Source organism: Lingula anatina, chromosome 1 (genome assembly GCF_051362555.1).
Source record: "Lingula anatina isolate TDL-2025a chromosome 1, LinAna3.0, whole genome shotgun sequence".
NCBI classification, from domain to species: domain Eukaryota; kingdom Metazoa; phylum Brachiopoda; class Lingulata; order Lingulida; family Lingulidae; genus Lingula; species Lingula anatina.
The window spans coordinates 28404391-28974267 of record NC_141767.1 but is presented as its reverse complement, the minus strand read 5'-3'; the positions used below and the strand labels follow the sequence as shown (position 1 = coordinate 28974267).

At 35.5% G+C, this 569877-nt stretch overlaps 57 protein-coding genes and 5 long non-coding RNA genes across 107 annotated transcripts in view; 35 read left to right on the top strand and 27 right to left on the bottom strand.

The window, feature by feature from the left end:
- LOC106151591 (PHD finger protein 12) overlaps positions 1–1987 on the top strand; it is a 14986-nt gene extending 12999 nt beyond the window's left edge. For 2 of the 3 annotated variants that reach the window (XM_013524930.2, XM_013524929.2), the window contains exons 12-15: positions 4–99; positions 314–396; positions 686–928; positions 1094–1987. In XM_013524930.2, the coding sequence (XP_013380384.2) occupies positions 4–99; positions 314–396; positions 686–928; positions 1094–1297 (626 nt within the window). In that variant the 3' untranslated portion in view covers positions 1298–1987. Of the gene's footprint in view, positions 1–3; positions 100–313; positions 397–685; positions 929–1093 lie in introns of those variants that run through there. The other variant, XM_086999933.1, reaches the window with a different exon arrangement.
- Positions 1988–2459: 472 nt separating this feature from the next.
- Positions 2460–4009, top strand: LOC106151580 (uncharacterized). Its single transcript, XM_013524917.2, has 3 exons — positions 2460–2745; positions 3293–3633; positions 3676–4009. Exons 1-3 carry the CDS (start codon positions 2663–2665, stop codon positions 3684–3686), a joined length of 435 nt encoding a protein of 144 aa, XP_013380371.2. The 5' UTR covers positions 2460–2662; the 3' UTR covers positions 3687–4009.
- A 4730-nt stretch (positions 4010–8739) lies between these two features.
- LOC106175903 (T-box transcription factor TBX20-like) lies at positions 8740–27978 on the top strand. 2 transcript variants are annotated; one of them, XM_087000804.1, is made up of 7 exons: positions 8740–10236; positions 17687–18005; positions 23519–23792; positions 24440–24592; positions 25611–25678; positions 25890–26026; positions 26482–27978. In XM_087000804.1, exons 1-7 carry the CDS (start codon positions 10035–10037, stop codon positions 26820–26822), a joined length of 1494 nt encoding a protein of 497 aa, XP_086856930.1. In that variant the 5' UTR covers positions 8740–10034; the 3' UTR covers positions 26823–27978. The 2 variants fall into 2 exon arrangements, with proteins under 2 accessions (XP_086856930.1, XP_013413512.2); XM_013558058.2 differs by having other exon boundaries at positions 8750–10236; positions 26479–27978.
- A 6644-nt stretch (positions 27979–34622) lies between these two features.
- LOC106175894 (uncharacterized) lies at positions 34623–39815 on the bottom strand. Of its 2 annotated transcripts, XM_013558050.2 has the most exons (5): positions 39666–39815; positions 38852–39095; positions 37196–37336; positions 36003–36884; positions 34623–35465 (listed from the first exon to the last, which is right to left on the bottom strand). In XM_013558050.2, exons 2-5 carry the CDS (start codon positions 39036–39038, stop codon positions 35167–35169), a joined length of 1509 nt encoding a protein of 502 aa, XP_013413504.2. In that variant the 5' UTR covers positions 39039–39095; positions 39666–39815; the 3' UTR covers positions 34623–35166. The 2 variants fall into 2 exon arrangements, with proteins under 2 accessions (XP_013413504.2, XP_086857543.1); XM_087001417.1 differs by lacking the exon at positions 39666–39815 and having other exon boundaries at positions 38852–39165.
- Positions 39816–40836: 1021 nt separating this feature from the next.
- Positions 40837–48304, top strand: LOC106175895 (AFG1-like ATPase). Its single transcript, XM_013558051.2, has 13 exons — positions 40837–40992; positions 41320–41549; positions 41863–41923; positions 42444–42545; positions 43744–43868; positions 44159–44258; positions 44516–44574; positions 44831–44913; positions 45472–45542; positions 46053–46153; positions 46481–46621; positions 47425–47544; positions 47779–48304. The coding sequence occupies exons 1-13, from the start codon at positions 40896–40898 to the stop codon at positions 47932–47934; spliced, it is 1446 nt and encodes a 481-aa protein (XP_013413505.2). The 5' UTR covers positions 40837–40895; the 3' UTR covers positions 47935–48304.
- A 1356-nt stretch (positions 48305–49660) lies between these two features.
- On the top strand, positions 49661–51789 carry LOC106175924 (uncharacterized). Its single transcript, XM_013558094.2, has one exon. It carries the CDS (start codon positions 50117–50119, stop codon positions 50654–50656), a length of 540 nt encoding a protein of 179 aa, XP_013413548.2. The 5' UTR covers positions 49661–50116; the 3' UTR covers positions 50657–51789.
- A 153-nt stretch (positions 51790–51942) lies between these two features.
- LOC106175922 (uncharacterized) lies at positions 51943–61571 on the bottom strand. The gene is made up of 10 exons (XM_013558092.2): positions 61188–61571; positions 60718–60847; positions 59506–59606; positions 58932–58984; positions 58333–58459; positions 56916–57091; positions 55958–56171; positions 55542–55634; positions 54948–55016; positions 51943–54527 (listed from the first exon to the last, which is right to left on the bottom strand). The coding sequence occupies exons 1-10, from the start codon at positions 61336–61338 to the stop codon at positions 52480–52482; spliced, it is 3162 nt and encodes a 1053-aa protein (XP_013413546.2). The 5' UTR covers positions 61339–61571; the 3' UTR covers positions 51943–52479.
- Positions 61572–61730: 159 nt separating this feature from the next.
- On the top strand, positions 61731–85690 carry LOC106175923 (chondroitin sulfate synthase 1). Its single transcript, XM_013558093.2, has 2 exons — positions 61731–62877; positions 84149–85690. Exons 1-2 carry the CDS (start codon positions 62101–62103, stop codon positions 85688–85690), a joined length of 2319 nt encoding a protein of 772 aa, XP_013413547.2. The 5' UTR covers positions 61731–62100.
- A 5486-nt stretch (positions 85691–91176) lies between these two features.
- LOC106175931 (uncharacterized) lies at positions 91177–95553 on the top strand. Of its 3 annotated transcripts, none has more exons than XM_013558105.2 (4): positions 91177–91346; positions 91870–93341; positions 93648–93767; positions 94125–95553. In XM_013558105.2, the coding sequence occupies exons 2-4, from the start codon at positions 91872–91874 to the stop codon at positions 94548–94550; spliced, it is 2016 nt and encodes a 671-aa protein (XP_013413559.2). In that variant the 5' UTR covers positions 91177–91346; positions 91870–91871; the 3' UTR covers positions 94551–95553. The 3 variants fall into 3 exon arrangements, with proteins under 3 accessions (XP_013413559.2, XP_086859066.1, XP_086859067.1); XM_087002940.1 differs by having other exon boundaries at positions 91201–91407; XM_087002941.1 differs by lacking the exon at positions 91177–91346 and adding an exon at positions 91443–91595.
- LOC106175930 (elongation factor-like GTPase 1) lies at positions 95074–107155 on the bottom strand. Of its 2 annotated transcripts, none has more exons than XM_087002938.1 (22): positions 107005–107155; positions 106481–106575; positions 106198–106265; positions 103252–103336; positions 102855–102988; positions 102340–102477; positions 102094–102150; positions 101879–101926; positions 101603–101712; positions 101287–101410; positions 100997–101076; positions 100677–100813; positions 100304–100426; positions 99981–100080; positions 99704–99813; positions 99135–99325; positions 98743–98893; positions 98390–98521; positions 97851–97998; positions 96643–97613; positions 96185–96369; positions 95074–95865 (listed from the first exon to the last, which is right to left on the bottom strand). In XM_087002938.1, exons 2-22 carry the CDS (start codon positions 106569–106571, stop codon positions 95677–95679), a joined length of 3372 nt encoding a protein of 1123 aa, XP_086859064.1. In that variant the 5' UTR covers positions 106572–106575; positions 107005–107155; the 3' UTR covers positions 95074–95676. The 2 variants fall into 2 exon arrangements, with proteins under 2 accessions (XP_086859064.1, XP_086859065.1); XM_087002939.1 differs by having other exon boundaries at positions 106996–107147.
- A 391-nt stretch (positions 107156–107546) lies between these two features.
- LOC106175935 (stabilizer of axonemal microtubules 1) lies at positions 107547–115336 on the top strand. Its single transcript, XM_013558126.2, has 5 exons — positions 107547–107737; positions 110845–111021; positions 111511–111623; positions 112365–112451; positions 112934–115336. Exons 1-5 carry the CDS (start codon positions 107700–107702, stop codon positions 113929–113931), a joined length of 1413 nt encoding a protein of 470 aa, XP_013413580.2. The 5' UTR covers positions 107547–107699; the 3' UTR covers positions 113932–115336.
- LOC106175934 (protein madd-4) lies at positions 115181–141917 on the bottom strand. 9 transcript variants are annotated; one of them, XM_013558108.2, is made up of 19 exons: positions 141900–141917; positions 133311–133398; positions 131107–131211; positions 127327–127476; positions 126880–127113; positions 126222–126378; positions 125709–125841; positions 125243–125444; positions 121821–121959; positions 121500–121526; positions 120210–120399; positions 119862–119992; positions 119335–119475; positions 118798–118927; positions 118183–118393; positions 117091–117906; positions 116541–116723; positions 116109–116277; positions 115181–115860 (listed from the first exon to the last, which is right to left on the bottom strand). In XM_013558108.2, the coding sequence occupies exons 3-19, from the start codon at positions 131176–131178 to the stop codon at positions 115763–115765; spliced, it is 3183 nt and encodes a 1060-aa protein (XP_013413562.2). In that variant the 5' UTR covers positions 131179–131211; positions 133311–133398; positions 141900–141917; the 3' UTR covers positions 115181–115762. The 9 variants fall into 9 exon arrangements, with proteins under 9 accessions (XP_013413562.2, XP_013413565.2, XP_013413563.2 ...); XM_013558111.2 differs by lacking the exon at positions 141900–141917 and adding an exon at positions 141775–141793; XM_013558109.3 differs by lacking the exon at positions 141900–141917 and adding an exon at positions 136100–136522.
- Positions 141918–144437: 2520 nt separating this feature from the next.
- Positions 144438–149388, bottom strand: LOC106181433 (uncharacterized). Of its 3 annotated transcripts, none has more exons than XM_086994228.1 (4): positions 149326–149388; positions 146333–146419; positions 145872–146114; positions 144438–145302 (listed from the first exon to the last, which is right to left on the bottom strand). In XM_086994228.1, exons 2-4 carry the CDS (start codon positions 146409–146411, stop codon positions 144749–144751), a joined length of 876 nt encoding a protein of 291 aa, XP_086850354.1. In that variant the 5' UTR covers positions 146412–146419; positions 149326–149388; the 3' UTR covers positions 144438–144748. The 3 variants fall into 3 exon arrangements, with proteins under 3 accessions (XP_086850354.1, XP_013421260.2, XP_013421259.2); XM_013565806.2 differs by lacking the exon at positions 149326–149388 and adding an exon at positions 147268–147416; XM_013565805.2 differs by lacking the exon at positions 149326–149388 and adding an exon at positions 147087–147413.
- On the top strand, positions 149276–152776 carry LOC106175892 (uncharacterized). The gene is made up of 3 exons (XM_013558049.2): positions 149276–149541; positions 150500–150760; positions 152122–152776. The coding sequence occupies exons 1-3, from the start codon at positions 149439–149441 to the stop codon at positions 152664–152666; spliced, it is 909 nt and encodes a 302-aa protein (XP_013413503.2). The 5' UTR covers positions 149276–149438; the 3' UTR covers positions 152667–152776.
- A 332-nt stretch (positions 152777–153108) lies between these two features.
- Positions 153109–157252, bottom strand: LOC106181438 (uncharacterized). 2 transcript variants are annotated; one of them, XM_013565812.2, is made up of 5 exons: positions 157130–157252; positions 156088–156662; positions 154754–155821; positions 154096–154495; positions 153109–153900 (listed from the first exon to the last, which is right to left on the bottom strand). In XM_013565812.2, the coding sequence occupies exons 2-4, from the start codon at positions 156653–156655 to the stop codon at positions 154110–154112; spliced, it is 2022 nt and encodes a 673-aa protein (XP_013421266.2). In that variant the 5' UTR covers positions 156656–156662; positions 157130–157252; the 3' UTR covers positions 153109–153900; positions 154096–154109. The 2 variants fall into 2 exon arrangements, with proteins under 2 accessions (XP_013421266.2, XP_086850327.1); XM_086994201.1 differs by lacking the exon at positions 157130–157252 and adding an exon at positions 156888–157006.
- Positions 157191–166463, top strand: LOC106175936 (nuclear cap-binding protein subunit 1). Its single transcript, XM_013558127.2, has 23 exons — positions 157191–157329; positions 157818–157903; positions 158096–158196; positions 158400–158484; positions 159052–159123; positions 159374–159481; positions 159954–160075; positions 160241–160310; positions 160514–160729; positions 161060–161157; positions 161268–161331; positions 161628–161738; positions 161891–161955; positions 162268–162405; positions 162598–162701; positions 163211–163330; positions 163465–163564; positions 163758–163851; positions 164076–164179; positions 164495–164609; positions 164908–165036; positions 165215–165328; positions 165578–166463. The coding sequence occupies exons 1-23, from the start codon at positions 157284–157286 to the stop codon at positions 165689–165691; spliced, it is 2376 nt and encodes a 791-aa protein (XP_013413581.2). The 5' UTR covers positions 157191–157283; the 3' UTR covers positions 165692–166463.
- LOC106181439 (succinate dehydrogenase assembly factor 4, mitochondrial-like) lies at positions 166445–167703 on the bottom strand. The gene is made up of 2 exons (XM_013565813.2): positions 167543–167703; positions 166445–167115 (listed from the first exon to the last, which is right to left on the bottom strand). Exons 1-2 carry the CDS (start codon positions 167601–167603, stop codon positions 166799–166801), a joined length of 378 nt encoding a protein of 125 aa, XP_013421267.1. The 5' UTR covers positions 167604–167703; the 3' UTR covers positions 166445–166798.
- Positions 167704–167750: 47 nt separating this feature from the next.
- Positions 167751–180153, top strand: LOC106181424 (uncharacterized). Its single transcript, XM_086994180.1, has 23 exons — positions 167751–167888; positions 169580–169758; positions 169963–170058; positions 170389–170470; positions 170950–171079; positions 171634–171805; positions 172093–172191; positions 172306–172387; positions 172566–172739; positions 172927–172973; positions 173238–173293; positions 173488–173578; positions 173755–173869; positions 174019–174130; positions 174269–174407; positions 174739–174857; positions 175284–175453; positions 175645–175743; positions 176119–176239; positions 176598–176765; positions 176978–178498; positions 178778–178837; positions 179325–180153. Exons 2-23 carry the CDS (start codon positions 169610–169612, stop codon positions 179411–179413), a joined length of 3891 nt encoding a protein of 1296 aa, XP_086850306.1. The 5' UTR covers positions 167751–167888; positions 169580–169609; the 3' UTR covers positions 179414–180153.
- A 1497-nt stretch (positions 180154–181650) lies between these two features.
- On the top strand, positions 181651–184164 carry LOC106181435 (uncharacterized). 3 transcript variants are annotated; one of them, XM_087001947.1, is made up of 6 exons: positions 181651–181913; positions 182581–182647; positions 182777–182926; positions 183130–183279; positions 183533–183589; positions 183775–184164. In XM_087001947.1, exons 1-6 carry the CDS (start codon positions 181905–181907, stop codon positions 183864–183866), a joined length of 525 nt encoding a protein of 174 aa, XP_086858073.1. In that variant the 5' UTR covers positions 181651–181904; the 3' UTR covers positions 183867–184164. The 3 variants fall into 3 exon arrangements, with proteins under 3 accessions (XP_086858073.1, XP_086858072.1, XP_086858071.1); XM_087001946.1 differs by having other exon boundaries at positions 181651–182647; positions 183133–183279; XM_087001945.1 differs by having other exon boundaries at positions 181651–182647.
- Positions 184165–198780: 14616 nt separating this feature from the next.
- Positions 198781–200204, top strand: LOC147764201 (uncharacterized). 2 transcript variants are annotated; one of them, XM_086999318.1, is made up of 4 exons: positions 198781–198971; positions 199157–199306; positions 199663–199719; positions 199907–200204. In XM_086999318.1, exons 1-4 carry the CDS (start codon positions 198782–198784, stop codon positions 199993–199995), a joined length of 486 nt encoding a protein of 161 aa, XP_086855444.1. In that variant the 5' UTR covers position 198781; the 3' UTR covers positions 199996–200204. The 2 variants fall into 2 exon arrangements, with proteins under 2 accessions (XP_086855444.1, XP_086855443.1); XM_086999317.1 differs by lacking the exon at positions 199907–200204 and having other exon boundaries at positions 199663–199854.
- A 136-nt stretch (positions 200205–200340) lies between these two features.
- Positions 200341–211066, bottom strand: LOC106175899 (tetratricopeptide repeat protein 1-like). Of its 4 annotated transcripts, none has more exons than XM_086999320.1 (5): positions 210925–211066; positions 202458–202546; positions 201689–201874; positions 201338–201392; positions 200341–201143 (listed from the first exon to the last, which is right to left on the bottom strand). In XM_086999320.1, the coding sequence occupies exons 3-5, from the start codon at positions 201785–201787 to the stop codon at positions 201019–201021; spliced, it is 279 nt and encodes a 92-aa protein (XP_086855446.1). In that variant the 5' UTR covers positions 201788–201874; positions 202458–202546; positions 210925–211066; the 3' UTR covers positions 200341–201018. The 4 variants fall into 4 exon arrangements, with proteins under 4 accessions (XP_086855446.1, XP_086855447.1, XP_086855445.1 ...); XM_086999321.1 differs by lacking the exon at positions 210925–211066 and adding an exon at positions 206920–207011; XM_086999319.1 differs by lacking the exon at positions 210925–211066 and adding an exon at positions 206688–206776.
- On the top strand, positions 206949–209339 carry LOC106175964 (uncharacterized). Its single transcript, XR_015331743.1, has 2 exons — positions 206949–207089; positions 208436–209339. It is a non-coding gene; the product is annotated as an uncharacterized LOC106175964 (long non-coding RNA).
- A 747-nt stretch (positions 211067–211813) lies between the features above and the next one.
- LOC147764200 (uncharacterized) lies at positions 211814–213705 on the top strand. Its single transcript, XM_087002329.1, has 5 exons — positions 211814–211841; positions 211978–212127; positions 212309–212458; positions 213008–213064; positions 213249–213705. Exons 1-5 carry the CDS (start codon positions 211814–211816, stop codon positions 213338–213340), a joined length of 477 nt encoding a protein of 158 aa, XP_086858455.1. The 3' UTR covers positions 213341–213705.
- A 10-nt stretch (positions 213706–213715) lies between these two features.
- Positions 213716–220726, bottom strand: LOC147764199 (tetratricopeptide repeat protein 1-like). Of its 3 annotated transcripts, XM_087002312.1 has the most exons (6): positions 220589–220726; positions 219231–219319; positions 215450–215556; positions 215035–215214; positions 214690–214744; positions 213716–214495 (listed from the first exon to the last, which is right to left on the bottom strand). In XM_087002312.1, the coding sequence occupies exons 4-6, from the start codon at positions 215131–215133 to the stop codon at positions 214371–214373; spliced, it is 279 nt and encodes a 92-aa protein (XP_086858438.1). In that variant the 5' UTR covers positions 215134–215214; positions 215450–215556; positions 219231–219319; positions 220589–220726; the 3' UTR covers positions 213716–214370. The 3 variants fall into 3 exon arrangements, with proteins under 3 accessions (XP_086858438.1, XP_086858439.1, XP_086858440.1); XM_087002313.1 differs by lacking the exon at positions 219231–219319; XM_087002314.1 differs by lacking the exons at positions 213716–214495; positions 214690–214744; positions 220589–220726 and adding an exon at positions 219922–220574 and having other exon boundaries at positions 215082–215214.
- A 9433-nt stretch (positions 220727–230159) lies between these two features.
- On the top strand, positions 230160–231032 carry LOC147764198 (uncharacterized). The gene is made up of 3 exons (XR_015331908.1): positions 230160–230315; positions 230467–230616; positions 230872–231032. It is a non-coding gene; the product is annotated as an uncharacterized LOC147764198 (long non-coding RNA).
- Positions 231033–231670: 638 nt separating this feature from the next.
- LOC147764197 (tetratricopeptide repeat protein 1-like) lies at positions 231671–242374 on the bottom strand. Its single transcript, XM_087002307.1, has 6 exons — positions 242352–242374; positions 241634–241722; positions 232758–232783; positions 232262–232447; positions 231912–231966; positions 231671–231717 (listed from the first exon to the last, which is right to left on the bottom strand). Exons 1-6 carry the CDS (start codon positions 242372–242374, stop codon positions 231671–231673), a joined length of 426 nt encoding a protein of 141 aa, XP_086858433.1.
- A 1667-nt stretch (positions 242375–244041) lies between these two features.
- On the top strand, positions 244042–245805 carry LOC147764196 (uncharacterized). Its single transcript, XM_087002306.1, has 4 exons — positions 244042–244231; positions 244383–244532; positions 244788–244844; positions 245729–245805. The coding sequence occupies exons 1-4, from the start codon at positions 244042–244044 to the stop codon at positions 245803–245805; spliced, it is 474 nt and encodes a 157-aa protein (XP_086858432.1).
- LOC147764195 (tetratricopeptide repeat protein 1-like) lies at positions 245477–253509 on the bottom strand. 2 transcript variants are annotated; one of them, XM_087000828.1, is made up of 5 exons: positions 253475–253509; positions 247126–247232; positions 246720–246905; positions 246372–246426; positions 245477–246177 (listed from the first exon to the last, which is right to left on the bottom strand). In XM_087000828.1, exons 3-5 carry the CDS (start codon positions 246816–246818, stop codon positions 246050–246052), a joined length of 282 nt encoding a protein of 93 aa, XP_086856954.1. In that variant the 5' UTR covers positions 246819–246905; positions 247126–247232; positions 253475–253509; the 3' UTR covers positions 245477–246049. The 2 variants fall into 2 exon arrangements, with proteins under 2 accessions (XP_086856954.1, XP_086856955.1); XM_087000829.1 differs by lacking the exon at positions 253475–253509 and adding an exon at positions 252071–252157.
- A 1760-nt stretch (positions 253510–255269) lies between these two features.
- On the top strand, positions 255270–257026 carry LOC106175890 (uncharacterized). The gene is made up of 4 exons (XM_087002006.1): positions 255270–255459; positions 255611–255760; positions 256016–256072; positions 256257–257026. The coding sequence occupies exons 1-4, from the start codon at positions 255270–255272 to the stop codon at positions 256346–256348; spliced, it is 489 nt and encodes a 162-aa protein (XP_086858132.1). The 3' UTR covers positions 256349–257026.
- Positions 256704–263395, bottom strand: LOC147764194 (tetratricopeptide repeat protein 1-like). The gene is made up of 5 exons (XM_087002007.1): positions 263296–263395; positions 258352–258458; positions 257946–258131; positions 257599–257653; positions 256704–257404 (listed from the first exon to the last, which is right to left on the bottom strand). The coding sequence occupies exons 3-5, from the start codon at positions 258042–258044 to the stop codon at positions 257277–257279; spliced, it is 282 nt and encodes a 93-aa protein (XP_086858133.1). The 5' UTR covers positions 258045–258131; positions 258352–258458; positions 263296–263395; the 3' UTR covers positions 256704–257276.
- Positions 263396–265703: 2308 nt separating this feature from the next.
- Positions 265704–267461, top strand: LOC147764193 (uncharacterized). The gene is made up of 4 exons (XM_087002081.1): positions 265704–265893; positions 266045–266194; positions 266451–266507; positions 266692–267461. The coding sequence occupies exons 1-4, from the start codon at positions 265704–265706 to the stop codon at positions 266781–266783; spliced, it is 489 nt and encodes a 162-aa protein (XP_086858207.1). The 3' UTR covers positions 266784–267461.
- On the bottom strand, positions 267139–275268 carry LOC147764192 (tetratricopeptide repeat protein 1-like). 2 transcript variants are annotated; one of them, XM_087002083.1, is made up of 6 exons: positions 275132–275268; positions 273727–273815; positions 268782–268888; positions 268380–268565; positions 268033–268087; positions 267139–267838 (listed from the first exon to the last, which is right to left on the bottom strand). In XM_087002083.1, exons 4-6 carry the CDS (start codon positions 268476–268478, stop codon positions 267711–267713), a joined length of 282 nt encoding a protein of 93 aa, XP_086858209.1. In that variant the 5' UTR covers positions 268479–268565; positions 268782–268888; positions 273727–273815; positions 275132–275268; the 3' UTR covers positions 267139–267710. The 2 variants fall into 2 exon arrangements, with proteins under 2 accessions (XP_086858209.1, XP_086858208.1); XM_087002082.1 differs by lacking the exon at positions 273727–273815 and having other exon boundaries at positions 275132–275218.
- An 867-nt stretch (positions 275269–276135) lies between these two features.
- Positions 276136–277892, top strand: LOC147764191 (uncharacterized). Its single transcript, XM_087000757.1, has 4 exons — positions 276136–276325; positions 276477–276626; positions 276882–276938; positions 277123–277892. Exons 1-4 carry the CDS (start codon positions 276136–276138, stop codon positions 277212–277214), a joined length of 489 nt encoding a protein of 162 aa, XP_086856883.1. The 3' UTR covers positions 277215–277892.
- Positions 277570–288936, bottom strand: LOC147764190 (tetratricopeptide repeat protein 1-like). Of its 2 annotated transcripts, XM_087000759.1 has the most exons (6): positions 288800–288936; positions 287394–287482; positions 279217–279323; positions 278811–278996; positions 278464–278518; positions 277570–278269 (listed from the first exon to the last, which is right to left on the bottom strand). In XM_087000759.1, exons 4-6 carry the CDS (start codon positions 278907–278909, stop codon positions 278142–278144), a joined length of 282 nt encoding a protein of 93 aa, XP_086856885.1. In that variant the 5' UTR covers positions 278910–278996; positions 279217–279323; positions 287394–287482; positions 288800–288936; the 3' UTR covers positions 277570–278141. The 2 variants fall into 2 exon arrangements, with proteins under 2 accessions (XP_086856885.1, XP_086856884.1); XM_087000758.1 differs by lacking the exon at positions 287394–287482 and having other exon boundaries at positions 288800–288886.
- An 868-nt stretch (positions 288937–289804) lies between these two features.
- On the top strand, positions 289805–290711 carry LOC147764189 (uncharacterized). Its single transcript, XM_087001748.1, has 3 exons — positions 289805–289994; positions 290146–290295; positions 290551–290711. Exons 1-3 carry the CDS (start codon positions 289805–289807, stop codon positions 290700–290702), a joined length of 492 nt encoding a protein of 163 aa, XP_086857874.1. The 3' UTR covers positions 290703–290711.
- A 527-nt stretch (positions 290712–291238) lies between these two features.
- Positions 291239–299297, bottom strand: LOC106181423 (tetratricopeptide repeat protein 1-like). 4 transcript variants are annotated; one of them, XR_015332060.1, is made up of 6 exons: positions 298466–298755; positions 297753–297841; positions 292886–292992; positions 292480–292665; positions 292133–292187; positions 291239–291938 (listed from the first exon to the last, which is right to left on the bottom strand). XR_015332060.1 is itself a non-coding variant. In XM_087001750.1 (6 exons), exons 4-6 carry the CDS (start codon positions 292576–292578, stop codon positions 291811–291813), a joined length of 282 nt encoding a protein of 93 aa, XP_086857876.1. In that variant the 5' UTR covers positions 292579–292665; positions 292886–292992; positions 297753–297841; positions 299132–299280; the 3' UTR covers positions 291239–291810. The 4 variants fall into 4 exon arrangements, 3 of the variants coding, with proteins under 3 accessions (XP_086857876.1, XP_086857875.1, XP_086857877.1); XM_087001750.1 differs by lacking the exon at positions 298466–298755 and adding an exon at positions 299132–299280; XM_087001749.1 differs by lacking the exons at positions 297753–297841; positions 298466–298755 and adding an exon at positions 299132–299297.
- A 2326-nt stretch (positions 299298–301623) lies between these two features.
- On the bottom strand, positions 301624–305731 carry LOC106174123 (tetratricopeptide repeat protein 1-like). Its single transcript, XM_087000470.1, has 6 exons — positions 305619–305731; positions 304794–305144; positions 303703–303876; positions 302955–303140; positions 302603–302657; positions 301624–302409 (listed from the first exon to the last, which is right to left on the bottom strand). Exons 2-6 carry the CDS (start codon positions 305121–305123, stop codon positions 302285–302287), a joined length of 870 nt encoding a protein of 289 aa, XP_086856596.1. The 5' UTR covers positions 305124–305144; positions 305619–305731; the 3' UTR covers positions 301624–302284.
- Positions 305732–305764: 33 nt separating this feature from the next.
- Positions 305765–310162, top strand: LOC106175914 (O-phosphoseryl-tRNA(Sec) selenium transferase). Its single transcript, XM_013558083.3, has 10 exons — positions 305765–306027; positions 306250–306404; positions 307095–307213; positions 307542–307700; positions 307926–308079; positions 308317–308419; positions 308734–308863; positions 309103–309288; positions 309501–309582; positions 309798–310162. Exons 1-10 carry the CDS (start codon positions 305914–305916, stop codon positions 310018–310020), a joined length of 1425 nt encoding a protein of 474 aa, XP_013413537.2. The 5' UTR covers positions 305765–305913; the 3' UTR covers positions 310021–310162.
- A 1143-nt stretch (positions 310163–311305) lies between these two features.
- LOC106175913 (protein phosphatase PTC7 homolog) lies at positions 311306–323051 on the top strand. 2 transcript variants are annotated; one of them, XM_013558081.2, is made up of 6 exons: positions 311307–311684; positions 314929–315108; positions 315481–315679; positions 318310–318433; positions 319079–319208; positions 320685–323051. In XM_013558081.2, the coding sequence occupies exons 1-6, from the start codon at positions 311441–311443 to the stop codon at positions 320747–320749; spliced, it is 942 nt and encodes a 313-aa protein (XP_013413535.1). In that variant the 5' UTR covers positions 311307–311440; the 3' UTR covers positions 320750–323051. The 2 variants fall into 2 exon arrangements, with proteins under 2 accessions (XP_086867699.1, XP_013413535.1); XM_087011573.1 differs by lacking the exon at positions 314929–315108 and having other exon boundaries at positions 311306–311684.
- An 87-nt stretch (positions 323052–323138) lies between these two features.
- LOC106175912 (cell cycle checkpoint control protein RAD9A) lies at positions 323139–329134 on the bottom strand. The gene is made up of 13 exons (XM_013558080.2): positions 328939–329134; positions 328288–328358; positions 327794–327943; positions 327173–327287; positions 326779–326878; positions 326112–326218; positions 325860–325966; positions 325496–325560; positions 325075–325248; positions 324752–324847; positions 324239–324440; positions 323948–324052; positions 323139–323688 (listed from the first exon to the last, which is right to left on the bottom strand). Exons 1-13 carry the CDS (start codon positions 328970–328972, stop codon positions 323587–323589), a joined length of 1428 nt encoding a protein of 475 aa, XP_013413534.2. The 5' UTR covers positions 328973–329134; the 3' UTR covers positions 323139–323586.
- Positions 329135–329197: 63 nt separating this feature from the next.
- LOC106175946 (vacuolar protein sorting-associated protein 29) lies at positions 329198–332723 on the top strand. Its single transcript, XM_013558146.3, has 4 exons — positions 329198–329284; positions 329821–330012; positions 330474–330709; positions 331541–332723. The coding sequence occupies exons 1-4, from the start codon at positions 329282–329284 to the stop codon at positions 331656–331658; spliced, it is 549 nt and encodes a 182-aa protein (XP_013413600.1). The 5' UTR covers positions 329198–329281; the 3' UTR covers positions 331659–332723.
- A 1-nt stretch (position 332724) lies between these two features.
- On the bottom strand, positions 332725–336866 carry LOC106175945 (cytochrome P450 26A1). The gene is made up of 5 exons (XM_013558145.3): positions 336437–336866; positions 335225–335517; positions 334521–334728; positions 333452–333943; positions 332725–333243 (listed from the first exon to the last, which is right to left on the bottom strand). The coding sequence occupies exons 1-5, from the start codon at positions 336608–336610 to the stop codon at positions 332884–332886; spliced, it is 1527 nt and encodes a 508-aa protein (XP_013413599.2). The 5' UTR covers positions 336611–336866; the 3' UTR covers positions 332725–332883.
- An 878-nt stretch (positions 336867–337744) lies between these two features.
- On the bottom strand, positions 337745–347560 carry LOC106175941 (uncharacterized). Of its 5 annotated transcripts, none has more exons than XM_087011542.1 (10): positions 347253–347560; positions 346293–346421; positions 343385–343617; positions 342960–343091; positions 342250–342516; positions 341657–341674; positions 340059–340422; positions 339599–339669; positions 339180–339275; positions 337745–338963 (listed from the first exon to the last, which is right to left on the bottom strand). In XM_087011542.1, the coding sequence occupies exons 2-10, from the start codon at positions 346400–346402 to the stop codon at positions 338695–338697; spliced, it is 1560 nt and encodes a 519-aa protein (XP_086867668.1). In that variant the 5' UTR covers positions 346403–346421; positions 347253–347560; the 3' UTR covers positions 337745–338694. The 5 variants fall into 5 exon arrangements, with proteins under 5 accessions (XP_086867668.1, XP_086867657.1, XP_086867674.1 ...); XM_087011531.1 differs by having other exon boundaries at positions 347257–347560; XM_087011548.1 differs by having other exon boundaries at positions 346293–346409; positions 347257–347560.
- A 1744-nt stretch (positions 347561–349304) lies between these two features.
- LOC106175889 (F-box only protein 39-like) lies at positions 349305–351122 on the top strand. The gene is made up of 2 exons (XM_087002281.1): positions 349305–350361; positions 350971–351122. Exons 1-2 carry the CDS (start codon positions 349305–349307, stop codon positions 351120–351122), a joined length of 1209 nt encoding a protein of 402 aa, XP_086858407.1.
- Positions 351123–351246: 124 nt separating this feature from the next.
- On the bottom strand, positions 351247–354895 carry LOC106175942 (translation initiation factor eIF2B subunit alpha). The gene is made up of 9 exons (XM_013558137.3): positions 354776–354895; positions 353907–354008; positions 353555–353694; positions 353131–353247; positions 352804–352916; positions 352512–352580; positions 352229–352304; positions 351915–352040; positions 351247–351659 (listed from the first exon to the last, which is right to left on the bottom strand). Exons 1-9 carry the CDS (start codon positions 354786–354788, stop codon positions 351504–351506), a joined length of 912 nt encoding a protein of 303 aa, XP_013413591.2. The 5' UTR covers positions 354789–354895; the 3' UTR covers positions 351247–351503.
- Positions 354881–362939, top strand: LOC106175870 (general transcription factor IIH subunit 3). Its single transcript, XM_013558026.2, has 12 exons — positions 354881–355028; positions 355124–355212; positions 355596–355702; positions 356059–356183; positions 356420–356479; positions 356606–356664; positions 356816–356890; positions 357239–357292; positions 357538–357606; positions 357990–358125; positions 362171–362207; positions 362580–362939. Exons 1-12 carry the CDS (start codon positions 355019–355021, stop codon positions 362650–362652), a joined length of 894 nt encoding a protein of 297 aa, XP_013413480.1. The 5' UTR covers positions 354881–355018; the 3' UTR covers positions 362653–362939.
- On the bottom strand, positions 359526–361667 carry LOC106175871 (uncharacterized). Its single transcript, XR_001239718.2, has 3 exons — positions 360733–361667; positions 360136–360219; positions 359526–359700 (listed from the first exon to the last, which is right to left on the bottom strand). It is a non-coding gene; the product is annotated as an uncharacterized LOC106175871 (long non-coding RNA).
- Positions 362940–369351: 6412 nt separating the features above from the next.
- On the top strand, positions 369352–374583 carry LOC147764188 (uncharacterized). Its single transcript, XR_015332249.1, has 2 exons — positions 369352–369402; positions 370059–374583. It is a non-coding gene; the product is annotated as an uncharacterized LOC147764188 (long non-coding RNA).
- Positions 374584–380090: 5507 nt separating this feature from the next.
- LOC106175888 (uncharacterized) lies at positions 380091–394687 on the top strand. The gene is made up of 12 exons (XM_013558045.2): positions 380091–381968; positions 387777–387969; positions 388123–388258; positions 388445–388672; positions 388885–389120; positions 389392–389560; positions 390124–390299; positions 390559–390672; positions 391001–391178; positions 391407–391592; positions 391795–391950; positions 392358–394687. The coding sequence occupies exons 1-12, from the start codon at positions 381277–381279 to the stop codon at positions 392813–392815; spliced, it is 2922 nt and encodes a 973-aa protein (XP_013413499.2). The 5' UTR covers positions 380091–381276; the 3' UTR covers positions 392816–394687.
- Positions 394688–397276: 2589 nt separating this feature from the next.
- On the top strand, positions 397277–411845 carry LOC106175943 (zinc-regulated GTPase metalloprotein activator 1). Of its 4 annotated transcripts, none has more exons than XM_013558140.2 (16): positions 397277–397437; positions 398060–398156; positions 398447–398605; positions 399021–399107; positions 399387–399483; positions 399957–400048; positions 400174–400233; positions 400412–400449; positions 400603–400649; positions 400905–400991; positions 401639–401683; positions 401944–402000; positions 402394–402460; positions 403747–403878; positions 410729–410855; positions 411211–411845. In XM_013558140.2, exons 3-16 carry the CDS (start codon positions 398515–398517, stop codon positions 411291–411293), a joined length of 1110 nt encoding a protein of 369 aa, XP_013413594.2. In that variant the 5' UTR covers positions 397277–397437; positions 398060–398156; positions 398447–398514; the 3' UTR covers positions 411294–411845. The 4 variants fall into 4 exon arrangements, with proteins under 4 accessions (XP_013413594.2, XP_013413592.2, XP_013413596.2 ...); XM_013558138.2 differs by having other exon boundaries at positions 398060–398186; XM_013558142.2 differs by having other exon boundaries at positions 398060–398200.
- Positions 411846–428375: 16530 nt separating this feature from the next.
- On the top strand, positions 428376–431151 carry LOC106175872 (uncharacterized). The gene has a single exon (XM_013558027.2). It carries the CDS (start codon positions 428466–428468, stop codon positions 429819–429821), a length of 1356 nt encoding a protein of 451 aa, XP_013413481.2. The 5' UTR covers positions 428376–428465; the 3' UTR covers positions 429822–431151.
- A 10644-nt stretch (positions 431152–441795) lies between these two features.
- On the top strand, positions 441796–444237 carry LOC106175896 (uncharacterized). Its single transcript, XM_013558052.2, has one exon. The coding sequence runs from the start codon at positions 442455–442457 to the stop codon at positions 443775–443777; it is 1323 nt and encodes a 440-aa protein (XP_013413506.2). The 5' UTR covers positions 441796–442454; the 3' UTR covers positions 443778–444237.
- A 12117-nt stretch (positions 444238–456354) lies between these two features.
- On the top strand, positions 456355–458342 carry LOC147764187 (uncharacterized). Its single transcript, XR_015331921.1, has 2 exons — positions 456355–456753; positions 457037–458342. It is a non-coding gene; the product is annotated as an uncharacterized LOC147764187 (long non-coding RNA).
- A 15553-nt stretch (positions 458343–473895) lies between these two features.
- On the top strand, positions 473896–478902 carry LOC106175904 (uncharacterized). Its single transcript, XM_013558059.2, has 4 exons — positions 473896–474681; positions 475291–475503; positions 477212–477408; positions 477871–478902. Exons 1-4 carry the CDS (start codon positions 474111–474113, stop codon positions 478255–478257), a joined length of 1368 nt encoding a protein of 455 aa, XP_013413513.1. The 5' UTR covers positions 473896–474110; the 3' UTR covers positions 478258–478902.
- Positions 478903–485191: 6289 nt separating this feature from the next.
- On the top strand, positions 485192–489515 carry LOC106175874 (dorsal root ganglia homeobox protein). Its single transcript, XM_013558029.2, has 4 exons — positions 485192–485565; positions 487682–487866; positions 488085–488225; positions 488492–489515. The coding sequence occupies exons 1-4, from the start codon at positions 485289–485291 to the stop codon at positions 488837–488839; spliced, it is 951 nt and encodes a 316-aa protein (XP_013413483.2). The 5' UTR covers positions 485192–485288; the 3' UTR covers positions 488840–489515.
- Positions 489516–489785: 270 nt separating this feature from the next.
- On the bottom strand, positions 489786–497052 carry LOC106175873 (uncharacterized). Its single transcript, XM_013558028.2, has 12 exons — positions 496287–497052; positions 493977–494149; positions 493534–493641; positions 493226–493319; positions 492955–493004; positions 492699–492780; positions 492216–492301; positions 491830–492024; positions 491537–491632; positions 490759–491016; positions 490454–490539; positions 489786–490249 (listed from the first exon to the last, which is right to left on the bottom strand). Exons 1-12 carry the CDS (start codon positions 496933–496935, stop codon positions 489982–489984), a joined length of 2145 nt encoding a protein of 714 aa, XP_013413482.2. The 5' UTR covers positions 496936–497052; the 3' UTR covers positions 489786–489981.
- Positions 497053–499897: 2845 nt separating this feature from the next.
- On the bottom strand, positions 499898–506903 carry LOC106175944 (uncharacterized). Its single transcript, XM_013558143.2, has 13 exons — positions 506744–506903; positions 506092–506268; positions 505128–505648; positions 504948–505022; positions 504636–504777; positions 504144–504292; positions 503669–503878; positions 502986–503113; positions 502714–502808; positions 502402–502456; positions 501988–502176; positions 501736–501814; positions 499898–501508 (listed from the first exon to the last, which is right to left on the bottom strand). Exons 2-13 carry the CDS (start codon positions 506260–506262, stop codon positions 500512–500514), a joined length of 2811 nt encoding a protein of 936 aa, XP_013413597.2. The 5' UTR covers positions 506263–506268; positions 506744–506903; the 3' UTR covers positions 499898–500511.
- A 137-nt stretch (positions 506904–507040) lies between these two features.
- Positions 507041–512069, top strand: LOC106175927 (farnesyl pyrophosphate synthase). The gene is made up of 9 exons (XM_013558098.2): positions 507041–507201; positions 508070–508260; positions 508492–508632; positions 508863–508943; positions 509324–509446; positions 509858–510016; positions 510444–510521; positions 510932–511066; positions 511637–512069. Exons 2-9 carry the CDS (start codon positions 508081–508083, stop codon positions 511835–511837), a joined length of 1098 nt encoding a protein of 365 aa, XP_013413552.2. The 5' UTR covers positions 507041–507201; positions 508070–508080; the 3' UTR covers positions 511838–512069.
- Positions 512070–512272: 203 nt separating this feature from the next.
- LOC106175925 (uncharacterized) lies at positions 512273–527500 on the bottom strand. 5 transcript variants are annotated; one of them, XM_013558096.3, is made up of 5 exons: positions 527325–527500; positions 526654–526719; positions 516038–519268; positions 513977–514041; positions 512273–513693 (listed from the first exon to the last, which is right to left on the bottom strand). In XM_013558096.3, exons 3-4 carry the CDS (start codon positions 519247–519249, stop codon positions 514011–514013), a joined length of 3243 nt encoding a protein of 1080 aa, XP_013413550.2. In that variant the 5' UTR covers positions 519250–519268; positions 526654–526719; positions 527325–527500; the 3' UTR covers positions 512273–513693; positions 513977–514010. The 5 variants fall into 5 exon arrangements, with proteins under 5 accessions (XP_013413550.2, XP_086871250.1, XP_013413549.2 ...); XM_087015124.1 differs by having other exon boundaries at positions 516038–519280; positions 527276–527466; XM_013558095.2 differs by having other exon boundaries at positions 527276–527466.
- A 1779-nt stretch (positions 527501–529279) lies between these two features.
- Positions 529280–531786, bottom strand: LOC106175901 (chymotrypsinogen A). The gene is made up of 7 exons (XM_013558056.2): positions 531690–531786; positions 531397–531540; positions 531058–531223; positions 530617–530713; positions 530240–530411; positions 529969–530105; positions 529280–529584 (listed from the first exon to the last, which is right to left on the bottom strand). The coding sequence occupies exons 1-7, from the start codon at positions 531736–531738 to the stop codon at positions 529420–529422; spliced, it is 930 nt and encodes a 309-aa protein (XP_013413510.2). The 5' UTR covers positions 531739–531786; the 3' UTR covers positions 529280–529419.
- Positions 531787–533699: 1913 nt separating this feature from the next.
- On the bottom strand, positions 533700–539045 carry LOC106175887 (beta-1,3-glucan-binding protein-like). The gene is made up of 11 exons (XM_087002259.1): positions 538900–539045; positions 538405–538506; positions 537755–537883; positions 537368–537532; positions 536887–536990; positions 536375–536510; positions 535811–535993; positions 535170–535365; positions 534861–534932; positions 534432–534579; positions 533700–534148 (listed from the first exon to the last, which is right to left on the bottom strand). The coding sequence occupies exons 1-11, from the start codon at positions 539030–539032 to the stop codon at positions 533915–533917; spliced, it is 1602 nt and encodes a 533-aa protein (XP_086858385.1). The 5' UTR covers positions 539033–539045; the 3' UTR covers positions 533700–533914.
- Positions 539046–541336: 2291 nt separating this feature from the next.
- Positions 541337–569353, bottom strand: LOC106175939 (uncharacterized). 2 transcript variants are annotated; one of them, XM_013558131.2, is made up of 3 exons: positions 568978–569353; positions 567268–568567; positions 541337–545920 (listed from the first exon to the last, which is right to left on the bottom strand). In XM_013558131.2, the coding sequence occupies exons 2-3, from the start codon at positions 568100–568102 to the stop codon at positions 543720–543722; spliced, it is 3036 nt and encodes a 1011-aa protein (XP_013413585.2). In that variant the 5' UTR covers positions 568103–568567; positions 568978–569353; the 3' UTR covers positions 541337–543719. The 2 variants fall into 2 exon arrangements, with proteins under 2 accessions (XP_013413585.2, XP_086857042.1); XM_087000916.1 differs by having other exon boundaries at positions 567268–569353.
- Between the last annotated feature and the right edge of the window lie 524 nt (positions 569354–569877).

Below are 569877 nucleotides of genomic sequence, written 5' to 3'. Positions count from 1 at the left end.
CAGGTTCCACAGATGTCCAGGCCAGGGCCTTGCTGTGTCCACTGACAGGGAAGGGACAGCCAGCACCCATGCCATACAGGACACTCACAGTAGGAACAGGTGGGTATTTAAGGGGGGGAGGGGGTTGCAGGGTGTATGTCATCATGTATGCTAGTTTGTAAGTGGACTGAAACTTTTGTTGCTACAGATTTGAGTAGTAATGTTGCATTATTGATAGAATGTATCTTTTTGGTGCAAATTTTGTTACATAGACAAAGAAATAGATGAAACTGTGACATTGTGTTTCAAACAATATTTGCTTTCATGTTTGTAGGAGCAGATATGGATGTAGGTCTCAGCCAATATGGCCACTGTAATTTTATTTCACCCCGACATGCCAGTATTTTCTATGATGAGGTAAGACTTCAGAAACATTCCTATTAATAGGGTCGGTGTTCAACCTGCAGTAACTATAGATGAGCATGGACCTTCATTTTTTTATATGTCATTACACTTGGATAATCAATTTACGGCAAAAAATTTAATGCAATGTATGATTCAGTTTGTCTTAAGAGTCAAATTTAGGGATGTTGTTTTAAAGGTAGAGGCGATTTTTACGTGGGTTTTTAAAAGCAAGTTTATCATGAATACTAACTTGATTTAGTCAGTAAATCCATGTTGATTAAAAAAAATTTTCATTTCCCAGACAACACGGCACTTTGAGCTGTTGAACTACAGTGAGCATGGCACCACAGTAGACAATGTCCTGTACTCCTGTGACTTCTCTGAGAAACCTTCCAGTACACCTCAGCCTACCAAAGTGGTGAAAGAAGTCAGAGAAGTGATAAGCAAGTCAAAGAAAAAGAAGGAAAAAGAGGTCCCTCTCCCACCTCCTCCACCCCCCAAGACAGAAGGAGAGAAGGTCACCATGAGTGCTCATGCTGGGCAGGTTAGCTAATTTATAGTTAATTCATAAATGCATGCACAGTTATGTACACTTTGCACTGCAAGGAGGATAAACATTTTGATATCATTTCAGTAACTACTTGCATTTGGGAGTTAAAAGAAATTCATTTTTTATTTTTGTAAAAAAATCTCCTGTTCAACATTTCAGAGCCATAAAATTTGTAGTTGCAAGACAAGCAGTTCAAGTTTAATCGGTGGAAGTGGTGCAGGCTGGGAAGGCACAGCACTGTTGCATCATGGGAGCTACATAAAATTTGGCTGCATACCCTTTGTGTTCAGTATAGTGGAGCAAGCGCTGCATGAAACAACCATTAAAAAACAGGAAGCGACATCATTACTAAAAAACAACTAATTTCTTAGTCTCAGGAAGATTTTGATAAGCAGCATTCATTTACATAGTGGTTTGACATTAAAAGGTTACAATTTTTAATATTAAGTACAGGTGTTGTACTGCTAATGTGATAGATATTTTGATGGAGAAAACCCAAGTGTATGTCTGTTTTTATTAAAGAAATAATCCGATGGCCTTTGTGTCCATAAAACACTTCTCAGAGTTCTATATTTGTCTTGCTCCCGTCAGTCTGAAGGTGATTGCCTTTTTGAACTATCTACAATTGTTAATTATTCAGCAGTAGCTGTCTCCAGATGTTTATCAGAGATGAAGAGAAGGTGCCAGTCACACTGATTACAATGTTCAAACTGTACTTAAAATGTTTGTTACTGTTATGACAGTATGATTGTTCTTATCTGGCCATTGTCATGTCATTTCTAATGAAATTTATTAATGAATGCGATTAGCTGTAAAAAATACAGTAGAAAATACGCTAGAAAATCTCAACATTTGTGTAGATAATGTCACAATTATTCAATCTTTACCTGTGGACTGCCAGTTGATAATATGCGAGTCCTTGTATTTTATCATATTTTCTGATGTATTGTCATTGTAAATTTTGTACAAAACACTGGTAGTAAATACAGATCTGCAGATTATTGTAGCGTCAGTCTATTATTTGATAATAATAATTACCTGATGGAAAAGTTATGTAAGAGTGTTCATCATTTACCACACAAAAAGATTCGGTACACTTTCTGAAAATCTGTTTAATATTAGAATTTTGAACATTACGGCTGGAGAAACTCTATATATATCGCTTACAAGTCACTAAGTAATATTAAAAGAATTATATTGAAAGAATTGTGGTTGTAACGAATCACAAAAGGACCAGTCGATAAAATATCCAGCAAATCGATAAGTCATCTAAACACGTTCTTCTGAAATGTGGTTACTCGGTGTTTTTTCATCCTTATATTTCATACAAACGGTTTTTCCAAAAGTATCTCCCTACTCTGTAGGCAGTTTAATACGCGTGAGTTTCGTATATGTTTGTTTTGTGAGTGACCATCACTGAATAAAAGAGTAAAAAAAATCCCCTATACAAAGAAGTACATTGTGGGATTTCCCTGTGCGACAACGAGGTCACCTCACTCAGGAAAAAAAACCCCGAGTCATTCTTTGATAAATCTAAATAGTCCAGTATAGTCACATAGTGTAGGCGGTGTGGGAGAGTTTAAATCGTACCTTTTGATATCCGACATGCAGATTTATTGATTTCATTTAGGAAAACAAAGGAACCGCAATTAGAGAAATCGCACGCAGTCGGGGTACTCGCCCTGTGCGTCAGGTGACAGAGATAATTGTACCCGGAAGACGTCAACCATGATTAAATGCAGCATTTGCCTGGACACCATTCCCCAGGGTGCTCTGGCAACCATTCCATGTGGACATGTGTTTCATGCAGAGTAAGTAAGAGCAGAGGTTTGAAATGTTCGTGGTTAGTGTCTGTGTGTGTGTGAGAGAGAAAAACAATTCCTTGCTTTGTGTCACTCTGATTGTCAAACAGTTAACGAGCAGCGACTCAAATAAGCAACGCAGTAGCCATGTAGCAGTTGGGTAATGATAGTAATTTTGGTCAAAACTGTGACGGAATGTTATAAGAAGTTTGTAGAAGACGTTTTGGTGTGCTTTTGCAACAAATATGACACTCTCACTTCCGCATCGGCGAATGGGTAAAGTCCAACTGTGTGGGGAAACCCCCTTCAGGCTGAAATATGAAAACAAAAACAAACGAGATCGTCTACGCGATATATATTTCTCCAGTGGGACCTGAGTAATAAAATATGAATATAATTGTACATAATTATTTTCTTTCTATTTCGAATAAGAAATTATAATGTCTATTATGTTGGACGTAACTTCTGACAGAAATCAGCTTTGACAATATGCATGTTTTAACATGAAATTAAAATTGACACCCTATTTACCAAATGTTTTTCTCATATTTTACAGGTGCCTTAGTGAAGGTTTAGAAAAGAACCAAAAATGTCCCATCTGCCGTAGGACTACCACACCCAGTGAAATAATCAAACTGTATCTCAGTGGTGGTGAAGAAAATGAGGCCGATGACTCCCAACAGCCGGACCCGGACAATGGGGAACTAAAGGTTGAAAAAAGCACTGCCCCGGATGTCACTCCGTGCACCCAGCGGGTCTCTTTGAATCAAGCAATATGGCTAGGCGGTACAGCGGTCGACCCTCAGCAGCAGTTCCCGGTAACATTGGGTCAGGCCCTATGGTTGTATTCCACCTCACACCCCCAGAACACGGTCGTGCTGGATGTATCCACACCAGGTTCAACTTAGAATACGGTCGTGCTGGATGTATCCACACCAGGTTCAACTTAGACCTGCTACGTGTTAACACATTAACTATAAAGGCAAATTCGCTATTACCGGTGGTAAAAAAACTGAAGCCCGAGAATCTAGTTGGACTAAAACGTAGAGCGCTTCAACAGCATTTCAAATACTCATCTCTTTTTCTTCTTTATAGAGATTAGCCTAAGACCTTAACTTTTTAAAAACATTTTATCATAATGATTGTGATAAAAAACCTTTGTGATAAAAGTCGATATTTTACCACAACTGCTGCTCAAGTAGAGTATCCTAGTTTAGGAACAAAATAAAAATGGGTTTCACTTAAAATTCTGAAATTAAGAATTGAAATACTATGCCTAGGCATTTACTTTTTTACGTATTTTTTTGATGACATCAAAAAATATTCATCTCAGCAAATGCAGTTAACATGATCACAAATATTATTTCGTTTTATTCAGCTTCAGTGCGTGTAGTTTTAACCCCGGGATGCTTTCAAAATACATCATTCTGTTATCGAATTTAGCATTTTTTTCGCTTGTCAAGCTTTATTCAAATATTTGCTGGACCGCAGTCAATGTGCTAAGTTGACACTACAACTGTACTTACACAGCCTATGTTACTAAGGGAGATGGACAACTAACAAGATGTTCAATTTTACTCGTTTCCCCAAGTGCACATATTTACCCGATGTACGGTTTGAAACTCTGAAGTCAAAAGTAAAGATAGTATTTTCCTATTGATATATAGCGATAAGGTTGAAAAAAAAATGAGAAAAATTATTAACTCTATTTAATTATTTAGGATGGAAATCGTGGTTGAGGGTTGGAATAATGTTTTAGAACGTCGAATCGTTGAATGTCGCACCAAACACAATCGTTGGTTGTTAACATACTTCGAACTGTTGAACATTTTGTCAGGAAAACTCGGGCATAAGCCATGTATATATGGTAGACCAATTCCTTCTATTGTTTGATGTTATGTTAGACCACTATTTTCATCGTTCGGTTTTAATCATGAAGGGACGTGAAAAACAAATCCTTCTGAATAGAATCTTTTTTTACTGTTATATAACTTGATAATGAACGACGTCGATGTTGTAAATTGAGACTTGGCTGTAAGCGTCAAGAGCTTCGTTCACACTGGACCACCGTAGACTCCAAATCAGCCCGCCGTGGGTCATCAGAGGAGCTGCCTATAAGCATACAGTCGATTTCCAGTCTAAGATTGTGCTGTGTGAACGTAGCTTAGACTGAACATGTATTAATGCTAGTTGCATGGCAACTATGTGATATATAGACTATCGTTTTATCGATAATTGGATTAAATCTCCTTTTTTATTAATGAGAAACACTCAGTAAAATTATGTCCACAATTTGCAATAGTCGAGAACCGAATCACATATTATCTGGTTGAAGATTATTTATTACAAACGCCTTGGATTGATTGAAGACTCCTTTTGCAACAGTAAGATTGCAGTAAAGTTATTTTTATTTATCTATTTTTATTATCAAAAAATAACTACATGTAGGTAGAACAATGATAAGGTGGGAATGAAATGCTTTGAAATTTCGTTGTAGTGATGCAAATTATTTGAATACTGTAGTTAAAGTAAAGTGAGACCTAGTGCTTTGAATTCAAAATTCACATTGCTCGTTCATTTATTTTTGTGCTTCAAACTTTTCAGCAAACTCAATTTTACGATTTTCCCTTTTATTTGCATTCTCAGTACAATCGATATATTTGAAAAATGTGCACTGTAAAAGCGTATTTTGCGACTGTTAAGTAACTGTTATTTAGTCTCTTCCAGTGTACGCATATTTGTTGGCATTTTATGTCTGTTTGTATTGTTTCTGCACAGAGGTCTTTTGTGCGACCGAAAAGAGGCTCATATCTTTTCTTTCAGAAAAGAGGCTATTGTCTCAAACATTTTATCAGACCCCGAACATTTGCAAAAACTAGCTCAACAACATTTTGCACATTTCACAATTAAGGATTGCACGCCCAATTTTTTTAGTTTTATTGTGGACTTTTTCAAAGGGATACAAGATAAAAAAGACTATAAGTTTGTCAACATCCTCTGAAAGTCGCCCACCAAAAATAAAGTTTTTTAAATACGCATTATTTTCTTTTTGAACTTTCCAAAGCGGAGCGGTCAAAGAAGGTTGGGCAGCATAGTTTTTATGTTATAGTTTGTTGAATCACCGGGAGCCACACCAAGATTGCACCCGTCGCCTCATGTCTTACGGAGTTTGTTAGATATTTTGATAAATACACTCCGTAATATGCACTCAAACTTCACAAGACGACCCAAACAAAAAGATTGTCTAAAGCGTGTAAAAAAGGCGGGTCTGGTCAGCGTCAACTATGGGTGGCCAAAATGATACACGCGGATGATATTAGAAAGAACGCCAGAGCAAGAGGTAGCTGGGTGAAGTTTTCTGTTATCATATCATTTGATATTTATTGGTTAATTTAGGCTAGGTAACCGTAGACACGCATTAGTGAGATAATTGGCGGCTGATAGCAAACACAGCTGTTCCTGCCAGCTTTCCTGGGCGAAAGGCTCGAATGACTTTATAAGAAAACTTGGCCTGGCGATTAATCATAATTAGCCAGTCATTGAGCTGTAAAAATTTAAACTATGTGACAGCCTGCAGCCCGCGATAGCGTTTTTGAACTTTTTTGAAGGGCCGATTGGGGATGGTTTTCTCATTGCTATTTTATCTGCCGCATATGCTCGCTCGACCCTGGCCACCCTTCGCGTCAGAGGAGCTTTTTTCAGACTTTGTTTCAATTCTGGACAAGTAATGCACACCTTGTCGGGGCCATCACGATTCCTTTTCATCCTGGCAGTTTCTCTGATTTAAAACATGACTTTAACACAGCTCGCTCCCCCCAAGGAATTCACCGTACTGTATGGGTCTACCACACACCCGGCAGAAACAGGATAATTGCCGGCGCACGCCGTCCGTTAGCACTCGAGGACGCTTCACTGCACCTCAGGGTCGTTTATGAAAAATAATTGGTCAATATGGTAACCAAAATATCAATTTGTGATAGCCTTGTTAAACTAACCCCGTGTAGATGACAGAGCAAGGAAATGGTGAACTGCATCATTTTTCATTCAAGAAAGTTGTTTGTGACGCTGGTGTATTTGAAATCTTCCGTTACAGCAAAGGACCCCAGAACAACGGCAACATGAGCTGAAAGCACTAGACGTCTTCCGTTCGTAGAGGTTCACCTTGTCTTAAAAGTTTTGAAAGCTTGCCCATTAGATCTTAGCGCATCGCTGCCTTTGGTGGAACCTAGGAGAAAACCAGCCGCATCCATTAAACTTTCTCACGTCGTTGCCATCGCACCAATACAATAATTGTCACATTTTATAAACAAAAAATATGATCCGCGACCTGCACGTGCAGAAGTGATTTAAAGGCTGCAATTCCTCAAATAGCTTTGCGACTGCCGAAATTGCCTCTATCTTGAATGCGAAAATATAGTTAAGGTTAACGGGGCTAAGCTGTTGTCTAAATTGCTAGAATTTTAATGACTATAACTAAGGCAAAAACTGCTTATTGGTTTTGTGTCCTATAATAAGAAATATTTTTGTGAAATATTAAACAAATCTCCCATGTCTTCTCTATATAAAGATATAACGGAGAAAGTATGACAGGCACATAGAGATTGTGTCTTATAGTCTTTAAACTACAGCAGTGTTTTAAGACATTAAAAAAATATATTTTAGCTGAATTTGAGTACTATATTACCTCTTTTAATTTAAAAGATTAAATTTAATGGGTTCTTAAAGAAATTCGGATAGAATTATAAGATTAATAGGGAGCGATTGCGTGCGAAAATGTTTTAAAGATTGATGGTCTAAACAATGCCAAATAGTTAAGTACACACGAAGATGGCTTGTTTTGTCACGGTATAAGTGTCCAATATGATAAAATTCTTTGTATCAAAACATGTTTATTTATAAAGCAAACTGCCTAGAGTACAAAAGTATGGTGTATCAAAACAAGCAATATATCTTCTTTCTCCCTCGTCTGACACTTTGTTGTAAAATTGCTACTTATGCACTACTAAACCTCTTTGCGTCAAATGAACTCATTTAGCCTTAAAACAGAACCAAGCTGCAACATTTGACAACAAATCTTTCGGATTCATTTCCGAATGAGATAAGATATTATATTTTCAAAGGGAACCCCGTGGAAGTTTCATATTACGGCATGGGACTACCAAGCAATCACAGAAGGTCAGACCCAAAATCCTCAGAAACGCGGGTGAACTTTCAAGCCCGATAGTCGATTAATATACCTACCAATCCATTCTTCTCAGTGGCTGGGGGAAATAGATTGAACTATAGAGATAAAATTCGGGGTGGCGGAAATTCCAGAAATGTAAAATGATTTTCACTTTCCCCCTCGTTACCTTTCTCCTGACAGTTACACGAGTTGAAAATGCTGCTGGCGGAGCACCAGGCTTGGTTTTCTCCTACCGAAGACGTCGGCTCTTTTCGTCCTCTCTCACCTGCGCCTGTCTCTCTCTCTCTGATCACCTCAGAAGACCACACCGTGGCTATGGCTGCTACAGTTATATTTACCTGTTTTTATTTTCTTACCGGGTTAATTAAGAGATTAAGGAATGCCGCGTGCCAGGATTGCGTGTTCAGCGTTGTGAGCGTTACGTGCGTTTTATTCTGAGATCTCAGCTGATCTGTCAGCTTTCTGGGTATCATAGGAAACTATATAACCGACATCTGTATTAACTTTAGGAGAGGTCTCTGATAATAGGACCACACATTAATACCTGAAAACATTGGTGTGCAAACGTTTTGCCATCATCACGGAACATCGCACAAGCTGGGCCAGAAAACATCCTAAGTTTTCAAATATTAAATCTAATTAAGTTCTACATGATATGTCTTTTTCACAACTAAATTTATTTTATAAAAAGAAAAGAAAAATTTAGATAGCACTTTAATCTCGTGCTTTTATAAAGTTGCACGAACCGTCAGTGTCCTAAATACCCACAAATGATGAAAAGTTTTGAAAGTGCCCAGCCAGATCTTATTTTCAAAATTTGTATCCCTTTTGTTTATTATTCCAACATCTCGAGAGGAAGTGTGTGTTTTGAGTATGAAATTCCTTTCGGTTTGGACGGGTGGGCGAATGACCAGAAACCCCTCCGAGCACCTGCGGACCGTGGCAGGCCACACACTTCTAAAGACCAAACACACAGGTAGTTATCACACGTTGGACAAGACCAATGCAACCATCTGTTTTCCATCATACATTCGTGTTGCTACAAGACTGACCACTGCCCAGTTTATTGAGATTGTCCAGCTGGCCGAGTTGGGCGATGACCGTTTACTTGTTGGCAAGTGATGATACTCTGATGGTATGACTGAGAGCAAATTGAGACACCTTTCACCTAAACTAGGTGCCAGTTTGTTAATTTGCTGATTGAAGCGATATCCGGGACCGGCATATTTCTCTCCTTCCATGCTACAGATAAAGACAATGTTCCTGTTACATATCCCCCAAACTGTCTTCCACCTCTAACCAAAGTTTAATGACACTGTATGCCCCCCCCCCCTTTCCTGTGTCTCCTGACAAAACGGTATCAAATGTTTTGTTAACGCAGCGATACGAAAATACCGTGCGTGTGTTTTCTTAAACTTTCTAATTAAATTTACTTCGGCGCTTAAACCACGCTCGGTTTTCACTTTGACTGCGCTGAGACCCTCCGCGCGGGGGGGCATCGTTGTGGAGAAGGAGATGTTTCTTTTGGAGAAATAAACAGCAGTTTGGGCAAAGTGAACGATACGGAACTTTATTCTGTAATCCGAGGCTGATCCTCGGTGAGTTCGATTCCCCAGGCACATGGTACCAATAACCTGTCATCCCGCGACACTTTGTGGATGATTAATGGAACGGAGCCTTGCTATGATTGGCAGGGAGAAGCCAAGGAGGCTGGAAGAGAAGGTTGGCTCTCCTCTCTTCATTGACGCATCACCTACCATCAGAGTGATGATCTCATTTGATGATCTTCCAAGGTTAGCATAAGCCGTGCCGTGCTGCACAAGGGAAGGAGAGGAGAAACGCCGCTATTTACAACATGATACGGATCCCTCTGTCCATGCCTGCTTGCCTATTATAACGCAACAGCGGGGAACTTTTAAAACGCAAATTATAAATGCAAGCACTGAGGAATTGGAACCGCTTGTATCTGACGTCACTTGGAACGAAAGGAGGAAAAACGGTTCATTTATTCTGATTTACAACCTGTTTGTTTTGGCTTTTCGTATTTTTTTATTTTTGATTGCAGCTATTTTTGTGTTAAGAGCGTGGAGCCATCATTTTTAAAAAATTAAATATGGATGTGGGCAGTTACAATAACTACCCGCTGTCTCCTCGTGCCAACAGTTTCACCATAGCCTCCATTATGTCAGGGTCGATCATGGGGGACGGAACGTATGGGGGGTATCCCCCGGGACAGAGGGGATCTGAATGGTACTATGACTGGGGCCAGGCCCCTCAACCCTTAGTGCAGTCTAATACGTTTAAAAGCATGGAAGGTAAGTGGCATATGTATAGTAAATTTTTGATGTTTTTTTTCGTTTGGTTTACCTAATAGCATTTTTGTTAATAGTTTCTTGTGCTATTTGCCACAGATTTTATTTCAGCTTGGGCTGTTGTCTGTAAGTTAAAGAGTAATTTACGTCTGAGTAAATTTTTATTTTAGATTTTGATATTGATTTTGCAGCAGACTCCCAAATGCCTGCAATATATCAAACTGCATGAGTAAACTGATGAAATTTTCAATTTTAAACAAAAAGTTACAATTTGATTTCTTCTGTTATTTGCAAGGAAACACATAAATAATGCATTTCAATATCATAATGGTTTTAAGCATGAGTTAGTGACATATTGTAGGTGGCCTAGCTTGTATTTCAACAAGAAATCTCACATTAACATCTCCTGTTGCCTATCTCAAAATCTAATAGTAATTGGCGTGCGCGGCATCAAGACCACCCCTCACATGCACACTCTTGGCTTCCAATCACTTATAAATAGCTTAATTACCTAGTTTATGATCGACCTGGAAAAGTCATCGCCATACCAGCACATATTACTACTTCAACCAACTACGTTAATTAACACCAACTACAGTCGGGAAATCCAAACCCTGGTGTTGAGCCCTGTCACGGTTCAGTCGGTTAGAGATAAATCTTGCAAAGATCCGCACTTTGGACAATTGAAATTTAATTGAAATTGATTCAAGGTATCTCTTGAGTTATTTGCAATCTCTGTTAGTGCTCGTCTGGTATATCTTGTCCGGAATTTGCACTTTAAAGTTCAAAATGAATCCGTATTAAAGGTTAAAACATATATTTATTGTTATAACAGAAGCGTGTTCACGGTTAGCTGTCATCCTTGGCAGTAAAAAAATATTGACAGTGTCAATTTTTAGGTTAAGAGATTGATTAAAACTAAATTCTGAATCACTTTAGGAAGATGTATTTCATGGGGGGCTGGGCATTTCTAGTCCGATTTTATGTTACACGTGGTGGTGCCTCTCTTGGAAACACTGATTGAACTCCTCAGTCTGCAAGAAATTATTTAATTAAAAATAATATTTATAACTTAATGAGAAGCGAGAAATAAATGAGACGCCAAGAAAATGAGCGAGTTCCCCCTGGCACCGAACTTTATTTAAACTGTATCAGTTCTAACACTGACACTTCCGAAATTAAAGAATTTTAAACCAGGAGAGAAATAGAAGGGCCGACACCATATGCAATTTCGTTTGTATTGTATAAAAACTCTGATATTTGCAACGTGTGTAAATAGAACTGGGCTGATGCCTACCAAATGCCTTTAGTGAGGGTCCCAGCAGACTTTAAAGTTAAAATTTAAAGTTAGTATTCCATTACTCTGTGAAAGTAGGATACGGTTCAGGTCAACGATTCAGCCTCATCTGTGGACACTCCTGCATGTGAAAATCCATTATTACTAAAAGGTAAATAAACCCAAGCTGTAATAGTACATTGTAGGGGGAAACTTCTAAACAGTATGAGTCCAGTGACTGTTTACCGAATAGGTAAGCATAGAGTAGTTAGCATCTTGACCTCTTTTTAAATAAGATATGGTTGCCATCTTAGGGATCTTAGTATTCATTATTAGGATGGCAAACTTTAAGTGTCTTAAAAGCAAATATTACCAACGCATATTGCCCGAGTACATAGGGGCCTAATCATGTAACGTAGTACACTAATGGGGGATAAGAAAATCATTCAAATCAAACACAACTTGATGAAGTGGATGAAGGTTCCTTCTCTTAAGGGGTAAATTAATTAGATATAAATGGACCTCGAAATTTTCAGCCATTGTCCGCAGCCTGAGACGTACGGTAGTGAACGGGCTGGCGAGAAAACCAATTGTGCGATAAATAGAATCTATCAGACGGGTTGGCCGCCATCTTGATTATTTTGGTCTCAAAATTCACGATGGCATCACTGTGATTCTTGTGTTGAAAATAATATTTCTTAACAGTTAAATGGAGATCGTTATTAAAATTGCGATGTTTCTGTCAGGAGAAACGGTCAATCATGACATTCATAGCGAAAAAAATTAACATTTTAAAAGAGATATCCTAGTATTCGAATTTCCAAAACAGTTGAAATTTCATGTTCTTTGCGTAACCTAACTCCTCGTAAAATGTGAAAGTTAGAAAAATATTGGTCTTTTTTCAAAGGATTCAATTTGGCGTCATAGGTAATCCTGTACAAGTCCATGTTTTGTCTGCGGTACCTCAGATGCACATGACCCAAAAAATTCATCACATTGAATGGTGTTTTCTTTAGTCCGAATCTCTGGAAGTTTTGATATAAAACATCACATAGAAATGTATTATTTTTATTCTATATGAACATGCAGAAAAAATTGGATCAATTTAAAATTTGCTAATTAAAAATATATTATATAATGTTAACAAACTTTTTGATATTGCCGGGGGTGCATTTTTATAATCCTGTGTAGGTTGAATTCCCCCAAAACTACTTTTAACATGGTTTATTCAAAGAAAAAGGAGGCAAATCGCTTGAACTTAATATGCTATCCTAAATGAATCCAAGAAAAATACAATATTTACGAAATATTAATATATACAATAGCAAAAGAAGAAAAAAGATAAGTTGTTTTTGAGAAAACAGAAACTGACAATTCGTAATCACACATCTGAAATTAAATTTGAATTGTGATTCATTTGGTATGTCATACATTACCATCATCCTTTATCATTTTTAAAATCTGATTATCCTAGGTTTTTTTTTTTTTTTTGAGGTAACCATTAACATATTTCTAGAATTTTATCTGGTGAGTCATCAAAGGAAAGAAGCGTAAAGAGCTTTCAACGGGATTTGAAAATGTGGTATGACCTGACACAGACGTTAAAAGATAAGATATGCAATTTTAACACATCTTTGCGCCTAAATATGTGGTGTTATTTCATGTTCATTTCATTTCAATTAATGGTGCATTAGTGTCAATAATCCTGAATTGATAATTTTTTGCTATCAAAACCAATCGCCATTGCAAGTCATGCGATATTATTAAATCGAGTTCTCAACATGGCACCTGGTATTTGAAAAAAGAAATAGGCTACGAAATCAGCAGTAAGTGACATATATTACACTTAAAATCTGAGATAACCCTTTTGATCTTAGGAAAGTACAAAGAGCACACCACTTTCTGCCTAGTTTGTGTGAGTGCCATTTAAATTCAGTCTTTTACGAAACATAAACGATACTGCATTGTGATAATTTTGTCTACGTTAAAAAAACAAATGTTCACCAAAGAATGACATTTGTTTGTTTTCGTTACTTTGTATTTCAAGTCCCACTCGATTAAACCCCCTTAATCCTGTATGTGAATGAAAAAAATGAGTCCAGTGAGATATTGAAAAATAATTATACTGAAATGGCGATGACAATGCTGAACTTGTTTAGACGTGCAATGAAAACGTACTTTAATGTGCAATTAAAAATAGTATTTTGATTGGTGAGAATGCGAAAAAGATGACACTAAGCTGATGAGTGAACAATATGGCATTGTATGATAGCTTTTTTACTGTTGCTGCATTTGCTGTATCCCGGTGTTGGCAAATCTTTCCTTTTCAAATTAAGTTGAATAAATAGATATCGAACGTCTTCTTCACTACGAACTCACAGATTCAAAGAAGACAAGGCACATGATTTTCGTCATGCAAAAATAAATTAAGCATTCATATATATTCATTCATGTTCTTATTTTGTATTACTAACAGTGATGAGATGTTTGTTACACTTGTATAATAATTTTGTTTTGTCATACTACATGTGTTGCTACATGTGGTTATCTTAATATAAATTGTAAAATGTAATATGGGCGGGTGGCCTAAAATTCCTGGAATTAATTATTATTATATATTGTACATTTGCATTAATGTGACAAAAATGTCATGCAAGCTCAACCTGTGCATGTCGAAAAAATGACTGTCATCATATTCGCATCATTATTCTTAAATAGGTACAATTTTGGGCGTATAATGTCAGGAGATATGACTGTGATATTTCGTTCACATGCCCAATGTCAGCTTTACATTTAAAAAAAAATCTTGATTCGAAAGTTGGTCTCCACTTCATGGCCAAAATGTTTCATCTACTTCAATTCATGTCTTTGATACAAATGTAATTCAGTAGGATTTACCAAATAGTTAGCATAAATCATTCTTACTGGAAAAAACCCAATATCTTCATTAAAATATTGAAGTGGACAACCACTTGGGTCAAAGTAGAAAAAAATTGGTCTTACGTTCTTCCGTAAAATAAGCATTTGACCCAAATATTCACAACTCGACTTCTTGATACAGTAATGTTAAGTGCTGGAATTGTTACTCAGAGTGCCATTATGACAACAGACGCATGTAAGTTAAGTCATGTAAATCATCTTCGTCTACAGCTTAAAATATTTCGAAATTAATTTACAGTATATAATCTTTCATTTCTTTATGCGAACTCTGTTGGCGCATTTATTGATGTTTTTGAAATGAATGCTGCGTTTGATTTGATTTGATAAGCATGAGTTCTACAAATCGTGATAAGTAATTGAAAGCATCACCTGTAGGTGTAAGAACACTTGCTTGATCATTTTATTTCTGTCTGGGGAAAGGGGCAAACGGCACGGGCCGAGCACTCCCAAAATGCCGCGGCCGGTGGGCCGTTTGATACTCACTCAAGTCTGCAATTGTTAATTCGTTATCAAGTCCGTCGATTAGGTATTAAGCTGTCTGGTTGAGTTAATTAAGACGTCTGATCAGCTGGTAAAAGCGGGAACCATATAGTTCTCGGCGCCCAACATATGCTTGTGTAGATCAAAATTCTTTTGATAGACGGACACAGTATATGATCCGAGAGACTGAAAACCAGGTTGTATTTTTTGTTATTGTAATATTACTTCACTGCCAAAGAGAGATTTTACTGAGATCAGAGTTATCGGTTTCTTGATATTTTCATTTTCTCCAATTTTATCAATGCTGATTGGTATATATTTGGAGTTTAGCTTACTAAGCGCATTGTGCTACATTTGATTGCCGAATATTTTATCTTGTGCTGGAACATGCAAGAGGTTATCCAAGACCCTTAAACAGACACGCAACTTTTCAAATGGACGTGTGTTAATTGTTTTATCTAATGTAAAAAATATGTTGATAAAAAGTTAAAGATCTAAGGAAGGAATCATCAGAGGCGCATGTTTTCATTACGTCTTGTGTGGGTACTGGAAACAAAGTACCTTGGGCTTGTTTTGGAGTGAGCTCATAATGTCGAAGAAAGATCGCATGTCTGGAACTTGTGGAGTTAAGTAAAAATACAGCAGTATTCGCAAATGTTGGGTCACATCAGAAGCTTTCATAGCGCACTCTTGGCCTCCTAAATACAGCCTCAACAGGCGGGAACGCTTCATTTTAATTTTTTAAGCAGAAGGAAAAACAAGCAGATTAACAAAAGGGTGGGAGGTACATGCCGCTACTGTCAATATCTTTAAAGTTTTTTTCTAAAAAAGTTTTTGGGGGCCTTTGAAAACGATACGGTTTTCTCTCGAACGTGATTAGGTCTTTTTAAGCCCCCCCCACCCCCCCAAAAAAAATTGATGCTGAAAAAATAATAAATCCGTTTCATTTTAAGGAGATTGAAGAGCGAATAAAGAGATACTAAACATCACGTATTTTAAAAAGAAGATAAAAATGGTTTTAATATTGAAATGGTTCTGGTTGTTCTGTCTACGAGAAAAGTCTGCTTTGTGGACATTTCGGTATCTAATATAACCATTTCACTATTTTAAAAAAAATTTACGTGAACATGACTCTCTCTTGGTGCTACACTATATCAGATGACGATATTCACCGATTCATTAACGTTATTATGATAGAGGAGTAGTTGATAAAACTTTTTATGTTTTCAGCAATTATTCATAAAACGTCAATTTTCTGAAGCAATTGTGGAAAAATATAATTATTATCCCCTATTTGCTCTGTCTATAAATCAAAGATTTATTTTCTGTAATATAGAGTAAGTACTAACTACGGTGCGTTCAGTGTAGATCCAATATAGGCTTTCTAATATTAGGTCAGTTACAAAATGTGTTATGATCTGAGCTGACCCAAGTAGGTAATGTCATTATGTGATGTCAAATTTTTTATACAGATTATTGTTTATGGCTAATGTAACGGACCTATGTTAATCTTTTGGTGTCACATAAAATCCCCAGACAGCGTAAAACTGAACATTTACTATTAAAGATGGAAGTCAATGATGGCAGTGTATAAGAATTGATATTTCACATAATATACGACATTTGGGAAGTTAAATAACAGCTCCATATGATTTACCCGCCAGAGTGGATTTTCCCGGGGAAATAAGCAATTTTCTCGTACTCACTAATCATTTATCTGTTCCTCTCTGCACTTGCATTTGATCTTAATTTAAATTTATAAAGGTTGATTTAGTTTTAAATGACTGGCCAGTCATTATAACCAGCTATCATCTCCTTGAGGTAGTAATATCAAAATCAGATACACTAAAGCAAAAAAATATTTAAGAGTTTAAATCGTTTTTAAGGTTTTATGCAAGTTTTTTTAAAGCTGTGAGCGCCAAAAAAAAAAAAAAAAAAAAAAAAAAAAAAGCATTTGGGGGATTTTCAAACCCATGTTGTGTACTTTAAAATTATAAATTATTTGATGAGTCATATTATGTAACGTGTAGAAACCAACCAACTCCAATTACTTATGTTTTTAAGCTTTTTCTAAGCTTATAGTCCATAGATACTGTACAGAAATGGCATTGACTTTCTCAGGCCTGTGAGATAGGGGAATAATTCTTTAAAGTCTTTTGTTGTTTTTGTTTCTCATTTTGATATGGTTTCATCAAACCGGCAGTTAATACGTACAACTATAGGCCAAAGCTCTGTCACGTCTGTTAGGGATATTTCTATACCTTATACATGTAGCTCTCGAGGGAGCAGGGGAAAAAAAGCAAATGATAGCGGCCTGTGGAAATGCAGTGGGCGAGTAAAGGTTCAGCTATACAAATCCCAGGCCAGGCAGTTAATATAAAGTTTGCCTTGTATGTGTGTACGTGTTGATAGTGTTTTAATGTTTTTATTAAGATTAATGTGCTAAAAAGTTCTGCTGTCGGGTTCCTTTCTTCTGGAAAATATATTAAGAAAATTTTGACTCTTTTGACTTATTGCCATTAAAAAGTCGTCTAGTATGAAACATCTATATGTTGAAATACATATGTTATGATTTGTTATAAATATATGCAAACAAAAAAGGATTTAATTAGCAATGAAATACTACTTCAAACTACTTTTGAATTTTTCCAATTACTAAATAGCTGATAACTTGAAACCTCATAGCTTTTTAATAACTCTGATCGGATTGTCAACTGTCATATTATATTCATTTCTTTGTTTTTATTTTTCTCATAGCTTGTCTTATGAACGCCGGCACGGGACGCCCGCTATATAACGATATGAGTCTTTCTTCTCAAATGAACCGAGAAAACAGCGACTCCGATCTCTCGATGACAAGCACGTCCACGACCACAGAAGAAAACGGCAAGCACGCCGATGCCCTGTCGCCGCTAAAACAGGAAACGGGGGTCGATCCGGTAGTGGTACGCTTGGAGAATAATCATAAACCCCTCCACCCGAAGCTGATTCACGTCACCTCGGATCTGGAGATGCGACAGCTGTGGCGAGAGTTTGACGAATTGGGCACGGAAATGATCGTCACCAAGGCGGGCAGGTGAGCTTTGACAGCGTAGAGTTAGGGAAATGTCAGGCGCCTTCTGTGTATAGCTTAACATGTGTTTAGCGGGACATTTTTTCTGTTGTAGAGAAGTGTTAGCCAAAATTTTAAATCTATTTCAAAACTTTTTTATGTGACATTGTTCAGTTATTCTAAAATGCTTATACAGTCGGAAATAATCACTAATTCACCGTCAGGTCGCTTGATCCGACTAAATGTTTTTTCTTTCGTTTCTATGATGGATCATTGAGAAATAAAACAAGTTTAGTGAAAAAAATTATCATAATCGGTTAAAAATGTATATGTATATTAGAAATAAGAATTAGAAAAGAAAGGTACAAAGTCTCGCTGATTTTGCCGTAGTTACATGCTTTCTTCTAGAATAAAAAAGACAGCTGTTTTTGTAAGTAGGCCATAGCACGGTGACTGTTAACATCAAGTATTTTATGCAATATCTATTTTTTGTTTTCTATTCATTTCATAGCTTAATTTGTAAACATAGCCAAATTGTGTCAATTTAGAAAGCAGTTTTTAAGTCTTATGATAACTTTTTATCGCTTTTATGCGTAAGTACGAAAGACTAATATTGCCTGCCTGATTTATCTTTTTTTCGGCATCTTGTCTTTAGTGAACTTAAAAAAATCAGCCCCAATCTCGCATCATATCTCGTTTCATCCGCAGTTTAAAAGTCCAGAAATCATTTTTAGCAGAGCACCCTTCACACGAGTCTGCCAACTTGCCAAGTCATGAAAATGACATATGACACATTCCAAGGTTTAAACTTCGTAGAAATAAAATAAAAACACGACATATAATATCTTGAATAATACGACTGTGCCACCCACCGATTCGTAAATAAATTGGTTCTAATGGCTTTTGCAACAAAGCCCCTCTCCGCCGAGTTCCAGACCGCAGAAATATATATATGCATATCAGTTGTACAAAGAAACCGATCGGGTTGCGCACGCGGTAACGTTTGGGCCGTCCTGGTATTGTATGAATTTTGCTATATGCAGGTGTATCTCTCTGGGGATTTTAGAAATATAAACAAATGAGGCATACTACACGAACCGCGCTTGGCCCCAGATTGTAGCACGGCAAAATGTGAACAGATGTTACTGTCTATCTGTCCCAAGTAGGCCGTCTAGGGGATTGTGTTTTTTAAAGATCTTAGTAAACTTTTTTTTTTTGTATGAATAAAAAGCACTTTATCTGCTAAGGTTCGATGGAAAGTACGCTATCCCCAGGCACATAGTATATAGTCATTTCTTAAGTTGATAGATTCGCATGGAGTAGTGTTCATTAACAGCGTTATCTACTCCTGTTTTTACACTCTTATAAAGAAATCAGAACCATCATCAGCTGTGATACCAATCTTTTATACTGAAGGTTTTAAAAAAATTTCAACTCTCTGTATGTTTTGATGATTGCAAACACATAAGATATAGTTAGAAAAAAGCTGCGCTGTACCCCGATTCTCCCCTTGATCGAGATTTGGTCAAAGCTAATTGTATACACAAAAATATGACTATGCATTATTCATAAGACGATTTTTGAGCGAAGTGATAATGACAATAAGGACAAAAATGAATAAAATGAAGCTAAAATATCTGATGAAATGAATATATTTGATAAGAACGAAAATAAAAAGCATGAGACAAAAAAAGCTATTAAAAATCAGATCAACTTTCTTTTCGTTCTTCGTAAAACGAGGCGTGAAGCGGACTCAAAATAGATACATTGGAAATCCAAACATAACCAAGCAATATTTTCGTAACGTAAACATTCGATAAAAAACCCAAGCAAAATATTTATCTTTATTGTCAAGGTGTGTATGAGCGCTCCCATCTATCTTGCCCTCCAGTTTGCATCTTTGGCCGTTTGCTTCCCTTGTTGTGATGCTTGAGTTGACTTTAACAGGTTGCCGTGTGATATATGGGCCCATAATAATTGAAACAAATGAGTTGCCGAATGGGCTGGAAGAGGGCTTCTCAACCTTGGTGGTATTTTCGGTACATAGACTTTCTAAAATACGATGCGCTTGATGTTTCAGATGTAGAGTTCGTTTATTTTTGATAGCACCTGCTTCGTCAGTTTGATAAGGTTGGTTTTTTTTTTTCGCGGGAGAGAAGTAAGGGCCAAACGTCAAAAGGATCGTTTTGAGAACTTTGAGAAGGAAGCAAAAGAAGAAAAATGTCAAAAGGAAGAAAAAAAAAAGAGAAAAAAAGCAAACTAAAATTCTTACATCAAATTCAATAATAGCAAGTGAAGAATGGTTTTTAAAGTTCTTGGGTATAAATCTATGTTTGCTTTGTTACTGTTGTGAGCAACGGATAGCACCCAGGGATGGGCAGTATATAAACTCTGCGGGGCAAATGATCTGTTTTGCCTGCTGGTGTGTTTATAAACCTTGCAGAATGAGAAATCAAATTACATCTCCAATACTCCCCAACCAAGGAAATTTTGTTTGAAACTGATGACTTCTTGTGACTATTTATTTCAGTACACAGTCAATGTTGTATTGTGCCTCAAGTAACAGAGAGCTTTTTTGCGCTCTCGATTTTCAAGATATCAGAAGAAAAAGTTGCACTTCACCCTTAAATGTGCATTGTATCAGCGTCCCTGCTTGATGCATCTGTAATATCTGTAGTACTTGACATAAATCGCCCTTTCAAGGTTTTTTTTTCAAAGTAAGTCGTTACATCTAAGCTGGGAGAACGATTTATTAATACGACTGACCTAACGAAAAATTATAAATAACGTCATACCCAAAATAATCCAATCGTAGCCGCTGCAACTTGAATGTCTCGGGTTGGGTTATTCTCTTGACTTTTTTACAGCCAGAAAAAGGGGGTCTAAAGTCAGTGTAAAGCTATACTTTGACAAATTTCAATGACTAACTGACCTTTTCAATTAATGACTGTGAAAAACAGGGTGATAAGACCGCACGTGGGATAAAAACATTGGGAAATATATGCCCATTAAGTTTGACTAACCTCCCCTTTGAAGTCGAAAATATTTTAAAACTGACGGTCTATTAGCACTTGTTTTCTATTTCACTAAATGATGACCAATTATCGAAATATCCGTTCGAAAGAATGGGGCTTGCGTGTTATGAAATGTGATGTTAAACCAGCAGATATTTATTGTGTTTTGTCATCAGGAATAAAAACTACATGCAAGACAACAGATTTAGCTGTTTGTGATTGTCATTCGTTTATGATACAGATTTTAAAACCTGCTTGCCAGGAAATTCATGAAAACTTCTTGGAGAGTGCAAATATAGCGAAAATGTCCACTTAACAGAAAAATCAATGTTGTATGTGCATGCTGACATTATTTTAGGTTGTAAGTAAATGTACAAGATGCCTACATGGGAATTAAAGAAAAACTGAAAGTAGAACTGAACTTGTATGAAAAAGTTATGTTACAATATGCAGCTTAAGTTTTTTTCGTTTTTAAGTAATGAAGTACAATTTAGACAACAATTAAAATTAATAGTCCCACAATTGCAGGTCTTTGGTCTAATTGGTGTAATTTGGTCTAATTGCAACCCTAACTTACTAAGTGACTTCTGGACACTAAATTGCCGGATTCTTAAGTATGATGCAAACAGTTGGCTCATCAATCCTTTAATATATATTATATTTGTCAAAATATTTACCTTGTTAATTTTATTGACAGATATATATTTTTTAGTACCATCTGGTATGTCAATAGTTTAAAGTCGACAGCTTTCCTTCGGAGGATGCTTGGATATAGAATACTGATTTTTACAAGTTAGGTCTTATAATGATTGAGGATTTCAAAAAAAATAAAAAAAACTTTTTATTATAGCATATAATTGGGCTTGAATTGAATTGAAGTCTCCTCAGTACATGAAGTAAGGGTCCAAAGAACTTTAGGCCTTAAATTGGTCTTAATTTCATAATTTTAAGACGTAAAATTTTAGTGTAGTTTGATCCAAGAGAAATCCACAGTCGTCGATAAAAGTAAATTCTCTATTGATCATTTATTTCTCTTTATAAATCAGGTGCACTATTTCACTGAAGTGGACAACTACAAATCTGAATTGAGTAAAAGTAAGCCAAAAAATTAGCCTAAAAGTTTTGACTAAAAATTCTTTTAAGAAGCCGTCTATTAAATGACACGCCTGGAGAAAGCTTAAGGTACACTTTTGCTGAGAATTTAGTGTCTAGGCTAAATTTCACAGTATAACTGAAGTAGGTTTGTCTTAAATTTGAAGACGGAATTTTGGTCTATTTTTATATAAAATATGTGTGTTTTAGTCTATTATTTTTAAATAATTAACGTAAGCCATGTCGTACTTTTTGTAAAAAAAAAGACATATTACCACTGATAAAACTTTTAAGTCTTAAATGTCTTCAATGCTGAAATAAAGACCACCGTTCGACTTAATTTTTTAGCACAACTGGCCCAGATGATTAAGTTTAAGATGAAAAAGTAATTTGCCAAAGAACCGGAAAAGTCCGAAAAGCATATATTAGTAATCATATCAAATAAAGCCACTTAACCCTCTTAACGAGGTGTATTTGTCACCAATCGCAGCTGACATCAGCATCTGCATTTTTACGTTAAAAAATCGTCATAATCAAACCTATGATACAACGTTTCAGTCGGAATAATGATATAGATCTAAAGTTTATCATGTGATAATTATGAAGGAAGTGGAACGTTGATTAACATTTGGTCAGAATACACTTTTTAACTTAGGTTTGTAACATTATTAATATAATTATTAAATCAAGTAGACTTAGGTACAGCCCGAAATACAGCGACATTCATTGTGTTAACATTCCACGCCGATGTCCAGTCTTTGCTTTTAACTTCGAGTCACAGTTAGATTATGAGTAACGGTTGAGATATTTCTCTTCGTATAAATTATAGCGGTGGGTGAAGAAATTTTGAACATTAGAAAGAACACAATTGCATATTTGGGTGGTTTCAAAGCAAATATTACGAAAGAAGATTTTAGAGGATAGTTATTTCAGACAGATAAAAAGCAAAGCAAACCAAATTTATTTTGAAGATGATCCCCAGTTTATTCTATTTTATCAACATTTTGCTAGATCACTCGCAAAGACGATTAAACTGTGGTTGTCAGGCACCTTCTGTTTTCAAGAACTTGCCAGGTTACAATTTTATCAGTATATGGTTTAGTAATTGTAAATGTAACATAACCTCAGGTATTTTACCAAAGGTCATTTTTCCATTTAATCCATGCGCTAGGCATTCTTTTAATTTAAGAATAGTACATATCTAAGAGAGCCATGTTAAATTCCATTTTTGGATTTTTTTTTTGTCAGCTATTACATTAGATTAAGGTTCTTTACATTTGATGAAAGATCTTTAGCACTTGAACTATTGACCGTTCTTAACATACTCTATTTTCAAAACATTCTCTAAGTGTTAAAAACAAAATTAGCCCAAAATTAGCTCAATTTTTAATTAATTCACAGTGATAATCTAAAGAAAAATATCATCCACAGGCGCATGTTCCCCACGTTTCAAGTACGTCTTTTCGGGCTGGACCCTATGTCGGACTATATGTTAGTGATGGACTTTATCCCGTGCGATGACAAGCGCTACCGCTACTCCTTCCATACGTCCAGCTGGGTGGTGGCCAGTAAGGCTGACCCCCACATGCCCGGCCGCATACACGTCCACCCGGACTCTCCGGCCAAGGGGGCACAGTGGATGAAACAAGTGGTGTCCTTCGACAAGTTGAAGCTGACCAATAATCTAATGGACGAGAACGGACACGTAAGTTTTTGTAAAATGCGGGAGATGATTTGAAAATGCAGTTTTTGCTTGTTAGAAAAAGAGAGATCTGAATGACATAGATTTAAAAATAAACATAAGTATATAATGTTTATCCTTGAGTTGTAAGGAATGCTGAATTAATCAAGAAAATCATATGGAATAATTTTAAGGAATGCGTTTCGCTCGCAATCTATGCGGAAAAAGACAGAAGAGAAAACATCGGAGCTGTTCCAATGATCTTGTTAATGTTTACAAGTGTGTATAAGAATAGTGCATTACACATGTATTTAGATACATATTCATATAGAATAAAAGTCATGTACATTTCCAGGGTAGTGTGATCCTCTTCTTAGATTTATAAATTCATTTTTTGAAAAACTCAAGTTTAATATTTTAAAGTAATGATGTATAGTGGTTTATAATCATTTAAACCGCGAATTAATTCAAGTTATAAGTTACATCTGTTAGGTGGGGAAATGGCTGAAGCCATGCTAGACACTTGGATGTAATGGTTGCTTTTTTCGATGAAAATGGCAAAGATTCTCATAATCTTCTAATCTTTACCATTGACATTTGGTATTTAAAATACCCTTGCCAATTTTTTTTATCTATGTACATGTGATACTGTTTTGTTTTTCTCCGTCTAGATAATCCTGAATTCAATGCACAAATTCCAACCTCGTTTTCACGTGATCTACGTGAACCCCAAAGCGGAGGACGTATCACAATGTCAGACCTACAAAACGTTTGTTTTCATAGAAACAAAATTCACAGCAGTAACAGCATATCAAAATCACAGGGTAAGAATTTGAATGTTTTTTCTTCATAGTTAATTGTTATTTTTACGATAGTGTCGAGTGATGTTATTCTTGTAAATTGTTCGTGCACTATGAAATTTAAAGATGCGTAAAAGCACAGAAAAATAGCAAAGGTGTACACAAAACAAAAATCAGTATGCGTTTTTGTTTTTCAGAAAAACGGATTTATTTACTGATTTACATTTATCTAGAAAATGAAATATATTTACTAGTTTAATGAAATGCCTTCAGTAAGCATGGAAATGCCTATTCTTCTATTATGAATAGCTATATCAAATCACTGCCAAAACATAAGGCAGTAGAACAGTGGTGACCGAGAAAAAGTGGTAAAAGTAAAATTTGGGAAAGAACGCGAAACAGCCGTTCTATTGATATCAACATTACAGGAGTTACTACTGCATTAGATTTCTGATGTAATTCATTTAATCTAAAATAATCCATAACTACGGTTTCTTTTCATTGAACGAAGATTAGGCACCGGTTCTCTAAACCTGACCACTAGTCTATGACTGATTTGTCCACTAACCCTTTCTTCACAATTTACACTAATCCAGTGCTGAACAGACTCTGGCTAGGAGTTTTTTTTATTTATGCGGGGTTCTGTAAACTATCGGGGTGAATTGAGACAAAGGTGATCGTTAGTTCCCCTATCAAAGTTAATTAAGACTAAGATTTCCCGGGCTGGTAAGAACCTTTGGTAATTAGAGAGTGAGTGACAGAGATTAAATAATGAACGGATTCAGCTGTAACTTGACATTTAAGAAGCCTGGTAGTTGATGCATGGAGATATACGAAACTGAAAAAGGTGAAAAGGCACCACGAGTCGCTCCCTATTAACGCAGAGTTGTATAAACTGGAAAGTCGGATTACATTAACAATGTTTTTTCTGGCCACCGTCGGAGCTGCAAAATAACGGATGAAATTACACCAGAATTATTAAAACGCGATGGTGTTCTGGAAATGCAGCTCGTTAATTTTTGTCTGAAAATTATATTTCCAGATTACCCAATTAAAAATAGCCAGCAACCCCTTCGCAAAAGGTTTTCGAGACGCAGAAGCAGACGACTGGTAAGTTTTTCCCCCACTTGTAACGGTACACATACTGTCATTGCGAACTTTAAACTAGAACTTAACCATGTATTTCAGATGCAACCTTGCTTGGTATCTAAGAAACGCTTCGAGCGTTTGTGATTCTTCTGTTGTGACTTTTAACCCCCTAATGTTCTAACGCGCACATCAAAGATCTGAAAGTGAGAATAGTCAATTTGTTCCGTTTCAGTGTCATCGAGTCCATCACAAACGTGAACCACCCTGCCATCTGCAGCAGGCAGAGAAACCACACGCGGCCTAGCTCCATGCAATTAGTCAGAATACCGGGGAGGCGGAAAAACTCACTGAAACTACAAGAACATAAAGGTTAACTTATTTATTTCTCCCTCTCTCTTTCTCTCTCTCTCTTAATCGAATGAATTTGAAAAATAAAATCTCGTGGTGATAAAAAACCAAAGGCTGAAAATTAAGAAGTCAATGTATTTCATTAATGCTGGAGAGATGTTTGAGAGAGTATGTGAAACATACTGGTGCTACATACCGGATGCCATTGTTTCCCGCTTTAGTGATTTTTTCCTGCATGAACGGAAATGGTAAAATACGTAGACAAAGTCTTTCAGCTAAGGAAATATAAAGTAAATTGAATCTAGCAATAAATGATTAAAAAAAAATTATTTTACAAAATATTTCAATGTTGCTTTATCTAACAATTTACTGGAGCATAATTTACCCAATTGCCCGCATTACAAATAACGCATAGCTAGACATGTATCAAACGTTTTGTAGGCTTTAATCAGCTGATCCACCTTTAATTACAGAAGACGAAGAAAACGAAAACAACGCACAAAACGGGTTAAATGTAGAATCGGACTCTTTAAAATCAACGGACATGTTGAACGGTAGCCCCCTCCAGTCAGCGCACGGGGTAATGCTTCCGGTCAGTTTTCCCGAACAGTGTTCCGTGGCTGCTCCCCAGCTGTCGACAGGGTCTTCTTTCTCTGATGGCGGTTACTCCTACCACTCATACGGGAGCCCGGACTATATGAGCATGGCAAAAGCCAGGCATTCTAGGAATCTAAATTACCCGAGTTATCCGTCGGGAATGAACGGATTTTACCGGGGACCTACTCACTATTACGCCTGTGCATACGAAGGACGATGAAAATAGGAAGTGGTGAAAGATAAACGTGCACTTGAGGACTGAGTTGTTGACAGAATAGTCTGCTTGTCTAGTATATTTTGGGGGCGTTCAAGGATCTACAGCATATTCAATATTTACAACCAAAGTTAAGCAGTTTTATTTATTACGTTCACAAAATTTATTCTTTAGTGATTTTTGTCGTTCTTAACTAATTACGATATCGAATTTGCTGAATATGGTCCGATTATTTTGGATTATCGTTTTTTAGCTTCAGCATTTGATTGCATTCTCCATCCTAAACTACCACAAACATTCACATCATCATCTACACGAAGAAAGCCAGCAAACAGAATATTGTTCGAAAATTGTTCGAAATTTGCTAAATCAAGGCCGCTTATTTATCTATTTTATTTTATTTTATTTTAAGGATTGAAATTGATATTACATATTCAATAAGAAATTATCCGAAATATTATGCTGTAATCGGTCAACACATATTATTACGATTCACAAACAATCCTGCGCCTATTTCATTGGTTGGCTTGCAAACTTTCCTTTCTTGGTATTTCTTGGTATTTAGCAATCTATATTGGTGCTACCATTTTTCACATCCTGAGAATTACGACAGCATTAGCACATTTTGTTTCATGATTCACCGTACTTTTATTAATTTTCTGACAACGTTGACCCATAGCATTTAGGTTAGATGTAGCAGTTTAAGTGATATACAAGAAAGTCGGTGTCTTATGGGGTGATTTTTAGAACAAAGTTCCATTCTCATTTAATCTATATTAGGGGCTAAATTATATTTTCCAGAGTACTCGAGTTTCCATTGAGCAATCTGTCAATTTCATTCAACAGAAAGCAGATCATTATCACAGAGAAAAACTAACTCGAACAATGAATTCGAACAAAACCATGCATTCTAGGAAAATCATATGTAGAAAATGTTCCGATCAAAATATGGTTAATATTGGCTACTTTAGTATCTGGCATGCGCTCATTGTTTCACATGTGGTCATGAATTTTCAATTTTAGACAAAGCACCTATACTGGAATCTGACGGTTCACTGTAAATAATATTTTGCGTTTTTAAAAGTGAGCAATGAATTTTGCAGAGAACTTCATATGCTGTATATTATGGTTCTGTAAATAAAGTATATTCCAAGAAAGTGGACGGGCCTTTACAAAATGTGTCATAGCTGCTTTGTTTACCATTCTGCTTCGCTTATCAACATTTTTTGACTTATCAAATCTAACTGCAAAAAAGACTTATCGTCTATATAATGATTACTTATCTAAGAAGTATTAAATTTATAGTACATAAACTGTAAAAAAAGTTGGGTATATCATGCATTTCTAACCAAGGAAATGTTTGAAATGTTTGAAATTTTTCGCTTATAGGCAGGTTTCTTGCTGAGCGCACTAAGTATATATATATATATATATATATATATATATATATATATATATATATACAACTTATGTTGGAATATATGAATCATGAATTAATGTGAAAGCGTTTAGCTTTAGGATAAATGGAAGGAATAAAGCGGTGGTATGTAAAACCCGTAACCGTAACCGATATAGAGAAAAATTGTGGTATAAATAAAATTGAAACAGTCCACAGATAAGAAAGAAATGAGCAAATTAAATTAATATTTTTACTACACTACTGCTTAATACTGTACAAAAACTTTCTTCTCTTGATATGGCAGTCAGTGGTTATTCTCCTCCATTTCATATTGAACAAAGCTACGGACAACTTAAAAAGTATACAAGTAATAGGACAAAAATGTGAAATAATATTAGAGAAAAAAATCACAAAGATCCTTGACACAGTAGACTTTGGCTTTAACAGTATTATAGAAAAAAAAGGACAGCTCTCCGTGCGCGAACCGGTAGACCTACTGGAACATACTATTCTAATCATGAAGAGCTCAATTTTAGAGACACAGAAACATAGTTGTTTAATGTTCATTTATAAATTAACTCATTTGCCAATTTAGAAGATTTGTTAGTAATTTATTCATCCATCGATTTCTTTTTCGCATAGGGGTACCGACATATTTAACGCACCTTCATTACCACGTTGCACTGAAATAGAGAGAGAAATCCTTCAAATCAAGACGATCAGTGCTGTCCGGATCTACTTCAACAGTTCCAAAATATGAACAACTTCATGACCGAATGATTGACTAGTGTTTTGTTGTGATGCTCGTTTTATCTTTTAAACACAAGCACCCATGAAACAACGACATCGATAAAATAAAAAAAGAAAAAAGAAAACGGAATTTGCATAATGTGTTGATTTTGATTCAAAGTTGGACTGAACAACAGTTTTTGAGTGACTTTGGGGGAATTAAGTCAGGGACGGAAAGGAAAGGAGACCTTTGAAAATGCGAGGTTATTAATCAACTACATGGTAACCATTAAAAAGCACTTTAAAAACATTAAAATTGACAGAAAGAGGTACTAGATATTGCTGCACGACGACGTGCTCACTTGACCCCGTCTTCCGGTCTTTCAAATGCTTCACTTCCATCATTGCCCACACTAGATTTTGAATATAATACACACAAACTAAACTTAAGTTGGTGTTAATTTGATGAAAATTTCAGTTTAATTACGAATTGCGTAAAATATCGCAACCTGAACAATTCCAGACGTTTGATACGCTGAGTATGCGTCAACTTCAGATCGCCTGTTATTTAAACGAGATAGAAATATTGCCATACCTCATCACACAACATATAGATGCCTTTATCAAGTTTTCGGTACCATTGGATTAATCATTTTGTTCTGGATAGAGGTCAATCGAGATAACCTATAGTCTCGCAACTAAATGTAAATCAAACGAGATTTTTTCTTTTTTTCTTCCTTCTTTTCTTTTTTTATATTATTATTATTATTATTATTATTATTATTATTATTATTATTATTAATAATTCATTTTTTGAAGGATTTAGATAGGAGTGGGGTCAGAAATAATGGCAGACTAAAGTGAGTGCTTTGAAGCAATGGATATAACCATGTTTCTGAGTTTCATTTTTATGGCGACACCCCAGGCGCACAGAGTATCACCCTAAACGCCAATAAGTTAACCCAGCCTCACACCGCTTCTCGCACGTTTTCTAGTCTCGTATGACGTCACGCAGTACCAAATGATCCCATTAACTCAAACTGAAGAATTTTCATAATTTTGTGTTTAAGTTTCGTGGCAAAAATGCATATCATTATATACCGATGTTGTAATGGCCTATTATCGCCCTTCGTCTCCTAGGTGACGTATTTGGTTACTTATAGTAAAGACAGTAGGCATGCTTGGTAAAAACATGCATAAATACCCTTTCATCAACGTTTTGACCTTGAAGCTTCAAATTCTGGCACAATCTTGACAACCGGTTAGGAATTAGCCTGTCTTAACTTCTGACCTTCATCGCTCTTTTATTCATGACTACCAAATTATAGTATCTGGATTCAAATTTATATTCAGGAACCCCTAAAATTGCGCGAGCCGTACTGTAGTTAGCAGGGTAATTGCATTTACAAAATTCTGTACCTCAATCTCGATGAATCGTTCGTAAAAATGACTCATTTATTCGAACAGGATTTGTTTTCATTTTGATTGTTTTAACAATCTTAACACACTTAAAAATTCTATTTCATCAAATCCCTGGATGAATCTGTAACTTTCAAGAAATGTGAAGCAGACTTATGATTGGGCATTATTTGCAAATGTCTTAATTTCCTATTATTCCTGCATATCCTGCTAAACAACTCATCTTGTCCAATTCAGACCGTAACAATACTAAAACCCCTTTAAATTTAAGTGCACAGACGCACCGAGCAATAACTCTTAAGTGGGAAAATATTTGTTTCTATGAGTAATATTTAATTTGGAGGAGAAAGCAGCTGATGGGATATCTTTAATAAGGAAGACACCTTGAGAAAAAATATAAAAATAAAGCATACAACCACTGATGTTGACAACTTCAAAACTTTACACACACACGCACAGTTAATCGAATATAACCAAAGGTAGTCATCGTACGTTGTCTTTTATTCATCATATTGCAAAAAACCGCGGCAAAAGTTGATTTTGTCTTTTAGAAATAGACATGATATACGATATGCGGATACCTTTCGGGAACAGCATTCATACAAGCGAGCAAGAGTCCAAATCAATTTTTTAGATTAACAATATGGCGGCACAGAGTCAGTCTTTTAAGAGTTCGATACCGCCATATAAAAGCTCGGGGTTACATTTTGAAAAGTATTCACGAAATAAACAAAAGTAATTCAAGATTATAAACGTAGCAAATTGAAATGCCTAGTTATAGGTGACGCAGCTTTCCTTTCACTAACTGTGACATTCAACCTGTTAAACTCTACCATACATGCATCTAGTGTCATTACTTTTTGGGACAATACAGCCCTTATCCTGTGATTTATTACACGGCACATTGAGACGACGCCTCCGGTATACATTATCCATTGCGCTAAGGCAGCTCATCTAACGCAATCACATCTTCACTCCAGATCGTGTCTCCTTTTGAGATAGCTCATCTTTAAGAAAAACTGTAACGTAGTCTTCATTGTCCATTTCATTTTTATATTTTCATGGACGTCAGCTTCTACGAACAACTTTACTTTTAAGTAGACAGGTGACCATTGTACTTCATCGTCATTTCACTCAAGCCTTAATAAACGCGCGATAATGTGATAATCCCACATGTAAACAGGTGAAAGCCATTTTTCCATCACAAAAAAGCTCAAATTTAAAATCAGTCTCCTAGGATAAATATCTTTAGTGGAAAATAATAAACGGAATATTTAGGACGCTAGCAGACTGACTGTGTGGTAAGTTATGAGGCTATGCAAAAAAAAAAAAAGCATTTATGTTATCTGCAATTGCAAATAAATTCCTATCAATCCTAACAACTCCTCCGTGTAAAGTAGATATAGATAGCAGTATATGAATTAAACGAAGCCAATATTGTGATCAATATGGCAACGTGCTCGCGCAGTGCCCATCACATTCATTCTATGAAATTAAGACGAGATCGATTCAAACAAGACATAAGATTTCTGTTCTAATCCCGAGGCTTGTGAGGGTCCAGTTACGTCACCTTTAGGATCTTCCACAATGTTAACAGCGCTCCTTAATGAAAAAAATCAATTTTTCGTTGGCTTGTCTGTTTTTACAAGTTTGTGTAATCTGGCAAATATTTGCATGCTCTTTTTCAATGGTTTGGTAGGCAGCGTACGATAAGCAGTGTATTCTTCCCTTCTTCTGTTCAAATCAAGCTTTGCGACAGCACTATTTTTGCCGATATGATTAACATTTTCAGTATGCTTTACAGTATTTCTCAGGTATAAAATGCACAAGAGGTCCCTTGAATAAAATAATCCATGCTGTTGCGACTTGTAGCCGTTTAAAACCAAGTTGGGTGTTAATGGTCCCTTAGGTTTATAATTTCCGAAGTTTTCTATCCTGTAATACATGGGTCTTTTGTTAGATCTGGTGCTCTCGCCAGCCTCTCCGGCCACAACAGATCTGCAGTTCAGTGGCCCGTAAACCGACGTGTACTGGATGACGTTGTGAACGGAGCTGCTCAGGAACAGCTGGACAATCATACCTCCCAAAAAAGCCATAATCAGAACAAGCACAACCAGGATATATCCTATGATTCGTTTCTCTCTCCTCTCCTTCTTGGCTTGTTGAAACATCCTTGTTGGTCCTCTCTATTTTTTTCTCGTTTGCAAAATGCCAGAACAGATAAAGCGTGGATCGATCTGCCTCTCGTTCGATCCTGGGCATCTACCAGTGCAGTATCTTTCCTATAAGTTTTTAAATGTAGGAGCAGAGATGCACAATATTGCTCTGCGTCCATATGATCAGCTTACTTAAGGAGCCCCTGTATGATGATTCTAATTCACCCATTTCTAGGTCCAGTGATATTTTTCTGGTGTAGTTTACAGACATTTGGCATTATTTCGGCTGGATAACAAGTGAGGTATATGTATGCAAAATAGATTGCGTCATAGGGCCAATCACACGACGTCTTTTATTCACCATCACACTGCTATAACAAGTAAAGGGGCCTGGTTTAGGGTAATTATGGCAACGGCTGATCGTTAGGAAACCAAGGAAGTAAACGACACTGTGGTAGCATTAATGACTTCATCTTTCTTCTTAATTAAGTTTGTTACGATTGTTCAAACTGAGTACTCATAAAGCCCACATCATTTCTGGTTTAAACCTGCATGAAGACCAACTGTATCATACAATCTGGGCTAGGTCAGCCAGTACTTGTAACTGAAACAGAAATAGGGCAAATCATCTGCTTGTATTAAGTGAAACCCTAGGGCATAATTCCCGATAATCTAAGTTACGAGTTCCACCACCAGAGAACCGTGTTCGCGGTCTTTGTGACTCTAGTCACGCGTGTTCTGAGGGCGACTCCCATCATACAATCGGTTTGATACCAAAATTGGTTCTTGCACCTGAAGGACACCTCTATCGAGCGGTGGGAAGTCAACATCATTATTTACATCATCTTATCTTCTTTTCTCGTGCTTGCAAGCCCTTATTAGCTGACCTTTGGGATTTTCGTGAAGTCGCGCGGGGCGCGTTAATACCGCACTAGGGTTTGTGTAAATCTTCACACGTAATTCCTTCTCGCTGTTAATCCACGAGAGACACCAGCAGACAGTTTTACGAAGGCCTAAATAAAACTAAACGTGGGCCTCAAGTTCTGATAGTTTTACTTCTATTTCCAAGGTTAGGTTTTTCAACCTCCGAAACAAAGTCACCTTATACTAGTACCGTAAATGGTTTTTATTACTATTCCGTACCATATCTTTCTCTGTGAATAATGTAGAATGGTTATTAGCGTTTCCTTTAATTGAACAACATGTAAAAATTTAATGAATATTTAAAGATGATTTTTGATATTGGCCAATTTCAAGAAAAATTTCCCACATCCAATTATAAACAATTGTCCCATTTAACATGAATGTACGTTTGTTTCTTTATTCCTTGCCAATTTATGGACTCCCTCAGTTGATGGACACGCGCTGTTTTTACCATTGTGAGCAATCTAGAGAGTAATCGCGGAGGTCAGCCGTCTTATTTGCATTTGTTTACCATTGTGAGCAATCTAGAGAGTAATCGCGGAGGTCAGCCGTCTTATTTGCATTCACATGGCGGTGACATCATCTTTAATGACGCACCAAGGAGCATCGTCTGCTCACATTTAGAAGTCTGTTCGTCCTTTAAAATCCTGCAGATTGGCGGAGAAATATAATTTTGAAATCGTTCTGCATCCCTCTCTATTCTTTAAGACCTTATCACCCCCCTTCCCTCTGGACCTGGACCTCAGAAAACGAATTTGTGGAAAACCTGTGAAGAGGAGTAAAGTCCCCTTGGCGCAGAGCCTCACAAACATACCGCTACAGCTGTGCAGATTTTTTTTACTTTTGTGTATACTGTATCGAAATATTACATAGGCTATGCATTTCTCTGTGCAATTCTTTCATAATTTTTTTTTATTTTCCCCCTTAATTCTTCAATTAAGTTCGATAGTTCTAGACTAAATACTAAGCCCAATAATCTACAGCTAATAGCTGACAAGTCTTAAGTGATTTACACTTTTATTTATAATTTAGATGCACCTGTCACCAGCTTACTGTATCTATGTGCGCGTTAGCTTGTACAAATAGACGTTGACGTCATACAAGCAATTTCGCCTCGTGGCCAAAGATGAAGAAAAGTAAATAAAATAAATGAATAAATATGTAGAAAGAAAGATAAACTACATGGAAAGACAAATTTTATCCTCCATCACATTTAATACATGCATATAGCCACCGACTAATATATTTTTATTATTAATTTAATGCATGATATAAATATGACATAAATATGATATGCGTTGTATGTAGTCGTCGTTATATTAACCATATCTACAAAAGGAAGACCCGGTGTTTAATTTCACTTCAGGAATTGTCTAGGTTCGTGAAATTAACGTTACCTCTCATTTAAATGCAACATAACATTTTTTACCCAGAGAAGCTACCTTTACGGAACGTTAACGTAGATTGACATGTCTATTGATAAGCACAGTTATGCCACAGAAACTAACACACAAAGCACTGAAAGAAGCTGTATCACAGATCATAAACAGTTTATATACAACTTTGCTGCGAAACACGTGGTCTCAGCTACCTTTTTAGTCACAGTACCATCTATATTCGTGTACACGTATTAACTGCCGCGCAATAAATGTTTAGAATAAGTCAGTTTCTAATGAAGAAGTTCATCATATTCATCATATTCGCTCCCCTTGCTGCCATATAGTCATGGGGTCCCGTCGTACATATCGTCCATCATATCGTCAACTCGTCTATAATTCCTTTTCCTATAGCTGTCGCGGACTTTCTTGACGATGATTCCAATTACCACTACCACAAATAATATTCCAAAAATAGTTGCGATGACCAGGGCACCCGTCATGGCACTTGTGTCGTGCCCGTCGTCGATATACCCTACGTTGCTCTCTTCCGATCCCTCATTTGCAACAGAATTACCAGTTGTACTCGGTGGCGGTGCTGGTGTTGGCGTGTTTGTGTTGACAAACCCCCAGCTCATAGTTGTGGCTGTATAAAAATGTAGAGTACAAATGAAAACGATAATTTCAAACGTGAAATTTTGTGATTGATTGAGTTAAAGGAAAGTTACTGTACATATTTCATAGTAACATTCAATTATGGTTGACAAGAAAGAACCGGGTCAATTCGTATAAATGGTGAAGCGAATAAGAAACAAATTAACAGCACATCCATACCAAAAATGAATATATACCCTGGCCCATAAAAACAAACTATCTTGATGTATTTGTGACTTACACATTTAGCCTATGAATCATAACCCCATTCCAATAACGAATTAGATTTTTTAACATCAAAACTGACATAAGTTGCAAAAATATATGTAAATAACTTATGCCATTAAATAAAATTAAGAAGCAGCAACATAAATAATAAAAACAATTATTAGCCACTCCCAATAGCAATTAATAACAACAATTAATAAAATCGTTTCAAGTCTTTTGATGCCACGTTTTGAACCCGAGACAATTTTAATTCAAAGTCCACACGAGGGTGACTAAAACCACGAAAGCAAAGGACATTTACCTGTCGTTCCATCAGTAACAGCACCCCAAATATCCCAAGGCAGTGTGCTCCAAGTAGTGCCCGTCCCCCCAGTGGTAGAAGGCCACCACCATGTAGTTCTTCTTTCTGTTGTGCCAGCAGTTTGAGTTGTTGACACTCCTGTCGGATTGCTGGTTGGACCAGTTTGGGCTGTTGGCGCTCCTGTGGCGCTGTTTGTTGTGCCAGCCTGGGCTGTTGGCGCGCCTGTTGGGCCGTTTGTTGTGCCAGCCTGGGCTGTTGGCGCGCCTGTTGGACCGTTTGTTGTGCCAGCCTGGGATGTTGGCGCGCCTGTTGGGCTGTTTGTTATGCCAGTCTGGACTGTTGGACTATTAGCAGTGTCATTTTGGGCTGTTGGCGAGGCTGCTGGGTTCACCGTCATTGCAGTGGTAGTAGTAGTCGCCTGAGCTGTTTGAACAACTGCCGTGGTGCCATTTGTTGCCGTCTGGACTGGTGGTGCGGTTGATGGACCGTTTCCTTGGTCGCTGGCAATGGAGGTTTGGGTTGCTGTTGGGCTTCCTACTGGAGGAGTCACACCTGTTGAGGAAGTGTTTGTTGTTCCCGCTATTGCAGGCTGTCCCCCAGTCATAGGTGTCAAGGTTTGTGTCTGCTGCGGTGAGGTTCTATTGTTTATGACTGTTGGAGGACTGGGTGTTATTTGATTCGTGGAAGAGGGAACTCCTTGGACACTGACAGAGGATGGAGCAGCTGTATTGGACGGTGTAGGATTTGGTTCAGGAACAGGAGGTGAAACTGTGGGTGTTGGAACTGAATTGGACTCATTTGTGGCCACTGGAAGTGGTGGTATCGGGTAAGGTGTTGTAGGTTCTTGCTGTGCAGGAGAGGAAGATGTTGTAGTGGTGCTCGCTATGAAAATTAAACATGGGAAGTTTATTTTGGTCATGCACAATTGAAAATCAGAAATTGGATATACACCTGTATATGGCATGTTTATTCCTTGGTTCAAAATTACACTGATCAATAAGTTGTTACATGAAGCGCGCTTCTTTGTCACTGAAATTTAAGAAACCTCTTTTCTGCTTTCCTTCAAAACTCCTTTTTCCCCCTTCACCACAAAGTAAGAACTTCATGCACCCGTAATCTTTAGATATTGAAAATTGTGCTTGACATGGCAAAACACGTATTCATTAATTAAAAGTGCTGATTTCGTAAGTTACCTTGTTGTCTAAGTATTGTGATGACGTCACTAGTTTCCGCCTCGTTGATGGCACCTTGACACCCATTCGTGGGGCACTGATACAGAATGCACTGGTTTTCTGACATCTCGGAAGTGGGATTGTAAACGGCGGCAGAACAGTCTTTAAAAGAAATAAGATATCCGTGAAATTTGAATTTAGAATTAAGATTTACGCATAAAAATTACGAAAAAACACAACAGGTCATACGTAAATCAAGTGATCTTGTTAAATTGTTACTCGTCAAAATTTTCATTTTTGGTCAGTGACAATCAAATTCAGAATTAAATTTACGCATAAAATAGATACAAAAGGTCATGCCCTAAATGACTGAACTTGTTAAATTGCAAATTGATTTTGCATTTAACCTATTTTGTGTTTTTCATTTGACTAAAAATAAACAAACGCTTACTTACATATTGCAGGTCCGTAGCCAGGGGGGGTTCGGGGGGTTCGAAAGATTCCCCCTTTTTGCTGGAAAAAGGTCCACTCTGTGTAAAATTTGACCTAGGTACATGGGGATTAGATGGTAAAAGGTCCACTTTTTCAGAAAAAGAACCCCCCCTTTGAAATTGCTGGCTACGGGCCTGTATTGTTAGACATATTCTTAAGATTATGTCATAACTGAAGCATACTTTTTATTTCTAGTATCGTTCTTGTAAACGTACATGATAAAATGTGGAACGTTTGCTTGCTGATCATGAATGTTCAGGTAAATAATTAAAACAGATCAAATGCTGGTAGGTATTTGCTACTGCATGCAGATTCCACGTCTACTACTGCGCATTTGGTAAATCATCTGAGTCATCCGTGGACATTCCATCATCCAATATATGAAGTTGAACTTTGAAAACCAAAGGAACGGGGGCGTATTTTCACATTAATACAAAGCAAGTGTTATTATTTATAGACAAAAAATGACTTTTATAATTAATGGAACCTTTTTCAATGTAATTTTTGCTTTGTTTTATGATTACATTTATGTTTTGGGGGTATTAAGGAGTAACTTCCAAGCATAGAGCTATTTGAAATAATGAGTGAAAAATCAAAATATGTCGCCTGACAGTTATATGACCATAAGAAGGGGGGGGGGGGTCTAGGGAGCGGTGTGGAACGCATAGAAATGCCATTAAAATATCTATACTTCACCGGGTGTAAACAAAATTTAGAATTTCGAAACTTCGTACGTATGCTCTTTGTGAAGAGATATGTTAAAAAATCTCGATCGAAACATTTAAAAAAAAACTCGTCTGGTGCCTAATTTTGACTGGGTAAATAAGGTGTTAAATCTGTCATTAGGCACCAAGGGAAAACATACATTTCATTAGTATTTTGTGCCAGTAATTCTTCCCTTGAGTACTCTAAACACTGGACTTAGCACAATGTTGTGACTGAACACAATGTTGTTTTTTCATGCATTATCCAGCTTACTGGCTTTTATACACGTACTGAGGTGTTACCATTATCCAGAAAATAACGTAACGTGTATTTTTTACAATTCTGCTAAATACTTTCGCTTGATTATCAAATGATTATCAAATTGTAGAAATTGTGTAGTTTAAATTTATAACTTGCCCAGCCCCTAACGGTCGACGCAATATGTTGTCCAGAGTACGAATTAAGAATATGTATACCCACCTTGCCTACCACAGCAAGCTCCCTTACAGCTGGCAAGGTCTTGAGCAGCCGTGTTTTCCAGAGGTATGACGCCATTTACAACCAAGATCCTTTTGCCTGTTTGAAAATCGGTGACGCATGCATCTTGTGAATACACTGGAGCCAAAAAGGTAATAAGAAGGACCAGGAAAATATACGCTACGGACATCGTTAGCCCTGAACGACAAATGCTTTATGAACTCCTCTCTTTCTTCTGACTTTCAAACTGAAATTGAACAAAATGTGTACCTACAAGTGTGATCTGCAACGACAAAATCAACAGGAGGTGTATATAAAATGGAAATATATTGTAAATAATAGACGAGGGTGTACCACTATACAGCATAATTCTCATGATTTGCATAGAAACTCATGTATATTTTAACATTGCCATTTGCGCAGTCTTTTATAGACTTGAGGTTATACTGTTTACAGTGATTCATATAAGCGTGACATTTGGATCATATCTGATCATGCAAAAACATGCCGCAGCATTGCACTTCTTCTTGATATAATTCTAGGGAGGTGGATCTTAAATCAGAAAAGGACCACGGTTCTCTTTTAACGGCAAGAGTCTTTGTACCGTTCTCAGTCAAGGTACTGCTAGACGCACGTTCAACTAGTATGGGTCTACATATTTGACTGACAGCATTTGTCCCCAAAACCGGACAGCGGACTATAACTTAATGAGACTTCTTAAACAGGCCTATCTTAAATGTATTAATCAAGACAAACGCAGATTTTGCCTGGTGAACGATGTATGCAGTCAAAATGATAAGATAAAAAATATACTCACATAGGCGCAACACTACCAAAAAAGTCACCAGTTTCACGCCATCCTGCCTACGTGTAACACCCGTTTTAAGTTTTTCAATTGACCCTAATAGTTACATTGATTGAAATCTGTCAACAGACTCACTACCTCAAAGGATTAGTCTGTTTGACTCGGGGGGAATGTTGATAAATTGTAGTGTACTAAATTCCTTATCTCACCACGTTTTGATAGCAGGCTGAAATCTAGGTGTACCTACTTTTCGCTTTTCACCTTGAAGCTGTCAACTTATACTGTTGAAACATATCATTTGAATAACGTACTAAAAAGAAAGTATAGCTTAATGTAAGAACTATAACCATACCCAATCTGTAAATGGAACTCATTTACAATTCCCTTACTTTGCTTTCCTCTTACTGTTTTTTTTTTTTTTTATTTTTTCTATTGTTTCATTTATTTTTATTTAATTTTTGGGTTTTTTTTTGTTTGCTGATAATGGTTAAGCTTAGTCGCTGAGGCATTAAGTATGCAAAAGAAAATGAGTTTTTTTTCTTTTATGTTATAATAATTATTTTGAATAAATGCTTGATATGCTGCAGGCCTACTGGTAAGTAGGGCCTATATGATAAGAAAAAATCAAAATGTGTCAACTTTTCCTTGAAGGAATTTTATTTTACACATTTAAGATTAAATTAAGTATATTTCTTTCATATTGTTAATTATTTTACTGAAATTCCTGTAAAATAGGTCAGAGGCAAATATTTCTTTCTAATAAATACCCAGTTATCAACACAAAATCCTTTACTTTTATATAATTCTTTTTTAATTTGAATATTATCTTTGATCATCCCAATTTTTCCTGTCGATTTCCTGCAATTGCGGGCGAAAAATGAAATATTAAGAATGCAGGTAATGTTTCTCTTATCAAGTTGAGTAACGAAAAAAAGGTCTCTTTATGCGGCTTGGAAGTGTAGGACTACCAGTTTCTGATAGAGTTAGAAAACTAATGAGGACCTCAGAATATTTTTTTCAATACATTTTTGTGTATTTACACATTGGAATAATTTTTAAAATCGATCCAATCACCAAATAAAAAATCAAACAAAATATATTGTAATCCCAGCTTTACCATGGCTAAATCTCATGATTTCACTTTGCGTATTTGGGCAGTATGAACGAGAAAGAGGCTTATGCGTGGAGTTTTCCAAAGTGCACAAGAAACGATGACGTACACAACACAAAGAGGATGGAATTATGGCCAACGTATTGGTTCACTGTAGACTTTGTCGAAAGTTACGACTAAATGCAAGAAGCAAAACCATTCTTCCTATTTCATTCTTCTCTAAACAAGGTAAGTTATTTATAGATGCCATTATATACGACGTTTGTCATTGATGTAATTTTTTTTCAAGTTTCATAACAGAACCAAACGTGGCGTCTGCTTGTTTCAACAATTAATATTACATAAGATAAACGGTGCTCTTTTACATATTATATACCCAATACCCTTCACACTCAATCTTCATATAATGTCTTATGAAATTGGTAATGTCACCATTCTCACGTTTTCGGTGTTTTCAGTCTACCAGGCATTATGATGCTATGCAGTAAAGCAGTTTTGAAACAAATCCAATTTCTGTCATTTCTAAGGATAATGATGTGCATATTTGTTTTACAGGTAAAACTTATGTTACACAGTCTACACTTGGTCAGTCAGTAATAGATGGACACTCACAGGGCCCAGGCATCGACCACAGTGCCCAGGGACCTCTCTTGGCTTACGACCACAGGGTTCAACAAGGCAAACTTAATGAAGACAGTTATCAGAGGAAGATTGTGAAGGAATTACAGTCTTTATATACAAGATTACAAGGGTATCAACCAGTCGAACCAGGGTTTTTCAGTAAAGTGAGTTTTGCCTGACTGCTCAAAGATTATTTTTCATTTGAATGGTAGTGTTTTGCTGGTTGTAAACAGGTTTTGTTTTTGTGTGTGTGCATGTGTGTTTGTGTTTCATATGTTGGTGTAACAGTATAGCATGTGGTGTGCTCTCAATTTGTGAAATATATCATGATAAATCAAAGTACTAGTACTCTTTATAGTTATGAAAATTGTAATATTTTAGTCTCTCCTTGATAAACATAAATCCAGTTGGACAGGAAATTATTTATTTGATTAAGCTCATGTAGCATAATATATTTTTATTTCCCACTTTTTCCAGTTATTCGGAAAAGAACACAAAGTAGATGCTCCAAAAGGATTATATCTACATGGCAGTGTTGGTAAGTTAACATAGAAATATTCTGATTGGGGTCATCTCTTACAATTTGTATTTTAGCCAAATGGCCAAATTTTCACCTTATTAAAAAGGCTTAATTTTTGTTATGCTGATCTTTTTCTGAACTTGAAGTGAAATAAAAAGATTTTTTGATCTATGGAAAAAGCTGTACATATCCTATAGTTACAGTAATCCTTGAACTAAAATGAATAGAAATATTCTACAGATTTTGATAATTAATTTGATCTAATATTTAAAGGACAGTATAGACAACTTTTTTTCTGTTCACTGGACTGAAGTGGGATGGCCCGGATGAACATTAAATGTTGTATTATAAATAGATGTATGTTGAAGGTAATGAAAATGTTTTATGTTATATGCTCTCCCCTTAAACAGAAATTGGTCTTATGTTCATAAAAATTATTTTTCATAAAATTTGAAGTGTACCAGGTTTTTGTATATGATAAGATGTCATCATTTCTTAACCATTTTTTTTCTTCATGTCAGTAATGTTATTTATTTAGGCTGTGGTAAAACAATGTTGATGGACCTGTTTCACGCAGAGTGTGAATTAGAAAAGAAGAAAAGAGTACACTTTCATTCTTTCATGTTAGATGTCCACAAACGTAAGTTATTCTGGTTTTAAGTAACTGAATTAAATGGTAAAAAAGCTTAACGTAATGCCCCTATGATGTTTCTGTCCGAAAGATTTTTCTTAAGTTTTTTACTTGCAAAGGTGACACTTTTGTTTCCATATTAAGGTTAAAAAATTGATAGGTATCCTTGTAAGTTTTGTTGTTATGGTGATTTGAACTTTGGATTCATTTACCATACAACCCTATGGGAAATTTAATTGTTTTTGCATATATTTTCAATGTTCTTCACAGATGAAGTAAGTTCAAAGTTCATATCTGTTACACTTTGTCTTCAATACATGTAGCAGACATATTAGAAAAAACTGATAGATAACCTTGCAAGTTTTGTTGCTATGGCAACTTTATTTAAATTAAACCCGATTTATATTGCTATCTCGCTAGCACTAGATGCATGACACAATGTGCTGCAAAAAGACGTTAATGCGCAATGTTGTTCTGCAGTGTAGCATAAGGACACTGCCTTAATGGTACTTTGAAATGATGTGGAAGGTAATAATAATAATAATAATAATAATAATAAAACACTTCTTTAAAACCGCGCTACACATGTGTCTCAGCGCTGTTTACATAAAAAATAAAAACTCCACAGATAAATAAAAGCCAGTATAGACTAAAAACAGAATACTTAAAATTTTAAAAACTAAAAAGATGCTATAAATTAAAGTATTCTTTAAATAAAAAAGTTTTTAAATTCTTCTTAAAACAGTAACATGAGTCATCCAGAGACACATTAGATCTTGTGATAAAATTAGACCATAAAATCGGTGCACAAATCTCAAAACTTCTGTATACATATAAATGGTCATGTTGATAAATTATTAGTTCTAAATATTATTGCATCTTATGTCAGATAAGTAAAAAGAAATATTGATCCCACATATTCTGTAGAAATATTCTTACTGCAAAGAGTTACAAAATATATAAATTCAGGTTCTTTATTTCAGTATTTTTAGGCCAGCAGGCCAAGAGCACAATTATATTTCTATTTTGTCACATTGTGCATTTTGCTAAAACAATTATAATATGCATAAACAGATTCGTATGTTTATAGAAATGATATAAATGTCTTATCAGTCTGTTGAGTAGAAAGAAATGTTATGTTGAATTTCATTCACAAAGCAAAATTTTTTTCCTCTTCATTTAATAAAATTTATTTTCCCACTTGCAGGTATTCATGCATTTAAGTCTTCCATGCCAAAAGATCGCAACCACAAAGAACTCTATGACCCCATCCTTCCAGTTGCCAAGGAAATTTCAAGTGAAGCCTGGTTACTCTGTTTTGATGAATTTCAGGTTTATTTCTTATTGTCTGTTAGAACTAAATCAGAAAAGAAGGGTTTTTATAGTTGACACCATATGTCTTTTACTTGGATAAGATTATATTCCTGGCATATTGTAATAAGGTAAAAATGGATATAATTTTCAGTACTTTTAACACAAAGTGATTTTCGCTATGAAATGTATTTGAACCTCATACTGCCAGACAAAATTAAAATAAATAAATAAATAAAAATAATAATAAAAAAATAGATGCAGGTTTAGTTAATATAAAGTATGTCAGTGTGGAACTGCAACTTCTTCAGGTCACAGACATAGCAGATGCCATGATACTTAGAAGATTGTTCACAGTGATGTTTGAAAGTGGAGTAGTTGTGGTAGCCACCTCAAACAGACACCCAGATGGTAGGTGGGAATGGTTTAGAGTTATATCGATAAGTGACAGGTTTAATAGTATTCAGTAATGTAGATTCATTTGTGTAATTTTATTTACTAAGAAAAGAATACAGTAAGTATTTGCTTACTTGTGTGCATGTTGAAAAGTGTGCAAATATCTTAATTTAGTGTTAAGAAGTGGTATGACTTTTATATAACATCATGGGTTGTTTTTTCAATAAATATCTTATAGCCAAAGAACAAGACATGAATGTTTGCAATTTCAGATTTATACAAAAATGGCCTTCAGAGGGGAAATTTTGTTCCTTTTATTGGTGAACTTAAGGTATGTTTAACAAGTAGTAAGAGTATATGATGAAGCTTGCAGGTTATTATATGCGACACAAGACAGGCTTTTCCTTATCATAAAAATGGTATACAGTTAAAGTTTAGTCTTTCTAAGTAAATCTCTTTACAGTTTTAGCACTATGTAAAAAATTTATATATTTTTTTTACTAGGTGTATGCTTTAGATGATAGAGTATGTTGATACATATAATAACATGACCTTCTTTTTTTACACTTCATGTTGGTCTGTTTCAGAAACACTGTTCTGTGCTCTGCCTGGACTCTGGCTTAGATTACAGACAGCAAGCCATGCCTGCAGAGGGCAAGGTATATTTTCTGTAAGTAACCACAATTCTGGTTTATGACTGGGTTCCCATATCTAGATCGATCTAACAGGATTGATTCATCTCTGAGGGGTTTCTCGCTAAATTGCTTTCAGCTTAAGTGGCTTAGATGTTTAGCACGCCTACTGAAGCTGCTAAACGATAATTAATTACCACCAAGCAGCTTCAGTAGGCGTAACAGACATCTAAGCCACTTAATTTGATTGCAAATTAGCGAGAATCCCCTCAGAGATAGATTGATTCACAGTTAGTATGATAGGGCCTGGGAATGGTCCCTAAGATTAACAGTTGTAAGTGGATAACAAAAATTCCAGTTTTCTTTCTCTCTTTCTTTCCATGTTAGGGGTGGGGAGGGGAGTAGTCGGTGTACGTAGTAGGATAATTTATTTACTATTTCCTGAACTTTCTTAACCATGTGTTTGTGACATCAAATTACTACAGCACAAGATTGTTGTTTTTTCAGTTGAATTAATAGACTTTTGATCCATAAGATATTTTATCTGGATCAAGTGAAGATCATTGCAATTAATTTGCCCCATATACACTTTTCAGTACATCTGACAAAGATACAGAAGAGCAACTTGATAACATCTTTCAAACCTTGATTGGAGAGGAAGATGATGGTAAGTGTCTATGGTAAAGATCATATGTCGGCCAAACAGTGAAGTGTATAATTCCAGATTAGCCTTCCACTTGTCCAACATGACCAATATTCTCTGAAATGTAGAAAAGAAATTCAGATATGTGAGTGTTGTACAGTTTATTTGTGGCTTTTTCAACTCTGTGCAATTCCTCAGTTGTTGTTAAGAGTTTTGTCATTATAACCCATTTGTATAGATTTTTCCATTTTAAATTCTATTACTCAAAGAGAAAAAAAATACCATTTCCACTTTGGCTCGTTGCCTAATGCAACTACTTAAACTTGTGGAATGGTTTATATCAGATTTTGAAGAAAACTTACTGATAAATCTAGTGCAAATAGAGATGTGAGTTATTTTAGGTACACACATTCAAAAAGATTAAGTCTCTTTTTTGAGAGGTTAACCAAAAACATACCAACATTATTATTTTTTCAGTGTAACATTTTTTGGGGAATTTAATTTATGCGTGCTCAATATTTATTTTTCCTTCAGTTCTGCGTCCAAGGTCTCTTTTGGTGTTTGGAAGACAGTTGGTATTACCTAGAGCTTGTGGAGCTGTTGTAGACTGTACTTTTGAAGAACTATGTGAAAGGGTAATGTGTAGAGACTCCTATAAGGCTATAACTGTTTCAATAATACAGTGAAGAGGCAGTGCCATTTAATTTTGTTGTTATGCCACTATTCAAAGGTTTTGCTATATGTGCATTTGTATTACTGGTTGCCTGATTACTGAAAACATTTATAACTAATTTTAGATGCTCTATAAAAGTTTTGTTGCTGTTGTTGTTTTTATAGGTTTTAAAGACTTGATAGATACGTTTTTTCCTCACCTTATTTGAGACACAACATATTTATAGATGTCCTGCAATAATTACAGTTATTCAAATAAAAAAACTTATGTATTTTGTTGTGCATTTCAGCCTCTTGGTGCTGTGGACTATCTAGAGATGAGTAAAGAATTTGACACTGTGTTTGTTAAAAACATCCCTATACTATCACTGAGTAACAAGACTGCTGCCAGAAGGTTTATTACAATGATTGATACATTCTATGACAATAAGGTTTGTATATATATATATGTATTTAGTATGGATGTGAAAAGTAACTCTGTATACAAGATCTGTATTTATATAGTTTGTTTGGTATTTCACATTGAAGCTTTGGTACTGATTGATGTGTGGTCCATAAGGATTTTTTAAAATATAAATGAGGCTAAATGAAAATTGACAGTGATATTTGAATAGAAGGTATAATAAACGTGCAATTGAGATATATTATTTAAGGTAATAGAAATTCTTACTTTGCAGGCTACCAGTCATAAACATTTTATCCCTTCATATATTGTTTTACCCCTGCATTGTCTGTTTAACCTGCACACCTGTAGACTTTTGCATACTAAACTACTACACTGCACACACCTGGAGCATTAACAATTTCAAATTTGGCTTTGATTCCACTAGAACACTTTTCAAAAATTGTCAGCAACCTGTTAACTTGCTCCCATCTCAGAAATTGCCTGCTTGGTTTAGTATCATCTCCTTCAGCTGTATGAGCTCATTCCCATTGAAACTATCGGTCTATATAGATCGATCCAACTCTTTGGGGACTCTCGCTAAGTGCAATCAGTTAAACAAATTAACATGCATCCTCTTGTTTTCAGCTTACATGTATAATCACCAGCTTTTCTGCATTCTACTCAAAGCCTGTTAAACTGATTCCTCACGCAGTTGGATTGATCTGTGTAGAATAGAATTAACAGAGAGAGAAAGCAATTGTTAACAGACCCCCTCTCCCCGTTTATAAAGGTAGTAATGGGACTGATCTGTTTTACCTGAGACTATAAAGTAGTGATGTTGTGTTCTAGGTAAGACTAGTGTGCTCAGCTGAGGCTCCTCCTAAAGAACTGTTTGCTGCAGAGAAACTCAGCACCCAGGACATCATTGAACAGAACAGAGCTCTGATGGATGATCTGGGCATCAATGCAGTAAGGATAATATATTGTAATAAACCACTTCTTTTGTAGCAGTTGGTTGATCTTGAGTAGAATATGCACAGGGATGGCGTTAGTTTTGAACGAGATTTAAATCCATGCATGTTCCTTCACTTAATTAAAAGTTCTATACAGACGTTTGTTGGAATGAGTGATTACATAATGTGTTTAGTAATGATTTTTAGATAGTCGCTGTGAAAAGTTGACATCGTTTTCTGTTTTTATCAGAATTCAGGTGAGGAGACCAAAGCCAGCATATTTACAGGAGAAGAAGAGTTGTTTGCGTTTGAGAGGACCATATCCAGGCTAACAGAAATGCAGACAGAAGACTACTGGTTAATAAGAGACAAGACTGTGGACGAGAGCAAAAAACGTCCGTTATGATAGTAAATAGTATATGCAATTTTAGCCTTATGAATTATTATTTATATTATATAAGTGACGGGTATTGCTGTGTCGCACATATTCATGTGGTTTATTCTATGCAACATTTTAAACTGTGAAAATCTGGTCAGGTACATAGAAATACATCAATATTTTTCCTGACAATATATTATAAAAAGGTTTTAGACTGCATGTTATGGTTGTTATATTTAAATAGGGTGATCCTAATTTTTACTTCAATTTGATTTCGAATTTTTGCACAATATTATAGCATCTATCCATCTTTACCAGGATATTTTCAGAAAAGCATTATTAATTTAAATCATTTATTTTAATAAATGAATATATTGATATATACTGACAAATTGGATCTGCAATAGTTGGGGTTTCTTCTCATGCAAAAAGCCTGGGGGTGTATTTTGATTCTACTTTAAACATGGACAAGCAGATAGCCAATGTGAAAAAATCTTGTTTGTATCACATAAGAAATATCAGTTCCCTACGAAATAATTTAACAGATTCTGCCACTGCCACGGTCATTCATGCCCTAGTAACATCAAGGCTTGATTACTGTAACTCCTTTCTCTATGGGTGCTGCATAGAAAGAACAAAGAAAGTCCAACCCATTCAAAATATATTAGCACGTCTTCTTACCCGAACTTCTTTGGAGAATCACATGACACCGATATTAAAACAACTTCACTGGCTACCTGTAAACGCCCGATCTTATTCAAACTTTTAACTCATGCTCATGCGGCTTTTTATGGACTTGCACCAGATTTTATTTGTGAACTTGTATCTCATTACACACCAAATAAGATGTGATGACGCGCGTCAAATAACTGATAAAACGTTCCAAGACGTTCATCTATACTTGAGAAATCCTCGGTCTGACGAATGTGTCTGTGTTAGGGGAGTGGTTTTGTTGACTAGCGCGTTTACATATTGCTTAAAGAAAAAACGCAGTACCTGATAAATCACACCGATTACCATTGAGCTCATACAACGATCGCCAATACCGCACTAATAAATCTGCAACTAAGTAAACACTGTTGCTAGTGCCGATAATCAATGAAAAGTAAACAAGATTTTTTTAATGTTAAAAACAAGAAAGAGAAAAACTCAATGTCGAAAGGAATAAAATTTTGTTGGGCTATTCAACTGTTACCATTATTACCCTTTCCTTCATTGTTTGATTAGCAAAAAGACATCCAGGGGAGATGAAAATGAAAGATCACTGTCGATGATCCTTGATAAACACCATTTATATGATTACGTTGACAGATTTTAAATCAGTCCTTTCCAACCAAAATTACGATTTGTCTTCAAGAGGACAGCGGGGTTGGGGAGGTCTGTATACAAACATCAGTATTGTATTCTTTGGGGTATTCGAATTTACGTTTATTTTATGCATAAAGCTTTGGTTATCCCTTAACAGTGCATAAAATGTGCTTGAATTTCAAGATCAGTCAGGTTATCAAAAAGGTAATTTCTACAGAAGAAAATTAAAAGTTTTGACCACACTTGTTTTTAATAACCTTGCGTCTGATTACATACCCTGCGACTTCTTTACCTCGCATTTAGGTGCAAACCGATCAACAACAGTTCGAACATAGTTCGAAGTAAACAGAAGGCATTATGCACCTGCCTTTCAGCCATTGAGATATTGTACGAGTGTTTACGATGTTTTGTACGAACACTTGTATTTACATTTCAATTTCCCTCTGGCTTTTGTCGGTGCTCCCTGAATCGGTTAATTGATCGTCTTTTCACGCTTTTGACCTTTGATTCAGGCGGGTCAAAAAGAGAATGTCTTACCTCGCGGTCGCTAGCGACCACATCGATCCAGGGGTGTTTTAGTTGCCTGACAGATTTAAGATATTACCTATATATACGTCCGGTGTTTATTTAGAATACAACTACGAGAGAGAACACACGGTGACAGCAGTAACCAGAATATGAATGGAATGGATGCCTCGCGTCCAGTGTCATAGGGCATCTCAAATATACTTTTAGAGAGTAAAAAATTCGACAAATATATAACACAACTAATACGGATTTGTGATTTATCAAGAAGCGAAGATATTTGTGGAAAAGGGGTGGAACAAACGTCTCGCTGTAAGCCATAATATATACGTGTCGAGAAAGAGAAACTGTGGCAAGAGACTAGCACTCTACAAAAATGTCTTTCAGTACTACGTACAACAAGGCGCTCAAATGGGACATAAAATACACCCACTTCGGTAGTCCAGTGATCATGCAGTGGAGAAACTCCGGGGACTACCCAAATTTTGATATGCTGAGAATAGACAAGGAAAATAAACTTCTTCGACGGAATATCTTACTGGCATCTAGAGAAATATATTCTCCAAAGGCGATGCCTCCAGCCCCGGCGTTCAGAATCGTCTCCAGGGAGGACGCTGACGCCATCACACGGCGTCTTCAAAGACGTGGAAGTTACCGGGATTCAAGCAGGTCGCGGAGTTCTACAGCCTCCAGTGTAAATTCTGACTACAGCCAAAATCAAAGAGAAAAACTTTACGGGTACAAGCAGTTGACACCCGAACAGCACGGAGAGCTTATGAAGCGACTGTCCGGGAAAACGCACGCGACATCGCTGAGGGAGACACAGACCAGCGTCTACAAACATCCACATCTCATGAGGTCCACTCCGATTCTGGGAAGACGCGCAATGAAACAGAGGGTAGAAGTCTCTGCGTGAGGACGCCCAATCAAGGTGAAGACATTTATATGTCATAAACTTGGTTCTTTTATGTTGGACATTTCGACTGTGATATCATTGGCTATTGGGTATGTAAGCTTCAAAGTTGATGGAAGTACACCGCTGACGTTATTAACGTTCACCAAGCCGAGTTTCTGCGTGTATATTTGGCAAGATTTTCTGGGTGTTCTATTAAGTTGTATACAGATAATTCGGACAATATATACAACCTTCAGTCGTACAAAAGAGAGAACATTACCAAAAACATACCAACTACCCGGTGAGACTAAAACCGCATAACTTTAACTACGACTGCCACACGAAAATCTTTCAGTATACACTGCGCATTTTCAAAAGGGAAATTTGACCAAGTTCTTTTCGTGTTAGAAAACATATTCGTACATAAAACACAGTGGTGACGATGATATGAAGCCCTTTCATTTGTCTTGGTATATTTTTGACAGACTTATGTTAGACACGATTTCATGTAATATAAGAAAATCGAACACATGATTGCGTCTCGAAGCTAGCAACAAGACTATTTTTTTGCTATTTTCATTAACGCTGTTCAGGGAACAGCAGAATTACTAAGAGCTACTGAAACCATGACGTACAAACACGGGTAATATTCATTTGTACATTGATAAATTCATAGGATGTCTAAAGGTAACATTTGAGTGATATGTGAAAAAATTATTTCGTCTTATATATGTACTATGAAATCACCGGCAGGACTCTCGGTCGCTCGTTTCCACAATTGAAACACGCTGTGTTATTTAGTTTAAGGAGTCGTGTAATTTTAAATCAAAATTAGATTAGTAAAAATTATTGAAAAAAGCATATGTGAAAAAATGGCCATCTTTTAGTGGCGTTTAAGTTTCTAAAAGTATATTTTCGCAAACACATTAAGGCAATATATTATTTCTAATCAAACATTATAATTAAGCGACGCTATGGATGTAGGTATATCGCTATAGAATTCTCACGACCCACTTGACAGCAGAGCGTCAGATAAAGTAGCCTTTCTAGTCACTAGGTTACTTTAGTTAAACATTGTATTGAACAAAATGTATAAATTTCTTGCAGATAAACAGCAGTTTCAATACGAGGATTAGGACAACATTATGCTTAAACTGCACAAGCACCTTATGGGTTAATAGGTGATTGTTAAAATATTTATTTTGGAACATGGCATATTTGTATACAATTCGCCCTCCAGTTATCAACCTTGGGAAAATACAAAACCGACAAAGGGCAATGGCAAAGTCAAATAAAACGAGTGAAAATCCTTTGAATTTGTATTTTATTCTAATTTACAGTATAATTACAGAAGCCATGCTGCATGTGGCCTCCTAGACCCAAGTTCTAATTTAAACATTTATCTTACAAACAGGTCACAATCATTGAATGCGTTTTAATAGTTCAGAACATACAAGAGCAACGTTTGTCCACTTACGACGATTTGAAATCGAAAAATCCCCAAAATAGTTTGAAGATAACCTCCCGTCCACCAACACTTGCACGTTTGTTGTCAATCACATTATACGTGTCATGAATAAACATCCAATTCGTATAGCGAGTTATCTTTTTAAAATAATGGGTAGTGTCACAATAACCGTTTTAACTGATCACATTCCATGCGAATCACTTGAAATTCATTTTTCAATTAACATTAACAATTCGCCTTGCACGTCTTTAGCAAGATTTGATAAATGTAAAATAATCATCATAACCATAAAAAAATTACATCATTTTATACCTCATTAAAAAAAGAACCCGCGTGAAGCAACCCTTTCAGGGGTTGCACTTAATGAAGAAGTCATCTAATGTCTGGGAGGATAATAAGCCCTCCTGTCCCTGTAGGGGTCTCTCATCGCAGGCGGCGGATAGAAATGTCGCATGCGTTCATAATACAGTTCTCTGTAGTATGGGTCCGGGGGAGGCGGTAGACGGCGATCGTAGTAAGGGTCCCGTCTGTCGTGATAAGGATCCCTCGGCGGAAGTCTCCGATCCCGTTCCCTATCCCGGTCTTTGTCGTGATCTGTCGTCCGCCTCACCGTCGACTCTATTCTTCTTGGAGGCGAGTCTCTATCTCTGTTAGAGTCGGACGAATCTACTCTTTTCACCACCGACTGTGGTCCTTTGCTTAGTGTTTGAATCGGTTCTCCTTTGGGAGATTTTGATCGAGATCGCGATTTGTGCTCGTTTTCCGTGCTGCTCTTCCGCCGCTTCGAGGAGCGGTCTTTGTCATTTTCGTCACTACCTTTAGAACTGTGATCAGAGTCAACACTGTTTCTCTTTTTAACGTCCTTTGACGAATCTGTATTATTGTGTTCAGATTTTTCAGACGGCGTCTTCAATAACGCTTTTATTGCCTTAGCAAGTGGATTCTCAGCTGCACCTGTCAGAAGAGTTGGCGTCGTTTTCCTTTTCAGCTTTTCAATAAATTCATTTTGCTCTTCGGAGATGGGATCCCTTTTAGGGGGCATTGTCGGGGGATGGTTGGCGGGCTGGGGTGGGGGTACACCTAGCGGAGGGGGTACGTTTTGGGGTGGAGCCGAAGAGGAAGTCAGCCAGGAGGGTGAAGTAGAATTGACAGGAGTAGATTCTGGCCCTGTCCATGAGAAATCCCGTGACGGCGACATGAGGACATTCGAAGACACAGGGGCAGACTCGGTAGGTGATATAACAACCAGACTGGAGCTCCGGGTAATATTGCCACCTGGGGGCTGGGGAGGGGGTGCCTGAGGCTGCTGCAAGGAGGGCACTGGGGGACCAGCAGGGGGTGGACCTCCGAACATCTGCTGTTGTTGTTGCTGCTGCTGTTGTTGCTGCTGCTGAGGAGGAGGGGGGAAACGGGAAGGCCCAGATACCTGAGGTGATGTGGGCTGAAAAGGTGGTGGCGGTTGGGTGAAATCGAAACCTGGGATTACAGGAGATGTAGACTGCTGATTTTGGAACATGGGCAAGGGTCCAGAGGGTGGCATGGAGAGGGGGCGTAAGGGGGGCTGCTGCAGCGGTGGGGGCTGCTGCTGCTGTTGCCGTTGAGGAGGGGGTTGCTGAGGCTGAAAGCGGGGAGCCCCTTGAAACCCCCCTTGAGGAGGAGGAGGTTGACGTGGTGGCTGTTGGAAATTAGGCGGTGTGCTAAAAGCTGGCTGTCCACGAGGCTGAATAGGAGCAGAATTTGGGGGCATGTGGGAAGGAAAACTTGTAGGTGGTGGATTATTATGACCAACAGAAGGGATAGGGCCTCCCATAGGCATAGGAGGGGGTTGACTGATACCTTGGGGTCCAGGTCCTGGAAAAGGTCGAGCTGTTGAAGTTATCTGAGCTCCAGGGGGTGTCACAGCTGTATTCTGCAGTAGAACATTCCCAGGTGCAGACACTGAGAGCCCTGGTACAGACGCAGGGGGTGGCACTTGCTGCTTAGCCTCCCAGGGCCATGAACTGGGCCCAGAAAAGTCCTCGGTACTAGAATTACTCTCTTCTCCTTTGGGCTGCCCACCAGCAGTTGGCTCCACTTTGGCTTGTATGTTCTGAGTAAGCAGAGACAGGTTCTGCATAAAACTTGCTGCATTTGTCTTCCCGGACTTCTGTGACTGATTGATTAGCTTTGTGAGAAATTCTATAGGATTAGTGAGTCCTTTGGCAGATTTACTATCAGCATCTTCATCTTGTACAGGAGTTGAACTCCCTTCATCCTTCAATGGAGTGCCACCTCCATCCTCTCCTTTGCTGTTGGTGGTGGTGTTGTTGTTGATTGGCCTCTGGGAGCCATTAAGAGTCACTGCTGGTACTGACTGAGCCACAGACAGTGCGGGCATAAAATTATCTCCTCCAATGCCAGCAATTCTATTGTCTAATGCTCCACCTAGAATTCAAAACAAAAGGCATTAGTTTCTCATGTTGAACCAAACTGAAATGTTTGTCTGATAAAGATCTTCATTTATTTTTCATTTATGACAAAAGTCATGAATTGTGAAATTTTTTAAGTGGCATTTTTAAACACAAATCATTCAGCTCTCACAAACACATTATACAAACGTTGGATGTGTCACTATGTCCAAGACATTTGACACAAATAAAAACATTACATACATAAATATACGATACTTTCAATTATAAATAACAATTAAGCACCATTTAATTGTATGTTAGGGCTTGTTTCAACCTCCTCTGATTGTTTTTTTTTTTTTAATAGAAGTGCAAATGTCATATTTAAATTTGATGCCTTAAATACAATTCACACAATCTCTAATTAATTCAGTTTTGTATGCTGCTCACTACTCACTAGATTTAGCTGCTGTGGGTTGCTGAATCGGTGCTGTACTGGCTGTCTCTGATTTCAGTCTCTGCTCTTCTAAAAATTGTAGAACAAGAATACAGAAAATAGAAAAGAGAAATAAAATAGAAAAATAACATTAAGTTTGAAGGCAGCATATAAATGAAAGTGTAATCAGACAAAGTAAAATTTCACAAGAATTGCAGTATGATAATGCCTCCAGTGATTTATCCAGAAGTTATCTACAAGTATTCATAGCATAGCAAGATGGACCCATAGCTATTCTATGTCCAAAACTGTTTCTGATATTTTATTGCTGGTAAATTAATTGTGTAATCTGGAAACACACGAGACCAAAGTCATCAGTCTGTGCCAGAAAGCTTACATAACCAGCCTGCAAACAATTTATTATTAATCATGGGACTAGACATCATTTCAATCAAATTTCTATTACAGCAATACCATCAATGTGGAAAACAAACTCTGTAAAAGAAACTGAAAATGGCCTACTGGGATATTAACAAATAATTTCATCATCAACTTCACAGAAATCTCAATAATTTTTTTTACAAATGCACAACACTGAAAAAGCAGATTACTAACTTTGTCTTTGCACCTTCTTCCTTAGTTCTAAGAAATTGGGTATTGGCACTGGCAAAGGTTTGCTGGAAGTGCTCACTTTCAGAGGTTCTGCAGCTGTAACATTAAACCAATTGCAATAAATTTAAAAGAGTTCTTAATTGTGAAGAAGTTTTGTTAATCATCCTTTCTTAAAAGAAAAAGATTGTCATTGCTCAACACAGTTTACTACTTACACTGCTAAATAATTCTTACCAAATAATTTTTTTTTTCGAAAAATCAGTGTCAAATTTAGAAAGTGAAGGGAACATTTTTTTTCATTTTCCACAACCATGCAAAATATGTCAAACAATTGTAATTAATTTTCCTATTCTACAGTGAGCCCGAACACAGTGCAGTTTACATAGTGGCATCCAATTCCAATCAAACACTGCACTTGCCTACAATCTTCCCAGCATCCAGTTCCTCATCAGACAGCTCCATGTCCACCTCCTCCGTGTTGTCTTTGGAAGGATCAGGTGGGGGAGTGTTCCCTGGGGAGGGGGCGTCCATGCTGGGAGATGGGACCGGGCTCATGGAGCCTGGAAGCAGGAGCTTCTTGTCTGCCAATTTTTTCTTTACATTGTTAACTCTGGTGGAAAAGTTCTTGTAGGCCTGTCAGAAAAAGAGAGATTACATTACCAGAACATACTGAGAGAATGTAATATACCAGAACACTGATACTTACTTTTTGAGGTCAAGTACTCTTTGAATTTGACAATGAGGACAGTTACCAATATAAATAAATCAAACCAGAATAAGGAGGTTGAACTCCGAAGATGGAAGTATGTCGAGTTCACTGATACCCTGACAATTTGTTTTTTCTTACAGTACCCTCAAATTAATATTTTGAACCCCATAATGACATTTCCTGGCTTTCTTAGTCCCATATGTGCTCATGTTACCTACCCCAATTCTGCCGATTTGAGTGAGCATTTCAAGACTCACCAAATTGGTACATAAGTAAGGACAACAACCGTGTTATATTTCAGGGCACATTAGGGACAAAGAAAGCCAAGATATGTAGTTACTTGGTTCACATATTATTTTAAGTGTACTGTGTGTAAAAGAAAAAATACCAGAATTATCAATGAAGTCAACATACTTCCTTCTTGGGAGTTCAGCCCCCTTGCAGAGGCAAAAATAATATTTTTTTCTTTCTTACTTTATTTCTATTATTATAATAATACATATCTGATGTTATTTATTTATTAACTTATTTGTATGTCTTTGCAATTATGTTGTCTGTTTATATATTTTTTTCACTAATTCACATTAACAGTTAAGTCACAGTACCCTTTCAAAAAGGTATACCACATTTCTAAGCAGAAAACTTTCTATTAAACAAGTGATACTCACGTTGGCCACTATTTTCACCTCCCCATACTGTGCATCATAAAATATCTCACTCTTCTCCAAACACTCTATCAGTGCCGTCCTGTCTTTAATTTCCTTCTCTAGACACGTCACATACTCCTCATATTTAACACAGCTATCTTCAAACTGCTGAGAAAACTCTTTCCCATGTGCACGGTCTGAAAAAGGCAAAAAATTCAACATGAAGTTATCTCTACCCAGTGTAAATGCAACAGTGAAGACTTCACTCTTTTGGTTTGCAGCCATAGCTTACAGTGATGTTGAGATGCCTGACCACTATAGGCACTGTTACATGCAAGTTCCCTGTTACACATCTAGAAGAACTAGTTCCTCTTCCCATGGTGTATATATGCTCATGTAGGGTAGAAGCTGTAGGAGAATATAATCAGTAGAGATGAGATGCTTCCAAAGACTATTAGACATCTCCTACAAAGACCATGTCACAAATGAGGAATTGAGGAGCAGGATTACGTTACTTTATCTCTTATTAACTTTTTGCTGTTGTTTTTCTTAATAAATTAGTAATTATTTGTGTATACACTCATGCTCATACATAAATAACAACTTCAAAAAAATTAGTGTTATATTTTGAAATACTCAAAAATAAAATGATACAGACAACTTGTGCAGAACAATAACATCCATGGACATCAACCAAAACCTATAAACATTTAACATTAACAACAATTCAAAAAGTTCACCTTTAGTAGCTTAACAAATAAATCTGATTTTTCACTTCATATATTTTAAGAATTCCATTATCTTAATAATGTAAACAATTCCAGACTGTCCATTTCCATCTTTTCCCAAACTCGAGCTGAAGTGGTACAAGCACATCACAAGACCAACAGGACTTGCACAACGATTTTGCAAGGGGCAATACAAGGAGAGAGAAGACGAGGACAGAAAAACAAGATGTAAGAACATCACAGAACAGACCAGGCTGAAGATGAGCAGCATCTTCTGGAAAGCAGAAGACAGATGGGAGTGGAGAGAGCTGGTCACTAAATCCTCAAGTGGGGCTCTGCGGTCAACCATGCCACGGGATAGGATAGGATGCTAGAAGGGGAGCTGTCTGTTATTTTTAACATTCAACTGGACCCCTGAGTTAATGTACAAAATAGTCACTGTGCCCAATGGACTGGATAAACAGTGCCATAACATTGTCCAGGTCCTGTTTTCACCCCAATACCTTTACATTAATTGTCAACTCCAAATGATCTAGTCATCAGAAGAAAAACCTATACAAACATACCCAATTAGTGCATGGAATACATGTCTGTTAAAAAAAATCAATACACTTCTTACAAAAAATTTCTCTGAAGCTTCAACACACTCCTTAAACAAATTTCTCTGAGTGTTGTAAAACTCAATCTCTACTTATTATCAAACTCCTCACCTTTGAGTTGTTGTATGGCTTCCGCACTTGCTGCATCCAAACGTAGATTGGTTAACTGTTTCCGTTTTAAAAGGATCTCATCTTCATACCTCCTAAAACTGCTGATGGCACTGATGAGAGACTTGGGCTGTGAAAGGAACAATTCCAGATTTTATTATACAGACTATGGATGCGGTATATAATATACAACACTACATAACAAACCTAGCTTCTTATCAATAAGCATTTTAAATCATCAAAGAAAATGTTGCATATTATTTCAATTACCAATGGCAACAACTCAATTTAACTATGGATGACTGCATCCACATTTGTGCATCCCCTCATCTAAGCAGGCAAGAGGAGCATATTGACCCAGATGTTCCACTGCTGAGATTTGCAGTCAAACTGCCCACTTACACGTATAAGTCAACAACCATTTTTCTTTTAGTAACAAACAATCCTGTACATAACAAACACAGGATTTGAATAATTTTTAATGTATCACATTTTAAAAACTTACATTAGACAACAAAGAGGTCGATTTTGGGCATTTTTTTCCCCAGTTTACTATCATTAATGATTTTGTTGAGGTACAAACTTGATGAAATACAACATACCTTAAATTCTGCTAATAGTTTTGAATTCATGGAGGCCCTCACCTTGGAATTGACTACAAAGAGAAAATACATTTTGCCTTTTAAATTCAAGTTATTAAAGAAAAATAAAGTATTATGTTAGTTTATCTCTTATTTCATTTTTGCTGTTGTTTTTCTTAACAAATTAGTGCTTATTTGTGTACAGCACTCATGCTCATACATAAATAACAACTTCAAAAAATTTAGTGTTATATTTTGAAATACTCAAAAATGAAATGATATGGACAATTTAAGCAGAACAATAACATCCACGGACATCAACCAAAACCTACAAACATTTAACATTAACAACAATTCAAAAAGTTCACCTTTAGTAGCTTAACAAATAAATCTGATTTTTCACTTCATATATTTTAAGAATTCCACTATCTTAATAATGTAAACAATTCCAGACTGTCCATTTCCATCTTTTCCCAACTATAAGTCACATTCTGACCATCTCTGACCATAATGTCATACAACTGGAACATATAGTATGAATTATGGCATTCAATAAGAGTTATTTCAAGAAGAGTTAAAGAACCTAGCAGTTTACCTAGCAGTTCTTGCAGTTCAGCCAGGAACTCTGCATCATACACATTCCTGTCCTCCCAAATAGTTATCAGACGTTCAACCTGTGCTTTGATAGAATGCTCCCTGCAGGTAAAATGGTAAACATTTTAACTTTAAGAATTTCACATTTGTTTGAGCAAAAATGTTCATTAGCTTGGTAGTTGGGTCATAAATGAAAATAAACACAAGCCAAAAAACTTTCATACATTAGCTTACAGCCAACCTGGACGTAGGCCTTCATCAAACTGAGGTGAGCAGATGGTGTCGTGACACTCACTGAAGGCTAGGTGGTATAGCGGCCAGGACCCTCTTATAAATGTCAGGCAGATCAACCCCCCCCCCCCCCCCCCCCCTTCGGATTCAAGGATCTTGGTTGAATTCCAGTCAATACTGTGGCTGGTGTTATTACATATTCAGAAATGGCAGAGCTCGTATCCCCAACAGTCACTGACTTTCAGTGTTCACCAACCCTGGTCTTCAACTGTCTACCTGTCTCACCAATGTAAAAGGTCATAACAGTTACTCCTATACATATTCCCACAACACTGTTCTTGAGGGATCTAGTTCTTTGGTGCCACTAGGGATTGTTTTAGTGTGCACTAGAGTCTAAAAGCAGTGTTGACACTGCTTTTTTTTCGATCCTTCACATGTTCTCTGAAATTCCTTGACAATAAGGGAGAATCACTAGCTGTTTTTTTCTGACTCTATCTGTTGGCTGTCACCAGCCACCCATGAATAGGGATGTTTATAAGAGGGCCCTGGCCACTTTACCACCTAGCAGTCAATGGTTGTCATAATCTGGTCACATTAGTCTGATGAAGGCCTATGTCCAGGTTGGCCATAAGCTAACGGTATGAAAGTATTTTAGCTTGTGTTTCATAATTTTCATTCATGATACACATTATTTTAACATTTTCATATTCTAGCATTTAAAAGCAAATCTTTTTCAGCATTCAACTCATCTTTAATGAATTAATTTACGGACAAACTAAGTCAAAAACAAAACATTTGGTTATTCACATATTTGTAACCATCCCTTTCGGGTACCTATGCAATCTCAGACAGTAAACTATCTGTTGATTTTCAATATGGACACAGCTTTAATCTATTTTTTTGTCCATTAAAGCAGATATATTACTCTGACAAATGCCCTGTGTTCCCTTTAATCCCCATCAAACAATTTATTATACATTACCTGACCAACAATACTGCATCTTTGAGTATGTTTTTAAATGCATCTTGATAGACCAAAGCACCTTTCCTCTTGCAATTTTGAACAACATCATTGCACAAATAGAACAGGGTTAAACGATGAGAAGTTTTGGCTGAAAAGGACACAAGATTAAAACATAACATAAAAGTGTTAGATGCATTTTAATTTTACATCTCGGCTTATTTTGTCAGGCTGTATTATAATGAAGAAGCATAAGTCATTTGCAATTTAAAATCTATACATGATTTACATAGCACTATCATACCAGACTACCTTTTAAATTGCAAAGATTTCTTAATTACATATCAAGATAGTTTAAAAGAACTTTTTTAGATCTGAAAAAGTGTATCAAACCTAGACCTCAAATCCTGAATGAAATAACACTTCACTGTCACAGATCTCCTTGAGGTTGAATTTGGAAAGACAAGTTAAATGGTTCCAATTTTCCCTACCTTTCTTGAGCACTTTGTACCACGTGTCCACGATTTTCTTATAATGATTCTTATGGTGTATTATCCACAGAGACATAGACTGGATACTATCCTGCCGGTTTGTGACATTTTGAAATTTCTTTTCCACGCTTTCGTTTGATGACGCCGCCATATTGGATTTTCTCGCCGACAGGAGCAGGGAAATAAAGAGCTTATCTTTCTCTACAGTTTTGCAATCAGGTGGTTAAAAGCACCAATTCAGTCCGTAATGCGTCATAGCACGACAGACCGTGGGTCAAGGACAAAATATTCTCAGACACTATAGTACGAGGGCCAAACATATCCAACACTGCCCTGCAACAAAATGATGGTCGCCATGTTTGCTTCGCTGTTTACACCTTCGCTATTTTTCAGTTTTTAGATAAAACCATAACTAAAACACAATGCCCATCACTTTTCTGACAAAATTGTATTTGATGTGTACATTTTGAATGATTTTAGTAGATTTTCTTTCAGCCTTAAACCACGTGATTTTACAAAACGTCCTTCACCTTTCAGCCCACATGTAGGTCAGTTCATTGATAATAAACTCGGGCTAGCGTAAAGTCAACATGCAGTTGAGATTATGAGTACACGCACTGATAGCAACAGGTGAAACAGTTCTCAGATCAACGTAGCGTTTGCTAAATATGCTCACCGGAAGAAGGGATTTAAAGCTCATATTAGTCGGATAAAGCGAGAAAGAGGGGACTGGAGTGAAATTAACGAATTTCTAACTTTTTTTTTAGTTGACAAAAGAGAAAGCGCCGGCGAAATGTGGGTGAAGTGAACTATGGTATAACCGAGATGCTGAGGCGAGAGGTTCGCTTCATCGGACTGGTGGTATGATTATATGGGTGCGATAGAAAGAAGCTTGGGCAGATGATCTGACACGATGGTCCGCCCCAAACGGCACGGCGGCAGTATTCGCCAGGCCGCTATAGGCCTTCTCGTTGGCCTGCTAGTCGGCTTTGCCTTCTTGGCATCGCTGCGGCACCAGGCGGCGTCCTGCTTACGCGGATGCTGTACGGACGGGCCTGGTAAGCAAAACGATAAACTGCCTATCAGATACATAGTTAAAACCGAAAAGCCTCTACAAAATTATAAAAAATCCATTTTTGTCGGGGTGATGACGGCGAAAAAATATTTGGATTCGCGGGCAGTCGCAGCACACAGAACTTGGGCCAAGACCATTCCGGGAGAAGTGGCGTTTTTCTCGAGCGCAGGATCACATAGTCATTACGATATCCCCATTGTGAGCTTAACCGGCGTAGATGACAGCTATCCTCCTGTGAAAAAATCTTTCATGATGATCAAATATATGCACGACCATTACTTAGACAAGTATGACTGGTTCGTTCGAGCCGACGACGACGTATACATTAAAGGAGATAGTCTCTCTAAATTCCTACATTCCATCAATAACTCCAAGCCCCAATTTATTGGCCAGGCAGGATTGGGAACTAAAGAAGAATTTGGAAAACTCAGTTTGGATGGCAGTCAGAATTTCTGCATGGGTGGACCTGGGGTTGTGTTTAGTAAAGAAACACTGCGAAAACTCATCCCACACATCAGCTACTGTTTAAAGAACCTGTATTCGACACATGAGGATGTGGAAGTCGGGAGATGTGTCCAGAGATTTGTCAATATACCGTGCACATGGGCATTTGAGGTGAGGGGCCAGACAGTTGTGGGGTCAGCCCACGAAAAAGTCTCTGTGACGCACACATAATTTTGACTTACCCCCATTATTTTAATTGTTTTATAATATAGTACCCTTCAATATGGATAGAAATCAACAGTAATTTAAAAATGATAGGACACAGTTAAGCAAACATTACACAAAATGTGTTCATTAACAACCTGTCTCAAATGTTAAATTTCTTTGGTGGAATGACCCTTATTTTGTGTTACTATAGTCCCTAGTGGATCAAGGATTTTGATTAGGAAGGGGCCATGGTTAAAAGTCTTGCCTTGCTTCGTTAGGTAAATATAAAATGTAAACAATTTTACTGTAGTATGTGGGCACAGGGATTGAAAAATGGCCAGGTCCTTTTTTTTCTGGGAGAAGGGGGATGACAGGAGAGCCTTAGATGTTAAAGGTCATGTACCTGCTGAACATGTAACTGACATATTATTGATGTCTTATCCAATATGTAGCATTTGATTATCCCTGGAATTTTATAGTTTGGGACAGGTATGAAATAAAATTGAAAGTGTTTCTGAAAAGTTGAAAAATGATTTAGTATGTAGCTGTATGTTGTTTATTTTAAATGAGTATCACTGGTGAACATGGTTATCAAATTTTACGTTTTAGATGTGCAATGATTTTTTATCACATCCATTTAGCAAAGTTGTATGGCATAAATCAACTGCTATTACCCTTTTAAGCCAGGGGCACTCTGTTGAACTTCCTAATATTAAGCGTAATGTCTGTGTATCAGGTAACACCAGCCAACATGGTCCTTAAAGTCAACATATGGTGTTTCTTAAGTTATTAAAGAATTGTAAAGAAATTGAAATCATTAGTTATGTTGCTGCAGGTTGTACACATGCATGTGCTGCTGAACAGAGGTTACTTAAAACATGTGGCCATTTGTATCATATTTTGTGAATTTATATTATTCAGTTTGCAGAAAGGTTAGCACTAACTCCCAAGCATTAATACAATTAACCCAGTAAAATTGATCAAGGTTTTAATTTTGACTGATTTTCAGTCAGGTCTTCATTTATCAATTTAGTATGTCCTGTAGTACTATCATGGCTTAGTACTTGTATGTGATAATGATTTCTTAGATAGGAAGCCAATCTTACATTACAAAAGGAAGCACTGTGCCTCAAATATTATAATGGCAGGGCAGGACAGCAGCTCTAGGAATTAGAATGGCTTTCGGTGGTTAGAGATCATATTCAGATAACCTTTCAAATATGTGATTGTTACATTTCCAATCCCATGGTCTCCTAAGATCTATGTTCTAAGTAAAGGAATGGGAAATTAATTGTTGTTGCATTTTATTATGCAAGTCGTCAACCTATAGTGGTAAAAATGTAGTTGATCATGTCTTGAGCCTTCTTGTGCAATAGCTAGAGAAGAATTTGAAGGGTGTTTATCTTATATGGATATGAAGAGCTGCATGCAGCCAAGCATAATTTCATTTGTTGCTATTTCCTTGTCTGATTTCCTAGTGCATATGGCCTTTATTTGTTGTTAGCTTCTTGAGGTTTGGGCACTTGTTAATCATAATCTCCTGAGCTAACTGAAAGTTCTTCCTCAATGAGCTTCTTACTGTTTGGTTTCTTATTAAGTATCTGCCAATATTATGTTGTCATCAGCAGGGTTTTGCATGTGAATTGGCTTACCTAAGGAGGCAAAGAAGATTTGTCATTACAAACTTCAACCTTCATGCCCTCTGTCTAACCACTATAAAAAGTCTCCCCATGATTTGTTGGAGTGGACTGGATTAACAATTGTATATTATGCCTGCCTGGTTTATTTATTCCCAGAGGCAATTGAAAAAGATGAATTGTACCCAGGCCATCTGTGTTTTTGGTTAACATTGGCACTGGGTTTGAAGTATCATATTGGATGTTTGCAGATTGCTGGAAGTTGATAATTGCAATTCAATTGTTGGGTTAACACGTAAAGGTAGGGGGAAATAAAAAAGAGACATCCAAAAATTTCTCTATCTAGGGATGGTTGGTATAACAAAACTGGTCATAGTGGAGGGAAATGTGCCATATTAAAATAATGAATTAAAATTAACTTTCCTATAACTCTGAATATTCCCCTCAGTTTTAAATAGAAATTGATGCAACCACTTCCCCATGATTGACTCCCATATTTCCACACTATTCATAATTATCAAAAAAGTGTAAATAATTTCTTTCTGTAATTATGCCCAAGTATAGTAAGCTGTAATATTACTGGTCAGGCAGCATGCATTTGTTTGCTTGTAGCCAAAGAGTTTCATAAACTGATCGGCCTGCTGAATCAATACAGACGAATGTGAACAACCCATGCATGGTGTTTCCAGACTATTATTCAAAGTGCCAACGCAATGCTATTTCGAAAACATCCAAACCATTTCACAAAAATGAGTGTACAGTAGTTTTCCATACTTTTGTTAGCCTTCGCTTGCTAGCTGGCTGTTGTATTGAAGACAGTTTGATAACTTATAAGATTTATAGTAAACCACTGAGAATTTTATAAATCAATTGATATATAGATCTGCGAATTAGTGGTTTAATATTTATTTAGCTTTAATTTCCATTTCACTCTGAGTGTCAAGTCCAAGGGAATCCTTTAGTGGGCCATTTTTCATTATACAGTATTAGCAATGATACTCACACCCCTTAACTATTGAGTGTTAAATGACCCATTGTCCCTGTGACAATTTTCACCCTATAGATAAGCAGGCTTCGCTGAACTGAATAGCAAATAAGCAGAGCGATAAAGGGCAAAAACTTGATAGCTCTCTTTTGAAATCTCAGTGTATCCTAAATCTACCCTCTACCAGGACGACTGATAGATTTTTTACAGATATTCACAGATATGTCTCTAGATAGATAGATGGTCATTTGGTTCTAAGTCCCTGGTAGAGGGAATCCTAAATCTTTGTATTTACTTCTTCAGTGGGTATCTTATGTTGACTAATTTTGAAACTTACAATATCCTTCTATCAGTCATAAGACATGTAACAATATCATATTTATATTTTTTATATACAAAATTGAGAATCTGCATAGTTTCATGTTTTAAGAAAAAGTGTGTGGAAATTTTGGGGATTTAAATAGTTGCAAACAGAGATTGAAACCATTAATTGGATGTTAATACTTTTTATTTTCAGTCATTTCCTGAAAATGCCTCCTCTAAGATTGGCTTCATTTGCTTTTAATTTTGTGCTTAAAGGCTTCACCGTAAATGTACAATGATGTTTAAACAAAAAAATTATACTACTAACACAGCATTAAATCAGGAGCGGATCCAGAGATATTTTCTGACAGTATTCCAAATTATCTTTGTTGATCCATCCTCCATTTTTGATGGTCTTCCAACAGAAAAAAAAAATGATACCCTTCAATGTAAACTTTAAAATATGATCGTCTTCCAGAAGACGGTCTCAATCCGCCTCTGATTAAATGTTAAAAACACAAGTTTTTTTGGTTTACACCTCATGAAGCCAGTAAAAAAGATCACTTCTCTCTCCTAGAGCATATACTAGGCATATTCAGAACAAGATGATGTGCCAACCAACAGATCCGCTGATCAGATAGGGACAAACCACTTGAAAGCTTGTCGCATAGTCCCCTGATAGACACTGAACAGATCCCCCGCAGGGATTCATGGCAAACTTTTAAGTGGGTCGGACATATTTTATCCACGGGTCTGTGAGTCCACGGATCAACTTTTGTTGTGAATGGGGCAATAGATGTGTATATGAGACTAACATTTCCTCTCGGGAATTTCTTTTTTTTTTAAGAGTGTGGCAATATCCTCCTGTGGATTACCTGCTGTGGCAACTAATACAGTGTCTAGTGGATGAAGATTTAGTGACCATCTTTTAAACTATACAGCCCACTAAATCTTGTCCAGATCTGTCATGTATGAACTAAAGATATGAGCCAGCAGATTAAAACGAAGGTTCTTCATTGCCCTTTGTTTTTGGATCAGTGTTGAGTAAGCTTAAATGGGGCTGCTGTGAGCTTCTGTTTTAACTAAATAATGCCTTTTCCATTGAGTTATTTGTTTTGGTATCTCATAATGATATTACGGCCTTGAGCAAGTTACAGATAAATTGTTTGACTGCCTTAGAATTTTTGGTTTTTTCATATATTCTGAAGGTCTTTGACATTTTTTTTTCTTTGAAAAGACTTTTAGCTATAATTTGTTAACTGAAAAGCTTTTTAAAAATGTTTTGACACCGCTTTTATAAATGAAGATTTTTTTTTTCATTTGGAAAAGATTATAATGTACTGCATGTAGTGTGGCTTAGAAATTTGAGGAATTGCCTGTAGAGAAGATTTGTAACTTTTTTATCCTCTTTGTAAAATGAGATTTATCATTTAATGGGCATACAAGTGCACAGCACTTTGTCATTTGGCAAGGTATTATCAAATTCATTTCAATGCAAATAGGATCCAGTTACTCCTGCTTCTTAAATTGGTGGTGAACCAGAAATAATGGAGTGCAAGCTAAACAGTGGGTTGGTGTCAGCTGTCATGCAGGTTAAAAGAAACATCTCTTATATGAGCTCGGAGGTTTTTCCTGGCTAAGTTCAGTTTTTTCCAAGCTGACTTCCTGTTGTTGTACATAAGAAAATAACTATTCCAAAAATCATTTTTGTTAAAATATCCAACAAAGGTCCTGACCTGCATAGGACAACTTAGTCATATTGGTGAATTAGGCCCCATTCAGATCGAGAGGAGCCAAGTGCTAGCTAGGCTGCGACCTAAGTATGACGGACCTACATGACGGACCTAATCCTGTAATGGTCTCTTGGCCTTTCACATGACTCTCCATGTGATGTCCCTTGACCAGTTGAATTGACCTGAGATATAATTATATTACCGTGCCCCTGCAGGGACGATGCGTGGGGAGGCATGTGAGAGGCGGAGAGACCATTACAGGATTAAGCGGTCTTCCTTTCATGTAGGTCCGCCATATTTAGGTAGTGGCCTAGCTAGCACTCGGCTCTTTTCTCGATCTGAATGAGGACTTAGTGCTAGTAGGATCCATGAAACAACTGCTTTTCTGTGTGATGGTGTGGCAACTGTCTTAGATGAACTTTTAATGAAATAGACTGAGTTCCCATGGGTTTTCATGAAATAGACTGGGTTCTGATACCTAGAGCAATCTAACAGGATCGATCCATCTCCAAGGGGTTTCTTGCTTAACTGTTTTCAGCTTAAGGGGCTTATTTGTCTGGCACGCCTACTGAAGCTGCTAAACAATAATTAATTACCCCCTAGCAGCTTCAGTAGGCATGACAGACATCTAAGCCACTTAAGTTGATTGCAATTTAGCAAGAATCCCCTTGGAGATAGATCAATCCACAGTTAGTACTATAAAAAGAGTGACTATTTATTAAACAATTTTCAAACAACTTTTAGGTCAATGCAGTAAGTAGATGACCTTCATTAAGCTACCATATTCAAAATCATTTGCACGTGTAATTTTATGCCTAACATTGAGCGAATAATTTGGTATTTGCCCACATCCATCTTATAAATACAGAAAGCTATTAAAGAAAAAAGAGATTTATCATTTGATACTGATATTTCTGTGTACTTTGCAGTTAAGTGCTAAAGTGTCTGGATATAAAAATTGATTTTGTGTCTGGAAGCTGCAGCAGTTGGGGCACTAATAAGTCTGAAAGTAATTCAGATTTAGTGCTTGTTTAACTGAAGTGACTCAAGCGTATTTCTTGTTTTAGCAAAATGACTTAATTTTAATGAAATTAATATTAAATTGTCAAAAAATAATCAGACCTTTTTCCTTAAGCCAAAGTTGATTATCATCAACATTTTTTGTGCTAGCTTTAGCCTAGCACTTTACATGTAATTATTATACAAGCGGCATATTGATTGCTTTTCAAGTTAACTGAAAGCAATTGAAAGTAGTTAAGTGCAGTAAGGTGTAATTTGAAATGAGCCTCTAGTCTTGCTCAAGTAGACCTGTTTGCAGATCATTGAGTCCCAGATAATACATATGTATATGTTTATCATACCTGTTTTTGTACCAAATAAGTCTAGACACACTTTGTTAGGAGGCATTGGCAAACAGACAAACAAAAAATGTTGTGAGACCTATTAGAAAAGCCATTTCATTCAATTTCTATTTTTGCATGTCTTTCCAGTTGATAAATTTTCAATTTTATCATGGCAAAGCTGCTTTAATATTTTCCTTGCTGTCTAGACCAATGGTGTTTTATCAAAAGTTAACATCCAAAATAAAATTTCATTTGTAAATTCTTGTATGTAGAATAATCTTTTGCAATTCATCCCAAAAACACAGGTATTTGCATAAAAACAGAAAAAATTCAGGTATACATTGGGTGTATCAGTGAGGAGATATACCTCCTTGGCATAAGTTATGGCATAGTGGTGCTGCCTGCTCCCAACACTCTATGTATACTTGGTCATTGTGTGTGTGTGTGAAAGTGTGCCTGCTCTTATGAATGGGGGTGTGCGTGCATGAGAGAGAGAATTTTGAACTGTTCATACCTGTTATCAAGCAAATAACCCAAGTGAAGTCCACATTGATGTGCATGATTGATTCCATTATTCCCTTCTATATGTGTACTATTCTGATGTAATACTCAATGCCCACTTGATGTCCCAGGCATTAACAAAGTGCATAGGATTAATCACATTCTACTTAAAGGGTTAATTTGTTAAGTTAAGAAGATAACTGATTCATGATGTAACAAACCTATAGTTAAACTAATTGTTGATGCACAGTGTAATCGATTAGGTGAATATTGACCAATTGAATATTTTATGACCAGAACAATCTGAAGTGTTATTAAGAAGCATAAGAGTTTGTTGGGACCTGTATTTGAAAAGTGCATTAATTTTCACAACCTTTATGTATTGTAGTCTTGGTCTTTTATTTTTGAAATCAAATACTTTCTTTTGATTCTTTTCTGCCAATTTATGATCACCAGTGGTTCTACAAATCTTAAGAATTTTGATGGTAATTTATTTTGGCTGATGCAGTTTATATAAACAGGGTGGAGATAAAAAGGAGGGAAAACAAACGACTAGTTATAAGTTCCAAAAAGGCATAGATTAGTTGGCTGGGTAGGAGAGTTGTCAAGGAATTCAAGATGCTTTGGTTACTTTACTATAAACGACTGTGACATGCACTACTAACACTTATCAGTAGCTTGGTTATAAATATCTTTGACAAATGGCCCAACAAGAGTTCAGATAAGTAGCAATCAAAGAGCAGCATTAAATATAGAGTTGTTGTTATTAAATGAAGTGCCTGGTACTTAATCTTATAAAATATTGCCCTTTATTGACCACAATTAAAAATGACTAAGGAAGTTGTCAGCTTTTGTAAATTAATTTGCAGCCATCTATAATGTCACCTGAACCTGCTGTGTTTAAAGAGAAATAGTGCACTATGGGTATAAAGGGTCTGATTATTCTGAACAGAGAATTCCCTGTCCTACTAGGTCCAACCAATACCATCAGTACCGCTGATCTCATAAAACTTGATTGAAAATCTGAATCCATTTCTTTAGCCCCCCTGCTCCGTCGTTCTGTCTACGAGTTAATTCCCAGGTGTGGTTCTAATGTCTGTGATTTTCTTTAATGTGAGGGTTACATGTTTAGCCTGTTGGTCATAGTTTTCACTCTATAACCTGTGGATCTGATCTATGTTTCTCTTATTCTTCATGTAAGGCGTGTTTTTCTTCATGTCGGGCTTGTCTTATCAATGATTCATCAAATATTGATTTGTATCATGAAATGATTTGTAGCATGCAGACGTTGCTATGCTTTCACATTATTGTACACATACGTGTGTGTGTGTGTGTGTGTGTGTGTGTGTGTGTGTGTGTGTGTGAGAGAGAGAGAGAGAGAGAGAGAGAGAGAGAGAGAGAGAGAGTTCACAATGTCATAGTAACATGGAATCCAGTAACATATATGAGTAAAAAAACTTTATTTTTGTAAAGAATCTACACATTGATTCTGTTCAATAGTGCAAGGATTGGCAATTTTGCTGTATACATGATGGTTTTCATGACAAATTTATTTGATGTTGTGATTGATAAGTTTAGTGTGTATGTTGGGGGCAAGAGAAATGTGTCGTTTTGTGAAGGATAGTTTTGATAATATCAAAACAACAGCATTATTGTTTGTACACTCATTATCTGTTTTGCAATGAAGAAAGGTTGTAATTTGAATGATAAAGATAAATGGATAACCTTAATTTTGGGTGTCAAGCAAGGGTTTTTCCAGTGAACCATGCAGCTGTCATTTATATTTTATAGACGGCTTATGGATCTTTTGGACATATGATGGCTTTAGGCATACTTGGACTCCCTGAAATTTTGTAGGAAATTACAGGTTATAATTTTGTTCAACCTGTACCCCCTGTTAAGTGTAGTTAACCATAGGATTTAGTAGGTTTAAATAGCTGAGTGGATCACAGAGGTGGATCTCATCAAGGCATAAAGGTTTCCTTATCTTGGAAACAAAACCACTAAATCTAGGACAAATTTCCCAGCAGACATTTATAAAGGTTTTAGTTGTGGTTTATACCATCTGATAGTGCTGTGAGGATTGAGCAATGGAATTTCCTATCAATATTAAGTATTATTTGAACTTAATATTAATTGAAGATCTGTCCAGACATTGTCTTAATCTATATACTGTCTACTATTTTTACATGAATCAAAACTGTAGGTTTTTTATTTAAGATGAAGATATCCCCTCGCACAATCTAATTTGATGTCCATCTTCAGACTGTCATATGTCATTTCAAAGGACTTTTAAAATGGATTTATTTAAGTTAAAAAGCAGAACTGAATTTTAAGACACCCTTTTCTCTTGTGTGGTGGTATTTGTATTTTTTATACTTGAATCATTTGACTTTGGATTGTGACACTTCAAATACCACAGAAACATGACACAAAGCACGAATGGAAAAAAGTCACAACTTGATCAAATGTCAGTTTTGTTGAAAAGTTGATTTTATCTAAAGACTCATTTTGACGAAAAGGGATCATGTATAGAAATGAATTGCAGTAAACCAGTATCTTCCATTTCCTGAGCATGACTCAGGTTTGTAGTTATGACTGGAGGAAATGTTTTATATTGATACAAACTGTTCATCCAGAAACGTCCAAGGAGGGTTGAAATTGTACACTGTTTGGGTCTGTGAAGTTAGGAAACTGGAAGATTTTTTTCCTCTAAGAGAGGGAGGCAGCCCTTTCATAATAATGAACAAGCCAGACAGAATTTATAACTTTTCTGTGAAGTAAAGGTCCGTTATTCTTTTTCTCCTCTTGATTTCCTCTGAGAATTCATATCAGGCTAACAGCATTAGTCTTTTGAATAGAGCACTTAACTTAATCATGGGGTCTGTCAAGTTATGTGGAACAGTTTCCCTTCAAAAAATAAGGTTTTAATTTTTTGGCAATATTTTTTCACAGCTGACATTTTTATTTTGGTCTGTATGAGCCGTTTTAAGAAGTGATTTATAAACTTGATGCTTCAAATGAAAAAAAAGAGACTAATTTATTTTAATAGAATACTTAAGCTATAATATCCTTCCTTTTGTCATTGCCATTATTCAGTAATATATAATCCAGTTCAATTTCATTTCGATTTGTGCAAAGTGTAATGAAGAAGGTTGGACCATACATTACAAAAACTGCAGAGCATAGCAATTTCTCAGCACTAAATTAGCAATCCTTGCAAAATGTAAATGAGATTTTTCAATGGAAAAGGTGTCAGACTTTATTACCAAATTTCAGTTCATCCTCAACCCTGGGTCTATAGTAATGATAGTGAACTCTGTAACCCTGCACAAGTTGTCGGAAAGCCAAACTCCCTTCAGGTGCAGTGGTTACACTGCTCCTTGCTTTTATTAGAGGAGAAACCCCTCACATATGAATTTCTTGTTTGTGTGCTTGACTTGTGTCAATAAACTTTTGATTCACAGCAATTGTGTGGTATATGTATCATGTTTACCATAATGTCCATCAGGTGGGTGTTTGTTTTGATTTCCACAATAGCAGGACAGAGGTCAGCCTGTTGAATTGTGTCAGTGATATAATTCAGATCACACATGAAAAGCCAGCACTCTTGTGTATTGAATGATAGTTACATAATGAAAATGTTAAGGTTGAATATATTTAGTTTGATATGTATTGTATTGGAAGAAGCCGGAGGGAGGGGGGGGGGGTCACAATAGAATGCCTGTTTAAAGGTTGTGGTAACTTTTAGATTAAAAGTCTAAGTAGAAGTTCACTAAAATGAAAATGTTGCACTTGTTACAAAAAGTAATAAAACCTTATTGATTTAGACCAATACATATTTGATATCCCATTTTTATGGGCTACCAAAGCTTTACCATGAATTGGAATAGACCAGAAAATTATGTGCAGTTTCACCCACCCCCCTCCCAACACCAACACATTCCACTCAGCTATACACCTTTATGATGAACAAAGATCTATACAAAAAACACATTATGACTTTATTTAAAACATTGTCTAGATTCAATATTTTATTTAAACATAGCAGCAAAAACACAAATTGGGCAATATAACAACAGTGCAATATGGAACCTCTTGAGTTGCAAATAAGTATCTTTCTGTATGTGCTAAGAAGCAGACACTGATTTACAGTAAACGTGAGAGCATTTGAAAAACTTCAACTTTTGTAATGATAAACTGTTAGGCTGCGTTCAGAATAGAAGTTCTTGTACCTGCAGGTCTATCTCACTATGGCCCAGTCAATGTTATTATCAGCTTAATTGTCTGGCACACCCCCTCATAACTTATATTACTTGGGTGAAGCCGAGGAGGGGGGGGGGGGCTTTGTAGTCCATGATGTTGTTCATGTTGTTTTGTGAGAGGGCATGCCAGACAAGCTGATTACATTAATTGCGCTTTAGCAAGAATCCCTGCTGAGTAAGATCAATCCTGCAAGTATGATTACTTCTATTCTGAACACACCCTTAAACTACGTACTAAAGCACACAGGGCATCTGAGGGTGGTCTGTATTAAATGGTAATTCAATTATAGTTTCCTGTAGAGTGTGTATGATAAAGATATAGGAGTTCAAAAGACTTCTGTAACAATCTCATAATATACTAGTGCCCTCCCCTCTTACAGAAAACTATTAATGAAAATTATTTGGTGATAAATTAGACCCAAGAGAAACTGGTTCACTCATAAACATACCCGAGAAAAATGCTGCAGTAAATTTAAAATGAGTCAATTATTAATAATTTTACAGGGTCTTATCCACCTACAGCATGAACATTCTGGCTAGAAAACACCTTGATCTCCTCTTTACGACTTGGTTACTTGCATCCTGGCATTTGTATAAAAATACCTCCATTAATTCTCTACCTTGATCAATTAATCAACCGTAGATATTTTCCAGTAGTTGGATGATACATGTTACCATAGCAACATAGCTTAACCTATCATCGCATTAAGGTGCAAAAGTTTACTTTTACAGAGGAAGTAGATTCATCTTAGTCAGAGGCTATTTATTTTTGATTATATTTTCTCCAGGTACAAACCATGGCCATTTTGAATGTTGTCAGCAAAATGTTATGGTCTTCATTTTCTTTAATGCCTGTCTAAGATGGCTTCCAACTTTCATCTGATTTTATGTTACAAGATGTGGTATATGCTGTAAGTCTTGGTATAATGCACATGCTTTTGGTGCTTTGGCCAGCTAGTGATTGTAAATAAGCCTGTGTTGACTTAGTGGGAAGGACTTGGTGAAAAGGTGTCTGTTTAGTCCTATGGGTGGTTTGGCAGCTACCGGTACACCCTAAGGCCTCATCTTGCACTTTTTTTAAAAAGAAAATCAAGTTTTGACTTAAAGCAGGATGTAAAATGTTCATTAATTACCATTGACTGTTGTTACCCATCACATTTACTCATTTAATGTTTAAATTTGATTTTCACAAACAATTAGGTACAAACAAACCATCTTCATTGGGGTTTAGTCTTAAAACTGCTTTTGTCAAAAGGTCAAAGGTTCTGTCTGTGGTGGAAAACAATATTTGTGTAAACTCACATTGCAGTCCAGCTCCTCTCACTTGAACTTCCTATCATAACCACTACCAAGGAGGACCTCATTTGCCCCTTGCACTCATTCAGGACACTCTGAAAACAGAGCAAATCCCATTGGGAGTTGGATGGAACTTTTTTCATAAATCTAGTTAATGAAAACAATAAATTTTTCCTCACATTTCAATTTATTTATTTGGACATTTTAAAATCCTGTGCAGAACACAGGAAAAATACTTTTTAAGTGGTTTTAACTGCTGCTTCCTGCTTTGTTTGTACATGCGAAGTGTGCACACTGCTCTGATCCTGCTGGTGCCATTTCCATAGTATCCCTGAGGCATCCTACCCTGCATGACACACACACACACACACAGACTCACTGATGTATGTGTTGAATGATTCCTATGTATCTTTTTAAAGCATGGCTAGGTCTCTGCTTAGCATTCTTGTGACATGTCATAGCAAGTCTTCTGCCCTGACAAGGGTACTCTACAGTGATACTAACATGTGATGACTGCTGCTTCTGTCACTTCCTTATCAAAGTCCCATCTGTTGACAGGGGTTACATGGCCCTTGTGCCAGAGTCAATAGCTCCTACTTAATGTGCTTCCCAAAAAGCAGACCACCAAACACGAGTAACTATAAAGATATTTTCTTTTACTCATGTGTTTATAGTTTTTGATAACTATAATCAATTATTTGGCTATATTTACATTTTTTCACTTACAAAATAAAGAATATTTGGTTACAATTTTCTATATATAAATTTTTCCTTTAAGCTGAAGAAGTATGGTCAGCCTAGTGTTTTGATACAACTCTATTTTCCCCTTTCTGTCATGAGAAATGAAGCCATTGTAGCGTTTGTGAATTGTCTGACATTGAGAAATGTTAAACAGCTATTTTGCCTTTGCCCAGTTTGATTAGTTTTATCTCATTTGCAGTTGGTGTTGCTATTTTAAGTCGATGATTTTTTTATAATACTCTATTCCTTACATTTTCCTATGGTTCTGTTTGAATATCCAGCATGCTGGTATATATCTTAATGAATTTGTTATCAACTTAGTCCTGGCAAATTGGTTCTGAAATGTGCTGAAGAGTATATATAGATTTGTTGAACCTCTAAGTTTATAACATTATTCCAGATGGGAAAAGTGTGCTGCTTGTGGTGAATAGCTTTCACAGACACAGTGCTTCCTTTTTTCTAGCAAAAAATGCCTCAGAAATGTATCAAAACTGCAGTTAGCCTATTTGTTTTGCTCTTACTGTCAAGTACAGTTACCCTGTATTTGAAAGCCATAGCATTGACATTTCTGCATGTCATATTTATTGGAACTTTAAGATGTATGATGCTTATATAAAGAAAAGAATTTTCAATTAACTCTGAAAGTTTGGGTGAGTCCAAGACTTATAGAGTTGCCTGGATAAGGTGAAAAAAGATTGGTTGAACAGTCTATAGTATGAATTTATAGTACATGCATTAGAAGGACCGTATTGTTGTTAATGTCTCTTAATTTCACATTTATGCCCTTTGAGGTATGTAGTAATTGCACGTTATGAATGAATTACCAGTTAGAGGCTAGTAGGCCTTCTGCACTGTTATTCTGGATCAATTTTACGGTCTGCTGCAACTGTCCCAAAGTGACTGACTGGCTGATAGACAATAAGATGGAATAGGAGCAATTTAGACTTCTTAGTACTGTAATGGTTAAAATGTCATCATGGAAGGTTGTATGAAAAGTGTAGAAAAGGCACAACACAGTAGTCTGAAACTCAGGGTGGAGAGAAATGACCTCTGTGTAACTATTAACCCAGCTATAACAGCACCCACCCCCTTCTCATTTCCCCTCATTTGTGGTCCCCCCCCCTCCCCCCCCCCGAATAGGTTTACCAGCAGTGTTAGGTGAAAGACAAAATATACTAAATAAATGAGCTGCTAATTGTTATTATTTATTCCATTTTAGTAATAATAAAAAGAAAAAAATGAATGAAAAATGGCTTTTCCTGTTTCTAATTATGATTGACATTTTCAAATTCATTTTCTTCCTAAAAATGAATGGCCTCCCAACTCTTAAGTTCTAGAGGAACAATACATCCCTGTGATGAGTACCAGCTGCAGCCTTTGAGGCAGTGAATTCCCATCTGATGTTAGATATCTAGGAGTTGTAGAGATAATATTTACAAAGTATGGCCTTAGGCAATAGTTATGCATTTGTTTTTGTTGGGAGCTCATCCAGTGTTTCCCAGCACCATTGCATCAACATTTTGATTTTGATTATGTGTAATGCCCTGAAAAGGTTGTGTTATTTAAGGTCTTTCTCAGGTGTACGCCTGCACGATCGCTTTTCAAACAATTTTTCACAAGGTTATATATATATTAGACATAATATATTGATGAAATGGGGTTTTAATAGTCTTTTAAATTATGTAATGATGGGAAAATGGATCATTTCTTAAGGGACTTAACAGAAACATGTTCTTTAATAATGAGTCTGTCATATTTTTTAGGCCCTTTGAAGAAGGTCGAAATGACTTGCCTTATACATAGCAGTAAAAGTATTTGTAAAAACAATTAACGTTTTGTCCTGATTTTTGTTGTATTACAGGTTTTTTATCAATGGAGTATATGCATTCACGGTTTAAAATTCTTTACATTTACATAATATATGAATACATATTAGCATGTATTTTTTTGCCAAGGTCAAGATGACAAATTGTGCGGGAAGCTTAAACAAATGTTCCTGTTATAAATGTTAATTTTTTCTTACTCACTTAACCTGTCAATATTCCTGCCCATTCAACTGACTTACATTTTTTTTTTTTACATAAGCATAAGCTGAATTCTTCAAAATGTTTTCTCATCTTTGCCACCCCTCTCTGAGTGGACCCTGTAGAAATTTCTGAGACAGATTTCTAAAGTGATGACTGTGGAGTCAGTCTTGCACCCCATTTCCATAGATTAGATCGACCTACTTTAGATCGACCTAACTCCCTGGGGGTTCACGCTAAATAGCTGTCAGCTGGGCGGACACAAAAGTTAATTACCCCCTTAAAGCTTGTAGTAGGCGGGACGGACATTTAAGTCGGATTATCTGAAATTAATCTAGTGAGACTCCCCGCGGGGATAGATCGATCTAAAATCTATGGGAATAGAGCCTTGGGTCCCCTCAGAAAACAGTGATGGGTAAACAATAAAGAATGTCCTAGTTTACAGCTGTTTTCATAGCTGCTCTTCTTGTTGCCAAATTCATGCGTCAGTATAGTGTATTATCCATAAGAACACACTGTCCTTAGCTATGCTGGAGCCAAGAATGATAACACAACTACCGGTACCTAGATGTGAGAATTAGCTGCAAATGCCGAGAATTTCTAAAAATGAATTCCCTAATAAAAAAGAAAAAGATGAATGGTACAGGATGAATTATGATTTTTTTTTGCATAAATGAATTGAGGTATTGCCAAACTCTGTGTCACAGCTGCTGTAAAAACTTGTATTTAAATACAAGGGCTTTTACCTGGAGGTTGACTATGTTAGGATGGAACCTGTTTGGTAAGAAGCTATATTTTCTTTTTTTTATAAGTTTTTGAAAGGAAATAACCATTTTAGGTACCACATAATAATGATAATAATGGTAATAATATTAACATAGGATGAACTTTTCCCCCCAAATACTTCTCAATGGAAATCAAACAAAAATAAGGCTGTTGGCATGACATAATACAAGGTTAGAAAATGTGTGAGAATCTGCATGAGGTGGGGTTAACTTTTCAGCGGTAAGGGCACCCAATGCTCTTAGAATGTCCTCTTAGAAAGCAATACAGAAGTGACACACAAAACATGGTGAATTCACACTGCTGTGCAATAAACTGAAATTCTAAAGAACCAGAGAAACAACTAAAAAAATAATCCATGGAAAGATTCTGTCAGCCCTTATTCAGTGTTGCAGTACTGCACTCTTGCTAGTTTGTCATTTTTTCTGACCCCAGTTTTCTCCAAATCCTACAAAACATACTTTGATTTTATTTTTCTTGACTTTGGTCTGTCTTGAAGGATTCCGAAGAAAATTGTAGCGTATAAGTCTCTGCATAAGCGAATAAAATGAATCCTGCAACTCATCCTCTGTTCTGGCTGTTTCATTCGATAGTGTTGAAATTAATGAACTGAAGTGTATACTCATAATTCATAAACTTGTTTCTATTAGTGTGGATGTGTCACATGAAACTTGGATTGAATTACAAAGAAAGAGAGCTAAGCAAATGTTGGATCCAGGTAAGGAAGGTAAAATTATGTGACTACAAATAGAGTCTTCCATTTTTTATCTGTTTTGTCATTACAGCTTATCTTTTAAATTAATGACAAATAGAACAATAGAAAAATGGTCTAAATTTATGCATAAGCATCGGACATTAATAACTCTTGCTTATGGATGCATTATCTATTTTGTTGAGTAGCAACTTCCACACACCATGAAAATGATTTATGGACAGAATATGGATATGGACAAAGTATGAAAATAAGATTGTTTCAGGTCAGCTTTGGATGTAGACCCAGATAATGACTTAAGTGAAAGGCATACTGAGGCTTCATTTAACAATGGAACTTGTGTCTACTTTGATATTAGATTCATTTTTAGACTCAGTTCACTAAAATAAACCAGTTGTAGATCTAAAACATTAGCCACAGGCTCGAAATTTTTTATGCAGATAGATTTCTACAGATTTATCATAGGTCAAAATAAATCTAATAATATTTTTCTTAAAACATTAACTTGGTTTCAAAGTTAAGATCAAATTCCAGCATAAGTAATTTTGATAACAGGTCCCAGAGTGCTGTGACATCTAGACAGTACCCCCTTGTTTGATTTGAGGAGACTGCATCAGGTGTCTTAGAACCCATTTCCATACACCCCATTTCCATAGATTAGATCGACCTACTTTAGATCGACCTAACTCCCTGGGGGTTCACGCTAAATAGCTGTCAGCCGGGCGGACACGAAAGTTAATTACCACTTGCAGCTTGTAGTAGGCGGGGACGGACACTTAAGGGGGATTATCTGACAGTAATCTGGTGAGACTCCCCGCGGTGATAGATCGATCTAAAGTTGTGGGAATAGACCCATAGACACCATTGGTCTGCATGGATCGATCCAACTCTGCGGAGACTCTTGTTTAGTGCAATCAACTTAATTGAATGACATTCCTCTTCTTGTTTCTTATGTACTGGTTAAAGGCTAGTAGTAAACTAGGCTTAAAATCATGTTTTTAAGTTTTTTGTGTTTATATTAATATTAATATTTCATATGTTTATATTAATCAAAAAATTATCTAATGTTGAATGTAATAATTTTTTTGGAATTTGCACCGCAAAATGTGTCTTTTGATGAGTTTTTCAACCGGCATGCGCCCCAGTCAGACTGACAACTAAGCCACACCTCTGTTGGTAAGGGCAGTTGCCATTACAGGGCAGAGCAAAGGTAATGAATTATAAGCCGATTACGTGTACAATCAACACATACGTGGTTTCAAAACTAAACCACACTCTGTCATTTAATTCAAAAGCCTTCTCTCAGCCACTTTTACCGCTGATTCTTGTGCAGCTGAGCGTCTCCCCTTTATCTTAGCTGACATTTCGAGAAATACCGCAGAGAAGGAAGCTCCCAGGTAAAATTGCTCGATTGCAGAGGAAGACCCATTGAAACTTCCCACCTCTTAATTGTGGTTACACGTAATCGTCTTTGTTAGTGCTTCCTTCTACATATCCTTGACACCCTACTTGACATCACTAGGCTAGGGCCCTCTGCACTTACAAATATAACACGTGATTGGAAAATGTTACAAAAGCACGATTTTCTGACATTTCAAAGCACCCAAACAAAATATTTTTAGATGATAATGAGCAATGGTTCCATCTGATCATATAACTAATAACAGGTACAATTTTCAGCTAAGCATTTGACTAATAAGCTCTGTTAACCAGCCTGTGAATGTTTTTGGCTGTTTTAACAGCTTTCCAGATTGAAGAGATAAGTGAATCAGTTTCAGGTATATCTCCCTATCTTAGCAACCAATCGTTACGAAAATTGCACTAATTGTTGGTGAAAACGTGGACTATAAGCACATATCAGGGATGTTGGTGGAAATTGTTAGTTTGAAAGTTATCGTCTTTTGAAGTGAATAACCCATTGAAATATGGGGTAATTTAACTTAAAAGACATTAAATAAAAATTAAATAGTTTAAAACGATTTCCTGGCACCCTTTTGTAGTGCTTTCACCCAGCTTTATGATGCCGTTTGAATCACTTGAATAGATATCTTGGTTAAAGAAAAAATCCCCAGATTGAGCGCGGCATTTTTTCCTCAAAATGGCGCCACAGCGTCATCCATTGGACACTGCACTTAATTGATGTCTTTAATTGGCCTTTTGGGAAGATTGCTCTATCTTTTTATAAAAATTTATAAGCACAGGGCATTATTTCTATGCCTTTAATTGTTTTACTTCTTCTGCCCTTAATCACCTGCTTTTCTGTCTTCTACCTAACACCAAGGGGAGGCATGTTAATCTGTTCAACTGATTGCATTCAATGATAGTCCCCATGGAGTTGGATTGATCCACATCTAGACTGATGCTATCTATGGGAATGGGGCCTTAAGTGTCTCACAAATAGACATATCAGTAATCATCTCAATCAAAATTTGACAATTGAATTTATGCAGATCAGAATCTATAGGAAGGATATATATAATTACCGTGTTGCAAACATTAGCACAACTGTCCATCCTGGTTGAAAAACTACTTCTTTGTCTCAGACATTTTTTCTAAATCTTATTTATCTACATACAAGAAAAAAATTGTTTTGAGAACAAAGTGTTTTGTTGAACACAATCTGAAATAATACAGATGTGCAAAAAGTCCTTGGTTTTATTAATATATTGGATGGAAAGTCATCTCAGTATGGTGAAAAAGATATCATTGGTATGCATGCAAGAGATGTATATATGTCTAGTTCATAGTGCATATCTGACAATTGGTCTGTATAACCCCTGGACAGAATAGATTGATTTAATATATTTGCATAAATGAAACATCAGGCAAGCATTAGATAATTGCCTAGTTGTCCAAAATCTGAAACATTACTTTTGCTCATCTCAAATAAGAGATGATTATACCTGACATTCTTTAAAGCTTTTAGTAATTTTTATATCATGAAGATAAACTCATTTTTCTCACAATTCTATTAACTAAATAATTTAATTGAGGTTGCTGAGGTTCATGATTATAGCTGTACCGACCATGTACAACAATAAATGTGCTAGAACTTATTAGGGATTTGTAGTTGGACACGGAAGTTATTTCTAAGAGATGTTTCTACTTTTGTCTTATACTGACTATAAGATCGTATCTTTATTTGATTATAAGTCAAAAAAAGCCAGGTGGGTCTCACAGTAAGTTTTTGGGGGTTTATGAGTAGTCTCTTCAGCTTACTATTTATAATAAGTGGCATTTTTATGACACATATTTAGGTGTACCTGATGTACGTTACTAGGGTAGATTCCCAATCATGTTGTAATGTCTTAATTTATGAGTTTAAAAGACAGCTAACTTATTATATCTAACCAGAGGAAAGCCAATCTAACACATTAATCTATCCATCATATCATGATCACTGTGACAGTGGATGAGGCATATAGGACAATCATGATTACGCACTGTAACTACTTGATCTTTTCAATGGGCAATAATTATCAAACTTTCAAATACAAAATTTTATAATCACAAAAACTTTTTTTTTCAATCTAGCATTTGTGGTGCTGTTACTGCTTAGAATAGTACTATATACATAAAGAGAGTAGCCTGCTTTTTAATTTTGTCACTACCACTTAATAGGATAATGTCCTAATTTTAAGAAATTATGACCTAAAAATACAGTAGCTCTAAAATTCACAATTTTCCACCACTGAAAAGATCAGGTAGTTACTGTAGTCTGTTTAAGGTAGGAGGCACTCCGTTAACCTTTCACAGCTTGACTGAAAATGAAGCCTAAGAGTGTGTTTCCAATTATCTAATCTTGTTGATTAGCACATTGTATCTCAATGATTAATGTGTCTATGCTGTACCAACAAGCATCCTGTGGGTGCTTTTTTTCCCACATTTAGGAATGGAACCAACAGGCGCATTGACAGTAATGACTTATTAGTTCGTAACATGATTCATGTGTCTGAAGTCGTCTTAACCCAGTGTTTCTGTATGTATTAATAAGGTTGTAATAAGTACGAACTCTCCCACTCAGTACATATTATACTGATCAGATTTCTTTCTGTTAATGAAAAAAGTGAAATTTGTGCATTGGTCATAGAAGTCAGGGTTAGGGTCAGTATAAATTATGAAATAAGAGGTTATCATATTGTTAATTATTTGCAGTAGTGAGAAAAAAGTGACATCGTTCCAGACAAGCTACTTTATTCTGATGCATTATCTTCATGTTTATATCAGTGTATTCATGTGCACAGTGATGGAGCCAGGACATGGGTTATCATGTGCATCACTGATATCTTTATGTGTTAACAATTAGGGTGGGCAATGCATACATGGACATTTATTTGTTGAGCACTTCCTTATACTTGAATGACCACCAAGTGCAATGTGTCCAATAAGTAAAAAAACTTTTTTTGCTTAACTTTGTCTTTCTTAATTATTCTATTCCGAGTAACTTTATTCTTAAATTTTATGGAGACGGGGGTTTTATTGTTTGTGTCCCAGAATTGTGATCTGAGAATGGAAAGTCATTATGACAGTTTTTAAGTCTCTCTTAAGACTCGTCTTTTAAAAAGTATTAATGATTAATATTTTGAAACTTTATGCATTGAAATGTAAGAAAATGGAATATGCTATACGAGAAATCAATAGCAATATTATTATTATTATTATTAAGTAATTGGCTACTGAAATTTTACGCTTTCTATGGACTAGCTATTGAAACAGGACTTAAGGCCATATTTGAACTTTTAATACTATTGTTTCTTTATTAATTAATCAATGGATAACAATTAAAGTCTTTTTACCACAATGTATTATATGCTATGTACATTTTCTCCATTAATGAAATGAGCCTAACAGTCACCCTTTGTAGATTATGCCCCAGTGCTTTTTGTAACCTTCTTTTGTAATGATTTTGCAGATGCAGAGTTTATTTTACCAAAACTATGAAGAAGAGAGCAGACCATACACCAATTCCTTGAATACTAAGGACATCCACCGTGCCATCACTCTCCATCCTCTCAAGCAGCCACCATATTTGTACCGCTTACACAATTTCCTACAGGCCAGAAAATCTACTGATCTCAGGCACAAGATCCTGTTCCTGCACCAAGAGGAAAGACGTATGTCTGAACTCATACACCCGGTGCTGGCTCATGACCATATTGATGATAACAAATATGCACTGCCACCTTCACTCACCAAGTTTGTGCCAAATTGTGGGGATGAAGTTCCCGTTTGGGAATTTCTTACCAGGAGTGTTAACACGTATGGGAATCACTTACACTCACATTATATGGTAAACCCCAAAGTTAATGTAGGAGGAGCCTTGCGTATAGGGCTTCAGGATATACTTATGCAAATGATGCAAATGATTAACAAAAATGCCCGCCAACGAGGAAGAACTATAGACTTCAAGGAGATCTTGTATGGGTACTCAAGGACTAACCCCTTACATGGTGCTGAGTATGTGTTAGATCTCTTGCTGACATATCGTAAGCATAAAGGCAGAAGGATGACTGTACCAGTAAGAAGGCATGCTTATCTACAGCAACAGTTTGCAGAGACGGAATTCCGGGAAGACGCATGGAACAAACCGATTGACCCCACACATATTCCATCCCCAGAAACACCCAACCTTCTTCAACTAGTCCATGACCAATTTAATAAATTATCATATTTTTCTAATGGTAATGTAGAAAATGTAGACCTTAAACATTCATCTCAAGGCAAAACCATCCATTTTATTCTTCCATTGTCAGGGAGATTAAACATCTTTCAGCAATTCATGCACAACTTTGAAAAAGTATGCTTAGAATTACATGAAGATGTCAAATTGGTAGTGATTAATTTTCCCAGTGCCACTGAGAATGATGCAAGACATGAAGTTGATGATATTGTTCAGAAACTCAAGGACAAATACCCTTCATACGATCTTAGGGTTATTCATAATGAAGGCATTTTCTCAAGGGGTGTAGCTCTCCAACAAGGATCAGCAATGTTTGATTCCAGGACTTTGCTTTTCTTTGTGGATGTAGACATAACGTTCAACAACGATGCTCTGCAGAGGATACGCTTGAACACAATCCGTGGGCAGCAAGTTTACTTCCCTGTTGTTTTCAGTCAGTACGATCCAGCGATGGTCTGCAATCAAAATCCCTGCCCTAATATTCCATTTGTATTTACCGAAAACATAGGGTACTGGAGACAATTTGGCTACGGCATTGTTAGTGCTTATAAAAGTGATTTTATGAAAGTTGGTGGCTTTGACACCACCATTCAGGGCTGGGGAAAAGAAGATGTGGATTTGTTCACCAAATTTGTCACACTAAGCAATTTGACAATATTCAGGTCAGTTGATTTGGGTCTAGTCCACATTTTCCATCCAATTCACTGTGATCCCAACCTTGATGCTGCACAGTACCAGATGTGCCTTATTGTTAACAAAGCGGTATTTTTATAGAACCATGTAATATATACCTCACCAGGTGTTCGACAAGAGAAAACAATGAACTCTCTGGAATGCCAAATCTCATTTAGCAGCAAACTGAGCTGAATGTTACATGTCTGGCAATTGCTCTAATTAGTAGATTCTGTGGAAAAAGAAAAAAATAACATGTTTGAAGTTGGTCAATGGTGCAGAAATGGTTAACCTCCTGTCTGGGGGTTCTGTCCCACTGTTTATGTGCAATTAGAAGTCATTTGGGTGTCCTTGCAATGACGAATGTGATCAGCTTGTGCCAAATGTTCAGTGGGCGTTATACAGGCGTTATAGAGGCGGGCAGCATGGAGGTTTATCTTTCCAGACTAGTATGTGCTTGTGACATAGAGGTTACAGTCCTAATGTGTCTCTGTTTCAGTGTTATGAGAAGTCTGCCCTTAGCCCTCCCTATTTACCCTGAAGGAGTTAATTCTCCTTGTCAGGGTTACTGCTCAATTTTGTCCTGCACTTTTAGCTTGTTGAGTAGCAGCTGCTTTATCAAGCCGTGCCAACTCACTAGGAGTTAGTTCTTTCATTGATAAGGGAGAGAAGTTTCTCATATAAAAAATAAAAAATTATCCAAATAGCATGCATAAATGACTGGACACTGTTCACATTGTGTTTTTGTAATTATTGTATAATTTAGCTTGGTGCCTCAAGGTAGAAATGCTTTTATTGCAGTGTTGCTTGAGATTTTCAAAATGCATCACGCACCTTGCATCAAGATATGATTTTACTTAAAAATCCTCCCTTGTCACATACAGCCTGGCATGAACTTGGTATGATGTTCACATTTTTGATAATTTTCCCCTTTTTAGTCCTGAAATCACACACTGAGTTTCAAAGTCATAACAGTAACTTCCCTCTGCCCCGCATACACATATTTTTTTTTTTACCTTTGCAATAACTTACATGTAGTTTAGCTGGCATAAAGGTAATAACTTACAAATCTAAAGCATCTTACTTCAGTATTTTATACTTCAGGTTTCATATTTCAAGTTTCCATTAATCTCTGAAACTGGTGCATTTTTAGTCACACTCACACACCAGTTTACTTTTCATAACTTTTGAATAATTTGTTTTATTTATGTATTAATAACAGTATTCTTTTGCTGGAATAGAGGGCAGTTACTGATATGATTTTAAAACTAACTCTGTGGGGTTACTTGCATCTGGATTATTCTAATGATATAAAGTGAGAGTATCTCAGTAGTACTGTGTTGACTTTGAATATAATGGTTTTGTTGGCACATTGTGTATGTCATTAAAATTAAGGAGGGTGTGCACACTGCCCCTGCCATTCCTCTAAAGCATTTCCACTTCGTAGAGTGCCCTCATTTGTTGTCATATTGCCAGACAGAAATATTTTGCATTATGGAAGCAAGTTAAATGCTGGTACTTTTTATTTAATTGATGCCTCTTTTTTTTGCATGAAGTACATTATTTCAGAGGGTTCAGCACAGTAAAGAACCGGCAACCAATGGCATTTTCAGCTTATGTATGTTGAGTATGCTGGAAAATGATTTATGTAGATTTTTATCTTATAATTTATGCGTCATGGTGCTCTGTCAACATTTATCCTTGACCATCTGAGAGTGCAAAGTAGAAATGATAATTGATTTTCTTTAATTTAAAAATATATCAGCTATTAATATCTTGACGTACATTCAAGATTCATATTGTATCTAGATAGCTTATCTTATCGTAAAACACATAACTCAAACTGCAAGTACATAGATAATATTTGCAGTGTAATATGTAGTGTTTTTAGAAAAGCTTTTCACTGCTTTTGATTAAAACTGGTACCATGCAATTTATATAAGAGATGGGGGAAGTAAGACCATGCAGATGTGTCTAATGTTTAATGCTCAAATTCAACATGAGGTCATTTTGTGTAATACATATCATTAAAAGGTATGCAACTTTATGGACATTTTAAGCCATTTTGTGATTTACTTTTCTAGTCAGTAAGTTATAATGTATTTAATCTACTATAGTTGCAACACTGCTGCTTGAAGACATGTAAACTGCACATCTATTTAAGAAGGTGAGCCACTGACAATGTTAAAAAATGGCAGTGTTTATGATTAATCAGGCATTCTTGTCTGAATCTCCTTTTAAGGGACAGGGGAAGCTACACAACATGGCGAGTTGTGTGTTACTTTCCAGGAGCACTACAGAACATGCAGCGCAGCAATACAGGGTTCCCAGTTACAGACTCTTTGTGACATTGATGGAGGGTTATGCAAGTGATTATTGTGATTTATTTCTTGGTGAAAATCTGTTTTAGTACACAAGGCTATTAGGGTCGAGATGAAGGGAGGGGGTTGACCAAGTACTCCTTGTGTATTTATGTATTGGCAGTAAGCAGCAGATTGTATATTTGAATAAAAATGTTTTTAATTATTATAGCTATTTTTATCTCTTATTACTGGATAATTCAACATGATATTTGTTTGATATATTGCACCTGGCATATTTTCAAGACTGCTTTCCCTGTATTATTTATTTGCTTCATTGTTACTGTTCACATTCAAAACTCATCGACAAACTCTCTTTTGACGTCACCAGCCTGTGTGGACATTACCACTAGTACACGTTTCCTGGATAAAATCACATTTTTAGAATTCGATGGTAAAGTGCAGATCGAATTCAAGGGGTATGTCTTGACAATCTCAGATTTACGTTCACGTAATGTGCACCAGGTGTTTTTTTGCTGACTCTTGCCCTTGTTTTCATCTTGATCGTTATATCCTTGAACGGAAGGTATCTGCAGGTGAAAACCCCTTTCTTACCTGGCTACGTAACAGTCCTGTCTGGATGTTTACTGCAAAGAAGAATGCGCTTTTAATTCTGTAAACGTTTTTGAATATTTTCATCAAAATTATGATTCCCGGTCGTCTTCTCTGATGGTGGATTGGGAATAAGTTGTTTTATTTATTTGTTTTATTTTTCATTTATTTATTTATTTTTCTATGCAAGTTACGATAATTTTTACAAGTTACTTTTTATGAAAAGGTCTTGAACTTCCTTGGAATGTGCAAGTAAAAAGTGTTTTCATGTTGATGTGAATAAAATAAGTCAGTCCAACGGTGGACATGTTGAACAAGAGCAGAATATGCCCATCTGGACATACGGGCGTTTTCCTGTGTCAGTGTTCGACGCTTTTTGTCTCGCATACGAAAACATGTCTTCAGACTTCTGATAAAATCCATTTTGCTATGAAGTGCATCTCGTTTATCGGAAAGAAAGATGAAAGATAAAATGCATAATAATTTTGTTCTCAGTGTGAGATATGCACAAAAATTGTTAATAAAGGTTACGCGCCAAGGACAAAATCGAGGACCTCGCGATAGCTACGTAACAGCAACTTAATTTCACGTGGCTATAGGCATTCTAGCAGCAGACGAAAAAATTTAGCTTGCAGTTTTCTTATTATTTTCTAGATCTGGTGAAAATTACACAGCCAGGATTTCGGGAAACGTTTGTAATTTATCGCATCTGTCTGAGGTCAAGAGTTATCGTTTAATGTAGATTCCCAGTACATTTTCTCTTCTGGGTATCGAGTTTGAAAAATGAGTGTTATTTTTTTCACGCACGGCAGGAAGGAACAATGACTTGACACCACAACCAGATGAAAGCAAATTGTTTCCATTTAAAAAAGTTAATTGCCCGAGGCCCAAGCACGTTTGCCAATTCGTAATGTTTGGCTGGTGGCTAATATTGTTTTTTCTCCTTAAAATGCATTTTGTCAAATTAACGGGACCGTCTAGGTTCTAATGGATCCTAACAAGTTCACTTCTCCGCGAGTGAATTGAACTCAATCTGCAGTGCACACATTTTCATTTAACCTGTACACGAATTCAATTCCGACGAACGTTCGAAATTATACCGAGTTATTTCGACTCAATTTTCTACTTTTGTTCAATTACGAAGCCGTAATTCTTTAGTTTACACCATTGTGCAATGATACCATGGTCTAGACGCGTGTGTGTTAAGTCTGGGCGATGTGCCACGTGTGTGGCTGGGGGAAGCAGTTGTTTCTAAAAACATTTTAAATTCGCATGAAGGCGAGTGCAGGGGTAGTTTCAACTTTTTTACTGTTTTCTTGGGCGAATAGAAGTAGAGTTGGTGTAGGTTTTTTGACATTTAAAAGGGAAAAAAGCCCGACGATAAATACTCACAAAAACAGATTTCATCACGTTTTGGATACTCTTTAAGTACATTCACAGCGTCACCTTACTTCCTCAGCCAGAACACTGTATCCAAACAAAGTTTTCAAGACCATTTTAAGGTTTCGTTTAGGAAGAACTACTATCGTCTTTATGATTCTTCCACCGATTTCGAATTTTTAAAGTTATTTGAATGACGGAAGGAGTCATAAAGGTTCAGATATGGTACAACGTTTAATACAAAGTTCTGTCGATCGGCCTAAGGATATTGCTTGGGTTGCTAGAGTACTTGCTTGAAAATAGTAAAATAAAAATTAAAAACAATAAAAGCCGAAAATTTTCTATAATAAGCCTTTGTAAGTAGGGGTTCCTGTCTGCTGTTTCCTTCCCCCTCGTTGTCTTTATTTGGCAATGACATATGATCAACCACAAAACTTGTCCATAAAAATCGCCACCTACAGGGTATGAAGACTGGTATTTTTATCTTGCTTCGTTCAAATATACAATAGTATAGGCCAATTTTACTGCAATACGTGTAATGCATATGAATGAAAAATTGTTTACTTTTTCTCTTTTCCCTTGTCATCCATATTTCAAGGAGCAGAGGTACCTTCAAAGCTAGGGGATACATGGCCCTTTTTGAACCCTCCTCCGTTTGCCAATGATTTTTTCCATGTCCTGATTGCAGAAAGATCGACGGACGTTGTTTTATTTCCACATTGACCAACCGATTTTAATGGTATTTGTTATTCCGAATTCTCATAATACTAGAAAACGCAATTTTATGTGACAGAATACTATGTGCGCCAGTGTTTAATGTTGGACAGGAAGGGCACATATTTTAGTCTGCCAGTGTAAACGATAAGAAAATCCTATCTTTAGCGATGTCAGCGCTAATCCGGAAATAAGATAATGCCCACGTACGACGTACGCACCTCTATTTCTGGCGTCTGTACATAGTGCACATGCAGTCGTACCGAGGTTAAGGTCTGAGGACACGCATAGCTGACGTGACAATAAATCAAGTTTTTAAACATACGCTCACAAACATTCACAACACCTGAGTTTCACAGTGCACTGGAAACTCGAGATCACCTCTCTACGGTACTACGCATGTTCAAAGTCTGGTCAAGGGGGTTCAAACACTTGTACAAGTATCCACCTTGTCCGCTGAATTACAGTTTCACTTTGTTTTACACTACTTATATACCCCTTTCCCTCCCTTTTTCTCTCTTACAGTACACACACACTCTCTCTTTCTTGATGTCACTCTTTGAAAAACACGTGCGTCTATTTACGCAGAAATTGCTGACGTCATCATTTCATGTCCAATTGCACACTTCCGGTCTGCGAATTGTTTGAAGAGTCCCGCAAATTAGTAAATTTTGAGTATTTACAAAGTTGAGAAACCACTGTAAATATTGGAATGTGGATCTGAATATTCAACACGACTGGGATCTAAAAAAGTAAGTAATCTTTTCCTTGACATGAAGCAATGGAAGACATTTTTCAACTGGCCTTGCCTAGGTAAGCTGGCTAGCTTTGTCATTTGCTGTCCGGCCTCGGGATCCTCGCCGCAGCCATAAATTTAGGATATAATTTGGGCATAAAACGTCTTTATACATGTTTGCTGCTAGAATACGACAGTTGAAAAGTTAAAAAACTAAATGATTATATTTGATCCACTATTATAGATTCACTCAATTCACAACAAGGTTAATAGAATTCATCATTCCAATTAACTCTAAATAAGCAAGTAGTTGGATTGACATGTAGATATCACTGAATATGTTCTTTTCCTTCCCTGATTTAAGATCACCTCTAATATTAAATTATTAAAATCAGTTAGTTAATTTTCTGTATATTGTCTGTGAAACGTACTGTAAGTGTATGCACCTGTATTGTTTCACATTGTAAACAAAAGTTTTAAAAAAAGGAAACTTGTACCCATTTTAATATACATCTAATCATGTTCTTAACCATTTACAGCTATGGAAGAATTACACATGAAAAGGAAGTACAAAGAAGAAATTGTTGATGGTGCATTTAGTGGAGACAAGTATTGCAAATGGACAAATATGGGGGATCCACCACCAGATGGCACTGGTACAATGTACAATGTGGGACAAAATTCTTTACCTATGGTGCAAAATGGTATGATGGCCGGATATCCTGCTCCTAAGCAAGAGAACCAATGCAATACAAATGGAGCACCAGTAAATGCATATCATTATGGATACAGTCCTAGTCCCCCAGTGCCCTATTCTTCCCAACAGATGTATTCCAATAATGGACCTGTACACCCTCCACAGTCTCTCAGTAGAGAAGATCAGCACTTCCAGTATCAACAGCATTATAACCCAACTGAAGGTGCAGGACAATACAATTATAACCAGGTCCAAAACCAAGTCGTGCCACAACAGAATAGTTCATGGGCACCAAGTGGTCATATTTCTTCTGCCAATATGGAGTTTAGATCCTCTGTTTCTACAATGCACCAAATGTCACCTGATGGTAGAAGAGAGAATGCGCTTATTTATAATGCTGGAATGCAGGAGTCTCAACAGAACAGTGCAATGTCATATTCTTCTATGTATTTGCCTACTAATGCACCTGGCTATACACAAATAAAACAAGAGCAACCTAGTCAGCCAAATGGGTATTATCAAGGGGTTTCCAGAATGACACCAAGCATGAGTTACTATGGAAATGCACAGCAGGAGTTAGAGCAGAGAAACCTAATGGCAAATTCTCCTGTCCCAGCAACTTATCAAGTGGACAGTTTTCCTGGGTCCTGGGGTGCACAACCAAAGATAAACAGTCAACAGCAGGGCAATGTATTATTTAGTGGTAATCTCAATGCACATAACTCTATGCCCAACAGCATGGTATCAGCAGGACAGTATAGCCAAGTCTACCAAAGCAATAATCCACAAGAGAACAACATCAGTTTTAAAAATGAACCATTCATGAATTTATTGCAATCTAATAATTATGGGTCTCAGCCTGAAATAAGAGGCACTGAACCACAGTATAACTGTGGACAGAACTCCAATGTCTCACTACAGAACTGTTCACAGATGCCTGCAAATAACACATCCGAAAGATTTCTTGGGGGTGTGAAACAAGAATTCTCCACCCAAAACCCTCTCTGGGCAGCAGATGGCCCCATGCCTAAATGCATCCCAGACACAAATTTATCCATTGAGATGAACAGCAGAAAGATTCCCTATTACAATCATGCTACCATCAACATAGCTGAGGAGTTTCTCAAGATTGAGTTGGATTTGTGCAGAACTTTGTGTCAGATTCCAGTGGGGGAACCAGTGACTCATATCTACAACCCACTAGAGTATGCGTATGAACCACATTCAAACTTTGTCCAGAAGTACTGTACCTCCACGAGGCCAGTCTTGTTTCTAGGGATGAACCCAGGGCCATTTGGGATGGTTCAAAATGGGGTAAGTTTAGAAATGGGTACATAGTTTCTCCATTTTGCATGATAGAGACAGTTATTATGTATTTTATTTATGAGTGCAGATTTTTTAACTTGATTTGAAAAAAAAAAACAATTCATCAAGTAGTATCAGTTATAATTTGTCCTCTGCATCATATGTTTTTTTTCTTCTCCAAAATGGAACAAAGTGCAGTTTTGTTAAATACATCTGGGTCTTCAGGTGAGATAGGATTGCACAGACATTAAACATGAAGTAAATTGTAATGACAAACACCAAATTTATGCTAAAATTACATCTTATATATCCCAGATTCCGTTTGGTGAAGTTAGCATGGTTAAAAACTGGCTGAAAATCTCTGGCACAGTGTACAAGCCACAGGTGGAGCATCCACAGCGTCTCATTAAGGGAATGGAATGTACCAGGAGTGAGGTTAGTAAATTGAGATTTGCATACTGGTTAAGTATATGCTTCTACAAAGATTAACCATAGAAAATTGATCTATAAGAGAACTTTGAGGGATTGATCTGGGCAAAATCTGTCAAATTCATTTATATAATTGAAGCTGAGCTACATTAGTTTCTACATGAAGGCATCTTCAGTTTTGAATGTATGGTGTATTACTGTTATTTCAGAACATATTGCAAAATGCTAGGTTTATTATTAAAATTTCAGGCAAAGATGTTTATTTTATCTGATTGACCTTCTATTTAACTATGTTTTAAGCAACTCTTATTACCAATGCCCCTTGAAAAATCATTTTTCATAATGTAACTTATAATCTTTCAGGTCAGTGGTGCAAGGTTTTGGGGATTTCTAGCAAAAGTGTGCAAGGAACCAGAAGTCTTCTTTCAAAACTGCTACATACACAATCTCTGTCCACTTGCCTATATGTCCAAGACTGGCAAAAATATCACGCCTCCGCAATTGAAAGTGGCTGTGAGGAAGTCTGTCAGCCAGGCATGCGCCACAGCATTTTGTAGAGTGGTAAGGCTCTTGGATGCCAAAATTATAATTGGCATTGGGCGCTATGCTCAGCAGAGTGCACAGACTGCCTTACAGGACCACGGCATTGAGGGGATCCGAGTGGAGAGCATCATGCACCCCAGTCCCATCAACCCAGCTGCCAATAAAGGATGGGAAGATATAGTTGCCAAACAGCTGGAGGAGATGGGTTTAATGCAATACCTAACTGGAAGGAATCCCACTTCCTGATACTGAATCATGGGGCAGCCAGGAGCTATACAGCTGATCACATGTGACTTGAAGCAACAGTTTTTGAAGTCATAAAACATATGCCTAGAGCTACACACCTGTAGTCACATCAGAGCAGTATGTTCTTTGGATAAAACAGGCCATAAACTGCATTGAAATGAGTGTTTTTGTTACCAGTCCCAAAATAATTGCTTTAACGGGTATCACACTGTCATTAATTTTGATGATCAAAACCACTTTAATGTATTGTAATTGTAACATAAAATGGTACGTATAGTACTGTTTCAATAACTTGTTTTTACTTAGTTAAAAATAGACATTTGTTTTAAAGAATCATGCAGCTATCACTTTAGTGACTTATTTGTGTAAGTACAGAATTTGTAGGGATATGACAATTTAAAGTGTAATTTTTAGGATTTTTTTTATTTTATACACATTTTTGTTAGCATAGTTGATGTAGTCTAAAATGGGTGCTGTATGAATGTTTTTATTACAAGTATAAAGAAGCAACAGTAACAAGATATCATTTGTGGTTCTGTTGTTTATATGCATCACTGGTACAAAGATCAAAATTCAAAAAAGTAGTTTCCCAATTTATATATTTGTATATTTTGTTGTTACAATCAATTTAATTGTATAGAGCAAAAATGGATGTGAAATTATGGTTTCTCTATCAGTTGCTGCAAAATGTAGAATTTAAGCTCTATAATTATCATGTTATGTCACATCTTGACAAGACAGATTGTACAAAACATGAAAGCGTAACCCTTTCATGTTCACATATTGAACAATTTTCTACATAAATAATATATATCTTATAACATTGCTATGTAAAATAGTAGACAAATGTTGTAAAGTAACTATAAACAATAGCAGAATCTCACATTCAAGATCTATTTGTACAATTATTCTAAAGGTCCAACAACCTGATTAAAATTGTAATTGACTGTTAGTGTCTTTAATGTCTATGTAAACCAATAAAGTGTATACTGTTAAAAAACCACTGGACTTGTTAACAATGCCTGTTTTTAAAATGTCAGCTATCATGCACAATCTCAATTTCACTGTCCAATGGTGGAGTCATGATGAGGTACATAGGACACGCATGTGTGTTGGGTGTTTCAGCTTATTTTTTCTTGCTTAATGTCCTCTGCTTCTCTGCAAACTCCACAATTCGCTCGTCAACTTTCAGACCTTTTCTCCTCCGAACGTTGTCCATGTAAATTCTTGCTCTGTTCTCAGAATCTGCCTTTTCTCCAAAGTGCATGTATTCTTCCTCTGTGGTAGGCACCCAGTATGGATCTAGATCTACAACCTGGAGAACAAGATATATCTGAATAACAGACCTCTTGGCCAAAAAAGTGCATAAAATATGTTTATAGACAAGGATTTTTTACAAGAATTTTAATAAGTGGACAAAGCAAGAACAAATGGAGCAACATATCTAAAATAGATAAAATGCTGCTACTTTTATGATATTAAATTAAGTAAAAAATAATTACATAGATATTTTGGTCATACTTTCTCATATAAATGGTACGGCTACAGCAGAATAACTCTTCTGCTGGGTGTGATCCCCCTAAAAATAACAAAGATTTGTTTGTTCTTGGCACGTTACCAGCTATGATACATACCTCCCAGTGGCTGAACTGCAGCTGAGGACTGGCCAAACCACTGGTCCTTTTCCTGATCTCCTCTGCAAAACCAAAACTTTCCACCACAGGCAGCACGGCTGTTATACTAAATATCTGTGATCCTTCCATCATGTCCTCAAATGTTACACGTCCGTGACGTCTGCCTAGAACTGCATACACCTTACCTAATATGAAAAAAATACCCAATTTAAATCAAAAGTAAATGTTGCTTTTGTGAATTAGTTAAATAGTAAGACATGCTAATTGTATCCATTTTTCCTCCATAATGCAGTTCTTTCCACTTCACAGTCATTTGCAAAAATAATTCTAACAAATGCATAATCCTGTAGCATGAAATAACAACCAGTTGATAAAATTTTTCATTCTGCACTTCCACCAATTCTCTACCTTATTATTTTTAAAGCCATTATTCCATTGCACGGCAGGTTTCCTCTTACCTAAGACTTCCGCTGTGGCTCTGATCACACAGGTATACATGGCCACCATCAACCTCTGTGGCTGACTTTGGAAAGCCTTCCTTAAGCCATCTTTCACAGTGGACATAATCTGACCAGAGACTGGACCATACACATCTCTCTTGAACTGCACACTTTTCTCAGTGCCTGATTCCAAACTTGCATCTGGCTTAGGCTTAGCTGTTGAATTATTCTTAGGCTGATTTGGTTGAAGTTCAATACTTTCTTCGTCTTCTTCTGTAAGTGTACTCGGTAGTGGCTGTGGCTCACTATGCATCTCCCACTTCTCTACAGAAAAACACACTCCCATCATTGGTTCCTCACACATTGGTCCCTGAAGAGTAGCCAGCTGAAAACCACTGACAATGTTACTGTCATATTCTCTAATTTTCCCTACTTTAGCCACCTGATCTTCTATGCTCTCTAAACAACTCCATATGGAGGGTCTGTCATATTCAGGGATATTGTTTACCAGTACATTGGGACCCATTCTCTTTGGTCCAAATGAAACTATTCTGTTTACTACACCATTCCACTTTTTACCAGCTTCCTGGAAAACTGCTGACAATTTTGCTTTGAGTTCTCTAATAGCATCTTTTGTTTCAAGTTTCAGTCTTTCTGCAGCCTGGGTGTCTTCTTTTTCTACCAGCCTTGCCATGGAGTATTTTTCTAAAGTTTTGATTAACTCAGCATGATCGTCTATAATTTTTGCTGCCCCATCAGGCAGAGGAATGGCCCGTAGTCTGATTGTGCACATTCTGTTTGGTGTCAATGTTTCCACCAGTCCTGGTTCAATTAGCTCTATGTCTTCCTCATCAGAATTCTCCTGTATTGCCATGGATTGCTTCTCATTAGTTATTGCCTCGTTCACACGGTCCACTGTTGGAGGGGGTACTATGGTTTCTCTGAATGGGACTATGGGAGCAGACACATTCAGCTCAATTTTGGAATACCTGGTGAAAATTGAACATATGGAGAAATGAAAATAATTATTTAAATACAATGAAAAGGTCAATTTTTTATTATTTATAGATTTAACTTATTTTTTTCTCTAGACTAGTCAGAAATAGTACAAAATCTATATTTAACGTAATCAATTTTCAAACCAACAGCATCTTTTCCTTTTATGATGAAATTACAGATCTACTCAATCTACTCAAACTAAACAGTATTAATTTGGACAGTCTCACCTTTCTCTGATGTCATCCACACATCTCTGGAGATGGACCTCCCCAGCTGCCATGATGACATGTTCTCCAGTCTCCTGAATCAAGATCTCAACACAAGGGTCTGCCTGGTTCAGCAACTTCATGCCATGCACCAATTTTGGCATATCAGCTAAAAAAAGATATGTTGAATAGATAGATTGTCTTTATCATATCAATATCCTATCAATAATGATATTATAATGAGAAGCAGGATGCAACACAGTTGTTTTGCCACTTGCCAAGTCTGGCATGGAAAAGCTTTCCTAGCATCATGTTCAATCACTGCTGGCTGGGTCTATCAAAGCATAGGTCATCAACCAACCAGTCAGTGTGTCATCGAAGCAGTTTTCAATTTTTCATTGTTCAAACCAAAGTCTCCCTCTCATACATTTGTTCTCTAGCTGAAATGTTGTAAAACTAATACAGATGCTATGCTATTACTTCTATGAATTCAAAAATATTTACACAGCTGCATGTGGAATGAGAATAATAGGATTATTACTTTTATAAGATATAAATACCTGGGTGCACTGGCTCTAAAGCAACTTTAACAATGGGTGCAGCTTCAAAATACATAGCTGTAAAGGCAGGGCAGGCCACAGTGCTAGACAGAGTGCCAGACTTCAAAACGTGCTCCTCCAAACCTCCAATGCCTGAAATTATTGCATATGTTCTTTTAGCTTTATATTAATATTGAATTATCGTGGATAGAATAACCTAATTCACAGTTTTGCAATGCTGAAAATATGCAACCAAAACAGAAAGGAAAGAGCATATACAGTATTTTGGAATAAAAATACAATCAGTTGCAACATATTTGATACTAAATAAACTTCCACTAAGCTACATAAAAGCAATTTTTCTGCCTCCTTACCTAGAACATTGCCTGCTGGCACTTCATCTAAATCTTCCAGCTCTCTCCCCATAAACATGTACAGGTCATTTACAGTAACTGAGGTGATGTGATGACCACTGGTCAACTCACTGACCGTCAGGCTATCATCTATTGAAGTGCCCTCTCCAATCTTTAAATAATGGCATACACTGGGTCTTGAACTTTTATTGATAAATTATTGTTTTAATTTTTATTATTCACTAAATTTTGGGCTTCTTAAAGCCCTATAACATGTAGCAAAATTACCTATTCATGATTATAATAATTTTTTTTAATAGATCTGCTCTTTTAAAAATCATTTCTCAATAAAGCCCTTGAACAGTATGAGTCTAAATTAATTTGAAAATACACATTACAGTGGAATTCCTTACCTCTTCCAGTACTCTGCTGGGGTCATGTTTGGGTCCTAGGACATATAGTTTCTGCCCCTTTTTAACTGTACCACTATACACTCTGGCAAATGCCAGGAACACTTGGTCAGATTTCTCCTCCTCAATTTCATTTTCACCTGCCTCTTTTTCAAATGGTTCACTTTCCTGCTTCTCTTGTTGAACTGCCACTTCTAAAATAATATTTAAAACACCATACAAATTCTGATTACTCAATACAGGTATCAGTTGATTCAGAAATTCAGTAATGGGTAAACTCTCAAGGATACCTTTTCCTAATTCTAGCATAAGAATTACTATGTGGCTATCATTCTAAATGAACAGGATATTTTGCTAAGGCTACTATAAACACAGTATTGTTCCCTATTTCTGAACATTAATGGAAAAAGCTATCTGGTGTAAATTGTATTATATTATAGTTTATGGTCAGGATGAGCTCATTCCAAATCAAGCCAGTTTGAATTTGTGATTTTGAACCAGGCGTCTTACACTAAAACAATCTTAGCAACCTTAAAAATGATACATCCAAAATAACAGCAGCTTATTCTCACCAGAACTGACAGCTGCTTCTTGAGTTCCATCTGACTGTGCTGCTAGTCTCTCTGCGTGCCTCTGTCTTGCTACCAGCCGTCTCTGTGCAAGATCAGCTTCAGTGAGAGGTCTGAAGAAATACACCAGACAAACAAAAATAAAACAGAGAATACACAGTATTTTGAATTCCTATAACAAAAACAACAACAAAAGAAATGCTATTGAGGATTTTAGTGAGGTCGCCAATAACGCAGACATTACAAATAAGGTACAGCAAGTTTCCTTTATTCTACTTACCTTTGTTTATTTTGAGGTAGACACTGTCTGTCAAAGGGAAACATTTTTGAAATGAAAACAATCACTGGTTTATCTTCCCCAGGACTGCATGACAAGAAATCTATATGATAAAAGAAAGTGCACATGGGATAAATAATTGTCTGATATCATAAATATTAGCCTTTAGATGAACAGGTGCTGCAAAGCTTTTAACATGATCTTATATGTTCAACTGACAGTATCCATTCCATAAATATAAGCCCCTTTGCCCAACTGCTTTCCCAATTTCATTTTACTTTAGCTAAAAATACTTTTCAACTACAGTGAAAACTGCATAAAAATACCTTCTTTAAGTTGCTGTGTCTGTAGAGGTAGAGAATCAAACCTTCTGGCACCCCCACACATCAGTTTCTCCACCCTCTCTGGCAGAAAATCTTTCGGGGAAGGAAGATGACTGCAGACAACATCTGAAAAGATTGAAATTCGTATTTTATCCTTCTAATACATGCTGTGATCTATATTTTGTAAAAAATAATCACAATATGGGTATAACAATAAAAAGATGACCATCCACACAACCCCAGAGTGCTGTGATCACAGATAGAATACCCTGACATTTCTGCAGGGCTTCAAAAAGCAATTCTTAACTAACAGAGAGCACCTCGCATAGAGTCCCCCCTGTGTATTACAAATCAACTGCCATTATAACATATTCACCTAAAACAGCCTTTGAAAGTGGCAACCACTGACTGACAATGGCCTGGAGATGTACCCTAGCATCAGTGTGTCTGGAATCCCTAGGGGGAATCTGTAAGTTCAGTGACTTAACTATTTTCTCAATCATTTCCTTGTCTCTGGAAGAAAGAAAAATAAAAATAACATTATATGAGGAAAAATGAGACAAAAGTTTTAATTAACCATACAATTTCATCTATCATTACTTTTGAGTCAGCCATAAAAATTGCAAAGCTCTGACTTTTCTACACTTAATGCACTGTTTGTTCATAGCTTAACTATTTTACAAAAAGCATACTTACTTTCTTACGGTGACTGCCTCATACACTGACCAAAGGTTTTCCAATACAAACTGGACAAATAAAGGCTTTTTACCTTTAGCCTGAAAAAATAAATGTATTTTCTACACAAATGAATATATATTTTATGTACTACTATTCTTCACCCATCCAACTTAAAAATAATCTGATCACCTGGAGAATGACAGATATAAACATATTTTAGATCCATTGTAACCAAAGATGTACAAGTGTCCACAACACATAACCACACCATTTTACTCCAATTAGACATATAATGGACACACACTCACCTGTGCACCTTTACGAATCCTCTTTTGTTTTGTATCCAGATAAAAATCCCCCCACAGTGTCTTCTTCAAAACACCAGCATTAATTCCAAGCTTAACTGAATACAGCTCAGCAAAGTGACCAATGCTATAAGAACAAAACACAGTAAACATAATACACTGAGTATCGTGACAAAAAAAAAAACGCTTCATAAATATTCAAATGTAGAACATGGAAAAAAGTTCATATCTGACAATAAAGGTAACAAAATCATTAACTCAAATTTTATCCTCTTGTGTCATTATTATTAATATTCTGGGTTGGAAAAGCAGGTATTACCTAAAAGCCCATCCATCTAATGCACTTGCAAACACCACATTTCCCTGGTCTGGAGAGAAGTACAGATCTGCATCATCAGTATCATCTAAAGCTGAGCTCCATTCATATACCTAGTTAAGGAAATAAAGGAATAACATAGACTACTAGAATTTCAATTTTCAACATAAAATAAATACTAACTGCATTGAAAATCTCTTAATTCAAAGAACAATGGCATATTTAAAAAATGTCTTAATCTATTAATTTTTTTCATTTCCATTATAAACCAAACCTTACCTGATCCCCACTTGTTTTAACTTCCTTTTGTTGGTTTTCTTCTGCTTGCTGAAATTTATTGAAAGAAATAAACTTGAATACTGTCTAGAAGAACAACACTGCATTTCATTTAAGTAACATGGCTTGCCATAATGAAGTCAAAGTCTATTAATTATTCAACAAAAGTGAATCTGACATTCATTCCTTTGGGTTTATCTGTCAAAAAATGGACTTACACTGGACTCTTTCTCAAAAACTCCACTTGTGAACAGTTCTCCAGTAATAGCATTCACCTGAAATCAGAAAACATAAATATTATTACTCTACTGAGCACATCAGTGAAGAGTAAACAGTTAAAACTTGCATCATTTTGAAATAAACCAAACATATTAGTACATTATTAACTGGAAAGTATGTATATTTAAGACTATCATGTTAAGTATGCTAATATAAACCTTTACCACTCATCCTTAACCTAGTACCTGCTCTAATATCTGCTGCAAGTGAAGATAGGTCTCCAATGGAGTAAATTTCCACTCAGAAACCAAGCGATCTATCTTGTTTAAGACAAGGATTGGTTTGAGATTTTCCAGCCATGCCTGCCTCAGAACTGCATGTGTCTGGAATTTAAAAAAAATGAATTTAATTGTCATGTTTTACAAATTCCTTTAACTAATACCAAACAAACTTGCAAGCTCTTCCATGATATTGTTTTTAAAATATTTTGATAAATAATCATCTTAAAGCTAAAGAAATTTCTTACAAAGCAAGAAAAAGGGTTTCTATTCACTAGAATATTACCAACTTGCAAGTAATTATCACATGTACATTAGTGTTCCAGACTTGTCTTTCTTACAGTTGAAACTTTCTAACTACCGGCCCCAAACACCAAAGTAAACAAAGAGTACTATTTAGCCTGAGACATCTAAGTAATATGGTCACTTGGTGTTGACAGGTAGACTGTTACCGTCCATAGTTAATTCAAACTTGGCTTTACCTGAGGGCAAACACCTTCGACAACATCCACTATCACGATAGCACCATCACATAACCTCACAGCTGTGGACACTTCACTGGAGAAATCTATATGTCCTGGAGAGTCTATTAAGTTTATCAGGTACTCCTGCTCACCTTAAAAACAAAATTGACTAAAAACCCTCCTCTAACTTATGTCAGTTTGCAATGGTGGCATATAGATATTTCAGGTGAATTGTTCGTGGATGTAAAGTGATCTAAGGAGAGTCATTCCCTTATCATCTGATAAGCTAATCATCTTCTGTATCTTGGCATTGATATTCAGACATTAACTTAGGCCCACCTGCTTCTCCAAACATTCACTCTTCTTAAAATACTATATCGAAACTCTAGTATCCACATCTCCATATTCAACTTACCTTGAGCAAAATGTAAACTGATTGCACTGGACTTCATAGTAATTCCTCTAACTTGCTCATCTTCTCGACTATCCATGTATCGTAACTAAAATCGACATGGCATCATATAAACATATAAATTATTCAACACATATGAATTATTTTATCACAAGTGAAATTATCAGAATCTGTACTTTTTTCAAACATAGACAACTTAATACTTTCATTCGATTGTGCTTCTGACAAACACCATGGTCTATAGTAGATATAAACCATATATTGTCACAATTTGTGCACAGGAAACCTATAGAGCAAAGAAACCTATTGAGCATTTACACACATTCGCAAAACACACTTTATGTACAAAATATACATTGTTGTGAAAGTATTTATATATCAGCTTGATTCTTTTACCATGCAGCTGCATTTTATAAACTAAAACAAGGCAGCAAAGCTGTCAAATGTACAGACAAAAAGCAGGAAATAACTATGCACAAAATAGGCTACTGCCAATTCTGATGCAAAAGTACATAATGTTAAACTGCAAATTCAACATTAAATTTTAACAAGACAGCACTGTTCTGAAATGGGTTTATTTCCATTTTTAACACTTTTAAAACATAAAACAAAATAACAGTTTACTGCCATTTTTAAATGATCAACTAAGAAAATTGATGAGATTGGAAAAATATCAATAGAACAGTGTTAAATGTCCAATTTCCTCCATTCTGAGATTCTGAACATACTGGATGATTGAATCTGACAAACTGCAATGATATGAGTTTATTTCAATTGTTGACACTTTATTACACAATACACGATAAAAAGTTTACCATCATTTTTACATAATCAACTAACAATGTTGTAAAGATGCAGGAAATGTCAAACAAACACTTTTACGTATCTTATTAGTTTAATAATGAGACTGTTAACATGCCTAAGAATTGAATCTGAGGAAATTTGAAAAAACAGCACACCTTCTAAAATAATGGCACGATTATGCTGATTTACGAACTCAACCTGCATTTTAGTAAAATTGACCCCTCCTGTGCCTTTCATGACCATTGTCCCATCTGTTTTTCTTATATTGTGTTTACAGTGTTGCATATATGCTGAAAAATGAAAAAACAGCATAACTACTAAAATAGTGGCCTGATCATGCCGATTTTCGAATTTGATCTGCGTTTTAGTAAGATCGATTACTCCTGTGAGTTTCATGACAACAGGCCTATCAGTTTTCCTTGAAATGTGTTTATAGTGTTGCATATATGCTGAAAAGTGAAAAAACAGCATAACTTCTACAATAATGGCTCGATCGTGCTGATTTTCGAACTTGTCCTGCATTTTATGAATATTCATCAGCTCTGTAAATATACAGCCAAAAAGTAAAATTGACTTCCACTTGTCGTGTTTACAATGAAAGTGCACGGCACCAGTGACAGTGACGGCGACGACGACGACGACAGACGCAGGTGATGGCAATATGTACAGACACATCTGTTTGAGAACAGTAAGTGACATGGTTTTTCTTAAATGCTCATCATGGGAGCAGTGCCCAAAATAGATTTTTTTCAAATTTTGATGCAATATTACATAATGTTTAACAGCATAATGACCATCATTTATTAATAATAAAATATTAGCATTATGGATATTCAGAAAATGTGACTAGCAAAGGTCTTCAGGCCCATGGAACTTCAAAGTCACGACTTGAAAATGCCAAAATGTAAACAAGACAGCACTGTTCTGAAATTTTTTTTTTTTTCATTTTTAACAATTTTTTAAACATAAAACAAAATTAACAGGTTACTGCCATTTTTATACAATCAACTTAAAAAATTGATGAGATGGGAAAAATATCAATACAACAGTGTTAAATGTCCAATTTCCTCCATTCTGAGATTCTGAACATAGTGAATGATTGAATCTGACAAACTGCAATGATATGAGTTTGTTTCCGTTTTTGAAACTTTATTACACAATACACGATAACAAGTTTACCATCAGTTTTACATAATCAACTAATAATGTTGTAAAGATGCAGGAAATGTCAACCGAACACTTTTAAATGTCTTATTAGTTAAATAATGAGACTGTTAACATGCCTAAGAATTGAATCTGAGGAAATGTGAAACAAGATAGCACTGTTCTGACATGGGTTATTTCCATTTTTAACACTTTTTTTAACATAAAACAAAATAAACAGTTTACTGCAATTTTTATATGATCAACTAAGATAATTGATGAGATGGGAAAAATATCAATAGAATAGTGTTAAATGTCCAATTTCCTCCATTCTGAGATTCTGAACATAGTGAATGATTGAATCTGACAAACTGCAATGATATGAGTTTATTTCCATTTTTGACACTTTATTACACAATACACGATAAAAAGTTTACCATCATTTTTACATAATCAACTAACAATGTTGTAAAGATGCAGGAAATGTCAAACAAACACTTTAATGTATCTTATTAGTTAAATAATAAGACTGTTAACATGCCTAAGAATTGAATCTGAGGAAATGTGAAAAAACAGCATAACTTCTAAAATAATGGCCCGATTATGCCAATTTTCGAACTTGACCTGTGTTTTAGTAAGATTGATTACTCTTGTGAGTTTCATGACAACAGGCCTAACGGTTTTCCTTAAAATGTGTTTACAGGGTTGCATATATGCTGAAAAGTGATAAAACAGCATAACTTCTACAATAATGGCTCGATCATGCTGATTTTCGAACTTGACCTGCGTTTTATGAATATTCATCAGCTCTGTAAATATAAAACCAAAAAATAAAACTGTGTTCCACTTATCGTGTTTACAGTGAAAGTGCACGGCGACGGCATTGCCATCGGCATCGGCATCGGCATCGGCGACGACAGACGCAGGTGATGGCAATATGTACAGACACATCTGTGTCTGTACATAAAAATCTAAATATGACTAAGTAAAGTGAGAGCTCACCTTTCCTGCCATCCTGTGTGATATGATGCCATTACTGGCCACCAAAACATCTGCTAATGTTGTTTTGCCTTCACAAGATAAAGTAACAATTTTAAAATGTTTTTAAAAAGGATAGATGATTATTTCCTCATCTTGCATTTTGTTATACCTCCCCAATATATACAAGAATATTGAATCAAATATGTAATGTTTAAGAGTACTGGTTGAGTTTAAGACGTTTATCAAATTCCATTAATTTAAATATAACTTAAAAATACAATGAAAAAATGCCATAATAACTCACCATGATCTACATGTGCTAGAATGCAAATATTCCTGATATTTGCAGGGTTTCTTTGAAGCTCAGCAAGCTTCTGTGTCGATTTGCTCTTCATTTTACTGGAAAAAAATAGGTTTTGAAGTGGTACACATAGTTCACTTAAAAATACATTTTAAGCCAGCTTACGCAAGGAGAAGTAACAATGATAAAAAAGTTAATTTCGACTTAGATTACAAGAACTACAGTGCAAATGTAGTTTACAACTGCCAACTACAATCGCTGGTACTAGTAAACTTTTGCATGGACGACGTAGTTCACTCTGTACAATGCCATGTGTAGACGAATGATCGCACTTTGTAACTGTAATGAATTACACGATGTATTTAGTTTGATCTGAAGAGAAATACGCGAAGAAAGTTAAACATACAATTGCACAACGTCCAGTAATGAGTAAATAATGAGCAACGTGGGTCCAAATATTGCAGGTCGCAACTAACATATTACTTGGTGTTTAAAGCTAGAACCTTTTAAATAGCAACCCGTTTTACCTATATTTATGATTCTGGTGTATTAATACGTAAAAACCAATAAATTTGGCACAACCATAGCCAACTGTAGTATAAAAATGTGTAAATAATACTCCGTCTGCTTCGATCACTGCATGCTTCCTGGCTGCATCTAATGTAAGGAATATTTTACAGTCAAGGGAAAGGAATTTAGAACAAAACAAACCAAAACAATTCATAAAATGGAATATGACATAAAAATAATTACTTTATAGTTTAATGCCCTTCAATACTTTCATCATTACACATTATATTGATGGATTCACCAATGAACAATCCATGTATTTTTTAAACCTGCTTCCGGTTGTGGAAGGGCAAGTCCATTAATCCAAAGGGTTGCGCTTGCTACGTTAAATTTGTTAAAACACAACTTGATGATCTCGAAACAACAAATATCTCACCAAAATCCATAAGATGTCACCTTTTTAGTTATTCATAATTAAAGTCAGCATATATATGTTATTTTATTTGTCTTATTCAAATTATTTAAACTGTTTCTTTGACCCAACCTCTCCAAGCAACAACCTAGTTACAAAGGGTTAAATAAACAAGAGTCTGTTGTGGTGCTTGACAACGTGCACGCGTATGCCTATCTGTACAACAGAAACGGGAGAAGTCGGGTTTAATAAGAACATCTTTAATAGTGTGAAGACAACAGTCGCAGAAAACAGTCAAAGATGACAAGAAGGTGTATCTGCGAGATATGTAACTGTGGGTAAGTAAAATGTGACATTTTAGCGTAAAATAAGGGGCAGGTGCCCGTTTCATTAATGCTCGTGAGATGCTGTCAGTGACGCTTGCGGCTGTGGCGTACACTATGGCCGGTGCAAATAACCCTGTAGCAATTTGTCATGGTATTCTTCTAAATGAGTTTGATTTTTTGAGGTTGAATTGGTGATGGTTTGCACTGAATTTATGGGCCCACTGTAGATACATAATCTCTAAACTATTTGGGGAGAGCATCTTTTTCTCATTAATCACCCAATGCTTTTTTTGTCAGATAACGCTAAGGTTTCAAAAATCATTATTTTATTACCCATTGGATATCTTTTGCCTTCTTTTGAAATTTATGAAATGTGGCCGTTAAATTTTGCAATGATATTTACGTAAAAGATTTTGAATGAAAAATTGTATATGGTTTATGAAGGCTTAATTGTTAAATATCATATTTTTCATCTTATCATTTTTTTCTATCTGAATAACCTGTGGTAGTTTTCTAAATGAAAATCTTTTTTCTGAGGCAACTAAGTAAACTGGATACATCAGCTTTTTTGCAATGATCGATGTTTTATGACAAGTGAAATAAATGATACTATAAGTATAATTTAGATGTCATTGCTTCATGTACACAAGGTACAACTAAAGTGCATAAACAATTACATGTAATAAAACAAGGCCAGTGGCATATTGAATTTCCTGAGTAGAACTAACATGGCAATTAAGTATTCCAAATGGTGCATGGTGTTATTTGACATGCATACATTGTACAGTACATGCAAGTCTACATAAATGCTTAAATTCCTTTAAGAAAATAAGTTCAAAGATGACATGCCTTTGCCTCATGTGAAATATTAGGTAAATGTTAAGTTGTTCACTTCTAAGATCATTTATCAAGTGGGCTGAAGCTCAGCTAATGGAATTCATGACTGGAATTTAAATGCTGTTTTCATATGTAAAATCAGTATTCATGAGGCATTTTACTAGCTTGCACATAAAATCAGTAAATGAAACAGAAGAAAGGTATGAAAAATTAGCAGTAAATATTTGTCTCCTTTACATATTTAACTTAGGTTGGAGGAATCCATTTTTGAAATGCAGAAAATACTTCCTTGAAAAGCAGAAAATCCACATACTTTTGCATCATTATGTGTAGAGCACATTTTAGCAAAATAAGATGTTTTGTAAGTCCTTATTTACATTAAACCAGAGACCTACTAAATTTGTGTTTTGAAAAATAATATTTAGCCATTCATTATGAATAAAGCAAACAGTTAACCTGCAGTTAGAGAGCAAGTTACGTAAAACTTTTAATGTGAAAGGTGAGGGCTGTACAAGTCACAATTTATGAAAGTTTTTTTTTTTTTGTGTAAACATGTACAGTAGAACCACACAATGAAACCTTCTGTTACCTCCTATGTCCTTGTACAGACAATCAACTTGTTTATACCACCTAAAATAGAAGTAATCGATTCTCATCCTCACCCAGATCCCTAGGGATTTGATCAAAATAATATTACTGCATTTTGTGCTTCAATGTATACATTTATTTCTCTCAAGGCATTCAAAATATTTTAGGGTTGTTTATATAAGCAGTTACCTAGTAACAGAATGCTTCATCACTTAACCAATTTAAAGAGTAAGACATCAGTGGGCATGTTTTCACTGCATAGGAGTAAAGTTATTAATGATTTGGCTAAGTTGGTTATTATAAGTTCCAATCTTAGTGATAAATGCTATGGCAGTCCATTTCAAATAAACTCCCGTACAACTAGGGTCTATTTCCAGTTTGTTTGATGTAACTTCTATTACAAGCCATTAACAACAAAGTTTGTTAGATTACATGTTCCTTTAAAGCCATGGCTTACATTTGATATACTGGTAACTTTTGCAACAAGAGGAATGTTAATACCTAGCTCTGATAACACAGGGGCATAGTAGTAGGGCCTGGTTACCATAGGATTGGGCGTGGTATGCTGATAACAACTGCTCCCCTACATCTTGCAAACATTTCACAGATGAAAGGGAAAATTTAATTAGTGTGCAGAGTTTGAGATTTAGATGTTTTTTGCATGTTTAGAATGAATATATGAAGGTACTCATAAAACATTGATAAAGTGAAGTATTTTTTGTAAAGCCTCACTGTAAAACATGAAATCAACTACAAAGTCCCCAAAGTTCAGTTAGTATTTGATGAGAATCTAAAATCAATGGTACTTTTTGTTCAGGTAAAAGTTACCTGCACCAGATTTATATCTACATCGTGTTTAACTTTCATTGCCTTCAGTCAATATTTGAAACTAACAGATCAATGTCATTGTTGTTAGTTACTTATCCTAACTCTGCCCATTGCCAAATAGTTATACACACAGTTCATAATAGAAACCACATGCTAAACTTACTTTCCATCCACTCACTTTGTATTTTGAAAGAAAAAATAATAAAATGAAATCCTGTCGAAACTATTTGTTGTATATTTTTTTCTGAGTAGTTTTTGCCTAAGAAAGAATACTGTTGAGTAAAGCCAGTCCTGCTACATCAAACCTATTTTTAAGGCACACTCCATGAGGTTTATCCATTAAAATGGATTTTCCCAGGAAAATAAGCAATTTTTTCATACTCATGAATCATTTATCTAACCTTGCCTGCACTTGGATTTGACGGTTGATAAAATCTGTAAAGGCTGATTTTAGCTTAAAATGATTGGCCAGTCATTATAACAGTGACCATTTTCCTATAAGCTCTAATGGAAATAAGAACATCAGGTGCCCTCCAGAAAAAATATTTAAGGGACTAAATCATTTTGTGTGTATGTAAGGTTTTATAAGAAGCTGTGGATGACAGAAAAATAGAATTTTGGGGGGTTTTCAAACCTTAAAGCACGTGTTCTGATTGCAAAGTGTCTCACTTAAGTCAGAGTAGGAATTTATTTATTTATCTACTTATTTCTTTTGATTAATCAAGAACATGTGTTTCATTTTAGGTGATAGTTTTTCTCAAAAGAGAAAAAAAAGTAGAAGGATCAACCTGAATTGTATCTGTCGAGGCATGATTAACAGTGTTTTTGAAATAATTCACTGACTCTTTTTCTCTCATTCCCTTTAGGCGGCATCGTTGCCCTCATAGGCCCCTTGGTGTCATCAATCGAGGGGGAACGCCATGCCTTATATCAGAATACAACACCAATTACCTGGGCCGCTTTGTCCCACCCCGCCCTTCCTTAAAGCCCAAAACCGAGGCCATGCACAGCAGCGGCCCTATGGCAGACAAGACAACCAACAGGTAATTATGAATTTTTGTAGTCAGTTTATTTACACAGTTTTTTTTGTTTTAATTGACCTACATTTCAAAATGATGATGATGTTTTTCTTGTATTCACTGTGTTTGTCTTGTTTTAATTGTTACACATTTGTATATATAAATATATAAATTTTCCCTATGGCCCCTAGTGCTTTGTCAGGTGTAGGGGGTGGGGAGAAAGAAGAGATTGATTTAAGTAGTTTATGGAAATACCTTTATGGACACACTAAAGATATGTCTGTTACATGTACACTTAATGGTGATGTAGTGTATTAATTGAAATTCTGACCCAACCCAGTCTTGACTTATGTTTTGCAGGTGTAGTAGCACAATATTGATCAGTTGTTTATGTTAATGCTGTGAAACAACATCATCATGAATTATTGCTGTACACTAACATATGTATTTTTCATGCCTATGTTCAGTTTTTCATTTGTATTGCATCACCTCATTACTGCACGTTATTTACAGAGTTGACTACGTGAAACACCCGACAGAAAGACCCTATGTCCACCAGCCAGAGGTGTATAAGCCAGTGGAGGGAGAAATGGACATGACTACATCTTACAGAAAAGAATATATAGGTACAGTTGAGAGTTTAGAAATACCTTTTAAAATGTAAGTTATGAATTGAGGAAAGTGGCAAGTTTGCCAACTCTACCAGGAGTTTATGCCCATATTCTGTGCATTTTAGTGTCGATTCTATTTGTTTTCATATGGTGGACAATAGATCTAGCCATATCCAATAGTGAAATATTAGCAACTCTAAATAAAGAGAGGTGGTAACAGTGAAATTAATAGCACATGTATTCTCAATAAGTCCATTAAATGACAGATTCTGTTGCAATAAATTACTACCTGTGTATTTTAGGTTGACTGTGATCATTTCAAACTTTGTTTCTGTTAAATTAAGATGTGGTAGTTCGGGACGGATCATTTAATATCCTGTTGTGTCTGGTATCTAGAGTAATGAACCTGTATGATAATTATGTATTATTGGTGGTTGTCTTGGCAATAGCACACCCTAACAACTAGTATTGTATCCAGAAGGCAGTTGAGAGGTTTTTATTGATTTCATGACATCTATTTTATTGTTATCTACATTGCACATCCTCTCATTTGTGAAATGTAATGGTTACATTTACTTTTATGTAGTAAGTGGAGATTTTGAAATTGAACAGATCAAATACTTGATGGTTATGTATAGCATCAATATGCTGTTATAACGAGTGTATATTTTAACCTATTTAATCCATGCAAATCTCTTAGTTTATATGACTTTGCTAATCTTGTTTAGTTAATTTTTTTATTAAATTTATTTATAGGTAGACCTATAGAACCAGCAAAAGCTGTCAAAAGGGATGGACAGAGAAAAGTTGAAGGAAAATTTGAAGGAGAACCAACTTACAGAAGTAAGTTTAATTTACCTTCAGTTCATGGGGGGATCATTGTCAAAAATGTCTGTATCTTATTTTGTACTTTAGAATAATAAGTATAGAAATTTGTAGTCATATCTGTTTGATATAAGATTTCTTCATAGGGACATTTTTTCAGGGTTTCTGTTGTCATCAACCTCCCTCATTTCTATTTGCAAATGGCTTTTGCTTATGTCTCAAAGGCTAGTTCGTATGATCATTTTTGAATTATGTCATTTTAAGTTGTAAAGAAAATGCAAGATTTCCATGAAATTCACATTCCCCTTACTATGAGAATAGCCTTTGAGAGAATGGCCTTTGATATGTATAATCATGATAGTGTATTTTTAGGTTTGGGACATGATTGAATGATGCTCAGTAAGAAATTGTTTTTGGCACCTGAATTCAATATATCCTACTTTTAAGTATAGTTAGGGAGTTAAGTGATATATTTTCTAATGTAATATTTTATTTTTCAGCTGACTATAGGAAGTGGGCATTGCCCAAGAAGATGGTCCACACACAAGAACCTTGGATGCCACCAACCGCGAAAATGGATGGCAACTCAACCTTTCAGCATGATTACATCCGCCATAATATTCCAGTCACAAAAAGCTGCAAGCCTGAAGAGGCAGCCATGATGTCTGAAGCACCCCTAGAAGACATGACAGGCTACAGAGAGGCGTATAACAAGAAACCTATCCCCCCAAAGTATGTCAGAGATAAACCAACTTGGCAACCCCCTACCATGGCTTTTGATGGACTGTCAACCAATAAACGTGATTTCCAAGGCAAGAAGGCCCCCAGGGCTCCCAGTCAAAAGCCAGACCAGTCAGCATTTATTTCAGATCAGCCATTCAAGGGTACCACCACATGTAGGGAAGACTTCAAGAGATGGCCAGTGGAACGTCCATTTGTCCATGAGCCTGAGCAGTGGGTTAAACCCCAGGGAGAAATGGACCTGAGGTCAACCACACACCTTGAGTTCACCAAGAAACCCATGGACAGAACCCTGGCCAAAGCCAAGCCAGAATGGAGGCCTAGCTCGGCAGCATTTGATGGTTCCACCAACTACAACCATGATTACCGTAAATGGAATCTCGGTAATCGACCCCGTCCAACAATGAAACCTGACTATGTGCCCAACAATGCACCTTTTGAAGGCATCTCTACATTCACAGCTCACTACATTCCTAAAAACGCAGCTCCAGCGAGAAGCTGCAAACCAGATCAGAACGCCTTCATGAGTTCGGCACCATTTGAAGATGGCACCATGTACAGAATGGAGTACGTCAAGAAGAAATCCACCATCTGTCCAGCGGCTATCTTAGATACATCTCAGTCTAGCTACAGATACAGAGATCAGGATGAAAGAGGACATAAATGGTATCAGCCTATCATAGAGACTGTGACAGAACTTCCCAAGGGCACCAATAACATACCCGTGCCTCAGGTGGCAGAGATTGCTGTTGCATAAACTTCTTGTTGAGACTCTTTTTGTTGGGATGTGAAGTCAAAATTGCATTTAGTCCATAAGAAACCTCCGATGCTTGAACAAATTAGTGCAATGTTGAAGACATGCACTGTGATTTTTAATTGTGATGAAAAGATATAATCCATTAATTTCTTATTGCATAAATAAGCACATGCATAGCACATTGGCACTTCTTTTATTCTTTGATAAAATGCAGATTTTCCTCAGGGTTCAAGGAGCAATCACTGCTTATCACCACTTGATAAGAGGAAATAATTCCGTCCTGATAAGAGAGCAGTAATTATGCACAACCAGCTGAAGTACATGTAAAAAATTGAAAAAGAATTAGATGTTTATTTCATGCTACATGGAAGAAAATTAACCTTTAAGTTATTGTATTTTTTCACTATTTGTTTTATTTGTGTGCTTCAGCCAGTGCTTGCTTAGAGTCATATTCAAAACTAATGGGTAAAAGCACGACATAGACTAGTGTGCCATATTTTTTAACCTATCAAAAAATGAAAATTAAAATTCACTGCTAAGTATATAGAGTGGTGCTTTTAAGCAAAAAACTTTTGTGCTAAAATCGAAATACTATATGTAACATGTAGGTGTATATTTCCAAGTTTGCTTCTACTGCATTAATGTAAAATTATAACATTATTGTTAACGACATTGAAAAAACAAAGTACGTCACAAGTGGGTTAAGTACGGGATAACACCTAACACCCACCTTCCCACCAATACAAACAAATGTGCAATATACAAGGTTGTAAGTACATTTTAGATATGAAGGTACCTTTAGCATCACGCAATATGAAAAGGCTTAATTTGACAACTTTTGGTAAATCAGAAGGTTCCCTTTCTTATGCACAACTTTAATTTCGCAAATCAGGCAAATTTATCCAAATTGGTCTGTTTAATTTCGTATTGGTTGCTTGTTCGGAGTTTGCAATCAAGTATGTTATAAGGATGCCCATTCCTGAAGCTTTCAAGATTAGGAACCTTCTAAGTTGCCATGGTGATGTGTCCCCATTATCTATTTACATAGGTTTGTCAAAACCTGGGGAGCTTAAAGGAATCTTTACCTCGATCCACAAACAAGATGGGTTTTATTTTTAAATCTTCTCAAATCAAATTCTGTGATATATGTTTTTATGATTCAAGTTTAGTTGCGTATCTCCCATAAATATTATTTTATACAATGTAAGTTTAGTTTATTACATGAATGTTGAAATTGTAAAGCAAAATATCTTTTTACATCAATGCTGTTCTTTATTATTGAGCAAAATGTTACAGCCATCAACGTATAGCAAAATATTGTAAATAGCTTGTAAGTTTGTGTATATAGCCACATATACTAAAAGTATTTTAGATTTTAAATAAAACCATTTCTTTGAAAAACGACTTTTTGTCGTCAAGTGTCTGTAGTTCACTGTTTCTATAAATTGATTAAAATGCCTGAATCTCGCAAGGCATTAAGACTCCTTTAGTTTGTGCCATATGCTATGTCTAAGAGCACATTCTTGGTAGAAACCTACCACTTGTATACATCTTTCAATCCTCTCGAATCGACGTGTGTTTCCGTCACCGGATCTTGAAGAAATGTTTCTATCCCTACGCACAATGATATGCAGATCAGATTTTATATTTATCATTGAAATATATCCGTTTTTAAATATCCCAATGACGTTTGTTATCATTACCACCATCTGAAGTGTGTTTTTCCTCTCACACTGAAACTGAAATATCTTTTTTTCTGTAAAATATTCCAGTATGGCAGTAGCTCCGATATGAATTTTTCTTCTTGAAGTTGCATGCTGAAATCATGTTGTCAAGAACACGAATAGCAGCATCGAGTTTTGTAGTCTCTAAATCTACACATGTTTAATCTTTGAACCATGCCGCAAAATTTGGACTGATCGTAGCAATCTGGAAGGCAAATGAAGAAACAATCAAAAATCATATTATATATATTAACCACACTACCTCGCTTGTAATCAAGAGCAATAACAGGCCCACCGCCAGATACTCATGACACCTAATATACATTTTCTTCACAGGTTAAATAGCATATCGGGAAATTTAAATATAATTACAAATGTACACAATACAAAAATTTGTCAATATTTTATTAACCATATCAACCGCCCTAGCAGCAAATCTAGAAGGTCAATTACCGTATGTGACCGGTTGCGTACCGTTAGGGCATGCTGGCATTTCGCAGGTGACTGCGGCGTGCGGTCTGTCCATATTGCGACAGTTGATCCCTGCAGGAATCCCACTGCCAGACCACACACACTTCAACATGCGGCTTCTGATGCCCGTCTCACCACATGTTTTGGAACACTGGAAAACAAGTGATTGATAAAACGGCCTTTAAGTGAAATGAAAACCCTCAAACCATATATGATCCTTTTGAAAAAAAAAAAGACTTCAGGGAAACCAGTAACATAAAAAATATAAATCCAAGCACTTTTAAAAAGGTGCGTATTCTAATTCTTGTTTTCAAATATCACAACTGTTAAAATCCCCATGCAATTGTCCGTTCCAATTTTATTCTGTTTTAAAGCACTGCAAACGTTCAAATGCCTGTACTTCACAAAACTAACTTTAGTCCAGGGTGACACCTCCCAGACAGCGTGACAGTGGGGGTTGTGACAGTGTCGTGAAGTGCTGGGTGCCCTGGTTCTATCACAGTTAGCGTTGTCTACGTAGGTTCCATTTAGGAGCGAGCAGTACAGCTGCATATGCTGGGTAGCCGTAGCGTGGCCAAGGCAGGTTTCATTGGAACACTGTGGAATACATAAGTAAAGCTCGTTGAAATATATATTTTGGTAAGATAGGTTTTTCATTCTCTTGTGCAATGATTTAAAAAAAGTAAACTGTTTCTAAGGGGACTTAACTCAAAGATAGAAAAACTTGTTAAGTCTCTTTAGCATAATTAACTTTTTTTACTAGTCTAATATAGTCTGGCTGACATATTAAATTTTATGAACTAGCCAAGATATCTCACAGTTATGAACCAATGGCATGATACGAGCTACCATTCCTTTAACATATCAATTTAATATCACACTTTCATATAATGGATTTCGCCACAACTCAGTATCCTCCCTCCCCATTTGGGACCCTTTGGCGTATTGGTATACCCTGCGTTACCTCACTCCACTCCCCCAGGGTCCAATGCGGGCACTCAGCCCAGCCACACCCACGGGATTCTCGGGGCTTCACAAGACCAGCGTCTAAGCACATTTGTTGTGGTAATATTTTATACGAAGTGTCAGTAATCATTTCACAAGATACGTTTGTCATTTGAATGCCTCTACCACCACATGTCTGGGAACATACTCCCCAGTCACTAGTCACAAAACTATACGAGCTGCTGCCGTTGTACTCATTCCATGAGTCTGAAATTACATCCGTCGATGTATGGCTTCTCATATATTTCTTGCGTAAACTGTGTAATTTTGCCGCGTGTTCTTCTGAGTGAAAATCTATCGAGATTGCAGCTGCTACACCGTCTGCACTGCACGTGTAAATCCCGGCGTCTTTTAACCGGCTTTTACGTATTCTTAATATTCTGTGATGACCTTTGAGGCCTAATCTCGAGTGATGATTTGATTTTGGTATAACGGCTCCATCATTAGTCCATTCCACCTCGGATTGTGGGTAATTTTTCACGGGGCACCTTACCAATATTGTCGTCTGCGGAATAACGGTGGCCTTCCCACCAACTATTAACAGAATTCGCTTCATTGGCTTGATCTGCACATAATGTGATAAGTCTTTGCGAATTTTGGCAGGTTTTGGCAAAATTTTATTGAAGCAATCAAAGGAATTGCATTTCCTTTCTGCCAACGGCCTTTCTTCTAAGCACTCGGCTTCATTTGTTACTTTTATTATTGTTCCTGTGGGAGTCACTTGTTGACACATAACCATACGACTCTGCAGACCGCCGCCACAAGGTGTAGAACACTGAAATGCAAAACAAATGCCAGCAAAATTTTGACAGTGTTCTGCCTGTATAAGAGAAATAACCATCTGTGTACCTCAATTATTCAAAATTTATACTGAATGAAATCATTAACCTGGTTAATATATTTCAATTTGTATTTATCACTTTAAGTCAATGTCTATAATTTTTTCGTCTTCTCCCTATTTGCAATTTCATTTGAATTAACGGATATTCTTACTATGAATGTCAATGTATTTTTGAAAATACTTTTATATCAAAATCACTATAAATCATACCGTAGTCCAGTTTCCAACATGCCAGAAAGGGGGGCATTCAGCGAGGTTACATTCCCTGTCGCTCTCTGGTTTCGGTACTGGACAGAAATCCTCGGGCACTGCGGCGGTGAAATCTTCCCCACGCGCCAACTGTTGAATACACTGCACTGAGCGGGTCTGCGTGCCCCTCCCACACGTAGTGGAGCAGTGCCCCCACGCTCCTATACGCCACCTGGCAGATATCAAGAAAATATAGGATAGGTAGCTGCTCTGGGCAGACAAATGCACCACTGACGTGGTGATCATTCGCCTTCATAAATATCTACACTAACTCTCTGTCATCTATCCTACAAAACACAGTCAGGCTTCATGCCCGATTTCAATATACATTTGGTTATGTTAGCTTAATACATACACGCGCACACACGTACAGTTTGGCTAATTGTACCATTTTTATTGTGATTCCCTACTGTTTTCAAGCGCTGCTCTAGTGTTTCAAGAAATAGCACATCCTTCATGAACCGACTTATTTTCGATATGTTTATTTCAAACAACCATCTACTGATCTTTTCTGTAGTATTGTATTAATTAAAACTGAAATTTTAACGAGTAGTTTCAAAATGAGTGATTTCGTACCTTGGCGGACATGGTCCATCGCCACAGACTCGAGTCACAGAAGACAATTTTGGAGACGCAGCACACATACTGTCTTCAACTACAGCATCATCAGATGCTCGGACGCACTCTACTATGGATTCTTGAAAGCCTGCATGGAATTAAGTATAAGATCCATTATTGTCAACTTCCATAAAATTCAAATTGAATCATACAAAAAGAAATCAAAGTGAATCAAACATATGGAACATGTAGGCCTACATGCATTATCATGCAAATTGGCCTGGCGCACAATAAAACCTTGTCCCTGAGTAACAAAAGTAACTAACAGTTTTTATGCTTGATCCAGTGTACAGTACTGAGTATATGTGCGATGGGTGCATATTACACGTGTCAGATGATTCAAAATTGCGTTGATTATCAAGTGACAGCATTCTTCATGAAATTAAGCGATACACACTTTATGCCGTTTTACCTTGATATGCCTTGGCTACTTATTTAACTAATATTAACAATGCCTCCCATCAAACTGATAGATTGGTTTGAGTAATTTCTTACCACCTAGACATTGGGCACTGCAAGCCGTGTATCTAAGGCTTTTCCACAAGTAAACTTGCTCAGGAACGATGTTATCAAACGGAATCATCAGCGCAGAACAGTTGCCGTAGCTGCATTGCTCTATTTCATGTGGTTTTGCCTCTAAAAGAAAGTCAAGAATAAATTTATCTTTTGGTTAATTCTTTAATTTTATCTTTAAATGATAAAAGCATATTTGAAATGTCGGTAAATATATTAATGTTTTTAAACATCGCGAGTACATGTGACTGTGTGCCTTTGCAATAGAGAGAAAGACCCCATTCCCAGAGATTAGATCGATCCAAACTAGATCGACCTAACTCCCTGGGGGTTCACGCTAAATAGCTGTCAGCCGAGCGGGCACAAAAGTTAATTACCCCCTTACAGCTTGTAGTAGGCGGGACGGACATTTAAGCCGGATTATCTGACAGTAATCTAGTGAGACTCCCCACGGGGATAGATCGATCTAAATGTCTGGGAATACGCCCAAAGAGTGCTACTATATGTACCTGAGCATTCACTGTCAGGTAAATCCACGACACTACGGGAGAAGGCCAGGTAGACTTTGCATTGTACCAACCGTATCTTCACCCCCTGGCCACATGTGGTGCTACATGGCCCCCATTCTGTAGCTATAAACCTGCAAAATAATTCCATCCAGACAACCCGATTAAGTAAAGGAAATATCATAAAATCACTCCAAAGATACAAAATAATAAAAAGCCAATTTTCAAAATTAAAGTCACATCAAGTCGCCCCTGTATCTATAGCCAATTAGTTGGACTGCACTTGGCATCAACGATGCACATTCTTGGACAGCAAGATAATGGACATTATTCAGTGAGTGGCTTACTCACGTTGGTGTTGAAGAAATAGCTTGGTCTGCCTGGATCGGTGGGGCAGGTTTATCCGCCGCCATCATGGTATCTTTTTTGTCTGCCGATGCACTGATAGCATTCACCCTATCTCCCGCCGAGTTGTCAAACTCCTCTACTGCATTTTTATTATCAAAAACTCGTGGCAGCCTGTAAGACGCCTCGACGGTTTCTGAGGGAGAAAAAAAAAGCTGTCACTGATATCACGAGAGCGGGAATTAGACAAAATGCGTGCGCTGTTATAATTTTCTTAATCAAATAAAAACACACCCACTGCTTGTCTGGTGCAACAGAACAATATCTTTCCCACTCAATTTCGTAACGTAACTCCGGCATGCTCCGCGCCCATCATGCTATAGATGTAGGGACAAAACGAAATAATAATATTAGCTGCTTTGAAATAACAAAAAAATGGAGTTAATGTTAGTAGTCTACATTCCATGTTCCCTCTATTGTATATGATAATGTGGAAAAGGGAAAGGAGAATAGATTCACAGACAACACTAGTGCATTAACCCTTTGCCAATAACCAATTGTGAAATATGACCACCAAAGCAGTGAAATAAATGAGGAAGACGCCACAAGGAAATGTACGAGAAAAAAGTCGACAAAGTAATGCTAATATTTAAACAGATAAAACACTTAATGGCCATAAAAATAAAACGAACATGCAATAACACATGTTTACAACAGAAACACTAAAAAGTTCGTTTAACTTCCAAGGTCATGTCATAACTTCAAAATTTACTACCAAACCAACTGTGCGCATATATGGATAAGGTTTCGTTTTGCCTAAACCAATGTGCTGTTATATAGTCGAATAATATGCCAAGAACTTCCTGCTGCACACTGGAGGTCGAAAGGCGTAGAACAAAATTGAGCAGTCCAAGATAGAATATATTTACGGGAAAGGTTTAGCCAAGTTCATGAGAAAGATTGCCTGATACGAAGGCAAATGAAGACGGCGGCGTAAGAATGAAGACGCTCGTAGTTACATTACCAAACCTAATGCACAGCCCGCTTCGCTGTTACTAGCTAGTGATACAATTTTGTGTAAACAAAAAAGTTGTTAAATTAGACTCAATGGGAGACTTGTACCTAACAAAAAGAAAACATTGAAATAACATGTTCCCATCAAATAGCTTTTTAAGGACAATGTCGGCATTTGTTAGTAGTGGGCTCACTTGCGCAAAGCTGTCTACTTCTTAATTATAGACTACTACGATATTGAAAACTTAAAGGCCAGATACACGTACAAGTTCAGTCCCTTACCTTGCCCTGATCGGTCGTTCGTCTCAGCTTTCAAACAAAAAACGGAAGAAAATAATTCAGATAGAAAACTACAACACAAGTTTCGAAAGAAATAATCTGAATAGCTTTTAAGCAGTCATTGTGGCCTGTTGGCTACCGTAAAAGAGTAAAGATAATACGCTTTTTTTCCGGCAGTTATCTTGGTCCGAAAGACTTGAATAGCTTAGGACTATTTGCACCGATGTGTTACATGTATAGCGTTGAACAAACAAGAGCAGACAATATTGTTTCTTGATCAAAGGCTGTATGCATCCGTACAAACAAGCATCAGAAAAAAAGTACCTGTTTCCCCAATACAGGAAGTCTGTGTATCACAGTCCTGGGCACTGATGGGTTTGTCCTCTATACTGCAGTGTAGGTCATCAACCTGCTTGCAGATCACTTCACGGTACTGGACCCCAGTGCCACACGTCACGGAGCACTGGAAAAGACAGAGTTGTGCTTGTCAGGTCACCGTTTTCGAATTATAGTCACCAGTGCTCAAATATTTTAAGCATCGGTCTATATAATAACTCCACTTCTTGTTCATTGAAAACAGCCTGCACTATTATTGCCATTAGAGCTTTATTTTAGTATTTTAATAAATTAAAAAATAATTAAAACAAGGCAGCAAAGCTGTCAAATGTACAGACAAAAAACAGGAAATAACTATGCACAAAATAGGCTACTGTCAATTCTGATGCAAAAATACATTATGTTAAACTGCAAATTCAACATCAAATTTTAATTATCCTCAACAGGTAATACCAATGTAATTAAAATATGTGACAAGTTTACACTTTGAAAATGCATAACTTCCAGAAAAAGAAGTTCCTTAGACTGCTTTTCCAACTCAGACTGCATTTTAGTCCCGTATTTCTTTTTTGAAAGTTTGGCAATCATAAGTAACATGGTTTTCCCATAATGGTCATCATGGCAGCAGCACCCAAAATTGTGTTTTCTTCTATTCTGATGCAATATTACATAATGGTTAACAGCATAATAACTCAATTTTAATAATAAAATATACGTATCATGGATTTTCTGAAAATGTGACTAGCATGGGTCTTCAAGCCCGTGGAACTTCAAAGTCACACCTTGAAAATGCCAATATGTGAAAAATTAAATTTTCACAAAATAACTGTTTAACTAGCAGCAAGAATTATCAAACAGACTGTATTTCCTACTGAAGCTGTATTTTAGTCCCATGTTTCTTTCCTGTAAGTTTGAGAACAGTAAATGACATGTTTTTTCTTAAATGGTCATCATGGGAGCAGTGCCCAAAATAGTTTTTTTTTCAAATTTTGATGCAATATTACATAATGTTTAACAGCATAATGACCATCAACTTTAATAATAAAATATTAGTATTATGGATATTCAGAAAATGTGACTAGCAAAGGTCTTCAGGCCCATGGAACTTCAAAGTCACAACTTGAAAATGCCAAAATGTAAACGAGACAGCACTGTTCTGAAATGTTTTTTTTTTCCATTTTTAACAATTATCAACATAAAACAAAATTATCAGTTTTCTGCCGTTTTTATATGATAAACTAAGAAAATTGATGAGATGGGAAAAATATCAACAGAGCAGTGTTAAATGTCCAATCTCTTCCATTCTGAGATTCTGAACATAGTGAATGATTGAATCTGACAAACTGCAATGATATGAGTTTATTTCCATTTTTGAAACTTTATTACACAATACACGATAACAAGTTTACCATCATTTTTACATAATCAGCTAATAATGTTGTAAAATTGCAGGAAATGCCAAACAAACACTTTTACGTATCTTATTAGTTCAATAATGAAACTGTTTACATGCCTAAGAATTAAATCTGAGGAAATGTGAAAAAACTGCATTTCTTTAAAATAATGGCCCGATTACGCTGATTTTTGAACTCAACCTGCGTTTTAGCAGGAATGACCACTCCTGTGAGTTTAATGACAATTGGCCTATCTGTTTTTCTTATATTGTGTTTACAGTGTTGCATATATGCTGAAAAGTGAAAAAAAAAAGCATAACTACTAAAATAGTGGCCCGATCATGCCGATTTTCGAACTTGACCTGCATTTTGTGAATATTCATCAGCTCTGTAAATATACAGCCAAAAAGTAAAACTGCCTTCCACTTATCGTGTTTACAATGAAAGTGCATGGTGCCGGCGACAGCGACAGTGACGGCAACGACAGACGCAGGTGATGGCAATATGTACAGACACATCTGTACATATTAACTGTACTGTTTGAGAACAGTAAGTGACATGGTTTTTCTTAAATGGTCATCATGGGAGCAGTGCCCAAAATAGTTTTTTTTCAAATTTTGATGCAATATTACATAATGTTTAACAGCATAATGATCATCAATTTTTAATAATAAAATATTAGTATCATGGACAAATAGTAAACGTGACTAACAAAGGTTTTTAGGCCGATGGAACTTCAAAGTCACACCTTCAAAATGCCAAAATGTAAACAAGACTGCACTGTTCTGAAATGGGTTTATTTCCATTTTTAACACTTTTTTAACATAAAACAAAATTAATAGGTTACTGCCATTTTTATAAGATCAACTAAGAAAATTGATGAGATGTGAAAAATATCAATAGAACAGTGTTTTAACATTTAAAAATGTCCAATTTCTTAGATTCTGAGATTCTGAACATAGTGAATGATTGAATCTGACAAACTGCAATGATATGAGTTTATTTCCATTTTTGACACTTTATTACACAATACACGATAACAAGTTTACCATCATTTTTACATAATCAACTAACAATGTTGTAAAGATGCAGGAAATGTCAAACAAACACTTTTACGTATCTTATTACTTAAATAATAAGGCTATTAGTATTAACATGCCTAAGAATTAAATCTGAGGAAATCTGAGGAAATGTGAAAAAACAGCATAACTTCTAAAATAATGCCCCGATTATGCTGATTTTCGAACTCAACCTGCGTTCTAGTAAGACTGACCATTCCTGTGAGTTTAATGACAATTGGGCTTACTGTTTTTCTTATATTGTGTTTACAGTGTTGCATATATGCTGAACAATGAAAAAAACGCATAACTACTAAAATAGTGGCCCGATCATGCTGATTTTCGAACTTGACCTGCGTTTTAGTAAGATTGATTATTCCTGTGAGTGTCATGACAACAGGCCTAACGGTTTTCCTTAAAATGTGTTTACAAGGTTGCATATATGCTGAAAAGTGAAAAAACAGCATAACTTCTATAATAATGGCCCGATCATGCTGATTTTCGAACTTGACCTGCGTTTTATGAATATTCATCAGCTCTGTAAATATAAAGCCAAAAAGTAAAACTGCCTTCCACTTATCGTGTTTACAAGGAAAGTGCACGGCGACGGCATCGGCATCGGCATCGCCATCGGCGACGGCGACGACAGACGCAGGTGATGGCAATATGTACAGACACATCTGTGTCTGTACATAAAAAAAACTAAAGTTATTAAAATGCACGGTGTCAACCCCATCCCAAAAAGACACACTTCGATTTGATTAGTTACACTCACGAATCCAGGGATTTTCTAGGGGTGGGATAGGAGGGGGCGCAAGTACAAAAGAATTTGAAATAGTAAACGAGGGCAATATTTCTGTAAAATGCATGGTTTTATTATATTTTGACCGAGAATTACTGTCCCATGTTCATATTGCTATAGCTCAGCCAAAAAAGTATGATACAAAAAGTAACAAACCAGTGACCATGGTCCAGCATACCAACGCGGACACTCCTGGACATTGCAGCTTTGTTTGTTGGCAGGTTTGCTTCCTGTGCACATTTTGTCCGCTGTACGGTCAAACTTCCCATTTTCTAATTCGCGCACGCAGTAGACCTTTCTCACCGCCGTTCCTCCGCCACACGACTTGCTGCACGCCTGCCAATCTTCTGTTTTCCATCTTTAAGTTAAAAGTAAATGTTTTTCTAACAAAAATTCAATTCTCTTCTTAAAAAAAGTATGCAAACAAACACTTAAACAACCGCACGTAAATGAAACTACGCAAAAAATTCAAGATAAAAACGACTGGTGCTTGGCAGGCACAGAATTGAACACCCCTCGAAAATAAACTAGCGATTCTTTCTCAATAATTTTTAAAATAATGCATTCACTTTCCTTATTGGAATATCTGGAAAATTTCATCATGATGTGAAAAATGACGTACACAGGGATGCAACTAGATGGAGCTTGACAAATCTGCGTTCTAAGTTTGGGTTTGTTTTTCAGCTCGCAGTATCCACTGTGGATGATCTGATTCCGCCATGTGTCCACACAGACGGTGGAGGTTACCCTGTAACCTGAAAGGCATTTGACATGGTCATCACGACGATCATTATTTTCCGATTTTCTTTATTTCTTTCTATTCAGATATGACGACTATTGTGGCCACCGCAAAGCATACTAACCACGCAAAGCAAGTGCTCTTAATGTTCATCTTAACACATATAAGAGGAAGCATACACTGCAGGACAACAAATTTACATTACCGAAAAGATACAGTGACACTATACGTTAATGATTAAGGCGTAATAAATATCTCAGACTATTATGTTTTCGACTTATTTCTTTCACCTTAATACCGATGCTCTTTTCTCTCACGCCCCATGCGACTGCGAACCGACAGCTTTTGTGAGATTTCCTGTAATATGAGTTTAAAAGCAGGTGGTAATCAAGTTACCTACACCACAGGTTACTGAGCACTCTGAATAGTCGGCTTCCCGCCAGTGGAAACGTGTCGTCTGTCGTGTCTGTTGACAAGTTGAGCTGTCTCCGCCACAAACGCCACACGCATCCACCACTGTCTTAGAATCCAGAACATGATCGCAGCCAACAGTCTGAAAGTAACACCACACGTAGGGTATTCCAAGTAATTGAAGGAGAAATGGAAATATGGAAATGATTTATATGCAGATTTATGCAGATTTATATGCAGATTTCTACCCTTTTTTGGACCGATTTCATCCATTCAAAATCAAAGTGAGTTTCTTATTTTGAAATTTGTGTTGTTCCGACCAAGGAGTTCCGACTAATGCTCTTTTGGCAATTAAGGCTATTAAAATCCTCTGTGTGCGATGTAATGTTCTCTTTCTTTCTCCCAAGACTAATCTAGTTAAAATATAGCCTACATCAGTACTAGCCTAAAAGGTTACTATAAATAGATTGACAGAGCTCTTGTGAAACCGAAAAGACATCACAAGATTTTTTATTTTTAATTTACGATTAATATTTTCTTCGTCATCTTTCGTACTAAATTCGGACTCCTGTGATCTTCGGAGCGTTTAAATCAATATAAAAATACATTTAGGTTTCAGTTCAGTTAAGAGCAATATACTCACCCTGCATTCTCCATTTATGCACATGTCAAGTGAAGTCGGGTTGCATCGTGTGCCATCTAAAACCTTCGGGGCCAACATAACACCAAAATCATGACCCTTAGGTTTACACCGGAGAGAGCATGGGTCACGCGGCTCGTGGTACGCTTCCCATTGGTAGAGCTGGTTGTAGTAAGGTACGTCATTATACGCTGCGCACTGCTGGCCGCGAAAGTCAACTGTCGAATCTGGGCATGGCTGAAATGATTTAAAAGCAAAAAGTAAGGACATGGCAACAATGATACATTTGTATGCTCCGTGTCGGAGGAAGTTCAAAGTCAGCATCTGCCAAACTCTAAGTTAGACCGAATAGTGCCTTGCTTAGGCGTTGCAGGAGGGCAAAATGAGTGAAAGCATTCATGAAAGGCCAATAAATGGAAATTTTTGATATTTTTGAAGCAACAATCTCACCTTAGAATTGCAAGTTTTGTAGCGTATCGAAGCCCCTTGGCAGCTCCAATCTGTGCAGCGTCTAAGTTGGTACGATGCCCCACCGTCGCACGTTCTGGAACATCCGCTCCATCCCGACCAACCTGACCAATGGGAGCCTGCACACAGGCGCTACAACGTATTGTAGATTTGTTCAATAAATAATACGTTCGATTCTGTTTCTAATGACAAGTGAAGTATATACGAATGTATTTATCATTTTCGTGGCGATGAATATATGCATATATTATACGACCTGACATTTCGAAAATACAAACCCTAGTTCGTTTGAAACACTTTCAACATTAGCATAAAGACTACAGAGACAGCGGTGGTATATATATATATATATATATATATATATATATATATATATATGGGCAGTTTACTTATGGCACCATGAGCAGTACCTGTTTTGGAACTTTTTCACGTCGAGGTACGTTCAATCCTGGCGAAATACCAATTACAGTTCAATAAGTCAACTCAATATCGCTGAAAACGCCATCATTGCATGCTGTCAATACCGACTACAATGACGACAGCAGACGATAATGTGTCCATACAAAAACTGATGATAGACCATGGAACAATAAAACTGACAGGAAGAGATTTGAACCTCATGTCGGACGCCAGTTATCTTATAAAACTGCGCCGCGAGGGTTAAAAAGAAAACAATACATAATAGTTTGAATTTCTCCTTTTCCGCGTGGCTTTTAAGAGAACATTTAAGTGCAACGCTGCCAAACTCATTATTTAGTATTGCCACAGTTTCTCGGTTCGGTATCCCACTTAAAAGGTCGCGAGAGCTCAATTTGCAAACAAGTAGGGTACAGAAACACTATTTATATATGTTTCGGTAAAAAAATATTGACAACTGCGTCAGTCTTCCGAATATCCACTTGGTCTGTTCAGACGATGACAACTTTCAATCAGAAGCCGAACAAACTCGCGAGATTTACCGACCGGGACAGAAAAAAAACTGCACTTCCCTGTTTGAAACATTTTAGTCGTACGTTAAAGTAGCCCTCAGCTATCCAGGCCTGTATTCAAGATGCTGTTGAGATAGATGATGAAACAACAGTATTAGCATGCCGGTCTCATTCGGTTTATTTCCACAATTTCACCCTTTAACTACTCGTCTTTTTTAATCAAAACAAGGGATATTGTCTCAGTGTTTTTCTTTATTGCGCAGCTCATGTATCAACTTGAGGAAAAGTACATAAACACTCTTTCAATTACACAGAAAAATGGCTCCGAGTACAGGAACATATCAAAATGTAGATTTGCTGTAAATGGTTTATGAAGTGCGAATTCCAGTGCCACATAAGAATTTAATTTGACAAAATAAATAATATGCTGAACTAATAACAACAACAACAAAAAAAAAAAAAAAAAAAACGCCTGTAAACTTTCGAGGTGAAGTGTAACTGGAAAGTGTTAAGGTGTTTTGTTGAAGGACGCCTCCAGGAAGAAAGAACCCTTAACGGGCACCTGGCATTTCCAACATTTACCTTTTTGTGGTGTCGAAAACCAAAGTCTGCATGGTGGTGGCACAAAATCGCCCCTGAATCCCCTAAGGCTTACCTTTGCCCTTTTATTCCTTTGAGAGTCTGGTTTTTGTTTCGCTTAACGAGCATCGACTGGCCTCCCAGAACGTTTGGCTAGCGTGGAGGGACCATTCATACCTTTCTACATAACCAAAGCGGACACCAGGCATTAAATTTGATATTTTGGTGTTTTCATATTTTAATTCCCTTTAAAACCTGTTCTCAGTAGTACAATTTATCAACTTGACTGTTATTATCGATGTCACCAAACCATTTTCTAGGGCTTGGACAGTTCAGATTATGCTTCTGGGCATCGTAGTCCTTATTTTTTATCTTTTTTTTCTTTCGAACTTACATACTGATGTATGATATGATACCAACTTTCACTTGTTTTTTCTTCCCTGCCAAGGAGAACGATTTGAAATATAAGAGAGATTAAAAAAAGCGTGTCTAACGTACGCATAAAATGTAATAATGATTTAAACCAGCGCAGCTAGGAGTTGAAATTCAATTTCCTCTTGTGGTCTTTGATCTTTAGTTTTGACCAAATTTTAGGATCAGCGTGATAATAGATTCAGCTTAAGACAATTCCACGGTTTACAGTCCCCTGCGGCCGTCACTTTGAAAACTACCAAATAGTTTCGACTAGGAAAAGAAACTGCCACACGAGTTCGTTGATACAAATTGCTTAATGGATTGATGGAAATTTAATAAAACGACTATTGTGTTTGGATTAATGTTCCACGGTACATCTTTCAAAAGAAAACTGTTTAAGCAGGCAAGTGGAGAACCACGTATGAGGTAACAAAAGATCGTAACTTTGTGGGAGTTGATAAATAAATTAAATACTTTTCTCTTTTATACACAACGGTATGAGAACCTACAGCTGAATTTTAACATACCAAGAAATATCTTACGGACAAAGGTAGTTGTGCTAAAACAAACTGCTTTAGAATTAACGATTTGTGCTTATTTGATCGTTGTTTGATTGGAAATAAACAACCTACGTAATGAAAGCTTGCCAAGATGTTTTACAACACAACTTTGAAATCCCAAATACGGCATGGCCTCTTTTTATATAGAAAGAAAAGAAATAATGAGAAAAGTAGGCAGTGAAGAAGTCTAAGCAATCGCGTTAATCTAAGATAAATAAACAGTCGCATTACATTAAATAGATTGAGGCATAAGAAATGTAAGAACTGACAGGTAAAAAAAGACAGATAGAGTAGTTAAAAGAAAGTTAGACACATTGATAAATGTGGGTAGAAATGGAAAAGAACAGCAAAAGAGTTAATAATGAAAAACGCGCCATTTAAAATTCATAAGACGATGCCAGCAATCCACTTCTACATAAGAAAAAAGGGATTTAAAAATAGTTCATAGAACCAGTCTTAAGCAATGTCTATCCTTTCGTGCGTGTAGGTTCGCCAACTGCAAAAAGGCGTCAGTTTGTTTTAAAAAATTAGCGCTAAATCATTTCGGAAAACATCGCTGACTCTATTGAAATCAAAAAAAAAAAAAAAAAACCATTCGCTTCAGAGAATTAAAGCACAAATACACAGTGATATTAGAGCAAAGCGAAAGTCAACACGACCTTGCACATGTCAGTGAGACTCCCAAAATTCCCGATAGCAGTCAAAACAGGTGCTCGGTGTCGCGCCAGGGTCGTGATATGATATTATAAAATCAGATACATGTTCGGAGCAGGTTGTATCAACATCGGATTATCTTAAAACATGGGGCAAGTGGTTGAGCGTAATCTGAGGGTACATTTCTTGTCAACTGTTTAGGTGAATGCATACACCTGATAAGAGGGACTGAACAGTTTTGAAGTGTTTGGGCTCGCAAATCAAGTACTGAGACATGTTACATGTACACAGATGTTACATGCTGTACATTACATGTCAAACGTTTCTGCTCTGGATTAATAAGGTAACTAAAAAGGTTCCCTGTTGTTTTATATTCTAAGCCCCCATCACGTTATGTTTTGAAAATAACTACTTAACAAGTAAGAGGCACTTTTAACGCCCATAATGTCCAAAAATACTGCGTCTAAATTGATAAACTTACGAGCAGGCATTTCGGTGTATTAATTCTTAGGAATAAAATGTGTGTTCCAGAGAGAGAGAGAGAGAGAGAGAGAGAGAGAGAGAGAGAGAGAGAGAGCAAACCAACAAAACGCAAATCTAGCTGTACGTTGATTTATTAAATTTACCTGTATCCCTAGCAGCGTCGTCAACACAAGCCACAAGCCGGAAAATCCGCGGCGAGTTGCATACATTCTCATAAACCATCGGAGCTAGCAGTTTCCGTCATAATGCTGAAAAAGAACAAGTAAACTAATAGTCCACTTGAAAGTACTCTTATCAAACATAACAAATAGCATACTTAGTGATAAGTTTATGTATTTTACATCACCCCTTCGCACAAATACGAAATCAAAGCACTTTAAACAGCAATTTATACTTTTCGCTATCTGAAACCTAAGGCGCGTCAGTAATAAACGCTGAAGGCAGCCGTATTAAATCAAAATTAACGTCCTAGAAAGCATTGAAGGAATAACCGAACAATGTATGAACATATGTTTTTGCTGCTCATTCACAGACACGTAAGAAAATACACTTGGCACAGTTCTGGCCGTTATTACAGACAGAAGCATAGTGCATTTTAACCGCAACCAAACATTTCAGTGTTGCATGTCTGTTATGGCATCTCCAGGGTTCTCGTGCGGCATGTCCTGGATGAGTCCCTGCCAAATATATTGGCATACAAAAACCCACCGGGAGATACTTGTTATTGTGAATGTTGTGCCCAATCTTTCCCAAGATCAATTCGCCTGCAATTAATACATTTGAATAATGTTTCGCGTAGTTTACAGTTAACGAAAAATCAACACAACCTGCCAATGCCTGTTTTCTCTATCAAATTTAACGAGATTGAAAATAAATTAAATCACAGAGAGCCTATTATTATACATTCTATAGTGAAGTGAATCCAGGGTGCGTATAATTACGTATAGTGCGTAATTCAGCAAAAAAGTGAAATATCAGAAAAATATACTCAGCAAGGTGTACCTGTAAGACTAAGATAACCCTACACACCTTTTTGACTATAAGTCTTGAGAAGAATAAACATATCGCGTAATTTGGGCAGAATACAAGAGTTATGACAGTCCGTATGTGGCACATTTCCACTCCATTCCTCTTGCGCGCGTGCTGTGTTGAAAGGCCGCCTGATCATGCACAGATGGCTACTTGTATTATTTACGACGCATACAGGGTTGTGGTAGATAAACATTACTCTTCAAATTTACAATTTCAACTGTTGCAAAAAATCATGTTGGCAAGCTACCGCGAAAATAAAAATATTCAGCATGAAAATTCCACTCATTTCTGTCCACGGGCGCAGGTGAAGGGATACTATCCATTCTACTGACGTTTTGTGAAAAAAAATATCATTCACTGCCAAGAATGAAAGGCGCATAAATCCAGCATGTAGTAATTAAAACGCCTCTTGTTACAGACTGCGCAACCTCGCAGGGCTTCCATCCGTCAGCTGGAGGGTAAAATTCAAATCACACTCTGTCCTGACTAGTACCACTGGCGATTACACCTTGCGTGGAAAGCATTAACATGACATATCTTTTGATCCGCATAAACTCTTACAACGTCTCTCGTCCTCTTTAAGTCTCGTAGATTACCAAGGATCGAGAACGAGAACAACAATAAAAATACAGTTTTTCATAAACTGTAAATATGAAATCGATACTTGTAAGTTAAGGCTAAGGAAGAAATATTGGTAGAAATTTGCCTACATGTTGAATGATTACCTGGCTTAAGTTTCTCATTAATAGGAATTTCTATTTTGGAAATGACTGCAGGTGCATTTCCAGTTAGATACAGTCTTCACAAAATTTAGGCCTGACATTGCTGCGATAGCAGTGAATTGCATAGGCGTAGTTCGTATTAACACACGTCCCCCACGTAAATGCAACCACCTTATTATTGCTGAGGTCGACCCTGCCAGTATATTGTTATCTATTTCCATCAATGCGACAGTTTCTTGTCAGCGTTATCTGTTCCAGAGTGATAACGAAGACAGGGTAGAAATCCGCGTCAGTCAGATTCGGTATCCGTGCACAGAGTCGTCATATTTTTTTTTTCGATAATATCTGGGCAACTTCTCACGATACCACAGGGCACAGTCTCTCGGGTCTATATCAAAGGCCAATAATAACGGATTTGAGTTCTTAGTTGATCTGTTACACTCGACCCCATACACCTCACGCCACAGCTCTCCCCGTGTCATGGTCACGAGTTCATTCTTAGACTGACGTTATTTATTAAAATCTTATGCCGTCCAAAATAAGGGTAGCATGATGCCAGGCATACGCGACAAGTTTCTCTTCGGTTTTCTCACCTGTTCTCTGTTCCACATGAACACCTGGTGAAGTTCTCTGCTCGACCTTTTCGCTATCGGTCCATTCCTTATCTCTTTTCAGTGATGACTGCAATGAGAGAAGTGTGCCTGTTAAAAGTGTGCGTTGAAAGCCGGGTACTTGAACTGCATCCAACCACGTGGTTAGCTAGTCTGAGTTAATAGCTTCTATGCTCCATAATGTTATAAGAAACACCCCAATGAATATATGAATACAATAATTGGCAAAAGGGCTTATGACAAGAGATGAATCCGGCAACGAGCGACTCAATCAGCTAGACAGCCATAAAATCTATGTAACCAAATCAATCAATTATTGCAATGAATGGATAGTTGATGCATCCCCTTTTGCTGTAATTTTGACGTAATGTAATTTCCTTCTTGGCGTCGAATTAAATTGCTGTAAAAGTAATTGTTATTTCCAATTGCCTTGAAAATGATAAGAAAGGAGACTCAACTATTTCCCTTTCTTGATTTCCAGGTAAAAATTTAAGTTGACGTGTGATAATGTAAAACTTTATAATGTTTGAATGATGAAATTGCGTTTTTTTTCATCTTTTTTCGTGAAAATATTCAGGAAGAACAAAAAGCAGTGTGTTTCACGTTCTCAATAAGCGTCTGTGAATCATTAAAACGGGCTATTAAGATTTCTTTTGATTAAAACGCTATAACTTTAAGCAATCGTCATTCCCACCAAGATCTGAGCGGGACTTTGACAGATCAGTATGATGAATGTTATTGGTTCAACCCGGTTTCCATCCCATGTGTGGAAATCTAAGACCAAGGTAATTCACGGTGGAATTGCAAAGAAGTTTGTTTTCGCTCTTTGTGATCTAGAATTACACTACACAACATAAATAACGGTTAAAGAGGAGGGTCCACAGAACGAGCGTAGCGTGTACGTTTTACTATAGACGTCGGTTTAGGCTAAAATTTACAGCATATCCAATTAACAGTAACCGTACTCTGTAGTAGGGAATAACTCACTTGACACTTCACTTGTCGGAACTAGTCCAGAGATGCCCTTGCCTCTCCTTATAAACACGGCTATATATTGCACTGAAAGCCGTATGCTATACCTCTTACCAAAATTGTGTAATTAAAGCACGCCTAAAGCGATAGTGATGTGAGGAAATTCCTATCGTTTCTGTTCCTTTTATTTTCCAAATGAAAAATGTTCCTCATAATGCAAATGCCATTCCTATTTTTCCTTATCCTTTGAAAAAAAATGTTACCTAGACTTCGGCGAACTCTTTTTGGATACTTTATATATAATAAAAGTAATGAACTTACTCTAGGCGCCATTGGGGGGGGGGATTTAAACACGAGAAACCGAAAACATATTTAACATTCTCTGAGGTCTCTGCACGCGGTGTTAAATCTTTTGAGTACCTAACAAGAAGATGTAAGCAGCAATAACATCACTTCGGTGTTACTTTGCGTTACTTTTTTAAGTGATGGAACCAAGGATCGGTGTCATACACGAGCGAGTCCCCTGTGATTTAGAGTCCGGTTCCCATTGATTTCTACAGGTAGGCCCCGTCCTAGATTTTGACCCACTTACATCAGCTAGCCCTAACCTGAATGAATCTAATGGAAGGTGGACACTGTCACACGGACCCCCAGTCTCTGTATACCAGGACAGCCTCTTCAAGCACCGTCCCATCTGTTTTTTAAGCACAAAAAGTGGGATTACTTCCTACCCAAAGGGCGGCAGAGACGCATCCTGGACCTACTCAAGTATGTCTTATGTACTCCAAAACGTGCCAAATCAACACATTTTTCAAGAGCTTTCGGGTTAGCATACCCCCTCCCCGACCTCCCAAGAATGACAATTATTTGCAGGTGGATTTTGTGTCCCAGAATAGACAAAAGACCCGCACTAAAGCTCACAGAAGTATCATTAAAAACCTTAAAAGTGTGCAGAAAATATGCCATATTGTCATCTTCAAGCGGAGGGCGTTTTTTCCCACCCATAAGACAGATGTCGTACATGTCAGCTGGTACCACGTGGCATTATAGAAACATGCGCACATACCACACGATCGCGGCAATAATGGTTTTCACAGAAATGAATGGAATCAAATGAAAATAAAAGCGAAACCAGTAGTGATGAGCACACAGTTATACTGGGGGATAATCTGGGTAGACTGATTTCTAGCTTAGTGTTCTAGATCCGCCCATGCGTATGTGTTGTTATAACGAAGCTACAGAAGCGAGATAATAAAATAAAAGATACTTGGAATCATTTTCAGTTCGTTGCCTATGCATATAACAAAATAAGTTTTTTTTTCTTGAATAATAGAACTATAATTATATTAACGTCGTCAAATCACTATCAAGCAAAGCCACTTGTAATTTTCAGCGTTCCAACACACTGACTGGCGCGTGCGAAGGGACGTTGACCTAAGTACTTTCTTCTGTTGATTAGCAGGATGACCGTCTACCGCAGACGCCTTGCGTGTTTTAATTACCTCTTTTAGCAGACAAGTCCTCTTACCTGTTAACATGCCAATGTAACAATCAGCACATTCATCACTGACTGATACAAAGACAGGTCAAGCCCACTTATCTTCCAAAAATAGAATAGCACGTAATAAATGCATGCATATTTTGCAAACCATCTATCATGCAACTGTTACATTACCTGTTAAATAAAGACCAACATTTGAGTACATTTCTAAAGAATGCAATTCAGTACGAAAGGCAATAAAATACAGAGACAATAAATGATAAGTCGTTTTAAGTGCAAGACTGACAGGATCCCATACCTGAACGTACCGCTCCACAATCTTGCCGTCCACCTGCCAAGATGGATTTTTAGCAATGCAAATGCAGTCGAATACCGGTGTCAGTTCATGTGCTCACTGACACAACTTTGATAATCTGGACACAAAATCTTCAATGAGAATGAATTCAAAGCGCACTGCACTGGAGAGACCGACAGGAGAGACCACTCCGGTGGCACCATACGGCGGTGGCTGTGCGTGCTACTAGGCTGGACCCTGATTAACTACCCAGTCTGCGCGCTGAGGGACAGCCCCAAGCATCTCCGGCAAGAATCAACAATAAACCGACTCTGATCAGCACGGACCGTAAACATCACCAAGGTTAATTAGATCGTGGTTTTCATCTAAATCAAACTGACCCTTAAAATCAATTTACTGTTCAAAGCTCTACCCTGCCCGTGCAAAACCCCCTCGAAAACACCATGGTCACAGCATTTATACCTTTGGGCGGTGAAATAACGGCTGAAGTAAAAGGTGGCGTACCATACGTCATTAGGTTAGACCTAGCTAGAACGCTGAAGAGTTAAACTGTTTTGTATCTTTCTCGATTTTTTTCCTGTTCAGACGCAGAATCACTTCTCATTTTAAAATCAAGACGTAATGGGATTATAGCAGCTGAAAAAGTCAGAGAAGTTAAACGGTGTTCATCATTAAGCAGTCTGAAAAAGGTGTAGTTGTTGGTTCGAATTAAAGAAAAAGAAATAATGCAACATATACTGTTCTTCAATTATTAATCACGTTTTGAACTTTGGACAGCCCGTAACAAGCATGATAAGGTCTAACTGACCTATCGTGTTGTTATTTTTCTCCCAATCTCCTACTGAGACTTGGATCAACGGTGTATGACATGATTCCCAACCTTTGATGTTTCTCGTGCACATAAAACTTCAATCATGATGTTTCCTGGCCCAGGAATTCTCCATTGTGAATATCAAAGCGTAAGCAACAGCACTTGATTTGAATTAAATGCCACAGCAATATCAGCTTCATCGTCATTATGATCTTCACTAGTATTGCCAACTATCAAATTTACTGAAACTCAAAGTGGAGAAAATGGAAAACAAGACTAAACGTGACACAGTAGTATTCTTGGTCCACGCAATATGATCGCCAATGTAGCATGCCCTCGCATTGCTTTCAGTGCTTTAGATGTGCAGCTCTTCGGGTCACCGTGCACGCCGCCAAGAGATGATCTGTGGTTTTTGTGAGACTTCGAGATCGCTTTTGAGCTCAATTCAGCCCATCAATTACCTCTTCATCCGACAGAATGAATTACCCCAGCCTTCGAACTGGACACTTGGTACATTTAAACATATCATCAGATTGTTAAACCTACAGCCAATACATTTCTGACAGGAACATACATGGGACCATTCAGATTATTAACTTACATAATAAAAGTAACTGAAGCAGAGAGGAAGTTTAGGCTCTAAATGTGTGTAAATATATCACGTTTCTTCACTCGTTCTGGATTCCTAGCCAAATATCTCCTGGAAAATGTGATCCTCTTAACTTTTCAAGAAAAAAAAATGAGGCAAAAGAAAATACTATTTTTTCAGCATTTTCTGGATGTTCTGCACGCAGGAACTAGTCAACCTGAAATACTACATCTGTCTTTCACTTATGTGCAGTAACAGAGAGTATTTATTAGTAAGAAATCCCTACTGTTAGTAATATTAAGCTCAGGGTGGATATAATATACACTTTTGTGAGACATCAATAGTAATAACTTTAATTAACAAAGATTTCAGTCAATAAAAACAACCATCGGAATGTAGGTGATGAAGCCCACAGTTTGACATTCACGGGTAATTGCATTAGTTAGAGTGATTTTTCGGCTAAATTTATCTAAGAGTATCTAAAATGATCGCTGAAAAATCTCGTTAAGATGTTTTCTACATACCAGACAGTTGGAAGGAAGCACGTTTTGACGGTATCTGATGATTATACCTAGCGTCCCAGTCTACCATTGTACATTGCACAAGGACTTGCACCCGACAGTCGCCCTTACACTTGACGCCATGTTCCATTTCTTCGAGATCGTGTTTCACAGTCCCTTACCACTTGCGACCTATGGACATACGTGAATTTTGATACCCTTCAGGTCGCCGGAAAAAAAAATCCCCGATTGCAGCTGCTCATGAACATCCAATCATATTTCTTAACGTTGCCGGACTTCATTTGGCTATAGTAGATTAACTTCAAATATTTCAATTTTCATCATAATTTTAATCCTCGGTCAATTATCCTCTCCCTTTTATTAGACTTTGAATAATGACAATCTTTTCTGACATGTTTAGACGGTGGCTATCCAAGCCGCAGGTTGTAGGAAAATGATACTATCGAATGGATTCAAACCATATATAACATTGGACTGCCCATATTTCTAAGAAAAAGGCCGAATAAGTGACCAACCTGCATGGGAGCCAATCTTTTTTAAACAAACCAACTTGTAATCATTTAGACCTGATTATATGATTGAACATATGAATATACATATGAATATATATATAAGCCGCACTCTTATTGGATTTCAAGCCAAATAGGTAGGAGAAATGGCTGGTCTTACTTTTCAGAAATAAAGTGGGGGGAGGGGGAAAGGTATTTTAACAAATAAGAAACATGACGCAAATAAGTATAACAGAGTGCTCTATGTATTCACGTGAGCTTTAATATCCTGAATATCACGGTGACCATCTATACCTCAAGTGTGGTGTCCCATCAGTGACACCATCACGACTAGAGGCACCTGGCGGGCTGAAGAATTTATCAAATACAGAACAGCCTGATTCAAAATCAAATGTGACATGTTCAAATCGATAAACGTGTTGAGAATAACTTGGGTTTGTGATTACCTTAATGTGTAGTGATGATGGTGCAATGTTTTAGTAGGTTCACATTATAGACCATTATACTTGCATGTCAGTTCAGACCGTGGTTAGGAAAACTTGTTAGTGGGTTTACGAGTGGCGCCTCTCTGCAAACAGGCTTGGTAAATAACATCTTTTACGTTTTTGTTTTTGATAATCATATGATGTTTAACGGGCACAGCACTTCAATTTTAGGGTAAGTCAGTTTTTTTCTGATTTCTTAAAAATGGAAGTCGAACGTGCTCGTAAACCAACTAATCAATTTTGTCTTGCCTTAACAGCTTAACAGGAAAAAAAACTTCAATCCATGCTTTTACGATCTGACAGGTTGTCAAGACCAAAAAATGACAAACGATGTAACTTAAAGCTATTGTCGCTGTTATTGCAGCAAATAAATCATCCTTAAACATATCGATGGTAAGAGGAATGTCAGTAGAGTGGAACAAAGCAGTATTTTTTAGCAGTTTTAAGACGCAGATGTTTCAAAGTAGCATAACTAATCACTGTAGGCGTGAAGTAGACGCTTATCACGCAATGTGCAGCGACAGGCCCTCCCGACGGATTCCTATATTTGACCAAAATGTCAGTTTAAAACCAGAAGTAAATACTCGTAAATCACAAGGACTGTCCAGCTGAGTTGATTAACCGCGTTTTAAAATGACTTTGACAAATAAAACACATTTTTAGGAGTTTGGAATATAAATATTTTTAAACACTTTTCATTTAAATAGTAATTGGAAAAATGTTAATTCACCTTTGGTCTAATTGATTACCTTTTAAACAAAATAAATGCCTGTCGTTTACGAACCTTAACTTAAAAAATTCAATTCTGTATTTCCCGTTACCTAAAAGAAAGTTTAGACATGTCAAGTCAAGTTAACTTTCCTTCGGTATATAATGAAAACAATTAAGGCTTTTTTTAACTTTTGGACAAAATTTTACTTAATTCATACTTTATGTTTTCAAATGAAAGTATTTTTAGAGAAAATAAGTGAAAACAGTGAAAACGGGGATGCGTCCTTCCCTTCCTTTACCCACTTACTAGTTTTTCTTTTCAACAAAGTGCGATTAATCAACGACATGTTTTAACACATACTTAATGGGAAAACGGCTATTATCATTTTTGGAGGGGGAGGCATATAAATCTCTAATACATTCCTAAAGGTCTTATAAGTCCCACAGTAAAGCAATGAAATAAGCCCACCACGTAATAAAGGTCCGATGAAAAGAAAACCATCAATCGTAAGCATTCATAGGATCTGTCTGCTCACGTATATTTCAAAGCTCATGATAAAAAACATTAGATCACATTGTGTCGAGACACGCATCTGAGTTAAAAATCGATTGTGCTAATATAAAAATGCATTAAAAGGATAAAGATTGTGAACGGCAAGGTTAAAAACATTTCCTTTCACTGATTACCTGAATGATGAATGGCGTCACGGGCCAGAGGATGCAATTTAGAGATCCATTCTTGAATTTAATAGGGGGGGGGGGGGGGGTCCAGGGCAGGTGATGATTCTTTAGCTTGTGTTCGGTAACAAGAATGATGATTTAAAGATCGTTTCTCATGCACTAAATGGGTGACACGTATTATTTTGTCTTCTCCGGTGCAGGCTTTGCATTTATACTTAAGCGTCATCTGCTGAAGAAAATGGCACAATAAAGATTTCGGAAAGGTCGTATTTTGATTTCAGAATTCGACAATAATAATGCAGTATAAGACAGTTTTGTTGCGGGGTGGGGGGGGGATGAGTAAATTGTTATTCCACGCTTTTTAACGTCCTTCACATGGTAAGAAAATCCTACGTCCGGGGAGAGACATTTTATAGACGCTTCGTCTATACTTCGTGTCATTGAAGAATAAAAAGCATCATCATTAGAGCAATGTACTACGTATTCATTTCTTTCTCTCCTCCCTATTTTCCCTCCGCTGCTTTGCAGTATCCTACAAAAGAGCATGGAGAGGTATGTGGTATGCAAACTGATATAGCTTACATATCACGCTGGTATTGAGAGAAATTGATTCTTATCTTCAATCAGTATGTAATCAAACCGTTCGACTATATTAGGCCCCGTCTTGTATTTCCTCCATCATTGTATTATAACAACTCCTCCCTGTTCTTATAATGCTCTGGTAGTAAAACAGTGCGCATTAAAGCGCTCGAACGAGGGGTTTATTGCTGATTTATTGAAAACACGACTCAAAAGAACTTTCAAAAGTCTCCTTGTGTCGAATGTAAACAAAGTCGCTGAAACATCATCGCGAGCAAGTCTCGAAATCACATACGTTGTGCGTGCCCCCACATACGAAGGACTTAAAATGATTAAGGTTAGGTATGGGAAAACATTTAAGTTAAGCACTCGGCGTGCCCAGCCTAATACGTGAAAATATTGGTTGTTTTGTCATGCTTTCATTTAACTTTGGAGACTTCGCGGTCGGTCGGCAAAAGGCATAGATGCGAAGCGTCAGGTGATATTGTCTGCGTGTGAAAGGTGTGTGCCCCACAGCGAGAGAGAATCAAAGTCTGCATTCCAAGGCTTTTGTGAACTTGTTGTGACGGCCGTACCGCTGGTTTTACCGATCGAAAAAATATAAATGCAACGCCACTTCCCAAACCTTTTTCAATACTTTGAACATAGCTTGTGGTCTAAGCGCTCCATGTTTCATTCCAGTCATAACTTTAAAATGGCTATATGATATTAACAACAAAATTAACCAAAATGTACACATAAATTTCGTATGCAGCCGACTTCTCAAAAAGTTACATAAATTTAACCACCTACCAGTCTTCATAAACCGCGCAGACTTGTGCAAATCGCATTCGGCAGCAACCACGTACACTATCCTAGTCAGACTGTACAGTAAAACAAGTATGTGTTAAATTCTTGACTGAGGCTATTGGTATTACCTTTTTCAGTTCAATCTGTTCAAACTGGATGTTGCTTCCCCGACGGCTGTGCTGCCTCTACATTGACTTAATCAGGTGTCTATTTACTATCTGCCAAATATCAGTTAATGCCATTAAGCCACGCTGAGCTAGCATCGTGACGTCGTCACAGTATTAAAAGAAGGCGGAGCGAAGGAATTAACTTCGCACGCGAAAATGATCCCGGTATGCAGACCTTTGTTGTGCTGGTATTCAATATTTGAGCTAATAGTATTTTTAGCGGGCAGTCACAGTCCATTAAAAGCAACAGAAATAAAGCAGCAGTGGTTGTCGTCGGCACGCCACCAAGGCATAAATTCACACCTGTCGAGGAAACGGACGACAAGTAGTAGTAGTTTTACTCTGCAAGATATCGTAATTGTTTCCGTTCCACCAACTGATCAACTTCTCATTTGTGACAGATTTAGGATCGATCATCACTACAAACCAGACCGATGGTAATAAAAACTGCTTAAGACCCCATACGACTCCGTTATATCTCCTTGACTGCCTCTTGAATTTGACAGCTCTACAGGTGCTGAAACAAAATCATTCGTGAAACCAGTCGATGCAACTTGCGTGTGTATCTAAACTATTCCATATTGGTTAAATTCTGTGCAACTGATCATACTTGAAAACAATGTAAAAATGTCATAATCACAAAAAAAGCGTTGCAATCTACCAGTGATCTACCAGAAATTGCACCATGTAAATGCATTGAACTGTAAAACACAGGAATAGGTAGAACTGGGACCCGAAATAGTTTACCCACCACGAGCCCGCCCACATGATTAGCAAGATCTGCCATAATACTAGGGCCAAAAGTCAGCGCCGATTAACATGATCTCCCGAAGTCCCTTGCAAGCCATACAAATCTCCCTGAACAATGTTATCGTATACGGAGGTTTGGCTGCCTGAAGGGCTGGCTTTAGTAAAGTTGTAAGAATAAGATGGATTGAGAAGTAGATCATTTGATGCTTGGCTAGCTGCAATCGAGTGCGTTTATCAAATTTTCCGTTGAATTGATCGATTAACAAAAGGACTCCAACCACGCTTGGTGCACCGCTGTCAGATTGATTTCTCAATCCAGGACAAAAGTCCCCTTTAATGAAATCTGCCGAGACGGATTTACATGTAGCACATGAGTAAATGTCATATCAGCTAAGTTGAATGGATTGAGATTGTTTGAAAGTATTATAAACGATATGCACTTCTATGGAAAAGATGACATATGACACTGAGGTGATTTCTTTCTTTTTTATCAAGCATAGCGTGGCTTGAGACAAGTTTTGGCTAAGTTGGTGTCCCAACATCATACAGCGCGAGTCGCGTTTAGGAAATATCCTATCACTCAGATTGTTTGAGATATCATATGCGTAGCATGTTTGAACACTGGACGCATTAAAGTAAATTGGGTAACAATGACAATGACAAAAAAGCAACCCTCGCCAATTGTATGCAGGAACGCAGAAATGATATATTTGAATTCTGAGATGATTCGCCAAGTCATGAAAACATCCGTTCAATTTAAAAGATACAATGTACGTACGCGGACCTCTGTGTAGAAAATATAAGTACATCTGTATCCAGTACTATAACCATAAATACCCCGTCATAAAAAGGAGCTAAAAGCTTGAAACAGTGCGTTGCCAGCTGTTATGGCCCATTACATTTTAATACCATGCTATAAAGAATATAAATGCCCAAGAGAAACTACTGAATTATTTTATGTATAATCTTCAAAATCCGAGTGGACAGAGTAACATTTGTGCGAACAAAACTACAACAAAAACGACAGTGAAGAAATCCCCAAATAATTCAATTTAGAAATATCAAGAAGGGGAAAAAAGAGAAGGGGAAAAACAGAAAGAAGAGAAAAAAAAAAGAAAAAAGCGCGATCTCTGCTACATATTTACGACCTACAGTGCAGTTAATCCGATATCCCCACTAAATAATCAAACCGCTGCTAGAATTGCGAAGAAATAACTGTTGACACGACGAAAACGATATTATATCAACAAAACGATGATAGTAACAGTGTGTAATTCGGAAGAACTGACAAGCATAAACTTGAAAACGCCCTGCTGTTGAAATTATCCGTCTTTTGATCGCGCATGGTTCTTTTTTGAAACATTCCTGGGTTGGGTGGAGCGCATTGTCCACTGTTGGCGCTACATTGAAAGGCCGACCGCTGCACTTGGGATATGCCTACGGGAAGCTCGGCTGCAACCTGGCACAACTAACGCATCATGGAGTTCGCGTTTTTGAGGTAAACTTTGTCAACGCTAAGATCTTTAAAAATAGATGTCAGACATAGTCCAAGCAAATCTATAGTTGAAGAACCTTTATCAGACTGAAAACCTGACATTAGGAAAGGTTTTTCTACACATTTTACGACATGTAGACGTACCATATATATATATATATATATATATATATATAAAATAATGGCAAAAATCTCATTCCATATCTTCTTTAAACTTATGTTTATTATTTTATCACAACAATGCAACAAAAAAGTAAATATTTATAAAGAAACAACCTGTATTTGTTCACAGCTTTCATTCTGTAGGGGTGTTCAAGTAATTTCAAGTACGGGGGAAATACCTCATATCTCAGCTGTTACGATTTCAGTCTACAGAAGTTCAACAAGATTTGGGAGCGCAAAATAAAAAAATACTTGAAAAATACTTAAAACAACTGAGAGAAAAAGCACCGTTAGAGATAGAAATCTCCCAACGTCCTTAAAATGTCTGACAAACTGGGCCAATGCTGTTAGTAACTTTAAGAAAAACAACTGAAAATAAATTTATAACATTTGTCCAGATTAATCAGTCATTATAGTAGGCATCCAGGTAAGACTTTATGGCCACTGCCAAATCATGAACAAATCCGGCCCTTTTTTCATCTTCACGAAGATAAGCCGGGCACTCCACTTGTATAGCATCAATCAGACCTCCACTTTTGGAACCATGGGTCTGTACAGTGAAGCCCCCAGGGTAGTATGGGGCCTCCTCTGGTGATGGGTGCAGATTTGATGGCACAGCGGGGTAACCCATTTGTTCCAGGAATGCTCCGAAGCTTGCTTCTCCATTGATCAAGTTGGAGAACGTATGTACTTTGTCCTTCTTCCTTTCAAACAGAGATCTGATAGACGTATGTTCATGGTAAAGCTCTCTGGCATTGAGTTTAGCTTTAGAAATACAATACCCAAGTTCTATGAGTCTCTCTGGATGGGCCTGGCCATGGATATCTATGAGCAGCCCTGCACCACGGATACTCTGTTTGGCTTTCTGTATAGTACTATGGTACTGTCTGTGGGCTCTCAATGATGCTGGCACATGGAAAGAACCAATACACTCGCCTCTATTGCCGTCCATCTTTTCTACAATTAACAAATACACGAAAGATTTTATAAACCAAGCTTCTGTGAAAAAAATCTGTAAGCAGCTTCTGAAATTTGTAAGTCAATGAAGAACAAATAACTTCTTGTCCATTTGGAAAATATAAAACTATGACAGAAATAAATAAACCAAATCTTTCACAAGTTGTAAAACAGTGTTTTCCCTTCTTTAAGTAGTAATTTTTTTTACTCTATAAACTACCCAGTCCCCCCCACCCTCAAGTTTCTATAAATACCATAGAATGACATAAACAAAGTTTTTAAATCTATTACTGGCCTTAACATTGGTTCTAGTTTATGACATTGCATTTTCCTCTAAGAATATTTTCACCAGTATTCTCAGTAGACCATCTACAGTCTCTGTGAGAGGGACGCAATACTGTCAACTAGACAAAATTTTAAGTCAATAATAGATTTAAGAGAGTTTTATGTTAATTATGACTGGATGACTAACTCATACAGTATAGCCAGAGGAATGACCTCCACATTAGTATAAATACACAAAAGTTAACAAACTCCAGTAAGTCTGAAACTTTCCTTTCATAACTTACTTCTGTGGAGATGATTTATGACAACATGAGGTCTGCCACCTGTAAGTTTTCCTAACTCCTCCGCAAGACTAAGAGTGAGCTCCTGTGTTTTTCGGTCATTGTGAACACTAATACTAAGATCTGGGTTTTCACAAGACCTGTACATGCATTCACAATCTTTCCACCTCTTCTCACAGCGGTTGGGGATGTACTTTGGCTTCAGATGGCCTCCATGGGGAGCTGTGAGTATTAAATTCAGAGTTCCTTGAAAAAAAAATGAATAACAATAAATAATAAAAAGCAATCGCATGTTAAAATAGTTCTGATACTGTTTTTCATTCAGGTTCAGTTCCTTTTCTTTGTGTTGAAATTCAGTCTGTAAAAATCACAAAATACTTTGATGGTTTATGACATTTACTATCATAATAAAGCTTCATAAAATGAGCCTACTTTGGATGGAAACACGCTTTTAATGTTCTTACCAGGAATATATTGCACATAGTTATCCGTGCTACCTTCACAAGACTGGGAGACAGGCAGTGGCTGTTTCTTCTTCTTCATCCCTTCCGCTGAAATGAGAACGACATAAGCTTTAATATTTAGTTTTTTCATAACTGTTGAAACACTTCATCCAAAACCTAGAAGCAGTCACTATGTAGAACTCTTCATTTCTTACTGTCTAATCCTCTAATAGACACTTAATAGATTCCCCGTGGGGGAGTATTCAAGTGGGTCGGCCATATTTGACCCTCTGAATAGTTAGTCCACTGTTCTGAATGTGGCCATACAATAATCAATCCCAGTATTCTATAAGTGGGGCAGTTCTCAACGGTACTGCTGTCATAATGATTATTTCATGGCCAAATTATATTTTGGAAACTTCCAAATTTAAATCAAATTATATCAATATTTGGTAAAGAAATGTTAACACATCTCAGTTAAAATAACATAACATAAAACTGTTAATGTATTTTATTCATAAGAAAGAAATGTAATCAAGTTCTACAAGATGTTTTCAGTTTTAAACGGATTACGTAACCCTAGTCACAGCTACACATCCTATTTAAAGTAAAATCAGGCTGTTTTAAATTTAATGTTATAGCTCAAATAGTGGAAACAATTTGTAAACATGTTATAAATTTATCATATACAGTACCAGTAGTCTGTGTGGGAGAGAGCGGAGAGTGAAGAGTGAACTGAACCAATTCAGACCCTTATAAGTCCCTATCCACCAACCTTTATGATCATTCCCTATCAAAATGACAAGAATAATGGAAATGGCTCCCAGGAGACCTTGTCTACAAGGTAACATCTACATGTACGGTACTCGTTAGGTCAGCAGACAACATTTGGCATATCCATCAACTGTGAAGCTGAACACCTTTGTTAAGAAGATTATTCGCCAGCTTCAACTTACCAAGGCAAAGTTTAAAGGCGAATTTATCACACTACTGGGGTACACACGACTACTGGATCTCAAATAAACCAATAAAAAATGGTCAAAAATAGTTAGATCCCGTTTCGCTCAGTGACAAGTTTTCCGTTCTCTGCAACAAGAAGAATTTGTTTATCAAACAATCCATTCCGCAGCTAAGCCTCGGTTTTGGTTCCACATAATACAATACAGCTGCTTTGAAATGAAGGCAAGTTTGAGTTAACAAATTCAAGTTGATGTGTATACGTTCTTTTTACAAGATCATCTACAGTTTACTTCAGCTAGCTTCGATTAGTACTGAAAGGACGTTAATTTTTCATGTTTGTTACATACTCCAAGCAAAATTATCCACGATGTAACAGATGTAGGTCTAAAGGCATTAAAAAAAAAAAGCATAGGCCTACTAGTATATGATCTTTTTCAATGAACAGTGCATTGCATCCCATAATTAATTAATGTTCCCTTATCGGTTCTCACCCGATGCGCAATAAATAAAGGGTCTCTAAAGCCGGATTTGAGGGTGAGACGAGGCAAGTTGTCGTTGTTGTAAAAACTGACGAACAAATAAAAACCTAATAATGAACCACAAGTACAGTAAGTATGAATCATATGATAATGACACGTATCATTATCAATAATCTGATGTCACTGACGTGTACAGGCCAACGAACAACGGGCAAGTGACGATTCAGACAGCGGCTGCCAGTCACTAAAAGCAGAAAAACACATGCCTATTAATGCATATAGTAGGCCCCTACTATTAATGTATATAGTAATATTATACTAGTAGGCCTACTGCAGTACTATCAAGTGATAGCAATATGTTGAGACTAATAAAAACCAAATATATAGGCCTATAATTGGGTCTTGACTGATTTTCCAAGCAAGTCGCTATCAGTTAAACTATCTGTTTAGGGTAGGACCTCAGCTAGTGATATTGCTTATTTATTCATACATTTGTTATTATTTTAGAGCTATAATCATTAAACGTTTGATTAATGAAAACACGTACGCTTGATCAAAACTTTGGGCGTCGGTTTTTTCAACCTAGACTATTGGTGGGTGGGGTGTTAAATGCAGGGCCCGTTTCAGCCTAAGGAGTTTTCACTAAAAACCTGCACGCCTTGTGGGGAACCTCCCTTTACAGTTCAGGGGCGGATCCAGATATATTTTCTGACAGTCTTCCAAATTATCTTTGTTGATCCATTCTCCATTTTTGACCGTCTTCCGACAGAAAACATTAGATGCCCGACAATGTAAACTTGAAAATCTGACCGTCCGGAAGACCCAGAAGACGCCCTAAATCCGCCCTGCTTTACTTGTGTGTGTGTGTGTGTGTGGGGGGGGGGGGGGGGGGGGGGGGGGGGGTCACTTTACTTATCCCGGGCCCCACATAACATAAAATTAACTATTTACAATAAAACCCAAGGGACTGTGCACAATGGGCTCACATCTTTGGATAACGCGATCTGTAAAACTGCTACGGAGATTCCCAGGTTCCATGTCTGCACACGAAAAAGAATGAAACGACTCCATGTTGTAACTTCAACAGAATATATTTTTCTAAGCCAGAAGTTACATGTTACAAGCATAACCTCTCTCTTCCTGTAGGGCCTATATCTCTCTAGATTTGTTCACAGATTTTATGCTAAACTTTATCAATTAAATTGTCGATCACCTAACTTATAAACCGATTGGTTACTTCAGACGCAAGTCCATGTAATCAAGCTCTAACAGATTACTAGCTTGAAACAAAGGACATTAACATTTGAACTGCTAGGTGTGAAAAATTACCTAAAGCTACGTATACAACTTGGCTTCCATTGTGTGAATTTAACAGACAAACCTTTCACTGACTGAATTAATACTACATCATGTCTGAAAGTTTTAAAAATACTAATAACACTTTTTTTCAATCCTGTGGTCCCTGACAGCCTGTGCAACCGGCCTATGAGATTTAACTTAGCAAAATATTGCAAATGTTTGATAAAAACGAGGAAAAGAAACAAAGACAGTATTTAATGAATTGTCAACTCGTACCTGTCGTGACTTGACTCGTTTGTCGCTCTCAAAGCGCATACATTCGGATCTTCCCGGTCCCGTGTGATCAATCCCGATTCCAAAGGCCTGAAGCTGAAGAAGTCTTGGAGATAATGTCTTGCTATTCTATTACACTTTTGCTTATTATATTTTGTAATGGTGTTAGTGTGATAACAATGTTGCAAGGGACGTTCGGTTACGTGGAGTACTTCCCAGGTAAATGTTAAGTTTCAACGTTAAGTATAAATGTTTAATGCAAAGATGAACTTTTGCTGCAAAATGTTTTTTAGAAACAGTTTGATCGTTTTTTACGATACTTTACCCAAAATGTTTTATGCCAACTTCACCTCATTCATTTTTATGACAAATCTATCTATTTTGATATTTAATATTACCTATTGTGCCTTTCTCTGAAGGAAAATTGGGCTGTTTACTAAAAAAACCTACTCTTATCCTCACGTGGCGCGAGATGTGTAAGCCCATTTGAAACTTAAACGGTGTTATGTCACACGTGTAACGTCCATAAATCGCTTATTGTTACTTCAAAAAACATTTGACTATATCCCCAGATTACATCAATTTTTTTACAAATTCTTACTTCTTTTGCATGTAAATTAGCAGAGGTAGGTCTAACACTTAACCTTTCCCCACACGCTACTATTTAGCATTCAGCTAAGGTAACTTAAGTAGGCGCCACGTTTGCAGCCGTTTAAAACGTTTCAAAACTTTATCTTTTAAATGTTTAAAAACAGTTGAGTTGGGTTGGAATACTTAGGCGTATTCGTGTTTTCAATCGTTAAATTTACAATTGGAATGGCTGAAAAAATGCACAGAAATCACAACTGAGAATAGCTGCGAAAACGTTGAAACTAACGTAACATATTAGGATTTTGGACGTCAAAAATTTTGGTGAATATAGGACTGGGCAGAATTTTTCACTGCCGTTTTCTTTAAAATATCATTGATTCATTTTTTTTTTAGAAATTCATCCCGTCCTTCACTGATGCCGTGCTTACTTACTAGGTTAAAAGTATTTGTCCAATGTAATAAACCGTTATAAAATTCGATCGATTTGGGATAGCAACTTTCCCATAAAAAAAAAAAAACTATTATCATCCCTTCCGTTTCTTCAATTATTTCGTTTTAATGTATTTAAATTATTCTTTCCTCTTAGGTGATCCCAATAGCAGATTAATAATAGCTGCACCCCATGGTGGTTACCTCAAACCAAGAAGTATGCCGGATAGGGTCGCCGGCTGTTGGGACGGCTCCAGGTGTGTCTGGCGCCATTCGTGTGGGTTCCCGGATGTGTCCCGATGCCAGGCAAACACTGCAAGAGATACAAATACCAGAGACTTGGCTATACGTGTTTGGGAGAACATGGAGCAACTAACCGGCATCAAGCCACACTTAATCATCAGCAATCTACACAGAGGTAATATGTAATTTTTTTGTCATAGCCAGTATAAATAAACAGCAGTATATTGTTACTTTATTTGATTTCATGGCTCATTCCACTGTCAAGAAAGTGAACATTTAGGTCAAGTCAGTGAAGCACACATTTTGAGTTACTTTTGCAAAATGACTTGCCACATTATTTTCGCTTTTTATACTATAGCACTTTCTAATATGGAAAAAAAATCAACAGTAATTAAAAAAGTGATATTAAACAGTTAAAATGCAAATATTACACTGACCGTGACTGACATGACCCAAAGTTCACTTTTTTTTTTTTTTTTTTTTTTTGGGGGGGGGGGGGGGATCAGTGACTCTCACTTATCTAAGACCCCATTCAGAATAGGAGACAAACAAGTCCGAGGAACAAATGTGGAAAACCCACTTGAATACTTCCCCGCTGGATATCTACCTGTATTTAGTGTATATTAGCGGATTAGACGACAAGCTTTGTAGTGGTCGCCATGTTTGACCCTCGGACTAATTAGTCCCCTCTTCTGAACGGGGCCTAATATATATATGGTAAGATGGTAAGTTTGTGAATATAATTATAGAATATTACATAGAACTGAGAGAAGGAAAAACATCAATCTGTTTTGTAAGTTAGTAACCAATTGCAACACATGAAAGACGGCTATTGTTACACGGAAATGTCATGCGCGCAATGTTATTGTCACAAGTCACAGAAGTTGTCACAAGAAGGCCATTATAACGACAGACACATGAAAAGGGTCAACAGTTAGGTTGCAGAAAGTGTTGTGATGAATGATCGCTAACTGATACTTGGGGATTTATTCATAATAAGACAAAGCACGAGCCGCCTTATTTTTTATCATTTAAGCGAAAGGAAAAAAAATGAAATAATAATGATGATAACAATGATGATTAATTAAATAACTGTTCACAACCCTGAACAGTCATAATTTTGTCCTAATCAGCCGAAATATCATTTTTATTGCTTTCTGAGGTTTTAAGTAGGACCTTTTTGACTGAACCGCGACACTGTATATAAGATAAAATTAAGGGCGCATTTTGAACCAGTTGATATGGCGCCACCCCCTTGAAAGCGTTCCGGGATTCAATTGCTCTGCCTCTGCGGCTTTTTCCTCAAAAAATTAACATGGCCCTCGGGAACGAAAATAATTTTCTACAACAAACTGTAATAACATACTTTTTAAATTCACAGACAGCAGCCAAGATAAATCACTTGATCTTGATGGGTGCAAGAAGTATAATATTATTGGCATTTTAATTTAATTAAAAACGTTAACTACATTTGTGCAATGGCAGTAAAAACGTCCCAGTTCCCTGATAGATTTGTCCCTTTTCTTTATGTTCCAGTGAAAATGGACCCCAACCGATCAGTGAACGAGGCAGCATTTGGTGTACCGAATGCCATGAAGGCGTACAGAGAATACCACTCATTTATCAGAGAAGCGTATGGCCGCATTAGAGGTGCTGGTCTGTTCATTGACATTCATGGTCAAAGTCATCCCAATCGTTGGATTGAATTGGGCTACCTCGTCTCAACAAGAAGACTGAATGAAAATAATGCAATTCCACAATTTTCCTCCATCAGATCGCTCTACAACTCCTTGCGTGATTACGTTACTTTTGACCATCTACTCCGCGGCGACTACAGCTTGGGCAGATTACTCAACAGAAGGGGATATAGGGCGGTTCCCTCCCCGGGTATCAGGGCCCCTGGACGCGCGGCCTATTTCACAGGGGGGTATTCTACCATGACTTATGGTTCTCGATTTAGTGGAAAGATCGATAGCATTCAGGTTGAATCTCCTGTCCATCTACGCACAGATCGTCGCCGTCCTACTTACGCCAGGGATCTCGCCAAGGTGCTTCGTGACTTCATGGCTCTGTATAACTGATGTCTCGGGTTGTTCTCTGGGACACAATTCTGGGATTTTGTGTCTCGGTCTGCGATGAGGCCGACATTGAATGTCGCTAAGGCAAGATCATGTTAAGTTATCCCCTTTGTACTCTTACACTTACAGTGTATTGATTGCCTCAGTGAATAAATGTTTGAGCACTAGTAACAATTATTATTATTGATTTTGACTGCGTGCAAAAATCGGTTTTAGTTTTATCGTCAAAATAGTTTCTTTTGACTTACGTGTTGCACAATGTAAGATTCCACCTAAAATGTGCCAAATACCTTACCAGGCATGTAATTTTACTTAAGAGTGCAGAATTACTTTTAGATCAAAATAAAGAACCTTGGTCAGAGCAAGGAGTTATAACTCCTTGTTCATAGTGAAAAAAAAAACGTCCCGCAGTATGATTACACAATTGAATTCAAAACTCGGAATGTGAAAAACATCATACTAAGTTATATTTGAATTGCATTTTTTTCAACCTTGAAAACATGTGGCTGCAAACGTTTCAGCTTTTAGTTTACGTTAGAAACACTCCTAAATATAAAATACCCTCACTACAAGTAGTTGTAAACAAACATTGTTAATATTAATTCAGGATACAATATTTACATTAATTAGAATGAATACATCAAAATAATCAGAATCACTATCTTTACAAGTTAATTGACATATGTACAATACAAGTCACGAAGTAAGTCTACATTGTTTTTTTTTCAATATAACCGTAAAGGTAGGCTGAAGTTACAAATAGATGTACTGAAAAACTTTTTGGTGGTTACACTATAAAACGAAGACAGCAAGCCTATCCTTGACAAGCAATAATTCAATTTTGATCCTACTTTCTAATTTTAAGAGCACCTTGTGTGTGATTGATTAAAGAAAATTCTACTAGTGCATCACCTACATTGTAACAATTACCAAATCAAGTTTCCTCCACACCAACTTTCATTTTCATTAGTTTATCACAGAAAAAATATTACACCAAGTGAAGGACCTCAGTTGTGAAACTTGCTAATAACTTTTTCTGAAAGACAGTATAACACTTTGTGCATTTGGTCAATAACACTGCATTTTATGCATACCTGATTTCATCTTAGATACCTGACACTTTTTTTAAAGTTCAAATATGAATTTTGATTGTTGTTTTTCTTTGTCTTTTTCTACAGAACCATTCATCAAACTGGACCATCTACGAGTCATGCCTTTTCTCATCTGTTTTTAGCATCTGAAATGCAAAAAAAAACTTTCAGTTAAAAAATATTATTTGTGTAATACAAATATGAAAACAAATCCATACTGCCAGGCACTGTTAAAGACATTTCTTTCACAAACAGTCTATTTTGAGTTACCAATATCTTTGACCAATTTAACAGTTTATAGCTTGCTTTTGTTAGCTTTCCTTTTACAGTCAAATACAAACCTTATTATTTATCCTCATACCACCTCCCCTTGATTGTCCACCTCATTGTACTTGACCCAGTCCAAGGCAATAGGTGCAGACAGCATGGGATCTGGAATGGCAAAGGCATCACACAAGGCTAGGGACTGTGGGGAAAGCTGCTTGCACAGGTTTGCTGAGACCGCATTCACTTCCTTGGCCATGGCTACAGGGAGTGTGTCAGATGTTATAAACCACCCAAGGTTCCTCTCTACGATGTCTATTAGGTAGAGGTGGTAGAGCTTGGAGAGGACAGGTTTGAGGGAGGAATCAGACTCGTTGATGGTTGCAGCAAATCTTTCACTGATGAGGCGCTCTCCATAAGCCCGAGCTGCTCCTTGGATCAGGTCACTGCAGTCATACATCCAGGAATCAAATATGCCTAAAATGAATAATACATGAATGGGTGAATGAAACCATCGATCAATACAAAAATTATTAATTGCATATTGCTTATATAACTGTTCATTTGACAGTTTTCACAATGAGTTACTGAATGATACAAATATTAACATTAGTTTTCTACCACCAACCAAAATTAGCAAAAATAATACTTAACCAATCACGTTACCAAATCCCTGTGACAGTTTGATGTGGATTATAATAAGAAATTTCTTAACAAAACATTATGTGCACTAACCCTCTTTTCCAGCTTGCTGCATTTTCAATCCTAGAGTCATGAACATTGTATTTTCTCTCTTCTGCATTAAGTAGTGCAAGTAATCAGTATTGGAGAGGTCTTCTGAGCCTGGTGGAGACAATTTAGCTGGTTTAAACTTGGCCAATGCTTCTTTGGCAACCTTCTGCATCAGCACGCTGTTGTCCCCTTCTGCTGTCATGGCAGCGTGGGCCAGGCCTAGGAAAGTGCCAAAACGATTGCACGACAAATACCCTTGACCACCACAACGCTCCCTGCTTACAGATACCACTTCTTCCAGGTTCCAAGATGCCAGTGGTTTAATTGCACAGCACATAATGACCACATCTGCATGCTCTGAGCCATCTGGGTTTTGGAATGCCCAGCGATCTTTCACATAGTCCAATCCAAAGTTGATGGCATAGGTGCGAGCCAGCAGAGGAAGAAGTGCTTTTTGCTGGAGTTGATATTGTAGGATTGAAGTATCAGATTTCCCCTTGGGTCCTACTGCCAGTCGAGAGGCAGCATAGCGGAGTGCTATGGCTAAGGCAGCCTTGGCTGCCCCCTCACTCATGCTAGCAATACAAATACGGCCAGACAACAGCTGGTCTGCCACAGTCAGGAACCTGGCCCTGTTACTCTTGATGGAGGTTGTAAAAGTACCATCCTCACTCACATCAGAATACTTGTTCAGCAGATTTACCCTGGGGACTCGCACATTATTAAACGTCAGCTTGGCATTGTCCACTCCATTCAGCCCCATCTTGTACCCCATGTCCTCTACCAATACGTTGGGCATAGTGTTTAAATTTTTGTCACGGATGTCCACCAAGATGCCATGTATCCCATGGTTCACACCTTCCACTATCAACTGTGCAAACACCACGCAGTGCTTGGCATGGACAGCGCCATTGGTGATCCAGTACTTCTGAGCTAGAGGTGTTGGGGTGTTGATGATGAATTCCTGGGTGTTCTTGTCATATGTGGCAGTGGTTTCCATCTCCACAGCATTGTTGCCATAGCCAAGTTCTGTCAGTCCAAAGCAACCAACATCATCCAGTGTGTCAATACCTGAAATAGAGGTTTTAGATACATATCATGCTTCACCACTACGGACAGACAAAATAATTACTCATAATTCCAAAAACCCTTCTTTCATTGAAACAGATCATTTGAAGTTTCTTATTAAGTAAGTGGGTTCATGTCAGGTTTTATTCAATTATACAATGGTTGAATTTTTTTTTTGTAAATAATACAAGAAAGAAAAAAAAACAAGAAACTATAATTTTTACATTGTACTAAAAACATAATCAGCTATAACTAGACAAAAGTATCACCTTTAACAAGTTTTTCATGATGTCTTTCTGTTCCCAATTTCAGGACTGTGCCTCCAAACAGATTGAACTGAACTGTCATCTTGGTGGTAGTGGCAGGATCGATAATGGAAGCAAGTTCATGTGCTGCAAAGATACGCAAGGGGTTGTTTACAAAGTCCAGCACTGAAATAAAGCCTAGATCACAAATCCTCTTCAACTTCTTCAGGGCTTGCTCTCTTTCTTCGTGCAAGGGAATATTGTACCTTGGGATGATATCTGGATCATTGCAAAGGTACTCGCGGAATTTCTTCCTCATATCGTGATTGTCGTGGTCCAAGAGGGAAGTCATTTTGTCTATGTCAAATGATGGCTTTTCCCAAGTGTCACGAAGCTTCGCAGGATCAAGGACGGCCTTGGTTGACATCATTTTTCTGTCTAAAATTTTTGAATGGGATGTCAATACAGATTCATAGCTCCCTGCACTTGCTGCTGCTGCTGCTGCTGTTCGCGCCTGAGGTACCCATCTTTGTGCAAAAAGTGTTTTCTTGGTTAAGTGCCTCACCAGGGCTGTTCTCAGAACGACAGCCATTTTAAAACTGGAAGAGAATAATATGTCTTTAAGTCTTAGTATGAAAAATAATAACACTTATGTAATTTTTTTGGTCCAGTACAAAATTTATGTAAGTAAGGGGGTGCAGTTACTTCAGTGGTGCAGCTCATGCTTCACTTACTGCAGGAACAGAGGAAGACCTTGCTTTGAGATATTCGATGAGAGTGAATAAGTTAAACTGCTTTTTAGTTAGAATAAGTTTTCTGCACACCTAATTTTGCCTCTACATCCACGCAAGGAATTTGCAGACTCACTTGTGAGTTGACATACATGCATTTCCTGGTACATGTACATGTACGAGACCAGTCCAGTTGTACATGTATGCACATTGTAACGTTATATTTTCACGTTCGCAATTTGACACAAAGCAACATTAATTTACATTGTCTTGCTGGACTTCGTCAAAACAACAGTTTTCAAATAATCTCTAAGTCTGCACACTACGTTTCGTACCTTTTGCTGTTTCTTTCCTTTCATAAAGTGCCTGGTTGAAGAGGCTGAACTTTGGACCCAAGAGTCAACTGATTGTGATTCGCCAAAAATAGTATTTGCTGCAGTACTGCTGTAGTGTGTACACACCGCCATATTGGAGACTCAAAATTAGAAAATGTCACGCCGGCGTGCTTTTAGTGATGATAGTGACGAAGAGGACGGTAAGAGCGCTTTCAGCATAACAAATATACAAAAAGGCACTTATGTGCTAGTGACTGTCATTATCATTAGTGGGTCTGCTCTCTGTAATTTTAGTTAACAGCAGTGGCACAGGGACAAGAAAAGCGATTTCCATTCATTATCACTAGGATTCAAGTCGCTTTTCCTAAAAGAGCGCATGTGTATTTTTGAATTAAAAATGATAATAACCATATTTTCTGCTAAGAATAATAGAGGCTATAGATTGTGTTCAATGCAAGGAAATTGCTTATCAGTAGTGACTATGCCACCAGTTAAAACGAGAATCGTAAAATACCGGTTGATTGTTTGGATTAAAATTAAAGACAAAGATTTGTTTTGTATGTCTGTTTTGTTGAACGAAAACAACTCTACAGTGCTTCAATCAAATTCATCTTTTTTTTTTTGTGATCTGATTACCTTTTCAGTTTCCATGAAAGTTTTGTCATTGATGCATGTATGTTATTTGTAGGGCGTTCTCACAAGAGACGGCGTACCTCGGGGCCCACAGATATTGAAGACAGGTTGGAATCACTCATAACAAGGGTGGGAGAAAAGGTAAAACAAACAGTCGCTCAACTCAGCTATTCATTTATAGACTTTTAAAATTTTAATATTCATGCTATGCAGTTATAATTTGTACCTGAAAAGTGTTGGGGTTATAATTACTCAAAGGAAATGTGTTCAGAGTTTTATAATTTACCTAGACAATACAGTGTTTTATATAAATCTAAATTGATTTTTTTTCAGAGTACTTCTTCATTGGAAAGTAATCTTGAAGGTCTTGCTAGTGTCCTTGAGGCAGACTTACCAAACTACAAACACAAGATTATCAAAATTCTTTGTGAATGGTATGAGTTCTTAAAAAGTTGAAAGACCTTTAAGTAGTCCTGTATGAATTTTAGCTTAATAAAACCTTATGGTATGTTCTGCAATAGATTCTGTAAGATAGTTATATTTCAAACAGCTTGACATAGGGTTTGTTGCATTGACCAAAAATTAGCCTAAGTAGATCTGTATCTTATGCAATTAAATGATACCTATTTAATTTTAGTGTTACGGATTTACCAGAGAAGCTGTCAGTGTATACTACATTGGTTGGGTTGTTAAATGCCAGAAACTACAACTGTGGAGGTGAGGTGAGTAAATTTTAAGACATTTAAAGGACATTATATAGCGTAACAGCTATGTATGTATGTTTCAAGCATCATATTGTCTCTGTTACTGAATTTTGATGTGAATATCTGTCATCATTTAAGATAATAACATTGTCACAATGAGTTAACTTGAAATTTTAGTAGTTTCTCTTTATTATCACAGAATGGTTTATCCAAAACTGTTTAAAATGTTACAACTTACAATATATATACCCTAGTCCAGAGTTTCTCATTTTTATAGCCACATGAAATTTACCATTCTTTATTTTCATTACTCATGACTGAAAATAAGGGGTTTATGGAACTTGGTGAAATGGTTTAAATATGGCACATCTTTGTAATTAAGGGAAATTGTTAATTATATTATTTGTTTATAAAAGTAATTAATAAATTAATTAATAAATTAATGCTCATTGTGTGCCTTTAAGGTTGCTAAAATTGTAATTTTAGGATAATTTGTATATAGAGTCAGATATGCTTTATTATAATATTGTTTAAATGTACTTGGTTGTGCGATTTTTTATCTATGATTTTTCTGTACACTTTCAGTTTGTTGAGATTCTAGTCCGGAATCTTAAAGAATCTCTCAAGACTTGCCAGTTTGAAAATGCAAGACTGATTGTAAGTAAAAACACTGCTTCAATATACAATATACTTTGTTTTGTGCTTGGCACTATGAATGTACCCCTTTGAGAATCAGTTTGTTGCATAACCAAGTTATTGCATTAAGACTAACAGTTTTTTGTTGTTGTAGTTGTTGCTCCATCCTCATAGTAATATGATAATATCTGTATCGATTTTTCTCAAGTTAATAATTCTTATTGCCACTATGTATGTTTACTCACAGGGTTTTTTCTGATGATTATTTCAGGTTCGATTCTTATCGGATCTTGTGAATTGCCATGTGATTGTTGCATCCTCTTTATTGGCAATGTTTGACAACTTTGTTGAAGTCACTCTAGAGGACAACATTCCACAAGTAAGTCTCATGTTTTGTGTAATACACCCCATTTCCATAGATTTTTAGATCGATCTATCCCTGTGGAGAGTCTCACTAGATTACTGTCAGCTTAGCCGGCTTAAGCGTCTGTCCCGCCTACTGAAAGCTGTAAGAGGGTAATTAACTATGGTGCGCGCTCGGCTTACTGCAATTTAGCTTGAACCCCCAGGGAGTTAGATCGATCTAAATCTTAATCCCTGGATCGATCTAAATCTCTGGGAATACACCCATAGACTACAACATATGTCCACAATTTGTCAAAACAATTGATAGATGTTAGTTAGTTGAAAAAAAAATTTTTTTTTCTCAAAACATCTTGTTTTAAAACCATTATTCCATGCTGGATTTCTTTATCATTGACATTTAGTTCAGTTGATTCAATTTATGAGGAATAAAGATGATGCTGAAATTTCGGTGATGTCTCAGTAAACATTCAGTAATTTATTTCTAGGTGAGATCTGACTGGTTTGTTTTCATGGTGCTATCTGCCCTGCCATGGGTAGGAAGAGAACTGTTTGAGAAAAAGGAAACAGAATTCAGTGCATTGCTTCAAACTATTGATAATTACTTAAAGTAAGTATTTCGTACACAAAATTAAAATGTATTGATTAAAAGAAATGGTGATGCCAACATTGTGTACTGTTTCACATTATGCAGAAACAGAAATTTTGTGCAGAATTTTTTTATTTGAATCTTGATTATATCTTGATTATAATAGAATTTCATCCTTCTTCTCAGCAAAAGGCAAAAGATTCATGTAACTGCATTACGGGTTTGGACATCAGATGACCCACATCCACAGGAAGAAGTAAGAATATTTTCACTAGTCAAAAATTGTTTGTAAAACTTTTCTGCAAATAGATATTACAGCTGTAGATGAAATAAATTGGGTTAAGTTTATACTGAGAAAAGAAGAATGTTACATTGTAATTTCTAAGCATTTGTTACTTCGATTTAACTTTTATGTGATTCTTATAAATCTATAAGCTAAACTTAAACCAATTTCTTTAGTACTTAGACTGCTTATGGGCCCAAATCAAAATGCTGAAGAACAACAAATGGATGGAGCGGCAAATATTACGTCCATACCTGGCATTTGATGGAGTGCTGTGTGAAGCACTACAGCACACATTACCCCAGATTATCCCTCCTTCACATGATGATGATGCTACCTATCCTTTGCCCTCAGTGGTGTTCAGAATGTTTGACTATACTGATGTACCAGAGGTGAGCTTATGTTTAAGACCATTGGCTCATGCAGATCATTTTGAAAATGTTATATTTTTATTTTCTTTGTGGAATTTAAATTTTAGGGCAAGGTCTTCATGCATGTTCATGTAAATATACCCTATTGCTATGTAATGGGCTATACTTCCTTAATATCTTTCACTCTCACAAGCAATTTTTCTTTTTTTCAATTTTTCTCTTGTTTTCTCTTTTCAATTGGATCTGAGGGTTTTAGAACACTTATGGATATGAAATGATGTTATGGAGAGAAATAATACACTGAAATGGTTTTAATGAATTTAATGATGTGATTATGACATTTTGTCTCAGGGTCCTGTGATGCCAGGTAGTCACGCTATAGAGAGGTACTTGGTGGAAGAACATTTACACAGAATACTACACACACATCATTTAGAGAGGAAAGACTGGTAAGCTGTTGGTTTAAGATTTATTGACCTTGTATTATAATATAAACTTGTAGGGTAGCATGAGTGAAATTAGAGGCCAGTTTCTTATTACAAAAATTCACATATTTCAGTGCAGCAGCATTACTCAGTTTCCCAACCAAGGTGCAACTACCTCTGAATTATATGATAGTGGAGGTAGGTTCAGACTTGAAATGAAATCCCCTTAACTGAAAGTATGTATGACAGGAAAGACAATCCAATGATTTGAATGAATTTGTTGAAGGCATTTTAAAGAAAACTGCAGGATTTTTTAAAAGAAATTTACATGCAATAGCTTGCATAACATTCAGTAATTAATAAAGTTTTGCTATGAGCCTAAGTATAAAGATTATTCTTACGTATAGAATTTATAATGCTACTTTAGATTTTGAATGGGGAGCTTAAAGTCAGTATTTACTTTGTTAACTGCATATTTTCATGAACATTTTCAGGTGGTATTTTCTCAGCTGTTTAGACTGCCACATCCTCCATACCTGGAAATTTTTTATGGGTCTTTGCTGATTGAACTCTGCAAGCTACAACCTAGTACCATGCCTCAAGTGGTATCCTTTACTTGTCATTAAACAAAAGATCAAAAATATGTTTCATAGATGCATGGAAGTGTACAAAGTTATAATGGTTTAGTCCTGTCTTAATTTCTACCTACCTCTCCAGTGAGAAAGAGTTATATTACATTTTCTTAACTTGAACTCAGCTTGCTCAAGCCACAGAGATGCTGTATGAAAGAATAGACACAATGGATACAAGTTGCATAGAAAGGTTTGTCAAAGCATGTTGTGTGTGGTTTATGTGGTTTAAAAATAAAATTAATTACCCTTTACAATAAGTTACATTTTGTATTTGTTTTGAAATTTTAAAGAAATGGAGACAAAATATTTTTATATTTTTAAAATTGAACAATGTGTAGATCCCCTCTCTTTGATCAACTGTAAGTTGAAATGCATTGAAAGTTAGCTGCTTGATACAAGACACTAACATAGTCAGTCTAGTGATAGATTTAAAAGTGTAAAAACTACTTTTTCTCCAACTGGGTGAATGTTAATCTTAACAAACTATTTTTGCTTCTTTCAGATTTGTCAGCTGGTTTGCCTACCATTTGAGTAACTTCCAGTTCCGCTGGAGTTGGGATGACTGGTCCACTTGTGTGGAAATGGATCCTTTGTTACCAAAACCCATGTTTGTGAAGGAGGTGTTGTTACAGTGTTTGAGGTTTGTAGATGGAAACTGTTGTAATGTTTTGTTATACATTTTAAAATTTTGCTTGAGATTGTATTCAAATAGTGTATGCTTTTCTGTTGCATATATTTCTTTCATAAATGTAAAGATAGGTGTAAGTACTTTCTATTATATGTTCTGGGATTGAGTTATAATTTAATCTGTTTAAACACTTTTGGGTCACAGGTTATCATACCATCAGAGGATTTTAGAAACTGTCCCCGACTCATTTGCGCCCCTTATTCCAACAAAGCCACATCCGGTGTATAAGTATGAAAAGGAAGGCGCTGGTATGTACCACAATATTTTTAGAAAAAATATATAAAATAAGATAAAATAACAAGCATTTACAATTGGTTTACTTTCATAGGAATGAAATATTTTGGGAAGATAAAATTGCATCACTATTTAAAGTATACATAGCATTAAATTAATCTTGAAAATTAGGAGAGTGTAAATTTGTAATGGACTTAATGGTAGGATGTGTGGGTGTCAGTACAATTTTTGTTTTAGTGTTTGCGTTGTTAAATTTTGAAATTAAAAAAGTGAAATGAAATACTTATTTTAGAAAAACATACCACAATAATTCTTTTAACACACAATAGACAGTAAAATTGCACCATTGCATGCTCTTATTACTGTTTAGATGAAGTCCATATGATTTTAACAGCTGCCTTTAATGGCAGGTTATGTTTGAGCCTGTATGGCTCCTATGTCCTATTAGAAAGCTGCCACTCCTGTATATACATCATCCTTTCCTAAGGCTGTATTTTTCTGCATATTCTATTTTCTACTTTAGGCTCCTTACCAGGCACCATAACAGCCTACAAGCTTTTGTCCTCAATCAAGAGTAAGTGTACCCCAGAGGAAGCAGCAATGATCCTGAAGGATTTGCCCAATCCACTGTCAGATGAAGAAGGTAAGGAGTTTTAAGTATATTTTGTACAAGTGCTCATTCTCATCCTGAACTTGCAGCTTTCTTGCATAACAGTAGAGGTGGAAGAGTTATTGTAATTGTTCAACATGATTTCAGTATTGTAACATTCGTTACAGGTGACCCAGCTTACAACCCGTTAAAAATTGATGTATTTGTGTCAACACTGTTATTCTTGGGAAGCAAGTCATTCAGTCATTCTTTTGCAGCTATTGCCAAGTAAGTAGATTTTAGGCTTTTTTTTATTACTTCATCCAACTTGTGATCAGTTGAAAATGATTAAAATCTTTGAAAACACTATATACCACTCAAACTATGAACTTTTGGTGATTAAAGTTGTTGACTGCTCATAATATAGTATTAAGGAAATCCTAAAAATAATTAATGTTGAATTAAAATGTTTTTTCCCTAGGTTCCATTATGTGTTCAAAACCTTGGCAGAAACAGAAGATGCACAGATTTGCATTTTAAGGAGTGTGCATGAAGTCTGGGGAACACACCAACAGGTGAAATTATATAACTTTGATTTATTTCCAAAAAGAAAGAAAAAAAGAAAGAAAAAGTGTAAGAAGACAAATGAAATCTGAGCAGTTTCATGTTATATGCAATCAGTTATGTAAGTTACTTAATGTACAGAAATGTCTGAGGTGATAAGTTCAGAGCTGTATGCCCTTGGTCAAATAGACATTTCTTATTATAGTTAACATTGCCATTGCCCAATTTCTTTCAGATGATGTGTGTTCTTATTGATAAAATGCTGAAAACCCAGATTATTGAATGTTCTGCAGTAGCTAACTGGCTGTTTTCTTCAGTGATGACTCCCCACTTCACAAGGTATTAGTTGAGATTGATCTTACTGAAGTGAATTTGAGTAGCAGTGTTTTAATGTCCCTTTTTTGTGCTATTTGATAATTGGTGATAATACTTAGACAAAATGATGAGAAAGGACATTTGGAGATTTCAGGTTAAATGTGCCTTGTGACACTGATATACATAAGAATGTGGATATGTGTGTTCAATATATTGACAGAAAATTAAGATAATACTTAGGATTTATTATGTATTGATCACAATTTCTAATAGACCTTTCTACTGGGTATAATTACTCTTAAAATTCAACTGTAGGGAATTATTATCTATTTCGTGTAGCTTTTTTGTGTGGGAGATACTCCATTCCACCATCCGCAAGATGAACAAACATGTTGCCAAGTTGCAAAAAGAAGTGGAAGAAGCCAAAGACAAACTTGAGGCAGCTGAGAGAAGGGTATGTCTTAAAATTTACCTTCTTGAAAATTGTTCTATTGAATAGGAAAAGCTAAACTGATGTTCTGTAAATGTCATATGCCGTTATGATAACTAGCATGTGTGGCATGGATTATTTTGTTCTTGTTACATATGAACATTATATTTTTGGGGTTATAGTCAATAGATAACTAGATGTATTTCTTTCTGTATGTTTAATTATTGTATTTTGAAATAAAAAATGAAATCATATTAGTGCAAGAAATGTTGAGACATATTTTCCTAATTATTTATTATTAATATTTCTCTCTTTATTTCAGGCAAGAGATGGAATGGATATAGACTCCAAAGACGATGATGTCCCTACAGAAGAGATGATTGAAAGAATGGAGGAAAAACTGGAATCTGCCCAAAGTGAACAGAAGAATCTCTTTCTAATCATTTTCCAGGTAAATCCTTCATCAAATTTTTCTGTGGTGGTTAATGTATTTTTTATTCGCCTTTGATAAATTGCTCCTTAAACTTTATAATAAATGTAAATACTTTAGAAAAGAACCTGCCAATTTTTGGTTTCTTGTATTTGGAAAATCTAATTTTGCAATTGATAGCTCTTAAATTATTTTGCAGAGGTTCATCATGATTTTGACAGAACATTTGGCACGGTGTGAAGCTGAAGGTCGGGATTACAACACACCTTGGTATAAGTGGGTAATAGAAAGGCTTCAACAAATTTTCCTCTTGGTAAGAGCTCATTTGCTGCTGATGGTTGTTTTGAGTATTCACATGATTGTCATAATCATAGTTAACTTACTTAACAGGATTTAAATATCTTCTTTAATTTATGTTATTCAGAATCTAATATGGTAATATAAGCCTAAAGGAAACAATGTTTCAGACAATAAATGTTAATCTGGCACTGGATATCATTCTAAAAAAGATTTTTAGAGCCAAAAACTGAAGTGTAACATGTGTAATGTGTAATTTTTACAGCACCATGAGCAAGTGTACAAGTACATCAACACTCTGGAAAATCTGCTGTTTACAAGTGACATTGATCTTCACATTCTGGAGGTGTTTCAACATTTCTGTGCCTTAAGGTCATGAAGGGTTTGACATTTAAATGAATAGGGTTGAAGCATTGCCATTTTGAAATGGACTCATAGGGGATAGGGTCCAAGTACAGTGTGAGACCCAAACACACGTGCAGGAGTCCTTCAGTCTTCATCAGGAGTTTCCTGCAAACTTGGTCTGAGAAAGCCAGAAAAAGGAAAGGGCAAAAGGTCTTTCAGACCAAAATGTTGACTTTTACCATGAGAGCAGAACTCAAGAGAAAGGAAGAATAAAATTTAAGAACGGCAGGAATAAAAATATTTCCTCAGAAAGTTGTAAAAAACATTAGTAAACATGTAAAAATGTAGTAAAAGTGAGATTTCTTTTTAAATAGTTTTGTAGTGAAATTTTTGCTGTAGTAAACGCTGTAACACATCTAGCATTGCAATTAGTTTGCCTCACCAAATCCGTAGATGACCATTTGATAATGTTCCCCTTCTGACTGTACAACTGGCATGCTGTCCAAAACAATTTTTAAAAAGTTTAAGACAAACTGATCAAACTTTTTATGCAATCAGTCCAAACTGGTCTTTTTAAGGTGTATATAGGTGTATTTACAGCAAAGCCAAGGAAAGTTTTTATGTTCAAATATCACTAATATGGTAAATGAAATTTACAACACAAAGGCAGCATTCCACATTGCAAATAAATGCAAATTGGGGCTTCTGCACTGAAGGTTTGTAAATCAAGACTTCTTGTTTGGAGGTATTGGAACTATTATGGCACTTAAAAAGACATAACAATAAATAACAACATATGACTTTTATTTTGAGTTAAGATTTTTGTTTAATAAATATATTACAAACATGAATTAATTGGTCACCAAATTTATTTGAGCGCTTAAGCTCACTTTGCCAATATTTCTTACTTATTTGCATGCAACTTGACATGATCTGTGCTTAGTCAATGAAATGCCATTCACAACTCCGCTTGCAACTTGATATATATACATTCAAGTAAATAGGTTATAATTATCCTCTTCTATCAAATGTACATATTTTGTATTGTAAAAGACCTTCAAAATGAAGCTAGTATGTAGGCTGTTTGTGAAACTGTCACAATCCAACAATTTTAACTCTTTTACATTCAATAAGTCTGGTTTTAGAAATCTATACACCTTCCTTTTCTTTCCCAGTCACCATATCTAGTAGGTTCTGGACCTTTGGGTCCCCCTTTCTCTCCTGTATAAGGGTTCGTATCATTTGGCCATGGATCATAAGCTTTTTCCTCGCTGTAAGGAGCTGGGTTGTGTTCCTCTCTTTCCAGTACTACTCTGTCGTCTAATCTTCCAGTTGGTGTATTTGCTTTCTTCAGATCACTTTTCTTTGGTTTATTCTCTTGTCCAGAACTTCCTTGTTCATTTGATGGTCTACATGTTGAGGTTGATATGGATCTGGCTGTGTAATGTGTCCTCAATCCTAAGAATGATAAACAGATTTAATTTTTATATTGGACTATAGATCTATATTAAATATTTTTCAAATTTGCGTCACCACCTAAAATCATGTAAACTGTTTGCTTCATTTTCCGAACATACTTGGACACTCTACTGGTACCAGTAGGTACTAACTTGTGGCATGTTTGTCACGTATGCATTATTGTAACAACACGGTTACACAGTCAGCACAGTTATACAGGCATGGTTTCAAAACCCTACTATTTTTTTTTTCTCAGCACGTCTGCTGGGTGTTTTTCTATCAAATAAGCATAATGGAAATGCACATCTCTTTTTGTTACTACACATAAAGTTATGAGCAGAGACTACTGTGAAGGCATTTAGGAGACATGTTTTTGGTCAGTAAAACGTAATTATCGTAACAAAAGTAAGAGAAACGCTACACATACCTGGCACAAACTGCCGAAAATTTATAACCTTCAACAAAAATCGTCTACTAACTGTGGCCATGTTGGTTACATAAATTAACTGCTGCCTTACTTTTATAGAATAAAAAACAGTCTTCGTGAATTTTATAGTTTTTCTTTACTGTTTGAATTTTAAAATAACACCGTTTTTTTTTAGCAAGCAAATGAATTTTTTTCTTTACTTAAAGTGCAGAACGTAATATCGAAGCTAACTTTTACATACGGGCTCTTTGGTTGGCGGTCTATTTCAATATGGCGACCGCCTGTTGGAAGTTTGTCTTTGAAATAATGGCACGTTAAATTGATATACCAAAAATACACAAAGCAGGTAAGCAAAGATGATGGTAATTTATGAGGATACTCATACATAAATTAAGTGTTACATACTTGTATTTCATACGTTGTTTCTATTTCAAATACTCTGTTTCACTCTTGACTTTTATTCAACACAAACCTCACAAACAAAACGAACACACGTTCACAGGTGCACTAGTACGCGCATTCACGCACACTGATTGGACTATGGTCTAACGAAATAATGAGTTCGAATGTCTCAGAAAATTGACTGGAGGGCCCAGGCCAAGGGGTGTCACAAAATATCGATATGATAGGTATATCAGAAAAATTTTCAAACTGATCAGAAAATTAAAATACTTATATCATCTGAAAGGTAATGCAAAAACCGGATGAAATCATTTGGAATTTTTTAAATATTCCTACAAGCAACAAAGATATTGAAGTTTTTTAACTGCAAAAATCCACCAAAAGTGTCCACACTTCTCAGCTCAAAACCTGTGCCCACTGACCAGCAGTGATCACTCAGGCGCAGCAGAGCACCGTGTGTCTTTGTGTGCTCAGCCTATTGTCTGGCTCACATAGCCTGTGACTAATCAGGGCAGAGCTATTTCCCTGTGGTAATTTTCACATCATGTAATATTGCGGATTAAATTAACTATACTTCGCAACCTTCAAATTTCATGATTTTTCTACATAATATAGCAAATTTCATAAACTTTGCTGGATATAAATTTCAAAAAGATGATACCAGCACTTACCTGAAATTTTTTAGCATTTTGTAGAGGCAAAACTTAAAACAAGCAGAACCGAAACTTGTCAAAGACTGCAACATGGGAAAATCATGTGACCGGATTTTACTCTTTGATTTACAACTTATTTAGTTAATGGCTTGTATTAGTTTTTTTACGCAGCGCTAAAAGAGAGATTTAAAAAAGGGGTTCCATAGGCGAACTGTCAGCAGGCCGACTTCAGTTTAACACTTCACTGCCTGTGGACAGTTACGACTGTAGCGCCCCTAGCGGATTGTGATCTACCTAGATATGACAAAATGGCACTTAATGTGGTTTTAAACATAATTTGCTATTGGGATCCTTCACCCCAAATTACATTAATCTTGAACTCAATAAATGTTAATCTGTAAAGGAGAAATATTTTTGCAGCTCCTCAGTTATGACAGAAGTGCACAATTTAGACGGCTGCCCACTTCTTGATAGGCAGAGAAACATTGTGTTGAGTTTAAGACATGTAATTTGTGGTGAAAAAAATGTTTAGAATATCATTTAGGTGTCATTTTGAGTAATTTTGGTATTTAGTGACACCCAGTTTTGAGGACTGATGAAATGTGGCAGTGTCTTTATTCTTCCGTACCACAGGTCCAGAATGTTGACTAGCATAGTGTTTCTTAGGTAATATTTTCATGATCTAACATTTCTCGAAGTGGTGTGAGATCAGGTATGTTGATACTTGCATCTTTCTGTTGCTTTTACATTCAGTATATGAAAACAATGGAAGTACAGTTTGCCATCTCTCTTAGAACTCCATATAATTTTTGGTCACCAAAAGCAATTTTCTTGAGACAGGTGTGTGAAATCTACACACATTTCTAGTGAATATAAGCTTCATTTAGCCAGCACGTGCAACCTCAGAGATCTTTAAACTGAGTATTATCTCCAAATAGCATTAAGTAAATGTGCACTATACAAGTACTTAATTTCTTTTCAGGTGAATTTGTTTGATAAAGCACTGTTAAGTATGGAGCATAGCTGGGAGTTGGAGGCCAAGAAGCCACTAGGGGTGTCACTTGACCCTACTGACATGAGACAGGTTTTCTTTACTAACCTTCTGCTTCTGGGATTTGATACAGGGGCAATGGAATCACAGTATAAAATTCCTTTTAACAGGTATGTGTTCATGGCATATTGATATTTACTTATTGTTTTAAAGTTAATAGTCCATAATAGAATTTAATGTATCATATAATTATGATAAATAAATGATAGAAAGTGGTAAAAACTATGAGAAAAGTAAAAATATGAAGTTGGAATGGAATTGTTATTGCTGTGTGAGGACTTGAAATGTGTAAAGTACTACATACTACATTTCAGGGATATGTTTGCACTGCCAAACAAGAAAGCCTTTGAGGTGGTTATGTACTTTCTTTTCAATAAGTTGGATCCTGTGATGTGCAGAGAAACTTTTCGGTAAGCTTTGTACATGATACTGTTAGGTGAAGACGAATACAAGCTGTTTATGTTTTGACATTATAGTAACGAGGGTAGCCCTAACACTTGCCAATTTACTAGTAGCCAAATGCTAAAACTGACATAATTATAACCATTTGGATAACAAATTGACAAAAAAGTGGTGATTTAGCTAAGCGGGGAAAAAATGTTAGTGCTACCCCAGAGTAAGATAAGAATATCATACTCATGGAGAATCTTTGAAAAGAAAAAAATAAACCGTGCAAAAATAACAATGCATCATGATTTTTTTCTTTGTATGAAATTCAACTTATATTTATTTTTCTGTAGTGACTGTTGGCCAGTGATAGACAAGAAAGTGGAACAACTATTTAGAAAAGCATGCAATAATTGGCTAACAATGATTGCCAAGGTAATTGCCCACATCTCATTTAGGTTTATTATGATGTTTTGTATTTGTGCCATAAGTTTTCAGTTAAACAACAACACAGCGCCAGCTTAGAAAAGTTTATTGGTTACTAACTACACTACGACTCGCATCTAAAACTACAACCAATAACAATTCTTTAATAAGCTTAAATAATTAGTCTCACCGTGAAATAAAAAACAAAAAGTCCAAATCCATAGTATTACGTCATAGGGCTTAACTAAGCAGGCAGCGCTTGTGCTACATTTAAATCAGATTAACTAGGTTAATTTGCACATAAAAAGTGTTCAGTAGTGAAAAACCTCCCATTATTTATCACCTCAATTGCCCTATTTTTGCTGTCACATTTCAAAATAAAGTGTCAGGAAAGTTTTGAAGCATTGTCAGTAATAGTCTGTTGATTTCTGTGCTGTATGTAGTATTATATTGCTGGTGCTTTTATAGAAATATTTATTTCCATTTAGGAAGAAAAGGATGCCCATTTACCCAGGATAGTGGCATCTACATTCATGTCACCTGGAGGTGACCGTTTTTATCAGCTGATGTTTAACTTTTCAAGATATGTTATACTGAGGACAATTAAGAATGATCATGGTAAGTTGTAAAGTGTTTTACATTGAAATAATTTGACATAAGGTTGCAGAAAGGTGGATTTGCAAGAGTATGAGGAAATAGATTAGTGAGCATGCTTAGATCATAGGCACAATTATAACTGTTACTTTTCTCTGTATCTTGGAAGTACTTGGACATTTACAAAATACTGTTAAGGCAAATGCTGCCAGCTGGGACTTGAGGGTGCAATTACCAAGAGACAGAGCTATGACCACTGTATGTAGTCTCATTTTCATGATCAAGCTGAACTGTCAGCCATCAAAATAGTGACTTATATTTCCACATACATTAAAAAAACATTGGAAAAATAAACTTTCACAATGATGGATTTAAATAGTCATGACATGGTCATTTGTAAACAAATTCTTCTGAATTAGTCAAAGCAATACTTTAAAATTTTGTTTTTGAAAAAATAATCCTGCAGCATCTATCCAATATGCTTACTAAGTGTTAAGAATGAAATCTTGTGTGAACATGTTTTTGTTATATTTAATGATAATGAATTTGTTTTAATTCTTAACACATCTTTGATAAAGGTTTGAAAACAAGGGACATGCTGCAGCACCCTGTACTTACTCCCCAGAACTTAGCCATAGACCATGTGATAAGTGAGAGCCTGAAGTGCGGGGCAGTCAGGCACAGGAAGAGGTTTCTAGAGCATGTTGAGGATACAGTACAAGTACAGCAGCAATGGAAAGAATATGCAAGGTGTGGGTTGTTTATAAGTAATTACGTAGTGGAAGGTATTTTAGACCCTGTTGAATTAATGAGTCTTGCATTGAGAGGATATTGATATTGATTGAGAGGATATTGGTGGCATTGTTTTGTTGACATTTTTAATTCTGTGATTGTGAATTTTGAAGAAAAAAGTAAACCTATATGAAGTCATGGACTTTTTGTAGAAGTTGAAATTTAAGAGCATAGCATAATGATATTCTGGATTTAAGCTAAGACCAAGTAGAACTGAACCAGTTATCCGCACTTTTATGTTTTAGTGAACTTGTTAAAGATAATCGCACCCTAAGCAAGGCTGTCAGAGACAAAGAAAGGCTAGTCAGAGATGAAATACAGAAGGGGACTACTCTAGGAGGAAGGTAACATCATTATCTTTTTTTTTGCTACTTTAAGATTCCGTTCAGTCAAACAATAGATGCAAGTGTACAGATACCTAAAGAAGTTTTCAGCTCCTAGTTATACTTCTTTTCCAGCCCTGTTCCAAAACGAAGGTCAGGTATACACGATCCAGCATTGGATGTTCAGTCAGTAAAAAGAGCACAGAAAGTTCAGAAGGTAAACTTGAGCCCAGTAAACTATATTTGTAAAAAGTTGTGTTGCTTGTCATCATTAAGTTTTGTGTCACAATGGTTGAGTGTTTCTCAAATTTATGTGTATGGTGAGATGTAATATTGGCTTGATGATTGAATGGCACAGTATCTTAAGAAAAATTCTGCAATTGATTTCTGCATAGGTGAGGGAATTATGGAAAATCCTGGATGACTTCAATGGCTCAAAAGAACAAGAATGTGAGGTTATAGAATCTATTCTTCATGGAACACTAGACCAGTATAAAATTGATGCAGGGGAAATTAATGTCAAAATTCCTGACTTACTATTGCGAGAGTGTGAGAGTGAATTGCAAAGGGTAAGGAATTCTTAAAATGGTTTTAGTGTACAGTAATATAAAGTTCATGTTAAATTTAATTGAATAAGAGGAGCATAACTACTTACATCTTTGAAAATCTGTTGTGTAAGATTTCTCTTTCAAGAGTGTACTCTAAAATTAATTTGCACAATATGTATCTAACTTATTTTTAATTTTCTTTTTTTAGAGAAATGTTGATAACACTTTAAAAGGAGGGAAGCTGAATCTGTTAAGGTATGTGCTATTATTAAGTAACCACTGTGTTAAATGCCCTACATTGTCTAGTTTTAGTGCTTTATTTTCCTTTCTGCACTGTTCAAAGAAAATATCTCGAATGTCAGGAAACTATGGACATCTTGAAGAGCAGAAGCTACACAAAGACTCTCTGCCATGGCCTTGTTCACGCTGCTGTTATTGCTATTTTTTTCAAATGTTCAGATTTTGTACACTGAAGTCGGATAACTACATTCTATTGATATCTATATTACTTCATTGCAGTCTGGTGCATCTTTGGAATCTTTCCCTGCATCTTTACATTGAAAAACTGCACACAGGTAGGTTGACCTTAGAGGGATGCAGTGAAGGCTTTATTTTGCTGGGTAATGTTTAGCTGAGGTATGTTTTTGATGATAATTCAAATTAAAAGTAATTGAATAATTACAATTTGGATATGACATGCATGGTTTCAACAGGAAGGTATCTCCATTATGTTGGTATTTACTACAGGATTAACAATTTAATTTTTCAGCTGGAGTTCCTAATTTTGGGGACCATTTAGCCACAGTAGCTACTCAAGTTCATACACACCATGCATATCTGTCTAATACCCAGGCTCTGAGGTAATTGTTAATTGCCTATTTTTCAACTTCTGATGTAGTCATATGATGGAAAATGTAGGGTGCATTTGTCTTTCTGCCTATTTTCAACTTCCTGTATTTATCTGTACAATAGTCTTCTATTTTATATTTTCCTATCATACACATGCTATAAGTTGCTCTTTTTGTGTTGTTTCAAGGTCAAAGATGGCAAAGGAGCTGATTCCAAATCTCAAGGCATCTATAGACCAATTAAAGCATTCCTTAGATCAGCAACCTGTAACTGGAAGGACGCCTCATGGGATCAGAACTGCAGTAAGCAACTTTAAAAGTCTTCAAATGAAAAAAAAATTGTAAAATAGGGTCTATGTGTGTTTTGATTAGAACATGAGGTATTAAAAACAATTTGAAAAGAAAGAATGTAATAAAGAAATTGAGTGACAATAAGTTTTTGGCCTTTTCAGTCGCTTGGTTTAGGACTTCTTCCACCCACACCACCCATCTCATTTCAAGAAGATTCCACTTTGACGGAGGGAACCCCACCAAATATCTCAACTACACTGACACCTAATAAAGGTAACATTATAGAACAATTTCTGCAGTCTAGACATCTCTGCAAGCAAAGTTTACAATGTACTGAATTTATTTTTCATATGTTTTTGATTCTGTTATGGTCAGTGAAGTGAAACTTTTTCACCAAAACTCATATTTTAGTGTCCACCCCGGAGGCAGTGTCACGCCTTGTGAATTCTGTGGAGAAAACTGTGAGAAGAGAGCAGGCCTCTCTTGGTGCAGGTACTCCCCTCTATGGTCCAAAACTTGGTATTAAGGGACAACCGTATGGAGCAGATAAGTACGTTTCTGGTGTGGTAATCCTAGTTCTAGGATATTGAATGATAGTTACCAATCTGATAGGTTGGCTTTGTGTTTGTGTATAAATTCCCTCAATGAATGTTGTTTTAACTGAAAAAATGAATTTTTGGCAACTTGACATTTATTTAGTTGACTTTTAAAAACCTTATTGGATATTAGGTTTGCACCAAGCTTGACATGTTTTCTGTTTGTTGGAAAATATAAGCATCCTCCAGATGCCAGAGAATTAATCTGTGTACATGACTTTACCTAATTGATAATAATGGTAACTTAAGTTTTAGCTTTGCCCTATGGATATTTTTTATCTGCAGTGTACCAATGAGCCATCTACCAATTCCTGTGGTTCAAGTGGAGCGTGTAGGGAACAAGCAGAGGACCAGGATCAGATCGGCGCCTGGGACTCCTGGTGCCTCACGTGGTACTCTAGCAGGTACCTGCTTTCCTAAGCTCATTACTAACATGCTCGTACTGTACATGCTTGCTGAGTTCAGACACCTTTGTCATGTTTTCCTGTTGTATCCTTGGGTCACTCTTGCATATTTTTGTTTTAGCTAAATAAATCAGTTACTAAATTGTTTGTAAAATGTTTAAAAATCGGTACTTTTCTGTCTGTACCATTTTATGAAATTTTGATATGCTAGCATGTTCCTGGACAATTATGTATCTTAAATTAACTGTAAGTACCACATGGTCACCAGGATTTAGTGATAGTCTGCTATCAACCCTGCTCAAGATTAGGGCAAAATATCTGACTTATTATTAAGAAGACAGAAATAATTTTATTGAATTGCACAGTGTTTTCTTGACACGGATGATGAATTAACAGTTTGCATGTACATTCACCTTTCCTGTTTAGGCACAAGTCCACTTGTCATGGACAGCAGAAATGGAGTAAATACCATGTTTGAGACATTAGAAATGGAAACAACACAAGAAGGTAGAAGTACTAGAGAGTCAGCAAGGGAGAAATTGACAGAGCAGGTGTCAAAGTCAAAGCCAGGGTTTAAGTCAAAACAAAGAGATAAGGTAGGATTTTTTACACTTTTGAATGGAAGAATACATAAGAATATGGAAATCAATCTTGCTCCATTTTAGCACAATTCATTGCTGGAGTTGGTGGAGGAAGATTGGATTTAATTAATATGCATACTTTTGACAGATTTTGGGGGAAGTGAGTGGAGAGATGGGTTTAGTTGACCTTGCACTTTACATTTTAGACCATTGTGAACACAAGAAGACCCCAGTCTCAGACACCAAGGGTTGAGAGGCATTCTACAAGAACATCACCTAGAGCACATGATATATTAGCTGATAAGGTACAAAAGCAAAGTTTACCTCAGATAATAGGAGATGAAGTACTTTAGTGCAAATTCTTATTAATTTGGGTCATGTACTGACTTTTTTTTGACGTAACTTTCACATTCAGGGTACAGTCATTCTGAATGAGAACTACTACATGTTCTTATGCTGAATTAAAACAACAACGTGCATATGCTTACTGCAACCTTATATTGTCCATTTCCTTAGAAACCATGATAGATAATGTCTGTCTGCAATTCACTGCCCCATTTAAAGTATTTTAGGCAAGGGTGATTTATTTTACATTGCATAAAGTGTATGTGAACTGTATAAGTAATCAAATATTTCTGTATCCAGTCATGCTTTTCATTTGAGGTTTTGTTTATCTGTAGATAGCAGACGCGGTAATGGATTCCAGCAGAAAATATACCAGTGGTCTTAGTTCAGGGGAATCCACACCTGACTCTATGAACATGGCAGATCTTAACTTGCAAGATCCTTTGGAAGGACTAGGTAAGAGAAGGTGACATTATATTAGTATTTTTCTCAAATATGTACGTAATATTGGTTCAGTCTTAGGTTTATAGACACTGTAGAGGATAGTGTCAACATTTGACAGATTGTATGTTTTGAATGAAATATTGATATTTGCTAATGAAGTGGTTGTATTGCTCATAAAAATTTGCAAAGATAATAATAAATAAATAAGTAAAATTTACAACCAAAGCCACGATAAATTGGTAAAACACCAAGTATGTTTAAATTTATTTAGCATAAACAAAATGTCGTAAGCATTTATCAAAAAAAAAAAAAAAGAAAAAAAAAAAAACAGCTTGAGCCTGTTAATAACCCACTGTTTTCTTCTTCGTAGGCACGAAGGCATTCATATCCCAGGACAAGATAGCCAGGACGCCTGAAGGAGGTCATGCCAAGAAGATGACCTGGCATGACACCCTGATGGAGGAACAGCTCCCCAGAAGACCAAGTTCGACTGAGCTAGATGAGGTTACAAAGAATCTGTTCACACCTGAAAATTCAGGTAAGTTGATTCTTTGGATTAGATGTCAATCTTCTATCTTGTTGGTTAAACATCTGACTGATTGGTGTCAATAACATCTGTGAATCTTGATGATGAGTTAATACACAATTGTCCGTGAGTAACCTTTGCTTCTGTTTAATCCTTTTTGAAAAGGCTAGAAATAAGATGAAATATTCATTTTAATTAATATTCAAATCAAATTTGCTTTTAAGACGAAGAAAACATCATTACTGTTGGTGAAGTGCCAGATGAAAAGAAAGATGCACTGTCCCTTGTAGCTAAAGTCGATCTTAATCAACCTAAGGGTGCAACTCCATCTTCCAAAAGAAAACCCAAGCATTCCCCAACCTTGCTGGATATGGAAACAGTAGTTGGAGGACAAACTTTGAACAGGTCTGCAAGAGAGGCTGAAGAAAGACTTGAGGCTGCCTCAGAGGTTACAAATTTATTGAATGACTTAACTTTCAATGGAGGTACAGTGCAAGAAGACATGACTTGGAGAAAGCAGTCCAGCAGTTCTGATCAGTCAAGTTCCATTGTGTCTTCTGTTGTACAGAGACAAGATAAGTCATTCAGGGACTCCCCTATTTCAACAGAGGACCAGTACAGAGATCTCTTTGAATCTAAAACTCCTCATTTACCAAACAGGGCAAAAAGACCAAATGTAGCACCACAGGATTATTCTGCAACCCCTGAATTTCCAAAATCATCTGATCATTCTAGAAAGTCAAATCCTTCTGTGACACCAATTTCAACAAAGGATATGCCATTTGGTCAGTTTACTGATGATGGGGTTCAGAGATCCAGTGCTTTCAGTGGATACCCAAAAGACCTGTTGAGTTTAGAGGATGAGGACGACCTGTTGACTACTGTGACCATGCCTTTCAGTCCCTCCATGGAGGATTCTCCTCATGTAGGATCACAAGATGTACGCATGGTTGTATCTCCACATGTTTTTGGCAGAAAAGAAAAGCAGACAGAATTAGGGAGTGAGAAAAGAAACTATGACGAATTTCTGGAACAAAAATCAAGTAGAAGTAATGCGAGATCCCCAGCCGCGTCATCAACTGGTTCTTCAGCAGGTTTTAATTTGGGACATGGGATTGAAGCTGGTGAACAGTTGAACAACATGAAACATGTACAGAAAGACTCCAGTGTGGATGATTTGATTTCAAGGTACAGAAAACTGAAACTGAATAATTTTACACCACTCGAATCATTGCAAAACAACAAGTCGCCCTCCTTGTCAAAACAGGTCAATGGGAGCAACCTATCATCAAAAAGCCAACAGACAACTACAACAGATGTTATTGATCCAAGGTATTTTGAAAAGAGTCCAGTCAGAAAGACCTCAATAGATGAAAGATTCTCTCTAGATATAGATGAACCAGAAAATATACTAGATTTTAAGAGTCCAGGAGGCAGCAGACTGCCAGATTCACCTGATTATTCGAACTTGCTAGGACAGAATGGAAGGAGTTCAGGGGCAAGTGAAAAACCAGCATCTACAAATGACAGAGAGGAAGGGGCACAAAGTGCTAGAAGTCCACATGGGTTTACTATGCCTGTGTCACCACATGACATAGCTTTGCTGCCACAAGATGCCAGAGGTGGCTACCTCCACACTCCACGTCAAAGGGAAAGCTTACCTTTAGATGGGTCTTTGATAGATGTAGATGCCATGTTAAGCCCAGGCATAGGAGAAACTCCTGGGCTTCCTTTTGGGAGGAAAGGTGAGTTAATTATGATGAAAGATAATCATTCTAGGTGATTTGTTAAATTTAATTCTGAAACTTTTTGTCTAAATTCACTTAGCTTGGTATTGAGGATTACAAGGGTGGACTAGAAGAAAATTTGTGTATCCCTCCTGTATTGATCTAAACTGTGCTGGTTTTGAGAAATGCAGCTATGTTTAACATGTTTAACATGTTTTTCCCCCTAAGATATATGTCATTAGAAAAAATTGTTCAGAAACAAGTCTTCATTCCAGTTTTATTCTTTTGTGTTTTTAGGGAGAGACTCGGCTGCAACTTACAAAGCAAAAAGAACAGATAGATTTGAGGATATACTTGGTAAGATTCAGAAGTTTTGACAAATTTGGAGTGATAGCAATATAAATTATCAATTCAGCAAACCTTGAAAGCTTTATTTATAATGGACAAAGGTAGTATTTTAAAACCACAAATAAGATTTATCTGATGGTGTGGAGTTTACCACGCCACGGTATTATTTAATAAATGCATTCCAAAGAATGTTCCGTAACAACAAATGTGCAGACATTGCTGTGTAGGGCAGCATTTTCTGTAGGCTTTGTGCAACTGATCAAAAAAACTGTGAATTAAACATACTGTGTGAATGTCTTGTAATTACACAACTAAGAGGAGTGTGAGTCCATTGATGTGAACTGTGTAAATGAATTGTGTGAAGAGCAAGTGGAGGAAGCTTTAGGTTTTGTATATGAAACAATTTGTACAGTTGATAAGAAAATTAAACTTGTCACAATGTACAATTAAATAATCAAATACAGTTGTACTACTACTACTTTGTCCTTTCTTGCAGGTGATGATACATCCTTGCTCCTTCCCTCCTCTCCAGAAGTTAGTTTTACTACACATTCACCAGCCGTGGGAAACCTTTTGGACTTTTAAGTACAACTGCAAAGATTGCAAAAAGTTTGAAGATTTTCCTGTTTTGGAACCTTACGTTTTGATAATCCAATTAGGGGATAAAGATGTGTTTATGCCTCTATCAAAGTCATAACCATATGAACTGCATCATCAATAAAGCTTACTGCTTTTTACAGCCATACCTTTTTTGATATGCTGGACAAGGCATCTTTTCAAATGTATCTAATTGATTAGTGTTATATTTTTTTGAAAAAAAATTTTTTTTTCATTCCATCAAGGATTTTGATTTTGATTGCCATCTTTGGAACCATGCAACCTTAACAACATACAGTTACCATGTCTTAATACAAGAACCTGTAAATAATTTTTGTAGCTTTCTGGTGGTTCTCTCTCCACCCCACCTATTTTTTTAAATTAATCAAAACACTGATGGCTTATGTAATGATGGCACTCACAAATACTATAAGTTATTTAATATGTGCTTGGATTTTTAGCTTTCTGTATATTAAAGATCTGGGTTGCTATTTATCAATATTTTTTTACATATTTTATGTATATTTATTAATGGGTATAAATAACCCCCATTTCTTCTAGATTTTTTCAGGACGCAATATTGAAAAAATGTGTTATTAGTGACATGTAGGTGACAACAAACAATTGAGTTGTAAAATATACTATATATCTAGCTTTTGTATATATGCATTGATATGATTGCAAATCGATGATTTATTGTGTAAATAAACTATAAGTACATAATCTGAGCCAGGCAAAGTTGTCATTGTTTTCATATTTTTAAACATATTTGATGTATTAACTGTGCTTTAATTTGAAAATAATTTAAATATTTCACATTCTCAAAATGTAGGACAATTTGGGGAAAAAAAAAGAAAGAAAAGCGATTAATTGAGTCGGATATATTGGCGAATTCAACTTTTTCGTAATCACTGGTGACAGAAATTGATAAATTGAGTTTTTTTTTTAATCGTAGAATATTTTTGAATTTGTGCCTTCCTGGTATGGGGAAATTTTCGTATTTAGTAAAGGCTTCAGCTGTTTAAGTAACGAAAATATTAAAAATTATCGATTTTGGATAATGTTTGCACGTTATTAATACTAACAAAAATTAGACTGCGCTTAAGGGGTACTACGATATGCACGTTTATTTTACTGACACATTTGTCCTCAACCTCAAATATTTTTTCACAGTGCTTGATAGCGGATGTTTTGCAAACTACTTTCAAACAAAATGCAGTTTTTCCGTGTTTTGCGTAAAAAGCACCCGTGTCCTGTCACCATATCGCCTAGCTATTCGCAGATGTCACTGAAATATCTTATAAATGGCTAAAATATTGCAAAAAAATAATCAAATATTTAAAACCCGGCGTAAGCTATTTATTAAGTAATTTAAAACAAACATTCTAGACATTTTCAGAGACGTTAAACATCATGCTCGCTTCCTGACAAATTGCAGATTTTCTGCTTTAGTAAAATTTAACTAGATCGATTTCAAAGTGCGAGATGGTGGTGCAAGCGACAGTAAAGAAGGTTCAGAATTTAGTCAGTTTATGTTATGTGTGTGTGTGTGTGTGTGTGTGTGTGTGTGTGTGAGAGAGAGAGAGAGAGCAGATAAATCTAGTTATTATTATTTTTATTTTTAAGTACCTGTCTCTGTAATGTTCAGAATAGGGTGGCACATGACCCTCTCTCTGTATTTTTTAAAAGTTGCTAGACTGATGTTAGTAAAGTTCCCCTTGGACAAACAATTCTCCCGCTCGCTTAATTACTTTTAATAATATGAAAAATGTTAAATGGGCCTATGTACGGCCTATAAATCACTATATTGATAATGAGTGTTTACCTTCAAATGAAGTTTTCTAATAAAACTTTACTTTAAAATAGTGCGTCATAAGTGGTAGAGTTTCTCACCAATTTCGAAATTTTTTTTTTAATTTAAAGCGCTTCACACGTGAGTAGGCCTACCAATGAAAGCAAACTGGTTTTAAAACCTTTATTAGACAAAAATGAACTAACAACTTGCGATAAGTTCTGACGAACACCATGAACTTTGTAGTGTGTAGAAAAAAAAAAGGACAAAATATACAAATCTTGAAATGTTTAAACAGTTAACACGCTGACGACATTTATAAAGAAAAGACTTTCAAGTCTTTGAAAAATTTGAGTAGTAAGGTTATGAGAAAAAAAAAAAAACGTTAGGCGATCTCTTAGGCCAGCCAAATGGCCGGAGCCACGGAATAGTTACGTTCGCTTATTTATTTACAGTTTATCAGAATTTGATATCATACAGAAGGTAAAAGTGTACATTCTAAAACATGGTAAAAGCCTGAGAAAAGGACTTAGGTCTAAACCATTATTTCCAATGAATCCATATTATTTGTTCATTGTTGATAAGAGGAGGCAAAGAACGGAAACGCACGAGTTTCCTCGAACTTTCAACCAATCACATTAGAGCGCGTGCCTAGCAACAAAAGCAGTCAGATTTGCGCATTTTTCAATGAGCGAGGTGAGTATTGACATTTTTATGTCAGTATTTATTTTATTCAATGTAAGGCAGTGGTTATTATTATTATTTATTTATTGTAATAAACAAACCACAGTCATTGCTTTTTCTTTCTAGGCAGTTTTTAATGCATTTAGCCAAACATACTTTGAGACATGAACTTTAAAAAATTCATATGTGCGAAAAATTATTTCAAAAAATTTAACTTGGGTGACACTGCTTTCATGGACGTTTGAAATTTAAGAAAGAAAACTGAATACAAACAGTAGAGATTTTGGAGATTATCCTCACTGCTTTTGAACTACTTATGCCCCATATTCTAGTTATGGGAATCAACTTTGATCATTTTACATGCTGCGTTAGGACCTTCGAACTGAAATGAGTACACATCAAATACGGAATGAAAGGACTAACAAAATTAGATATTTCATAGAGAATGTTGATTATTTTATTAGTTTTTATTTTATGTTTTGGGCGTTTCTTTGAGTTCTTTTTATACTTGTTGAACCCTAGTACAAAATATGTGTTACATTGAGATGGAATTATTAGTTTCTCGTATTGGATTATATTTGTTAACCTGTTGATGTTTTATGATTTCTTTCTAATTGTTTTTCAATGTTTTATTATTTTTTTTATTTCACTTTATTTTTTGTTTTCTCAACATTTTCAGTTTAAAATGTTAAAATTGAAGTCATTTGGTGTTATGGAAATGATAGAAAGATGGAGAGATAAAAAAGGTGAGAAATTGGAGGATTTGTTTGCTTGTTATATATTTCAAAATCAAAAATACTCATATCTTATTTACTTTTGTGACTTCAACTGATGATGATGAATCTAACATCAATATTTATTTTTTTCATTTCTAGTTCCAAGGGGCATTTACCATCCACAGAACAATACACCCAGTGTTGCTGTATTAGTTCCAAAGCAGGAACAAAAATATAATGTATTTGTACAGGCAGATTCCACACTCAGATGCTGTGCATTTTTTGGAAAAGAGAACTGCGTACCTCAAGGTAAAAGCCTCTCTTCATGTTCCTGAAATTCAATGCATTTACTGATAACATACAAATGCCAGCAAATATGTGTAGTACAAAACACCCAGTGTTGAGATACTCAAGTTTTTTTTTTTTCAAATGCATGCAAGTATGCCTTTCAATTCACTTATTATAACTTGAAGTTAGTAAGCATAAATATTGATGGCTTTAATTCTTTTCAGCAGTGGAGGGCATTGACCACCTGAGAGTATTTCCATCCAGTGGCAGTACTGTTGCCCCACAGAAGGTACAGAGAGAGGCTGTATTTGTGCAGACAGATTCTACCTTTGGCTGTCGCACATTTTGGGAAAAGGAAAGCAGTATTGATCAAGGTAAAGTATCAGGACTTTAATCTAACATGTAAATATGAAACCCAAAACTGTTCACAAATTTTTTTTCTTAAATGACAGCTACTCAAATGTTCTGAAGTAAAGTGCAAAGGTTATTCTACTTTTTTTATTTTTACCCAAGCAAAGCTATTTAACAAATCGTATTCTAATAGAAAAGATCCCTTCCTTATACAAATACAATTCTACTACGGCACCATGATATTATGCCTTGACAACAATTTTTATTTTTCCGCAGGATTTGTAGAAATCCCTCTTGGTGATGAAAAATTAGCTCCAACTACAGAGGGAAAAGGTATTTTATTTCATTATTCAACAACTTGCAGAATTCAATGTAAAATTTTTTCCACTCTTCTTAATCATTCCCCTTCTAAATTTGGTATCTGTATAAGTATCAAGATGTGAAGAGTATACGTCAGTGAAATTTTTCAAAGATATAATTTGAGCCTCATTTCACACGTTTTTCCTTTATATATATAGTGTCCAAGCCCAGGAGGGTACCAATCATAGGGAGGCTGAAGACATTTAAATTTTGGCTACTTACCAAACTAAGGCAGTTAATCAGATACTGACTGTTCTTCATTTTTTTCACAAAAACTGAATGAAAACAAGAACTAAAGCACTGTGCATGCATGAAACGCCACCCATGTAAATGCACCCATTAACTGCAATGGATATTATGAACAATCTTGAGAGCTTTTACTTGTTCACGTTGTATATAGTAAACAAGAAAATTTTTTTCATGTTTGTACATATGTAAATAGAATACCACAGTAAATACATTTTGTTTATTATTATTATATTGTTTTGCAATATCAGTTGCTTAATTTCTATATATACTGATGTCAATTTACCCTTAAGCTATGTATATATCATATATATATATTTATAATAAATGGAATCATGTATAGACAAATTGCAGTATTTTATAATAATAGTTTATTGAGTACAAAGAAATGGTTTACATTTACAGGCTCTCTAACTAATACAAATATAAAATAATAATTTAAGTAATAAACTATTCTCATCCATGCAAGGATGCATGCTTTTTAATTGCACTGTTTACAAATTTACATATAGCCCTCACACTCTGCGCAGAGAGTGGGTTAAGTAAAATACGCTCGAGGAAAAAAGAAATGCAACACTCAGTTTTGGGAGTTTTTGTGGGCAGAATAACTTTATTTTTGAAATCCACCAGTTTTTATATGAACCCTACATCCATTTCTAATCCTCAGGCAAACTTTCTCAGCGTTTTGACATTTTTGAGTCCAATCACACAACCAAACAATAGAGCACCCCCCCCCCCAAAAAAAATAAATAAAAATAAAAAAAGAAAAAAAAACAAAAGTGGCAGGAATTGCATCATACTGTCAATAGTTCACGTGACCCCTTGTTAGCATCTTGGACAGCGGTTATTCCTCACCTCATGGATCGGCAGTAGTGTCTGAGTTGCTCCTGTAGAATCGCTGCCCATTCTTCCACCAGTGCCTCCCTCAGCTGCTGCTGAGTTTCAGGAGGATGTTCATGTCGGCGGACATGCAAACTGAGCAGATCCCAGACATTTTCAATGGGATTTAAGTCCGGACTGATGGCTGGCCAAGGCAGGATATGGACGTTATTCTCTTCCAGGAAGCTGGTGCACACACAGGCCACATGGGGTCGCACATTGTAGTGCTGGAATAGTGCTCCCACCCCAACTTGGTCCCAAAAAAGGTAGCACCACAGGCCTCAGGATCTCATCCTAAAAACGGAGACCATTGAGGTTTCCTTGAATGAAAACCAGGTCTGTCTGGTGACTTCCCTATATGGCTGCGCAAACCATGACACTGGGACTGCCCCACCAGTTCACTTGGTGCACACAAGGTTTGGCATACCTCTCCCAACCACTTCTGCGAAGTCCAACAATTATGTGCAGTGCACCATTCGACCCAAACTCAGCGATGTTGGGGGGTAAGTACTGATCCAACATATGGCTGATACCATTGGATACCATCAGCGCGGAGGTGATTACAAATGGTTCTGGCTGACTCTGGCCTATGGTGTGTTCCTATGGTCTCGGCTGCGGACCAGAACCCGTTACAGAGATGTACCAGCCAGTTGGTACGGTCTTGTTGCAGCGGCCGTTATAAGGGGGCGACCAGTACAAGGGCAGTCATTAGAGGAACCAATGGCATGGTATCGCTCAGCAAGAAGAGCAATGGTAGAGTGGTGGACTCCAAACATCCTGGCGACAGCAAGACAACCCTGTCCAGCTTGGAGCATGCCAATAGCTCGATCTCTCTCTGGCTGTGACAAAGTGTGGCATTTGCCTTGGTCGAAGTGTATTTTTGGCTTCATTCTGGTGCCCCTTTATAGGTAAGGCTTGAGCACAGTTAACCATGTGGTAAAACTCCACTCTTAGTTTCAAACACAAGTTAGTGTTTAAAAAATCCCTAAATGCACCCTTTCACCCTTTATTGTCCTCACAATTAGTCAAGCGGAAACAAGAAATCTGTTAACCTGTCTTCAGCCTAATTTAGAGTGAAATCATGATGCCAAGCCATTTTTCCAAATGTACCCATATTTCTTGGGAATTTTCGAAAAAAAAAATGTTGCAATTCTTTTTTCCTTGAGTGTAGATAGTTTATAGTCTGTTGGACCTTGCAAATTAACCTCTATCTACGAGGGAATTCTCGCTAAATTGCAATCAATGTAAGTGGCTTTGCTGTCTGTCACGCCTACTGAAACTGGTATGCCAGAATCCTAAGCCGCTTAAGCTGAAAGAAATTTAGTGAGAAACCTCTTGGAGTTGAATTGTTCATGGACATAATAAGAGGATTGTTCTTGGCTTATGTTAGGAATATCTGCTGTGTGGTACCCTTTTAAACAAGTTGATAAATATCAGAATAATCTTGCTACTGAACTAAACAATTTATTATAATGAGGCATCTGAAAAAGGATGATTAAGCCAGCTACATTCTCAATTTTAGAAAAGTTTTTATAGCGACTTCTTCTGACTGGACCAATACCTGGAAAACTTGTACTTGTGGTATAAAGGTATATTTTTTCAATCCATTTTGCATTTTGTTGAAACTGCACAGAACATGATCCTGTATTTGGATCTTGCTGTAATTTGAAATTGTCAGCAGACATTCCATTTTAAGGGCTTTAGTACCAAGTTCCCCAGTTCTTTTAATTTTCCTAGAATGCGAAAATATAAATACTTCGACAACTGCTGTGAATGATAAGATGAATACAAAACTGAAATGTTTCAAGAATCAAAATTTACAAATCAAATATTTCTTTTTTCCCACCAGGGTTTGTAGAAATTGATCTTGATGATGATGATGAAAAATTAGGTCCATCTACTGAGGGAGAAGGTATTGTGTTCAAATTTTATAAAACGATTAATTCAATTAGGTGATGGCAGATTTGAATGTAAAGTAAGTTGTAATAATATTAATAATAATAAGATTCTTATATGGCGCCTTACATTCTATCTCAAGGCGCCTTACAATATTGGCTAATATACTAAAATCATTAAAATTACTACAATATTTTAATCATAAACTCTCATTGGAAACCATTTAAAATTTACACTACTAAAAATCAATCTTATTAAAATACACATATATATATTTTTTAAAAAAATCTAAGAGATACAGACAGAATTAAAAATGTGGGTCTTTAAAAGAGATTTAAAATGGACAAAGTCTTCTGTTTTTCTAATAAAATTTGGTAGGGCATTCCACACTTTTGGGGCGTAGATTATAAAAGCACGATCTCCATAACTTTTGAGGCACCCCTTCTCTAAAACAGAATGTTCTAAAATATAATCATTCTCAGTATTAAAATGTGTGGACCGCCGTGGTAAGTTAAAACAGATAAGATCAGATAAATATAATGGTCCTTGTGAATGGATCACCTTAAAAATAATACAAAGTACTTTAAAATCAACCATCTGCTTCACAGGCAGCCAGTATAATTCTTTCAGAATGGGAGTGATATGGTGTGTACTATTGCACTTAATTTGACAAACCAGTCTTGTAGCTGAGTTTTGAATAACTTGTAACTTTTTACTTTGATAGTCACAAATACCAAAGAGGAGACTATTGCAGTAATCTAATCTTGATGATATAAATGCATGTACTAATTTTTCAGTGGTTTTTGTTATCTAACACTTTCCTTATTTTTCCAATGCACCATAGTGCATAAGATGTTGATTTACACACTTCAGATACACGCTTCCCCATAGTGCCATTTTCATCGAGGGTAACTCCCAGATCTTTTACAGAACTTGATAATGTTTTATAAGAACATTTCCTATGCAAATGTTGGCATTTGCTGCATTTTTTCTATTTGCCTTCAACCTTGATGTAAACCATATCAACTCAGTCTTACTATCATTTTAAGCCAACGTGTTCACTTTCATCCATTCTCGAATCTCTGCAAGACAAGTCTCCATAGAAGTGATTGTTGCAGACTGGCTGCTCTTGCATGTAATATATACTTGTGTGTCATCTGCAAAAATAACAGTGTTCAAACCATGCTTTAGTATATCTTCTACAGGTAACATGTATAGTGAGAATATGATCGGACCTAACACAGACCCTTGTGGGACACCATACTCCAAGTTAACTGGCTGAGATAAAACCGACTCTACTGAAACCCTTTGTGTTCTGTTTTTCAGGTATGAGGTAAACCAATTCAACTAAGTGCAAGGCCATTCACTCTAAAGCGATGCTGCAACCTGTGAGGAAGATTATTATGATCTATGGAATCAAAAGCTGCTGAAAGGTCTAGAAGAACTAAAATGACATCTCTTTGTTTATCCAGGGCAAGCATTATGTCGTTGTGGACTCGAAGTAGAGCTGTCTCAGTGCTGCGGCCTTCTCTATAGGCAGACTGAAATTTCCCAAAGAGTTTATTTTCAGCCAGATAGCTGCTTATTTGGGAACATGCCATTTTTTCAAGAAATTTACCTAAAATGGGTAGATTTGATATTAGTCTATAGTTTTTCAGGACATTTTTACACAGCCCTTGCTTTTTAAGTAATAGTCTAACAATTGCAGTTTTGCAGTTTGATGGAAAGATACCTGTTGAGAAAGACAGATTTACTAATCTCAGGAGAACTGGAGATAACACACTAATACACTCTTTCACTATATATATGTTGGCATGGGATCCAGAGCACAAAACTTAGAATTCATCCCCTTTATAACAGAGATAATATCCTTCTCTGAGACCGATAGGAAATTGCTCAGTTGGGCCTCACCACCCTGACTGGCACACCTGTCTTGAAATTCACTTGGTAATGGATCTGATTCTGAGGATCCTGTGATAGAATTTTGAGTTAAGTCCTTACAAATATCCTTGATCCGGTTTGTGAGAAATCTGCAAAAACTTGAGGAAGTGTTGACATTTCCATATGTCAGGACGCACACTTAGCTGGCTTGACTTAGATTCTGAAATCTTGTCCACAATCCCTTTGTAAAAAGAGTTCCCTTTGTAACAAGTGACAAGACGAGAATGTTCGAGATTTCTTCTCCGATCTGATAAGAAAAGAACTAAAATTTGAGCTGCATTGTGAAGACATAGTTGCGATTCACCACCTATACCAGCTAAACCAGGAATCAACAGACCACTGATTGTAAAGATGAGAAACTCCGAGATTAAAAGGAGGATCATGATGAAAAAGAAAGAAATAAAATCAGGGGCCTGCCTACATGATGACATAACAAGAGAAACCTGTCATTAATAAGTAAGTTGCGACAACACAAAAAAGTAGAAATTGCTTGGTACTTCAATTGCGGTATATACTGTCAGTTGAAAAGCGGATAGAGAATAAAATGTGACATAAATGATGATCTGTGTGAAAAGTTGAAATGATTCAAATTTATATATACGTGTATACTGTAGTATAATGTGGTGAAAATTGAAAGTTGAAGAACGCAATCAAAATGCTATAAAGTGTTCATGTATAGGCGTGAATAGTTACCAAAATGGTTATATCATGAAGACTGGACCAAATCTTAGGTATTCCTTAACCTGACTTTATTACATGTCAATTGATTTTTGTTTAATGTTTGTGTGCGTGTCATGAGAGCGAGTGGGTGGTGCATGTATGTCCTCCATATATAAGCATTTACATTTGTATGTGTAAGAGTTTGAGTGACTTCAAGTTATTTTTGTTATACAATTTAGGTATGATGTGTCTAGTCATCTCTCGAATGTTTATGTGTGTGTGTATCGATGTGTATGTGTGGTTTAGTGAATGTTTGAATGAGGAGGATGAATGCTACTTGTACTTAAATATCTAAAAGACGTTGAAAATTAGGAAAAGTCCAACCATGGTCATGTATTTTATTTAATATTAGTTATTCTATGGCTAACATAAAAATTGGATGTATGAACTGCAGAGGTTTAAATTCAGACAATATCAAGAGAAGAGATTTTTTTGTAAAATGCCCCAAGAAGTATGATATAGCATTTTTAATTGACTCCCATTTCGATAAAAAATCTGAAACACATTGGAAAAATTAATGGGGAGGGAAAGCGGTTTTTAGTTTATTTTCATCAAAAAGATCGCGTTGTAATAATTCTATTAAAAAACTCTTTTCAATACGAAATTCACAATGAATATGTAGATGCAGATGGAAATTATATTATCTTAGACATCAGTATACAGGGTGTCAAGATTACTTTAGTGGCTCTTTACAGACCAAATAATGATACCCCCTCCTTTTTTGAAAACATATCACGAAAAATAAGTATGATTGGAAATTTATCGATAATTATGGCAGGAGACTGGAATGTTCCCCTCGATTATGCAAAAGATACAAATAATTATAAAAATAAGAATAATGAAAAGTCAAATGAGGCAATTTTGTCCTTATAATATAGCTAATGAATTCGGTTTGATTGATGTGTGGAGAGAACAGCACCCTGACGAAAGGAAATAATATTATGCATGGCACAGACTGTCAAGAAAGCAAAGCCGCTTAGATTATTTCCTCCTTTCATCAGATTTACAACAGGACGGGTACAACTCAGACACTGACTTTGCCTGTCAATCCGATCATTCACCTGTCTCAGTTGAGCTCAAATTTATTAATCAGGTTAGGGGAAGAGGAACTTGGAAATTTAATAATAGCCATCTTGGAGACCCCGGATATATTGTTGAATTTTACAAATATTTCTGGGCTGATATCAGACATTACCTTCTACACTATTTTAATTATTCTTTTCAAATACAGACTGTGTCAGTAAGTCAAAAACAAGGGCTTATAACATGTCTACCAAAAGAAGTAAAATCCAAAAACTACATAAAAAACCTGGAGACCCATATCACTTTTAAATGGACTATAAACTAGTGTCTTCCTGTATAGCAAACAAAATAAAACCAAAACTCAAGCACATTATAAGTGACACTCAATCAGGTTTCGTGAAGGGGAGATACATTGGTGAGTGTATATTGGTGAGTTGATATAATAGATAAAACAGAAAATGACAACATACCTGGTATCCTGCTACTACTAGACATGGAAAAAGCTTTTGATTCATAGGAGTGGAGTTTTATAGAGATTTTGGAAAGAATATCGTAAGGAAATTAAAAACCCTTTACTCTGGAATCACTAGCACGGTACAAAATAAGGGTCATGCGCTGCCATCTCTCCGATTTCTTTAGTATTGAAAGAGGTGTTCGACAGGTTATCCGCTATTACATTCAAATTTATATGGGGAAGTCCAGTCGATAAGATCAAAAGAGTCAGAAGGAGGCAAGACTATATAGATGGTGGACTAAGATTCCCCGACTTCAAGTCTTTTTCAAGAGCATGGGTACAAAAATTATTTAACGAAAACAATAAGCACAAATGTAGTGTTATGTATGGAATACTTGAAAATACTGGGTGGAAATAAATTTTGGTTCCTCACAAGACATGGCCTTTGTTTAAATAAGAATATATTCAACCCTTTTTGGCAAAGCATTATAAATGCTTGGGCAAGTCTAAAGGTTAATTGCGATACCAGCCCTCAGGATAATTTATCACAGCCTCTATGGTACAATGAAAAATTAATGATAGAAGGTAAAAGCTTTTAAGAAGTCTTAAAAATTGGTGTAAGAAAGGGATTAACTTTATTTCTGATATTGTGAATGCTAGGGGGGAACTTTGCATGTCAGAAGAATTAAACCGAAAATATACCACTAACTTCAGCTTTCTTCAATATCTGGGGCTGAAAAAGTCAATTCCAAGAGATTGTGGCTCAGTCATAAAAGAGTATGGGAAAAACATTGATGGGATTTTGAATGATAACATAAAAATACTCATATCAAAAGATAACAAAATTTTTTTGTAAAATTGAGGCCGAAACATTTAAAACATTTATTATGGGAATGTGTCCAGAACATATGGACATGTCTGCTTCAGAGTATTCAACAAAATTACGAGTTACGGCTGGAGAGAGAAAAAGAATTGTTAGTTTTGGGTGCCATTGATAACAGGCTACAGGGTCTTCATATTGTCGTATTGCTCATTAAGAAATTAATAACTATATGCAGAGCAAAAGCTGAGATACCTAATTGGAATAATGTATGCTCATATATCAAGTCTTATCGCAACGTGCATTGACCTGTAATCTACTTTCTTGCTGACTGACAAAAAGAAAATTCAAACTATCAATAAATGGAATCGTGTCAAAGCCCTGATAGAAAACACTCTCACCTGATAACTCTGCAACTATATACAATATGTTTTTCTTTCTATGCACCCATTGCACAATCAAGACATCATATGTGGTAAGTGCGCATGCTTTGGTTAGTACTGGTATGTATTTATATACATATGTATTCTTATGCTGTAGTGATATTTGTATGGCAGAAATAAATTTTCAAAAAAAAAAAAAAAAGGTGTAACAAGTGAGTTAGATGGTTTTATAATCATCCCAAGTGAAATGTAGCCAATATGACATTTGTATTATAACCAAGATCTATAAATATGTCTTTAAAAATTCTTTACAGAGAAAATATGTGCCCCTGTTTAAATATAAACTTTTTCCTTTACATATAGTGTCCAAGCCCAGGAAGAAACACATCCTAAGCAGGATAAAGAAATTTAAGTTTTGGATCATGACCAAGCTGCGCCAGTTAATCAAATACTAAAATGACTGTTCACAATTTTTTCATAAACTGTATGAGAAAAATCACTTGGACATTGTGCATGAACAAATACCCATCTATGCATCCATTCACTGCAGTTTTGAATGGAATAGCACACATATATATATGATACCTCCCAGAGAGTGCAACTTTGTTGCTGGTTGGGGGGCTTGTGCGTCTCGAGGACCCTGAGAGCTATGCTGGTGGGAGAGTTATCTCCTGGGAGAGTCACCCAAGTCAGACATGTTAAAGGGTAGAAACCAGACGAAGAGCACTCACTGGCCCTCCAGGTTGGGGTTTGAATAGGGCTAACATCTCTATTCTATAAAAACCAAGCTGTTACAGAAACCACAACAACAAATACCGAAAACGGCATGGCTGAGGTAGAGTCTTCTCCAGTAGAGTCCACGATGCCAGCTGGTGAAAGCCTTTGGGAAGACAGTGCGCAGACTACTCTTCTGACAACCAAAGCCAGCACCAGGATAGGGACCTGGAACATCAGAAACCTATACGAAACATGTAGTGTCCAAGCCCAGGAAGACACCCATCCTAAGCAGGATGAAGAAATTTAAGTCTTGGATCATGACCAAGCTGCGACAATTAATCAAATACTAAAATGACTGTTCACAATTTTTTTCATAAACTGTATAAGAAAAATCACTTGGACATTGTGCATGAACAATTAAATACCCATCTATGCATCCATTCACTGCAGTTTTGAATGGAATTAATTAGCATTCCTGAAAAAGCCTGTGCATGTTGTACATAAAACACATGTAATTTTGTTTCATAATATTTGTACAATGGTAAATAGAATAACACATATATATATGATACCTCCCAGAGAGTGCAACTTTGTTGCTGGTTGGGGGGCTTGTGCGTCTCGAGGATCCTGAGAGCTTTGCTGGTGGGAGAGTTATGTCCTGGGAGAGTCGTCCAAGTCAGACATGTCAAAGGGTAGAAACCAGACGAAGAGCACTCACTGGCCCTCCAGGTTGGGGGTTTGAAAAGGGCTAACATCTCTATTCTATAAAAACCAAGCTGTTACAGAAACCACAACAACAAATACCGAAAACGGCATGGCTGAGGTAGAGTCTTCTCCAGTAGAGCCCACGATGCCAGCTGGTGAAAGCCTTTGGGAAGACAGTGCGCAGACTACTCTTCTGACAACCAAAGCCAACACCAGGATAGGGACCTGGAACATCAGAAACCTATACGAAACATGTAGTGTCCAAGCCCAGGAAGACACCCATCCTAAGCAGGATGAAGAAATTTAAGTCTTGGATCGTGACCAAGCTGCGACAATTAATCAAATACTAAAATGACTGATCACAATTTTTTCATAAACTGTATGAGAAAAATCACTTGGACATTATGCATGAACAAATACCTATCTATGCATCCATTCACTGCAGTTTTGAATGGAATTAATTAGCATTCCTGAAAAAGCCTGTGCATGTTGTACATAAAACACATGTAATTTTGTTTCATAATATTTGTACAATGGTAAAAAGAATACCACACACATATATATGATACCTCCCAGAGAGTGCAACTTTGTTGCTGGTTGGGGGGCTTGTGCGTCTCGAGGACCCTGAGAGCTATGCTGGTGGGAGAGTTATCTCCTGGGAGAGTCACCCAAGTCAGACATGTTAAAGGGTAGAAACCAGACGAAGAGCACTCACTGGCCCTCCAGGTTGGGGGTTTGAATAGGGCTAACATCTCTATTCTATAAAAACCAAGCTGTTACAGAAACCACAACAACAAATACCGAAAACGGCATGGCTGAGGTAGAGTCCACGATGCCAGCTGGTGAAAGCCTTTGGGAAGTGTCCAAGCCCAGGAATTAAGACACCCATCCTAAGCAGGATAAAAAAATTTAAGTTTTGGATCGATGATCATGACCAAGCTGCGACAGCTAGTCAAATACTAAAATGACTGTTCACAATTTTTTCATAAACAGTATGAGCAAAATTACTTGGACATTGTGCATGAATAAATACCCATGTACATGCATCCATTAATTCACTGCAGTTTTGAATGGAATGCAAAGCAGCAAGACCAGATGGCATTCCACCAGAAGCCCTGAAGGCAGATGTCCAGATATCAACAAACATGCTGCACCCATTGCTAGTAAAGATCTGGGAGAAGGAAGCAGTACCAGAGGACTGGAAGAAGGGCTGCATTGTGAAACTACTTAAGAAAGGAGACCTCACCTTGTGCAACAACTGGAGAGGGATTATACTACTTTCTATATCTGGAAAAGTACTGTCAAAAGTCATCTTGGAGAGACTTAAGACTGCCCTCAACAAGACCCTGCGAGATGAACAAGCAGGCTTCTACAAAGATAGATCCTGTACAAACCACATCGCCACAATGAGAATCATCATAGAGCAGTCATAGGAGTGGCAGACACCACTGTACAGCGTTTTTGTAGACTTCCAGAAGGCATTTGACAGCGTGGACAGGGAGGGCATCTGGAAACTGATGCAGCACTATGGCTTTCCCCCAAAGTACATCACCATCATTCAGCAGCTGTATGAAGATGCAGCCTGCCAAGTCATACACGAGGGAAAGGTAACTGAGCCCTTCCAGATACAGACCGCCGTACGTCAGGGATGCATGTTGTCACCAATCTTATCCGTTGGAAGAGTGCTGCTGCGGCCCTTTGCTCCCCTGAGGAGATAGAGGCATAATGAATGGAATGGAATGGACATATACATATGAAAAGTATATTCAACATTAAAGTATTATTTTTTTTTTACAAAAATAAATTGCTTAATCTGCATTACTTATAATACTGATGTCAATTCCCCTCAAATCATGTGTATTTCATATATATCAATTTATATTTAATATAAAAACAAGCATGTAAAAAAACTGCATTCATTAATTTACTTGTAACAGTCAGTCATTTATCCAAGCTACAATCACTACGTTTTTATATTTATAGAGACTGAAAGAGGCCACATATTGTTATCTTAAGCTGTGTTACAAGACATAAAAAGATCAAATTGACCCTCAGGGTCGAGAGATTTAGATCAATCTAAAGATTAAGTTTTGGATCAACCTAACTCCCTGGGGGTTCACGCTAAATTGCAGTCAGCCGAGCGGGCACCATAGTTAATTATCGCCTTACAGCTTTTAGTAGGCAGGACAGACGCTTAAACCGGTCAAGCTGACAGTAATCTAGTGAGACTCCCCACAGGGATAGATCGATCTAAAAATCTATGGAAATGGGGCGTAAGGCAAGTTTTTTCCCAGATAGCCATCCAGTGTTAATTTAGATGGCCTGTGGAATCAATAGACAACCTATGTTTTTCAAAAAAGGCTGGATGGCTTATGAAATTTTTGGGAATGACAGTATATTTGTAGTTGGATTTCCTGTAAATTGGTGACCAAATTACCAAATTACAGATCAACGCTTTGGAATGTTGACCTACTGTGATGCAAATCCTGCAGAAACCCCTGCTCTAAGGACAATCTGCATTTCTTCATCTTAAGAAAATAGATGTCTAATCTCCTCTGCTTGCTGAAAACAAAAAGTAAAAATGGTGTTTTTATTATCACTTTACATGCAATCCCATTTGCTCTCACCAACAGCACCTATTGACCACACATCACCACTCTAATATCTAAGACCAGTATTTGTAATAATACACTTACAATGCACCTACCACACATGCTATCCTTACAGTGGCCTATATAGCATTTAAAGCTAAAATAAAACCACTCTGAAATTTAATTGCTAGGCCCTTTAAGTCTACATGAAGCTGTGTTACAAGATATATTTAAAGCTTTTTTTTTTATCATGCTGATATATAAAAAAGTGAAAGGGGTCTTTTTCCTGAACAAAACACCTCAACAAAGATTTAGAAAAAAAAAAAACGGTTTGGCATTGATGGAGCGAACACAGTTAAAGTAGATCTACATGAAAAAAACAACTTTTGTTAAAATAATGCCGACTTACAAAATTGACTTTTTGCTCAGCAAATTTCACGTGAATAATAAATGAAATTACGTGTTGGAAGTTATGAAGTCAAAGACGTACGCAGGTTTATAGCTTTTAAGTCCTCGTAGCTTTCAAAATTGTGTTTTGAAGTTCTGAAATAATAATGAAAGAAGCTTAATTTCACGTGTAAATTATTCCCAGGATATTGCCTTATTTGAATGAACAAAACGAGAATATCAGAGAATTCTGACTGAGAAAAAGACTTACCATCTTTGGCAACGTGCCTACTGTATTTTGTAATGAAATGTATACTGTATTTGACAGCATCCATCGCTCATTACGGGATATGGAATCCTGGCAACCGATTAAATATTGTGAAATAATTCAGGCGTCGCTCTTTTCCCATGTATGTCGGAGGCGGAAAAATACGTAAACGCTCGAGTTTCAGCGAACTTTCAGCCAATCACATTGGAGAGCGTGCCTAGCAACAAAAGCGGGCAGATTTGCGCATTTTTTCAATGAGCGAGGTGAGTATCGAAAAAATTCAGGAAGATATTTTCATTTAATCGAAGACAATAATATTTTTATAATGTTTTATATGCTAGAGTAATTAAGTCACGCCAGTTACTTTTCTTCTTATATGTTTTTTATGCATGTGGGCATACATTTTACGAAAAATCGGCAAAAGAAATTTTCGTACGGCTATATAGTCCATGAGCCAAAGGCCAAAAAATCCAATTTGGCTGCACCCCCCGTCAGGCAAAGGTTTTATGATTGATTATTGTAGTTTAGAACCTGAATTTTTCATTTCTGCTTGTTTCCGGCTTGAAAAAGTGTCCGTTTGTACCGGAAACAGGCCAAATCCAAGATGGCCGCCAGTAAATTCATGTGTCAACTGTAAATACAAAAATTGATTTAAAAGTTACTTAACAACTTAATATTATCAAAATTTGCACTGATCACAAGTACTTTGGCCTTCTTTGATTTTTCAGGCACTTTACATTTTTCAAGATGGCGACTGAATCCAAGATGGCGGCCATTTTCCTTACTTTTTGTGAAAAAATACAAATACCTAAATTTGATTTTTTTTTTATTAACCAAAAATTGGGAATATTTTACATGTTTTGATGTATTTGAATAAGTTGAAGTCTATATTTTTAATTTTTAACAGTTAATTTATCACAAAATTGTACATTTGAACACAGATGGCTCTAATCCAAGATGGCCACCACATAAAATGGGCTTTTTGTTTTGATATGTCAACAAGCCTTTCTCAGTATAAAACATCTCAGACTACTTAATGGAGGATTTATTGCACAGGTCATGGTATGAAATGTATGACTGAATAATTTAAATTGTTTTGAGATTTTGTTCAGGGTATAAAAATCCAAAATGGCCGCCAATTTCTGGATTCAAAACGTACATTATTTTGATTTGCATGTTAAAAAACATTAAATTGAATAATTAGTAAATTAAAAACATTTATTTTTTGATAAATTTATCTGTATTGCAATCTCATTTTGCTTCTTGGACACTTTATTCTGTCAAAAAGTGGTTAATTTTTCTTCATTTATCATGATTCCAAGTTTTCCATTGATAGAAATGAACTGCACGCTAACCGTATGGACAATACCATATATGTTATGAGCCTTACGTAAAAGGCTATTTCTGAGCTTTATTGTTGAAGTATGAAATGGAATATATAACTGAATGATTCAAAATGCTTTTAGAAAGTTTGAAAGTTTGAAAGTGAACAAAATTTAATACAAAAAGCACCATTTATCCTTGATGTTTTTCGCCAGTGTGTATCCCACATTCTCATGTTAACTCATTTGAGCTCCATTTTATCTTAAAAAAAAAAAAAAAAAAAAAAAAAAAAAAAAAAAAAAAAAGCAGAAGAACCTTCAAAAATGAAATAAATAAACACCAAATGAGGACAAGCCAAATAATTGTTTTTATTGAAAAATTTCTTGAATGGGGTTTTTATCATATGTTTTGAAAGTTTCCTAGATTTCTTTTACTCTTACCCAAACAGGAATCCAACTGCCACTTCGAGTTGGAATTATCTGTCATAACATTTATATTTGCTTTCATTGTTATTCATTGGTTTAATTATTTTTTTCTGTCCTTCCTTTTCTTACTTTCTTTCATTAAAAAAATTATTCATTCTTTTTCTTATTTTTTGTTAGGGTGTTATTGTTTATATGATTTTTTATTTAGTTTTTTATTTTCTCAACATTTTCAGTTTAAAATGTTAAAATTGGAGTCCTTTGTTATGGAAATGATAGAAAGATGGAGTGATGAAAAAGGTGAGCAAATAGCTAGGGGCATTTGTTTGCATGTGAAGGTTTTCAAAATCAGAAGCACATCTTTTATTCTTGATATGACTGTTATTAAAGATGCATGAATCTAACATCAATATTTATTTTTCATTTCCAGGCCTTAAGGGCATTTACCATCCACAAAACAGTACACCCAATGTTGCTGTTCTAGTTCCAAAGCAGGAACAAAAAGACAATGTATTTGTACAGGCAGTTTCCACAAATGGCTGCTGTACATTTTTTGGAAAAGATGACTGTGTACTTCAAGGTAAAAGCCTACCTTCATGTTTGTAAATTTTCAGCATTGGAAATAGTATAAAACAAATGCCTGAGATAAAATGAATTCTTTATGATTGTTTTTTTTTCAAATGCAGATATGGATCCTTTCCATTCATTTATTAATATAGCTTGTATTTTAACAGCAAATATTTCCATGATTTTACCTTATTTCAGCTGTGGAGGGCATCTATCACCTGAGAAAACTTACACCCAGCAGCGGTGTTCTAGTCCCAGAGCGGGTACAGAGAGAGGCTGTGTTTGTGCAGATAGATTCTACCTTTGGCTGTCGCACATTTTGGGAAAAGGAAAGCAGTATTGATCAAGGTAGAGTATCAGGACTTTAGTCTAACATGTAAATATGAAACCCAAAATTGTTCACATTTTTTTCTTAAATGACAGTTAGCTACTAAGCAGTATTGATCAAGGTAAAGTCTCAGGGCTTAACGGCGTACAAGCAAATATGAAATCCAAAACTGTTCACATTTTTTTCTTAAACGACAGTTAGCTACTCAAATGTTGTGAAGTGCAAAGGTTATTCTACTTTTTTTTTTCACCCAAGCATAGCATATTTAACATATTGTATAGTAATAGAAAAGATCCCTTCCTTACACAAATACAACTACAATTCTAATACGGCACCATGATATTTCGCCTTGACAATAATTTTTGTTTTTCCACAGGATTTGTAGATATCCCTCTTGATGATGAAAACTTAGCTCCAACTACAGAGGGAAAAGGTATTTTATTTCATTATTCAACAACTAGCAGAATTCAATGTAAATTTTTTTCCATTCTTCTTAATCTTTCCCGTTCTAAATTTGGTATCTGTATAAATATCAAAATGTGAATAGTATACCTCAATGAAATTTTTTAAAGAGATAATTTGTGTCTCATTTCACAAATATGCTTTTCCTTTATATACAGTGTCCCAGCCCAGGACTACCATCCTTAGCAGGGTGAAAAAATTAAAATCTTGGTTGATGGCAAAGCTACGACTGTTAATGAAGCACTAAAATGACTATTTTTTTTTTCATAAAAACTGTATGAAAAAATAACTTGGACCTTGTGCATGCATGAAAAACCACCCATGTATATGCACCCATTAACTGTAATGGACATTATGAACAATCTTGAGAGCTTTTACTTGTTCAGGTTGTATATAGTAAACATGAATTTTTTGTTTCATGTTTGTACATATGTAAATAGAATACCATGGTAAATATATATAAAAAGTTGTTCGTTATTATTATTATTTGTTTTGCAGCATCAGTTACTTAATTTGTACACATTTATTATATTTATGTGAAAAGTTATGTACATATCACATATGTATATATATTTATGATAAAGAAATCATATAAAGACAACAAATTGCATTATTTTATTGTTGCAATCAGTCTTATATCCAAGTGAACTACAACCAACTCAAAAGAGACATCGAATGAATGAGGCCATAGATTGTTTTCTTTAACTCGAACAGATATAAAAAGAATTGTACTCTAAAATAAGGACAATCTGCATTTCTTTCTCTTGGGTTAATAGATGTCTTTTCCTTCCTGCTTGCTCAAAAAGTTAAAAAGGCGTCTTGTTTTACTCTATTCACAATCAGATTTTCTCTCACCATCAGCACCTATTGATGACACAGCACTGCTTCCTTATGTAGATAGACAAGATATAGGCATCAAGACTTCATTTTGGCAGGAAATATTTAAAAATCACCTTAAATTAATATTTAAAAAAAAACCCATGCCTGAGCAGTCATTTTGCCTATCAAGCAAATTCTTATGTCTTTATCCCTTATAGTTTTTAGTTGGCTTATGTTAGGAATATCTGCTGTGTGGTACCCCTTTAAACAAGTTGATAAATATCAGAATAATCTTGCTACTGAGCTAAACCATTTAAGGCATCTGAAGGATGATGAAGCCAGCTACATTCTCTATTTTAGAAAAGTTCTAATTGCAGCTTCTGACTGGACCAATACCTGGTAAACTTGTACTTGTGGTATAAAGGATCACCACCCTTGATATTTTTTCAATCTATTTTGCATTTTGTTGAAACTGCACAGAATATGATCCTGTATTTGGATCTTGCTGTAATTTGAAATTGTCAGTAGACATTCCAAAGGGCTTTAGTACCATGTTCCCCAGTTCTTTTAACTTTCCTAGAATGAGAAAATATAAATACTTTGACAATTGCTCTGAATGATAAGATGAATACAAAACTCAAATGTTTCAAGAATCAAATTTTTAATAAAAATGTTGATTTTTATTAAAATCAAAGAGCAAAAGACCAGTCTAAAAGATTTTGCTTTAATGTAAAATATTTCAAAATGTAGGACTGAAAGATGAAAATTACCTATCGTTTCATCTTTCATTTTCTCATTTCTTTCTGTTATTTGCTGTGGCAATCGCTGAAGAGATGAAAATAAACACAGATTAAATCAGATTCAAAAGTTCACTGATTAGTTCTCTTATGAATAAAAACAATATGCTGACTTGTAATTATTTTAATATCTTTAAATTTAATTAAATATTGCACTGTTACATTTTAGTACTATTCGCATTTTTTCTATTGCAAATTTGCAATGCTTTTAAACATATATGACCACCATTTTAATATTTCACTTACTACACATGGGCACATTACAGAAAACCATGTAACACAAATATGTAGTATTTGAGACTGTTTTTATGATACCAGACTTACAATACATGCTTCCCTCACAGTATGTTGTGTTGGATCCATTTCAATTAATTTTTTGTAATCTTCTAATGCCTCATCTAATTTTTCAGTCTTTTCATACATTTCTGCCCTCCTTAAAAGTGCTTTGAGATAATTAGGATTAAGTTCTAGTGCTTTGGTACAGTCTTCAATAGCCTTTTTGTACTGTTTCTGAAAAGAGATTTTTTTCAAGAATCAAAATTTTCGAATCAAATATTTCTTTTTTCCCACCAGGGTTTGTAGAAATTGATCTTGATGAAAAATTAGGTCCATCTACTGAGGGAGAATTAAGGTATTGTGTTCAAATTTTATAAAAAAAATAGTAAATTATTTTCAATTAGGTGATGGCAGATTTAAATGTAAGTAAGTTGTAACAAGTGAGTTAAATGGTTTTATAATCATCCCAAGTGAAATGTACTCAATTTTACAATTGTACAAGTTGTATATAATAAACATGTAATTTTGTTTCATAATATTTGTACATATGTAAATAGAGTAGCCTACATATATACAGTATGTAAAGTATTTTTTTTTTTACAACATAAATTGCTGAATTTGTATTACTTATAATACTGATGTCAATTCTCCTCATATCATGCATATTTCATATATAGCCATCCAGTGTTCATTTAGTTGGCCTATGGACTTAATAGACAACCTATGTTTTTCAAAGAAGGCTGGATGACTTGGATTTCCTGTAAATTGGCGACCAAATTGCCAAATTACAGATCAACGTTTTGGAATGTTGACCTACTGTGATGCAAATCCTGCAGAAACCCCTGCTCTAAGGACAATCTGCATTTCTTCATCTTAAGAAAATAGATGTCTATTCTCCTCTGCTTGCTGAAAACAAAAAGTAAAAATGGTGAGTTTATTATCACTTTACATGCAATCCCATTTGCTCTCACCAACAGCACCTACTGACAACACATCACCACTCTCCTTTGTAGACAGAAATCAGATTTGGGCATCAAGAATTTTTTTTTTTTTTTTTTTTTTTTTTTTTTATTGACACAATACATCAAGAAAACATGACAATACAAATACAAACAAACAGACACTCGCTCACACACTCACACATAAGAGATGTTATACTATATAACACTTTTTAGTTAATTACATCGTCGTACGCTAAATCTTCAAATTGAAAATAACTTAATTATATTTGAATTGTACTGACAGATTGACTTATCTGTTTTCACCAGATATCTAAGCGATGAAATCAAACCTCCTAATGTTGGTTTACCCTGTGAACATCTTCTTAAATAAATATAAAATTTAAATTGCAACATAATGAGATTAATAATTGGAGAGAGGCTCGTAGAGCCGACTAAGCAATTCCTTTTTGAGACAGGTAGAGTAAGTTGAGTATTAGATAATATATATTCTTCCAAATCGGTCAATAATTTTTGGGTAACCGCACAATTCCAGAATAAATGCTCAGTTGTTTCTTCAGCTCCTTTGCAAAGGGAACATATACTGCTATCGACCATTTTGTATTTGAAAAGCAGTGAATTTGTGGTAAGGATATTATGATTAATTCGAAATTGGAACCAGTGAAGCTTTGAATCTTTTGTTATTGTGAAAGGAAGTTCGAAAATCTTCGGGCATTCATTTTCCTCCAAATTTAACAACTCCTTCCATTTATTCATACCTTTTGACATCTCAAGAACACCTACTTTACTTAAAGTTTTATAATAAATCTTTGAGCCTTTTGAACAACCTGACAGCAACAATATATGATCAGGAATTAAAGGAGTGGCAATTTTACTTAATTTTTCAGGAATACCACCAAGCCATTCTTTTATGGCTGAGATAATTCCATGGTATTCGACAAAATTTGTGTCAATACCGTGGATGTCCCTGAACTCAGTGAAGTCATAGAACTCTCCAGAGTCCAGGAGTAAATCATTAACAAATCTAATGTTTTTGTCGTACCACGATGTATAGAAGACAGGTTTATTTCCAATAAGTATATTTTCATTTAGAAAGAGTGGAATGTTACCAAAATCCTTGATTTTATTGGCCATTATTGTACCACAAAGTTCTTTCCAGGCTGCTAAGGCATCAATCCAGAATCTATTTTTTATGTTTTTCAAGATTTTTGAGATATATTCTGTACCACATGTGATTAGTTTTTCAGTGTCTACATATTTAGATATAATATTTTTCCATTCTTTATTTTCGAACATAAGTCTTCTTACCCACGGAATTTTTAACGATTTTATAAAATGCCTCACGCTTACCATCCTCAAGCCCCCAGCTTTATAATCTCTTATAATGATATTTCTTTTAATTTTATCAGGTTTATTATTCCAAAGAAAAGAAAAAAGACACTTTTCTAATTCTTTAATCTGTTTTTCCTCTGGGTTTGGGAGCGATATAAATATATGATTCAATACCGGCAAGGCTAATGTTTTTATTACTGTTATTTTACCAATTGGTGTTATATTTCTTACTCTCCACTGATTAAATATTTTTTTCATGGAAGTTAATTTGGTCTCCATATTTTGCTTCGTTATCTTACCTAAATCTACGTCAAATTCTATCCCTAGCATTTTGAAACTAGTTTTTCCCCAATCTAATCTATATTTTGGGCAGAGGATATCTTTAGAGTATCGCTTTGACCCAATCCATATAACTTCAGTTTTAGAGAGATTAATATGCAGACCGGAGATCTTCGAAAATTTATCCAAGACAAACATACATTCATTCAGTGACTTTTCACTCCCGTCAAGTATAAGAGTAGTGTCATCTGCATATAATGAAATTTTTAATTCTTTTGCACCTATATTAATACCCTTTATATTGTCATTGTTTCTTATAAACGCCGCCAATATTTCGGCGCATAGAATAAAGAGATAGGGTGAGAGGGGATCCCCCTGACGGCATCCTCTATTAATTTTAAAGAATTCCGACATATTCCCCCCTTGATTTATTGTAGCAGAGATGTCATTGTAGAACAATGATACCCATCTCCTGACTGAATCACCAAAGTTAAAAAAGGTCAGAACCTTTTGAATGAATGACCAAGACAAGGAATCGAATGCCTTTTCAAAGTCAATTAATAACAGTAACCCAGGAATATTTTCTTCCTCAGTATACTGCATTGCATCGTATATAAGTCGCGTGTTCTCTCCGATATATCTGCCAGCCATGAAACCGGTTTGTTCCGGATATATTAATTTATCTAACACTAGTTTTACCCTAGCAGCTATCGAACCCGAGGCGATCTTGTATATAGTATTGAGAAGTGATATGGGGCGCCAGTTTTTAAGAAAGTGGCGTGGTTTATCTCCCTTCGGGAGGCAAGTGATTATGCCTTGTTTTTGCGTCACCGATAACTGGCCAGTTTCGTAAGCAAAGGGCATCAAGAATTTATTTTGGCAGGAAATATTTTAAGAACACCCTAAATTTATATTTTAAAAAAATCCATGCTAGAGCTGCCAATTCTGTCAATAAAACCAAAAACTCAAAAATGAGATGATTAATTAATACAAAACTCAAATGTAAAGAGAATCAAAGTTTTAATAAATATGTTGACTGCTATTAAAATCAATGAGCAGAAGACCAGTCTAAAAGTTTTGCTTTTATATAAAGTATTTCAAAATGTACTGGTACTGTAGTGTTAAAATAACTCAGCTGAAATAAAAATTAACCTATCAGTGCATCTTTCTTTTATAATTTTTTCTTCAAATTGCTATGGTAACCTCTGTTTTCTAATATTGTATTCCCACATGCACTTTTTTGAAATACAATGTTTTCATATTTGGTTTTACTACACATAAAAACACAACATAACAAAAATCTGCAATACCTAAGACAAGTATTTGTAATACTACACTTACAATGCATGCTTCCCCCACAGCATGTTGAATTGGATCTAGGGCCGCATTCAATACAGTTTGATCCTAGGACTAACTGTTTCAAGGATCAAATATGGTGGACCTACTTGAAAGCAAAGCCTCATACTCCCTTAATGGTTTCCCCCACCTACCACACATGCCATCCTTACAGTGGCCTATATAGGATTTAAAGATAAAATAAAACCACTCTGAGATTTAATTGCTAGGCCCTTTAAGTCTACATGAAGCTGTGTTACAAGATATTTTAAAGCTTTTTTTATTATGCTGATATATAAAAGAGTGAAAGGGGTCTTTTTCCTGAACAAAAAACCTCAACAAAAATGGGTACTTTTGAAGTATACCCCCCCCCACCCTGTAACTTTCACTTTTCAAGCAGATTTTCATAATATTTTACATTTACTTGTTCATCTATGTCAAAGCTGTTTAAATAATTACCTGTGGTCTTTTTTCGAGTTTTAATCAAGTTTAATCCAGCCCATTGAAATACAATGTGAAAATCTACCATGCATCTTGCAGTCAAGACCACAGGTATTTACAAAAACATTCTATTTCAGTAGGACACATACTGTCAGGATTTAGGTGTGATTTGAAACGTCATGGATTTTTTGGTACATCCGCGTCACGAAATAGCGCCAAAAAAGCGGCGCGATGAAAAATGCGTACGTCTGAAATAAATAAACTGTGCGAAAAAACTACAGTGAATTGACTTTCCATATTTTAGAGACTAAACGAGGAGTTATCCGTCTATTGAAAAACTGTAAGCTTTTGTCAATGCACTGTACAGAGTTACAATTATTTCTCTCCGAATCAAGAAAACTGAAAATTTTACGTGTCCGAAAATGCTTTTGTATAGCGAGGGACTATATTGCAAGGAAATTGTTTCCAAATACGAAATTGGCTTAAAATTAATAAAATGGTCGAATATATATCCAGGTTTTCGATTTTGAAGGGAATTTCCCGCACACTCTCTGGTTAAGAAGTCTCGACAGAAAATCCGAAAAGTTGTGAAAAAACAGAGCAAAATTTCTCCCCTGAGGCACCTCCGATAAGAGTGCACATCTCATTCATTTCCCGAACTTAAAATTACGTTTATTCATCCAAAAAAGTTAGTGACTAACCTCAATTTTCACGCAAAGCAATGATGTTCCATAACTTGCTACGACAGTATTTTTTTGACCTTGAACTGTGGAAGTTCAAAAAAGTCATGTGATACAAATCATGTGACGCGCAGATTTGGGTGCTAAAAAGCACCTTTATAGACCCATATTAAGTCAAATATAAGTTTAAGAAACAGAATAAACATTTCTTTTATCAAAGACCAAAAACTTAATACAAATTTAGTAAATTTACCGAAATCCCGCCCACTAAACGAGAGGTGAACTGAGGTGCTTTCCAACGAAACCCCGCAATTTACCACGAGGCAGGGACAGGTGAAGTAGGTTGTGCGGCAAGTTATGATTTTTATCCTTGCTGAAATATGGAACCCACATATTTATAGCATGTCAGAGACTCATTATCAGGTACGTATGCAAATTATTTAGATTTTAAAATATATATTAATGTTTTTTATTACGAGAAATGTGCTAGTTTCGCTCCACTACATACTGTACATAATCAAACACATTTGTTATACATTGTATCTTGTAGATTTGTTGTTAAAATGTGCACCGTGTGACCGACGCAGGCTCATTCAGAGTAATCTAACTCCGACTACAGTTCAGTTTAATAATAACTTTTGATCTAGTGTTATTTAGAATACTAATATTACATAACGACATATGTGCCTTAATTAGTACGTACGTGTACTGTAGCTGTATAACGTAGCATTGCGAGCACCTGTCATGTGAAGCATAGATAATGTGCTTGAGAGTTGTATATATTGATTGAATTATGAATACATCACCTTTTATTTGTAATAATTAGCAATAGATCAGGGGAGTATTTGGCAAGATTTAACATTTCCCTTGTCTTTTTTTCAGGCTGATAAAAATTTAAAAACTTTCTAACATTGATGTAAGGAAAAAGATGTTTGTATATACATTTAGAATGGTAGAAGTATTTATGTACTATGAGCTTTTTTCATGATCAGTTAACACTCATTTTTATGTACAGACACAGATGTGTCTGTACATATAGCCGTCATCTGCGTCTGTCGTCGCCGTCGTCGCCGTGCACTTTTACTGATAACACCATAAGTGGAAAACTGTTTTTTCTTTTGGCTTGAAACTTACAGAACTGATGAATATTCATAATACTCAGGTCAAGTTCGAAAATCAGCGTGATTGTGTCATTTTTAGTGAATTAAGGCTATTTTTTCTCTTTTTTCAGCATATATACAGCACCGATAACACCATAAATGGAAAACCATTTTACCTTTTGGCTTGTTTGCATCTTTATTTTCTGTTTTTTGTCTGTACATTTGACAGCTTTGCTGCCTTGTTAGTATAAAGGTCCATTTGAAAGTGTAGGGTTTATTTTATAAATCATTGAAAATTTCAAAATCAATGACTTGCTAGTACAGGTATGAAAATGAAAGTTGAGACATTTATACACCATACTCGCTTACTGTTGAAGTTGTAGATTTTTTACTTAAGTTAAAATGAAGTAGATCTATTGGAGAATGTCATATGGTTCTAAGATTCTGTATGAAAAAAGATAAAGCCAGTATTTATTATTTTATTATGTGAGTTCCTAGACTTGTGTTAGTTAAGTACCACTTGGACATATCTTCCGACCCTCGCTCATTGTTAGTCAATTTTTTTATGTTAAATTGACCTATATATTGAAAAGGGGTGTAAACAGATTGTTTTTACTTTTAGTTGCATGGAATTGTAAATTCTGAATTTATTCTGATTTTCTTTTCCAGATAAAAGAAGAACAGTTTTTTCAGATATTACAGAATCTCTGCCAAGCTTTGAAGTGCCCTGAAAAGTGATCACGATGATATGCTGCATCATTATCATGCATTCCTATTAGTCATATTAAAAAACTGTCACCAAGCCCTAGTGAAAATTGGTTATCAAAGTATTCTTTGGCAGCACTTACATTTTTTGAAACATTAAAAATTGAATTTTTAAAAAGAAATATGACTTCGGTGGTATTTCTTTAAGATAATTGGATGGCAGTGTTGCAAACAAGTGTTATTATGGACACATTTTTTTCTAATTGTACTCCCAGGAGCCAGACTGCTTTTCACATTCAAACAAGAATTTAAAAAGAAAAAAAAATGTCAAAATAGTAAAAGAGGTATTTTGAATATATTTACAGTCCACATCCATTTATATCTAGTATATAATGCCTGGTGTTCACAAATACAGGTAGAGCCCTTTTAGGAAGCAAGTTACATATTCCCATATTTTAATATCAGATATCAAATACAAGCATATGAAACTGTTTTGAATAAAGACATAAATTGTCCTTGGTGATCATCATATTTTTCTCTTATTTTAAGTCTTAAAAGGATAGCTTATATATTTTGTGATAATGCATTTGAAGACGGAACATGTATGAAAATTTCTTCAGCAAAAAAAAAAAAAAAAAAAAATAGGAAAGTCATTAAGTTCAACCTAGTGCAATGAAAGTGAAAATTTTATATTAATTTTGGAAATATTTTTTGTTTTTATTTATGTATTTTTTTAATTTTACATTTTTACACACTTTGTATAACTAAATACTTTGTGTACTTACTAGCGCCCATGCATATGGACTTCCTGTGCATGTATACTTGTACCATTGTTTTGAAAATAAAATTATATCCTGTTGTTTTTTTACCCTTTGTTTTTTATTGACTATAAAAGAGGTAACTGTTCATATCAGCCCGAAATGGATTCTCCTGGAGTAAATGACAATTTCCCCCTTCTTACCAATAGTTACCAATTTCAGTTTTGACATTCAAAATTAGTCTGTACTGTAATTTTTTAATTAATTTTAATATTTCAAAAGATTATTACAGAGTACAGCCACAATGTGATTGGATGGCAAGAACAGTTTCCAAAATAATTGTGAAAATACCATTTTGGTGGTAAAATGGAATATATATATTGTATTCCTATGGGTTCTTTACACTATTTATTCTTAAATGTGAATCTCATACAAACAGTTGTTAACCCTTTAAAATATTCATTTAAGAAACGATGAATTTGTCTGAGCAAAATAAAGAAAAACAACTTTGTTTTATTTTAAACTTAAGTTTTTGATTCAGAAATGTTCAATTACCAACATAATTTCATAAGTAACATTGAAACGTGCAAAGTACATGTACCGGTAGTAGGGCATAGAAAAAGAAGGTGCAACAATATTAAATTTACAAGTTAGATATGAAACTGACACGCATTGTTTGACTATCAATTGAAAACTGTAATAATATCCAAAATAACCGGTGATAATCGCCAAAATAAAGTACATCTGCAAATGTAAACAAACGCCGAGTTGGGCCCGTCTTGGGTCATGGATGACGCAAAAACCTGGATTTTGCACGATTTTTGGTACAAAAATTCTGCAACATTTGTTTCCAAAGATGAATTTTAATAATTCTTTATACATACAACATTGATTAAAAGATACGTTATCTCTTATCCGGAATTTCCCGCACACTCTCTAGTTGAGGAATAGTGGCCAAAGTTACGATGTTGCCAAGGTCAAATTTTACCGCTCAGTGCGACTTTGACGAACGCAAGCTCACTCTAAACGACAAAATTTCAGTAGAAGGCTACGTGAATATGAAGTCTACATACCCCACAATCATAATATCGTATTAGACTTGCTAAGTATGCATTTATTTAAAGTATATAGCCATTTTTCGACCAAGTTTAATTTTTTACAAAATTTGAGCCCGACGTTACGTCCTGGCGCGAGAAAACGACGTTATATCACTCCGCATCGACAGTATGTGTCCTACTGATTTTAACAGTTTTGACATAGATGAACAGGAAAATGTAAAAAACTATTTGAAAAGTGAAAGTTACAGAGTGGGGGTGGGGGGGGGGGGGGGGGGGTATATACTACAAAAGTACCCAAAAATGAAGTAGAACAAAAATACGGTTTGGCACTGATGGGGCGAACACAGTTAAAGTACATAAAAAAAAGACAACTTTTGTAAAAGCTGACTTTCAAAATGACTTTTTGCTCAGCAAATTCCACGTGAATTTGAAAAATAAATAAAATTACGGGTTGGTAGTTATGAGGTCAAAGACGTACGCAAATATAAGTCCTCGTAGCTTTCAAAATTGTGTTTTGAAGTTCTAAAATGATAATGAAAGAAGCTTAATTTCATGTGTAAATTATTCCTTGGATATTGCCATATTTGAACGAACAAAACGAGAATATCAGAGAATTCTGACTGAGAAAAAGACATACCATCTTTGGCAACGTGCCTATTTTGTAATGAAATGTATATTTGCTAGCACCCATCACTCATTACGGGATATGGAATCCTGACAACCGATCAAATATTGTGAAATATTTCAGGCGTCTGCGTCACTCTTTTCCATTGCATGTATGTTGGAGGCGGAGAAAAACGTAAACGCTCGAGTTTCAGCGAACTTTCAGCCAATCACATTGGAGAGCGTGCCTAGCAACAAAAGCGGCAGATTTGCGCATTTTTTCAATGAGCGAGGTGAGTATCGAAAAAATTCAGGAAGATATTTTCATTTAATCAAAGACGATGATATTTTTATGATGTTTTATATGTTAGAGTAATTAAATCACGCCAGTTACTTTTCTTCTAAAATGTTTTTTATGCATGTGGGCATACATTTTACGAAAAATCGGCAAAAGAAATTTTCGTACGGCTATATGCAAAAACTTCTCGCGGACATTTAGATCTACAGCTTTGGACGTTTGAAAGTTTTAAAAAATTGAACAAAATTAAATTAAAAAAAAAACAGCAGAAGAACCTTCGTAAATAAAGTAAATAAACACCAAATTAAGACAAGCCAAATAAATTGTTTTTATCGAAAACTTCCTTGATTGGGGTTTTATCTTACGTACGTTTTGAAAGTTTCCTAGATTTCCTTAATTTAATGTTCGAGTTGCAATTATCTGTCATAACATTTATATTTGCTTTCATTGTTATCCATTGGTTTGATTATTTTTATCTGTCTTTCTTTTTCTTACTTTCTTTCATTTTTTAAAAAAATTATTTATTCTTTTTCTTATTTTTTGTTTATTTAATTTTTTATTTTATTTTTTATTTTCTCAACATTTTCAGTTTAAAATGTTAAAATTGGAGTCCTTTGTTATGGAAATGATAGAAAGATGGAGTGATGAAAAAGGTGAGAAAATAGCTATGGGCAACTGTTTGCATCTGAAGTATTTCACAATCAGAAGTACATCTTTTATTTTTGATATGACTAGTACTGTTATTAAAGATGAATGAATCTAACATCAATATTTATTTTTCATTTCCAGTCCTTAAGGGCATTTACCATCCACAAAACAGTACACCCAGTGTTGCTGTTCTAGTTCCAAAGCAGGAACAAAAAGACAATGTATTTGTACAGGCAGTTTCCACAAATGGCTGCTGTACATGTTTTGGAAAAGATGACTGTGTACTTCAAGGTAAAAGCCTACCTTCATGTTTGTAAATTTGCAGCGTTGGAAATAGTATAAAACAAATGCCTGAGATACAAGGAATTTTTATGATTGTTTTTTCTAAAGCAGATATGGACCCTTTCCATTCATTTATTAATATAGCTTGTATTTAGACAGCATAAATTTCCATGATTTTACCTTTTTCCAGCTGTGGAGGGCATCTATCACCCGAGAAAACTTACACCCAGCAGTGGTGTTCTAGTCCCAGAGCTGGTACAGAGAGAGGCTGTGTTTGTGCAGACAGATTCTACCTTTGGCTGTCGAACATTTTGGGAAAAGGAAAGCGGTATTGATCAAGGTATAGTATCAGGACTTTAATCTAACATGTAAACAGGGCCGTAGCCTCCGGGGGGGGGGGGGGGGGGGGGGGGGGGGGGCAGGGGGGGCAGCTGCCCCTCCTGGGATTTGAGGTGCAAAAAAAAAAAAAAATAAATAATAATCGCAAAGGTAAAAAAATAATTGCAAAGTTGGTATCAATTCTGTGAGAAAATGCACTCATGGCCACTAGACAATCATTCAACAATCGTGGGAGGGGGACACACCCTCCCCCCTCCGGGGCTTCGCCCCCTCGTGTCCGCTTACTGCCCCCCCTGGCATTTTGCTCAGGCTACGGCCCTGGTAAATATGAAACCCAAAACTGTTCAGAACTTTTTTTTTCTTAAGTGACAGTTAGCTACTCAAATGTTGTGAAGTGCAAAGGTTATTCTACTTTTTTTTTCACCCAAGCAAAGCGTATTTAACAAATTGTATTCTAATAGAAAAGATCCTTTCCTTACACAAATATAACTACAATTCTAATACGGCACCATGATATTAAGCCTTTACAGTAATTTTTATTTTTCCACAGGATTTGTAGAAATCCCTCTTGATGATGAAAAATTAGCTCCGACTACAGAGGGAAAAGGTATTTTATTTCATTATTCAGCAACTAGCAGAATTCAATGTAAATTTTTTTCCATTCTTCTTAACATTCCCGTTCTAAATTTGGTATGTGTATAAGTATCAAGATGTGAAGAGAATACCTCAATGAAATTTTTCAAAGAGATAATATGAGCCTCATTTCACATATATGCTTTTCCTTTATATAGTGTCCAAGCCCCAAAGGAAAGCTATACTAAGTAGGATGAAGAAAATAAAATATTGGATACTCACAAAGCTGAGACAGTTAATCCGTTACTAAACTGACTGTTCTTCCTTTTCTTTTTTTTTTTTTCATAAAAACTGAATGAAAAAAATAACTTAAACACTGTACATACATGAAACGCCACCCATGTATATGCACCCATTAACTGCAATGGACATTATGAACAATCTTGAGAGCTTTTACTTGTTCACGTTGTATATAGTAAACATGAAATTTTGTTTCATGTTTGTACATATGTTAAATAGAATACCATGGTAAATATATATAAAAAATTGTTCATTATTATTGTTTTGCAGCATCAGTTACTTAATTTGTACACATTTATTATATTTATGTCAAAAGTTATGTACATATCATTTATATATATAATTTTATTTATAATAAAGAAATCACATAAAGACAATAAATTGCATTGTTTTATTGTTGCAATCAGTCTTTTATTCAAGTGAACTACAACCAACTCAAATGAGACTGTGAATGAGGCCATAAATTGTTTTCTTTAACTCGAACAGATATAAAAAGAATTGTACTCTAAGGACAATCTGCATTTCTTTCTCTTGGATAAATAGATGTCTTTTCTTTCCTGCTTGCTCTAAAAGTTAAAAAGGCGCCTTGTCTTAATCTATTTACAATCAGATTTTCTCTCACCATCAGCACCTATTGATGACACAGCACTGCTTCCTTATGTAGACAGACAAGATATGGGCATCGAGGCTTCATTTTGGAAAAAAATATTTTAAAATCACCTTAAATTAATATTTAAAAAAAACCATGCCTGAGCAGTCATTTTGCCAATCAAGCAAATTCTTATCTTTATCCTTTATAGTTTTTTGTTGGCTAATGTTAAGAATATCTGCTGTGTGGTACCCTTTTAAACAAGTTGATAAATATCAGAACAATCCTTGCTACTGAGCTAAACCATTTAAGCCATCTGAAGGATGATGAAGCCAGCTACGTTCTCTATTTTAGAAAAGTTCTAATTGCAGCTTCTTCTGACTGGATAAATACATGGAAAACTTTTACTTGTGGTATAAAGGATCACCACCCTTGATATTTTTTTAAAAATCTATTTTGCATTTTGTTGAAACTGCACAGAATATGATCCTGTATTTGGATCTTGCTGTAATTTGAAATTGTCAGTTGACATTCCAAAGGGCTTTAGTACCATGTTCCCCAGTTCTTTTAACTTTCCTAGAATGAGAAAATATAAATACTTCCACTATTGCTCTGAATGATAAGATGAATACAAAACTCAAATGTTTCAAGAATCAAATTTTTAATAAATATGTTGATTTTTATTGAAATCAAAGAGCAGAAGACCAGTCTAAAAGATTTTGCTTTAATGTAAAATATTTCAAAATGTAGGACTGAAAGATATAAATTACCTATCATTTCATCTTTCATTTTCTCATTTCTTTCTGTAATTTGCTGTGGCAATCGCTGAAGATATGAAAATAAACACAGATTCAATCAGATTCAAAAGTTCACTGATTAGTTCTCTTATGAATAAAAAAAATTTGCTGACTTGTAATTATTTTAATATCTTTAAATTTAAGTGAATATTGCACTGTTACACTTTAGTACTATTAGCATTTTTTTTCTATTGCGATGCTTTTAAACATATATGAACATCATTTTTAAATTTCACTTACTACACATTGACACATTACAGAAAACCATGTAACACAAATCTAAAGTATTTGAGACCGTTTTTATGATACCAGACTTACAATACATGCTTCCCTTGCAGTATGTTGTGTTGGATCCATTTCAATTACTTTTTTGTAATCCTCTAATGCCTCATCTAATTTTTCAGTCTTTTCATACATTTCTGCCCTCCTTAAAAGTGCTTTGAGATAATAAGGATTAAGTTCTAGTGCTTTGGTACAGTCTTCAATAGCCTTTTTGTACTGTTTCCGAAAAGAGATTTTTATTTCAAATGCCTCAAAGAAAACGCCCTTAATACATACCTTGTATCAATGCATGCCAAATTGAACACAACCTTTAAACAAAGAAAAATTATCACAGCCTTTGTCATAAAATGTTGTTTAAATTATATATTTTAAATAGTGAACCAATCTAGGGAAATCATTCTATCAACTGAAATTGCTACACTTCAATAATAATAATAACTCAAAAATTTACTGCACAGAATATGGTCCTGTATTTGGATCTTGCTGTGATTTGAAATTGTCAGTAGACATTCCATTTTAAGGGCTTAAGTACCATGTTCCCCAGTTCTTTTAACTTTCCTAGAATGAGAAAATATAAATACTGCCACTATTGCTGTGAATGATAAGATTAATACAAAACTCAAATGTTTCAAGAATCAAAATTTTCGAATCAAACATTTCTTTTTTCCCCACAAGGGTTTGTAGAAATTGATCTTGATGATGATGATGATGAAAAATTAGGTACATCTACTGAGGGAGAATTAAGGTATTGTGTTCAAATTTTATAAAACAATTAAATTATTTTCAATTGGATGATGGCAGATTTGAATGTAAAGTAAGTTGTAACAAGTGAGTTAGATGGTTTTATAATCATCCCAAGTGCATTATAATCAAGATCTATAAATATGTCTTAATAAAATTCTTTACAGAGAAAATATGTGCCCCATTTTACATATAAACTTTTTCCTTGATATATAGTGTCCAAGCCCAGGAAGACACCCATCCTTATAGCCTTAGCAGGATGAAGAAATTTAAGTTTTGGGTGATGACCAAGCTGCGACAGCTAGTCAAATACTGAAATGACTGTTCACAACTGTATGAGAAAAATCACTTGGACATTGTGCATAAGCAAATAGCCATGTACATGTATATGCATCCATTCACTGCAGTTTTGAAGGGAATTTATTAGCATTCCAGAAAGAGCTTGTACAAATTGTACATAATAAACATGTAATTTTGTTTCATAATATTTGTACATATGTAAATAGAATAGCATACATATATACAGTATGTAAAGTATATACAACATTAAATATTATTTCTTTTTTTACAACATAAATTGCTGAATTTGTATTACTTATGATACTGATGTCAATTCTCCTCAAATCATGCATATTTCATATATATAATTTATATTTTGAATAAAAGAAAGCATGTAAAAAATTGCATTCATTAATTTACTTGTAACAGTCAATCATTTATCCAAGCTACAATCACTACATTTTTATATTTATAGAGACTGAAAGAGGCCATATATTGTTATCTTATACCTGAAGCTGTGTTACAAGACGTAAAAAGATCAAATTGACTCTAAGGCAAGACTTTTCCCAGATAGCCATCCAGTGTTCATTTAGTACAATAGACAACCTATGTTAAAAAAAAAAAACAAAAAAACAAGGCAGCAAAGCTGTCAAATGTACAGACAAAAACAGAAAATAAAAATGCAGAAAATGGTTCATTTTGTCAATTTTAATGCAATGATAAATCATGCCTACAATAGCACTGTCAATCAACACTGAATTTTAATCATGCACAACAGGTGACATCGTCCATAACAGGAGCGGATCCAGGGATATTTTCTGACAGTATTCCAAATTATCTTTGTTGATCCATCCTACATTTTTGATGGTCTTCCAACAGAAAAAACAGATACCCATCAATGTGAACTTTAAAATCTGAAAGACCCAGAAGATGGTCTCAATCTGCCCCTGCAATAAGATTACAGTTTCAGGACCAAATTCACATAATGAAAATCCCAATATTTGAATAATGATGACAGTGCATAAAATAATATTACATAATGTTTAAAGACATAAAAACCAATGCAACTGCTTATGTGGAAATACAGAAAATGTGAAGAGCTTCAGGTGGATGGGAGCTGAAAATGCTTGAAATGTTTGAAAAATAAATTAAAAAGAAAACACAACAAAAATATCCCATTAAAGCTGCTATTCAAACTTTTAATCTTGCTGTAATAACATGATATGAATAACCCCAATGTGTTTGAGGATAATAAGGCACTGTTATTCAAATTATTTTTTCTTTTGTTAACTTATTTGCAATATTAAACAACATTTACCTGCATAATTATCACAGATTCCTAATTATGTAACACAGTTAAGAGAGCTTAACCTATGGGACTTTACTGGGAAATCTCAACGTGTGTTTTATGTAATCTTATTTAATGGGCACTTGGAAATTAATTAGGCAAATGATTTAATAGCTCTGAATTTAGCTTGTGACTACCCCAAGGGACAATTACCACCATCCATAAACAGTAGCCCCATATAGCACTCTATAGAGCTGCATTGCTTCCAAAACAGAAAACAATCACACTGATTTTCCAACACAAACTGCACGTCAGTCTTACGAAACTTTTCAGTAACTTTGAGTATCATAAGTAACATGGTTTTTCCTTAATGGTCATTACGGCAGCCATTTCCAAAATAGGGTTTTCTTCAACTTTTATGCAATATAACATAATGACCATCAATTTTTAATAATAAAATAAAAGTATCATGGATATACAGAAAATGTGCCATGGAAAGGTCTTCAAGGCCATGGAAGTTCAGAGTCACACTTTCAAAATGCCAAAATGTATACAAGAGATAACTGTATTGAATTGATTTTCTTTCTATTTTCAACACCTTTTTTTCATATAACAAAATAATCAATTTACTGTCATTTTTAAATGAACAACTAAGAAAATTGTTGACATAGGAAAAATATCAATAGAACAATTTTAAATGTCCAGTTTCCTCCATTCTGAGATTCTGAAGATAGTAGATGATTGAATCTGACAAACTGCAATGATATGAGTTTATTTCCATTTTTGACACTTTATAACATAATACACGATAACAAGTTTATCATCATTTTTACATAATCAACTAACAATGTTATAAAGATGCAGGAAATGTCAAACAAACACTTTTACGTATCTTATTAGTTCAATAATGAGACTGTTAACATGCCTAACAATTGAATCTGAGGAAATGTGAAAAAACAGCATAACATCTAAAATAATGGCACGATTATGCTGCTTTTCCAACTCATCCTACGTTTTAGTAACATTGACCAGTCCTGTGAGTATAATGACAATTTGCCCATCTGTTAATCTTATATTGTGTTATCAGTGCTGCATATATGCTGAAAAAAGTGAAAAAACAGCATAACTTCCCTTAAAATGGGCCGATCATGCTGATTTTCAAATTTGACCTGCGTATTATAAATATTCATCAATTCTGTAAGTTTCAAGCCAAAAGGTAAAACATTTTTTCACTTATTGTGTTATCAGTGTTGCATATATGCTGAAAAAAGTGAAAAAACAGCATTACTTCCATAAAATTGACCCGATAACTCTGATTTTCGAACTTGACCTACATATTATGAATATTCATCAGCTTTATAAGTTTCAAGCCAAAAAGTAAGAATGTTTTTCACTTATCGTGTTATCGGTGTTATAATAATGCTAAAAAAAGTGAAAAAACAGCATAACTTCCCTAAAAATGGCCCGATCATGCTGATTTTTGAACTTGACCTGCGTATTATGAATATTCATCAGTTCTGTAAATTTGAATACAAAATGTAAAACGGTATTCCACTTATCGTGTTATCGCTGAGTGCACAGCGACGGCGACAGCGACGACGGCGACGGCCTACAATCACTACATTTTTATATTTAAAGAGACTGAAAGAGGCCACATATTGTTATCTTATACCTGAAGCTGTGTTACAAGATATAAAAAGATCAAATTGACTCTAAGGCAAGACTTTTCCCAGATAGCCATCCAGTGTTCCTTTAAAACAATAGACAACTTATGTTTTTCAAAAAAAAAAAAAAAAAAAAAAAAAAAAAAGGCTGGATGGCTTATGAAATATTTAGAAATGACAGTATATTTGTAGTTGAATTTCTTGTAAATTGGTGACCAAATTACCAAATTACAGATCAACGTTTTGGAATGTTGACCTACTGTGATGCAAATCCTGCAGAATCCCCTGCTCTAAGGACAATCTGCATTTCTTCATCTTAAGAAAATAGATGTCTATTCTCCTCTGCTTGCTGAAAACAAAAAGTAAAAAATGGTGTTTTTCTTATCACTTTACTTGCAATCCCATTTGCTCTCACCAACAGCACCTATTGACAACACATCACCACTCTCCTTTGTAGACAGAAATCAGATTTGGGCATCAAGAATTAATTTTGGCAGGAAATATTTTAAGAACACCCTAAATTTATATTTAAAAAAAAATCCATGCCAGAGCTGCCAATTCTGTCAATAAAACCAAAAACTCAAAAATGAGATGATTAATTAATACAAAACTCAAATGTAAAGAGAATCAAAGTTTTAATAAATATGTTGACTGCTATTAAAACCAATGAGCAGAAGACCAGTCTAAAAGTCTTGCTTTTATATAAAGTATTTCAAAATGTACTGGTACTGTAGTGCTAAAATAACTGAAATAAAAATTAACCTATCTGTGCATCTTTCTTTTATAATTTTTTCTTTAAATTGCTATGGTAACCTCTGTTTTCTAATATTGTATTCCTACATGCACTTTTTTGAAATACAATGTTTTCATATTTGGTTTTACTACACATAAAAACACAACATAACAAAAATCTGCAATACCTAAGACAAGTATTTGTAATACTACACTTACAATGCATGCTTCCCCCACAGCATGTTGAATTGGATCTAGGGCCGCATTCAATACAGTTTGATCCTAGGACTAACTGATTCAAGGCTCAAATATGGTGGATCTACTTGAAAGCAAAGCCTCATACTACCTTAATGGTTTCCCCCAACTACCGCACATGCCATCCTTACAGTGGCCTTTATAGGATTTAAAATAAAACCACTCTGAGATTTAATTGCTAGGCCCTTTAAGTCTGCATGAAGCTGTGTTACAAGATATTTAAAAGCTTTTTTTAAAATTATGCTGATATATAAAAGAGTGAAAGGGGTCTTTTTCCTGAACAAAAAACCTCAACAAAGATGAAGTAAAACAAAATGGAGCAAACACAGTTAAAGTACATGGAAAAAAAACACTTTTGTTAAAATAATGCCGACTTACAAAATGACTTTTTGCTAAGCAAATCCCATATAAATTTGAAAAATAAATAAAATTACGGGTTGGTAGTTATGAGGTCAAAGACGTACGCAAATTTATAGCTTTAAATCCTCGTAGCTTTCAAAATTGTGTTTTGAAGTTCTGAAATAATTATGAAAGAAGCTAAATTTCATGTGTAAATTATTCCCAGGATATTGCCATATTTGAACGAACAAAACGAGAATATCAGAGAATTCTGACAGAGAAAAAGACATACCATCTTTGGCAACGTGCCTATTTTGTAATGAAATGTACAGTGTATATTTGCCAGCACCCATCACTCATTACGGGATATGGAATCCTGACAACCGATCAAATATTGTGAAAGACTTAACAGGCGTCACTCTTTTCCATTATGTCGGAGGCGGAAAAAAACGTAAACGCTCGAGCTTCAGCGAACTTTCAGCCAATTACATTGGAGAGCGTGCCTAGCAACAAAAGCGGCAGATTTGCGCATTTTTTCAATGAGCGAGGTGAGTATCGAAAAAATTCAGGTAGATATTTTCATTTAATCGAAGACGATAATATTTTTATGATGTTTTATATGCTAGAGTAATTAAATCACGCCAGTTACTTTTCTTCTTAAATGTTTTTTTATGCATGTGGGCATACATTTTACGAAAAATCGGCAAAAGAAATTTTCGTACGGCTATATGCAAAAACTTCTCGCGGACATTTAGATCTACAGCTTTGGACGTTTGAAAGTTTTAAAAAATTGAACAAAATTAAATAAAAAAAAAAAAAAACAGCAGAAGAACCTTCGTAAATAAAGTAAATAAACACCAAATGAAGACAAGCCAAATAAATTGTTTTTATCGAAAACTTCCTTGATTGGGTTTTATCTTACGTACGTTTTGAAAGTTTCCTAGATTTCCTTAATTTAATGTTCGAGTTGCAATTATCTGTCATAACATTTATATTTGCTTTCATTGTTATCCATTGGTTTAATATTTTTTGTTTTTCTTTTTCTTACTTTCTTTCATTTTTTTAAAAAAAATCTATTCTTTTTCTTATTTTTTGTTTATTTAATTTTTTATTTTGTTTTTTATTTTCTCAACATTTTCAGTTTAAAATGTTAAAATTGGAGTTCTTTGTTATGGAAATGATAGACAGATGGAGTGATAAAAAAGGTGAGAAAATAGCTATGGGCATCTGTTTGCATCTGAAGTATTTCAAAATCAGAAGTACATCTTTTATTCTTGATATGACTGTTATTAAAGATGAATGAATCTAACATCAATATTTATTTTTCATTTCCAGTCCTTAAGGGCATTTACCATCCACAAAACAGTACACCCAGTGTTGCTGTTCTAGTTCCAAAGCAGGAACAAAAAGACAATGTATTTGTACAGGCAGTTTCCACAAATGGCTGCTGTACATGTTTTGGAAAAGATGACTGTGTACTTCAAGGTAAAAGCCTACCTTCATGTTTGTAAATTTGCAGTGTTGGAAATAGTATAAAACAAATGCTTGAGATACAAGGAATCCTTTATGATTGTTTTTTTTTCAAATGCAGATATGGATCATTTCCATTCATTTATTAATATAGCTTGTATATAGACAGCAAAAATTTCCATGATTTTACCTTTTTTCAGCTGTGGAGGGCATCTATCACCTGAGAAAACTTACACCCAGCAGTGGTGTTCTAGTCCCAGAGCGGGTACAGAGAGAGGCTGTGTTTGTGCAGACAGATTCTACCTTTGGCTGTCGAACATTTTGGGAAAAGGAAAGCAGTATTGATCAAGGTACAGTATCAGGACTTTAATCTAACATATAAATATGAAACCCAAAACTATTCAGAATTTTTTTTCTTAAATGACAGTTAGCTACTCAAATGTTGTGAAGTGCAAAGGTTATTCTACTTTTTTTTTCACCCAAGCAAAGCGCATTTAACAAATTGTATTCTAATAGAAAAGATCTCGTCCTTACACAAATACAATTCCACTATTATGGCACCATGATATTATACCTTGACAACAATTTTTACTTTTCTGCAGGATTTGTAGAAATCCCTCTTGGTGATGAAAAAATAGCTCCAACTACAGAGGGAAAAGGTATTTTATTTCATTATTCAACAACTTGCAGAATTCAATGTAAAATTTTTTTCCACTCTTCTTAATCATTCCCCTTCTAAATTTGGTATGTGTATAAGTATCAAGATGTGAAGAGTATATGTCAATGAATTTTTTCAAAGAGATAATTTGAGCCTCATTTTACATATATGCATTTCCTTTATATATATAGTGTCCAAGCCCAGGAGGACATCAATACTAATGAGGCTGAAGAAATTAAAATGTTGGATGTTCACCAAGCTGCAGCAGTTAATACTAAAATGACTATTTTTCTTTTTTTTTCATAAAAACTGAATGAAAAAAATAACTCAAATACTGTGCATGCATGAAACGCCACCCATGTATATGCACCCATTAACTACAATGGAAATTATGAACAATCTTGAGAGCTTTTACTTGTTCAGGTTGTATATAGTATGCATGAAATTTTGTTTCATGTCTGTACATATATGTAAACAGAATACCACAGTAAATATATTTTGCTTATTATTATTATATTACTTGTTTTGCAATATCAGTTGCTTAATTTCTTTATATATTGATGTCAATTCCCCTTAAGCTATGTATATATCATATAAATTTATATTTATAATAAATGATATCGTAAAGACAACAAATTGCAGTATTTTATAATAATAATAATTTATTAAGCACAAAGAAATGGTTTACATTTACAGGCTCTCTAACTAATACAAATATAAAATAATAATTTATGTAGTAAACTATTCCCATCCATGCAGGAACACACTTTTTAATTGCACTGTTTACAAATTTACATATGGCCCTCACACTCTGAGCAGAGAGTGGATTGAGTAAAATATGCTCAAGGAAAAAAGAAATGCAACACTCAGTTTTGTGAGTTTTTGAGGGGCAGAATACTTTTATTTTTGAGATCCGCCAGTTTTATATGAACCCTACATCCATTTCTAACTTTTTCAGCATTTTGACATTTTTGAGTCCAATACCACAACCAAACAATAGAGCACCCCTCTTCCCCCCCCCCCCCCCCCCCCCCCCCACACACACACACACACACACACAAAAAAAAAGGGGGGGGAGGCAGGAATTGCGTCATACTGTCAATAGTTCACGTGACCCCTGGTTGGCATCCTTGACAGCGGTTTTTCCTCGCCTCATGGAGTAAATAAATGTCTGTTCTTTCCTGTTTGCTCAAAAATTTAAAAGGCATCTTGTATCAGTCTATTCACAATTTGATTTTCTCTCACCTTCAGAACCTATTGACACACTGCAGATTTTGGCATCAAGAATTCATTTTGGCAGGAAATATTTAACAAGGCAGCAAAGCTGTCAAATGTACAGACAAAAAGCAGGAAATAACTATGCACAAAATAGGCTACTGTCAATTCTGACGCAAAAGTACATTATGTTAAACTGCAAATTCAACATCAAATTTTAATTATGCTCAACAGGTAATACCAATGTAAGTAAAATGTGTAACAAGCATAAGGCTTCAGGCCCATGGGAGTTCAAGTTCGCACTTTGAAAATGTATAACTTCCAGAAAAAGAAGCCAATTAGACTGTTTTTCCAACTCAGGCTGCATTTTTAGTCCTGTATTTCTTTTTTGAAAGTTGTGCAATCATAAATAACATGGTTTTCCCATAATGGTCATCATGGCAGCAGCACCCAAAATTGTGTTTTCTTCTATTCTGATGCAATATTACATAATGGTTAACAGCATAATGACCTTTAATTTTTAATAATAAAATATATGTATCATGTATTTTCAGAAAATGTGACTAGCATGGGTATTCAAGCCCGTGGAACTTCAAAGTCACACCTTGAAAATGCCAATATGTGAAAAATTAAAGTTTCACAAAAAAAACTGTTTAACTGGCAGTAAGAATTACCAAACAGACTGCATTGCCTACTGAAGCTGTATTTTAGTCCCAGGTTTCTTTCCTGTAAGTTTAAGAACAGTAAGTGACATGGTTTTTCTGAAATGGTCATCATGGGAGCAGTGCCCAAAATATGTTTTTTTCAAAATTTGATGCAATATTACATAATGTTTAACTGCATAATGACCATCAATTTTTAATAATAAAATATTAGTATTATGGATATTCAGAAAATGTGATTAGCAAAGGTCTTCAGGCCCATGGAACTTCAAAGTCAAAACTTGAAAATGCCAAAATGTAAACAAGACAGCACTGTTCTGAAATGTTTTTTTTCCCCATTTTTAACAATTTTTAACATAAAACAAAATAAACAGTTTACTGCCATTTTTATATGATCAACTAAGATAATTGATGAGATGGGAAAAATATCAATAGAGCAGTGTTAAATGTCCAATTTCTTCCATTCTGAGATTCTGAACATAGTGAATGATTGAATCTGACAAACTGCAATGATATGAGTTTATTTCCATTTTTGACACTTTATTACACAAAACACGATAACAAGTTTACCATAATTTTTCTATAATCAACTAACAATGTTGTAAAGATGCAGGAAATGTCAAACAAACACTTTTACGTATCTAATTAGTTAAATAATAAGGCTATTAACATGCCTAAGAACTGAATCTGGGGAAATGTGAAAAAACAGCATAACTTCTAAAATAATGGCCCGATTATGCTGATTTTCGAACTCAACCTGCGTTTTAGTAAGATTGACCACTCCTGTGAGTTTAATGACAATTGGCCTATCTGTTTTTCTTATATTGTGTGTACAGTGTTGCATATATGCTGAAAAAATGAAAAAATCAGCATAACTACTAAAATAGTGGCCCAATCATGCCAATTTTCGAACTTGTCCTGTGTTTTAGTAAGATTGATTACTCCTGTGAGTTTCATGACAACAAGCTTAATGGTTTTCCTTAAAATGTGTTTACAGGGTTGCATATATGCTGAAAAGTGAAAAAACAGCATAACTTCTACTATAATGGCCCGATCATGCTGATTTTCGAACTTGACCTGCGTTTTATGAATATTCATCAGCTCTGTAAATATAAAAGCAAAAAATAAAACTGTGTTTCACTTATCGTGTTTACAAGGAAAGTGCACAGCACCGGCATCGGCATCGCCATCGCCATCAATGACGACGGCGACAACAGACACAGGTGATGGCAATATGTACAGACACATCTGTGTCTGTACATAAAAATCACCTTAAATTTATATTTAAAAAAAAAACCATGCTTCAGCTGTCATTTTGCCAATGAAGGAAATTCTTGTCTTTATTCCTCATAGCTTTTTCTTGGCTTATCTTTTAAACAAGTTGATAAATATCAGAACAATCCTTGCTACTGAGCTAAACCATTTTTATATAATTTATTTATTATAAGGCATCTGAAAAAGGATGATTAAGCCAGCTACATTCCCAATTTTAGAAAAGTTTTTATAGCGACTTCTTCTGACTGGACCAATACCTGGAAAACTTGTACTTGTGGTATAAAGGATCATCACCCTTGATATTTTTTTAATCTATTTTGCATTTTGTTGAAACTGCACAGAACATGATCCTGTATTTGGATCTTGCTGTGATTTGAAATTGTCAGTAGACATTCCATTTGAAGGGCTTTAGAACCTTGTTCCCCAGTTCTTTTAACTTTCCTAGAATGAGAAAATATAAATACTTCGACAATTGCTGTGAATGATAAGATGAATACAAAACTCAAATGTTTCAAGAATCAAACTTTTTAAATCAAATATTTCTTTTTCCCACCAGTGTTTGAAGAAATTGATCTTGATGATGATGATGATGATGAAAAATTAGGTCCATCTACTGAGGGAGAAGGTATATTGTGTTCAAATTTTATAAAACAATAAAACAAAGTAAAAAATTAATTTCAAAGCATTAGGTGATGGCAGATTTGAATGTAAAGTAAGGTGTAACAAGTGATTTAGATGGTTTTACAATGATCCCAAGTGAAATGTACTCAATTTGACATTTGTATTATAATCAAGATCTATAAATATGTCTTAATAAAATTCTTTACAGAGAAAATATGTGCCCCCATTTTACATATAAACTTTTTCCTTGATATATAGTGTCCAAGCCCAGGAAGACACCCATCCTAAGTAGGATGAAGAAATTTAAGTTTTGGATGATGACCAAGCTGCGACAGCTAGTCAAATACTGAAATGACTGTTCACAATTTTTTCATAAACTGTATGAGCAAAATCACTTGGACATTGTGCATAAACAAATAGCCATGTATATGCATCCATTCACTGCAGTTTTGAATGGAATTTATTAGCATTCCAGAAAGAGCTTGTACTAGTTCTACATAATTAACAAATGTAAATATAATAGCATACAAATATACAGTATGTAAAGTATATACAACATTAAAGTATTATTTTTTTAAAACATAAATAATTGCTGAATTTGTATTGCTTATAATAATGATGTCAATTCTCCTCAAATCATGCATATTTCATATATATAATTTATCTTTTAAATAAAAGAAAGCATGTCAAAATAAAATTTGCATTCATTAATTTACTTGAACAGTCAGTCATTTATCCAAGCTACAATCACTACGTTTTTAAATTTATAGACACTGAAAGAGGTCACATATTGTTATCTTAAACTGTGTTACAAGACATAAAAAGATCAAATTTACTCTAAGGCAAGACTTTTCCCAGATAGCCATCCAGTGTTCATTTAGATGGCCCATGGACTCAATAGACACCCTTTTTTTCTTCAAAAAAGGCTGGATGGCTTATAAAATTTTTGGGAATGACAGTATATTTGTAGTTGGATTTCCTTTAAATTGGTGACCAAATTACCAAATTACACATCAACGTTCGACCTACTGTGATGCAAATCCTGCAGAAACCCCTGCACTAAGAACAATCTGCATTTCTTCATCTTAAGAAAATAGATGTCTAATCTCCTCTGCTTGCTGAAAACAAAAAGTAAAAATGGCGTTTTTATTATCACTTTACATGCAATCCCATTTGCTCTCACCAACAGCACCTACTGACAACACATCACCACTCTCCTTTGTAGACAGAAATCAGATTTGGGCATCAAGAATTTATTTTGGCAAGAAATATTTAAAGAACACCCTAAATTTATATTTTAAAAAATCCATGCTAGAGCTGCTAATTCTGTCAATAAAACCAAAAACTCAAAAATGAGTTGATTAATTAATACAAAACTCAAATGTAAAGAGAATCAAAGTTTTAATAAATATGTTGACCACTATTAAAATCAATGAGCAGAAGACCAGTCTAAAAGTTTTGCTTTCATATAAAGTATTTCAAAATGCACTGGTACTGTAGTGCTAAAATATCTGAAATAAAAATTTACCTATCATACATCTTTCATTTTATCATTTCTTTCTTTAAATTGCTATGGTAACCTCTGTATTCTATCATTGTATTCCTATATGCACTTTTTTTGAAAAAAAAAAACAATGTTTTTCAAACATATGAACACCATTTGTTTTTCATATTGGGTTTTACTACACATAAATACATAACATTACAAAAATCTGCAATATCTAAGACCAGTATTTGTAATACTACACTTACAATCCATACTTGCCCAGCAGCATGTTGTGTTGGATCTAGGGCCGCATTCAAAACAGTTTGATCCTCGAACTAACTGTTTCAAGGATCAAATATGGTGGACCTACTTGAAAGCAAAGCCTCATACTCCCTTAATGGTTTCCCCAACCTACCACACATGCAATCCTTACAGTGGCCTATATAGCATTTAAAGCTAAAATAAAACCACTCTGAGATTTAATTGCTAGGCCCTTTAAGTCTACATGAAGCTGTGTACAAGATATTTTAAAGCTTTTTTTTATTATGCTGATATATAAAAGAGTGAAAGGAGTCTTTTTCCTGAACAAAAAACCTCAACAAAAATGGGTACTTTTGTAGTATACCCCCCCCCCCACCTTGTAACTTTCACTTTTCAAGCAGATTTTCATAATATTTTACATTTACTTGTTCATCTATGTCAAAGCTGTTTAAATAAAATGTTTTTGTAATTACCTGTGGTCTTTTTCGAGTTTTAATCAAGTTTAATCCAGCCCATTGAAATACAATGTGAGAATCTACCATGCATCTTGCAGTCAAGACCACAGGTATTTACAATAACATTTTATTTTAACAGTTTTGACATAGATGAACAGGAAAATGTAAAAAAAACTATTTGAAGAGTGAAAGTTACAGGGTTGGGGGGGGGGGGGGTATATACTACAAAAGTACCCAAAAATGAAGTAGAACAAAAATACGGTTTGGCACTGATGGAGCGAACACAGTTAAAGTACATAAAAAAAAGACAAAGTTTGTAAAAGCTGACTTTCAAAATGACTTTTTGCTCAGCAAAAAAAACCCAACAAAGATGAAGTAAATCAAAATGGAGCGAACACAGTTAAAGTACATGAAAAAAAAAAAAAACAATAACTTTTGTTAAAATAATGCTGACTTACAAAATGACTTTTTGTTCAGCAAATCCCATATAAATTTGAAAAATAAATAAAATTACGGGTTGGTAGTTATGAGGTCAAAGACGTACTGAGTACGCAAATTTATAGCTTTTAAGTCCTCGTAGCTTTCAAAATTGTGTTTTGAAGTTCTGAAATAATAATGAAAGAAGCTTAATTTCATGTGTAAATTATTCCTTGGATATTGCCATATTTGAACGAACAAAACGAGAATTTCAGAGAATTCTGACTGACAAAAAAAAATACCATCTTTGGCAACGTGCCTATTTTGTAATGAAATGTATATTTGCTAGCACCCATCACTCATTACGGGATATGGAATCCTGACAACCGATCAAATATTGTGAAATATTTCAGGCGTCTGCGTCACTCTTTTCCATTGCATGTATGTCGGAGGCGGAAAAAAAACGTAAACGCTCGAGTTTCAGCGAACTTTCAGCCAATCACATTGGAGAGCGTGCCTAGCAACAAAAGCGGCAGATTTGCGCATTTTTTCAATGAGCGAGGTGAGTATCGAAAAAATTCAGGAAGATATTTTCATTTAATCGAAGACGATAATATTTTTATGATGTTTTATATGTTAGAGTAATTAAATCACGCCAGTTACTTTTCTTCTTAAATGTTTTTTATGCATGTGGGCATACATTTTACGAAAAATCGGCAAAAGAAATTTTCGTACGGCTATATGCAAAAACTTCTCGCGGACATTTAGATCTACAGCTTTGGACGTTTAAAAGTTTTAAAAAATTGAACAAAATTAAATTAAAAAAAAAACAGCAGAAGAACCTTCGTAAATAAAGTAAATAAACACCAAATGAAGACAAGCCAAATAAATTGTTTTTATCGAAAACTTCCTTGATTGGGTTTTATCTTACGTACGTTTTGAAAGTTTCCTAGATTTCCTTTAATGTTACTTTGAGTTGGAATTATCTGTCATAACATTTATATTTGCTTTCATTGTTATCCATTGGTTTAATTATTTTTATCTGTCTTTCTTTTTCTTACTTTCTTTCATTTTTAAAAAAAATTATTTATTCTTTTTCTTATTTTTTTTTTATTTAATTTTTTATTTTGTTTTTTATTTTCTCAACATTTTCAGTTTAAAATGTTAAAATTGGAGTCCTTTGTTATGGAAATGATAGAAAGATGGAGTGATGAAAAAGGTGAGAAAATAGCTATGGGCATCTGTTTGCATCTGAAGTATTTCACAATCAGAAGTACATCTTTTATTTTTGATATGACTGTTATTAAAGATGAATGAATCTAACATCAATATTTATTTTTCATTTCCAGTCCTTAAGGGCATTTACCATTCACAAAACAGTACACCCAGTGTTGCTGTTCTAGTTCCAAAGCAGGAACAAAAAGACAATGTATTTGTACAGGCAGTTTCCACAAATGGCTGCTGTACATTTTTTGGAAAAGATGACTGTGTACTTCAAGGTAAAAGCCTCCCTCCATGCTTGTAAATTTGCAGCTTTGGAAATAGTATAAAACAAATGCCTGAGATACAAGGAATTTTTATGATTGTTTTTCTAATGCAGATATGGACCCTTTCCATTCATTTATTAATATAGCTTGTACCTTTTTTCAGCTGTGGAGGGCATCTATCACCTGAGAAAACTTACACCCAGCAGCGGTGTTCTAGTCCCAGAGCGGGTACAGAGAGAGGCTGTGTTTGTGCAGACAGATTCTACCTTTGGCTGTCGAACATTTTGGGAAAAGGAAAGCAGTATTGATCAAGGTACAGTATCAGGACTTTAATCTAACATATAAATATGAAACCCAAAACTGTTCAGAATTTTTTTTCTTAAATGACAGTTAGCTACTCAAATGTTGTGAAGTGCAAAAGTTATTCTACTTTTTTTTTCACCCAAGCAAAGCATATTTAACAAATTGTATTCTAATAGAAAAGATCCCTTCCTTACACAAATATAACTACAATTCTAATACGGCACCATGATATTAAGCCTTGACAGTAATTTTTGTTTTTCCACAGGATTTGTAGAAATCCCTCTTGATGATGAAAAATTAGCTCCGACTACAGAGGGAAAAGGTATTTTATTTCATTATTCAACAACTAGCAGAATTCAATGTAAATTTTTTTCCATTCTTCTTAACATTCCCGTTCTAAATTTGGTATGTGTATAAGTATCAAGATGTGAAGAGAATACCTCAATGAAATTTTTCAAAGAGATAATATGAGCCTCATTTCACATATATGCTTTTCCTTTATATAGTGTCCAAGCCCCAAAGGAAAGCTATACTAAGTAGGATGAAGAAAATAAAATATTGGATACTCACAAAGCTGAGACAGTTAATCCGTTACTAAACTGACTGTTCTTCCTTTTCTTTTTTTTTTTTTTTTCATAAAAACTGAATGAAAAAAATAACTTAAACACTGTGCATACATGAAACGCCACCCATGTATATGCACCCATTAACTACAATGGACATTATGAACAATCTTGAGAGCTTTTACTTGTTCACGTTGTATATAGTAAACATGAAATTTTGTTTCATGTTTGTACATATGTTAAATAGAATACCATGGTAAATATATATAAAAAGTTGTTCATTATTATTGTTTTGCAGCATCAGTTGCTTAATTTGTACACATTTATAATATTTATGTCAAAAGTTATGTACATATCATTTATATATATAATTTTATTTATAATAAAGAAATCACATAAAGACAATAAATTGGATTATTTTATTATTGCAATCAGTCTTTTATTCAAGAGAACTACAACCAACTCAAATGAGACTGTGAATGAGGCCATAAATTGTTTTCTTTAACTCGAACAGATATAAAAAGAATTCCCCAGTTCTTTTAACTTTCCTAGAATGAGAAAATATAAATACTTCCACTTTTGCTCTGAATAATAAGATGAATACAAAACTCAAATGTTTCAAGAATCAAATTTTTAATAAATATGTTGATTTTTATTGAAATCAAAGAGCAGAAGACCAGTCTAAAAGATTTTGCTTTAATGTAAAATATTTCAAAATGTAGGACTGAAAGATATAAATTACCTATCATTTCATCTTTCATTTTCTCATTTCTTTCTGTAATTTGCTGTGGCAATCGCTGAAGAGATGAAAATAAACACAGATTCAATCAGATTCAAAAGTTCACTGATAAGTTCTCTTATGAATAAAAACAATATGCTGACTTGTAATTATTTTAATATCTTTAAATTTAAGTGAATATTGCACTGTTACATTTAGTACTATTAGCATTTTTTCTATTGCAAATTTGCAATGCTTTTAAACATATACGAACACCATTTTTATATTTCACTTACTACACATTGACACATTACAGAAAACCATGTAACACAAATCTAAAGTATTTGAGACTGTTTTTATGATACCAGACTTACAATACATGCTTCCCTTGCAGTATGTTGTGTTGGATCCATTTCAATTACTTTTTTGTAATCCTCTAATGCCTCATCTAATTTTTCAGTCTTTTCATACGTTTCTGCCCTCCTTAAAAGTGCTTTGAGATAATTAGGATTAAGTTCTAGTGCTTTGGTACAGTCTTCAATAGCCTTTTTGTACTGTTTCTGAAAAGAGATTTTTTTCAAATGCCTCAAAGAAAACACCCTTAATATATACCTTGTATCAATGCATGCCAAATTGAACACAACCTTTAAACAAAGAAAAATTATCACAGCCTTTGTCATAAAATGTTGTTTAAATTATATATTTTAAATAGTGAACCAATCTAGGGAAATCATTCATCAATTGAAATTGCTACACTTCAATAATAATAATAATAACTCAAGAACTTACTGCACAGAATATGGTCCTGTATTTGGATCTTGCTGTGATTTGAAATTGTCAGTAGACATGCCATTTTAAGGGCTTTAGTACCATGTTCCCCAGTCCTTTTAACTTTCCTAGAATGAGAAAAAATAAATTAATCTTGATGATGATGATGATGAAAAATTAGGTCCATCTACTGAGGGAGAATTAAGGTATTGTGTTCAAATTTTATAAAACAATTAAATTATTTTCAATTGGGTGATGGCAGATTTGAAAGTAAAGTAAGTTGTAACAAGTGAGTTAGATGGTTTTATAATCATCCCAAGTGAAATGTACTCAATTTGACATTTGCATTATAATCACGATCTATAAATATGTCTTAATAAAATTCTTTACAGAGAAAATATGTGCCCCATTTTACATATAAACTTTTTCCTTGATACACTGTATATAGTGTCCAAGCCCAGGAAGACACCCATCCTTATAGCCTTAGCAGGATGAAGAAATTTAAGTTTTGGATGATGACCAAGCTGCGACAGCTAGTCAAATACTGAAATGACTGTTCACAACTGTATGAGAAAAATCACTTGGACATTGTGCATAAACAAATAGCCATGTACATGTATATGCATCCATTCACTGCAGTTTTGAAGGGAATTTATTAGCATTCCAGAAAGAGCTTGTACAAATTGTACATAATAAACATGTAATTTTGTTTCATAATATTTGTACATATGTAAATAGAATAGCATACATATATATAGTACGTAAAGTATATACAACATTAAAGTATTATTTCTTTTTTTACAACATAAATTGCTGAATTTGTATTACTTATAATACTGATGTCAATTCTCCTCAAATCATACATATTTCATATATATAATTTATATTTTAAATAAAAGAAAGCATGTAAAAAATTGCATTCATTAATTTACTTGTAACAGTCAATCATTTATCCAAGCTACAATCACTACATTTTGATATTTATAGAGACTGAAAGAGGCCACATATTGTTATCTTATACCTGAAGCTGTGTTACAAGACTTAAAAAGATCAAATTGACTCTAAGGCAAGACTTTTCCCAGATAGCCATCCAGTGTTCATTTAGTACAATAGACAACCTATGTTTAAAAAAAAAAACAAAAAAAAAAAAAAAAAAAAACAAGGCAGCAAAGCTGTCAAATGTACAGACAAAAACAGAAAATAAAAATGCAGAAAATGGTTCATTTTGTCAATTTTAATGCAATGATAAATCATGCCTACAATAGCACTGTCAATCAACACTGAATTTTAATCATGCACAACAGGTGACATCGTCAATAACAGGAGCGGATCCAGGGATATTTTCTGACAGTATTCCAAATTATCTTTGTTGATCCATCCTACATTTTTGATGGTCTTCCAACAGAAAAAACAGATACCCATCAATGTGAACTTTAAAATCTGAAAGACCCAGAAGACGGTCTCAATCTGCCCCTGCAATAAGATTACAGTTTCAGGACCAAATTCACATAATGAAAATCCCAATATTTGAATAATGATGACAGTGCAAAAAATAATATTACATAATGTTTAAAGACATAAAAACCAATGCAACTGCTTATGTGGAAATACAGAAAATGTGAAGAGCTTCAGGTGGATGGGAGCTGAAAATGCTTGAAATGTTTGAAAAATAAATTAAAAAGAAAACAAAACAAAAATATCCCATTAAAGCTGCTATTCAAACTTTTAATCTTGCTGTAATAACATGATATGAATAACCCCAATGTGTTTGAGGATAATAAGGCACTGTTATTCAAATTATTTTTTCTTTTGTTAACTTATTTGCAATATTAAACAACATTTACCTGCATAATTATCACAGATTCCTAATTATGTAACACAGTTAAGAGAGCTTAAAGGGATAATAACTCTTCGTATGAAATCTATATTTCACAATAAAAACATTGTAAATAACTCATAGAAATATAATATATTCTGTTTTATGACGAAAACAGCAGTTATAGCTATTATTCTGATATCTGAGCTTGTCTTAAGAACACGTGACCTCCATTGATGGCTATACTCTGTTATAATCTCTTAAGAGATTTTAACAAAAAACCAAACTTTTTAGAAAAAAACCAAGGACTAAATTTGAATGTAAAAATGGATTCATTAACCATTGGTAAGTATGGGAAAATTGTTGTTTACTCCAGGAAAATTCATTTTTTGGCCAAAACGAAGAGTTATTATCCCTTTAACCTATGGGACTTTACTGGGAAATCTCAACGTGTGTTTTATGTAATCTTATTTAATGGGCACTTGGAAATTAATTAGGCAAATGATTTAATAGCTCTGAATTTAGCTTGTGACTACCCCAAGGGACAATTACCACCATCCATAAACAGTAGCCCCATATAGCACTCTATAGAGCTGCATTGCTTCCAAAACAGAAAACAATCACACTGATTTTCCAACACAAACTGCACGTCAGTCTTACGAAACTTTTCAGTAACTTTGAGTATCATAAGTAACATGGTTTTTCCTTAATGGTCATTACGGCAGCCATTTCCAAAATAGGGTTTTCTTCAACTTTTATGCAATATAACATAATGACCATCAATTTTTAATAATAAAATAAAAGTATCATGGATATACAGAAAATGTGCCATGGAAAGGTCTTCAAGGCCATGGAAGTTCAGAGTCACACTTTCAAAATGCCAAAATGTATACAAGAGATAACTGTATTGAATTGATTTTCTTTCTATTTTCAACACCTTTTTTTCATATAACAAAATAATCAATTTACTGTCATTTTTAAATGAACAACTAAGAAAATTGTTGACATAGGAAAAATATCAATAGAACAATTTTAAATGTCCAGTTTCCTCCATTCTGAGATTCTGAAGATAGTAGATGATTGAATCTGACAAACTGCAATGATATGAGTTTATTTCCATTTTTGACACTTTATAACATAATACACAATAACAAGTTTATCATCATTTTTACATAATCAACTAACAATGTTATAAAGATGCAGGAAATGTCAAACAAACACTTTTACGTATCTTATTAGTTCAATAATGAGACTGTTAACATGCTTAAGAATTGAATCTGAGGAAATGTGATAAAACAGCATAACTTCTAAAATAATGGCCCGATTATGCTGATTTTCGAACTCATCCTACCTTTTAATAAGATTGACCAGTCCTGTGAGTATAATGACAATTGGCCCATCTGTTAATCTTATATTGTGTTATCAGTGCTGCATATATGCTGAAAAAGTGAAAAAACAGCATAACTTCCCTTAAAATGGCCCGATCATGCTGATTTTCGAACTCGACCTGCGTATTATAAATATTCATCAGTTCTGTAAGTTTCAAGCCAAAAGGTAAAACGTTTTTTCACTTATTGTGTTATCAGTGCTGCATATATGCTGAAAAAAAGTGAAAAGTTCTTAGAAGTGGAAGTTCTTAGCTTCCATAAAATTGACCCGATAATGCTGATTTTCAAACTTGACCTGCGATTTATGAACATTCATCAGTTCTATAAGTTTGAAGCCAAAAAGTAAAAATGTTTTTCACTTATTATGTTATAGGTGTTATAAAAATGCTAAAAAAAGTGAAAAAAAAACCCAAAATAAACTGCTTACTGACATTTTAATATGATCAACTAAGAAAATTGATGAGATGGGAAAATATCAATAGAACAGTGTTAAATGTCCAATTTCCTCCATTCTGAGATTCTGAAGATAGTAGATGATTGAATCTGACAAACTGCAATGATATGAGTTTATTTCCATTTTTGACACTTTATAACATAATACACAATAACAAGTTTACCATCATTTTTACATAATCAACTAACAATGTTATAAAGATGCAGGAAATGTCAAACAAACACTTTTACGTATCTTATTAGTTCAATAATGAGACTGTTAACATGCTTAAGAATTGAATCTGAGGAAATGTGATAAAACAGCATAACTTCTAAAATAATGGCCCGATTATGCTGATTTTCGAACTCATCCTACCTTTTAATAAGATTGACCAGTCCTGTGAGTATAATGACAATTTGCCCATCTGTTAATCTTATATTGTGTTCTCAGTGCTGCATATATGCTGAAAAAGTGAAAAAACAGCATAACTTCCCTTAAAATGGCCCGATCATGCTGATTTTCGAACTCGACCTGCGTATTATAAATATTCATCAGTTCTGTAAGTTTCAAGCCAAAAGGTAAAACGTTTTTTCACTTATTGTGTTATCAGTGCTGCATATATGCTGAAAAAAAGTGAAAAGGTCTTAGAAGTGGAAGTTCTTAGCTTCCATAAAATTGACCCGATAATGCTGATTTTCAAACTTGACCTGCAATTTATGAACATTCATCAGTTCTATAAGTTTGAAGCCAAAAAGTAACAAGGCAGCAAAGCTGTCAAATGTACAGACAAAAAACAGATAATAAAGATGCAAAATAGGTCATTCTGTTAATTTTGATGCAATAATAAATAATGCTTATAATAACACAGTCAATTAACACTGATTTTTAATCATGCACAACAGGTAACATGGTCAATAACAGGAGCAGATCCAGAGATATTTTCTGACAGTATTCCAAAGTATCTTTGTTGATCCATCCTCCACTTTTGATGGTCTTCCAACAGAAAAAAATTGATACCAGTCAATGTAAACTTTAAAATCTGACCGTCATCTGAAAGACCCAGAAGACGGCCTCAATCCACCCCTGCAATAAGATTACAGTTTCTGGACTATGAGAGTTCAAATTCACATAATGAAAATCCCAATATTTGAAAAATGTTGACAGTGCATAAAATAATATTACATAATGTTTAAAGACATAAAAACCTATGCAACTGCTTATGTGGAAATACAGAAAATCTGAAGAGCTTCAGGTGGATGGGAGTTGAAAATGCCAGTGTTTAGAAAAAAATTAAAAAGAAAACACAAAAAAAAAAAAAAAAAAAAAATTCCAATAAAGCTGCTATTCAAACTTTTAATCTTGCTGTATTAACATGATATTAATAATCCCAATGTGTTTGAGGATAATAAGGCACTGTTATTCATCTATAGCATTAATGTTGGCATTACACAATTTTTTTTTTCTTTTGTAAACTTATTTGCAATATTAAACATTTACCTGCATAATTATCACCAATTCCTAATTATGTGACACAGTTAAGAGAGCTTAACCTATAGGACTTGAATGGGAAATCTCAACGTGTGTTTTATGTAATCTTATTTAATGGGCACTTGAAAATCAATTAGGCAAGTAATTTTATAGCTCTGAATTTAGCTAGTGATTATCCCAAAGGACAATTACCACCATCCATAAACAGTAGCCCCATATAGCACTCCATAGAGCTGCATTACTTCTAAAACAGAAAACAATCACACTGATTACCAACACAAGCTACACTTCAGTCCTATGAAACTTTTCAGTAAGTTAGAATATCATAAGTAAAATGGTTTTTCCTTAATGGTCATCCCAGCAGCGATGTCCAAAAAAGTTTTTTTTTCATCTTTTACGCAATTTAACATAATGCTTAACAGCACAATGGCCATCAATTTTTAATAATAAAGTAAATGTATCATAGCTATTCAAAAGATGTGACTAGCAATGGTATTCAAGCCAATGGAAGTTCAAAGACTAAGTCACACCTTGAAAATGTCCATATGTGAAAATTTTAATTGTAACAAAAAACTATATAATTTCCAAGAAAGTTAACCGATATAACAGGTTTTCCAACTGAAGCTATAATTAAGTGCTATGCTACATTTCTGTAAGTTTGAGAAGAGTAAGTGACTTGGTTTTCCTTTAATGGTCACTGTGGAGGCATTGTCTAAAATGGGGTTGTCTTCAATTTTGATGCAATATTACATAATGCTTAACAGCATAATGACCATCAATTTTTAATAATAAAATAAAAGTATCATGGATATTCAGAAAATTTGATATGGAAAGGTCTTCAGGGCCATGGAAGTTCAGAGTCACAACTTCAAAATGCCAAAATGTACACAAGAGATAACTGTACTGAAATGAATTTCTTTCCACTTTCAACACTTTTTTTACATATATCAAAATAATCAATTTACTGTCGTTTTTAAATGATCAACTAAGAAAGTTGTTGACATAGGAAAAATATCAATAGAACAATTTTAAATGTCCAATTTGTTCCATTCTGAGATTCTGAACATGGTGAATGATTGAATCTGACAAACTGTAAAGATATGAGTTTATTTCCATTTTTGACACTTTATTACACAATGCACAATAACAGGTTTACCATCATTTTTATATAATCAACTAACAATATTGTTAAGATGCAGAAAATGTCAAAAGAACACCTTTACATTACTAATTAGTTCACAAATGAGATTGTTAACATGCCTAAGAATTAAATCCGAGGAAAAAAGACTTATATACAAAAAAAGGCACAATTCTCAAAACTGAACCGATCAAGCTTATTTTCGAACCTCATCTGTATTTTAGTAAATCTGATCACCCCTGTGAATTTAAAGACGATTGGCCAATTGATTTTCCTTGAAATGTGTTATCGGTGTTGCACATATGCTGAAATAGTGAAAAAACAGCATAACTTCCATAAAAATAGCCCGATCAGCCTGATTTTCGAACTTGACCTGCGTATTAAGAATATTCATCAGTTCTGTAAGTTTCAAGCCAAAAGGTAAAACGGTTTTTCACTTATAGTGTTATCGTTGTTGCATTAATGCTGAAAAAAAATGAAAAAATAGCATAACTTCCACAAATATGGCCCGATCATGCTGATTTTCGAACTTGACCTGCGTATTATAAATATTCATCGGTTCTGTAAGTTTCAAGCCAAAAGGTAAAACGGTTTTTCACTTATTGTGTTATCGGTGTTGCATTTATGCTGAAAAAAATGAAAAAATAGCATAACTTCCACAAATATGGCCCGATCATGCTGATTTTCGAACTTGACCTGCGTATTATGAATATTCATCAGTTTTGTAAGTTTCAAGCCAAAAAGTAAAATGGTTTTCCATTTATTGTGTTATCGGTGCTGCATATATGCTGAAAAAAGTGAAAAAACAGCATAACTTCCCTACAAGTGACCCGATCATGCTGATTTTCGAACTTGACATGCGTATTATAAATATTTATCAATTCTGTAAGTTTCAAGCTGAAATGAAAAACAGTTTTCCACTTATCATGTTATCGGTAAAAGTGCACAGCGACGGCGACAGCGACGGCGACGACAGACGCAGGTGATGGCTATATGTACAGACACATCTGTGTCTGTACATAAAAATGTTTTTCACTTATTATGTTATAGGTGTTATAAAAATGCTAAAAAAAGTGGAAAAAAAAAACCCAAAATAAACTGCTTACTGACATTTTAATATGATCAACTAAGAAAATTGATGAGATGGGAAAATATCAATAGAACAGTGTTAAATGTCCAATTTCCTCCATTCTGAGATTCTGAAGATAGTAGATGATTGAATCTGACAAACTGCAATGATATGAGTTTATTTCCATTTTTGACACTTTATAACATAATACACAATAACAAGTTTACCATCATTTTTACATAATCAACTAACAATGTTATAAAGATGCAGGAAATGTCAAACAAACACTTTTACGTATCTTATTAGTTCAATAATGAGACTGTTAACATGCTTAAGAATTGAATCTGAGGAAATGTGAAAAACAGCATAACATCTAAAATAATGGCACGATTATGCTGCTTTTCCAACTCATCCTACGTTTTAGTAAGATTGACCAGTCCTGTGAGTATAATGACAATTTGCCCATCTGTTAATCTTATATTGTGTTATCAGTGCTGCATATATGCTGAAAAAAGTGAAAAAACAGCATAACTTCCCTTAAAATGGCCCGATCATGCTGATTTTCAAATTTGACCTGCGTATTATAAATATTCATCAATTCTGTAAGTTTCAAGCCAAAAGGTAAAACGTTTTTTCACTTATTGTGTTATCAGTGTTGCATATATGCTGAAAAAAGTGAAAAAACAGCATTACTTCCATAAAATTGACCCGATAACTCTGATCCTACGTTTTAGTAACATTGACCAGTCCTGTGAGTATAATGACAATTTGCCCATCTGTTAATCTTATATTGTGTTATCAGTGCTGCATATATGCTGAAAAAAGTGAAAAAACAGCATAACTTCCCTTAAAATGGCCCGATCATGCTGATTTTCAAATTTGACCTGCGTATTATAAATATTCATCAATTCTGTAAGTTTCAAGCCAAAAGGTAAAACGTTTTTTCACTTATTGTGTTATCAGTGTTGCATATATGCTGAAAAAAGTGAAAAAACAGCATTACTTCCATAAAATTGACCCGATAACTCTGATTTTCGAACTTGACCTACATATTATGAATATTCATCAGCTTTATAAGTTTCAAGCCAAAAAGTAAGAATGTTTTTCACTTATCGTGTTATCGGTGTTATAATAATGCTAAAAAAAGTGAAAAAACAGCATAACTTCCCTAAAAATGGCCCGATCATGCTGATTTTTGAACTTGACCTGCGTATTATGAATATTCATCAGTTCTGTAAATTTGAATACAAAATGTAAAACGGTATTCCACTTATCGTGTTATCGCTGAGTGCACAGCGACGGCGACGACGGCGATGGCCTACAATCACTACATTTTTATATTTAAAGAGACTGAAAGAGGCCACATATTGTTATCTTATAGTGTGTTACAAGATATAAAAATCTTATGCTGTGTTACAAGATATAAAAAGATCAAATTGACTCTAAGGCAAGACTTTTCCCAGATAGCCATCCAGTGTTCATTTAATACAATAGACAACCTATGTTTTTCAAAAAAAAAAAAAAAAAAAAAAGGCTGGATGGCTTATGAAATATTTAGAAATGACAGTATATTTGTAGTTGAATTTCTTGTAAATTGGTGACCAAATTACCAAATTACAGATCAACGTTTTGGAATGTTGACCTACTGTGATGCAAATCCTGCAGAAACCCCTGCTCTAAGGACAATCTGCATTTCTTCATCTTAAGAAAATAGATGTCTATTCTCCTCTGCTTGCTGAAAACAAAAAGTAAAAATGGTGCTTTTCTTATCAATTTACTTGCAATCCGATTTGCTCTCACCAACAGCACCTATTGAGCACAAATCACCACTCTCCTTTGTAGACAGATATCAGATTTTGGCATCCAGAATTTATTTTGGCAGGAAATATTTAAAGAACACCCTTAATTGATATTTTTAAAAATCCATGCTAGAGCTGCCAATTCTGTCAATAAAACCAAATTCTCAAAAATGAGATGATTAATACAAAACTCAAATGTAACAAGAATCAAAATTTTAATAAATATGTTGACTGCTATTAAAATCAATGAGCAGAGGACCAGTCTAAAATGTTTTGCTTTCATATAAAGTATTTCAAAATTTACTGCATGGTACTGTAGTGCTGAAATATCTGAAATAAAAATTTACCTATCAGTGCACCTTTCATTTTATCATTTCTTTCTTCAAATTGCTATGGTAACTTCTGTTTTCTAATATTGTATTCCTATATGCACTTTTTTGAAAATCAATGTTTTTCAAACATATGAACACCGTTTGTTTTTCATATTTGGTTTTACTACACATAAATACACAACACAACAAAAATCTACAATATCTAAGACCAGTATTTGTAATACTACACTTACAATGCATGCTTCCCCCACAGCATGTTGTGTTAGATCTAGGGCCGCATTCAATACAGTTTGATCCTAGGACTAACTGATTCAAGGCTCAAATATGGTGGACCTACTTGAAAGCAAAGCCTCATACTCCCTTAATGGTTTCCCCCACCTACCACACATGCCATCCTTACAGTGGCCTATATAGGATTTTAAGATAAAATAAAACCAGAGATTTAATTGCTAGGCCCTTTAAGTCTGCATGAAGCTGTGTTACAAGATATTTTAAAGCTTTTTTTTTTTTATTATGCTGATATATAAAAGAGTGAAAGGAGTCTTTCCTGAACAAAAAACCTCAACAAAGATGAAGTAAAACAAAATGGAGCAAACACAGTTAAAGTACATGAAAAAAAAAAAAACACTTTTGTTAAAAGAATGCCGACTTACAAAATGACTTTTTGCTAAGCAAATCCCATATAAATTTGAAAAATAAATAAAATTACGGGTTGGTACTGTAGTTATGAGGTCAAAGACGTACTGAGTACGCAAATTTATAGCTTTTAAGTCCTCGTAGCTTTCAAAATTGTGTTTTGAAGTTCTGAAATAATAATGAAAGAAGCTTAATTTCATGTGTAAATTATTCCTTGGATATTGCCATATTTGAACGAACAAAACGAGAATTTCAGAGAATTCTGACTGAGAAAAAAAAATACCATCTTTGGCAACGTGCCTATTTTGTAATGAAATGTATATTTGCTAGCACCCATCACTCATTACGGGATATGGAATCCTGACAACCGATCAAATATTGTGAAATATTTCAGGCGTCTGCGTCACTCTTTTCCATTGCATGTATGTCGGAGGCGGAGAAAAACGTAAACGCTCGAGTTTCAGCGAACTTTCAGCCAATCACATTGGAGAGCGTGCCTAGCAACAAAAGCGGCAGATTTGCGCATTTTTTCAATGAGCGAGGTGAGTATCGAAAAAATTCAGGAAGATATTTTCATTTAATCGAAGACGATAATATTTTTATGATGTTTTATATGTTAGAGTAATTAAATCACGCCAGTTACTTTTCTTCTTAAATGTTTTTTATGCATGTGGGCATACATTTTACGAAAAATCGGCAAAAGAAATTTTCGTACGGCCATATGCAAAAACTTCTCGCGGACATTTAGATCTACAGCTTTGGACGTTTAAAAGTTTTAAAAAATTGAACAAAATTAAATTTAAAAAAAACAGCAGAAGAACCTTCGAAAATAAAGTAAATAAACACCAAATTAAGACAAGCCAAATAAATTGTTTTTATCGAAAACTTCCTTGATTGGGTTTTATCTTACGTACGTTTTGAAAGTTTCCTAGATTTCCTTTAATGTTACTTTGAGTTGGAATTATCTGTCATAACATTTATATTTGCTTTCATTGTTATCCATTGGTTTAATTATTTTTATCTGTCTTTCTTTTTCTTACTTTCTTTCATTTTTAAAAAAAATTATTTATTCTTTTTCTTATTTTTTTTTATTTAATTTTTTATTTTGTTTTTTATTTTCTCAACATTTTCAGTTTAAAATGTTAAAATTGGAGTCCTTTGTTATGGAAATGATAGAAAGATGGAGTGATGAAAAAGGTGAGAAAATAGCTATGGGCATCTGTTTGCATCTGAAGTATTTCAAAATCAGAAGTACATCTTTTATTCTTGATATGACTGTTATTAAAGATGAATGAATCTAACATCAATATTTATTTTTCATTTCCAGTCCTTAAGGGCATTTACCATTCACAAAACAGTACACCCAGTGTTGCTGTTCTAGTTCCAAAGCAGGAACAAAAAGACAATGTATTTGTACAGGCAGTTTCCACAAATGGCTGCTGTACATTTTTTGGAAAAGATGACTGTGTACTTCAAGGTAAAAGCCTCCCTCCATGCTTGTAAATTTGCAGTGTTGGAAATAGTATAAAACAAATGCCTGAGATACATGAAATTTTTATGATTGTTTTTCTAATGCAGATATGGACCCTTTCCATTCATTTATTAATATAGCTTGTACCTTTTTTCAGCTGTGGAGGGCATCTATCACCTGAGAAAACTTACACCCAGCAGCGGTGTTCTAGTCCCAGAGCGGGTACAGAGAGAGGCTGTGTTTGTGCAGACAGATTCTACCTTTGGCTGTCGAACATTTTGGGAAAAGGAAAGCAGTATTGATCAAGGTACAGTATCAGGACTTTAATCTAACATATAAATATGAAACCCAAAACTGTTCAGAACTTTTTTTTCTTAAATGACAGTTAGCTACTCAAATGTTGTGAAGTGCAAAAGTTATTCTACTTTTTTTTCACCCAAGCAAAGCATATTTAACAAATTGTATTCTAATAGAAAAGATCCCTTCCTTACACAAATATAACTACAATTCTAATACGGCACCATGATATTAAGCCTTGACAGTAATTTTTGTTTTTCCACAGGATTTGTAGAAATCCCTCTTGATGATGAAAAATTAGCTCCGACTACAAAGGGAAAAGGTATTTTATTTCATTATTCAACAACTAGCAGAATTCAATGTAAATTTTTTTCCATTCTTCTTAACATTCCCGTTCTAAATTTGGTATGTGTATAAGTATCAAGATGTGAAGAGAATACCTCAATGAAATTTTTCAAAGAGATAATATGAGCCTCATTTCACATATATGCTTTTCCTTTATATAGTGTCCAAGCCCCAAAGGAAAGCTATACTAAGTAGGATGAAGAAAATAAAATATTGGATACTCACAAAGCTGAGACAGTTAATCCGTTACTAAACTGACTGTTCTTCCTTTTCTTTTTTTTTTTTCATAAAAACTGAATGAAAAAAACACTGTACATACATGAAACGCCACCCATGTATATGCACCCATTAACTGCAATGGACATTATGAACAATCTTGAGAGCTTTTACTTGTTCACGTTGTATATAGTAAACATGAAATTTTGTTTCATGTTTGTACATATGTTAAATAGAATACCATGGTAAATATATATAAAAAGTTGTTCATTATTATTGTTTTGCAGCATCAGTTGCTTAATTTGTACACATTTATAATATTTATGTCAAAAGTTATGTACATATCATTTATATATATAATTTTATTTATAATAAAGAAATCACATAAAGACAATAAATTGGATTATTTTATTGTTGCAATCAGTCTTTTATTCAAGTGAACTACAACCAACTCAAATGAGACTGTGAATGAGGCCATAAATTGTTTTCTTTAACTCGAACAGATATAAAAAGAATTGTACTCTAAGGACAATCTGCATTTCTTTCTCTTGGGTAAATAGATGTCTTTTCTTTCCTGCTTGCTCAAAAAGTTTAAAAGGCGTCTTGTATTTCTCTATTCACAATCAGATTTTCTCTCACCATCAGCACCTATTGATGACACAGCACTGCTTCCTTATGTAGACAGACAAGAAATGGGCATCAAGGCTTCATTTTGGCAGTAAATATTTTAAAATCACCTTAAATTAATATTTAAAAAATAAAGGCCTGAGCAGTCATTTTGCCAATCAAGCAAATTCTTATCTTTATCCTTTATAGTTTTTTGTTGGCTTATGTTAAGAATATCTGCTGTGTGGTAACCTTTTAAACAAGTTGATAAATATCAGAATAATCCTTGCTACTGAGCTAAACTATTTAAGCCATCTGAAGGATGATGAAGCCAGCTATGTTCTCTATTTTAGAAAAGTTCTAATTGCAGCTTCTTCTGACTGGACAAATACATGGAAAACTTGTGCTTGGATCTTGATGTAATTTGAAATTGTCAGTAGACATTCCAAAGGGCTTTAGTACCATGTTCCCCAGTTCTTTTAACTTTCCTAGAATGAGAAAATATAAATACTTCCACTATTGCTCTGAATGAAAAGATGAATAAAAAACTCAAATGTTTCAAGAATCAAATTTTAAATAAATATGTTGATTTTTATTGAAATCAAAGAGCAGAAGACCAGTCTAAAAGATTTTGCTTTATTGTAAAATATTTCAAAATGTAGGACTGAAAGATATAAATAACCCATCATTTCATCTTTCATTTTCTCATTTCTTTCTGTAATTTGCTGTGGCAATCGCTGAAGAGATGAAAATAAACACAGATTCAATCAGATTCAAAAGTTCACTGATTAGTTCTCTTATGAATAAAAACAATTTGCTGACTTGTAATTATTTTAATATCTTTAAATTTAAGTGAATATTGCACTGTTACACTTTAGCACTTTAGCATTTTTTTTCTATTGCGATGCTTTTAAACATATATGAACATCATTTTTTTTTTTATTTCACTTACTACACATTGACACATTACAGAAAACCATGTAACACAAATCTAAAGTATTTGAGACTGTTTTTATGATACCAGACTTACAATACATGCTTCCCTTGCAGTATGTTGTGTTGGATCCATTTCAATTACTTTTTTGTAATCCTCTAATGCCTCATCTAATTTTTCAGTCTTTTCATACATTTCTGCCCTCCTTAAAAGTGCTTTGAGATAATTAGGATTAAGTTCTAGTGCTTTGGTACAGTCTTCAATAGCCTTTTCGTGCTGTTTCTGAAAAGAGTTTTTTTCAAATGCCTCAAAGAAAACACCCTTAATATATACCTTGTATCAATGCATGCCAAATTGAACACAACCTTTAAACAAAGAAAAATTATCACAGTCATAAAATGTTGTTTAAATTATATATTTCAAATAGTGAACCAATCTAGGGAAATCATTCTATCAACTGAAATTGCTACACTTCAATAATAATAATAACTCAAAAACTTACTGCACAGAATATGGTCCTGTATTTGGATCTTGCTGTGATTTGAAATTGTCAGTAGACATTCCATTTGAAGGGCTTTAGTACCATGTTCCCCTGTTCTTTTAACTTTCCTAGAATGAGAAAATATAAATACTTAGAATTGCTGTGAATGATAAGATTAATACAAAACTCAAATGTTTCAAGAATCAAAATTTTCAAATATTTCTTTTTTCCCACCAGGGTTTGTAGAAATTGATCTTGATGATGATGACGATGAAAAATTAGGTACATCTACTGAGGGAGAATTAAGGTATTGTGTTCAAATTTTATAAAACAATTAAATTATTTTCAATTGGGTGATGGCAGATTTGAATGTAAAGTAAGTTGTAACAAGTGAGTTAGATGGTTTTATAATCATCCCAAGTGCATTATAATCAAGATCTATAAATATGTCTTAATAAAATTCTTTACAGAGAAAATATGTGCCCCATTTTACATATAAACTTTTTCCTTGATATATAGTGTCCAAGCCCAGGAAGACACCCATCCTTATAGCCTTAGCAGGATGAAGAAATTTAAGTTTTGGATGATGACCAAGCTGCGACAGCTAGTCAAATACTGAAATGACTGTTCACAACTGTATGAGAAAAATCACTTGGACATTGTGCATAAACAAATAGCCATGTACATGTATATGCATCCATTCACTGCAGTTTTGAAGGGATTTTATTAGCATTCCAGAAAGAGCTTGTACAAATTGTACATAATAAACATGTAATTTTGTTTCATAATATTTGTACATATGTAAATAGAATAGCATACATATATACAGTATGTAAAGTATATACAACATTAAATATTATTTCTTTTTTTACAACATAAATTGCTGAATTTGTATTACTTATGATACTGATGTCAATTCTCCTCAAATCATGCATATTTCATATATATAATTTATATTTTGAATAAAAGAAAGCATGTAAAAAATTGCATTCATTAATTTACTTGTAACAGTCAATCATTTATCCAAGCTACAATCACTACATTTTTATATTTATAGAGACTGAAAGAGGCCACATATTGTTATCTTATACCTGAAGCTGTGTTACAAGACGTAAAAAGATCAAATTGACTCTAAGGCAAGACTTTTCCCAGATAGCCATCCAGTGTTCATTTAGTACAATAGACAACCTATGTTTAAACAAAAAAAAAAAAAAAAAAAAAAAAAACAAGGCAGCAAAGCTGTCAAATGTACAGACAAAAACAGAAAATAAAAATGCAGAAAATGGTTCCTTTTGTCAATTTTAATGCAATGATAAATCATGCCTACAATAGCACTGTCAATCAACACTGAATTTTAATCATGCACAACAGGTGACATCGTCAATAACAGGAGCGGATCCAGGGATATTTTCTGACAGTATTCCAAATTATCTTTGTTGATCCATCCTACATTTTTGATGGTCTTCCAACAGAAAAAACAGATACCCATCAATGTGAACTTTAAAATCTGAAAGACCCAGAAGACAGTCTCAATCTGCCCCTGCAATAAGATTACAGTTTCAGGACCAAATTCACATAATGAAAATCCCAATATTTGAATAATGATGACAGTGCATAAAATAATATTACATAATGTTTAAAGACATAAAAACCAATGCAACTGCTTACGTGGAAATACAGAAAATGTGAAGAGCTTCAGGTGGATGGGAGCTGAAAATGCTTGAAATGTTTGAAAAATAAATTAAAAAGAAAACAAAACAAAAATATCCCATTAAAGCTGCTATTCAAACTTTTAATCTTGCTGTAATAACATGATATGAATAACCCCAATGTGTTTGAGGATAATAAGGCACTGTTATTCAAATTATTTTTTCTTTTGTTAACTTATTTGCAATATTAAACAACATTTACCTGCATAATTATCACAGATTCCTAATTATGTAACACAGTTAAGAGAGCTTAAAGGGATAATAACTCTTCGTATGAAATCTATATTTCACAATAAAAACATTGTAAATAACTCATAGAAATATAATATATTCTGTTTTACGACGAAAACAGCAGTTATAGCTATTATTCTGATATCTGAGCTTGTCTTAAGATCACGTGACCTCCACTGATGGCTATACTCTGTTATAATCTCTTAAGAGATTTTAACAAAAAAACCAAACTTTTTAGAAAAAAACCAAGGACTAAATTTGAATGTAAAAATGGATTCATTAATCATTGGTTAGTATGGGAAAATTGTTGTTTACTCCAGGAAAATTCATTTTTTGGCCAAAACGAAGAGTTATTATCCCTTTAACCTATGGGAAATCTCAACGTGTGTTTTATGTAATCTTATTTAATGGGCACTTGGAAATTAATTAGGCAAATGATTTAATAGCTCTGAATTTAGCTTGTGACTACCCCAAGGGACAATTACCACCATCCATAAACAGTAGCCCCATATAGCACTCTATAGAGCTGCATTGCTTCCAAAACAGAAAACAATCACACTGATTTTCCAACACAAACTGCACGTCAGTCTTACGAAACTTTTCAGTAACTTTGAGTATCATAAGTAACATGGTTTTTCCTTAATGGTCATTACGGCAGCCATTTCCAAAATAGGGTTTTCTTCAACTTTTATGCAATATAACATAATGACCATCAATTTTTAATAATAAAATAAAAGTATCATGGATATACAGAAAATGTGCCATGGAAAGGTCTTCAAGGCCATGGAAGTTCAGAGTCACACTTTCAAAATGCCAAAATGTATACAAGAGATAACTGTATTGAACTGATTTTCTTTCTATTTTCAACACCTTTTTTTCATATAACAAAATAATCAATTTACTGTCATTTTTAAATGAACAACTGAGAAAATTGTTGACATAGGAAAAATATCAATAGAACAATTTTAAATGTCCAGTTTCCTCCATTCTGAGATTCTGAAGATAGTAGATGTTTGAATCTGACAAACTGCAATGATATGAGTTTATTTCCATTTTTGACACTTTATAACATAATACACAATAACAAGTTTATCATCATTTTTACATAATCAACTAACAATGTTATAAAGATGCAGGAAATGTCAAACAAACACTTTTACGTATCTTATTAGTTCAATAATGAGACTGTTAACATGCCTAACAATTGAATCTGAGGAAATGTGAAAAAACAGCATAACTTTTAAAATAATGGCCCGATTATGCTGATTTTCGAACTCATCCTACTTTTTAATAAGATTGACTAGTCCTGTGAGTATAATGACAATTGGCAGATCTGTTAATCTTATATTGTGTTATCAGTGCTGCATATATGCTGAAAAAGTGAAAAAACAGCATAACTTCCCTTAAAATGGCCCGATCATGCCGATTTTCGAACTCGACCTGCGTATTATAAATATTCATCAGTTCTGTAAGTTTCAAGCTAAAAGGTAAAATGGTTTTTCACTTATTGTGTTATCAGTGCTGCATATATGCTGAAAAAAGTGAAAAGTTCTTAGAAGTGGAAGTTCTTAGCTTCCATAAAATTGACCCGATAATGCTGATTTTCAAACTTGACCTGCGATTTATGAACATTCATCAGTTCTATAAGTTTGAAGCCAAAAAGTAAAAATGTTTTTCACTTATTATGTTATAGGTGTTATAAAAATGCTAAAAAAAGTGAAAAAAAAACCCAAAATAAACTGCTTACTGACATTTTAATATGATCAACTAAGAAAATTGATGAGATGGGAAAATATCAATAGAACAGTGTTAAATGTCCAATTTCCTCCATTCTGAGATTCTGAAGATAGTAGATGATTGAATCTGACAAACTGCAATGATATGAGTTTATTTCCATTTTTGACACTTTATAACATAATACACAATAACAAGTTTACCATCATTTTTACATAATCAACTAACAATGTTATAAAGATGCAGGAAATGTCAAACAAACACTTTTACGTATCTTATTAGTTCAATAATGAGACTGTTAACATGCTTAAGAATTGAATCTGAGGAAATGTGAAAAACAGCATAACATCTAAAATAATGGCACGATTATGCTGCTTTTCCAACTCATCCTACGTTTTAGTAAGATTGACCAGTCCTGTGAGTATAATGACAATTTGCCCATCTGTTAATCTTATATTGTGTTATCAGTGCTGCATATATGCTGAAAAAAGTGAAAAAACAGCATAACTTCCCTTAAAATGGCCGGATCATGCTGATTTTCAAATTTGACCTGCGTATTATAAATATTCATCAATTCTGTCAGTTTCAAGCCAAAAGGTAAAACGTTTTTTCACTTATTGTGTTATCAGTGTTGCATATATGCTGAAAAAAGTGAAAAAACAGCATTACTTCCATAAAATTGACCTGATAACTCTGATTTTCGAACTTGACCTACATATTATGAATATTCATCAGCTTTATAAGTTTCAAGCCAAAAAGTAAGAATGTTTTTCACTTATCGTGTTATCGGTGTTATAATAATGCTAAAAAAAGTGAAAAAACAGCATAACTTCCCTAAAAATGGCCCGATCATGCTGATTTTTGAACTTGACCTGCGTATTATGAATATTCATCAGTTCTGTAAATTTGAATACAAAATGTTAAACGGTATTCCACTTATCGTGTTATCGCTGAGTGCACAGCGACGGCGACGGCGGCGATGGCCTACAATCACTACATTTTTATATTTAAAGAGACTGAAAGAGGCCACATATTGTTATCTTATACCTGAAGCTGTGTTACAAGATATAAAAAGATCAAATTGACTCTAAGGCAAGACTTTTCCCAGATAGCCATCCAGTGTTCATTTAATACAATAGACAACCTATGTTTTTCAAAAAAAAAAAAAAAAAAAAAAAGGCTGGATGGCTTATGAAATATTAAGAAATGACAGTATATTTGTAGTTGAATTTCTTGTAAATTGGTGACCAAATTACCAAATTACAGATCAACGTTTTGGAATGTTGACCTACTGTGATGCAAATCCTGCAGAAACCCCTGCTCTAAGGACAATCTGCATTTCTTCATCTTAAGAAAATAGATGTCTATTCTCCTCTGCTTGCTGAAAACAAAAAGTAAAAATGGTGCTTTTCTTATCACTTTACTTGCAATCCGATTTGCTCTCACCAACAGCACCTATTGAGCACAAATCACCACTCTCCTTTGTAGACAGATATCAGATTTTGGCATCCAGAATTTATTTTGGCAGGAAATATTTAAAGAACACCCTTAATTGATATTTTTAAAAATCCATGCTAGAGCTGCCAATTCTGTCAATAAAACCAAATTCTCAAAAATGAGATGATTAATACAAAACTCAAATGTAACAAGAATCAAAATTTTAATAAATATGTTGACTGCTATTAAAATCAATGAGCAGAGGACCAGTCTAAAATGTTTTGCTTTCATATAAAGTATTTCAAAATTTACTGCATGGTACTGTAGTGCTGAAATATCTGAAATAAAAATTTACCTATCAGTGCACCTTTCATTTTATCATTTCTTTCTTCAAATTGCTATGGTAACTTCTGTTTTCTAATATTGTATTCCTATATGCACTTTTTTGAAAATCAATGTTTTTCAAACATATGAACACCGTTTGTTTTTCATATTTGGTTTTACTACACATAAATACACAACACAACAAAAATCTACAATATCTAAGACCAGTATTTGTAATACTACACTTACAATGCATGCTTCCCCCACAGCATGTTGTGTTAGATCTAGGGCCGCATTCAATACAGTTTGATCCTAGGACTAACTGATTCAAGGCTCAAATATGGTGGACCTACTTGAAAGCAAAGCCTCATACTCCCTTAATGGTTTCCCCCACCTACCACACATGCCATCCTTACAGTGGCCTATATAGGATTTTAAGATAAAATAAAACCAGAGATTTAATTGCTAGGCCCTTTAAGTCTGCATGAAGCTGTGTTACAAGATATTTTAAAGCTTTTTTTTTTTTATTATGCTGATATATAAAAGAGTGAAAGGAGTCTTTCCTGAACAAAAAACCTCAACAAAGATGAAGTAAAACAAAATGGAGCAAACACAGTTAAAGTACATGAAAAAAAAAAAAACACTTTTGTTAAAAGAATGCCGACTTACAAAATGACTTTTTGCTAAGCAAATCCCATATAAATTTGAAAAATAAATAAAATTACGGGTTGGTACTGTAGTTATGAGGTCAAAGACGTACTGAGTACGCAAATTTATAGCTTTTAAGTCCTCGTAGCTTTCAAAATTGTGTTTTGAAGTTCTGAAATAATAATGAAAGAAGCTTAATTTCATGTGTAAATTATTCCTTGGATATTGCCATATTTGAACGAACAAAACGAGAATTTCAGAGAATTCTGACTGAGAAAAAAAAATACCATCTTTGGCAACGTGCCTATTTTGTAATGAAATGTATATTTGCTACCCTGAGTGTCAGAGCAACGTCAAAGCTAGCTTGTTAAATATACAATTGTGATGGAGTCGCTTTTACTAGCTCTGACGAACAGCGACAATCTGAGGGCGTTCTTCTTCAAAATTTTGCCTGGGGCGCTTCCATATTTGGAAGTCACACGTCACAGCTGTGTCCGCCTGGATCCATATTTGAAAGTCATAAGTCTCGTACGTCACAGGTTTGGCCGCCTGGAGCTGCCTTTCCAACCTTGCGCTGAAGTTATCTCGTGCAGACGAGACAAGATGCCTGACACGGAGTTAGAAGTTTGAATTGAAAATATCTTGCAGTCAAAGGTCAGTGTCACAATACAAGCAAAATTCTGCTTTAAAAAAATTAATTTTGGTGTAGCCATTGCACAGCCCTTATAGTGGTATCGGGCATCAAGTGTAGCTGTCAAATTTGGCACACGGGAAGCACGTGTATTGTTCACGTGTATATCTCAGGACTAAATGTTCTTTGATTAGCAAAAAAATACAAAAACATTGGATATATCTTTTCTTTTCGAAGAAAATTATTTATTTTTTCACTTTACATCTTAAATACAGGAAATAAAATTAAATAAAGCAGAATTAAATCTGTTTTACGTTTCATTTTGGTCTGATGACATTCAACTGCAGATTCACTGCGGAGCAGTTCTATTTGATTGACGGAAGTGTAACATGGCCGCTGTTCGCTAGAGCCGGTATTGCTGATATGGGTTATATATGAAATCAAGATCGAGCTGGCAATACCGGAATCTAGAACCTAGGGTAATATTTGCTAGCACCCATCACTCATTACGGGATATGGAATCCTGACAACCGATCAAATATTGTGAAATATTTCAGGCGTCTGCGTCACTCTTTTCCATTGCATGTATGTCGGAGGCGGAGAAAAACGTAAACGCTCGAGTTTCAGCGAACTTTCAGCCAATCACATTGGAGAGCGTGCCTAGCAACAAAAGCGGCAGATTTGCGCATTTTTTCAATGAGCGAGGTGAGTATCGAAAAAATTCAGGAAGATATTTTCATTTAATCGAAGACGATAATATTTTTATGATGTTTTATATGTTAGAGTAATTAAATCACGCCAGTTACTTTTCTTCTTAAATGTTTTTTATGCATGTGGGCATACATTTTACGAAAAATCGGCAAAAGAAATTTTCGTACGGCCATATGCAAAAACTTCTCGCGGACATTTAGATCTACAGCTTTGGACGTTTAAAAGTTTTAAAAAATTGAACAAAATTAAATTTAAAAAAAACAGCAGAAGAACCTTCGAAAATAAAGTAAATAAACACCAAATTAAGACAAGCCAAATAAATTGTTTTTATCGAAAACTTCCTTGATTGGGTTTTATCTTACGTACGTTTTGAAAGTTTCCTAGATTTCCTTTAATGTTACTTTGAGTTGGAATTATCTGTCATAACATTTATATTTGCTTTCATTGTTATCCATTGGTTTAATTATTTTTATCTGTCTTTCTTTTTCTTACTTTCTTTCATTTTTAAAAAAAATTATTTATTCTTTTTCTTATTTTTTTTTTATTTAATTTTTTATTTTGTTTTTTATTTTCTCAACATTTTCAGTTTAAAATGTTAAAATTGGAGTCCTTTGTTATGGAAATGATAGAAAGATGGAGTGATGAAAAAGGTGAGAAAATAGCTATGGGCATCTGTTTGCATCTGAAGTATTTCAAAATCAGAAGTACATCTTTTATTCTTGATATGACTGTTATTAAAGATGAATGAATCTAACATCAATATTTATTTTTCATTTCCAGTCCTTAAGGGCATTTACCATTCACAAAACAGTACACCCAGTGTTGCTGTTCTAGTTCCAAAGCAGGAACAAAAAGACAATGTATTTGTACAGGCAGTTTCCACAAATGGCTGCTGTACATTTTTTGGAAAAGATGACTGTGTACTTCAAGGTAAAAGCCTCCCTCCATGCTTGTAAATTTGCAGTGTTGGAAATAGTATAAAACAAATGCCTGAGATACATGAAATTTTTATGATTGTTTTTCTAATGCAGATATGGACCCTTTCCATTCATTTATTAATATAGCTTGTACCTTTTTTCAGCTGTGGAGGGCATCTATCACCTGAGGAAACTTACACCCAGCAGCGGTGTTCTAGTCCCAGAGCGGGTACAGAGAGAGGCTGTGTTTGTGCAGACAGATTCTACCTTTGGCTGTCGAACATTTTGGGAAAAGGAAAGCAGTATTGATCAAGGTACAGTATCAGGACTTTAATCTAACATATAAATATGAAACCCAAAACTGTTCAGAACTTTTTTTTCTTAAATGACAGTTAGCTTCTCAAATGTTGTGAAGTGCAAAAGTTATTCTACTTTTTTTTCACCCAAGCAAAGCATATTTAACAAATTGTATTCTAATAGAAAAGATCCCTTCCTTACACAAATATAACTACAATTCTAATACGGCACCATGATATTAAGCCTTGACAGTAATTTTTGTTTTTCCACAGGATTTGTAGAAATCCCTCTTGATGATGAAAAATTAGCTCCGACTACAGAGGGAAAAGGTATTTTATTTCATTATTCAACAACTAGCAGAATTCAATGTAAATTTTTTTCCATTCTTCTTAACATTCCCGTTCTAAATTTGGTATGTGTATAAGTATCAAGATGTGAAGAGAATACCTCAATGAAATTTATCAAAGAGATAATATGAGCCTCATTTCACATATATGCTTTTCCTTTATATAGTGTCCAAGCCCCAAAGGAAAGCTATACTAAGTAGGATGAAGAAAATAAAATATTGGATACTCACAAAGCTGAGACAGTTAATCCGTTACTAAACTGACTGTTCTTCCTTTTCTTTTCTTTTTTCATAAAAACTGAATGAAAAAAACACTGTACATACATGAAACGCCACCCATGTATATGCACCCATTAACTGCAATGGACATTATGAACAATCTTGAGAGCTTTTACTTGTTCACGTTGTATATAGTAAACATGAAATTTTGTTTCATGTTTGTACATATGTTAAATAGAATACCATGGTAAATATATATAAAAAGTTGTTCATTATTATTGTTTTGCAGCATCAGTTGCTTAATTTGTACACATTTATAATATTTATGTCAAAAGTTATGTACATATCATTTATATATATAATTTTATTTATAATAAAGAAATCACATAAAGACAATAAATTGGATTATTTTATTGTTGCAATCAGTCTTTTATTCAAGTGAACTACAACCAACTCAAATGAGACTGTGAATGAGGCCATAAATTGTTTTCTTTAACTCGAACAGATATAAAAAGAATTGTACTCTAAGGACAATCTGCATTTCTTTCTCTTGGGTAAATAGATGTCTTTTCTTTCCTGCTTGCTCAAAAAGTTTAAAAGGCGTCTTGTATTTCTCTATTCACAATCAGATTTTCTCTCACCATCAGCACCTATTGATGACACAGCACTGCTTCCTTATGTAGACAGACAAGAAATGGGCATCAAGGCTTCATTTTGGCAGTAAATATTTTAAAATCACCTTAAATTAATATTTAAAAAATAAAGGCCTGAGCAGTCATTTTGCCAATCAAGCAAATTCTTATCTTTATCCTTTATAGTTTTTTGTTGGCTTATGTTAAGAATATCTGCTGTGTGGTAACCTTTTAAACAAGTTGATAAATATCAGAACAATCCTTGCTACTGAGCTAAACTATTTAAGGCATCTAAAGGATGATGAAGCCAGCTATGTTCTCTATTTTAGAAAAGTTCTAATTGCAGCTTCTTCTGACTGGACAAATACATGGAAAACTTGTGCTTGGATCTTGATGTAATTTGAAATTGTCAGTAGACATTCCAAAGGGCTTTAGTACCATGTTCCCCAGTTCTTTTAACTTTCCTAGAATGAGAAAATATAAATACTTCCACTATTGCTCTGAATGAAAAGATGAATACAAAACTCAAATGTTTCATAAATCAAATTTTAAATAAATATGTTGATTTTTATTGAAATCAAAGAGCAGAAGACCAGTCTAAAAGATTTTGCTTTATTGTAAAATATTTCAAAATGTAGGACTGAAAGATATAAATTACCCATCATTTCATCTTTCATTTTCTCATTTCTTTCTGTAATTTGCTGTGGCAATCGCTGAAGAGATGAAAATAAACACAGATTCAATCAGATTCAAAAGTTCACTGATTAGTTCTCTTATGAATAAAAACAATTTGCTGACTTGTAATTATTTTAATATCTTTAAATTTAAGTGAATATTGCACTGTTACACTTTAGCACTTTAGCATTTTTTTTCTATTGCGATGCTTTTAAACATATATGAACATCATTTTTTTTTTATTTCACTTACTACACATTGACACATTACAGAAAACCATGTAACACAAATCTAAAGTATTTGAGACTGTTTTTATGATACCAGACTTACAATACATGCTTCCCTTGCAGTATGTTGTGTTGGATCCATTTCAATTACTTTTTTGTAATCCTCTAATGCCTCATCTAATTTTTCAGTCTTTTCATACATTTCTGCCCTCCTTAAAAGTGCTTTGAGATAATTAGGATTAAGTTCTAGTGCTTTGGTACAGTCTTCAATAGCCTTTTCGTGCTGTTTCTGAAAAGAGTTTTTTTCAAATGCCTCAAAGAAAACACCCTTAATATATACCTTGTATCAATGCATGCCAAATTGAACACAACCTTTAAACAAAGAAAAATTATCACAGTCATAAAATGTTGTTTAAATTATATATTTCAAATAGTGAACCAATCTAGGGAAATCATTCTATCAACTGAAATTGCTACACTTCAATAATAATAATAACTCAAAAACTTACTGCACAGAATATGGTCCTGTATTTGGATCTTGCTGTGATTTGAAATTGTCAGTAGACATTCCATTTGAAGGGCTTTAGTACCATGTTCCCCTGTTCTTTTAACTTTCCTAGAATGAGAAAATATAAATACTTAGAATTGCTGTGAATGATAAGATTAATACAAAACTCAAATGTTTCAAGAATCAAAATTTTCAAATATTTCTTTTTTCCCACCAGGGTTTGTAGAAATTGATCTTGATGATGATGACGATGAAAAATTAGGTACATCTACTGAGGGAGAATTAAGGTATTGTGTTCAAATTTTATAAAACAATTAAATTATTTTCAATTGGGTGATGGCAGATTTGAATGTAAAGTAAGTTGTAACAAGTGAGTTAGATGGTTTTATAATCATCCCAAGTGCATTATAATCAAGATCTATAAATATGTCTTAATAAAATTCTTTACAGAGAAAATATGTGCCCCATTTTACATATAAACTTTTTCCTTGATATATAGTGTCCAAGCCCAGGAAGACACCCATCCTTATAGCCTTAGCAGGATGAAGAAATTTAAGTTTTGGATGATGACCAAGCTGCGACAGCTAGTCAAATACTGAAATGACTGTTCACAACTGTATGAGAAAAATCACTTGGACATTGTGCATAAACAAATAGCCATGTACATGTATATGCATCCATTCACTGCAGTTTTGAAGGGATTTTATTAGCATTCCAGAAAGAGCTTGTACAAATTGTACATAATAAACATGTAATTTTGTTTCATAATATTTGTACATATGTAAATAGAATAGCATACATATATACAGTATGTAAAGTATATACAACATTAAATATTATTTCTTTTTTTACAACATAAATTGCTGAATTTGTATTACTTATGATACTGATGTCAATTCTCCTCAAATCATGCATATTTCATATATATAATTTATATTTTGAATAAAAGAAAGCATGTAAAAAATTGCATTCATTAATTTACTTGTAACAGTCAATCATTTATCCAAGCTACAATCACTACATTTTTATATTTATAGAGACTGAAAGAGGCCACATATTGTTATCTTATACCTGAAGCTGTGTTACAAGACGTAAAAAGATCAAATTGACTCTAAGGCAAGACTTTTCCCAGATAGCCATCCAGTGTTCATTTAGTACAATAGACAACCTATGTTTAAACAAAAAAAAAAAAAAAAAAAAAAAAAAACAAGGCAGCAAAGCTGTCAAATGTACAGACAAAAACAGAAAATAAAAATGCAGAAAATGGTTCCTTTTGTCAATTTTAATGCAATGATAAATCATGCCTACAATAGCACTGTCAATCAACACTGAATTTTAATCATGCACAACAGGTGACATCGTCAATAACAGGAGCGGATCCAGGGATATTTTCTGACAGTATTCCAAATTATCTTTGTTGATCCATCCTACATTTTTGATGGTCTTCCAACAGAAAAAACAGATACCCATCAATGTGAACTTTAAAATCTGAAAGACCCAGAAGACAGTCTCAATCTGCCCCTGCAATAAGATTACAGTTTCAGGACCAAATTCACATAATGAAAATCCCAATATTTGAATAATGATGACAGTGCATAAAATAATATTACATAATGTTTAAAGACATAAAAACCAATGCAACTGCTTACGTGGAAATACAGAAAATGTGAAGAGCTTCAGGTGGATGGGAGCTGAAAATGCTTGAAATGTTTGAAAAATAAATTAAAAAGAAAACAAAACAAAAATATCCCATTAAAGCTGCTATTCAAACTTTTAATCTTGCTGTAATAACATGATATGAATAACCCCAATGTGTTTGAGGATAATAAGGCACTGTTATTCAAATTATTTTTTCTTTTGTTAACTTATTTGCAATATTAAACAACATTTACCTGCATAATTATCACAGATTCCTAATTATGTAACACAGTTAAGAGAGCTTAAAGGGATAATAACTCTTCGTATGAAATCTATATTTCACAATAAAAACATTGTAAATAACTCATAGAAATATAATATATTCTGTTTTACGACGAAAACAGCAGTTATAGCTATTATTCTGATATCTGAGCTTGTCTTAAGATCACGTGACCTCCACTGATGGCTATACTCTGTTATAATCTCTTAAGAGATTTTAACAAAAAAACCAAACTTTTTAGAAAAAAACCAAGGACTAAATTTGAATGTAAAAATGGATTCATTAATCATTGGTAAGTATGGGAAAATTGTTGTTTACTCCAGGAAAATTCATTTTTTGGCCAAAACGAAGAGTTATTATCCCTTTAACCTATGGGAAATCTCAACGTGTGTTTTATGTAATCTTATTTAATGGGCACTTGGAAATTAATTAGGCAAATGATTTAATAGCTCTGAATTTAGCTTGTGACTACCCCAAGGGACAATTACCACCATCCATAAACAGTAGCCCCATATAGCACTCTATAGAGCTGCATTGCTTCCAAAACAGAAAACAATCACACTGATTTTCCAACACAAACTGCACGTCAGTCTTACGAAACTTTTCAGTAAGTTTGAGTATCATAAGTAACATGGTTTTTCCTTAATGGTCATTACGGCAGCCATTTCCAAAATAGGGTTTTCTTCAACTTTTATGCAATATAACATAATGACCATCAATTTTTAATAATAAAATAAAAGTATCATGGATATACAGAAAATGTGCCATGGAAAGGTCTTCAAGGCCATGGAAGTTCAGAGTCACACTTTCAAAATGCCAAAATGTATACAAGAGATAACTGTATTGAACTGATTTTCTTTCTATTTTCAACACCTTTTTTTCATATAACAAAATAATCAATTTACTGTCATTTTTAAATGAACAACTGAGAAAATTGTTGACATAGGAAAAATATCAATAGAACAATTTTAAATGTCCAGTTTCCTCCATTCTGAGATTCTGAAGATAGTAGATGTTTGAATCTGACAAACTGCAATGATATGAGTTTATTTCCATTTTTGACACTTTATAACATAATACACAATAACAAGTTTATCATCATTTTTACATAATCAACTAACAATGTTATAAAGATGCAGGAAATGTCAAACAAACACTTTTACGTATCTTATTAGTTCAATAATGAGACTGTTAACATGCCTAACAATTGAATCTGAGGAAATGTGAAAAAACAGCATAACTTTTAAAATAATGGCCCGATTATGCTGATTTTCGAACTCATCCTACTTATTAATAAGATTGACTAGTCCTGTGAGTATAATGACAATTGGCAGATCTGTTAATCTTATATTGTGTTATCAGTGCTGCATATATGCTGAAAAAGTGAAAAAACAGCATAACTTCCCTTAAAATGGCCCGATCATGCCGATTTTCAAACTCGACCTGCGTATTATAAATATTCATCAGTTCTGTAAGTTTCAAGCTAAAAGGTAAAATGGTTTTTCACTTATTGTGTTATCAGTGCTGCATATATGCTGAAAAAAGTGAAAAGTTCTTAGAAGTGGAAGTTCTTAGCTTCCATAAAATTGACCCGATAATGCTGATTTTCAAACTTGACCTGCGATTTATGAACATTCATCAGTTCTATAAGTTTGAAGCCAAAAAGTAAAAATGTTTTTCACTTATTATGTTATAGGTGTTATAAAAATGCTAAAAAAAGTGAAAAAAAAACCCAAAATAAACTGCTTACTGACATTTTAATATGATCAACTAAGAAAATTGATGAGATGGGAAAATATCAATAGAACAGTGTTAAATGTCCAATTTCCTCCATTCTGAGATTCTGAAGATAGTAGATGATTGAATCTGACAAACTGCAATGATATGAGTTTATTTCCATTTTTGACACTTTATAACATAATACACAATAACAAGTTTACCATCATTTTTACATAATCAACTAACAATGTTATAAAGATGCAGGAAATGTCAAACAAACACTTTTACGTATCTTATTAGTTCAATAATGAGACTGTTAACATGCTTAAGAATTGAATCTGAGGAAATGTGAAAAACAGCATAACATCTAAAATAATGGCACGATTATGCTGCTTTTCCAACTCATCCTACGTTTTAGTAAGATTGACCAGTCCTGTGAGTATAATGACAATTTGCCCATCTGTTAATCTTATATTGTGTTATCAGTGCTGCATATATGCTGAAAAAAGTGAAAAAACAGCATAACTTCCCTTAAAATGGCCGGATCATGCTGATTTTCAAATTTGACCTGCGTATTATAAATATTCATCAATTCTGTCAGTTTCAAGCCAAAAGGTAAAACGTTTTTTCACTTATTGTGTTATCAGTGTTGCATATATGCTGAAAAAAGTGAAAAAACAGCATTACTTCCATAAAATTGACCTGATAACTCTGATTTTCGAACTTGACCTACATATTATGAATATTCATCAGCTTTATAAGTTTCAAGCCAAAAAGTAAGAATGTTTTTCACTTATCGTGTTATCGGTGTTATAATAATGCTAAAAAAAGTGAAAAAACAGCATAACTTCCCTAAAAATGGCCCGATCATGCTGATTTTTGAACTTGACCTGCGTATTATGAATATTCATCAGTTCTGTAAATTTGAATACAAAATGTTAAACGGTATTCCACTTATCGTGTTATCGCTGAGTGCACAGCGACGGCGACGGCGGCGATGGCCTACAATCACTACATTTTTATATTTAAAGAGACTGAAAGAGGCCACATATTGTTATCTTATACCTGAAGCTGTGTTACAAGATATAAAAAGATCAAATTGACTCTAAGGCAAGACTTTTCCCAGATAGCCATCCAGTGTTCATTTAATACAATAGACAACCTATGTTTTTCAAAAAAAAAAAAAAAAAAAAAGGCTGGATGGCTTATGAAATATTAAGAAATGACAGTATATTTGTAGTTGAATTTCTTGTAAATTGGTGACCAAATTACCAAATTACAGATCAACGTTTTGGAATGTTGACCTACTGTGATGCAAATCCTGCAGAAACCCCTGCTCTAAGGACAATCTGCATTTCTTCATCTTAAGAAAATAGATGTCTATTCTCCTCTGCTTGCTGAAAACAAAAAGTAAAAATGGTGCTTTTCTTATCACTTTACTTGCAATCCGATTTGCTCTCACCAACAGCACCTATTGAGCACAAATCACCACTCTCCTTTGTAGACAGATATCAGATTTTGGCATCCAGAATTTATTTTGGCAGGAAATATTTAAAGAACACCCTTAATTGATATTTTTAAAAATCCATGCTAGAGCTGCCAATTCTGTCAATAAAACCAAATTCTCAAAAATGAGATGATTAATACAAAACTCAAATGTAACAAGAATCAAAATTTTAATAAATATGTTGACTGCTATTAAAATCAATGAGCAGAGGACCAGTCTAAAATGTTTTGCTTTCATATAAAGTATTTCAAAATTTACTGCATGGTACTGTAGTGCTGAAATATCTGAAATAAAAATTTACCTATCAGTGCACCTTTCATTTTATCATTTCTTTCTTCAAATTGCTATGGTAACTTCTGTTTTCTAATATTGTATTCCTATATGCACTTTTTTGAAAATCAATGTTTTTCAAACATATGAACACCGTTTGTTTTTCATATTTGGTTTTACTACACATAAATACACAACACAACAAAAATCTACAATATCTAAGACCAGTATTTGTAATACTACACTTACAATGCATGCTTCCCCCACAGCATGTTGTGTTAGATCTAGGGCCGCATTCAATACAGTTTGATCCTAGGACTAACTGATTCAAGGCTCAAATATGGTGGACCTACTTGAAAGCAAAGCCTCATACTCCCTTAATGGTTTCCCCCACCTACCACACATGCCATCCTTACAGTGGCCTATATAGGATTTTAAGATAAAATAAAACCAGAGATTTAATTGCTAGGCCCTTTAAGTCTGCATGAAGCTGTGTTACAAGATATTTTAAAGCTTTTTTTTTTATTATGCTGATATATAAAAGAGTGAAAGGAGTCTTTCCTGAACAAAAAACCTCAACAAAGATGAAGTAAAACAAAATGGAGCAAACACAGTTAAAGTACATGAAAAAAAAAAAAAAACACTTTTGTTAAAAGAATGCCGACTTACAAAATGACTTTTTGCTAAGCAAATCCCATATAAATTTGAAAAATAAATAAAATTACGGGTTGGTACTGTAGTAATGAGGTCAAAGACGTACTGAGTACGCAAATTTATAGCTTTTAAGTCCTCGTAGCTTTCAAAATTGTGTTTTGAAGTTCTGAAATAATAATGAAAGAAGCTTAATTTCATGTGTAAATTATTCCTTGGATATTGCCATATTTGAACGAACAAAACGAGAATTTCAGAGAATTCTGACTGAGAAAAAAAAATACCATCTTTGGTAACATGCCTATTTTGTAATGAAATGTATATTTGCTAGCACCCATCACTCATTACGGGATATGGAATCCTGACAACCGATCAAATATTGTGAAATATTTCAGGCGTCTGCGTCACTCTTTTCCATTGCATGTATGTCGGAGGCGGAGAAAAACGTAAACGCTCGAGTTTCAGCGAACTTTCAGCCAATCACATTGGAGAGCGTGCCTAGCAACAAAAGCGGCAGATTTGCGCATTTTTTCAATGAGCGAGGTGAGTATCGAAAAAATTCAGGAAGATATTTTCATTTAATCGAAGACGATAATATTTTTATGATGTTTTATATGTTAGAGTAATTAAATCACGCCAGTTACTTTTCTTCTTAAATGTTTTTTATGCATGTGGGCATACATTTTACGAAAAATCGGCAAAAGAATTTTTCGTACGGCTATATGCAAAAACTTCTCGCGGACATTTAGATCTACAGCTTTGGACGTTTAAAAGTTTTAAAAAATTAAACAAAATTAAATTTAAAAAAAACAGCAGAAAACCTTCGAAAATAAAGGAAATAAACACCAAATTAAGACAAGCCAAATAAATTGTTTTTATCGAAAACTTCCTTGATTGGGTTTTATCTTACGTACGTTTTGAAAGTTTCCTAGATTTCCTTTAATGTTACTTTGAGTTGGAATTATCTGTCATAACATTTATATTTGCTTTCATTGTTATCCATTGGTTTAATTATTTTTATCTGTCTTTCTTTTTCTTACTTTCTTTCATTTTTAAAAAAAATTATTTATTCTTTTTCTTATTTTTTTTTTATTTAATTTTTTATTTTGTTTTTTATTTTCTCAACATTTTCAGTTTAAAATGTTAAAATTGGAGTCCTTTGTTATGGAAATGATAGAAAGATGGAGTGATGAAAAAGGTGAGAAAATAGCTATGGGCATCTGTTTGCATCTGAAGTATTTCAAAATCAGAAGTACATCTTTTATTCTTGATATGACTGTTATTAAAGATGAATGAATCTAACATCAATATTTATTTTTCATTTCCAGTCCTTAAGGGCATTTACCATTCACAAAACAGTACACCCAGTGTTGCTGTTCTAGTTCCAAAGCAGGAACAAAAAGACAATGTATTTGTACAGGCAGTTTCCACAAATGGCTGCTGTACATTTTTTGGAAAAGATGACTGTGTACTTCAAGGTAAAAGCCTCCCTCCATGCTTGTAAATTTGCAGTGTTGGAAATAGTATAAAACAAATGCCTGAGATACATGAAATTTTTATGATTGTTTTTCTAATGCAGATATGGACCCTTTCCATTCATTTATTAATATAGCTTGTACCTTTTTTCAGCTGTGGAGGGCATCTATCACCTGAGGAAACTTACACCCAGCAGCGGTGTTCTAGTCCCAGAGCGGGTACAGAGAGAGGCTGTGTTTGTGCAGACAGATTCTACCTTTGGCTGTCGAACATTTTGGGAAAAGGAAAGCAGTATTGATCAAGGTACAGTATCAGGACTTTAATCTAACATATAAATATGAAACCCAAAACTGTTCAGAACTTTTTTTTCTTAAATGACAGTTAGCTTCTCAAATGTTGTGAAGTGCAAAAGTTATTCTACTTTTTTTTTCACCCAAGCAAAGCATATTTAACAAATTGTATTCTAATAGAAAAGATCCCTTCCTTACACAAATATAACTACAATTCTAATACGGCACCATGATATTAAGCCTTGACAGTAATTTTTGTTTTTCCACAGGATTTGTAGAAATCCCTCTTGATGATGAAAAATTAGCTCCGACTACAGAGGGAAAAGGTATTTTATTTCATTATTCAACAACTAGCAGAATTCAATGTAAATTTTTTTCCATTCTTCTTAACATTCCCGTTCTAAATTTGGTATGTGTATAAGTATCAAGATGTGAAGAGAATACCTCAATGAAATTTATCAAAGAGATAATATGAGCCTCATTTCACATATATGCTTTTCCTTTATATAGTGTCCAAGCCCCAAAGGAAAGCTATACTAAGTAGGATGAAGAAAATAAAATATTGGATACTCACAAAGCTGAGACAGTTAATCCGTTACTAAACTGACTGTTCTTCCTTTTCTTTTCTTTTTTCATAAAAACTGAATGAAAAAAACACTGTACATACATGAAACGCCACCCATGTATATGCACCCATTAACTGCAATGGACATTATGAACAATCTTGAGAGCTTTTACTTGTTCACGTTGTATATAGTAAACATGAAATTTTGTTTCATGTTTGTACATATGTTAAATAGAATACCATGGTAAATATATATAAAAAGTTGTTCATTATTATTGTTTTGCAGCATCAGTTGCTTAATTTGTACACATTTATAATATTTATGTCAAAAGTTATGTACATATCATTTATATATATAATTTTATTTATAATAAAGAAATCACATAAAGACAATAAATTGGATTATTTTATTGTTGCAATCAGTCTTTTATTCAAGTGAACTACAACCAACTCAAATGAGACTGTGAATGAGGCCATAAATTGTTTTCTTTAACTCGAACAGATATAAAAAGAATTGTACTCTAAGGACAATCTGCATTTCTTTCTCTTGGGTAAATAGATGTCTTTTCTTTCCTGCTTGCTCAAAAAGTTTAAAAGGCGTCTTGTATTTCTCTATTCACAATCAGATTTTCTCTCACCATCAGCACCTATTGATGACACAGCACTGCTTCCTTATGTAGACAGACAAGAAATGGGCATCAAGGCTTCATTTTGGCAGTAAATATTTTAAAATCACCTTAAATTAATATTTAAAAAATAAAGGCCTGAGCAGTCATTTTGCCAATCAAGCAAATTCTTATCTTTATCCTTTATAGTTTTTTGTTGGCTTATGTTAAGAATATCTGCTGTGTGGTAACCTTTTAAACAAGTTGATAAATATCAGAATAATCTTGCTACTGAGCTAAACTATTTAAGGCATCTAAAGGATGATGAAGCCAGCTATGTTCTCTATTTTAGAAAAGTTCTAATTGCAGCTTCTTCTGACTGGACAAATACATGGAAAACTTGTGCTTGGATCTTGATGTAATTTGAAATTGTCAGTAGACATTCCAAAGGGCTTTAGTACCATGTTCCCCAGTTCTTTTAACTTTCCTAGAATGAGAAAATATAAATACTTCCACTATTGCTCTGAATGAAAAGATGAATACAAAACTCAAATGTTTCATAAATCAAATTTTAAATAAATATGTTGATTTTTATTGAAATCAAAGAGCAGAAGACCAGTCTAAAAGATTTTGCTTTATTGTAAAATATTTCAAAATGTAGGACTGAAAGATATAAATTACCCATCATTTCATCTTTCATTTTCTCATTTCTTTCTGTAATTTGCTGTGGCAATCGCTGAAGAGATGAAAATAAACACAGATTCAATCAGATTCAAAAGTTCACTGATTAGTTCTCTTATGAATAAAAACAATTTGCTGACTTGTAATTATTTTAATATCTTTAAATTTAAGTGAATATTGCACTGTTACACTTTAGCACTTTAGCATTTTTTTTCTATTGCGATGCTTTTAAACATATATGAACATCATTTTTTTTTTATTTCACTTACTACACATTGACACATTACAGAAAACCATGTAACACAAATCTAAAGTATTTGAGACTGTTTTTATGATACCAGACTTACAATACATGCTTCCCTTGCAGTATGTTGTGTTGGATCCATTTCAATTACTTTTTTGTAATCCTCTAATGCCTCATCTAATTTTTCAGTCTTTTCATACATTTCTGCCCTCCTTAAAAGTGCTTTGAGATAATTAGGATTAAGTTCTAGTGCTTTGGTACAGTCTTCAATAGCCTTTTCGTGCTGTTTCTGAAAAGAGTTTTTTTCAAATGCCTCAAAGAAAACACCCTTAATATATACCTTGTATCAATGCATGCCAAATTGAACACAACCTTTAAACAAAGAAAAATTATCACAGTCATAAAATGTTGTTTAAATTATATATTTCAAATAGTGAACCAATCTAGGGAAATCATTCTATCAACATTGCTACACTTCAATAATAATAATAACTCAAAAACTTACTGCACAGAATATGGTCCTGTATTTGGATCTTGCTGTGATTTGAAATTGTCAGTAGACATTCCATTTGAAGGGCTTTAGTACCATGTTCCCCTGTTCTTTTAACTTTCCTAGAATGAGAAAATATAAATACTTAGAATTGCTGTGAATGATAAGATTAATACAAAACTCAAATGTTTCAAGAATCAAAATTTTCAAATATTTCTTTTTTCCCACCAGGGTTTGTAGAAATTGATCTTGATGATGATGACGATGAAAAATTAGGTACATCTACTGAGGGAGAATTAAGGTATTGTGTTCAAATTTTATAAAACAATTAAATTATTTTCAATTGGGTGATGGCAGATTTGAATGTAAAGTAAGTTGTAACAAGTGAGTTAGATGGTTTTATAATCATCCCAAGTGCATTATAATCAAGATCTATAAATATGTCTTAATAAAATTCTTTACAGAGAAAATATGTGCCCCATTTTACATATAAACTTTTTCCTTGATATATAGTGTCCAAGCCCAGGAAGACACCCATCCTTATAGCCTTAGCAGGATGAAGAAATTTAAGTTTTGGATGATGACCAAGCTGCGACAGCTAGTCAAATACTGAAATGACTGTTCACAACTGTATGAGAAAAATCACTTGGACATTGTGCATAAACAAATAGCCATGTACATGTATATGCATCCATTCACTGCAGTTTTGAAGGGATTTTATTAGCATTCCAGAAAGAGCTTGTACAAATTGTACATAATAAACATGTAATTTTGTTTCATAATATTTGTACATATGTAAATAGAATAGCATACATATATACAGTATGTAAAGTATATACAACATTAAATATTATTTCTTTTTTTACAACATAAATTGCTGAATTTGTATTACTTATGATACTGATGTCAATTCTCCTCAAATCATGCATATTTCATATATATAATTTATATTTTGAATAAAAGAAAGCATGTAAAAAATTGCATTCATTAATTTACTTGTAACAGTCAATCATTTATCCAAGCTACAATCACTACATTTTTATATTTATAGAGACTGAAAGAGGCCACATATTGTTATCTTATACCTGAAGCTGTGTTACAAGACGTAAAAAGATCAAATTGACTCTAAGGCAAGACTTTTCCCAGATAGCCATCCAGTGTTCATTTAGTACAATAGACAACCTATGTTTAAACAAAAAAAAAAAAAAAAAAAAAAAAAACAAGGCAGCAAAGCTGTCAAATGTACAGACAAAAACAGAAAATAAAAATGCAGAAAATGGTTCCTTTTGTCAATTTTAATGCAATGATAAATCATGCCTACAATAGCACTGTCAATCAACACTGAATTTTAATCATGCACAACAGGTGACATCGTCAATAACAGGAGCGGATCCAGGGATATTTTCTGACAGTATTCCAAATTATCTTTGTTGATCCATCCTACATTTTTGATGGTCTTCCAACAGAAAAAACAGATACCCATCAATGTGAACTTTAAAATCTGAAAGACCCAGAAGACAGTCTCAATCTGCCCCTGCAATAAGATTACAGTTTCAGGACCAAATTCACATAATGAAAATCCCAATATTTGAATAATGATGACAGTGCATAAAATAATATTACATAATGTTTAAAGACATAAAAACCAATGCAACTGCTTACGTGGAAATACAGAAAATGTGAAGAGCTTCAGGTGGATGGGAGCTGAAAATGCTTGAAATGTTTGAAAAATAAATTAAAAAGAAAACAAAACAAAAATATCCCATTAAAGCTGCTATTCAAACTTTTAATCTTGCTGTAATAACATGATATGAATAACCCCAATGTGTTTGAGGATAATAAGGCACTGTTATTCAAATTATTTTTTCTTTTGTTAACTTATTTGCAATATTAAACAACATTTACCTGCATAATTATCACAGATTCCTAATTATGTAACACAGTTAAGAGAGCTTAAAGGGATAATAACTCTTCGTATGAAATCTATATTTCACAATAAAAACATTGTAAATAACTCATAGAAATATAATATATTCTGTTTTACGACGAAAACAGCAGTTATAGCTATTATTCTGATATCTGAGCTTGTCTTAAGATCACGTGACCTCCACTGATGGCTATACTCTGTTATAATCTCTTAAGAGATTTTAACAAAAAAACCAAACTTTTTAGAAAAAAACCAAGGACTAAATTTGAATGTAAAAATGGATTCATTAATCATTGGTAAGTATGGGAAAATTGTTGTTTACTCCAGGAAAATTCATTTTTTGGCCAAAACGAAGAGTTATTATCCCTTTAACCTATGGGAAATCTCAACGTGTGTTTTATGTAATCTTATTTAATGGGCACTTGGAAATTAATTAGGCAAATGATTTAATAGCTCTGAATTTAGCTTGTGACTACCCCAAGGGACAATTACCACCATCCATAAACAGTAGCCCCATATAGCACTCTATAGAGCTGCATTGCTTCCAAAACAGAAAACAATCACACTGATTTTCCAACACAAACTGCACGTCAGTCTTACGAAACTTTTCAGTAAGTTTGAGTATCATAAGTAACATGGTTTTTCCTTAATGGTCATTACGGCAGCCATTTCCAAAATAGGGTTTTCTTCAACTTTTATGCAATATAACATAATGACCATCAATTTTTAATAATAAAATAAAAGTTTCATGGATATACAGAAAATGTGCCATGGAAAGGTCTTCAAGGCCATGGAAGTTCAGAGTCACACTTTCAAAATGCCAAAATGTATACAAGAGATAACTGTATTGAACTGATTTTCTTTCTATTTTCAACACCTTTTTTTCATATAACAAAATAATCAATTTACTGTCATTTTTAAATGAACAACTGAGAAAATTGTTGACATAGGAAAAATATCAATAGAACAATTTTAAATGTCCAGTTTCCTCCATTCTGAGATTCTGAAGATAGTAGATGTTTGAATCTGACAAACTGCAATGATATGAGTTTATTTCCATTTTTGACACTTTATAACATAATACACAATAACAAGTTTATCATCATTTTTACATAATCAACTAACAATGTTATAAAGATGCAGGAAATGTCAAACAAACACTTTTACGTATCTTATTAGTTCAATAATGAGACTGTTAACATGCCTAACAATTGAATCTGAGGAAATGTGAAAAAACAGCATAACTTTTAAAATAATGGCCCGATTATGCTGATTTTCGAACTCATCCTACTTTTTAATAAGATTGACTAGTCCTGTGAGTATAATGACAATTGGCAGATCTGTTAATCTTATATTGTGTTATCAGTGCTGCATATATGCTGAAAAAGTGAAAAAACAGCATAACTTCCCTTAAAATGGCCCGATCATGCCGATTTTCGAACTCGACCTGCGTATTATAAATATTCATCAGTTCTGTAAGTTTCAAGCTAAAAGGTAAAATGGTTTTTCACTTATTGTGTTATCAGTGCTGCATATATGCTGAAAAAAGTGAAAAGTTCTTAGAAGTGGAAGTTCTTAGCTTCCATAAAATTGACCCGATAATGCTGATTTTCAAACTTGACCTGCGATTTATGAACATTCATCAGTTCTATAAGTTTGAAGCCAAAAAGTAAAAATGTTTTTCACTTATTATGTTATAGGTGTTATAAAAATGCTAAAAAAAGTGAAAAAAAAACCCAAAATAAACTGCTTACTGACATTTTAATATGATCAACTAAGAAAATTGATGAGATGGGAAAATATCAATAGAACAGTGTTAAATGTCCAATTTCCTCCATTCTGAGATTCTGAAGATAGTAGATGATTGAATCTGACAAACTGCAATGATATGAGTTTATTTCCATTTTTGACACTTTATAACATAATACACAATAACAAGTTTACCATCATTTTTACATAATCAACTAACAATGTTATAAAGATGCAGGAAATGTCAAACAAACACTTTTACGTATCTTATTAGTTCAATAATGAGACTGTTAACATGCTTAAGAATTGAATCTGAGGAAATGTGAAAAACAGCATAACATCTAAAATAATGGCACGATTATGCTGCTTTTCCAACTCATCCTACGTTTTAGTAAGATTGACCAGTCCTGTGAGTATAATGACAATTTGCCCATCTGTTAATCTTATATTGTGTTATCAGTGCTGCATATATGCTGAAAAAAGTGAAAAAACAGCATAACTTCCCTTAAAATGGCCGGATCATGCTGATTTTCAAATTTGACCTGCGTATTATAAATATTCATCAATTCTGTCAGTTTCAAGCCAAAAGGTAAAACGTTTTTTCACTTATTGTGTTATCAGTGTTGCATATATGCTGAAAAAAGTGAAAAAACAGCATTACTTCCATAAAATTGACCTGATAACTCTGATTTTCGAACTTGACCTACATATTATGAATATTCATCAGCTTTATAAGTTTCAAGCCAAAAAGTAAGAATGTTTTTCACTTATCGTGTTATCGGTGTTATAATAATGCTAAAAAAAGTGAAAAAACAGCATAACTTCCCTAAAAATGGCCCGATCATGCTGATTTTTGAACTTGACCTGCGTATTATGAATATTCATCAGTTCTGTAAATTTGAATACAAAATGTTAAACGGTATTCCACTTATCGTGTTATCGCTGAGTGCACAGCGACGGCGACAGCGGCGATGGCCTACAATCACTACATTTTTATATTTAAAGAGACTGAAAGAGGCCACATATTGTTATCTTATACCTGAAGCTGTGTTACAAGATATAAAAAGATCAAATTGACTCTAAGGCAAGACTTTTCCCAGATAGCCATCCAGTGTTCATTTAATACAATAGACAACCTATGTTTTTCAAAAAAAAAAAAAAAAAAAAAAAGGCTGGATGGCTTATGAAATATTAAGAAATGACAGTATATTTGTAGTTGAATTTCTTGTAAATTGGTGACCAAATTACCAAATTACAGATCAACGTTTTGGAATGTTGACCTACTGTGATGCAAATCCTGCAGAAACCCCTGCTCTAAGGACAATCTGCATTTCTTCATCTTAAGAAAATAGATGTCTATTCTCCTCTGCTTGCTGAAAACAAAAAGTAAAAATGGTGCTTTTCTTATCACTTTACTTGCAATCCGATTTGCTCTCACCAACAGCACCTATTGAGCACAAATCACCACTCTCCTTTGTAGACAGATATCAGATTTTGGCATCCAGAATTTATTTTGGCAGGAAATATTTAAAGAACACCCTTAATTGATATTTTTAAAAATCCATGCTAGAGCTGCCAATTCTGTCAATAAAACCAAATTCTCAAAAATGAGATGATTAATACAAAACTCAAATGTAACAAGAATCAAAATTTTAATAAATATGTTGACTGCTATTAAAATCAATGAGCAGAGGACCAGTCTAAAATGTTTTGCTTTCATATAAAGTATTTCAAAATTTACTGCATGGTACTGTAGTGCTGAAATATCTGAAATAAAAATTTACCTATCAGTGCACCTTTCATTTTATCATTTCTTTCTTCAAATTGCTATGGTAACTTCTGTTTTCTAATATTGTATTCCTATATGCACTTTTTTGAAAATCAATGTTTTTCAAACATATGAACACCGTTTGTTTTTCATATTTGGTTTTACTACACATAAATACACAACACAACAAAAATCTACAATATCTAAGACCAGTATTTGTAATACTACACTTACAATGCATGCTTCCCCCACAGCATGTTGTGTTAGATCTAGGGCCGCATTCAATACAGTTTGATCCTAGGACTAACTGATTCAAGGCTCAAATATGGTGGACCTACTTGAAAGCAAAGCCTCATACTCCCTTAATGGTTTCCCCCACCTACCACACATGCCATCCTTACAGTGGCCTATATAGGATTTTAAGATAAAATAAAACCAGAGATTTAATTGCTAGGCCCTTTAAGTCTGCATGAAGCTGTGTTACAAGATATTTTAAAGCTTTTTTTTTTATTATGCTGATATATAAAAGAGTGAAAGGAGTCTTTCCTGAACAAAAAACCTCAACAAAGATGAAGTAAAACAAAATGGAGCAAACACAGTTAAAGTACATGAAAAAAAAAAAAAAAACACTTTTGTTAAAAGAATGCCGACTTACAAAATGACTTTTTGCTAAGCAAATCCCATATAAATTTGAAAAATAAATAAAATTACGGGTTGGTACTGTAGTAATGAGGTCAAAGACGTACTGAGTACGCAAATTTATAGCTTTTAAGTCCTCGTAGCTTTCAAAATTGTGTTTTGAAGTTCTGAAATAATAATGAAAGAAGCTTAATTTCATGTGTAAATTATTCCTTGGATATTGCCATATTTGAACGAACAAAACGAGAATTTCAGAGAATTCTGACTGAGAAAAAAAAATACCATCTTTGGCAACGTGCCTATTTTGTAATGAAATGTATATTTGCTAGCACCCATCACTCATTACGGGATATGGAATCCTGACAACCGATCAAATATTGTGAAATATTTCAGGCGTCTGCGTCACTCTTTTCCATTGCATGTATGTCGGAGGCGGAGAAAAACGTAAACGCTCGAGTTTCAGCGAACTTTCAGCCAATCACATTGGAGAGCGTGCCTAGCAACAAAAGCGGCAGATTTGCGCATTTTTTCAATGAGCGAGGTGAGTATCGAAAAAATTCAGGAAGATATTTTCATTTAATCGAAGACGATAATATTTTTATGATGTTTTATATGTTAGAGTAATTAAATCACGCCAGTTACTTTTCTTCTTAAATGTTTTTTATGCATGTGGGCATACATTTTACGAAAAATCGGCAAAAGAATTTTTCGTACGGCTATATGCAAAAACTTCTCGCGGACATTTAGATCTACAGCTTTGGACGTTTAAAAGTTTTAAAAAATTAAACAAAATTAAATTTAAAAAAAACAGCAGAAAACCTTCGAAAATAAAGGAAATAAACACCAAATTAAGACAAGCCAAATAAATTGTTTTTATCGAAAACTTCCTTGATTGGGTTTTATCTTACGTACGTTTTGAAAGTTTCCTAGATTTCCTTTAATGTTACTTTGAGTTGGAATTATCTGTCATAACATTTATATTTGCTTTCATTGTTATCCATTGGTTTAATTATTTTTATCTGTCTTTCTTTTTCTTACTTTCTTTCATTTTTAAAAAAAATTATTTATTCTTTTTCTTATTTTTTTTTTATTTAATTTTTTATTTTGTTTTTTATTTTCTCAACATTTTCAGTTTAAAATGTTAAAATTGGAGTCCTTTGTTATGGAAATGATAGAAAGATGGAGTGATGAAAAAGGTGAGAAAATAGCTATGGGCATCTGTTTGCATCTGAAGTATTTCAAAATCAGAAGTACATCTTTTATTCTTGATATGACTGTTATTAAAGATGAATGAATCTAACATCAATATTTATTTTTCATTTCCAGTCCTTAAGGGCATTTACCATTCACAAAACAGTACACCCAGTGTTGCTGTTCTAGTTCCAAAGCAGGAACAAAAAGACAATGTATTTGTACAGGCAGTTTCCACAAATGGCTGCTGTACATTTTTTGGAAAAGATGACTGTGTACTTCAAGGTAAAAGCCTCCCTCCATGCTTGTAAATTTGCAGTGTTGGAAATAGTATAAAACAAATGCCTGAGATACATGAAATTTTTATGATTGTTTTTCTAATGCAGATATGGACCCTTTCCATTCATTTATTAATATAGCTTGTACCTTTTTTCAGCTGTGGAGGGCATCTATCACCTGAGGAAACTTACACCCAGCAGCGGTGTTCTAGTCCCAGAGCGGGTACAGAGAGAGGCTGTGTTTGTGCAGACAGATTCTACCTTTGGCTGTCGAACATTTTGGGAAAAGGAAAGCAGTATTGATCAAGGTACAGTATCAGGACTTTAATCTAACATATAAATATGAAACCCAAAACTGTTCAGAACTTTTTTTTCTTAAATGACAGTTAGCTTCTCAAATGTTGTGAAGTGCAAAAGTTATTCTACTTTTTTTTCACCCAAGCAAAGCATATTTAACAAATTGTATTCTAATAGAAAAGATCCCTTCCTTACACAAATATAACTACAATTCTAATACGGCACCATGATATTAAGCCTTGACAGTAATTTTTGTTTTTCCACAGGATTTGTAGAAATCCCTCTTGATGATGAAAAATTAGCTCCGACTACAGAGGGAAAAGGTATTTTATTTCATTATTCAACAACTAGCAGAATTCAATGTAAATTTTTTTCCATTCTTCTTAACATTCCCGTTCTAAATTTGGTATGTGTATAAGTATCAAGATGTGAAGAGAATACCTCAATGAAATTTATCAAAGAGATAATATGAGCCTCATTTCACATATATGCTTTTCCTTTATATAGTGTCCAAGCCCCAAAGGAAAGCTATACTAAGTAGGATGAAGAAAATAAAATATTGGATACTCACAAAGCTGAGACAGTTAATCCGTTACTAAACTGACTGTTCTTCCTTTTCTTTTCTTTTTTCATAAAAACTGAATGAAAAAAACACTGTACATACATGAAACGCCACCCATGTATATGCACCCATTAACTGCAATGGACATTATGAACAATCTTGAGAGCTTTTACTTGTTCACGTTGTATATAGTAAACATGAAATTTTGTTTCATGTTTGTACATATGTTAAATAGAATACCATGGTAAATATATATAAAAAGTTGTTCATTATTATTGTTTTGCAGCATCAGTTGCTTAATTTGTACACATTTATAATATTTATGTCAAAAGTTATGTACATATCATTTATATATATAATTTTATTTATAATAAAGAAATCACATAAAGACAATAAATTGGATTATTTTATTGTTGCAATCAGTCTTTTATTCAAGTGAACTACAACCAACTCAAATGAGACTGTGAATGAGGCCATAAATTGTTTTCTTTAACTCGAACAGATATAAAAAGAATTGTACTCTAAGGACAATCTGCATTTCTTTCTCTTGGGTAAATAGATGTCTTTTCTTTCCTGCTTGCTCAAAAAGTTTAAAAGGCGTCTTGTATTTCTCTATTCACAATCAGATTTTCTCTCACCATCAGCACCTATTGATGACACAGCACTGCTTCCTTATGTAGACAGACAAGAAATGGGCATCAAGGCTTCATTTTGGCAGTAAATATTTTAAAATCACCTTAAATTAATATTTAAAAAATAAAGGCCTGAGCAGTCATTTTGCCAATCAAGCAAATTCTTATCTTTATCCTTTATAGTTTTTTGTTGGCTTATGTTAAGAATATCTGCTGTGTGGTAACCTTTTAAACAAGTTGATAAATATCAGAATAATCTTGCTACTGAGCTAAACTATTTAAGGCATCTAAAGGATGATGAAGCCAGCTATGTTCTCTATTTTAGAAAAGTTCTAATTGCAGCTTCTTCTGACTGGACAAATACATGGAAAACTTGTGCTTGGATCTTGATGTAATTTGAAATTGTCAGTAGACATTCCAAAGGGCTTTAGTACCATGTTCCCCAGTTCTTTTAACTTTCCTAGAATGAGAAAATATAAATACTTCCACTATTGCTCTGAATGAAAAGATGAATACAAAACTCAAATGTTTCATAAATCAAATTTTAAATAAATATGTTGATTTTTATTGAAATCAAAGAGCAGAAGACCAGTCTAAAAGATTTTGCTTTATTGTAAAATATTTCAAAATGTAGGACTGAAAGATATAAATTACCCATCATTTCATCTTTCATTTTCTCATTTCTTTCTGTAATTTGCTGTGGCAATCGCTGAAGAGATGAAAATAAACACAGATTCAATCAGATTCAAAAGTTCACTGATTAGTTCTCTTATGAATAAAAACAATTTGCTGACTTGTAATTATTTTAATATCTTTAAATTTAAGTGAATATTGCACTGTTACACTTTAGCACTTTAGCATTTTTTTTCTATTGCGATGCTTTTAAACATATATGAACATCATTTTTTTTTTATTTCACTTACTACACATTGACACATTACAGAAAACCATGTAACACAAATCTAAAGTATTTGAGACTGTTTTTATGATACCAGACTTACAATACATGCTTCCCTTGCAGTATGTTGTGTTGGATCCATTTCAATTACTTTTTTGTAATCCTCTAATGCCTCATCTAATTTTTCAGTCTTTTCATACATTTCTGCCCTCCTTAAAAGTGCTTTGAGATAATTAGGATTAAGTTCTAGTGCTTTGGTACAGTCTTCAATAGCCTTTTCGTGCTGTTTCTGAAAAGAGTTTTTTTCAAATGCCTCAAAGAAAACACCCTTAATATATACCTTGTATCAATGCATGCCAAATTGAACACAACCTTTAAACAAAGAAAAATTATCACAGTCATAAAATGTTGTTTAAATTATATATTTCAAATAGTGAACCAATCTAGGGAAATCATTCTATCAACTGAAATTGCTACACTTCAATAATAATAATAACTCAAAAACTTACTGCACAGAATATGGTCCTGTATTTGGATCTTGCTGTGATTTGAAATTGTCAGTAGACATTCCATTTGAAGGGCTTTAGTACCATGTTCCCCTGTTCTTTTAACTTTCCTAGAATGAGAAAATATAAATACTTAGAATTGCTGTGAATGATAAGATTAATACAAAACTCAAATGTTTCAAGAATCAAAATTTTCAAATATTTCTTTTTTCCCACCAGGGTTTGTAGAAATTGATCTTGATGATGATGACGATGAAAAATTAGGTACATCTACTGAGGGAGAATTAAGGTATTGTGTTCAAATTTTATAAAACAATTAAATTATTTTCAATTGGGTGATGGCAGATTTGAATGTAAAGTAAGTTGTAACAAGTGAGTTAGATGGTTTTATAATCATCCCAAGTGCATTATAATCAAGATCTATAAATATGTCTTAATAAAATTCTTTACAGAGAAAATATGTGCCCCATTTTACATATAAACTTTTTCCTTGATATATAGTGTCCAAGCCCAGGAAGACACCCATCCTTATAGCCTTAGCAGGATGAAGAAATTTAAGTTTTGGATGATGACCAAGCTGCGACAGCTAGTCAAATACTGAAATGACTGTTCACAACTGTATGAGAAAAATCACTTGGACATTGTGCATAAACAAATAGCCATGTACATGTATATGCATCCATTCACTGCAGTTTTGAAGGGATTTTATTAGCATTCCAGAAAGAGCTTGTACAAATTGTACATAATAAACATGTAATTTATGTAGCCAAATGTTCACAAGCACAACGAAGCTCTGTTTTTGCTCCAAATTAAGTAGGATAAGTCCATATGACTGAAATTGTCATTTATTAATGACGAAAACTAATAAGATACAAAGTTACAAAACTGGGGAGATAATAAACATCCCCCAAACTATATAAGTGCTAAATATAAAAATAATAAAGTATGTTAATGAAATGTAACCAGGATTAATTATGAAAAATATGAGAAATCACAACAGCTATAGGAGCAAAAAGTTGGCGCAAATGAAAAAGTTACAAAACTGGGGAGATAATAAACATCCCCCAAACTATATAAGTGCTAAATATAAAAATAATAAAGTATGTTAATGAAATGTAACCAGGATTAATTATGAAAAATATGAGAAATCACAACAGCTATAGGAGCAAAAAGTTGGCGCAAATGAAAATAAAAGGCAATTGTCATTTATTAATGACGAAAACTAATAAGATACAAAGTTACAAAACTGGGGAGATAATAAACATCCCCCAAACTATATAAGTGCTAAATATAAAAATAATAAAGTATGTTAATGAAATGTAACCAGGATTAATTATGAAAAATATGAGAAATCACAACAGCTATAGGAGCAAAAAGTTGGCGCAAATGAAAATAAAAGGCTTATGAAAAATATGAGAAATCACAACAGCTATAGGAGCAAAAAGTTGGCGCAAATGGTTGGCGCAAATGAAAAGAAAAGGCAAAAGGCACATTCTAAAGCCGGCCTAGGCTGAGAGCGAGCTACGCAACCCCTACCTTTTTAGGACGGGGACGTAGGTTTCCTCATTGCTCTGACAGCCCAATCATAGAGTTGTCTCTCTTGGCCTACGTACTGCCTCATATGCCCTGCATAGTACATTTACCTAACTATAGTTTTAAAGTAATAATCTCACATGTATGATATATATCAATAAACAAATGATAACCAGATAATCTGAAATGACTAATTAATGTGCCAAATGAGTTATAGCTAACAAGCATAAATACAACCATGTTACATTGAGCCAATGCTCAAATCTGCTTCATTAGTCATGGAAAGAGAAAAAAAAAATATGGGGGGGGGTTGAATAAGTTTACCAAACATCACCTCAAAATTTTTACTCCTGAATAATGCACTTCTTAATGTTGTGAAATTTACGAGAAAAGTGAGGGAGAGCATTAACTGTCTCCTGAATAACTGAACTCATATGCCTCTGATTAGCAGGCCTACCAGAGGCAAAGTGGCACTATCCAAATAGGTGCCCCCCTTAATTATGTCACACAGGTGCCGCTTGAAAGTAAATAAGTCTAAGTGTTAAAAACACCACAAGGATGAAGGCAGGTGGTAGGGGAGGGTGGAGGGTGTACAAATAACAATAAAGAAACGTAAGTAATAATACAGTGTAGCTGCTAAAACTGCGGGTAAATATATCCGCAGCTACAAAGCTGAATGACTTTTCACTGAATGCAGCTCGATGGAATTAATCTCCAAAACATCTTTCATAGAATATACTTGTGTGTGCCTTGATACACAGCAGCTAAGACATTCCTTAACCCTGGACATCTGTTAACACCTTGTCTTGGTCAACTACTTAAGGTCAAAATGTGCAGACACAAGACCCAAACAAAACGTTGATGTATTACCAAAAAGTTAATAGCACCACTAAAACAAACCATTTGCTACATAAATACAATTAATTCTCTTAATTGTAGTTTTATGTAGCCAAATGTTCACAAGCACAACGAAGCTCTGTTTTTGCTCCAAATTAAGTAGGATAAGTCCATATGACTGAAATTGTCATTTATTAATGACGAAAACTAATAAGATACAAAGTTACAAAACTGGGGAGATAATAAACATCCCCCAAACTATATAAGTGCTAAATATAAAAATAATAAAGTATGTTAATGAAATGTAACCAGGATTAATTATGAAAAATATGAGAAATCACAACAGCTATAGGAGCAAAAAGTTGGCGCAAATGAAAATAAAAGGCCATATGATGTGAGAGAAGCTCACATCCCCGCCCAGAACCTAGTATACCAGATACCACCAAAGGGCTCTCACTACTAGGCAAACAGTTAAAAATCTGGGAATACACCCAGAACCTAGTATACCAGATACCACAAAGGGCTCTCACTACTAGGCAAACAGTTAAAAAACCTGGGAAATACACCCAGAACCTAGTATACCAGATACCACTACAGGGTTCTCACTACTAGGCAAACAGTTAAAAACCTGGGAAGTACACCCAGAACAAAGAGCATAAAAACTCCAAAAATGCATATCGCCTAGTCGACCAGAAACCCCTAATAATACTCCACCTGGTAATGCGGACACGGAGACAATCGGAAATAGGATATGACTAGATTACGGCATGTCAATGACAGCCAGGAAATAGGAAATATGAAAACTGCAACAACACCTGGCCCGATAGGAATATAAACATAAATAAAATAGATGCACACAAAAGAAAAAAAAAATCAAAAATAACATGATGAGTGACACCTAAACAAAATAGGTAACAACTGTAGTTGCATAACACAACAATTATAAATGTATTGATAAGAACACGTGAAAAAAGGGGAGAAATGAAAACAAATACTAGCCTGTGTGTGATCCAAAACTTGAAGTCATCCCGTAAAAGGAAACAGCCGTCGCCGAAACTTGAATATCAAATACTGGTGACTGGAGAAAAGTGAATATTGTCCAAATAAAATAAAGTCACCAAGTAACAAATAACCGTCAACAGCCGTCGCTGAATCTTGAATACCAAAACTGGTGGCTGGGGAAAACTGAATAATCCGAAGAAATTAGTCACCAAGTAACAAATAGTCGTCCCCAAATCTTGAAACCACAAAAGTGATGACTGGTAACCAGTGTACAAATAACAATAAAGAAACGTAAGTAATAATACAGTGTAGCTGCTAAAACTGCGGGTAAATATATCCGCAGCTACAAAGCTGAATGACTTTTCACTGAATGCAGCTCGATGGAATTAATCTCCAAAACATCTTTCATAGAATATACTTGTGTGTGCCTTGATACACAGCAGCTAAGACATTCCTTAACCCTGGACATCTGTTAACACCTTGTCTTGGTCAACTACTTAAGGTCAAAATGTGCAGACACAAGACCCAAACAAAACGTTGATGTATTACCAAAAAGTTAATAGCACCACTAAAACAAACCATTTGCTACATAAATACAATTAATTCTCTTAATTGTAGTTTTTGTTTCATAATATTTGTACATATGTAAATAGAATAGCATACATATATACAGTATGTAAAGTATATACAACATTAAATATTATTTCTTTTTTTACAACATAAATTGCTGAATTTGTATTACTTATGATACTGATGTCAATTCTCCTCAAATCATGCATATTTCATATATATAATTTATATTTTGAATAAAAGAAAGCATGTAAAAAATTGCATTCATTAATTTACTTGTAACAGTCAATCATTTATCCAAGCTACAATCACTACATTTTTATATTTATAGAGACTGAAAGAGGCCACATATTGTTATCTTATACCTGAAGCTGTGTTACAAGACGTAAAAAGATCAAATTGACTCTAAGGCAAGACTTTTCCCAGATAGCCATCCAGTGTTCATTTAGTACAATAGACAACCTATGTTTAAACAAAAAAAAAAAAAAAAAAAAAAAACAAGGCAGCAAAGCTGTCAAATGTACAGACAAAAACAGAAAATAAAAATGCAGAAAATGGTTCCTTTTGTCAATTTTAATGCAATGATAAATCATGCCTACAATAGCACTGTCAATCAACACTGAATTTTAATCATGCACAACAGGTGACATCGTCAATAACAGGAGCGGATCCAGGGATATTTTCTGACAGTATTCCAAATTATCTTTGTTGATCCATCCTACATTTTTGATGGTCTTCCAACAGAAAAAACAGATACCCATCAATGTGAACTTTAAAATCTGAAAGACCCAGAAGACAGTCTCAATCTGCCCCTGCAATAAGATTACAGTTTCAGGACCAAATTCACATAATGAAAATCCCAATATTTGAATAATGATGACAGTGCATAAAATAATATTACATAATGTTTAAAGACATAAAAACCAATGCAACTGCTTACGTGGAAATACAGAAAATGTGAAGAGCTTCAGGTGGATGGGAGCTGAAAATGCTTGAAATGTTTGAAAAATAAATTAAAAAGAAAACAAAACAAAAATATCCCATTAAAGCTGCTATTCAAACTTTTAATCTTGCTGTAATAACATGATATGAATAACCCCAATGTGTTTGAGGATAATAAGGCACTGTTATTCAAATTATTTTTTCTTTTGTTAACTTATTTGCAATATTAAACAACATTTACCTGCATAATTATCACAGATTCCTAATTATGTAACACAGTTAAGAGAGCTTAAAGGGATAATAACTCTTCGTATGAAATCTATATTTCACAATAAAAACATTGTAAATAACTCATAGAAATATAATATATTCTGTTTTACGACGAAAACAGCAGTTATAGCTATTATTCTGATATCTGAGCTTGTCTTAAGATCACGTGACCTCCACTGATGGCTATACTCTGTTATAATCTCTTAAGAGATTTTAACAAAAAAACCAAACTTTTTAGAAAAAAACCAAGGACTAAATTTGAATGTAAAAATGGATTCATTAATCATTGGTAAGTATGGGAAAATTGTTGTTTACTCCAGGAAAATTCATTTTTTGGCCAAAACGAAGAGTTATTATCCCTTTAACCTATGGGAAATCTCAACGTGTGTTTTATGTAATCTTATTTAATGGGCACTTGGAAATTAATTAGGCAAATGATTTAATAGCTCTGAATTTAGCTTGTGACTACCCCAAGGGACAATTACCACCATCCATAAACAGTAGCCCCATATAGCACTCTATAGAGCTGCATTGCTTCCAAAACAGAAAACAATCACACTGATTTTCCAACACAAACTGCACGTCAGTCTTACGAAACTTTTCAGTAAGTTTGAGTATCATAAGTAACATGGTTTTTCCTTAATGGTCATTACGGCAGCCATTTCCAAAATAGGGTTTTCTTCAACTTTTATGCAATATAACATAATGACCATCAATTTTTAATAATAAAATAAAAGTATCATGGATATACAGAAAATGTGCCATGGAAAGGTCTTCAAGGCCATGGAAGTTCAGAGTCACACTTTCAAAATGCCAAAATGTATACAAGAGATAACTGTATTGAACTGATTTTCTTTCTATTTTCAACACCTTTTTTTCATATAACAAAATAATCAATTTACTGTCATTTTTAAATGAACAACTGAGAAAATTGTTGACATAGGAAAAATATCAATAGAACAATTTTAAATGTCCAGTTTCCTCCATTCTGAGATTCTGAAGATAGTAGATGTTTGAATCTGACAAACTGCAATGATATGAGTTTATTTCCATTTTTGACACTTTATAACATAATACACAATAACAAGTTTATCATCATTTTTACATAATCAACTAACAATGTTATAAAGATGCAGGAAATGTCAAACAAACACTTTTACGTATCTTATTAGTTCAATAATGAGACTGTTAACATGCCTAACAATTGAATCTGAGGAAATGTGAAAAAACAGCATAACTTTTAAAATAATGGCCCGATTATGCTGATTTTCGAACTCATCCTACTTTTTAATAAGATTGACTAGTCCTGTGAGTATAATGACAATTGGCAGATCTGTTAATCTTATATTGTGTTATCAGTGCTGCATATATGCTGAAAAAGTGAAAAAACAGCATAACTTCCCTTAAAATGGCCCGATCATGCCGATTTTCGAACTCGACCTGCGTATTATAAATATTCATCAGTTCTGTAAGTTTCAAGCTAAAAGGTAAAATGGTTTTTCACTTATTGTGTTATCAGTGCTGCATATATGCTGAAAAAAGTGAAAAGTTCTTAGAAGTGGAAGTTCTTAGCTTCCATAAAATTGACCCGATAATGCTGATTTTCAAACTTGACCTGCGATTTATGAACACTCATCAGTTCTATAAGTTTGAAGCCAAAAAGTAAAAATGTTTTTCACTTATTATGTTATAGGTGTTATAAAAATGCTAAAAAAAGTGAAAAAAAAACCCAAAATAAACTGCTTACTGACATTTTAATATGATCAACTAAGAAAATTGATGAGATGGGAAAATATCAATAGAACAGTGTTAAATGTCCAATTTCCTCCATTCTGAGATTCTGAAGATAGTAGATGATTGAATCTGACAAACTGCAATGATATGAGTTTATTTCCATTTTTGACACTTTATAACATAATACACAATAACAAGTTTACCATCATTTTTACATAATCAACTAACAATGTTATAAAGATGCAGGAAATGTCAAACAAACACTTTTACGTATCTTATTAGTTCAATAATGAGACTGTTAACATGCTTAAGAATTGAATCTGAGGAAATGTGAAAAACAGCATAACATCTAAAATAATGGCACGATTATGCTGCTTTTCCAACTCATCCTACGTTTTAGTAAGATTGACCAGTCCTGTGAGTATAATGACAATTTGCCCATCTGTTAATCTTATATTGTGTTATCAGTGCTGCATATATGCTGAAAAAAGTGAAAAAACAGCATAACTTCCCTTAAAATGGCCGGATCATGCTGATTTTCAAATTTGACCTGCGTATTATAAATATTCATCAATTCTGTCAGTTTCAAGCCAAAAGGTAAAACGTTTTTTCACTTATTGTGTTATCAGTGTTGCATATATGCTGAAAAAAGTGAAAAAACAGCATTACTTCCATAAAATTGACCTGATAACTCTGATTTTCGAACTTGACCTACATATTATGAATATTCATCAGCTTTATAAGTTTCAAGCCAAAAAGTAAGAATGTTTTTCACTTATCGTGTTATCGGTGTTATAATAATGCTAAAAAAAGTGAAAAAACAGCATAACTTCCCTAAAAATGGCCCGATCATGCTGATTTTTGAACTTGACCTGCGTATTATGAATATTCATCAGTTCTGTAAATTTGAATACAAAATGTTAAACGGTATTCCACTTATCGTGTTATCGCTGAGTGCACAGCGACGGCGACGGCGGCGATGGCCTACAATCACTACATTTTTATATTTAAAGAGACTGAAAGAGGCCACATATTGTTATCTTATACCTGAAGCTGTGTTACAAGATATAAAAAGATCAAATTGACTCTAAGGCAAGACTTTTCCCAGATAGCCATCCAGTGTTCATTTAATACAATAGACAACCTATGTTTTTCAAAAAAAAAAAAAAAAAAAAAAAGGCTGGATGGCTTATGAAATATTTAGAAATGACAGTATATTTGTAGTTGAATTTCTTGTAAATTGGTGACCAAATTACCAAATTACAGATCAACGTTTTGGAATGTTGACCTACTGTGATGCAAATCCTGCAGAAACCCCTGCTCTAAGGACAATCTGCATTTCTTCATCTTAAGAAAATAGATGTCTATTCTCCTCTGCTTGCTGAAAACAAAAAGTAAAAATGGTGCTTTTCTTATCACTTTACTTGCAATCCGATTTGCTCTCACCAACAGCACCTATTGAGCACAAATCACCACTCTCCTTTGTAGACAGATATCAGATTTTGGCATCCAGAATTTATTTTGGCAGGAAATATTTAAAGAACACCCTTAATTGATATTTTTAAAAATCCATGCTAGAGCTGCCAATTCTGTCAATAAAACCAAATTCTCAAAAATGAGATGATTAATACAAAACTCAAATGTAACAAGAATCAAAATTTTAATAAATATGTTGACTGCTATTAAAATCAATGAGCAGAGGACCAGTCTAAAATGTTTTGCTTTCATATAAAGTATTTCAAAATTTACTGCATGGTACTGTAGTGCTGAAATATCTGAAATAAAAATTTACCTATCAGTGCACCTTTCATTTTATCATTTCTTTCTTCAAATTGCTATGGTAACTTCTGTTTTCTAATATTGTATTCCTATATGCACTTTTTTGAAAATCAATGTTTTTCAAACATATGAACACCGTTTGTTTTTCATATTTGGTTTTACTACACATAAATACACAACACAACAAAAATCTACAATATCTAAGACCAGTATTTGTAATACTACACTTACAATGCATGCTTCCCCCACAGCATGTTGTGTTAGATCTAGGGCCGCATTCAATACAGTTTGATCCTAGGACTAACTGATTCAAGGCTCAAATATGGTGGACCTACTTGAAAGCAAAGCCTCATACTCCCTTAATGGTTTCCCCCACCTACCACACATGCCATCCTTACAGTGGCCTATATAGGATTTTAAGATAAAATAAAACCAGAGATTTAATTGCTAGGCCCTTTAAGTCTGCATGAAGCTGTGTTACAAGATATTTTAAAGCTTTTTTTTTTATTATGCTGATATATAAAAGAGTGAAAGGAGTCTTTCCTGAACAAAAAACCTCAACAAAGATGAAGTAAAACAAAATGGAGCAAACACAGTTAAAGTACATGAAAAAAAAAAAAAAAAACACTTTTGTTAAAAGAATGCCGACTTACAAAATGACTTTTTGCTAAGCAAATCCCATATAAATTTGAAAAATAAATAAAATTACGGGTTGGTACTGTAGTAATGAGGTCAAAGACGTACTGAGTACGCAAATTTATAGCTTTTAAGTCCTCGTAGCTTTCAAAATTGTGTTTTGAAGTTCTGAAATAATAATGAAAGAAGCTTAATTTCATGTGTAAATTATTCCTTGGATATTGCCATATTTGAACGAACAAAACGAGAATTTCAGAGAATTCTGACTGAGAAAAAAAAATACCATCTTTGGCAACGTGCCTATTTTGTAATGAAATGTATATTTGCTAGCACCCATCACTCATTACGGGATATGGAATCCTGACAACCGATCAAATATTGTGAAATATTTCAGGCGTCTGCGTCACTCTTTTCCATTGCATGTATGTCGGAGGCGGAGAAAAACGTAAACGCTCGAGTTTCAGCGAACTTTCAGCCAATCACATTGGAGAGCGTGCCTAGCAACAAAAGCGGCAGATTTGCGCATTTTTTCAATGAGCGAGGTGAGTATCGAAAAAATTCAGGAAGATATTTTCATTTAATCGAAGACGATAATATTTTTATGATGTTTTATATGTTAGAGTAATTAAATCACGCCAGTTACTTTTCTTCTTAAATGTTTTTTATGCATGTGGGCATACATTTTACGAAAAATCGGCAAAAGAATTTTTCGTACGGCTATATGCAAAAACTTCTCGCGGACATTTAGATCTACAGCTTTGGACGTTTAAAAGTTTTAAAAAATTAAACAAAATTAAATTTAAAAAAAAACAGCAGAAAACCTTCGAAAATAAAGGAAATAAACACCAAATTAAGACAAGCCAAATAAATTGTTTTTATCGAAAACTTCCTTGATTGGGTTTTATCTTACGTACGTTTTGAAAGTTTCCTAGATTTCCTTTAATGTTACTTTGAGTTGGAATTATCTGTCATAACATTTATATTTGCTTTCATTGTTATCCATTGGTTTAATTATTTTTATCTGTCTTTCTTTTTCTTACTTTCTTTCATTTTTAAAAAAAATTATTTATTCTTTTTCTTATTTTTTTTTTATTTAATTTTTTATTTTGTTTTTTATTTTCTCAACATTTTCAGTTTAAAATGTTAAAATTGGAGTCCTTTGTTATGGAAATGATAGAAAGATGGAGTGATGAAAAAGGTGAGAAAATAGCTATGGGCATCTGTTTGCATCTGAAGTATTTCAAAATCAGAAGTACATCTTTTATTCTTGATATGACTGTTATTAAAGATGAATGAATCTAACATCAATATTTATTTTTCATTTCCAGTCCTTAAGGGCATTTACCATTCACAAAACAGTACACCCAGTGTTGCTGTTCTAGTTCCAAAGCAGGAACAAAAAGACAATGTATTTGTACAGGCAGTTTCCACAAATGGCTGCTGTACATTTTTTGGAAAAGATGACTGTGTACTTCAAGGTAAAAGCCTCCCTCCATGCTTGTAAATTTGCAGTGTTGGAAATAGTATAAAACAAATGCCTGAGATACATGAAATTTTTATGATTGTTTTTCTAATGCAGATATGGACCCTTTCCATTCATTTATTAATATAGCTTGTACCTTTTTTCAGCTGTGGAGGGCATCTATCACCTGAGGAAACTTACACCCAGCAGCGGTGTTCTAGTCCCAGAGCGGGTACAGAGAGAGGCTGTGTTTGTGCAGACAGATTCTACCTTTGGCTGTCGAACATTTTGGGAAAAGGAAAGCAGTATTGATCAAGGTACAGTATCAGGACTTTAATCTAACATATAAATATGAAACCCAAAACTGTTCAGAACTTTTTTTTCTTAAATGACAGTTAGCTTCTCAAATGTTGTGAAGTGCAAAAGTTATTCTACTTTTTTTTCACCCAAGCAAAGCATATTTAACAAATTGTATTCTAATAGAAAAGATCCCTTCCTTACACAAATATAACTACAATTCTAATACGGCACCATGATATTAAGCCTTGACAGTAATTTTTGTTTTTCCACAGGATTTGTAGAAATCCCTCTTGATGATGAAAAATTAGCTCCGACTACAGAGGGAAAAGGTATTTTATTTCATTATTCAACAACTAGCAGAATTCAATGTAAATTTTTTTCCATTCTTCTTAACATTCCCGTTCTAAATTTGGTATGTGTATAAGTATCAAGATGTGAAGAGAATACCTCAATGAAATTTATCAAAGAGATAATATGAGCCTCATTTCACATATATGCTTTTCCTTTATATAGTGTCCAAGCCCCAAAGGAAAGCTATACTAAGTAGGATGAAGAAAATAAAATATTGGATACTCACAAAGCTGAGACAGTTAATCCGTTACTAAACTGACTGTTCTTCCTTTTCTTTTCTTTTTTCATAAAAACTGAATGAAAAAAACACTGTACATACATGAAACGCCACCCATGTATATGCACCCATTAACTGCAATGGACATTATGAACAATCTTGAGAGCTTTTACTTGTTCACGTTGTATATAGTAAACATGAAATTTTGTTTCATGTTTGTACATATGTTAAATAGAATACCATGGTAAATATATATAAAAAGTTGTTCATTATTATTGTTTTGCAGCATCAGTTGCTTAATTTGTACACATTTATAATATTTATGTCAAAAGTTATGTACATATCATTTATATATATAATTTTATTTATAATAAAGAAATCACATAAAGACAATAAATTGGATTATTTTATTGTTGCAATCAGTCTTTTATTCAAGTGAACTACAACCAACTCAAATGAGACTGTGAATGAGGCCATAAATTGTTTTCTTTAACTCGAACAGATATAAAAAGAATTGTACTCTAAGGACAATCTGCATTTCTTTCTCTTGGGTAAATAGATGTCTTTTCTTTCCTGCTTGCTCAAAAAGTTTAAAAGGCGTCTTGTATTTCTCTATTCACAATCAGATTTTCTCTCACCATCAGCACCTATTGATGACACAGCACTGCTTCCTTATGTAGACAGACAAGAAATGGGCATCAAGGCTTCATTTTGGCAGTAAATATTTTAAAATCACCTTAAATTAATATTTAAAAAATAAAGGCCTGAGCAGTCATTTTGCCAATCAAGCAAATTCTTATCTTTATCCTTTATAGTTTTTTGTTGGCTTATGTTAAGAATATCTGCTGTGTGGTAACCTTTTAAACAAGTTGATAAATATCAGAATAATCTTGCTACTGAGCTAAACTATTTAAGGCATCTAAAGGATGATGAAGCCAGCTATGTTCTCTATTTTAGAAAAGTTCTAATTGCAGCTTCTTCTGACTGGACAAATACATGGAAAACTTGTGCTTGGATCTTGATGTAATTTGAAATTGTCAGTAGACATTCCAAAGGGCTTTAGTACCATGTTCCCCAGTTCTTTTAACTTTCCTAGAATGAGAAAATATAAATACTTCCACTATTGCTCTGAATGAAAAGATGAATACAAAACTCAAATGTTTCATAAATCAAATTTTAAATAAATATGTTGATTTTTATTGAAATCAAAGAGCAGAAGACCAGTCTAAAAGATTTTGCTTTATTGTAAAATATTTCAAAATGTAGGACTGAAAGATATAAATTACCCATCATTTCATCTTTCATTTTCTCATTTCTTTCTGTAATTTGCTGTGGCAATCGCTGAAGAGATGAAAATAAACACAGATTCAATCAGATTCAAAAGTTCACTGATTAGTTCTCTTATGAATAAAAACAATTTGCTGACTTGTAATTATTTTAATATCTTTAAATTTAAGTGAATATTGCACTGTTACACTTTAGCACTTTAGCATTTTTTTTCTATTGCGATGCTTTTAAACATATATGAACATCATTTTTTTTTTATTTCACTTACTACACATTGACACATTACAGAAAACCATGTAACACAAATCTAAAGTATTTGAGACTGTTTTTATGATACCAGACTTACAATACATGCTTCCCTTGCAGTATGTTGTGTTGGATCCATTTCAATTACTTTTTTGTAATCCTCTAATGCCTCATCTAATTTTTCAGTCTTTTCATACATTTCTGCCCTCCTTAAAAGTGCTTTGAGATAATTAGGATTAAGTTCTAGTGCTTTGGTACAGTCTTCAATAGCCTTTTCGTGCTGTTTCTGAAAAGAGTTTTTTTCAAATGCCTCAAAGAAAACACCCTTAATATATACCTTGTATCAATGCATGCCAAATTGAACACAACCTTTAAACAAAGAAAAATTATCACAGTCATAAAATGTTGTTTAAATTATATATTTTAAATAGTGAACCAATCTAGGGAAATCATTCTATCAACTGAAATTGCTACACTTCAATAATAATAATAACTCAAAAACTTACTGCACAGAATATGGTCCTGTATTTGGATCTTGCTGTGATTTGAAATTGTCAGTAGACATTCCATTTGAAGGGCTTTAGTACCATGTTCCCCTGTTCTTTTAACTTTCCTAGAATGAGAAAATATAAATACTTAGAATTGCTGTGAATGATAAGATTAATACAAAACTCAAATGTTTCAAGAATCAAAATTTTCAAATATTTCTTTTTTCCCACCAGGGTTTGTAGAAATTGATCTTGATGATGATGACGATGAAAAATTAGGTACATCTACTGAGGGAGAATTAAGGTATTGTGTTCAAATTTTATAAAACAATTAAATTATTTTCAATTGGGTGATGGCAGATTTGAATGTAAAGTAAGTTGTAACAAGTGAGTTAGATGGTTTTATAATCATCCCAAGTGCATTATAATCAAGATCTATAAATATGTCTTAATAAAATTCTTTACAGAGAAAATATGTGCCCCATTTTACATATAAACTTTTTCCTTGATATATAGTGTCCAAGCCCAGGAAGACACCCATCCTTATAGCCTTAGCAGGATGAAGAAATTTAAGTTTTGGATGATGACCAAGCTGCGACAGCTAGTCAAATACTGAAATGACTGTTCACAACTGTATGAGAAAAATCACTTGGACATTGTGCATAAACAAATAGCCATGTACATGTATATGCATCCATTCACTGCAGTTTTGAAGGGATTTTATTAGCATTCCAGAAAGAGCTTGTACAAATTGTACATAATAAACATGTAATTTTGTTTCATAATATTTGTACATATGTAAATAGAATAGCATACATATATACAGTATGTAAAGTATATACAACATTAAATATTATTTCTTTTTTTACAACATAAATTGCTGAATTTGTATTACTTATGATACTGATGTCAATTCTCCTCAAATCATGCATATTTCATATATATAATTTATATTTTGAATAAAAGAAAGCATGTAAAAAATTGCATTCATTAATTTACTTGTAACAGTCAATCATTTATCCAAGCTACAATCACTACATTTTTATATTTATAGAGACTGAAAGAGGCCACATATTGTTATCTTATACCTGAAGCTGTGTTACAAGACGTAAAAAGATCAAATTGACTCTAAGGCAAGACTTTTCCCAGATAGCCATCCAGTGTTCATTTAGTACAATAGACAACCTATGTTTAAACAAAAAAAAAAAAAAAAAAAAAAAAACAAGGCAGCAAAGCTGTCAAATGTACAGACAAAAACAGAAAATAAAAATGCAGAAAATGGTTCCTTTTGTCAATTTTAATGCAATGATAAATCATGCCTACAATAGCACTGTCAATCAACACTGAATTTTAATCATGCACAACAGGTGACATCGTCAATAACAGGAGCGGATCCAGGGATATTTTCTGACAGTATTCCAAATTATCTTTGTTGATCCATCCTACATTTTTGATGGTCTTCCAACAGAAAAAACAGATACCCATCAATGTGAACTTTAAAATCTGAAAGACCCAGAAGACAGTCTCAATCTGCCCCTGCAATAAGATTACAGTTTCAGGACCAAATTCACATAATGAAAATCCCAATATTTGAATAATGATGACAGTGCATAAAATAATATTACATAATGTTTAAAGACATAAAAACCAATGCAACTGCTTACGTGGAAATACAGAAAATGTGAAGAGCTTCAGGTGGATGGGAGCTGAAAATGCTTGAAATGTTTGAAAAATAAATTAAAAAGAAAACAAAACAAAAATATCCCATTAAAGCTGCTATTCAAACTTTTAATCTTGCTGTAATAACATGATATGAATAACCCCAATGTGTTTGAGGATAATAAGGCACTGTTATTCAAATTATTTTTTCTTTTGTTAACTTATTTGCAATATTAAACAACATTTACCTGCATAATTATCACAGATTCCTAATTATGTAACACAGTTAAGAGAGCTTAAAGGGATAATAACTCTTCGTATGAAATCTATATTTCACAATAAAAACATTGTAAATAACTCATAGAAATATAATATATTCTGTTTTACGACGAAAACAGCAGTTATAGCTATTATTCTGATATCTGAGCTTGTCTTAAGATCACGTGACCTCCACTGATGGCTATACTCTGTTATAATCTCTTAAGAGATTTTAACAAAAAAACCAAACTTTTTAGAAAAAAACCAAGGACTAAATTTGAATGTAAAAATGGATTCATTAATCATTGGTAAGTATGGGAAAATTGTTGTTTACTCCAGGAAAATTCATTTTTTGGCCAAAACGAAGAGTTATTATCCCTTTAACCTATGGGAAATCTCAACGTGTGTTTTATGTAATCTTATTTAATGGGCACTTGGAAATTAATTAGGCAAATGATTTAATAGCTCTGAATTTAGCTTGTGACTACCCCAAGGGACAATTACCACCATCCATAAACAGTAGCCCCATATAGCACTCTATAGAGCTGCATTGCTTCCAAAACAGAAAACAATCACACTGATTTTCCAACACAAACTGCACGTCAGTCTTACGAAACTTTTCAGTAAGTTTGAGTATCATAAGTAACATGGTTTTTCCTTAATGGTCATTACGGCAGCCATTTCCAAAATAGGGTTTTCTTCAACTTTTATGCAATATAACATAATGACCATCAATTTTTAATAATAAAATAAAAGTATCATGGATATACAGAAAATGTGCCATGGAAAGGTCTTCAAGGCCATGGAAGTTCAGAGTCACACTTTCAAAATGCCAAAATGTATACAAGAGATAACTGTATTGAACTGATTTTCTTTCTATTTTCAACACCTTTTTTTCATATAACAAAATAATCAATTTACTGTCATTTTTAAATGAACAACTGAGAAAATTGTTGACATAGGAAAAATATCAATAGAACAATTTTAAATGTCCAGTTTCCTCCATTCTGAGATTCTGAAGATAGTAGATGTTTGAATCTGACAAACTGCAATGATATGAGTTTATTTCCATTTTTGACACTTTATAACATAATACACAATAACAAGTTTATCATCATTTTTACATAATCAACTAACAATGTTATAAAGATGCAGGAAATGTCAAACAAACACTTTTACGTATCTTATTAGTTCAATAATGAGACTGTTAACATGCCTAACAATTGAATCTGAGGAAATGTGAAAAAACAGCATAACTTTTAAAATAATGGCCCGATTATGCTGATTTTCGAACTCATCCTACCTTTTAATAAGATTGACTAGTCCTGTGAGTATAATGACAATTGGCAGATCTGTTAATCTTATATTGTGTTATCAGTGCTGCATATATGCTGAAAAAGTGAAAAAACAGCATAACTTCCCTTAAAATGGCCCGATCATGCCGATTTTCGAACTCGACCTGCGTATTATAAATATTCATCAGTTCTGTAAGTTTCAAGCTAAAAGGTAAAACGGTTTTTCACTTATTGTGTTATCAGTGCTGCATATATGCTGAAAAAAGTGAAAAGTTCTTAGAAGTGGAAGTTCTTAGCTTCCATAAAATTGACCCGATAATGCTGATTTTCAAACTTGACCTGCGATTTATGAACATTCATCAGTTCTATAAGTTTGAAGCCAAAAAGTAAAAATGTTTTTCACTTATTATGTTATAGGTGTTATAAAAATCCTAAAATAAGTGAAAAAAAAACCCAAAATAAACTGCTTACTGACATTTTTATATGATCAACTAAGAAAATTGATGAGATGGGAAAATATCAATAGAACAGTGTTAAATGTCCAATTTCCTCCATTCTGAGATTCTGAAGATAGTAGATGATTGAATCTGACAAACTGCAATGATATGAGTTTATTTCCATTTTTGACACTTTATAACATAATACACAATAACAAGTTTACCATCATTTTTACATAATCAACTAACAATGTTATAAAGATGCAGGAAATGTCAAACAAACACTTTTACGTATCTTATTAGTTCAATAATGAGACTGTTAACATGCTTAAGAATTGAATCTGAGGAAATGTGAAAAACAGCATAACATCTAAAATAATGGCACGATTATGCTGCTTTTCCAACTCATCCTACGTTTTAGTAAGATTGACCAGTCCTGTGAGTATAATGACAATTTGCCCATCTGTTAATCTTATATTGTGTTATCAGTGCTGCATATATGCTGAAAAAAGTGAAAAAACCGCATAACTTCCCTTAAAATGGCCCGATCATGCTGATTTTCAAATTTGACCTGTGTATTATAAATATTCATCAATTCTGTAAGTTTCAAGCCAAAAGGTAAAACGATTTTTCACTTATTGTGTTATCGCTGAGTGCACAGCAACGGCGACGACGGCGATGGCCTACAATCACTACATTTTTATAGCCAAAAAGTAAGAATGTTTTTCACTTATCGTGTTATCGGTGTTATAATAATGCTAAAAAAAGTGAAAAAACAGCATAACTTCCCTAAAAATGGCCCGATCATGCTGATTTTTGAACTTGACCTGCGTATTATGAATATTCATCAGTTCTGTAAATTTGAATATAAAATGTAAAACGGTATTCCACTTACCATGTTATCGCTGAGTGCACAGCGACGGCGACGACGGCGATGGCCTACAATCACTAAATTTTTATATTTAAAGAGACTGAAAGAGGCCACATATTGTTATCTTATACCTGAAGCTGTGTTACAAGATATAAAAAGATCAAATTGACTCTAAGGCAAGACTTTTCCCAGATAGCCATCCAGTGTTCATTTAGTACAATAGACAACCTATGTTTTTCAAAAAAAAAAAAGGCTGGATGGCTTATGAAATATTTAGGAATGACAGTATATTTGTAGTTGAATTTCTTGTAAATTGGTGACCAAATTACCAAATTACAGATCAACGTTTTGGAATGTTGACCTACTGTGATGCAAATCCTGCAGAAACCCCTGCTCTAAGGACAATCTGCATTTCTTCATCTTAAGAAAATAGATGTCTATTCTCCTCTGCTTGCTGAAAACAAAAAGTAAAAATGGTGCTTTTCTTATCACTTTACTTGCAATCCGATTTGCTCTCACCAACAGCACCTATTGAGCACAAATCACCACTCTCCTTTGTAGACAGATATCAGATTTTGGCATCCAGAATTTATTTTGGCAGGAAATATTTAAAGAACACCCTTAATTGATATTTTTAAAAATCCATGCTAGAGCTGCCAATTCTGTCAATAAAACCAAATTCTCAAAAATGAGATGATTAATACAAAACTCAAATGTAACAAGAATCAAAATTTTAATAAATATGTTGACTGCTATAAAAATCAATGAGCAGATGACCAGTCTAAAACATTTTGCTTTCATATAAAGTATTTCAAAATGTACTGGTATTGTAGTGCTAAAATATCTGAAATAAAATTTACCTATCAGTGCATCTTTCATTTTATCATTTCTTTCTTCAAATTGCTATGGTAACCTCTGTTTTCTAATATTGTATTCCTATATGCACTTTTTTGAAAATCAATGTTTTTCAAACATATGAACACCGTTTGTTTTTCATATTTGGTTTTACTACACAAAAATACACAACATAACAAAAATCTGCAATACCTAAGACCAGTATTTGTAATACTACACTTACAATGCATGCTTCCCCCACAGCATGTTGTGTTGGATCTAGGGCCGCATTCAATACAGTTTGATCCTAGGACTAACTGTTTCAAGGATCAAATATGGTGGACCTACTTGAAAGCAAAGCCTCATACTACCTTAATGGTTTCCCCCACCTACCACACATGCCATCCTTACAGTGGCCTATATAGGATTTAAAGATAAAATAAAACCACTCTGAGATTTAATTGCTAGGCCCCTTAAGTCTGCATAAAGCTGTGTTACAAGATATTTTAAAGCTTTTTTTTTAAATAATGCTGACATATAAAAGAGTGAAAGGGGTCTTCTTCCTGAACAAAAAACCTCAACAAAGATGAAGTAAAACAAAATGGAGCAAACACAATTAAAGTACATAGAAAAAAAAAACACTTTTGTTAAAAGAATGCCGACTTACAAAATGACTTTTTGCTCAGCAAATCCCATATAAATTTGAAAAATAAATAAAATTACGGGTTGGTAGTTATGAGGTCAAAGACGTACGCAAATAAGTCCTCGTAGCTTTCAAAATTGTGTTTTGAAGTTCTGAAATGATAATGAAAGAAGCTGAATTTCATGTGTAAATTATTCCTTGGATATTGCCATATTTGAACGAACAAAACGAGAATATCAGAGAATTCTGACAGAGAAAAAGACATACCATCTTTGGCAACGTGCCTATTTTGTAATGAAATGTACAGTGTATATTTGCCAGCACCCATCACTCATAACGGGATATGGAATCCTGACAAGCGATCAAGCTTCACAGGCGTCACTCTTTTCCATTGCATGTATGTCGGAGGCGGAAAAAAACGTAAACGCTCGAGTTTCAGCGAACTTTCAGCCAATCACATTGGAGAGCGTGCCTAGCAACAAAAGCGGCAGATTTGCGCATTTTTTCAATGAGCGAGGTGAGTATCGAAAAAATTCAGGAAGATATTTTCATTTAATCGAAGACGATAATATTTTTATGATGTTTTATATGTTAGAGTTATTAAATCACGCCAGTTACTTTTCTTCCTAAATGTTTTTTATGCATGTGGGCATACATTTTACGAAAAATCGGCAAAAGAAATTTTCGTACGGCTATATGCAAAACCTTCTCCCGGACATTTAGATCTACAGCTTTGGACGTTTGAAAGTTTTAAAAATTGAACAAAATAAATAATAAAAAAAAACAGCAGAAGAACCTTCGAAAATAAAGTAAATAAACACCAAATTAAGACAAGCCAAATAAATTGTTTTTATCGAAAACTTCCTTGATTGGGGTTTTATCTTACGTACGTTTTGAAAGTTTCCTAGATTTCCTTTAATGACGTTACTTTGAGTTGGAATTATCTGTCATAACATTTATATTTGCTTCCATTGTTATCCATTGGTTTGATTATTTTTATCTGTCTTTCTTTTTCTTACTTTCTTTCATTTTTTAAAAAAAATATCTATTCTTTTTATTTTATGTTTATTTAATTTTTTATTTTGTTTTTTATTTTCTCAACATTTTCAGTTTAAAATGTTAAAATTGGAGTCCTTTGTTATGGAAATGATAGAAAGATGGAGTGATGAAAAAGGTGAGAAAATAGCTATGGGCATCTGTTTGCATCTGAAGTATTTCAAAATCAGAAGTACATCTTTTATTCTTGATATGACTGTTATTAAAGATGAATGAATCAATATTTATTTTTCATTTCCAGTCCTTAAGGGCATTTACCATCCACAAAACAGTACACCCAGTGTTGCTGTTCTAGTTCCAAAGCAGGAACAAAAAGACAATGTATTTGTACAGGCAGTTTCCACAAATGGCTGCTGTACATATTTTGGAAAAGATGACTGTGTACTTCAAGGTAAAAGCCTACCTTCATGTTTGTAAATTTTCAGCATTGGAAATAGTATAAAACAAATGCCTGAGATACAAGGAATTTTTATGATTGTTTTTTCTAAAGCAGATATGGACCCTTTCCATTCATTTATTAATATAGCTTGTATTTAGCGGCAAAAATTTCCATGATTTTATCTTTTTTCAGCTGTGGAGGGCATCTATCACCTGAGAAAACTTACACCTAGCAGCGGTGTTCTAGCCCCAGAGCGGGTACAGAGAGAGGCTGTGTTTGTGCAGACAGATTCTACCTTTGGCTGTCGCACATTTTGGGAAAGGGAAAGCAGTATTGATCAAGGTAAAGTCTCATGGCTTAACATCATAGAAGCAAAAATGAAATCCAAAATTGTTCACATTTTTTTCATAAACGACAGTTAGCTACTCAAATGTTGTGAAGTGCAAAGGTAATTCTACCTTTTTTTTTTCACCCAAGCAAAGCGTATTTAACAAATTGTATTCTAATAGAAAAGATCCTTTCCTTACACAAATACAACTACAATTCTAATACGGCACCATGATATCACGCCTTGACACTAATTTTTATTTTTTCACAGGATTTGTAGAAATCCCTCTTGATGATGAAAACTTAGCTCCAACTACAGAGGGAAAAGGTATTTTGTTTCATTTTTCAACAACTAGCAGAATTCAATGTAAATTTTTTTACATTCTTCTTAATCATTCCCGTTCTAAATTTGGTATCTGTATAAGTATCCAGATGTGAAGAGTATACCTCAGTGAAATTTTTCAAAGAGATAATATGAGCCTCATTTCACATATATGCTTTTTCTTTATATATAGTGTCCAAGCCCAGGAGGACAGCTATAATCAGTAGGATGAAGAAACTAAAATCTTGGATTATCACCAAGCTTCGCCAGTTAGTCCGCTACTAAACTGACTGTATTTCCTTTTTTTTTCATAAAAACTGAATGAAAAAAATAAACACTGTACATACATGAAATGCCACCCATGTATATGCACCCATTAACTGCAATGGACATTATGAACAATCTTGAGAGCTTTTACTTGTTCAGGTTGTATATAGTAAACATGAAATTTTGTTTCATGTTTGTACATATGTAATGTAAATAGAATACCATGGTAAATATATATAAAAAGTTGTTCATTATTATTATTATTTGTTTTGCAGCATCAGTTGCTTAATTTGTACATTTATAATATTTATGTCAAAAGTTATGTACATATCATATATATATATATATATATATATATATATATATATATATATATATATATATATTAAAGAAATCACATGGAGACAATAAATTGCATTATTTTATTGTTGCAATCAGTCTTTTATCCAAGTGAACTACAACCAACTAAACTGATTGTGAATGAGGCAATAAACTGTTTTCTTTAACTCAAACAGATATAAAAAGAATCTGTGCTCTAAGGACAATCTGCATTTCTTTCTCTTGGGTAAATAGATGTCTTTTCCTTCCTGCTTGCTCAAAAAGTTTAAAAGGCGTTTTGTATTACTCTATTCACAATCAGATTTTCTCTCACCATCAGCACCTATTGATGACACAGCACTGCTTCCTTATGTAGACAGACAAGATATGGGCATCAAGGCTTCATTTTGGCAGGAAATATTTTAAAATCACCTTAAATTAATATTTAAAAAAAACCATGCCTGAGCAGTCATTTTGCCAATCAAGCAAATTCTTATCTTTATCCTTTATAGTTTTTTGTTGGCTTATGTTAAGAATATCTGCTGTGTGGTACCCTTTTAAACAAGTTGATAAATATCAGAACAATCCTTGCTACTGAGCTAAACCATTTAAGGCATCTGAAGGATGATAAAGCCAGCTACGTTCTCTATTTTAGAAAAGTTCTAATTGCAGCTTCTTCTGACTGGACAAATACATGGAAAACTTTTACTTGTGGTATAAAGGATCACCACCCTTGATATTTTTTTTAAATCTATTTTGCATTTTGTTGAAACTGCACAGAATATGATCCTGTATTTGGATCTTGCTGTAATTTGAAATTGTCAGTAGACATTCCAAAGGGTTTTAGTACCATGTTCCCCAGTTCTTTTAACTTTCCTAGAATGAGAAAATGTAAATACTTCCACTATTGCTCTGAATGATAAGATTAATACAAAACTCAAATGTTTCAAGAATCAAATTTTTAATAAATATGTTGATTTTTATTGAAATCAAAGAGCAGAAGACCAGTCTAAAAGATTTTGCTGTAATGTGAAATATTTCAAAATGTAGGACTGAAGATAAAAATTACCTATCATTTCATCTTTCATTTTCTCATTTCTTTCTGTAATTTGCTGTGGCAATCGCTGAAGAGATGAAAATAAACATAGATTAAATCAGATTCAAAAGTTCACTGATTAGTTCTCTTATGAATAAAAACAATATGCTGACTTGAAATTATTTCAATATCTTTAAATTTAAGTGAATATTGCACTGTTACATTTTAGTACTATTAGCATTTTTTTCTATTGCAAATTTGCAATGCTTTTAAACATATACGAACACCATTTTTATATTTCACTTACTACACATTGACACATTACAGAAAACCATGTAACACAAATCTAAAGTATTTGAGACTGTTTTTATGATACCAGACTTACAATACATGCTTCCCTTGCAGTATGTTGTGTTGGATCCATTTCAATTACTTTTTTGTAATCCTCTAATGCCTCATCTAATTTTTCAGTCTTTTCATACATTTCTGCCCTCCTTAAAAGTGCTTTGAGATAATTAGGATTAAGTTCTAGTGCTTTGGTACAGTCTTCAATAGCCTTTTCGTACTGTTTCTGAAAAGAGTTTTTTTTCAAATGCCTCAAAGAAAATGCCCTTAATACATACCTTGTATCAATCTTTAAACGAAGAAAAATTATCACAGTTTTTGTTATAAAATATTGTTTAAATTATATATTTTAAATAGTGAACCAATCTAGGGAAATCATTCTATCAATTGAAATTGCTTAAAGCAATAATAACTCTTTGTTTCGGCCAAAAAATGAATTTTCCTGGAGTAAACAACAATTTTCCCATACTTTCCAAAGGTTAATGAATCCATTTTTACATTCAAAGTTGGTCCCTGGTTTTTTTCTAAAAAGTTTGTTTTTTTGTTAAAATCTCTTAAGAGATTTTAACAGAGTATAGCCATCAATGGAGGTCACGTGGTCTAAAGACAAGCTCAGATATCAGAATAATAGCTATAACTGCTGTTTTTGTGGTAAAACAGAATATATTATATTTCTATGAGTTATTCACAAGGTTTTTATTGTGAAATATAGATCTCATACGAAGAGTTATTATCCCTTTAACTTCAATAATAATAATAATAATAATAATAATAACTCAAAAACTTACTAAATGGAGTCTACATGCAGCTCTGTTGGAATACATGATAGCCCTTTCCTTTTGAAAACAAAGTGGACATGTCTGGAGTGCCTGGGTATATGAGCAAATAGCAAGTTGAAACTCACTGGCCTTAAAGTGGCTGTTCCCATTTGCTTTAAGTGCCTGGGCTTCATCTTTTCTTACCTAAAAAAATCATTTAGGAATACATACTGCATTTGCTTTAATTCAAATAAATTTTATTTGATCATAAATAAACTGTATTAACAATATATTTTCAAGTGGTCTGCCTAAATTGTGCAATACACCACAATATAGCGCAACACAGTACAATACACTGAAAAAAAAAAAAGATATTCCAAACAAAAAAGGGTGATATAAAAAAATATATACATATTACTAGATAATTAATACCGCTGATATAATTTAACAAATTGGTGAGACTTGTATATTGTTGGGTCGGCAGCCAATGGCAGAGAGTGACTCTTCTTCATAATATTACCAGCATGATTTGTTAAAGCAATAATAACTCTTCATTTCGGCCAAAAAATGAATTTTCCTGGAGTAAACAACAATTTTCCCATACTTACCAATGGTTAATGAATCCATTTTTACATTCAAAGTTAGTCCCTGGTTTTTTTCTAAAAAGTTTGGTTTTTTGTTAAAATCTCTTAAGAGATTTTAACAGAGTATAGACATCAATGGAGGTCACGTGGTCTAAAGACAAGTTTAGATATCAGAATAAAATCTATAACTGCTGTTTTTGTGGTAAAACAGAATATATTATATTTCTATGAGTTATTCACAAGGTTTTTATTGTGAAATATAGATCTCGTACGAAGAGTTATTATCCCTTTAAGTTGCAACAACAATATTAATCAATTAGCAATATATTTTAATATCTTTTGTATCACCTCATTTTGTTTGAAATGACCATTTATCATGTATACTTGCAACTGGACTTGTTTATTCATGTGCATTGCACTGTGTTTGGCCGTTTTGCAATGTATTGCACCATTTAGAGATACCCATTTTCCATAGCTTCTATCTTCGATGCCTTAAAGAGGTAAATACAGTTTTAAAAAGTACTTTATTATTTATACCTGTTTTTCTTCTTCTGACATTTTTTCTTCTAATTTCTTCATGTATTCCTCATCTACAACTATATCATTCTCATCCGGTTTTGTACATTTATCTACATCAGAGTCACTTTCTCCTGCTTCAACTTCATCTACTGGTACATCAGTTTCGCATTTTTGATGCTGAGAGTTTTCATTTTCATGATAATCCTTTTTATTAATACCATAATTATCATCTTTGATGAAGGATTTTTTATCTGAGTCTGATTCATTTCTGGCCTTTTCTTCTTTTAAGGAGTTTTCCAAGTTTTGAGTTAAATCACCAGCTAAATCATTTGGATCAACTGAAGCCATGATTCCAAAATATTTCTAGACCTGAAAATGTTGAATGCGATAAAAATAAAGAAGAAAAACTTTCAAGATTGAGAAATTTAAAACCAAATTCACAAAGCTGTGCACTGCCATAATCTAATCTATGCTTTTACGCCGTTAGTGCTGGAGAGACATACATTTATATACTAATATTATACATGTATATACATTGAGGTTATCTTGTAAATTCTGGTTAAAAATGTAACCAAATGATTATATTCATTAATTTCTGGTGCTCTTGTAAAAGCTGATGCTCCAAAACAACGAGGCACTTCATCAAGTGAAAGTGGTTGCAGAAAAGAAGTAATTAAACTAGTAAACTGTGCAAAGTAGATCTATGCCAATCATTCGTATAGAGATATCAATAATTTGTACATGTTATTTGTCTTTGAAATATATCTCTTTCTAAAAATTAACAGCTTATTTCCTCCACATTTGTTTCATAAAAAAGTATTTATAACCTTTAAAACATCCTACCTTCTAAGATCACATCTACCGGAAGTAGCCGGAAGTTGTGCAGTTTTCTAATATACGATTCATGCGCTGTAACGAAAAGTGCATTTTAGAGCAAACAGAGATGTCGATTGTGTATTTAAAGAATACTGTATATAAAATTTGGCTTAGTGCAAGTATTTTTTGTTAATAATAAATCTATGTATGAAGGTTTTTATAAATAAGCGGATTAGATATCAACTCGTAAACTTATGCTCAGCTCCAACTTCCGGATGTTATTGGTTGCATGTACTTTTGGAATTAAAATAGAAAGTGTAAAATGAATGCTGAAAATTGCAGCTTAGCAGAAAAAATAGTTTCTTCTTCGTACGTGCAGCAAGGTGCACAAGCAAGAAGGGCAAGAGAGAACTTGGTCAGGCAGTTATTTGAACAGGTTATATATTTATTTGTTTATTTTCTTATTTTATTTTTAAAATTTACAGGTAAATGCACAAGAAAATGTACCAATGCCTGATATATAAATGTTTGAAAGTGATTTTCATTTTAAACGTGCCTGAACATCAAGTATATTTAGTTGTCCATTTAGTCTGAAATGACAATTGTAAGGTTTGGTATTACATTTGCAGTATATGCATTTGCTCTTTACTTATTCTAGAAAAAATGTCCTGAAATTGGTTGGGATGACATGAGTATAGAACTGCTGTTACAAGAACTAGCAGTAATGGACAGCAACAATTTTCCAGGAAACTGTGGTGTTGGGGAAAGAGAAGCAAGAATTGCATCAAGACTGGTGGCTAACAGACACTACAAGTTAGAAATTCAAGTACTATATAATCATATATCTAAAATCAGCATTTGTAAGACCTTAAAGTGTGTTCAAAAATACCCCACAGTTTTATTTTTTTATCCTGAAAAGCTTCTCAATTCAGATCAATAAAGCAAAAGTTTTTCTGAAGAGTACTACCAGTACCTTATGTTAGGTAGCCATGAAAGCTTGCAGTGTCTGCATTCTATGACTGGACATTCATTTAGGACGGCATCTGCATTTTTGACCTTCACTGGGTATGGCCTTTTTTTTTTCTTCACGACTCAAATAAAATGGAGAGGTGTTTTGTATCACTGCCCTGTGTCATCTATAATGCAAACATTGCAAGCTGTCATGTAAATTATACAGTATAATATCAAATACGGAATAAAATGTACATCTAATCCAAGCAGGGGCGGATTTAGGGCGTCTTCTGGGTCTTCCGGAAGACGGTCAGATTTTCAAGTTTACATTGATGGGTATCTAATTTTTTCTGTCGGAAGACGGTCAAAAATGGAGGATGGATCAATGGATAAATTGGAAGACTGTCAGAAAATAACTCTGGATCTGCCCCTGCCAAGTGGGTAATTACTTTGCTAAAAAAGGATACACTATAAAAGTTAGAGTAGTAGCAAGATGTGTCTACATTCAAATGTATATGGATTAAACAATCATTTTTCCTATTATATTTACAGTATAGGCCATGGCATAGGTAGATCAGGAGATATAACAGCTATTCAGCCAAAGGCAGCAGGCTCTAGTTTGTTGAACAAACTTACAAACTCCATGGTGTTGGACATCATCAAGACAGCAGGTGCATGAATATTATTGCAGTCTCATAAATAGTTGGTAATGTTAAGAGAATATTAAATCTACCTGTTTAAAGTAAGTATTAACTTAGTGTTATTTATCATTTCCTTGTTAAGTGCTGTTGTAGAAAATAGGTAGTATGTGTAATAGTATGAGTGATATCCAGATAGCAGGCAGGTATTGTAAAGTTTATATTCTTCGCACAGTGTATTCGTATTCTTAAATAAGGACATCAACAATATGAATAGAGAAATCACAAGACTTTTAATAAAAACAAAAAAAAAACAAATATTATTTTGCTTTCCTATAGCAATTTCATCTCATAACATTAGGTGTCCAGTCTGCAGCCTCTGCATTTGTTGTTCCCATGGCAACAGGCATGAGTCTGGTTCTCTGTATGCTGACATTGAAACAGCAGCGACCTGATGCCAGATATGTGCTATGGCCAAGGATAGACCAGAAGTCTTGCTTTAAATCTATGGTTACAGCAGGTATCATTCGTGAATATTATTTCAGTTTTTTTAGATTTGTTTAATTGATTTTACTTTCACTTTGAAATGGTTCTTTTTTCTCTCTCTGTTTAAGCATACTATTTAAGCATAACTTGGAACCTATGAAAAATGAACACTGCTAGGTTTGACTTTTAAATTACTTTTTATCATTATGAAAAATGTTATCAACATTACAAGTAAGAATATATATTTATATGCTGACAGGTTTTCAACCAATAGTAATTGAAAACAAACTTGAGGGAGATGAACTAAGGACAGATATTTCTGCCATTGAATTAAAAGTGCAGGAATTAGGTGCTAAGAATATATTATGTGTGATGACAACAACCAGCTGCTTTGCCCCAAGAGTACCTGACAGGTAAATAGCATATGGGTAGATTTGTACTTTACCTCCGATATTACATATTTTATCATATTCATGATCAAAACCAGTATTTCCAAGTGTTAACATTTTTTGATTTAAAAAAAAAACACTTCCTATTTGCATCTTAACATTTGATGATGAGTTCAGGAAGTGCCTGCTTTGTTTTGATGAAAAGTTTTGTTTACCTTATTAGTACATCAGAAATATGCACTATATTGTTTTTTCTCTAAGGATAGAAGAAGTAGCTCAACTATGTGCCAAACTTGAGATACCTCATTTAATCAATAATGCGTATGGTGTCCAGTCCTCAAAGTGCATGCATTTGATACAGCAGGTTAGCATGGGAATTTTACTTACTAGTAAATGCTGTTTGATTGATTGATTTTTATTTAAAAATTTTTAAACGTTTTGACCAGTAGCCAAATTTCAAAATGAAATCAAATACTCTTTTCCAAAATTCCATTGACACTAGTTTATATATTATTTTCAATATCGTTTTTGTTTTTTTTTTTTGTCAAATATATGAATAGAAATAGAAAAACTGATGTTTACATAAATCAGCTTTAACCCCACCCACCCCCAATATAAAATCCTTCTCCCTTTCTTTAAAATGAAATTTGCTTTAGTAAATTTTTTTTTTTATTGCAGGGATCTAGAATTGGTAGGATTGATGCATTTGTTCAAAGTACAGACAAAAACTTCATGGTGCCAGTGGGTGGATCTGTAATAGCTGGATTTGATAAAAAGTTTATAGAAGAAATAGGGAAGGCATATCCAGGTATTTCTTTTTCTCAATTATTATTTTTCTGTCTTGCTTTCAAAATATGATACCAGTGAAAAGTAAATTTGACATCTCACTTTTTATTCCATGTTAGACAAATTCCAAAATGATTGCTACTTGCAAGAACCCCACTTCTACATGTATTATTTTGTTAGGCATATTTTGTTAAAAGAATTAATTAAACAGTATGCAGAAGCAGTATAGAACAACAATTTTATTTTGATGTTCTCCTACAGGCAGGGCATCTGGTACACCTAGCATGGATCTTTTCATCACATTATTGTCATTGGGAGTTAAGGGTTACCAGCAGTTACTGAAAGAGAGGAAGGAGATGTACAAATACCTATCTGCGGAACTGACCAAGTGTGCAGAAGCCCATGGGGAGACATTATTGCACATTCCACATAATCCAATATCTATGGGTAAGCCTGAAGTTAGTGAATGTACCCAGTTAATTGAAAAAATATTTAGATAAAAGAAATACATTGTTCAGAATTTTATTTCCTGTATATTGCATTAACAATTAACCTAAGCAGACCAAATAGTCAATCATGTATTGCTTTTTGGGCAACAAGTGATAAGGCATGACTAATGACTTAATGACTTTTTTATGCAAGCCATTTTTCAATTACAGCCATGTCTCTGAGGACCATTCCATCAGAGCTGGCAACCCAGCTTGGATCCATGCTTTTTACAAGATTTGTCTCTGGTACAAGGTACGTAGGTGTCTGAAACTACAGCACTGACATAAACTTCTCCAATAGAGTCGAAGTTTGTTCTCCTCCTACATTTATGTACTTTGTTAATGTGTGAAACTTTCTTCCTCTTAGGATAACTATTCTCTTAAGCTTATATTGCACACCCTTGTTGATGCTGAGATATGAATAAAATATAACAGTTTAATGTCTGATGATATTGTTCTTGTTTTTAGAGTTGTTGCAACAGGAGAAGTGAAGACAGTACAGGGATACACCTTCCATGGCTTTGGTTCTCACACAGACAATTATCCTTGCACATATTTAACTGCTGCAGGGTCTGTTGGGATGACTAAAAATGATGTTGAATTGTTTGTGAAGAGACTTCATAAGGTGCTAGAAAGATGTAAAAAGACTGGAGCCGCAGAAACATTGGAGGAAGATACAATTGAGACGTGATATCTTTGAAAGGCTACAAGTGTCATTTTGGGATTTGAATGTGTCTGTTATATGATCATCTGAAGTGAACTTTTTTTCTTTAAAAAAATTCTGTTTGGAATTTTATTTATACAGCATTTAAAATAAAAAACAAGGTATTCTGTGCTCTGCTTCCTTGTATTAGTACTGAAGTGTTGATTCCATGGCCAAGTTACAATTTTCAAAAATTTCTTATATATATATACTCAGTTGATTATGTCAAAGTGTACTGTGGTTAGGTTGATTAGGTGTCTGAGTTAAAATCATATTACTTGAATCTCTAAGTGTATGTTATTTGTTAGAAAGAGCTATAACCTCAGTTTATAGGTCCTGGATGCTTTCAGTTGTGAAAGGAATGGATTGAGTAACTTCAATTATGGCTTCATCTCTCCTCCTGAAGTTAAAATCAGCCTCGGTTCAATTGTCTTTAAAAAGGCCAAGTAAATGCAGCTAACTTGACCTAAATATTTACTTCTATACTACAATTGTCAGCAGAGTTTGGCCAGCCCCACCAATAGTTGGGATGCCTGGATTGTCTGAGCTAGGTACCCTGAGTGTCAGAGAAACGTAAAAGCTAGCTTGCTAAATATACCTCGTGGTGGAGTCGCTTTTACGTATTGTTGATATGGGTTATATATGAAATCAAGATCGAGCTGACAATACCGGAATCTAGAACCTAGGGTAGAGCTAGGAGACTACAGCCAGAAATAAATGTACTGTAGTGGTCAGTCAGTGAACGTGACTTTATAATCTTTGGAAAGAGAACATGTTGCTATGGCATTAGCACATCCAGTTGGATATGTATATATATTGTTTAATGACAAAAATAAGGTTGTTTGAAAAAGGCCAAATAAAAGTTTTAAAGGGAGCAAATTTTCAAACGTGTTGATATTTGCATTCAAGATGACTTGATATTTGTATTAAAAGCCCTAGCAAATTTCCCGTGGACTTTGAGGCCAATCATGTCAAAGCGAGTATGATCATGTAACTGCTTATTGGTGTCTTTTTCACTATTTCAAATATTTTCTGGCTTAATTGCACTCCCATCCCACTTCCCCCACCACGAAAAAAGAATAAAATTAACAAAAAGAAATAAAGTACTGAAAGTACTGCAATAATTGACCTTAACCCGGTAAATTAAATTAAATCTTAAAGTGGTTGTCACGGTGAAATATGCTACGATCGTGACCGCTTTAAACATGAGCAACTTCCCTCTGGGAGGTTCACGTTTATAACGACCTTGACCTTTTCAAGGTCAAAATGTGGGGTCTCGTGACGTCAGTTGATAACTAAGGAGTGTGATATGGATGGAGTGAAGGTGCTCTCTCCTTGAAAGAAGGGAAACAACGGAACGAGTGGGAAAACTTCTACTCTATGTGACCAGACATGTTTTAGAGGTGTCATGTTACCAGCTTGGGCGGTCGGGAGAGTGGTTGCTCGAGCCTTTGTCTCAGGAATTAATTATTCTGGTAGTGGTAACCGCGAGAACAAAAGTCTAGTTGAGGATCAGAAGCTTTCCTCTATCCAATTAAACGCAGCAGCATGTGGATACTCAAAGTCATTTTCATCAGCACAGATATTCAAGAAATATATCTTCGGTGACGACTCCTGTTTTATAGCCAGGCATCGACTTGGGGATGTTATAGGTAGGTTTGCAAGGAGATATGTAGTATCAGCGTCTTGCTGGAAATGTGTATATTTTGAGATGCACCAGCACGTGTTTGTCTGACATCTGTGTCGTCCTTTATGCGCAATATTCTAACCCAATCTGTGGCTTTTGTAACAAAAAAGTGCTCTGAAAACCTGTCTGGAATTAAAATGTTGTTAATTTCCCCCCGATTTTAGAAATGAATTCTGTCACACTGATAACCAGCTGACGAACATCGAAATTCAGGACTTCTATTTGTAGAGGCTCCAGCTGAAATGCTGGATAAAACTGGACTTGATAATTTAAAGATTGATACCAAGTGAAATTTAGTATTTCAGTAGTGTTTTTCTCTGCAGATATTTCTGTTGAATAGATAAGGGATCACTTTTATCAAAAACAGTCATCAGTAAGTCATAAGCAAAAAGTAGACCATGATGACAGATAGGATGCAACCTCAGTGCGCTGTATGGAGAAAGACATTACATTTCCATATATATGTAAATTGCGTAACAATTACAACATCAGCTAGAACATGAACATGTCAGTCTGAGTTTTAACAGAGAAAGACACATTTTGTATAATAAGATGTGCATTAAACATTAAAGACTGAAAAAAGTGGTGATTGCGAAATCACTCTTCACAGACAGCTTTATCTTTATCAGTGTAGTGGGAATAAGGTATTTGTTGTATACAAGATCTCATGTGTAGGCATGTGCTGCAGTGAGTACACTCGGCATTTAAAGTGTAAACCCAAGCTTCATCTGTCAGTGAAATCTTTCTTTGATACCTTGTAAGCATCATTTATTATTTCTGTAATACAGTATATGGAGAAAAAGTTCATACTTTTGAAGGAAGTAGATGTAACAGTGGAAAAAATTAAATTGACCTTTGGACCCTTCAGAAATAACATGCTGTACAGATATATAAAAAGCTGTAGGGATTTAAGTATACATGTACTTGCAAAGTAAAGGTAATAATTGTATTTTTTATTATATATAAAATAGTATACCCCATGATGGTCGTTATCTAGTGCTGTATATATTTATAGATCTGCAAAATATGCAGAAGCCTGTAAGACTGGTTGAAATGTACATGAACTTTGTATTATTGAAATGTACACAAAGTGAGAATTTACCCAGGTAACTTCCATACACAAACTCCTTTCAACAGCATTTGAATGGGAACAAATCATTCAATAGCAGGTCTTTGAATTTAAATAAGAAAGAATTTTAAAAGAGTTGTTTTGCCTGATTTACTTGCTTTCATGTCTACCTTACGAAGCTAGACTTCTTTAATTTCTGGAATCAACATATAAGATGCAATTAGGTCTTTTAAGTTTCCATGATATGTAAAATGTAGCATTGCTGGTTTTAATTACTTTTGCAGTATTTTATATCTTCATTAATCATCACATAGATGTCAAAGCATTAGATAATTCACATTATGTTGACAGGGAGATATAGTGTGGGAAAATACACATACACTGATAAAAAGCATAAATTATTAGTCATTCTGTAAAAACCCTTTCTCTTTTCTTTCTGCTTTACATTCATATATGTTTATATCCTAGATATTGACCAGAGTGAAATGTACTGATTTTGGTAATAACACAGTTACAATATACCTCTCACCCACTTATTATCCCTTGTACGCAGCTTGACTTTGAAAGACTTGACATTCCATTCTAATTCTCCCAAATATTGAACCATCATTGATTATGGGATAGCTCTCAATGGATGAAATAGCCAGCATAGAAGGCATTTGTCTTCTCTGTTTTGTCATTAGCAGAAGAGTGTCTAGACTGGAGGTGTGAACTATATAAAACATTATGCACTAAGTGATTAACTCTGTAGAATATGTTGTCAAATTGGACATATTTGTTTTTGTGTGATCAAGATCCATGTGGCTCTGGTAAAGAGCCAACATTATTATATCCAATGATATAATTTATACCCATATGATAAAAAGCTATCAAATGTTAAGAATAAAGAAGGAAAGATTAAATCACAACACTGTTTCTCTGCCCCTTTATCACTGGATTTCTAATTGTTAAATAGCTATGCACCCAGGTTTTTATTATTATTATTTTCAAAGCCATCATATGGCCAATTCTTGAAAATATTTGGTATGATAAATAAAATGAATTAGGATATTGCATTTAAAATAGTGAAAATGATTGCAGTAATGTATAAAATGAGACTAAAATGTCCAGATGGACTTGAAAGCTTTTTAGATGATCTCTGATCTTCTTTGGTGTTTATATAGTCTTCATAAACTCATGTCAGTGTTGACTTAAGCTGCTCTTGAACATCACCTGGGAGATAGAAAGAATTACTGGAAATTGGTGAATTTTGACATCAGATTAGTTTGGTATGTGGAGAATCCAGGCTATAATGATTTTTTTCAATGGGCAAATTCAGATAATTTGATTATTTTCCAAATCAGATGCCTGGATAACAAAGTCTGATGAGATGTTTCACAAGAACATCTTTATGTGAACAATCTGATTCTGACTTATCTTTGTTGAATGTTTTTAAATTTCTTACTTTTTTTTAAAGAAAAGATCCTTGAGGTATTGGGTTTTACAGTGCCTTCTCTGCTTCCTCCATGATGATGTCAGTTCAGCTTTTTTTTTTTACCTTAAGCATATATTACATATTTATTCATGTCATGGTATTAATAATGTATGAAGAGAACATAAGTTGTGAAGTTGCTATACATGGCTTCACATTCTCTGAGCATGAACCTGTATATTCAAGGCTGGTTTACTGTTTTTATTGTTGAACCATATGTGGAAATATTTCATATATATATATATATAAATTTAAAAGTGATTAGATTTCAAAATCTGTTAAAATTCAGTAAAATTTATAATGATTCAGGCTTACCTGACCATTTTGTATCTTATGGTAAACAAAACAGGTAATAGGAAAGTTTTAATGCATACACCAGATGAAGGTGCCTGTACTCCTATTTATACATTTCTTTATGGGCAAAGATTCAGATAGAACTTCTTGAAAGGTCAGTGAGTCTGAGTTTGTGGGATCTGCTTAATTTCACTTATAATGGTTTATGCTTTTGAGCTAATAAGTTGAGATTTGATTTGCAGATATGTACCAGTTTGCATCCTTTTTGCTTTTTTGCTTACTAAAATAAAAAAAAAACTGGCTCAAAATTGCAGAGAAAAGCCTCTTTGGATTACAATGGGCTTTGGTTAACACTGATTGTTCATATAATTGTAGGTGTGGCTGATGGTGTGGGAGGATGGCGTGCCTATGGTGTCGATCCATCCCAATTTGCACATTCCCTTATGCGCACATGTGAGCGCCTGGTCAGTGAGGGTCACTTCCGTCCCGAATCTCCAGAAGCCATTATAGCTGCAAGTTATTCAGAGCTTATGGAAAACAAAGTACCACTTTTAGGTAAAATATTATGTGGAATAACGTATGTACCTTAGTATAAAATATGCTATATTTTCTTTATGAAATTCTAATCTTTGTGAAAATGTAGCAGTGCATCTTGATGGCATTGACTAAATTTATGAGATTTGCATTTTTTTTTTCAAACGAGGTATGGGTGTTTTCTTCTTAAATCATTGAAGGAGGTGGTATATGTTTAATCATTACATAAAATGTACATCTGTGATTTGTTTTTACTGCTTTTGTTTCTATAGGATTAGAATTTATGTGTCATTTTCGATCCAAACTGAAAAAAAAATTGAAATTGTTCATTTGACCCTCACTTATTGAAGGAAATAAACATTTTTTTTGTTTTGTTTTGCTTCTTTTTCTTAGGAAGTTCAACAGCATGTGTTGTATCACTCTTCCGTGAAGAAAAGACAATCTACACAGCTAACCTTGGAGACAGTGGGTTTCTTCTTATACGTAATGGCAATGTAGTCCACAGATCTGAGGAACAAACACACTACTTCAACACACCTTTCCAGCTAGCAGTAGCTCCACCTATGCAAGAGGGTCTGGTGTTAAGTGATAGGTAAGGCATGATACTTATTAAGCATTTTACTTAAATTTTAGATTGAGATGTATAAGCGAGCATTCAGATCAAATATGGCCGACCCACTTAAAAGGTAGCCGCTTATAATCCCCTAATGGTCTCCCTGCCTCCACATGTGCCATCCCAGCAGGGGCCAAGCAATTAAACCACAGAGCAACAAGAATTAATCCGTAGAGGCAGTGAGACCACAAGGAGATTGAGCGGCTTCCTTTTATGATGGGTCAGCCATATTTAGTCCGTGGATGTTCTGTTTTGAATGCGCTCATATTGTCGCTTATGTGAATGTATACCTGTATTAACTTAAAATAAGTTTCTACGCCAGTTTGTTTTGTTATCCGTTGAACTTAATATGAAAGAACTGGCACTTTCTTACCACATTTTAGTGGATGCTGATCCCAGTGTTAAAGGCAAATTTTGGAGTATGATGTCCATCTCTTTGCAAAACGAGTGAAAAGCATCAGTGTAAAATCAATTACTTTTAGTGACATGTTATTTTTAAAACAAGGCGTCTTGAAAGGGTGAATTGGATTAAAACGTGATATAAGGACAATTATTATCCCATCATCATACATGATTGATGGAGCATCATGCTTTCAGGAGAGGTATTATTCAGGTAGGTTGTAAAAACTGAAAGTGTAGGACACATTTCTTTTTTGACCCATGGACACATGTAACTGTGCTGCAAATAATGTCCTGGATAACACTGCTACAAAGTGAAATTCTAACCTGAAGCCCTAAGGTTCTTTAAGTAAAAAGGTTGTGAAGACAAGTCACAATGGTGTGGGGGGATTTATTCACTTACAGTAGGCTTCTTTTCTGAAGGCATGGTTGCAGCTAGACTGGATCAATAGAAATACCAATAACCAAACAATAACTTACATTTAACATTGATTACGTGATTTGCGTGGGAGATTGAGGGGCTTAAGAGCTTTTCAACATCAATGAATTTCTCCTCTTCAGCTGTGGGATTTTTTGTGGTTTTATCATTATAGATATATTGTTGACAACACCTTAACCCCCTTTTTTTGTTATGCCAAACTTTTATGTTATGTCAAGGACACTGCTTTAGTGTTAACCTTGTAATATTTTTTTTAACTTTTCAATTTTTGTGGTGTATGCAGTGAACTGGGAAATTACACGCCATAAAACCGACAGTTAGGTGTTATGTTACTGTCTGACTTTGAAATAAAATGTTCTCTTTGCAACTTTCTGTCTGCAACCAGTGTCATAATTTATTTAGCCATGAGGGAAGGCGGCATTATGCAGTATACCCAGCCCATGTTTGCCAGTTTTAATTGAAATTAAAGGAATTTGGACCCGTCAGAAACTTTTTTTTTCAATTCCTGGTCATGTTGATTGTGGTTGAGCTGCGCTAGAATTAGAATGACTGTTACTTTGAACTTGATTTTAATAAAGGTTTTAATATGGAAAAGCAATTTGTTAGCATTTGAAATCTTCTACAGTCAGCTAGGTAAATTTGCTTTTATTCATTAATGGCTAATTTGTGAGCAAGTAAACCCATGCCTGTGTTCAATATACATTTGCTTTGGAAACTAATCGAACAAGTAAATGCCAGACAGATGATCTTGGCAGTCCTAGCTGAGCATCATATCAAGGTGACATTGAATGACATTATCACACCTTGAATCCAGCCAGGGCTACTGTGTTATACTATGGGAAGTGTGTATGTGTGGGTATGGGTGGGTGTGTGAGAGAGAGAGAGAGAGAGAGAGAGAGAGAGAGTAGATACTGATATCTGAAAGGGCACATAATGATTGGTGGTTGATCTATTGAATTGACAATTACATAATTATGTAGTGATGGGTTCATATATATATATATATATATATATATATATATATATATATATATATATATATATATATATATATATATATTCGGGATGGGGCTGTGGGCACATCCAGTTTTTATTTGGTTTTACTTATTAGTATGTAATATTGTATGACTTTTTGCTTTGAATAGATGAAAATGTATGAATTAGCAATATTTGTGACCTAAAAGTTATAAAAAGCAGTGAAAATGTGTTGGGGAAGAAGAGTGAATCTGAGTCATGAATGCACAGTTTTGCTCCTTTTGATGTAATGTTCTTACTATCGTGCTCATTTGTGAAATGGACAGTATGTGTTGCAAACATTAAAGCATGAATGAACTTTTCTGTGAAAAAATTTTTCTTTTAATGAGATCGGTGTTCTTGATATATAGTTTATAAAAACAATTTTTAAGTACATGATAGTGTTGAAAGAACAGCACAGGTGAATCCCCCCACTCTGATTATATGATATTTATAGTGGTCAAGTACAGGTAGCACAAGTACAAGTTCAGTTTGGTCTCTTTCACCTGTTAGATTCAGAAGCCTGTGGAATGTGCCTGATATTTACCTGCAGATACCTTAGAAGTCTCTGAAGAGAGGAAAACTGTAGAGGCACTGGCAGATGCTTCATCACCTGTTGTATGCCTGAAAAATATATTTGCTTGACATTTTGGAGAAATATTTTCTAATCAAATCCCAATTTATGTTACTGGGCTTAGAGAATACTTTCCAAATTATATCCGATCTTTATAGCAAATTGTGGATCTTGTCATTCCAGTCCAGAGTCTGCCCAGCGCACCTCCTTTAGTGTGGAAGAAGGTGACATAATCGTGGTGGGAACTGATGGGCTGTTTGACAACATGAGTGAAGGAATGATTTTAGAACATCTTAAGACACTTAAGGTAAGTGATCAACGGGCACCACAGATAATTGTACAAGGCAGATGGTAAAGGTTGGGGGTACATGTTTGGTATTTGCTGTTTGTCAGAAGTTCCGGCATAACAAATTTCTTTTCTGCATACTGTTAAGAAGCTCTTTTATATCTTAATGCACATAACCTGTGTTTCTTTGGGGCTCTTAAGTATTGTGCAATCAATATTTCATTATAACCTTCAAAGCATTTCTAGGAACTGATAAATAATAATGAATATGTCTGGTCAGCTTGAGGTTATTTAAGGAGAAGATTCTAAGATTGGTTTATTATGAACCCAGCTTTTGTCTGCATGGTCTTGCTGTTGTAGATATTGATGATGGGCAAGTCTATAATGAGAACTGTTTTCCGTGGACTTCAGTTAAACAGTTTCAAAAAGACATATTTAAAAACAATCCAAATTATCTTTACAGTAATTCTTATCACACTATCCCTAGTCAGATATACCTGTTGGTTTTGTTAAACCTATGATATCATGTAAATGACATCACTAGGGTGCTCTAATTTAATTGCTGTTGTATATTGTGTTCAAATACTATAGAGTCTATCTCATTTATGAAAAACCCAAAACTAATCAAATTTTCTCATTCATCTAATAAGTTTTAATTCATTTCAGGACCATAAACCAGAGAACATTAAACGCACAGCTAGAACTCTTGCTAAGACGGCAAGAGAACTCTCATTTGATCCTGACTACATGTCTCCCTTTGCACAGCAAGCTCAGGAACACGGAATAGAATGTAAAGGTAGGGGCTATAACTGAAAGGAATTGCATTCAGCTGATGTTTTTGGTTTAAAGTCAGGCGGTATCAGTTTTCTATCAGTCAGTTTTAGTTAATCATGGAAAGATCAAGGCAAATCTAATCATGACCACACAGCCTTAGGCAATAACTGAATTTTCTATGAAAAATGAAATGGGGGGGGGGGGGGGGGGGGGGAGGGATAAGTAACGAGATTTTTATGGAATTTATTGCACTGATATTGGCTGCAAGCCCATGAGATAAAAAAGTTTTTCCAGTATTTTTACCTATCGATTTTAAGATGATAACCTGGTTTCAGATAATGCTGTAAGGAGGATAAATTTCTGTCAATCCTTTGGATGCAAATGTCACAGGCCAGACTGAAATCCAGGAAGGTTTTTCATATGTTTGCAATCGCCCATATGCTAGATATTTCGAAAAGTTGTTCTTATCCATAAACAATATAACCAAAATGGCTTTATTACACTTTCTTAATCCGATTTGTGAATGGGTCCACATTAAGGCAGACACAAGGGACCTCCAGTTCTTTCTCTTCTTGAGCTGCTGTGCCTATGGGGTTTCACGCTATCCCTGTTCTCTTCATTTCTGCCTTGATGGCTTTATTAGGGATGTGATAATTTTTTAATGATTTTAAATAGACTTAGAGTTGGATTTCACTCTGGCGTAGGCCTGAATTTTAAACCTGTAGGCAAGATTGCGATTTCAGATATATCTAGCTTGATTTAAATTCTGCCTGGAGTTCAATCTGGCCTGTGACTGGTACACAGATTGTATCATGCGTTACTTGCCCAAGGGTGTGTGTGCTAACCGCAAGTTTTGCAAATATGAGAAAAAAAAAGGATGTAAATGGGTCCACACAAGGATGTAACTGGTACACAGAATTTGACACGAAGTAAATCAATATTTAATCTCAGTTTTGATCTGATTTTTAACTAAAATGTTATCTACCCAACATGCTAGCATTTACAAAGTTACCTGTGAACAGCTGTTGAAAATACCAAAGGTCCAACTCCTACACCTTGTTAATAGTTAGAAGAAGATTAGTTTATTTTGGCTCCCTTATGCTATTATTTATGTTTCAGCAAAGTGCCAAAAGTTAAATGTATTTCAAGACACAAATTTCTGTATGGTATACCAGCATATGGTTTAAAACATAGGTGGTGTATGATTCTGTGTATAATATGACAAAAGATATTGTTGAATTGACCATTTTCTCATCTTTCACGTCTGTTACATCGGGGCCGTAGCAATAGTCTGAAGGTTCATTGGTCCAATGAACCCTTGATTAAAAAACCGATGAAAATGTTACCGTTTTTCGGACCAATGAACCTTCGGACCAATGAACCTTCAGACTATCGAGACGCCCCCGTTACATCACTCTTAAGTTGTTTTGTTCTAGGTTATTCAAAATTTACTTCAAATTGAAATTTATTTGTAATTTGTGGATCTTTTTCTTTTCAGGAGGCAAGCCAGATGATATCACAGTAATTTTAGCCTGTGTGCAATTAGGAGACACCTTTAGCTAGCATTCATCAGTGTTGAAGAAACTGCCCAGAAAACATTAACTGCCACAGAATGGTGTCACTCCAAGAGAACTGCTTTGAAATACCACAAGGATGTGCTCAAAAAGAATCAGAAATATTCTAGTCCAGAAAAGTCTTTTCGATTTCAATGAAGAACGGAACTTTGAAACACTGGTCATGAGCACAGTTAGTAATTATGAATGGTGCACACCCATCAAGAACTAATGCTCATAGTTCTTTTTGAGCCACCTGGTACCAACAAAAAGATTATTGATTTGTTAATGGAATCGGTACAGTATTCTGTGATGATTTGTTAAACATGAAAATATGGTCTTCTGTAATACTTTCTTGAAGCATGCCATATGTTCTTGGAGAGAGTAAAAATATTGGAATTGTGTATTGATAGTCACAATTATATTGGAAGATGTATAAGAATTGATTTAAGTTATAGCATTTTGTGTTTCATTCTCTTGAAATCATTTTTGTGTCTTGATATGTTATTATTTCTTCAATTGAATAATGTCATTTCATGTGCACATTTCTTTCATTTTGAAAGAAGTTTTATATTTCATAAAATAGAATATAGATTTGTTAAGCATAGTACTTACAATCTCTCTGCTGAAATATGAGTATTAATTTATAGTTAAGAAAAACCATTAAATATATGTTGAATTACTGAAATTATATAGATGAAGTTTGTATAAATATGTAAAAAAAAAAGTAATTAAAATATACCAAACTGTTACCAATCAAAAGCTTTGCCATTTGCAGAGGACTTTTTTGAGTGGGGATCAAACAAATTAACGTAAAATCAAGCAAAATTTCACAGAATTTGGAGGAGAGGAGGACTCGGTAATCATGGCAGACTAGGGAATGCAGTGCAGTTTTCTAGTCTGCTGTATGGCGTCATGTAGTGCCATCAGTCTCATTTTAAGCTGGGATGATTCCCATTAGTTCTCTGACTTACAGGAAGTGAAATCTAGCAGGATTATCTGTGCCTATCGTAAATAGATATGATGATAACGAGCAGATTAGGGGAAGGGAGGGGGGTTAAATATCTGTTCTGTTTAACTGAGGGAGTGGGGACGCATGGAAGAAATTGTTTTAGTAGTTTTAGTATTGAAACAATTTAGTTGAAGACGAGTGATATCCTTGATTTGCAATGTTTGGTCTCCTTTGTTTGATGTGAAATGTTTAAGTTTTATCCAATGACATTTAGACTGGTATGATAAAAATAACCAAGCAGATAGCTCCTGTTAAGAGCTGTGAAAAATCCCGTCATAACACATTGCTCTAGCTTTGGTATCAGAGTTAGAAATATATATAAATATATATTTATGCTAGAGACTTATTTACTTATTTTTGATTATAGTGAACACTCACGGCACCATTCCATTCAGTTTTAATGTATACCACATAGTAAGATGTAACTTTAGCTGCCACTTCATTATTTTCCCATTGACTGTTTTACTCTGAATATTATATTTCTGGGTTAAAACTAAGGATATGAATCCAGCAAAGAATTTCATCAGCTGCAGTATGCACTGAAAGTTGCAATAATCATTTTTTGAACGAACTATCAAAGTGGAAATAACTGAGTTATGATGTTAAAAGAAACTGTTCATGCAACTTTTAAGGACATGAAATTTCATATGCACTGGAAACTTAACATTGCTGTTGGGATGAGAAATTGTTCAGAAAGACTAATATATCAAACAAAATTAATAATTGGTAATGCTAAAGTGAACAGAGGGTCATACAGTGCAACTGCCACATGATTGTATTCTTGATAAGAAACTGTGTGGAAGGTTTTGGAAATATATTCATTTTAAAAATGTAAATTTAAGTCATGAGGCAGATGAGATTTAACCAGCAGAAAATGGTTTTAAAAAAATATAATCCATGTTCTGTCTGAACATACAAGGTTTCCTATGATCATCAACCATGATCATGAATATTTAGCCAGTGATTTGTATATCTAAGTCTACCATGTATTTTGTGTCGGAAAGTTTTGTTTTGTGATTACATTATTTATCTCACTGAAATGTAGTAAGGCGGGGGTAGTCAGAGGTGTAAGAAAAATTGAAAACATTGTGTAATGTGTTGGTTTTCTTGTTTGTAACTTTTTTTCTTGTCAACAGTGTGGGGAATGAAAATGAGTGAGTGGTTATTCCCTTTTATCAGATTCTTTAAGTTATGGAATGCTCACCTTCCTATAAAAGCTTAACTCTCAAAATGTGTACAGGGAATGTTTCCCATTTTGCAAACTAGGTACATAAAGTGAATAAAAATTGTATTAAATGAATTTTTTTTTTTTGTTTTGTTGTAAATAGACTGTGCAGAAACTTTAGTTTCTTGTCAAAATTCTGCAAAAACAAAATGCAAATGAAAATTCTGTGAACGCCTTCATATATATTTTTAACAGATTTCTTATACATAACCAGCAGAGGGGTTACCACAAACAATTGATGTTCTCTCTTGCCCCTCATATCATGGTTACACTACTGCACACTTCACATATGCTCTTACACAATTATTATAGCTGGCATAGATTCTATGCCAAGAAGGACTTCTGCATGCCAATACACATGCCTATGATAAAATCAGAATGATAAGGCTGTTTGAGTTGACATTTCTATTACTAGTGCCCATACATCTCCAATGGCTGGCAATAAATTTTAAACTTATCATTGCATGGGCTGAAATTATGACTTGCTTGTGCGTGAACTTTCACATTATTTCATTTTGTTAAAAAACATTAAAATATGCTGGAGTTTCTCCAGTTTATAATAACTTCTAATTTTCAAGTGACGAAATCAATGATTCCTTCTGCTTGTGTGTCAACTGTCCTCGTCATCTGTTTCCTCTGCCAGAACTGGGGCTTCCTTCTGCTGTGATGCTTGACTGCTAGCTTGTGACAAACCAAAGAACAGAGACTTGAACTGCAAGTAAAAAAAAAAGACCATAAATTGCATATCTGAAATTAAATTCACTAGTAAGTAGTATTGTTACAGTTTCTTTTCCAAATATTGAGTCCGTGTTTAAATAAAGTTCACTTTACATAAACTGTATTAAAAATAAAAGACAAGTTTACTTCCTTGACAGTTTACATTCTGCATACAAGCAACTCCAGCATCTCATTTCATCAATGAAGTCCCCCACCCTTCAAGGTATTATTTATATCATGTCTCCACAGTTCACCTTTTTGCTAGGAGGTGTTCCTGGCACCATGTCTTCTTCATCATCTTCATCACTGCCAGGTGGCGTCACTTCACGCATACTGGTGTCAGCCCCTACTGAGTGCAGCTGAAGAAGGTGAATAAGACAATACAGTATTAAAACTGGGGAAATATAAGATACTGGAATATGGTAGAAAGGTATATGATTTATCCTTAAGTCAACTTTGTATAAAAAAGTGGTTCTTTCCAAGGAATAACACTCTGGTTGCCACAAAGAAGAAATGCAAAAAGAAAGTAGGGGTAAATTTCATACCAGATGTTTATTATTCTGCAGTGGAATTACAGGACTGGACGTAGAGGGCTGGGCCCACGAGTCTTCCTCTGTCCTTGTCAACAGGTTCACTCTCCCATTTCTTGTGCTTCCTTCTCCTCCATCATTTACTCCAATCATAGGTTTAATGACCCTGAACCCCTCAGTTGACTCATCAAGTTTCGAAGCTGAACTTTTCTCTTGTCTGACAAGAAAAACAATGAAAATGTACATGTACCACAGCACCTGCTATTTGCAAATGTAAATCTTGCTCGGAAAGTTATTAAATATAGACTAAAAGCCAGATACGCTTATGTACAGGAAACACATCTGATGACTATTAAAATTTGGTGTGATTATTGACATAATTAAATTATATATTCAAACTTTCTATCAAACCCTTTAATCTAATCTTGCAGTGAACTAGTTTATTCATAACATCAAAATCAGCTACAACCACTTCAAACCACCCCACCCCCTCCACGTACATTTTTCAAAACCGTGTCAAAAATATACCTTGCTTTGACAGCATCTCCACCTGCCACCTTCCTCTCCAAATTTTCACTGCTAACTCTTCTCCCAAAACTTGTGGATGATACAGAAGACTTTTTACTGAAGACAACAGAACAAGATCAATGTCAACTTTTGCATTTATGCTAATATATCATCTGCAACAGACTTAAGGTAATCTAAAATAACACAAAATTTCTTTCAGCCACCTACCTAAATCTAAAAATTAATCGAAAATAAATAACAATGTGTGCATGCTTATATGTGCACGCATGTGTGTGAATCCCTACATACTTTTCAAGTTCCCAGAAATCATAAATGAACTGCACCTGGAATAAGATGTCCTCTTGGCTGCTGTGCTTGGCATAGATCTATTGATGGGCTGTGTGTTCTGTGTGCTCTGCTGTGTGGCACTGTCCTGGGTGGACAGGTCCTCAGCAAGAGTTGCAAGAACTATGTTGCCTTCAAAATTTGGATCACTATCTATTGAGAAGACTATGGGCCTAGAGAAATAATGCAATGAATATTGCATAAAGTCACATTTATCAGTTTTTAACTGAACTTAATTAAAATAATAATTATTTAATTTATCAGTCCTTACCTCAAATACAAAAAAGTATTTATTCTCAAATGTGCCAAACAACCTTTTGAGGAATACAACTATCCATGGTATATCCAATCTTTATACTTTATTCATGAATCTGAAATGTTATGTAGACGCCCCAAATAAAATCAAAGTTTAAAACTTACTTTCCTGCTGATTCAAAGTGGGCTGACACTGGCAGTGCTGTGACTTCTGCAAAGGCAAGTATGGCCTGAATAAATGAAAAACATTGTGAAAGCATTTAAAAAATGAAACTGATGAATTAGGCTCATTTATTTACAGACACTGCTCAAATACTGTAAACACATACATATCCAGTGTAGTTATAAAAATGATTTATAATACAACTAAAAAATCTGTGAGAATTGCAAAAAAAAAAGAAAAAAAAAAAAAAAAAAACTCTACTTCAAGCCACAAAGAGATTACAATGACACAAATATACAAGCACATACCACTTTTTTTATTTATCTAGACACATACACTACAAGAGAAAATGTCAGCCATATGTACCCGTAGTTCCTTCAGACAAAAGGTGACTTCTGTGTCTACCCCAGACTGAAAATGATCAAATTCAATTGGGTCCAGACCCAGTTCTGTATGGACCACCTTTTTAGGATCTGAAATATGGATTAAAATTGTGTAACTTACTAAATATTATAGCAAAAGTGTAGTGACCACTTTCAATGAAATCCATTTTTATAACATATGCTTACAAGTTAACGAAATAGTTTTTCACAAAATAAAGTTTCTTTTTTTTCTCACCAGGTTCATCTTCCACATAGTTCTTGAGTAAAACTTTATCTGGCTTCATAATCAAGGTTACCTCCTCTTGGTTATTTTGGAAATTTAGAACAATATCACTCAAAAGCCTAAAAGAAAAAACAGAAAATCACTATTATATTTAATTTAATTTGTTAAAGGGATAATAACTCTTTGTATGAGATCTATATTTCACAATAAAAACAATGTGAATAACTCATAGAAATATAATATATTCTGTTTTACCACAAAAACGGCAGTTATAGCTATTATTCTGATATCTGAGCTTGTTTTTAGACCACGTGACCTCCATTGATGGCTATACTCTGTTAAAATCTCTTAAGACAATGAAAATCTCTTAAGAGATTTTAACAAAAAACCAAACTTTTTAGAAAAAAACCAGGGACTATCTTTGAATGTAAAAATGGATTCATTAACCATTGGTAAGTATGGAAAAATTATTGTTTACTCCAGGAAAATTCATTTTTTGGCCGAAACAAAGAGTTATTATCACTTTAAGTATGTTGGTAAGCCTTACATCAGCAAGCCAAGGCACACATACTAGAAAAGATGAAATTACCAAGACCTTATTATTTTATCTTTTCTAAAATAAAAAGACTTAAATTTCACCCAAATTCAACTTGAATGGTAAAAATAAAACCCTACTTACTTTGCTTGTGCTGTAAAAGCATTGGGACAGAGATCCTTGGAGAAGACTGCTTGTAAAGTTTCACATTCAATGAAAGATAAATTATGGGTTTTCACAATACCTACAAACAGAAAAGGGGGTTTGTAGTTCATGTAATGTTTAAAGTGAATAAGTCAAAGTGTGCTTCTAAATAAAACAAGTAACATTTTCGTATGTCATAATCACTAATAAGCAAATCCAAAAATAATGTACAGATTGATATATACAATAATTCCTAATAATTACTGTGAATTCAGAGCTTATCAACTTAACATTCCTTCATTTGACCAAATTTAATGCTGTAGTAAAATACCCCTTTTTCATGATAACTGTTTGGATTTCATGAGTAATTAAAAATGAAGTTATTCATAATTACCATGCCTGCAGTAAAGCTGAAACACCAGTCTAGACTCCTGTAGGTTCAGGGATATCTTGCACCTGTCAACAGTCCTCTCAATGGTTGACAGGGATTTGAACACTGTCAAACATGACTAAGAGTGAGAAAATAAAAGATCATAGAAAATGACAAAACCATTGTTAAGAGGCAGTAGCAGTACCTAAATTTATGACTGAGCAATTTTTTTCCGCAACATCACTCCAAGAGTGTCAAAAAAATGATGCTAGTAGTCTTAAGAGTTATTTCCTCATTAAAAGACAATTCTGTGACCTACACTGTATGCTATTTAAGCACAAAATAAATCAGCAGCAGCAGCACAAAAAGCTAAAAAATGTTGCTACCCATATGTAATGTCTAGTATTAACATAATATTTATACATTATTGTTATCATATGAGCTTAAGTGGTCAAAAAAATTACTAGAAAGGGATAAAAAATATTGTCTACCACTTTGGGACTACCATTTAATCTAAACGGCACTCAGACTGGTTTAACACTAGAACCATTTCAGGCCAAAAATGCCTGTATGAACATAAACCTTTAACAAATTCAGTGGGGTGGTGTCTTTTTATATGGAGGTACATGAAGGACTCCCCCTTACCTTCATGTTAATTTTACACCTGAGCACATCTTCCTCTGAATCCTGGGAGTTAAGTTGCCCAGAACCATCATCATAGTGCTGGAAAAAGCTAGGAGCAAACACAAAACAGGCATAGGCAGATCTGGAAGAATTCACTGTTCGGAGAGCAAGCTGAAAATAGATTGTTTTTTGCAGTTTAGCATTGAAAAGGAAATGTTGTTGTGACATATCCTCACTTGAAATTATGTTTAAGTTTTGATTTTTTTTTCTTTTTTTGTAGTTGACTCATTGACACCAAATAACCAGTTGATTATATAAAATGATGATAAAAAATAATTTATCATTATCCAGAACATTCTATTTAAATTTCAATGCAAATACAAATTCAATTTAAATAGTTACTAGTTGTGGAAAATGGTTCAATGTTATTATTTTTAAACACTTCCCAAAATCTTCAGGCAAAATACCACTATTGTTTAAAAAACACAACTTGTACATGTAATTAAGTCAATTACACCATGTTCCAAGGGTTCCAAGTATAATTCTTCACCAATCTTGGCCAGGGAATGTATGGCTCTTCCAAACACTGAAATAATATGAAATCTGATAATTGCAATATAAATTTATAGCATGTGTGAAACAAATATTTGAACAAATATTACATCACTTGGTCATTTTGACAGCTGAAGTTGAAACGCATGTACAAAGATAACAATTAAGGATTATTTTGGGGTTCATCTCTGTCAGTTCTATTCAGTCAGTAATATTATTTACTTTGAATTAGAGATTTAATCAAGTGTGTGTGTGTGTGTGTGTTTGTGTACTGTGTGTGTGTGTGTGCATGTGCGTACCTGCGTGTTTTCACTTACATGTATAATCATACATGTAGACCTAGCCTACCCTCTACCAGGGCGACAGATTGATTTTTCACAGATATTCACAGATATGTCTCTAGATAAATACTGTAGACAATCATTTGGCTCTGTGCTTTTCCCATTTATAATCTGCCACCCTAGCTAGAGGGTACACCTAGCCCAGCTTCACTATTTCTTGGTTTATTTCTGCATTTCCACCTTTTCCATATTAATGTTATTGTTATAATAACCTATTCCTCTCACCCCTAGCCTAGGATCCATCATACACGTACAGATCGTATCCCGCCTTACCTTTCACGTTGATTCCTGGAATGATGCACTTCATTACTCTGATATTTTTCAACACGTTCTACAATGCTATTACATTGTGAGTGTGTCTGACAAGGTCTCACGACCCTCTCAACAGCATGAAGGTGCTGAAGCACGAGCAGATTATAATTCTCGGGCTCTGATCAGCATCCATGTTATATTTTTCGATTTTCCCGGGAAATCGTGCAAATCAATCGTAGCATTCAATTGGTTATATTTTTAATTTCCTGTCAGGGCCTCTTTGTCAATATCCAATAGCGCTGTAGATTACAATCATTGGTTAAACCGGAAGTCAAGTGACCGACGTGAAAACAGAGGATCGAAAATGGTAAAAAGTTTACTTCCTTATTTTAAAATTAAAAGGGAAACGTGAATAATTTAGATGATTTAAGACAAGGGTGTGAACACGCTATTTCAGATTTATGTAAAGAAATGAACGTTTTATGTCGAGATTTTACGCTTGCTTAAAACAATGAATGTAAGGGGGCGTATAACTTACAGTGCATGTATGTAGTATATCAATGTAGTCTGTATCATGTATTGCCACTGGTATTGACAAGTATTATAGTATCGCTTCGTAATTTATTAGTCCAATTTCCTTGATGCCAGTGATATTAGGTGTAAGATTTCTGTGCTTCAAAATTATTTTCAATTGTTAATTAAATAAAAGTTTAAAGGCATTAATTTTATCCATAATTTGACAATCTACAGTAGGTGGAAGTATAATGACAGATTCATATGAAGATACCGGGTATTCAAGATATCATGACCTGAATTAAAATGAACTTGAAAATTGTAATTTTACAAGATGTTGAGTACAGAACTGTATCTACACATTTACAGTGTATCTTATCTCCATTCCAGTTGGTGCTAGTGCTAGGTGATCTCCATATACCTCATAGATGTAATAGCTTACCACAGAAGTTCAAGAAATTGCTGGTACCTGGTAAGATACAGCACATCTTGTGTACTGGTAACCTGTGTACTAAAGAATCCTTTGACTATCTCAAGACATTAGCAAGTGATGTGCATGTGGTCAGAGGGGACTTTGATGAGGTAAGGGACTTCAAACATAATGATTAGTTATGGTTACTATACTGGTACACAGGATTAAACATCTTACATAGAAATTGTTTCATATCTGATAGGTATCTGATGTTGTGACTGTAAACTGAACTTTTTAAAACTTTGCACTTACAACTATACCAGGACTTATCAAATTTGACATATAATGTTGATGTTGAATTTTGTTTGTCTGAAGAGGCACAGTGGAATCACTTTGTTTGAGAGAACCCTAAGTAATTGGTTACCAATAACAAACAAAATTGACATCCTTCTATCATGTTTGTTTAAACCCATTTGAAAGGGGCTTTAGTTTCTTTTATTTGATGCTCCCCCCCCTCCTTTTTTTACAAGCGTGAACCACATAAATAAACTGACATTCTTTTTTATTTACAGGCTATATCTATGTAAAATTCTTTCTTTCTTTTCTTATTTATGTAACTTTTCTTTTTCAGAACCTCAACTACCCTGAGCAGAAAGTGGTGACAGTGGGTCAGTTCCGCATAGGCTTGTGCCATGGTCACCAGGTTGTACCATGGGGTGACACAGATAGCTTGGCTATGATTCAGAGACAGTTAGATGTAGACATTCTCATCTCTGGACACACCCATAAATTTGAGGCGTTTGAGCATGAATCCAAATTTTACATTAATCCAGGATCGGCAACAGGGGCATATAGTGCTTTGGACAGGTTAGTGTGGGCTGTGTTAATATATTGCAGTTTGCATTTGTGGTTGTAATTCATAATCTCAGGGAATGTTAAATTGTAGGGCTGGTCATCCAAGGTAGGTAGGCCCCAGGTACAACAAATACATATTGTTCATCGGAAAGATAAGTAGTTTCTGCTTTTAAAAGACTAGTTCTGTCAGCCCCTCAGCTGATTGTTTTTTTTACTCATGTATGACACCCTTGATTGTGTTAGTTGTGAACAACAATATTTCACAAAATCTCTAATGCAACACACGTCGTTAACTGAAGCATAGCGTAACAACATGCAAAAACTATGTTCTTTTTCTGTTTGCCCCATCTCCAAATAGATATAGTCACATTTGACTCTCAGTGAGCTATATTTTCAAAACATAGATGACCTGCTAACTGATCCATGAAAGTAACTGCGTGCTGTGAATATTTTAAAATGGTTATGGACTTGCCCTAGAAAGTACATGGATATTCATCCCAGATTTTCATGCCCTATTTATTATGTGTAAGGATCCAGACACCTCGCATATTGTTTTCTTCCTTTATACATTACAGTGCTGATTTCTTTAAACTTCTTGTAACATGAACAGTCCAAAAAGTTGATATTTTGCTATTAAACAATTATTGGTGGTATGAGATTAAAAGAAAACTCAGATACATATGATATTAAATTGATGGACCTGTGCCAATTTTTCACAGGTAAGCATGTATATATGGTTGTTAATAACATTCTCAAGTCAGTAAATGAATCTTGAAATGATCTTGAGTAAATTTACATTAACCATTAAAGTTTAGTGACATTTGCATTTTATTTTTCTTCTAGTGGAGTGACTCCATCATTCTGTCTACTGGACATTCAACAGTCCACAGTCGTGGCTTATGTGTACCAACTGATTGGAGAGGAAGTCAAGGTGGAAAGGATAGAATACAAGAAAAATTAATGGAGAAAAAAACGTGTAATCATGTAAAGAAGTGGAAATATAGACATTGACAAAGATATTCCTTGTGGATATTATCACGAGTTCATAGTTATGAGTTCTTGATTTTTTAGAAATAAAAGCAAGGAGGGTAGCAAACATGTTGTGCAATGGTTGAATGGGGATGTCAAGGAACATGTAATTTGTAACATCAGATGTTTTGTACCATTGCAATTGTTACATTGGTGTCCTTCACAGATATGTTGATGATCTAAAGGGGGTATGAGAATTGTCAGTTTATTCCCAATTTTCTCATTTACTATGGAGAATGCTAAAGCTTGAAAAACTGAGCTGAATTTTAATTAAAAAATTTTCTGCAAGATCATTAAGTAAGCCTGTTATTGTAAATGATCAAGAGTAAGGTAATAGACATTAACTGAGATGTATGTTATCAGTGAGGTTCCTTTTTCCACTATGTCACCTTTTTTCAATAAGTAGCTATACTTAGTCAATTCTTGCTATGATCAATATTTATATTTATGTACATAGATTTGCGTAACTGTAATTAGAACAGATGACATTCCTGAGATAGCCAAATGCCATTTGCAAATTAAAAGTTTAAGAGCCTTTTTGGCAGTGTTGTATTTATAACAGTAGCATCTTTTATGTTAAGGTATCTGTACAGTCCTCTTGTATAGTAACCAATACTATTTAGAATAGTTTTTTTTTTCTTTTTGAAGAACCAGTTATAAGGAACTGATCATTTGTTACATGAATGATGAAAGATATTTCATTAATTTCTATTAAAAGAGAACATTTTGGATTTAGGCAAATAATTCCAAAATATTAATGCCAATTTGAGTCTACAACAGATTTTTTTACTTTCTAAATCTTTTATGCCAAGAAAACTTTAAATGTTAGGGTAGATCTCATCTTAATCAGCAGGTAAGATTATTATGAGATATTGTAGTTTGTATTGTATAATGCCAGTTTGATGTCTGGATATTTCTGTCGAGAAAAATGTAAGGTTTTCTGAAGTCACACAGTGTAAACTGTTTACGAAAGAAAATAAAATATGTAACCATACAACCACCTTTGATATTTAGGTTTATAAAAAAAACTTTGAGGAATGGTCAAAAATGGTTGTGATAGTCATTACTCTATATCTTGTACTGTCACCTAATTCAATTTAAAATTGTGTTAAAGCTAAATGAAGAAACATAAAAAACAGTAAATAGTACAGTGCTTGCTAATCAGGATGGTTATGTCGACTTCTCCGAGGTGAAAACACTGCAGGTAGACTGTCCACCGGGTGTAAGACGGGGAGGCGGGCCATTGTGGGGTTTGGGTTTGTCAACTCCCAGTTACATTTTGCAACCAGTTCTATTGTAAATATCTGCAAGAGCTGTTGAGCAAATTTGCGCCCAGGACACACCCTGTGACCGCCACCGAAAGGGATGTTCTCGAACCGGAGTTGTTTGCTTTCTTCAGGTGAAACGTGTAACCAACGTTCTGGATTAAAGTTTCGACCATCTTTAAATACTTGACTATTTTCTTGCATGTCCTTGATGCTGCAAATAACTGTCCATCCCCGTGGAATCTGGTAACCCTAGAATTTAGAGAAGATGAATAAAACTACACGTGTTTTTATTCGAAACGCCATTAATATATATGTGATTAGTGGTTGTACGTCCACTTTATATATCTGTCATCCACGTTTGTCTCAAGCATACCCGTGGGTCGGCACAAATATAGACCTCTCTTTTTAAGGAAGCAAACTAAAACGGATTTTTCTCTTACGTTTTGAAAAGACGTACCCCAAGTTCCAAAGTCTGTAGCACCTTTCTGAAAACACCCCCGACAGGTGGTTTGAGTCTCAGCACTTCTTTTATGACACATTGGACATACTTCAGCTTCGTCAGCTTTTCTGTTGTGAGTGGCTGTATATTAACATCGTCTTTCGCCATGAGAAGGCCATGTTCCCCGAGTTCCGCCAGAATCTTTTCCCTAACTTCTTGGTGCTGGCCCAAGAGAAGCACAATAGAGGTCATAGCGCTGCTGGTCGAGATAGAAGACATGAATAACATCTCTGCTGCAGCATCCATGACCTCCATTCTGGTAAGCCGTCTGTATTCTGGTTGCAGTGCTGTAGAGTTGGTGTATATATCATCCTTTGTAAGACGTCTGCAGCGAAGGGGCAGTGCAGCTTTAAGAAGATGTGAGATTGCGTCTCCGTTGTCAATGTCGTTACTGTTGCTGTCAATGGCTTTACCGATGTAACTATTGATAGTTTGCCGTCCACGACGTGCCTGTCAAACAAAACATACTTTAACATTTAATAGATGACATAAAGTCACGTATGACATGTTTTCTTAACCGGGTCTATGTGTTAAAAACGGCAACAAAATTTTAGCACGTCTAAACAAAAATGCATCAAATAAGAGAACAGAAGCCCTAGTGGAATCCAGGACCTCTGTCTGATAGAAGAAAATAATCCTTTTGAACCTTTACATTTTTTTTATATAAACTAAGAAAAAATGCTTTTCTTTCGCACTTTCCTATTAACTATCTAAATTCAATAACTCCGTTAGATGGAGAAATAAATAAATCAATAAATATTGGCCTCAAAATGTCACTCTTTGAACACAATACCTCATATATTTACAATTTAAATTGTAATGCATGCACCGTTAATTGTCAATAACTTCAAGGCAAGGTATGGAGCTAATATGGAAGTTTAAAGCGTTTAGCAAACATAACTTTGTTCTTTACCGTAATCAATGTTCTCTACTACTATGAAAGAATTTTCCGCGTTCTTAAACGAGGACAGGCATTCATATTTAATCTCCTTAAAATACTTGATGCTGGAGATTCAAAGTGGTTTACCTTCCACACTGGGAATCCTGGGATGTTCCATGGAACTGTAAATAAAGCGCCCATAAATTCGACCGCTGCTTGTCGAATTTTATCCATTTCTGATGCTGCAAATCGGTCTTCTCCCAATAAAAGTTTTGACGAGGCCTGGAAATTCAGCGTTTTTATTTCCTCGTATACGGCAATGTTCTTTTTCACCAGCAGCATATCCAAATTAGATCTAAAAAGAGCGGACGAGACAATTTTATCACAAATTTTACAGATCAGATATTTGCCATGACATTAAAATTTGGCTTGTTATGCGCACACTAAGTTTATATCATCTATCAACATTATCAATGTTTATCAGTAATACGCTTTATTTCTTTTTATTAATGCGACTTCCAATAAAAGCGGCCACCACAGGCCAAATTTCAAACATCACACTTGTGTCTGTTACATTACTAACGCGGACATATCCTAATTCTTACTTCAACTTAGATCAAGGAGACATAAATACTGCTTACAGTGCCTGCCGAAAAAGGAGCGTCTACAACTTTCCAGATGACGACAATAGCATAAAACTTATTTGGCAGTAGGAATTTTATTCGTGTGTCCTAAGACAAATATATATTGATAAATGAAGAAAAATCCCTTTATTATGCAACAATTAATGAAGAACGAGAAATACCGGAGATAACTACACTTCTTCTTGGAGAACGCCTGGTGTCACCTACCTTACAACTTCTTGCATTCGTGGGCAGAATTCACCTAAAGAAACGCCACTTAAAACTTGGTAAAACACCTGTTTCAGCGGTGTGTGTTTAGGACCAGTCATAACAGACAGTGCACCACAGTCCCCCAGGAGTTCTTCTATGTGTCTTGGAACCCCGATCTTCACCAGGGTGTTCTCACCGCGCAGAACTGTGCTTACAAATTCACTGCTCGTGACTCGTACCACTGGGCTGCCCAGGACGTGCGTTTTGTAGATGTTTCCGTACCTCTCGTATTTTTTCTCCCAAAAATCCTTCTGCAAATTGATTGTTTGTGGATGAGTTCACTACGATTATGTCATTCAACTTAAACGGCAATATGTTATTAACATTAGCCTCTAAATGTAGCGCTCGACGATTCTGTGGCGAAAAAATTGAACATGACTATCACTGAATTTTCCTGCAGCCAAGAAAAATTTTGTACTCACTAAAAATTCCCCAAATATATGTCTTTATGAATGCATTTTCTTTTTTTAGGCAAGTGAACTACCAAGCCAAGTGAATGGCCGTTACATGCATTCCTTGAATATTTACTTCTCGTAAAAATGCAAATTTTAGAAAGGCAGAAATGTCAATACTTAAAAAGAAGTAGTGCAATCTACTGAGATATAAGTACAGGCTAATTGGAAATAGAAGGAATCAAACAATATAAAAATCCTCGGTAGGTTCTTTCAATGATCAAAAAGAAACATAAAATGGATGATTTTAATCATTTACTTAAAATTATTCTTTGAAAGATTTGAGGCATTGTTTTGGAAAATAAAGAATTGACAAAGAACGACGTTATGGTAAGGGATTAGACACTACAAAAATGCCATGTTGACAAATTAAAGAAACTAGAAAAAGAGCACAGGTTCCTCTTTACAGAGACAAACCTGAATATGAAACAAATCACAAGGTTATAACTACTCTTCACATATAATCTAAGAAATAATAATTGTGTTCATTTTTCGCGTCACTACCAGGGTGGGCTGTTACCTGCAAGAACTAAACGAGGCATTTAGCTTTGGTTAAGGACAAAAATGGATCCTCTAAAATACTAAAATCGTTTAAGCGGCAGCCCCTATCCAGAAGGGATCGTGATTAGAATTAAGAAGTAGGCTAGTTTATTACATTCTAATTGAATTACTTTAAAATATTTTAAAAGATCTAAAACCTTGCAAAAATTTAGCTTACCTTCATGGCTAAATCGATAGTTTCTCCTATAAATGGAAGCCCCATCGTGCCAGGGGGTAAAGGTAAATCCACTTTTTCATCTTTCATGCAATTCAGGTAGTAGTACGTCCACATAGCCCGAGCAAGCCACCACGCCACGGCAACACTTACAGCCCATATCACTATTCCAATCATGTCGATATATCGCCGAAATGAACGCTTCACTTTGTATCAAAAACTTAACCGCTACGTTCTTCTGTCCTATATATTGCAACGGTATCTCAGTCGATTGTGCAGTAGACGGATGTAATTTCGTGATTTGAGTTTTGAATTCGAGCAGCTTCATTGAAATCCTAATATGTTGAAGGCCTAAATATAGTTGTCCTCATTCGTTCAATAGGGATTTTACCGTTGTATGTCCGTCAGTGTGCCGAGGCCTTAGTCACTCACTTCACGCCAAAGTAAACCTATTTTACATATAGCTTATTTTAACTTCAACAAGAGACGTTATATATGGTTATGACATTTTACGCAATTTGAAAAGGGAAAGCATTATTGTTACGATGACATTCTTCTGTTCCAAAAGATTAGTTGCGATAGCAGGGTAAATACCGAAAGGTTAGTTTACGGTGGAAGGGGCATCCATAAGAGGTAGCTGCCTATAAGAAGATTTTAGACAACGCGTGAGTTCACGCACTGAGAAAAGTTAGTGATGCGCAAAGAAACGAAATGACAGCTCTGCGGTTTGTGAAAAAGAAACAAAACTAATTACATACTTTTTAGTTAAAACTGGAATGTATCACCAATGGGTAATATGGTTAGACAGATTATACCACATCAGATGTGCTAAATTGCTTGACTATAGCGCTACACAGAAATGTAAAAGTTGAAGTTTTACTATGATCAAAAAAAAAGTCCAGCCTGGTACAAATAGAAACCCAGTGGACAACAGTATAAGATCTGTCGTTCACGCTTCTTTAGAGAGAACGTGTTGCCGACGTCAATCTTCTATATTTATTCAGATATCTGATATTGAAACCCTTTCTAAATGCGAAGACGCCACGGACAAATACTTGCGTCAAAATCACACAAATGCGTTCGCAAATTCTGTTCAAATATCTGAATTAATGTGAAATATGTATTTTAGAAGAAAATCCCACAGAAATCTCTTCCCATTGGAAAATGGTTTAAATATGTCCAGCGTTTATTAAATACCAGTTGTACTCTTTGTCATGCAAACCCATCGGTACCAAAATGACTAGATACAGCTGGTGGATATTTTGAAGACATGACACCATTAATTGAGATAATAAATAGATGAAATCAGACTACAATTTGAAAGACACTTTAATATATATTTGTAAATATATCACAAAAATATCAATTATTATTACAAAAATGCATGGCATTTTCAACCATAATTTACAGCAAATGATAATTTTCAAACCATATTTAAGCATCCTTTGAAACTGGACATATGTGTTCTGATGATAATGCATAATTTATGTAATCAAATAATACATTTAATATTGGAATGTTCCAATGCTAAGTTCCTCTTGCAATATCACATAAAGCTCTGTACAGACAGTACTAAAGTCAATGTCTTCCAAAGTGACAATTTTATAAAATATGTAAGAGATCCAAGGAATGGCCATAAGTATAAATAAAAAAATAAAATAAAGCATGTTATATTTGGCACTGCCACAATATTCTTCTGTCATAACATGCTATTCAGACAACTCTGCACATAAGCAATGCATTTGGCAAATGACAATTAAGATATACTTTTATCCGATATACAGTACTAGTACTTAGCTGTGCAAGGAAATGTCTTTACAAAAGCTATTATGTCAACTTTTATCGGTAAAAAACATCTTTGTAACAGCACATAAAGCTACAGCAGAGAGTTACTTTTCATCTAACTGAAGCATACCTTACAATAGTATTGGTATCTTAGTGAAAACAATAAAGAATCTGAAACCGATTTGAGTGTCTGTATGCTCAATCCGAAACACTGTGAAACCAAGTGAGATAGTCAAACTTGCATACAAACAGTGCCAGAAAACTGCACTGGATTTTTGGAAACTTTTGAGAACAATAAACCTCTAAAGTTGTATAAAAATGTTCTGTCCAAAAGATGTTGGGAAATTAAATTCAAGCTCTTTTTTTATCTACTGGGATAAAAAATAGTCATTGTGCTTTTTCTATTATCAAAAATATATACTCACTAGGTCTATCGTAATGCCACACACTATTGTAATACTGATTTTGTCTCTCTCTTAATATTCAATATTATCAACATTTTTACTTGGCCTGGTATCTGTATCATAGTCAGAATCACCATAGTTTTTGGATCTATCAGTCTCATCACCACTCTTAGTGGTGTCGCCAGCTGTCTCCCTCCCAGAATCTTCTGCTTCTTTTTCAACAGGTTTAGCTGTTTCATTTTCTGCACTTTCTTTTGTCTCTGTCTTCTCTGGTGCTGGAGACGGACTCCTGGGTGGTTTCTCAGAAGATGGAGTGTTCTCTTTACTTTCTTGTTTATTTTCTACATTTAAAAAGGAAATGGATAAAATGTACATTTTTGTGCATTTTAGTTATTCTTTTCAATTATAAGATCCTAAGATTAAATCATACAAGTAAATAAAATTTATGAGGCAAAAAACTGTGCATCCACATTACTGGTACAATGTAGGAAAATCCATATTTGTCATTGAAGTCTACTTAAAACAACTATGGAAGCACTATCCACACCCTAATATACCTGTTGCCTTATCTTCTTCAGCTTTAGGAGATTCACGGAAATCTGACAGAGTCGTCTGCCTTGATTCTGGGCGTGGTGTCGGTTTCTCTCTCGTTTCTGAAATTCAAAGAAAGAATTTAAATTATCAAATCAGTACAAAGATAAAGAAGTCCTATTGCAAAGGTAAATGAAAAATGTCTGATGATAAATATTTTGTTAACTAAAAAGAAACACCTTCCTTGGATCTTTGTCAAAATAAGTACTAAGTTAACAGCATGGGACGGCGGAAGCAGGTTATATAGAAATGATAATTTAAAAGATATTTTCTTCATATACTGTATATTCATAAATTATGATTCCACATTTAGAAACTTTGCCGACACTCCAAACTGTGATGAACGTTATCAAAACTATATTTTGAAAACCAATGACTGACTGACCTTTTTGTTTCTTTGAACTGTTGGACCCCTGTGGTGGTGATGTTTTCTTGGCAGTTGCTGTTGTTTTAGATCTGAAATGTTATGACAATCATCAAGGCCCTTGCCCAAGTTACATGTTTCCATTACAAATGAACATGATAAAAAATCTATCAATCTGTGAATTGTCTACTAGTATCTTCTGTATTTACTAACAATAATATCTATAATATAAAATAATATTGGTTAATATTTAAATTTTATTATATTTACTGACAATTTTTTATTCTGTGGCTAAATTATTTCAGGGTTGCAAATTTACACATTAACTTCTCCCACTTATTTGCTTTACCTTCTACTCCTTGTCCAGGTGGGTTTCTAATGTTGCTAACATACCATAGATCTAGCATTTTGACAACAGACGACAGGAAAAGATTGAATTATTAGTTGAAGAAAACCTCAAAATTTCCACATTGAATCCTACCTGTCTGTAGTTGTTGTTGGACTGGAACCACTGCCAGCTGAGTCTCTGCTCTCTGGTTTGTTTTTCTCACTCTGGAACCTCACAGCACTACCTTTTCTCTCTGCCTCTTGTCTATCCTCTGCCCTGCTCTTAGACCTAGGGGTCTCACTCCCTTCCCGTGGGGAAGTGACCCCACTCCTCGGGGTGGATGCCCTAGAGTTTGACCTCTCAGATCCAGACTTAACTCTGGCAGGACTGCTCCTTGTTCTACTGTGAGGTCTACTGCCAAATCTTCTCTCTATGTATTCTGTGTCACTGAACAGCTTCTTTCTGGACCCTTGGATGTAGCCAAGATATTTACAGTAGTCTTCCTGGGAGAAAAATCCTGTCAAGGAAAAAAAATGTAGTTATAATTTGATGACACATTTTTATTCTTTAAAAGCCATGATATTCAAGACATTGAATTATATTGAAAAGACGGATATAATAATTAATTCTTATTGTTTTTGACTTCAGTTTTTGACACATGTAGTGAGAAATACATGTAATATACATAAGTAAACAAAGTTAGAACTTGTTGATTTTTTACATTAATTTGCAACTATATTTTTGTAAAGATTCAAGATTCCTGTACACATGTAAGCTTGTGCAGAGAAGCATTTTAATTTGCACTTGCGTAACCTTTATACATGGTGTGTATGAAGCAAGTCACCCCCAGATTTCATCCACAGTTTTATGGTCATTTTGTTCGATTACATGTTCTTATACATGTACATTAAATAACATGTGAAAACGAGAGAACAGCTATCAGTAGTGTGGATGCCTGCGCAACATAGTGCACTTTTGGTAACACATGTGACACTACAGTGACAAGACATAAAACAAAACAAAAGTACAGTGGTGAAACAATCAAAAATACTGAAACAGTGACGTAACAAGTGACAAGATACAAACAACTTACGGCTCAGTACATTAAGAAAAAGAGTTTGAGTTGGGATGTGACATGAGCAGTAAACAATTGAACCATAAAAACATTGAGAATTAAGATTCAAAGATTGTGAAGTTTTGTTTCAATGAAACTTTGTATTTAACTAACTGCTCTCAGTCATATTGTGACACAAGTTATCTAAATGGTGGACGCATAAATATTTATGTATTTTTATATTTAAATAATTGTTAAATAAATAACAATAACTATGTTAACATTTGAAAAAAAAGCAGTAATGTAAAAAATGTGTTATTTTTCTAAAATTACCTTGTATTTTGGGTCAAAATGCCACTTATCATGTTGACAATATAAAGAAATACTAGTCAATTTGCCAAAATGTTGGTTGAATAATGTTACTTCACAGCAAAACACATAATTTGTACAGGGACTGGTAGAAGTAGATATATTTTTAAATTCATAGGTCAACATGCATTCTAATTCCTCAATAAAAAAACAATCTGTATTTCACTTGAAATGAAAGATCCAAGTAAAAGAAAGGTTGATGGGATAATACGATGTAAGTGAGAAAACTATGTTAACGTGCAATAAAAACAAAGCTAGGTGGTGAACTTGTGAGTATCAAAGCGTGAACCACACCATGCACCTCTTATTACAACATATTCATACAAACCTTTGCTTCTGGCTCCCTCTGTTAGCACAATTAAATGAAGGCAAATTTAGGTAAATAACTAATTTCACAGCAAGCGATCACATCGATATATGTAAACCTCATTATAAAAAAAATCTGTTCCAATATTTCAATGAACATTAAAATCTGTTTCACAGCAAACATATTGCAGATTTGTAATTACTATTACAATAAGTCCAGATCCTCATGCTATTTAATTGAAACCAGTCATGTACACATCAAACATCTAAAATCAATTGGTAAAAAATGTGAGAGCTTTAAGTAACTGAACTTTCAGTGCATGTACAGTATCAAATATCCTTAACACAACATGCAGTTATCCAAAATATACAGTTCACAAAGTTATTCTAGAATATTTAATTCCAAGTTTAATACAAAAAACAATCAATCACACAATCAGGTTATTTGTTGAAAGAGCATGCTATTTACAAACAAATTCACATTATGAAACTTCATTAAATACATGACATGTGAACAAACTTGGTATTTTTTCTTCAAAAAAAAATTCCGCACATAAAACATACTTTAGGTTGGCAATGTATAAATAATGTGTTTTCTTATGATGGCCAACATACCTAATACTTTCTGTTTATACAACAGGTTTTCATATCTTTCCTGGACCAGGTCCTTCATTTTGACCACACTGTACACATGAGCTGTGTCTGCCAGGTAGCGCTTGTGACCAGGCGTCAGATCTGGGTGCTGAAGTTTCCAGCTGCTGCGGAATGAGTGGGGCATGGATTTAGAGCGGGGCTGGTGATGAGGACCGTTGCTAGGCAACATGATGGGGCCGCTGGGTACCTGACAACTGTAGTGGTGCCACTCGTTCACAGCTGATCCGTCTGAAATGTTAAAAACATATGATGATATTAAATTAAAAGATAATCATACATTGAAAATATTTTTGTCAATAAGACATAAACATATAAGTTTTATAGGAATGTAGCAATTTTGTAATATCTACTTCTTGGTTAATATGCAATGATGAAGATGTGAAATGCATTAGGTGCGTAAATGTACATGTGAACTTGCTTCTGTGTTTGAACAGAGTTTGATTTCAAAGGAAACTGCTGACACATACATGTAGGCAGCCTAAGTGTGCTGGATGATACATGTAAAACCTTGACATTCTTACAGCTTTGACCAGTGCATCTACTGATGGTGACAAAGCTGCCTACATAACAAATTCTAATTCACAGACAGCGCATTTTTTTTCATTATACAGAAATCATATTACTTTGAAATATGTTGTTTTCAAAAAACTGTGAAATGTACATGTACTTACTTGGAAATGTAATTGGTGGCCTCTGTTTGGTATTTCTCCACCAGTTGCTGATGGGTGTGGCAGGGCAGGCTTGAAACCTGGGCGTCTCTGAGATCACACAGCTCTTGTGTTTCTCTGGGTCTGGTGTACAACCTGAAACAGAAGAGAGAAAGAATGAAACATGAAGATAACTTATCCATTAAAGAACATTGATTTTTAAGCTAAACCCAAGCCCTTATCTTACAGACCTTATACCTGTATACTTCATTTTCTACTGGTTTTTACATGTAGTTCAGAACTGATAAGATTCAATCTTGAGGTTAGGATATTAGAAATGTCTCTTCAGGTAAAAGAAATATTAAAACATTTCCAAAGGCAGAATATAAAATCTGAAAAAAAAGAAAAAAAATTATTCAACTTAAAATTCAAACAAGCAAAAAACTTACTATCTCTATAGTAATGCCTGTCTGGGTTTGGTGAGGTAGCTCTGGTGGAGCAGGCACTGTGGGCTCTGCTGTTGCTTGCAGATTCTGGGACAACAATGGCCTGTCCACGCAACCGGTTGTTGTATTTGTTGGCTTTATTGTTGAGCAAAACTAGACGAGAACTAGTGTGACTTATGTTGTACACTTTGGCCACAGGGCTTTCTTGAGGCCACTCACCACTTAGATGCGGCTCTCTGAAACAAAGAAACAGTCATAAAATAAAAAAAAAAATTGAATAGATTGTGTCATTAAATGTTATCTGAAGTTAGGTAAAAAAAAATTAACAATATAAAAAAAAGAGAGAGAGAGAGAGAGAGAAGAAACATGCTGAAAATTGGTCAGGTCATATCTTATACATCCATCAGGTACACACCATGGAGTTGTTGATTCAAACATCCTGTAGACCTGTCTTTAAGTCATTTATACACACAAGTGTTGAGACATCATGTCAACTCTATACAGGGGCACTGCCAACTTTGAATACAAAATATGAGTAAAAGCACAATTCTGATATTACATTTGTGAAAGAGTGTAACATGTCTCGTAACTCAAGCTTAAAGCATATACATACAATGTATAATAAAAAACAACCTATATGTATCTGTATGTATTAACTTCATATTCTGTGCATACCAAAGCCATCTTAATTTTACATGATAATCAAGTCAATCTTGTTTCAATGAACATAAGATTTCAATCAGAATTAAAAGGAGAACTTGTGACCTTGATATGACTTCTGTTTTAAAAGTCACAATCCAAAAATGACATTTTCAGATGGGGTCATTTTCTTCTAATAAAGAACACTTCTTGTGTCTGACTCCTAAATCTTTGTGAAACCACTGATTAACAAATTCTCAATCTCAATAAGTATTCATATACAACCTGCCCTATACACAGTACAACTGTACCTATAGATCCAAATAAATTCTGCTTAAAACATTAAAAAATGGCAGCATCTGTACCTTGATCACGCCAGGGGGGTGCCTCACACACGTATCCTCTGTATCCAAGTGGCACCGTCACAACTTTACTTTTTGACCTCAAGCAGTTGATCGTATAGGAAACGTGAGAATGTGTTTTTATGTGGCAAAGAACTGGCACGCCAATGCTTAATGACACGTTCCATAGGTACATAGTACACGCAAGGGAGGCATTTAAATGCAATGAATAGAAATTTGTTTATGAACATAATAATAAATAGCGCTCGTGTATTAAGTTGCAGTTCCCAGAATACAATGGAATTACAATCACATCAAAGGTGACACAACCATTAGGTAAACTATGCAGGGAGTATCATAAAACCCTGGATCTTCAAAGGAACAATAATATTCCATTGAAACATGTTGGTGCACATTACAACTATATTATTAGGATTAAATGTGTACAAGCTTGCAGAAATGCAGTGGAATACTAATAATCAAAAGTCACAATTCTATACCATTTAGCAATTGCAACTACTTTCTGTTTTATAATCACTTTTGTCCTATTCATTTTCACTTCCAGATTTAAATTGGTCTTTGTATACTAGTAATATTGTTAAGATTATATTAACACATCTCCTATTCATTGCAAATTAATGTAGATAATGACAGTGTACTACACATGAAACTTATAATTTTTACAAATGTGCACAAATATATCTCAAAGCACAGAACTTGTCCTGATTATCTTTCTATGCCTATGTCAGATGGCAGTCTTATGACTGTGTGACTTTGACATTATCTTCATGCAGCCACATGAAAACATATCCTTCAATCAAAAACATAGAGTGAGTGCAGCCTTGAAAGACAAAATGGATCTGAGTTGATGCTTATTGAAAAAAAATCTGAATATTTTAATGAGCAATTCTTGCTCACAGACATGAATTTGTTTTATCCAAATATATATACTAGTTTTAAAAATCCTGAGCTTCAGATCTGATGCATTCCAGATTCTTCATATCTACATCTCTAGAACAATGAGGCATTGCAATTTCAGACTATTAAACAGTGGGTTATAGGGGAAATTAAAAATCAAAGAAGCAGGCTCACAGCAGACCTGAAATTCAGGTTTTGTTTTCGTTTCCCTTGACACTTTCTACGTTCAATAATAGCAAATATACATGCCCAAGACCCTACCGATATATCAAGCACTAGTCAATAAACTGAATTACCTGCACAATGCTAGCATAGCAGATATAACTGAAATTAACTATTGCACCTTGATAAGCTTGTTATAGACTTGATGAAGGCAGAGGGCAGACATGAAGTGACTTATCATGACTATATAAACAACTACAGAGAAATGCTCTCCGTAACCTAGTAACTGTCATCCTTCAGATTACAGGTGTTAGTTTTTAGTCTAGGTTTAAGGAGCCCCTTTTAAAACAGCTTGCACTGTTAACAACAAGGTAATTAAATCTTTCATCTTTTAACAAAATATGTGTTAAAACTCAGCTGGATGTGTTGGGTAGCCATGTTTTTCAATAAATTAAAATTGAAAAGAAATAGAATGATATTCATCTTACATTTCCAAGATGAAAAAATATATATAACTAATTATGACTGAGTAGCGGGCTTCCTATGAAAAGAGCTTCAAATTTTGTTTTTATTTCATGCAATACATTAAAACACATCCTCCAAACAAAAGTTAAGAGACTGCACAGTTTGGAAAATTCATTATTGTATATAAAACATTGAAATACCATAGCCAAAATTCAATTTATGTTTTTCTTTTCTTTTTTTTTTCCTTTGAGGGGGGGGGGGGGGGGGGGGTTTAATTAACACTTCCAATTTCAACTAGATTTATTCATTAATTGACATTATTCATGGCAAGGCATATATAAATTAATGTCATATGTTTTTTTATATTTGGATAGTCTGGCACTTACTTTCTATATTTTCTGTGGATGCTATCAGCTGTGACATTCCTCTCCACTGGAAGAGAATGGTCATTAAATCCTGTTGCTCTAAAGAGGACTCCTGGAGAAAGACTGGTCATATTGTTTCTGATGGAGAATCTGAAATAACAAACAAATTTCCCATAAAAGATCATTACCAATTTTTTTTACTGCAAAGTATCATTCAAAATATTTTCAAACTTTGTATTTTTGCTGTTCCAAATTTTCTTTGTTGACAGATCATTTTTATATCTCAAGTTGCATTTTAGGGGAATTATCAATGCTATTTTCATGTCTTAACACTGAATATTTGGTTTCCTAGTATGGAACCTGACAAACTGATGGTAGGTTTGTACCACAACATTGCTGAAAACACCAGGAATATTTGTCAATTTCACCAAAATGTATTAAACAGCTTTTTAAGTTTATTCAATTTTGCTGTCTTTGTAATGGAATATCATCTTGATAAATTCTAATAGATACAAGATTTGATTTAGTCAGTGGCAATGTCCAGGAATGGATTGATGGTCAAAATACCCAGTGTTGGGAGTAACTTAATTATATCATATGGTAGTGACTTGACTGTAGACCATCAGTACTGGGATCCTACCTTTCAGAAGTGTCGACCTTCTTGATCTACCTGTATTCTGAGTAAGACCGACTACAACATTGCCTAAACTGAGTGTCATGGCTACTGACTGACGTCCACCAACCAAGTTAAACATAATTCCACAGTGGGTACAAGTATCAGTACTTCAGTAGGGAAACGCAATAATGTAACATTCATCATACCTAGCTGGCTCCTGGGTTTTCACGCCACTGTCTTTTTAAGCCTAGCCTAAGGCATTACTAGTACTTATAATGTTAATTTCGCTTTTCAAACTTCGCCGGATGTGTCTCATGAAGTGTCTCATGAATGGGATCAAATGAATGAATTAATGCCAAAAATACCTGCCTTTCAGAATTTTCCCTTGTGAAGCTCAGCTGTTTTGAGTGCTACACCGCTGACAGAGTTTTTTTATTCGGTCGCTGACCAGGCCCTAGTTTAATGTTGTCCCTTTCACTCTGGTTTCCAACAAGTTAGATGGACTAATGGGTCATTGTTGGTCTACCTGTGTTCATGACCCAACTCATTTGCTCAATAGTGTTTGTATTGACTGCTGCCAGTCGCTTATATGAGCCTGTTGTTATTTTCTTTGGCCATTGAATACACATTCAATAATCGTAACCAAGTCAAACAATATGGCGGGCAGGTACTCGGATATGACGTATTCAGTAGCCAGCCAATAAGTAACAACCACTATATTTACTGAGGCACGTGCGTGGATGGAGTACTGACATTGAAATGGTGTGAGAGCCTTCTGTTACAGTGGGGGGTATAAGGGGGGAGGGTCAGGGGGGTCCAGGGGTCAGGGGGTCCAGGGGGGTCCAGGGGGGTGACACCCCTTCGACTTCTGAAAATCACACAAATGGTCCCCTCTTGAAGTTAGAATTTTGACTCGCTGAATCATAGATCTAGTTATAAACTGTACCACATAGCACCGAACCCCACGCCAAGGAGGAGGGGGTGGGGGGGTGGGTGAGGAGTCGACTTCTCATCTGCGGCCTGTCTTTCCTAAAAACCGGACCACCGCCTTCAAATAGTCCTAGATCCGCCCCTGTATTATCAAGTGAATATTGTTAGACTCTGTAATACGAGTTTGAGTCGCAACAACGATATAGGCCTGTCACATTTTCAAACACGTTATGACTTTTGAATAAGTAATAAGCATACAGCTAATTTTGATTGCGTTTTCTTAAAACTGGGAAAAAAACTAACTGTAGGCTCTGAAACCTTGAGCAGTCTATAAACATGCGACCAGCAATTTTTAAAATTAAAATGCAGTGTAGAGAGAAAATGAGATAATGTGTAGTCTAAAACAGGCATAAAGAGAGTTCTCATATCGTTTCCCGATTAATATAATGTTGATAAGCCGTTTATATGGTTTTATGGTATTACGCTGTTGGGCACTACCATATCGCACGTGGCGCGATTAAAATGCACCTGGCTGACCTTCCAACACCTCGGGGAAACTGTGCAAAATTTAGAAATGCTACGTGCTGTCGTTGCAGGTACATACCCGTACCGTTACAGTCCCGACTTGTGGATCACACGAACTTCAAGCACAGCGGAAAAATCAAAAATAAATAGATAAATAATAAAGTATGAATAAATTTATAATATATAGTATTTAAAAAATGCGCACCTTTGTTTAAGGTCACACATACTGCCGAAGTGCTTATGACACTTATTCTCACACAGCTCCTTGGCTTAAAGGTCAAATATCACTTACCTACGGTAAGTTCATTTAACCCTCTATTTATTCAGTAGTTGTTCTGTTGAGATTGTTGTAAATTTCCATATTGTGTTTATACTGCGGTGCAGCAAACAAATGTTTCAAAGTAGTCAAGCAACAGTGAACGGTAGACGTGTTTACTGGTAAATGAATTTTGCTTCTTCCCTGTATAGATTAAAAAATATATATATGTTTCTTTTAAAAAATACCAAAATTTTTTTATATTTACTACTCTGATGACACTAAATTTTAAACACATCTAAAAGGGGTTTTTGTGCCAAATCTTATTTTCCTTGAGAAAATTTTCATTTCTAATTTTAATTAACTTACATTCAGAAGACAGGATAAACAAATCATGATTCGCCATCCGTCTTTCGGCATTTCAATATATATATATATATATATATATATATATATATATATATATATATATATATATATATATATATATATATATATATATATATTATAATAGAAATACCTAAGATAATAAAATAAATAAGACCGGCACATTGCGCGATACTTTTTTTTTTACGTTATATGACGTCACAAGGCAAAGTGTTATATTACGTCACAAGACACATAGAATAGTGTCATAGTTACGGGAAAAAAGAGTCAATTGGCGAAAAGTCACGTTTTTAGTTTATTGAAAAGAAATATTCCAAAAATGGACACAGATCTTGATGGTGAAGTTGAGATGGAACAAGCAGCGCCTGATGACCAATCAGATACTGATGATCAAGTAGACTGGAGGAATCTCCCAGATATAGTCTTGGTTGACATTTACAGATGTCTGGACAACAATGACAGATTTAACATGGCATTAGTATGTAAGCATTGGAATGGCATGCTCAATACTGCTTGTTTATGGCGATGGTTCCAAGTCGATTCCACAGTTGGGCATTTTGCTGTACATCGACTGAGCAAACGGCATGATCGCGCAATCGGTTTTGCCTACGTTCACGCAATTCACGTGCGCTATCTAACCCTAAAATGTTTGCATCCATCTTTCATGACATGCAAGCGTTTCCAAAGAGCGATGACACGATTCTTAGCTCTTCTTTATAATAAAGCGAGACTGAGAGAATTTTACATGCGCAACATGGAATTTGATCGTTTTTGGCGAGTAGAGACCACCACGGTCAGGTTGATCACGTCCTTGAGTAGATTTCTGCGAAACCAGACCCGGTTGCAAGTTTTTGACGTTTCTGGTGCACAGTTATCTTTGACAAACGGGCTGAAAATCTTAAACAGTGTAGGCCTTGGCAGCGGGTGGAGCATCACCAAACTGAACATAGAAGACTTTTTCCATTCTAGAATTGCCGCATTCCCCGTGCCTCGCCTTAGGGCAATTCTTCAACTGTTTGTGAATCTTAGGCATATCAACATCAACTACAACTGTGTTTGTAATGAAGTGCTCGAAAATCTTGGTAAAAATTGTGCTGGCAGTCTAAGTAACCTCTCTATAAAGGTCTATCGCAACGACCCGCACTTCCATCGCATTGACCGCTCTGTTTGGCTGGGACTCCATCAAGCCTGTCCAGGGCTTAAAGTGAGCTTTCACTTCGATAATATTGGTCGCTATGAAGTGATCTCATCGATTTTAGTTCCTGAAGTCAGGCTCAGAAGTCTTCATATTTGGAGTGGATATGACATCATTGGCATAGATTGGCATTTGAACGATACGCTGCGACACATCAGCGCGACTATGAACAGAACGCTAGGTAGGTTACGCGAGTTGTGGCTAATTCTACATTATCACTCGTTTTATTGTTAAATATTTATATAATATAGCAATATTTGAATGAAGAATAGCATTCTATAAAAAAAACGTTAGCTTCGTTTTTTTTTTCATTGAGCTTCTCTATTCGTTATACATAATGTATCTCCCTTAAACATCAAGAAGTAAAGTGATTGTAATATATGTAATAAAACGATGTCTCACACTTATCTTTTTGCAGAGGTTTTGAGCTTAGAATTTGAAAACGATCGCGAGTGGGTTGACGAATCTCTCCTGGAATTAATTGATGCGTGCAAGCGGCCTCTTCGAGAAGTAGAGTTTATCGGAATTTTGATGATTTCAACAATAGAGGCAATATGCGAAATGCAACTGCAACGAAAAATCAGTCAGTACATTGAGATAATATCAATAAAAACTAATGCTAAAAACAAATTATTCACACTGCGACATTAGTAGGCTGTGCATGCAGTACGACTTAAGAAAGGCTCGCCAAGTTTTAACGGTTATGCGTTTAACTGACTTATCATTAGAACACACATTACCAAACTAAAATTATACTTTTTAATAACAGTACTAACATTTTATCTTACAGACCTCACCAGATTCCATGTTCTTGTGAACCGCCTAACTGACGCAGAATGGGCAGAACTGAGGCACGTTGAGGATACATATCATCCCATGATAGTGGAACGAGACTTGAATTTTGTATTTGGCACAGCTGCAGACGAGGACTTACTGGGTTAGCAAAGCTCACACTCAAAGACCGAATGTCAGAGTGACCTCCCCTTGTGCTATTTAACACATGTGCATATTATATACCACTGTTGCTGATGACACATTGACAACAGTATAGTTTTTTTAACAACACTTTCAATTTTTCAGGAATATATTTTTAATTATTTTTAAATAAATAATATACAATCACATAATTATAAGTGTTTACACTTCAACTCCCAAAAAAGACTACATAATCTTACTGCCATGGCTTTAATTGCAGTACATATGCCTTATTTATCTCTTTAGTCCCTGGCATTATTATAAAAAGCAGGAACAGTTTGAAGATATGATTTTTTTCTGGTATTTTCAATTCTGCCCCCATATCGTCCTCAGCATCAGTGTGCTGTGCTATAGATAAAGTTTAATGAGTTCATCACTGACGGCAGAAGGAGTGAGTACACCCAGGTCTGTGAAGAGCAGTGTGATATAAGCTGGTGCCGTGTAGTCCACCATTGGGTGTTCTATCCGCAGATCTGCACTGCTGCTCAGCTTGGAGGCTTGGTACTGAAAATGTTTGTTTATACATAGTCAACATGATGAGCACGCGTCAACAAAAGTCCTAGACCTTTTTTTATTTTCTTAAGCTTCACAAAATTTCCATAACAATATCAACAGTGACTTAAATGTTACACTGGTTAAATCAACACTTATTATCAAAAAAAAAAAATCACCAAGGAAAGTTGAAATCCATTTTAACAAACATTAGAAAGAGCTTAAAAGTTAGTCTTTATGTATTATATGAAACGTTCTTTAGCATACCTTGAACTGATTTGGCACATCCTGCTGATTTAAAGGGTAGAGCCTGGCAAACTTGAAGCTCTCTGCTACTACATAAAAAGGCTTGTTCATTTCCTTAGCAGCCACAGCCATCCCAAATGTTCCAATCTGTTAAAGAAATAAAGAGGTATTGTGATTGAGAAAAGTAACAATTATGCACATAGTCCCAAAGGATACCAAGATTAACGTCAGAGTAATTACTTCATTATGCTATACGATTTTAAAGATATTTATAAACTTTTCTACTATATTTGTCAGTAAAGAGCAGGTTAGTCCGGTGGCAAGCTATGTCCTACCTTGTTTATAATCCCACCACTTTCAACCACACCCTCGGCACCAACTAGCACCAGATCAACCTTTTCCATAATGTAACTAGAAAATAGATTAGGAATAATCTGCACTGCTATCTTATAATTTTCCAATTAAATCTTTTAATACAAAAGCAGATGAGAAACAATAAAATTTAATTGAAAAAAAATATATGTTTTTGTAAAATTAACCTTTAAAAATTCAAGCCATTATCAAACTTATTTTCAAATATCAGATCTATTGTTACTACAGTGATTAACAAACACCTACCCTACAGCTGAATCCAGTATGACAACAGTTGGGATGTCCATGGCATTAAGTTCCTCAGCCATTTGGCACCTACAATAATATTTTAAAATTATTACATTTGTCAAAATGAAACATAATAATAATAATAATAATATAATTTTTAGTTATAATAATTTTTACTTATCAAATAAAAAGATCAAACATCCATTGTGACAACTGAAACTTTCCTTGTGGAGTGCTTTCACTTGAAACATAAAAATCACACTGCATTCAGAGGGTTTTACTATACCCGAAAGAACACCATTAATCTTACCCAGATTTGTTGGGATGAGACTCTGTGACGTAGACATTGAATCTTTTCTTAGCTTCTACTGCTTCTTTCAACACTTGCATAACAACACGTGACCTAGAGTGGGTCAGGATGGTCTGAAACGATACACACAATCTTCACGATGCTTGTTAACTCTTAGGCTCTTAAGTGTTGGCTATAAATGGAAGTCTTCAAAGTATGATTTCATATAGCAATAAGCAAATTGCAGAAAAAAAGTAATTTAGTTACAAATTAACCAAACCAATAACAATGAGAGTAACAACTGATTCTTGAAAGAAAATGAGCATTTAAGTTTGCCATTATCCTTACAGCTCCATCACTTATGAAAGGATGTCCCAGTTTAGATATCTTCTTCCTGCACATTCCAACTTTTTGAAGGAACACATTGCCTCGGTTAAGAAGTATAGTCTTACATTCTTGAAAATCCTAAAATAGAGTACATTTTCAAATTTAGCCTAAAAAGTTTTAAGAAATGATCACAACTTACAGCACTGAAAAAGTTATTTTAATATTAAAATTTTACCTATCAACTTTAACTGCAATTACATTCAGCAACAGATGACTTAAAATCAGATTAACAGGCAAACTATGTTAAATATCTCACCACTTGGAATCTGTCAGAACTGGTACTATCATTACTATCATTCACTAATATTATAGTACATTTTTTCAATAAATCTATACAAAGAACTGCATGTAGCAGTAATTCTATTCTTCTTTAATTGCAACTTACAGAATGGTCCAAGGCAGTCAATGTAATAAACCTCAAAAACAGCTCACAACCTGATGATATGGATGCCACAGAACTGTCTGTCTTGGTCAAAGTGTCAATAGCATCTTTGAGATTCTCCCGCAGCTCTGATAAAGTCTCAGCTAAAAAGAAAATTAAAAAGTGTAAGGCATTTTATTCTTGCTTTGATTTAACACAAATAATAAAATTTAAAAATTTAAAATAGAAAATACAGTGAAAACTGTTGACAAAAAGTTTTACAACATCCCAGCATGTGACAGTTTCATATACCAATAAAAAGTGTTATACAGTATATTTGCCATAAAATCACACTTATTATTTTCTCCATTCATACCTGAATTAAGCTTGAGAAACTCCATCAATGTCTGGATGGCTGCCACTGCTGCTGAAATACTGGGGTCATCTCCCATCAAATGAGTAAAATAACTGACTATATCTGAAAGGAAATATCATATCATAAAATATACTGCATCTACAAAAAAAATAAATCATGATCGAATCATTTACGTATTTTTTTAAATTGACAATAACAAGAAGAATATCACATAAATGTACAAAAGCTTATGTTTATTGGAAGATGCACCTTACAAACACTCTAAACCAGTGATTGGTTGCTGGCAGATAGGTGGGGGGATAAAGGGGATAAATACTGATATAACAGCTGGCAGCAGTCTTTTAGACACTGACAATAGTTAAGTCAACTTCTAAGTTCTTTCATTCTCGATTTATTATTTTTATATAATAATAATAATAATAATAATAATAATAATAATAATAATAATAATTATTATTATTATTATTATTATTATAGAACAAAATTAAAAACCAATGTTCTCCATTACAGACAAGAAAATATTTGTTCTGCAACGAAAATAAAACTTTTGAAAAATAAAGGACTAACAACAACGATCGGATCCTAGGAAAATTAACATCTGTAAGGCAAAGTGTATACTAGTATACCGGTACTTCAGCTCAACAATATTGTTAAGTGATATGTAAACAAGTACATGTACAAGAACAGAGTTGCCGGCAACCGCTTGAAAAAGAGGACGACAGTACTGTAGGCTACTTAAGTTCTTAACTTGTCACCTGAGCCTCTGAGGCAAGGAAGGCAGACGACGTTACATCATTAACAGATAAGCTAAGTAATTACACACAGGTATGTCCAGATGTTATTTGGAACCTTTCAGAATTTTCTCTTACCAGCCTTATTCATCGCACACTTATTTTGAAATCCACGCTATTTCTACACTCCGTCTGGTCCGGCTGCTGAAACTCTGGGAGATCTTGTTCACATGTGTCTGTTGACTGTCACGATAGAGGGCACAACTTTTCAAGTTAATCTTTGTAAAAGCCTCGTTTTGAGAACTTGTAAAGATCTTTGACCAAAGAATAGACAGCGAGAACGAGATCTCGGTGTGGATATGGCTTAACCAAAACATAAACATGGCGGAAGGTAAAGAACAGTCTGCATTCATTAGATGCTTGACAAGCACTAGTTTGACGTCGTACTTGTAATCAAAATACAAAATGCTCCTGTTTTATTTTCAGGTGACAAGGGCGAGCATAGCAGTCTGGTTGTGATCGTTTTAGATACAAATACTTCCTGGTGGGGAAGTAAACAACCTGAGAGAGGAGAAGTGAGTAAAACTATAAATAGTAATAATAGACAAATAGGATATAACGGTTTGTAAAATGGTGTTGGTGTCAGTTATATGCATTTAGATGAAATGCAACCAAGAATCTTAATGGCCAGTTATTTGAATGGACTGCATGAAACTTGGTGGCCCCTATTATATCTATTTGATACTGTATTCTTTTCTGATACAGTGAATTTTTTCTTTAAACAGTTCATGCCTGGACTTCGTATAAATTCACAGAAATTTGAAAGAATTTTTTCATCTTCATTGCTAACTATTTTGATGATTCTGTTGTAGAGCTAAATCTAACAAACATAATTTATGAACTTGGCAAATTGCATGTGTATGTGTTTTTCAACTACAGTGAAGATATTTTATTTCAGCTTGAGTTTTCGCAATGTCTTGATGCTGTGATGGTATTTGCCAATTCTCACTTGATGATGAACCACAAAAACAGACTGGCCATCATAGCAGCTCACTCTAATGAAAGGTAAATGGTATTTAGTAAACGTCTGCTAAACTTGTCTCCTGGCACATGGGCATACGTACATACATGCCATGCTCTAAAACCAGAAAATTCTTAAATGAAAATTATCATACACAAGTGGAAAATATTTCATGCTGTTAGCTTACAGCCAACCTGAACTTAAGCCTTCATAAGACTGAAAGAATTTTGACTTGTGTTTGATAATTTACATTTATGATACAGCTACAAAGCTAATGAACATTTTTGCTCAGAAAATTATTGTACAACATTTCAAAGTAGTTTTATTATTATTTATTTATTTATTATTATTATTATTATTTTTTTTTTTTTTGTAAACACTGGGGTACTTTACCTTTCAGCACATTCCTTTTTCCAAATCCAGCTAACAGCAACAGTAATGAACATTTTGTCAGGGATGGCAGATATGAGTTGTTCAGTCAAGTCAATGAAACCATAAAAACAAAGATCAAGTCTATTATAGATGGTAAGTGCATATTACATACGAGGCACTTATTCAGTTTGCAAAAGATGATTGTTAAAATTTTATAAAGAAGTAGATGATTGGTGGCAATGTCATATTAGATACTGTGATATGAAGGGAGTTTTTATCTGTATTTAAGATTAACTGGATTCTTAGGAATGGTCATTGAATAAAGATAGCGTCTTCTCAAAATGATTTGTTATTCTTAACTCATTTAATTTTTATTTTATTCTTATTAGGTTCCTCAGAATTATACTCGGACTGTCTTCTTGCTGGTGCCCTGGGCATGGCTCTGTGCTGTATCCTTAATGTGTTATTATTTACATACTGCAGCTGTTCATTCAAATGATCAATACAACACATAATTGAATTTCACAAGCATTGTTAGAAGATATGTCTATTTTTCTTTAACTCTTTATGAATAGATGCTCATCGTATTGAAAAAGAATGTGTCATTGGTGAAAAGCTCTCTTCCAGAATATTGGTAAGTAAAAAGTTGAATAAAACTTGCTCAACATGGATGTAAAAAAAGATGCATCCAAATTATATCCATAACATATTTGAAGGAATGCTAAAAATGTACCTTTCTAAAGCTATGCACCTTTTTATGAAATTAATTTCTTTTTACTTTGAAGGTGATCAAAGGTTCTGAAGACAACCCATCCCAGTATATGAACTTCATGAATATGGTATTCACATCTCAGAAACAGGTAGAAATGCTGTTCATGTTATATCCAGTTGAGTTTAATACCTTCTTATCACATAGTTCATCTAGAATTTCCAGCAATATTGAATTAGAGTTTTAATGTAGTTTATGAAGTACGTCTTTATATTCTAGTTTAAAAAAAACATTGTTTTGGGAAATGTAATAAATAGTTTGAATTAAGTCATTAAATACTGTTACAGTTATGAACAAATATTGTATATGTTTGGAAGTAAACTTACTGAGGCACTGTGAGTATTGAAAAAGTGATGTGATTAAAATGTACAACACCACAAGGTTTCTAACGAAAATGAAAGGAAAAAAGATCAACGTTGAATTTCATCTTTTATTGTAGAACATTGCCATTGATGCATGTATTCTGGAAAATGATTCTGGATTGTTACAACAGGTAAATTGCTGAATAAACATACTGCTCTGTCAAAGATTTAAAATGTTTGTAATGCAGATCATTTTAAAATTGTAGAAAAAAGATATTGGCAGTATATCGTTGCTGCATATTTGTTTATTGTTCTTATGATGAACTTAGTAGTTTGCTGTTGTAATAAATTATATTAACTTAAGTGAAGTTAGCATTATCCATGATTTTGAGTTTGTGATTCTAATGTGTTTTATTGATAACTATTTTTTCCTTAGGCCTGTGATATAACTGGTGGCATTTACTTGAAAATAATTCAACCACAAGGTCTATTGCAATATTTACTGGTAAGTTAATTATCAATTCAAAGAAATGAAGAACTTAACACGTGACAGCATGCATGCATAAGGGGCACACTATTCCTTTCAAGTTGATGCATTTTGTGATTGATGGTCATTATATAACTTAAATATGCCATGTTTAAAACATTAAAACTTTAAGCTTTTCATTCGTAACACAAAGTCAAAAAATTGTTTCCCATTTGAATGTTGGTTATGAGAAGCTGATAAATGTGATATGGACATTTGTATAATATGGTGTTCTAGAATCAATCTCTCTCTATCTCTCTCAAGCATATAATATACCACAAAATAAAACACATGGAGAAAATTGAGAAAAAAAGACCAATATTTTACTTTCATGCCTTTAGTGTTTTATGTGTATATTTCAGTGGGTATTTTTACCTGACCCAGACATGCGGCCTAAGCTCGCCTTACCAGCTCCAGTCCCAGTAGACTACAGAGCTGCTTGTTTCTGCCACAGGAATCTTATAGACATAGGCTATGTCTGCTCAGTTTGCTTGTCTAGTAAGTTATCATTCTAATCTTTTATCTTTGTTATTTTTTACTCCTAAGTGTTGAAGATAGCACCAACCTTTAATATTGTATGTTAGCACCAACCTAAGTTAAATATTTTTGTTAATAAATCCAACATGTCTTGCACACATTGGCATTCTTTTTGGTCAAATATTTGAAGAGAAAAATTCACTGGAGCAGAAATTTGGAAGTTTTGGCAAATGTTCTTTTCATTTTCTTTTTCTAAGTTGATCATTTCAGTCATTGGTTAAACAAATAAATAAGGTTATAAAGAGCTAAGGCATAGGGATATATTGTTTGCAATACATTCCAGCCAAACTGATTAACTAAAATTACTGTGAATGTGTTATTTTTATTATGCTGTGCATTGACAACATGCATATATCCAAGCACTGTCAGTTCTGAGTGTGAAACAGTCTGTCTTCCTTCTAACTGCCATGGATAATTGTAAAAGTAACTTTCATTACAAATTGCAAACGCACCACATATTCCCATATTGAAATTCTTATTTTTTGGAGTTCATCATTATTTATTACTTGCAAAAAAAAAAAACATACATCCTGAAAAGAAGCATATTGCCTCTTCTACACATTTACAGGCATTACCGAAATAATTTTTGCAAAATACTATTGATCAATTTTGTTTGCAACAAGTAATTGCCATAATATTGAAAGTTTATGTAACATGCTGGATGTTTTATGGTTTCACAGCATATAAAATTATGCCCAGTAGCACGAAATGATAATGCTTCCTGGAAATTTTTTTCTTCACAAAAATGCTGATATCCAGCAAATTGGCTGAAATGAAACTTAGGCCAGAGCCAAGTCCAGACTAGAGTTACTGACATACCCACTGTCCTCCATGTTGAATACATTTCCGTTGTATCAGCCTGAAGAGGGTTTGGCTTCGCATGTATAAACTTCTAGATCTTGACAAGTTGGACTCCTCATTGGAATTTAGTCCTATTGTATTATGAACACCTTCAGGCCTTTGACTGGGGTTCTCTCTTTGATCTGATTGAGAAAGTTGAAAGGCTTTGGCCAGATTTGACCTGGAAGTTTGTTTTGGGTCTAAAGTTGAGAGGTGCCTGCTGGGCAAGACATGCTGAAAAATAATTTTGGGTATGAGTACTACATATTCACCAATTTTAGAGAAATGAGCAACTTTAAAAACTTTTATACAGAGTAATGAATGTACACTGAAAGGCACAGAATTAGTAACAAGATCAACTGTAGAAACAAAACCTGGCTGCAATAGAGGCAGATATAATAAAATATAGTAAGAAATGCTCAGGATGACTTTTGGTAAAGTGTTTCTTCACTCGCGTGCGCATGCGCTCACACACATGCACATGAAAGAAAATGATAAGCATCAAAAATACTTACAAATAGATAGAATCCTATCACTGATCCAATGATAAGTCCTAAGGCAAGAGGTGTGCAGTATATTTTTATCTTCCTAGAAGACTGGAATTTATTAAAGTTTTGTCCCATTCCTCCACAGTTCAAAGATATGCTTGGAATGGGCTCCAAGCCGTTCATGCTGACATTCTCTTTGTGGATCTGGCTACAGTATGAGGAAAATGTCTGCATTACTGACGTAGCACCGACTTAGCTTGACATACAGGATACACATGGGCTTTTCTCACAATAGCATGATTTTAGCAGGTGTCAAAAGATAATTTACTTTCAGATACGTGAAAAATTGAAAGGTGTGAAATTGTGATTGACTCTTTCATTGGTTTGGCTACAAATATACTTTGACTGATCGTTTTTATGAATTTGATCAAAACAAATAAGAGGTTGACTGAACATCAGAAAAACTAAGCAGCCTGGTTCCAATCATGAAATGCTGTCATAGAATATTGGTCAATTGCATATTTCTAAAATTTAAGCAGTGTAGCCACATGCCACTGTATCCTTTCACTCTCAATAACTAATGCCAAAAAATTATTTTACTGCAAACAGGCTGGGTAGAAAATATTCACAGCAGATTCATTACCTGTTAAATTGATCTTCTCACTTTCCCTGCCTTGTTACCTTGTCGTTGGTTTTTTTTGTCACATCTATGCACTTAGTACAACACCTAAGTTTGATTTATATATGATATGCTTATTCAGTGCATAAAAAAATCATGAATTATGGATATTTTTAACTTGTGTTAAAGCAATTGGTTAAATGACTTATTACTTTTTTGGCCCTAGGACAAAAGCAATAAAATTTTGGTTGCATGCATCTCCAGATTACAGCTTTTTTATGACAGCATATTGTATTATGTGTTTTACTGGTCTTATAATAAATGTAGAAGGAATTTACAGAGTATCTAGTGCCACAGACTTTTATGTAAAATATAAAGTATGTTCAGAATGATGATAGTTCATTGTGGTTTGCACCTGTATTCTACAAAACTGTAAACTTTGCTTTTTGTCAGTCCCATATACTACCCTAAATACAAAAATTTTAAAGTAAAAATGTGAAAAGTTGTCTTCAGTGATCATCCTGGTTTTATGTAATTTTATGTTACATAAATCATCTTTATGTAAACTTAAGTTATTAAAGTGCTCATTTTGAGATTTTTAGATCAAACCTAACAACTCACCTGTACTCGCCTGTCTTTACATTTCCTCTTGGTAAAAGTAATCCTTGGTCTCCAGATTTATAGCCATGATTTACTCATTTGATATGCTGGTAGTGTACAATACACAATGTAACACAATCCCTAATACCCATTTGCCCGTTCACTTTGATTATTACGAACTTTTAATATATATATGAATGTATTCATGAGTGGCTGAGGTGTGCACATACAGATTTTATATCTGTTACATAGGGCTGGTAATTAATAAAAGTGCATTATGGTTCACTCATTGTATGCAGCCATGTAATTTCCAGGATGTGGATATGGAATGGGAGCTGGGTCCTTTTGATTGTTATATCAATATTATCATAATATTATTTTAATATTAAAATACATGTACTTCCTGGCATCTGGTTGTGTCTAGGTTTTTGTTGATGTCCCATACCTGTAGGCCATGCATATTGTATACACACAAAAGTCTGATGTTGTTCTAATTGGCCTGTTGTGGCAACTCTCCTGGTCCATCATTTTGATGACTCCTTTTTATCACTGCTCCATAGATCTGCAAATGTAGAGTTTTTTTATTGATACATTGATTCCCCAGGTTTAAAAGATAACAGGTATTTCAGAATTTCCCCTACAAATGTTAAAAACCAGAACTCCTTACATCTCAATATTTAAAAATTGCTTCTGGGCCCAGTGGTTACAGAGTGGATACAGATGTAGCATTCAGGCAATAAAAAAATAATAATATGCACTGATGAGACTTTCCCGACTTTTGTTGGAATTGGTCATTTGGGTCATTCTTGTGAATCGTGTACCCTGGACCCCAGGCCAATTTTCATACTTTTTCAGTGAAGACTGGTCATCCCTGAATGTGGCAATTCAACTTTGATATTTGCATAAACTTTGGTTTCTTGAAACTATTTCTAAACTCCATTTCAGTGAAAATGACATCTTTTAACTATAAAGTACAGTGTGTTTAGTAATTTAAAAAAAATTGTCGAGTTCAACCACAGCTTAAATGTAATTTCAGTTGGTAAAAAACAAGGGTAATGATAGATGAGGATTGTCATTTTGTTTTTAAGGAAACATAGCTGATTTGAGTTGAATCCTTTATTAGGCTGATAAATTAGCAAGTCAAGGAGTGTTGCATAATTTTATTACAGAATAATTACTCTGCACTACCAGAACAAAGACCTTCTTGTCAGAATACAATTAACTGTAGTACATCAAAGTCAGTGTGTGTGTGTGTGAGGGGGGGGGGAGGGGCATGCAATAGATGATAAGATAAATAAGAGAAAAAAAAAAAGAGAGAAAGAGAGGAAAAGGGTTTGTCATCTCATTACAGGAAGACATGATTTGGCACCATTTCAAATCTAATGTAGTCCTAATGTGTATACAGATGCACGCAGTCATGGCATTATAACTTCATGGATTGTTTTTACTTTTATTCCAGTTTTCTGCACCTTCAGTCCCATTTGCTCTACATGCCAGTAAGTATGATTTCTAAGAGCATAGTTTCCATGTGGGATTTTTATTTATTTATTTATTTATTTATTTATTTATTATTTTTGTGCAGTAATGCTTGTAGTGCAATTATTCACAGCTTTTAGGTTACCTAGTAATGTAAAAGTTTTAATTCTTTTAAGATTCTTGTGATTTTGAGCCTGGTTCATCAACAAGTAAGAGGTTCCTTTAACACAGGCTGTTTTCATAGGATTTATTGGAGAAAGATATTAGCCTCTGTTTTTTAAATATGCATTTGTAAAAATTTGCAAAGGTTTCTAGGTGCTGAATATTGTCTAACTTTGTTTGGTATGTGATTGTCAGTTGTTACTCTATAGACAATTTCTTATTTCTTGCAGCACAACATTTAAATTTAAAGGACCACCCAAAGCAATGAAAAGGAAATCAAAGAAACAGATGAAAGCTAGCTGATATACTATGCCCAGGAAAGAAGAAGCACTTTGTGGAACCAACTCTTAAAGGATGTGCTCTTTTGTGTTCTTTATAATGTAAAGCATATGAAAGAAATATGATGAGAGTGAAAGGAAGAAAAAAGACTTTGTTCCTTTTCTATCTCATTTTTTAACTTCCCCACTGTCAGTATTGTTGTCTGTCTGGTTTATACTTGGTGGTTGGAAAACTGATTACCCGTTTAAGCTAATGTTGGGAGTTATACTGATTATAAATCAAAAATGATTAAATAAATTGTTTAAAGGAAATCTTATGTTTTAATCAGTTCAGTGTGTAAGTATTCTTACATTGATTAAACAAATAAATAAAGTTATAGGAGCCAATGTATAAGGATATGGTGTTTGTAATACATTCCAGCCAAAGTGATGAACTAAAATTGCTGTGAATGTTTATTTTTATTATGCTGTGCATTGACAACATGCATATAACCGGTATGAATGTGAAACAGTCTGTCTTCCATTTAACTTCCATGGATGATTGTAAAAATATCTTTCAGTATAACTTGCAAACACATTACATATTCCAATATTGAAATTCTTACTTTGGGGGGTTCATCATTATTTATTACTTGCAAAAAAAAAAAAAAAAAAAAAAACATCGCGAAAGAAGGTTTCATTTAGTCCACTACGCTCACCGCTATTGAATCTTGCAACTCGCATTTCATACCATTGATATAAGCTTTACTGTTACTCTTGGTGCGATTTTCTTGGTCAACAAATGCAATTTGAGGACTGCAGGTGTTCGTTATATTGCCTTAGAGGCGAACTCGAGTACAGTGTGCTTGATGATCCAATCTGGGCAAAGTTCTACAAGTGGCGTCTCCAGTCACCGCTGCTACATTCCCTTCTCCCCTTCACTGTCAATATTTACCACGCTGATTTATTCCACAACACCACTTACCTTTAAGAATAAACTTTACTTATTCATTAGGTGTAGTATTACTTGGAACTGTGTAAAACCAATAACGAGTAACAAAAGCCCGTATTTCTGGTCTTTCTTCCTCTTTGTTCAACTTGCTCTCAGGTCACTAGTCGACTTGCGGTTTTTAATTAGAACAAACCGTGTAGGGCGTCGCAGTCATACTTGCTGCGAGGGGCCTATCAACACGATCACAATGGCACTCTTTGTTGCCTGCTCAATATTTTATGTCAAGTTTTATGTTCAGAATAAGTTGATGAGCCCCAAAAGCTGCTTGTGTAACTATGGGAAACGGAGACGCACTTAATGAAGTTGGTGTTTTTAATCGAAAAAGGTGTTTAATTTTTAATTTCTCACTGTTCACCCAGCTACGAAAACTATCAAATTTTAATTTAAAAGCTACAAGGATCAGCTATAATATAAAAATGCGCTTGTATAATTTTGGGATAGCCTTAAATGATATGCCAATATCGCATTATGAAAGATATTTGTTATCGATCACGATTGTGATAATCCGAGTGGTTGGGTAGGGGACTGACACGTTTACCAGTACGTCAGAGCACGTTGGCGTGTTGTTAGAGTTGCGGATAACGGACCTATCTAAATACGCGGCCGTCTAAAACCATAGCCCAGTTACTCCAAACACAAAGATTGCAGTGCAAATATGTATTTATTGGCTGAGAGGTTTGTGAGTGAAGCTCTGTTAGCGGGGTAGTATAGTGTCGTCCACTTTAAGTGCCTATGCGATACCAAACAAGCGAACTTCCCTGCCTTATCTGAGCGCCCAGAGTAACGGTTGGAGTGGGCAGAGGTTTACTTGTGAAATTAGATTAGCGCCACGAAAGACTCGTGAATGTGTGACCTCATACGGTAAGTTAGTGTTTATTTTAACATGAAGTAAAAAAAAAATATTGGCAATGTTTTGCGTAGCATCAAAGTGAAATTCTTGTAGTAACATTTTAGTAAATTTAGGGAAACCAGTTAGCCCGAATGACTGAAGCGTGTTATCAATTAGAGTTTGACCTATACATAACCTACTTACAATTACAATGTCGTGTATAAATACAAAGATCAAGGTGTTATCAATGTAGGGCGCCACCCTCGACAATTTACAATGGACAATGTAAGAAACGTATTTTAATGTAGACGGCAATCGATCACCTCTTCGAGAGAACGAATTATATATTATCGATCCGATTTCAAAACATGGCACACCACATCTGAAATATGATTTTATTTTTATTCACTGTTGCTATGTTCAGTTCAAATGTCGATTTAAAAATAGAATAGAAGAATTTTTAAAAGAGCGAACTGGTTCGAAACTCGGTGGCATTGACCGCGTGTCTCATTGAAATTCACAGTCTAAATGTTGTCACAAAGGGGAACACTTGTAGCGACCATAATATATGTTGCCCATCTTTTTTGCTACAGGGTTTACAAACGGACTAAAAACGAAATGTCTCTGTTACTTAAAGCATTTACATACCTTCAGTTCTCATCATTGTTAATCTGATTGCATTCAGCGAGATTCCCCGCAGAGTTGGATCAATCTGCAAAGACCAATAGTGGGCACGTCTTGTTAAAAAAATAATCAAAATAAAAGTACATAAACTAAATAGGTTGAAAACAATAAGAGACAATAAGAATACAGTCACGCAAGAAGGATAATTGTAGAAACATTCCATACCATGTTATTAGTAAGATTGGTCTGGTGCACGTAGATATACTAAATTGGAATTGAACATCATATCTACGAGTGGCGGTTGCCTACACGCTTGGCACAGACTGGCACCTCAGCACTACACTCTTAACTAAACACATGTTTTTCTTAACTTGTTTTAAATGGTTAAAGAGAGGAAAGTCAAGCAAATCATTTTACACTCCGTCCTCGAGGTCGTGACCCATTAAAATAACTACCCCAATCTGCACAGCTATTCCAAGTTTAGGTAATAAACAATAAGAACAGAGGCAACAAAAACTGGATAAGTCAGGTCAGATTTTATTATCCCGGGGACAACAAAGTAGCAAAAACGCTGAAAAAACACTAATATCCTCTTCTTGAATCGGTTTGTATTAGGAGGAAAACACAGACTGTGTTCTATGTTATGAAAACCTCGAAGGCAGCGAGCGGCTTAGAAAACACTGGGGAAAACATAAAACTTTATTATGTGTGACTACATAGTGATATAGGCTTTTAACGTGTGCTTTTAGCGCCCGTTTGAAGTGTAGAGGGCAATTGTCGAACTAGGAAACTGTAACCGACCCGTGGGTGCCAATCGGAAGGTGTTCCGTGCTATGAGAAGTAGTTGAATTCATAGCCCGGACTTGGACGATATTCAGGCAAGTATTAAATTCTTTGAGTTCCCACTCATGATGTTACTTTTAATCCTGTGACTCTACAACAGAGAGTGAACACGTAGATCGAATTCGGTTCTAGTCTCCTGATTTTTCAGGAAATAAGATAATGATGGAAGACTACCGTATGCATAATATGCCTGGTGGAATTCGCGCATGAAACAGAAAGGCAAAGTAGTCTCTTTCGCAGATTTCTACATGTAGGAGTTTTTGTTCTCGCTACCACGTCCTTGATATCTTCACCGATGTCTGATTGTACATTGTACTTTTCTGTTCAAAGTCGAATTACAAACTTTCTAGCACTTTTCATTCTGTCAGTTCTGTGTAAAATTCCTTATTCTTGAAGCTGAATTTTTCTTAAATGCGTTTGTTGCGCAGATGAGATAACACCGAGATCCAATTCGACTTTTTTAATTCGAAAGTTAAGGAGCCCATTCTGAATCTGTTATTTATCGAAAATAAAGATTTGAAATGTAAGCATATCTCATTCTGATTATGGAATATCTTACGTACCACTCGAAAGGGATGCAAATAACACGATCAAAGCTACATAGTAAGTTAGACATGATCCAAAAATACTAAGATAAAGAAAAATTGTGCTAATTTGTTCTAAGCTCAGTGAACACATGTCCTATCTTTCGTGCAGTCTCACCTGTACACTTTGACATGTTTACTGATGAGAAAACGCATATTTCAGTTACTGGGAAAAACCCGAGACCCGCATGAAATCGTATTCTTTCTATCGCTATGGGCAACTTGTAGGAAAACACCAAATAAGAAAGCATGGCATATTTTTCTTGACAAAGGCAACATATAGAACGCGATGTCTTTGAGCACCCCACTGATATTCCCGCGCCCTCGGCCTTTAACGCACCTCATTTATATCTATTTAATATTGAGTTGATCTGACAGCGTTCTAGCGGATTATCGAGCGCATACACAGAACGATTCAACTGCTTACACGGACCCTTAACACTGAGCAAATAGCGGGTCATAGGCGGGGTGATAGCCGGGCTTTGGAGGCTTAGGGCAAATAGTAGGTGCCAGGGGAACAGGGAGATAATCTAGCGTGGGATAGGTGAGTGGACATTAGAACGGCAATCATAGTGGACAACGGTCATTTGAACGGATAGTGAGCTGACCATATGGACGGCCGTTCATCAAATAGGTGCGCGATATGTGTAAGTCAGATGGACTGTGAAGAAAGGATGAACCCGGAACCCAGACAACCCCAGTGGGAGAACTAGTAAGCTAATAAGGATGGCAGTGGATACGTTTCATATTGAGTAAATGATATGATAGCGTGCAAAACCACGGGTTTAGGAAGAAGCTGAAGGCCACCACGTGGCTCAGCTTGGAATGACCAGGGGGATAGTTCAGAACAATTTTATGACTAAAAAAATTTAATAGTCGTCTTGTCCCTGAGTCTATAATATACAACTTCGCCACTGTTGAAAATGTTGGTCTCACTTTGCCACAGGGTGCTAATTTGACAATGATTGTGCCATTTTGAAATACATATATGTCGTTAGTAATTTGCGTTTCTTAGAACTTCGATTTGCATGATTTCAACATGATATTCTCGTCATTTGGTGTGCTTGTCCAGACGCTGGTTAAAACAGCTAGGCGGTACTCGTTTAGAGGATAACTGGAACCAAACGAACAAAGATAAAATATTGAAAATGGCAATATGATATTACATCAACAGGACACGGCTGCACTTTTTTTGCGCGCTATTTAAAGCGTGCATATGTACTTTTTGTCGCCTTCACCCGTGCCCTTAAAGCTGTGATTGCGCGCAGATTCAATTAATAGAAATGAATAACACTGCACTGATCAAATTGGGAAGAAATCGTGTTCTTGAAAATGGACTAGAGTGGGTGAGTATTGCCTTAGCTAAATTTTGAAAACAAAGATATTTTCTAGATGAAATAACTGCACATAAATAGGCAATGCTGGAAATTCTTATCTTTTTTAAATTGTGCAGTAGGTTTCGGCAGAATTTAACGTGCTTTGTTAGATATGGTGGCAAGACGTGGAACAAGAAGGTAAACGGTATTATCCAACCGATATCATACAACAACAGATAAGCTCCAAGGGCATTTTACAATGTAGGCACTGGTTACCTAATATTTTAAGACTTCAGAATAGTGGTATACCTGCGAAACTGTTGAATGCAGCTATGGAGACGGTTTAAATATACGGCTTTGACAAACGAGGGTATGTTTTTACGCGCGTATAATCTTGTTTACAACGGGTTCGGGGTTGTTTCTTATCATTTCGGTAAACTTAACTCGCACGTTAGTCAAGTCCTTTTATCCTTCGAGAAATTACGTATGCAATGGCGGGAAAACGCGAGCGTGGTTTTCATAGCTTATCCTCCGTCGTCGGGTAGCCCACATTGCACGTTTCTAAATACGAAGATCCATAGGTAGTCATGCTATAAGCCAAAGAACAAGGCATTCAAGGAAAGGGAATCGATAGCATGATTTAAATATCAATAATGTAAGAACAATATTGAAATTCGCTGGATTAAAAAGTGTGCATCGACATTGATAAACACGCTCACCCCTCTCTCTACCCATTTAATAAAGTTGGCATGATTTTTAACTTATATAACATTTAATATTAGAAGACCTTTTGGTCTTAATTGTTAGCGGTTACGATATGTACATTGTGAACCGGACAGTGGAAAAATGGGTAGACTATTACAATACGCTAAGTATGGTAGATTAACCAGAACGAACTTTTTAACGTTACGTGGAATTGGTTATTTCCTTTAAACTTTCATTGTGTATTTGACTCTTTTTTAACGACATTTGATGCACACGTACTTTAACACGTATCTATGCACAATTTTACGGAAACGACACGAAAACTATCATGAAGCCAGCTCGGCTATCCGGTTGACCATTATCTGATTACCATTGTCTGAGAACTTGAGAGGGGGCAAGTGGTCAGTGTGGCCTGGTGCAGCTGGGTCGATGAGGTCAGTGCAATGTCCACTGCATGAGCCGGCACAGTTTCCTTCATGGAAGACTAATGACTTCTTCCTGCTATAATCATAGTCTCCATGGCAACACTTGTTAAACCTTAAAAAAGGACTGGCTTCATTTTGGCTGCGGCACAGTAATAAGTAATTAGCGTCGAGAGTGATCGCGTTTAATGGGCCCTATTGAAGCCATTGAATCCAGGCAAGTTTCATGAGTTAAAAGAGGCCAATGGGTCTTGAGGTAGTGTTGGTTTGATGATGGGCTTCACTAATATGTTTTTGTCTATAAATGGTAAGTTACACATAGTTTGAAATCGGGACTTATGACAGAGAGTGGAGGTAGGTGGAGGATATAGTATAAATACATGCCTCAGACTAGACCCCTGTCAGAAAAGTCCACGAAGTCATGTTGAACACTGTTCCAGCTAGAGTAGAGCAACACTATGGTAAGTATTGGATACTGTAGATGAATATTTATGTTTCAAGTATCGACGAAAATTTGCACCATTGCTGGTGAGGAATACCGATGTGAACGTTGTAGTGATTGTAGAATATGTGGACGTCTCATACAAATGGTTATTACTCGAGTCACATGCTTGGTTTTGGTTTTGGTTGTGTTGAAAATATTCAATGGCGTTTGTCTCTAGCTTTTTGACTTGAGAAAGAGAGAGAGAGAGATTTTGGCAGTATCACACTCTGTCAACTTTCTATATACGATTGTTTGCAAACCATAGTCTCGCAGTCTCAACGAAGAAGCATTGGTATTCATGAAGTTGGTTACCTAGCCTTTTATGCAGTACGAATACTAACATGTTATATCCAATTTTCAGTAGAGGACGTGGTATTATGTTTTATTTACTTATTTTATTCTCACACATGGGTATTATCCTAGACGTATTTGGCATCTGGGCACTGATAGCTTTTTTCACAGTTTGTTTGTTAACTTCTAATTTTGACAGCAGCTCCCAACCGTATTAATAACGCAATCTCTTATAACTGTCGTATCACAAAAAGAAAAGATAAGCGGCAAAGAGATGGATAGAATAACATTTTAAACAACTACTTATATAAAGTAGAATTGTAAACTTGTTCCTTATTCCAGACATTAAACAAGAGAATGACCTGAGAAAACCCATTGATCTTCGCTGTGGAAAACTAAACGTGCAGAATGCGATTTATCTGATTTTTAATTCTTTAAGCGGAAGACAAAGGACCGATGATCGAAGTATAATGACCGAGTGATGTGATTGATTCATGACCAACTGTATCAGTGATGTCTACATGTTTCTATCTGCCGTTCATATGGGCATTCTTATTTTAAGGAAAATCGAGAAAAGCATTTCTTGGGCATATCATTTTATAAAAGTGTTAACTTCGTGTTGCGGCAAATCTTCACCTCCACTATGCACTGCCTTTGCTCTTTGTACCATCAGGTGTTAGCCACAATCCCGTCACTGTATGTGAACCATTTTTACCATTCTTCCACTCTTTTTTTATGTATGATTTATTACTTAGAACCGAAGATCGTTCAAAAACGTTGGTATAGAAAAGCTGCCAGTGGTAGCAGGTATAAAGAAAGCAGGACTGTCAGGTCCCGGCAGAAAAAGCACAGTTGTCAAGTATTGTATCATATTACATAATTTGCATGATATTCCACAAGTCATTATTCTCATACAAAGTGACTGTAAGATAAGACATAAGCACAAACCGATAAAATGCAGCCGCTTATCTTCGGCGTAGCTATAGGAGCAAGTGTATACTAACAAATAACGCCGCAACCCGTGTGTACAGCTTCAGTTACCGTATTTCAGATCGCCTTGTGCTTTAATTGAAAATTTAATTTTCTGATAGATGTTGATCTGAATCATAAATCGCGCCTGAAGAGTATCACTTTCCGCTCGTAGCAACGCGCGATGTCTGGGCGCGTAAGGTGAGTGGAATTAATAAACTGTTGATCATTAGTTAGCCGGTGGATAACTTGCTTATGCCATAGCGTGCTGGTAAGTACGCACAGTGTTTGAAATCTGTTTGTAAATGAACGTCCGTGATTGATTTTGAAAGTGTTTGCATGTGTATATGTGAATCACGAATGTGTGTATGTGTTTGCGTGCGTGCGTGCGTGCGCGCGTGTGTGTGTTTGTGTGTGTGTGTGTGGAGGGGGTTAAAAGGGATGGATGAATATGCACGTGTCCATGTGAGCTTCAACGACGGTAATTGATAGCGCACGTTTACGTGAGGTAGTTCGCTTGCACGTTAAAAGGTACATGTGTACACAGGCCTGCATGTGACTGCCACTGCATGTGATTTTCTACCGGTACATTGGATCGGATGTTTTGCCATTGGAAAATCAAGGCATGATTATGAAGATCATCCGGATTCGCCAAGTAAAGTATATTAAATGAAAAACTGGACGCAATTTAACTTTTGACGAACGCTTTTCCTTGCCTTTTAACGTCTGGTCCCTTTAATTTCTGAGCTTGCTGCCTAGGTGGTAATGGTTATTAAAGCTATTCAGCGCTTGTTTCCTGCTGCACTAAGAGAGTTCGCATCCCCAGAAAAGAGTGCACATAAACTTGAAAAACACCCAGAACACGTGCTTGTTTAGAAATTGTTCTAGTTGACATTAGTTTGAACAAGGGGACATTTATAAAGTTCTCCTTGTGGTATGATGCACAGTCTTTTGAGTGTGCCTCACGGATGTGTGTGTTTGCGTGCGTTGGTGAGAGAGAGAGAGAGAGAGAGAGAGAGAGAGAGAGAGAGAGAGAATGGGGAAGAAAGAGGAAGAAACTGGTGAGAAGAGAGAAAAGAGATAGGATGAATACGAATGGGGCAGGTGGCTGTCATCGTCCGTAGACCTCTCCACATAAGATGCAAGCTGAAAGCATGGGTTAGATGAGGATGAGGCTTCTTGGTATCTTAGAACTGCATAAGAACACCACATGTGTAAATGGGCGGATTTATACCAGAGCTATTGAGGTAAGTTTGGATATATATTGAGCAGATCACCTGATCCACACGTTACAGTCAAATGACAATATGAACATAACGCCTGTGGATTATACTAGTTACACACGCAGTTGAATCACCCTCTGTCGGTCAGGACGTGATGTTGCTATTATATCCCTTATCATCTCCTCCGATTATCATCCTGGCCTTGTTGTTATGCCTAATAAGCAATATACGACCATGTAAAAGTTAAACTTTTTGTTACTGCCCGCCGTTCACTTGACGGCACTACTTCAATAATAAGGGCGTGGGGACGACACAATTGACATCGTACTTTTTCTGTTTTTTTTTTCTCTCTTGAAAATTTATTTAAAAGAAAAAAATCAGGCGCATTAAAAGTCACAATTGGACTTTTACTATAATTGGCGAGTAACATGTACATGAAAGGTCGGTACAGAACAACAGACTACTATTTATTTCTCATAAGAAAATAACTCGACATAGAGTTGCGGATGACTGACACTTCATGCTCACTGGCTAGACCCACACTGTAACATAACGGGGCAAGGTTCTAAGGTTCGTAACAGCCAGGCTTATATTATGCTACCTTTTGTACTTCTAAAAATGTACTATACGTAAGGCCTTATATGGTTCATGTACTTAAGTTATCGGAGTTACTTTGTGTTTTGATGGTATGTCTTCTGTTACCGTCAAGCAATGTAAATCAAGATACAACTTTTTAAATTCTCACTACGCATTTACGTATGGCAAATTTTTGTTTCACTTTGTTTTCAGGCTTCATTGTGTTATCAGTGATGTAGAAAGTTCATCAATATTATCATGAACATGACGAAAAATAGAACATCCCAAACGCCCTCGGTATGTAAACCACCCCCGTCCGCCAGTGTTTCGTTGTACAGTCGCCATAGCGCTGGCAGGGACTTGAGGTATGAGAATATTTCCCTCGGCTGCTACGTGAAGGTCGCATCAGTGTCAACGATGAAACGTTCAGGAAACAGGTTGGTGACATGTTTGGATAAGGTTTAATGAATCCTTTACACGTTGACGGTATTACCTCATCCCATAGTTTGTCATTTTCCCTTTATCGGATAACCTGTTGTTGATATATTGGAGAGCATATTAACTTAACAAAATGTTAGTGAAGCTAAGCGCTTGAGATTTAGTGCTCGATATTGAGCACACTTTTTTTATTTTACTGTCATATTTTACTGTTATATATATATATATATATAAAGCACAAAACTAGAGTCTAGCGAAATTTGGGCGCCGAATGATTGATAAGAAGTCAAGTCGGTATAAATATGGAAGTACAGTTTTGATAAACACCCTGCATTATCTTCGTCATTTACTACGATAACGTTCAATACATATACCGATTGTCGTATGAGCGTGCGTACATTGGTATGTGCGTGTGTGCTGACGCACTATAAAATACTGTGCTCGCATGTGTGCGTGTCACTGTGCCTGATGTATAACTGAAAAGATTTTGTCTAACACTAAAAGAAGCATGAGGTTGCATTTAGGTATATGACTGACGATGTCATGGCCAAATGGTTGACTCAGAAGTTGGTCATTTGTTCAGATTATCTCCGCCACTGAGCTGGGCGACACGTTCATTTTACTTGCCACCTATGACTTAGAGTTAGTCAAACGCAACTGATAGTTTATGATATCGATGTTGGCTGATATTGTTTAAAAGCTGGTTTTAAATGTGTTAAGCATTTGGTTGTTGGTTGTTTCGAGGAAGACCACGACGCACAATTGCGGAAGCAACCATAAAATTGTATTGATTTCATATTTATTTTCATCCGAAAGTGATACTCAAACAATGATCTAATCTGAGATTGTTTGAGGTTAAACGAGGAAATGTGCAACAGGTGCTTTTGATATTCTCTTTTCAGTTATGATATATGTGTAGATGTCAAAATGGAAACCTAATGATAGAGACATCAGCAGTCGGCAGTATGGGTATGATTCGCCTTCTAGATGGTTATGCCATATAAAATGAATGTGGTTCTTGTTCATGTGCTTCATATTTTAGCAAGTGACATATTACAGAGAGAGACAAAGAACAAGAAATAGTCTCATTCAATGTCGTATGACCGTCAGTTTACATTTATAAACACCCCGAAGCAGGATGGCAAATTGCATCACATGGCAAAGGTAAGTACCTGGATATTATTAATTGTATGATTTTACAATAATGCTCGACGTTCAGAAAAAATTCGAAAGTGTCTCACTGTTTTCTCTTTCACTTATTTCAGATAGAATATCACGGGGGCCGCCTTAAATTGAAATCCACAGAGTTCTCGGCACTTAGATAGGAAGATTTTCAGACTAGATGGTATCGGGAATAGTAGTGTAATGCTGTGAAGGTGAAACAGGTATTATGCTGCTATTCACGAGACGGTGCTAGTCCCAGTGTCTACACCTTTACCAGGAAACACAACGGCGCAGGAAAAACGAGACACGCCGTCTAGAACAAGCCTTCAAACGCCAGTATCGAGGAAAAGAGCCGGTCACTGGCGGTAGTTGATATGCTACAAAGAAGGAATACTGATAATGGAAACTTCTTGGCGAAACCATCTGGTACTTACATATATTCTATTTATCGCTTTAAATGTGTATATACATTTCAAATAAACACCTCCTGATGTTCGGGCATAAATACATGTCTCGTGTTATTTATTTATTTATTAATTTTAATTGTGTATATATATGTATATTTTGGGGGGAGGGGGAGGGGGGTGCTAATAATTTGTTATGTAATTTTTCCGAGTCTAGAGAAGAGTAAAATCACGCGGCATGTTTCAGGTCTTCGAGATCTAAACTGAACATGACTTGGTTTGTGTGTGTGTGTGCGTGTGTGTGTGTGTGTGTAAATTGTAACATGTGGACTACAGTTATTACTAGATAAAAAATAATAACCTTAGGGATAAAAAACAAAAGTGCCAACGCGAATCACAATAAAATGAAACTGAAAGTGGCGGCAGTAATACAGTGGTGGCATTTGCAAAATGATTGCTTTTCAATTGTTCACAGTAGTGGAATATATCAAAGAAAAGGTAATGGCCAAACACGTGATGGGAATAAACACGTTTTTATTAAGATCGACCACTTAATAAGTAATTGGTGCTAAATGCGTAAATTAGCATTTTGTTCCCTTATTGTACGACTTCGAGTGTTGTAATTAATCACTTTAAGATTTGCAGTTTTATAAATTTTTTTTCACACAAAAGTGGAAATATGGAAAACTAGCGTCATATTCTTTCATTGTCATTGTGAGATAATTTAGTTGCCAGTTCTGTCGTTTGTTTAGGTGTTATTTCAAAGGACGGATAATTTTTCGCTTGTGAACTTTCTATGACCGTCTCATGCAGTAATACAAATAGGAGTAGACCTTTGCATGTATTTTGGAAGAGAAAAAAAAACAAAAAACAATTCCAATAACTTAGTAGTTGCAAAGATTATATTATAGTTATAATATCATCAATATCGTTCCTCTTAGTACTACTACTATCATTTTAAAATTTGAATTTTGACATTTGTGTTTTAAAGCATATTTTTGTTAATTTTGCGAAATTACCAAAGAAATTAGTTATACGTTTCTTTTTCGTGATAAAGTACTTTCGTTATGCACGGTCCAAAGCCTCAGTATCACAAATAAAGACAAGGTAAAAAGAGAGATATTAAGATAAAAAGAATACTTTTAGTGGCACTGTATCTTAATTGTCCTCTGATAAATATGAAAACCAAATCTACCTTCGGTTGTGTATGTCTTGAGTCGTATTGATATGGACTTATTATGGTGATTATTATTAATATTTAAGCAATTTGTTCTTTCATTTACTGCTCAGTGCGTTTAAGTGATATGGTCTAGGGCATTAAATCACTGCACTGTATTCGGATGTCTCTTTAGTAGAGGCCGCAATGCTCTCTACGGCAGATCTCTATATATCGTAATTGTAACTTCATGCTCTTAGGTATCAATGGGGAATTTGCCACACTGTTTTTATACAAGAAATGAAACAGTTTTTAAAATGTAGTTTGATTTTGCCATCTACCTCTCAAATACTAGCAGTTAAATAGACGGATTTAAATTCCAATCGACCTACGAAAATTTCAAATTTAGTGGAATATATATAGCCGCATTCAAGGTACTTACATTTAGCTGCTCCAGCATTATCCAGTTTGAGAACGTTTCGTAACGGTGAGATGTTTCATAAAACTTATTTTTGACTCGTGTTTTGTTGTGTTGTCATTACATGTCCTGAAACTATAGTGAAGTCAACGTTGCTACAACCCATCATTTAATGAGAGGACAACAATTTCATTCAAAGGAGTCTAATGAACAGCGACTATCATGTATCTAGATCTGCGATTCATAACAAATATGGTGTTTGTTCATTAATTCTAATTTCATACTTTGTAGTCAACACAAACTCATAATAAACATATTGTTAGACTGATAATTTGCACCTTAAATAATTTCTGGACTATATTTAATGATGTGCACGTTATGATTGTATGTTTTTAACATCTTAATTGAAAAGTAAGTTGTAAGAGGACACATAGGAATATCACGGCGTGGATTAAATAAATGCAAAGTAGACGATGGCAAATAAAAGGAAAAAAGGTGAAATTTTACAATGCTAAGTACATGTCCCTAAATAAAATGAAATGCAGATGGGAGAATCAAATGGAATGTTTCATGTAATCCGATTTAATATTCAAAATTGAAAGATGTTTGTAAAAGACACTGAAACCAAAATAACTGCAGCAAAAATAGAAAATAATGACAGAAAATAGTGGACGATCTAGGAAGGAGTCTATATATGAGGTGTCTTTATTACATAATGTTCTGAGTTTAGGAAAGAAATAATGCATATTGCACCGAAGAAAAAAGAGAAAGAGCAATTTTTTGTCTTTTGGAATAAAAGAGTCCAATATTTTGGTGTGGGATATATTTTTTAAGGGGATAAAAGGGAAAATCGGAAGAAAACTCAATATTTCTTAATTTTCATGACGCAAATCAGCCTGTCTTGCAGTTGATAATATATCTAGTATAGTCAATCCGGCTATTTGTAAATTTTCCGACCGTTTCACTCCGACTGCCTACCTGTCTACCTGCCTGTTTATCTTTCGTGTCACCTGCGTGTGCGAATGCATGCGCGCTCGAGTACTTCATTAAAAGATATAAGCAGTGAATTTGACCAAACTGGTTATTACTTGCGAGCCATAAATGACAGCAGTAATAATAGAACAGAGCTTGGTAATTTTCCTCTTCATTAATTCATGTATTACTTTTTCCACTCTAGCAAACGATGCGCATCATTAGCTTCGATTGCATTCACTTGCAGCGACGCAAGAAAAATATGTATGCATTGACTGCTTTCCCATAAACTAGCTCAGTGTCTAAATGTTAACCAGCGCCAGAAATGTGAAACCGAGACGCAACATTCATTATGGACCCCATCGAGTCCAATCTAACATGAGCGCCAAACCTATTGTCAGGTTTGGAGCATGATTTCCATGATAAAACTTGACTGAAACTTTTAGTTAGAAATGATTCTAATCGGCCATTTGTATGAATTGTTTTTGTATCAGAATCATTTCTTGGCAGACGCTGTTTTTCAACGTAGAATTTGCATAATAACTGCTGACCTTTTCACTTCATCTTTGATCTCCTTAGTTTGTCGCTCGCTTCGACCCTATTTGAATGATTGTCTTCATTAGATTTAGGGATAACTGTCGATATAGTGCAGATAGTCATTTGTATATATGATCTGGCTTAATGAAAGACATTCTCTGGCAATCTTGCTGCCATAGGCTTGACTTGATGTTTCTTTTGTGTGCAAATCTCTCTCTTTCTCTCTTTCTCTCTCTCTCTCTCGTGACATTCCTACTTAAAAGGAGGTGTATATTCAATTAGACAATATGGTTTCTAAAATCGACCATAAATCACTTATGTCTGATCTGACCACATTTTTAGGGCAAAGAAAAAAAACAGCAGCAAATTTTCTTTTCTGATCTGATCTGATCTGAAAACTGGTCTCATTGATCTGCCTGTTGTAGCATAATGAGGAAGTGAGCCTACAGGTTGCAGCGCACATGCTAAATCAGTCTGTAATTTAATGATCTGCAGTATTGCATTCAAGTCTTATTCACATCAAACGTAGGCAAAGATCGATCTCACCTGAGATTGGAAATGAAGCCTAGAATTGAACGCGTTCTGACGGCTGACAAGATCTAACGATGAGCTCATGTTTCAGGGGCGATTAAATGTAATAAAGACCAATTAATTCTTTCTTTTTAACCGGGTGTGAGAAACGACTTGAACCTTTGTTATTGACGCACTGCTTGATTATTACTTATGAGACAGTTTCGAATGACGCTTACAAATCTTCATTTTCTGACATTTTAAAGCTAAACGGTGGTAGATAAACTGCGCAAACACTGAGGGAACGCTTCAAGATTGGTAATTGACTCTTCGCCCGAAGAACACACAACAATTTCCTGGTATATTCTTCATAAGAAAATACAGTTTATACAGCCGGAGCTAACCGAAGTAAATTTTTTTCTATCACCATTAAATAGCTGATTACAGCCACCAGGAATTTGGGCATCAGTGAAATACAACAGAATTTTTTCTGTTGCTTTGGATATACTTGTGTATCCCCGTATCTTTTGAGTGGAGTAAAATCCGAAAATACGAACGTTTTTGTATTACACGATATTAAAACGTAACGTAAAGTACGTTGGTTAAATAACAATGAGGTATGTTGTGATGGCCTTCCTTTCTATTATATTCATGGTCTTCTAACGTCACACGAGCAAATGAACTTTTTTCAGTTCTCTTTCAAATTCACGCACAGAAATCTCGGGTATTTGATCAGCATCAAAGTATTGTGTTTGTTGCGACATTTTGGTTGTTCTGCGCACACTACCGCAGCTGCATTCTACCTTACGTTTATAACCCTGGGCAGTTGGTTGTGATCGTTGGAGTGACTTTCCTCCAAAAAGGATAGGGCGCGATTACTACGTGTGAGGAAACTCCGAGCAAAACCGAGCGTATTTTGGATAAGAGTACAGGCTCACGTAGATTCTGTTACTATTTGATATTATTTAATAACAGTATGTCTTTCAAATGCACTTATTGGTCGATAGACATTTTAATATCGAACATTCAGTTTTGCTTTTTAAAAATTACAGACTAAATCGCAAACTAATATGTGTCATGGTCTTTATAAAAAGGTTTCAAAATCATTTTCACAAAGAGGAAAATGTACAAAATCAGCTATGAGCATCAGCGATGATGCCTGGCAAGAGCAAATTCGGGGATTGCAATTGTAAAATTGCTAGAACTATTTATTTTGATTGATAGATTTGTCATACAGATACGTACTGTAACCTTGGTTGGTTACTTATTTTTAAGAGAACGGCGGCTTAAAACTCAGAACAACTTCAGTTACAGTCCATGAAGATGTTTATTCTTCCCACACGGACTACAGGCTGGCACGCAGACAGGGACAGTCACGACGATCTCCCGGGGTCTCCCTCTTTCTACTTTAGACAGGGGGGACCCAAAGATATTTTCTGACAGTCTTCCAAAATATCTTTGTTGATTCATCCTTCATTTTTGACCGTCTTCCGACAGAAATAATTAGATACCCATCAATGTTAACTTGGAAATCTGACCGTCTTCCGGAAGACCCAGAAGACGGCCTAAATCCGCCCCTGTTAGAGGCCCAGTTTTTATAGGGAATCACACGGATTCCTGCGTGCCGTAAACTATTAGTGAGCGTAAATAACTGTATCCTATCTAAACAGTCGATCATTAAAACTAGATACAGGGACTCCGGTTACATAACGCTCGGACCTGGGACCGGCTTTAACGAAATTGTCCCAGGTGTTTCGAATTTTTTTTTTTTTTTTTTTTTTTTTTTGTGGAAGAGATCAAACGAGCCAAATGGAAATAATGGGGCCTAAGTACCTCGACGATTTTAGGATCGTCACCGGCTCTCCCTTTTCTGTCATCGGAGAGAGGTGTGCTTTCAATTACTTAAATTAATTACTTTACCGAGATTTTTGTCTCTAATTTTGCTTTCTCTTCCGTGATTGTAAATGTGATTTAAAGGCAGAGTAACCAACAAGAAAAAAAAAAAAAAAACGGACAAGATGGCGTTTTACATTTTCCTCGGTTTTTCTAAGATGCAGAGAGAAAATAATGAAAAGGAAACTGGACAGACAGACGTTGAATAGACTGCATGGCGGCAATAAATTGCTACCAACGGTAACACAAGAGAGAAAAAGAGACCGACCCTGAGATAATGTTGATTTCATAAATATTAATGTCCACATTAGACAATGCTGGTTTCGCTATCCTGAAATCAAATATTTGTACTTAAAATTCGTTTTAATGCAAATTGGATAACTAGGTTAATCGTACAATTCTAATACTGAGAAAAAACTCCGAATGATGTGATTAAATTTTTTCACTCGATTAGTGAATTTGCGATACTATCAAATAACGCCCACAATTCCTGCAAAATTTTTCATTCCAATGATTTCCAAGTTGTGCATAGTCAAGTAAATATGATATCACAGTGTTACGTCTGACTGTTGAATATCAACCGTTTTGGGAGGGTCAAGGCGAATACTAAAACCCTATGTAATAGATAAAGTAAGAGTGAGGCGAGGAACTTAACGCGGCATAGAGGAGATAATAGGGGAGACGAATTTGTTATTTATATTATTTATCTTTCATTTACAATTGAAGTGCATGACGTCCTCTTTTTCGCTTGAAGCCTCGCGACAAGTGGTTTATCTGACTCGAACCACAGCTCGTTAGCGGTGCGTGTCCTGACTCTACACGGAACAAGGGACGGTACGGCCTGTTGTTTTCTGTTCGAACTGTAGTATTAGGTAAGAACATACAGGTGGGAAGACGGTTATCACCAAACCCAGGTCAGTGGGTGTGCTTGAGTGTGCTGCGCTATGCTTGGCATCTCAGTCGTGATGTACAGACTTAGTATGTAAAAAGTGAGGTACCATCACCTCGACCCATTAGCGCTGTGCTTGTTGAAGGTGTACCTTAAGTGATACCAGCAGATAGAAGTAAAAACTAATTGGATTTTTTCAAAATTTATATTATCATCTGAGAAACAGATAAACAAGAATTAGGTCATTTCTTACGCTCTAAGTACTGACTAAAACCTTTCTGGTCTCTTGTCGGAAATAGAATGAAAATGCACCAGCTGTTTTTTTAAGACTAAAAAATAAGTGAATTCTACGGGCTTTAGTTTAAACGCACCAAAAATTGGATTGCATGTCAACATTTTCCATCAGGTACGATGAAATACGAGGAACAATTTAACCGCTTTTGTCTAGAATCCAAGCACGGATACCAAAGTCTGCAGTACGACACTTTAAAAAGTTTCATACAGCGATCCAGTGGAAATGACAGCGAAGGAGAATTTGTCCAAATTCTCATTGACGAGTTAGGAAGAACCAAACAATTCATCTCCGTCAAAATCAAGGAACTTCGAATAACACTGCAGAGATTACAGAACCAAGAAGATGATTTACAGCAAAAATGTCAAAGCTCGAAGAGTAAACGCGAAAACGGATTCTCGCCGATTCAGAGATTGACTGAGCTCACTGACAATTTTGTTGAAGAGCTTAAAGAATTGGCCAAATTCACTTTGCTGAATGGTGAGGGGTTCCGTATGATAGTCGAACAACACGACAAGCTAACCGGGGTCGTCAGCAACTGGTATTTTGCCCAGAACCACGAGCAGTTTTTTGGGAGGGCCTTCAACGAACTAGAGGCCTTTCTGTTTCACGTAAGCGCTGTTTACGGTACCATTAGAAGTGTCCAAGCAGAGTGCGAGGGATCCAAGGGCTCAGACTCGGAAGAAAATGGCGAAAGTGATGTGTTTGAAAGGAAAAGCGTGAAGTATTGGGTGAAGGCGGAAGATACGTTTGCTGTCAAGGCAGCTTTGATAAAACACTTGCCAGTTTATGTGTTCAAGGACAAAAAAAGGTAAGTTTTTTTTTTGTTAACTTCAAAGATTTGATTTATATAATCTTTTAAAGCATTTTGATTTACTGATTTTCTGTAAATAATGTAATTGTCACAAGGTTTACGAAAATAATTATTGTTGTACACGACTTAAAATTGCTGTTAAGGGGGGAATGTACCCGGTAGGTTGGAGATTTTCTCTTAAATTAAAGGTCTTAGCTTTTTTATTCCTGTCACATTCATTTAATGTACATGCGTATCTTTAAAACATCTAATTATGCTTGAAACACGGCTCTAACTAACTAATGGCCTGAACGGAACATATTCTTCAGAGAACATGCCCAACTAACGATATCGTTAGCCAAATACACAAATTAAAAGCTCGTTTTGTAAATTTTTGGCTTAAAAAACGTCCTTTTTGCTCAGCCTGGGAGTTAATGAGCTACGTGGTCACGTGGTCCGATGACGACAATCGTGCCACCCGAGGAGAGAGAGACAAGCAGCATGTTAAGCTGTCAAATTTAACTGAGCTGCATTGTCCACCTGTAAGATGACTTTTCTGACTCCTGATAAAAGTTCATACTCATTCTAATCTCTTAGGGTGTATTCCCAGAGATTTAGATCGATCCAGGGATTAAGATTTAGATCGACCTAACTCCCTGGGGGTTCACGCTAAATATTGCAGTCAGCCGAGCGCGCACCATCGTTAATTACCCCCTTACAGCTTTCAGTAGGCGGGACAGACGCTTAAGCCGGCTAAGCTGACAGTAATCTAGTGACACTCCCCACAGGGATAGATCGATCTAAAATCTATGGAAATGGGGTCTTACCCGAGGGGTCTAAGTCCTCGTGAACATGTGTAAAGCCATTCCAGTCTATTCAATTCTTTAACTAGCATTTAATTATGGTTATCCCAAGTTGTATAAAACACTGCATTCGAATGACTTGAGAGTACTGTTAATCATTCCATACGAGGTCCATGTTATTTGTGAAATTCAGTTCAATTCAATTAATTAAACCCTTGCGCCCTATGGCTCATCAGAATGAAATGTAATAAAAATATAAAGTAAAAAAAAAATTACTAGTAGTTATGATAAAAACTCTTCAGGCTGACGTTAATCCTAGCTCTGATCTTGGACATAACAACGTCATCATGTCCAAGCTCTGATGGTATAGATAAAGTACGAGGCGCTGAACTTTACGCGAAATAGAGCAGATAATTGGCGAGGCGAAGCCGAGACAATTATCTGCTCTATTTCGCGTAAAGCTCAGCGCCGAGTGCTTTATCTGGCTTAAAGCACCCTGTGCACTGGTGCGTGGAACGCATTCGTGGATGACGTGACTTTACACGAAATAAAGCACGGCGCGACCTATTGTCTTTTGACAGGAGAGTGCTTTAAGAACATTTTAAGTACTTTCATAAGTAGTTTAATTGTAAACGTAGTTAATGGATAACAATTTAATTAGCTTGAAAACACTTTGTTTGTTTAATAAAATTTTTGATGTATTTCTGTCTAATCGTTCTGAAGCAAAAACATTTTAAAATTCTTAAAAGAATAAAATGAAATTCATCCTCGATGTCATCTAAAATACATAGTTTACAGGTTCTTAATTTTTATTTGTGCCTGTTTACCTTGCCGTTTCTATAGCTAGATTATGTGATGAAAGTCAAAATTTGACAATTAATTCCTTACATTTATGTGAAATTAGCTTATTTAAATAGAATTACAGTGTAAAATTTTCAACCACATGTTGGTACAATAGCCCTTTACTCCTTGTGGATATTTTCTCGGTCAATGTTTGTCTGAAATTATCTTTCAATCTTTACTCTGTCAAGGACAGTACAGAGTTATCTGACATATTTTCGTGAAAAATTAATGACAAGCCAAGTTTCTCCAGTTAATCCGTACTCAAATTACCCAAGCAAAATTTTTCTTGAGTAGATCTTTATAGCACGCTATTTACAATTTTTCGAAGAGGGGATTTAAAGCAATATTAAAAAATCGTAGCTTCATACTTATTGGAAGTGGGTATCTCCCGCTTTTCATAATATACTAAATTATGTACAATAAACTAAGTTATCACTAGTGCTCTTTTTTACACCCAATATTCTTTTTTAAAAATCCGTATATGCCTTTCTTATATCCCTTACCATGTGCTCTCTAAGTTATTGGAGGGTTTTATTGTTAAATGGATTTGGGACATTGTGACCAATAAGATTGACCTTAGGCAGTTCGGCAGCATGAAAGGGAGCTGTACGACATACGCACTGATCGAAGCTATAGACCTTATTGCAAGGCAGACTGACACTCTAGGACAATATGCCAGAATGCTTTTGGTCGATTATACTAAAGGATTCGATAGAATAGACCACACCCTGCTTAACCAAAAACTGTCTGAATTAGGTATCCCTGGAATTATTTCAAACTGGATTTACAGCTTCCTAACTGAGAGGAAACAAAGTGTGAAGATAGGTAGTGTGAAATCAGACTGGCTATGCATTAATGCTGGTGTACCACAAGGCACAAAACTTGGTCCAGTTTTATTTGTTATTATGATTAATGATCTGAGCACCAAATGTGACACATTCAAATATGTAGATGACACCACAATTCTAAGCTACGGGAATACCGAACTGCAGGACAATCTCCCTGATGCAACAACAGAACTCACTCTCTGCTAATAAACTAACAATAAATACTACCAAGACCAAAGAGATCATATTTGATTTCTCCAAAAATGGACACAAAACTACACCCTTACTAGTAGAGAATCAAAGGATTGAGAAAGTGGGGTCTGCTGTCTTCTTAGGGGTTAGGATCAGTAGTGATATGAGCTGGGAAGGTCACATCTGTGATATTTGTAAAGAAAGCAAGTAAAAGGCTACACAATCTTAAGCTTTTGAAAAGAGCGGGTATTCCAACCAATGAACTTGTAAGCTTTTACACATCAGTAGTCAGACCTACATTAGAATATGCATGTCAGGTGTGGCAACCAGGTCTCACACAACAACAAGTTGATAAAAATGAATCCATCCAGATTAGAGCATGTAAGATTATATTCCCAGAGCAGCCCTATGATGGGGCACTTGAAACGTGTAAACTTATCACTCTTGCTTGTAGAAGAGATGGACTATCTAAAACATTATTGCATAACATGTACTCCGAAGGACACAAAATCCATCATTTGCTACCAGAGATAAATGAAAGTTCCAACACTTTGCACCGGGTTTATAAGTACACTGTGCCAAAACTGAGGACTGTACGATCATCCAAAACTTTTATCCCATGGGCTTTATCAAATTTTAAGAACTGAGGCTTTTATGAACTTTTAATGTGTATCGCATCATTTTAACACTTAAAAGGTTATTTTAAGATCGTGCATTTCACCACTATTAATTTTTATTGTAAAATCCAACTTTTTAAGTTGCAAATAAATACATATTATTATTATTATTATTATTATTATTATTATTATTATTATTATGTTAAATCTCCATGCTACAAGTGCCTTTTTAAAAATTTTGATTGATCCTCTCTTCTCCAATTTATTGAATTTGAAAGTGAAAATTCCTTAATATTTTGATGTTATTTCACATTTTTTATAGATAAAATCATCAATAAGTCTCTAAAGAAAAATCCCTGTCTCACTTTTGTAGTACTTTGTTCAAGTGTTATAATACCATTAAAAGCATTTATAGCTGTCCAGGTGCCTGAGAAAATCAGACGGCTAAAAATGGTGTTTTTGTCCCCAAATATCCAAGTCACACGATGAAGTTGGAGATGTGTTTCAAGCATAATTAGATGTTTCAAAGATACATTAAATGAATGTGACAGGAATAAAAAAAAAAAAAAAACTAAGACCTTTATTTAAAGAGAAAATCTCCAACCTACATTCCCCCCTTAAAGGTGAAACTGTGTGGATTGGGAATGTCGTTAAAAAAAAAAAAAGAAAAGCGCGTAGAAAGAGAAAATAATCAGAAAAAAACACAAAAAAATATCCGTGGATAAATTTTATCACCTTTTACTCGTCGCTGCACTGCACTCACTATAGTCTGTCATTATTTCTAGACACACTCTCTTTCACATCCCGCAAAAAAAAAACGCCTGATTTTACGCTAAGTCGCGAGATTTTGGCTATCTTTGATTGTTGTAGGTCAGTTCAGAACTGGGGCGGTATTCTCGAAGCTATCGAAAACGAATTTTTCATCGAATCCTAATCGAATCCGAAAAATCGGTATTCTGGAAGCTATCGAAAATTTTTTCATCGAAATCGTTCACGAATTTTTTAACGAATCGAAGACGAAAAAATTTCGACGTCGAAAACGTTCGAGAATACCGCCCCTGGACTGGATTCTGATCTGGCCTGCAACATATGCATTTACAGAAGTGTAGTATGACAGGGGCAGATCCAGAGATATTTTCTGACAGTCTTCCAAATTATCTTTGTTGATCCATCCTCCATTTTTGACCGTCTTCCGACAGAAAAAATTAGATACCCGTCAATGTTAACTTAAAAATCTGACCGTCTTACAGAAGACCCAGAAGACGGCCTAAATCTGCCCCTGTATGAGGTGACGTTTGCGATCTGATGGGTTTTATATCAACAATGTTGTGTGTCAAATATCACTGACCCAATTTTCATACGAGCCCTATATATTAATGGTTTTGCGTAAGAGTTCTTTTTTTTTATAGTTGTTTATGCGGGGAATAATTTTATGCAGTTACTAGTAGATATGTTTCTGTATACGGGTGATATAGTTTATATAGTTCTTTGTGAGAAAATTGTACAAGTAATGTGTCTCATAAATGAACTTTGCTTGTGAACCAGGCATTGGAAGGAAAACGAGCAATAATTTATTAAATTGTGGTGCGTCTGTTATCACTTATGAGAAAGGGTATAAAAATATGAGTTATAGAAAACCCTATCATGAAGCACCAATCTAAGGGTTTACAGAAAACTTGGGAGTAGAAAATTATAAATAAATAATATATCCTTTTTATCGGTAATACACTACACTCCACGTGGTTTGCGCACGTGTAAACCGGATATAGTGTTATTTAGTGTTAGTCAAAGAGTCGAAGACAATCTCAGACAAAAATTGGCTGGAACTGTTAAAAATACAATGGCATTTTTCTGGCGGTTTTTGATGAGAGACGTCGTTTGCCCTTGACATACTTTTATTGAAGACCGACGAGGTTTTTCTTTAGATGCTTGGAAGTCAGAATAACAAAAAGAGTTGTTGAATAATTAAATTTTATTTTGTGTGACTTGGTACTTGTTAGTCCATGGACTCTGGACCGTTCATAAATTTCTTAAAATATTTGTTTACCTACATGCACAATAGGGGTAACCCTGACAATAGACGACTTAATGATCAGGCCAGATACAATATTCCAATGAACTTTATGATATCAGATTTGATGAGACTCTATCTCTTTAAAGAGAAAATCTCAGAGAAGATCGCTATGATCTTCAGGCCACGAATAAGCGAATGCAAACTGATCTAGAATTCTCGTAAAAGCTTCCAGGCAATAGTTACATTCCATTTAGCTTATTAAGTAGGTCATGTATTCCAATAAGTGCATTATTATTATTATTATTGTTATTGTTGTTGTTGTTGTTGTAATGCCATCTTGTAAATGAACTGTAAATTAATCCTAAACAGTGCAAATCAAAATTAATTGTTATTGCTTCCACTTTAAATAATCTGTTTGGTAGTGCTAAACTTGTGATCGCTTTCTTGTGCGGATTACTAAACAGCTTCAACCAGACATGACACAGAGCTTTGTTTTTATATTTTTGTTGATCATTCATAAAATGTTGCAGGACCAAATTTCCGGCAAAACAGAAAATATCTCCAGACGAAAATCTGTTAGAGAGTACTCCACCATCTACAACATGGGTCTCATCGGTGTATTTAGACAACCCTAGCTTGGCCTGCTACCACAGGCGGGTGAAGCTTGAGGAAGGAGCCTTTTTGATTCGATTACGATGGTACAATCTACCGCATGGCAAAAACGTAAGTCCCAATCGTATTTCTAGTACTTAATTGAATATATATATCTTTTGTATGTGCCATTTATGTGAAAAAGTTATTTTTTTCATTTGTATCTAAATGTCTACTTGACAAAGTTTAAATTAAGCCTGTGGAATATTTTGTATTTCTTGTTAGAGTCCAAGAATAGACGGCCCACCCGGTGCAGAGGTGTTTGTGGAGAGGAAGACACATCATGAAAGCTGGGTGTGGGAGAACAGCATTAAAGAACGTTTTCTATTGGCTGAGGATGACGTCAAAGGATATATGCTTGGTAAGAGTAGACTGCCATGTGTGGATTCTCTTTTCAAGACTAGGCACGAATTCAAACAGATACGGTACTAACAGAACTAATGTGAAGACTACTTGCTATTTTGTTATGCTGTTTTGATGAACATCTTTTTTCTTATTTAATTTATTTTGCGGCATTGATAATAATAACACCGCCCTCTCGTTTAAGGAGAGTCAAAGTCTATTCCACGGGAAGCAAAGAAAGCACTGGCTAGTGACATACAGGGGCAAATAACCAAAGAAAACCTGCAGCCCCTAGTGAGGACAGTGTATAAGAGGACGGCATTTCAGCTACCAGACAATAATGACGTACGGATTACTATCGATGTTGACTTAACCATGATAGACGAGGGGGATCGTCTTAGATGCGAGTCTGAGTGGAAGCGCAATGAAGAAGGTTGGAAACGGTTCTTGGTTTAGAACTTAACCTTTCATTTCTTGATAAATTGTGACTAGGTCAACTACTCTTATTTATATTGTAACTATCATTAGTCTTTCTGTGACTATCATTCCATTACTGCCCATCAGTTTATAGGTGTAATGCCAATTCCTGGTCAAATGAAATTCATTAAAATACACCATTGACCTGTACATTATGTTTATTTCAAGGTATAATCAAGAACCAAGATTATCGGTTGTTTCCGTACACAATCCTCGAAGTGAAGCTCAGGATTCCTCCGCCTGAGTGGCTTGATGCCCTAGTGGAATCTCCATTCATCCGCCCTGTGCCAAAGTTTTCCAAGTTTCAACACTCGGCTGCTAGCTTTTTTCCTCTCAAAGTCAAGGAATTTCCATATTGGTACAATGATGATGTAATTCAGAAGAATAACCGTGTTTATAACAAGGTGTGTAGAAGTGTTATGTAAGACCTTTTAAAAAGATTTTAATGTTAATTTGCCACATTATGTTTGCGTTAACGATGTTGTTTTTATTTGAAAATGTATCATTTGAAAATGTACTGTTGAGGAAATTCAGTTAGAAGGAAGTGGTATATTCATGTGAATTTATGTCTTTTTCAACTCACTGATAGTGAAGGCAAGTCGAATAAAGCAATACAATACTTACTGTCTCTGCTGGGACGTATTTAGTTGCATGCAATTTACGTTTTTTCCTTAGGTTATTTCAGACCGTGGCAAAAATGATTACCTCTTCCAGGATGAGGATTCAGCCTATGTCACAGCTGGCGATCATTCCTCCGGCACTTTGAATTACGCCGGATCCAGTCGTGAGAGCATCACCATGACAATTGAAAGTGGGAAAATTCCCGACATCCAGGAGGAACAGAGTAAGAAAATTTCGCTTTATTTTTGACATTTTGCAAACACATCGGGTTACTATTAAGTAGACCTACATGAACATACTACCCCGGTAGATTCAAATATCATTTTTTCTCGCTCAACAATGAATTCCTTTAATGTACAATATTAGTTTTGCTTTATTCATCCACGATCTAAATACATTGTCTATTGTCTATTCCTAGTCATTTTAAGAAGCCTCGATCATCATAATTTTTTTTCCGATTTTATTTTTTAACCATTGTGAGTATAGTGCTGTTGACTTTTGATACTGTAGTGAAGGTAACGAAGATGGTTACCGCAAAATGCACTGTATAGCCATAGCTGGGAGCAGGATTGCATATTAACGACGTGTTGGGTCGAGTGTAAACTGAGGGAAATAGACACCTTTATATTTGTTTTCATTGGGTGTGTGGATAAGGCGATATGCGTCACTGCGCAGTTTTCTCTGGGGGAATAATGTATGTCACTTACGTATCTGTATACAACAGTCTTTCTGTCCACTCACTCTTATTATATAGCTTCATTAAATAAAGTGTCTCATTTTGTACAGAAAGTCTGAGATACAGAAACTTCATTCTGCCCAAGTTCTCGAAGAATCATCACAAGACAAATCCAGATGACCAGAAAGAGCAACCAAAAGCAATGAAACGTCTGAAAGTAGAACCAAAAACATATTTTGCAAATGAAAGAACCTTCATTCAATGGCTAACGTCTTCGCTATTATTGGTAAATTGAACCTGTTCCTCTTGCTTGGTTTTTCCTTACTCCTTCAGTTGTTAAAGCTCTCTAATGTTCTCAACATTCTTAAATACTGTATCTTCAACATAATAATACAAAAAAAAAAAAAAAAAAAAGAAAAAAATGACTTACAATTATTCGTTTTGAATGAATATTATTTCCACGTTTTTGCCTTCTTGTATAGAGTATGCTGTTGTTTTTACACCCCAGCCAAAGAAAACACTCTGACGTCCACTCTGTATTGCAGGTAACTCTCAGTGGTGCCCTGGTGTCCCTTGGGGACAGAGACGCTCGGGTGGTAGGTCTGCTGTTCATGCCCCTGGCCATACTAATACTGATATACGCCGCCGTCATGTTCTATGTAAGTAACCCGTTGCAAATTAAGAAAACTGTATATGAACAAACGTAAAGACACGAACGATCTGAGCGGTAGATCAATCGGTCAATCGATCGATAATTCAGCCAATTAATCAAGTGATTGATCGATTGAACAGTAAAACAGTCAGTCAATAACATGATTAATAAATTAACTTTGTTTTCTTTGGATTTTAAATGTTTAATTGATTAAACATTTCAGGAAGTTCAATTTTACAAAACTTCTGATATTCAATTTTTTTTAAACTATGAAAAATTAAGCCATTGTTTTTGAAATGACCCATATTATAATGAGCTATGTTTTCCAACCTTAGCTGAGACTGTACAGGATCAGACATCACTCCAAGTCGGGCTACCATGACGTCATTGGACCTGCCGTTCTGACCGTGTTCCTGTGTGTGGCCATGTTGTCCACCTTTTCTCTTCACTTTAGAAAATATTCCGCTTTGTTCAAAGAAGAAGATATTCCTGAAATTTCACCGCCAAAATCAAGTACATTTTCATTCAGTTACTTACATATAATAAGCTGCAAAAGAAATTAGCTTGAAAGCAATTGTCGGTTAACAAAGCCCTGTATAAACTGGGGTTTCCTTTCTTTTGGTTTTTAATTTCTTTAACATTATAGAAGGGCATAACTTTTTATTTGCTATAGCTGCCATTTACAATCACAAAGATAATTGTATGAAAATAATTAATGCAATTCCCAATATTATTTTTCAGGTTTGCATTTTGGTCTTCACGAGTCTCACCGTTGTCACAGACTGAACATAAGCCTGCCCCCGTTTTTTGAGCCGAGTGATGCGTTGCTGGATCACTCTGGTCTGTACCTGTGGACATGTTCTGGGAATATTTTGGCCAAAATCCACCTCCAGAGTGAAAAAGTTGAGGAATACATACAGATCAGCGGTAAGGAAGTGAAGAAAAAGCTGTTACAAAAATCAGAAAGGTGACAGTCATTGAATTGGATTTCTATTTAAGTGGTTATTAATTGACTTGTCAACGGCTTTGTTTTGTCGAAATTGAGCTCCATTTAGTACTCTCCCTATTAACTACTCTTAACTTTCTTTTCTGTTTTTATTTTCCAAAATTGTGATCGTGCTCTTTTCAGAAAAAGAAAGATATGATATTGAAGGGTTGACCTTCGGTAGTTCAGCGGCACCGGATATGATCTACATCGCCACGGAGTACCCAACCAACCAGGCACTGCTCTACAACCTGCAGGATCAAACGGTTGTCGATGCCATAGCGCTGAATCAGTTTTTAGGTCGATACTGAATATAAATGCTAGAAATGGCTCTTTTTACGAGTTACAACAGCCAATTCAATTTAATTTAAATGTTTATTCAAAGTTGTTTGGTGTAACGTTTTCCTTTTCTGAATCATTCGTTTGACTCTTGATAACGCACTCTTGGTTGTTTTGTCCAATTACTTGTGTAGATAATGACCACAAACGGTTGATTTTCCATCATTTTTGTCGATACTGAATATCAACGCTGGAAATGGCTCTTTTTTTATGAAATTTAACACTCAATTCAATTTCAATGTTTATTCAAAGTTGATTGGTGTTAAGTTATCTTTTTCTGAATCATTCATTTGACTTTTGGTAACGCACTGCTTGTATTGTCCGATTACGTGTGTAGATGATAATAATAAACGTATATAATTCCACAGGCGAGAAAGCAGTCTTCGAAGGCATAACCTACAGCGAAATGTCCTGGTACGGCAATCCCCAAAAAGACAATACCTCTGGCACATTCTTCGGCTCGTCGACTGACTTTATCCAGGTCTTCATTCTGAAGTCGGAGACATCATCTGAGAAACTAGTGCCAGTGCCTTTGCAGGCTATTAAAGTAGAAACCAAGATTGGGTCGCTGACAGTTTTCAATAACTCCTTGTTTGCTCTATTGGACAACCTTCGTGTCCTGCGCTCGTGGGACTTGGCAACCTCTGAGATGCGAGAATACAAACTCCCCACGGCCAGCAAGCAGTGGGAAGGAATAGCATTCGATAACACTGTCCTGAACTCTTCATCTCCTCCTGGGGAAGTAATAACTTATCTTGTAATGGATTCACCGCCACAAATCTGGCGGCTTTTATTTTCAAGAGAGAAAGGATTCTTGGAATGTTGATTTCTTTGTTTTGGTAAAATCTAAAAAAAATCAGAAGGGCATTGCATCTTAAGTTGAAAAACATTTCGGTAAAAAAGGTTTGGCTTGGTAGTTAGAGTTTACGTACCAAAGGTTCTCTCATTTCAGCATCAGCTGAGTTGAAAGTATGCAGAGCACTTCATCTTATAAATCCTTGCATTTTTATTTGCATTGCAACAGATGAAAATCGGTAACAAAACAAGACATGAATTTTGTTAGACTGCAAAAAAAAAAAAAAAAAAAAAAAAAAAAAAAAAAAAAAAAAAAAAAAAAAAAAGAGAAGAAAAAAAAAGAAGGTTTTTAGAGAACAAGCAGGGCTTATATGGTGTTTGTATTTTATCATTTTATCGTGTATCCATTAGATTATTGCCGATCCGTAGAAGTCGGTCACACAGCATAAAGTTGGTTAATTTTCATCACTGGCCATTTGGCACTGTTAATTCTTAAAGGATCAGATTGGCATCAAAGAAAATTAATAAGCTGTTTGACTCTGATTATGCAATACAAAATTATTTATCCATAAAAATACGTATAACTGTTTGAACTCAACCGTCTAGAGATTTTTTCTGAAAATATCATTTCTAAAGGACACGTACAATTAACATCACCAAACCTGTCAACTCGCGAGAAACTTGGATAACCGAACAGATTGTCTTTGGTGCCAATCTGATGTAGAATAAAGGACGGTCTCTTCATTGATTGACAATAGATCCTGATCTCATGTACAGATAAGTTAAGGTCTCAGGAAACTATTTGTGCATTATAATTGGCGTGTGGGAATTTCCATCGCTCAACCAGGAGTTTCCCCACAGAAATTGTATTAGATTTCTTTTTAATTCCATCGACGAGATTTAATCAGGATTTTGTCATTTAAGGCAAAATGCGATCTGCCTAGTTAAAATTCAGCGTATTATCAGACTATGGCCTTATAGTAGGCCTACTCATATGTAATGTCTGGGCTTCTTATTCCTTGAGGCAAAAAGATAAAAATAGAGACCAAAAAGAGAGTCCTTTTAATAGGCAGTATCTTAGGATTGGTTTATATCTTTTTATTTCATTAGTAGATGAGTGGGTAATGCATTTGAGACAAAGTGGTTTATTTGATCAGCTAACTTTTAATAAATTCCGTTTATTAACTTTTTCTTTAAACTGTTTATTTGTGAAATATGGGTTTTGAAGTATGTATTGCAATATCTCGCCAGTTTTGACGGCAGATGTACAATTTATTAGCAGTAGTGCATAAATTTAATTAGTTACTAACCGTTAGAGAAAGCTACTAAAACAGAGTATTACAAAAGGGTAGAGAAGTAACAGATTACATGATATGCTGTTGTTCCAGCGGCAACATTATTCATGATCATATGGAAAAGAATTCTAACATTGTTTTCAGACACACTGTAGAGTGGACCGACAAGTACAATGTACAATGTATTCATAAAATTTCATATTTCTCTAGACTGTGTTTTGAACTTCAAATTGTTATTTTGAACAAAATGTCATCTTATTTGAAAGTAAGGCCTACATGCATCAGAGGAAAACATACCCGAGACGTACCTATTTTGGCTACGTATATACTGGGTATCCTGGTGTTTTTTTTTAATTAAAAATAATTATTTAGTGTATAGATTCCCCACGTCCTATAGCTTGTAACGATTTACATATAATTGAATTATTAGCTGTATTCATTTTAATTCTAGAAAATGAAATGAAGCTTGAAAGAAAATCACAAAAAAAAAAAAAACATTTTTGTTTCTGCAAAGCAATGAAATATAGATTACATCTACTGTCAGTAACACATGGTCAGAGTAGGGCAGTAAATTTTCTTGCGTCATATAATAAAAAGGTGCAAAATTGTGTTTGTTTTTCTGTCCTTACATAAACATTTTTAAAGCACTCTCCTGTCAAAAGACAATAGGTCGCGCCGTGCTTTATTTCGTGTAAAGTCACGTCATCCACGAATGCGTTCCACGCACCAGTGCACAGGGTGCTTTAAGCCAGATAAAGCACTCGGTGCGGAGCTTTACATGAAATAGAGCAGATAATTGTCTAGGCTTCGCCTCGCCAATAAAGGGAACCGGAGAAGATCAGCATTGGTCAGAATTGTGCCGGAAGTGACGTGCAGTGGTGTTAGAAACGAAGCTGAGTGGTCATTTTAACATAGAAGTGAACGGCAGTGAAGACGGGTTGTCGGAGGAAAAAGAAGTTTTCTAAACAACATGGTAAGATAACACTTTTTCTTTACGCATTTTGGGCAGAGAAAACTTGTAGAAATAATAAATGCATGATATGAAAACGTGACATGGAACTTGAAGGTGCAAAATCGTGCTTAATTGGCGGTCAACTTGTTTTAAAATGAATGCTGCATCGACCGCCATTGCGACAAAGAGTGTAAATGGAAAATAATTCCAGGGAGGCTGTAAATGGTTAAATTTTTGTCACAGGACAAATAAAACATTTCACTGACAAGATCTTCCCAAAAAGACAAAAAGAGAATTCAGGTGAGCTGACAGGTAATTAAGACTAGCTCAAAGTACTAATAATTGACATTATTATGCAATACTCAGTTGGTAAAACGATTCTCACAGGTAGATAAGATGTAACATGACCAATTTCTATAGGCTAATGATTGCCAGCCTGAGGAAATTGATTGCCAGTCTCTTTTGTCAGTGATTTTTAACTCAGATAAGAGGCTGTCAGAATGTCACCTTTGTCTTGGCATTTGTTTCTGATTAGCGCCTTCCCCAGTGTAAAAGGTAGGCTATATCAGTGTGATCATGTGTGTGGAATTTCATGCCAGATGGACATATAAAGATCTAAAAATTCGTCAATATATTGAAAAAAAGATACAGCTGTGCACAGCAGTCGGAGATCGGTACATTCCACTTGTTAGTAACGAACTACTTCCTGGTTTTCACAAGGCCCTTCAAGACCTCTAAAACATCGTTTTAATTGCAGCCCATACCATAAAACACCCAAAAATACTTAGATATGGACATATCGGATTATATTAATGCCAAATTTCCACATGACAACGATTTATAGACTCCCGGGAATTATTTCCCCTTTACGCTTTTTGTCGCGCTGGCGGTCGACGCAGCATTTATTTCTAAACAAGTTGACCGCAAATTAAGCACGATTTTGCACCTTCAAGTTCCGTGTCACGTTTTCATATCATGCATTTATTATTTCTACAAGTTTTCTCTGCCCAAAATGCGTAAAAAAAGAGAGTTATCTTACCATGTTGTTTAGAAAACTTCTTTTTCCTCCGACAACCCATCTTCACTGCCGTTCACCTCTATGTTAAAATGACCACTCAGCTTCGTTTCTAACACCACTGCACGTCACTTCCGGCACAATTCTGACCAATGCTGATCTTCTCCGGTTCCCTTTAAAATCTGCTCTATTTCGCGTAAAGCTCAGCGCCTCGTACTTTATCTATACCATAATAAAAACAAGGAAAGTTTGCGATTCTTTTTGTTTATCTAAGGCGCTTAATCGTCTACAGAGTACCATATTGTGGGGATTAGTTTACCCATCTAGTATCTACAAATGAATTATAATTAAACAACAAGAAAACAACATTATCATATTATCGTCAAGGAGCCGTGATTGCATTCAGTGACAGACACAAAAAAAAAGACATAAATATAAAAGGCAAGTCATACTTCAGTGGCGGATTTAAAGGGGGGGGGGGGTCAGGGGGGTCTTGACCCCTCCTTCAGTCTCTGGTAAAAAAATCTAAACCGTAGAAAATAGATTCGTTCGTCCTCTAAAATACCAACGGGGGAGGGGGGGGGGGGGGAGGGGGGGAGTCGGGACAGCTTCGCATCTGCAGACCCCTCCTCCCCCTCCGCCCCAAATATTCCTGGATCCGCCCCTTCCAGTACTGTACAACACGGGAAGTCGTTACGTACAAACAATGTGCTAGTCATGTCTAGTACATGTACAGTACAGCTACACATGCACAAGTAGTACCATATGCTAGGCAGTTCATTTTAATAATCAGCCGAAAAAATGTATCATACAAAAATAGGTACATTGCACATGTAATGTGTGCGTATGCTAAAAAACGTACGTGCGGTGTTTAACATTACATTGACTATTTATCTGATTAAAAATTGACTGTCGACGTATGATCATAAAAGACATTCAATGTGTGACACACACACACACACACACGTGTACGTGAGCTTCACGATAATGTTGGGCTTGTCTTGAAATTCTTAAACGTTCTTCAATTGAGAAAGGTTTGTTTTTACACGCTATTTGGCTCGTCCCTTAAAATTGTAGACTCAACCTAATAAATATATTGTAAAGATTTGATATAACTGTAATGAAAATAACTTAATATATGTGATTTATTAAACACTGTATCTTTAAAAATATAATTAGTGCTTGATTTGAATGATTAATTGTACTACATACAAAAAATTCACTCAACGCAACATAACACTAGAACTAACCGTATTTCCAGGTAAATTTTGCACCATGGGCAACTATGCACCTATCTTTATCGCCATGTTACCGATCGGCTAGACAAATCAATCGGTCAGGTCCTTTGATTTAGCTCAGATCAGGAATAAAGAATCTATCGATCAATCAGGGTAAGATCAAGACTCAGAATTCCCTCTCTGGGGTAGCGCTGGCAATTTTTTTCGCTTAGCCATATCACCACATTTTTGTCAATTTGTTATCAAAATGGTTATAATTATAATTTGGCTAAAACATGTCAAATCAAGCCCTTTTTCTTTAGCCAATTTCAGTCAGTTTTAGCATTTGGCTAAATTGGCGAGTGTTAGCGCTATCCCAGCCTCTAATTAACAAAGTCAGCTTTATAACATTAACGTTAGAATTTTCGGTTGTTTAACTGAACAATAACAGTTACAGCCTAGTAAAGTTATGCTACTTCTTATCTGCGTTTGAAAATTCCACATTTAGACCTTTTCATTGATAAAAACCCTCGGATGCGCCTTGGTTATGAAGGTCACCATTTCAGAGGTCTGTTATCATGAAGGTATACAATTTTGAAGGTTCAGCACTCCGCTGGAGTTTTTCGCTATTTCAAATTTGCTATTCCATAATACAATCTGTTCTTCCGAAAAACATGTTCAGAGGGTTGCAAAGAAAGAAATACTCATTACGCCGGATCATGTTCCAATTACACTGCTAATACAATTCATGAAGTGAAGCGGTTGTACTGTACTGTATATCAATACTCTTTTTCAGAATAGCGAACCCTTGTGAGAGAGAACTCTTCGGAATAGTGAACCCTGCATCTTCTAAAATAGTGGACCTTTACAATAGCGAACCCCAGATTTCAGAGGTCATAAAAATTCATAACATAGAGCTGCAGGTACCATGTACATGGTACAGGTCCAGTGGTGATTTATTAATGGGAAGAAAAATATTTTTCAAGAATTCAATTTTACCTAAAATCTTTGGCATTACATATAAAATTTGCACAACAGAATGTTATTGTAACTTGTATCCCTAAAAATATCTGCTTCACATTTATTCATGATAAAGGAAATTGAATTTCACTGTATCAGTGTTATACTGGTATAATGTGTAGCACCTATATATCAGATACTTCTAGTGTATTATACTATATAGGTTCTCCTAGTGGATGTTTTTGAAGCATCAAACTGTGTCCCAAACTGCTGTAACAGCCAAGCTGAGTCATGTCTGGTTCCGAAGACGAGGAGTGTATTCCAGAGTTGGTACCAGCTGAGATAACGAAAGTCCCTGTCACCGTCATAACTGGTTTCTTAGGTATGCATTCCTACACAGCCAAGGCTGACTGACCTGGTCAAAAGTTTACTCAGTTTATGTTTGTTTGCTACAGCAACTACGTCCTCTGCGGCATATGTTTTGTTGTGACCAAAAACTTACTATTTTCAAGAATGTTGATGTTTGTATCAGTTTCTTTAACCTGCCAATCATAATTATTCTGTACCTTTTGTAGAAATTAAATTAATAAAAATGAATTAATTTATTTATTAATGTGAGCCACAAGAGAAAAGAAACCCTTCACATTGTAACATGAAAAAGTTCAGTTTACCTACTGTTCATTTATTTGCCTTTTTACAGGGATGGTTTTTCAAAATGTATTTATTCACAGACACTGTATGCTTTGTTTTTTTTTTTTTTCTTTTTTTTAAACTCCATACTGTTGTATTTATTTCAGGTGCAGGCAAAACAACCTTGTTGAATTACATCCTGACTGAGCAACATGGCAAGCGAATTGCTGTCATCCTTAATGAGTTTGGGGAAGGTAAGATTAATACAGGGCAAATACTAGTAGTTTAAAAGCAGTTGAAGGTTTTTTTAAGGTAATGTTAAATATTTCTTGTCATATTTGGGGAGAAATTTATGAAAAGTCCATGTATTCATCAGACAAAGTTGTAAAATGGGCTCACTAACCTAAAGCTATATCTTTCACCAGTTCAATATTGAAATGACACAAGTGTCTCTCAGAGAAAAGTTGGATCACAAAGTAAGTGTAACACAATTGATTGCATTATAATTTACTTTTCATGGTTTGTGCTGTCAGGCAGTGCAATAGAAAAGTCAATGTCCATAGGGCAGTCTGGAGAACTGTATGAAGAATGGTTAGAGCTGAGGAATGGTTGTCTCTGTTGTTCAGTTAAGTAAGTTGAATAAACACACACAAACACACAAAAGAAAGCACTAGGTTTGAAGGGAATATCTGCAGTTGGATACTGCTACTCCTCCCTGAAACCTGTTCCTTTTTAGAGTTATGTAGTTCAGTATTTGAAACAAACTGACAGCAATGTATAATGGATTCTGAATTCCAGGTCAACATTTTTCTAAATGCAGGAAGAGAAAACTAATTTAAAAGCATACATACTGCATTTCATGAGCTTTTTGCTCTTTCAAAAGCTGACATTCATATTGTTATTCAGTTGGAAAAAGCTGTTGTTCATTTAAAAATTTAAAATAAAATTTGTTCAGATTCTACGGGCTTTATGTGAACAAGATCTGAATGAAAATTGAAGACTTTGTATTATTTTTCTATAACCAGTGGTTGTTGAAATGAAAATCTCTTGTATGTCTAATCTCTTTATGAATAGAAAATGAATATATTCATTTTTCCTTGCAGAGACAATGGGGTCCAGGCCATTGAAAATTTGATGAAAAAGAAAGGAAAATTTGATTACATTTTATTGGAAACAACGGGTCTAGCTGATCCAGGTATTTATACTTATGTGGTTTGTGATTATTTAAATGGTTTTTTTTAACGTGCATGAACATTTTGAATACAGAAGTTGGCAAATTTTTCCAAAAGATGATGGTGCTTTTTTTCTGTTTTTTCATAGGTCCTATAGCATCAATGTTTTGGATAGATGAAGAGTTGTGTAGTGATATTTATCTAGATGGTAAGTATTTTTATATGTCAATAATCTCTTATCCATACCAGAGAGAAAAACATGAAAGAAAAACAGTATCACACGAACACAAGGCAAAACTGAGCATTTTACATTTTTTGTTCAAGCTTGTATATTGTTTGTTACTTTAAAGGGGGGTTTGTTTTTAAGATGGATTTTATTTTTTTAGGAATTGTGACAGTTGTGGATGCAAAGTTCTGTTTGCAGGTAAGTACAATTTAAAGTAAAAATCACGTATATCGCATACTATATATTGAATTTTATTTTTAAGTCACTGATCACGGGATGTCTCTCTTTGTCCTCTTGGATGTTCCTGTGAGTACATGTATTTTAATCTACCAGCATTACTGTATCTTTCAGCACCTGTTGGAACAGAAACCAGATGGTGTCATCAATGAGGCAGTTAGGTGAGCTTACACACCTTTTTCTTGAATGAAGAATACCAGCTTTTGAAGAAATCATGTGAAGAATAAGATCCATCAACTAGTATGCATTTGTTATTTTTGACATTTTGACTTAAATTTTATAAATCCAGATATATGGGTGCATGCATATTTTACATTTACATTAAATTTCTATTTTAAAAATTGAGTATAACATTAGTTGCTATTGGTGAAGGCTCATTTATTACTGACATTTGAAAAGAAACATTTGCCTTTCAGTCAAGTTGCACTGGCAGATGTGATTATAATAAACAAAACAGATTTAGTCAATGATGAGGAACTGAATGACTTGAGAGCTCAGCTAAGGTAATGTGACACAAGTGGGTATGGTTATTTAATGATATTGCTCTTCTCACATATTTAGACATTTTACTGTTTCATATATTTGTATGTCACTGACGAGTGTAATATGTGCATAAATAAAATTTTTTATCCTATGGTACAACGTGACATATGCATTAATGTCATTTACATCTTTGTTTCACTGAAAAAGTCTAAGTGTTTGAAAGTGGCGTGGGTATTTAAACATCGGATTTTTCAGTTTAATAACAGCTGGGAACAGACAATACTTTGTTTAGTCATGGTGAAGTGAAACATGTGAGCTGTCTGTCATAAGTGATATTATGTAGCATTCTGTTTTGCTTAGTGCAGCTGCAGCTCGTAATATACTAGACTAAAGACATTCAGCTGTAAACATATGATGGTTATATAAAATAATCTGTATTATACTGATATTTTAGATAGCATTGAAGGACAATATTTTAAATTTATGGCAGAGGCATTGTATATCCTGATCCTATCACTTTCCTGATAGGGTCATTATACTTTCTAAATGAAGTTGTGATGTGCATGTATGTTTAAAGACCTTGTGATGTATTTCACATTTATAACAGCCATTGCCCATTTTGTTATGTAAGTACTTTTTTCACTAAATTTGAATTCTTTATTTACAGCTCTATAAACAGTGTTGCTAGAAGGATGGAAACTCAACAAGCACAGTAAGTTAAAGCAGCATGCTCTCAAATCTCATCACATCAAGCACAATCAGCACGGTACTGGGAAGAATGATATCTGGGCTCTCAAAGATTTGCATCTTGTGGCAAAGTTCGAAAAATGAAATTTGGATTTATTTAAGAAATTAAAACTTAGGAAAAGCTAATTGTCTTGATGCTAAGATACATGTGGATTGTATATGAAAGTCGATTAGAAAATGTATAGTTTTGATGGAATTGAACTATTAATATTTTCTGTTTTGCAGAGTTGATCTTCCTCAGATCCTGGATCTTAATGCCTATGATGGCAGAAGCAGGAGTAGGTTAGTGAATGACACATATTAAGCTATAGTACTTGAAAAAATACATATTAGGAATCATGGAGAATTTTCACTTAAATTACTAGTCATTATATACATGCATGTTATTAGAAAAGTAGACTTTTTAAGAATGGCATCATGGTCAGCAAATCATACTGGAATAATTTATTTTACAATTTTCCCTTTCATTTAAGTTTTCTTTCTAAATAATCTAAATAACAAAAGTCTTTATTGTGTATTTCATGTACTCCCACATTTTTAGTTTTTCACTTACTGTAGGGAAAACTAAAAAATTTATTTTAAAAAATCTAATTATAATATTTTTAATTATTCTTTTTATGCTTTACTTTTGGAAAATGTTATTTTGAGAGAACTTAACTTGTTCTAATGTTACAGTGTTGATGAGATATTTAACTTCAAGGGGAATCAGAACACTGCTGGTGGATCACATCATTTAGACAAGGTAAGTGGCACAGGATATATGCTTGGTTGACACCAGCATTTTTAGTTAAAACACAGTGGCATAAAAGGCATGAGGTTGAAGAGGTTCCCTTGGTTTTTATACACAGAAACAAACAGTATGACAGACATATCAAGTAGATGGCTACATTTTTTATTTTTAAAAAATGAATTACTGAAATTCTCATGCTATGTACTGCATAGCACCTACTAACTCACTTACCCTGCCTATTATGATCATATTTGTGAGTTCATGATTTCTTTGATCGCTGTATTTATTTTTGTGAAATTTGTGCCACTTTTGCAATAATGCCTGTTTTTAACCATATTACTGCAAATAAGTAAAAACATCAATTTATTTTTTTAGATCTAAAAATAGTTTCAGAAATGGAAAGCTCAGTCCTATGTAATCAGATGTGGCGCAAAGGTGATGTTTCTTTTCCAGAATTTATTTACCACGTATAAAGTGATTTTGACATTGATTTTCAGATGCTTTCATCACTGTTTTTGCTTTAAACTAGGAACATTTCTTAGTAAGGTCACAAGTACCTTTAGGCAATGGTAAAGTGGAATCTACTTATTAAAGGGCATGGTGAAGTCCCCTCTCTCAAAAAAAACAAAAGGAAATTGAGTGACAAACCATGCACATAAGCTACCATAAACAAAGCTTGGTTATTAAGAATTATTTTTACACATTTTCTATTGTTCAGAGTATTATAGAGACTGAAAGGTTAGAATTGATATTTAAGATGGAGTCCTGTGAGAAAATTTTTATTTTATTTCCAAGTTCAGCACATTAGATTGTCTTGTAAATTTTATTCTCTGTTTCTTTACATTTATATTTATAAATATTATAAGGACAATGCTCATAAAATTGATTTTAAATTTCATATCTTACTATTTCTGTTTTACATTATGATTAATGTCAGTACTAAATTTTGCAACAAAATAATTAATGAATCAAACAACACAAAAAAGTATAAATTAAGGTACAGAAGAAAAAACTCTCTACATGAAAGTATTGATAAAAATATAAAGACAAAATATACCAGGTAGACTTTGATTTTTTCTTATCTTGAACAAATTATTATTATAACTACCAAAGCCTGCACCATATTGTTTAAAAAAATATACAAGGTCAAATGTGAAAATGGTGACTTAAATTTCCAAATTGATTTTGCATCACTAGCAGTCATTGTGGATGAAAAACTCTCATCCTTCATGTTCGTAGTGGTTGACTGGGACCAGTGGTTCTTTGTTTAAAAAGCATGTTTTTTCATTTCAATTCAGACTGTGACAACAGTGACATTTGAGGTTGAGGGAAGCCTCACTAAGGCAGCACTGAATGAGTTCATGGACACAGTCCTTTGGGAGAAAGTGACCAACCCTGGGGGGAATACAATGGATATACTACGGATGAAGGTATTGGGTTATTTGTTTTGGTTTCTCCAGCTGATTTTTGTTTTAGTGAAATAACATAATTTGTAGAAAAAGAAAAAAAATGACAAAAAAATTTATCTTATTTACTTTTATTGTATATTTATTAGCATTTTATGATTTTTTCTATATTCTAATGTAAACATAACAATACAAGTAGCTTTGAAATGCTCATTTTACTTTGCTAGGCTTATGCTTGATAGGCTCATTTTATTTTGGCAGGATTATGTGTGTCAAAATACAGCATTTCAGACTAACAATGACTACAATACACCCCCTGTATATTACTCAAATATGCCATGTTACGAATCTAATTATTTAAAAAAAATAAAATTTGAGGTTATGCCTTTATTGTGGTGAGGGATGATAAAGAATTATGGTCCAAATGAGAGAAATTTTAAATTATTTGATCTGGAAAATTTGTTTTGTAACATTGACTTGAATGAATTTATGAGGTAGAGTCAACAAGTGGAAACATTTCATGTGCTATCACAATTGGTTTTATGTAGTATTTGTCAACTGTTGTCCTCTTGGACTTCCTTGAAAACTATCCCACGTTATTTTTACAGCAAGCACAAGTGGAAACTATGTACCTTAACAAATTCTGATCTCTAAAATAATGAATTTATTGATAATATTTGATTGCAGGCATTTCTGCAGGTTTGTTACAGTGCTTCTGTACGTTTACTAGATACAAAACTGCTCTGTTTGACTAGGTGATGTTACAGATATACGTTCAGCTGTATCTCTATTTATGTGTGTATGTATTAGACATAACTTGTACATTAATACATTCATTATATACATGCTATTAAATACCAAGTTCATGATAAATAATAAGGCACATATGAGAGAAGGTAATTTGTATCTGGCAGCCAGTACGGTTATGCAGCTCGCAGTACAAAGTCAATATACTCTATTCTGAGAAGAGTCAAAACTTGTGCTATGTTAGCTGGGGCTAATATTCCTCAACACACCCTTAAATGCGGCCCAGAGCCGCCTCCCACATAGAGCTGTTTTGACATCAATTTGTGCGATTGGCCACATTTTTACCATCTTGCAATTTATTGATACCAGCACCTGGGGGCACCACTGGAGAATTTGGATGAAATTAGATTTGACAAGTAGAAAAAATATTATGGAAATCACATTTGAAGGAAGCAATAACAAAACAGTGTAATGTTTTGATAGTGGTCCTTATGCAACTGTGTGTGGTTGCAGGAGAGTGGACCAGCCTTACCAAGCCTCCCTCTCTGTAAGTGCTCGGACAGAACCGCGACTCCAAAGAATAAATTTCTTCTGAAGGAGGGGCTGATATTTGGTGACAGTTTAGTCCAGGTGCCAAATATTAGGTGAGGACTGTGTTAATAACAAGCAAGTAAATTATCATACCTGTAAAACTTTTGTCTAAGCCTCCCTACTACCAGAAATGTGTATTTTAATTGAACTTCCAAAATGAGCCATTAATTCTTGGATGTAAGAAATTTACACCTATATTGAGCACTCTGGAAGATATTGCCTTGGTATATTTTTTTCACTAATTAAATTGAGGTTAACAATGATATATACATGGAAGAGAATGAAGTGCTATCTAATGGAGATTGATGGAGTGTCAGCAATATGCTGCCAAAATTTTATCACCAGCATGATTGCACAATGAGGAACATTTGAAAGGTTTTTGAACTAACTAAGAAGGTATAACAGTGTGATTTCATGATTTTATTTTGTTGTTTATAAGCCAGAATAAACAGATAAGTAACCAATGGCATTTTGGCATTTTTAAAACAGAAATGGATAAGGTTATGTTATTAGGACATGATAGAAAAACCTTAATCTGCAAAGTAAGAATAGAATAATAGAGATGGACACTTACAATTAAAAATTGTGAAAAAATGAAATCTATTTGGTATGGGTATGTTCTCCCATATTTTCTGGTCCCCACAAACCAAATATATGGCTGAATAAATGGATTGTGTTAAGGTTTTATACACTGCAGATTGTTTATACAAAAGTTAAAACAATACATATGGTTAAGAAAATTCCTTTCTAAATTCCAAAATGTGTTATTAACAAATGAAGGCAGATAAGTACACTACTTCGAGATGTTTAAAAAATGTACTTTTCTGTTTAAATACTGTAATGATAAAGATTTTCTTTCTTTCTGCTATTCTACAGATTGGCATTGTGTTAAATTGGTATTTGATTAGTGAACCAATTCTTTAATCATTGTTCGGGGATGATTTTCTGCAAACCACACATGCAGCGACCGTGTGTAGCACATGGCGCAGGGATGTCAAACAATTACTAGCATAATCTCCTCCACCTAAATCGTGTTCTCCAACAGAGAAATGGGAATGATACAGTTTCCACATTTTTGCTAGAAACAAATGGATTTAGCACAACTAGTTGTGGAAATATGAAATAGATTAGTGAGGACTCTTCAGCTATGTTTGTTGTAAACGATTTTTTGTTATGTTGAAAATTTGTAATATATATTACTGAATCCAAATAATAATATGATGAGAGACATGTAATTTTAGTTTTTATATATTTTGTTTGTAAGCTTCATTTACGAATTTTAAATATAAGATTAAGTATAATTCCCTTCACATTCCTAGGAAGGTATAGTTTTAGCTGTCTTCAGATTGATGTTGTAAGCTTGAAATTTGAAAAGGTATAATGTTTTTATTGTACTTGGCTGAACAGCTAAACTTCACACCCTTTGCCTGTAAAGAAAACAGATAGTAAATGGAATCAAATCTAAAAAGGAAAAAAACAGAAGGTTCTGCAAACTTGTCATGTGGAAACCATTGGAAAGATATAGAACATAATTAATTGGGCCATTACTGTCTGTGTGTGTTTCCCTCTGCTCCACCAACCAAAATGCAGGCTCAAATTGGCAAAGTGAAAACCGCTTTGACACGTTAAGATAATTAAGAAAGGAATGGATGTATCTTGTAAGAAAATTTACAGAGTCAATATTTGTAGAAAGATATGTACAACTTCCCCAACGGCCAAACCGCGACCTTTTGTTTTTCTACCGCCAGTGTAGCTATGGTTAGAATTACGGTAATTGTCTCAATGAGGACTACAATAACAAATATGCAATTTATTGCAAAAACTTGACTTAACTGGTCCCCTAGTTTTAACATGGGCCCATCTTTCAAAATATCAGTTGGAATTGAGTGTTTGCTTAAATAGTCTTTGGCATGTGCATGTGTTTGCCCGTGTAATGCAATTTGTACCCTTTGCACAAAAGGTTACCATGGAAACAAGATGTTCTGGTTTGTATTTTGCACCACCTACATCGCTTGCAACCCCCAGAGTGTTGGGAAATGATATTTCAACAATATGCGCTTCACCAAGAATGAATATTTTATTGTGAGGGGATAGCAAATTTATGATGAATTAGATTGAAAATTAAAGTAAGGCTACATGTGTATATGTTATGCCAAAATGGGTATTCCTACCAAAATAGGTACATCCGGTAATGAACAAGAATGCAAAGCAGTGAATTTTGAGTTTGTTCAGCAAAGTTTTATTGCAAAACATGTTATAATAGTAAAAATGAATGTAGAAATAACCAAAATGGAGTGATAAAAAAACCAAAAACCCTAGGGGTTGACATAAGAATGAATTTAATGTTACACTTGCCGAATTCATATATGTTTAGCCAGGGTGACAGAAATGGCATGTGTAGTTCAAAATAAACTATAGTCCTATTTCCCAGTACTTTGTACAGGCAATATTTGTCCCATATTCTAACCCCAGTATTTCCGGAGGGAAACCCTAGAACCAATATTTAGTGCAATTTTAAAAATAATATTTTTTCTGTTGTTTATTACAAACGAAAGAATTTTGAAATTGTCTGCAGGCAAGAATTTTTTGGGTAAAGACATGGGCATTTAAATGTCAATATACTGGCTGGGCCCAGTAAGTATTCAGGATTTTTAAATCTTTAAAAAGATTTGTTATTGAATTGCATATTTGATAAGAAAATTTGAATTTTCCTGTTGTGATCGACATTATTCTTGTTCTAGGCAAACTTATCATCATTTTGTATTCTTTCAAACTAAAAAATACCCTTGAAATATACATGTATATAAGTTCCAATACCACTTTTTAGCACCAAATAAAGTCATCAGTGTTTCAGGAAACCCCTGGGTTTTAGTGCAGACGGGGGTTTCAGACCCGACTCTCCAAGTTGACCTTGGACTCTCCACCTGTGCCCATTGGCTAGCCATCAATCACCAGACCGTGTCCACCCACCCCATTAAGGGGGTATTTATGAACAACAGGTGCCCAGTACTTTTAGGGTGTCAGTTGTAGCAGTGGTGCTATAAGGTCATACATGCACATACTGTGTATATGTGTGTTTCCCCTGTTGCCCTCACCCCCACTTATGCCCATGTGCTTTCCCATATATAAGTATGAAGAAACATTTTTGTGACAAATCTGTTTTAATTTATTTTTATTTTATTTATTTATTTTTTTTTTGCCTCTTTTTTTCTTTTTTGTTTGCTGCTCAGGATTCATTTTGCTTGAACCACCTTTTGATTTATTTTCTGTAAACTGTTATTTTGTTCTTTTCAAGAAAAAAAACTTGGGAACATTTTATGTGAACCTAATTGCCCTTAAATTTTGTTAATGTTTTTCTTTCATATTTGACCAAGTTCATGGCAGAAATCATACTTGAAAGCACAAGTTTTTGATAAATGTTAGACAGACTTTTTTTGACAGAAATACAGGTGTTTTCAGAAAACAGCTTCTTGGAAAATTTGTAGCATGCAATCGATATGATACACTCTGCTGCTTCCTTATCAAATTATATAAACTTATATCTTTAAGGTTTGATACAAGTAATGTAATTAAATAACCTTATGTGCTAAATAACTGCTGCTTCTTAACATTGGTCAGCTAATTTTCCTCAGAACTTTTCTCTTTCCACCTTTTACTTAAAATGGAGTCCTTCATACAGGGAACATAGGCTTTAATTGTGCTAATAATTAATTCATATTTGAGATTGTTTGCATATGAAATCTTTGCATATGAAATCATATAAAAATAATAAGACGTACTAAAACAGATATCTTTTTAAAAAGATATAATGTAGGTAAGCTGCATTTTCAATTAGTTTTCAAAAGGGATGTTTGTATTAAGTTACATATGGCATGCTACAATAGAAGAGTGATAAGGGTTATTTACAATAAGAATGAAGAGACATTAGCAAATAGTCAAGACCCTCTTGAAGGCAAAGAGTGCATGTCTATTCTACCATTACATCTTCCAACCAGCAAAAAAAAGTTTTGGTATGTTCTTTCTTCCAGTACATCAGCAAATGTTGAGGAATGGAGTAATCCCAAAGCCATCAGGCATGTTGCAGACAGATGCAGACTGTAAAGTTAGCTGAAGAAAAATAAAGAAAACAACAGGGCGCTTTCACTTGAGTATAAAGCCATATGCATTTTGACTTTCTTTTAAGTGATCCGGAGAAACACAACTGTCTTGATTGAGTTTTGCAGCAAATGTTTGCCTTACATCTGACAGCCAGCCAGCTTTTTCCCCAGTAAACCGACACTGAGGGAGAACCAAAGAAATCAATTTTGCCAAATGGGTACCAGATTTACCGAGTTTTTCAAAGTGTAAAAAACATGGGTTTGTGTAGTAGAAGATCAACGAAGGGAACCCTACCACCCAGGCGAGCTGTGATGTGATTGGCCACGAGATTTGAGGTCACTTGATGTTAAAACAAATATTATGCCGCTTGTAACTGCAATGTTTGTTGCTCTAACTAAAATTTCCTCCCAACTCTGCTCAATGCATTACAGATGGAAAGAGTTAGTTTCTTTTCCTCTTTTTCCTGCTTTTTATTCTAACACCTTCGATCAAGCCCCATGATGACATTCAGCTTAAGCTGAAAATTCCATTTGGAAAAAGGATCAGCTTATTCGCAGTTTAGAATAGCTTCACTTTGTTGCAGGAAATCCACATGATGGCTCAAATGTGAAAAGGTTGAGAAGCTTCTCACCTTGGTGGGAATAACATTTACACTTGAGAGAGAGGAGAATTTTTCAACAGAGGATTTGATTTACTGACAGCAGCGCACAGAAATCCAAAAGCCAAATTTTAGTTACAGCCAGTGTTTAGTTGACAGCATGTGTGTGATGTTTAGTTATTTGGGATGGGGTTTTAAAAAAAGAGCAGTGTTACATATGAGTGCACTCATAACCCCAAGTGTCAAATGTTCCAAATTAAATTGAAATCAAAATTTAATTCCATCCAAATAAGAAATATAAACAATATTTCATGAAAGTTGTAATAGCACCACATTGAATGGGGGTGCCACTAGGGTGTGCCTCACAAAATGAGTGTGCAAATACATGTGCCTAAAACTAAAATATACGATGTAATGAAGTTTGTAAAATTGGAAGAATAGTAAAGTTTTATTATTCCTGCCTAGAAAATATATAATTTCTTATGATTTAGAGTATGATTTTTGAAAAATAAACTTAGCAACCAGAAGTCCAGGTTGTTTTTTTAGGCATCCATCAGAGGCTATACAATGGAGATTAGAACTTAGCTAATTCACTTACATGTTATAGAGGTTTCCAGGTGCTGATCAAATATCAAAGTGCACTGGAGTATTATGTTGATTGTTTCAAGCAGTTTTGGTATTAATCACGATGTCCAGATATGTCTGATGACAAAGTTGTCAGGAGCTTTGCTTTTTTCCCTTGAAAATGCAGAACTTTTATTATAATTACATGTAACCCATGAGGTTGGGTAATACACCACCTGCCAGTCATTTACTCAGAGTATGACTGTCTTATTTCAGGGAGTCACCAGTATTGTGGACTGTCCAAGGAGAGTCATTGTCCAAGCAGTCCATGAATTGTATGACAGGCAGGAGACAACACTATGGGAAGAATCAGAGCAGAGGATGAACAGATTGGTTTTTATAGGTAAATTGTTTCACCCAGAATACAGTGTGAATCATTGTCTGTATAAATGTCTGTATATAAATAACAGTGTATTTCTCAACATGGATTGCGATGTTACTGCCAAATCTTATATTTGTAATTTGAAAATTAAGGTTGTATATCATAAGCATTATAAACATTATCGTCAAAACATGACGATATATTGTACTATTTTTTAAAGAATTAGATAAAAAATTATGTTATGAATCACAAAAATATTTTCACACACACACAAAATAGTTTAACCTTTATCTTTTTTGTGATTTTGTAACATACTGATCAACATGTTTTTCATATGAACTCTTTTTATTTAATTTTTTTTCCACGTATTGCATAGGTAAAAACCTAGAAAAGGAAACTCTGCAGAATTTATTTATGATGAAGGTTGAAGAACAAACAAGTAACAGTGGATCCAGCTGATATGGCATGTGCAAACAGTATGTCTGGAGTTATCAGAAAGATCATGTCTGTGTTCACTAGCGTCACTTGAGCAGATTTCTGTACATATATTTCGACGTTGCAGAGTTACATGTAGATAAAAAAGGCACATTTCTACCAAACTTATAATTAAATAGAATAAAGGTATTGTAATGCTATTTTGTATATGGAGCCTTCAGATACATGTACATGTAGGTACAGTAATGGGTGAACACATAACATTGATTGTCAAAGGTTCCGTTGTTACAACTGATTTTGGAACAGCTCAAGTGCAGTTGGATGCAGTATCTGAAATAGTTAACATGTAACATCCAATATGTCTTAAGAGTAAGTCGTGAAATAAATTCTTTGCTTTTGAAGAACACAATAGTCATGACAAAGATCTGTAGATACATTAAGCAAACCAAATGAGAGAGAGATGGTTGCTCTAATGCAAAGAAATTTAAAGCTAGATGCTCATTGGGTATTGATGTGTAGCTGCAAACTTTAGAATAATAAATTTAAAAAAATAAATTTAAATATACAATGTATGTATATATTGAGTTGCTTTGTGTACTTATTTTTTTATCATTAAAGCAAAGGCACTGCTACGTAGACTTAAATTTTTTTTTTTACAAAAAAAAATGAAAATCTTATTTTAACACATAAGGAAATCAATTTATCTAATATCTATTGGCAAATGATGCTTAACTTTATCAAAACATTTTGAAATGTATGCTTTCATCTTGGAAAACCCCAATATTTATTATTTAGAGGCATGTGCATGTACTTTGTAACAAATGGGAATACGTAATACATGTATCAAAGTCAGTAACAGGTCGACTGTTTGATAGGTTTCTTGTTTGTTTTCTCTCTACATGTTTGTTTTCGTCTGAGCTCACATTCTACGCCTGGTCCGACTTATAAATAATTCTTTATAGCAAAACGTGTTTGTTGCCAGAAGGGAAAACTCGTTCTTCTTTGTGCTGAAACGCCATTAATCCACAGATAAAGACGTTTCCATATCTCATCAGACATTCCTTCGTGATGGTAGATGGGATGATGCTTTGAAAAAGAAAAAAAGATATCTAATCGGTCCTTCTGCAAAAGTAATCACAAACGTTGCAACAGCTCCGCGCACATTGCAGCTTACTTTGCTGTGTCGTTTAAGCGCTGAGTTTGAAGTGGCGAAAGGGTGTTATGCGGTAAAAGTGTCATAATTTACAGTGAAAAATCGCCCCATCGCTTTGAAATTATAGACGTGGCAAAACAATAAAAGCACACGGGCCACTTTGAGGTGGCTTATTTCTTCTTCCGAAATATGCTGTTAATTGTTCGTCAGCAGCACATTCGTAATCATTAGTTACTTTTATCGGACAGGTGACCTCACTACTCAAAAGTAAATGTTATTTCTTCTAAATGATACAGGGCCAATCGCGTGGTGATTAGAAAAACAGTCAATTCATGGAGGGAACATATGGAAGAGAGAAATAACACTCTCGTCGGAGATTTTAGTGTATAATAGCACTTGTGAACAATAAAATATATACATGTACATAAGCACAATGGTCCTTATTCTGTGAGAGTTGTGGAGGTTTTGGTAGAAAATTCTTTAACGCCATCAAAGAATATAATATCCTTTAATGGTAAAATGGGCGAGTTTTTGTTTCAAAATGATACAAATTATGTAATATGCTTATATACTTTTACGTCATATTGTTTTAATAAATAGGTATTATGAAAAAAGATGAAATAGAGATTGCATCGGTCATAAGAGAAAACTATTTATAAAACCGTTTTAATGTCTGCATTCCCCAATTTACCTATAAAATGTAGTAGTATGTGTCAATTTAAGTTTCTTCTTCTATTTTAAATGCTGCTATAGTATTTTATGATCTAATGAAAAGTTGCAATTGAAGGAGGAGGGGGCGGGGTAATTTGATATGTATGTGACGACGATATCACAGGTAAAGGTTTTCAAAATCTGTGGCTTAATTATGCAGTGTCATTTCAATGCGATCCTCTTTATTTTTCATCAATTTAGAGAACAATAAACATAAATAAAATATGATTAATAATCAAGCATTCCAAACGTAATCCTTTTCTCTAGTTCATAAAGAAAATGCAATTAGGATTTTTTTTCTCTTTTTTTTCTCTAAGTCCCGGCCTCAATTGATGGGCGTTTCATTGCCTCACCGTGAGCCGGTTAAGAAAATTCTCCCGGTCTAGCGGTCGTTTGTTGGTCCATTTATCTTCGGAAATTTGTCCATTGCGATGAAAAACACGCCAAGAAATTGTTCCAACATGAAAGAGTACACACCAATGCCAATAAATAGAGTTGTTTTGATGTAAGCCTAAACCAAACGCGTAGTCACCTGCTACCATGATATTTCATCTTCCAGTGAGCGAGGACGTTCACCTAAACTGTACTTACTTTCCGTGTTTTAAACGGAAAGGAAACATTCATATGCTTGTTTGTCTTGCAAATATTTAGCATTATACCTAACATGAATTTGTATTTCTTTCTTTCTTTCTTTTTCTTAAACAAGTAAACACAAAAGTAAATGGGAAGAAGAGAGTTAGAATGACCAGTCCATGTAGACTTAGAATAAACATCGGAACATGTGTATTGCTTGCTTACATAGGCGTGTAAATGCAGCAAGGAAATATTTTAGCCAAACGCGTTCGTTGGATAAGACCAAAGATTGAAACAGCAAACAAAACGCTGAGCAAATGTTAGTGTACATAAGATAATTTTTGCTCTCAAAAAAAGCTGCAGAGAAGAAAAAATAGAAGGATATTTGATTATGGAGCCGAAAATAGAGAGGAGAATCAATCTTTTTTTGTTGTCTTGCATCTTGCCAACTTTTTATTTGAAGAAATGCATTATTTGGACTGTTTTAGTAATCGACCAAGCTTTTTATAAGAAACATTATCAAATTAACAGATTAAATCTAACAACGCAACATCACTGTATATTAAACATTACAATTACACAAACACAATCGATAGTTAGGAGATTATGTGTTCAAAACTTTCTAAGATGTGAAGATGTCGCAATATAATAAAGTGTGAGTCAAAGGAAAAGGGTAAATTTATTGTTTTTATATCTTAATCGTTTTCCTTGTCTGTCTTCGATTAAGGGGTCTTTGTTCGATTCCGTCGTGGCAACTTGGCGCTTTGCTGTGACGATTCGACCAAACTCACTGATTCACTGGTTCTGACTAATCTAAATCTATACTTATGGTCAGAAATACAGAGTCCATGGGCTACATTAACTGGAATCAGCTTTTCGACAAGTTCCCATCGTACTGTCCGCAAATATCATTTGAAAATAGCCACAGGAAGCGTCGAGAGTAAGTGGCAGACGATATTATGTCGGAGCGCGCGCGTCATCAATACGCAGGGGATTATCGTCCCGGAGGGTATAGTGTATATATGTTGATTGTATCTCCGCAATTTCCTTAAAATCCATCGTACAATCATAAGCAGCTAAACAAAGCTTGTTTCGATTTGATCAACGCTCTTTGCTGTGTATTTTCTCTTCTCGTCTCAGTTATTGCTCAGGGGTTGCGATTTGCAAACAAAAACTTGGTTGACATCTCCACCGATGTACATTTCACGTCAATTTCACCATGACGGGTGACAAAGCCGCAATAATGCCATTGAAACAACTATAAATACAGCTTATTTGCTGTTTGCTTAGCCCTGCGCGGACCATCAGGGGTAAGAAGGTGATAGAAGCGGTGCAATCCACTTCGATGCCCACTTGATCTACGTGGAGAGATTTGCACCTGCTGAAGAGGGGGTCAGGCGAATACGACCAATTCTAAGCGAAAAATCGCAAGTCTTTATCCCCATTCACAACGAAAATTCTCCAACAAAAAAGAATAAAAATACTCTTAAAGTGTTGTACCTCCCCATCATGCGGATTACGCTCTCCTTCGTGCCTGGATTTTGAATTAAGGCAAAATCTCAATTTGTCTTTGTACAAGTTGAATTGGAACCTACTAATGTAGTTCGGCATTTTCAATGATAAGGCTACTGAAGTGGATTTTGAAGAAAAATGAATGTGGCATTTTGAGAAAAGCTGGACTAGAATACTTTTTAATCGTGAAAAAAACCGAATCATTTGGCTGAGCGAACATTGTTCAAGAAATTGACCAGCGTAAGTTTTTTCATTAAAATTCTCATTGGCTATTTATTGTTTGGATAAAAAAATTATCAAAATAAGTGGTGAACACTTTCAAGGAGAAATCCAAATATCGACGAAGATGACCAAAGCAAATTTGATAAGATCACAAGAAATCCCATCCACAAATCCTTCGAGAAAGGAACGTCATTCAGAACCATCGGTCTGGCAGAGAATGCTTTGACAAGTTGCATTCGTTAGTTTTTTCTCTTCTGTATCCTACGCGAAACTTCTCTATGTCAATATTTGAAGGTCGCAGTCTGTATGCGCTCACGAGAACCTCCCTCCATCTTCTGTTATTCTTCCTTGAGGTGTTGCGATGAGATAGATTATCATAATTATCTCAATAGGGACAGAACTAACAGAAGCGCAATCCACTGCCAAAACGCGGGACCTGGTTTTGTTGGTAGCACCTTTCCAAATAGCGAACTGAACCGTCCTTGTTTTCTTACAACAAACGAGGCACATGGTCGTGTTTTTCACAGTAACAAGGGCAGATAACATTTTCATTTGGTTACCATGGTGACGATCTTCGCCTCTGGCCCTCGGACACCACCAACGATGTTTTCAACATTGCTTTCTTGTTGGAACTGCTTTGGACAATTTCGAGAAATTGGTTTATAACCATTTTTAAATGTAATTGTTAATTAATGCTTGCCTAACCGAACTCAGTATTTCATATTTCTACTTGTGCTTAACTTATTGATAAATCAATATACACATTTTCGCTGACCCCAGTAACACTTAAATATCTTCAAATCAGAAGACCAAATCCAAAATAAAAAAAAATCTGTAAAATCTAGACACAAAACAAATACAATGGATAATTTACAATAAAACGCAAGGTGAACACAGAATACTGTTTTCGCCATTTACAAAAGCTTTAGAGTATACAAAAATGACGCTGGTGTTATTGCGTACGCGACTAGTACTGTATTCATTTGATGAAATTCTGTGTAAACAATAGAACATCTTTTTTGTCAAGTGGACTTAATCTGTGCACGATCGACCCTTACGCACTAATGCCTCTGTCCGCGTTCTGATATTCCGGCAGCAGTATTTGTTCCTGTACAGGACAATTACCGGAATAGAGGACAAATTCTGCCCCTGGTTGTCCGTCCAATACTGAAATCCCTGTATGACTCTCGTAGTACGAAAAGGATATGACCTTGATTTATGCTAGTGTATGGGAAACGTCTGCTTAATTAGTTTGACTAAGACAACATGAAAAAAAAAATAATTGCATAATTTTCCTTTAATGATCAGTTTCTGATAAGGGTAACAACAATTGTACGATTTGAAGGTCACATTAGAAAGTATGGTAGAAAGGCCAATACACATTTAGTGATTGAGATGCAACAAGTACGGGCAATGGTTAAATTCATTCATTAATTCGTTTCGTTCTTAATATTTATAGGCAAAACTGGGATATTAGCTGGCTCATGTTTAAAGAATATGAGCTGAAACCTAACCTTGACTTTCATTTGGTCTCAAAAAGTCAAGTATTAACATGCCCCAAGTGGACAGAGAATTTTTTCCCTAGTGGAAATCGCGTGGGCAACTTGGACAACTTCGACATTTTAGAGACACGAAGTGTAATTAACTCACAGTCAATTTATGTTGTTCATCAAAATCTGAAGACTAAATTTAGGCAATTTGTTTATAGTCGTGCCTGATATGTCCGTACTTACAAAGAGAAGGGCAGATCTCAAAGCAAATGAGAAACAATTAGAAGGTTGCAGTAGTTATAAATAAGCAAACTTAGTATCGAATGTCCAAGAAGAAGGGTTCTCATATCTGTAGTTTTGGTGATTGCTGGTCATTACATTCTTAACAAGTACACTTACAAATGGTTTTAGGGGAAAAAATTACATAATTGTACTTGCTACTTGCCTTGCCTCTGAGCTAATATGCATCAATAGAGGCCGGTGACATTGATTACTTATATACATATAAACTTGACTATATATTTAAGTCAGGAAACAAATCTGAAGAGACAGGAGATGACAAATTTTATCACAGGCACACACGCATACACAAGTACGTACACACACACATCTTTTTTAATTTTTAATTATTTATTTATTTTATTATTATCATTGTTTTTTTTTTTTTTCGAACCCTCCAGGAAATTTATTTTTTGCTTTTCATATCTTATTGAATATGTGGAATTTTATCTTGATTTTTATTGCATACAGAGTAGGATGATTATTATTAAACAAAAAATGTTATGCGTAATCCACCTTGATTTCATCCTGTTGGTTTGTCAAAACTCGATCCAAGCAAGTTGGAAATTTTATTAAGATTTGGGGAAAGAATTGATGATACTATCCACAAAATGCCCTCATCATTAACATATGTCATTGATGGTACATTATGCATCTATTCAATTGCACTTTCATAAAAGATGTAACAAATAGCAGGCCATATTTTTTTGCCAAGTGGACAAACTCTCCTCTCAATCGATCTTCGTGCACTTGCGCATGCCGAATAGGGTGTGTCACTCTGTGTGATCTGATATTCCCGCAGCAATGTTTGTTCCTGTGCGCTATAGAGAAACAACAGTTAGTTCTCCTTCAAGGCATCCAAGATAAATTCAGTGCTCTCCATGTGTTACAGTGTATATTATTTTCAAGTTTTTGCAGCCGTTTTGCCACGACGTGTCAGAATTAGCCAGTTAACTGCATTAACGCGGATAAAAATATTGGGTCTTGTTCTTATAATCAATGGGAAGAAAAAGAACGATAAAAACCGTTGCTTGGTTTCCCAGAGGCGATGAACTATATATGAAAATTTTAAAGATCAGAGGTTGCAGTAACGAAATTTGTTTATTAGATTTGAAACGAAATCCATGTAACTCCTCTGCTCCGCATTGATTAAAGCTGGTAGGGTTGGTGGGGGGAAAAGAACCCAGAAGCACCCCGGAATTGACGTGAAGTCTCTCACTTGCATCTAATCCCTATGGATAAAATCTCAAATGCACCCACTGAACACACAAAAAATACAGAAATCTAAATTACAATTAATCGTGTTTTCCGTTCGGATTTTGTATAACCCGTCTTTAAAGCCACGTGGACAATACCGGCTTTATTATATATTTCTTTAAAAGCTTTCCTATTGACAACGGCAGTATTTTAATGGCTGTAATTAAGTAACTGAAGTCGTTATTCCGTTCAATATCTGTTAGCTAATTACTCCAGTAAATGTAGCGGATACATGGGGGTGAAATTCAACCCGGTGCTTTATGAACACATCTGTCTACTATAATTCAAACAAGCGGCTCTAACTCAAATATTTTGGATCATTGGTCCCCGATGTAAGTGTGAATGTTTGTATTGGCTAATTATATTGATCCATATTTGCTACAACTTGCGGCGTGTAATGGGTTTATTTCAAAGGCACCTTCTGTGGTGGTTTTTAGGGGATTTGCGAGAAGTAGTTATAAAGTGACAAGTAGCATTTTTACACCTGTGCCTTTGTAAAGGTCCCGTGAAAGAGGTTTGCACCCAGCGGTGAGTGGCGGGCAGTCACGTGAAGGTGATCATGCCCAAATCTCGAAGTGCAGTTGGTTATAGTTTGTGGAACTTCTCTTTTAATTATTTTTTGTTTGTTTCAGTTGCGGATATGCTTTGCAAATCTGTTTATTAGATCGGGCAGCAGGTGAATAACTGAAATTAGAGTATATGGATTGATTGAACCGCCCAGCCTGTTGAATGCCACATTTCTATTTATTTGCATGTTTTTAAAAATTAATGATGTTTCATATTACGTTTTGATGCCAAATACTCATTTTACACCATTTATGTGAGCATCACAATATGCTATACTCTATTCCTTCTCGAATAAATGAAAAAGACGGATAAACAATAAAGTCACGCATATCATGGTACCACTAATCTTCCAGTACGCAGCTGATGTTCTCAAACTTAATATATATTATCACTATGTACACTGGTAAATCATAAATGAGATTTTTTGCAAATGACAATTTCAATAGTTTTTATTTTATTTTATTTTATTTTATTTTATTTTATTTTATTTTATTTTATTATTATTTTTGCTTGATTTAGTGTAAAGAAGTAAGCAGAAATGTGGGTACAGATGTTGATCGAGTAAGTCGTTTTATTTGTTCTGTGTTGTATGACATAACCCACTTGTCTCGAATTGTTCGTTTACAATGTCATTTACATGAAAACTATGTTGTGAAAACATGAAAAAATCAACTAAAATGAGAAACAGCCGAAGTGTCCATGGGACCTCATTTTCCTTTTTATTTTTTGGTTAAAAAACAGCAGTTTATGTAAAATCGAAGAGGTCTACTCGACCGCTGTATTTTCCTATTCAAGTGTGTTATTTCAAACAATAGTTTTCAAGCTGGGAGCCCGATGTTTCTATTGAAATGGAAACCTTCGTTTCTCTCTAGAACTCACTACGCCCCAAGACCTAGCATGGCAAAGAATAATAAAAAAGATACACCAGACTCGATAGCGACGTTCTACCGGGTCTTAATTCCCCTAATATCTGAGGATTTAACCTTAAATCTACGCCAAAAAATGTCCGTTTCAATGAACAATGAAATATTTTCATATGATAGAGTATACCCATCACATAAAGTCTGATGTTTATTTAATTCATTTTTTTTTCTTTTTTCCCAAGATAAAACATTACCCGTGCTGTTTGAAATGAAACCAGTGGAATGTTAGACGTCTATCGATGACATAATCTTCATTCAATGTGAAAATACATGTATGTTTACAAAACATAGCCCATATTCGCCAATTTTAAATATTTTTTCAGTTTTATAGCTCTGTCAATTTTGTCCTTACCAATTTTTTTCTATTTTTGTGGTAGATTAATAATGATGAATTTCAAGAGGCATCGGAAGTGTAGAGTGTGATGTCCAAAAAAATTCAAACTGAAAAGTAGCATGCTACTCCACTGTCCATCTTTTTATTTTAACTAGAAAGCAGAAGGCTACCACGGAAAGAAAAATAAAAAATCTAAAGGCCAAATGCTAGACTATGTCTTAGGTTATCTGAATCACGATCTTCCTGTTCAGTTACCTACAAGTTTAAAGCTTCCACTAATCGTGAAACAGACTGACAAGAACAGCACCTCGCTCCCCAGTAGACGTGTCCATGTATTTGCAAACGCTAATGAAATTAACAAACTTGTATTTACAGCGGAATATGTTGCTGCGCCTGTTAATTAGCGTCGACTGATCTTTTGCAAGTGAATATGTGTTCTCTGTTTACACGTTTTTTCCGTGTCTGACCGAAACATGATATTTCATGAAGATGGAATTTGTTTAATTTGTTGTCTTTTTTTATGCACACTCAGTCTAGGATCGAGCCTTAATTTTTTTAACCGATTAGATAGATGGTCAAGCCTTTTAAGGAAATTTGGCATGATATTTTAGAGATTGGATTTTAGTAATATATTTTAAGTCCGAAGTAACGACATCTGCTACTACATTTGTAGACTAATTTGCATCTTAGCCAGCATATTTTTCTTTGAACGTTTCTATTTACCATTCCGTTGCTGATCAACAAATTGTATTAAAAATCTAAAACCTTTTGTGGCAATGGATAAAATAGTGGAATGAAAATGCTCGATGGTCATCGCAGTTCGTATTTGTTATAGAAACAATTTTGCAATTTAGCTATTTTTCAAATGTTTACTCACTGCTTAGTTCTGCATGTCGTGCTTAGATTTAATATGTGTTTTCTTATTATTTGTAATCTCTTCTGTTTTTGTCTTTATGAAGAATATTAAGGGGCTGTGAAAAAAAAACTGACTTAGGACACCTTTACTTAGGCATTCTACATGAGCCCCGCGTGCAAAATGTGCTATGCAGCCAATGATTATTATTTCTCCTTTCCAAGGGGAAACATTTTTCAAGGTAATTTATATCACCAAATCCCGCGCAGCTGTTTTTCTCTGAACATCTTCTCTTAACATAGCATATATATAATGTATTTCTTCATCGTTATGGAGTCGACCCGAGATTCTTTCAAGTCAATGACCCTGAATCACTGGGTTTTGCTTGTTTCTCCAGCCTGCCATGTTTGTATATGCTCGGAATTAATGCCTCTCAAATCCACCAATTTGTTACGCAAATTAATTAGGGACTTGCAGGGGTGGTCTAGCGGAAGAGCGATACGGCTGAACGGATGGAGGAACCCAGCGCAGTTAAACCAACAGTTGTGCCAAATATACACTGACGTAAGACTAACAGGAATAAAATAAGCAATCAATGGGCCATAGAAGTATCAAGGGGACGGCTGAGTTGTTGAAATGCACGTGGACAGCTGCTGCGGTGGTTCAGGGTTATCCATCCTCGCTTTTCAGTGAAAATGGAAAAGTTGTGTTTATTGCGTAAAGTTGACGCAGGGCTCCTAATGGCTATGCAAACAGAAGAAAACTGAAAGAAAGTAATATATGGGTATAATTTTTATGGTAGTGCATAAATCTTCAAAAGTATGTGTGTATTTGAAAGATAAGAGCAAAGGAGTGCAGGAAAAAAAAAGAATCCAACCTCCTGCCCGTTTCTTGGCTTCAGGGGCGTGGTGACCAGACACAAAATGGTGGTCTGATACGAAAAACAAGAAAAATAACCTATATGCAGTTGTGGTGCTTGAATGAAGCAAGGTCTCCTGCAGAGTACTTTAATGTAAAGTCTATCTAAACATTTCGCTTAGTACGAGAGGGCTTTTGAAGCAGCTCAGTAGGGTACCTGGCTGACACACCTGACGGGGCCTGTTGGCGGTAATCTGACGTGGTAGTTTGCTGCCCCTCTGGGAGTTGTGGGGTTAAGAAAGCATAATAAACTAACGGAACATGAAGCCCTGCGACAGGTTTCTGGTCGGCGACAAATTGTGGTTTAAACCATGAGAAAATTGCCTGTTTGCTGGCTGCTGCTGTTTTTGCAAACATTAAAATGCCAATATGCAATGTGTCGAACGCTAAATCATAGTACTGAAAATGAGAGTATTTTACATATTTGTTACGATACATTTGACTGTGGTCAGTCAATGCTCAACCAATCCAATACTATAGTTTTGCCACCTCCGACTTGGCAACTTTTTCTTTGATCTTTTATTTTTGGTGGCAAATGAGGAAAATGTAGGTGTGAAATCATTTAAAATATTTTGCTTTAAGTTTATATTTTCTTCATATTTTTATTTGATTTATGATGATATTTCACTTATTCGTGATAAAACAATTCTGCAACAAATAAAAAACTGATAATTAGCGCTTGGAAGACGATATTTTTATCCTTAAAAGAATTAGAAGGCGCGTCATCTGCTGTTTAAATTGTAATAACGCTTATATTAACCAGTTTAGGGGTTGGTACATTGTCCGTAACATAGGGTATTAATACCTCTACTCAGCAGTCATGGTTGTACATAACGAAATTGTAATAATCTTACAAACTTTTACCTCTTCTAAACAAATCGACAAAAGCCAACGCAATGACATGACGCTATTTTCAAATATTGATTAATGGCGGTCACCAATACTGCTTTAACTCCAAGTACTAGAGAACTCTTTTGTTCGGCTAGACCTATTTAATTGCGCCTGCTCCTCGATTCATTAGGTAGGTCGTTTATTGATCTCTGTTTTTCCACCACGGCAGGTGGGCGGGGCGGATCATCCCCGCTCCCATAACGCACAATTTATCCCGCTTTCCGCTCCAGCAGCTCCGAACAGTGCTCTCGGAGTGGCAGCTTCTTGTGCGGTTTTGGAGATTTTCTGGGCACAGCAAGCACCCTCAGCCGCGGCTCACAGATTAAGATTTAAATATTTGAATTTGCGTTTTTTTTTCTGTCCTTTGAAGGGAAGCAGAAATCTTGAATTATTCACAGTGTACATAAGATAATACCAAAGTGTTATTGGTCCGCATGTGGATTTTTTAAAAAAAATTGTTGTTTTTTTTTCTTTAATCAAGAAATATGGCACACGCAAATAGAGTGGAGCAAAAATTGAATCCTCATCTCGTTGAATTACACAACGTATTATAATACAGGCGTGCTACACGAATAGAGCACTTGGCACTAATCAAGTTGTTAAGCAAATAATTTGGAAAACTGGAATCCGCAAGCTTGGAATTCAAACCTTGACTGAACCCAAGAAAACGAAAGAGAGAGAAAGCGTTGTTGGGATTAAGGAAAGGATTAAAGGTCCATTAGTATAATGATTCACCGATTGTTATTGTGAACCGTTACTGTCGTAATTGAGACTGGTAGAGCTCTGAATATTTCTTGTTGAACGTATTCTCCACCTCCAGCAATATTTGGATTAATTCGCTATAATCCAAGGGTCAATGAAATCGTCCTAACCTCTGGGCATTTAGTCCATGTTCTGGCTGTGTTCTGTCGTGCCTCTTAAGAGCTATTTCATGCTTTCTTTCTCGGACTCCTTTAACCCTCACAATGATCTTTGCCCCATCTGTTAAATTTTATTGCCGCTTAGACAAAGATTGAACGGAAAATGACACAGATTTTCAAACCGATTACAAATTTTTATCTTGCGCCCGTGTCAGATTGAATTTGCCCTCTGTGTTAAAAGATCAGCCGATTTGACACGTTGTAAGGATATCCCCTTGATTGCAGTGCGCGTGTTGAAAGCACTCTGACAGACGGGACAAATTGCAGCACTCGCTACATGTGCTCACTGGACATGCTTTGTTAATTTTAATCAACGTCGGGGGGATCAGCTTCCAGCGTTACAGTTAATCACAAGTCTTAATTACACGCTCCGCAAAGCCAGTAATGTTTGTTTTGAATTGACGGGTGTCCCGGATTTTCGCCAATATGTTCCCCAAACTCTCTGATTCATTTCCAATATTGGTTTTTGGACCACACGTTTTGTCGGCAATGTATTCACACCATCTTTAAAGTTCCTGCATAATTTTAAGATGTAAATGTTATTATTATTCAAGCTTCTGCACGGCTTTTAGAGTTCTCAGGTATTCAGGTACGTAATATAAAAAGTACGAACCTAAGACTGTAGATCTGTCAAAGATAGGGAAATGTAAGATTTACGCTCACGCATCTAAAACATTTCACAATTAACAGCAACACAAAAATAAATAAATAAATAAATAAATAAATAAATAAATAAAATAAAATAAAATAAAATAAAATAAAATAAAATAAATAAATAAAAGTACATTTTGTAGTCTTACCTCATCAACTTTGTATAAACTTACACAATCCTTAGAAAACATTCGGTAAAAGGTTTTACATTAAATTGCATACCGTCAAAACCGATCGTGTGGGTAAAAATTCCAAATTCAGTTAAAATATTGATGATATTGTATTTTTAACTGTTTGTCCGAATAAAAGTGAAACAAAAGGTAGCAAACTGCTCTCTTCTGTCAACGAAAAAAGTGAAAGTCGAAGAAAATTTTGCAAGTGTTGACGCTTAGAAAACGCGTCACATCATTGTTACAGGCTTGCGTCGGTTGCCAAGTCTTCCCGCTGATTAAACTACTGATTCAATTTTTTGGTAAAGCAAGAAATGGCGAACGAAAGGCTATGGGAGCGACTCTTGCTCCCCGACTTAGTGTTGTTCTAACCCTGTGTTGCTTTTATTTTCAAATTTTCCTTGCGAAAAGTCAAGTTTTTGTTTGGAGGAGCAGCGTCGCCTAAGGGAAAGACAAACGTTAGCGGGAAAACGAGACGACGTCGTGTGGTAAACCAAAATACGGGAGCGGCATGTTCTCACAAGACGGAAAAAAAAGAGAGAAAAAATGACCCAAGTCTGAGGGAGGGAAAATAAAGAGTATCACATACAAAGCAAATTGGGTCGCCATGTTTTAACAGGCAGACCACACATTAGCAGCTAGTAGTATGCAGTTAAGTGGATAATATTCAGGTATATACAGATATTACGTCGAATCTGACGTGTTACACGTAGCGCAGGCAATGACGCGTATAAATGATAATGTACATGTAGTTTGCAGGGCTAATTTGCATATTCCATCTTTTAAAATGTTATCCAAAAATGTATTACTTATGCAATTGAAAAAGCGATTAACTGTTTTTCAATTTCACAAAAAAAAAAAAAAAAAAAAAAAAAAAAAAAAAAAAAAACTTTGGTCTTCTGCAAATCTGAAATCTGATCATTTATTTTAAAAGAGGACCACACATATAAATTGGTTACAAGTATGCACTCAATAAAATCGTGACGTGTAATAGGTCTTAAATGTAGTGACGTAAGTGGCATTCTGGGTTTGGTCATCGAGAGGCCACATTGGCCACGACACTGTTGTGTCTCTGTTTGTGACAATCTTTTTGATTTTGTGTATATGGTTATTCAAGTACAATATAGCACGCCATCCTATTTGAACATTATGGACCACACATAAATAGTAGTCCTAGTATATACTTAAAGGGATAAAATTGAAGAGCCCGACATTACGCAGGACGCTCTCAGTGTGATCCAAAGCGATACTACTCTAACGCGCGTAACATTTCAATGTTTACGCAAACAAACAGGTGTCACAACAGAAAGGTAATGCAATACACAAAGACACTAAGCAGTGACACTGACGACTTGTTCGTAATTATTTGTTGTACACATCTGTACCTCCTGTGCGTAAATCCGTTGAACTATTTGATAATTAGGGACTCGGTTACTACACTGTAAATGTATTAGATCGTTGGTGAAAAGGATTTTCAAACAAACGCCATCAATTTTGAAATGACCTTCCTTCCTTTTTGTCATTATGAGGGATAGTTTTCTGAAGAACCTAAATTTAGTAAGAACATCTCCAGTTGTAACTATGCTAATTATGGAAGCAGGTGCAGTTTGAAAAACACAATTACAAATAGCAGAATTATTGAATGGAGATACATGTTTAAAGAAATGCAAATGCTGGTGAATACAGAAAGAAAATAGAAATGAAAATGAAAAAAAGAAAATTAACAGTTAAGCTCATGTATTTTTGTTCTTTTTCCTTTACGTCCACATCACATTGAATATAACAAATCGACCCGAAAACGAATCAGGTGAGACATCGCCCAATGAGCAATTACGGCAATAAACCCGCCTCGTGGTTACAATAACAATAATTTACACGCTGCTTATCTAGTTTGTCAACTCACTCGAGTGTTTGTGTTCAGAACTAAGGTTGTATCAAAACTTTTTCTACCCAACTCTTCCGTCGGCCCTTCTCATCATATCTTGCTGGTAATATAAATTTTGCTATCGAGTTGCAGATTGTATTTACATAAGTGGAGCAAGTAGTTTAAAAGTAAATGCTATTTAGTTATAGGAGAAGCTGTTTGTTTGGTCTCTAAGGTATTTAGCACATTGCAAATTTTTGAGTCACGTCGGTGGTTCTGATCATTTTTCTTTGTCTTTTCTTTTTCAGTTTTCATTTTGCACGCAAAACAAGCTAAAAAATCTTTTTCTAGCACAAATGTCGACCTCACAGTAAAATCGATTTCGGGATTACAAAAATAAATTTGGAAACTAGACGGTAATCAATTTGCTGTCGATCGCTTCTCTAAAAATATATCAACGAAGGTTTTTCAAATTTATTTGACGTACAGAACTGTGGGTCAAAATGTTTTGAATAAATTCGTTTGTTTTGAATCGGTTCTTTTCCTCGATCTTTGTCTAGGACAGCCCAAAAGCGATGAGCACGGTAATCACGAGAGACACGAAGAGCGAGACGGAAAGACCCAACAATCGATCCTCTACCGAATGCGAGTAGTCGACTGCATAAAACTATCATCTAAGCTTATCAAAACAATTCTCTGTAGTTTTTACTCCTCCAGAACATTTTTGCAGATCCCAGTTAAGTGTAACTTTGCTTATGCTTGGCATTGTCCCGCTGTGTTTGTAGATCAACCTTCGTTTCACCGCAAGGCTCTCTTCTTACTGTAGTTCTAAAACATCGGCGGCGCACTGTAGTCGTGTTTCAAGACGTCCAGTGGAGTGGTGTTTGTTTTTCGATTTTTTCTATCAACCCGCTACCAGTTTACAACAATAATTATCCATACTGTGCAGCAGTGAGACAATATGTTGTATCAACAGTGGTTAGAAAAATAAACCCGTCTGATAAAATTTTTATTTCTCATCATTTTGCTGCACCTCTTTGAAGAGGAGGAGAAAGAATAAATTGTAAGAAACGGCGAAAGGGTGATTAGAGACAAAACACTTTATCATAATGATTCGTTAAAACATCATTTAGATTGTAACTGACTGTTTTTTCTTCCCTCCTAAATTGTTCCATTTCATCGGTCCGTGACGCGGTAGTTGCCGTGACATATTTCACGTGCGTGACGCACTGGGACCTTCCAAGTGCGCGGCTCTCTAAATAATCGAACTGCGCCGTTATTGTTTCTCAGTTCTCAGTAACCCGTGAAACTCTCGCCCCATTTCTTTCATCCATCTGTCATAAAATTTTCCTTCAAGGTGTATGTGTGTGTGAGGGTGAGCACGATGATCGGCACAACGAGGTCCCCTAACGTGATTTCCTCCATCAAGTAAAAAGCGTGTAATTACAACAAGGGGGCGTTTACAGATCGGATTGTAGAAATTGATATGGTAATACGCCGGCGCTCCAATAACACAGCCAGAACCACGTGACCTAGGGGCTGTGTGGTTGGGTGTCTGCCATACGCGACTAGTGTAGTTTATAAAAGTAGGTGTTTCAATTGGGGAGAGGAACAATTGACAGACTGGGTGGTCGTGCTCGGATCTCACAGGGACTGGGATCATCTCCGATAAATTTTCCGAGCTAACACCTCGCTAATTACTCAGGAACAGAGGATCCAAAGCTGCAGAGCGCTCTTGGGAATCGATCCTGATCTTATCAGCGAGAATTATCACAACAGTGTGTCGATACAGTACCGTGTTCGCGTATCTATACACTGATAGAAAGGTGTTTCAGCGTGTGTAGTGTGCCTGGCAGATTTTCCCTAGGATCTATACAGGGGATCTGACGTCTAGATCGAACGCTGGCGATGCGTTGCGACATGGAAATCACGGGGACTCCACACCAGAAAGCCGAAGACGCTGAAATCTTGCGTCAGAACTCGCCTAAACAACGCCTAGCACCCTCCCCACAGCAGTGTCTACAGGAAAGCATGACCACTAGTAAGGTATCACCCGGAGTCTCTGCCGGGGAATCCTACGGTGGATCTGATGGAGAGGAAGATTTTGCTCACAGTGACTATCACGATATTGACTATAAAGATTATGATGACTGTACCGACAAGGAGTTAGAAGGGATGGAGAATGATTCAGATTGTCATGCGGACGGCGCCGACGATGATGATGATGCAGACACCAAAAACGAGTCTGCAGAGAACGGGAGAGACAAAAAGAATAATCTTGTGAAGCCGCCATATTCTTACATAGCTCTTATAACCATGGCAGTGCTTCAGTCTCCCAGGAAGAGGCTCACTCTCAGCGGAATCTGTGAGTTTATCATGAACAGGTTTCCCTATTATAGAGAACGTTTCCCTGCCTGGCAAAACAGCATCAGACACAACCTCTCTCTAAATGACTGCTTCCTTAAGATACCCCGCGAGCCGGGCAACCCTGGAAAGGGCAATTACTGGACCCTAGACCCCGCCAGCGAGGATATGTTTGACAACGGCAGTTTTCTGAGGCGAAGAAAACGCTACAAACGCATCACTCCCGATCTCATGCACCAACCCACGGCGTTCCTGCCCACCCACCATCCATACGGCCAGGCGTTCTTGGGGATGCATTCCCACCACAACCTTCCTGCGCATCTCCACCCCCATCACCAGGGGCTCCCCGGGCCGTATGCGCACTTTATGGCACCTCTCCCTCCCCCCGTGTCTTTACTACCACCGCAAGATATCGCCCGGGCTTCAGCTCTCAGTTCCATGAGTTTAGGACTCAATAGCCCGGCGTTACAGAGTCTGCAAAATACCATTTCCGAGGGCTCGTTTCCTTTAAAAACAACCGTCTCAACAGGGACAATGTTATCCTCATCCTCATCCAACTCTTCATCAGCAACTTCTTCAAAGTCTATAGCCACGAAACCCGGGGGAGGTTTCACCATTGACAGTTTAATCGGAAACAATAAGTCTACTCCGAATAACGGCAGATCGCCGCTGGCCAGCGGTACATCGGTCAGTGGGGGTGTTGTTTCGACAGTTTTACCGGCCTCTTCGGCCCTGTCGTCCCTGAGACCGGCCTACTACGAGCACTTCGCACGCGGGCCCGGTTCAAGCGCGTTCAGTGCCCCTCTTCCCGTTGGAATCTCAGCCATATCGGCACTTGAGCTTGAAAAATACAGACATTACATGCAATATTACAGTTCCACAGCAGGGTGGCAGCGATGAAATCTATATTCATGCATGGACTTTTAAAAAATAGGGCGACCGATAAACTTATGCCAAAGATTACCAATTCATAGATGGTATTTTTACTGTCTCATTATTATCAGCAACGTTGCTCAAAATCACGAAATGTACTGGCAGACAGGCTTGAGTGTTGATATTTGATTTTTACATAACATTTTAAACTAACTCTGAAGCATAAACAATAATGTTTGCAAAGACTTGGTAAAGTATTATACATACTGACTGTGACAGGGAAAGTTTCTGTTTAAAATAATCTGGAATAATTTTGAAGAAAATACCCGTCTGGTTCAAGTTGGCGGACGTTGCCTCATTCATACGGTAAGGAATTCATTCAGGGATATAAAAAAATAACATGATGATTTAGAATGTCCGCATAAATTGGATAGTTAATGTGAAATATTTCTATCGAAAAGCTGGAATATTTGCTTTTTTATTTTTATCTCCTTTTCAATCCTAACATACAGAAAATGAAATAGATTTATTTTGAAATGTAAAATGCTGGAAACTTTTTTTATTTACTTATTTATTTAATCATTTTATGTATTTTTTAGAATTACTTTACTCAGATTTATGGTTTGTCGGAGTAATATTTTTTTTTACAATTTTCATACTAATTTTAAATAATAGTATGCTGTTGAAAATATCTCCGAAAGAAAGCGATATTCTAAGTCATCTTATAATAATGGTTACCAATGTATTTCTAAAATATAACTGGTAATGAATACTGAGAAAATAGATAAAATAACGCTTAACACGTATGGTGTTTAAATTTATCAAAATTCGTTTCAACACATTAACTTGTTTTTTTTATTTTTTTAAATCTCATCCAATGTATATTTCTTTTATTATAAGATTTAGAATAATGGAAACGCCACTTAAAATTTTGCAGTTTATCAATATCAATCATCAATTGTCACAGTTAAGATTACGTCTTTCGAAAAATTCATTATCATTCATTTTAAAAACTTTCGATGAATCTTGTAATTGTACAAAACCCAATGAGCATATAAACGAAGAGTTTTCTAATTAGTCTCTGATATTTACGACAGGGTTGCAAATGTATGGATTATGTTTTTATTAGTTTTAGAAATAATAATATAGAAACCAGCAAGATTAATACCAAGTTTAGGTATTAAAAGGGTTTATGGCCAATAATTTGTGTATAAATACTGAGTGCAAAGGAAAAGTGTTTCAGTAATTGTGTGTCAATTGTTTTAATGTTAGCCATACCAATTTTCAAATTGTTTTAACTTATCCGTCATTGTATGTGAGATTTATGTCTAAATATATTTTGTCTATGAATATGTTACCTGAATCTAGTCTTTTCTTTATTTCATTAAGAAGATAAGTGCGCGTACATAAATAAAAACAGTGACTGGGATTCTATATCGAACGCGTTAGGTGGGCAAGCATTCCAGCAAAAAGCTGCTACTTAATCTCTAAATATTGGTCTGAATTGTTGTATCTTCTCACAGTGAAACTGTTTTCTTTATCAACTCTCCTCAGAAGCTCAGCTTTATCTGCTTTCCTCATTAGTTTTGGAAAGTAAGCGATGATAGGGTGCCCCTAAGTGTCATGTTCGTAACTCCAATAACAAATTTGTTTTGACCCCGGGGCGAGGACCGCATCACCAGAACTAGTTGCCCTACGGAGTGTGTGTTTCTCTTCAAGGGGTTTAAAGCTCTAATGTTTGCGTTAAAAGTTTTGAGGTTCCTCTTCAAACGGTGTGATTCTTTTTCCACGCGGCTGCGCCGCTGAGATCGGTGATTCACAGAAGCTCGAGTTCGCATCGAATATCCTCGTTGTTTAAAGTAAAGTTGTCCTCGTCATAAAAGCGTCAATATGAAAGCCACAAGAGACGCTTTTAACGTGCATCCGTTTATGAAATTTATGAAAAGAGTTCTACTGTTCATGATAGCCGAAGTAATCCTTGGTTTACATAGCTCACATTCCATTCGCACTCTGGCTGTGTATATTTCATAAACTAAACGATAAAAGCATAAAGTGACACATATTTCCTACTAATCTTCTTTAAATTTTTGAGGCGGAGAAGTAGGCTATGATTTAGTAATGTAATTCGCAAATACAGAAGACTTGTCTCGAAGGATTATGCCAGTACAGTTAATATTTACTTTATTGCTCAGCAAAGGACCTACACTTTCCTTTTTTTAATTTGGCTGTATATTGTGAAAAATTGATATTGTAAAGGCAATCAATAATTCAATTATATTTATTCTGTCGTTCTCATGAAATATTTGCTGCAGCAGGTTTATGCGGTTATAAGGACAAATAAGACGGAATATGTTGGTCTTTTTTTTATAAAAAAATAAAACACTTTTTATGCATATATCACAAAAAAATCTTTTTAGCCTTAGAGCTAATACGGGTAATATCAAATCATACCAGATTTAATTACATCTTGCTTATTATCAATATAGGAAAATATTACATCAGAAAATATTAGCTGGTCATAGGTTGTATGGTTAAACCTTGTCTCAAAATTATTTAACACATGCTAAAAGTTAATGAGTTTACCAAACAGCTCTTCTGTTACAATTCAAAGCTTGGGTCTACGCGCACAACGTGCGAAAACCAGGTTCAAAGAGTATAAATGCAACGAAAGAAATTAGCAGAATCCAAAAATTTCATTTCTTAAAAGAAAACCAACAAACATCGATACTTTTCAAACAGCTTGACAAAATAATTTGTTTTTTGAATCGGTGCAAAATATCAGTGAGCGGAATCTCCGCATGCCGGGTCTGATATAGTCATCAGTGTTTTTTACCATCAAAAAGAACTCGGTCCTTTGAGTGAAATGGGATCCAAGTCAGTTCTAGGGCGGAAAAAATGCACTGAAATCAACTTAAGTTTCTTTAAGGATTTTTCGTCAGTTAAACTAAGTTCTTTTTTTTTCTATCGACTCCGTTAAAACAAACGTTAATCAGTCGTGTTGACGCAGTGCTCCTCGATAGTTTTATTATAAGACGTAATTGTGTACAGATCTCTCTATAATAATTGTCTTTATCGTTCTTATCGTATGAGACCGTCACATGTGCACAATAATCAAACGTAATAAAGAAAGATAAATATTTTTCAAGTCTCTTTTACGACTTGCTTTAGGACAGTCCGTGCCGTGCTGCGCTGCGGTAAAACGTCATAAAATGTCGTAAAAGATCCACTTAGGATACAACCGGGAATGCAATCAAGCTGTACATTGTTTGCAAAAGTTTGAAAATTTATTTCACCTTAAATCAATGATATTTGATAAAGTTGCTTTTCCCGTTCAACAAAAGTGGCATGGTCGTCGACGTTATGGCTTGGATCGACAACTGATAAACTCAACGAGTGGCAGAGTGTTATTGGTTGCGTGCTCAAGTGGGCCGAATCGGGAAAGGTTACCGGTAATAACGGCTCGAAGATCTGTGATTTACAATACACCATAAGGTAACATAAATCAGGTGAAGAAACAGATGGACCTTGCACTCGAGTAGGATTCGATCCAACATTTTGTTCGCTAATTTTGGTGTCATCTCCAAACAACGCCAGATTTACCGAATAAACAAGCGATGTGTCTTCACTAACGTTAGTTTTCCGCACACAAATATTTAGCCACCAGCGTGTTGTATCATCGTACGTAATTAACATCTTGGCACGTGCAGTAATGTTCCGTTCAGTTGTCTTTCATAACTTCTTCCACGCGCACATCGTAGGGCGAGCATATAGTATTTTGCGCAGTGATATTTTTAATGGCCACTCGCAGATTATTTGTCGAAAATTATTGTCTGAAACTCAAGAAATAGAAAATCTCGCTTAATGTTAAAGACCTGTAAGTAAGTTTAAGATAATTAATTTGATATATCCGGAAAACCATTTACAACAAGTACTTGATAATAAAATCTCAATAACGGACAAGTCTTAAGCGGGAGCTCATGTTCTTCATCAAACGATCCACAAACTTTCTTATCATGTGTAGACATTCCACACATAAAATTCAAGAAACAATTTCGAGTTGACATTCCGCCCGATAAACCTTACAAAGTTGACACTCTACAAGTAACATCAAAGTGCAAGCGCTCTTTAAGGTATGCGAAAGTACGCAAGCCACTTCACATTAAGAAAACCGTTAATTGGATACTATCTTAATTAAGAAAAACAAAGGCAATTATGATAACCACCCTCTTGAAAACTATTGCGGCCGGTGTGTGAATCGGAAGTTGGACGGTCGGAACAAAGCAGCGACTATCTTGCTAGGCGGTTTTTAAAAATCATTTAGTAGCCCCGCTAAAAAATAATTACGGTTTCTTATCCCTGTATCTAACCTGGAAACTTCGACAATGAAAAAAAAAAGATGAACTTATAATTACTATTGGATAATAAGTACTTTAATTATAATAATACATTCGATTTGCCAAAACATTTCTATTTTCCCACCAGATCATGCTTAATTAATTTCACATTTTGTCTTGTACCTGTTGTATTGATTTCAAATAGCCAACATGTTTAGAACATAGTCCGGGTGTGCTTGTATGAGGATGCCGCTGCGTAGAACGTCTCCTTCTACATCTAGATGACATCAGAAAACGGTCGTGGGTCAAAACTAAAATAAAATAAAGTCAGTATTTCCTGAAGAAACCCCCCGTATGAAAAATTACACATGATAGCTACCGCAAACATACCCGACGCTGTCTTTATTTGTATTAGTTCACACACTGGGTGTTGAAAGTTTACCGACTCCATTAATACATTAGATGGAAAGATGGAAGTTGTTAGGACTGATGGACCGTTGCATCTCTCCTCTCGCGGTTTGTTTTTACGATTTCATGTGGCAGTTCTAAAATTACTCACAACTGCTGAAAATCTTGGCTCATGTTTCGCCGCTTTTCCTGCGCTGATGCATTCTACATATTGTCTCTTGGTCGTCGTCTGCTTCCAGTGCCTTGTTTTTCGCGCCTTCGGGAACATGGTAAGAAGTTTACCACAAGTGTTCGATCATTTGAGGAATTTACGGCACCTTGTAACGGGTGTTGATTTAGCGAAGTCTATCATTGATCATATCATCGATGCTGATTAAAACATGTAATAGACGCAGTAATAAACTAACTTCACACCGGTTCTCACTTCGGCTAAATTTGAACTTGTCAGATGAAATCTGGAGCAGCCATATTTGAAGATTTGGACAACTTGTGATGCATGTTGGTCTTTTATAGGAAATCTTGGTCATTATTCAGCAATAGCTTGCTGTGTATTCGGCATGACTAAGATGTTCTATTATGCGATCGTTCTTGATTGTCTATCCCTCCCTGATGTTTACGATAAATAAATAAATAATAAACAAACGAACAAATAAATAAATAAATTTTTCAAATTGTATTCAACATTCATTTGCATGATTCATTTCAAAGGGCTTAAAGTGAACTTTCTTGTAGATTGCAGACAGTTTTTATTTGTTTTATTTAATGTCCTGTGATAATTTTTGCTGGTATTCTAATGATATATAATTATATATATAATTATATATAAATGTATTCATTAACATCATTTTTAAAATAACATCATTTAGGCTCTACCCAAATTAAAAAATCAAAAAAGTAATTATAATGATTATGAACAAACTTGTTATTCATATTTAACCGGTGTATACGATATATTTAACTGTACTGTTAATTGAACTGAGATAGTGATATTCTGTTGACGAAATAAAATTTTTGTATCAATGATAGAAGAATTGTCGATAGATAAATAAATGAATAAGAATTTCTTTGCTTTCATAATGTCTTTTATGTAAAAAACAGAAGTGATGTAATTCAGAAGTTAAGTGTTACCGTGAAAATGTGTAGAAATGTTAAAATGAGATGATTAGATGGGATGTTATAGTCAATTTTGCCATATGAACTGTCCTACAGATTTTATAAATACACGCAGTTTCAAAATATCAATTTTTTGTGCATATTTTGTTTGATTTAGACAGGGATCGATGGGAATTGATAATAAAACGATAAAAAACAAAATGTTTCTTAGTGCACTCCCATTCACGCAGTAACATAATATAACGTGTACATGTTTAAATGTATAAGTAAGAATACCATCACTTATAAAATTCAAATTTTATGTGTCTAAACGGTAAATTCATGGCTCTTAAGTAGCCTTTTCTGAAACATTACAATATAAGCATCTCTGGCCAGGGGCGATAGCAATATCGGGTAATTTGTTATTGTAAAGTGAGCCGCCTCAAGCAAGCACGTATAGAACTTTTATTTTTTCTTGGCCATGTATCCGTTGTTCAAACCATGTAATCAAACCATGAGATACAGGCTGCATGGACAGGCACTATGTTGGCGATTTGTAGTTTTTAGGCTGTCAAAACATAGTGTGTGGTCACCGTGTGTTGGTTTTGGTGACCAGACCCAGGTGCGTTGGGAGGGCAGAGGATTGCCCCTCTGCAGGCGCTCCAAGTTAAGCCCAGCCGAGCAGGAGGTGCAGAGCGGCGCAGAAATAAGAAACAGACTCGCACGCGGTTGGATATTGGATGTGTGTGTGTGTGTGTGTGTGTGAGTGTGTGTGTGTGTGTGTGAGAGAGAGAGAGAGAGAGAGAGAGAGCGAGAGAGAGTATGAGCGTCCATGTGTGCACTTGTGCCTTGATGTCGTGGAAAATGCTGTCGTATTGCGATCAATATTCTAGTCCCAAAAATATTTTATTAAATTTATTAAGACAATTTTCAAAAAGTTAAATCATGCACGTAAGAGTCATTAATGCAAGTACTACGACAGCATGTCAATATGATAAACAAATAATCAATTATAAAATGAATAAATTAATTATTATATAAAAATATAATTTGAATTTTGTTTCGTGATATTGTTTTTACGGGAGTTCAATATCTATATCTTTATGATACAATCTTATTTTTTTTCTACAATTTTGATAAACATTTCTAAAATTTGAAATAATTCCCACACAATTCCAGTCACCCAGTGATTTCAAGGGAATGTTAAAAAGGCAAATTACGTTGAAAGCAGCAGAAATGAAAAACAAACAAACAAAAAAATAAAAAAATAAAAACACAAATTCAATTAAAAAAGTAGAAATTTGTAAAACATTTTGAACATTAATAAAAATAAAACATTTTTCAGTCATGCAGAAATCATTGCCTCAGGTAACAAAACATTATTTTTCAAAGAAAACCCATTTAACAAACTGTAACGAATTCATAGATATAAACCTTATCAAAATGCCAATTTAAATTTTATAACCGTTGCTATGATTATTCTATAAAAATGAAAATAAGCCTCAATTTTTATTTGCAATATGAATTTCCACTCCAAAATGTTTTTTTTTCTAAATTTGTTCATACATGTTGGTAAACAGCAACTCTTTTCCATTTAAAGTTCTTTGTGCGTTTTTTTCTATTACTTTTTTTTTAGTTCAGTGGTTAGACCCGAACCATCTGGTAGGGAGGAGATCCATGTATTTATCGCTCCACAGTTCTTCACAAACCTGTTATCTTTCCCCAAGGCTGCTACCGAAGTCTATCATTTGCTCCATCAAACAAGGCGGGTGCAGAGAGTCAGCTCTTGCTTAATGAACATATTAATGGTCTCTGCCGCTGGTTTATCCACACAACATCACCCCACGCGTGCGGCTTAACGACACGGAGACGCTTTGCCCCTTCTAACACGGGGAAAACAGCTCGGTACCTCCTACGGATCTCTTCAAGATAAAGAAAAAGAACGTACAAGCGTTCTTAATCCCAATCATGCGTTTTTAAAAAGAGTATATATTGTTAATAGGCTTTTTATGAGAAGCATGGGTGAAGTCTTTGTGGTTTTCCTTTTCATACCTGCCAGAGATTTACCACCTTATTTTATTGGAGTGCGCGTTTGTTTTAATGTGATGGCTGATTTGATAGTTATGTGAATGTAAGGGCCCGTTTATCAAAGGGTACTCCCTCTTCTACTCGAGTATCCCCCGCCGGGAGCAAGAAAAGGTCTACGAAGGCAGAAAAACACGCTACACTAAAATAATACGAGGCTAGGTAAAATACGCGCGTGAAAAAGTGAATGGAGGGAATGAAAAACCCTCATTAAAATTTCAGTTGAAAAGACATGCCATTCAAAAGCTTTTTTTCTCATTAGATGTCATTAAACACAGCTTGCGTCGTTCCACCCTTTCCCTTGGGTTTCCCGGTGCAATCGACTTAAGTGCCTCACTAGAGGATTAGACGTATTCTATAAACTTCAATAGAGGGACTTATTTTGCTACGAAAACAGCCAGGTGTAAATGAGCTGACAAAGCAGCACAAACTAAATACAATCGTCTTCAAGATAGAGTTGACACGAGCGGCCAGCCACAGCAGCGGGTAGAATAAGAAAAGGAAAAATAGCCGATTGTGTAATGACCAAAACTTCAACCCACGACAATTCGCGTCACAGAGTTTAAAAACACTGGCAAATAGGTACTTGTTTTTGGTTTGAATCGACAGTTTAAGGTTGTATTTGCCAATCGAATCAATAAGAATCTCCATTAGTTTTGCTAGCCCCGGGCCATTGAAAGCGCCCGGCCTCACCCAAGTGCTCTCTGTATTGGCGGAAACGATGTAATGGCAGGGATTTGGTGACATTATAATCCAAAGAATTATTTTGTTGTAATTAAAACGCTTTTCAAATAAAATGTCACATCTGAACAATGGTGAACTGTAATTATTTGCGGTTGATATTTGCACAGACTTCGCCATTACGCGTAATTGCTTGGTATTGAACATTTGTCACATTGTTAATGCCGTGTCATAAATTTACCTAGGGAATCATTTTACTTTGAAACTGTAGCCACAATTTATTGATACAACATTCTACTAGGTATCTATGACATGACTGGTAGTCTAAGTGCTTTATTTGATCGAGTCGTGTTATTTCACCTCCATTTGTTTCCAATCACTATCTGTAAACTCGTTTATCGGTGGAAGAACAACAATGGATGTCGAAGTTTGGACTGTCACAGAAAGTCGATTCTCTCAAGTGTAAAACCTAACAGCTTAGTGCACGGGATTTTATGCTTCGTGAAAAGACATCTTTCCGCCGGTTGAGTCAGTTTTCATGTTTTTGTTGTGAAGTGCGCTGACAGAAAAGTCCCGCATAATACCCCCATTATATTTGTCGTTTCCGTTCTGAATGCTGGAGTTCAATCAGGCGCATCAAATTGCGATCATTTTTTGTCTCTGAGCCGGACACTAAACTGTCTTCTGGTAACAAGCTCTCGGTTAAACGGCTGACTTCCTGAGTTTTAAATAAAGATAGGTGTACTTATCGTTTTTAATGTGTGGTCTAAAATACACTTTGTGATTTTTGCACGTGTGACTAATAGTTGTGTTGAATGCATTTAAATATTGTTTTACCACTTGTAATAGATAAAAGTTATATTGTTCAATGCCAAGCTGAGTAAGCTATCTTAACCGCCGTTTTGCATTGAAATTCAAGTAGTAGTTTGGGTATTGATTAGAAAGAAAGAAAGAAAGAAAGAAAGAAAGAAAGAAAGAGAAGGAGAAATAAAAAAGGAGCTTAATTTTTTTCAAAAGCCTCCACAAAAAGACCGTGGGAAATTTGTCATCAAAATGTAAAAATACAAAACTAAATGCCAACACATTTTTCTTTATGCCTGTGTATATTTCTCTAGGCTCTCCTTCATGCAAACTTTGTCGACCTGCCGCGGAGATTGATGAGTGGCTTGTCCTTCTTTCTCTGACCCGTAACAATATAACCTCGGTGACCAGTTTTTCTTTGGCAGCCGATGACCCTGGAGTTCATGGCAGAAATCCCGGATATTTCAAAAGGGGGAAATCATGAAAGGAAACGTTATTATGTAATATAAATTGAGAGGACGCCTTTACTTGTGTCAATAAGTGCCTTTTCTTTGCAAATTTGTCTTTTTAATTTTGCTTTCATTTCTTTTGTGTTTTATAAATGCTATAGACACCTTTTTACAACAATGTTGATTGAATTTCGATGTAATCAGATATATTGACAGGACATGCCAAAAATCACCTTGAGCAATTTTATTTTTGCAGAAAATCAGCAAATATACCAACTGCTGTTTGACATCATATTTCATACATTATGGGTATTCTATTAGGTGCTTCAAACTAAGCGAAGACACTTGGATTTAATCTGAAATTGAAAAGATGATCACAGCCTTATTGAATTAATGCGGGATTGGTTCTTCAGTGGTTTTCTTAACAATAGTACTTATTCAATTAAATGCCGCTAATTTGATGTCAGAATTATCGGAACATTTGGCAAAGGTTTTTGAAATATTTACACCAAATGTTACAATTGTTATCGTTGATCCGCTTCGTGTGTAAGAGGACCCGATTGCGTCATGCCGCCGGAGTTCGAGCACTTGATTAAGACTGATTAAATCTGTAACACGACGATGGCTTTTTTGTTTGCGAGTTGCAAAACAAAGGAGATGGATTCGAGAGGAAACAATGCCTTTAGTTTGTTTTTGTGTTTTGCACTGACGTTTTTGTGGAGTTTTTTTTCTTTCATAGATTTATTCTACGGCAGCAAGGAATGACAGTTTAAGTGAAGTATTACCAATAGCCAAAACATTCAAGTTTATGTGGTATGGAAAACGAAACAAACAAACGTTGAAATCTACACAGAAGCCATTTGGTGCGAAAAAAACAAGAAAAGTAAATAATTAGTCACAAGGAAATGAAAAAGAATTATTATGCAATTTATTTTGACTAACGTGAACTCGATGATGGATTCTGTGCTGTCTGCATGCCGCGGTTCAGCCCCCACCACACAGAAAGCACGCGCAGGAATTTACGCGCGATGAGCGAGAAGGAATTTTGCTGGTCCGTTTCAAACGTTACAAAAACACAAGAGGGGCTTATGTATACTTAACGGACGGATAGGAAATAAAGTCCAAAATACAGACTTAAACGGCTCGTTGAATTTTCTGCGGTGCAATAAAGCAAGTCCACATAGCGCGCCCTCTTTTGACAAAAAGTAGCACTACTTGAGCATTGCTCCAACCGTTCAATGCAATACGAGATATGCATACACCAAGGAAAGACCATTTCTCCAAAACTTGGACGAATACAAGGTTTAAGTCTCAAAAGAGAAAATAGTTTTTATTCATTGTAATCATTCGTAAAGACAAAAATTAAGAAGACTTGCAAAATACGATTCTTTTATTGTTAAAAATTAGTTATGACAGCCTTCACGAGGAGACTACTATCTTAATATTCCACGGTTGCATTTTTAAAGAAAAAAAAAACGATAAAAACCATCACCACGCATGAGAAATTGTGATCATTCCACTATTGAAAATAACAACGAATATTGATGATATTGTGCACTTTGACATGTCTAAGAAACAATATCATTAGCAGAAGAAAATTTGTAAGTTTACGTACCATATTTGATTTTAGATATCACGACAAATGAAAATGAATGCACGAAAAGCGGTAACTGTAGTGAGGTTGAAGTGAAGAAAAGCCAGGAGGTGAGAGAAAAAGGAAGGAGTGAGAAAAACTGGCGGCGGGAGTCTAAGGAGGCCGCCAGTGACTTTTCATAAAATTGACCTTTTCTTCTTTTAACATTTCCATTATTAAACATTTTAACACGAGGTGCATGTATTGAATATCAACACAGTTGCTTTTCGTGTTTTTGATCAATTATGCATTTTCTAAAGCCCTTAACTATACCTCAATGCATTGTTGAATACACAGAAGGGTGTAACACGAAGCCACAGTTAGACTGTTTATGGGCAATAAGAGGCAGGTAAAACGCAAATCCCTATCTTAAAAGCGTAACCCCAGTGTGCAAATATCATTAGAATTCAAAATCGAAGATCCAGTGTGCAGGTTAAACGTATCATATTTACCAACAAAAAGTCTCAACATATCTGCTATTTACACAAGGGCGCAGTTATATCAGATAGAGTTTCGCCCTCTCACACTCCGGATCCGCTTGTTGCTAAGGGCGCTCACAGCCGCCATTGTGCCGGCTGTTGATTTTTCCCTTTGAACGAGGTGTTTTCAGATCGATGCTGATTATATGGGCTTCGTTTGCTGGAACAATGTTAAATAATTTAACGTGAAATCAAGTTAAATAATTTCAAAGGACTAGGATCAACAACCCAAACAACCTGCCTTGTTACGCTGTTATTCAAGCACACCGTGGAAATGACATTGCCTAGTAAAGCGGGGGACGGGGTCACAGTCTTAGCCAGTGAGTTTGTCAACCAAACAAACACTAAGCTGTCGTGGTGAGAATATGAGAACTGGCAAACGTTTAGTTTCATGGAGTTTCCTGGAAAGTGCGTGAGCGTAACAAGGAGGAGATAAACTTCTAAAGAGACAGACAGGGACACACTGAAGTAAGTTTGAAACTGTAGAGGGTACCAGCATGATATAACGCACACCATGTTCCAGGTCACGTACAGATGTCTGTAAGTGAAACATTCACTGTTATGTGCTGGCCTGATATTTGATAGTCAGACAGAGATAAGAATATCAGCGGTAAGAATATCAGTGCTGCCTCAGATTTGTCACACAGAGGCCAACTGATAGACAAGAAAAGGAAAAACTGAACTTTTTGAAATTAAAGATGGACATCATTGGAATGTCTAGTAACCTGTCCATTCGGTCACCAAAAAGACCGGTCAAAACGGCGCTACACCAGGCCATCGTCGACGGGCGTCTTCACCAGGTTCGTCTCTTGGTCTCAGTCCACAAGTGTAACGTCGATTCACGGGACATGAACGGAAGGACCCCCATGATGATATCCTGTATTTTAGATAACGAAGAGGTGGGTTTGAAAATGGCAAAAATCTGCCTCAAGGCGGGGGCGTTCTTGAATGCGAAAGACATATTCGGTCGGTCTGCTCTCAGTTATGCTTGTATGAAGGGAAAGCATGAAATAGTGAGGAGGATCCTCAGGGAAGACATCATGGGAGTAAACGACAAGGACAATGACGGCAACACGCCGTTGATCCACGCAGCCACCAGTGGCAAACCCGCTGTTGTTAAATTAGTGGTGGATATACTGAACCGCTACGGACTTCCTATTGATATAAGGAATAATCTGGGTTACACAGCCCTCCTCCTTGCTGCTAAGCACGGACATTATGTGTCAGCACACATTTTGCTCAAGGAAGGCGGTGCAGCGTCAAAGCTACGTGACAATGAGTATTTTCTCAACGCCTCTGAGTGGGCTAGAAGAAGTTATGAATTAAGAGCGAGTGCTATCAAGTTACACGCTCAGAAGAACCAAATTCTTCACCGTCCCCACACTCAACCGTCCTCTTCATCCCCTTGTGGTGACACACGACTGCCGAGAGAGCACGACATGTACCGAAGAAATTACACCCCGATTTGCCGACATGTTAAAGCCGTCCACGATCTTTCCAGCTTCTACGACAGCTCCATCAGACTTCCAACCATATTTGCCGGTAACTATGGTGATCAGCGCGAGTCGCGAGAGGAGGCCCTGTTGGACGGGCAGGACGCCCGCAAGGTTTTCTTGGACACGGTGGAAGTGCTTGAGCAGCAGCGACAAACCAATGTGATTGGGTCCAGTAATGAGTCTTCCCAGGCCTCTGAAGCTTCCAATGCCAGTCACAGGCCCGTGTCCACGCGCACGGCGTTCACGACATTTACGCGAGGGGCGACTCGTCAAGGCAACCCCCACCCGTCCACCGCTAAACTTCTGGCGTTCACCAAGCGAAGTCACACACAAATGCGACCAGATCTTTCGACTTTGTTCAAACTGTATTCTGATCAGTATTACTTTTCGCTACCTCAACCGGAGGAAGAACAACGGGGTGAGATTGTTTTCAGGGACCCTGGGATTTCAATAGAAATTGCCGCCCCCGGGGAGTTCACTCCAGCAGTGACACCCCGGGGAAGCATGGTAGTCACCAAGTCATGACTGTCACGAGGGACACCCATGCGACCAATTTGTGCCACCATCAAGACAGAAAACCTATAACTGTGATGACCGACCCAATCAAACCCAATCAAAACTAGCCTAGACGATGAATTTTCTATTAAATCAAAAAGAGCTTATTCCAATCAAAATACACATACTTGTGATTCAATGCCGATTCTCTTTTAGAAAAATTAATCGCTGTATTTATGCTCACACCAAGCAGGGTAATTATGTAATATTTCTCGTACTGTCAATATCCAGAAAATGCCTGAGTCACGTCTTTGCAAAGGACGTACATGTATATCACACCCCTCTATCTGTCACAGGGGGCTGTTCCTAATTTTACATTAGTGAGGTCATCGGAGATAAAGTTTTGAATTTTAGATAGAAGATTGAATGTTGGTACTCTGTCTGATTCGAAAAATATCTCAGATATGGACAATAAAATTATTTACGCTAATCTTTTTGCTGGCGGTTTATTTTTCTTTTTATGTTACAAATGGTACATTCCCCTGGTAAACCATAGTTGCATCAAAGTGTATATTTGTCGCTACCCTTTTTACAGCCCTCGGGTCAAATGTTTTAAAAGGATTTTAAATATTACAGCATTTTTCTCACGGGATTGCAATTAAGTAATATCATGCAGTAGAAACGCCAAATCGGGCTTTGTTCCAAAACTGAACAGGTGAAGAAAGTCTAACTCTATGTTTTGAAATTAACAAGTATTGTTTCCTGACAAAAGATTGCATTGTGCATGAACGTGCAACTCGGAGGCGTTTAAAATACAAATATTTTCTTTATACCAAAATCGATGCTAAGATAATATTAAACTATCCTTTTCGCACTGGGTCACAATGCCTGCAAAGAACTAAGATTTCAATGTCAGGTTAGGCCGAAGGGTATTTTATGTTATTTTGCCCTTTGGCATTCTCTAACATTGTGACTTTTCTTTCGTATAACCAAAAATACAGCTTCAGCCTGAGGCACCAACTATTGGTTTCAGTCAATGACCAAAACATTCAGCATTTCGTAAATGTTCAGTTTACTTGGGGTTAGTTAATATAAGTCGTTTCAGATCCAATTTCAAAAGTTGGTTTTGACAGGTGAAACAGAAAAGACGCTGTATCAGGTGACATATGTATGGATTACGGCGAAAGTTGGATTAATAGATAAATAGTTTGTAACTAAGGAAAAGTTTAATTCTAAATTCATAAACTTCTCAGGTTATATCTTGAAGCGTATGCCTTTTTACAGAGCACCGACTTTTTCTAAAGAGCTTTGATATAGATAAATTAACTGGTACTGATAATCTTCATCATTTATTTTGTAACTGTTCACTGCGGTAAGATGAAATGCGCACACAACGAAACTGAATTTTTTCTTCCTCGAAAATATTGGATTGCTCGAGGAGATCATGATCCCAGAAAATAGGCCCTATCGCCGCAGAACCCAGATACAAAGTTTGTAATGATTTGTCATCATTAATGGTTTGTTATAATCAACGGGTGACCTTTCAAACCTTACTCGTATAGCAAGAGCGCCATATTGTATCCTGCAAAAATCAATTACAAATATAATCACGCATTCAAAACTTGATGGAATGAATGCTTCAGCAGGCTTCTAGTTATCCAAAATATGAATTTGAGTAACATATTCTTTATTTGAATTGAGTGTATGGATTGAATTTAGTCAATGACAGAGCAAGACGAGCGCTGTCACAAGCTTTTGACAAAATTGAAAGGAACGTACACGTAATTAGGAAAATTGTGTAGATTAAATGCATATGTAATTGCTGAGTGAAAATGCATAGGTCAACGGTCAAAATGGTATCAATTTATGATTCTTCATAATTGCAAAATTGATGATGGAAATAATAAATCAATACCATCTTACGTATAACTAAATGTGTCCCTTGGCAGTTATAATTAATCAAATGCCCTCTCAAGCCCATACTGTTACAATATAATCTTAAAAAGCAACTCATATCTCAACCCAATCATAAACCCTACTAAATTTGTCGGTTAAATGCGGTTAATTGAATCACTCATGGATTTGATTGTGCGAAACCTTGAATCTATTGGGTTATTCATTTGGCTGATGGATGCAAGGTGAAACCCACCATCGAGCTTCGGTTGACTCTCGGCCTGCATCTACTCTCTGACTACAGGGTGCGCCAGTAGTCTGTTACAAAATTATTGCATCGCTGATACTTTAATTTTACACGCAAACTATTGTAGAAGACCCTGACATCAGAGACACTATTTTAGAAGCTCCCGATATCACAGGCTAGCCTGCATCTGTAGGGGGGAACTTATGTCTTTACAGAAGTTCAGCAGTTCACCTTGCCCCAGTGGACATTATCAGTATTACAATGAACTGATTGCGTAACACATACTCACTTATTCAACCATTAAATGAAAAAGGATATCGATGAATAGTATAATTGATCTTTTTGATATTTTGCATTTTCTCGTTTTAACAGTACCCCGTTGCTGTATCGTAGCACAACGATGACCTGCTTTTAATTTTCTCACGGCACAGGTGATCATTTTGTGTTATGCTAATCGCGCATAATCAAAATGTTTTTTAAAACGGAAAATAATAACTGTGGGAATAAATTACTAACAGTTGGTAATTTTCTATGGCTTTTAGCCTTAAATCAAAATGTTTTTAAAAGTAGAAATGATATTAGTCATGCACTGATCATAAATGTTTTATCGTGGCAAAAAGGGATGTTATTTAAAAGCTGTATACAATTCTAACATTACCGGAACCGAACATGTATTCATTTCACCATCCGTTCCTTAGTAATATGTCGCAATATGCATATCGTCCCGGCAAATTGAAGTAGTAATTAGACATACATTTTACGCTGCGTGGGTTTTGTTTACGGTAAAACCTGGCTGGCAGGTGTGCCTTTGTATTATTACAATTCAAAATAATCCGGCTAAAAAAGCATTGTAAGACGCGAATAATGCGGGAACAATCGTGCAATTCAGTGTAGTTTGGAGTAGCCTTAAGTCGTGTCTAAAACGCGCCAGGACTCTACTGACGATCATTAAAATCTCAACAAGTCCTGAATCTCGATGAAGATGGCATTTAGCTTCTACAATCTACAATAACCCGCTTAACCTTCTAACCCCACAGCTGTGCCGTGCCTGTGACAACCTCGCCCTGCCACACCGTGAAATATTCTAAAATAACATTATTGTTACACGACTACCTGGAACACCTCTACAAACGACTTCACGCAGTTTACTCAAACGCAGTGACAGAAAGTTCTCCCCCTCTCAAATAAAACCGCCGAGCACTTGAGATCGTAAAGGTGTGATAAACCCACAGAAGGGTCCATCTGGTATTGATGAGTCACAAAGAAGCTTACATCTCTTCACTTTCAGGTATTGAAATAAGCACCAGGGAAACTAATATTCCATTCATAGAACTGTGCATAATGTTTACTTTCATATTTTTTTTATTTTGAATTGAGAATTCACCAGCCCTGTGCTTGGCAAATATGACTGCATAGTGCTTTTAGTTCTAAACTGTCTGAGATACGCCACCATGAAGAAAAATAGAAAGGCAAAATTACTAGGATTTTGAAAAAAAAAACTATACTGTGTATTTTCTTGTAAGAGAGATTGATAAGAAATCTCCAGTAAATATAAGTCAATAAATATTGCCAAGCTCAGCGAGTGTTATAGAAATAAAAGAAAATCGATGTTGTGTATCGATTCTATTTCCAAGGAAATCAAGTAAATATGAGCACTCAGTCTTCGGACGACTGACATAACATGTAAACGTTGGGAATCGACACATAATTCTGCCTATCCTGGATTGTGCTTGAGGTTTATGCTCGGTCTCAACTGATACATTGCCGGAGTACCTGCTCTTCATATCAGTATTACGCTGATGCGGCCAAATGCTGCAAACAGACTTCATCTTGGGTCTGTTAAGTAAGATAACTCCAATGGCTTAAAAGCTTGCCTAATCAAGTGTTACGTGTGTGTAACCTAGAATTCCAGTTAAAATAACCATCTCAAAAAAAAAAAAAAAAAAAAAAAAAAAAGAGCAAACTACCGATATGCATTTCCCGCCTTTCAAAGAGAGAAGTATTGAAATCAAAAACAACAACCAACTACATGTATGTTAAGATTCGAATTCGCCAAATACACTATAGGTCATTGTACAGTGTACCTATCTCAACTAACACATTTACGTTAAAGTAATTAATCCGAATCTGTGGCGGTTGATGATCAGAGCGACTCGAGAGAGGAGGCCCTGTTGGACGGGCAGGACCCCTGCAAGGTTTTCTTGGACACGGTGGAATGCTTGGGCAGCAGCGGGGTTTGGATAAAACGAAGATAGATGAAACGAAGTACCTTTTTCAATATATGCAAAATTGAGATAAAACTTGACACAGTAACACACATAAATACAGGATTCATCGAGGAAATTACACAAAATAACACTTGTAAGAAGCATTGACTCCTCCCCAGGACAGAAACCTTACATCCTCAACGGAGTTCAAGCTTGATCAGTTTCAGTATAAATCATTGTTGATAATACCCCCGTCACACTTATTCGGAATCAGCAGGAATGAAGAAGAATGAGCCTGAACTAAAATTTTTTAAAATTCGCACCACATTCGGGGAAAATTTCAAATTGACCTTAATTATTGTAAGAGTACCGTTGGAATACTCAGAATGCGCTTGAATTAGCCTGGAATGATGAGTGCACTTTCGACTGTATTAGCTCTCAAAAGCAGTTCGAATGTAGTTGGAAAACTAGGAAGATTTATAATGCTGTAAGAAGGCAGTAAGAATATTTAGAATATACTTTGAACGGCGCACTAGTGTAGTTCGATTGCTGGCAACATTAATATTTCAGCTCATCCGAGGCACATTCGAAACATTCTGGCGGGATATAAAATCCCCGTCACACTAGAGGCGTAATGATTAAGAATGGCGTCTGAAATACAATTCTTTGTGCATTCCAGGATATTCGAAGAGCATTTTAAAAACATTCTAAAAATTCTGAGTGCATTCCAAATATTTTTTGCCATTCTTGTGACCGGCTCGATTGTTTTTGTCATGTCAAAAACTTTCGAAGTGCATTCCAAGAGAAAATTTATCGCAATATCCTTACAGTATTCCAACTACATTCGAGTTGCATTTGAGAGGTAACATGCCTGGAATGTGCAAGAATCATTCCAGGCGGGTTCGATGTGCATTCCATTATTCCAGAGTCATTCTCACAAAGCCGTAATATTTTATGATAATTTGAAATTCCCTCCCGAATATGGTACGAATTTTTAAATTTAGTAATTCCGGCTTGATTCCTACTGATTTCGAACAAGTTTGACGGGGCTTTAAGTCACTTGTCAGTTCGAATATTCCTCTAATGTGATCAGAATGTTTTGAATGCTGTCGGAATGCCGTGAGAATATTTAGAATGCAGTCATAGTGCAGTTAGAGTACTGTTCAAATGCCATTCGATAAATTTCCACTTGGAATGCACTTCGAAAGTTTTTAACATGACAAAAACATTCGGGATGCCACAAGAATGGGTAAGAATATTTAAAACGCACTCGGAATTTTTAGAATGCTCTTCGAATATCCAGGAGAGCACAAAGAATTGTCTTTCCGACGGCATTCTTGCTCATTCCGCCTCTAGTGTGACGGGGGTATTACATGTTCGGGAGTTAAGAGTTAGTAAAAAGAGAACTACAGGAACATAGATATAAAATTTCGAGATCTTTTTTTTTCAGACAATCCGTAGGTACGTGTAGGGCCTATCAGCAAATCGACTCAACTTACAAACCACAGCACAAGATCCAGGGTCATGTGACAGAGCTGTTGAAAACCGGTGTTACAGGAATGGAAGTACTCTAGGAACCGTACATGTATTCTGTTCCCAATTACTTTGCACAGGTGACTTTCGTCACATATACTAACCACAATACTCCGACTAACCCTAACCTGTACCAATCATATGGGACCCCGGACTTTTATTCCTAGGACTACCATTACTGTCACACCAGGCGACGTATACACTGATTAATGTCTGGTGTATGCTATTGTTTAGCGAGCTCTGAGGGATGTTCAAGGCTATGATATACTGTGTTTGTCTCCAGTGACTTGTTGTCAAGTTGGGGGATAGCTGGACCTAGAGTGGGCAGAAAGGGAGAATGTCATCTACTCCTTCCCCCTACCTACAAGCGTTTCTGTAGGCGGATGTGTCGTGCCAAACGAAGCAAAAAAGAAAAAAACATAACGATTTGATAAATTGCCAAATGGCAATGATGTTTTTTTTTTCATCACAGTGATCTGATCTATCATAGCAATAAATTTAATGTAAAAAAGATGTAACAACCTGCAAGTTGTTCCCAGTTGAGTGACATTAATCTCAATTACCATTTTAATCGACATCCAATTGTTGAGATTGAGGACTTAAAAGTATTAATAAATTAACTGCTTTGTGTTAACAAGCGAGTCGTGCACGATCATGACAAATGCAAAGAGCTGCTTGGAAAGAACGAGTCGTAAAATTAAACCGTATCTTACTCTGCAGCATTATGGATACAGCATGTATGTATATTTTCATGCTGATTTCTGTCGTAGATATGTCCCTATCCATGACCACCTTTTATCCATATTGGTACATGTACATGGATGAAGATATAGACGAAGACAATCGACCGGAAGAGGCATTGGCCAACGAAACTTGTCCATTTCAGAGTTGTTTAGGGAACTGTGGCCTTGTGAGTGGAAACATGGAATTTAAAAGAAGATGTTCTTGTGATGAACTTTGTCTGACGTTTGGTGATTGTTGCTTGGACTTTGAACTTGAATGTAAAATCGAGTTTGAAAGAGCGAAGATAAGGTTTGAATCGTCCAACATGACGTCATGGCCAACATGTAAAGCCTTGCCATATCCGTTGGAATTGGAACCCCCGTTGCAAAGTATAGGTAGTTTAATCAAAAATGTGATATTAAAAAGTGACTGTCCGCACTTCTGGAGGGCACATGATATACGTCAGGAATGTGAACTAGAAGAAACAGAAACAACATCGACAGTGGCGCGAATACCGGTGACCGACCACACATCTCATATCCATTTTAAAAATGTATACTGTGCTTTATGTAATGGTGTAACGAATTACACATTTTGGACTTTAAGGTTTAACTGTTCTACGTCGGTGTACGTAGAGAACGTCAACGACCCCATTGCCGAGTTGGAAAACAATCCTTACTGCAAAAAAATAATTTCCCCACCAAGGTGGGCTCCCGTTCGAAAGTGTCGTTTTGATTTGATACGTACCTGCATGGTCAATGAGAGTTCTCCGGATGTAGAACTAAAATGCTACCAACACCAAGACTACATTCACCCAAGAGGGGGATCCTCCTACAAGAACTTCTACTGCGCACTTTGTAACGGCGTTGTCATCAAATCAGTTGTTGGGTTGAGTTTTATGATGGAAGAATGTTATTGTAGTTATTGCTGTCCAGAACCAGGCTGCTCCTGGGACGATCCCTTCCAACGACTGGAGTTTTTCTCATTTGCAATTACTATGGATTTCAATCAGGAGGACGGATTAAATGTCGGGTTTACGAACGGCAGGCAACAAATGGTTTCTTCAGTCTCGCAAGTCCAATCAAACTGCCGCGTTTCATCCCAAATATCTTTATGTTCACATCAGATGTGTATGGCTGACTATGTACTAAGAAATAACTCGTGTGTTTACCAATATACTCTGTACAGTGCACGGGTAATTACTTCCTGGCAAATGACAAACGGCTCAGGATCACTTGGATATGGCTTTACCTTTGTTGATACTAATCTTCGAACAAATGTGAATTCTTTTATAAAAACACGCTTTCAAATATTTGGGGATGTTATAACAAACGCTGTGGATATGAAGGATGGCAAAACATTTCTGATGGTCACAGATTTTCTCGTGAAACAAAATCAGACAAAACCTGACTTCAGGGCCATTAACGAAGCTTTTGACACAGGATTCACGAATGTGACTGCTGAATTGCAACTGTCGTATGAGAATGGAGGTTATGTGTTCGTGTACAAAGATTCAAATTACTCGTTCAGCCTACATCACGCTCCCCCAATAGACTGTGCGAGAATCATGCTAAACATATCTGAATACACTACATTTGAAAATGGCACGTTGTACATTCCTTTCGTAAACAAGTTGATACGTCCTGGGGATTACATCATCGAGAATGATTCAATCTTTGTCTGCAGCGATTTGATAGATTCAGCTGTCATCCCACAACTGGACGCAAATGTTGACTTCTTTAAATTTTCTGCAGCATCAGGGATCGTCTCCATTGTTTGCCTCTCCGTCTCTATCATTTGTCTTGGGATCCGCATTGGTCTCCAACCCTTTGTTCAGTTATATCATACTTTCCATTTACGACTTCAGTGCACACATTTTACTATTCTTTTCGTGTCAAAGGTACTCTTTTTGCTACGTCCATTTTTTATTGGGAATGCACTCGGATGTGAGATAATTGGAGCTCTGTTTCACTGGAGTGTACTTTCGTCTTTCTGCTGGACGAACGTCATAGCAATAGAATTGGTGAAAACTTTCAGCACTAAATTAGGTTCGTTGACAACCTCCACCCTGGGCCGTTTCAGACGTCAAATGTTCGTGTATCTTTTTTATGCTCTTGGTGTACCTGCACTGTTTGTTGCCATTGCTGTTAGTCTAGATCATGTCCCTGGTATTCAGTCTGATTTCCGACCTGGTTACAACATGGGCGTTTGCTGGATATCGCAGAAATATCCTCTACTGGTTTTCTTAGTCACCCCTATTGGCCTCATCATATCAACGAATACTGTATTGTTCGTAATATGCGTGAGATCACTAAAAATTGCTATGGCAAGACGAGGAAGTCTTTTAGGCAATCAAAAGAATCAGACGCTGTCGATTTATGTGAAGTTGCTGTCCTTAATGGGCGTTCACTGGGTGTTTGGTTTCGTCGCAGGCTCTGTCGCTGATACCACCGTAAGCGAAGTGCTATGGTTTTTGTTCATTTTTACCGCGTGCTTAGACGGTGTGTATATATTTGTTGCTACAGTTTGCACAAAAAGAGTTTGGCAAGAAATTAAAGTTTATTGTATAGAAAAACCCACACACGAGCAAACGTGCGCCACAATCAGCACCCGTCTGTGAAAAGTTCTGCTAGAAGGACCAATAAGCCTACCGCTAGATGGCACTGCGGCTCACAAGTATACCTCGTGTATAGCATGATACGCATAAAAGAGGATAAATTATCGTAAGGATAATTTAACTATTCTGAAAAGTGAACAATGAAATTCACCTTGTGTAGATGCCTGAGGCATTTTTAGTAATTTTCATCTACCTCTACTGGTTTCTATTAAACTACAGCATATTTGTTGTGGCGGAACTTGTATGTACGTTTACAAAGAGAGACACAACTGCTCAAAACAACGTTATTCGTTATTGTAAATCGTGTATGCCCAATGGTGTTAGTAACAATATTTTCATGACAATATACAAACCACTTGTATGGATGACACAACAGTTTCTGAGATTCGTAGACTATTTGATGAAAGCAAATTACAGCAAATTGCTGACACAACATGGGACTGGTCTAGGACAAACAAAATGCGATTAAACAGGAAAAAAAAAACAAAACAAATGGCCATATCATTTAAACGCAAGAATGCAGATATCCCTAAGTTTGTTACTGACAAAACAGATATTGAATTTGTAGAATCATTTAAATTACTCGGAGTGTATACAGGCCTTCCCAACTACCAGACTCGGCACCGAATGATCCCGAATTCACCGGTAGATCGGATCACACTACCCGTTTTCAAGGTGTGTATCAGTACGCATTTCACAGTATCAGACGCGACACCGCTCTTGCCTAGTACGCGATGTGATAGTGACGATTCTCAGCGAGGTTGAAAAGTATTGCATTACCACTCAAAATTTGTTCGGGGTATGATACTGTGAAATGCGTACTGACTCACACCTTGAAAACGGGTAGTGTGATCCGATCTACCGGTGAATTTGGGATCATTCGGTGCCGAGTCTGGTAGTTGGGTAGGCCTGGTATATCTCTTATGACTTCACACGGAAGGTCCATAGAGGGAAAATCACCAAAAAAGCAAGCAGAAGGATTTATTTTCTACAGCATCTGAAGCGTACAGGCCTTACAACTGATGACCTTGTAACTTATTACCCGACAGTCAGTTTTAGAATATGCTGTCCCTGGCTGGCATTTTGGGTCAACAAATGAATTGACTGCCCTAGTAGAAAAGTCTCAAGAAAGAGCTCTTAAGATAATTCCTCCTGATCTTGAATATGACACTGCTTGTGAACATAGTAAACTTGAACTACTAAGTGAAAGACGGCTCAATACATGCAAAAATCGTTTATTAGGATATCAAATGAACCGGATCATAGATTGCATTATCTTTTACAACCAAAACAAAATGTCAAATATTCATTGAGGCAGGATGATTGAGGGAACCGGTGACATTCAAAAGACCTAAAATTGAAACCAAATGATCAATGAGTGACTTTTTAACCGGTGCGATATACAAGTTCCTTAATTGACTGATAGACTTTATTTTATTTTTAACCTTGCATTTTAGTTATATTGTTTCACTAGTGGTTTTATTCAACTATGATGCAAAGAATGTATTTATCCAACCCTGGGGTTGCAAATTTAATAATAATAATAATAATTTGATTAACCACGTACAGCAGTACCACACATGTAGTAAGCAAATGTATTAGTACGTGTACACGTATAGCGATTTTGTACTGAAGCTTTTTTTAACTTTTCACATTCACAAAAAACAAAAGAATATATCAAGCTCTCAAAACTCGTGTCCGTTAAAATGAATTAGCTCTTATTTTCAACACAATGAAAACTAATGCCATCGATAAGCACAATGGACAAAGGAACCAAATGATAAGTTTATCTCTTACTAACGCACCCAAGCAGTGATTTCTTTATCCTTTTTTCTCAATAAAAACGAACGTGTAAAAGAAGCATGTTCGAACTGTAATTTTATTTGCGCATTTTCAATACCTTTTACCAAAATTCCTTAAAACAAAACTCTCAATGTTTAAATGACGTGGAATTTGATGTTCCATGCTCGCTGTTGGTTATTATATTCAGACTGTACGGTTAATGTTTATGTATATGTATTTATGTATATACTTTATGCGCATTGTATATGTTTGTTAAAATATGTACACGCGTGCGAATCTTTGCATTAATACTAGACGGGGTATGTACCTGCAAAACTTTTAAACATCCGTACTCTCTCTTGAAGGCAGTACAAAATCTTGGGACGAGACCACAGGCAACCGAAGTCGGTAAAAGAACATAATATTGGTTGACCCGTCCCCCTACCTCCTTGTTTTTGCTATTGTTAAGCTGCCCCACCCCACCACCCCCATGTGCCTGCGTGTACGTGTAGATATTAATCAACTTACTCCATCTAAGTGCATTTTCATGTTTGCCACCTGTCGTTGACATAAAACCGTCTTGTAGTTGATCAGTCATAACAAATCTATTATCTATCTCGAGAAAAGTATCGATGATTGATGTGTTTCATTAATATAGTGTTTTGTCAAGTGGCGATCTATCATTTTTCGTGCTCCTCCTTATGACAATATAATTTTTGAAAGAGGTTCGTCAGTGAGATTATCATCGATTTAAGTGGATGAAGTGCTTTATCATCTTCATGTTTCATTATTTCATATTCAATCATGTTTTGATAATTTATTACAAAATATGATATATAATGTTTTACTGCACTGGTACTTAACTTTTTTAGTTATGGTCCAAACTCTTCCAATGAAATAAAAAAAATTCTTTCTCTCGAGCAAAGTGTGATCTTTATTCTTGTATCGGCTGTGTTGTTTATCTCTACAGAATAGGGCGATATTAAAGGAATGACGAGGAATATACATGATATTTGATAGATGGAAAGATAAAAATGATATTGATTCGTTCAATTTTAAGGAGTTATTGAACAAAATGATTGGCATTTAATAAAACTGAACACTGGTGAAGCAGTGTCACTTAAGCATTTACAGTTTGTCACGTCAACTTTCTGCCAACGTTATAATTAAGAAATTGCAGTATTAGCCTGAAAAGTTAAAAGGTGTCATAACACCCAGGAAAATGCGCATACTAAATAAAACTCTCTCACTCACTCACTCACTCACTCACTCAAAGAGAGAGAGAGAGAGAGAGAGAGAGTAATTATAAAGTGTAAATAGTAATTTGAACCAGCTGTTAAAGCTGTTGCCTATGCTTATACATTGCAGCGAGAAATATAAATGTCGATACTTTATATTTTCGTGGGTATTTTTAAATCAGCACAAAGGTAGATGCATTATTGAATAATTAGATGCAGGAAAACCTCATTTTCGGTATCTGGATGATAATGAAAGATTATAATACCCTTAAGAAGTGTTAAATAATTTTGACGATCTCTATTTGCACCTAGCATGTTTTAAAATTAGATTCGTTAGTCTTCTCTCAAGTACAAACTAAACAAGCTCGTTTAGTGGTTGAGAGTCATACGCTTCCTATAACCAGCTGAGTCACAGAGGTCAGTTTCTATTTTCAGTCTTTTAGAATTCGTTACACGACATAACTAAATACCTGGCCCTGTGAAGAATGCATGTTTTATGGACGAGAAATACTTTGTTCATGATTTGCTTATTGTCGTTAATAATAAGCCTTATAAGAAAGTCCACTTCCAATGTCGGAGAGACGACAAGACTGGCAAATGATATTCGACAAAGAGAGAAATGCCTAAGAAGGTGCGAGAAGCGATTCTGGAACTGCTTTGATCACAACAGACGGTTTCGGGACACGAATTATGTCCAGTGGCGATGCTGCGACAGAGGGAAAGGTTATGTAGCCTGCGTAAAAACCTGTAAGGCGCTCTCCTGGAAGTAAGTATTTCTTTTATATTTGCATGGTGTGTATTGCATCTGCTCGGTTGCATAAATTTATGTCTTTACGTTATGCAATATAATATTGAATCTGACACTTATTCGTTTGTTCGTTTAAATGTCGTAATGTGATACTGTGTATTATCACTATTGTTTTAATCGATGGGCAATAAAGTGTTCTTTATCTTGTATTTTCTAGGAAAGAACATACATGTAACTCAATTACCTTCTTCACATGTAAAATACAGTACAGATACTAAATCGCAACTATCTATTTTAACAGATGCCATATCTACTGGATGTCCACAGGAAGTCCAACTCTTGACTTCGTCCAGCCTCCCACCGTGATGGATCCTCGGTGAAAATGGACATAATATTTGCTTTTATCCAAGATGTATCCATCTCACAGAAAATTCTTTTTATTCTAATGTTTTTTAGATCTGGGATTTTAACATCTTACAATTCTGTTTCATTTTTCTTATTTTCTCTGTTTAAGTCATAAATCCTATTTGCATTATTGTATTTTTTTTTTTACAAAAATCCACACTCTTATTATTCGGTTAGTTGGTTGTTTCATTACTGCGATAATAAGACTTTTATACTGACGACAACACTTGCAAGGTATTAGTTAACGTGTTTTATATAGCATAATTACTGCTGAAACAATTCCTAATGTTCCTATTGTGGAATCAAAGTCGTATAAATGTGCTAATTACAGACCTAGACGACGTTTAATATGGAATATTTTAGACTCAAAGGTATGTCTAGGTAAAATGTGTTATTTATTTCTAAACTGTGAAGTAAGAGAATAGGTAAATGTGTAGTCAGGTGTGTCAATAACAATTAACTGACTGCTTTGTCTGAAGCACTGCTGCATTACGTAATACCGGGAATATGTGGTGATCTCTATGGGTAGTACTCTTTGAGCTGGTCTGAGTATGACTAGAGCATGGTTCGGTCAAAAGAAAGTTTCAATATTTCGGCAAAGGCTGCCAGATGTTTTTGAAATTTTGCATACAAGTAGCGGATGCTACGTTGCGTAAACTGAGCGAAGCAGTGTGTTAGATAATATACCCCAGAATGGCACAAAACAGATATACATTGCCAGACAGATAATTGCGTCGCAAGGAACGCTCCGCACAGTCTTGCAGAAATATGCCCAGACTGGTGTACTTTCACGGAAGCCATTCCCAATACATCCAGAAAAAAGTTCTGAATAAACAGCTTGAAGTCACTGTGCTAACTAGTGATGCTGGATCTTACTGCGTTAGTTGAGATTCGTATGTACCATGGACCTAACTAGAGATTAGGTCCATGTATGTACTAACTGTGCGTATACTCAGTGGATTGTTCCTTAACACGCAGCTCAAGCTGCGAGGATCCAACAGGAAAAATGGATGGACCGCAGTGCCAGACTCAGAAACACGTAGCGCCATAAAAAAGAAATGGAGATGCAAAAATTTGTTAAAAGAATCCACACGACAGAATAGATGGCATCAAGGAAGACAGTTATCAATGGCTTATGCCACATCCTTCCCCCGATCTGTATCTATTAGCAAATTGAAATAAATAATAAATAGTAAAGGCTGCTAGCTAGTTATGGGCGTTATCAATAGCTGGCAGATCTAGGGTGTGAAGGGACTGTGAGAAACATTCCGAAATAATGGTCAGATTTGTGACATTTTCCATTACTTTAGATCTGTATGCATGTGTTCGTGCGTGTGTGCGTGCGTGTGCGTGTGTGTGTGTGAGAGAGAGAGAGAGATTTTATTTAATGTGGACATTTCAGATTTGCGTAATAAAATGTATATATATTATTACGTCATATTCAGTTTACAGCTGCTATGAAAATCGACATATGTTCGACTCAGACCTGTCCAAAATAAAACTTTGCCACTAGTCTACTCATAACAAATTTATACTTGCTCTGAATGTCTTTTTATCTTTATATACAATTGAATTTATTTTATTTCTGCTAATTTGCGATTAATGAAATTGTAAATATTTAACTTCACCACAAACGCTCTACGTTATCAACCTATTATTGCTATCCGGAAAAAATTAGACAGCACACGTCTCTCAATAAATATGAGCTATGGTCCCTGGCCATTGGGCAGATGCCAGGGGACTATTAATCCTGACAATGTCCACAGAATGATTTAATACTCCCCTTGGGAGATGACTGCTAGCGTACATGGCTCATAGATACTATGAATGCTCCAAATCACATGGTTCCAGCAACTGGTTTGGTCGGAGAGTTGACCTTTTGGGAGTGTGGCTCAGAGATGGGAACTAATGTGTGTCATGTGCTAAGTACTTTTTTCTTAATATCCATTTCAGTTAATGGTTAGATTGCCAATTTCTTTTGATCTAAACATGTGTATAAATTACGTGGAACAAGATATGGCAGCCCCAAAGGATTCGGAATGGGATCTGTCTCAAATATCGATTTCAAACATTTATTAATTATTGATGTACCGAAGACTTATATAAATGTGCAGAATCCGTTAAAAGGTACTTAGAGTTTCAAAGTGGATTCTATAGAACCACAATAAGCGCTACATGTAAGTTCAGTCTACGTAAACGGAACAGAAATTCGTCATAGTAGAGAATTACGAATATGGTGCTTTCCTACGTGTGGATTTTCATTCTGCTTGTTAGCACAAATTTCATTATGTCCAATTCAAGGAGACTGCGTAAACCAATAGAATTCGATCCAGCGGACGGTTTTTTTGGAAGGGCATTTGCCAACGAGACCTGTGCTCTTCAGAGTTGTTCAGGGAACTGCGGACTTGTCAGTGGAATCATGGGATTCAAACGAAGATGTTCTTGTGATGAACTTTGTCTCACGTTTGGTGATTGTTGCTTGGACTTTGAAGTTAAATGTAAAAATGAATTTGAAAGAGCGAAGACAAGGTTTGAATCGTCCAACGTGACGTCATGGCCAACATGTGAAACCCTGGAATATCCGTTAGACTTGGAACCCCCATTGCAAAATATTGGTAGTTTTATCAAAAATGTGATATTAAAAAGTGACTGTCCACATTCCTGGAAGTTACATAATATAAGCCAGGCTTGTGAGCGAGATATAACAAACGTGACATCTACTGTGGCGCGAATACCGGTGACAGACCACATGTCTCGTCTTCATTATAAGAATGTGTACTGTGCTTTATGTAATGGCGTAAACAATTACACATTTTGGACTTTAAAGTTTAACTGTTCCACGTCAGTGTACGTAGAGAACGTCAACGACCCCATTGCCGAGTTGGAAAACAGTCCTTACTGCAAAAAAATTATATCCCCACCAAGGTGGGCCCCCGTTCGAAAGTGCCTCTTACATATAAACCCAATAGGTACCTGCATGGCCAATGAGAGTTCTCCAGATGTAGAACTTAAATGCTACCAACACCAAGACTACATTAAACAAGACTATGAATCCACCTACAAAAACTTCTACTGCGCGCTTTGTAACGGTGTTGTCATCAAGTCAGAAGTTGGTTTTATGTTTATGGTGGAAGAATGCTACTGTAGTATGTGCTGTATAGGACCAGGCTGCGACTATGTCGATCCCTTCAAACGGCTGGAATATTTCTCATTTGCCATAACTATGGATTTCAATCAGGAGGACGGTTTAAGTGTTGGGTTTACGAACGGCAGGCAGCAAATGGTATCTTCAGACTTGCAAGTCCAATCAGACTGCCACCTTTCATCCCAAATATCTTTATGCCCACGTCAGCTGTGTATGGTTGATTATATACGAAGAAATAACTCATGTGTTTACCGATATACACTGTACAGTACACAGGTAATTACTTCCTGGCAAATGACAAACAGTTCAGGGTCATTTGCATATGGTTTTAGCTTAGTTAATACTAAACTTCGAACGAATTTGGAAGTTTTTTTAAGAGCACGAATTCAAATATACGGAGATGTTGTAACAAATCCTCTTAGAATGAGGGACGGGAAAACATTTCTGATGATTACTGATTTTCTCGTGAAACAAAATCAGACAGCAAGCGACCTAAGAGTCATTAACGAGACTTTTCAGAGAGGATTCACCAATGTGACACCAGAATTGCAATTGTCGTATGAGAGCGAGGGTTTTGTATTCGTGTTCAAAGACTTAAATTACTCGTTCAGTCTACACCACGCTGCACCTATGGACTGTGTTAGAATCATGCTAAACATATCTGACTATATAAAATTTGAAAATGGATCGTTGTACATCGTTTCTTTAGAAAAGTGGTTACGCCCTGATGACTACGTCATCGAGGCTTATTCAATATTTGTCTGCGCTGGTTTGTTGAATGCAACCAACATTCCGCAACTGGAAACAAATGTGAACCGCTTTAAATTTTCCGAAGCATCTGGGATCGCGTCCTTTGTTTGCTTAACCATTTCTATCGTATGTCTCGTAATCCGCATTGGCCTTCAACCCTTTGTCAAAGTTTATCATACGTTTCCCGTGCGACTTCAGTTCGGGCTTGTTACAGTTCTCTTTGTATCAAAAGTTCTTTTTTTACTGCGCCCGTTCTTTTTGGGGAATGCGCTCGGATGTGAGGTAATAGGTGCTCTATTTCACTGGAGTGTACTCTCCAGTTTTTGCTGGACGAATGTCGTTGCTATAGAATTAGTTAAAACTTTTAGCATAAAATCAGGTTCGGTGACAGCCCACACCCAGGGCCGTTTCAGACGTCAAATGCTGTTGTATCTGATTTACGCTCTTGGTGTACCGGTATTGTTTGTTGCCATTGCTGTTAGTCTAGATCATGCCCCTGGCATTCAATCTGATTTCCGGCCTGGTTACAACATGGGCGTTTGCTGGATATCGCAGAAATATCCTCTTCTGATTTTCTTAGTCACGCCAATTGGTCTCATCATAATTACAAATACTATATTGTTCTTAATATGCGTGAGATCACTAAACATTGCTATGGCAAGACGAGGAAATCTCTTGGGTAATCAAAAACAGCAGACACTGTCGATCTATGTGAAATTGCTGTCTTTAATGGGCGTTAACTGGGTTCTTGGTTTCGTCGCAGGCTCTGTCGCTGATACCACCGTAAGCGAAGTGCTTTGGTTTTTATTCATTTTTACCGCGTGCTTAGACGGCGTGTACATATTTGTTGCTACAGTTTGCACGAAAAGAGTTTGGCAAGAACTTCAAATTTGTAGTAAAGAAAACGCCACACAAGAGCAAACGTGCGCCACAGTCAGCACCCGCCTGTGAGGGATCGGTAGCATGTCCTTGCCGCTAGATGGCACTGCATGTCAACATGCTTGTTGTGTTCAGTAGATATATTGGGTATTTCTACCATCTTAGATGAGTTTCCTAACGTAAACTGTATGTCGCTGTCAATCAACATCATACATTGATGTATATTTATGGCTATCACACTGCTATTACCGTCGCCATCAAAATTATTGTCTGATATATATATATCATGATAAAAATCATAAACGCAAAGTGACAGATAGACAGATAAACCTTTTTATTGACGTTTCATGTGTTTCAAAGTAATACAACAAAAACAACAATAATGAGCATAAAGGTACATTTATTCCACGTAAGGACCCAAATGGTTTGTGATAAAGCTTTGTTACCGAGATACTATGATGATGAAAGGACACTTTTGATTGCCTTTGTCAGTTGTAAATACATGCTACGTTTCACATCAATCAAGTTGTTACCTTTGTTGAATAACTCGAAAAATATTGTCTAATACTTAGAATTATTACTCAAGATTCGAAATCCAAGTGTATTTAAAATGTTTTTATACATGTCTGAATATTGTTTAACATTTTGACTGATTTATTTATTTTGCACAAAAGGCATACTGTGTTGAGAGATATTTCGTTATTTTTCATGCATGTTCATTCAATTGATACCGTCATATTTGTATATTTTTAAGAGATTTAAATGATCATCTGTATAATAGCAATGTGTACTTATATACCATGTGTTCAATAAAGATTTTTTTAAAATCACATATTATTCAATGCACGTCAGTACAAATTGCATATTTCATTGCACTCACACGCATAAAAGCTTATATAATAGGGGAGAGGAAGATTGTCCTGCAAGCCTGGATCACTTCCTTCTAGCATCCGTCAAATAATGACAGAGGTCAAAGCTTGGTCTTTTTGGGGCATTCACTTTATTTTCTAATAGTAAAAGTAATTAAAGCAGTGGTGGGTCCTGCCCCTCCCCTCCCCTTTGATTTCTGAAAATATCACACCAACTTTCGGTGCCCAGTGGGGGGAAAGGAGGGGACTGCCATTAAAAAAACAACAAAAAACCAAAAAAAAAAAAAAAAAAAAAAAAAAAAAGGACCCCCTTCAAATAATCCTGGATCCGCCCCTGTAAAGGTATATATACCATCCATAACATAACTGTGACGTGGGCCGGAGGAGAGACAAGGGTCAACTTCTCATCACTACTTACTTCTTCATGTCCTGGATGTAATATCAACTGATGTAATTGTGCTGTGGAGACTATTTCATTATACATGTATGTATGTGCAAATTTTAGTGTCTTTTAGTGTCTTTTAATAATTCTCAGTACACACTTTGCTCCTTGTTGATCAATTAAGTCAACATTATTCATTCATTTATTTTTTTCATTTATTAATTTGTTAAATTCATGAGACAATTCTCAAAGGAATACCTTTAAGAAAATCTCAATTATCCCTCTTTTGGCTACATATAAGTATAATAATCCCCACTCGTTTAATTTATTGTGTAACAGACAGCTATTTTTTCTAAGCCTTTATTTATTTATTTATTTATTTATTTATTATATCGTACGTTATTAAATCTCTCAGGCTTTTTGTGTTTTCTGCATTCCATTCTGGAGTAGTGAAATAAGTAATGATTGACCGAGTGCGTTAGTTGAGACGCTGTTGTTCTCTGAGGGCATTGTATTGACTTACAAGCAGATTTGAAGACGCATCAGCATTGTTCAGGATCAAAACGTGGAAGCATTTATATAACCACTGCTTAAAAGGCAAAATATGGCATTTTTGAAGATTTTATTTTTCAAGACAATACGGGCTTTCCTAGGAAGCTTATTATGGGAGAGAATGCCCCTGCCCCCCCCCCCCCCCTTTTCAAGGAATATCAAACGCCTCATTCTCTAATTGAATTAAATTGAGTCTTCAAGACTCACACATAAGCTACAAAAACACGCTCTATTGTCTACAGAAGTTATTTTGAATTTCAAGGGGACCATAACCCCCTCCATTGACAACCACAAACTATTAGTACTTGGGCGGACCCTTGGCTAGTAACGCAGAAATTCAGGCCTTGTTGTGTGGAGATAATGTGTAGATCTATATCAATAACCCCTTCCTCTTTTTCATGACCTGCATATATATCATGAATCTGGAAAATATAATTCTTTGCAGACATTCAATACTTTTAATCTTCAAAATTGCTCAGATTTGGATGGCCTTTTTCGTGATTGTTTATGTCAAATTCAAATACACAATATGTTATTCACAGCAATAGGGCAACTCACTTACTATGGAGATATTAGTTCAACCAGCGATAGTTATTACGTGATTTGAAGTTTAAGGTTAGCATAATTGTTTAAGGCGGCTGTGAAAATGATACGTTTTAGCTATACTAAGGCCATTTTGAGGCAATATCTTAAATATGTTGCAAGGAATAGTAAAAAGACCAGTATGAGAGGTATGTAACCAACAATTTACCGCCACCTTTTAAAAAGAATTTTCATTTAAAACTGGTTTCAAATTACGCCGAATAACGCCGAATTAGCGCCGACAAAAAATTCACAGTAGGAAACTGAGGCAAATAAATTGCTGAAACCTCGTTATAATCTAGATCAAGATGACGCAGATTTACATGAAGAACGATAGAAAGGCACTTTAATCAATCCTGTGAAATAAGGGTTGGGCCTGTCTCTCAGTCTTGATGTCTATTTGTCTATTTTTTGCTGTCGTTGGTGTTGGTTGGGCTGGCGGAGAGAGGCACAAAATGTTCGGGGCGTGTCTCATTCTTATACCGCGGCTCGGCTACATTCGGCCGCGATCCTGAACCCGAATATAAGAAAATGGATCAAGACGGGGAAACAATGATTTTTTTTTCAATTTTCTGTAACGAGAAAAAGTAGAGGGCTTTTTTGCTTTTCAAGCAACTTTCCGTGCAGACTCAAAGTGCTTGCTTGCAGAAATCCTCATCTTAGAGCGGCCCAGCAGCTCCCACGATCTACAAACTGTAATTATCAATACCAACCACAGGGATTAACTGAACTACCACGCACTGCATGTAGACCTCTGATGGGTTTGATGGCCAAACACATGCCAGCAATGTCCTCACCAGAGGTCGATGACAACCACGTGTACTCACGTGCGCTTTTGTCGCTCCTGGAATCGAATGTTGTCTTGGAGTCGCCTCACAAATGAATCCTATTTCGCTATAAAGCATGGACTTAACGCTTGTGCTAAACATTTACATATTACACTTTTCACCTCGGTCCTTCTCAGGTCTGTACAAGATCTTTTCAATTGGTTTTATTTCTCATATTTTCTATCCTTTGATTCGTATTTCGTTATTTTACTTTTTCTATTTTGATCGTGCTGTGATATGTCGGAAAGTCAGACCCGGCTCTGTCCAGTAAAAGCTATCATATTTATTTTGGCGGGAAAACCAGACACATTTGCGTTGGCGAATTTTAAAAAACAAAAAAACCGATACGCCGAAGACATAAGTTTAGTATCGGTCCATTGTCCAATGATTTTCATTTTAATTTGACCTCTTCTTACTTTCCTTGAGGAAACTTGAATTCAGCTTTTCGTCAATTTTTACTTAAACCGCCTAAAAATGTACCAAAACTGATTTTATTCTAAAGATAAGAAGGAGTAAATAGAGAACGGATTTGATTAACTCTTTGTGTCTCAGTGAGGAAAAGTGCCAACTTTTAGACGTGTACAGCGTTACTTCAAGTCATGAGACATCTGTTTTCAGAAATATATGACATATTTCGGAAAAAAAGCTCCGCTCCTCTTATTATGCAATCCCTCTGATATAATGATGTTACAAATTTCGCAAAAGCCTGCTCGTTTCCAAAGAGGGTGAATGACAACTGTTGATGAAGTTTAATCGATTTAGTGTCTTTCTAACGAACGCATCGGCTTTTTTCGCTGTTGTTTTAATCAGTAAACGATCTCTGGGAAGCACCTGCGGTTTTTGACTGCCTTGTTTGCGTGTACATTGTGCCCAGAAAAAAACTGACGAATTTCTGTTAATCATTTTAATAACAACTTTGGGAAATTTGTCTCCACAGTTTATTGAAAGAATAACCGAATCTTGGATTCAATTAGTCGGCGCGGCAGGGTCCGCACGATCTCTGGGAGCAAGCCGCTCACCCAAGAAGGCGCTTAACAACCGTCGGAGTCGTGGTTTCTCATCTGGTGTTCTCTTGTTATCAGTTGCAGACTCAATGGGAACAATACAATCTGTTGTTTGGGAAAATTCTCTGAAATTACTATTTGAGCGCTAGAAAATTGTATAGTTCTCTCCTTGCACCTGGCCAGGGAGACGGTGTCTTTTCCAAATTGCGAGCGAGGCACGGCTTCTCTGACAGACCCCATTCTTACAAGTTCAGCTTCCCGCCTTTCTAATTAACAGAAAACCACAGTGTTTATCAAACACCTCGTAATGAGACGCCCTGCACATCTATCTAAAACATATTAAAGTATTTAAGTGCAAATTAAGGCTTGACGAAGGCTGATTGATGCGTAAGGTATAATGTCTGCTGTTCAGCTCGTCTCCCTCTTGTTGCTGAACGGCAGATGTGAAAAGTACACGCGGCGAACAGACATATTTTAAATGAGCAACAAAAGATCCTAACCAAATTGTTCTTTGTTCATTATGTAAAATTGAATGAATTCACCTTTTAGGCAAGTACAGGTCGCAATTTTGATCGTCTAAGTGTTTTTAGGAACACATTTTCTTTGACTGAAAGCGTGTGCACGATCGTCTGGTCTGTGGAAAAAAGAAACTTTTTGAGTGATTAATGAGCCGCCGAATCAACATTGGGATGATTCAGTGCACAGACAGCTTTGATTACAGAAAATAAAAAAGTCTTAATCACACTTAAAACGCAGACGACGCGTAGATTACGCCTTGCGGTGTGCGAACTATAGTTCAGTCTTCAACTTTAAATCTCAAACTTTTTAGCGCGCCATTGTCTGCGCAGTCGCAAATAGCACCTGTCAGCTTAATCTTCACTAATGGAGGCAATAAAGAGCGCGTTGTGCATGAACACAGGGGAGTATGAATGCTCCCTTTCTCCCTAGCCGTCTGTTTTAGCAGAAAAGAGACAAGCTGGCCTGATTTCCATCAGTAGCGTGGCTTTTGTCGTCGTCTGGAATAAAAAAGACCATTTTCATTTGAAATACTCCTCTGAAAAATCTTTAATTGAAAAGCGACCCTTTCAAGGCAAAGAAAAATATATAAACAGCCATAAAACATATCCCTGTCTCATCAGCTGTGGCGTAATCACAGGGTTCGGAGTTCTTGGTCAAAAGAGGCTAATATACAAAGGCCTCAGTTCGTGTTAGCATATTCTGATCAAGCCGAATAAAACACAGATTGTCTGTCCCTCGTGTGTAAAAAATTCTCACGAACCGAGTTCACCGAATAATTCATGCCCAACATATATTATTCATGGGGGCATCAAAGTTTAAAGCGACAACAAAACCTGTGCCCACAGTCGTGCGACACTCACGCTGTCTAAATCTGCATAACGGAATTATAATTCTAATGCTGTTCGTTTTGTTTATTTGTCAAAAAATAATAACACCAAAAGAAGATTTTTTCCATGATCTAAAGCCTTGCACTGATTTGGTCTAAGCACGGTTGATTTCATAACTGAATAGGTGTCGTTTTTCATTCTGTGTCACACAGCTCAGGTCAGAAGTAATAGACCCTTCCTAGTGCTTATTAATAGTGTTTAATAGAGTTGAAAAGAAGCGCAGTGTTAAGGCCCCATCTTGTCCTTACTGTGTCATGACACTCACCTGGCCAACGTATTTAACTCCGCAGGCCTGTTCTCTCTTGATTACCAGGAATAGCTTTATGAATAAGTGGCAGTAAGGTAAAATTGCTTTTCTATTGTCCTTAAAATGTTTAACTTCGTATTAAGTTCTCATTATTTACACTTGAGTTTGTGGGTTGTTCAGCGGAGTTGATTGCCCGTATACATTGTTAAGACAGACGCATTCATAGAAACCCCAACAAGATTGAGAGGTGTTTGGTTTTGATGTAAATGTATTACACATATATTAAGGGATTTTATTTTTAAGGTAGATGTTAGAAAACTTGTTCCGAAAGGGCTAACAAAATGCACCGGTCCGTTAAACAATAGTAATGCGCAACATTGCGCCGATACCACGAGGTTCCTTTGAACCGAGCTAGCATATTCCTGGTATCGTTACCGATGTATTCCCTCCTTTCGTGGTTACCACAGCATTTTGCCAAGATCATTGGGAAGAATCAAGCAAAGAAAAAAACAGCAACATCAAATAAATGATTGATTTATGCAAAAAATAATGCCAACATTGTAGAAGGGGGAAAGAAAGAAGGAAAACAGATAGACGGGCAAAGAAGGGGAGAAAATTGAAATTTAACAGAATTAAAGAACTTCTCCCTGACATTTTCTCCGATGTACTCATCACCTCGAACCCCCCCCCCCCCCCCCCCCCACACACACACACACACACACCTCAAACATTAATGTAAATTCCTTCCTCTTTTTTAGGTGCAAAGACGTTAGTACAGTGTGAAGTCTTTATTTAGTGCAGACACTTTCTGCTTTTCATGACCCTTTCCATTGTACTATTTCTAAGCCTGATGTGCGTTTTCATATATAATTTATTATTTTTCCTTGACAAAGATCATAATCTGTTCTGTTGGCCTAATAGTGTCTTCATTGTGTTACCCACATCCATCACACTCTGTGTCCTTCCGTTGTCTTTTGCCCTTACAGAACACAATGACAAACCCTCAATATAGACTTGATTCAGCTAAAAAAGGTCATCGGCACAGATTGACAATTTGATTCAAACAAGGTGCATTTCACCTACCCCATCACACTGGTGTAAACTTCCTTATTTTAGAATGTTGGAGATTTAAGACTGTGCGATTAAGACAGCAGACCGAGTTCTAAATTCCAATTTTAAAAGGTTTTGTTAAACAAACCTAAAAGAATTAGGCGTTTTGTTATCAAACAAAGACATAACACTTACTATACATGTATTAGCAAATGCGGACAATTTGCCCATATTGTTTTTCGGCGCTTACTAGATCAGTTTGTTTTAGATTGAATCGATTCAAATTATTAAAGAGAACTAACAGCCAGGGCACTCAGCTTAACATTTTGCTTACAGTAATTAAAGATGTGGGGACTATAACTGATTTTTTGTTTTGTTTTAGTATTGCTTATTTATTCATATTTCCATCTATCCTCTGACTATGATTAATATATTTTCATTAAAAAGTATTTGTGCTTTATATTTAAGAAAAATAGAACATAAAATTGTTTCAATTTACAGAATTACACCAGCCAATTACAGACTCTTTACGACTGATTCTGCAAATAACAGTCTGTAATCGAGTTATTATGCCACGATTTCACTTTTAAGAGACATGGCACTAAGGAATAGACCGGCGTAATGAATACGAAAACAGGCGCAGAGAACATTCAATTACACCAAAGAGCCAAATTAGCTCTCACACGACACATTTGCCGGTATTTATAGCGGATAGAGCTTACAATTAAAAGGCATTTAAAGATATTAGACGCGTGATCTTCATTCGCATAAACTAGTGACCAGTGGCGAGCACTGAGGCGCGAAAAATTAAAGTGACAAACAAAGCATTACTTCTCGAAAAAACGTTCAGTGTCACAAAGTTTCTAAAGACAGCAGCGGAGAATTGCACCCTAAAAGGAAAAATATAATTTACGCGATCACAAGACACGGCTCACATTAGCACTTTTCACTGACTCGACTCTCTAAGGCCCCTGCAGAGCAAAAACCTTGTAGAAGCCAAATTATTGGTGATTTCATGTCAGCCGCCACCCACATGCCAGGATCCCCCACGTGGGCTGCCGTTGCATTTGAGGTTCATACCAAAGAGAATGAAGTCAATATGTTTTAGTGTGTGTGTGTGTGTGTGTGTGTGTGTGTGTGTGCGTGCGTGATAGAGAGAGAGATAGAGAAGGAGAGAGCCACTAATTGTTCTGCATGCTTTATAAAAACTTCACTATATATTCACTATCACTATATACACAGTCACCAGCATCATTTCAATTGTTCCATTGGCTTAAAATTTCATTATAAAACATTATTCAAAAAGTGCGATTTATAGAAGTAATTCGTTATCGTTTGACAGTCTTCTTTTGTTATCTTCTTATTGCCATGTGTCTTAATTTATTTGTTTGGCAAAATGTCACTCATCTTTGTGTGATTATACACAATCTTTTTGTCCATTTATTCAGGGTTTCATTATTCATCCATTCAGTCATTAAGAAATCTATTCAATTATTCATATTTTCTCTGGTGCTTATGGTTGATTTCGAGTCCCACTCTAAGAGTGTTATAAGCAGACAAAATTACGAGCAGCGAACAGACAAAAACATTAGCATCTCTGAGCTTTTTATTTTAAAATAAACATATTGTCTGATATCTATCTAATTTAGAAATGAAAAAATATCGACAAAGGTCTTTGTCAAATTTCTTTATAACTATTATATTGTCCATCAATCATACTGGGTATTGGTGAAAAAAAAGAGGAGACAGTTTTAATGAAACATTAATGTGGATGAAATGTCTCACGAAAGGATGTCCAGAGGCGCAAGGCAACTATTTAGAAAGGTCAATTTTCAATTAGAAGAGAGAGAAAGAAATTATCTCTGTTCATCCGTTCTAGTCTCATGATCAATGAATGTGCCAATGTTGTTAATACACTTGTGTTAATTAATAATCATTGCACTAAAAATTAAAAAATCTAGCAACCTATTCAGTGCCTGTTTATACGAAAGATCTTGCAAATCAGTTCATGTGCTATATTTTAGTTCGATTTGAAATAACGATTTAAAATCAAAATTGATAGAAATGTTATTATCACAAATGCAGAATTTATTATCATAAATGAGAAGTTCATTTCTTACTGTAAAAGTGGGTGAAATAAACACACTTATAAGATGAAATATACAAACAAGAGAGAAATCTCGGGGGTTCTCCAAATCCTCACACCCACACATGACAGCGGTAAAAGAGTGCAGTCCTATACGGGGGGCGTAATGTGGTCATCAAGGACCCATAAGAAATTCAAAAGTAAATAGACGCAATCTGTTTACGATGAATAGATCATCAAATAAACTTCATCATTTAGTAATTTCGCATGGTCCGGTGAAAGTTGAGACCAGCGCATATAGAGGAGAAATGGCCATTAAGCCAAATGTTTCTTTCACGAAACCTGCTGTTTCAACTCCCCCGAAGACAGGTGGTCGTCGTTTTAGAGCAGCAAAACAAATGGTTTTGCGGCTCCTAAAAAAAACATCCTCCAATTTCGGAGTGATCCCCGCCGTGCATTGTCTTATGGGGACGTTTTAATTACGGGCTCGTGGCACGTCTTCGTACCATTCCAAAAGTGAGAACATATGTGCATTTATTTTCATATCTCGAAAACATTGCTTCCTGTAAAATCGAACCGTTTAAGATATTGAATTTTGTTTGCAATTTATATCTCGGGATAATCTAATGAATTTAAGTATGTAGAATCTAAAAAATATCATTTTTTATTAAGTTTTTAACTAAATCATTAAAATGACGAAAAGTAAAACAAAATATCCCAGTTTCTTGAAACGGTCGAATCAGTTCTTTTTTTTTTTTTTTTTTTACTAAAATCATATCTATATCCTGTACAGATTTTTTCAGACGAATGATAAATTCATTTCAGTCTTTTAACCTGCGGCAAAATAGTCGGCTAATTTTCATTATTTGTTATAATATAGCACTTTTTGTGTGGGCATTCCACCTTTCTTGGTACATGTACGATTTTATAAAATTATAAGCGAATGTAACTGAAACAACCGAACTAGTATTCAAACTGAAGGGTAATGTTTTCACAGTTTGGATGTCTGTAAAATTGTGAGACGATTTTTTTCTAAGCTATCAGTTGAAATAACGATCAGCAGCCTTGAAGTGTCTTTTAATCATGTCTGTTATTCTTTTTTAAATCAAAATTATAGACGTATATGTAGTAAGCTCAAATCTGTTCTTTGTAATTCACATTTAATATACCCGCGGTGCACATCCCTTAGTATATTTGAGGGAACAGATTATGTAATTTGATGCCTACTTCTCTTATCAAATACTTTGGCGATATCACGCTCCATGAAACAAAATTTCTTTCTGTTTGAGTTAAAGAAATGATATACAGGTAGAGGACACCGAACATAAATATCTGAAACAAAAAACAGAAACTTAAAACTGATAAATGTTAGATGATAAATTGCTGAAAGAAAAAAATACCTTTAACACTCAATTATATATAAAGTGGTACTCGGAATCGACTCATATATATGTTATGCGCATTATACGTACAAGTTCAGACCGGAATTATTTGGAATTGCAAAAAAAGTGTTAAACTTTAATTAAAGATACGACTTGATAACATTAATTAACATTATGGCAACTATACTATCGCCGACACGCCAAGACACCTTTCTTGTATTCATAAGCCGCTGGTTGCAACTTATCTGTTATTAAAAACTCGTATATATCCCTATTGCTTTCGCGTTAAGAATGTTGTCTGTATGGGTAGTCACGGTGGATTCAACTTATAGGCCTCAATTTAAGGTTGACTGTGGCGAAAGCTAGCATCACTTTATCCTGTTATTTGAAAGAAGAACAGTAAAATGTAAATTAAAATGGGGTTAAATGTGTAGTAATTTAATAAATGTTGCAAGTTTAATTTTTCGGTTATCTTCTAAAGAAGAGCCGAAAGCAAAGCTCAATCTGAAAAAATTCTAAATATCAATATGGAGGACCTTAATATCAATCTGGCAAACATCTGGACTGAATAAGCTCATTAATACATTAATTAACATAAACTAAGTGAAAGTAATAATAGTATTTCCCTGATGCCAACGGATTCTATGGGTGATTATTACAGAACTTTGCTTATCATAGTACACGCTTTTTCATATTTGCCAGTATTTCTCGTATATTATGTTTGTGGGCTGGTTTTATGTTTAGGCCCGCAAAAAATCATCACTGTAGTCATGTGACCTGATGCAAATGTCACGAAACAAATAAATATCATTATTATAGAAACAAATACTCTTCCGACATTGTTCAAACTGATATTTAATGCCAACAAAATCGACCAAGAATTGTGTAGCTTCAGAACAAACTAGTCGTAAATAATGGCTATGTACTAAGAGATCATAATAGTAGATATCTCCAGCAGAATTTAGGACTTGTGCCAGGAATGAACTATGTTTTTGGAAAATTCTTGTCAGTCTGCATAAAGACAGAGACACGTGGAATAGGCTTTCGTTGGTTATACATTAACTACTGGCGTTATAAAGAAAACAAGCTGGAAAAATAGTAAATTCACCTCGGGTGAATCGACGGCGGAAACAGGGGTGATGTTGACATGTCAGTGCTTGTTTGTTCGCGAGCAGGTATGGGGCGAAACTGTCATTAAGACTAAAATGATCATGAATGAAGTAGAACGCTATATTAGGTTATGGTACTACATGGGCTGGAAAGTTATGAATGGCGCAGCGTGTGCATGGCCGTACGTTCACCTTTTTAACAGGTGGGGAAATAACAACAAACCTATACATTTAAAATCCTTACTCGGGTGGTAAACACAGCTTGCACCTTTTTGTGAGAAATACTAGTGAAATTTGTAATGTCCCCTTTTTTAAAATAAATAAAGACCAAATCACGACTCTTCTGATTGTAATTCGAATAACGTCTTTTCTATCAGCTCCGCCATAACATCATTCTTATCACTATCGCAAGCACCCCTATGCTCTGGCACTGCCTATGACATGGCGTATAAGATGTGTGAGAGAAAAATATTGAAGAACGCCAGCCAATCAGATGCAGGCAGCGGCTCAGCGCTTTTGTTAAATCTCGGTGTGCGCTCTGACAGAGGGCCGCCCACCCTATATATGATCCAACACTATTGCAAGGAGCAGCGCTGTCGTTTAAACTCACAAAAAGAAGGGAGTTTAGTGTACGTTTCAGGATTCAATCGAATGTGCTGAACGATAAGTGTATACCAAGGAAAGAAAAACATCGGCGATAATGTTTCCTGCCATTGTGGCTCCGTCAGGGACGATGTTCCAAAATAGCATCTTGGTCAAGCCGGCAAGTTCGCCGCCGGCTGGACAACCTTATTCAGGAGGTCTGTCATCCTCTTTCCTGGTGGATAACCTTCTAGGAGCCCAGAGAACCCCTCCCCAGGGACCGTACGGGGTCATACGCTCTCCACCTGTGACAACGGTGAGCGTACACGACCGCATTTATTCTATACCCCAACTCGATCGCGGCTACCACATGTACGCAGACAAACTGAGCTGTAACCTTTCTCCCAGACCACTTCATCAGTCCCCTGCCAGTTTGAAGACACAAGGTAAAGATGTACAGCAGGAGGAAAAAACACAATCCCAGGTCGCACACGGTGACAGTGCGCGTATGAGACACAACACAGACAGGGAGTGTAGCAATAGTCGAGCTCTTAGCAATAACAATAACAATGGCAGCAATGATCGCGATGCTAGCAGTAGCAGCAGCAAACATGTTAACAGTGCCAATGATAATACGCGTTTGAAATTTGGAGTGAACGCAATTTTGTCTCTTCCTTCGAAAGCAAAAGGTAAGCTAAATTTTTGCTACATTTAGTCATTAAAAAAATAATAACCAGAATCAATTATTTGCGGTTTCAAGGTGACACCGCAAACATTACCTGTGGATAAAGTGAATTGCTTGAATTTATGATAAACTATTTCTCCGTATTTGCTGTCTTATACGACTCGCATGCAAACGTAGTTTTGAAATATAGTTCAATGTTATAAACCCCTATCAGTGTATATTTTGAATATATTTCAAGGGCTTCGGAGTATCAGAAGTGATTTTATTTTAAATGTCAGGCGTTGAGTTCTTCTTTCATTTTTTTCAATTTTCAAATAACAGGCCAAAGGGGTCGGTACAAAAGCTCTTAAGGATCCTTAAGGGAACATTTCCCCTCATTTATAATGTATCTGTTTTAATAAATCAAATGTTCCGGTAGTTTCTTTTTCATGATTATTCGAATTTTAATAGAATTGTTTTATTCTATTACCCTATATTTTTCCTTCCTAAACATATCCATGCAATTATCTTCTGAAAACACAGAAGCAAGTATGAACCTGTCCTCATCCAGGTGTCTTTAACTGAAACTTTGTAGAAACAATGATTATAATTGAATTTATTTTCAATCTTTCAGAACCCAAAACCAGCATTAACGGTGCTTTTTCCAGCTACCACCCAGTGCCTCCAGATTTCTTCCCTCTTCCAGAGCATTTACAGCACAAGTCCCCCTATGGTGGCTACCCGGTGAGCCTACCCTACACACCCTATGCTGGACACATACACTACGCACCCCACCCCTACCCACACCCCTCGCCGCCAATCTTCCTCAAGAATCCATATCTGTCCGGTAAGTTTGTTGTATTTTTACCTGTTCATTTTGAGAAACTGTAATTAAGGGAGCTAGATATATTTCATCCTGAAAATAAAAAAGGGATTTAGTTTGTGTAATTTGAGAGAGAGAGAGAGAGAGAATGAAAGAGAGAGAGAGAGAGATTCTGGATAAATGCGTTACCCGAACAGGTTTTAATTGACAGAGGCGGACATAATCACTATATTACACCATCGTTTTCAATTTTAATGGTAAGGAAGTGTTACAGAAGCGTGTCTGTGGTGCGTGAAAAAATTTCAACACCGAGTTGGCCAATAACTTATGTTAATGTCAGCAAGCGTTCGAAAATGATAGTGATTTAACAGGTAATTAAAGTAAAATCCGGATATTTAAGCCTACTCAGTGATATTAAAATGTGCATTAGATGACATTACGCGCAACTCAGGGGAGGCCTGTCATTCGGACAGGTATGATTCACGACCGAATATTTATTGCATCCAATAAAAGTTTATGGGACGAAACAAAATTGTCAAAATTCTGCATGAAAAAGAAGCTTTTATTAATTTTTTAAACGAAAAGACAATAAAGAGGGAGCATTTTGGTTTCAAATACCCTCTCCACCCCCAATCTACGGACTAAGGTTTGCTCAGTCCACATGCAACAGAATTTTTTCCTGATTTTTCTTAATTAATGTAAATTTTTGATAGATTTCTAAAAAAATAAGTGTACTACACCAGACGTAAGTGTCAAATAGGTGTTTTAGAATAACAAAGGAAGATATGCGACGGGGACAAGGCTAGAGGGGGGAAGGGCGTTCCAGCAAATTTACAGTTTACTTCTTGAAGATATACCCCTGACCAAACTGACTCAATATAGACACATTTCCCTGTCATGTGTTATCATGAACACCTCTGGTCAATAACTGCTCTTCAAAGAACCTGTATACATGTAAATTACACCTGTTCATATGAAGCTTAGCTGCAATCTTTTCTGAACATTAATGTAAAAAAAAATGCTCGAAGACAAAAGATAGGCTGAGACTCATTACTTCAGTGTTATTTAATTACACCGTGGCTTATACCACCGTCTCGCGGAAGAAACCAAATTATTCATTGTTAATTCATAAGGGTTATTTCGCTCTTTTTTTTTCATAGAAATTAAAATTTTAATTGGCATGCAGTCTCAGTGGACAGGCGGCACAAGGGTTGTTTTAGTTTTGACCCACATGTTTTGGTCATGTGGAACGTCAATCTCATCTGACAGATAATTCCTATTTGATCGATGTTGTCACGTGTCGATTCGGTGGGTAATTCTAACGTGTCCTTGTGGGAGTTTAAAACATGAATACATCGTGATTATAAAGTGTACAGTAAGAGCTTATAATTTACAAAAAAAAAAAACCCGTCTCATTTACTAAGCAAAATTGTACAACACCAAGTTATATAAAACGTAATCCGCAGCTAGTGAGACCAAATCCATGAATATATTTAAAAAGAATGCCTTTCAAAATCTTTATAGTTTTGTCTTTTAACAAAATAATTTTTTAATTTATTTTTCGTTAAATAAAGCGTAGTTTTGTTAGTATAGTCGAATGTCACTATGTAGGTTTTTTAAACATATTGTCAATGAAAAAGAAAACACTTGCATTGAAACCAATTGTCAGTTAGTTTTTGTGATTTGAAGTATTAGTTCTGTTACTTAATACCTTTTTTTTCTTTTATTGTAGGAGGGATGTTGCCTTTGCCGAATGCACTGTCCATACTGCAGGGGATGCGAGGCAAGCCCCGACGAGGGATGTTGCGGAGAGCGGTGTTCTCGGATGCGCAGCGGAAGGGGTTGGAGAAGATGTTCCAGAAACAAAAATACATCAGTAAACCGGATCGGAAGAAACTGGCAGCGAAGTTGGGACTGAAAGATTCACAGGTGACTTGCACGTCTTCTGTTTTTCAGATTCTTTTAAAGTAAACGGGGGAAAACCCCTTTTTTTCAGAAAGAAAATGTAATAAAAGAATAAAAGTAAAAATATTTTAGTTGCAATGTGGATTTCGAAATTAAGTGGAGAGAAAATACCTGGACTACTTTCTTAAACGCATTAAGTGCTACATCTTGTACACGGAAAATTATCGTGAAGTGATTGTAACCACCTTAATTACATAGGGGCACATTTATCGGCATAATTGGAAAATTCCGCCCTTATATTTAGTTTATTAAACGCGCACTCATTGTTTCCCAACCAAAAAGAGCTTTTGAGTCAAATTATCGTAGGTCGCGTTCTAAACGTATGTTTTATTCGTACTCCAGTGATAGCTTTCATTATCCGATATACATGGTAAGCTGAAAAAATACAAATATATTTTATCCTCGGCGTTATCTTCCTTTTTACAGGTAAAAATCTGGTTTCAAAACCGAAGAATGAAATGGAGAAATTCCAAGGAGCGCGAACTGATGTCAGCAGGGGGGACCCGAGAGGCGACCATTCCAACACGAAACAACCCGAACCCAGACTTGAGTGACGTCAGTGACAAATTACAAGATAAATCATTACCTTCTCCAACATCAGAAGAACAAATCACGGACAGGACATTGGCTGTGAACTGTCTGTCTTCCTCTGGGGAGACTCAAAAATATCCGCTCCCTGGCAGCGCTAGTCTTGTGACGTCAACTAATGACGTGGACAGTGACGAGTTGCTGAACGTCACATCTGACTCTGATGACGATGAAGATGAAGATGATGTTGATTGCGAGGAAATGGAATACGGTCCTGCAACCTAAATTAAAAGTACATTTGTGGCTTTATGCGGAGTATTTATTTGACCTCTTTTATCAGCAAGAATGTGCTTCCAAAAACAATAGTTTGCATACTGTTGAATAGCATTATTTTTTATCCATTTTGTGTTGAATCAGAACTCAATGCCCATTCAGCTTTAATATTATATATTTAAAATGTAAATTAATGCCATATAAATTTTAAGTTTCTTTTTTTAAAGTTTAATTTACCATTATCCATTGATCTTGTTAAGTAAAACAAAATATTATAGGTTCAAATGTTTAGACACGCCAAGAAAAATATGCTAAACAATCATCAAAATATGATAACATTGGTTAAGCACTGGTAGATTCCCGAACATGGGGTATGACTTTACCGATTAGCTTGAGAAATGAATGACAAGTATTCTGCCAATTTATGTTCTGAATATTCTTTAAGATTCTCCCTTCTTTAGTTTTTTTCTTTCAACAGCAGTATGAAACCTTTAGTGCATTGTGTCGTCTGCTTAACAGTGTATCCTTGTCGTAAGTGCCATATGTATATCTGCTGCTCTGAGGTGACATGCGGGTTATGATTATTAGTTCTGAGAACATTATCCACATTGTGAACCGCAGTTTGATGAAATAAATTTTAACTTTGTAATGTATAAATATTTTATACATCAATTTCAATGGAAACACGCTTGAAAGAATATCTTTTCAATAGGTATTCGTTTTCGTAGGACGATATGGAATATTCAATCAGGATGCGGGTAAAATAGAATGAATGTATCATATGGTGAAACACAGTTTAAGTGGCTGGCTATATTAATTGGGGTCGAAGAAATACAAAGAAAAATGTGTTTATGACACGTGCGCGCATGCGTGATTTTTTTGTTCCCTTCCTTTAACTGAATAAAAGGACACAGATTTCAGGGAACATTATTCGAGGTGTTTTAAAAAATCATATTCTTTCTTTCGGTCATCTTTTATTAGGTTTTAAAAATGCATTTGTATCCTGCATCCTCATGAAATTCTATTTTGCGCTAACATGTTCAATTAACAGACGTACATGTTTCACTTTGATATGCAAGCCGTTGCGCCTCAAAGTAAAGAATAAGAGTGAGCACTTTTTACCGTTAATGGCGCACTTACAGGTAGAAATATATCTGAACGCGAGATTACCATTTTGCGTCACATTCCAAATAATAACAATGAAAATGTTTTCTTTTCTGCAGGGGAACAATGGGAGTGATAAAGCAATATTAAAAACCACTCGGCTTAAAAGAAATACGATCTAAAATGCTCGTAGCCTAAAATGATAAATTTTCAAAATGGAGCTACTGGGGCACAGATTGGGATAACAGCATTCAGTAGTACAACGCTGGCAATAGATATCTTATATTTGATTCACCTGTTCTTGACGGCATTTGTTCACACCATATCAAGCAAGACAATAATAGGGGAGGGGTCATCCTTGCCGTCATAATTTGCAAGTCATTACTTCTCATATGTTTCTTTCTGAGTGTATCTAAGCAATACGAAATACCGTTTACTTTGTACAGAGTAGGCCGCACCTAAAAAGTCAGTGTCCTCAAGTATGACAGTTCGGAGAATTCACCTTCAGCTCCATGGAGGTAGGCTACACCCTCACTTTTGCTCCTAACGCCCTCCCCAGTAGCATCTCTCTGCTGCCCCGGTTGGGCCTCAGAATGGTCCTACTCAAATACGGATACATGACACTCCTAATTGAGTCTCTAAGTAGTGGAGATGATAGTTTTTTCAACACCTTTGTGGTCGGGATGATAAGTATTTCACGAGCAATTCGGATTAATTGATTTAGCTTATGGGGCTCTTAAACGATAATTTACAGATCGAATTCCACGGTATTCAAACCGGCTTAGGATGAATGCAAACAATTGCCACTAAGCGCCTCTCCATTTCAAGTGTCAATTTTTGTAGTGAAAACTGCGTCTTGTAAAGTTAAGCTCGCGCTACTAGCTACTCTAAGAGCCAGCGTCGTATATCTACTCGGGTGGGAAATGACAAGAAAAGAAACATGCGTGTTCTTTGAATGCTCTACCTTGTAATGAAAATTTCAAAAGATAATTCGGCGCTTTAGTCCCCAATGTGAGCAGTAGTAATACATGTAGCAGTCGACGCAATGATAGTGTATCAAATACTAATATTTGGCAGTGATTTTTCGAACGATTTTAGCTTGCCTGTGAATTATAACTAGTTCCAAAATCAGCTGGTTGAATATGTTTGCTACTATATCACGAGTCCTTTCATAGGCGTGGGCATGAACATACATGCTGTAATATGTGCTGTAATAATAACTATAGGCACAGTGTCACTGGCACAATCCAAAGAATTACAAGAAATAAATAATCATCTGTTCTCGCAGGTGAAAACTCTCTCATCACCCCGAACAAATAGTAAATATACTTTGGAGAAAATATTCATGAAGACTGCCCGCATAGACACTGAATCGCTGTGTTGATTATATTTGAACACCTCGAATTCATGAATAGCCGACAATAAGGCGACAGATGTCTTACTTTTTGCGATCTTATTTAAATTGCCGTTTAAACCTCATATATTATTTATTGTCCTTCGCTGCTTATGCGTGATACACAGTAAATTTCGCAGTATTGGGCGGACTTGTTGTACGTGCTTAATGCCTGACAGCTTCGAGGAAATCATGTTCAATAACAATAATCTTCTCTACAATAATTGAAGGACAACAGTTACAAGGTCGCGTTTAATTGAATTTTCAGTAAGATGATTTCAAGCTTGTTAAAGTTTCCGCGTGAAAATTTTTAATCAGCTTGAACTAATCTTGTCGTGTTTCATTCGTACACCTAGTTTTTTAATAAAAGATACCAAATGGGATCATTCTTTTCCATTCTTTCTCCTAACGGCTAAGACGATAAGTACAGCGCAAGGTGACGAAAACACGTTTCGTAATTGACACTTGGTCGTCGTCATATATCAAATGCTTCTTCCTCTGTTTTAGGAAACAACTAATAGCCTCAATCAAAGCACCGGTGATACATGTAGTTGTCACTTGTGACAAAGACGAACGCCTGACAAGCACCCTACAGTTGAACTGAAAGCACGTTTTACGGCGTCGTGGGGTCCTGTGTTCTGTTGACTGAAAAATAAAGGAAAATCCTGTCCGCTGGGGAAAAAGCTTTGACACGGGACACAGTGTCTTTACCAAACAACGTTCCGTTTACACAGTAAAGGGATTTCAAATGCTGCGTAAATACAGAGGGCACCCTGCCTTAGGGAGTCCGGACAAAACTTATAACCTCTTTACAACCAACGATGTCACCCGCCCTATGTTTTCCCATTATATAGCATACGCACAGATGAAGATGAAGTAGTTTTTGCAGTAGGGGTTTAGACTTGGGTGTAGTTTCATCCGAAAAACTGACAAGCGCATAACTTATATGTTATGATAGATAAAGTTTTTGTAGTGATAAACTTGAGACGTTTTAGGGCCGCAAAAGGTCACTCGAGTGTTTGTGGTTCAGGTTGCATTGTTGGCACGATATTAACATTGAGAAGTTCAGATCAGTGTTTTCAATTAGTCGACTTTTTTCTATTAAGAATTAAGATTTTGAGGGGATACATGTTCTACAGCATATGTAGAGTCTGAAAGAACTGTACTGCTGAATCTCGGGGCACACTGACTTAATATGACTAGCATATTGTTCGCTTTTAACTAATTCACATTTTCGCTTAACATCTTTATCTGATTGGGTTTTATAAATAACCTTAAAAGATACCTTATCCTTTATATTCTTCTACGTGTCTACATTTACACGGAAAATTACAAGAAAAGAAATAATTAGGGTCTTCATCAATCATTGTATCAAACCGTTATAATCATCATATATAACAAAGGGTCTTAAGAAGACTATAGTGTATTAATCCCATGTCATTGACCCTTTTTATCTACTTTTATCGATTCTGTCCAAATCATACAGTTTTTGCATCTCAGAAATTTTCATTGTTCTACACTTTTATTTGGCCATAAAACGTAATGTGATACAGGGGAAAATAAGTATGGGCTTCTCCAGGTATCAATGGCTCAAGCCATCAGAAGTGTACATGGCAGTTCTAAATGAATTCTGCCTATAAGCCTTGAACAATTCAAGCGACGTTTATTTAAAAAAAATTAAAAGAGCTTCTGCTCACAAATACACGTCAATTTCGACGAGCCCATAAAAGTTGGAAAAAATGCTGGTCCACTTGTCTCTTGCATAATCAATAAGATAAACCCAGGTAAGTGTTCCTTGTTTTCTTACCTTTTTTAATGCTTTAACTTTTGTACACACGTAGGCTTTTGTATAGCGACAGGTGCGTGAAACCGATCGGTGAGCTAGAGCCCCACAAGAATAGAGACCCGCACTCCAATAGGGGACCCCGCCAATGCAAGCGCATCGGAGGTTGATAAGTCGATTTAATGCTTAAACAGGCTCCAAAAGTAAAAACACAACCACCTCATACCCGAGGACAATCGTCTCTGGGCAGCTTGCGCGATTTCAATGCTCAGTCTTTGACAGAAGTCATCGCTTAATTTGTTTACTTATCTCAACAACTGGGCATCGTATTACATGCGTTTGACATTAGGTGTTTTAATAGGTAAAGCAACGTTAACCATACTCTGACATGAGATCGATGAAGTTAACATCCCACGCTGTCTCTATAAAACATGCGTCTGAATGAAGAATTATGTGCATTGTGCTTGGTTAATAAATGTATTTTGTTATCATAGTGTGGGGTTTAAATTCAATTAAGAAAAAAATGTTCAAAATTTAGGAAAGTAGAATGTATATGAATATTTCAGCAGCGATTTACAGTTTGCTGATTTCCATAAAAAGGAATTCTACGACCAACAGATTATAATCAAAATCACGTGCCAAGTGCACTCATTTTAATAATTGACAACAAATTAAAGTGTCTTTTTGCGGCTGTAGATGATTTTCTTTGTTCTTAATTATAATTTAATTTTCTAGCACTCTAAATATCGAAAAAAATTGTCAGGTAAATCATAAAGAGAGCAAAATTACAGTGGGTATCATTGCCGAACAAGCACAACATGAGTGGAAATATATTGAAAATGGAATTGCATAATTCTCAATTTGCCAGATGTTAGATAATGTCAAATTACAAAAAGTATAGATTGTGCTTAAATTTGGTTTGATTTACGAAATAATTATTTTCTTTTTTTCTTTTTTTTTTTAACATCAAGCATCGCATTTCAAGTGTCCATTATCTCTAATTGCCGTGAAATATCCTGCCCTTTTCGCAAACCTCGCCCATAAATCCTAATGTTTTCGATGACGCTATTTTTGTCGATACTCTCAACGAATTTCCGTCACCTGAAGCCTCTATGTGTCATATCAATACAGTATTATCAGTAAAAAAGAAAAAGAACGCTTGTTTCTCTGTTATGTCAACAGAAGCTGACTCTAGCTCTCCAAGGCATCTTAACAGCGTTGTAAAGGAAGTGTTTTTACTCACTACTTGGCTTAACCGTATGAATACATTATAGTATTACAAATCTTTCTTTGGATCGCATAACCTATTTAATTGATACCAATGTACACACTGCATTAAAATGCACAAAATTGAACTAATAGACCGTGAATTTATGAGTCCGCGTTTCAAACTCGTGTGTGTTTATGTGAGTATCCTAACGCCTGACGGGGGTTAAACCAAAGCTTTCACGGGATTATATTCTATTAGGGCGGCTAATGGAGTACCCATGATCCGCCACTCTTGTGAACAGTTAAACCAACACATACGCGTCAATAGTCACTCCAAGCGAGTCAAATGCGATCATTTAAGGAAAGTATTTTTGTCACAGGATTTATTCCCATGACCCATACCTAAATAGCTAAATGAACACGGCATAAGGAGTAATGGAATTGTTTTTGTCGTGTCTAGGGACAAAATTTGCAAACAGCTTGTGTCTGACACTTTCAAATCATATAGACCATGAAACTTTTTATTCGTAATATTTAACCGCTTGAGGACGTTGTCGTCTGTTTCTTCTGGATGTCAGTTCTTATGTACCTACAGAATAAAGAATAGACGCCTGCTTATTTCAGCCACGAGCTTTCAAAAATACACCACATGAAGAGACCTTTCCCTCATTCTCCCTCTTTCTTTCTCTTCCTTTCTCTCTCTCTTTCCTCGCACAAACACACACACATTCTTATTCAGCTTGCGCAGTTCTCCGCACGTTATTATTTATAACCCGCAAGTCATTACTTTGACTGTGTTTCGAGTGTAATCAACACTGAAATAAAATGAAATTAAATAATTGATTCCTAATAACGTTAACATGGAAATGCATACCTGAAAAGAAGGAACATGAAAGTCATTAGTGACTTCACTCGGGTCATAGGTTTCCGCAAGCTGTGGCCGAAAAACCACGATGTGTTGCTGTTAACAGAGAACGCGCAGGGCGGCCCAGTTATTACTTATGTCTAAACGCCTACTTTAATGAATGATTATTTTAATCTGATATTCGAATTACACAATTACCCGTAATCACCAGTAAAATTATGATGACCTTCATTCAATTACATATAACAAAGATGAAAAATATAGACAGCGAGTTAGAATTTAATATGCAATTACAAAAATGCATTCATCGAGTTGTAAAAGAGGCTCCACCCATTGCGTTAGAGAAGATAGTTTTATTCCGTAATTTCACAACCGCCGATTCAACAACAGTAATTGAATGTCAACATCCATTTCTTCCCAAATCTCTATGAATTACACTGGACCGCCGCTATTCTTATCATGTACAGCAAACACGTGTCTGGGTGGTCTTTGTTTGTTTTTAACTTTACTCCGCGACCAAGAGCTGGGATGGAATGTAATAATTGCGATAGAAAGAGAATAAATATGGCGGAAATGATAACGTCTGTCAAAGGAAAGACTTGTCGACTGACGCATAAGTCGCTGCAACGCTTGTTGGCATACGTCATAACAAGAACAGGTTGATTACGCTTCAACATAATAAAGTGCGTATGTCAAATAGTTCTTCAGTCATTATGTCTGTCAGGTGTGATCTAAATACTGAAAGAGTATACCAACACACAGTGAGAGAAATTTTGGATTCTAGTAACTTAGGACTTTCTGCCGACAACAAGGAGAGTATTTCCAGCAACGATGAAGCACCTCCCACGCTCGAACAGAGGATGAATTCGCCCACTTCATTTGCTCTTCAAGTTGAAAGAGATAATAAGTATGGAAGACATGAAGAGAGGAGTGAAAATCACCAGAAACATATTTTCGCTGAAAAGGGTAAAACAAAACGTTTGTTTTCTTTCAGTCAATACATTTTCTTCTTCTAAAATCGGTCAAGTATGGTATTCTCCTGTGCAAATTAGCAATATTTATATTTATATTTATTCATTTATATTTCATTTTACTTCTACATCTTTCTATTTGTTTCTGTATCTATATTTGTCTTTTTAATTATCATTATCATATTTAGAGTGTTGCAACGAGGAATGTGAAAATAGATGCAGTCTTGAACGCGTACTACAAAAACCCAAACAATGTCAATATGTCTAAGTGCGAGCAATTATTTTTTCGATCTTGAAGTGCTTAATTTATTTATCACTGCCGAATACACCGTAGCATCACTATTTTTATCCAGTTTATTTTTAACATATCTCTTAACTGAGCTAAATATGTCGTGAACCTTTCAACAATAAACTACAACGCATACTTAATGCGATATGATGTCTTGATTCATAGCAACCAGACCGGTGCTGTCTCATTATTCGTATTATATCATCAGTCAGAGGACGCAAGCGATAATTCTCTCAGGTTATAAATTGCGGTTACCGGAATTTTTAAATAAACTATAAATCTATCTACTAATTAAGATAATACCCCTTTGGTGTTTTTATGAAACCTTGTATTTAGACAAAAGCTATAAATCTATCACTCGTTAATATTTTAAGAGCGCTTTGTGGTCGTAAAAGTGTTTATTAACTGTGTTGGCGTATCATAAGACAGCTGAATGAGTTGAATAGCACTACTTAATTCGTCCATTCATCTCTGTGAGTGCGTATTTCCTGTTACGTGTAATTTGCAATGTAACCATCGACAAATTATCATTTCGAGGCTTTATAATTTCATTGTCCTCTATAATTCATTTCCAAATCTGAAAAAAAAAACTATCAAAAGTCTTCTCGTGATTGTTAAGGGTTTCTGTCGAAAATTTGAAACATATCGTTAGAGTTAGACATTTTACTTAATGGCGAATACATCTTTTTTCTATTTTTCATGCCGTTACATTCACATCTCACAGAAAAACGGAAATAGGTGCAATAAAAGGGACGGTTCCTAAGGTACATGTAGGTAGTGTGACAATTGCTACCCAACCCTCAAAAATGTCATTATCGAGCGACATGAAAATTAAAAGACTACACTTAGGGATCGTCCATTTGCATTATTATTTTAACAAGTATACAAATAGTTAACTATTTCCAGACCCTCCCCCCCCCCCAAATCAGACAATACAAAATGAAAAGCTAAAAATGATGACCTTTGACAGCAATTTAAATCGTCATTTTTATTATTTTTTCAAAAGCGTACAGCGGTCATTACTCCCCCCGCCCTCGTGTACGTTTTGTAGACTTATGAAAATGATGATAAAAATCACTTGGTTTTAGAAAAATAAAAATAAATAATAGAAACAAATATCTATTGAGATTTTTGATCGATGACGCGGGGAAAATCGTGATTTCTTATTTCGCACCTAAATCTTACGAACAATATCTTCAAAAAATATCTGAAGCAAATTTTTCGTCGCCAAAAGGAGTGAAAAACGTTGCACTTCATAAAACAACATTTTGGGAGAGCAGGTCGTGACAGTTTGCCACATGTTACTATTTTTACGACCTAATAGCATTCACAAATCACTGGAACATTTCACACTAAGTAGATACACGTAGTGAGCGTTATAAAGTTTTATGAGTTACTGCCTGCATTATCTTCTTAATTAAGAATGAGATTTATAGTTTGTTTAAAAATCCACGGAGTGCTCCTTTTCCTTTAGTAGTGGTTATATGTATTTCTGCGGGTTGGTATCATTAAATGCTATGTTGGTTTCCATTCTTCCTTTGAAATGTGTGTACATGCTACCTATATTAGCAGAATTGTTATATTGATTTTTGAATGTATGAAAAATAGAGATGGGTACTTAAGGCAGTTCCATAACTGCAGATATAAGGTTTACGAAATAAGCATAGGAGCCTCATCTGAGATAATAAAAAGTTGAAAAGCACATTTTAATTGTTTGGTGAAAACTTCATCAAAGCCTTTATTTGCATTTGCAAAAATCTAACAGGGTGAAACTTATGAACCTGCAAGAGGGATCCAACGAAAATCACCATGCTCTTTTCAGAACGGCCTTTATCTTCGGACGGATTGCCTTCGTCTCCCTCCGCCAGGCGTCGCCGTGCCCGCACCACCTTCACCGTGGATCAGCTACGGGCACTGGAGGCGGTCTTCGAGCAGACTCACTACCCTGATGTGGAAGCTAGAGAAAAACTGGCGGGCACCACTGGGTTGACAGAAGCTAAAGTACAGGTGACGATTCCTCTGCCCTCGCCCCCTCCCTCCCTCCCTCTCTCTCCCTCCCTCTCACCCTCTCTCTCTCTCTCTCTCTCTCAAATGTCATTACTCATGTGACTGTACCAAGTAACTGAGCAGATTTGCTGCTTTTTTTCCTCCAAAAATACCTTAACTCTGAAACGAAGCAATAGTATATTGATATATGACTCTATCTATCATTTCGTTTGTTTCAGATTTGGTTTCAAAACCGTCGTGCCAAATGGAGAAAGTTTGAAAAACTTGGCAATTTTGGAGGCCTTGGGGATTTAAAGGAGGTCCATTTTGTGCCCGCTCCAGACAAGGACCAAATTCTTCCGAGAACCACGAAATCATGTGTAGGTAGATTGTAGACTTGCTTGTGATAAATGGCATGTTGCAAATAATAGTTTTCGTTTGATATAATGTATGATATTGATGTAAGATGATTTGCAATTGAACAAATGGTTAAAGTAAAATAAAGCCAAATGCCTTTACGTGTGTTTTTTTAAATTTTTTATGGGAAATTTTAATTAGGCCTATGATGGGGATGGAGGATGAAGTTATATTTGCACTTATGAAACACGCTGTAAATTAAACGAACTAAGGAAATTTTTCATTCTAGCATCGAAAGGGAGAAAAGAATAAAACGTTGTCGATTAACCACCCCTTGATGTCGACAAGCACAAGTACGAGAGGCCCGACATGCTGCCCATTAGAGGACCCCTGGCTAATGAAAGTGCGTGCCCAGATTTGGCCTCAGCCTAGCAGTTCCTCCAGTCCCAAAGAGCCTCACCAAGACAGCCCCAATTACGTCTCAGCCGGTGCTTGTTGCGACTCTAATCGTTGTTTGACTGGCGATATGGACTCTGGCGACCTCGCCGGAGACAGAAAAACTACAAGCATAGCTGCTTTAAGACTCAAAGCTAGAGAACATGAGGCTGCAGTTGAGGTGCAGTTCCTTTACCGATGACTTTTGTTATATTTTGAGACTATTTGTTTGCACGTTAATCTACACTACAAGAATTAACCAGTATTGATGATATTGAAATAAAACCAGTAAGACTAAAATAGTTAGTAACTGCTGCCTTGGCATCCTCTTCTAAAGGTTTTATCGTTAAAATGTCCAAACTGGGATGCCATTTGTAATATAGGCCTATATAGTTTATACTATTGATACAGTGACATTTAAAATATTTTATTTGCATTGTTAATGAACACAGCATCCATGTAATATTTAGAAATACAAGTATTTACATGAAGCATCTCAAGTCTAGAATTAAAACGTGTTGGGATGCATTTCAAAAATATTGTAAAGATTCTATACACCTGTTCAAGAGTCCAAAAACCTGATATTCGTCAAATACAATGTATGTCATCAAATAGAGGCAGGTATTCGTTATGATTGAGCTTGATTGCACTAATGTCTTTATCTTACATAACAAAAAATATATATATTGTATAACATATCACAGATCGGGATATAATTAATATTTTGTCACGTATACAGTATACAGTAGCAGTTAATACAAGATTACCAGATTGAGGCCAGCTGTTAAACAACAGAGCGTTTATCAAAACAAATTAGAGAATCGATATGTCACAACTTAACAGATCCTAGTCACGTTGAATAAAAAACAAAAACTGCATTCGGTGGGGCGTTTTGTCGACACTTGCAGAGAGCAATAACGAAAATAATTGTTAAAAGCAGAGAATTGTCTTCCTGTTTATGTTTAACAATGCACAAATTGATAAAGTCGCAGACGACAGATGACCAATAAGCAGCCTCATCGACAAAGGGGTAATATGAAAAGGAAAACTTGTTTAATATTAATTACCATCTTCAAACAAGAGGATACGCTATTACAAAAGTAGACTCTATATAATTCCATCTAGTTAATTCGAATCGAATTGTCAAAATTTCCTCATTCAAGGAAATTTTAGAAATCATTTCAACAGGCATCGTATGTAAATAATATTGTATAAAAATAAACTGGGAACATGTTAGATTGTCCTTGTTTATATTGTCTGAGATTATGCGCTAATTAAAATAGGAATATATCTGGTTGTATAATTTGTATAGTAGTAATTGAGGTAAGTGACTGATGATATTGATTAATTGGCAACCGATTGTGCGTTTTCTTTCGGCTTCTTCCAAAGCCCTGCCGCAGATCGCATCAGTGCCTTTTCTCTGTCAGCTTGGTTTTCAAATTCCGTGTCATCTCCGAGCAACTTTTTGTCGTTTTTCTTTTGCATCAACTTGGCTATGGCTTGCATTGCGGGAAGGGGCTTCTTCTGTTTCTTCTCTTCTTTTACTTTTTTAGTTTCTTCGTACGCTTTCCGCTTAATGTCTTTGAATTCCACGTTGATGTTCAAAATCTCTCTGAGGTGTGGAAGAAACAAAATGGGTCAGTTAAAAAACGTTTTCTCGTATTGATGGTGATTTAAACTTACAGTTTACGGCAAATGTTGATTGAATATTCTTAGCTATTTGTTTATTTAAAGACTTGCTTTCTACAAGCTATCCCGAAAAGGATAAGTGGGAAGAATTTATTGTAAATTGCCCTTAGAGTAAGACGTCGCTTACTTTAAGTCCACTTCTCCATCGCCATCCTTGTCTAACATGTCAATGAGTTCCTCCAACTGTGCCTGGCTGAGTGGAGTGTTCACAGACTGCAAAAATACATATAAGAAATAGTAAAAGAGACATCAGACATAAACATTTTGATACACATGCTTGTTTGAAAATAGGCATTTATATATTAGCATTAACGTTAACGATTCCTTTTAAGAAAACAGCAACAATGTTGCTTAATTATATTAAATGGAAATATCGTTCAATACAGCAATTAAGAATAGTAAAATGCGTTGTTTCCGTCAACAACCACACACCTTGAGCCCTTCTATGAATTCCTCCCGAGACAAGCTCATGCTTTGGTCTTTATCGAACGTGCGGAACAGATCCGTCAGCCGCATGCCCTGCTCTTGCATGAAAATAAGGAGAATTTCCAGAGGGTTCTTGTCACCAAATCTGTCCATTTGCTTCTCTAGGCCTTTCACCCCAGACACCGATCCAGTGACGACTTGAAATTTTCGCTTTTCTTTTATTTCGTCGGCAATCTCCATGAAGTCTTTGAGCACGACGACGTCCTAGAACACAGGGCGCAAACTTTTTAATGAAATCACTTTTTACCAGTCTTTACCTTTTTATCTGACAACAGTAGGCTCTTAACTTTCAAAAGAGGTAAACGTTTTTAACAGTTTTCATCCTAGTGCAGTCATGCATTTTGACTTGTTTTTTTTAAACCTAATTCTCAATTTATCGATTGTATTACCTTTACTTTATATATTTATCAAATTTTACTCCAAAGGAAAATTATTTCCAATTTTTATAATTGGTTGGATAATTTCTTATCTCATCTTAACCAGTCATGCTTTAGGTGGTTTGCAATATTTCATAAATAGCAACTGAAGCAGTTGTACAACAAAATGCTAAATAAAAGAACTATAATATGTGACGAAATTTAAATTAAGATGTAGATATATTAAATTGTGAACATCAAACATGAGGTAAAATTAGTGCAGAAAACACCCAAAACTGCTCAAAACAAAACAAAAAATGTATGTTTGTCATTGTTTTTCAAAGATGTTGGTAGATGACGTAATGTACCTTAAGATCCAGGAATTCTAATTTGCTGGCGTCGTTTTTGTTTATGGCTTCCACTAATCCTATTGCACCTTTGTATAAAATGGGGTTACAGCCAAGCTGGAAGAAAATAAGAAAGGCATTAAAACCATACAACAACATATTTCTAGATATTTTTCATTCAAACAGATGAAAAAATGAAAGTAAACGCTTTTCATGTTTTATGTTGGGGTGTCCCTTACCGGTGCCTAGAGCTTTTAAAGTGACGTTAGTCATATTTACATCTTAACATTTTTTTCTCAGTAGAAATACCGCACCTTTAAAATTTTGAGCGTGCTGTTTTTCTCCAAACATTGAGAAAAATCCGCCACAGTGGTGGACGGGATGCGATTGCAGCTGAGGTCAAGCTCTTCCAGGGTGGAGTTCAAGGTCAAGGCCATTGCCATGGTGAGAGTGCCTTGGTTTGCAAATCCGTTCATAGAGAGATGTAACTTTTTAAGACCGTCGTTTACCTATGAGAAATGTATGCTTATATGAATTACACTTATATATTAATAAGTTCAGAGAGATCACTTCATTTTCAAGTCTGGTCAAGTATTGGGTCTTATTTGACTGACTGGCAAAAGCAAGTGGTTTCAAAAGCTACTGGAACCCGAACGTTCTAACTGCATTAACTTTATTAAGGAGACTAATGCAAACTTACCGCTACCCCTTCAGAAATAGTACATGCTCCCCGAAGACGAAAGTGGTTCCAACTTAAGTTTAAAACTTCCAACGTGTCGTTTGAAGCTACAAATACAGGAATAAAGGAATTTTAAGACCGTAAATACATGTATGTGTGCTCGCATATGTGTTTGTGTGGTTAAGCATGTGTGTCAGATGGATAAAAAAGCACGGAGCTTCAAATTTCCCGAAAATGCTTCATAATAATTCGACAAATTTCATTAATCATTACTTCATGGTATTGTCACATAAAACATTTCATTCAATTGCTTGCCTTACATCAAAGAGCAAATATCAAACATAATTTATATATTCATAAGTTTTGCAGAGCGATGTCTGGTGTACTAAAAATTAATTAAAAGAAATAAACAAAACAAGCTTTATATTTATTAAAATTATAATATTAATATAAATATATATTTATAATAAAAATCAATGTATTTTTGATTCAATTGTCTCTCACCTAATGATTGTCCTAATACAATCCCTGCCTCTGTTCCAAATTCATTGTGACTTAAATCCAATTCTCTTAGTTTAGTATTATTCTGAAATTTCGAAAGAAAGTAATGTTATCAAAATAAAATCATTGAGAAACGGTAAGTGACTAAGCTACGCCTACTCCTAATGAATATATGAACCAGTTATTTCGATTCAAAGTATATTGATAAATTAAATAAGGAAAAAACATTGCCGATTAACTCTTCAAGTTCAACACATACCTCAATAACCTCTGCGACTGCCGAAGCTTCCTTGTCTGTGAAACCAACATCTGTATGAAAATTAAAATATTTTACTGTTCTGTGATTTAACATTGATGACACTTTAATTTAAAAAAATATATATATAAATCAACATATTCAGGAAAGATATTTTCACATTATGGCTGAGGATACGTAATTAACGAAATATACTAAAGTCACAGAGCAGGTGTATTACGAATCCTTCAGACACAACCATACATCATACTTAATGAAAACTCCAGGCGCTTACTTGACAAGTTGACGTTCCTAACGTAATTGTGGTTCCTCAATCCTTGGCACATTAAGATAGCACCTTGTTTGCCGAGTTTGTTATCTGATAAGTTCTGCAAAAAAAGGAAACCATAACCGTGACAGATGTAACAGATACGTCCAGTGAAAATAACAGGTTACTCTTGCTGGACGACTGGGGCGTACATAAACAGTTAAGATAAAGTAGGACTACAAAGAGGGAGATAAATAAGATTACAAAAAAAAGAAAAGAAAAAAGAAAAAGAAAAAAGAAAGAAAAAAATAAGAGGGGAAGTCGTTAAAACATACCACATCTCTTAAAAAGGAATTCTCCTTGATGACCATCGCCAGCTTCATGGCACCTTTTTCACCCAAACAGTTCTCTTTCAGATTTAATGTACTGACTGTTGTATTGACCTGAAATGCATTTCTTTTATTATTTTCAGTAAAACACTCTTCAATTTTTTTAAATCAAATATCAGTAAAAAAAAATACCTGTGCTTATCTGTTTACATAACAAATCCAGGAATAGAATGACACAGAAATGTTTTTCGGTTTCCCACAAGCTAATTCTTATTCCATCTTTTCCAAGGAGCCCTATATACTAAAATTACAATTATACATAAGCAAAAAGTAAGTCATTTTTACATTTTTTACTATTTTTCCTAAGTTTAAACTCAGTATTTAGTCGTGATCGGCTATGGCTTTTTAATATCGTCAGCCTCGTTGACTCGTGCGGATCTACCCCTTACCTCAAGCGGCACGGCCAGGGCTACAGATCCCCTCTCTCCTAAGCCGTAGTAAGGTATGTCTAGGGAAGGGGTGGTAATATTGCGCATCACAGGCGTGGCGGGGGGAACACGCAGTCCGATACAGGAGTTGGTATAGCGCTGTAAACCATTAATGTCCCTGTCCACTTCTGGCTCTGAAATATGTGGAATGATATCTTGGACTTTTAGGGATTCAAGTGATATGAGAGAGAGAGAGAGAGAGAGAGAGCATAAAAGGTGGAAGCGGTACACCTGCCTTTCTATGGGTGTTTGTTCCAAAATAATTTCTTTATTCTTGTTTTATTCGGGTTAACATTTGTCAAAAAAAAGAAAAAAAACTGAATCTAGGTGTTAATCGAATCTTGATATTAATTATTATGCTTTCAAAATTAGTAGCAGTCCAATCATGATTTTGCGATAATATTGAATTCGTGATTTTGCGATAATATTGGGATGTTGAAGATCGAAAAAAATTGGCACTGGCATTGGGATTTTTCAGGTAGTTCACCAGTTCGGCTCTACTCTAAAATTCTTCAACATTTATAACAATACAGACAGGATTTGATATGAATGTGCATAATTCCGAACATGTTAACGAGCCTCCAAGTTTAAAGACGCCGTGGGTACTTAAACACATCTAATGAACCGTACCGTAGCCCGCATAGTCCACTTCATTCAAAAGTGAAACGTTCAATAGCCAATCTCTTTGGCATTGGCGTCGCGCTTTCATTCGTATCAAGAAACACTCATTGTTTTCGTCTGTGCCAAAAACTTTCTGCTTCACGTAAGCACAGCTCTGGCTAATTGTTGCCCAGCAACATATGTATGCGCCACAGGGCTGTATGTTTGATTAACTTTTACGGTTTACTGACTTAATATAGTTTAATATGACCTAATGATCGGCAAATTTGATTACTTTAGAATAATACTGAAAGTTCGTGCATTTCATGTTTATTCGTTTACACGGTTGACTGGTCCCTGTGAAGATAGACTACCCTGTAAAGATATATATAGAACACTGCGAATACTGAAATAGGGACAATGGTCGAATGTTATATACGATATTGAATTGCTAGCTTATGAGTTCTGAGTGAAGAGATGAAAAACAGACTAGTAACAAACACTAGAAAAGTATTATGGTTATTTTTTAAAACATTGTCATTGATAGTTATAGTAATAAGTTTTCCCTACATATTTTAAGTCAGTCCTTACATTTGGTTTTGCATAATGTGAACCAGACAACAATGTAAGGGGTGAACGCCGCTCCATGCTACGGTAATTTGCTGCAAAGTAGGTGGCAATCAAATTTATTGAAACACTTCTCAATGTACGTGGCACAGTGACATAAAATGTAAAAAATAATTTAAAAAGCAGTTTAATAATCTCATAAGGGCTATTCGCGATCTATTGTGCACAGGTAAACATTACAAAATGCAGTTTTGTGAGCCATAATAAAGGCTGTAGCGTAAAAGGCGCCAATGCCACACCGCTAAGCTAATTGCAAAAAAATAAAGAAAAGCTTTCATGGCTTTATAAGTGTTGTTTGTTTTTGATTTGGAACGAAGAAATAACAGCATTTGGGTACATGTATTTCACAATGAACTAGTGGTTAACATGACATTCGAGTGTGCAGTCTCAAGATCAAATATGTTCTTAACGATATATTTTATTTAAAAAAGATGCGAGTTGTAATCTATATCGATATTAGTATATAAAAGCCGTTTTACCTTATCAAAAATAGAAAAACCAGTTCGCATTATTGTTGAATATATAACGCATACATGTAAAAAAAAAAGAATCTGAAAAAATACTTTGAAATACATATCGCTAACGTAAATTTTTCTTTCAAAATTTCTTTCAAAATTTCAAAGAAAAGCGATATTCAGAATATTACTAAATTAGACGAAAGGATGAATCTTAGTCAAACCTATATCAACAAGTTTTCTATTTCAGACTGTGGATAAATTTGAGTAATTCGAAATTTATTTGAGCACGTAAAGACTAAAACTTCACGAAAAATTAAGTAAATCAAATTTTATCCAAAATATAAAATAATGGTCTATTTATATCTTTTGTATTTTTTAAACATTAAAACTCCTCCCTTTATATGAAAATTATTTGTAAGCCACCACAATGAATAAAAATACAGTGTTATTCACATGTATGATGTTGCAAGTTTTTTAAAATCCGTTTTAAACAACGAAGAAGAAAATTAAATAATAAAAGAAAAAATTACGGTTTGGAAAACATTTCAGTCATTTGATAACTATGAATAAATCAAAGTTTCGTTACCTTCTGCTTCCAGATCCGTGTCATAAAAGAGACTGCTATCGTCACTGTCACTTTCGATATCCGATATTTCCTCGTCCCTTTCATCAAATGTCACTTCTTGTTGTCTATCGCTCGTTTCAGCACGTAGATGAGGCGACCCAAGTCTGGCTCTCTGTTTTTCATTTTCAACATTCGGTAATAAAGACGGGAGATCCGAAGGCACAGAGAAGCCTTCAGACTGACCGTCTGCATTATCCCTGAACGCTGTCAAATTAAAAATCCCACCCTCTTGCCTTGAATCAACATCGTTCCTGTCTGGTCCGTTCCCGTCAAACAGTTCTGGGGACGTAGACACTCCCCGATCTACTGATGCGTAACTATCAAACCTATTATCCGCATCGTTCTCTGTCTCCAAGTGCTCTGCAATGGAATAGCTTTTGTCCATGATGGCAGATTTTTTATCTTCCTTTCGCCATCCCTGCCCAATATCGTCTTCGCTGGTGGACGTTGCCTTGTCATAAGTTTGTTGTGAGTTGGTAGACAGTGGAGTACTTGGTTTGTACTCGGTATTCGGTTCTTTAGTAGTGGTTTGACCAGCACTCATTCTGCCTGACCTAACAGTGCCCTCAAGTTGCCTTGTGTTGTTATCTGTTGACTTCTCGTTGTTCATGTTCGTTTACCTTTGATAATAATCGTCATTTCAAGCACGTGAAAAAACTCCGTTGTCCCGTAACCTGGTCCATGTCGATCCTGTATCAAAGTGTCAGATCTACCAATGCACTGAGCTCCTCTTTGAAGGCTTATTTAACCTTATGAACCCGTATAGAAACTAATGCATAATGCCCCAATACATTGTAGCAACAATGACAAATGTTGAAATTCTGTACTATGCGAAAAGCAACAAATGTCGCGTGGCTTTACTGTCAACACAAACGCTTTGATTCATTGTTGCCGATGTTGATTTTATATTCAAACTCATGTACGCCTGAAAATGTTATAATATTCGGTATACAAATGCCCTCAGTTCTGGTAAAGTCACCGTGTTTGTTGATGTTTGAAACCGTTATTAACCTAAATATAAAGGAAACTGCAGAGGACAAAGGTGATTTTCTAAAAGAAATGTTTGAAAAATCACACACTTAGAGTAATAACCCCGTTTCCCCGATGGTCGTCACGTTAGCTCCACCGTGGTTGGGCAGGACAAGCCCAGGTGTGCTCTCAAAAAAATTAAATCACAGCAGCATGAGATCAGTCATAAAGGAATGTTTATTATTATTTGCAGAAAATATTATAGAAGAAAAATATTTGATTATGCTCAGCAGACCTCGATTTTTTTATAATATACGTCACGCGCCGATAATTTCCCTCTGACGGATTTAGAAAATATTAGAGCTAAATGATGGTGTTGCATTTTTAAATCCAAGATATACGTGTGGTGATTATACTGAAGGTTTTATGCATATCTATGAAAAGGAGAGGTGATAGAAAATCTGCCTGAGTATAAAATAAACCTGTACGTCAGATTGTTTCCATCTTTTTCAAATTGTGGTTATTAACATTAGAAAGACATCCTGAAGTCATTAGATTATAACAAAATTAACTTTATAGATCAGTCAGAATGAATTTAAAAGAAGATGATGTCAATATGCAATAATCATTAGTTTTGAAATATTTTCATCCCTAATAAGCGAATTGATTAGCATCTATGACCTTAACCGAACCCATATTTCTCGATTAAGGACCAAATCTTAAAATCCATGTTTTGTCACGTTTCGGTGAATGCACTAGTTATGGTTGAATGAACACAATTTCTGCAATCTGGTTTTAAGATCAGAAAACGGCATCTTGGCCTTGTGCCCGAAAACCTTCCATCCTTACAACTTTGATGTATGATTAAATTTTCATACTATTGCCGTGGACTCAAATCTATTTCTGTTATCTATTATATGCTATTGTCCTCATACTCCCAAAGCGGCGAATTCGGATGATTATCACTATTGTCTATACGTCTACTCGAATAAAGTGAACACGATAATTTAACTTCGTTCTTATGGAAATAATAAATGCCAATTTGATTAACTATGAAATGTATTGTGCCATTTCACTATTGTATAAAAAATGCTTTCTTTCAGCGGTCATAGGGCACATTTTCTTATTTCAATCCGATTTCATAGCGTTTTGCACGTCTGAAGACTGTTATATAATCCTGTGTTAAACCCTGGGGAGACCGGCTCGCCTTATAGATTACATATTGAATGGGTGTATGAACGCTGGATTAAAATGACAATATACACATCGTAACGTGCCTTTATAATGAAAAATTACAAGGCTATATTTCATTTAAAAGTTTTAACCTTAGAAAGTAATAGTTTTTATCTCCTTCGTTTGATACTTCGAAAATCCATACAAAAACTATGAATATTCAAACCTAACGCCCTAATGCGATGCATCCAAATAAATACAATTTTCTAGACTTTATCCAACCAGTTTTACTTACATATAAGCAAACAATTTAAGTCTTTTTGTGATATGTGAGGTTCGCTGCAATGTTTAAAGCATCGCTGTATCACAACTGTAAGAGTTGCTTTGAAAAACTTGACACACGCGACAAAAATTTGTGGTTAAGGTTTTTTTTTTCTTATCCAACCAGTATCTTTGTTGTTGGATCAAACTGGTCTTAGTACATCTTGACATGTCCCCTCTCTTCTCCCCCCCCCCCCCCCCCCCTCTCCGCTCTTCTTCTTCACTTCATTGACTTTGCACTCCTTGGCCTTGTACTCCCAGAAAACCCGACGATCAATCGCATCAGCCACGTGAGCCATTCACATATTATATAACAGGGCTACTCTCTGACCACAGGGTGCGCTACTAGTCTGTTACAAAAAGGTTGAAAGCCCACAGGGGTTTTTGTATAGTGTTTATGTGGCCCCCTGATATCAGAGGGTATAACAGGACCAGGTTATTCAAAGCAAGTATTCCATGTATGATAAAAATTACTACTCGCACCGGTTTCTGGAACTTCCAGAATAACAATGTCAAACCCGAGCCTGGAAACTGAAGACAGCAGTTTTAAGCAGATTACGCGTTTAAAACCATAATTTTTCTCTTCTTTTTCGTAGGTTAACAAGTAGTTACTTTGAATGTTCATTATTCGACATGAAAGGTTCAAGTAATGGTATCTGGTTTGCAGTTGTGGATTATCTTCGGGGGTCAGTCAAGATAGCTCGCCAAGTTATCCGGAGGCTCCCTGGTTAAAATCTGAGCTTGTGGAACATAGCAACTTCAACAACTCCGCGAGATATCCCGTTACTTTGCAAAACTTATCGTTTTCCTTCTTTGTCTATGGCAAAGAAAACTTCCACTTTCTCTCTTTGTCCCAAGCACACCTACGCAAAAGACGGTGTACATTTGCTTTTGTATTCTTAATGAAACCAGGTGCTATGTTTACCACAAAAATAGAGCGGTCATTTTGAAATGGCTCCTTTTGTCTCGTTCTTACTTTATTCTAGTCCTTGCAGCTAAATTACGATTGATATCATCGTCAAAAATCGCATCTGAAAATCGAACATTCCCAACAGCAAATTAGCGGTCGGTAATTAGGAGAATCTTGTCACAACAAGCACAACCACACGGGAAATAAAGACAGGTTTATTTTCTTTGTACCATTATAAATGTACACAAGTTAGATACGCATGGCAAAAAAAAAATGTCGATTGACTCCGTACCTCAGCAACACAAGATGTGGAATTATGTTGTTTATAGTGATATATTTTTTAATTATAGGGATATATCTTTACAGCATTAATTTAAGGGGAAAATATTTTAACATTTTGCTGTAACCTGAATGGCAACTGAAAACAGTAAATTAAACTACGATGCATTTTCTGTTTAAGTCCATAACAAAGTGAAAAATGTTGCAAACGCAATTAGCTGAAAAGTGATCTACTAGTTTTTACAGATCTGGGGAATTCAAAAACATCATACAACAAAGAGACATCCTACATCAAAAGCGTACAGGAGCTAATCAATCGCACTTTTACATTTGACGAACGCAATTAATGAGAAAAAATAAATAAATCTCACATCATAAGAAATACAAGTGCTGTTGCTTATGAAAAGTTTCTGCTGTAAGGGCCTTTTACGTTGCCTTCTGGTAAGAAATTTAATAAATAAGATTGATGAGATCAACAAGATGCATCAACATAATTGACCAGTAAGAAATGAGAACATTCCGAATACAGATCACTCAGGTGCTTCCTTGTTGGCTTGGACTTGGTATCTGAACTACATTTTCATGTCCTTCGTTGTTATTTAAAGGATTCATACCAACTGGTGTGAATTCTGTCAAACAGCTGCCGCCATCTGACGGGCTCATTTCCGGCACATTCCCACGTGCATGTTTAGCGATTAAAGGCGCTCCTGTCAAAAGCGCTGCATCGCGTATAGGGTGTGACTGAAAACTCGAGGTCCCTGTCTGGTGTAAAGAGGTATCTGACACCAACTGTCCATTTTGATGCCCTTGAGACAAGACAACATTCTGATGTAATAGTTGCTGTTGTTGATTGTGCTGCTGTGGACTGGCGAGTATTGATCTTAATGGTGATGACTGAACACCAGAGGGTGAGGGTACATGTCTTATTATATTTCCCTGAGTATTGTTTGGATGACCTTGGTTTGAATTCCAGGCTACTGGCCCTTGCTCCCCTTGTACTTGTTGAAGACTCCCTGTTGGGGACATCATGAAGACATGGATAAATCTCTTACCACCCGCAGTCTGATTACTAGGAGCAGCAGCAGCGGGGCTGCCTGTCACAAACACCAGCTGCTGTCCTGGGGACAACTGGCTGACATTGATCTGACCTTCACCTTGACCTGAGATTGGTGATGTCAAGGACACAAATTGGGGACTCTTGACCCCCTGTCTGAGCACATTTGGTGGTGTCTGCAGTAACTTCTGATGTGTCAATGGACCTGTAGCAGCTCTTGGCAGAGAAGGATGACCACCTACTGTTTCTTCTCCTGATGAAGTAATTTGTTTGGTAAAGTGTGTCCTTTGTTTTCTGATTGTCCTACTGTTTTCTATGTGCAATGTCTGCACGGGTTTAGGTACTCTACCAGATTTAGTTGGACGACAGATCTTGGTTATTATTTCATCTTCCTCCTCCTCCTCTTCTTCTTCCTCCTCCTCTTCACTATCCTGCTTTGTTTTAGTCCCACCTTCTTTCATGGCCTTTTTAATGTATCTATAATAACACATTTGAAACATGTATTATATGACTAGAACTGATTATGAGCAAATGTCAGAAACCCAGAATGCATGGGACTGACTCACACAGCAGTGGACGTAGTTATTGCAGCCAAAAAATACTTTGCAAATTGTCTAAATATTCCCAAATATCAAAGAAACTGAGAGGTAATTTTAAATGAAATTAACAAAGAAGACTACATATAAAGCACATTCACTACTTACACTTCAGGAGCTTCTGTATTGGTCTCATCCTCTTCAATAACCTCATCAGCTGAATCACTATCTTCATATGCAGTTTTCTCTGAAAAAAAAACATATAAGTAATATAAGTTTATATAAGTAATGTAGCACATTCCTCAGTTATTTCTAAAGCAAACTTTACCGATTAACTTTGGTTACACTGTAAAAAGAATTTACATATATTAAAGTAGGAACAATATTCTAAGGCTTTTCCTGATATTATGAATTACATACTACTTTTCTTTTTTCTCTTATTCCTAGTAGCCGCAGAAGTATTTGTAATTCCATCTTTGTTGCTCTGCTGATCAAGATCTTTTCTTTTTCTTCCTGCTTTTTGCTTCACTTGTTTTGCATTTGCTACTTCAGGCTCATTTTCAGAGTCAGAATGGGAGAAAAGATCTGGATCAAAGTCTTGTCTTTCTCCTATAAGGAAAGCAACAAGCAAAATTCCATACTTCTGTTTTTAGTGACCTCTCGTTACTTCCAATGTTTTAAGTTAAATGATGATTAAGATGCTCCAGAACATTCTTCAACATCAGTGACATAAGTTTATAACCAACAATTTAATTGTACAATTACTGTGTCAGAAAAAACTCGGAATTAACATATCCATGATCTCAAGTAAGAAAGAAATAGCCAATAACTTACTCAAAGCTCTGTCAATCAGCGACTTGTTGGTTCTTTCCTCTCTTTTGAACTTGTTCTGTAAGATATCATGTTAATGATTCAGGTTTCATTTTAGGATTGTTTTTTATTTCCATCACCATGTGATTTTACATAAAAACGGAATCTGTCAATCTGACCTAAATGTCAAATTGACAGATTAAATAAACAGTTTATTCATACTAAAAGAAACACATGTCATAATTTGATTATAGTAGATTATGTTACCTTATTATTCTTTTCAAAGAATAATTCCTAAATTATTAGTAATCACTTAACAAAATCACCCAGGATTACCTTCAGTTCCAATCTTGTGCGCTTTGGGATAATATCAGACATCATGGAAAAATCAGTGCCAACTATACTCAAGGCCTTGTAAAACTTGATAGTTTCTGAAAATATATGTATTAATGCATAACAATGCATAACCTACATGCCAAATAAATGTTGGTAACAAATCATTATCCAAAAAAAATAATAATAATAAAAAAGTTACAAACATGTGACATACATACAAAATGTATAAATAAAAAACAAAACATGCAATATGCTTCTGGTAACCCTCTTACCTTTGGTAGACCAGACTTTATGTTTTTGTTTATTCCTAAAACTGGAGTAAGTTGTCTCGTTCTCCCCATCTTCATGAACTACTTCTCCTGTCTCTACTACAGGCCTGGCGGGACTGTCAATCACCATGCTAGAAAGATTGGTTTCAGTAAGTTTTTTATGTATTAATCACATGGCAGTGTAATACTGTGGCAAACAGTGAGCTTTTCCCATCACTGAAGAAAATGTGGATGTTAATAGTATCCAATAGCCTATTCCAAAATGTCTTTTAGTGATATTGTAATATTCAAACTTGGTGGTCATACAGAATGAGATAATTAACTTTTGTATATAGTCCCCTGTAATTTTCTGTTTGAAATAATATATAATTAGAACCACTATGCATCGAGTATACCATAATGTAGCAAATACAACTTCACTTTACTTTTACAACTGATAAAACCAGTTCAATACATGAGAGAACAGTTTCATTATCAGATGTATCAAATTAAATTATTGTTTTTCTTTTTATCAAGAGCTTATAAAATATGTGGGTATACAATCATTTACTCCCTGATGATGGTGACTGACAGTCACAGAAATATTGGAGGTAATACCCACATATTTTATAAGCTCTTGATAAAAAGAAAAACAATAATTTAATCTGTTCAATAGTTTTTTTTCTAAATTAAAAAAATTATTTCACCTCTCCTCATTTATGATAATGCTGCCATCAGGTCCTACTTTAACCTGAGGCACAGGAAGAGCCATGCCATCATCATCGTCATCCTCGTTCCCATCTTTTACTGACTGTTTTGGAGGCATGGAAGGCGACTGAGGTACATTTTCACAGAGAGACTCCAATACTTGGTCTTTGCTGAGTGAAGTGTCCCTAACAATACTGCTCACAGAATCACTGCAGGAAAGACAAAAAATGTTTATTGATAAAAGAAGGAAAAAACATAATAAAATTTAAATATTAGCTAAAAACTATATTCTCATAAAAAATTAGGACTAATCAAGTTATCTGTTTCAGCTAAAAACAATATTCTCATCAAAAAAATTAGGATCAATCAAGATAACTGTTTAAGTTTTGATCACCTGATATCATACATATGTGTTGTAACATTTCATTTAATCTCATAACTGTCAACAGCATTACTGAGCCAGAAATTACTTACACGGAAGCCCTACGTGCCGTGGTCTTCTCTGATCTCTCAGCAGGACTTGGGTTATAATAGATTAAATCCTTCATAGTCATCTTTGTTCGATCACTTGGCACAGTTCGGACTTTTTCTCTCTTGCGACGCACCTTCTTTTCTGGTTGTTTCTGTTGATCAAAATTCAATATGAGCATGGTATCCCGCACTACAAACAGCTATCATCATTTGAGGACAAGCCCTTTATTAGAGACAAGTAACATGTACTAATAAGTCTTTTTTAACCAAGTTACATACTAACATTGCATAAATAAGAAATACAAAGAATAAATTATATAATATATAAATTGTTGCTGGGTGCCCTTCAGCACAAAATTTTACCAAATGCTAAACATATTCTTATTTGGCCATATAAACTTTCAAACATGTTTTATTTTCACTAAATACATTTCAATTTTTCTAATAAAAGCTACTTTTAAAGCCATTTATATTACAGACTTAGTAAAGACATACATTTTGCACCTCTTCTTTTCCAGTGGATTCCTGGACTGGGTCATTTGTGGTTGCCTGTGCATTTCCACTTGAAAGGCCAGAAAAGGCAGGCGTTTGCCCCACAGGCCCAGGTGAGCCTGGAGTATTTGGCAAGCTGGGAAGACTGGAAAAGGGTAAAACATCTCTTTTTGTGCTTATTTACATATTGAAAACACTGCAACTTCAGCTACAATTATTTACTTATAACTCATGAACACATAATGTTATATATCTATTCTGTAATTACAACTATGGACAAAAGATTTCAAAATAACAGTAAGCCCCTATTCTTACCTTGTCAACCTCTGGACTGATGGAGGCTGTCTGTGAAAATCATCTTCTGAATCACTAGCACTCATGGAAGGATGCCTATTAAATGAAATGAAATCTAAATACAAAGTTAAGTGCTCTTAAAAAAATTAATTAATTCACATATATTAAAGAAAATTCAAGAAACACGGAAATTAGTGGTACCTGACTCTGAGTCTCCCAGCTTCACTCAAATTTGGCTTTGGTCTAATGAACCTGCTTCTTGGTCTAGGTACCTCTGGAGGTTTGGAGCCAGGCAGAGGTTCAGAGGGCACGTTTGAATCTGATAGCACCTCTTCACCAGAACCACGAGTCAAAGGCCTAGGTGCTGCTGCAACTGCAGGTCCTTCTGATTTATCTAAGTCGTTCTCTTTGTTTTTTGTACTTAATTGGTTTTGATTTGATGTCTTATTTGTATCACTGCTTTTATTCCTTGGTCTGGCAAGAGGCATCTTTTTGTTTTGGCAAGCCACAACATCTGCATCCTTGCTGTTTTTCTCAGAGTTCAAGATACCAACTTGCGTTTTTGCACTTGTGTTTTTTGATGTACGGGTGATATCACTGCTTGAACTGGCATTGACAGAAGAATTATCTGTGGCCGGAGATACATCAGTTTTCTGGCTACCAGACTGCCTACGAGTCTTAGGGGAAGCTTTTTGTGGTTCTGGTGCTGCATCACTGGCTCTCTACAAAATCAATTATGGATTTAGTACAAATTGTCAACCACCATATATGTAACTGAGCAAAATGAAGCCAACAATGTTAATACATACACAAATCAAGCTAAAGCTTATGCAAAAACAAACCATTAAATGGTTATTGTGACAAAAGACTCACTTTTTTTTAGTACAGATTATTGTCCACTGCTGTGCTATAATATCCACAAGGAAACAACATCTTTTTGTTTTGGCAAAAAATCATGATCATGAGAAAATAGTGTACATTGAAAGTGTTACAGTTAATACTTTGATAAATGATTAAAAGAAGAGTTTTTGTCTGCAGAATTTACACCTTTAATCATTTAAAGCTATAAAGTCAATTCCACACTTTTGTACTGGTAAATGTACTGCAATATCAAGCATTTCAAGAGGGACCTATACTACAACATTAGTAGTGAAAAGGGGGATACCTTGGACACTGATATTGTTTTGTCATTGGATCCAGACTGTGACTGCTCTTTTTCCTTTGCAGAACTGTCTACATCTGTTTTGTTCACATCAGTAGCGGGTGTTGCCACTGCTTTCGGTGCTCTGGGTCCAACATTGGGACGCACACTGATGCGGCTCCTCCTTGTGGACATCTTTATCTGGAAGCAAAAATGTTTTGAAATAACACATATGCACATAGAAGGCACTAGTACTAAATACAAGCACCTGGTACAATTTATGAAATTTCATATATGAAACATGCAACTACAACGATCCATACAAATAAAATAATTATTTAAAGTAAAATGCATATACTTATCTAAATTCACACTACTAACTACATGAAAGTATTGTGTACCGGTACCACAAATTTAAGGAATGCCTGCTAACATTCACCATGTCCACATATTAAACCTTACATCTTCCACGATACGTGGCAAAGACCAAGAGACAATCCAAGTCAGTCCAAACTAACCACGACACATCTGTGTATTGTACGTTACTAAGAAAAGAAATTGCTGTTCAGCACGCAACATTTTAAAGCAGGCTTGTAGTAAATATTAACATTTAACTAGCACATTAAATTACTACAAAGGTATGAGATACAAAATATAAATAATTTTGCAACTTTACCGCTACATTTATGCTTAACACGGCACTGTCGTTTGAGAGTATTCCGCACAAATGCTGCTGCAATAATAATGCAATAATGTGGGCACACTACGTCGCCATTTTGGCTAATTCCAAAGCCTCATATCTTGGCAAAATATTTGTAATTTTGGTCATCAAAATATATATAAAGATGCTTTTTATCACCATATCACATTATAATATATAATTGTTTTTCATAAAATGTTATCAATCATTCCAGATTGAGCATATATTTACTGTACAGGTAAAATATACGCTTCGGAGGGTTGAAGAGTAGAAACCAACTTCCTTTTCCGCTCGATCAGCCGATCATCACACCACTGGTTTGTAAACAAATGATTGTGTCTGCCACTGTGCGTGTGAGAGCGGCAACATCGTAGAAGAGTGACTCGTTTGGCGAGAAAAGATTTTTCAAACTTTTCTGAAATCCGGAAGTTTATGTAAGTTACTTATTGGTTGTGAAAGAGTCGTATTTGCTATTTTTCTTTGACCCAATTTATTTTATATAGTTATTCGCCAGTCGTGCATATAAGATACCGGTACGTGTACAATAAATATTCATGTTATAAGAATTCTGAGAGCACAGACCACCAAGGCAGCTTAGTTATCATGATTATTTAATGGATCACCCACAAAATTCCAATAGATTGTAAGTTAACCCACTTCAGACCTATTGAAAAATTTCAAAATCAGTCCATATAATTTTTTGATCGAGTTTACCAGGAACTAAAAAATCAACAAAGACAAAAGCAACTCCTCCGGGAGCGAGGTTATTATGATAATAATAATAATAATATATTTCTACAGTAAACTGTGGGGAATAGCCAGTATTTGTAACTAGCACATCTAAACATCTATTTTATGATATTTCAGAATCAACTTAAATAATTGACCCAGTATGCAATTCCTGTTCAGAAATTACACAAAAGTATAAACTTAAATTATTGAATGAATGACATAAAAAAGAGACAATCCAAAGTGTTTAAGTTTATAGTTGCTGAAGGAATCCAAAATGTTTTTGGAATGAATTGATCACTCTGATGTACAGTGTATATATATATATATATATATATATATATATATATTTTTTTTTTTTTTTTTTTCTGTTAGGAGGGAGGGGCGGGGCAAATTTCTATTGCATTAATGCATATATACTGTACATGTACTGTACTACTAATGCTGCAATTTTTTGCCCTGATGATGAACTCACCTCTATGTAAATATATTATTAAAGTTTATCAGTGATTTAAACCATCCTTTGAGGAGATAACATTATAAGAACAACCTTATGAAACATGTTACTTTTAGCTAACAATAAAATGGCAGCAAAAGTGAATGAAAATGGAGTACATGGACTGGAACCAGCTACAAAGAAATGCCGAGCAGAATTAACAGAGTTACAGAAGTTTGATGAAGTTTTCCAACAGCTTGTTGATGACATTACAAAGCAGGGGCTGAAAGATGGAGAGATCCATGATGCTTTCAAGTGGTTTAAAGAGGTACTTGTAAAGATAATAAATGAATAGACTGTATATGCTTTGTGTGTGTACTTTGCCTTATGGAAATTGTTATTTAATGTTACCTTATCTGTATTGCCACTTTAGTAAGGTATGTTTAAGTTTTACATTTAATTATATTGAACATTTGTTATTTACATTAAGCGCCCATCAATACAACCAAGAAAACTGCCCATTCTCTGTAAAATAAGCAAGAATTGTTTTATATCACAGGTATGTGAATACAATGTACCATTTGGTAAGAAGAACCGTGGCATGGCAGTAGTGTCCTCTTACAGATACCTGGTGACAGAGGACAAGCTGACAGAGGACAATCTGAACAAAGCAAGGATCCTAGGCTGGTGTGTGGAATGGGTAAGGAGACTTAACTTCCCATATATATAATATTAGATTAAAATAAATTCATGAAAATCATTGGAAAATCTACTGTGGAACTTGTCCCCACCCCCATTTTTGATTTACATTGGAATAGCTATTAGCACTGTTCTTGATTCCCTGTGAAGTGTAGTTTGTGTGGTTTTGAGCCTCTTTCTAAGATAAGCTTTATTTATTTATTTATTTATTTTTTACAATGGTTTTTTCAGCTTCAAGCATTCTTTCTTGTGGCAGATGACATTATGGATCACTCTGTCACGCGTAGAGGAAAACCTTGCTGGTATAAAAAGGTAAAATGGTGGCAAAGGTTCAAAGCCAGCCTATCTGTGGTAATAAAAAGGCTGCTTCAGTTAAAAACCAGTAGCTGACCTGGTCATAAAGCATTACATAAACTATTAGTATATGCTTTAAAATTATAGTCAAATTAAATTATGGTGGCTTTTCTGCTTAATGATTTTCAATACATACACTAATACGTTGTCAAAATAAAAAAAATGTGTTGTTTCAACAGTAATGCACCTTTTTAAACCTGTTTTTAAAAGTATTCTTGATAACTTTTGAGTCTCCACTATTTTCATGAAATTTTTCTGCTAGGAAATCAAGCGTAATGTCAAGTTTTCAATATAGGAAAAATGATGTTTAATACTGCATTAAAATTATTCATTTCCAGGAGGGAGTAGGTTTGACTGCCATAAATGATTCTTTCTTCCTTGAAATGTGTATCTACCAGATTCTGAAGAAATATTTCAGAGAAGAAACGTACTATATTGATATAGTAGAATTGTTTCATGAGGTAATTTTAATTATTTAATTTATTTAGATTTAAAATAATTATCTTATAAAATGATCAAAATTGTTCAGCATGCGTACACACATGTAAACATTAACCCATGGAAGTTAAATACACATATATTGTTTATTTGTATCTAAGTAGACAAGAGGGTGATGTTCGCATTAGCTGTAAAAAATTATTGCCACATTTACATAATTATTTATGCATGTAAAAATTAAATCTCTTTCAGCTTGGGTTTTTCATGAAGATAAAAAAATTATAGCTTTTTAAAATTATGCCCTCACTTATCCCCTAAAATGTATTTATTTTATCTTTGCAAGTGCATTTATCTTTACCAAATTTCAGCACACTGCACAAGGCAGAACACTATGCTAAATGTATTTTATAAAATATTGTAAAATGCTTCTTCAGACCACACTGCAGACTGAAATTGGTCAAAACCTGGATCTCATAACGGCTCAAGACCATGTGGACTTCAATAGCTTCTCACAGGAGAGATATAACGCCATTGTCAAGTGGAAGACTGCATTTTATTCCTTCTATTTGCCTGTTGCTTGTGCAATGTACATGGTGAGTGACATAGAGGTACAAAATTACAAGGCTATAATTATTTTAGGATAGTGCTGTAACAGTTTTTGTTTTGGATTGTTATTTGGTTTATATTGAAGGCAATTATAGTCAAATTTCAGATTTTTTTTAGTAAGCTTAGAAGAGAAGCTGGTTTCTTATTATATTGAGATGGATCTTGTGAAATTGACTGGCATTCATATGCGTACAATTCATGAATATTTTTTAACCAAAGACTTGCAAGAGTATGTGCTGTGGTTGGGTTGACAATACAGAAAGTAAGGTGAAGAGTTATTCAAATAATAATAATAATAATGTAATTCAACTTGCATATATATATATATATATATATATATATATATATATATATATATATATATATATATATATATATATAAGGCATTAAAATCTTAATTATCTCTGTATTTAGGCTGGAATATCAGATTCAGAGTCTCATGCCAATGCTAAAACAATTCTCCTGGAGATGGGTCATTTCTTTCAAGTACAGGTATTGATATGCTTAGTTTAAACACATCACAATAATTAGTAAATGGCGATTATAGAGGTGAAATTTTGACTCCTTTGGAAGAATGTTTTCCATTTATCTAATAAAATGGAAATTACAAAATTGCTGAATTTTGGTTGTTTAATATATATATCTGCTCTATTCAGCAGTTTCTTTTTAATCCCTGAAGAATAATTTGTCTTAATTAAAGGGGTGTGATTATTCAGGGAATTTCGTGGAATTTTATTCTTGTGCAGTTGCTACCATGTATGTTACTATATAGGGGATCACCTCATTTCTCAATAAGTGATATTCATGATTACAGTATCTATATGATAACAACATCCATATTACTGTTACAGAGTAAAAAGTCTGTGATAAGTTTATGTTCTATCTTTCCTGTATCTCCCTAGGATGATTACTTAGACTGTTATGGTGATCCTGCAGTCATTGGGAAGGTTGGAACAGACATCCAAGATAACAAATGTGGCTGGCTCATAATCCAGGCATTAAAGAGAGCATCTCCTGAACAAATCAAAATTTTAGAGGTAAGATTTCCTAGATTTTGACAAAGGATACAAAAATACCACACATGCATCTGTTGTTGCCAATGCTGTCACCATTGGTGTTCCTATGAACTATCTTAGATTTTTGCCTGTAAGCACAAGGAACCTGATAATTATCAAATTTGTAAGACTGATTTATAGAACTAAAATACAGCTCAGGTTCATAATTCAACCTTGGTTGGATTGAAGTTTTATAATTTTTGTAAAATTTTTATTTTTCACACTTTTTCTCAACCTTGCATGATTGATTTGACCAAGTTACAGCTTGAGTTCTTAAACCAGTCAGATTAGATTATTTTTCTTTTTTCAAAATTTCTTTCAATAATTTTGGGTCCTGTTTTTCAGCAGAAGTTTGGGGCTAGTTGTCACTCTTCCATGCTTACAGTGTTAAAGATCATCTGCCCATATTTCAGCTTTAGCTGGCATGTTATAAAAAATAGTAATAAATTAAAAATGACATTTTATGTATTTCTCTTTCTCTTCTCAGCTGGAATATCTGATGCAGAGAATATTTCTAATGCACCAAGGTTTATTTTTTTTATCCAATTCCAGGAAAACTATGCTTGCCATGATGATCTCAAAGTAGCCAAGGTTAAAGAAATTTTCAACCAGCTGAAATTGTCAGAACTCTATACACAATATGAAGAAGAAAGTTATCAGGATTTGATGCAGCTGATAGAAAAATATAGTCAAAACTTACCAAAACAGATGTTCATAGCCTTTGCAAACAAGATTTACAAAAGGAATAGGTAGAAAGGTAGATTTTAATTTTTATGTATTTAATAAATGTTCATATGGATTATCAAACTGATTAGACCCATACAGAAACTGATATATAATAAAGGGCTATGAAATTCTTGCTCTTTCACCTACAGCTTTCCTTTGGAGGAGAATCTTCATCATACATTATTTTTCCTTTACAGTTGCTTTACTTATAAATTTAATGTAATGACATAAAATAAAACTAGTTTTTTGTCAAAATTTATCTAGGTTTTCTAGTAATTAGTTGATGAAATGCATTCTATAGTCCATTCACTTGGGCTATGTGGCTATTTTGAGAAAAATAATGTTCAAAATTGTGTTATAATAAATCCCAAAAATTCATGAATTGACATTAGTACTAGTAAATTAAAGTAGATGAACTGTGAAATTCTTCCTTTGAGCTTGAACTGACTTCCGACAATCATACATTTTTCGATATAAAAACCCTTTATTTCCGTTATTGAAACTTGATGTGTACAGGCACCTGCAAAGAAAGTTATGAATATGATATAAACAATGAGCATTGTGATCAACAGATATCTTTTTCATGTTGGTGATCAACAGATATCTCTTTCATGTTGGTAATTATAATGACTGAGAGCAGGAAAATCAGTTGTGAATTAAAGTCACATGGCTATGTACAAACACTTCAATATAGTTCAAGTACCATGAAATTATTGATTAATATGATATTACATGGGTAAAGAGATATCATTCAATGAGAACATCCATATACTGCCCTCTGTCTTATTTAACACTACAGACTGTGATAATAGCAGAAATAGAAAAGTGATGATGTTACAAAATGCAGTGGTTGACAGTTTACTACATACATTTGTGCAAATATTAGAATGTTTTGATTTAATGCACTGAGTATAGCTTTGATAAGATATTTCATATAAAAATAATAGATCACTTTATATTCTCCCGTACCTTTTGACTATATAATTCTAAAAATGTAATGTTGGAGCATTGTTTGTTTTTGATTATTCCAATCCGGCCTCAATATTGAAGACCAAATACCTTGCCAGGTAAATAGTTCTGTCCAGCAGGCTATGAGCCTGGCACAATGCCTCAGATGCTAAGATGTTCAGATACTGACAAGATTTGGAAACCTGGTTTCGAAAAATGAGGAATTTCTCATTGGAATGCATGTGCACTTAGTGATTTATCCCCTTTCAAGTATTGTTAAATTGTTTATTTTTACCAGGTTTTTTTCTTGTAATTCTGCCAATTGTTTACAGTTTTTATGTTAAAAATAATGTTCCCATTATTTCTCCAAGTTTTGTTGTCATATCTTATAAAGAATTGGCAATATTCATACAGCACTGTGACATCTGTAGAACTCTTTCAGTTATAAGTTTCATTTATTATTTCTTCATATATATATTGGCTTTTATTAAACTATGACTCATGATCTTTGCAAATAATTGAATATTTGTTATATATGTATATTGGATGATGATAATAATAAAAATAATAATAATTGCAATTTTTATAGTTACTATTCCTTTCAATGTTGTTTAAAATTACAAATTTAAAACATCCCAAATGAAAAAGGTTTGAGATCAACCCATTACAAAATGTACCCTGAACCACATCTTTTTCTTATGTAACTAGAACCAGGGAACTAAAGCCATCTCTCTTTACATTCAATGTCCAAAGGCTAAATAGGAAAAGGAAGACATATTTCAGCATGTAGATCTCCACATGGGTGCCCTCCAGGGAAAAGGTTCATCCAAAGGTGGTAGAGCCGTGTTTCCTGCATGTCTGGTTTGTCATGGGTGTTCATGTCTAGAAGGCTGCACCATCTGTCATGTGACCTATCATGTGTTGTCATAAGTTACCTAAATTAAAGTGAAGACTTAGCTGTAAATAATTTTATTACATCACGAGAAGAGACAACCATATATATTGCCAATTTTATTAGATCAGATAAGTGACAAGGCAGGGCTGTTATTTTAAGTAATAGTATCTAACTTTTAGAGGGATGTCACATTGAAAGCAGGAAATAGGAAAAGGCACCGAAGTAGAAAGTGAACAGGCAGAAAAAAAATTGTTCCTTCAGTGGTGGATATAAAGATCAACATAAATTATGACAAAAAAAATTAATTAATGTCTAGTTCTTACCTAATAGTTTATCTTCATTCCATGTTTTCGTGCTTCAGAATCTTGTAATCATCTCTCCTTCAGAACTATAAAGGGAAAACAAAAAAGTGGATTTATCTTTTAATAGTTATTCATAATTTTACTTTCATAGTTTTTTTTTTTTTAATGGTAAAAATTGACATAAAAAGGGGGGGAATTCAATGACCTTTCTTGGCATAATTATAAAAGGAATTCCAGAAAATATTTTTGTAAATTTTTGTTAGTGTAACATAGAATACATATATTTTGGTGAAGTGCAAACCTCAAATTTATGTACTCATGCGTGGGGAATTAAAATGCTATAGGCGTGCAGCTACAACATTGTTAGCACTCGGTTCAGTAGCTTGCATTTTTGTTGGCTGCAGGATTTACAGAGTGAGAACCTGGTTTCATCTTAAAGGCTTAAAATTATTGTCCAGTTTGATCCAAGATTTTTAATAGAACTCAACTTATTAGTAAGAATATCTGCCTGTTGTTATAAAAATGAAAAATAGCTAATTTTATAAAACAATATTAACTTTATTTTAGTAAACCTTAGCAGATTTTCCTGGATTTAAGTAACCAAAAACTCAGTCTTAAAGTTCAACTTTCAATTTAATAGGTGCATTGTCATACTGGGCCTAGAAGATACATGTACTAGCACTAGTGGGCTGGATTTGGTCTTAAAGTGCAATTTAAGTTCACAAGTGATCTTACACGATCTTAAACATTACATCAGTAGTCTTAAAATGGACTGAATCTGCTTTTAAGATCAAAAATTATCTAACATCTACTTATGTGGTCAAGCAGTTTCCTCCCCTCACAATGGGGGATGCCTCCCCTCACAATAGAGAACACCTCTACTCACAATAGGAGAATCTGTAAGGGGAGACAACTTAATTGGCTGTCAGACCAGAAATGGCCTTACTTATGGTCTAAGATCATGTAAGACTATTTGTGAACTTAAATTGCACTTTAAGACCAAATCAAGCCCACTAGTGTAGTCAAAAGCCTTCCTGAAGGACTAATTAGTTGTCTTGGGGCTGATTTAATGATTTTTAGACCAAATATTGCTCTCATCTTTTAGACTAAAGACTTGCACTTTTTTGGGGCTAAATCTATAAATCCACTAAAAATTTAGTAACTAAAATTAAACAACCCATGTCTTCCAAGTTATAACGCTAGAATGGGATTTCATTTAATTAGACTACTTCTGATTTATTATGGCTAGATGAAACTATACTTTTGGCCTCAAAGTTTGGGCCACCTTAAGGCATACAAGCTCTTTTGGGCAACCGTCCGTCCCCTATCTCTCAGATACCATATCACACATAGCATCACATCATTTATCAATCCCAACATCTACATCCACGGAGTCCATAAATAGTGAATATCCCATGTAACATCTCAGTTTTAGGAAATGTACTTGTAGACATTGACTTCTTCACAAGCACGCTGTGTCCCCCAATTATTGTAATTATTCACCTGGAATTCCTGTATCAACAGGTTTGACAATGCCTTGTCCAGCCTAGTGTGTAGCATAGAAATACCCCTTTGATTATTACAGCATCCCTATTCACAGGCCTGTCAACAGTTCCATGTTATAGAGCTTTACTCAAATATCACCATAGGTGCAGACTAATATATTATTTTCAACTAGTGGAAAGAGATTTGTGACCCTAGGTCAAGATATGAAGTATTTGCACATGAAAGATACATTTTTGGAAAATAAATTTGATAATTTTGGCATTCGGAATTATGTGTATGCCTTAGAAGTTGTTAATTTCCAGGTACTGGTAAAATGACATCTTCAACACTTTGACATTCATTAATTTCTAACTTAATACAAACAGAACTGAAAAATTTTATACCTTAAATAATGCCTTTTTTATAAACTGTGCATTTTTAATTAAAAAATCACAACTCTAGTTTGATTTTGTATGTACTTAATTTACCTAGAGGTAAGAAAATCTTTCATACATCACACTGTGGTATTCTTAATTTGTGAATAATTGCCTTAAAATCTCCTTATTCAGTTTTTTAAGATGAAAAAAGAAAACTTACTTTGTTACGGTCAGGGGCTGGCAGACAGACTGCTGAGAGGCCGGCTTGAACTTCTGTGGGGCCATCAATGAAAAGTTTGGCCCCACACCATTTGATTTACTGGCAGGCAGACTGGAAGATGTGGAAGTTCCAGCCAGTTTTGTAGGGTCTGCAGCAGGGAGTGGGGAGTCCCCATCCTGGATATTACTTTTAGATGGCACCTGCTTCAGGAGGGCAGCTGCCTTTTCACTGAACGTGACTGGTTTACTCTCTGGTGGATTGCCTGCAGTAGCACTTGTTGGGGTTTCTTTTTCCACTCCTGAAGTAACCCCATTGGTATTAGCTTCAGATGATGCTTGCTCATTTGGACTAGTAATTGGTGTAGAGGGTTCGTTGTCTGGTTTTCCAGGTGCTTTTGATTTGATAACACTGGAACTGTCTGGCTTGTTCGAAATGGAGTTGGTGACAGTCAGTCCAGTGTCCCCACTTCCAGGAACTGCTGGTCTAACATCGGGAATAACTAACCCAGCATTTTGGTTTGTGTTGTTAACCACATTATTAGGTATATACCCCGCTGGCTGAGATATCCCGGTGCCATACTGCATGTGTGGAGGCATCTGATTGGCCAGAAGTCCATTATGAGGAACCAGAGGAGGTATTCCACCATTCAGATTAAATGAGTTGATAGTAAATGGTGCTGGAGGGGGAACAGCACCAATGGAGGTGTTCAGTACACCATTTGGATACATGGTTGTTGGGAGGACACCATTATTCAAGGTGGCCATCTGTGGTTGGAGAAGCCCCTGGTGGTGACCATTGGTGATGTGCATTGGTGCAAGATGAGGGTTGTACATCAGCCCTGTATGCAAGCCAGGTATTATCCCATTCATTACTGGCATCCCTGTCATGCCCATGGCATTTCCATTGGGAAGAGTACTGGCAGAGGACACTGCATGAACTTCAACTGGGACCTGGATTACTTGAACATTGGGATTTTTCAAATCTATTGCAGTGACATCCTTTTCTCTTGGGCTATCAAGACACTGGTGGGTATCAAGCATGACTTTTCTGTCCATGGACGTGGGTGTGTTGTTACCATTAGAGGACTGCCCATCTGGTTCTCCATAATCAGAAATTGCCCCTGTTGCCATACGTGTACGCTCACCCAGAGGAGGAGTTGTGTCATTAGAAGATGTGCTGGCATTAAACGAACCATGAGAAATGAGCTTTGGAACCTGGTGGCCTCTATTTTTATTGACAACTGGCATGGTGTGCATGCCCTCTTCATCACTAGTGTCTTGAAATAGAGGATTACTATGATGGCGATGCTCACGGAAATGCTGAGGTCGCTTTAAGTGCATCTGGGCCTCCTCGTAGGCAGTGACTCCACGCCTTTGCCTGGATCTCACTCTACCAGTTCTTTCAGGTGACTTGTAGGTTGGTCTGTTTCCATAGTATGGTTCTTCCATGTCCTCACCTTCACTGTCATAGTCATCAAAATGTGTAGTGTGTCGCCGCATCCATTTGTTCATCTGATTGCTTTTAGGCAGGCTGGTAATGTATGTTTCTGTTGGTGGGGGGATATGCTTTTCAGGGATCATCTGCCTGGAAGGTTTGATATTAACTGCATTTCCATGTGGATAACGATGAGAATCATCATATTCAGAAAACCCTGCATGCTTGTTCTGTTCACGAGCTTTAAGCTCTTCAAGTTCTCTCTCAATTTTCTGTAATCTGTCTAGTTCTTGTTGTCTGAGGGAAGCTCCTAGTTGGTCCTGTTTTGGAAGCTGGCCATTTGTCAGTATAAACTCCCCATTGCTTGAATAGTGAGTTGTGCTCTCCTTAGGTTGCATAGATTTTTCTGAGGTCTCTGAATCCAAGTCTATTTGGGTCAACTTCCACACCCGACCCTCATCATCTGTTACCTTATAAGAGTCAGCATTTTCTTCAAAGGTGCTGACAGAGTAACCCTCTTGAGAACTGAAAATTGATTGCACAGACTTTCTACCCTGGAGTTTGCCGGCTGCTCGACCTATCGACCCTACAACGTTTTGCATAGATTTTTTAAAGCGCTTTAGGCTGCCAAATTTCTCCATTTTATTGTCATTTTTCTTATTTATCTTTGATGGTGTGGATGATGGTGCACCACTGGACTTGAACACACTGTGATCAACACTTCCATGTTTGACATGTGTTCTCAAAGAATCGTCTAATTCACCATCCAAGTCTTGTTCTGGTGTCCAGTCTGATTGGTCTATAATTTGTGGCTCATGGGTAATAACTTCTCTAGATTTCTCAGTTTTTTCAGGAGCACTATTGATGTTTGTGGTAACCTTTCTCCCATTGATAATTGATGTCCTGTCTGGAACCTTAACATTCAGTTCCCCTTTCTCACGCCGATCTTCTCTGCTAGAAAAGGCATTTGAAAGCTCTTCCTGAAAGATTTCCAGTGGAGTCTTTGGTTTGTCAATGGGAGGTCTGATAACTGGGGGTCGGCCATTTCTTTGATCTGCTGCCTTTTTAATGTCATCTAGCAAAGCTGATCTGTTTGAATTATTTGATCCATTCATTTTGGTAGAAGCAGGTGCGCTGAGGCTCCTTGCTGGTGGGAGACCATGGACAGCAGGCTTTTCCTGCTTTGCAGAGGCTGCAACTGCTGGTGGGGGTGGAGGTGGAGGTGGTGGTGCTGCTTTCACTTCTCCCCTAGGAGATGATGCACCACTTGATGGTGGTGCTGGTGCTTGTCGCTTCTGTCGTGACATGCTTGACTGCCGAGACAAACTGTTTGGGGTGTTACATGGTGGCAACGGGGCCTGGTATTTCTTTCTGTATCTCTTTGGTATCTTAGCATTCATATCAAAGTGAACAGAAGGTGCCGAGTCCTGGCGCTGATGTCTGATGACAGGACGACTGCCAGACAAAATTGCACTTGATGAGTTACTCCTTTGTAAGTTTATATTCCTATAATAGTTTTCCTTGTCCAGTTCATACTCTTCAGTATCCTCAATGGTCTCCAGTAGATCAGGCACAGAATGGTGCCTATAAACGTGTCTCAGTGGAGGCATCTCTGCTGGAAGACCAAAAGGCAGGACCCTGTTCTCAGGTCTTGCATAGCTAGGTTGCCGCTCTACTCGGTGTCTGTGTTGAACCCTGGGTGGCCTCAATGGTCTAGGTGGCGCCAGGCGTGGTGGGTCTTTACCAAGGTAAGTTGTTGTAGAAGACGTATTTCCCATCTTGTTTCAGTCTTTATAGCTGAAAATAATAATGAAATAATAGAAATGTTTATTTCATTATGTAATGCTATTTTTGCTGCATTTTTTCTTCATACTTGAAATATCTATTGGAATTATCATATGAATATTTTTTAAAATTTAAGTTGTAAACTTGTTTTGTACTAAGTAAACACGAATGTTTATATCTTGAACAGAAAATTCTATCTACATTAAAATATCAGAAAAAAATATGTAAATACTGGTACAAATTCCCTAAATATAAGCAACTTCTCAAAATAATACTAAAATTTGAAATAGATAACTGTTTTCTGCTTTTCAAGTTTGACTAGTCCCATGCCTTTGTTTCCCTTCTCTCTGTGAATTCTATATGACAGGACATCCTGTGGTCTTGCACCAAAGGGGAAATATTTATCTTACTACACTAGCTATATCATAAATAAAGAAATGACCTGACAAACATTTCCACATGAAGTAATAATTTATGTCTTTACAGACTGTAATTTCCAGACAACAGGTGTTTATTACATATTTATAATGATAACAATCGCTTATTTTACAGAAAATAAGGACTCTTGCTCAGCGTGGACATTGGAAGCTTGTGTAAAATGACCTAGTCACATTTTTATCATCTCCCTAAACCAGTGCATATTGACTTCGCAATGATTTAATTTTGTTTTTCTAACATCAGGCTTTGTTAATTGTCTCAAACATTTCATGGAAAGTGGAACATCGGAGACTTTGGTATCTGCCTCTTTGTGTACACAGAAAAATACAATGAACTGTTTAAAAATGTTCACCTTGTAGATTTCCTATTTATAAATAAGCTCTGGTCAATAATGTAAAGATATGTGCAGCATTTCAAAAACTGCTGTCTGCAAAGTGAGTCAGAAATAGCACCCTATGGTATGCCTTCTTTTGTGTTTTGACCTTTTTCTAAGGCAGGGTATTACTCACCCTGCAAATTAGCTGTAATATGATTTGGGGCCCTTCTTCCCACAGGTATTTGCATGCCTTTGTACATAATCCCGAAAATTATTTCGGATTTTCCTTACTTCTTGCAATTATGACATATCATTTGGTTATGTCAACCATGTCATTTCATTAGCAGTCTTGTTTATATGTGCTTTTTTCATTTCAAAGGTATTTAATATTATGAGATATACTTCAATGAATATTTCATTTTTAAATCTCCACACAAGAATTTGTATTTCTCTCATTCATATTCTTTATCAAAACCAAGATCAAAAACATGATAATGCAGTGCCTATTTATCATTTAAAGAAGATTTAGTACATTTTTCCCATAATAACAAAAGAATTTATCATGTATTTGTTCAAGTTGACACTAAGGCTTCGTTCACATGCAATGTCTATTTTCTATTTTCTATTTTCGGTATGTCTTATGATCACGGTCTGTGCACTGAATATCCCGCGGCGTAATTACTGGCAGCGCGAGCCAGTTACTATAAGTTACTATAAGTAACTGGCTCGCGCTGCCAGTAATTACGCGGCGGGATATTCAGTGCACAGACCGTGATCATAAGACATACCGAAAATAGAAAATAGAAAATAGAAAATAGACATTGCATGTGAACGAAGCCTAAGTTAAACTAAAATTTTGATGATTGGATGATTCTCCCACCCTATTGGCAGAATTGCTGAATATAGGTGATTAACCTCTGAACTCGGTGTAGCTCAATTCTTATGGCAAATGCATTAAGAACCAATGGTTACTTTGCTTTTTGCACTCAGTTATAGGCTACATCATATATACTTCCAATTTTACCAGGGTGTATGTTTTTCTCCTGATTCATCAACAATCTGCTCATCTTTATTTTGGTGCTCTATTACACTGATAAAATTCCAATGCTGAACAAACATATCTACATGCATGCAATGTTCTCTGTTCAGGGTAAGGGCTACATGATCACCTTTTCAGCATGTTACCAGTCACCAAAAGTATATTTAGAGCTGATTAATGACATATAATTGTTATAAATGCTCCCATATCCAATTATAAATGTTTGGAATTAGAAGAAAAGTAAAGATAATATGTGCTTCTCTCCGGGTACACATGCTTGTTCTATTTGACAATCATGTAGGTTTTGACAACAACCTCTTCCTCCCACACCACCGGTAAGATCCTATTGGAGACTGAGATATTATTCAGCCTATTTATTGAAGTAATATGTCGGATCACATTATCATGAAAATGTAAAAAACATAAACCGAAAGACGTTTGGATTAGACTCCAGCAAGTTCATGTTTAACAGATTTTTTTACATTAATTTGTCAGTCCTCAAAAAGGGTCTCAAATTTCCTGAAACTGAACTTTTATTCCTAAGACCTTTCATGACAGCTGAAGTAAAAATTGCTGCATTGTAGTTTCATTTCTGTTGGAATGTAAGATAAGTTTTAAGAAATATGTCTTTAATTATTGAGAAAACATTCTTCAATACTGATCAACAGGGCGTGTTTTGAGTCAGGGAATGCTTTATAAGTTGCCTATTGGTTTCAGCCAGGTGCCGTGATTTCAAAGTACAGTTTATATTCAAGCTATAAAATTCATCTAAAGCATATCTAGGGTTGTTTTTCTTATGTACAACTCTTTCTATTATACCTTGCAATGGTGTTTGACAAAAAAAGCTGATTTAAATTATATCCCGTAAGGTGATATATATTGCATAGAAGTAGAGACTTTTTTCAGATAATGGCATACAAATCAGAATTGGCAAAAAATGTTTGTTCACTTCAATTGTGAAAAGAGCTCTCATTTAAAAATGATTCATCTTGATTTTAAGAAATACTGCTTACCAAATAATACTGAAACTTCATGTTAAACATACTATTAATATTTAACCCTCATTCACAAAAGACAAAAAAAAAATTATCCATGAAAGAAAAAAAATAATGGGCTCTTCCAGCTGATCAACTAATTTTCTTTTTACAACATGAATTAAAAGTAAATATTAATAACACCTGTCAATTTAGGATAAAACATTTCATGGACCAAATTGTCATGATTCTTTTGGCCATGAGCATACATGTAGCTTACCACAGGCTTTTGATTATCTCTCCTGTTCCTTCTTCATTGTCATTTCACAAAAAAGGCTTTATCACCTCCATAGTACCCTCTTAATGCTTAGCCAAGTTTGAATGATTTAAGTTTTAATGCACCTATCTAATATAAAAAATCAAACACCCCATAATTGTCTTTTACAGGGTTAATTCAAATTAATGGACACCAGATAAAGATAGTATCATTTAAATGTGGTGTATGGAGACCACATATCCCAGGACATCAAGATTTATAGCGTGTTCCTCCAGGGCCCTAATACAAGTAATAAAAATATTCCCAAGTATTTGACAGTAACGTACTCTAGAGTGGCTGGTCTTTGAAGAAAACTAAATATTTAAGAGGCACAATAAACATCTTGTAGGAAAACAGCAATTACTGAAACATAACTTTGAGCTGGCAAGGAACTATATTTTTATAGAAGGTTCTTTACGTCGTCACCACCCATATAGCACAAGCATGATACCAGGTGTCCATATCATTACAGGTCATCTTCATGTTATATCACTGTCCCTTTCACCACCACACCTCCCCACGCCTGATACCATCTTAACTACCCTGTAATCACCATTTTTCTTCTGTTATTGGACTTTCGACATTTTATGGACTTTTTCAATAGGTTTGGTCAGCATTGGATTATGAGATACACAGGCAGAGGGATATGAAGTGAGTTGCCATGTCCTGTCTTATCATCATTATAGTGAATGGTTGGTTGAACCAGGAGTTGAAATTGGAGAGAGGATTGAATGATGAAGCACTTCTCAAGTTGCAAGAATTTGGGAGCTTTTTTTTTTCTAATTGCACAACAAGTTAAAAAGCAATCATGAAAACAATCAGTAATTACATTTCAGGTGTACTTTTTTTAGTGCCTTTTATAGATAATTATTATAGAAATTTTATAGAAAACTATTATTACCCAAATATATATATCCAAAATTAAAAATTGTATTTTTGTCATTACAAGATTTACATGAACAAACAATGTAACAGTCGGTGTTTTTATAGTATTGCAATCGCAGATTGGGAGGGGTCATGTGAAAAGAGGACAACAGCCCCAAGCCTCTTCTCTCTTGCCCACCCACCCCCCCTAAAAAAAAGAAAAAAGAAGTATAATAAGCATAACAATTTCTTCATTTCTATGCCCTATGTACAAATAATACAGTAAAATGGTTCTTGTCTGAAAGTCTAATATTAGCTTAGCTTTACTCATTTTCACCTTTTTGCACCCCCCCCCCCCCAAGCAAAATCCTGAGTCTGCGAGTATATTATTCATACACATATTCTTGATATGTAGTCCTATGATGTATCAACCTCCCTTCAGAAGAGAAATCTGTTTCGACCCCCCAAAAGCCAGGCACTGAGTCAAGGTGTGCTGATAACAATGGCAGGGGGAGGGAACCACAGCATCTTCTCACACCCAGGGCTGCGGGCATTGGTGACATACCTGTTATTTGTAGATACACGGTACTTATTACTCACTTAGTATTTTTCCACCTATAAATATGGGTGTGGTACGGATAGCTGTGTATACTTCAAATAAAAGTACTGTTTTTATTCAGTAATATCTTTTATAACTGTTTAAGTGCATACTATTTGACAATCCAAGTGATTTGTTTATGTACACCCTATGAATTAGTTTTGGCGCTAAAACATATATCCGTTTCACTTTGTTTCATACCAACCATTCTTTTATTGAGAGCTTTTCAAAGCTTTTGTTTGCCAAACAAAAGAAATTTGACTGTTTGCTTTGAATTCTTTTCAAGTTAATTTCAAATTTTGTATTTCAAATGTTTGCTTGCTGAATTACAATAACTTGCGGTGGGTTTGTTTACCTTTCAAACTCCCCTGTACCTTACATATGTGGTATTTATAAGTCGACATTTTTATATATAAAAATGGGTAAAGATGGGACAATAATTTATCCTTAAATTATACACCTTGACTGGGTTTGCGTGATGCTAACTTCATGGTATAACCCTTAACAACTTAAACACCTTTAAGCTTGTAAACTGATCTTGCTTGACACAATAAATATCAGGTGACGTCCTCTTTTGTCAAAACTCATAATACCTGCACCATCACCTAAATGCTTTAAATAAGTAAGATAAGATTGAATGCATTTACAGTTCTTTTTAAAAAGTTTCCTACTTTTCATGTTCTCTACATGAAACTGTACGCTGTCTCATATGAAAACTAAGTTACAATTATTTTTGGATTGCTACATGGGTATGTCAATTCTTGAATTGGCAGTAACAATAAAATAGACACCATAGTGGGTGGACTCCACCACCACCAATGAAAACTGATATACAAGTATACACTTTACCTCTATTTATAAAGTTTTATTAGTTTAAGTTCTTTGCCAAGTCATAAAATAATCTCCTACCCAGTGCCAACATTTCTTTTGGGCATTGTTCATGTCAAGTGTAAAAAAAGTGCAGTTCCGCGGTTAATCGAGAAATCTTTTACCTTAAAGTCAGACATGATACTTTATATTATATGTACGTATTCACAAATTGGACTAGCAGTTATATTTTTTGTTCATTAAGTCATTTATTTTGATAAAAAATGAATTAAGAAACTTTAAGTGGACATCTTCTCCCTTCTGTAATTATAGTAGTTCCTGCATTTTCCTTCACAAATTAAGAATTACTTTTTGTTGCAGGCTTCTCTGCTTATTGCCATTAAATAAAAAAAAATACTTTCAACCTGTTATTTCATTACAGCTTAAAAGAATATCCTTACCACCAAGGTAATTTTTGCTTTTTGGAAATAAAAAAAGAAAGAAATCTTGTGCCTTTGACAAAGTACCAATAGTCTCATTATATTTGGCCTGTCAAAAAAAAAAAAAAAAAAAAAAAAAAAAAAAAAAAAAAATCCACACCTCAGTGCCTCAGGTATGAAGTAAAGCTTCTGACTAAATGTCTTCCCAGCTTATAGCCAGAATGCCAAATCACATGTGATATGCCAAATCCAAATATTGGACCAGAAAAGTATTACCAAAGACATGAATGTGTGTTATATAACATCTCTAGGTGTATCATTGCATGCAACAGTGGTCTACCCAAACATCATCTGCTTGGCCTTTTGTGGTCAAATTGATCGCTTGAGCACTAACAAACTACTGAGGAGTAACAAGTGCAGTTGACTTTCCAACACAGTCATTGATTGAATTCTATACTAGACAGTGTGCCATCTGTTACTTATTAAATTCTAAATGGTTAGTAGGTGGACAAGTGACCACTACATGAACAGCTTAGTGGATTTTAAGTTACTAAGAAAGATGTAAAAACCTCTGTTTGCTTGTGAAGTCACCGTCACACAATAAATTAAAATACTTGAAATATATTGCTTGACAATCGAGTCTTCAAATTATAGATTACCTGACAATTAGGTCTTTAACTAATATATTTCTTAACAATCCAGGCTTTAAAATTGTTTTACTACTGTAACATTGCTTATTTCTCAATGGTATTTGTTCAGATCAGTAGTAGGTGAAATGGAAGTGAAAATGGCTTTGGAATCTCTTAATTGGCACATTTCTGACACCATACTCTGTTCAATCTGAGAAATATCAACAAAACAAGCTAGCCAAACTTTCTCTCTGAGTGATTTGTAAAGATTGTATTGAATAAAGTTTACTGTGCAAGTAATTGTGGATTTCCATGTAAATAGACAAGGAAGCTGTCCTGAACTCGGGGCAACAATTTCTTTTAGCATGTTTGCTTTAAGCTGATAGAAATGTCTTATAAAAGAAATTGCCCCTGTATTATTCTTTTCTATACATAGCAGAACCTGCCAATGAGTATTTACTGCAGCTTTTGTGTTCTGGAGTTCAGTCAGAGTCATTGGCTAATTATGAATCTAGTTAATCCGAATAATTACAGGTAACCAACTGGAAACATAGGACATTGGCGGGGGTTTAATATAATAAGGCTACAGCAACTGTTGGCAAACTCCCAAATAAATCACTAAGAAACCAGATGGCATACTTGTGAATATTAAGAATGATTCAATTTTTTTCAAACCATTGCTTAAGGGAAAAAATTCAATGATTTTATGTTGTTAGATTAAACCTTGTAGCACTATGTTTTACATTTAATAAGCCTTAAAGATAAATTCATTCCAACCACCCGTATTGGAAAAACTGACGTATTCTTCAACAGCAAATAGGAATAACGCTGCCTATTACAGGAGATTCCACCTCTTATTTTTACCTTCCACAAGCATTCTTAAATAACTTATATTATTTTTCCCTATTATGAAATCAATAAATAATAATTAAGCGTAACGGATTTTTTTTTACCGCCTGTAACGAATATGACTTACCTATGAAGTGTGCATCGCTGACTTAAAGCTTTAAGCGATGAGCTGTGGGGGTTGGAAGATGGCCTTCTGGAAATGAAAAAAAAATCAATTTACAAACTAACATTTATATGATACCTACTAGTATGCAAGTGTGCTGGAAAACATTTGCCGATTAGTAGATCGTAGTATAAGTACTCCGTTATGTCCCATGCGGTCTGTAACATAGGTATACCGCAAGGGAAAACACGACACTGCTAGTACTAAGTGTTTAGAAACTTAGTATGTACCAGATAAATACAGCTTTTTTTCGTCAGACAAATATATACTCTCACTGACGTCAAGTAAACTAAACAATTCATTGTGAAACTAGTTGTAGGTCTATTACTAAGTTAGTCCACTTTTCGACACTTTTCTCACATTCACTAAATTCTACTAAAGTTGCCGTTGTAGTACCAGTTGTAAAACTCCTACCTGTACATCAATGTGTCAAAAAAGGGAAGGATTTCAAATGAACCCGATGAAATTACCAATCACTCGATCATGGTGACCTTTATCAGTGCTACCTGGCCGGCTACCGCTATTTAAGATCAGCCGTTACCGTTCTAACGTTTTTTTCTGTCAGCCAAAGACACGTTTTCCTCACCTTTCCTATACAACAATCACCACAATACATGTAGAAGTTTTTGACTCACTTCCTGGTCCGAAATATGAACAGATGTTGACAATGTAGAGAACTATGACATCCAGAGGGAAGCTGCTAGGTGTGGTGGATCGGTCTCCACCTCTTTTCCGCCGCCTCTTGAGTCAATGGATAAACATGCGCGACAACTCCTTCTACCTGAGCCTACTTAGCATAACAATGAGACTTCTTTAGGCCCAACAACACGGCGCTGTTTGAGCCTATTATTACACAGGAGAAAAGCGCAGGCCCTTGTCTGTGTTAGCAGGTTAACAGACCGTACACTACTTATTCTTCATACCTTTGGAGACCGTCACCCAGTGGCCGCAATGGTATCAACCATTGTAAACCACCTCGCCCCCATTTCATTCATTCCTAGCTTACAGCGTGGGAAATCACCAAAACCATAGGATTATTGGGTAAAAAGTGAAAGCAAGCTACCGATGGGAAGTTTTATGAAAAATGCAATATACACCAGGGTGTGGATTGATAATAATACAGGCGAATGAAAAAAAAATAAAGGTAATCACTACAGCTTTTACCACCTCCTTTGCCGACCTTTGCTTCTGCTATGTATTTGGCAAAATTGAAAATAAAGGGAGTCGTCAGATCTTTGCACATTTCTTTTTCTAATTTTGTATAGACCTATGAGAAAAAAGAAACTTTGCGGTAAATTCATTTTATAACATTGAGCGCTGGATTTGCCCTACGTCGATTGAAGCGAGCTTAGGCTTCGTTCACATGCAATGTCTATTTTCTAAATTCTATTTTCTATTTGCGGTATGTCTTATGATCACGGTCTGTGGCCTGAATATCCCGCGGCGTAATTACTGGCAGCGCGAGCCAGTTACTATAAGTTACTGTAAGTAACTGGCTCGCGCTGCCAGTAATTATGCGGCGGGATATTCAGGGCACAGACCGTGATCATAAGATAGCGCAAATAGAAAATAGAAATTAGAAAATAGACATTGCATGCGAACGAAGCCTTAGATTTCCTATGACACACAAAGCCATGGCAAGAAGTTTCTTTGTCCGATGATAATAAAGTCGACACACCAAGGGATGAACCAAATCACCCCCCCCCCCAAAAAAAAAAAAAAAAGAAAAAAATTAAGACTGCCTCTCCTTTAAATTTTCGTATGTAAAAGTCCACCAAATGACGTAGTAATGTATGACCCATTACTGCTGCGCGCGAAATCGCATAATCATTCTAATAAGAGTTGGCGAAAACGACCAAGGTTTACATTTAGCGTTGAAAAAAAGGCAGAGAATCCCTGTTCAAATATTATTTTCGTGAAATATGAAATAATACCCTTTGGTATGCCTTTAAATTAAGGTCAACTTCTAGAGTGGATCATTTTCCGTTATAGATTTACGAAGATGGAGATGCTTAAATTGTTGCCAATTCTTTCTCAATAAAAAAAGGCATCATTGAGTAAAAGCTCCTTTTTAACTTGGCAAGTAAAAGGGACACAAGTGAAATGGCAAGTAAAATTATGTTTTTTGGTTGTCAAATTGATTGATTACCTTTACTTAGAGTGATTGATCGCGTGAGTGTACAAAGGGTAAATGTTGATGCTGTAGGTGAGACGACTTCCGATTGCGTTGGGAGAAGCTTGTGAACACAGTTGAGCCACGCTCGACTGTCGCATGAGTGGTTAAACAATCTGGCTAAGAAGCAAAAAAGATAACATGGCGTTGTGGAATCTGTAGCTTGGTGTTGTTAAGTAGTTTTCTGTCGTTTTTTTAGGGTTGGCTAACCAATCAAGGTGACAATCGAGTTTGAGTTGAACCAAAGATACACTGTCTCTGGTCGAAAGGACGATTTCTTTCTATTCGTATTTGTCGTGGCAACTTGGTTTTTCTCCAAATCATATCAATGCTCCAACTGACTTTGCACTGTATTGGTATTAACAGTTTTCCACTTTTTCAAATGTCCATCTATTTGTCATGTTTTGGATCATAAGAAATTTCCTCAAGATTTTTCTTTTAACCGACTGAAAATTTTATTATGAGCTGGGATCAAGTACAACATTGAAGAACAAAATCTTAAACAGTCCAAGGTTATCAACCTGCTTTGAGGAACGTCTGGACGTCGCATGGTGCTTTCAGTTGCTGTTCATGGTGGTACGTATCCAGTCCACGAATTGGGATGTGCGCGTGTAAACGCTGGGGTAACCCTCAGTCTTACAGCCAGATATCCCCCAAGAGGTCGCCCCCGCCACTACGTAACGCTGGCCTACCTTGCAGCTAAGAGGGCCGCCAGAGTCGCCCTACGATAAAGATATAGATGAATATAAATTTTGGCGAAGGAAGAAATGATAAATACGTTTTTTTCAGGGTTGCCAACATCACAGATCCCTTACTGCTCAAATGATCATTTAATGAAAGATTAAATAATAAATGTTCAGAATACTTAAAAGCTGTGGTCTTCAGCAATTGCTTTTGGCGAAATCTTTGACTGATACGACTGCACAGAAAAGTGAAAGAAGTGAAAGCATTTTACGCTGCTGATAAATATCAAATACAGAATAGCACTGTCCCCTCAAAACCGCCCTCTCCACTACGTTAAATGCTGAATGCAAACAATTTATGCATTCTATTTTCCTCAATCATATATATAGGTTACAATCTAAACACAAAATTAATGGACTCACGTTGCAAGCACCGGCAACTCCGTTCCCAAGGCAAATGTGGCCGGAGTTAATATACGATGAACCCCATTTACTCTCACATTCATTGTTAGAAAGGACCTTTATGTTCAGTTCATTTAGAACTTGGTCGTCGCCGGTTCCTGAATTAAAAAGACATATTTTTTTAACTTGCAATACTTGTTATCTTATATCTAAACGAAAGAGATATTCGGGGAAATTGTGCAGCGCACTGTCCTTAAATGACAAACTTATTAACGTTATACTGACACATTACCTTGAGTCAAGCCCCAGCCAGTGATCCAGCAGTCATTATTTCCAAGGAAGTCATCAGTACTAGCTGGCAGACAGGCGGGTTGGATTTCACTGCTGTAGCTGACGGCCTCACTTAATTTCAGCAAAGCTATATCATTCGGGAACCCTGCGCCATTTCCATTATATTGTGGATGCTGGAATACAATGGATGGGAAAATATCGTTATGCTATCAAATAAAAAAAAGCAGCTGATTGATTTAATCTCTTTCTTTATATTTTATTCTCTTTATATTATGCAAACACGTGTTCTTAAGAGACCATATGTAATAAACAGACTTTAATTTATTACTTTAAACGAGAAAGAACAGAACAGGCAAAGAGAGCACTAGTAGGACATACTTCGATGATCTTGGAAACACTCATCTTGACTTCAATACCGGAATCTTCTGCTTGGTGATGCTCCCCCAGCACTATCTGAACAGAGCTTGGTCTTGACCTAAAACAGTATGCCATGAAAAATATGAAAATAAAATGAGTTTTTTAAAAAATATTTTGGAACTTGGGAATGTATACTAAAACTGAGTTGCAACCAGTTATTATTATTTTTTTTTTCATCTCAGGGACTTACATTGCAAAATTATTATGAACAAAATAAATAACTCGGGCTTATAGTGTGCATGTATTCACATGTGAAGTCGGTTTAGACATTTAAATAAATAAATAAATAAATAAATAAACATAGAGTCGGGGTTTATGTTTACACAACTTTATAATATTTGATCAAAAGAACTCTCTCTCTCTCTCTCTCTCTCTCTCTCTCTCTCTCTCTCGTCTGCTTACCGTTCAACACAATGTGCAGCTGTGAGGACCCATTGATTACTGATTAAGGTCCCACCGCAAAAATGATAATCGCTGGTTGTTTGCAGAGATACCTGCCAAGGCCACTTATGTGCGACAGACTCGTCACCCCCAACAATTTGCAGGGCGGGGCCTGCACGACCACACTCTGCAATAGGTATGGATCAGCAAGTGTCAAATAAAGTTGGTAAGATATTTTTCTCGCAATTTCTAAATTGAATCTATTTAAACGTTTCGTCTGTAGCAGATTACTTTAGACTTCACGATGTATTATAATCTGTTATCTATGAAAGATGAATTGAAATGAATGTAGCAGCCTACCACCGGCTGGAGAGTCTGTTGGTTCAGAACCAGCAACACAGCAAACCCTGGTACTTCTGCAACCAGACGCGCTTGTGTCACTGCGTTCGTTACTATAGCAACTTCTTCTACAACTCCCTCCTAGATCGGAGCACGAAGCTGCAGCTGGAAAGCATAAGCAGGGGTGACGTTCCTTTCCACCAGTGTTTTAAGCCTTTCATTATTTTTAAATAATTATTTTTAAATTAAAATTTGTCTTCGACAAAATCTATTAGTAAAAAAATCAAGATTATACTATTTTCGCATACACTTACCACTATATCCGATGCACAGCAGAAGCGAGAGAACTGCCAGGGAGTTCATGATTCCTGGAAGGTAGGTAGATGTCCGGTGATTATAACCAACTATAGTCTACCCTTTTATACAAAATCGCTCTTCATTTTATGGTTGTGTACATTGACGCGAGAAGCAGGTAGCTGGGACAGCGCCATGTGTTTTAGGCGTCAAGAGTGTTTTTAATTCATGTAGTAGATTGTAAAATTTGAGCACCTGTTGGTTCGTTATTTTTTCCTTTACAGATTTAACGGAGGGAACAAAATTAATACTCCATTGAAAGAAAGATGGTATTGCTTTTTACTTTTCTATAAAACTCTCTAGGTAATTTTGAGATAATGTGTCTTGGGTTCAAGTGCGTGGTGGCTTCTTCTGTTATAACGTGCTTCTGAAGTCGATCGAAGCACACGCTGAGCTGATGCCGCCAAACTTGTTCTGGGACTGGTACTAGTACATATGATATATTAATGCGTTTTGAACATACAACCAATAGCCTACCACGGATATCTCTTTAATTATGTAAAGATTGTTTGAAAATTGTGCTGACTAATGCAACACAACTGCCTCTTATCGCGAAGCATTATGAATGGATATACGACCGGATGTTGTTTTCGTATGAATGAATGGTTTCCACTTCTGTGGGAGCGGATTACGAAAACCCGATGGTCAAGTGGATCGTAAACAATAATAGCACCGAGAGTGCTCTCAATATCAGAATGATACATTCATAGGTAAAACACTGAGTGCATGTGTTTTTGTTCACAATGTTGGGTTATTTTATCATTTCTGATCAACAACAACTTTAGACTGACAGACGAGGATTAGACACTAAAATATGTTTCCAAGAACCTACTTGCTTGCTAAAATTGGTTTTGGGAGAAAGGAAATGAAACACTTTTTTCTTCTTCGGCCACTACTTTTTTATTTTAACCTCTGTTTTATCACTTTAATTTCTCAAGACACAATAATAGCAACAGCAATAACATGATAGGTTTTGATGCAAATCAGTTTTACTGTTTTGATACATCCAAGGTAGCTCCATATGTTTTGGCGTGATTCCCGAGGTACAATTAGGTCAAGTTTGTGTGAAGCTTTCCCTTTTCAAATTAATTGTCACGTTTCTCCCAAATCTGGTCCCTTTGGAAAGGTAAACATATAAACCCCAGATCATTTGTTGCACGTTTTAGTACATCCCATGGCAACACGCCGAGGCATAACGACGGCGGTGTCTTATATTGCGTGTGCCCAACAGATCTTTTAGGCTATTTCTTAATTTCAGTACGGCCCAACATCTCAAATTGCGTCACAGAACCACGTGACCTAGACCTGTCACTTACTTTTTGCATATAGAGGTGGGGTAATTTGAAACGTTTTTATAGCGTTTTAAGGGTGGTTATAACTTTTAACATATCTCTAGTGTACAGATCAAGTGTTGTTTCTCCTATGCTCGAAAACTTAAAATAAAGCTGTTAATTTTATCCTGAGGTAAGGACGGAGTTAAGAGTTTAGTGAAAACAAGATTTTCGCATGTTTATAGTGGACATGCCCTTATTTAGTATATTTATATGCTCACCAATGCAAGCATTATGTCTTTGTGTAATTACATTTGTTTTATTTATTTTGCGTCAATAATTTCAGAATTTGTAATGGAGGTAGTTTTAGTTTAACTGGACTCCGTTGTTGTTAGATCTCCAATTTTGTCAACTTCCTAAAATTAATTTTTTGATTAAAAAAAATATATTTTTAAAAAATTACATATGGACAATTAACAGAGAAGTTCCTGTCCGTGATTTTTTAATTGCCTAACAATTGAAGTTAACAAGCAGTTTAGGAGAAATCCATTGAGTCAACATCGGGCATTATGCGATTCTTCCTAAAATGAAGAATGTCGTAGAAACTGTACCTGAAGTGTGATACCTGTAGATTTCATGTTTCCTATCATACCCAAGATATAATCCATTGGAGCTTACTGTTTATTCATTTATTCAGCAGTAATTATTAGTAACATGTACAATGCAGTCAGTGACGCGACAGCATAATGGTTATCTTGAGTGTGTTCTTGTTATGCATCCGGTCAAAATTTGCACCATGTAAATGCAAGATACAGTCTACCAACTAAGACTTGTCTCTATTTTCTAGTGAAATTTAGCGCCCATGAAAGAAAGAAAATTTTAAATTTTTTGGGAAGCGCACTTAAGTATTGTGCTTAAGGGTCGGGTTTTAATTTCCAGACCCGGACGCTCTTTACTTGCAAGGCTGCATTCTCCCCGTTGTTTTCGGTCGGGGTCCAAGTGGGATACCAGCTATTCTTGGCCAGCCAGAAATCCCTGGGAGCGGTTGGGGAGGCATTTTTCCATGGCTTGGCTGGGCCATTATTGACCCAATTGTCTTGAAAGAAACCATTTGTGCCTCCTACGGCTACGTTCATAAGTAGATAAAACTGTAAACGAAGAGAAAAAATAACCAATGTATAAATAAGATCGTTTGTTCGATTTAAAAAAATATTCTGTTAACTACAGTCTTGTAAAATAGGTAATTGTACATACAGCTGTTTAGCTGTTATGATATATTTTGTATGACTAAAATATCAAATGCACATAACCCTTGGTCATCTTTAGAAATTTAAGGAGGAATTAATTTTACTTCAAAGTTTCGCAACGGCAGATGATTTTCAGTTTTTTTTATAGTGCTTTTTCAATTGATACAATGCTGCCCATCCCTACTTCCTGATCAAATGGTGCCATTCTGGGGTTTGGTGCTCCTTTCCAAGGATTGTCTGAGCCAGGTATAGTATTGCTGAAATCGCCAAGCTTCCAGAACCCGCCCTCGTCTGGAGCGACATCTAGGATTTTGTCACCGTCGAGGAACGTTCTGCATGAAAAACAACGTAACACTGTAACGGTTATAAAGATGAGCGTATAACAATAGCACTCACAGTAGTAAGTCGCTTTTCAATACTAAATAAAATTCTTCCAATGTTTAAAACACCACTTTGTTAAACAAGGGATGTGCATCTTTGAAGAGAAAGGCAAAGGGTCAACTTGACATTTAATCATTACTTGTGATAAAAAAGAAAGATAAAAGTTAATTGGTTTGATATATATATATATATATATATATATATATATATATATATATATATGGTAACTTGCCTTATTCCAGCCTCGTCCCATTCCATGGTGTAATTATGGAATGCTGTGCCAAACGTCCCCGACTTTGCAACTCTTTAAAATCAGACGTTATTTATAAAATAATAAATGGAGAATATTCAAGAAGAAGCTCAATCAAGAAGAAGCGATAAAAACAATGTATTCTTTTTCCCTAAAACACTATGATTTACCAAAATACTGTATGTAATGCTACAGGAGAGAGAGAGAGAGAGAGAGAGAGAGAGAGAGAGAGTCATATTTCTTTGTGTGAAATTGAGGTATATTTTCATTCTAATATTGGAAGATGCATACGCGCCGCCATGGGTCTTCTCAAACGGGTCTGCGCCATAAAAAGGTCCCCAGTGAAGTGTGGATGCAAATGTGTTTACTCCTTGGGGCTCGCCTTTCTCGTCCTTAAGGTCAGCGTTACCTCGGCTCTCTACGATGTCTATCTCCCCGGAGGCCGGCCACTCGCCGTAGTTTTGGTAGCGTGGTAACATCCAGATAGCTAGTCAGAAAAATCGTTTTCATTTTGTGTTAGCTAGTACCGTAATGAAACTACTGTCAAGGGAACGCCTCAAAGGTACATAGGTGTGCATTTGGTAAAACATGATTGATGGATTTACATAAATTCGAAAATATTTCAGTAAGAAAAAAGATTTGATCATTGTTTAAGTTGGTTCGAACTTTTTTATTGCGTGTTAAAGCGACACATGTAACTTTACTATGTTTATTGGTTTGTTATTTAAAAGCCTAACTCAAGAGGTTAGTGACGGATTTTGATTACATATTCAGGATAGGTTAGAAATGGGATAACATTGAATTGATTACATTTTGCTGGCGGTCCATGTTAATTAAAATTATTTAAACAATTGATAATGAAAACCGAGCTGCCTCCGAAGAGGTGTACGTTCTTTGAGTACTTTTCCTAGTTATTCAAGAAATCATGTTACCAGGCCAGATCCAATCTCCCGTCGGCATCTTGGCCTCCACCTCCACTTTTCCGTACTTGAAGTTAAAGCTGTTCACTGTGCGTAGACGACCAGACTGGATGGGGTTAATGTAGTGGCTCCCAGTACCCTGTCGCTCGCAGCCCCAGAACGCATTGCTGGTGCACAGGTCCGCAGGACCTCCACCTAAGCCAAATTTGAAGGCGTGCGAAGATGACATTCAGTCACACCACAGCCGAATATTCACATCGCTATGTCATTCTTAATCATTTAAAGTCTTGTATAGTATTTAAATGACATTTTGTTCTTCCTCAATTAACTTCCCTTTTTATTCTTCCCTCTGACGCATCACATGTTCGCACACAGGCACACATATTCACTTAACTGTGCAAGCAAACATTTATCTCTTAGATAAAATTGCGAGTATTTCTTTTCACCTTGTCAGGTTTAAAGAATGCCAGCAACAACTAAGTCAATCCACACCTCTTTAAGTATGATTTTTTTTACAAAAGTTTACAAAAGGTGTTAGACAACTATTCTATTTATCTGTTTGACTAGTCTACGTACCCCAAATGTCCATCACACCGTTGGATAAGAATTGTTCGCTGAATTTGTCACTCGTCAAGGTAGGTTTAATGAATAGGATGCCGTTTCTGACGTACGTGTTGCTGCGATTGTTTGTATAATACTCAAACTCCCAGTTCTACAATAAGAAAATAATTATAACACAAACCAAAATGCTAATGAAGATATGTTATCGGTATTATCAATATGTGCTAAATTTTCGTTTTTAACCTATCTTTTATGTATTAATTTTCCATTTCAAGTATATTTACCTGTACACGTTTAAAATTTTTCAATCCATTTTTTATTGTTGATCCTCAGATACCACTCAGATTACTCTCAAATGTTAATCTATCTTTTATTCGTAAAAGATGACAAATCTTAACGTTTTGAGCAATCTTAAATGGTAGAAATACCTAAAATCCATTCTGAAATGATTTTGTCTGTCAGAACTTTCTATGTATTTTGGTTTGAAAAAACATCTCGCAAATGAACAATAACGAAAAATGACTAACCCCGCCACCTCCCAAAGTGATCTCATGTTGCCATTTGGAGAAATCCAACGTGTCGAAATCGTCTTCAAATATGACGCACGGGTAAGTTGTACAACCAGTTGGATCTGTGGAATTTGAAAAACATATCTTCACAGCTTTATTTTGCGTCAGTTTTTTTTTTTTTTTTTTTTTTTTTTTTTTTGTACACCCTGCTATAGCCACATTTTTTTATTAGAAAATCGTATTTCCCTAAATTTTTCCTTGAAAAGTTCCTTTAAGGCTTTAAAACATAAAAACTACTTCTGAGAAAAATGTAATTACAATATACAGGCATATACTTGTATATCTCAGCGCTACGTTCCGTAAAAAGAAAACTGATATAAGGGAATGCACGAAACTCAGGATCGCAGAAATGTTAGAGTATTGCCTTAGAGTTTCAGTTTTGAATCAGTCGCATCAACAAATGAGGCCTTTAATTTTCCAGCCTCTCTTCAGTACTTACGTGGCTGGGGAGGGGACGTAGGCCCTGGGCCTGGTTTGTTGGTAGTAGTGGTAGTCGACTTAGTAGAATGGTGAGAGGGAGAGGTCGTACTCCCTGACGACCCTGGTGTGGTAGTTGATGACGAGTGCGTGGACGTCGAGGTTGATGGTGAAGGCGTAGTTGGAACTGAGATTAAAATAGTAGTAGCCAGTTTTGCACAAGTGTAAGCTTTGAGAAAAAGGCGAGTTTTAAATTTAAACAATAAATGCCATGTAAACAATAGCAAGGCTGACAAGTAGCTACATGTACCGGCTCATTTAATTTTGATAACTTCATCAGCACCAACGATATTGATCAAATGAACCCATAGAAAGAAACCCATTAACTTGAAGCTAAGAAGGCCCATACCTGGCACTGTCCATTGCAAGTTGAGGTCATTATGGCCGCCCTGGCCTTCAATGACCACCAGATACCAGTAGTGGACGGTGTCGCCAGGCTTCACCTCCGTGGTGCTGTCTTCGTACACCCACTTCCCACCTAAAATATTCAAAGAAGCGTTCATTCAAAAGTTTTAGAAAATATTTGGTTTGTTATTAATGCAGGTATTGCATGAAAGTGATTGAGCATAATTCATGGCTGTTTTTTTATCTTTATAAATTGAGCTGATTTTTTATCTTGATGGACTCAGACCGGGTTCCCATCCCTAAGAGACCATTCCCAGACCCTATCGTACTAACTTTGGATCGAACTATCTCCTAGGGGATTCCCGCTTAATTGCAATAAACTTGGGCGGCATAGATGTCTGTCACGCCTGCTGAGGCTGATAGGGAGTAATTAACTATCGTTAAGCAGCATTAGTGGGCGTCCCAAAGCAACTTAGCGTGGAGATGGACCGATCCTGTAAGATCGATCTAGGGATAGGAACCCATTCTTATTCACATGGATAGGGATGGTTTTACATATCCATACATCAGTTTGTATATACACTGTTTAACGTAATAATAAAATATACTCGTTTAACTGTACGGACTTTCTTAGTCGAGATAATAATATCTTACCTGTTTTGGTCCTGATATCGACATTAACATCTCCCGGGGCTACGTCACGCACGACTTTATTGACACTGTAGTGAAGACCAACCAGTGTTACACCTTGGTGGTCTGAAAATGAGTAGATTGAATAGTATGAATATTGAATTGATCCAAAATATCTGAGATAGATAAAGACACTTGCGTACTTTATACAAAAATATGACCTTTAAACATAACTACATTTATCTGAAGTTTTTATCATTGCTGAACCGTTTAAAAAAAAGGCAATACAAGATCAAGAATTGTATAGCAAATAGCAATAAAATATAACGACATCTTTAGGTTTTTCAACTAAATTGCATGGGACCACGTGCAGTACAGGACATTAATGATATGATGGCTGAAATAATAATTTGGTAATAGTTACATAACTTACATTCCTCGGCTTTTGAAACATGTTTTGAAATATAATTCATGAACATATGAACATAATATAACAACAATAATCGCAATCATTACAACCTGGATATTCAAACTTGAGACCACGTGGACTTAGCTGTGAAATTTTCATCGGCTGAATAATTGGTCCTCCGGATTGAGCGAGTGCTGGCTCCATAAGGCACCCCAATATCACAACGCCAATAAGAAACCTCATCTTTGGGATGAGCTAAAATTCAAGAAAATAAGAGATTTAATGTCTACAGGTAATATTATAAATACCACCTTTTTATCAATAAATATCAATCAGAGCATCGATCTTTATATTTACTGGTACAGCTTTCTTCCCACGCTGGAAAATGTTTTATATCTATATATATATATCTGTATATACCGTAAATGTCTATGGTCCGCTCTTGAACGTCTATTCCCTATTTATCCAACAGCCTTGTGACTGATCTGGAAAGGATGTCACTAACTTTGTAGGATAAGAATGTTTAGAGAAAAGATAAAATAGTATGCAACGCAAACATTTCCTGCACGCGACCGGTTTTCTGATCCCAACTTTTGGGTTTGGATCCGCTTCAATTAAAGGGATAATAACTCTTCGTTTCGGCCAAAAAATGAATTTTCCTGGAGTAAACAACAATTTTCCCATACTTACCAATGGTTAATAAATCCATTTTTACATTCAAAGTTAGTCCCTGGTTTTTTTCTAAAAAGTTTGTTTTTTTGTTAAAATCTCTGAAGAGATTTTAACAGAGTATAGCCATCAATGGAGGTCACGTGGTTTAAAGACAAGCTCAAATATCAGAATTTCGAGCTATAACTGCAGTTTTTGTGGTAAAACAGTATATATTATATTTCTATGAGTTATTCACAATGTTTTTATTGTGAAATATAGATCTCATACGAAGAGTTATTATCCCTTTAATATTATCTGAAGATATCTGCACTGCCCAGATTTTCCTACGGACCATTACGTGACGGCGATTGTATACAAGGGTATTTTTGTTCTCATTTGCTAGGGTAAAGTTAACTTATCTTTCGCAAGTCATACATATGGGGGCAATATACATGTACATACAGCTCGATCCACGGTATGAAATGTGACAGCAGCTCAGAATTATTATTTTTTTTTTTCAAAATAATGGATACAACTACTGGTTCAAAAGCAAATAAAATGGCATTTCATATGCAAAATTTTCACTTTTTGTGTGTGTGTGGGGGGGGGCATAACTGAAATGTTTACTGTTTTGGTGTTCTATTAAAATGAAATATAAATACAAATCCTTGATTCCATGATATCTAAATTGTAGCAACAACAGTATAACATGTAATGCAAGCCTTAAGTAACGAAATATTCACAAGTATGATATGGCGTAAGCAATGCAATTTCAAAAAGCTCAACTATATGAAAAATCATTCTCTATTTGCTAATATGAATTTGAAAAAATTGCAATATGAACTTCTCTGGTAAAAGCACTCTAAACACCAGTGTATTGTGGTGGTCTCTAACTTGTAATCCACTGTATGCTCAACTGACGCATTCCTGTAATGCTTCTGGATTGTACGTCTCATCTAACACAATTTTAGATCACGGCATCGTAAGCTGAGCTTACGCAATCAGAACAATGTCATGGTACACTGCGTCTTGATCACATTAACTGCCTACTCGACCTTTGGTATTGAATTTGGTATTTATAGCATTATGGATTTTAGCAAGGAAGTGGAGCGTGGAGCAGTCCAGTTTTGGGACATTCATTATGACTTTATGTTTGATTGTACCATGGATTCTATCTGACTATGCGTATAGCGGTGCCTAGAGGCGGAGGGGGGAGGGGGGTCTTATGATACAGGTTTTCAAGCACAGCTGTTTTTTTTTAATTGTAGTTTATTTTAAATCGCGGAAAAGTCAATATGTCGTTTTTTCCATTTATTTCTAATTTCACAGGCTTGACAGTTGTCTAGTTTAAATCCACAGTATTTGCCATTGAATGTCATGTCAAACGAAGAAAATGGTGACTGATAACAACTTAAGACATGGAGGCACAAACCTATTAACACATTATGTACACCATATTTGGGAATTTTGAGAATGATTTGGCATAGTGCTGGTGTTCTCAAGAGTTTGATAAAAGTACCTTTTACTTGGATGCCAACATGTACTGTAGAGTGTGAGTTGCAAGGAAAGATATTAGTCCTTCTGAGGTGAAAGTTAAGCCAGTAACTTTTGTGTAAGAGATTTTCTTTTCCATACTGCCTTGAAAAAGAAGTACGAATATCGAGCCTGAGCCGCGTTTCACTGGAAACCTAAAGTCAAAGTTGGTATAAATTTTAAGAGCGCAACTAGGTGGTCTGATTCGATTCATAGCAAAGTATTACTCCGAAATAAAGCAATTGTCGATCGAAAGCATGGGCAATTACAAGAGAGGCCTTATACCCTCAACCTGCGACAAAGTACACTATAATTTAAGGTCTCCGTGTGAAAAAAAAAACTATAATAGATAATAATACAGTATCAAAGAGAAAAAATGGTGTTTATTAAATCATTTTGTCACACATCTGATATGTTTTCACGCCTCGACGTGCAAAAAGTAGTTACTACGCTGAATGATGTCGATTATATAGTTAAAAAAATTAATTAAATTTAAAATAAAATTAAATAAATAAATACCCACAGTACACCTAAACAATGGCCTAAATAGGGTCACACAATAAACGAATGCTTTTAATGACAACTAACACTACTCTACCGTGTCTCCTGTGTATAATACGATCTTTGTCTATTATTTTGATACTGATCAGAGATATCAATACAACATGTCTAACTTACTGTCCCTGTGGTAGACGGATGATGCTTATCAATCCATGAAAATGTAATGGCCAGTTAGAGAAACCATTGTTTCGGTGTTACTGTTTCTAATCCTATTCGAAGACGAGTGAGGTGGTCGCAAGAAAACAATGAAATCACGACTACACGCACGCATGTATACGCACACGTGCTCACACACGCCAATTGCATCCCCCCCTCGTTATATGGTCATTAGATGCCTTAGTCCAGCCCCATTATTTAGGTTCTCTCCTTTTCTTTATCTCTACATTTATGTTCCACCCTATACCTATACCTTACCTACCAAGCTGATCGATACAAATATCCACTTGTAGGACAACGTAATACCAAATCCACACATCTATTTACGAAACAAACTAATTTCATTTTACTTCATTCACTTCCAGGTACCATCACAACCTGGTCGTTGGTTTTATTCAAGAGGGGGGAAATGATTATAAAAACTTATAAAAATTTACTGGTATGGCAACCACGTTACAGTTAATATCCTAAATTGTGCTTTCAATTTTTCTTACAACTCTCAGTCATCTAATTATTGGTTCCACCATTCACTTCCCTAACGATGAGATTGACGACAAGAAGTTATTTTTTCTAGTATCGAATGCGATTATACCAGTATGCTAGTGAACTGTTTAACCCAGCAAACATGTCTACAGAGTTGGGGTTTCTGTCAAATTAAGAAAAAACTGAGATCAATGCTCAATAACGCCCCTTTGTACTGGAGCCACGAAAGTGGCCATTAGTCACTGTCTAATTTGTGAAACTCAACATAGCCACTTTATTAAATCTGCATGCAGCCGTTCAATAAACAGGCCGTTTAGTAAACAGCGACTGCTGTTTTGGTGCCTTAGACTGGAGCGCGTTTTCTAAATTTGAAGTCTCATCTCATCAATCTATAGCCAGGCATGCCAATGACGAACAAAGTTGATGTGGGATCCCTTCCAAAAATACACACACGATCACAGGACCCTATATTTTTTCTAATAAGAATTGGGCTATTTTTTCCTTTTATTACTTGCGTAACAAAACATTCAGTAATATAAATATGGGAAAACGATAGGTCTCAGGAGTGAGAGAAGACTGTTAAATAAAAATTCTGTTCGTGCATGTTTTTTGATAAAGTGCCCATATCAAATTGTATAAATTATTTTACAACAAGAGTTTTACACAATATAGAAAACAGGAATATCAGTAATTTTAGAAATATTTCCAAGAAGTTATTGCAGAACCCTAGTCCAATATCCCTTATGTATTTGTTTAATAGAAAGCTGCAGTTCTTACACTGATGAGGCGAAGATTGGTATACACCATTTGGAGGTAAGGTAGCCACATATAGCATGATAGTCACCAGTTCTTGCCTTTTGGTATGGTGAAAATAGATATCCAGTAGCCCAATGCATTATTGTAAACACCAGTAAAGGGATAAAGTATTTGTACGTAGTATGGTATACAGCTGTGGAAGGATGCTTTGGTAGGAAACGTCCAGTCACATTTACACCGTCGCGGTGTTTCTCTGTAACATTTTGATTAGTTTTAGTGGGATGATTACATTGATGTTGTTGTTGTTATACTTGTCAAACTGCTCCTTCTCGTGTAGCAAGATGTCAAATCTATTCTGTATAAACTTTGAAACGCTCCTCACTTATGCCGTACTACATAATTGTGGAGAATTGGCTAGATGGTGCTTTTCGCCAACAAATCATCTTGCTGATCCCTTCCATAGCTCGGGGCTGACGCCGGGACGCCGGGTGCCATAGGGACGGCACGTGAGCGACACTCTCTCTGTCTTCAGAGATTCATCTTGTCGCTTTGTTGCCACTGTCTGCAGCGGGCTTTCGCACGATAGGGGTCGCTTGACTGGAATGCCTTGGGTCACTTCTCTTTTTTTTGCCTGTTCAAATTTGAATTCCCCGCTTATTTGACTGTACATATAACTGTACGCATTAAAAAAGATGACACCGAATGGGAAAAAAGAACGTGGTAGGTGCCCAAAGCATTCACGATGTTGATCGACAATAAAAAACATAAGGGTGATCACTTCATGCCAGAATCATCCATTTTTAAGTTTGTCTTCAATGAGACCTATCTTCATACCCAGCCACCGGAAGTGGTTCCGGACTTCCTCTTGCATCAGGTCAAAACACATCGCAATGACGGCTAAACCGAACAGAAGATAAAGCGACACAAAGACAAGTTTTTCTGGAGCAGAATCACTATTAATGCTGGTGCCAGGAACTACATCGCCAAAACCAATGGTGCTGAGCGTGATAAAACAGAAGTATAACCCTTTGAGAAAATCCCAGCCTTCCCAGATTGAAAATAAGAAGGCCCCGCCAACAATGTAGCCAGTCATGATACCAAAACTGACGTAAATCGGCACACTGACTTTGCCTTGCTTGGTTGTGACACGGCGATGGGTCGTGTATTGTGTTATTTTTGTTTTGATTTTATATTTATCCCCAGGAGAAATAAATTCTGGCTGGGGTGAAGGTGTCTTCGAGCTACTTTTCTTAGACGACTTCTCTCCTTTCGATGACAAGCGTTTCAATGTTTTTTGTCGCTCAAGCTCCTCCTTTTTCAGGGTCTTTTGTCTTGCAATACTTTCCTTCTTTTCACTTTTCTCACGCTCTTTTTGTTCTTTCTGAGAACGCTTTCTCTCCTCTTCCATCGCCTTTTTTGCCCGTTTTTCCTCTTCCAGGCGTCTCTGATTCTCTTTCTCTTCCTCTTTTAATTGCATTAATTGAGCAATTTTTTCTTCTCTTGCACGCTCAGCCTCCTCCTTCTTCCTTCTTTTTTTCTCTTCCAATTCTTCCTTTTTCAAAGTTTTTTGTCGAACAAGTGTTTCTTTACGTTCTTGTTGAGCTCTTTTCTCGGCCTCCTTCTTTTCCTTCATTTCCCTTGCTTTTGCTTCTTTGATTTCTTTTTTTCTTTTTTTCCTCTTATCCTTATTGTCATTTTCTTCGTTCTCAATTTCGTGCTTTTCAATTGTATCGTAGTTTTCAATGCTTGGCAGCATTCGAAGAGCTTCTTCGTTCTCATTATCGCACTCCATGAGCGGGTCCGCTAATTCAATCGGCCAGCCATTGAGAGCATCTTGGAAAATGTCGGATAGTTTGGATTCACTTTCGTTGCCTCTGATTATATTTTTGTTGTCGTCACCGTTATGTGACATCTCGAGTTTCTGCTGCAGATAGTTACTGTTTGAGCTAGTTTTAACTGGGGAGTCCTGAGGAGAAACGTTAGGGCTTGAAGGGGTGCTAATGTCGGTGATCTCATCCCAGCTTTCCACGGCATCTTCATATATTTCATCATCTAAAATATCTGTTTCGCGTACGTTAAGATCATCAAAAGAATATTCATTGTCTGATTCGTCATCAAGAATGTCCGTTTCTCTAACCACGTTGCCATCTATGTCTAAACTGAGCGTTTTCTCCGCTGTTAAGCCGTCTTCTATTTCTGGGCTTACTTTCTTTGTTTCGTCCGCTGCTTTTGACGGTGTCATCTCATCGATGGCTTTATTTATTTTATCATCATCGGTCAGATACGTAGTTTGTGGTTTTGGTGAGACTTCTCTTACTTCATCATTAGGACTCTCGCTGTTGCTACGATTTTCATAGGTGGGAACTTTACTGTCTGGTTTTGGAGAAGTTTCTCGCATTGCGCTATTACGTTTTCCACTGCCTCCACTACTTCCGCCGTCATCTCTTCGCCGTTTAACGCCAAGGACGGCGTCTGCAGCCGCGTCTGAAACTGAGCTTAAGATAAGTGGTTGTTGAGGAGAAATATCTTCCTCGTCGTCGGAATGGCAGACGGCACCCTCTTCCATAATACTGATCTGGCGTGCAGGGGACTTAGAAGATTTCACGCTAACCGAAGGACTAGCACGTGGAGTGCGGTGGTTCATGGTTGGTTTCTCTTCATCCCCTTGAATACTTTCTAGCCTCTGGTAAAACGAATCTTTCTTAGCCATAGTGCTTTTCCTGGAGCTGGCACTCCGGCTACGCCGCATGCTCCGTGCATTGCCCTCGCACCTTGAGCTGACACGACTGGGACCTCTGCTTGGTGACGTCCTTTTCTGGCAGCAAATGCAGCAGATGCCACAGCACACCTTATTGTAGAGGAATCGGACCGAGTTTGCCAATGTGGTGCCTATATTGGCGCAGCACAGCAGCAGGAGTGGAATGCCCAGGAGGGCGTACAGTATGGTGATGACTCGACCCCAGCCGGTCTTGGGCGCTATGTGACCATAACCTGAAAAATAAAAACAACAGTATCGTTTATAACAGATGCTAACTAGATATGTTAAGTCACTTTCTGGAAAAAAACTTGAAGAAAAATCTGTCAGCAATGGATGAAGAAAACATCAATGTAGGATCTACTCTGTTGGTTTTTGTACTAAAACAATAGTTACGTCTACATTCTACGTAATGCCATCTTGAAATACATCGAAACCAACTATTTATTTTCACAATTGCATAATTTTTTGTTTTGCCAAATTTGCTTAATTACTTGGAAAATGTATGACTTTTGCGATAAAAATGAGCGTGGGATTAAACTATAAGATAAAGAAAATGAGATTGACAATCTTTAGTACTTTTTTAGACAGCAAACGGTACTAGAGCGTGTTCAGAAAATAATTAGTCACTCGAACAACCTTAAACTGTCACGTTCGCTTTATTTTGATTATGTATAAGAAACGTTCATGGCTCGAATAACAAAACGTTGGTTGCTCAGGTATTAGCTTCATTACAGACGATAACAAAAAACGAAAGAAATATTATAGTCGAGAAGAACTGATGTGTAAAGAGATGCCTATGAATACATTGTAGAAAAGTTAAAACGGCTAAATTTCCTTAATATTTCAAACTAATGCATTCAAAGGAAACGCTGTCGTTCAGTTCATTCAATACTTAGTGACAGATTTGACGCATCTTATTTCTAATCAAACTTATAGCTATGCCGTTCAATTAAAGCTTTAAAGATATTGTCACCCTTCGCCCAAAACTCCATATTTACTGCCTTACATACATGCATACATACATTCTTTTGGGTAACAGATAAATCTTCAGCGTTCAGTGGCAAAATTAATAAACATTTACATATGTCTTCTTACAGGCGACGTCATAATTGCGCTTATGGGGTAAAAACTGAAAAATAGGTTTCTCAAATTTCTCATTTACCTGAGCACCCACGATCCCCGTTTCAACGCCGATTTAATGACACTATTTAGTACTCCACAACACCACCAGCGATTTTTCTTAAAAGTAGTTAATATTTTATCGTTTATAATGCAAAATAATGCCTTTGTTTAATGAAAATCTGTAATTAGGGGCTCATACTCCATAACAAAAATCTTTTAACCAAAATGACGGCACGGGATTGTAGCCCATACACTCGTGGTCAACTTTGCCGATTTTTGAAAATCTTGTTCAGGGATGAAGTTACGCCCCATACCGATTACTTTCTCAGCTCAAAATAGAAAGGTGTGAAATTGACGATTAAAGCTTTGAGTTGCCTTTTCATTGCAACGAGAAATATAAACGCCGATATTTTATATTTTCGAGATTTTTTATTGTTTTAAATCAGCACAAAGATACATGCATTATTGAATAATTAGATGCAGGGAAAACCTCATTTTCGGTATCTGGACGATAAAATAAAGGGTTACAATATCCTTAAGCAAAATAAAGAGTGATAAGTGTACCAAATTTCAGATTTTGACTCAAAATGTCTGCGTGCGTACACTTTTACTAGGTACAGTATTGTTGCAGCCAATTGTTATCACTGTGTTCATAAAAAAGTTACTAATCAGTTTTTATATGTTTATTGTGCACTACACCGTGTTAGTGGCCGGTACAGGTATGCTTACACTACCGCTATTTACTGCCGTTGTAAAACCATTCCTTTTATTTAAAGACTGCGCAGAAGTAAATGATGGCTTAGCGGGTAAGCTGTATCACCATTGGCCCTATTTTAAAACAGATGATTCTGAAAATAGACTCCGTCTAACTGACCATACACCGTTTAATTGGCACCCAGGGTTCTGTAACCGGCCCATACCTAAAATATTGTACCTCAATGTGTTTTGTCCATTACCAAGAAACTGTTCTTAGAATGGACCATTAGACTACATTCAGGTAATTGGAAAGGCATGGTGTATACAAACGTTTGTCATTACAGTTAAAATATTTGTTCTTTCAAGATAATGGAAACAGACAACTTCATTCTCGAAACAAAACGTAAAGGTATGACGTCGCGTTGGACCTTCCCAATTGCTAGAAAGAATGTAGAAAAAAATATCCTAACAAAAGATTGTGTTCAGCGATGTTATTTTGTACAAATTCTGTGAAAATTATGTGTGGAAGCCATCTTAAACTAAACAAGAGAAAAAAACTTAAGTGTAGAAATAGGTATGTTCAGGGTGTCCCAAAAATGTACCCAATCTTTGTCTGCCCATTATTCATACATTCTGGCGGTGTTTTCGTTTATCGAAATAAGTTTTTCTTTTCAATTTGCCTTCGCAACATTCCAATCTGATAATGATAATTGTCTGCAAAGCATGATGTTGAAATGAATCAATGAACCTGTGATACAGCATTTAACATTTATGGTAGAATACAGTTCTTTTCATTTTAATAATTGAAAACTTGGTAAACATTAAGCTACATGATAGTTAAGAATAATCATTACATGAAGTATTGGCCTTCTTCCTGATATGTGGGAAGAACTGTTACTCAAAACTGATGTGAAGGCTAATTGTGTCTCGTGTTTAACTTTTACAAACTCTTAAAAGAAGTACGCTTTAATTAGGCTGGGCAAGGTTTGCTTTCTAGCTTGAAGGAAGGGCAAGTTGCAGGGAATTAGGTTTATGTAAAGGCAACTGATTTGCGATCACGGTGGCTTTGAAAACAAAATGAGAAAATGTTGTTAGACCAAAATAGATTCATGGGTCGACCCGTCCCTATCCTTAATGCGCTGGTTAGTTATGGTTTTACATTCTTGGAATATACACAGGGTTTGGGGGTTAGGAACACAGAATATGATAAGTGACTCAAAAGATCTGAAGAAGAACTGTAAAATAATCTTCCAGTATATGCGAGCTTTGGGATTTACTTAAAATACCAGCCAGTCTTATGGTACGGGAACTGATGTAGAGCGGAATGGTACTCAAATTTTTGGATTAAATTCAGTGTGATCATGTAAAGACCGCCATTTGATATTTGTGTTACGTCAGAATTAAACTATGTTCAGGTGGTGGGTGCCTATAGTTACAAGGCTTACAGCGGCCTGCTGAAGTAGACAAGAAGTCGCCATAATGGTAGTCGGAAAACCATGTGTGATAGTTATTAAGAAATAGACCCACCGCTTTAATAGATCGGCCAACACGGTGCAATCATGAAAACGAATACATATTCAACTTCATTCACATTTATATGCATTTTGCAATTAAAATGATCCTCCAATACCTGATTTAAAAAATCACGAAACATGTAGAAGGAATTAAGGTCACGCACTATGAATTACCGTCCGATAGGTTGAATTGTTGGCACAAGCTGTTTTAGTCATTTTAAGAGACAGAAAGCACAATCACGGTGCATGCATTTATTTCTTTTTAAAATTTTCAACTTTTTTTCGAGCAAAAAAGAGAGCAGGAACTAATATCACATGTCTGAACATGTTCTTTACCGCCGAGCACACGCCAATCTCCCGCAGGCTATTGTTGCACCTTGCCTGCTGAAGGTCGAGAGCCACAGTTAAGATCTGTCGGTGGTGGACCTATTTATATACCCTCTAAAATGTTTGTCAATGTTAAGAGCAGACTAGGTTGATATGATTGGTCTAATGACTCGGCTTTTGAAGGTTAGTTATGCAATTCTTCAACAATATCATTTTCGATTCGTGCGAGTAGGGCCAGGTGTTATGCGTTTCCTACAATAATGCCTCAGTTGCAGTTGATTTAGATATTGTGGGTTTTGGGTTTATTTGATTTAAGATTGCTATATTTAAAACAATATTACACAACACATAAACAAAGCTGTGTTTTTCTTCAAAAGGTTGATGCATCTCAACGTGTTTCTACGTCAGACTGCGTTAATGCATTTACTAACATTTATATTCAAAGTTGAGACCTTTTAATTGTTGGCACACTGGGAATCAATGGGAACTAGCGAAACATTCTCAGACAGAAGATAACCAACCACACACTATTTGGAACCGTTCAATGTACTTTTAAGAAACACGTTGCATACAAAGGGGGCAAGACCATAAATTTTCTCTTTAAAACCATGCCCGTTATACAGGCAGTAAAAATGCTAACAAGGTGTCTATACGACGCAGTGTGCATTCTCATCAGGGAAGATACTATAGATGTAAGATAAGGATGAAAAACTGGTAACTAAGTTACCCCTTAATCTCACGTAAACTATGGTCTAAGTGGGTAGTCCGTCTTCAGTCTTGCTCAGGCCAAGGCGTTGTACATCAACTGACAAGGCATATTACTTCCCGAAGTCACTGACATTACTTAAAACGTATTTAGTTCACTTTAGTCAGTGATAAACCTCTTTTGAAGAGTCCATATTACGTGATTCTGACGTCAGAACAGTTCATTAAATAGACTTTCTCGGCAAAAAAGTAATATAGAGACCCTGCTTCACTGTACGTTATTATTTTGCCTCCTGAGCAGAGAAGACATGGTCGCCACGGGTTACTCTTAAATTAAGACTATCAGTCACACGACATTAACTATATGGAACTATTAAGTGACACGTGCATATTTGCAGATTTCTCCTGGGGATAACCAGTAACTATCCTATATCTATGTATCTGATTCTTATTGTTTTCTGAAATCTATACTGTATACATGCATTTTCTCTTTGATCTTATGTCCATTTTGTTTAATCATCTTATTATTTTAATTTCTTTTTTATTTACATATTTATGTATATCAACAATTACTTTTTGTGAAACATAAAATCTCCACCATTTTGTTGAATGTCGTGTGTGATGTGAAACCTAAAATTTCAAATCAAAACAAAGTGCGTGACAAAATGAAATAGATTCTCTTTTTTCCCAAGAAATATTGGCAAAGAGGAACGGATCGACGTATCCACACAGGCCGTAATTCCAGGACAACCCACATTGCATCAGTCATTTTGAATACATCGATCATCTTTCTTTTCTGTATAACATTAGCTTAGGTGCTTGCAGCTAATGGTCCATGTTACCCACACACGTAAAACAGAGATTTTTTTGTGACGGCGCGTTCGAAATTTCAATCACATATCTGCTTAAAGTATATAAAAAGTTAAACCACTGTGAACAGGCTTATGTCCGACTAATGATTAATTTCCCCCTAAATGCACGTGTGTATAAAACAAGTGTCCTTTTAATGAAAGGGGATAGCAGACTTAAGCCTGAAGGGTTTTGAGTAGAACGGGTTTAGGGATTTCTCGACCTTAGCGCGGCGGGATTGAGAAAATAGAAAGATTGACTTTGACTTAAATGAGGTCTGTAACAGCATGCACCGACGTTCCAAATAACAGCAAGCACGACCCGTACAGCCAAAGGTTTAATTCAGTAATCAAAATCGAATTGCAGTCGTATTACGTGTTGTTAGCTTACTGTGCAAGAATTGCCCATTTTTTCTCTTCTGATAGTGATCGAAATAATACCGAAGAAGAAAACACTCAACTATTTATTTTGAGCACCTTGTTGTTCCTGTCTTCTACCTAGTGCCTTTTCGATCATCGTATCTCTTCAGTTAACAGCGGGGTCTACTGCGTTTTCGGCCTTGATATATCAGTCTTTAACCTTACTTTTTGTACACACATTTGCATAAACAAACCATCAATGTATGCAACAATCGAACTCACTAAGTGTGGGCGGATCTATGGGGCACTCATATTCATTCATACGAATATTTGTTTATTAATTTACACGTAGACAAGCCTACATGTGTCCCTGCCCCCTTAGAAACCATGGATTGACCAGTGCAAGGCGCAGCGAGAGGACGCAGCAACGATTTCTCAAAATACACAGTACACCTGCGTCTGCACTTCAAAATGGAAGCGTAAGGATAGCTTTTTATCACACAGCAAGATCACCCCAAAATTACCTTGGATGAATAAGATACCTCAACGTGTCGGCTAATATATTGCACATAGTGGTTGAACAATTAACAGTATGACTTATGTAGTATAGGTACCGTTGCGCCATCAAGTATTCCACAAAGATCTGGACTGGGATATACATTACGAAGGCTATACTCAACCCATAGCCTGCGATTTCAGAGGGGGGTTCTTTTTCTGAAAAAGTGGTCCTTTTAATATGAAACCCTATAGATCGAATTATACCAAGAACAAACCATTCTCGGCAAAAAGTGCGGTGCTCCGGGACTGATACTACACTACCCAATCTCGGCTCATGTACTCTCTAATATCCATGCCCATGTCGGTAACGAGCCCCCCCCCCCCCCCCCCCCCCCCCCCACACACACACACACACACACACACACACACTGGTCGGCCATTTATGATGGATGGCTTTTTTTCCCTTACATATCTAATTCATAGAAACCGCTTCCTGATGTTCTCTTTTGCTCCAGTTTGTGAGGTAATCAGTACATCAGGCCATTTGCGAGAAGGTGAAATAGTTTGAATATTTGCCGTGATTCAATCAGCAGATTCAATCACAGATATAGATCAGTGGGATCCAATTTTCTGATTAGTCTAGAGTAATACTTTTGAAAATAAACCATTAAGGGTGCATATTTCAGGTCTAAGAGCAATTTAGAATTGGCTGTCGTGACCCCAACATTTGAAATAAACTGGTCCCAAAGACTTGATTGCCAGACTGTCAGAAAATTAATTTTGAAGTAATAACTTTTTGGAAATAATGTCGTTTTATTCATATTTAACTATGAAAAATTCATACTAGGTGTGTTGATACGGGCAGGTTGTGCAATAACTAGAGATGATATACATATCTTATAAATTAATATATTATCTAATTGTATAATTATCTATAAAAGTGAATCAACGTAACTCGACCCTGTATTGTACCAATACTCTACCAAAGCGATGCGTCTCTTAACCTAAAGTAAGATAAATACATCATAAAACATTTAGCGTCTTGCCATTATATGCCATTTGGTTGCACTGGGGTTGCCAATTTTCGCTTCGTTTTGTTTCATAATGCTGTTGGCTAAATATTCCATTCAGCAAGAAAGGGAGATATCGAAAAAAAGAATGGGGGATAATTGCAAGTCACTTCTAGTCAAGTTATTTTCACATGGCTTAGTAATATATGCGTAGCTTAACCCCTCTTGCCAAAAGATTAAGGCCACCATAAAAATACTAATTCCATATGTCATTGGCCTATATTGGTGCCATTAATGACCAGAGTTTTAAACCTTTCACCGCAAGGTAAACTTGATATGCTCTTACTTTTATAATATTACATATCAAATAAACGTGATATGGTACTGAGTGGGTCATGTGTTAAATAGAATTAATTGGTATTTCTAAACAGGAACAAATTGAGGATATCGGTTGAAGTACTGGTTCTTTGCTCTCTCTCTCTCTCTCTCTCTCTCTCTCTCTCTCATCCATGGCATTATTCCAAGGCGGCGCTCTACCATAAATCTATATACATTCATCGGAAGGCCAATTATCAGTTTGTCTGGCGCCTGGCACAGTGACACCATCGTCACTCTCTGTTGCACCTGACAGGTGGACGTGATGGGCATGATTCTATACCCCTCTATCCGTGTTCTCAACCGAGATACCTCGCGTTCTATAAGGGGCATCATTGCCTCCATGTTTCTACAAGAACGGCCTCTAAAACATTAAACGCACATAGAAATATAACCGAAGCATTTGAAGCGGCTATCTATGGCATACATGACAGATGAACCGTGGTACGTGTTAACACTACAATGCTGGCATCTCTATTTTGATGCTTATAGGAGACGAAACGTCTATCCTATAAGAGCATATACATGCCTTGCTTTTGATAATAAATCTATTGATTTTCAATGCTTCAATATTTTCAGAATTTAATATATTGTGTGTTTATCATAAAGATAAACATTATTGAATACAATATCAATTTGATAAGAGTTAAGGTGCGTCAAGGCGTTTAATTTCCTTTTAGTATTGCACTGAAAATACTTCAATCCAATATAATGACGCAGGGATTAATCGTAAAGAATAAGTACAAACGGTTTCAAAGTTTGTTTTTTTATTAGATTAAACAACAAGGTATATACCATAATCTGGCTTTTGTGCATTTTGTATATTTTATTTCGCAATTACATTTCTTTGTCATTATCGATATCATTTATGGTAGCACATGTACTTAATCAACTTTTTCCCCCGTATTGGTAGCAAAAACAACTTAACCAATTATTGAATCAATAGGAGCAGGCGTCGTGATTGCTTCTTCTACTTGCAATAGTTGACAAATGTTATTACTATTAGACTTAATTGTCAGTATAAGTAGAGGAACTATTACAAGTAATGCAAGTTACCGTGTAAAATATCGACTAAGTGCCGGGTAAAACAATGTGGTCGATAAGTAGAAAAGAAACCGGTCAATTTGGCTTGAAATCCAATTTGAGATAATCCTCGATTTCTAACAATATAGAAGCTACTAACTTCTGGGAAATTTTAAACTAAATTTTATTTGGTTCAGTCGGCTATTTTTTATTTATTCTTTTTTCTTAACTATGCACTCTCGTTAATCGAATACGTACTTGGCGATGTTCGATCCCAAAATGGCGGTGAAATGGTACAAATTAGAAGTCGTAACTCCAGGGGTATAAGGTCTATATTGCAAATTCAATGTTTGACTATGTTAATTAACAAATAAAAAAAGGTTGCTCTGGCTAATTAACAAAGAACACTTAGTTCTGTAATATATCCTTGACAGCCGGTTTCCGTCCGTCAACAGGAACAAATACTCCCCAGGGTAAAGCTTAAACTATCTATCCCATCTAAACGGGTTACGTGCACTTCCATGTTAGGCCAAGCATCTACCGATTCCCAATGCAGTCATCAAATATTGATTAAAAGAGCGCATTGGCTGGAGTGAAAGTGGTTTCTCTCAACTCTACCAATAAACTCTGGAAAATGTATTCTCAACCATTATAAACATTATAAGATAATAAGTCAGAAAATACCAAAGTAACCACAAGATGACCCCCATCTAACCGACCAAAATGCCCAGTGCCTAAAACGTATGCATAGCTCATCTGACCCTTGTAAACCTTGCGAATTTCTCTATTAGTTACCAAAGCCCGATTCAGAGAAAACGTCAGTGCGTGAATTGTCAAGTGCCAGTCATGTGTCTCTGTGGGATTGAACAGTCTATGCGCGATGGATTTTGTTCCATTAAATTGCATGAATTGTCTCTCGGTGCCAAATAATTTGGTTTGCCTATGCCTGTGATTGTTGTTATTTAATTCTGTTCATGATTGGTGTAACAGATGAATCGTCTGCGTGGTGCGTTACTGGCGCTCTCACGGCCATTATTGCACGTCGCATCCTAACTATTTCATTTGGTGCCACTACTAGCCCGACAGCTGTTAATAATGCAACGCGAGGGACACATAGGCGTGCTGTGAACTCCCTTGACAGCCCGCAAAATAATACAAATTACTTGGAGATTTGATGTGTAGGGTTTAAGAAAAATAGTGCGGATGATTATGCAATCTATGGAATGATGAATTTGATAATTCCATTGGCATGGCACGTACATTGCTTTACACTGTACAGTATTTCCTACCATGAAACACAAAAAGAATTCCGAATTAAACGAGTCTATCTGGATTCGTCTGTGTTTTAGAAGTTATCAATAAAATGCCTGCATTTTAAAAACAATGCCCAAGTACGTTATCCACGTGGTGTACGAAGACGGTCATTCAGTTTTAAAGATTACACGATGCTAAACACTGCAAATATTGATGTCTGTTGTCTGCCAAGAACAATCAGTAATTTCCCAAAAAGTTTTCGCAACCAAGTGAATTAGTTCAAATACATTGCAATAACGCCTTAATTCATGCAGAGAACCAAAAAGAAGTAGTTTGATTACAATGCAGTACCATTAGTTCGCTGCCACCATACGTAATTGACATGTAAGCAATTATTCTACATTCAGGGACAATGATATCAACTAAAGACACCGACGTTAATTCCAGGCGGGGATTACACGTACCATACCCATAAATGTGGCAAACAAATGAAATTGCAGACTAGGTGTAATGCTGATATTAATACATTAAGCTGGAACTTATTGTTTTTTTCCTGGTGATTAACTTGCACTTTCGTATCCATAACATACCCCAGGTTGACGTGATCCGATATATTCCACACAAAGTTTGTTATCCAAAGATTCGTGGAAATTACATTGTGCACGAAAGTTTTAAAACTTGTTACACACTAAATGTATCCTAAAATACTTCATAGACAAACAATAAAAATAATCTAGCTGTCAGTTTTAATGTCAACTCTGTTTCTTCTTATCTATGCGACTGATCGTTTTTGAATTGACGGCCAAAGTCCACTAGTTACCGACATTCAGTACCAACAATTAACTTAATGTGACGGACAGCGTTCCGATCTCCGCGTATTAAACAATTAGAAGTAGCAGAATAGTTGCTGTGAACTCTTTAAATGCTGGTTTGTGTATGATTTATGAACGTCCCTGGGAGTTGCAAATGTTCAAATAATCCTATTAGTATAGAAATAACCCTCAAAATTGATAAAATAATGTGCGTGTGCGATTTGTAATAATTTTTTTTCGAATTAAGAAGGCCATGTTTCTTGTTCTAGCAGTCACTAAGGGAATAGGGGGTTAAGCGGTTTCATGCACCGTATTCAAAACAGATTAGACCAGAGGAAAAGGTGAGATATCGGACACTATAAACTAATCTACACATCAAAGGAGAAGTAAAATCGAAAAAACGTTAGCGCACTTGTTCCAAGATATTCATCTGTCTTTCAAGCTGGCTACCAGGCAGTACATAAATGTGGTGATATGACCACAGGCAGTCGTTTAGTTAGAGAGCGAGAGAGGGAGTGATTGACTTAGTTTTTCAACCGCTCAGCCAGCCTAGTCAGGCAAGCGAGCTGCTTGGCGGGCAAGTGAGCGGATGAGCTTACTTGCAGGCAAAGAAGCAAGCAGGCAGTTCGCCCGCTAGTCAGTCAGTCAGCCACTTAATCTTGCCTCCTTCCTATCCGTCTGCGTGTAGCATAGTCATACTTAACCTTAAGCCACAGTCATATAGCGATATGTCTATTTACAGTTTGCTTGTGTGTGTTTAGTGCAAAGTTTATTATCATGTATAAGCATACCTCAACCATATTTTCCAACATAGATGAACGTTTGAAATATAACAGGCCATTTACGAATACGATTCGTGGGTTATATATAGCAAACTTTAAGTGCATTTACGTGCATGCATGGGGCTATTTCTAAAATAAGTGACCTGTGATTCTAATTTGGTTTTATTATTTTCCCCAACGTTTCTGTGTTATGTTAAATATTTGGCTTTATTTTCTCTTTTTTTCCCTCGAATCGTTTGTGTAAATTGCAAAACGTTCATCACATTTACGATAAGTTTACACTTGATAGAGGACAACATTTTAAAGAGATCATTTGTCTACATTGAGTATGAATAACAATTTCACGCATTAACTTTCACAGCAATAGAGAAGACATCTGGTTTAAAATTTGATAAAACACGTACACGTTAAAACACGTTGGCATTGCATTTAATTTTTTAGGGGTAACTTAACTAAAAGTGTTGAGAAAACTAGGACAATGGAATATATTTATATAAAAACAAACTATTTGAGAATTTTGAACACCAGTTTCATATTCAGCATAATCAGCAAGTAAGAATATCCGCGTTTAGTTTGTTGACATTGGTATTATATCAGGAAGCACTTACGGCATGGAAACATTGACGTTTTGCTTCTAAGCTTTTTTTCAAATGCAATACATTGACGACAGGCGTATATCACTTGGCAGGTACAATGGGCACTCCTCACCTGTACACATAGTATGACGCAGGATGTACACAGTCATGACAGGTTTTCATACTTAGTGCAAACTCCTACCAGGTGTAAGTGCCGCGTGTGAGATATGCGTTGGATATGTACAAAGGGTGATTCCATTTACCAGTTTATCTAATACTATGCCTCAGCTTTGTTGGTGCCAAACTGGCTTACGAGAATATTATGGAAATCCTGCTTCTTAGACCGAGAACCTTTATAGTTAAAAAAGGGTGCATTGAAAAGTAATGCCTCATTAACCTTTGCTTGAGTTGTGCTCTCTTAACCACAATCTGCTTGACCATCTGCGAACGCCGACTACAATCTCGCCAACCAATCTGCAAAATGTTTTATTGCCATTGCATCACTTAAAGAGTTATTTGTCAGCACGTGGCACTCTGATTGCTTACAAATGAGGTGAGGTTTAGCAACTGGAAAAAGATAAAACCATTAAATATTTACCTTGCTCCGATACCACATACAGGAATTACTCTTTAAAAAGACAACTGTTTTAGGCTGGGAAAAGCCACACTAATTGATGAAGCAGATTCGAAACATTTTCCGTTTAATTAAGTGGGAATGTTGATTCAAACATACAAGCTAAAGATAAATGGAACAGAGGACCATTTTAAAACTGGAAGTTACATGTACCCTACAAATGTTACCTGGACACATTGACGTACAGAACGTAAGGCAAACAATATGTACCATGTCTAAAATAAAGGGGCATTAGATTTTTTTTTTTTTTTTGAAATCATATTAGTAGTAGTAGTAGTTATAAGTACCGAGATAAAACATGATGTTGCCAAAGCGATTCAATGCAACATATAAAGATGGCGGTGATGGTGGTGGCGGTTTTGGCACCAGTGGTACTATGGACAATATATTGTGTACATTAGAGCGTGGTGAGAAAACATGATTTCTTTGTCATACCACGAGGCGGTTTCATAGGGCGAGTTATCACTTGCCGTAGTTAAAAATAACCATTTTGAATAAACAGCATAGACCCCATTTGTCTCCGCATACTACTGAGACGTGGTACTTGTAAAATGTAAGGGTTCATACAACACTAGAAAAATATGTCAATAGAAAAAAGGTTCTGTGTGCATTAGATTTCTTGGCATCAAATATATAGTGGCAGAACCGTGGACCTACTAAGTTTACAAACCCCAAAGAATCAACCCTTATCACAATATAATCGATAACTGTTTTTAATAATGATTTGACGCTAGACTGTAGACCTAGTACTATTTTTAATGCATTTATCTTACTAAAAAAAGCCTTTTCAACCTTCACGTGCAGATACAAAGGAAACGCTTCCTATCTAATACGTTAGTGAGGTTACAAAAAAAAAAGATCTTGCACTGCTCTGTTTATGCCTACGTGAAGCCTATGACGACGGTTAGCAGAAGTCCATGTAACAAGGCTAGGATCGAACCAATTATTACCACCGTGTCGTTCTTTATGGCCTGCAAATGAGATCCCTAGCTATTTAGAGAATTAAACTGACAACTCTCTGAAGCAATTTAACCCAGTTTACATGCATGACCTATATGGGGCTCTCAAACATAAACCATCACAAAAAATGGTGTGTGGATAGACACAAATTACCTTAAAACTTAACTTAAATCATTCGCAGAAATGATGTAAAACGTCAAAAGCAAAATCGTATTCTTGCAAAGTGACAAAGCGGTACGGGGGTATTTATAACGCTTAGTGATAATTCTTGTCAGGTGTTGCGTTTAGTTATGTTTTAAGAACCATCATGTTTATAAACGCACCTGTATAATAACCTTGTTTAACCCATATCCTGCCCCGTGCTAAAGTTGATCATAAACTGCCCCTGCTCTACAGCAAATCTCTGCAATTTCTATTGGCAATAAAACAAGTCTTATACTAAATGCACGATTTATCCCGATATATCTAATTCACAGGTATATTACTCTTTTTGCAACTTTCTGCTTAATATTTAAACTTTCCAAGAATACACACAATGAAAATACTGCTATTCAACTGCACACAACACTTTTTTTTTTTTTTGGGGGGGGGGGGGGGGCACAGGTGTAGGTTTAACTAATACGACGAAATAAGAGCTAACTTTAAATATATTGATTGTAATCAACATGAGCCTTGTAATCAATATCATGAAAACTACTATTTTGCTTTATTATTCCGAATACTCAAGCATCGTTTGTTATGTTCTCCCCTTTTTCCAAGATAATAAGAAATACATTAGTTCTTTTCTCCAGAAACTGACGTGATATCGCGGTGTAAGGGAAACCATGCGCGTTGCATTGATAAACCACAGTGGTTTGTTCGAAAATATTGATAACATTACGTGATTTGTCAGGTAGAAAGCCTAGAATGGCCTAGATGGTGGTCGTGCAGCGCCAGAGGACTACTTAAAATCACTGTTAATCGCATGCATTAGGAGGTTTAATTTGATATGGCGTTTAATACTATAACTCGCCAACAACTGCTCCGACTGAGATAGTACCATTTTGTCAGAAACCACACGCATGGGGTTATCCGTGATGCTAATCGGTATCTTTTTTTTTTTCTTTGCTTTTCCATCAAACTAACCTTTCAAAGAAATATATAAATAAACAGTTGCCTCAGGAAGTTGATGATAGCTATTAAAACAAGAAGGGGGAGGGATTATGATGCAGGTGTTAGTTGAATAATGCTTCTTAACAACTGTCATACTTAACTCAGATACACTTCTACTGTTTTATCTTAACGTAAAATCGGATGTATACAGAAAGACTGTGCTGTTACAACTGAATCGCCAGTGAGACTGATTGCAAAGGCTGCAAATAGCAATAGGTAGTAAATCGTGTTCAGCTGCAAGAGCCGCGGCCCTCAGCCACCGTGAACATCTGAACTGCGCCCCCGCGCTCTCACCGAGCTCCTCAGAGCGGCCGAGTTACCTGGAAGTCAATGAGGATCTAGTAGCAGCCAATAATAAAGCCATAGATCATGTTTTTCACGCAAGCTGCCTGTTCTCCTTTTCAATCTGAGATATAATAAAACATCGTAGAAGAACAGGCGTTTTTGGCCTCGTTGGAGGCAGTCTGATGTAGGCTAGAAGTAATTGCACCATAAACCTTCCAGTACGTTGATATCCATTATTTAGATAGGGCAGACACACGTAAGCTAGCGTTGTTCAGCCTGAATAAAGATGTCTGAGGTGATTATCATTGTAGCCTTACCCAAAAAGACGTAATCGAAAACGTCATATCGATATGATGTAAGACCGTCGGACGCAAGCACGTAAATTTAATAAATCAAAACTGGTTCTTGGCAAGTACTTGGCATTAATACCAAAACTGTAGACGTCTGGAAATTGAAACAAGGTTTGGTGTGGTGTGTACATGCATACGAAAGTGCATTTACACAAGTACATTTGCTTGTCCATGGTCAGGCAGAGTGCGTGCTAGAGCACGGATAAAGAATATACACCGATACTCATGTACAAGTATAGGGTATCAAATAAATCGTTATCAAAACATACAGGTTTAACACATCCCACAGAGTAATGCCTTAACATAAGACTTCAAAATTTCACCAAGCTGTATAATACGGGAAGACCACATGGGGACGGGCGTGGTGCCGAACGGAGTTGAATTTAAGAATTATTTCCTTTTCGCACTTCCCAAGAATCGACTAAAAGTATTTTCCCATCGAAACATAGGCCTGTTCCCTCAGTGCAAGCTTCGTGCCACAAGGTTGCTAAATGTCAACCATACTTTGATCTCCATACACCTGCTGTCTCCAGTCAGACTTCGGCATTTCTTATCATCCAGAGACAATTCGGGAAAATGTTGTTCCACCTTAAGATGCCAGAAAGATCATTTGGATCATCCTATCTCTTATAATGCCTCCTTTGCTTTAATTTGAGGTAATTGAGGATGATGCAAACCAACAGAAAAACTCAACCAATTTGAAAAAATCAAAATTGCTCGGATTCTTTCGGAAAGTAGCAACGTGAAGTAGTTTGGTGAATGTTGCAGGAGATGGTAAGAGAACGCCCTCGCCATGCCCTTTAAAATTGGTGTCTCTTACATGAGTAGACATTTTTTCTACACAAGCCTTATTCTGGATATGCACCAACGCGTCAATATTACAGCATGTTATGGCTAGTTTCAGCCAAGGTTCTGCGTATGAAAATTTGGTCATTTGCTACAACAATAAACAAAACCTGAAAAATGTTATCCTGTTATTTGAAATTTTGGTTTCTTCAGATTTGTTGCCAATGACTATTTGTGCAAAACATTCAGTACCATTCCATGGAAACAACGCGCAAAAGACACTATTTACATGCCTACAGGATAATAATAAGCCTTACAATTTGTTAGCATTAATTAAAAATGAGATGTATGGGCTTGCCTTAGTTCGCTGCATCAAATAAACCTACGAAGAATGAATAGCTATGAGACGAATGTGAAGAATGTTCAGACTAAAATATTTCTCTAACGGAAAATATACAGTTGTTTCAATTCTCCACAATCAGATCAAAATACCCCTCTCTGTCACTCTCTCTCTCTCTTCCTCTCTCTCACTCACTCAAAAAATCATTTTTTGCAAAAGAGACAAACAGGGCAGATGCTCCGGTGACGTCACTAGCAGCATGGCACACATTTTTTCGAATGCATGCTGACCCCTCTCCTAGCCCATCTCGAGAGGGTTATATACCTTGCAAAAAATATCATCTCTTCATATACATAAAATCTGATGGAATTTGGTAAGTCTCATCCTAGATTTTGATAACGTTGACTGTTTCATCTTGCAATATATAAACAATTTACACAGACAGTCATTCTATATTGTTAGCTCTTGGAAACGCTATCATTGATTTTGCACTATAGATAATTCACAAACTGCTCTTTGTTTCACTGGAATCATCTAATTGTGTTGTTTGCAATTCATTCTATTAGACAGAGAGTGCGTTTAAGTCGGTAATGATTTATTTATTTAGCTAAAGTGCAAAGGGCTTAAGCTCTGCCTTCTGAAGCACTTACACTCGATGTTGCATCAATCTTGTCTTTCAACTGTCGACTTTGGCTGGTTCTTGATTTATATGTGGAGTTTATTTGGTGTCTTTTCCTCTCGTTTGACGCATACGGCCCTTATTAAAGATAGTTTGCTGTTGCCAAAATTAGACAGACGGTCGGTTATTACCCTCTTGTCAGGACATTATAGTCTGAAAATGCACGGCGCCTGCGAAATTTTAATTTGACATATACAGAGGTTGCACTGCCTGAATTCATGAGATGATGGGTAATCTATAATAGCAGATTCGCTCTGTTAAGCCCCTTAACTTCGTTTAGAACTAGACGTTTTGTTAAGACCTTAACATTACCATCACTGCCATTGTCATTTCGGCATTATTCATTCGTTCAAACAGTGCAATCAAATTGTAAGCACCGGATCTAGTTCCAATTCTTTGCATCCGAAAAAAATGATTTCATTAATTGGTGGAATTGGGCCTACAGTTATACAACGGCATTGAGATATGGCCACTTGAAACTCGCACAAAATATTATTTTATCTAGTGCAGCAAAACTGCCACCACCAAGTGTGATTTTTTTTCAATCGTCGCATCGAAATAAAGCATTCCCTATTTTATACATTCACCAGTAAATGTCAATTGAAGGTCGCTATATTGAGTGTTTTTCTTTTTAAATAGACTCTGTATTTAGATTTCGATTGATTCAGTTCTTCAGATTTTCTAAAATAAATTCTGTATTCAGATTTCGATTGATTGATCGCCTTAACGATACATACTCGATATAAAGCGAGTGTATACAGTAACGCACACTGTGTAAATCACTACTATTACTTTCTTATACGACTAAAATGATGTCGACATGCCAAGTCATAAACCAAATTAATCTCTCGTTCAGCCAAAAAAATGCTTTAAAACTGCATCTTCTTCAAATTTCTGACCTATTCATCTGGCCCTCCAGTTCATAAAGGTCCGCTAAATGACGTAGTACTGCGCGCATTGCATAATCATTACCCTTACTTCCATGTATGGATGTATACCTGCGCACGCAATTGCATACTTATGCAAACGAGACTGTTCAGATATATTTACAGCACAGAGAAAAAAGCAGAAAAAATCGTTCATATATAATTTTTTGTTTGTTTTTGTTTTTGGAGATATGAAACGATGCCTATCGGTATTTCTCCAAGTTATACTTTTTGAAACTATTGGCGTTTGGTTTGGTTATGTTTCAAAAATATCTTTAAGTGCACCTTTAAATATATTCTGTAGCACCATGCCACAGTTGATTCATTTATAATGGTGAAAATATATATGTTCTCTCAGAGTAATAATGTAAGAAGACAGACAGACATTACTACACACACTACCTCGTTGGGGATAACACGGGAAAATTGACTGTTACGCAATTAATATGCTTCATTCTCATTTGATTTATCTACAAGCACTTGACACCATTTGGAGCCAACTGAGCAGGATGACGCTATATAGAAAGTTTTCTACCACTAAAACCGCATGAAGTATATTTGGAAAGGTTGCTCTACTTAGTCTGTAGACATATGAAGCTTTATGGACAAGGTAAGTTTAAATAACCGGAAAGCCATATAATGGGTTTTCTTAAAATTTGTAAAACTGGTTGAAAAAATGTCCACATAATTCTCATATCACAATTAAACAAAACTTACTGACAACATTAAAATGAATAAGCTGACAAAAACCGCTGCCAAAAGTCTTTGATTGTGTCAATATTAAGTCACTGAGTCAAATGAAACCGACCATAGTTAGGAAGGAAGGTAAGTCATGTTTCACTTTCTATTGCATTGCTGAAGTCCAGTTCTCTTAACCGTTTTTACATGTAAGTGTGCTTGTGTAAGAGAGCGTGCGTGCGTGCGTGCGTGCGCATCGCTGTGTATGTGAGCGTGCGCGTGCTCGCGAATGTATGTTTGTTCCTATTCTTAATATCTGACAGCATACTATGTATATAATTGATACACCTTTTGAATTTTGTGATGTCATCTTTCATATAATTATTTTCATTGATAAACCTTACAACCCAAAACTATTCCCTAGACGTATTTTACCATCGTATTTCGAGATGATATTTCGGAAAATTGTTGTTTAATTTCAAATTTGTTAGACTGTTTAAATCCTGTTTTAACAAAATTTTCGTGCATCTCAAAGAAACATATCCTTTCAAAGAAAGATATCCTAAAATCTGCAACCTGATAATTATTGGACGGTGATATCACGGTATTCTTTACTCGATCGTTGGGAAGTACTTCACCAAACAAGTGCTTTTACTTGATGTACAGGTATCTTGAAATGAAGTCCATAAATCCTTTTTAAGGATCCATTAACACGGTATCACCATGCGCGAACAACGCCATTTGAACCGTCGGTAGCCTGGAAACACTGTGTTCCATGTTGACAAATTAGAAGCAGAAACAGTGCAGGAACGGTTTCAATATTTATATCTTAGGGTAAGCTGCCCTTACTAAAAGCTTCCTATGCCATATGCAGCTTAAACAGCTATGGAGATCAGTAGTGAACACAAACTTTGAGAACGGGACGGAAAGGGAAAAGAATTGCCAAACGTGTTTCTCAAATGGGAACAGGTCTGGTTCGTTCTTCAATTTACAGTAAGAAAATGCATTAAAATATAGGGAATCGATTATTAAGAAACCCGCAGAATAATCGTAAAAACAAGTTGAAAACCTAACGAGTGTTCTACTTGTTCATGTTCCATAGTAGGACAATACGTATCTGTCGCCGACAATCGTAAAACTTTACGAAACCAAATTATGTTCGTAAAATGCTGATCATCCATAGTAGGGAAGCCTATTTATACGTATGTAGTATCCCATTAATTGATTTCGTGAACGGCCTTGTATTAGAAATGAGAAATCTGACACGCATCAATGCTATTGTATTTAGATATTACAAGTATTCATTCCCCACTGATGGGCAATATTTGCACTGGTAATACATACGTCAATCGATGACAGTGAGCTACTCACAGCTCAAAGTATTTGTTTAATTTTGATTTCTGAGTTTGATTTGATAGAGTGGAATATATTTTCTAAGTGTAGCGTTACATTAAAATCAATTGTAACACCGCAACAGATTGAACTTATGTTTGTGAAAACATGGCAAATAATCCGAACATCGACGGTGCTTGTTTGAAAACTACACTTAATGGATTTCGGTTATGTAACTTTGACGTTTTAGTTTTGTGTGAGCTATGTCTACGTATCACCGAACTTAATTGGGGTTAACGGCAGTATCACATGCTGCAAAGCGAAAAATTCTTTCAAGTTGTTCCAAAACATTTCTAAACCCTTCCATCTGGAAAGGATTACAGGTAAGCTGTTTTATGAAACAAGGTAGCGTTTCGCATGTATGCTGAGCTTACAAGAAAGTCGACCAATTGTCTCGTTTGTTGCCTTCTCGTGGATGTGTTCTCCGTATCTTTAGCTCTGTAGAAACCACACCAGCCTCAGACACACGTATTTCGTGCATTTCTAAGACATAATTAAGCCAACCGATATTTCATCATGATGGATTCCCTCTTACATTCTTTATGTTGTATAATATCGCAGTCTGTGGCTTCCAAAAGAATAAAACGAAAAATTCCCAGGAAATGTGCGTACGAACGCAGTTCTCCACCATTTCTTAATTTCCAAGAAGTTTAACCATCAGGTGTATTTTATTTTGGTTGAAGTATAACACATACACCATAGGGGAATGTACATACGTAATTTTGCTTGCACAATCTGGAACCAATGCATAAGCACGAGGTTTATATATTTGGAGAATATATGATTAAGAAAACTGGTTTAGGCCAATATGAATTTATAGTTCCTCTTGCAGCGGAATCGTAAGTCATCCTCCCCCGCTTCACCGTTATTACAGACACAGTTTTTTTTTTTTAGAAAGTGATGCACCGGGTAAATACTGGCGTGGATCGATATGTTAAGCGTTACTAATCCTAACGAGATCTGCCAAAATTAAATTAGCAACCTTAAGAACTCAACGTATTGGCGAGGTGATTTTCATACGTCTTGTTCTGCGCAGTGTGATTTATCTGGTGCTGTAATTTCCAGATAAGCGATGGATATCTGTCGGTGTCTGTAGACACTGTTGTATTTTTGGATTATGTTTGCTTAGCGCATACACATCACTTGGCAAGTCCTGTCTCTAAGGTTAACTAGGGCCAAAGAACGGGGCAGAAGGGCATTCTTTGTGTTTAAATAGGATTGTTTATTAACTAAATATACGGCACGCGTTCTATTGTATTTGTTGTCTTAAAACAATTGGAGCAAATTGCTTGCATGGTGCAGGTTCTTTCCCATTTTGGTTTAAAGTAGTGTCCAATAAATTTGTTCCAACTTAAACTGATGGCTTAATTTCGAAGTCTACTTGAAGTCCAAACATATAAGAAAACATCTCAAGTAAGAAACATGTTACCAATTACTTTTGAATTTTTGTGTTGGTAACAATTAGTGGAATTTTGATTATGAAAGAAAAGTTCTTACCTATAGTTGTAATGACTGTCACGGCGTAGAGAAGTGCGTTGGGGAATGTCCACAGCAGTCCGGGGTTTTCTGTTCCATCCCATCCAAAATCTTTTATTTGGACATAAATTTTTTCGCTAAACTCCTGCAATTTTTTATCAGTGTAGGCTATCCAACTCTTTCTATAGAGATAATACGCGGGTTCATCGTGGTGCGAGTACGTTGTCAGCACATTTTCTATGATATCCCTAACTTTCTCACGATCATCATGGACAATTTTGATGTCATAACTATCCTCAGAGAGGCTCTCATTCAACACTTTATGCGCCAACTCTTGCCATTCCGTTGGGTTTAAGACATTCAGTCTTAATGTCAAGTTCCAGAGAGCACTTATCTTCCTGGTCCTGCTGGCATCCGATTCGTGGATCTTGACTTCAGGGGGTTCCGCAATTCGAGCACTGTCCACTATTGTGTCAGCTATGTGTGTCCAGTTGGGTTGATAAGCATGGTTAAGCACAACTGTCTCATTGTACATATCGTTGACATAAGTCCGTTTGAGATCTGACACCCCTTTTTTAACATCAAGTTCATTATCTGATTCTAACATTCGGAATACATAACCACCAAATATACAATAAGCCACCACTAAACAGCTTAGACCGATGTGAGAAAAAAGAAAGGCAACAAACTGTTTCATGCATGATATGCATCGTCTCTTTAGTGTTTTCCGCCGCGGTTGGTCATCTTCGTCGTCACTGTAATCATCGTAATCACCATAGTCATCATCGTCGTCGTCATCATCATCTTTAAAGTCATCAAAAACTTGAAGTTTTCCTTCCTCCACACTTTTATCCATCCTTCTATCTAAAACCGCTGAGTGGAACCCAGCTGCAAGCACTCATTGTCAGCGTTTCACTTCTATCTATCTCGAATGTCTGATATGTCATTAATCTGATAGCTTAGGGACCCTATCTCTGGTCGCTCATTTTACCGCAGCTCCTCCGCAGTACGTGGAATCACAGCATATGTACTATCGTATAGCTTGTATTGCACGGTTGTCACTCCATCGCACTGACGAAATGCAATCCCCTTGGCCTTTTCCTTGGCTGCCATTGCTATTTTTAAACTCCTCTTGCGCGAAGTTCATCGTGCTCTCAGCCGAATGCTCAAAACTGTCCGAAGTATAGTATTCCGTGCCGCGGTGGGATTTCATATGCACGAAAAAATGGAAAACGACCCTTAAGCTATTTCCAAACGCAGAGGTCGTAGGACTGAAATCCTTACACCTTTGTCCTTTCCGCTTTCTGCCTAGGCTTTAACTCTGAAAAGTGAATAATGCCAAATCAACACCTCAGCTTGCCATAACGTCAGATTCTACCCATTTTCTATAAAATCAAGCCAAGCGCTTTCAGCCAATAAGCGCCTGAGAAATATGCGATTAAAAATACAAATACGAAAGTAAGCATGGAGACATACTAACGTGACGACGGGAACTTTGTCAGTTGCAAAATATCGTCGGAGCAATACAGACTGAACAGAATGCACCAATCCAAACAGCGCGCGCGCAGTAGCAACAGTCTCAAGCACATAAACTTGTATCGAAAAAAGACGCACTGCTTTTAATTGAGCTCGCTTGTCAAAGCAAGACGGACCAGCTAATTAAAGACCGCGAGAGGACAGCAGCTTCTCAGAGCAATCTTAGACGTAGCGTGGTGCTATCTTCTTGCTCACCTGTACGAGCGAGCCACGCACCACCGAGTAACCAATGGCTGGTGGAGGTGGTGTCAGGTGTGATAATCAAGATAAACAACTAAACACGCACACTATCCCAGGTGGCAACCCTGCTGAATTCCTTTCGCTACCATCCGGGCAATTTGCTCGGCGCAACGCTCCTCTCGCCGTAGATTGCAGACTGAGTGACTGGTTAGCGGACTCAACTAGATAAGCTTCGAATGCCAATAAGCAATCAGGTAGAGACTGGTGATGCATATATTCAAACTCGAGCGTTAGTGAGCCTTACATCGTTTATAATAACTTCACTAAATATTGAGATGATTGCCGAATTGATCTTAGCAAATTTTACGTTCGTAACTGCCACTTTGGCTAGTTTTCTGTTTTAATTTTTTCGCTTTTAGTTTCTACGTGCCTTTTCTTTCGTTTCTCTCGTTTATGTTTTCGTATTTCAAAAAATCAAAACTACTTGTGGGTGCTATACTTGATACGACTGCCGCTATGAAGCGTGATGATATTTCATGTTTTTGATAAAGAAACGGTCAGGCTGTTTTGGATAAAGTCAGCTATCGAAAACCTGTCATAAATACGGAGATATACATCAAAGAGACCGATCAATGTCCATTACGCGGGGAACACGCTTATAATGTCTCACTTGGCATATCGAACGGGGATTCTACATTCACTCCCGAAAAATGCACTCGACACGGTGTCCGAATTATTAATTCCGTAAATCCCTGGATTTGATTGATGGCGTTGCATTAGTAACATAAGACCTTTCATTGAAAATAGCAATCGCTTCGCGTCGTAAAATAGGTGTAAAAACTCAGATCTAGATTTTACTCGACAAATTAAAAACTGTCGTTCGCTTCCAAGCGCACTACGGGCTATCTCTATCGA

Bases quoted from the DNA above. Each gene is read 5' to 3' on its own strand.
- LOC106175895 (XM_013558051.2), top strand. From the start codon at position 40,896: ATGGCCAACGTATTGGTTCACTGTAGACTTTGTCGAAAGTTACGACTA. The intron at 44,259-44,515 runs GTAGGTGGGAAT...TTGCAATTTCAG, and splicing joins CTCAAACAGACACCCAGATG to ATTTATACAAAAATGGCCTT. The intron at 46,154-46,480 runs GTAATGTGTAGA...TGTGCATTTCAG, and splicing joins TTGAAGAACTATGTGAAAGG to CCTCTTGGTGCTGTGGACTA.
- LOC106175899 (XM_086999320.1), bottom strand. From the start codon at position 201,787: ATGTATGAAAAGACTGAAAAATTAGATGAGGCATTAGAAGATTACAAA. The intron at 201,393-201,688 runs GTAAGTCTGGTA...TCATCTCTTCAG, and splicing joins CTGTGAGGGAAGCATGTATT to CGATTGCCACAGCAAATAAC. The intron at 201,144-201,337 runs GTAATTTTCATC...TTCTCATTCTAG, and splicing joins AATGAAAGATGAAACGATAG to GAAAGTTAAAAGAACTGGGG.
- LOC147764196 (XM_087002306.1), top strand. From the start codon at position 244,042: ATGAATGAATCTAACATCAATATTTATTTTTCATTTCCAGTCCTTAAG. The intron at 244,533-244,787 runs GTACAGTATCAG...GTTTTTCCACAG, and splicing joins GGAAAGCAGTATTGATCAAG to GATTTGTAGAAATCCCTCTT. The intron at 244,845-245,728 runs GTATTTTATTTC...TCTCACCATCAG, and splicing joins TCCGACTACAAAGGGAAAAG to CACCTATTGATGACACAGCA.
- LOC106175912 (XM_013558080.2), bottom strand. From the start codon at position 328,972: ATGAAGTGCATCATTCCAGGAATCAACGTGAAAG. The intron at 326,879-327,172 runs GTAATTATGAAT...TTCTGTTTGTAG, and splicing joins TCAGCTTTACTGCAGGCATG to GTATTGTGAAAACCCATAAT. The intron at 323,689-323,947 runs GTGAACTGTGGA...TTTTACTTGCAG, and splicing joins GAACACCTCCTAGCAAAAAG to TTCAAGTCTCTGTTCTTTGG.
- LOC147764189 (XM_087001748.1), top strand. From the start codon at position 289,805: ATGAATGAATCTAACATCAATATTTATTTTTCATTTCCAGTCCTTAAG. The intron at 289,995-290,145 runs GTAAAAGCCTCC...ACCTTTTTTCAG, and splicing joins AGATGACTGTGTACTTCAAG to CTGTGGAGGGCATCTATCAC. The intron at 290,296-290,550 runs GTACAGTATCAG...GTTTTTCCACAG, and splicing joins GGAAAGCAGTATTGATCAAG to GATTTGTAGAAATCCCTCTT.
- LOC106175914 (XM_013558083.3), top strand. From the start codon at position 305,914: ATGAATGCTGAAAATTGCAGCTTAGCAGAAAAAATAGTTTCTTCTTCG. The intron at 307,214-307,541 runs GTGCATGAATAT...TCATAACATTAG, and splicing joins GGACATCATCAAGACAGCAG to GTGTCCAGTCTGCAGCCTCT. The intron at 307,701-307,925 runs GTATCATTCGTG...ATATGCTGACAG, and splicing joins TAAATCTATGGTTACAGCAG to GTTTTCAACCAATAGTAATT.
- LOC106175904 (XM_013558059.2), top strand. From the start codon at position 474,111: ATGTTTCCTGCCATTGTGGCTCCGTCAGGGACGATGTTCCAAAATAGC. The intron at 475,504-477,211 runs GTAAGTTTGTTG...CTTTTATTGTAG, and splicing joins CAAGAATCCATATCTGTCCG to GAGGGATGTTGCCTTTGCCG. The intron at 477,409-477,870 runs GTGACTTGCACG...TCCTTTTTACAG, and splicing joins TGGGACTGAAAGATTCACAG to GTAAAAATCTGGTTTCAAAA.
- LOC147764194 (XM_087002007.1), bottom strand. From the start codon at position 258,044: ATGTATGAAAAGACTGAAAAATTAGATGAGGCATTAGAGGATTACAAA. The intron at 257,654-257,945 runs GTAAGTCTGGTA...TCATCTCTTCAG, and splicing joins CTGCAAGGGAAGCATGTATT to CGATTGCCACAGCAAATTAC. The intron at 257,405-257,598 runs GTAATTTATATC...TTCTCATTCTAG, and splicing joins AATGAAAGATGAAATGATGG to GAAAGTTAAAAGAACTGGGG.
- LOC106181423 (XM_087001749.1), bottom strand. From the start codon at position 292,578: ATGTATGAAAAGACTGAAAAATTAGATGAGGCATTAGAGGATTACAAA. The intron at 292,188-292,479 runs GTAAGTCTGGTA...TCATCTCTTCAG, and splicing joins CTGCAAGGGAAGCATGTATT to CGATTGCCACAGCAAATTAC. The intron at 291,939-292,132 runs GTAATTTATATC...TTCTCATTCTAG, and splicing joins AATGAAAGATGAAATGATGG to GAAAGTTAAAAGAACTGGGG.
- LOC106175887 (XM_087002259.1), bottom strand. From the start codon at position 539,032: ATGAGGTTTCTTATTGGCGTTGTGATATTGGGGTGCCTTATGGAGCCA. The intron at 534,580-534,860 runs GCAAGTTACCAT...TTTTTCATGCAG, and splicing joins TGGGACGAGGCTGGAATAAG to AACGTTCCTCGACGGTGACA. The intron at 534,149-534,431 runs GTAGGGATGGGC...CTTCGTTTACAG, and splicing joins TGGCACCATTTGATCAGGAA to TTTTATCTACTTATGAACGT.
- LOC106175901 (XM_013558056.2), bottom strand. From the start codon at position 531,738: ATGAACTCCCTGGCAGTTCTCTCGCTTCTGCTGTGCATCGGATATAGT. The intron at 531,224-531,396 runs GTAGGCTGCTAC...TACCTATTGCAG, and splicing joins AACAGACTCTCCAGCCGGTG to AGTGTGGTCGTGCAGGCCCC. The intron at 530,106-530,239 runs GTAATGTGTCAG...TTTTTAATTCAG, and splicing joins TGGCTGGGGCTTGACTCAAG to GAACCGGCGACGACCAAGTT.
- LOC106175924 (XM_013558094.2), top strand. From the start codon at position 50,117: ATGTCTTTCAGTACTACGTACAACAAGGCGCTCAAATGGGACATAAAA.
- LOC106175894 (XM_013558050.2), bottom strand. From the start codon at position 39,038: ATGTCCGTAGCGTATATTTTCCTGGTCCTTCTTATTACCTTTTTGGCT. The intron at 37,337-38,851 runs GTGGGTATACAT...TTTCTTTTAAAG, and splicing joins AGCTTGCTGTGGTAGGCAAG to ACTGTTCTGCCGCCGTTTAC. The intron at 36,885-37,195 runs GTAACTTACGAA...TAATTTTCATAG, and splicing joins CACAATACTTAGACAACAAG to CGAGCACCACTACAACATCT.
- LOC106175889 (XM_087002281.1), top strand. From the start codon at position 349,305: ATGGACACAGATCTTGATGGTGAAGTTGAGATGGAACAAGCAGCGCCT. The intron at 350,362-350,970 runs GTAGGTTACGCG...TTTATCTTACAG, and splicing joins GACTATGAACAGAACGCTAG to ACCTCACCAGATTCCATGTT.
- LOC106175872 (XM_013558027.2), top strand. From the start codon at position 428,466: ATGCGTTGCGACATGGAAATCACGGGGACTCCACACCAGAAAGCCGAA.
- LOC106175931 (XM_087002940.1), top strand. From the start codon at position 91,368: ATGAAGCAATGGAAGACATTTTTCAACTGGCCTTGCCTAG. The intron at 93,342-93,647 runs GTAAGTTTAGAA...TATATATCCCAG, and splicing joins TTGGGATGGTTCAAAATGGG to ATTCCGTTTGGTGAAGTTAG. The intron at 93,768-94,124 runs GTTAGTAAATTG...ATAATCTTTCAG, and splicing joins TGGAATGTACCAGGAGTGAG to GTCAGTGGTGCAAGGTTTTG.
- LOC106151580 (XM_013524917.2), top strand. From the start codon at position 2,663: ATGATTAAATGCAGCATTTGCCTGGACACCATTCCCCAGGGTGCTCTG. The intron at 2,746-3,292 runs GTAAGTAAGAGC...CATATTTTACAG, and splicing joins GGACATGTGTTTCATGCAGA to GTGCCTTAGTGAAGGTTTAG.
- LOC106175935 (XM_013558126.2), top strand. From the start codon at position 107,700: ATGACAAGAAGGTGTATCTGCGAGATATGTAACTGTGG. The intron at 111,022-111,510 runs GTAATTATGAAT...CGTTATTTACAG, and splicing joins GCAGACAAGACAACCAACAG to AGTTGACTACGTGAAACACC. The intron at 111,624-112,364 runs GTACAGTTGAGA...ATTTATTTATAG, and splicing joins TTACAGAAAAGAATATATAG to GTAGACCTATAGAACCAGCA.
- LOC106175888 (XM_013558045.2), top strand. From the start codon at position 381,277: ATGAAATACGAGGAACAATTTAACCGCTTTTGTCTAGAATCCAAGCAC. The intron at 388,673-388,884 runs GTTGGAAACGGT...GTTTATTTCAAG, and splicing joins GTGGAAGCGCAATGAAGAAG to GTATAATCAAGAACCAAGAT. The intron at 390,673-391,000 runs GTAAGTAACCCG...TTCCAACCTTAG, and splicing joins ACGCCGCCGTCATGTTCTAT to CTGAGACTGTACAGGATCAG.
- LOC106175903 (XM_013558058.2), top strand. From the start codon at position 10,035: ATGGATGTGGGCAGTTACAATAACTACCCGCTGTCTCCTCGTGCCAAC. The intron at 23,793-24,439 runs GTAAGTTTTTGT...TTCTCCGTCTAG, and splicing joins TAATGGACGAGAACGGACAC to ATAATCCTGAATTCAATGCA. The intron at 24,593-25,610 runs GTAAGAATTTGA...TTATATTTCCAG, and splicing joins CAGCATATCAAAATCACAGG to ATTACCCAATTAAAAATAGC.
- LOC106181439 (XM_013565813.2), bottom strand. From the start codon at position 167,603: ATGGCCACAGTTAGTAGACGATTTTTGTTGAAGGTTATAAATTTTCGG. The intron at 167,116-167,542 runs GTATGTGTAGCG...TATCATTCTTAG, and splicing joins TTTTCGGCAGTTTGTGCCAG to GATTGAGGACACATTACACA.
- LOC106175943 (XM_013558140.2), top strand. From the start codon at position 398,515: ATGTCTGGTTCCGAAGACGAGGAGTGTATTCCAGAGTTGGTACCAGCT. The intron at 400,049-400,173 runs GTATTTATACTT...GTTTTTTCATAG, and splicing joins AACGGGTCTAGCTGATCCAG to GTCCTATAGCATCAATGTTT. The intron at 401,684-401,943 runs GTAAGTTAAAGC...TCTGTTTTGCAG, and splicing joins ATGGAAACTCAACAAGCACA to AGTTGATCTTCCTCAGATCC.
- LOC106175944 (XM_013558143.2), bottom strand. From the start codon at position 506,262: ATGTCCACAAGGAGGAGCCGCATCAGTGTGCGTCCCAATGTTGGACCC. The intron at 504,293-504,635 runs GTATGTCTTTAC...TTTGATCAACAG, and splicing joins GAAAAGAAGAGGTGCAAAAT to AAACAACCAGAAAAGAAGGT. The intron at 501,815-501,987 runs GTATGTAATTCA...TTTTTTTTTCAG, and splicing joins TAAGAGAAAAAAGAAAAGTA to AGAAAACTGCATATGAAGAT.
- LOC147764195 (XM_087000828.1), bottom strand. From the start codon at position 246,818: ATGTATGAAAAGACTGAAAAATTAGATGAGGCATTAGAGGATTACAAA. The intron at 246,427-246,719 runs GTAAGTCTGGTA...TCATCTCTTCAG, and splicing joins CTGCAAGGGAAGCATGTATT to CGATTGCCACAGCAAATTAC. The intron at 246,178-246,371 runs GTTATTTATATC...TTCTCATTCTAG, and splicing joins AATGAAAGATGAAATGATGG to GAAAGTTAAAAGAACTGGGG.
- LOC147764193 (XM_087002081.1), top strand. From the start codon at position 265,704: ATGAATGAATCTAACATCAATATTTATTTTTCATTTCCAGTCCTTAAG. The intron at 265,894-266,044 runs GTAAAAGCCTCC...ACCTTTTTTCAG, and splicing joins AGATGACTGTGTACTTCAAG to CTGTGGAGGGCATCTATCAC. The intron at 266,508-266,691 runs GTATTTTATTTC...TCCTTTATATAG, and splicing joins TCCGACTACAGAGGGAAAAG to TGTCCAAGCCCCAAAGGAAA.
- LOC106175896 (XM_013558052.2), top strand. From the start codon at position 442,455: ATGGACATCATTGGAATGTCTAGTAACCTGTCCATTCGGTCACCAAAA.
- LOC106175930 (XM_087002938.1), bottom strand. From the start codon at position 106,571: ATGAAGAGCAAATCGACACAGAAGCTTGCTGAGCTTCAAAGAAACCCT. The intron at 106,266-106,480 runs GTGAGTTATTAT...TATCTTGTGAAG, and splicing joins TCTAGCACATGTAGATCATG to GCAAAACAACATTAGCAGAT. The intron at 99,814-99,980 runs GTAAGTAGAATA...GTATTTCTTCAG, and splicing joins CTACCTCAAAATAAACAAAG to ACCTCTCACTGAAGCTGATC.
- LOC147764200 (XM_087002329.1), top strand. From the start codon at position 211,814: ATGATAGAAAGATGGAGTGATGAAAAAG. The intron at 212,459-213,007 runs GTATAGTATCAG...ATTTTTCCACAG, and splicing joins GGAAAGCGGTATTGATCAAG to GATTTGTAGAAATCCCTCTT. The intron at 213,065-213,248 runs GTATTTTATTTC...TCCTTTATATAG, and splicing joins TCCGACTACAGAGGGAAAAG to TGTCCAAGCCCCAAAGGAAA.
- LOC106175927 (XM_013558098.2), top strand. From the start codon at position 508,081: ATGGCAGCAAAAGTGAATGAAAATGGAGTACATGGACTGGAACCAGCT. The intron at 508,633-508,862 runs GTAAGGAGACTT...TGGTTTTTTCAG, and splicing joins TAGGCTGGTGTGTGGAATGG to CTTCAAGCATTCTTTCTTGT. The intron at 509,447-509,857 runs GTAATTTTAATT...ATGCTTCTTCAG, and splicing joins TAGTAGAATTGTTTCATGAG to ACCACACTGCAGACTGAAAT.
- LOC147764201 (XM_086999317.1), top strand. From the start codon at position 198,782: ATGCATGAATCTAACATCAATATTTATTTTTCATTTCCAGGCCTTAAG. The intron at 198,972-199,156 runs GTAAAAGCCTAC...ACCTTATTTCAG, and splicing joins AGATGACTGTGTACTTCAAG to CTGTGGAGGGCATCTATCAC. The intron at 199,307-199,662 runs GTAGAGTATCAG...GTTTTTCCACAG, and splicing joins GGAAAGCAGTATTGATCAAG to GATTTGTAGATATCCCTCTT.
- LOC106175873 (XM_013558028.2), bottom strand. From the start codon at position 496,935: ATGAACAACGAGAAGTCAACAGATAACAACACAAGGCAACTTGAGGGC. The intron at 493,005-493,225 runs GTAAGCGCCTGG...ATTTTCATACAG, and splicing joins TAGGAACGTCAACTTGTCAA to ATGTTGGTTTCACAGACAAG. The intron at 492,025-492,215 runs GTAAGTTTGCAT...CATTTCTCATAG, and splicing joins CTATTTCTGAAGGGGTAGCG to GTAAACGACGGTCTTAAAAA.
- LOC106175890 (XM_087002006.1), top strand. From the start codon at position 255,270: ATGAATGAATCTAACATCAATATTTATTTTTCATTTCCAGTCCTTAAG. The intron at 255,460-255,610 runs GTAAAAGCCTCC...ACCTTTTTTCAG, and splicing joins AGATGACTGTGTACTTCAAG to CTGTGGAGGGCATCTATCAC. The intron at 255,761-256,015 runs GTACAGTATCAG...GTTTTTCCACAG, and splicing joins GGAAAGCAGTATTGATCAAG to GATTTGTAGAAATCCCTCTT.
- LOC106175870 (XM_013558026.2), top strand. The intron at 356,891-357,238 runs GTAGAAATGCTG...CTTTTATTGTAG, and splicing joins TATTCACATCTCAGAAACAG to AACATTGCCATTGATGCATG. The intron at 357,293-357,537 runs GTAAATTGCTGA...TTTTTTCCTTAG, and splicing joins ATTCTGGATTGTTACAACAG to GCCTGTGATATAACTGGTGG.
- LOC147764190 (XM_087000759.1), bottom strand. From the start codon at position 278,909: ATGTATGAAAAGACTGAAAAATTAGATGAGGCATTAGAGGATTACAAA. The intron at 278,519-278,810 runs GTAAGTCTGGTA...TCATCTCTTCAG, and splicing joins CTGCAAGGGAAGCATGTATT to CGATTGCCACAGCAAATTAC. The intron at 278,270-278,463 runs GTAATTTATATC...TTCTCATTCTAG, and splicing joins AATGAAAGATGAAATGATGG to GAAAGTTAAAAGAACTGGGG.
- LOC106175923 (XM_013558093.2), top strand. From the start codon at position 62,101: ATGGTCCGCCCCAAACGGCACGGCGGCAGTATTCGCCAGGCCGCTATA. The intron at 62,878-84,148 runs GTGAGGGGCCAG...ATGATTTTGCAG, and splicing joins CGTGCACATGGGCATTTGAG to ATGCAGAGTTTATTTTACCA.
- LOC106181438 (XM_086994201.1), bottom strand. From the start codon at position 156,970: ATGTACATGTACCAGGAAATGCATGTATGTCAACTCACAAGTGAGTCT. The intron at 155,822-156,087 runs GTGATACTTTTG...CCTCTATTTCAG, and splicing joins TCATGAAAAACTTGTTAAAG to GTATTGACACACTGGATGAT. The intron at 154,496-154,753 runs GTTAGTGCACAT...TATTCATTTTAG, and splicing joins GCAGCAAGCTGGAAAAGAGG to GCATATTTGATTCCTGGATG.
- LOC106175946 (XM_013558146.3), top strand. The intron at 330,013-330,473 runs GTAAGGGACTTC...TTTCTTTTTCAG, and splicing joins TCAGAGGGGACTTTGATGAG to AACCTCAACTACCCTGAGCA. The intron at 330,710-331,540 runs GTTAGTGTGGGC...TTTTTCTTCTAG, and splicing joins GCATATAGTGCTTTGGACAG to TGGAGTGACTCCATCATTCT.
- LOC106175874 (XM_013558029.2), top strand. From the start codon at position 485,289: ATGTCAAATAGTTCTTCAGTCATTATGTCTGTCAGGTGTGATCTAAAT. The intron at 485,566-487,681 runs GTAAAACAAAAC...TGCTCTTTTCAG, and splicing joins ACATATTTTCGCTGAAAAGG to AACGGCCTTTATCTTCGGAC. The intron at 488,226-488,491 runs GTAGGTAGATTG...TTTTCATTCTAG, and splicing joins CGAGAACCACGAAATCATGT to CATCGAAAGGGAGAAAAGAA.
- LOC106175936 (XM_013558127.2), top strand. From the start codon at position 157,284: ATGTCACGCCGGCGTGCTTTTAGTGATGATAGTGACGAAGAGGACG. The intron at 161,158-161,267 runs GTAAGCTGTTGG...CACATATTTCAG, and splicing joins CATTTAGAGAGGAAAGACTG to TGCAGCAGCATTACTCAGTT. The intron at 161,956-162,267 runs GTTTGTCAAAGC...TGCTTCTTTCAG, and splicing joins GATACAAGTTGCATAGAAAG to ATTTGTCAGCTGGTTTGCCT.
- LOC147764192 (XM_087002083.1), bottom strand. From the start codon at position 268,478: ATGTATGAAAAGACTGAAAAATTAGATGAGGCATTAGAGGATTACAAA. The intron at 268,088-268,379 runs GTAAGTCTGGTA...TCATCTCTTCAG, and splicing joins CTGCAAGGGAAGCATGTATT to CGATTGCCACAGCAAATTAC. The intron at 267,839-268,032 runs GTAATTTATATC...TTCTCATTCTAG, and splicing joins AATGAAAGATGAAATGATGG to GAAAGTTAAAAGAACTGGGG.
- LOC106174123 (XM_087000470.1), bottom strand. From the start codon at position 305,123: ATGGCTTCAGTTGATCCAAATGATTTAGCTGGTGATTTAACTCAAAAC. The intron at 303,877-304,793 runs GTATAAATAATA...TGATTTTTTTAG, and splicing joins TGTCAGAAGAAGAAAAACAG to GTAAGAAAAGATGAAGCCCA. The intron at 303,141-303,702 runs GTAAGTTTTTGA...AACTCTTTTCAG, and splicing joins CTGCATGTAGACTCCATTTA to AAACAGTACGAAAAGGCTAT.
- LOC106175942 (XM_013558137.3), bottom strand. The intron at 353,248-353,554 runs GTAAGTTGCAAT...ACTCTATTTTAG, and splicing joins TGACTGCCTTGGACCATTCT to GATTTTCAAGAATGTAAGAC. The intron at 352,917-353,130 runs GTAAGGATAATG...GTATCGTTTCAG, and splicing joins CTTTCATAAGTGATGGAGCT to ACCATCCTGACCCACTCTAG.
- LOC147764197 (XM_087002307.1), bottom strand. From the start codon at position 242,374: ATGCTGTGGGGGAAGCATGCATT. The intron at 232,784-241,633 runs GTAGGTCAACAT...TTCTCATTCTAG, and splicing joins TCTGCAGGATTTGCATCACA to GAAAGTTAAAAGGACTGGGG. The intron at 232,448-232,757 runs GTACTAAAGCCC...ATCTCTTTTCAG, and splicing joins TAAAAGGACTGGGGAACATG to AAACAGTACAAAAAGGCTAT.
- LOC106181433 (XM_013565805.2), bottom strand. From the start codon at position 147,162: ATGTTACCTTGTAGACAAGGTCTCCTGGGAGCCATTTCCATTATTCTT. The intron at 146,115-146,332 runs GTAAGAACATTA...TTTTTTTTCAAG, and splicing joins CTATGTGCAATATATTCCTG to GAACTCTGAATTTAATACTC. The intron at 145,303-145,871 runs GTAAGTTATGAA...TGTTAATTGTAG, and splicing joins CATAAATCATCTCCACAGAA to AAAAGATGGACGGCAATAGA.
- LOC106181435 (XM_087001945.1), top strand. From the start codon at position 182,494: ATGTTTTATGATTTCTTTCTAATTGTTTTTCAATGTTTTATTATTTTT. The intron at 183,280-183,532 runs GTAAAGTATCAG...ATTTTTCCGCAG, and splicing joins GGAAAGCAGTATTGATCAAG to GATTTGTAGAAATCCCTCTT. The intron at 183,590-183,774 runs GTATTTTATTTC...TTATATATATAG, and splicing joins TCCAACTACAGAGGGAAAAG to TGTCCAAGCCCAGGAGGGTA.
- LOC147764191 (XM_087000757.1), top strand. From the start codon at position 276,136: ATGAATGAATCTAACATCAATATTTATTTTTCATTTCCAGTCCTTAAG. The intron at 276,627-276,881 runs GTACAGTATCAG...GTTTTTCCACAG, and splicing joins GGAAAGCAGTATTGATCAAG to GATTTGTAGAAATCCCTCTT. The intron at 276,939-277,122 runs GTATTTTATTTC...TCCTTTATATAG, and splicing joins TCCGACTACAGAGGGAAAAG to TGTCCAAGCCCCAAAGGAAA.
- LOC106175925 (XM_013558096.3), bottom strand. From the start codon at position 519,249: ATGGGAAATACGTCTTCTACAACAACTTACCTTGGTAAAGACCCACCA. The intron at 514,042-516,037 runs GTAAGTTTTCTT...TTCCCTTTATAG, and splicing joins CAGCCCCTGACCGTAACAAA to TTCTGAAGGAGAGATGATTA.
- LOC106175939 (XM_087000916.1), bottom strand. From the start codon at position 568,102: ATGGATAAAAGTGTGGAGGAAGGAAAACTTCAAGTTTTTGATGACTTT. The intron at 545,921-567,267 runs GTAAGAACTTTT...TTTATTTTTCAG, and splicing joins GACAGTCATTACAACTATAG to GTTATGGTCACATAGCGCCC.
- LOC106175934 (XM_013558108.2), bottom strand. From the start codon at position 131,178: ATGAGAATGTATGCAACTCGCCGCGGATTTTCCGGCTTGTGGCTTGTG. The intron at 117,907-118,182 runs GTATGATTTATA...TTTGCATTTCAG, and splicing joins ATGTTGGAAACTGGACTACG to TGTTCTACACCTTGTGGCGG. The intron at 115,861-116,108 runs GTAATTGACCTT...TTTGCCTTCCAG, and splicing joins TACGCAACCGGTCACATACG to ATTGCTACGATCAGTCCAAA.
- LOC106175913 (XM_013558081.2), top strand. From the start codon at position 311,441: ATGTTACCAGCTTGGGCGGTCGGGAGAGTGGTTGCTCGAGCCTTTGTC. The intron at 311,685-314,928 runs GTAGGTTTGCAA...ATATAATTGTAG, and splicing joins TCGACTTGGGGATGTTATAG to GTGTGGCTGATGGTGTGGGA. The intron at 318,434-319,078 runs GTAAGTGATCAA...AATTCATTTCAG, and splicing joins AACATCTTAAGACACTTAAG to GACCATAAACCAGAGAACAT.
- LOC106175945 (XM_013558145.3), bottom strand. From the start codon at position 336,610: ATGATTGGAATAGTGATATGGGCTGTAAGTGTTGCCGTGGCGTGGTGG. The intron at 333,944-334,520 runs GTAAACCACTTT...TTTGTTTGACAG, and splicing joins CAGGATTCCCAGTGTGGAAG to GCACGTCGTGGACGGCAAAC. The intron at 333,244-333,451 runs GTACGTCTTTTC...TCTAAATTCTAG, and splicing joins TACAGACTTTGGAACTTGGG to GGTTACCAGATTCCACGGGG.
- LOC106175892 (XM_013558049.2), top strand. From the start codon at position 149,439: ATGTCTTGCTATTCTATTACACTTTTGCTTATTATATTTTGTAATGGT. The intron at 149,542-150,499 runs GTAAATGTTAAG...CTTTCCTCTTAG, and splicing joins TTACGTGGAGTACTTCCCAG to GTGATCCCAATAGCAGATTA. The intron at 150,761-152,121 runs GTAATATGTAAT...TTTATGTTCCAG, and splicing joins CATCAGCAATCTACACAGAG to TGAAAATGGACCCCAACCGA.
- LOC147764199 (XM_087002312.1), bottom strand. From the start codon at position 215,133: ATGTATGAAAAGACTGAAAAATTAGATGAGGCATTAGAGGATTACAAA. The intron at 214,745-215,034 runs GTAAGTCTGGTA...TCATATCTTCAG, and splicing joins CTGCAAGGGAAGCATGTATT to CGATTGCCACAGCAAATTAC. The intron at 214,496-214,689 runs GTAATTTATATC...TTCTCATTCTAG, and splicing joins AATGAAAGATGAAATGATAG to GAAAGTTAAAAGAACTGGGG.
- LOC106175941 (XM_087011542.1), bottom strand. From the start codon at position 346,402: ATGACCAGTCTTTCTCCAGGAGTCCTCTTTAGAGCAACAGGATTTAAT. The intron at 343,618-346,292 runs GTAAGTGCCAGA...TCTTTGTTTCAG, and splicing joins ATCCACAGAAAATATAGAAA to AGAGCCGCATCTAAGTGGTG. The intron at 338,964-339,179 runs GTATATTAGGGT...TTTTAAATGTAG, and splicing joins TGAAGAAGATAAGGCAACAG to AAAATAAACAAGAAAGTAAA.
- LOC106181424 (XM_086994180.1), top strand. From the start codon at position 169,610: ATGGAGCATAGCTGGGAGTTGGAGGCCAAGAAGCCACTAGGGGTGTCA. The intron at 175,454-175,644 runs GTAGGATTTTTT...TTTACATTTTAG, and splicing joins AGTCAAAACAAAGAGATAAG to ACCATTGTGAACACAAGAAG. The intron at 176,240-176,597 runs GTAAGAGAAGGT...TCTTCTTCGTAG, and splicing joins AGATCCTTTGGAAGGACTAG to GCACGAAGGCATTCATATCC.
- LOC106175922 (XM_013558092.2), bottom strand. From the start codon at position 61,338: ATGGCGGCGTCATCAAACGAAAGCGTGGAAAAGAAATTTCAAAATGTC. The intron at 57,092-58,332 runs GTGAGGAGTTTG...TGCCTTTTTCAG, and splicing joins AGCCATACAACAACTCAAAG to ACCGTGCACATGGGAAAGAG. The intron at 56,172-56,915 runs GTGAGTATCACT...TTTTTCTGACAG, and splicing joins AGGTGAAAATAGTGGCCAAC to GCCTACAAGAACTTTTCCAC.